Genomic DNA, 576716 nt, shown 5'->3' with positions numbered 1-576716 from the left:
TATAACAAGTACGTTTGCACAATGACGCTGCCGCCAGACACCGAATTTCATGACTTGACCATGACAGTAAGTTCTGATTCTGAAAGCTAGACACCTGGTCAGCCAATAAATCGTACAGCAATTAAATTCGAGTTGCAGAGAGAGTTCAATTGAACAGAGGTTTATTCAGGAGTTTTAATTAATTCACAGACACCTGTGTGAGATTGGCAGGGTACACAAGCCATAAAGGGTTATGTCAATCCTGCAGGTCAGTGAAAATGATACCTCCTTTTCTGACAGGTTGAATACCTTCTATGCATGATTTGTCAAGAAAGCCTCATCTCCCCCTAAAGAACAGCCACCCTGCACAGCAGTGGCTGAGGGGAGGAGGATCCTATCGAGGGTGAACCCATGCAAAGCTGCAGGACCAGGTAACATACCTGGTCGGGAGCTAAAGGACTGTGCAGACCAGCTGACAGAGGTCCTAATGAACATCTTCAACATCTCACTTATATACAGTACACTGTCCCTGCAGTATTCAAGGTAGCCAGCTTCATCTGAGAGTTACAGCAACTAGATTAAATGACTAGCACCACCTGGCTGACCAGTGGCACTGACCTCTACTATCATGAAGTGCTTTGAGCAACTGGTAATGGAATGCATCTAATCACATTTTCCAGCAATATTAGACCCGTTCCAGTTTGCCAACCATCCAAACTGGTCCATAAATAATTCAATAGCCTTGACCGTTCACTCTGCTGACCCACCTAGAGAATGATACCTTTTATACCAGGCTTTTGTTCATTGACTTCAGCTTGGTGTTCAACATGATTATACTTCATAAATTGCTTGATAATCTGTCCTTGCTGGGACTCAACACCCCTCTTTGCAACTAGGTTTCGCAGTCAGTAGTGTTACGAGCCCAAAGGACCCCAAAACCCAGCAGCAATAGACATTCACCAAGACAAGTAGTTACTTAAACGAAAGTTGTTTTTAATTATCTTTAAACATGAAAACAGAATCAAACTTTAACTTATCTCTATTAACTTAATTAAAACTTAATCCCCTTCTAATTCTCAGCACACATGTATGTAATGTGTGTATAAATTTAAGTTCTTAGGTTCACAGTTCAATCTCACTTCTAATTCTTCCAAGTTCTCTGGTTATAGGTAATTCTTATACTGTGCACAGAATTTAACATGTATGAAGTTCACCAGGCTTTGATGCTCAAAAGGTAAATGTTTATTGCTCAGGAAGGTTCTCGTAGGGTTTGCAGAGAGAGATTTGTTGTTCCAGGATTTCTACAACTGAGGTACCTCAGTGTCTTGCTGATGAAACTTTCTCCATCAGGTTTCTCCAGATGATAACCTCTTTCTTTCAGGCGACCAAGAGAAATATCAGACAGATAGCACTTCCAGCCATCCGCCACTCTGGAACTTCTGTTTCAGTTTCAAACCAGTTCCAGCAAGCCTTCAGTGTCACACACACTGGCTGAGAGAACTTGTTTCACCCTTCTCTCTCTCTCTCACTCTATCTCCAACTGCCAGAAAGCCCATGTGACTCTCTCACTTGTAAAACCCCTGACCTTCTCCACCAAACAATAGGAGTTAGTCTTCTTGGTCAAGCTGTTGTTTTTAGGTAAACAAACCCAGGGGTGACCTTTCTATGCACTCTGTCAAAATCCTTGCAATGAGCTTTCAACAGCCAGTCTCCTGCTTGTTGCTTTAATGACATCATTTCAATTAGCACCTACTTGTGAAATGTGCACAGCATTCTCCATAGTTTCTGTAAAGTTACTGAATATGAATTCTTCAGTATTTCAAATAAGATCTGTTTTAAAGTGTGTATGTGACCTACACTAATTTTACAAATTTATCTCTCAAATACATATACAAATATTCTATCACAGCAGCAAATTCTCAGGTTAAATCATTTAAACTAGATGTGTAGAGTACCAGAACAGTCAGAGGAGCAGAGGAGGGAAATGATGATGAGAAAATTATATACATCGTTAGAGGTCAATGAGTTGTATGTTGTGAAAATTTTCTAAAGTGCATCTATTTCAATGCAAGTATTGTAGGAAAGGCAGATGAGCTTAGAGCATGGATTGGCAGCTTATAAGAACATTCTTAAAAATGGATGGATCGAATTAAGTATTTGGGTATAATCATGGATGTCAATTATCAATTTTTATATAAATTAAATTATGTTCCATTAATTAAAAAAATTAAAATTGATTTGATTAAATGGAAAGATTTACCTATTAATTTATTGGGTAGGATAAATACAATTAAGATGACTATTTTTCCACGAAAACAATATTTATTTCAATCTATTCCATATTTACTTGATAATATTTTTTTTTGAGATTTGAATAAAATGTTAGGGAGTTATTATGGAGAGGTAAATTTTCAAGAGTAGCCTTGAATAAATTAACTTGGAAATATGATCTAGGGGGACTACGTTTACCACATTTTCGAAATTATTACGAAGCAGCCCAACTTAAATTTATTAGTTCATTGATGGATTTGGAACTGCCCCCTAGTTGGGCCAAAATTGAGATGGCAAATATTTCTGAATTTGAAATACATCAATTTTTGTTTAGATGGAATGTAAATTTGTTACAGCAACATAATGTGCCTATACTAAAACATTTAATGAAGTTATGGAGAAAGAAAAGAAAATGATAGGTTCTAGTGGTGAATTGTCGGCCTTGACTCCATTGTATAATAATCAACTTATTTCTTTCTCAATACATAATCAAAGTTTATTACATTGGAGATTTAAAGGTGTGGAAAATTTGGGAGATCATTTTAAAGAAGGTAAATTTTTATCTTTTGATCAGATGAAGGACAGTTATGGTATTGATAAGAATTCTTTGTTTCTTTATTATCAAATTTGATCTTTGGTAAAGCATGTGTTTGGTAGAGATATGATTTTACCTAAAATGACTAAATTTGAGACTTTTCTTATGAAGGTACCAGAGAAGGGTTATATTTCAGTTATGTATCAAATATTACAGGATGGTATGGATAAAAAGGGTTGGGATAAATCTAAAGGTAAATGGGAAGCGGAGATTGGTTTTATTTTTTCCGAAGATGATTGGTTAGATGTCTGTTGTGATAGTGTAACTAGATTGATAAATGCATGTTATGCAATGATTAATTATAATTTTTTTTACATCAATTATACTTAACACCTGAAAAGCTAAAAAAAATGGTTTTCATGAATCAGATTTGTGTTTTAGATGTGGTAATGCAGTTGGAAATTTTTTTCATGCGGTTTGGTCATGTATATATATATATCACCTACGGCTCCTAGAACGCTTCCACCAGCATTGTCTCCGCTCCATCCTCAACATTCATTGGAGTGACTTCATCCCTAACATCGAAGTACTCGAGATGGCAGAGTCCGACAGCATCGAATCCATGCTGCTGAAGATCCAACTGCGCTGGGCAGGTCACGTCTCCAGAATGGAGGTCCATCGCCTTCCCAAAATCGTGTTCTATGGCGAGCTCTCCACTGGCCACCGTGACAGAAGTGCACCAAAGAAGAGGTATAAGGACTGCCTAAAGAAATCTCTTGGTGCCTGCCATATTGACCACCGCCAGTGGGCTGATATCGCCTCAAACCGTGCATCTTGGCGCCTCACAGTTCGGCGGGCAGCAACCTCCTTTGAAGAATACCGCAGAGCCCACCTCACTGATAAAAGACAAAGGAGGAAAAACCCAACACCCAACCCCAACCAACCAATTTTCCCCTGCAACCGCAGCAACCGTGTCTGCCTGTCCCGCATCGGACTTGTCAGCCACAAACGAGTCTGCAGCTGACGTGAACATTACCCCTCCATAAATCTTCATCCGTGAAGCCAAGCCAAAGAAGAAGATATATACAATCTTTTTGGAAGAAAGTACAGTTGTTTCTGGACTACCTGTATAAGATTAAAATACCTTTAGATCTGACAGTATTTTTATTGGGTAGTTTGCAACCTCTGAAAGGTCTGGAATTAGATAAATTTCAACTTGCTTTTGTATATTTAGCATTATCTGTATCAAAAAAATGTATTGCTAGTATGTGGAAAGATACGAATATGATTGATATTAATAGATGGCATAATGAGATGAAATATTGTTTAATAATGGAAAAAATCATATGTTTCGCGTGATAACTATAGTTTTTTTTATTAATAAGTGGTTGTTATATTCAGAATATTTACATTTTGATTTATATTGATTAGATCTTAATATGTATGCTTAATTTTTTTTCTTTTCTCTTTATGGCTCTCCTTAGGAGAGTTGGCTGAAACGGGGGGTGGGTTTCCTTTTTTCTCTCTTTTTCTTTTTTTCTTTCTTTTTTCTTTTATATGTATAAAATATATCGTTCATGCTTAGTTTATTGTTATATATGTTATTTATTATCTGTATTTTGAATGAATAAATAAAGTTTTTAAAAAAAGAGCATGGATTGGCATGTGGAATTATGACATTGTGGCCATTAGTGAAACTTGGATGCAGGATTGGCAGCTCAATGTTGCTTTAGACTCAAAAGAATGGCATTGATCATCAGGGAAAATATCACAGCTATGCTCAGGCAGGAGAGACCAGAGGGCTTGTCTACTGAGGCTATATGGGTAGAGATGAGGAACAGGAAAGGTATATGAGGTTGTATTGTAAACCGCCCAATAGTCAATGAAAATTGGAGGAGCAAATCTGGAGAGAGATAGCAGACAGCTGCAGGAAACCAAGTTGTTACAGTAGGGGATTTTATTTTCCCACATATTGACTGGGACTCCTATACTGTAAAAAGGGCTGGATGGCTGGATGGCTTGGAGTTTGTCAAATTTGTTCAGGAAAGTTTTCCAAATCAATATATAGAGGTACCAACTAGAAAGAATGCAATACTGGATCTCCTGTTTGGGAACAAGACAGGACAGGTGACAGAATTATGTGAAGGGGAACATTTTGGGTCCAGATATCATAATGCCATTAGTTTCAATTTAATTATGGAGAAGCATAGGATGGGGCTTGGGTGGAGATTCTAAATTTGTGAGAGAGATTGTATTGTTTGTTTGGTTTTGTGAGTCTTTGAAAATCAAAAATAAAATATTCAAAAAAAAAGCTACTTTTGAGGAAATGAGAAAGGATCGAGAATGCATGGATTGGCATAAGTTTTCAGGCAAAGATGTGCAAGGTAAGTGGAGGAACTTCAAAGGTGAGATTTTGAGAGTACAGGGTTTGTATGTTCCTATCAGGATAAAAGGCAAGATTAGCAGGCAAAGGGAATCTTGGTTTTCGAGGAATGTTGGGGATCTGGTTTCAAACAGTAGAGAGGTTTATAACAGGTATAGGCAATGTGGAGCAAATTAAGTATTTGAGCAGTCTAAAAAAAAATGCTAGAGAAACCTCAAGAAATCAGGAAGGAAAAAAAAGCATGAGGTTGCTTTGGCAGACAATGTGAAGGAAAATCCTGAGGATTTCAACAGATATATTAAGAACAAATGGCATTGTAAGGGACAAAATTGGTCCCCTTGAAGATCAGAGTAGTTGGCTTTGTATGGAGCCAAAAGAGATTAGGGAGAAAAAAAAATTTAAGATCTCCCTAAGAAAAACAAGCATAGGTCATAGAACCTATACAGATTAAAGAGGAGGAAGTGCTATTTAAAGCAAATAAGGATGGATAAATCCCCAGGGCCTAACAAGATATTCCCTCGGACCTTGAGGGAGGCTAGTGTAGAAATTGCAGGGGCTCTGGCAGAAATATTTAAAATGTCCTTAGCCACGGATGTGATCCAGAGGATTGGAGGGTAGCTCATTCTGTTCCATTGTTTAAAAAAAGCTCCAAAAGTAACTGGAAACTATAGGCTGGTGAGCCTGATGCCAATTGTAGGTAAATTATTGGAAGGTGTTCTAAAAGATTGGATATACAATTATTTGGATAGCCAGAAACTGATTAGAGATAGTCCAACTTGGCTTTGTGCCTGGTGGGTCATGTTTAATCAATCTTAGAGTTTTTTGAGGTGGTTACAAGGAATGTTGATGAAGAAAATGCTGTGAATATTGTCTCCATGGTCTTTAGTAAGGCCTTTGACCAGGTCCCATATGGAAAGTTAGTCAAGAAGGTTCATGGTGAAGTAGTGAACAGGGTTCGTCAATGGCTGGATGGGAAAAGCCAGAGAGTAGTGGTGGATGTTTGTTTCTCAGACTGGAGGCCTGTGATTAGTGGTATGCCTCAGGGATTGGTGCTGGGACCATTGTTGTCTGTCATCTTTATCAATTTTCTGGATGATAATATGGTAAATTGAATCAGCAAGTTTGCAGATAACAGAAAAGGTTTTCTAAGCTTGCAGAGGGATCTGTACCAGATGGAAAAATGGCAAATTGAATTTATTGCAGACAAGTAGGAAGTGTTGCATTTTGGAAGGACAAACCAAGAAAGGACATACACGGTAAATGTTTGGGTACCGAGGAGTGGGGTAGAACAGTGGCACCTGGGAATACAGATACACAATTCCCTGAAAGTGGCATCAAAGGTGGATAGGGCGGTAAAGAAAGCTTTTGGCATATTGGCCCTCAGAACTCTAAGTATTGTGTATAGGAGCTGGAAACTTTATGATAAAGTTATGCAATACATTGGTGAGGCCAAATTCGGAGTACTGTGTGCAGTTTTGATCACCTAACTACAGGAAAGATATCAGTAAGATAGAAAGAGAGCAGAGATTTACTTGGATGTTGCTTGGACTTCAGGAACTGAGTTAGAGGGAAAGGTTAAACAGGTTAGGACTTTATTTCCTGGAGTGTAGAAGAATGAGGAGAATTTGATAGAGATATTTAAAATTGAGGGGATAGACAGAGTTAATGTAGATAGGCTTTTTCCACTGAGAGTAGGTAAGATACAAACCAGAGTACATGGGTTAAGAGTGAAAGGAGAAAAGTTTAGGGGGATTAGGAGGAGGAGCTTCTTCACACAGAGAATGGTGGGGGTGTGGAACGAGCTCCCAGCTAAGGTGGTGAATGTGGGCTCAATTTTAACATTTAAGAGGAATTTGGCCAGGTACATGGATGGGAGAAGTGTGGAAGGCCATGGATTGGGTGCAGGTCAGTGGGACTAGACAAAAAAAAGGTTTGGAACCGACTAGAAGGTCCAAAGGGTCTGTTTCTGTGCTGTAGGTTTCTATGGTATCATTTTTTTTCTAATTATTTGTTAGCCTCCTTTCAAAGTTCATCTTTTCCTTCCTAATTATCTTTTTAGTCATCTTTTGTATGCTTTTAGAAGCCTCCCAATCCTCGACCTTCCCACTAATTTTTGCTTCGTCTCCCCTTTCTTTCGCTTTTACATTGGCTTTGAATTCTGTCAGAGTGACAGATGTCGTTTTTCCATTCAAATACTTTTTTGTGATATACCTGTCTCACAGAAACTCCAGCCATTGCTGCACTGCTATCCTCCCTGTTCTGATCATCTTTTCTCAGTTTTTCTCTCCTACCTCTGCGGTCCTATTTATTCCACTGATATGCTGACACCTCCTAGTTTAGTTTCTTCCTCTCAAACTGCAGGGCAGATTCTATCATCCTGTGATCACTGTCTCCCAAGGGCTCCCTTACCTTCAACTCCCTTATGAACTCTGGTCCATTACACAATACCCAATGCAGAATTGCCATTTCCCTGGTTGGCTGCCACAACTGTTCTAAAAAGCCATCCTGAAGGCATTCCCTTCTCTTGGGATCCAGCCCCAACCTGGTTTACCCAATCAACCTGCATATTGAACTCCCAATGACTAACATTGCCTTTTTGCATGCCTTCGTTATCTCACTCTGTATTTTACACACCACATCCTTGCTACTATATACAACTCCCATCAGGATCTCTTTACCTTCCTGTTATGTCTACCAACAGGGATTTGATTATAAATGGCTCCTCTCTTCAAAGCCCCCAGCTTTTTCATCTCATCTTCTAACCATGTTTTCACACCCATCGGTACTCAATTATTCTCTTTCTGAAATTTTACTGCCATAGTATACATCTGGTCTCAGATCTTTTGGATAATCTTTAAATTTTAGACATAACAGGCCCTTCCGGCCCATGAGCCCGTACCACCCAAATACCCCGTGTAACCTACAACCTCTGCACATTTTGAAGGGTGGAAGGAAACTGGAGCACCTGGAGGAAACCCACACAAACATGGGGAGAACGAACCAACTCCTTGCAGACAGCGGTGGTTCTGAACCCGGGTCACTGGTGCTGTAACAACATTGCACTATCTGCTAAATTAACTGATGGTGACAGAGAACTATAATTGCGGGTTTAAAAACAAAGACACCATACAAAGTACTTTTTCAAGCATGTTGTTGGAAAATATGTACCTTTTCATTATAAAATTATTCCATTCCATAATTCTTCCTTAAGAAAAAGTATGGGTGTTTCAGTAAAAGGAAATGTACACCACTCAATAGATAGAACTAAGAATTACAGATATTGAGGCACACATAATTTTAGTTTGGGAAGCATTAAATCATCAGCCTGGGGCAACAAAATGGAACCCCTGTTATTCGCACAAATACCATGAGCAATTACACATGTAACAGGGGTATCAATTGAAAGCAAATTGTTTACAAAAGATGACGCATCTATTTTAATAGTATGCACAGAAAAGAACTGAAGGTCCTGTTTGAATTATCACCAAATAAATTGTTCCGTAACAAGAGATATCAACATGTGAAGAGGAAACTGATGAATAATCAAAACACTTGCAAAAGAAATAAACAACTATTGCGTTAAAGCAGCACAAGTATACAAAATCAGGGTAGGAATCCTGAACTATTATTTTCTTTTACTCAAGTGTGTAGAGCCTTAACAGCCACCATAAATCAGTATGTTATTATTCATTGTTTGTTTTGATAATCAGGAATGAAAGGAAATGTAATGCCTGGCATTCCATTGTATCCTTAAATGCACTAGAAAATTAATTCTGATGGAATAGTTAGGGATATCTGAACAATGCTTGCAAATTAGGGCATATTTTATCAGAGTTAAGCAAGGGGGTTTCAGCTTGAAGGTGAAAATAATAACAAATGAGCAGTTTTCTAGAACTTTTTAAAAAAAAATGGTGTCCCAAAAGCATTTTACAGCCACAATATTTTAGGCAAACAAAATAATTGGCACACAATGATCCCACAACCTGTTATGGACAAACTCACTGAGTGAAACACAAAAGTCCGCAGACGCTGGGACTATAGTGAGAACACAAAAACACTGGAAGAACTCAGTAGGTCTTGCAACATCCATAGGAGGTGAAGATATATTACTGACGTTTTGTGCCTGAGCCTTTCGTCAAGATATGAGCAAAAAGCTGGCAGGCCCTTTAATAAAAAAGGCTGGGGGAGAAGCACAGGCCAACAGGCAAAAGCCAATAATTGAACATGTATAGGAGGAAAGGTAAGTATTTATCAGAGGGGGGGGGGTTGGCTCTGTGAATGCAGTGCTGGAGGAGAGAAAGGAAATGAGACATAGGGAAAGAGCGAGACAGGGGAGTTGGGGTGAGGGGGGGGCAACAGAAACCAGTCTATGTAAATTCTATTTGGTCAGAGGGTGCCCAGACAGAATACAAGATGTTCTTCCAATTTGCGGGTGGCCTCAGTCTGGCAGTTCATGAGACCATGAACAGACATGCCAGCGTGGAAATGCGGCAGGGAATTGAAATGGATTGCCACTGTGATATCCCTGTTATTGCAACAGACAGAGCAAAGGTGATCAATGAAGCAATCTCCTAGTCTGCCTGATGTAGAGGAGACCACAATGGGAGCACTGGATGCAGTCGATGACCCCTTGCAGAATCACAAGTGAGGCGTTGCTTCAATACTGGCAACATCCACATTCTTTGAATAATGCCATGGAATGGGCCTTTCAGTTAGATAAAACAGTGAAAGCTTGTTTGACATTTCATTTGAAAGCATTTCCTCAGTAGAACACAAAGGTTGGCTTTGATTGTGTGACATCCCTGGAGTAGCGTTTGATCGATGATCATTGATGAAGAATAATCTAACAGAGATTAGACACAAAAGTTTGTTGCATTGTGCTGTTTTGTTGCGGCTGACAATCATCTTCTTCCTCTCTGTCCTCATTTACTGAACATGCTACATTCCCCCATCAAGGACAAAAAGCAGATAAATTGGTCATTATGGAATTGGGCTTTATGATGATCCAATTATATAATCAATGCACTTGAGAAGAAATCATTGGAAACTCAATCATGAGAAATTAATACATGTTTCACTTGTAGATGTTCCATTTGCCCAAGGACCAGGAAACTGGACAATAGAATGCAAGCCAGACAATTCAGTCCTGTGTTCAATGGACACTTCAACCGTGCTTTGCTATCAGGCCATGAAATGAAGTCACAAGAAATTGCAGATGCTGGAACTAAGCAAACTTTCCACCCAGACGTTTGAAGGTTCATTTCCCTCCAATGGATACTGCCTGACCTACTGAGTTCCTTCAGTCATTAGTGATCTGTTCCTCCCTTAACCCAACAGCAGTCATGGCAATTATTGCACTCTACATTCTGCCCAACTATTTCAGACTGAAATATCTACTGGAACCCTGTTGATCTGCATGGGTCAATGCCACATTTTTGTCCCTATTCTTCTCATTATGTTTGCTTCATAATTTTTTAAAAATAAAAAAAAGCTCTTCTCTGACTGGGGCTATTTTTGCAGGGCATCTTTTATCTACAGAAAAGACTAGGAAGCATCTTTTGCAAATCTAACGTTGTCGCAAACCAATTCACAACCATTGAAGTAATCTTGACAGTGTCACTGTTGGGATGGCATTAACATAAACTTCTCTGGTTTCCATTAGCTACCCACCCCTCATGACTCCTTTCCTCCCACTCTGCCTCTTTTTCCTTTACCCTTTGTCTCCTATTTCCCAGCTCTGCAGTCACAGAGCCCCTCCTGCCCCATTCAATTCTCACCTTTCCTCTCATCCATGGCCCAATTAATACCTTTGTCTATTGGTTTGTACTCTTTCCCCCACCCCCCTGCCCTTCCTTTCCTCCCCCCCCCCCCCAGCCTTTTAATTCAGACACCCACCTGCTTTTTACTCATTCTATGAAGAAGGGTTCAGGCCACAAACACCAGTCTTTACCTCCTTTGGATGCTGCCACAGACCTGCTGAGTTCCTCCAGATTTTCTGTATTTTACTGAAACACCAGGAAACATGGCTGACAAATTACATCTTCCCTCTCAGTTCCAACAGAGCAATAAGCAGTCCTCCCCAATGAGGCAGTTTCACATGCACCTCATTCAACCTACTCAACTGAATTAGGTGTGTGTAGTGGGGCAGTGAAACAAAATGCAGATAGGATGATGGCTTTGCCAAGCACCTACTCTGTCCATCGGGACCAGATAGAACTCCAAGTTGGGCACCATTAAATTACTTTAATGATTCCCTCACACATTTTCCATCAATTGCAAGCGCAAGTTGAAACGCAAATATGAGGAACAAAGCTTATTCCATTGGAGTAGCCGAATATTGAATACGGAATTTTCTAATTTCAGGTTACCCAGTAGTTCTCAACCTTTTTCTTTCCACTCACATATCACTTTAAGTATTCCCTATGCCATTGGTGCTCTGTGATTAGTCAGGGATTGCTTAAGGTGGGATGTGAGTGGGAAAAAGTTTGAAAACCACTGTTTTAATCGTATCTCGTTGACTTGTTATTTGCCCGGTTTCAGAGCTCCAAAGGAAATGGGCCAACGACAATTTTTCTCAAGCAAAATATTTCAGTAACAATTGGGTCTAGAGCAGTGACTCTCAACCTTCCCTTCCCACTCACATCCCACCTTAAGCAATCCCTTATTAATCACAGAGCTCCGATGGCATATGGATTACTTAAAAGTGGTGAGTAGAAAGAAAAAGGTCAAGAACCACTGGGTTCCCTTTTCTATCTGTTCTTTGTCACTCCTATACTCATTTTTCTATCAAATCCCCACACCCACCCGTGGTTCTCTTCCACATCAGTTGTCTGCCACTCTTCCACTTTCTTTTGTCCAGTATCCCTTCACCTTTTGACCTAACCCCAGTGCTTCTCCTACCCCTTTTTATGATTGCTATCTGCCCTTTCCATCCTAGTCTTGATAAAGGGTCCTGACCCTAAACGTTGACTATTTCTCTCCATGGCTGCTGGCTGATCTGCCGAATCCCTTCAGCTTCTCATTGTTCACTCACGATTCCAGCAGCTGTAGTTCTTGTGCTTTCAAAGTTACATCTAGCAGCTCCGCTAAACATCAAATAAACAGATAATAGGGTCAGCAACCAATGTTAAGAATCAGAAGAGCAAGAAAAAATTGATGTTTTTCTTTGAATAAAGTTGGAGAATAGCTCGCGCTCAATATTTTAGTCTAGTTTTTCCATGTCGGTGACAAAAAGGATATTAAGACATTAATGCATTCTGGAATCCAGATAGATGAAAGATGAGGACAGGGAATCAGATTCAGCATTAATTGCTCAAATCATTGGAAAGTGAGTGGGGTAGGGGAAATCTAGGGCGGCAGGGCAAAAAACCTGGCAATACAGGTCAACCTCACTCCCCCTGCAGTAACAGGTATTCATCACTTTGGATCACTCTACCACCACCTTCAAAGACAATTGCGGAGAGGTAATTCTAGACCTGCCTATATCCCAACAAATAAACATTTAAAAATGAAGCAGCTATCCAGCTACGAGAATTAAATCAGGAAGGAAAACCGCTTTGTGCATTATCAAATTAGAGCATTAGTGAAAGATAATTTTGGAAATGAAAATTCTTAAGTTAATGAAATTTGAGTTTATGATTTCTCATTCATTAAATCAGTGTTTTATTTCTGAGATGTATGCGTTGTTGCAAAACACTATGGATAAAATAAATTTAGATCTATCTAGGATTAAATGGGAAAACGATTTAATTTGTGATATTAATCAGGCCAATTGGGAGATTATGTGTTTTGATGGTGTGACCAAATTGCTTAAATGTAAGATATAGTATGGTTAATTATAATTTTTTGCACCAGTTGTATCTAACCCCTGAGAAATTGAAAAAATATGGATTTAGTAATTAAGAGTTGTGGATTATGTGTAGGAACATTTTTACATTCAGTTTGATTTTGTGATAAGGTTCAATCATTTTGGCATAAAATTAGGGAATTTCTTCAAAAATTCTTCAAGATCCAATTTTTGTTAGATCCAAAAATGTTTTTGTTAGGTTGGACTGCCCCATTTATTGATTTGGGGTTAGATAAGTTTCAGACAGCATTTCTTTGTTTAGCATTGGCTGTAGCATGTAAATGTGTTGCGATTTCATGGAAAGACGAGGTTGAGGTAAATGTAACTCGGCATAATGAGAGAAAGAGAGAAAATAACATATAACTTGCATGATAATTACGACTTTTTTGAATGTATGAGTTTAGTAATATCCTAAATTGTTATATGCATTTCTTTTATTTTCTTAATGCTTCCCTTGTGGAGTTTGCTGAGGGTGGGTGGAGGGGGGTGGATTAGTTGTAGCTTTCATTTTTATATACGGACTTTGTAAAAGTTTTCTTTTGAAAATATTAAATAATTTTTTTTTTTTTAAAAAGGAAAACAAGAGAAAATTACTGGATGTTGGAAACAAAGGCCTCAGCAAAGCAAGAGGATACTCAGCTCTATCACAACTGCTTAATCTCAGCATCTTGAAATGGATCTAAAGATACACAGGTCTCAAGAACTGGTGCATGTACCTTGCAAACAGGTCAGAGTAAAAGGCAGATGAAACTGTTGGCAGAATCACAAATAGCAATAAGGAAGCATATAGGAGGGAGATGGAGCAGCTCTTTGAGTGGTGTCACAACACCACCTTGTGCTCAGCCTTAGCAAAACCAAGATGATGATTGTGGACTTCAGGAGTCAGGGGACCATGACCCAGCCCTCATTCAGGGCTTAGTAGTGGAGAGGGTCAAGAATTTCAAATTCATGGATGTGAACATCTCCGAGGATCTGTCCTGGAGCCTCCAAGTTGATGCCGTCACAAAGGTGGTCCACCAGTGGCTGTACTTTGTGAGGTGCTTGAGCAGATTCAGTATGTCACCGAAGACTCTTGTGACAGATTATATTGTATACATCTATGTTTTAAAGGAGATAAATTGTGTGAGGTTTTTAGTTAGATCTCACAGATACAAACACTTCAAAACAGATCCCATTTAAAATGTTGGAGCTCTGCTCAAGCCAGACAGTCCAGGCTCTGAGTGCCTTTGCAAAAACATTGAAGAATGTCAATAGAGACTTCACAAGTAGGTGTTAACTGGATGTGTTGTAGAGTAATGGATTCTTCTTTGGCTTGGCTTCACGGACGAAGATTTATGGAGGGGGTAAAAAGTCCACGTCAGCTGCAGACTCGTTTGTGGCTGACAAGTCCGATGCGGGACAGGCAGACACGATTGCAGCGGTTGCAGGGGAAAATTGGTTGGTTGGGGATGGGTGTTGGGTTTTTCCTCCTTTGCCTTTTGTCAGTGAGGTAGGCTCTGCGGTCTTCTTCAAAGGAGGTTGCTGCCCGCCAAACTGTGAGGCGCCAAGATGCACGGTTTGAGGCGATATCAGCCCACTGGCGGTGGTCAATGTGGCAGGCACCAAGAGATTTCTTTAGGCAGTCCTTGTACCTTTTCTTTGGTGCACCTCTGTCACGGTGGCCAGTGGAGAGCTCGCCATATAACACGATCTTGGGAAGGCGATGGTCCTCCATTCTGGAGACGTGACCCATCCAGCGCAGCTGGATCTTCAGCAGCGTGGACTCGATGCTGTCGACCTCTGCCATCTCGAGTACTTCGACGTTAGGGATGTAAGCGCTCCAATGGATGTTGAGGATGGAGCGGAGACAACGCTGGTGGAAGCGTTCTAGGAGCCGTAGGTGGTGCCGGTAGAGGACCCATGATTCGGAGCCGAACAGGAGTGTGGGTATGACAACGGCTCTGTATACGCTTATCTTTGTGAGGTTTTTCAGTTGGTTGTTTTTCCAGACTCTTTTGTGTAGTCTTCCAAAGGCGCTATTTGCCTTGGCGAGTCTGTTGTCTATCTCATTGTCGATCCTTGCATCTGATGAAATGGTGCAGCCGAGATAGGTAACTGCCAAAATGTTTGGCCTGGAAGTCAGCCTGAAGAAAACTGAGGTCCTCCATCAGCCAGCTCCCCACCATGATTACCAGCCCCCCCACATCTCCATCGGGCACACACAAAAAGTAATGGATTACTGTTTTGGAAAACAACAGATGAACAAACTCAGAAGATTGGGTCCAGTGCCACAGTCTGAGTGCAGTTTGCTGTTCTAAGAGGGTCATGTGGTTTTCTCAGTGAGAGAATTCAGTTCTACAGTTCAGCAGCAGCAGCTGGGACTGGAACAGGACAAGCTGCCAAACTTGTTTAAAACCCCATTTTGAAGACAGGTTGTGAGTTCTTAGTTGAGCCTGGTCAAACCCCTTGTGGTCCATACAAAAGGGGATGGCTGGCTGTATAATGTTTCACTTGAAATAAGTGAAACAGAAAAGGAACTCTGTGGTGACCTGAAAGAAAGAGGTTATCATCTGGAAAACCCTGATGGGGCAAGTTTTACCTTTCAAGCTCCAAGCCTGGTGAAATTCATAAATGTTACATTCTGTGGACAGTATAAGAATTGCCAGCAACCAGTGAACTTGGAGGAGTGAGAAGCGAGATTGGACTGTGAATTAAAGAACTTTTTTGAACTTACACACACATTACATACACGTGCGCTTAGAATTAGAAGGGGGTTAGGTTTTAGGTAAAGTTAATAGTAATAAGTTTAAAGTTTAATCTTGTTTTTAATATTTAAAGAAAATTAAATAATTTTTGTTTAAGTAACCATTTCTCATTTCTATTGCTGCTGTGTTTTGGGGTCCTCCAGGCCCATAACATTCTCAAACTTCGACAGGTGTAGCGTGGAGAAAATTCTGTCTGGTATGGAGGCGCCAACTCCCAGAGGGTTGTTAACTCACCTACGACATCGCAGGCACCACATGTCCATCAAGGACATCCACGAGGCGGAGTCATGAAAAAAAAGCAACCTCTATCCTCAAAGACTTCCACCACCCAGGCCATTCCCTCTTCACTCTGTTACCATCAGGAAAAAAGATACAGGAGCCTAAAGACAAGCACTCAGCAGCACAAAGACAAGTTTCTTCCCCGCTGCCATCAGATTCCTGAATAATCAATGAACTAAAGAAACTCCCCTACTTTTAGTGCACTATTATTTTTATTTTTTATATTATTGTTGTAAGATGGTTATAATATGAACATTTCCACTCTGATGCTGCTGCAATCACCGAATTTCGAGACTTGTCCATGACAATAAATTCTGATCTCATTCCGATAAGAAATATATTGCCTGCATATATGCTTTTCAGCATTAATGCCCTTCTTCATGATCACAAAAAATACATATACTTCCACTAAACAAAAGACAAATAACATCTGATAAATTAGATTCAAAATCAGCTTAATCATATTTATCGCACACCCATTGCCAAATTCAATGCAACTGAGGACTTTTAAAATAATCTTTACTTAGACCCCTTTTCTAGTTTGGTATTGATCAGTGTGGTCACTTGAAAAGGTTGTATTGTTTGCTGAGCAGAACCAAGCACATTTTAGTTGTTTAACTTCTGGCAATGCTTACCAAACATTGCACATGGCCTTTTTCTGGTGCACAAGATATACTGAATGGTGGGCCAGAGGGATTGGTGCTGGAGCTCCAACTTTCAATGAAGGCTCCAAATATGTATTTGCTAAATTTGCTGATGTCACAAAGGTACATTGGAAACTAAGTTGTGAAGAGGACACAAGGAGGCTACAAAGAGAAAGAGACAAGTGGGAAAAAATCTGGCAAATAGAGTATAAAGTGGGAAAATGTGAAATTGTCCATTTTGGACAGAAAATGTGGAGAGAGAAAAAAAGCTTTTCAGAGAGAGTGCAGAGGTTCTGGACATCCTTGCGCATGATTCAACAAAGCTAGTGTGCACGTTAAGAAATTGGGAAAGCTAATAGATTATCATCTTTTATGACGAGTGTAACAAACGTGGGGAGGTTATACCGTGAGTGCCTATGTTGACAGTGCAAGTAATCCCTACGCCATTGTGATTAGTAATGGATTAAGGTGGGATGTGAGTGGGAAGGGAAGGCTGAGAACCACTGCTCTAGACCCAATTGTTACTGAAATATTTCGCTTTAGAAAAATTATCATTGGCCCATTTCCTTTGGAGTTATGAAACGGTGCACATAACGAGTCAATTAGGTACAATTAAAACAGTGTTTCTCAAACTTTTTCTTTCCACCCACATAGCACCTTAAGCAATCCCTTACCAATCACAGAGCTCCTATGGCATTGGGAATACTTAAAGTGGGATGTGAGTGGGAAGAAAAAGGTTGAGAACCACTGCATTAAAAGTTCAACCAGATTGATACTTGTGGAGTGAGCAGGTTATCTTTAAGAAAGATTGGACAGGCTAGTTTTACATTTGCTGGAGTTTAGATCTTGTTAAATTGGTTGCAAAGAGGAGATATTTTTCTCCTTTTGGGAGAACCTAGAACTAGAGTGTCAATGTTTAAAATAACACTCAAGGTGAATAACCCTCCTCCCACCCTCCTCTCCCACCAAGCGTCATGCTTCTTTACACCTCCCTGCCACAAAGGGTGGCAGAAGCATCAACGTTGAATTTACTTAAGAGATCGTTGTTAAACCTAGACTGCCAGTGGTTCGTGGGAATACAGAATTAAGGTGGCAACCAAATCAGCAGTAAAGCAGGGTCGAGCAGCTGAGGGGTTTGGTTCTCCTAATCCATCTGAATGTTCAATGGCATCTTATAAAAATAAAATTATATATAAAATACAATGAATAATACATGGCTAATAGCATCAATTCAAAGTGAGCAGCCTAGCTGTAGCTACCAAAAATAGAAGCATTACAGCCAGTGACTTAAAATTCAGGATAGATGCCACTTTGTTTTCAAAGACTGTATGAAGTACTGGTAGTTTGCCCTTTGGTAAAAAAAGCAAGCTACTTGGCTGCATAGTACCAGTTCTGTCCCAGTTAAAAACCATGTAATGAGATGGCAGCACAACTGCAGCCAGTTGTCACAGGCCACCATCTGCTGAGCGAGGCTGAACGTCATCTTTCCTTGCCCAGTTCTGGTCCATCTGCGTCATCACCTCACAGCGGACAAGCAGCACATTGTCCTTCACGTATGTGCGCTGATTGAGGGCCTTCAGGTGCAAGAAGGTGACATAACCAAAGCCTTTGGGATTGCGGTGCTGGGTAGGCCGCTGAAATGCCAGCAACTCGGGCTTGCTCTCCATGACTTCCTCGTGGTTCTGCTTGATGGCGCCCTCAGACTGGTCAAGGATGGAGAGCCGGATGGTGCCCTGGAAGGGCCAGGGCAGGTAGCTGTCAAACTTGCCCTGCATGGTGTGCACAAAGAGCGAGATGTAATTGGAGCAACGCTGGGCACTGGGTGTCTGTAGGTGCAGGCGGAGGCACAGCTTGTAGCCTGGCTTGCCAGTATAGAAGCCAGGGCTGTGAAGCACCACGGGTTGGTCCTCTGCCTGCGCCAGCATGTGGGCATCGAAATTCTCCACCCTCCAGAGAAAAATCCCATCGTATTGTTGGGCCTCCAACTCACCCAGGCGTTCCTCCACCATGCGGGCGCTGCGCTTCAATTCCCCTATCTGGTTGCTCTGTGTTTCCATCTTGGCAGCCAGCTCACGAATCTGATGGTCTTGCCGGACTAACCGCCCCTCCAGCTGCTGGACAGTCTCCTTCAGGTTCTGAACCAGGGGTAAGCAATCACAGGACACAGAGGGCAATGGAGGCGATGCCTGCATGTGGGAGTGAGAGGCCTGCAGCAGTCCTGGGAGCACTGCTGGCTGGAAGTCAACCTCTGGGTTCAGCATGTCGATACAAGACATCTGGGAATTTAGACCTGTGCTCACACTGCGCAGTGTCTGGGCCATCATTCGCATGTGGGCCTGTGTGTAATCCTGCAGATGCATTGCCAGATCATTCCTCTGCATCTGAACATAAGGAAGCAGTCACATTAACAAACATAATCAAAATTGAGTCAATTAAAGTTAGATACAATTTTATGGATAAAACCAACATTTATGCAGCAGCTTTAGTGATTAGATAGTTGAAGGTTTGATGATCAATGATAGGGTGAGTGTTTGGGGCTGTGGGATATGCAAGAGCCCAAATTCAGAGGAACTCTCAGATTTTTGAGGTTTTAAAAGCTGGAGATCTCGAGACAAGGTGAGGTCTGAGGCTATAACCATTGGTCAGAAGATCACAATGGAATCTAAGTGGTTAGATATAATCACAAGAACTTTTCTCCTGAGTTAAAGTAAATGCTGGTACTGCTCAGGTCAGTCTTGTCTGAGAAGAAAGAGCATGTTTTAGCTTTAAGTGTGCTTCTTTGAAATAAACAGATATTTCTCAGACTGGCAGCTTGTCACCATTGGAGTACACAATCTACATCAGAGATCTGGAAGTTTCACATTTCCAAGTTTTCGATAATACTGACCTGACTGTAATGGGAGTACGGAGGAGGATGCAAGGAAGACTCAAGGGAGACTGGACAAACTATGTGATTGTATGAGAACATGGCAGATGGAATGCAATATGAAAAATGCAAATACTTCTGATTTGGTGCACATAACAAAAGAAGCATTGAATAAATGATGAGAAATTGAGCAGTGTTGAGGTTCAGAGACTTAAGCATTATTGTACATGCACAGCTTAAGGACAACATGTAGGTATAGCAAGCGATTTGGAAATAAAATTATACATTCACCTTCATTAAAAGGGCTGCATCATGGTCTGGTACGGGGACACCATTAAAGTCCTCCAAAAGGTAGTGGACACAGTCCAGGATATCACAGGCAAAACCCTCCCCAATATCGAGTATATCTACATGGAACGCTGCTGTCAGAGAGCAGCAGCAATCATCAAGGATTCACACCACCCAGCACATGCTCTGTTCTCACTGCTGCCATCAGGAAAAGGTATAGGTTCCCCAAGACTCTCATCAGCAGGTTCAGGAACAGCTGGTACCCCTCCACCATCAGATTCCTCGACAACAAACTGTACTCATTCAAGGACTCTTACTTGTGCATTTTATTGATTTTCCTTTTTTCTCTCTGTATTGCACAGTTCATTTTCATTCTACAGTTCTTTGTTTGCTTACATGTTTACACTATGTACCAATTAGTGGTAATTCTGCCATGCCTGCAGGAAAAAGGAATCTCAGGGTTTTAGGTGATTCCATGTATGTACACTGACAATAAACATGAATCTAAATCTTAATCTGAAAGAGGGTTTGATTACAGGAGTAGGAAATTTTATGCATAGGGTTTTGATAATTAGCAATCAAATCAGAAATTTTAAGATTTCTAAGCATTACAGGAATCAAGGGGAAGGGTGCTAATGGTGGAAAATGGTACTAAGGTGGAAGATCAGCCATGATCCAGATGATGACACAACTGCTGGAAGGCAGACTTCTGCTACTATTTCTTATGTTCCCAAGTGCTCTTTTCAGCAACACCCAGGACTTGATCACTGGGGAAACAATGACAGAATCAAAAATAGGACTTTTGGCTCGACATTCCTGTTCTACCATTGAATTAGATGATGAACCATCCATCAAATCAGTCTGTCAGCCCCAACTTCTTGATCCTCTTATCTGACTGAAATCAATAATTTGGAAATTTTCAATCTGTCTTCTGTTTTGGAGACACAAGAACCAATTTCTGACATCAGCCCTGAACGTCCTTCTTCTAACTTTATACATTCCACCCACTCGGCATTCTAAAATATAAAGTTTCCTGATCAATCTCATTCCCCATCTTAGCTTTTATCCAATGTTGAGACTGTACAAACTTGGACCAAACAAAAACTTGATTATAATATACACAATAGGCAAAATGGAAATAGAATGTAACAGCACAGTAGAGGCCCTTTGGCCCACGATGTTCTGCTGCCCTATGTAAACCTACTCAACAATCTAAACCTTCCCTACCTCACATTCATAACCTTTTATTTTTCTTACATCCACGTCACTATCTAATGTCTCTCTTGTACCAACCTCAACCATCATCCCCAGCATTCCAGGCACCCACTACTCTCTGTGCAAAAAGAAAACTTACCCCTGATGTGACCTCTTCCCCTCAACTTGTACAGATGTCCTCTAATGTTTGCTAATATTGCTCTGGGAAAAAGGTGCTGGCTGACAACCCCAGCTATGCCTCTCATAATCTTGTAGTCCTCTAAGTTGCTTCACATTCTTCCTTGCTCTAAAGAGAAAAGCTGTAGCTCTGTTAACCATGCCTCATAAGAAATGTCCACCAATCCAGGCAACCTCCTTGTAAATCTCCTCTGCACCATAGCTTCCACATCCTTACTGTAATGGGAAAAGCAGAACTGAACACAATATTCCAAGTGTAGTCTAACCAGGGTTTACCTCATGACTCTTGAATGCAATCTCCAACTAATGAAGGCCAACATACCATGAGCCTTTTCAACTACCCTATCACACTGAGTGACAACCTTGAGAGATCTATGGATTTGGGCCCCAAAGGTCATTCTGTTATTCCACACAGTTAAGGATCCTGCCATTAACCATGTACTTCAAATATGACTTTTCAAAATGCATCACTTCTCATTTATCCAGTTTGAACTTCATCTGTATCCAGTCAATATCCTGTTGTAACCTACAACAACTTCCTTTCAGCTCTCCATTCAGTAATGATGTCAGAAACTGGTGCTTCTGTCCCCAAAACAGAAGACTAATTGAAAATTTCCAAATTGCAGTCAGATAAGAGGATCAAGAAGTTGAAGCTGAAAGACTGATGGATGGATGGGTCGACACTATCCACAACACCTCCAACCTTTGTGTCATCTGCAAACTGACTGATACATCCCTCTACTTCTTTATCCAGATCATTTATATATATTTAAAAAATTCACAAAGAGCAGGGGTCCCAGAACAAATGTCTGTGGAACTCCACTAGTCAATGACCTCTATGCAGAATACATTCTGTACACTATTACCCTTTGCTTTCTGCCAATTCTGAACCAAATGGCCAAGTTTCCATGGAACCAATGCCTCACGACTTTCTGGATGAGTCTACCATGGGGGACCTTGACAAATGCCTTACTAAAATCCATATGCACCACATTTACCATCTTATCTTCATAAACTTCTTATGTTACTTCCTCAAAAAACTCAATTAGGCTCATGGGGCACAAAGCCTGAAGTAAATCACCAGAATCTGTAGACCCCATGGTTGAAGTAAAAGCACAAAATGCTGAAGATACTTACCTGATAAAACAGTGTCCTTTATGTAGCAAAGGTAAAAATACATAACCGACATTTTGGGCTTGAGCCCTTCATTAAGGTACGAGAGAATGTTGGCAGGTGTCCCAACAAAAAGATGGGGGGGGGGGTAGGCAAAGGTAGGAGATGATAAGTGGAGAAGGGATGGAGGGAACAACAGTGATCAGGGGGAAGAGGGATGGCTAGGTTAGTGGAGGGAAAAATTGGAAAGGGGGAGGGGAAAGAAAAGGTAAGCAAGTTAGCAGAAAACAGAGTTGATGTTAATGCCATCTGGCTGGAGAGTGCCCAGACAGAAAATAAGGTGTTGTTCCTCCAATCTGCAGGTGGTCAGAGTAGGATAGTACACAAGGTCATAGACAGACATGTGAGTAGAGGAGTATGACTCAGAATCGAAATGGTTGACTACTGGAGGTCTCTGTTATTCAGAAATGAAATAGCACGTAACAGCATACTAGAGGTCCTACCACTCACTCACCTTTTCTGGGCAACCAAAAGTACTGAAAGTGCAGGGAACAGGGGCTTTCGGACAGTCCAAGTTATAATGGTTTGGCATCTGTAAAGAGAATCATTGATGTTAAAACCAAGAGGTAGAACAAAATAAAAATAGAGAACAAGAATGTATCTTTTTATTTTAAAAAAGTATGATTTCCTGTGCTTTTGGCTCAGGTCTGTTCCTTCTAATTGTTGGCCACTCCACATATACCCTTCCTACCCCTGCATAACGCCAGTCTTCCCTGGTGTTGAGAAAGAGTACACAGACAGATTCCATAACTACAGTGTCCTCCATAATGTTTGGGACAAAGACACCTTTTTCCTTTATTTGCCCTGTGGTCCACAGTTTTAAATTTGTAATCAAACAATTCACATGAAATTAAAGAGCAAATTCCACATTTCATTCAAGATTATTTGTATACATTTTGAATTTACCAAGTAGAAATTATAGCACTTTTTATACATGATCCTCATGTTGAAAAATGGCAACTACAGATTCAAAAAGTGATCAAAAGCTTAGAAACAAACCTAGCTCTCTTACACCTGGACCAATGAAGCAAGTAAACATTGCTGAGTACTTACAAACACTTGTGAAGCTAAATATCCCAGAGATTATGGTGCCCTGAAATGAGGAGACTATGTATAAAAAAATGCTGTAATTTCTATAACCAAAATGTATACAAAACCATATAACCATATAACAATTTACAGTATGGAAACAGGCCATAATTGGTCCTTCTAGTCCGCACCGATTTACGTGAAACTCCACTAGTTCCACCTACCCACTCCCTGCCCATAACCCTCCAATCCCCTCACATCCATGTACTCATTTAACCTCCTCTTAAATGACAGAATTAACCCTGCCACAACTACCTCTTCTGGAAGATCATTCCACTCAGCCACCACTCTGAGTGAAGAAGCATCCTCTTATATTACTCCTAAAGTTTTTCCCCCTAACCTTTAACTGATGACCAATCTCCCCAACCCTATTGTAGATCATAAAGAGTCTATTCACATCTACTCTATCTATTCCCTTCATAATTTTAAATACCTCTATCAAATCCCCTCTCAATCTTCTACACTCCAATGAATAAAGTCCCAGTCTACTCAATCTTTCTCCGTATTCAAGATACTGCAATCCAGGCAACATTTATATAAACCTTCTTTGCACACTCTCTACCTTATTTATATCCTTCCTATAATTTGGAGACCAGAACTGCACACAATACTCCAAACTTGGCCTCACCAGTACCTTAAATAGTCTCAACATCACCTCCTAGCTCCTATATTCTATGCTATGATTTATAAAGGCCAGCATACCAAAAGCCTTCTTCACCCCCCTATCCAAATTGGAATCCACCTTCAAGGAACACTGAACCATTGATTCCAAGATTCCTCTGTTCCTCTGCTTTCCTCAATGCCCTCCCCTTCACTGCATACGTCCTATTTTGGTCATTCTTCCCAAAATGAAGCACCTCACACTTATCTAAATTAAACTCCATCTGCCACCTTTCAGCCCACTTCTCCAAACAATCCAAATCCACCTGCAGTCCACAAAAACCCTCCTCACTATCCACAACTCCCCCTATTTTTGTATTGTCCGCCTATTTACTCACCCAATTTACCACCCCGACATCCAAATCATTAATATAAATGACGAATAACAAAGGACCAACACCAATCCCTGAGGCACACCCCTCGTCATCGGCCTGCATCCTGACAAACAGTTGTCCACCATGACTCTCTGGTGCCTATCTTCCAGCCACCGTGGAACCCACCTGACTATCTCCACTTTAATCCCTAGAGACTGAACCTTCCTCACTAACCTTTCATGCGGAACCTTATCGAAAGCCTTACTAAAATCCAAATAGACCACAATGCTTTTTTAAAAAAAAGATCTCTAACTATACGGTACATTAAATTCTTAGAACTAAACTATATTTTGCCCTCAGCAATGTGCAACATTGAAAAGATCCTCAAAACAAGACCAAAAGTTAAACTGTGTATTAGTGTGATACGTTTTAAATAGGCATGCACCAAAGTCAAAGGATTTCTTGCCCTCAATGGAAATCAAGTCCTGGGAACAGCCAAGTTGCTGCTGTTGCAATTTCATTGTTCAGTTCAACATTCAGATCAGTATTAAGGAAGATTAAATCATCTGAATAAGCCGAGGATGAGCTTCCAGGATTTTCTGTGGACAAGTAATAAATGTATACCATATATTTTGGTGTATAAGTAGAGTCACAAAATTCCCCCCCCCCCAAATTTTTATTTTTTTTTAAAGGGGGTTGACTTGTACGGTACTTCCACCCTCCCCCTATCCACATTTCGATTGAGACTGTGAGAGTTTAGTCATCAGTATTAGAACCACAGAACATTACATCGTTGAAAACAGGACCTTCGGCCCTACTAGTTTGTGCCTATTATTCTGCCCAGTCCCCATGACCTGCACCCAGTCCATATCCCTCCATACACCTCCCATCTTTGTAACTGCCAAAATTTTCCTTAAATGTTGAAACTAAGCCCACATTCACCTCTTCAGCTGGCACTTGCTTCTTCACTATTCTGCATGAAGAAATTCCCCTTATGTCCCCCCCGCCCCCAACTTCCCCCTTTCACTCGTAACCCATGTCCTCTCATTTGTATCTCATCTAACCTCAATGGAAACAGCCTACCTGAATTGACTCTATCTATACCCATCACAATTTTGTATACCTCAATCAAATCTCCCCACATTCGAATAAAGTTCTAACTTGTTTAATCTTTCCCTGTAACTCAGTTTCTCAAGACCTGGCAACATCCTGGTAAAAGTCTCCTCTGCCTTCTCAATTTTATTGATACTTTTTCTACAGTCTAGTGATTACAACTACATACAATTCTCCAAATGTGGCCTCACCAATGTCTTGTACAACTTCACCATAACATCCAAAGTCTGATATTCAATACTTTGATGTTCAGATCACTCTGCAAGCTTTGTGACATCTGCAGACTTGCTGATCCATTTTACCACATTATCATCCAGATCACTAATATTAGATAAACAACAATGGACCCAGCCCCTATCTTTGAGCACACCACTAATTACAGGCCTCCAAAGAGGAAATCATCCAGTACCACTTCCAGGAAATCTGTGTTTATTAACTGTTGTGTGTGAAGGAGGCTTGGCCACCCTGTCTATTGCTGATGGTCATATGGCCTCTCTGTCTGAATCTCATTGGAAGTCACATCACCTGTCAGTACATGGTGTATTTTTTTTGTTTCACTCAAAGTTATAAATAAAGTTACGGTTTGCAGGTGGAGTGTCAGTTAAGATTAGGCTCAGACCACTGGTCAGTGCACACCTTGCCACTGGCTGGTTCAAATCACCTAGCCTCCTTATTGCCTGGAGCCCTATATTTAGCACCAGCACTGAGGACTTTAGCACTCTCTGCCTTGTGGTGATAGTACCGGACACCCCTCCATGCCAGGTCGCTTGGGAGGGTCGTGGGTAAGGTGCACACTGTACTGAAGCTGAGCCGTGGTATTGCTATAACTCAATACCGGCAGTAGAGCCGCCGCTCTCAACTGATCAGGGGCCGAGGGCACGCATGTAACCTTACAGGTTCAATGGTACCAGGTCCATTTCTCAATTGATCATGGATCTGAGAATGTGCATATACCCGTGGGTACAGTGGTACCAGATCCACTTCCTCTTATTCAGGGGTCCGGGAGGGCATGTATAACCCCTGCTTATAGTGGGAGAATGTCTGCATCACCTGTGTGAATTAATAATTGTGTGCTGTTTAGCGCTCTTTCCTGTTTGTTTTCCCATTACGATCTCTTCCCACGTTCCCTTACAAATTGTCTCTTATTAATTGTTGTGTTAATAAAATTACATTTGATAGTAAACTCATGTCCAGACTCATCTCTCTTTGAACCCTGACACTTTCATAACAAAACACTTCTTCACCATGAATTGAACCTTCCAACTAACCTCCCACATGTGGCCTTGTCGAAGGCTTTACTAAAGTCCATGGAGGCAACATCCACAGCGTTTCCTCATCAACTTTTCATGTAACATTCTCAAAAAAATTTGAAACTCAACCTACCACACACAAAGCCATGTTTTTTTTTAAAATTTTTAAATTTTTCACACTATGAACCACACTGACATTTCCCTCTTGAATATACACAGTGTCATTTTCTCCCCTTTTCCCCCCCTCCCTTCCCTCCCTCCTTCACACACAAAGCCATGTTGACTATCCTAATCAGTCCCTGACTATTCAAATATTTGTATATCTGATCTCTGAGAACACCTTCAAATAACTTATCTATTGTTGATGCCAGACTCACAAGCCTATGATTTTCTGGATTAATTTTAGAACTTTTTTTTTAAAAAAAGGAACAATATGAGCTACGCTTCAATCCTCCAGCACCTCCCCTCTGGCTAAGGACATTTTAAATACATCTGCCAGGGCTCCTGCAATTTCTGCATTAGCTTCCCTCAAGATCCGAGGGAATACCTTGTCAGGCCCTGGGGATTTATTCACCTTAAGACAGCAAGTAGCTCCTTTTCTTTAACCTGTATAGGTACCATGAGCTCACTGTTTGTTTGCCTCACTTCCCTAGATTTTGTGCCAGTATCCTGAGTAAAAAATGAAGGTTCCTTATGCCTGTTAACTTTGTTTTTAATCTTTATAGGAACATTCAAACTCTGTTCTCTCAGAATTTCACCTTTGAAGGCCTTCCATGTACCAAGCACATCCTTGCCAGAAAACAATCTAGCCTAATCCATGCTTTCTAGATATTTGCTCATTTCCTCAAAATTGGCCTTGCTCCAATTTAGAATCTCAACCCAATCTTTATCCATAATATTCCTGAAATTTATTTTGCAAATTATTAAATGTAAATGGATCGGATAGATCCTGTATTTTGTAGCTAACACACAGGACTAACAGAATGCTTTTCAGAGCAAAAATGCCCCAAATACTTCACAGAAGCACATACAAACAAAAGCAAAACTGAGCCAAACAAGAGTCCTGGTCTGATGGCGAAAACAATACACACCTTGCAGCTTTTTAATTTCCAGATAAAAGCTAGTTTAATATTTGTAGTGAATAAACTTGGCTATAAAGGCATAACCAGTTCAGCTGCATATATGTTCAACATTGCATCAGGCTTTTTACACAATCTGGATTGCTTAGCTGAACACATCTATCCTATTCACATATATCGATGTATTCTTTCCATAGGGTACTATCATCTTATACAGCATCCATGACAAGAGTTGGATAATAAAAGCCTGCATTACCCAGAACCTCAGATTTTTTTTTATATAAATGTGGACAGTTGCACAGCAATTTTTATAATAGTCTAATACCCACTCACCTGTTCTCTTATAAGTTCCATGTTGCAGTATTGACAGGTGATGTTGGCCAATGGACAACTCTGATCGTGATCCTGATTAAAGAATGGAAATTAGATTTAGCAAAAAGAGCAACTTTACAAAATAAAAGCCTGAAAATCTGGAAGCCTGAAATCCAGACCACCCAACTACCCAGACTTCTTGAAAACTTTTGGCTTTTACATGCTGCATAAATGCCACAGATGCAGAGCGGTAGCAAGCAACCACGCCAAAGTTCAAAAATATAAGAAAAACTTTACTTTTTGGGGTTTTTTTTGTACTTTATATCAAAAAAATGATTTTTTAAGAAACTATCAAAATTTACCTGTTTGTTCTCCTTAAATTTGTATTTTAAAAGTACTGCCCGAAAATCCAGAAATCCAAACCAACCCAATCGCCAAGCAGTCCAGATTTTAGGACGTTTACTGTACATCAGAAGATGAAAAGTGATCCAATTGCCCAGGAAGACAATCCTGCCTCTACTAAGAAAAATCCAAAGTGATTGAATGGGAATGGTCTCATCCTTAGAAACTCTGTACAACAGAGATTCAGGAAGAAATGTTCAAACCAATGAAATCCTATGCACTCCTCTGCATTGTAACCCAATGATCGGATGGGGTGTATTTTCATGTTTTCCCATTTTAAAAACTGGATAAAATTAATCAACTTAAAGGAACTGAAATACTGGAATCTGAAACAAGAAGAAATTTTCTGTAACAACTAAAAAGCTTGACTTTCACTTCTGGTTCTGAACATAATTGGAGATCCCCAAGTGGGTGACAGTTGATGTGTCAGGTATATGGTCCTTTTGGGACAGAGCTTGCTCCTTCCACAATTTGCACACAACCCTTGCGTGTTTCCATCGCGAACTAAACAGGTCCTCGTTTTAAGAAAACAATCTAAGTTAGGATGTTGCATTTTTACATGGTGCCTTTGACAACTAACACAAATTCAGATTTATTTGAGAAATGCATTCAAAAAATGCTGAAATCTGTGGAAAGGTACAGTATTTTGTAAATAGAGAGAAACTTTTGAAAGAGATGGAGTGGAGAAAAGAGAAGTGGGTGAGAAAAGTCTGTTCTCTAATATTTCTCTTTTTCATATCTTGTGTTGGGGGGGGGGGGGGGGGGAGAGGCAGCAACCTGCACCCAGACTGAAAATGAGCACCCAAGCAAAAGGAACTTCTAATCTTCCACAAATCCAAATTAACCAGTATCTCCAAAATGGACAAGGTTGTTTCTATAATCATAGAAAATCCTTTCATCTCCCTTAACTTCACTAATAAAAAAAATCTCTGTTGCTCAAATGCACTCTTCCCTCTACCTGAAAAAAGATCCCGACTGCCAAATACTGTTCCTAGTCACTCAGTGGCAACAGTCTTATTTTCATCCAGCTCAGATTGCAGGCTAATTTCCCGATTTTACTGACATGGCTTCTGGTGCATGAGGGAGTGTCTCCAGAATATTTCAGACAATATGTATCCCTCAACCAACAGTACAAAAACAGAAAATCATTGTCATTTTGATATTTATGAGTTGTGCACGAATTTGGTTGGTAAATTTCAATAGTGACAAGTCTCAAGTTACACTTCATGGATGCACATCATCTCAGGATCTAGAGGATGAAAAGAAATCTTACATGTATGCAAAGTGGGTTCTATTTCTTAAGAACCAATGCTGCTAATAACGGAGAGCTGCAGATCAACTCTAACATCTCACTGTACAGCCAAGTATCATCTGTGGGTTCTACATGCTGAACTCTGCAGATCCAGCACTAAATGGATGGTGTGAGAGGGCAAGATGCTACTTCTATGCTCCTTTAAGAGCAGGAAACTGGCAGAGGACTGGAATAAACTCATTTAAGGCACTATATGAAAAATAATCACAACTCATACATTCAATGCGTCACAGTACAGTAGGCCAACTCATCCTGTACCAACTCAAGATCAAGCAATTCAGATACCCTCATATCAACCTGATAACTCGGATAATTACCTGGCTCCCCTTCAAGTACTGTACCACAATTGAATCTCCCTCCACTGCTCCTCCTGGCTTCAACCAATTGTTTTACATAAACAACTTTCCTCAAGCCACTTTTGAATCTTGGGCCAATCACCTTCATTGCCCATCTACCAATCCAAACAATTTATCTTCATCCACACTGTCCAAGACCTCCACATTTTTTATTAAATACTTCTAAGTTCCCCTGAGAATGGCATATATTCCAAGGAAAATGCAACTTTTCCAGTCTAATCAGACAAGTACCTCAGCCTGAGAGCCCAAGAATGATATACATAAATCCTGAAATTTCCAAGTTTTCTGAAGAATTCTGGTTTGCAAAAGATGTCTTCCACAGATCCCTTCAGCCAGGTGGCATATATTCCACAGCAATGATGAAAGAGGAAATAAAATAGACAAATTATTTTCAGAAAGGGAAGCAATACCATAATATTTTAAGGAATATATAGAACAAGAAGTTCACACGCTACATTAGCTTCAAGAAATGATGAGGGCTTTAGAAAGAGAAATCCTGCCTTTTTCTCCTCATAGGGCATCAACATGGAACAATTTTCACAAGCAACAGGCCTCTTGGGACAGTCCAAATCCATGTGTTCTGGCAGCTCCTTTCGCTGGAGCAGAGATTCACATTGTGGGCAGTTGACAAGGGCGTACTCACACAGCTCTTGGTGATCCTGCAATACACAGGGTGCAAAGTGTCAATGGCAAATCTTGCTGGCAAAAAAGCAGAATTAAATTAGTCACACTTTCCCAGGTTTTGTTCAACACCTCAAGAATCAGAATCTCAGGGATGAATGTGACACAATGCATGTTCTCTTACAATAAATCTGAACTCTTGACTTTGAACCTTCAAAATTAGCACACCTCAGTCATTCTCCTCAACCTCCACCATCCATCCTAGCTCTCTCTTTTTACTTTGGTTCACCATTGCACACATCCTCTCCAACCTGATCTCATCCAGTCCCAGGGTCTCGCTATGGAAGCAGTGAGGGAGATCTTGGGAGGAAATTAGTATTACCTTTAATACTGAGCATTTGTTTAGATGGAGCACATGGACAGTTAAGTGACCAAGTTTATGTGTCCCCACCATGCTTTGTGCTTCTGTTAACCAGCTCCAGATTTAACTGACAGGCTAAGATAGAGTGAATACAAAAGGACTATTTCCCTTTGTTATTCAGTGAGCAGTGGGGGTAAATTTAAAGAAATTGATAAAAGGTTGCTACAGTTTTCAAAAAAAAAAAATCACACTCTAGATTAAAATAAATTCCTCAACTGTTTTCTAATTCTTCTGCAAATAAATTAAAATTACTATCTTCTGGTTATCGATCTTTCAGATAATGGAAAAAACATACAGCTTGTATATCCTCTGAATCTTATCTACCTCAATTAAATTATCCTTTCAAGAGCCTGTGTTCCAAGTACCAAGCTTTCCTTGTGGCTAAATGTAGATAGTTCCAAAGTCTTTTTGGACCCTTCTCCAAGTTAGTCTTCATACAATTTAATGAGAACTAAATGCAATATTCTATTTGTGGACTATACCATGTTTTATCCAATTCTAGGATAACCTCCTTGCCTTTACATTCTGTGCTATTGTCAATAAAATTATAGACTACATTTTAAACTGTTCTAACTCCAACTTTACACCTGAACTACCTACCTATTGTGCTTACATCAGTCATCACAGAAATGGTATTCCTCCGTCTATTGGTCTATACTTCTCAATATTCTACTATGTATTGTGCATTTCCTGGTCTACTTGCACTAGTATACCCATCAGTCTAAACCAAGCCCCTGTCACAAAATAAGAGCAGGTCTTTTAATGTGCCATCCAACATATCCTCTAGCCTCTTGGATTTTTAATATATTAATACATTTTTTATAACTGACTATCTTAGTTAATAAGCATGTTGCTGAAATATGTAATTACAGCGGTCATATTGATTATGCATTTGTCAAAAATAATTTGTACATATTTTATCCTGTCTTTTTCTAATATTGCTGGGGTGAGGGTGCATAATAATGTGATGCCTTTTTGTTGATCTTTAATTCAATCTAAGTGCTTTCACTGAGGCTACTTACTTTAACCAACATTGGCATGCATTTCTTTATAGTCTTCACTGAAAATTCTGTTGTCAAGAACACTGAACTACCATTGCTTTTCTCCCATCAACTTTGTTTCAATAATAGCCAAATTATATGTCATCTGGAAAACCCTGATGGGGCAAGTTTCATCAGCGAGACCTTGCGGTGACTAATGGTGGTACCTCAGTTGTGGAAATCCTGGAACAACATCTCTCTGCAAACCCTACAAGAACCTTCCTGAATGGTAAACATTTACCTTTCGAGCACCAAAGCCTGGTAAACTTCATACATGTTAAATTCTGTACACAGTATAAGAGTTTCCTCCATCCAGAGAACTTGGAAGGAGAAGTGAGATTGAACTGTGAACCTAAGAACTTTTCTTAAATTTGCACACACACTACATACACATACGCTTAAAATTAGAAGGGGGTTAATTTGGGTTCGTTAAGTTAATAGAGATAAGTTAAAGTTTGATTCTGTTTTCATGTTTAAAGACAATTAAAAACAACTTTTGTTTTAAAAATTACTTGTCTTGGTGAATGTCTATTGCTGCTGGGTTTTGGGGTCCTTTGGGCTCATAACATTCAGTTCCCTAAAACCTGCTAAATCTCTTCCCTGAGTGAAACATGAAAATCTGCAGACTTTTCCTTGAAGGGCTCATGCCTAAAATGTATTACCTCATATAAATGTTGAAAAGTCTGGCTAAGTTCCTCCAGCATTTTGGTGTGTTTTTACTACAGATCTCTTCCCTCTATCCATCTCAATTCTGCTGATTCAGACCATGACCTTGGTCTGTTCACCACCCACCCATTTATTGCACTGCATGACTGCTCAGTTTCATCCTGACACTTGCATCAGGGAGGCAATGTTCTGTGGTAGAATTAGACCTCTATCTGCAACAAAAAAAAAATCACATTCATGCCTGCCCCTCCCAACAATTAATTTGCTGACCTCCCTCCCTCTTCTCATCCAGGTGCCCTGGATTTTAGTCTGCTGATAACCCCCCACCCCCGCCCCCAAATTGGAGCACCTAACCTCACCAGCTCTGAATATCAGTTAGAGGGGATGATCTAATTTGGAAACTCCTTTACTCTCTCCCTGTTCGTTTGTCTGCTATCATCTAGTGCCCAGTCTCCCAATCTTAAACTGAAGGGTGAACACCTCTTAAAATGTTATCCACATAGCTCTCAGGATTGCAGATGCACTATGGTTGTTGCAGTTTCAAAAATCGGATAGAATCAGAGTTCGAGATGGTCAACTTGATGGTGCTCTTTGCACACTCTTATCCAGGTCTTGCAAAATAACCTTGAGTTGAAAGTCCTCTGTCATTCCTTTATTTACAAGATCAGTCCATTATCAGTTGTTTGGAATAAATTATTAATGAAGAAATGGCAGCATATTTGGAAAATGAGTTTCGAATCAGAAATGCACAGAAATCAAATGCCCAAGATATGAACAAAAGTGAATCTTGAGAGCACCTTTCTTTCCAACATGGAGGTATTTACTCTTCCACCCAACACATTTTTTTTTAAAATAACAGCCAAACTTCCAATACATGGCATAAAATAAAGGGTCATACTACTCACAGTTCGCTCACTAAACCTCAGGACTACATCCCTTATTCTTGCCTTCCCATCCATTTTTAAAAAAATTAAATCAACTACGTTTTGATGACTGTACCTTTGTTTCCTTCCTCCCAAATCATTAGTTTTGTAAGCAGGTGCAAAACTGCTGTCTGTGACACCCCACTGCTATCCGTGGCATCCCTCCTGAAAATGAGCCTTTATGCCTACTCGCTACTTCCTACATGATACCAGACAGGTTCACCACAGGCTCTGACCTCCACCCATTGCAGACATCTAAGCGAGGCACTGCCTCAAGAAGGCAGTCAACACTGTGGTCACAGCCCCTTCTTACTGCTACGTTAAAAATCAGCTCCTTTTGTTGCAAGAACAATTTCCAATAGCTATCAGAATCTTAAACTTCCCCTTGGTACACTAATCATCGATTATCTGCACTTATTTTGCACTAGGGTTACTGAGAATGGTTATTTCACGTATCTATTGTTTCTTTTAATTTAATTCAGTTAGGTTGAATTATAGCTTTTCTTTACAATCATCTGACTGGCTTCAGCAAGCAAGAATTTCATGCACATGTAGCATGTGTATGACAGTAAACTCATTATTATCCATGCCAATATATTACCTGCAACATCACTGGCTCTTGACAACCCCTTGTGACTTCCTCAAATATCTCTAATAAATTTGTCTGACACGATTTCATCTTCATGAAGCCTGGGTCTGCTGTTATTTTTTTAATTTATAATTAATTCAAAACAACTGAGAATAAATGGACAAATGGTATCTAGTTTGCCTTCCTTTTTGAATATGTTGTTGCATTAGTAATCCTCTGGTATTTCTCCAAAACCTAATGTTTTTTAAAGGTTACAACTGCTATGTCACTAGCCTTGGTTTCAGAACCCGAAGATGCAAGCCATCTCAGCCAGAGGACCCATCATCCTTTAGACCCATTGATTTGCCCAATACTATTTTTCTGGCAGTGGAAATAATATTTCAATCCACTCCAATATTATTTAGTTTTAATGGCATTTTCATAGTAAAGACCAATTCAAAAAAACAGTAAAACCCCTGGTATCCAGCACATATGGGGATGAATTTTCCAGTTGCTTGAGATTGTGTGTTGTCTGGATTGGAGAATTAGAATTAACAAGTGAGGCGGGCAAATTTTAAACTTGTATTTTTTAACCTATTTATTCTCTAGTTGCTTGAGGGTGCCAGTTGTTTTAAATCTGGATAACATGGGTTTTATTGTATATTAACTCCATTGCTTTTTCCTAATTCTCAACAACTATTCCCAGCCTTATTCTCTTAAGAATCGATATTCACTTGAACCTCATTTTTCATATTTTGAAGGAAACGCTGTTTTTAACAATCCTCACCAGTTGCCTATTCTCTTTTCTGTCCCTTGCTAGATTCTGAATTTATCTCAGATTTGGTATCTATACCTAACTTTTACCTCCTTATGTGGTCCTTTTCTTTCAACTTAATACTCTCCTTAAGTTCCTTGGTTAACCATGATTCATCTCATTTACAGTCCTTTTTTTAAATACAGGAATCAACCTGTGAAACTTTAATTACCTCCATGAATGTCTGCCACTGTTTGCTTACCATCTTTCCTGATAGTTCATTAACTCTACCCTCTTGCTAAGTCCACCATCATTCTATAATTATTACAATTTTTTTTGACCCAAGGCCAATTAAACATGCTATCCTGCCATGATCACAACTTCCTGGGGATTATTCACTAATGTTACATTACCCACAACCAGTTATCTCCATAAAATATTTCTCTATGCAACTATCCCATAAGTGTTATGAACTTGTTCTCATGGCTATCATATCCAAGGCAATTAACTTTCATGAAGATTGGGTTACGGTTTCCATTTATGATTGTACTGTTTTTTTTTTTAAAATGCTCCCATTACATACTGATTTTTATTTTTATCTAATGTGGCTACTTGTTTGGGGTCCATGCACTATACAAACTTTCTCAACTGTTGTCAACCTAATGTGGCCCCCTTGGGACTCTGCTCAAAGGGTCCCCTTCCCTGTGAAGCAGTCTGGTTTAGTTGGTTTCTTCCATACTTCTGTTCTACCGACTACATGAAAAAAATATACTTTATGATTTCAGTCCATTGACCCCCATCCCTCCTTAAAGGTGTTGTGGCCCCAACTGAGAATGGTTCCACTATACTTCCAGTGTATTCTTTCCTTAGTTACATTTTTCCTCCACTCAAAAGGACCCTACTCTTCTGTCTCTCCAAAACTAAACTATGTCTAAATATTAAGTTAACACACTGAAATGCTGGAGGAGCTCAGCCAGTCTATTCAACATCTACAGGACAGACAAAGATATATTACCAATGTTTCAGGCCTGAACCCTTCTTCGGGGAGGTGGGGGGAGGGGGGGGGGGGGGAGGAAAGAGAGAGAGAAAAAAAAAATCAGAAAAGGGAGAAGCAGGATATATCAGAAAGTCAAAGAATCCAGACCAACAAAAGGTATTAATTGGATATGATAAGGGACGAGGTGAGAATTTATCATGTCCATGCAAAAGGAGTCAGGAAAAGGTGAGACAATGGGAGAAGGAGATGGGGTTTTAACAAAAACCAGAGGTCGATATTGATGCCATCCGGTTGGAAGGTGTTGTTCCTCAAATTTACGAAGCCTCACCTTCATCTCCCTTCACCCGAACCTTGACGAGTTCCGCGCATGTCATGACAATGAACGCTTTTTCTGCCAATGCTTACTTCCACAACCATGATTCTCCACCACCAACCCCCCCCAACAATTGATCCCTTCTCTCACTTTAAACCATCTTCCTCCTCTTGGTCACCTCATTCCTGTCTTCTATCTGCTCTGGACCTTTATATTTTCAACTGTATCAACTTCACTACTCCCGTCATTCATTCCAATCTCACCCCCTTGGAATGCATGGCCCCCCACACTCTCCGCACCAATCCAAACCTAACCATCAAACCTCCAGACAAGGATGGTGCTGCTGTGGTCTGGTGCACTGACCTCTATCTGGCTGAAGCCAGACAACTCCTCTTACCGCTCCCACAGGACCCCACCAAAACTCATCAAATCACTGTATCATGTACCATCTTTGAACTCCTCACTTCCGGTGACCTGTCTAGCATGGCCTCCAACCTTATTGCTTTTTAACCCTGTACTGCCCGTTTCTACCACCTACTCAAGATTCACAAACCCAACTGTCCTGATAGACCCATCATGCTCCCATCCCACCAAATTGGTCTCTTACCTTAACTCTGTTTTGTCCCCCCGGTCCAGTCCCTCCCCACCTACATCCACGACACTTCACATGCCCTCCATCACTTCAGCAACTTCCAGTTCCCTGAACTCAATTGCCTCATATTTACCATTGACATCCAGTCCATATACACCTCCACTCCCTATATTGAAGGCCTCAAACCCCTTCATTTCTTTCTGGATAATAGAACCAACTAGTTCCCATCCACCTCCACCCTCCTCCGGCAGAATTTGTTCTCACCCTCAATAATTTCTCCATTGACTCATTCCACTTTCTCCAGGTTAAAGGGGTAGCCATGGGTCCCAGCTATGCCTGTCTTTTTGTTGACTACATGGAAAAATCCATGCTACAATCCTACATAGGCAAGACCCTTCAACTCTTCCTCTGCTTCATTAATGACTACTTTTGCGCTGCCTTATGTACCCTTGATGAGCTCGTTGACTTTATCCACTTTGCTGCCATCTTCCACCTCAACCTCAAATTCACCTGGCCCATCTCTAGCAACACTCTCCCTTTCCTTGATCTCTGTCTCCATCTCAGGATAGACTCTCAACAGATAACTTCAATAAACCCACTAACTCCCACAGCTACCTTGACTATACCTCTTCCCACCTTGTTTCCTGCAAGAATTCCATTCCATTCTCTCAATTCCTCCATCTCATCTGCTCTCAGGATGAGGGCCTCCATGCCAGATCATCAGAGAAGTCCTCCTTCTTCAAATAACATGGCTTTCCCTCTACCACCATCAATTTGGCATTCACCCACATATCCTCCATTACCCACACATCTGCCCTGGCCCCCTCTGCCCCCACATGCAACAAGGACAAGATTTCTCTTGTTCTCACCTACCACCCCACTAGTCCTCACATCCTCCTCACCATTTCCGCCACCTTCTATGCGATCCCACCACTAGACACGTATTCCCCTCTCTGCCTTCCGCAAGGACTGTTCTCTCAGTGACTTCCTTGTCCATTTCTCCCTCCCCACCAATCATCCCCTTCTGACTGCAGGAGATGCTCCACTTGCACTCACACATCAGGGCCCCAGACAATTAATATCAACTTCTCTGGCTTTCTTCCCCCTGCCCCCACCCCTGTCATCTCTCCTTTCCCTGTCTCCTTTCACAGACATGATTAATCCTCACCTAGTCCCTTATCATATCTGTTATTGGTCTGAATTCCTCCCCCATTATTTAAGTTCTGAGACTTTTTGATATATCCTGCATCTGCCTATTTTGACTTTTCCTTCAAGGGCTCAGACCCAAAAAGTCGGCAATATATCTTTGTCTCCTATAGATGCTGAAAAGCCTGGCTGTGTTCTGCCAGTATTTTGATGTGTTTACTACAATCACAGTATATGTAGACTATCTTGTTTCACTAAATATTAAATTAACAGCTTTGATCCCCCTTGCAACCATGTCTCTATATTGGTGACCTGCTGACACCCATTTACACTTATTAGTATTGTCAATTCATCCACCTATTATGAATGCTTTGTACAAAATGATAGAAAGCCTTCAAGTTCACCTCTGCCTATTTGCATTACCTTATCTTATTTTTGTATACTGGTCCCATTTGTCTATCCCTAATTTCCCTGCCTTCTGCTTTTGCATTCTATTCTCTTTACTGTTCTTGTTCTTCACTCTCTAGTCATCCTGGAAACATAGACTCAGAAACAAGCCCTTCAGCCCATCTAGTCTGTGCCAAACTATTATCCTTCCTTATCCCAATGACCTGCATCCAGAACACAGCCCACCACACCCCTCCTATCCAAACATCTATCCAAATTTTTGTTATATGTCAAAATATAGCCCACATTTATTGCTTTAGCTGGTAGTATGTCCACACTCTTAGCATGAAGAAGTTCCCTATCAGGTTCCCTTTAAACATTTCATCTTTCCCTCTTAACTCTAGTTCTTTCTCACTTAACCTCAGTGGAAAAGGCCTGCTTACATTTACTCTATCTATACCCCTCATAATTTTGTATACCTCTATCAAATTAACCCTCATTCTTCTATGCTTCAGGGAATAAAGTCCTTAACCTTGCCCTGTATCTTTGATCCTCAAGTCCTGCTTAGATTCCTGTCCCCGTGCCATTTTCAACTAGCTAGTGAATACAAGTGCAATAGCACTGGTTCCAGACAAGTAAGGATGTAGCTGTCTTGCTTTGATGCCTTCCTCAGAACCAATTCCAATGTTTCATGAATTTAAATCTCTCCCTTTTGCAGTTAGATCTATTCTTCTCTTCCTCCACAATAGCATTGGGAATAACTTTGAGATTATTTCCTTTATAAGAGGAAGAAAGGTAGATGCTGTGATGGTAATTAGTGTATAGCCATACCTCGACTTATACCTGATCGAGTAATGTACCATCGCAGATACGTCTGACATCACCTTAATAAAAATTGTAAAATTTACGCCGGGATTGACGTTGACAGGTGTTAGCTTATGTTGTCACGCATCATACATTTGACACGTGGGCTCAAAAGCCAAAACAAAGCAATTGTGCTGCTAGTCATATAATAGTACACCATATCCACCTAAACTATAGTACAGTATATATGTGTAATATGTGTATGTTCAATATAGAGGCTTAGGTAAATATGCAAGTGTATCATGGAATCTTGTGTTGTAAAGTATATTCCACCTTATAATGATTGACTTACACCCAAATCAATTTGCTTCCCCACTTCGAGAATGTAACCTGGATGCAAGTCGATGCATGGCTGTGTTAATAATTTGAGGACTGGATACAGCTATTAGCAACAAAACTAGTCTAATATAATGGACATTTATTTTGCTCCTATAATGTGCTGCCCAATAAGACGAGTATATTTTGGAAAAAAAAGGATAAATTTATAAATGACAATTTTCACGTCCAATGAATAATAAAATGCTTTCTTGAAACCAACCTCCAAATGTCGCAGTTCCATTTTCTGGTAACAACCTTTGTTAGGGCATTTGACTGTCAGAGAAAGAATTTCCCGCTTTGCAAAATTATCTGGGAAAAGTTGGGCTTCCAATAACATCTCATTGTCCACTGGACACTTGTGCCCAGCATCCCTGTGGGAGGTTTCAAATAGAAAATGGTTAGAATCAACATTTCACCCCCATTCCCAATCACTTCCCACATCCCAACTGCTTCCTAGTTTCACTCATTACTTGTGAATTACAGCTGAATATGGATTACAAACCAAGGGGTTTGTGAGTCTCACTTCAGGTGGCTCTGGGATAGAACAACCTACTTGGACTTCATTTTTATAATACACAAACTGGGTCTTCCAAAATTCCTTTAGTGAAGATACAACTGCAATGTAGAAAATGGGCAGACTATCTATGCCACAGCAAGCTCTGACAAACAGACGAGAAAAATAAAAATATAACCTGTTTATGATGCAGTTGATTAAGGAAATGTGGTTTAGGTCAGCAGGGCCACACCTCCTTCAGCACTGCTGTGGGGGCTTTTACATTCACTTTAGGAGCCAGCTTGCACTCATTTTACTAAATAATAAAACCACCAGTAACAGCCTAAAACTCTGTCAGTAATCAGTAGTAAAATCAAAGGGATTAAATTATCTGTAATTATCTTAACCCTAATAAAAGGAAAGAATAAAACAGGAGAGGAGAAAAACTCAACCTCCTTACCTAACCACGTTGCCAGATGTTATCAGATTGGTATTAAAAGAAAAACAAAAGTTTGTAAAAATTAACATAAAGAACATGGAAGAGATACAAGTCAAACAATTTAATTACATTAGAGTAAAATTATAAAGTAAGATAATGAGTCATAAATGACCCCATAACTTCTGGAATCTTATTAATTGAATAACCAATCTTTTCCACATTTAAACAGGACATGATGTCATGTAACCACTGATCATGAGTAGGCGGGGCAGCATCCTTCCATTTAGGTAAGATTGCTCGCCTCGCCAAAAGTGAGGCAAAAAAGAAATCATGTGACTGAACCAGAGATAAAGAAGAATCATTCCCTCCTGTTGCACCAAAGAGTTCAGTATTAAATCTATATTGAAAATTTTTGATAAGAGTATCACAACATCTCTCCAAGCCTCTCTGTCCATGTCTAAATTTTGAAATTTTATTTTTAAGAAGACATGTAGGACTTCACAGCAACGTGGCGAGTGTAGTTCTCGACAACGAAATGTAGCAATTGTGTTAAAGCTTTTAATCATCTTTCAGCCCTGGAATACTTGATGGACATTGTAATATAATTGATGCTTAGTAGCTTCAACACAAAAATAAGAAGGAAAAATTATATCCTTCTTGGGTTAAATATTCATTGTTCAGTTTGACAGAAGCAATATTGCCATTAGTCAGACTATCTATCCAACAGCTCCCTCATGTGCCTTTTTTAAAACTGATAATTAAACCTAGTCATATCCTTTCCAGACATCAATCTCCAAATCAAGGCAGTGATAGGCAATCATCAAGCTAATCGGGCCAATGTGAAATTTATTGAGAGGATGTTGATGAATTATACCCAGACATAAATATGCCAGTTTCTAAATATGGGTGCATTCTTTTTTCAGGCCAAGGTGAAAATATGATCCATTACCAAACCAATGTTTCCCATGAATCAAAGCAAGTGGACTCAAAAAACAGGATACATGTTGAACAATTGGCCTTTTTACCAATGGAATATACACTGGAAATAACAGATTGCCAAGAATGAAATTGAAAAAATAAGCATTAGGAAGGTAATAACTTCAGTTCTTCCATTCATGTCCAGTTCATTGGGTTTCACATGATTCTTTGCAAGAATTTTGCCAGATCCTTTGTCTCGATCACATCTTGAATCCACCTGTATAAAACTACCAGCTTTAGCTCACCTACTGTTCAATCTTCCATAAATGATTTTACTATCTAATCATTGTATTCATAAACCACATACTATGCTGTACCTCTAGCTCTGTGTCTACAGATTTGGTTCCCATCAACATTAATATTTCCACTTAGGTGATTAAATCCTTACATAGACTTGTGTCCGCTTTGCCATCTCTTAAATACTCCAACTCTACACTTCTGATTTTAGTTTCTTGTAGTTCTCACATTCTCTCTGCTCTGCCATTGTAAACTATGCCCTACATTCTGAGGGTCTCTGATCATCATCTGTGCTATATAGCACCCATTTATCCAGATCCATAAACCATAATGCTTTGAGCAAGCTTTTAGTTACCTCATTTAATATTTCAAATTGTGGTCATGTTATACCTCAAGATGGAAACATGCAAAATGATTAACTTAAAATGTAACAAAAAATGTTGTATTTACAGAATTCAGCTGTAATTAAAACATAACATTCTCAAAGTGACTCCTATATCTTGAATTACACTAATAATGACAACAATTCAGGGCATGTTTAAAACATTCCACATCTTCATATTTAGTTTGTATTAATAAACCAAATTTAAATTTGTATACTCTATTATGGGATCTGTTATATGGGTATTATATGATCCATCCAGATTTTTGGACCAGCAACAATCATACAAAGAATTAAATTATCCCTAGATAAATGGGTATTTTGACAACAAATCTAATTAAAAACTGAGAATTTTAATTAAATGAGACCACATACAAGGAGCAACATCATCCTTTTCAGAGGCAGGTGACAATGGAAAGGTTAGAGATTAATATTCACCGGAGGCAAAAAGAACTCAACCTAAATCCTGCAGTCATTGAAAATATTGTTTCCATTGTTCTTTTAAATGTTAACTTCCTTTCACACGTGCATCCCTCTAAATTGGTTGTTCAGTGTCTTGGGATAGGATGTGGGGGGGGGGGTTTGGCTTTTCACACTTGACCACTCCTAACTGGGACAATGAACGCTTTCACACTTGCAAGGAGCCATCCCCAGGGTTCGGATTGTTCTATCTTCCACTGGTGATGTCATGAAGCATCAGGTGATGGTGGACCTGCCCTAAATCCTGATCATATATTTGAACAAAATTAATCATGCATAATTATTACATAATTAAGCTTTATGAGCCGTTCAGCCCCTGTCGTTGTTGTGCTGTCCTAGATCTACCTTTATAAGGGAACGTGGGAAAGTGCTAGCAATAAATAGCAATAGCAAACAATTTTTAAACAGTGGGAAACGCTATAGTGCACGATTTATATAGCGTGGTAGCACTATTGCATATAATTTGAACAATGTGGGAAAGTTGTTAGTTCTATTGTGTACAATTTAAACAGTGTGGGAAAGTTGGTAGCACTATCACATACAATTTATAAATATCACAGGGAAAAGCAATGGTGGACCTGCCCTCTCAGAATTCCATGCAGCAGAGAAAGGACTGTATGCATGGCTGCATGCACAGAGCACTCAGAGGGGTTTCTCTGCCGCACAGCATTCTGGGAAGTCAGGGCTACCCTCGCTTTTTCCCCATGGTCTTTATAAATTGTGCGCTACAGTACTACCAATTTTCCCACGACGTTTAAAAATTGTCTGCTATTGCTATTTATTACTATTTATTTCTTTTCTCCCTCTCTCCCACTGCAACTTTCCCAGGGCAAAGTTTATACCTTCATTTTAATCTTTTCTTCCTGCACTCACGCAAAAACTTGGGTCATTTCAATCCTATAATTCAATTAGCCCTTTCACACTTGCCTGATTGCAACACCGGGGTCTGCAGACGCTGGGGATTGTACTAGAAGTCGAGGCAGTCAATCCCCTGCGCGAGATGACATCATCTGGCATCGGCGTTGAGCTGATTTTGCTTTCACACTTGCAACTTTAAAGGCCGATTAGCGTTTGATTCCTGGGATCAATTGCAAGTGTGAAAGGACTTAAAAGTGCAAGCAAGAGAAGTCAGAACAGAAGAATATCAGGTTTGAGATACAATTTATGAGATTCAGGCTATTTGTCTTATGTAAGCATTGAAAGAGAAACTGAATAGATGGTTTGAAAATAGATCATAGTTGGATTAACCCAAGAACCTGGGGCTCACAGCTTTAATATGATTGGATTTAACATCTTAAAATGTTAACCTTTCAACTAGGTTCTTCTGTTCAGTGTAATTTTAAAAATTATTTAATCTCATCGTTAGTGCTGTGAATAGTACTGATAACATTTTTTTTAAATAAATAAATTTTAATATACCCCTTGCAATCACATCTATTTCCATTTCTTGTAGGCATTTGAAAACCACTCCAAATTCCTAATCTACAGTGGCCTAATACAGTGTCTGCTCCTTGCTAAAAATAATCTTTTCTCCCTCCGGTAAACTGATGTTTGCTATTTTTTCCATCATTCTTTAACCATGGTGGCTCACAATTTCTGGTGGATGAACAGTTGGGTGAGCATATATAAGTAAATCAATTAATGTTCATTGAAGGAAGCTTAAGTCAAAGAATCAGTGCACTAATCAAATGCTTGAAATACCATTCTCTACAACTGATCAGGACGATCTTTCCTCCAACACAATGGGAGGGAGCTCGATGCATCAGAGCCCGATGCATCAGAGCCCATAAAACTGAATTGAACAAGAAGTTTGGCTAATCATATTCATGTAAACAAGGACTTACTTCCGACAATAATTTATTTCGTATACTCAGAATAAAACTATTTCTAATTTTCAAAAATAGTTGGATGTTTATAGTTAGAGGCAACTAGCTGACTGTAATACATGATTAGAAAGAATCCCACTGAAGTCATTCAGCTGACTGGAGATAAAACTATTATTCAATCAATTTTTAAATAATTTAGTGGTAATTAATCCACCAGGTATGTCATAACAACAAGAGAAATATAAGTAAGGCACCAGTCATTCAGCTCTTCATGTTTGCTCCACCATTCAGTAAAAACTTATGAAGGAAAATGTTTTTTACTATCTATCCAATCTATGCACTTTTTGAATACCTCAACCAGTTCAGTCTCTAGTCCTCTGTTCCAAAACAAATCGAGCCAATCTACTCTTCTCACTGCTGAAATGTTCCATCCTGGTGAATCTCCTTTGCACCCTCTTCAGTACAATTACATCCTTTCTCTAGAGTGATGACAAGAGATACACACAATATTCCAAGTATCCGATGTTGTAAATAGCTGCACCACACAATTTCCATGCTTGTATATTCATCACCAAACCTAATGAAGGCAAGTATGTTGTATGGCTTTTGATCAACCTGTGTTACTGCTTCCCGGGGTCCTTGGACACAGACACTAAGGTTTCTCTGTAGCTCTTGTGAGGCTTCAACCTCTGATGTGTATAGCTCAGCCAATTTAGTCACCTCAAAATTTGTCTTGAAATATACTAAGCATCTGAACAACTTCAGCCATCTGGGTACTGATTCCCAAAGACTCTGTAGCCACTGAGTGAAGAAATTTCCTCTCATCTCTGCCTTGAAAACCCAATTCCTTATTTGACACTGGGATTCCTGGTTGTTAACGCCTCTGCCAGGAGAACATCATTCTTGCATTGCTCTTACCGAGCACAAAAGTATTTTGCAGGTTTCAATTAAATTGGTTTTCATTTGTCTGAACTCCAGATCACAGGTCCAGTGTTAATCTCTCCTCATGAGATGAACCTCAGTATCATTTCAGTAAATCATCAGTACACTCCATCTCGGACTTTAAAAGTACTCCCCCTTCCAATGAAAGAGAGCCCAGATCAGTACCCAATATTCTCAGCATGCTTCCACCAAGGCTCCATTCAATAGCAGTAACAATGGTAAAGGCTCAAATCATTTGCCTTCCTAAATGTCCGCAAGTGATTTGTGCATAAAATCAGGCACAACATTGGGAAAAAAAAACCCGCTTTTCTTTTTTTTCAACTATGGGTACATCAAGTTTGTTTATCATCATCTAATTGTACAAAACTGTGTCTCTCCAGTCCATATTGCATGCACAAAAAACACAATGCACAGTACATTATGATGACACAAATAATTGAACTAAATACAAATATTCGGGCTGAGTTACAGGATACAGTCTATCAGTCTCACAGCCTGTGGGAAGAAGATATCCAACCTGGCAGTCCTCCCTTGGTGGGAGTAGGTTCAAGATACTTATGTGCTGGATGAAAAGGGACTTCTGTAATTCCTTAAACCCTATTTGGGCAACTTTCCCAGTAAATGCTGTCAATAGAGGAAAGGGTGTCAGACCCCAGTGATCCCCTTGGCCATTTTATTTATCCACTGTGTCCACTTCCAGTCTGACGCTTTGCACCTACATTACACTGTATTCTAATAGAATAGCCAGGGAATGAAAGTTTTCTAAATGAAAAATCTTTCATAATGCGGCTGATGACAAGCCCAGTGTTTACTGTCCATCTCCAGTTGTTGGAATACCAGTTGCACGTAACTGATTAGACTTGGCAGGATCCTGCTCAGGACATTGTGGGTTTAATTACACGGTCAAAAAAGTAGAGTCACAAGAACCCCAATGTGGTGGTTTCCTTCTCTATGACATGTTACCATTGTTAAGAATCATCTGAAAAATTTCCCATTTACTGATGTGCAATTTATCCCCATTTACTGATGAACATTTTTTTTTCCCTTGGAAGCTACCAAAAAGCAATTTTGAATTGCCATGATAGGATTTTGACTCTGGGTTATTGACTCAGTAACATGAACAATTTGCAGCTAATAATGATTGTTTTCACAAGAGAATTTAACAAGTGAACTATTTATTGGGTTAGCAAAGAGGACCCCAAAGTGGTCGATATCGACCCCAGTTTGTGGGGGGGGGGGGGAGTCGATGGGATTATGCAAGGGGTCGATAAATGCCAGGGGGTCGAAAGGAAGTGGGGGGCAGGTCAACAAAATACCAGGCAGGGGTGGGGTCAATTGAACTTTTGCTGTGTGAACTTTTGCTGTGGAAAGCAGTGCATCAACAAAAAATAGCGCCTATGGCAACGGTGGCCAACCTCTCACAAGAGCGGGCCTTGGTGGCTGCTTTGTTGATATGTCTTCAGCCTTTGAATAAGTTGAGAGTGAACAAGAGCATGGACGGAGTGTAGAAGTGAGATGTGTGTGTTCTTTGTACCGTTGGTAGCTACCCTCACCCATCCAGTGCCACCACCCAACTCTCCCGCCCAGCCAAGTGGACATGAAGGATCAAGAAAATTCACGAAGGGGTTGATGGTCTAAGAAGTTTGGGGGCCTTGGGCTAGCAACTTGCATTACTTTCTTTTCGTATCGTGCAAGGCAACAAAAACACAACAGTATTGCATTGCTCTAAAGCCAATGAGTACCACTTTTTATAGGAATTATCAAAGCAATTGATCTCGAACATGGGATCACTGCACGCACAATAGATTAAAAAATTGAATTAAATCACTGACCGAATAGATTTCACAATGCAGACTCTGCAGAACCTGTGTCCACAGGGTGTTTGGACAGCCTCCCTTAATGCCATCAGACAGATCGGACACTCATATTTGTTTTCCAATGGTGGGTCAAACTCGACATCATAGCCTTGCACCTCCTCAAAGACAGTCTGGGAGTACTGCCCATGGTTGCTGCAATCATCTGTCATGCTATTGTTCATAGAGCAACACGAGCTCTGGAATGTGGAATCACGGTTACTATCACACTCCACCATTCTGGTCATGCTTCAGTGAACAAAGTGGTTCATCACCCTGGAATGGAAAACCAAGTTAAGCAAAATTTGATTCAAATTGATAGAAGGGTCACAGCAGCAGGTTATCAAAGGTTTTCCAGCATTAGACGCTTTCCACTTGTGTAAACATAAGTGATCTCAAATTGATTTTTGTTGCAACACAACAGCAACGGTATTGCAATGAATAGCAGCCAATTTGGACAGTTGCTAAACGAACTTGCTCATTTAATCAGACAGCAAAAACATTCCCGAGAGAAGAGGTAACAACTGTCAAGGCGCTGGTTCGAGCCTTCTTTGGGCTTGGAGATTTTTTTACCCCTAGCAGCAGATAATGCTGCCGGATGTTATGGTCCATATCAGTATCAATAATGCAGATCTTACATGAAGATTAGTCAGGGAGAAAGCCAGACATTTACCCTCGCAAACCCTTCCCCACCAGCACGTGCCCCTGTAAATCTTTTCTCAGCCCTAAAACACAAGCAGAAAGTATCCGCAACAAACCCAACCTATCACTTTCTGAACCCACCAATTCCTTCCACAATCGCACCAGATTCCTCAAGCACTGACCTTTCCCACCCACTTCCCTCTATATGCAAACCCATCCCTCCTCTTTCCCCTGAATCTTCCCCTTCCCCTTTCCATCTCTTCTCTCTCGCCCACTCTTCCTTCCTTTTCCACCTCCTCCTCTCTCCCCCTCCCACCCCATCACTCCCTCTTACCCTCTCTGAAAATCTATGCCAACCAACGAGCCAAAGTGTTCATGAACATTTTCAATCTCTCATTGTTGCAGTCGGAGGTTCCCACCTGCTTCAAAAGGGCATCAATCATCCCAGTGCCCATTAAGAGCAGGGTGAGCTACGATAACAGCAAAATTAACTCATACCCAAGTAAAGATCTGGACCCTCTGTAATTTGCCTACCACAGCAAATGCAATATCACTGGCTCTCAGCTCAACTCTGGATCAGCTAGACAATAGCAATGCATACATCAGACCACTCTTCACAGACTTCCAATACCATTATACCTCAGTGCTGGTCAACAACTTCCAAAACCTGGGCCTCTGCACCCACTCTGCAACTGCATCTTTGACTTCCTCATTGGAAGGCCACAGTCAGTATGAAATGGAAATAATGTCTCCTCATCACTGACAATCAACACAGGTGCCCTCAAGGATGCGTGCTTAGCCCACGGCTCTACCTGCTCTACACCCATGTCTACGTGGCTAGGTACAATTCAAATGCAATCTACAAATATGCTAGGCAAATGACAACAGTGTTATGGCAGAATCAGATGTGTCAATGAGGAAGCGTCTTGGAGAGAGACAGATCAGCTCGTTGAATGGTGTTACAACACCTTGCACTCAACATTAGCAAAACCAAGGAGGTGATTGTGGACTTCAGGAGGAAGACAGGAGAACACGAATAAGTCCTCATCGAGGGGTCAGCAGTGGAAAGGGTTAAGAACTTTAAATTCTTGGATATCAACATCTAACATGGGGCCTTCATGCCGACTCAATCATGAAGAAGGCTCTCCAGCTGCTATACTTCGTGAGGAGCTTGAGATTTGGCAAGTCACCAAAAACTCTTACAAATTTCTATATGTGTACCAATGAGAGCATTCTGACCATTTGCATCACAAGGTCCTTTCACACTGCCCTTGAAAGACTAATTTAATGGTCTTTTTACCATTTCACTTACCTGCGTGAACACAACCAGCATGGGATGGGGGGTCATTTTCATCCTGGTACTTTGCTGACCAAGATAGATAGTATCAGAGACGATGCATTTCACATCAGCTCCAGCGTAGAAGGCTTACCCACCTTTCTGCGACGCCAATGCTGTAATGTTGTAGGTCCTGACTCCTTTTGCACCGGGATACCGGGCTCCTATGTAAAAGGTTGTACTGAACTGGCTTTTCTTGGTTCAGTGTGTACACTCCGATCCTACCTTAAACACAGGTCGTTGAAAACGCCAATTTACTGAGATCTCAGTGTGAAAGCACCTAATCTGCTAAGGGGGGTGAAAATGCACAGGACAGGAAAAGAAGGCAGTGTTATGAACTCAATCAGCATTTATCATGGGCATCAGTCAGCACTCCATCAAGGACATCTACAAGAAGTGGTGACTTAAGACAGGAGCCTCACCACCCTGGCCATGCCCTCTTCACACAACTACCGGCAGGAAGGAGGCATAGGAGCCTAAAGACGAACATCAAGTGGCACAAAAAAAAGCTTCTATTCCCTCAGCCATCAGATTTCTAAATGGACAAGACACTACTCACTTTCTCTTTTTTTTTGCACCAAATTTATTTTTTTTAAATACAATTTAATAGCAATATTTGGACCTGTAATGCTGCTAGTAAACAACCAATCTCGTGACATTCATGACATTAAATTGATTCCTCCCTCTCACTCACCTCCCTCCCCCACTCTCTCTCCTCCCTTTCCTCCACCCCCTCCCTCAATCTCTACTCCTGCCCTATGAGCCTTTGCTTCACTCCGCCCACTCATCTCTGGTCCTTCCACGGCCCCCACTCCTCTCCCTTACTTTCCCCCTCCCTCTGCCCCACTTTCCCTACTCCCCCCTCCCAATTCCCCCTCCTCTTCTCCTCTCCCCACTTCTCACCTCTTCCCCCCCCACCCCTTTATCCCCACTTTCTCCTACTCCCCCACCCTTCTCCAATTCCTCCATTCTTCCCCTCCACTCTCCCTCACTTCTTCTCCCCCCCCCACCACTCTGTCCTCTTACCCCACCCTTCTCTATTTCTTATGGATCCTATAATATTGATAACAATATAATTAATACAAGCCTTCTTTATTCCTTATTGGAAAACAATTATGCTATAACCTTAAGATTAGATAGTATTAATTGAGCAATTGCACTTGCGCCACTGTTGTGCTGACCACCTGTAACTGGCTCAGATTTTCAGCAAAAAAATATGGCGGCATTACCAGAGCTGCTGTAATGGCAAGCTGCTGTAATGGCAGCACTGCCACTGGTGTGGACCCAGAGAAAGTGGGGAGCTGAGACATGTCACTTCCCTGCAGGGTCCTACCGCCCTGTCCTTTTGCTGACAGCTCCCTACAGGCTTTAAAAAACAGCCTGACAAAGGAGCCGACAGTGTTTTATTTAGAATCTTGCGACTGCTGGTCTCGCCCAAGATGGCAGCAGCCAAGAGGGGTTGCAGACTCCAGGGGAGCAGCGAACTGGCACAGGGCACCAGTAACAGGGAGAACATCCACCGGTAAAGGAGACAGCCTTAAGTTCGGTGACCACCATGGCAGACCAGCAAGGGGCTCTGCAGCTGAAGGGCACATACAGGCAGTGAGCTGTTGGCATCTTGTGAGCAACTTGAGGTTAAAGGACTCACACCAGGCTGCGGGCTGCTTGAGTAGATGCTTTAAAATTGCAGCACCCGGGTAGCCCTCCTGGGACCTGGGTGCGATTATTGGGTCATGGGTGCAGGCAGACCTACCCGTTATATCACCAACCCAGCGATTTAAGGGGCCCCCCTCCCCCTCCTCGGGGGCCCCCCTTCCCCTCCTCGGGGTCCCCCCCTTCCCCTCCTCGGGGTCCCCCCCTTCCCCTCCTCGGGGTCCCCCCTTCCCTCCTCGGGGTCCCCCCTTCCCCTCCTCGGGGTCCCCCCTTCCCCTCCTCGGGGTCCCCCCTCCTCCTCCTCCTCCTTGGGGTCCCCCCTCCTCCTCCTCCTCCTCCTTGGGGTCCCCCCTTCCCCTCCTCGGGGTCCCCCCTCCTCCTCCTCCTCGGGGTCCCCCCTCCTCCTCCTCCTCTGGGGTCCCCCCTCCTCCTCCTCCTCGGGGTCCCCCCTCCTCCTCCTCCTCGGGGTCCCCCCTCTCCTCCTCCTCCTCCTCGGGGTCCCCCCTCCTCCTCCTCCTCCTCCTCGGGTCCCCCCTCCTCCTCCTCCTCCTCGGGGTCCCCCCTCCTCCTCCTCCTCCTCGGGTCCCCCCTCCTCCTCCTCCTCCTCGGGGTCCCCCCTCCTCCTCCTCCTCCTTGGGGTCCCCCCTCCTCCTCCTCCTCCTTGGGGTCCCCCCTCCTCCTCCTCCTCCTTGGGGTCCCCCCTCCTCCTCCTCCTCCTTGGGTCCCCCCTCCTCCTCCTCCTCCTTGGGGTCCCCCCTCCTCCTCCTCCTCCTTGGGGTCCCCCCTCCTCCTCCTCCTCCTTGGGGTCCCCCCTCCTCCTCCTCCTCCTTGGGGTCCCCCCCTCCTCCTCCTTGGGGTCCCCCCTCCTCCTCCTTGGGGTCCCCCCTCCTCCTCCTTGGGGTCCCCCCTCCTCCTCCTTGGGGTCCCCCCTCCTCCTCCTTGGGGTCCCCCCTCCTCCTCCTTGGGGTCCCCCCTCCTCCTCCTTGGGTCCCCCCTCCTCCTCCTTGGGGTCCCCCCTCCTCCTCCTTGGGGTCCCCCCTCTCCTCCTTGGGGTCCCCCCTCCTCCTCCTTGGGGTCCCCCCTCCTCCTCCTCCTCCTTGGGGTCCCCCCTCCTCCTCCTCCTCCTTGGGTCCCCCCTCCTCCTCCTCCTCCTTGGGGTCCCCCCCCCTCCTCCTCCTCCTCCTTGGGGTCCCCCCTCCTCCTCCTCCTCCTTGGGGTCCCCCCTCCTCCTCCTCCTCCTTGGGGTCCCCCCTCCTCCTCCTCCTCCTTGGGGTCCCCCCTCCTCCTCCTCCTCCTTGGGGTCCCCCCTCCTCCTCCTCCTCCTTGGGGTCCCCCCTCCTCCTCCTCCTCCTTGGGGTCCCCCCTCCTCCTCCTCCTCCTTGGGGTCCCCCCTCCTCCTCCTCCTCCTTGGGGTCCCCCCTCCTCCTCCTCCTCCTTGGGGTCCCCCCTCCTCCTCCTCCTCCTTGGGGTCCCCCCTCCTCCTCCTCCTCCTTGGGGTCCCCCTCCTCCTCCTCCTCCTTGGGGTCCCCCCTCCTCCTCCTCCTCCTTGGGGTCCCCCTCCTCCTCCTCCTCCTTGGGGTCCCCCCTCCTCCTCCTCCTCCTTGGGGTCCCCCCTCCTCCTCCTCCTCCTTGGGGTCCCCCCTCCTCCTCCTCCTCCTTGGGGTCCCCCTCCTCCTCCTCCTCCTTGGGGTCCCCCCCTCCTCCTCCTCTCCTCCTCCTTGGGGTCCCCCCTCCTCCTCCTCCTCCTTGGGGTCCCCCCTCCTCCTCCTCCTCCTTGGGGTCCCCCCTCCTCCTCCTCCTCCTTGGTGTCCCCCCTCCTCCTCCTCCTCCTTGGGGTCCCCCCTCCTCCTCCTTGGGGTCCCCCTCCTCCTCCTCCTTGGGGTCCCCCCTCCTCCTCCTCCTTGGGGTCCCCCCTCCTCCTCCTCCTTGGGGTCCCCCCTCCTCCTCCTCCTTGGGGTCCCCCCTCCTCCTCCTCCTTGGGGTCCCCCCTCCTCCTCCTCCTTGGGGTCCCCCCTCCTCCTCCTCCTTGGGGTCCCCCCTCCTCCTCCTCCTTGGGGTCCCCCCTCCTCCTCCTCCTTGGGGTCCCCCTCCTCCTCCTCCTTGGGGTCCCCCCTCCTCCTCCTCCTTGGGGTCCCCCCTCCTCCTCCTCCTTGGGGTCCCCCCTCCTCCTCCTCCTTGGGGTCCCCCCTCCTCCTCCTCCTTGGGGTCCCCCCTCCTCCTCCTCCTTGGGGTCCCCCCTCCTCCTCCTCCTTGGGGTCCCCCCTCCTCCTCCTCCTTGGGGTCCCCCCTCCTCCTCCTCCTTGGGGTCCCCCCTCCTCCTCCTCCTTGGGGTCCCCCCTCTCCTCCTCCTCCTTGGGGTCCCCCCTCCTCCTCCTCCTTGGGGTCCCCCCTCCTCCTCCTCCTTGGGGTCCCCCCTCCTCCTCCTCCTTGGGGACCCCCTCCTCCTCCTCCTTGGGGTCCCCCCTCCTCCTCCTCCTTGGGGTCCCCCCTCCTCCTCCTCCTTGGGGTCCCCCCTCCTCCTCCTTGGGGTCCCCCCTCCTCCTCCTTGGGGTCCCCCCTCCTCCTCCTCCTTGGGGTCCCCCCTCCTCCTCCACCTTGGGGTCCCCCCTCCTCCTCCTCCTTGGGTCCCCCCTCCTCCTCCTCCTTGGGGTCCCCCCTCCTCCTCCTCCTTGGGGTCCCCCCTCCTCCTCCTCCTTGGGGTCCCCCTCCTCCTCCTCCTTGGGGTCCCCCCTCCTCCTCCTCCTTGGGGTCCCCCCTCCTCCTCCTCCTTGGGGTCCCCCTCCTCCTCCTCCTTGGGTCCCCCCTCCTCCTCCTCCTTGGGGTCCCCCCTCCTCCTCCTCCTTGGGGTCCCCCCTCCTCCTCCTCCTTGGGGTCCCCCCTCCTCCTCCTCCTTGGGGTCCCCCCTCCTCCTCCTCCTTGGGGTCCCCCCTCCTCCTCCTCCTTGGGGTCCCCCCTCCTCCTCCTCCTTGGGGTCCCCCCTCCTCCTCCTCCTTGGGGTCCCCCCTCCTCCTCCTCCTCCTCCTTGGGGTTCCCCCTCCTCCTCCTCCTCCTCGGGGTCCCCCCCTCCTCCTCCTCCTCCTTGGGGTCCCCCCTCCTCCTCCCCCTTGGGGTCCCCCCTCCTCCTCCTCCTTGGGGTCCCCCCTCCTCCTCCTCCTTGGGGTCCCCCCTCCTCCTCCTCCTTGGGGTCCCCCCTCCTCCTCCTCCTTGGGGTCCCCCCTCCTCCTCCTCCTCCTCCTCCTTGGGGTCCCCCCTCCTCCTCCTCCTTGGGGTCCCCCCCTTCTCCTCCTTGGGGTCCCCCCTTCTCCTCCTTGGGGTCCCCCCTTCTCCTCCTTGGGGTCCCCCCTTCTCCTCCTTGGGGTCCCCCCTTCTCCTCCTTGGGGTCCCCCATTCTCCTCCTTGAGGTTCCCCCTTCCCCTCCTTGGGGTCCCGCCTTCCCCCTCCTCCTCCTTGGGGTCCCGCCTTCCCCCTCCTTGGGGTCCCGCCTTCCCCCTCTTCCTCCTTGGGGTCCCCCCTTCCTCCTCTGCCCCATCCTCCTGCCTTCCCTGGCCCCTCTCCTTCCCCCGCACCATCCCCTACCCCCACCTCTCAGCTTCCCTCCACCTCCCTTCCCGCTCCCACCCCACGTTCGGTGCCGCCTTTCTCGCGAGCAGTCGGCCTCTCCGCTCGGAGCCACGCTTTCCACGTCCCGAGTTACAAACCTCAACCCAACGGCCTCAATTACCACTCCAGAGCCGTTACGTTTGGCCGCAGTTTAATTTTAATCCGAATTGATCTCTCGATGCAACGCTTCCGGAAAGACTCCCGTCACGAAATCCGGGTCGAGACGACGCACCCCAACCCTCCACTCGCGGCCCCTCCGCCTACTGGTGCACTGAGGTACTGCACCTGGCTGGCTGATGCGGCGCGGTGACGCACTGCGCTCAGCAGCGAGCGCCCCCTACTCGAGGAAGAACAGTCCTCGTGGAAACACCTGGCGGGCTTGTCAGTATCTGTGGGGAGTTGACGGGGTGGGGGAAGTATAAGGAATTGTTTCAAGTGGAATATCATCCTTGTCAACCTTTGCACATGCAGAATTCGGTGGCGAAGTGGCAGATGGAGTTCAATCCGGAGCTTTGGAAAGTCTAACTTGACAGGATCTTTCACAGTGTGGTTTCTCAGTGTGGAGGGATCAAGGTTGATGGGGTAGTTAAGAAGGCTTCATTAAATTTAAAATTTGACCTACAACACAAATAACAAGCCCTTTCGACCAACGATTGGCTGTCGACCGGCTGTTGGGCCTATAAGCTGGGTACGCTTTGAATGGTGTGAGGGAAATGGAGTACCCGGAGGAAACCCACGCCAACACAGGGAGAACAAACAAACTCCTTACAGACAGCGCGGGATTCGAACCCGATGTCCTGACTGCCGGTGTTGTAATTAGCGTTGCACTAGCCGCTAAAGCTAACCATGGAGGGATTGAGTTCAGGAGTCTTGAGGTAATGTGGCCGCTGTATAAAATTCCTGTAGGGCCACACTTGGAATATTGTGTTCTGCTGGATTCATTATTGGAAACTTTGGAGAGGGTGCCAAGGAGATTTACCATGATGTTGCCTGGATGGGATAACATGTCTTATGAGGCAATGTTACCAGAGCTAGGGCTTTTCTATTTGGAGTAAAGGAGAATGAAAGATTACTTAAAAGAGGTCTACAAGATTATGAGAAGCATAGATAGGATAGGCAGCCAACACATTTTTTGTGGACAACAGCAGCAAATAGTGGAGGACATCTGCACAAGATGAGGGGAAAAAAAGTTTAGGGGAGAAGCCAGGGTTGTTTTATTAATATATATAACCCTGGAATGCTTTGCTAAGGATGGTAGTGGGGGCTGGTACAATAAAAGACTGGAAGACAGGTACATGGATGCAAATAGAAAAACATAGGAAAGAAAAAGTTGAAAACCACTGTTTTAATCGTACCTAATTGACTCATTATGTACCTGGTTTCAGAACACCAAAGGAAATGGGCCAATGACAATTTTTCTCAAGTAAAATATTTCAGTAACACTTAAGTCTGGAGCAGTGGTTCTCAACCTTCCCTTCCCACTTACATACTGCCTTACCAATCACAGAGCAATTATGGCATAGGGATTCAATTCCTTTTCATCTCTCTTCCTCCTCGTTTCTCCTCTCCCATTCACACTCACCCCCTTCATCTTTTCCTCTTACCCTGTCTTACCACTCATTATTTCACTTCTCCAACTCCTCACCCCACTCTTTCTACTCTCCCAGGTTGCTCTCCTCCCTCCTCGCTCCCTGTCCTCCCTTCCCCTTTCCTTTCCTCCTGTCTATCCAACAAAGGCTTCCTTCTCCCCCTCTCTCTCTCCCATTCTTCACACCCCTAAATCCTCTATATTTTCTCTTTTCCCCACCTCTTATCCCCCCCACCTCTTATTCCCCCCCACCCACCTCTTATCCCCCACTATTCCTTTTGTCTTCTCTCCTTCTTTGAACCTCTTTGATTCTCTCTCCCTCTCCAAATGCTATACCTGGACCCTTCTCCTCCCCATCTCCTTCTATACTCCCCTTTTCTCTGCCTTTCATTTCCTGTTCTTATTCTCCCTTTTTTCCTGCTCATACTCCTTCCTATCCCCTCCATTCTCCATCCTCCCCTTCATTTCTCCCACATCTACTATCCTTCTTTTCACTTCATGCCTTCCTCATCTCATCCATTATCCACTTTTCCTCTGCTCCTATGCCCTTCCCATGTCTTTTTATCTTCTCTCCCTCCTCCCACTTTTTCCTTCAGGAATTGATACCTTGTTCTAACCTGAAACATTGGTTATGTATTTTTTTCTTTTGCTATAAAGGACATTGCTTGACCTGCTGAGTCTTTCCAGCATTGTGTGTTTATTTCCACCACGGTGTTTACAGATTTGTGTGTTTTACTTTTGATTCCTGAAATATGTCTGATTGAAGAATGTTTTTACAAGGGGATTATTTAATTACCATTTTTTTGTCTTTTTTTATGTGAGAGTTCATTCTTAATTCCTTAAACTAATCAACTGGGCAAAATTAATGATGAACAATAGATGCAGGCTTTGCCATTGGTGCTTAGATCCTGGAAGATATGTTATAAGTTTTAAATTTTAAAAAAGGTTTGTCCATCTGTTATCCATCCATAAATTCCAAGATCTTGAGAAGAGTTTAAAAAAAACAAAGTAATTTTTGGGTGAGCTGTCAACATAGGTCTAAAATCAGAAAGCTGGAAAGTTTAGAGCTCTTCCACAAAAACAGGTGGTTTGTCACAAGAATTAAGTTGACTAAGGAAGAATTGCATCGTACACCAAAGATTTTGCTTCCTGAGCACGTTTGGGTGTATTTTATGGATTTTGGGGTGCTGATCATGAAAATCACCTTAGATATTTCCTCTTGCATACTGTTTTTTAGCTATAATATATTTTATTGTAATTTCCTGACATATTTAATCCTGCTGGTATATTGACAAAAAGCAAGCTGTTTTAGTCAGTCCAAGCATGCCTGGTATTCACTCAGGGCAGATGCTATACAAATGTTGTCTTAGGCCTGAGCATGATTAGTTAGGATAGATGCAGACAGGATACAAAAGCAGCTCACTCTTGGCAACTACAGAGCACCAAGCTACATCCAGCTGTTTGGCAGCATGCTTCAAGCATATAATACCATGAAGCACAACATTTTCTTCATTTGCACTTGGGCTTCTTTCCTGCTGATCCTGCTGCAGTCAGTGTTGAAAATGGTGAAAGGTTTCACCAGGACATTGCAACCATGGGAAAGTGGTATCAGGGCAACTGGAATCCATCAATATTGGCCAACTATTGTTGGACACTGACATGAGAGGCATCAGATGCTGAGTGCAAACGAAAAACAGTGTGGCAAACATTTTTTAGGTCAGTTGAATAACCAGATATACATGTGTAATAGTCGATATCATGTAAAAGTCATCCTCTTCTATTTTTCGCCCCACCCTCCTGCCCATCTGAGCTCTCAATGGCCCAATCAATGATTTTCACCGAGGTCCCAGCTACCCACCCATCTGAGCTCCCCGACCACAGACTCTTGCTGAGGCCCCGGCTGCACACCCATCCAAGCTCCTGACACTGGGAACGCAGACTTACCACCTGGTCCCAGCCGCCCAACCTAGCTTCCGATATCCTAAACACGGTCTTACCACCCGGTCCCAGCCACCCACTTGCCGAACCAAGCAGCCGATGCCTCTACTGGTACGGGTATTTACCACTGTCAAAAGTAGTATGCATTTAATAGTTGACCCCCCCCTCAATTTTACAACAAAATTTGACTATTACTCACATATATATGGTAACACCATGTGTCAGCATCATTATGTGATTAAACATGCTAAATCTGATAAAAGTTCATGTTTCTCCAACTTCCGACTTGTACTGATAGAGTGCTAGTGATCCTCCTGACCACTTGAGGGAGTCGAAGACTAGTTTGTTGCAGTTTGGGTTGGATTCAAGATGGATCCCTTCACATGGTCTTGAGTCTACATCTAATATAGTATAGTTTTTTTATAAGAACCCAAGTTTCTTTATTACAATAAAAGAAACATCACATAGTATGAGGAATGTGCATGGAACCAGGAGAAACACCAGGAGTGTGCAGAGTGAGAATCAGTCAATAGCAGCAGAGAAATGGAAAGTGTGAAGAGTCCTGATGCTGTAAATTGGACTGAAAATATCGACCACGAATGGACATTGTTCAAACAAAAATTCATGCTGTACCTGCAAGCCATTAGACTTCATAGTAAAAACGATGCATTGGAGATTGCACTGTTACTTACATGGTGGGACCTCAAGCACGAAAGGTTTTCAATAGATTTGCTTTTGCAAAGGCAGAAGACCAGGGCAAGTTCGACAAGGTTATTGAGATTTTTGATGAACATTGTTCACCAAAGCAAAATGAAACATTGGAGAGGTACATGTTTTGCTCGCATGCACAGCTGCAGGGAGAGAGCTGTGATACTTTATAACTGACTTAAAACTAAATGCAAGAACATGCAATTTTGGATTGCGCAAAATTCAATGATCCATGTGATGTGCTATCAATAACAAAGACTAAATATTACCTGACTGATTGGCTTTTATTATCATAAACAGAAGGCACGTCTCATGTTGATGACCCAAGACTTAAGCTTGTTCCCCTTTTTTAGGGGAATCAAGGGGAGGAGCCACAGGTACAATCAGCAAGGGACAGCCCAGCCAAACAAATACAAACTGTATTAACAGAAGTTCCACCGCATTCACCCCTCTTTTAAAAGAGGTCCAGTGGGATGAAGTGGGTTCCATGTCCGTCACAAGATCAGTCTATCTGGTGGTCTTGTCTGCCATTGTGACTGTCATAGCGCCAGCTGTGGCTCAGCTGTTGACTCCTGGACAGTCTGGTCATTGATGGTGGGTGGGGTGTCTTGCAACTGAATTGAGACAGTTGGACTGGGGGCTGGAGTAGAGGGCATGGTATGTGGTGGATGATCAATATTTGGAGATTTGGTTTACCCTGTCGGCTATGTGGGGGAGGGGGGAACACATCCAGTTGCGTAAACCTGTTAATGGTCTGACTGTGGTCGATAACCATTTGGTGTTTATCCCCCCACTCTTAATCACCACTACCTGAGCTCTTCAGGGTTTGGTTCTGTGTTCGATGATCCCCTCAGTTTGAAAAGCACTGTTTTAATCATATCTAATTGACTCGATATGTGCACGGTTTCATAACTCCAAAGGAAATTTTTCTCAAGCAAAATATTTCAGTAGCAATTAGTGATTCGCAACCTTTCCTTCCCACTCACATACCAGTTTAAGCAATTCCTTACTATTCACAGAGCATTTATGGAATAGGGATGACTTAAAGTAGTATGTGAGTGGAAAGAAAAAGTTTGAGAACCATTAACACACTATAGAAGAAACTGCTCTTAGTGATACAATTTTCATTGGGATGGAAGTGCAGAAAGATTATAAACCAACAGACAACAGACATTTTTAAACTGGGGCTGCTCAGAACCAGTGTATTCTACTCCTGTAGCTGGCCCCTGCAGTCCCTTACACATTGGACTCTAAATTATAGTGATTGAGTAATTTAAGGGCGCTTCTGCCCCTTCAGTGATGTGATGAGTGACGTGTCCATGAAGCCCCTGTCCCCTGTGTTGGCCTCCAAAAGGTCAGTGGCTTGGGAGGGCGTGGAATTGGAGTGGAGGGAGGGACGCTCTTGAGGCCAGGGTGAGCATGGAGTCAGAACGCTGTCAAGGCTGGGGGAGGAACATGGAGTTGGGGCTGAGGAGAATGCTGTCGGTGTCAGGGGGGAAACGCTGCTAGGCCAATGGGCAAACGCTATCAGGCTGGCAGGTGAATGCTGTCAGGCCAGCGGAGAGCTAAGTAGTCTGTCAGGGGAGTGGAATGGACTGGCAGGGATTGGAGTTGGGGCAGGAGGAATGGCTGTCCTTATCCATAGTCCTTCATGCTGCTGGCACCGTTCTGGTGTTCCAGCAGCATGGGGGATTAAGAGTAAGGAAGACAGCCATTGCATGCAAGTGCTGACATCGATCATTTACAAATTGACCAACAGTAGCTACATGATGTGTGTATGTGGGTAGATAATCCACCTCTGAAGTGGTTTGCCTACCTGTGCAGTTTTTAAAACATTTCCACCCACTAATTAGCCTGTACATGGGTAGGTAACCTGCCAAATTGGTAGGTTAAACTCATGTTACCATTCAATTTGTAGACCACTACTGAACAGAGTAAAGTGTACTGTGTCAATACATACAAATGGAACAAATATTCTTTTCAAGCTGGACACAGGGGCAAAGGTCATTTTAGTCTGTAAGCACGACATCATGGCAATGAAGATAGAGCCATAAATCTATGTAAATCCATGTACAGCTCAAAGCCTACAATGGATAGAGCATCAATACGAAAGGTACATGTAAACTCTAGGTGAAAGTTAAAGATAAAGAGCACCACCTCAGATTCACAGTTGTCCCAGATGGACATGATTGACAAAGCATGTGAAAACTTAAGTCTAGTCAAGAAGGTGTACCACATTAGCAGCACCAATGCAAGGAACAATGTAGAGGAAATACTGGATCAATTTCCAGACATTTTCAAGGGGTTTGTAGTTCTATCATTCACCTATAAGATACAGTTAAAAGAGGACATACAATCAGTAATGCATGTCCTGAGTCAGGTTCCAGTGCCACTAAAAGAAAAGCTCAAGCAGGAACTCGACTGAATGGTGTCACTAGGGGACATAAAGAAAGTGGAGGAGCGCACAGAATGGGTGAATTCAATGGTCTGTGTCAAAAATAAGAATGGTGACCTGCACATGTGCATGGACCAAAAGACCTGTATGCCAATATAAAGAAAGAACATTATCAGATTCCAACCAGGGATGAAATTATAAGTTAGATGGCCGGTGTAATGTTTTTCACTAAATTGGATACATCCCAGGGCTTCTGGAAAGTAAAACTGCATAATGATAGCACAAAATACTGTATATTTAATACACTGTTTGGTCGATAATCCTGTCTGAGGATGCCTTTTGGAATTTCCTCAGTTCCGGAAGTGTTCCACAGGACAATAGAGCACATCATAGAAGGCAGAAATGGGGTACATGTGTACATGGATGATATGATCCTATGGGGATCCACACAAGAACAACAGAATGAGAGGCTTATCAATGCATCCAGAAGTATGGATAAAAGCTAAATAGAGCAAAATGTCAGTTTGGTGTGAAGGAAATCACCTTTCTGGGAGATAAACTGTCAGAGGCAGGTGTGGAGCCAGACAAGATCAAGGCGAAAGCAATTTTAGAGATGACAAAAAAAAGGCGATTGAGAGTGCTGGAAATGATCAATTTCATTGGTAAATTGATACTAAACTTGTCTTCCAAAGCAATGTACCTAAGCAATTTGTTACAGGACAAATGTGAAATCAAGTGGACAGCCAACTATGAGAAAGAATGGGGATGGCTAAAGACCATTCTAACTACAGAACCAGTGCTTTTGACATCCTTTGACACATCCAGAAGGATGAAAATATCCATGGATGCTTCAAAAGATGAAATAGAAACCATGCTACTTCAGGCTGAGGGAGAAGATTGGAGGCCAGTAGCATATGCATCAAGGACGATGACAACATCTGAATGTCGATATGCACAGATCAAGAAAGAGTGTCCAGGCTTAGTCTATGACATGAGAAAATTTCACAGTTATGTGTGTGGTCTTCCAACATTCATGGGAGAGACAAACCATAAGCCATAATAGTGATAATCAAGAAAAATCTCAATGAAATGTTGCCGAGAATCCAAAGACTGATGATGACTTTGAACTGGCGTACACACCAGGGAAATTTATTATGTTAGCTGATGCATTATCCAGGGCAACAACACAGAGTGAAGCACACAATGAGAGTTCCACAGAGACAGATGTGAATCTCTACATGAACCTGATCACTGAATCTCTTCCTGTATCTGACATGAAATCCAAACAGATCACAGCTGAAACAGAAGTGGACACAGTGCTACAGAGGTCATCAAGAATCTGAATAAAGGATGACATAAAGGTGAATGTCAGCCATACTGCAACATCAGAGCTGAGCTGAGTGTTGCCAATGGGCTTCAGAGCGGAATTTTCATTCCTCAATCTCTGCAACAAGAGATGCTGAAAAGGGTGCACAAGAGGCACCTTGGAATGGAAAAATGCAAGAGGAGGGTCAGAACTGCTGTTTATTGGGCAGGGATAAATGCTGACATTGAAACCACGCAAAGCAGGCAAAGGAACTCATGATCATAACTGACTTACCAGCAGAACCATGGCAGAAAGTTGGGACTGATCTGTTTCACATGGCTGGAAAAAATTACTTGCTGGTTATTGCGTATCTATCAAACTATCTGGCGATTGTGAAACCTTCCAACGTGTCTGCTGCTTGTGTAATTAAATATATGAAATCAATCTTTGCAAGAAATGGAATTCCTCAAATTGTCTACAGTGACAATGATCCATGCTACAGCTGTAGAGAATTCCAGAACTTTGCAGAAGAGTATGATTTTCAACTTGTGACTTCAAGTCCTCTGTATCCACATTCAAACAGTAAACAGTTGCTTGAGAGAGCACTAGACAGTGGCTCAGATCTGTATCTAGCTTTATTGAGTTTCAGAGCTTCACCACTTGAAGATGGCATGTCATCTTCTGAGCTTCTGATGGAACATCTACTATGCACCACACTACCCTACTTTGCAGACCCAAACAAGAACGGAGATGACGAAGATGTCGAATGGAAACAAATGTGTTTGCAAAGAAAATAAAAACAAACAATGACAAGTCAGCAAGAAGCTTAGGGCCACTGGCACAACATGACACAGTGTGACTCAGAGATTCAACAGTTGGGACGAAAAGGCCACTGTTCTGGAGGAAGTAAATCCAAGATCCTACCCGATCTGAACAGAGGATGGTCAAATACTGAGGAGGAATCGAAAGAGCCTGCTGAAAATCCAAGAGACACTGCAGGAACAGACAAATGCAGATGATCTAGCCTGCACAGCGACAGAGGAAACACCACCAGTGCTAGACAGTAGTTGACCAGCAGAGCCGACATAAGCACCTATATTAAGATCCACATGCATTATCAAAGCATCTGATAGACAGAATCTCTAAAAGAAAAGAGAACTTTCACACTTGAAAAGGTTGTGCTGCTGATGTTTGTGTTTACATTTGTGTTGAACTTTAAATTGAAATGAATACTGTATTAGTGTGTCATGTTGTTAAACATCTAAAGGAAAGGGGATGTAATGACAGATTGCTAATGATAATTCTGACCACTAGAGGGAGTCCTTGTTGCAGCTAGGAGTAGATTCATAATGGATGCCTCTATGAGGTCATGAGTTCTAAAGCTAATAAATTATAATTGTTATAAAAGAACCCAAGTTTCTTTATTACAATAAAAGAAACATCACACCCTATGCCTGTTAACTTTACCCTTTAATCTTGGCAGGAACATAAAAACTCTCTACTCTCAAAATTTCTTCTTTAAATGCTTTTCACTTACAGAACACATCCTTACCAGAAAGTAACTTCTCCCAATCCACGCTTTCTAGATCCTTTCTCATTTCCTCAAAATTGGCCTTTCTCTCTAGCTTAGAATCTCTGACCTATTCTTCTCCATAATTAACTTGAAAGTAATGGCATTATGATCACTGGACCCAAAATGGGTCCCTTCACATATTTATCTCATTCTCTAATAGAAGATCCAGTATAGCATTCTCTCTAGTTGGTACCTCCATATATTGATTTAGAAAACTTTCCTGAACACATTTGACAAACTCCAAGCCATCCAGCCCTTTTACAGTATGGAAGTCTCAGTCAACACTTGGAAAGTTAAAATTTACTATCACCAATTTATGATTTCTGTACTTGTCTGCTAACTCTCTACAGATTTAGTCCTCCAATTCCCACCCACTGTAAAGCTCACCAAGGCCTCATTTCTTCTGTTCCCCTGAATCTCACTGGAGCCCAAGTTCCTACATTTCCTTGATACTCACCAGGGCCCTAGTTTCTCCACTAACTTGAAATTCACTGGGGCCTGAGTTCCAACACTTCCTTGAAACTCACCGGAGTCCTAGTTCCCGCACTAACTTGAAGTTCACCAAGCCACCAGTTTGCACACTCCCCTGAAATGGTAAGTTCACTGGAAAATTTATTGTAGTACTGTACTGTGAAAGAAATAAGTAGGTGAATTTAATGTTTAATCCAGATAAATGGAGTTTTTATCCATATGTGCTAAAGTGGTTTTATACAAGAAGCACTGTCTATTTATATCAATGGCACAGACATCCAATTTTCCTCCCAGTTCAAGTAAGTGTTTGAAATATTGTTTTCCCAGGTTCTGTTTGATAAATAGCTGTTACTAAAGCAAAGCTTCACATCTTCAAAACACCTAAGCTAATGACATCGGGTTTCCAGTACTTAAAGGTCACCTGAATACCAGTACAGGTGGCTAGCAACATTGAGATGTTCCCACAGTGGGAGCAGTGTCTATTTCCAAAGAAGCGCAGGAGGATGCTGTCCAAAATCAGTGTGCTTCAGTGGAAACAGAGCTTGCTGCCATTGGAGCTCTGCTTGTTGCTGTCCAAGAGCCAATTGCTGCTATCTGTGATTTGTTATCATGTTCTCGAATTCGTCTGGATACAGTGACACTAGTATGTATGACACTAGTATGTATGCTCCCATTACTGGCATCTGGACATGTGCCCCTCAGCCAGCTAGTTCAGAGTGCTGAAATGCTTCCCAGCAGGAATCAAAACATTGGAGACACAGCCACTCATAGTCAGCATTCAGATTCAGTCATTGTTGAACGTACAAAATCAGAAAATTTTTCTCTCATCTAGTTACAACTGTGCACAGAGAGCAGTGTGTAATGGTAACATGCCCAATAAACTCAAATGGAGATCTCACTAAAGGGACAGGCAAAGGTAATTAGTTCCTATCATCATTATTCAACTTATCAATTTCTGTTGACTTAAATAGTCACATGCTAACTTCAATGAATCTTTTGTATAGAGAGGGGGTAGGTGCTTTAATGTGGGGGGGCTGGTAATCATGGTGGGGAGCTGGCTGATGGAGGACCTCAGTTTTCTTCAGGCTGACTTCCAGGCCAAACATTTTGGCAGTTTCCGCAAAGCAGGACGTCAAGCGCTGAAGAGCTGGCTCTGAATGGGCAACTAAAGCGGCATCGTCTGCAAAGAGTAGTTTACCTATCTCGGCTGCACCATTTCATCAGATGCAAGGATCGACAATGAGATAGACAACAGACTCGCCAAGGCAAATAGCGCCTTTGGAAGACTACACAAAAGAGTCTGGAAAAACAACCAACTGAAAAACCTCACAAAGATAAGCGTATACAGAGCCGTTGTCATACCCACACTCCTGTTCGGCTCCGAATCATGGGTCCTCTACCGGCACCACCTACGGCTCCTAGAACGCTTCCACCAGCGTTGTCTCCGCTCCATCCTCAACATCCATTGGAGCGCTTACATCCCTAACGTCGAAGTACTCGAGATGGCAGAGGTCGACAGCATCGAGTCCACGCTGCTGAAGATCCAGCTGCGCTGGATGGGTCACGTCTCCAGAATGGAGGACCATCGCCTTCCCAAGATCGTGTTATATGGCGAGCTCTCCACTGGCCACCGTGACAGAGGTGCACCAAAGAAAAGGTACAAGGACTGCCTAAAGAAATCTCTTGGTGCCTGCCACATTGACCACCGCCAGTGGGCTGATATCGCCTCAAACCGTGCATCTTGGCGCCTCACAGTTTGGCGGGCAGCAACCTCCTTTGAAGAAGACCGCAGAGCCTACCTCACTGACAAAAGGCAAAGGAGGAAAAACCCAACACCCATCCCCAACCAACCAATTTTCCCCTGCAACCGCTGCAATCGTGTCTGCCTGTCCCGCATCGGACTTGTCAGCCACAAACGAGTCTGCAGCTGACGTGGACTTTTTACCCCCTCCATAAATCTTCGTCCGCGAAGCCAAGCCAAAGAGGTGCTTTAGTATTTAACTGGAATGCAGCAAAGGTGATGAGAATGGTGTTGTTAAGATGAGCATTACATTATTGCATGAACAATCTTTATGCTTTATTCCATGTACTTTAATGACTGTGGATGAATTGTGGAGGTGAATTTATTTTTACTTTGTGTGAATTAGTATCAATATCGAGATCATTTCCATGCCTACATAATGTGAAGCACCATCAATTACACAAAGACAGAAAGTTGCCGAGACTGAAGGCTTTTATTTACAAGAGATGGACAGCATCCCTGTGTTGGTCGCTCACACTGACCTGGACTCAAACTTGCAGCATGACAGCCTTTATGGGGAAGGAAAGGGGAGGAGTCATGAGCCGGACAGTGAGAGCAGGGTCAACCAGGAAAGGTCATGATGTTTACATATGGCATGGAAATCTATACAATAGTGGTTTCACCACATTATGTTTGTGGAGAACACAAGCAACCAGAAGCAGAATTTTAGACAGGCATAGATGGCAGGTTTCATAGATGGCTTCCCCCTGCATATAGGAAATTCCTTATTACTAATGACTGGGTTACTGGGAATCAACCCTCTAGATTCTTATGCAGGAAAGTCACAGTTTATCTTCATACTTTAATTTGGCAGATCCTTCCGAGCACAAGAGGCAATCAGTGAAGCACTGAAAACAAATTTATGTTTTACATCAATCCCATTTAGCAATAAAGCTAAATCTAGGACAATATGGCAAGTGTAGCAGTTAGTGCAAACCTACTACAGCATCATTGACCTTGGTTCGAAGGTCTGTAAGGAGTTTGTACATTCTCCCTTTGACTGTATCGATTTCCTCTGGGTGCTCTCATTTCCTCCCCCTCTCCAAAAATGTGTACAAGCTTTGTAGGTTAATTGATTATTTGTGCAGCAATGGTTCGTAGGCCAGAAGGGCCGGTTACTATGCAGTATCTCTAAAGAAAACTAACGATAAAAATGTTTATTGTCATATACATTATACAATGTACATATGCAACAGAATTCTTAATTGCTACAGTGAGAGGTATTTTTAAAAACAACTATAATAGTAAACTTAATTGAATTAAAAAGACAATAAATGCAAAAGTAGATAATAAATACTCACAGTAAAATCATAGGACAACAAAAAGTGACATAATAGTGCAAATTATCCTTTTGTGCTATTGGCACAGAACATGATTAGTGTATGTTGGAATCTAGGGGTTAAAACATTATGAAAGAAATGATTAATTAATAAGTTTATATTGACTGCATGGTTCAGGGGAAAAGAGGAATGTAATTAAGTGGCAATCACAGCATGGAGCAAAGTTGGCTGAGCAAAATGGTCTGCTCCCAAATACAGGGAGAGGAAATGCAGAAAACGATTTAGGAGGAATGCTCAACTGAAGGAGGTGGTGAGTAGCACAGGAGACACAGGCCAGACCAGAACAAAGAATGGCCTGCAATAAACAAAGGGAATGGAAAACCAGTCTAGGAGGAAGATTAAGGCATGAGGAGGTGTTAAAGAGAACAGCAGAAATTGGCCAGACAGGGACAGAATGGTGATTAGAAATATCTGGGGATGAATTAATTTCTGATCCAATCAACAGGATAGTCTGGCTTGGAAGATTAAGATGGGAGTGCTACACCCCAGATAACTGCAAAACAGGAGATGACTTGTGATAACCCTAATGCAAAAAGATCTAGCAAAGGAAGCCAACTTTTGTTCTGTATGATAAGGTTGATCTATATAAACTGAGCCAACTGGCCAATAGGGGTCAGTCTTGGGGAATAGCTCACTGTGCAGGTGACCTATGAACTAACAACTGACCCAGAGCTCTGTTAAGTTTTATTCTTGTGCTGTGTAATAAATTGACTGTTGAACCGAATACCTTCTCCTATCACTTCGTTCAAAGAACACGCTGGACTCAGACCAGACATAGACTAAATTAAGAGTAAGGTAAAGCCAGAGTCCGACAATTTGGTGACCCCGACGTGATGAAGATGGAGAAGTGACGGAAGAAAAAGATACGAAACACCGGTCGATTGTGGTGATAACAACAAGTGACCATTCTACAAAGGGAGGTAAGCAGACGCCTGTTTAAACGAAGTTCTGCTATTGGCAACGATAAAATTGTGTGTTGTCACTACTCTGCAAAAGCCCTAGTTAAAGCCAAAGAATAAAACAAAAGGGGGTTGGAGTCCCCCTAGTAGAATGGGGTTGGAGTCCCCCTAGTAGAATGGGGTTGGAGTCCCCCTAGTAGAATGGGGTTGGAGTCCCCCTAGTAGAATGGGGTTGGAGTCCCCCTAGTAGAATGGGGTTGGAGTCCCCCTAGTAGAATGGGGTTGGAGTCCCCCTAGTAGAATGGGGTTGGAGTCCCCCTAGTAGAATGGGGTTGGAGTCCCCCTAGTAGAATGGGGTTGGAGTCCCCCTAGTAGAATGGGGTTGGAGTCCCCCTAGTAGAATGGGGTTGGAGTCCCCCTAGTAGAATGGGGTTGGAGTCCCCCTAGTAGAATGGGGTTGGAGTCCCCCTAGTAGAATGGGGTTGGAGTCCCCCTAGTAGAATGGGGTTGGAGTCCCCCTAGTAGAATGGGGTTGGAGTCCCCCTAGTAGAATGGGGTTGGAGTCCCCCTAGTAGAACGGGGTTGGAGTCCCCCTAGTAGAACGGGGTTGGAGTCCCCCTAGTAGAACGGGGTTGGAGTCCCCTGTAGAATAAAGGGGGTTGGAGTCCCCCTAGTAGAACGGGGTTAGAGTCCCCTGTAGTAAAAAGGGGGTTGGAGCCCCCTAGTAGAACGGGGTTGGAGTCCCCTGTAGTAAAAAGGGGGTTGGAGTCCCCCTAGTAGAACGGGGTTGGAGTCCCCTCGTAGCGATCTCGAGAGATAGGTTTAGACACTTGGCCAATTAGAATAAGGTGTATTGTGATAGTTATTTGGTTCTATAGTGTGTAATAAGTATTTGATTAAGGATCGTGTACCATAGTAGTGTATAATAAGTATCTGTATAAGGTGTATTGTGTTATAGTTATTTGTTTCTATAGTGTATAAGTATCTGTTTAAGAATCGTGTAGTGTATCATAATAGTTTATAATAAGTATTTGTTTAAGGATTGTGTACAGTGTGCCGCTGGTGTTTATAATAACGTGGGAAGGGTCGAAGTAGATTGCAGGGTGTCAAAATCCTACCAGGGGAGAGACCCAGTGAAGTACGGTCTAAAGGGTTAAAATTCGGAACAGAGATAGAAGGAGTAAATAGGGATGTAGGGCAAGAGCTCGGGGAAGACAGAGGAGTTCCCCCATCTGTAAACCGACTGGGGAAAAAACAAGGAATCAATTACTGGGAGGATTACCGAAGGGAGAGGAGGTACAGGCTATGGCACGGTACGAACAGATATGGAGAGAGTCAGGGGAAGGTACCACGAGGGTTTGAAAAAATCAGGCTGGTACTGTACTTAGGAGAAGCAGAGAGGGAAGCAGCCAAGGAGGTACAGGAACAGGAGGCAAAGGGACAAGGATCTATATGGAATAGAAGAAGGCTTAAACAACAGAAAGAAGTGAAGGAACAGAGAAGGGCAGATTTACACAATATTACATTGGCTTGCATGGCTGTGGAAGCGAACCTTCAACATGATATTAAAAAGGGATCCCATATCACTAAGGAGAATACGGGGGAGGTTAAGCCGTCAGCCCCGCTATATCCAAAGTTACCAGAGACATTGCCACCACCTTATCCTATTCCCCAGATGCCAGTGATGCAGATAAATGAGGGAATAGTGAATGTCACTGAATTAGCAGGTCACGAACTCCAGGAGGCAAAGGAGAGATTTAAGAGAGTTATGCAGGAAAGGGTGGAGGAAATGAAGGAGTTAACAAAGGAAATACAGAATGATGTATGTAAAGTGAGGGAAACTAGTATGCGACTGGAAACAAATGAGAGAGAGCAAGAACGGACACTTGAGAATGCCTTCTCGGTAGGAATGTCAGAGGATCACACCACCCCCACTCCTCACAATAGACAAAAGGAGTCAGAGGATGAGGAGATCTTGACCTTTTTGCGTCAGTGTAAGGAGAGTTGGACGGATAAAGCAGGAGTACACCCAGCCACAGATCCCTTGCAGACTACACTCTTTAGGGCTGCAGTAACGAGCGGACTGCCAGCTGTAGTTAGGGAGGCGTTAGAGAATATCCCTGATATTCCTGGCTGCTCAAATGAGCAATGGGAAAAACATTTGACCCATCACATGAAATGTTACAGGGCTAAGCAAAAGGAGGACAAACAAACTACGGAGTCGACACAAGTGCAACTCCTTAAGCTTCAATTGGAAGAGGCTAGGAAAAAGGCAAATGAGACAAAAAAGAATTCCTCAAAGGGTGCGAACCAGATGATTCAGCAGCCACCACAAGGGAATAATATGAGTTGGCACCCGGCCCCATATTGGGCACCGGGTCCCACCTATGTGGGCAGAACGGGAGGTCCAATGGGGGGATTCCGAGTAAGAGGGAGAGGTTGGGGTGCTCCACGAATGCAACCAGCCGTATGTTTTGTATGCGGTCAGCCAGGACACTGGAAGAGAGACTGCCCCCTAGCTTGGGATCCTCGGGACACTGGGGGAAGGGGATATGGACCACCACAAAATGAGCATTGGGTCCAGCCCCAGAGATCGTCAGTGCCACCCCCGGTACATCAGGCACCCTATGCGGCTCTAGCTCCCTAGAGACAATTACCTTTGCTGACAGAGGAGGAGCAATATTGCCCACAGTGACGGAGCCCGAGCACCCACGAGCAGGCTAGGTTGGCAGACCCTTTCCTGCAGATTAAAGTAATGGACATGGAAGTATCTTTTTTAGTGGATACGGGAGCCAGATTTTCAACACTCACTGGCGCTGAGTTTCAAGCTAAAACATCATCCTCTAGCGTCCAGCTGATAGGGTTCTCGGGTACACCAGAAAATCTGCCATTTTCTACACCACTAGTCAATTCTGTGGCGGGACAGACTTTTACATATCAATACATTTTGTCAGCCAGGTGCCCTACCAATCTTTTGGGCAGAGACCTGTTGGTCAGGTGCGGAGCATCGATCCTTTGTGGATCCAGCGGAATAGAGGTCACCTTTCCAAATGGATATTCTATGAACTGTTCAGTAACTACACTTCATTCCAGTTCTCAGATGTTGTTGGCGGCAGCTGGAGGATCCGCGTCTGAGGGACAATGGGCTGACATTTACTGGGGGCTGTTGGAACCAGAGGACCCACAGAAGGGAGGGCTGCTAAAGCTTTATAATCAATGGAAGCCGTGGATCCAGACGTTACACCCGTATACCCCTCCCTCGGACCCCCCCCATATGACCCTCTTTTACGATAGGGATGGGGATGAAATGTATCAGCATGCCTTTTATGAAGAGGTAGAGGGCATGCAATGGGAAATTAATTCGGACTACATAGTGGTAGGAAAGGAGGGTGTGGCCACTACGGTGGCACTGACATCTGAACAGCTGGAATGGTATGAGATGGCAGGTGAGGCCATTCCTCATATCACCCTTGCAATTGGCACTACTCACCAGGCAAAAGATTTGGGACCGATGTGTCGGAACTTGATGTCCCTAGGTGACTGGTCTGATACCCAAATACCGACAGTGCAGTTCTCCTCATCTGGTCAGGCATACAGAATTTTGTCCCCGACATATGATCGAGTCCTCCTTGAGCATAGACAGATTGAAAGCTTTCATGGTAGAGAGAAGATGGATCACCCCGACTCGGCCCCTATGCTAGATTCTCTCCCTGAGAACCTGTGGTCAGTGGGATCAGCAGATGTGGGTTTTTGTCAGCAGGTTGATCCCATAACCTTCGAACTGTCAGATTACACCCCTATTTGGCAGATGCAGTATCCCCACAAACCTGAAGCTGAGGAAGGTTTGGCAGATACCATTGATGACCTTATGCATTTAGGGGTGTTGGAACATTCGTGTTCTAGTTGGAATACACCCATCTTACCTGTTCCTAAACAAGACACGGGCAAATATCGGATGGCCCATGACTTAAGGCGCATCAATGGTATTGTGCGAACACCCACAGTTCCAGTACCAAACCCATATACTGGCATGACTGCTTTAACCCCTAACCACAAGTGGTTCTCTTGCATAGATTTAGCGAATGCTTTCTTTTGCTTGCCGCTGACAGAACCATTAAGAGATGTGTTTTCGTTCACGTATAAAGGTAGAAAGTTGCGGTATACTAGGCTTCCGCAGGGCTTTATCTTATCTCCAAGGATTTTCAATCAGGTGTTGAAAGAACAGCTGGGGGGGCTAGTACTGCCATGTGGGGTAGTTCTGATCCAGTACATAGATGATATCTTATTGGCAGCATCTGAGCCTGTCTCCTGTTTGGAGGCCACAAAACTCCTGCTAGTGCAGCTGTTCAAGGCAGGTTTTAAAGTCTCTCGCTCAAAGCTGCAATGCTGCAGACAGGTGGTCACCTTTTTAGGTAGAATGGTCTCAGCGAAAGGCACAGGGATTTCCCCTGCACATCGAACAGCGATACTACATTATCCAAAACCAAAGACAGTTAAGGAAATGCTTTCGTTTTTGGGTTTGTCAGGTTATAGTAGGCAGTTTATCCCATCATATGGTGAGTTGACACATCCACTGCGAACTTTGGTGTGTGAGTATCACACTAGACCCGACGGAAGACAGACACCCACCATGTACGAGACATGCAGCAGGAGTAGCAAAGATTTTACAAAAGGTGGCACACATAATGATGGGACATGGCCTGACGGTATTAGCAACACACAGTATTGTAGCATTTGTGAGCTCGACACCATTTACAATGACTTCGCTAAGGCAGTCGAGACTAGAAAAGATCCTGAACGCTCCAAATGTTACATTTACCCATGAAGGCATTAACATGGCAGACAATATGGGAGAGGGAGAACCACACTGTTGTGAGAAGAGGGTAGTAAAGGATATTAAAATAAGACCTGACTTACAGGCTACACCCTTAAGAGAACCAGATGAAACCTTGTTTACAGATGGGTGTTGTTACAGACACCCCACAGATGGATTGAAAGCTGCCTATGCGGTGGTACGAAAAACTACAGGAGGATTTGAAGAAATCATTACAGGGACAGTGAGAGGAAAGGAGTCAGCACAACTCGCAGAACTACAGGGAATGATAGCAGCATTAGAATGGGCAGAAGGGAAGGAGGTCAATATATATACAGACTCGGCATATGTGGTAGGGACAATACAGGTTGAACTTAGTCATGGATTAGAAGTGGGTTTTTAACAGCAGCAATGACCCCAATTAAATACGAGAAGGACGTTAGGAAACTGGCTGAGGCCCTCCTGAAACCAAGGGCATTAGCAGTTCTTAAATGTAAAGGACATGATAGAACAGATACGATGGTGGCTCGGGGAAATCAGGAAGCGGACATGGCCGCTAAAAGGGCAGCAGGATACGGCCCTCAGTTTATTATGATACAGGGAGACAGAACAGCACATGACTTATTACCACCGTGTAGGGTAGAAGTAATAATACAGGAACAAGCAAAGGCATCACCTCAGGAAAGGATGGTATGGGAGGAAAGGGGGGCAACCGAGGATCAAGGACTATGGAGATCGATAGATGGGAGGCCAGTTTTACCATCTGGACTCATGAAACCCCTCCTCGAGGAGGCGCATGGGCTAACACACTGTGGAAAGAAGCAGATGATAAGGTACTTGATACATTGGTGCACCCCTTCCTGCCGGCGATGGTGGAGAACCATATTAGAGAGTGTGAGGTATGTATAACTTTCAATGTCAAGGCGACTGTAAAGCCACATGAAAGACAATTCCCGTTACCTAAGTTACCAGGGCAGGAAATCGTACTTGATTATACGGACATGATTGAGAGGGTAAGTGGCTATCGATACCTCTTAGTAGCAGTAGATGTGTTCACAGGGTGGCCGGAGGCAATCCCTGCCAAAAGAGAAGATGCAAGGACGGTATGTAAATTCCTGATCAACCAGTATATTCCGAGACACGGATTTCCTAGAAAAATTAGGTCCGATAATGGAAGTCATTTTAAGAATAACGATCTACAGGAGATAGAAGCAATGTTGGGATTGAAACATGCCTTTGGAACGGTGTACCATCCACAATCCCAAGGGTAAGTGGAGAGGATGAACCAAACAATAAAAGGTAAGATCGGGAAAGTACAGGCACGGACCAAACTAAATTGGGTGGATGCGTTGCCCCTGGCATTAATGTCAATAAGGAGTTCAGTAAGTTCTGTGACAGGATTTACTCCATATGAACTACAAACGGGGCACCAGTTTCCGGGACCGGGAGCCGGAATTCAGACTACGAAGAATGAGGTAAGTTCAATGGGATGCAAGCTTTATTATGATAAACTAACGACTCTGGTGTCAGATTTTTCACAACAGGTCACAAGTCCCAACAGAAAAGGGGAAACACTGATACCTTCAGTCGCGGAGTGGGTTCTGCTAAAGGTCATCAAGAGAAAGTGGTCGGAGCCCAGGTGGACAGGACCCTACAGAGTGGTGGAGAGGACGTCCCACGCGGTTCGACTACAGGGAAAAGGCGAGACGTGGTATCATTGGAGTCAGTGAACAGCAACGGACCCACCAACACGGACATTGGAACAGATTCGAACGGAGATGACTGAGAACCTGTGAAGCAACTACGGACTAAGAACTTTTTTGAACGGGTCCCTTTAAAGAGACTATTGGATTACGGTGACTGTATTTCAGTATTTGAAGTGATATTTCTATATTGAAGTCAACAGAATTTAAGGGGCTGTGATGGACACTATGTGGGGACTATGGGTGATGTTGTTCCTAGCCCTTGAAGCATCTGGAGAAGGAAACAACTGTACAAAGTGTTTGTGGTCAGCCTGGGAGGCCCATAACGAACCGAAACAGTACGTTGTGGATTGGACTGACGTTCCTGAACACTGTGTTGGGGCCCCCACTGGACTGAAGTGTGTTCATAATGGCCAAGTTTGTGAGGTTAAGTTTAACAAGGGGTCGGAGATGCTGATCCTTGCAAAAACTCCTGAGGTCTTGGTCCCATAAGTTAACTGGTGGTTGGTCTCATTTTCATGAGACCAAAAGGTGGACTGTTGGAATCTAGGGGATAAAACATTATGAAAGAAATTATTAATTAATAAGTTTATATTTACTGCATGGTTCAGGGGAAAAGAGGAATGTGATTAAGTGGCAATCACAGCATGGAGCAAAGTTGGCTGAGCAAAATTGTCTGCTCCCAAATACAGGGAGAGGAAATGCATAAAACGATTTAGGAGGAATGCTCAAACTGAAGGAGGTGGTGAGTAGCACAGGAGACACAGGCCAGACCAGAACAAAGAATGGCCTGCAAGAAACAAAGTGAATGGAAAACCAGTCTAGGAGGAAGATTAAGGCATGAGGAGGTGTTAAAGAGAACAGCAGAAATTGGCCAGACAGGGACAGAATGGTGATTAGAAATATCTGGGGATGAATTAATTTCTGATCCAATCAACAGGATAGTCTGGCTTGAAGGATTAAGATGGGAGTGCTACACCCCAGATAACTGCAAACCAGGAGATGACTTGTGATAACCCTTATGAAAAAAGATCTAGCAAAGGAAGCCAACTTTTGTTCTGTATGATAAGGTTGATCTATATAAACTGAGCCAACTGGCCAATAGGGGTCAGTCTTGGGGAATAGCTCACTGTGCAGGTGACCTATGAACTAACGACTGACCCAGAGCTCTGTTAAGTTTTATTCTTGTGCTGTGTAATAAATTGACTGTTGAACCGAATACCTTCTCCTATCACTTCATTCAAAGAATGAAGACCACACATAGACTAAATTAAGAGTAAGGTAAAGCCAGAGTCCGACATGTAACAAGCTTCAATATTAAGTATGTGTTAGGACCTTGTTTGCAAGGATATGTGCTGTAATGGAAAAGCTGAACACAACACAATCACCTGGATCTACTCCAGCTCATCAATGGTTACCAGATTTCCTTTCTTTCAAATTCAAGTGAATGATATATAGTCAGTGCCATCAACAATCCATCAATGTTTTGCTAAGGTTAAACAATCCTGCAAGTCTAGATAGAATCCAAGCCACCATGGGGGTGGGTGGGGGGGGGGGGGGGGGGGTCAACTTTTCAAGTAAACAAACTGATTTATTGCTTGTGAAGTCTGACTAGTAATTGTGTGTGGTGATACAACCACCAACCTACTGCAGGGGGTGATCTCTGTAACTGCAGGAAGACCACCTAAGGGGCTTACTCCACCTGGCCGGCTGTCAATAGGCCGACCTGAATAGACCACCTAGGGGGCTAACTCTACCTGGCCAGCTGTCAATCAGCTGACCCAAATATAGACCTGAGCTGGCCCCTCCTGAGCCAGCCACCAAGGCATGAACTGGTGTTCAGACTTTTACTGGTATAAAGCCTGTTGTACAGTCTTTCAAGTTTTGTGTTTGTTTGCTGCTACCTCAGTGCACACAGTGTGTTACATTATCTTTTAGTGAGAGAGATCAGGAGAGGGGATAGGAGGGGAAGATGTGGGATACTGATGAGGGTAGCGGACATTGCGTAGAATAGTATGTTGGATGTGGAGGCTGGTGGAGTGGCAAGTAAGGATGATGGGAACCCTGTCTTTGTTACTTCTGAGGAGAGCAATGTGTGGGAAATAGAGAAGATGCAGGTGGGGATGTTAATGGCAGTCAAGAGAAAGTCCATTATTAAAGACTGAGGCAAAACAGCTCTGGCCAATACCCTCTGCTTTCTATGGATGATGCTGACCTGCTAAGTTTCTCTAGCACTTTTGTTACTGCAATTGCGTATTGTGAAGCATTTTTTTCTCTCTCTCAGAAAGTCCTGCATCTTTTGAACTATCTTTCACAGAGGAGTGGTTACAGTCTTTGAATAATTTTAAGACAGAAGTATATCGACACTTGAAAAGCAAAGGCAGATGACAGGTCTCCAAGGTTGGGAGAAATTTAGAGCTGAGGCTATAATCAGATCAGTCACGGTCTTTTTGGATGGCAACCACATTCAAGCATCTGAGGTGCCCACTTCTGCCCCAATTCTGAATTTTCTCTTAAGATATGCCCTTTGTTCCTGCTACGAACCATTCTAGTGTGCAAAATATCCCAACATTGATTATCATTGAACAGCGTGATGACCAATTTTTTTGAAATATAATTGTGTTTCACATTTCATAAAAGTTTATATTCTTAAAATATCAAACAGTAAATGCAAAAAAAAAAATGAGTGAGTCAGATCATGAACAGGAGCAATTGTACGGATATGCACAAATGCGTGCCCATGGAGAAGGTAACATATAATTTAAGTAATAAATATGATACCTTTGCCAAAATATTGGCAACCTTATCTAAAACACTTTGATGTGCAAGTATAGCAACAGCCTACAGTTCTAAAAAGCTAACAAAATACATAAAAGCAATGAAGCACCTCAAAGAGTGGAAGTAGATTAGAAAGACTGGTGGTACACTGAATTTTTCTTTTTCTTGTTACCAATTTTTGGCACTTTAATTGTTTTAGTTGTTTAATTTTCAAAGTTCTGGGGGAAGGGAAGGAAATTACAAGTAGGCTGATATAGTATTTATATCTAAGAAGTGAATTATACTAAAAGAAAGTATAAATACATTAAAAAGGATTGTTGTTTCAGATGTGTTTGTGGTGAAACCACTATTGTACATATTTGTCATATGTAAATAACAGGATCTTTCCTGGTTGACTCTGCTCTCACTGTGACTCCTCCCCTTTCTTCCTCATAAAGGTTATCATACCACAAGTCTGCCCTCAGTTAGAGGCCAGGTCAGTGTGAACAACCAACACAGGGATGCTGACCATCTCTTGCAAATAAAAGCCTGTGGTGGCACGCCACTGTGGTGATCAAACCGGTGCTCCAGGCAGTGAGCACAACTGAAGGCCAGTAGCTCACGCAGAGGCTCAGGCCCCAACATGCGAACCGACGGGTGGATGGCAAGGGCAGCTTAAAGGCCAGCAACCCCAAAATGGCGCTGGCCTTGCTACATTGCCACCAGACAGGGGCAGCGTGCGGGAAAGAAGGGAATTGTTATGCAGGTCATGACATGAGTAAACAGGGGAAATGGCAGGAACACGGCGAGTATAAAAGTCAGGTCTGGCCTCTAATATAATGCAGAGCTCAACCTGACTACACTACTTGTGTGTGTCTTCATTTCAGTAGCATGCAGCTACAATAGGTGACCCTGATGGTTTAGACGGCATCTAATCCGAACGATGAGTAAATCAGCAGTAGTCCACGCAGTCGCTCTCAAGCTGCCGACCTTCTGGACAAATCAACCACGCGAGTGATTTGAACAGGCTGAGGCACAGTTCCAGATCCGGCAGATCACAGCAGAATCCACCTGGTACTACCACGAGGTGAGCATCCTGGACCAGGATACGGCAAGCGGGTGGTCAACTTCATCCAGGAACTCCCATTGAAAACCTCATACACTACCTTGAAGGACTTGCTTATCGAGACTTTTGGGCTTTCATTGCGTGAGAGGGGCACATGTGCTCCACCTGGATGGGCTAGGGGACAGGCCCCCATCAACTCTCATGAACGTGATGCTGGCCCTCATGGGCAAACACGAGCCCTGCATCATGTTCGAGCAGGCATTCCTTGAACAACTGCCCGAGGACGTCCAACTGCTCCTGGCAGACCTGACTTCAGCTACCCCCGGAAAGTTGCAGAACAAGCGGACGTCCTGTGGAAACAGAAAAGAGAGTGCTCAGCGGCCATGGGGCTCGCCTCTAAACACTGCAGCCAGATCCGTGCAGATCCACCGAGAAAACAGCAGCCCCACATTGGAGGTGATCCCAATGACCAGTGGTGCTTCTACCACCAGTGATGGGGCCCCGGAGCCCGCCGATGCAGGCCATCATGCATGTTTCAGGGAAACACTAGGGCCAGCCGTCACTAATGACCATGACGGTTGGCCATCAAGACAGCCTCTTGTATGTTTGGGACCACCAGTCCAGATGACGTTTCCTCATAGACAGAGGAGCAAAGGTCAGTGTCCTCCCCCCATCGGGACAGGATACCAGGAACAGGCAGTCGAGGGCTGCCAACAACAGCACGATCTAGACCTATGGTACCTGCAATGTCCAACTGCAGTTTGGAGGCAGCCTTTTCTCGTGGATGTTCACACTTGCCGCAGTGGAACAGCCGCTCCTCGGGGCAGACTTCCTGTGCACCCATAGCCTGCTCGTGGACCATAAGGGTCAGAGATTGGTCCACGTCAAGACTTTCTAAACCTTCCCCCTCAAAGATGCCAAGCTCCCAGCACTCCATCTGGGCTCCATGCAGCGACTGATTGACAAATACGCCAAACTCCTGGCTGAGTTCCCTACAGTGCTCAACCTCCAATTCATCATGGTGATGCCCCGGAATGGAGTACAGCATCTGACTCAGGGCCCACCGCTCCACACAAGAACAAGAAGCCTTCCTCTGGAGAAGCTCCAGCTGGCAAAGGAAGAATTCAAGAAACTGGAGGAGCTCGGCATTGCACGGTGGTCAGAAAGCCCATGGGCTTCCCCCTGCATATGGTGCCCAAGGCAACTGGGGGGCTGGAGACTACGTGGCGACTATCACCAGCTCAACGAGGCCACAACAGCAGATCGATACCTCATGTTGCACATCCAGGACTTTGCAGCTAACCTGCATGGGGCAAAAATCTTTTCCAAAGTGGTCCTTGTGCAGGGTTATCATCACATCCCGATACACTGATGATATCCCCAAGACCACCATAATCACCCCATTCGGCCTGTTCGAATTCCTTTGAATGCCATTCAGGCTAAAAAACACTGCACAGACCTTCCAGTAACTAATGGACGCAGTGGGCCGAGACCTGGACGGCATCTTTATGTACCTTGACAGCATCCTCATGGTGAGCAGGAACCAACAAGAACACATGACGCACCTCCACAACCTCTACACCCGACTTAGCGAGTTCGGCTTGACGATCAACCCAGTTCAGGTTGGAGCCATCAACTTCTTGGGCCACAGGATAACCAGGGAAGGAGTCACACCGCTATCCAGAAAAGTGGAGGCCATCCAAAAATTTCCTAGGTCCAGCACAACCAAGAGACTACAGGAATTCGTGGGGACAATCAACTTCCACCACAGGTTCATCCTCTCAGTTGCCTGGATCATGCAGCCCTTGTTCACCTGGATGGCAAGCAAGGCAAAGGCCATCACATGGAATGAGGAATTAGTGGAGGCCTTTGTGAAGGCCAAGGAAGCCCTGGCTGGCGCCGCTCTTCTGGCACACCCCAGGGCAGACGCTCCAACGGCCCTGACAGTGGATGCCTCAGGAACGGGGATCGGCAGAGTTCTGGAGCAGCAGATCGAAGGAAGTTGGCGGCCGCTGGCTTTCTTCAGCAAATATCTGTGGCCTCCAGAACTGAAGTACAGCTCTTTTGACAGAGAGCTACTGGCGCTGTACTTAGCCATCCGCCACTTCAGGTCTTTCACGGCCTTCACAGATCACAAAGTCCCTGACTTTTGCCTTGGCTAAATTCTCGGACCCCTGGTCAGCCCACCAGCAACGTCATATGTCTTACATCTTGGAGTACACCACAGATGTAAGGCACGTCTCCAGCAAGGACAACATAGTGGTTGATGCACTGTCCAGACAAAGTATCCACGAGCTATCAAGGGGAGTGGACTTCGTGGCAGTGGCGGAGGTGCAGCAGAGCAACAAGGACATGCCCCAATACAGGACTGCCATATTGGGACTGCAGCTCCAGGTTATCCTTGGTTATCCCAGCACAAGTAACACAACTCTCCTATGCAACACCACTGGCCAGGTCAGACCTATTGGCTCGGCAGTTTGGAGATGGCAGGTTTTCAATTCAATCCACAGACTCACCCGTCCATTAGGACCATGGTCTGGTTGGTGGCCAGCAAATAATGTGACATGGATTGTGGAAACAGGCTAGTGGGTGAGCAAAGGCATGCACGCAGTGCAAAATAGCCAAGGTACAGCGACGTACCAAGACCCCCACCTCAGCACTTCGAGTCCGCGGAATGAAGGTTCGACCACATCCACATGGACATAGTAAGACCCTTACCAGAATCTTAGGGTTTCTGCTATCTGTTCACAATGGTTAACCACTTCACCAGATGGCCAGAGGCAGTCCTGCTGGCACAACCTTGTGCACTAGAACCTTTATCTCGTTCTGAGTGGCACAGTTCAGGTTACTGTTCCACATCATATCTGACAGAGGGGCCCAGTTCACCTCAACCTGTGGTCCGACCTCACCAGCCTGTGGGGTGCCCAGCTGCACCACACAACAGCCTACCACCCACAGTCAAATGGATTGGTGGAGTGCTTCCAAAGATACCTCAAGGCTTTGCTCATGACCGGACTCCAAAGACCTAACTGGATAGAAGAGCTACCATGGGCATTGTTGGGGATCTGCATGGCACCCAAGGAGGACCTCAACACCTCTTTTGCTGAACTCGTCTATGGAGCTCCCCGGTGATCCTGGGGGAATTCATACCATCACCAGGCGGACAGCAGGATGACTTGGCAGCTTTCCTCCGCACAGACACGAGGACCAACGTACCCCAAGATCTACAGGACTGTGAGTATGTTTTCATTCACAGGGGTCCACATCATCCACCGCTGCAGAGGCCATGCGAGGGTCCATTTTGGGTAATCCGTAACAACGGAGCCACGTTCAAGCTGGAGCTCAAAGGAAAGATGGAGGCCTTCACCACTGACAGGCTAAAGCCAGAACACCTAGATCTAGTGAGTCTGGTCGAGAAACTAGCACCACATCGGCGAGGCAGGCCACTGAAACCTGCAGAGACTCTGCCCCCGAACACCAAGGTTCTGGAGGGGTGGGGGTCATGTGGTAGCATGTTGCCGCGGCCATTAAGCTGGTGCTCTGGCGACAAGCGCAACTGAAGGCCAGCACCCCACGCAGCAGCACTAGCCCAAACAAGTGAACTGGTGGGCAGATGGCAAGGGCAGCTTAAAGGCCAGTGACCCCAAAATGGCTGCACATGGGGAAGGGATTGTTATGCAAGAATGTATCCGCGTGCAGGAAACCTTATTTTGTTATGCGGGGTCATGACGTGAGTAAAAGGGGGAAATGGCGGGAACACGCTGAGTATAAGTAAAGTAAAGTCAGGTCTGAACCCCCGATAAAACGTGTGTGTGTGCTTCCTTCGAGTAGTGCGCTGCTACAAGCCATCAGTTTTGGCGTCTTTGTGTAATTGATTGTGCATCAGTGATACTATGTTTAATTTGCAAAAAGTGAAAAATAAAATTTTAAAAATTCTCAATAGGCGTTTTCACATCACCGAAGCTGGGCAACCCTCCTACGACTCGGGTAAAGTTCCCAGTGTGAGAGATGGGAAACCTGATCTAAAATTATGAACATGAAGGAAACTAAAATTCATACATTAGTAAATTAATGTAACCAGCAAACAGGATGAGCTTGGGAATTAGGATGCAGGAAAGCAGAGTCAGCACATTTAAGATAAGAATCTTCTAGTCTTTGTGACAAGATCAATGAGCCCACCATATGAATAAGATAAGGAGCGGTAAGGAACAATAGGGTGTAGGAAGTTGAGGTAGTCTGGATGAGATAAGGGTCTCCTAGCCCTAGACAGAAGTACCAAGTTCTACATATCTAATTAGTTAACCTTACATAGATTTACAAAGTTATACATATTAAATTAGTTAACCCTAGACAGGATTAGCGAACTCTGCATATCAAGAGACTGTAGCTCTGAGAATCAGGAAGGTGTGAATAAGGACAATAACATGAAGGGACACCGACAGGATACCCCCTGGTCCACCAAGTGCACAGAAACAGCACGTAGGCAGGATTGCCTAATGCCAAACCTCTCCAGCAGGAGGCAGAAGAATGTAAGGGGGGGGTTATTCCTATACTGAGATAAACTGTATAAATGTTGGGTGAGCCTGTGTATGTGTGTATTCCCAGGGTAAGGGGAACCACCCAACTTTGCATTGTTGTTGTAATAAATGTTCTTTGTTCTCAATTTTTGTCTCGAGCAATTTCTTTAAAGGTAATTCTGTTTCTAACACCAGTGTGATGAAACCACTATTGTACATATTTGTCATATGTAAATAACATGACCTTTCCTGGTTGATCCTGCTCTCACTGGCCAGCTCCCCTTCCCCATAAAGGCTGTCATGCCATAAGCCAGCCCCCAGTTCGAGTTTGGGTCAGTGTGAGCGACGAACACAGGGATGCTGTCCATCTCTTGTAAATAAGCGTCTTCAGTGTCAGAAATAAAACTTCTCACACATGAGTCTCTTTAAAACTGATGACACGACAAGCTTTATTTACAAGTCTGCAGAGTTGGACTCACCAGTTAAGCCCCGATACATACAGTGCATTGATTTTTATACCTTTATTATTTGCCCTTCCCCTTCTTATTAATACTGTTTTAATTGGTTAGTATTACAAAAACATTCTAAGTATAACTGCATTATTAATTATCACGTTCGTTACGTACGCTGTGAACTCTACATTCACTGAATTCTGTTTCTCACACTTCTTATCAATCCTTTGTCTCCTGCATGTCTCTCACTATGACCATGAAAAGATAGGTTTAAAAAAACATATTCAGCAGCTCCTTCTGTCCTTGACTGCTAGTAAACTCTCTGTCCGTTCTGGCTTCCCTGTTTATGATTAATCATCACATTTTAACTTAAGTCTTTTTAACCTAAATTCTCTATATCACAATCCACCCCTTTCTCTCTTTAAAATGTGTTGAATATATGTATAGATATGAATGGGGATTCTAAGCTAGGGAAGAGAAATGTTTTATGATACATTAATCTCACGCTGAAATAAAAGTCTTACAGGGTCTCCCATCCCCCCTGGTTGCATAGCTTGTTCGACCATGGAAATCACCAGGCTGTGTAGACAGGGAATAATACAGGGCAAAATAAGTAGGAGGAATAAAATACCTCCGATGACCCACAAGAAGGTACGCCACCAGGTTCCTCCAAACCATTTGTCCATCCAATTAAATTGTGGGAAAGGATGCCAGGTTTGAACCGGTACATGGGACAATGTACGAATATTATCAGCGATTTTACGAATGGCTTTTCCATTATCATCAATCTGTAAGCAGCAGTTAGTCAAATTAAGTTTGCCACATACACCTCCTTCCGTGGCTAGGAGATAGTCTAGGGCTAGACGGTTCTGATATATAGCAGAGCGCATTTGACCTTGCTGGGATGCAAGTAATTGCAGGGCTATAGCTGTTTGATTTGTAACAATTTCAAGCACTGCTTGTAAGCGAATTATGCGATTTAACATATATATAGGAGTACGATAACCCCAAGATCCATCTTGAGCCCATGTAGCGGGACCATAATATTGAATTATGCGCTCTGGAGGCCAATCATCTCTCCATTCTCCCAAATGTACCGTGGTAGAGCGGGGTTCACGATGTAATGTATCAAAGACCTTCACGCCTAATTTATGACCGTGATCGTGGGGTAGAAGGAAAAATTCTGGGCGGATTATTCCTAGGAAACAAGTTCCACTCCACTGTGAGGGAAGACGAGTATAAGCTTTATTACCACATACCCAGAATAATCCATTTGGGGATACTCCATACCCCCTTTCCCAAACTCTTTTAAGAACAGGATTTGATTGGTATGGTCCTGTGATGGTGGAAGTGGTACAATTCCAAAACTGAATACTGCTATTAGACAGGGGTAGGCAATTAGTTTTAAAAACAGTGGATAAGAACCAAGTCTGAGGTTTAGGAAACCAAGTGAAAACACCAGGCGAAATGCGAATCCATACAGCCTTGCAGGGACTTTCTCCTACTGGGTATTTGCCGGCTCGTGAGAGACAATAAAAACCAGAGGGGACATTAGAGAGAGACCAGGTTTCTCTTGATCTCGTTCGGTTAGTTGTCCAAATGCGGGAAATCATGGTCAATGAATTGAGAGGTTCTCCCCACCAAGGCCATTGTTCTGACATCCGTGGACCCCCGCAGACCCAACAATTAGTTACATTAAAAGTTCCTGCAATTTTAGTTGCCAGATCTACAAAAAGGTTATCTCCCCCAATTACATTACCGAAACTTACATGGTTATTTGGATGGACTCGAACTAAGTCCGGCTGTCTTAAAGGGACAGGCAATTTCGAGTGTGGAGTGTAACTTCTCATTGGAACAGTACATTGGTGTATGCAAAACCAGAGTCCATCAGGGCATGGTGGCTTGAGTCACCTTTCCAACCGTTAAGAGGGAAAGGAGTGGTATTAGGAATCTGTATATAATGACCCATATTATTTCCTTCTTTTTCCACACAAGGGGTATATGGATGTTGGGTGGTATTTTCTGCCCAACATTTCTCAGGAACTGAGGTATGGGAAATGAAATTACCTTCCTTTCTTCCCCAAATGTGGTCCTGAAACAGGACCACTGTATCTCTGCATTTCTTACATTTCACACCTGATAAAGACATAGGCAAACTAAGAAAAATCAAAGAACATAACAATAACATTGTGAATTAAGTCTTTTTGCGAAATCGTAAGGTAAGAGGTTTTTCTCCAGGAATACAAGTCCAATCTGAGTTCGTATCAGGGTCCTGTGGCGCCTCTACAGGTCCCTTAAATCTGGATGCGTGTGTCCACCCCTTCTCTCTTGTTCGTGCTGCAGCTTCTGTAGTTAAGAGAACTTGGTATGGACCTTCCCACTGGGGCTGGAGTTTTTCAGTCTTCCAGGTCTTGATAAGAATCCAGTCTCCTGGTTCCACTTTGTGTAAAGAAAAGTCTAGAGGCGGTGTTTGTGCCAATAGTCCTCTCTTTCGTAAATCTGTAAGAGAGCGTGACAGTGCCTGTAAATAGTTCCTAACAAATATATCCCCTTCCCCCAAGGTGGGACACCCCTCAACTGTACTCCAGAAGGGAAGCCCAAACATCATTTCATAAGGGGACAGCCCTACATCTTTTCGTGGGGCAGTACGAATTCTCAATAAGGCTAGGGGCAGACACTTTATCCAAGGCATTTTAGTTTCCACCATTAACTTTGTCAATTGGATTTTTAGTGTTCCATTCATACGCTCGACCTTCCCTGAGCTTTGTGGATGCCAAGGGGTATGTAATTTCCAAGAGATCTGTAATGCATCACAAATCAATTGCTGGATTTTTGAAGAAAAATGTGGACCCCTGTCTGAGTCTATAGAATCCATTATACCATATCTGGGGATTATCTGCTCTAGGAGGAGGCGAGCTACTGTAGAGGCTGTAGTATTTATTGTTGGGAAGGCTTCTACCCATCGGGTAAAGTGATCTATTATCACCAACAGATATTTCCATCTTTGAACTTGAGGTAACTCTGTGAAGTCGATCTGGATACGTTGAAAAGGGCGTATGGCTAATGGTTGACCTCCCATGGTCCCTGTCCTCATTATCTTCTTATTAATTTTTGTGCATAGGTAACAATTTTGCACCTCTTGTTGGGCCAAGGTGTAGATTCCGTTACACACATATTCTCGAAGCACTGTGTCACATAAGGCTTGGGTGCCCCAGTGGCTCTGTTGATGCAGGTGTTTTAAAATATTGCGAGTTATTTCTTTATTTAGAACAATTCTTCCATCTGGTGTTTTCCATGTTCCATCAGGTAACTGGCTTGCGCCCAGCTGATCCATGTTTTTTTCTTCTTTAGCAGTGAAAATGGGAGCTGTCTTTATGCCTTGCCTTATTGGGATTAAAGTCAGCAAACGGACTTCTTGTTGCATGGCTGCTCTTTTGGCTTCTTCATCAGCCAGTCTGTTTCCAATTGCTGTCGGGTTATCTCCCCTTTGATGGCTTGGTATGTAGACCACTGCTATTTCTTGGGGTAATGTTAAGGCTTCTAGAGTCAGAGTAATCATCTGTTCGTGTGCCAATTCCTTTCCTCTTGAGGTAATTAGACCACGCTCCTTCCAGATCTTACCAAAGGTATGCACTACTCCGTATGCGTATTTGGAATCTGTGTAAATCGTTCCAATTTTCTTTGCCAGTATTTTGAGGGCTCTCTGCAAGGCATATAGTTCACAGGATTGTGCTGACCAGCTTCCGGGTAGTCTCGTGGATTCTACTACTTTCCAAGTATTTCCTTCTATTATAGCATACCCATTTCTTCTCATTCCGTCAACACATCTGGCGGAGCCATCAATGTAGAATTCATATCCTTCTCCCAGCGGAGTATCGCAAAGGTCTTCTCGGGTCTTGGTCTGAAGATCTGTCAACTCGACACAGTCATGCTCCACCTCTTTCTCTGTTTCACTGCCGTATAAAAATTGAGCTGGGTTGCAGCTATTAATTTTTGCAAACTGTAAATCTTCTCCAACCATTAAAATGGTTTCATACTTTAATATGCGAGAATCAGTCAGCCATCGATGGGCAGTTTGTGTTAATAAAACACTCACAGAATGGGAGGTGTACACAGTCATCTTTCCTCCAAAAGTAAGTTTACGTGCTTCCTCTACCAACAGAGCAGCAGCCGCTACTCCCTGGATACACGTCGGCCATCCGCGAGACACTGGGTCCATCATTTTGGAAAGGAAAGCTACTGGGTGTCGCTGACCGCATTTTTCTTGTGTTAAAACTCCCACAGCTGTTCCTTGGTTATGAGTGACAAATAGCTGGAAGGGCTGTTTTAAAGAGGGCAGAGTGAGCACTGGGGCTCGTGTTAGGCGATGTTTCAAGTCCTCGAACCATCCCTCCTCCTCCTGGGTCCATTTCAATGGATAGTCATTTTCATTTGTCAGTTTATCATACATAAACTTCACCAAAACTGAGTAGTCCTCTATCCATAACCTACAGTATCCTAAGAGTCCCAGGAATTGTCTTATTTCCTTCTTATTACAGGGTAAAGGCATTCTAGTGATTCCCGCAATTCGTTCAGGGGTAATCTGTTTCTGTCCTTTACTTATCTGGTGTCCCAGATATATCACAGTTTTCTCAACAAACTGTAACTTGTTTCTGGACACTCGTAGACCCTTTTTCCCCAGATAATTCAAGAGTCTAATGGTCTCTCTCCTCATTTCTTGTTCCTTGGGTCCTGATAATAGTAAATCATCCACATACTGCATTAGTTGGGAATCATCAGATTGTGGATAGTCCATCAGGATTTGTTCTAGCATTTGTCCAAACAGGTTTGGAGATTCAGTGAACCCTTGGGGCAATACAGTCCACCGAAACTGTCTCCGTCTACCTGTCCATGGATTTTCCCATTCAAACGCAAACATATCTCTACTTTCCTCTTCTAACGGACAAGTCCAGAAGGCATCCTTCAAGTCGATAACACTAAACCACTCATGGTCTGGGGGAATCCGACTCATAATAGTATAGGGATTAGGCATCACTGGGTGGCGGGTCTGAACAATAGCATTCAAACTTCTTAGATCCTGAACTAGGCGATAGGATCCATCTGACTTTTTTACTGGGAGTATAGGGGTGTTATAAGGTGACATGCATTCTTCTAATAGTCCGTCTCGTATTAAAGTCTCAATTACCGGCTGTAGCCCTTTTCTCCCTTCCAAAGAAATAGGATACTGACGTTTCCTTACCGGCTGATGACCTGGTATTAATGTGACATGTAAAGGTGGGATGTCCAGACCTCCTCGATTTCCCTCCTTATACCAGACTCTCTCGTCAATCTGCCGTTCATCCTCTTCCTTTAAAGCGCAGAGGTGGACTCGCACTTCTCCGTCCACAGGGAGAGCACCCAAACCTAGGAGAGCCTGTAAGTCCCTTCCTAGGAGGTTAAATCCAGCCGAAGGTAATAACAAGAGGTCTTGTACCCCTTCTCTTTCTTCCAGTTTCACTGTTACTTGGGGAATTATTGATACCATTCTGGGAGCTCCTTCTATCCCAGAAATTGTCAAATTACTTTTTATAGGCTCAGTTCCGATTGGCACAGTTATTACACTACTTCGTTCCGCTCCTGTGTCCACCATAAACACCACCTCTTCTCCCTTGGGACCAATTTTTAGTTTTACCGGGGGTTCCCTCTTATATTTGGTCCCTAACATTTGGAACCCCTGACACCCCTAATCTTCTTCCATAAGTTCGAGGGCACGCAATTCCCTCTTGTATCGGGGGCATTCCCTCTTAAAGTGTCCTTCCTCATTGCAGTAATAGCACTTAACGAATCTCCGGGGTCTTCCCTCTCTTGGATATTTTGGATTGTTTAGAGGAAGGTTTTGTTTTCTTTCCCCTCTGGATTCAGCATTCATCTGTCGGATAGTCTGTACCATAACCTTTGTCGCCTTCTTTTGATCTTCTTCTTCTCTCTGCACATATACTTTTTGTGCCTTTTTTAACAGTTCACTTAGGGGTTTTTCACTCCAGTCCTCCTCCTTTTCTAGTTTCTTTCTAATGTCTTGCCATGATTTGGAAACAAATTCAATTCGAATAAGCTGTTCACCCATTGGTGTACTAGGGTCCACACCAGCATACTGTTGGACATTCTTTCTCACCCTCTCCAAAAAATCAGTAGGGGACTCGTCTTTCCCCTGGTGGTTCCCAAATGCCTTGGTAAAATTGTGACCCTTTGGCACAGCCTCCCGTATCCCTTTAATTGTCCACTCTCTATATTGTCTCATACTTGCCAATCACTCGGGTGTTCGTTTGTCCCACCTGGGTTCATTTAGGGGATATTTTTGTTCATGGGGTCTAGGGTCCCCAGGTTGTTCATATTCCCACATGAGGAGGGCAGCCCGTCGAATCATCTGCCTCTCCTGGGGTGAAAATAATGTTCCCATTATTGCCTGCATCTCTTCCCACGTATATGTGTTTGGTCCCAAGAATTGGTCAAGCTGTTCAGCCAGTCCTATAGGATCTTCCAATAACTTTTTCATTTCTTTCTTAAATCCCCGCACCTCTGTACTAGTTAGGGGAACATTCACATATCCCGTTCCCCCTCCCGGTCCTCCCATAGGAACTTCTCTCAGGGGATTTAGGTTTATTGAAAACTTTGATGGTCCTGGACCAGTCTGGGATCTTGTCCAGGGTCGGTTTACCGGTGGAAGTTTAGGGTCCGACTCCCTTAATTCATCCTTTTTATCCCGGCCCCCTTCGGGGCAATCAGATTCATCACCTTTCCCCTCCGGTAATAAGCTTTCCTCGGGCGCAGTAGGCACCGGGGGAATATAAGGAGGGGGAAGGTTGTCCAGAGGTTCCCATTTCTTTTCTCCTGCCACTCTCAATTTAAAACATTCTGTTAAGGATCCTGGCCAGGGAACCCAACAAAATGCATATGCTGACTCTTCTTGATTCACCTTTGGTCTCGAATTTACATATATGTTTAATGCTTGTCTAACCCAATCCTCATCAGATCCAAATTTCGGCCACCAGACCGAGGAACCTTTAATAGGTTGTTTTGACCAAAGGAGACAATATTGGACCATCTTTTTCTTGTTTTTGTCCCGATATCTATTACTATCCCAATTTTCAAACATTCTCCCCAAAGGGCTGTCAAGGGGTACTCCCAGGAATTGTCCTGAATTTTCAGACGAGCCCTTAGATTTTGATCCTCCCATTTTCCCACCTAGATCTGTTTATCGTTGCTGAGGACCCTCTCGCTCTGGACCCTACTCCCTTCCTCTCAGACGCCTCGTCGGAGGTGCTGTCCCTCCTTCGGTTACCGCTGAGGTTTTCCTGGGGTTGATCCCTCTCTTCTCGGCACTTCGTCGGAGGTGCTGTCCCTCCTTCGGTTACCGCCGAGGTTTCCCTGGGGTCTATCCTAGAGTCCCGCGACAGGGTCCTCACACAACGACAAAAGATCTATACTTAATCTATTCCGTTAGGTTTTTATCCAAACAGGTGTATCCCGTTACACCTGTTACCCAATCCCCACACCACAATCGTAAGTCGTCACTTACCGGTGTCTTCCCGGGGATTGAACCGTCACCCTTCTCCTCTCCGTCTTGTCGTGTCACCCTGTCCGGATACCACTCGCTCAAGCCGCCCGAAGCGACGAGCAAGGGACTAGGAGCCGCTGAACTCAGCGGGGTGCACCGCCTCCGATGTCCCTCTTCTCGCCTCCCCTCACGGCCGGAGTGTAGATCCCGGACGAGCCCCCATTTGTCAGAAATAAAACTTCTCACACATGAGTCTCTTTAAAACTGATGACACGACAAGCTTTATTTACAAGTCTGCAGAGTTGGACTCAACTGGTTTCTCACCAGTTAAGCCCCGATACATACAGTGCATTGATTTTTATACCTTTATTATTTGCCCTTCCCCTTCTTATTAATACTGTTTTAATTGGTTAGTATTACAAAAACATTCTAAGTATAACTGCATTATTAATTATCACGTTCGTTACGTACGCTGTGAACTCTACATTCACTGAATTCTGTTTCTCACACTTCTTATCAATCCTTTGTCTCCTGCATGTCTCTCACTATGACCATGAAAAGATAGGTTTAAAAAAACATATTCAGCAGCTCCTTCTGTCCTTGACTGCTAGTAAACTCTCTGTCCGTTCTGGCTTCCCTGTTTATGATTAATCATCACATTTTAACTTAAGTCTTTTTAACCTAAATTCTCTATATCACATTCAGTTTCGGCAACTTCAGACTTTCTGTAATTGATCGTGGATCACCCGGGAAGGCTGTGCGCCAGGACCTTTCTCACCGCGGCCTTGCTTCCCTGCAAAATTGCCTATCAGCCATTTTAAGGGGGGGGGGGGAGAAGGGGTCATGAATGATGCTTATGTACTGACGGGAAGTCCCACAGGGAATTCCCTCACTACTCCAAGTCCGCAGTCCTGTCACCTTATGAGATCTGTTGTTCGGTTTCTTATTCTGAAGCAGAAATGTTAGGGCTGCGAGGGGCGGGTTTTCCCAATTGTACACTGCGGACTTCATATTGTTAACTGGGACATCTCGGCTGCACTTCTTTATACTTCCCCTGAGGGCGTAGACATACCTGCCCCTAGCCGTCCCCCCACCCAAATTCCTGACGCAGCAGCAAGGGTGCAGTGCTGCCGGAGTTCACCGGAGCGCCACCACGGCAGTTCGCGGCGACAGACGAGGGGAGGGTAACGGAAGGTCTGGAGAGAGGGGCAACAGACGGACGGCCAGGAAGAGGAAGGGGGTTGGAGGAGGTGGAAACGGACGGTCGGGGGCGGTCAAAATAATTGTTTCTCATTTTGGTGACGCACGCACACAAGCCATTTGTCTCTTCACACTGCCAGAAGGGGATTGACAGGTGAACTTGACCAGGCTCCGACACTACCAACAATCTAGATCTCGCAGTCCGGTCGATTTTGACCGGTCCTGCTCGTTCCGACCTATTCACAGTGCGGGATTCCCAGATAGGTAACGGATCAAATTGCCCGGTTTACCCACTTGTTCACCGTGGCGTGAAAAGGCCTAATTATTCGTACCCTGCATTTAGTGGAATCTGTTATAAACTGATGTAGGTGTAGACGGTGGGACTGGGGAAGGTGTTGAGGGTGGGACTGGGGAAGGTATAGACGGTGGGACGGGAAGGTGTTGACGGTGGGACTGGGGGCAGTTTTAGACGGTGGGACTGGGGAACTTTTAGATGGTGGGACTGGGGAAGTGTTGACGGTGGGACTGGGGGCAGTTTTAGACGGTGGGACTGGGGAAGGTATAGACGGTGGGACTGGGGAAGGTGTTGACGGTGGGACTAGGGAAAGTGTAGACGGTGGGACTGGGGAACTTTTAGATGGTGGGACTGGGGAACTTTTAGATGGTGGGACTGGGGAAGGTGTTGACGGTGGGACTGGGGAACTTTTAGATGGTGGGTCTGGGGAAAGTGTAGACGGTGGGACTGGGGAACTTTTAGATGGTGGGACTGGGGAAGATGTAGACGGTGGGATTGGGGAAGATGGCGACTATCTGTAGGACGATTAAGAGCGACGCACCGGGGTGGGATTGAGTTCCGGTTTAGGAGCTGTAGGTTGAGGATTCTGGTCTGTTGCAGTTGGCGGCGTAGTCTTCCGAGGATTGAGACCAGCTTCGGTGCGGTGAAGGTGAGGAAAGGAGGGAGGCTGTAGGAACGGGGGAAGGAAAGAGGGAGGGTGTAGGAGTGGGGAAGAGCAGGGTGACAACGTCAAGTGGGGCTCGATACCCGATACAGGGTGATATCCAGGATGCTATTCACTAAAGTGCTGGAGAAGTTCAGCATCTGTAGGAAGAAATGGGTAACTAATGTTTCGGGCCCAGTGGGTCACTAGGGTTGGTGTCACTACGAGCGGTAACTCATGGACCTCCTCCCGACCCAGACCATACAGAATCCTTTGCAAAGTTTTTTTGTACTGATGACACTCGTAAATTGTATTTCCAGTATATCACTGAATGTAACGGCAATAGTAGTGAGATAAACAACTAGAGGTAATTTTTGCCGATGTCAAACCTGTCTGTCTTACAGCAGACGAGTAGTTTCTTATAATATGGCACTTTTTTATTACAATGACAATAAATTGAACATTGAACTAGCTTTTAAATTACAATATACGCACAGCAGCAACGAAAACAACTTCGTGCTTGTAGTGCGTGCAGACAAAATCAAGTGATTTGAAGCATCGTTGTAATTGGATCATGACAGCTTTGATCAGAGTGCATTAGAAGGTTCAAAAAAGTAAATTAGCATAGACTTAGCATTGTTGGTATATTGATAGATATACATGCAATATAACTAACTACAGGGATCTTTTATTAAAAAAAAATTTCTGCTGAACGCACTACACAAAAATTGTATAGGCAGTCGTTTTGGTGTCACCCAGTGCGATCCGCAACTCCCTAGTGATGCCAGTGTTCGGGCCTAAGCTCTTCATAAATGTATAAGCAAGAAAACAGCGCCTGAATAAAAAGGTGGGTAGAGGTGGGGATGGAGCACAGGTCAACATGCAAGAGGTTATGGATGGGAGGGTGGAAGAGAAAAAAAGCTGGGAAGTGATGGGAAAGGGGGTAGCTGGAAGAAAGGAGACAGAGGAATAGGGAAAGGGGGAGCACCTCATGGGAGGGGTTTAATAGGAACTGGAGAGGTCACTGTTAATGCTATCTGGTTGGAGGGTGACTAGATGGAAATATTAGGTGCTGTTCCTCCAATTTGTGGGTGGCCTTGGTTTGGTGGTGCATGAAGTCATGGATAGACCTGTCAGTTTGGGAATGGTGTGTGGGATTAAAATGGTTGGCCACTGGGAGGACCCTGTTATTGAGTGGACAGATTGAAAGTGCTCTATGAAACAATCTCCAATCTGCATTCACTCTCTTGATGCAGAGAAGGCCACAACAGGAGCACTGGATGCTCTAAATGACCCCTGCAGATTCACAAGTGTTGCTTTACTTGGAAGGACTTTTTGAGGTCCTGAATTGTGTGAGGGTGTTCACAAATGTAGCATTTCTTGTGGTCACATGGTTACACACAGGAGAGACTAGGTGCACACTGGGAGATTGTTTTCTTGAGCACCTCTGTCTCCTGCAATAACAGAGATCTCTTGAGTGGCCAACCATTTTAATTCCACACGGACAGGTCTATCCATGGCTTCATGCAGCTAAACTGAGGCTACCCAGAAATTAGAGGTACAACACTTAATATTCCATCTACGTTCCAACCAGATGACATAAACATTGACTTCTTCATATTCCATTAAATCCTCCCGTGAGTCTCTCTCTTTCCCTGTCCCTATACTTCTTTTCCTTTAGCTTCCCACCACCGTCCCTCTTCTTTGCGGCACAGTTAGTGCAATGTTGTTACTGCGCCAGCAACCCAGGTTCGAATCTAGCGCTGCCTGTAAGGAGTTTGTATGATTCTCCCTGTGTCAGTGTGGGTTTCCTCTGGCTGCTCTGGTTTCCTTCCACCCTTCATAAAAAACCGTGCAGTGTAATTGGGAGGCATGGACTCGTGGCTGAAAGGGCCTATTACCATGGTGTATGTTTAAATTTAAAAATTCAGAGAGCTGCCCCCTCCCCCTGTCACTTCTCAGCTTCATTCTCTTTGGACATTAAATTTAGACATGCATACAACATGGTAACAAGACATTTTGACCCATAAGCCCCTGCCACCCATTTAACCTACACCCCGGTATGTTTTGAACAGTGGGAGAAAACTGGAGCCCCGGGGAAAAGCCCAAGCAGACGTGGGGAGAATGTACAACTCCTCACAGGAAGCGTGAGATTTGAACCCAAGTCCTGATTGCTGGCACTGTAATGGCATTGCGCTAACTGCTACATTAACCGTGCTGCCCTCCTATCTGTATCCACCTATTATCTTGCCTGTTAGCTTGTGCTCTTCCCCTTGCCCTCTCCTTTCCTCCCCTCCCCCACCTTTTTAACTTGGATGCCTGTCTACTTTTTGATGAAAGGCTCAGGCCTGAAACATACCTTTTCTTTCTATAGATGCCACATGACCTGCTGAGTTTCTCTAGCAGTTTTGTGTATTGCACTGCAACCCCAGTGTCTGCAGAATTTCCTGCTCAATTCCGGAGATTCGCACAAGGTTGTAACTCTCTTGTGGAAAGGCTTGCACCCGTATCCTCAACTATCTGGGCTCCACTTCCTACTCCCTGTCCACTTTCTACCTCCATCCTGTCCCCTCCATTGCCTCCTTCTGCCCCACACATGTGATCCTCCAAATTGTTCCAATGTACTGCAGCTCTTTCAGACCTTTGTCTAAGGAAAAAAATAAAAACACTCAGAAAACACTGCGTTTTACTATTGCTGATAACTTATTATGCCAATTGAATTCCTATGTATGGAAATGTAATTTATTTTGCAATCTGGTCAGTCTTGAGCTGGACAATTAATTCCTTTATTTATGTTTTGTATAATCTTGTTTAATGAAAGTTGGTTGGGTTCCTTGAACAGCTTCATTGACAACTCTCTAGTCATTGCTTCCATTCCATTCGTTTATGAAGGGATTAGGCCTGAACACTGGCGTCACTAGCGGGATGCGGACCACACTGGGTGACCCCAAAATGAGTGTCTATAAAATTTTTGTGTAGTGATATCTAAGAAATGAATATACACGAAAAACTACCAAAATTGTGACACTGACCCAGAAGCACATTGAGATGCTCAGGCTTGATCATTTATTTTGGTATCAGTATACTTTCCCGTGAAACTGAAGAGAAAGTAATTCAATCGTCTGGCTGATTAAAACTGAGAAACTTGAAGTACTTAGTGGGAAGGCAGCAATTGAGAGGGTGCTATATACAAATGTGCTGGTGAGACTTAGTAGGTCACACAGCATTCATAAAAAGTAATGGGGAACCAACATTTTTGGGCCTGGGCTCTTGTTAGGAATAAGAGAAAAAACAGGAGGCGTCTGAAACAAAAAGCTGGGAGGAAGGAGGAGGAGGAGCACAGGCTAAAATGGTAAGAGATCATTGGTGGTTACAGGTGGAAGACAAAAGCTGAGAAGAGAGGGGGAAGAGGACAAAGGGCTTTAAAGGGATACTTCATTGATAGGAGAAGCAAGTGAAGGAGGTGGAATGCAAAAAGGAGGGATAGGGAAAGAGAGACATGGAAGGGATTAAAGGAAGTTGGAGAAATCGATGTTAGTGCTTTCTGGTTGGTGACTCCAGAGATAGAATGTTAGGTGTACCTCCATTTTGCTGGTGGCCTCAGTTTGGCAGTACATGTGGCCATGCACAGACATGCTGGTGTGGGAAATTATTCCTTTCTCTCAATTTCATCTCTGCCGCATCTGCTCCTGGGATTCTTCCATTCCAGAACTTTTTTTTAAACTTTATTTATTATTCATTCCAGAACTTTTGATGTGTCCTCCTCCTTCAGACAACGTGGCTTCTCTCCACCTTCTACTGCTATTAACTCAGCCCTCACCTGCATTTCCTCTATTTTCCAAACATCTTCCACCCCTCCTCTCCTCACCAACCAATTGCCACCTATAGTGAGATTCCCTCCACCAGGCGCCCCTTCCACAGCCCCCAGGCCCTCTTCCCCTCCCCTTTCTGCATTCTGTAGGGATCACTCCCTCATCCCACCAATCATCCTTTTGGTACCAACCTCTGTGACTGCAAGAAATTCTACATTTGCACCTACACCTTCATCACTATTCAGTGCCCCAAACAGTCTTTTCAAATTAAGCTACACCACTTGTGAATCTGTTGGTGTCATTTACTGTATCTGATGCTCCCAGTGTGGTCTCCTCTACATTGGGGAGACTGGAAGCAGACTTGGAGTTCGTTTTGTTGAGCATCTTTGCTCTGTCCATTGCAGCGTCAAGGACCTTTCAGTCACTTATTTTAATTCTGTGCACTGTTCCCTCACCGACATGTCTGTTCTTGGCCTCGTACTGCCAGACTGAGACCACCCGCAAATTTGAAGAAGAACACCTTGCATTCCGCCTCGGCAATCTCAAGCCAGGTTTAATTCACGTTGACTTCTACAGTTTCCTTTAATCCCCTCCTCTGGTCTCTCTCTATTTTTTCTCCATCTTTCTGAATCCTTTCCTTCAGGTTCCCACCCCTTTCCCTTACTTGCATCATTAGACTAACCCCATTAAGAGTTCTTTGCCCTATCCCCCTATTGCTTTTCTCTCTTTTACCCTCCCATCTGTATTCACCTCTTGCTTGTTAGCCTGCACTCCTCTATCTTCCCCTTTCACCAGCCTCTCTTCCCCCTTATCCCCACCTTTTTATTCTGGCATCTGTCTGTTTTTTGGTCCTACCTTGATGAAGAGCTCATGCGTGAAGTATTGGTCATCCTTTACTTCCAATAGTTGCTGCGTGATCTACTGAGTTTCTCCATTCCATTACCCTAGCATCTACAGATTTTCATGTTTAACTCCAGCAGTTGAGAGAGTAATAGTTAATGTTTTGGGTTGATAGCCTATTATCAGAACTAGGGAAAGGAAGAAGTAAAGTTTTAAGATGCAAGGGCAGATGGGCTGGAGGGAATCTCCACGTTGACTCCTCCCATCAGGCAAAGTGACCTCCCCTCCATCCCATCCCAGCTTCCCACTGCTTCAGGAAAATCCCACCCTGGTCATCTCCCTCCTTGAGTTGGGCAGAAAAGTACAAGTTTTAAAATATGAACTATCAGATTCAAGGACAGTTTCTTTCCTGCTGTTATTAGACTCTTGAACAGACCTCTCATGAGTAAAAGTTTTTCTCTGAATCTCAAATCCTATATTATTGTGGCCCTTGCACTATTTTAACTGAACTTTGGTCAGTGACACTTAACTATGAATTTATTTCTGCGCTACCTGCTATACTTAAGTATTGGCTGATTCTTCTGATAGCAAAAACAAAGTTTTTCACTGCATCTTGATACATGTAAAATAAATATTTCAGAGAATGAAAAAACCAATGTTGGGAATGAAAGATGCAGACATTGCTGATTCTCTAAAATTACTGGTCATTGTATCCAGAAGGCTATATTTTGAGCTTCCAGTTGCCTGGCCCTTTAATATTCTAACTCCTTCTCACTTCTCTTTGCCTTCGGTAACCTAATAAAACCCAGCACTATATCAAAGAACAAAATCTACTAAGGGCAGCAAAGGAATATGAATCATGGATCTGGCAGTATTCAAAGCTGAACAGACTTCTAGTATACAGTGCCAACTTATCAATAATGATTCGAAGGCATATATTTTTCTGAAATTGGAAACTTGGAAATGTTGTTAATATATAGTGGTCCATGGAGAGATGCATGAGTCTTTGTATTTACAAATCCAGACCTCACCATCTAGCTATATCTCATACAGATGCATATGATTCTTTTATATTAATCTTGTGCAGAAATGATGGATATGCAAAATTTTAATTTAACAGCATATGGAACAGCATTTTACAAATATGTGTTGCTTTTGAAACTTTCTAAATGCTCTTATTTAAATAATTAAAAGATAGATTGGAAACCAGCTTTCCACACCACCCCCCCATGATGTTTTTAGTATTCATAGAATTCAACATGATGATATGCCTTCCCCAGGTCTGATTTAACCTCTGTGTGTATCCCCATAGTTGTAACTCCAACACAGAAATGGTCACTTGCTGGTATGAAGGAGTGACATTCAAACAAAGGATGGATTTCAATCTTAACTGCACTGGTACTTTGCTCAGTGCTTTGAGGTTCATTCCCAGGAAGGAGTGCCACTGATGGAATCAGTTCCTTTTCCTCCAGCTTCACAATGCCTTCACTATTCAGAGAGCTACACCCTCCCCTATCACTTCAGCTCTTTACTCTTCTGACTTCCCACCCTCACCCTTTTCACTCATTCCTATAGATGCTGCGTGACCTCCTCCAGCCCTTGTGTATATTGCACTACAGTTGGTGCATCTCCAGAATTTAATATTTAACTACATGAGACAACACGGTTAGTGTAGCGCTGTTACAGCACCAGCAATTGGGACCAGGGTTCAAATCCCAAACTGTAGGTATGCCCAAGATAGGGGTGCAGCAGCAGCCTTCAGCGGCCTCTCCAGACCTACATTAGGCGCCGTTCACAATCTTTGATTGGATGAAGATGCACATTTGAACACCTTGAGACGGGCGCTGCAATAAGGGAATCGCCAAGCAGGAGCAGACCTCCAGAAGAAGCTGGGAAGTGCTGAGAGAATGGAGATTCCATTCCAGCCTTGACGACTGAGGGGACGAGCCTCTGTGGTGGAGATGTGGCCTCAGGATGTCGGCATCACTTGTTGCTGTCTCAAGTGATGGAGTTGTGTGCCCATTTCAGGGGTCCTGGAGGATACGTCGTCCTGGATTGTGGGGCTTTGTGGCGGACCGTGCCAAGGGTTTCTGAACTGTGCGGGCGGTTTCCTCTCAAGCTGGTAGACTTTTAACATTTAGAGTCCAGTAGATTCCGGTAAGCCTAGCCTAAGATTGTGGTGTGGCAATAGCCCGCTGTGGCCTTTCTGGACCAGGTGATCAATTTCTTCACTCAAGCTAGTGGACATTTTAACATCCAGAGTCTAATGATAGTGCAACCTGTCTTTTCTGTGCCTATTGCCTAGATTTTGATAATTAATGTATTGTAGCACTGATTTTTTTTTAGATATTTTTAAGTCGTTTCATGTAAATTGTAGTTTTAGTGAGAGAAAGTTTATTTTGGTGATTTTTTAAAAAAAACTTTATTTATTCGTTCAAAATACAGATAGTAAATAACATATACAACAATAAACCAAAAACATGAACGTTATATTTTATAAAAAAAAAGAAAAAATGGAAAAAGAGAAACGCCCGCCCTCCACCTTCAGCCAGCTCTCCTAAGGAGAGTCATAAAGAAAGAATAAAAATATTAAGGAAAAATTAAACAGACATATTAAAATCTAATCAACATAAATCAAAATGTAAATATTCTGAATATAACTACCACTTACTAATAAAAAATCTATAGTTATCACACAAAACATATGTAATTTTTTCCATTATTAAACAGTATGTCATCTCATGCCATCTATTAATATCAATCATATTTGTATCTTTCCACATACTAACAATACATTTTTTCTCTACAAATAATACTAAATATACAAATTGAAATTTATCTAATCCCAAACCTTTCAGAGGTTGCAAACTGCCCAATAAAGATACTATCAGATCTAAAGGTATTTTAGTCTTATACAGATTTGGATTTATCCCAACCCTTTTTATCTATACCATCCTATAACATTTAATACATAAATGAAATATAACCCTTCTCTGGTACCTTCATAAGAAAAGTCTCAAATTTAATCATTTCAGATAAAATCAAATTGCTACCAAACACACATTTTACCAAAGATCAAATTTAAAAATAAAGAAACAAAAAATTCTTATCAATACCATAGCTGTCCCTCATCATTACGCTTAATCGAACTGTTTAAACCTCAAACATTAAAAGTAGCAAACCTCAACTTTAACATATCTACTAATATTACTAAAGACCAATAATATCTTTATATAAAAACTCAAATCATCATATATAGGCCCTCCAATAGGAGAAAAAAAAATCACAAAATAAAAGCTAGATAAAATGAAAGTTAAAAAAAAAATTAACAAACCCCCCCCCCTCAAAAAAAACTACCAAAAGGTAGTAATCCCTAAACAAAATTGGGTGTGGATCACCCACCAGTGGCTGATGACTAATAGAACCTAGAACAAATCTCTTCCTCCCCAGCCGAACAAAAAAAAATCTCAAAATATCATAATAACGTAAAAAGTAAAATATGAATAAGAAGATTCTGCTATTCATCCAAGAGGTTCCAAACTCGGAGATCCCATTTCAAAAGAAGTTGGACTCTTTCCATTCCCGTTTTTCCCATTTCTACCATTTCCAGAACAACCAGATTTTTCTTTACGAGACAATGGTGGACTACGTCTTTGTCCACTTATATCTGGCAATGAATCAGCAAAAATCATTGCTTCTTGATCATCCTCAAAAAACCAAGATCGATAGTCTCCATGAAACACCTTCAACACTGCCGGATAGCGAAAAGTAGACTTATAACCTATACGCCACAAAATTTCTTTAAATCGACATCGACGTTGAATAACCTCTTGACTCAAATCAGGATAGAAAAAAACTCTTCTATTCTGAATCAATAATGGAGTTTGTCGTTTTCTCGCATTTTGCACCGCCAGTCGAAGTATTACTTCTCTGTCCAAATAATTCAAACATCGAATTATTACAGGTCTCGGTGGCTGACCAGGTAAAGGTCATCTCCTTAAAGCTCTATGAACCCTTTCCAATACCAAGCCTTCAGAAAAAAAATTCTTGTCCTAGTACTTGTGGGATCCAATCTGTAAAAAAAAAAAACGAAGAGGATCTTGTCCTTCTATACCTTCTGGCAAACCAACAATTTTCACATTATTCTTTCTACTTTGATTCTCCAAGTAGTCTATTTTCCTCTCTAACTCCTTCTCATGTCCTCGCAATTCTATAACGGATTTTTCAACCTTCAACAGTTTTTCTGTATTAGAAGCCACTTGTGGTTGACATTCCAAAAAAGCAGACTGAAATTTTAAAAAATCTTCGCAAGATGTTTCTACACGTGTTTTAACTATATTCAATTCTGAACTTATCCTTTGAGCCAACTCATTCATTATAGGCTGAATGACAGCATTTAACTGCTTACATTGTAATTCAGAAAAGCTCAGCCCTGCTTTCTCTAACGTAGTGGCAGAACCAGTTATCTGCAGCTCCTGCTGCAACTCAACAACAGGCATTTTAACGGTCTTACTGCGGGTCTGGACTCCCAGCGATGGCACCCCGACTTCCTCAGGGGGTCGACGCTGGCCTCCCCCCGCAGCTCGCAGTTTTTTCAAAAAATCACGGGTGAATTCAAGATCTTCAGGTTGAAATGCTTCCTGAAGCGTTTCAGACAATGGAGTCGTCTTCCTGCGTGCTCCCTCCGTTAAAATCGGCAGGCTGCCAGAATTGAGATCCACTTCTTGGGAACACGCACCTTCCTCCAGAGAATGGGTAATTCCAGCGCTGTCCTTCACTTGGTGAGTAGTCGACATTTTTCTTTCAGCTCCCACAGGCAGTCTTTGTAGTTTAGGCACTGAAGAAATTAAACCTGAGGCTGTAGCAAGTTGTTTAGTCCCCAAATCTTCAGTACTTCAAAAATGTAACTTCTTCTGCACTTGAGGTTTAATCTTTTTACCATTAATGGCCATAATAGTTCCTTAATACTTTAAAATAAAATTTAAGAAGTTTAAACTTAAAAACAAAGGGTTAAAAAACGGGTACTTAAAAGTCCGGCCAGAGAGGTCGAAATTACATGTCTAGACTCTACGCCATCTTGCCATGCCCCATTTTGGTGATGTTTTAGTGTCCTGTGGGGAGATAGTGGCGACTAAGGTCCAAAATGGCGGCACGGTAGTCACTCGCAGTGGCCTCTTCGGACCTGGTGCTACTGTACTTCGTTGGTTTTGTAGTTTGTGCTATTTTTATGTAGCACCATGATCTTGGAGAATGTTGTCTTGATTTAAAAAAAAACTGTGGCACTGGTTTGCAGGATGGTTTTAAAGCTACAAATAAAGGTACTTGAACTTGAAACTACTTTGTACGTTCTCCCTGTGTCTACGTTGGTTTTCCCTGGGGGCTCTGATTTCATCCCGCCATGCAAAAGGTACTCGGGTTATAGGTCAATGGATGTAATTGGGCGGCGCGAGCTCGTGGGTCAAAAGGGCCTGTTCCTGTGTTGTATGTCTAAATTTAAAATTTAAATACATTTAAATTTAAAATTTAGATAAATTTAATCTTAAAGATTTAGATTAATTTAAATGTGAAAATTTAAATTTAAAATAAATAATCAGTTATCCTAGTGCAAAAAAAATGTGACTGGGCAATAGTCCCAGATAATCCTTCTGTGGTCCCTGATTTCCATAACAAAGTCAAGTTCAGGAGCCTGAAACCCTTTAGAAAGAGACTCTGCTGGCCTTCAGGTTTGGCTACCTGGTGTCTTGAGGCACTAATAATGGTTCCACGTTATATGAAACTGGATTACTGAAACTTGGAAACATGTCAGATTCATTTTAAACACTTGCTTTTGCCAAAATTAACAACTAAATGGGTATTTTTCTAAATCATTTTCGCAGTTTGGTGAAGGGAAGTTATCAGAAATGGCAACTGTTGATCTGTTGGTGGATTTACAAGATGATCTGGTGACTGATGATGCTCCCAAAACGCTTGGAAAACTCAAACTTTCTCCATTGGATGAGAAGCCCTGGCCATCTGAAAATAATGATGATGGTGAAGGTTTAAAGTCAGGTACGTTACGACTGTGGTGGATTCTCTTCTCAGCCCATGGTTCAGTGTAAGCATTTTCAGATCCATTCTAGTAGTTAGCAGAATTTTAGATATAAAGCCACAAAACACAGAAACGGGTCCCTTCATATGTTATATATTCTAAAGGGATTGAGAGTGTTTATATCATGGCAAATTAGAAATCTGCAGTCCATTGCACATTTTACTTAATTAACTTTTCCACTGAAGTTAAAGCTGGCCTGCTGATTCTTCATTTATGGCCCGATGGCTGTGGCCAAGTTCACTCGAGGGATTTTCAGTGATCACCAGCTAAACATGGATCAAATTCCCAAATTTCTCAGCAAAAACTATTGTTATATTGTTTGTTTACATTGATGACTTAGAACCAAATAGGCCCGTGTTACATCGCAGACCAGCAGTAATAGAAATTCACCAAGACGTGTTATTGTTTTTATTTTAAAACAATATGTTTATTAATAACTATATAACACACTAGTTAAATTAACACCAACTATGAGTGATTATACGTGTGTGTGTGTGTGTGTGTGTGTGTGTGTGTGTGTGAGAGAGAGTGAGTGAGAGATACTCAAACCATTACAGCTTGGGCACAATTCTAGGAAGTCATTCCAAAGTTCAGTCTTAAAAATTCTGTGTGGAAATGCAGACTTTTAAACTGATGTCCAGAAGTAATCATGAAGGAGGTGGAAGAGACTGAGTGACCTGACTGCCAAAAACTCACGAATCCTTGTTGAATTTATTGCTGAGAAATATCATTCCGGACAAACGGTTGTCACAACTGCCCTTTTCCTTGTGTAGGGGAAACGAAATGTGTGACTTCCATGATGCTTCCACAACCCAGGTCAGTCGAAATGACCATTACTTTGGATGCAATCTGATGCAGCAATTTTGCTTCTCCAACCCTAGTTCAGTTCAATCATAGTGGCCATGGTGTGGTTAATTCCTTTGACAGGGAGAATCAGCCGAACTGTCCATTTCATACAGAGTCACTCCACCTCAGTGTTTCCTGGAAAAGTGCGAGCTCCAGAACCCCTGTGTTGATGGTAAAAACATCAGGTGATTGTCATGGAGTCATGCTTGTCTGGAGGAATGTGCACCCTTGTTGCTGGGACTCGTGGAGCCTGGGGCTTTGGGTGTGATGCAGCACTAATTTATTTGGGACTTGCACCTTGCTGTTTCGTGTCCCATAGAATGTCTGCACAGGTGGCCACTGTTCAAGGGTTATCAAATACCTCATCAGCCAACATGAGGCAGATGTCTTCTGGCACGTGGTCTTAAAAGAACTGTTTGAAGACCAAACAAAGTTTATGGCTGTTTGTGCCAACATATCGTTCATTTACTCCGAAGGGGCGCAGTATGGAGGAGCCATGCAGCTCACTCGCGCCGTGAGAGATCGTAAATCTGGAGAAGGAGGGCTTTTAGGGCTTCATACTTGCTGAGAGCTGGTGGGTCCCAAAGGAAATACATTACTAGACCAGCTGTGTCCTGGTCGAGGGCACTTACCAATGATAGTACTTAGGGGCGTCCACTTTTATCTTGTGAATGTGGAACTGCACCTCAGCTTGCCCGAACCAAATTTTAGGTTGAGTGGTTTAAAAGGCAAGCAGTTTGAGTGAAACTGCTGCGTTGTCCATGTTGGGTTCAAAATCTGTTTGGGCCTGTCGGGGTCACCAATGTAGCAACTGTGTCGCAGTGTGAAATGAAGAACAAGAAAATGGTCAGATATAGTTGAGTCGAAGTTCAGTAAAAGTCATTTACTCAAACAGTCACCTGCAGCTTTTTGACATCACGATGTCATTTGGAACCTCCTAAGCCGGTTCGATTAAACCTCCGGTGAGCCGCTACGTAATCACGTTAAATTTACAATTGCAATCACCTACAAACAGACAACCCAGTGTCAACATTGGTTCAGTGGCCTATGCTTTCACCACCGTGGTCAGAAAATTGTGATATCAAATTCCACTTGAGATCATGAGTACAAAAAAAATCTTGAGTGATGTTCCAATGCCAATAAGGGAGTGCTATATTGTTGGAGATACCTTTTGAATGTTAAATCAAGGGCCTTTCTGATCTCTTTAAATGATCCCGTATGAAAAGGAGAGGCACTCTTGTGTATGTGCATCAGCATCGATAAAATAGATGATCTGGTCAGATTCATCATTGCCTTGATGGAAATCACAATTTAGATGCCCTGTTTCCTGCTTTATATCTCTGGTTTATAACCTGAATCTTTATCTACATTGATTTGTCTTAAGATCTGCAAGATTTACTGTGCATAAATTGAGTTTTGGATCTCCATTGATGTTTGTTGTTGATAATTTATTTAAATGATTTCTCTCTTCCTGTTTTTTAAAAAAATACATTTTAAGGCTGAATTTCAGAGGCTTATTTTTTGTCTTTTATGACATCATTGGCATGTATCTATCCCTGATTGGCTCTTTGGACTGTCAGTCAATCTTGGAGGCCAATCCTCTGTCACAAGACCATAAACTACCACCCATCAACTGAAGAATGCCATTTGACTGTATATTTTGCACCTGTTTATGCAAACATTTCTCACTGAAGAAAATAGGTAAGAAAAGCAATTTAAATTGATCTGAGTGTCTTGTTAAGGGATCAAAACAAAATTATGCTTGTAGATCATCTCAGTCAGTTTCTTGGTATTGAGAATGACTTGCTTCCTCCACCTTAAATCTAAGATGGCTGAAGGGGCCAATGTGGTATCTGCAGACTCTGATACAAGAAGTTCAGGAAGTGTTTCACAAACATGTGGGTAATTCAGGAGGTGATCCATTCTTCCACTGAATATGCTGGGCTTTGTTTGCTCCCAAGAATGAACTCTTGTTCTTAGTGCTGTGTTGAATGCTTCTCCGTTTTGATCAGTTTTGGGCCAAGGATTTTCATGAGCCAGTGGGTATATAACATTATTTTAAAGAGGCTTTGAGATCATTCCTCAAATCTTTTGCTCACTATACCTGGCTCATGTCAGAGCTCAGAACAGTTTATGTTTTTGGAGTCTGGCTTTGGCTTTGTGACCTGAGTAAGATGGCGAAAGGGAGGGGGTAGAAGAGGGCAGTGTGTACGCACTCTGGAAGAGAAACACCTTCATGCAGATGGTTTTGAAGATCAATCAGGAATGTTATGGCCTGGCATCTCTGTGATTTCTTGCTATAGGACAGGTGAATAAGGATCTAATAAGGAACCAACAGTCAGTGGTCATTATGTAAATGGACTAATCCTGGAAATGTCTATGGAAATTACATTGGCTAGCATCCCAGGAAGGAAAAAAAAACTATTTTCCTAGGTGCTTCGGTTCCAGAACAGGCAATTTCCTGGTAAGCTGCAATTGGTAGGGAGTAAGTAGAGAAAACTGACTCTAACGCAGTGGTTTTCAAACTGCCCCCTAAATTCACATTCCACCTTAAGCAATCCCTATGCCATAAGTGCTCTGTGATTGGTGAGGGATTGCTTAAGGAGATATGTGAGTGGGAAAGGAAGGTTGAGAACCACTGCTCGAGTCCCAATTGTTACTGAAATATTTTGCTTGAGAAAAATTGACATTGGCCCATTTCCTTTGGAGTTATGAAACCCTACACATAACTAGTCAATTAGGTACAATTAAAGCAGTGATTTTCAAACTTGTTCTTTCCACTCACCATAGAAAACGTCCTCACAAACTGCATCAAGGTGGTATGGGAGTTGCTCTGCCCAAGACACCAAGAAACTGCAAAGAGTTGTGAATGGACTCTGGCCATCAGGCATACCCCCTAATCAACTCCATCTACAACTCCCACTGCCATGAATAAAGCTCATCTGGTTCTGACTGCACTCTCTTCACACCCTCCCACACCTCATCAGGAAGATGATGCACAAGTGTGAGATCAAACACCACTAGGTTAAAGGGCAACTTCTTTCCAAGTCTTTTCAAACTCATGAGTGAAGCTCAAAACAGTAAAAATATGCTGCCTTTTCTCTGTACCAATGGGTCTCTTTCTGTAACTCTGCACTGTCTCTTAACTGTGTAATGTATGATGTTTGCTTCCAAAACAACCTCTACTAATACATCTTGATACATGTGACAAAAAAGTGGAACAACCCCCAAGAAATTTTTAAAATTTGGCAGAGAGTCCTGTCAGTCATATTCACAGTTTTAACTCCCACATCTGGGAAGATGTGAACATTCCAGGAGATTTCCAGAGATGTCTTATTTTTACTCCATTTTCAACAAAAAGTACAATCCAATTGCAGTCACTACAGAGTGATCTTGTGCTTGTAGTCATGATATCTTCACCATGCAACTACTTTAAGAGAAATACGGGAAGAAGTCTCAACAACTTTCCATGCCCTTTTTTTGACATTGCAAAGTCTTGAGTGTTAATTGAAGCAGCTCTGGAACATTCTTCTTGAATTTCTCACCCAGCTGAAATTAATTTCCAATTTGTGTGCTAGCAAACAATCTGTTTTGTTGACTATTGAGATTTGTTCTAAGAATGCTGGAGCAAGTAAAAGTATGTTCAGGGTTCTTGATTTGAAAGTCCTTTTGTGGTCCGATGTCCTGACACCTGTAGTGTCTTTTGCAGCATAGTATTGAGGAGCTTGTCAGCATGCAGAGATGATCAGATTCATTTGTGAACAAAACATGCTGATTTATTTAAAACTTTACCTTGATATCTGAAGGGACAAGAAAATCTTTTTCTTCGCCAGCCATTCTACTGACTCCATGCAGAACTGGATTTACCATTCTGAGGCATAAAGGGGGAAAACACATGGAAAATTCCCTTCTAATTGATTACCAATTAGCACAATGCCTTTATAGCACTGGCGATCAGAACCAGGGTTAGAATCCAGAGTTGTCTATAAGGAGTTTGTACATTCTCCCCATATCTGACTGGGTTATCCTGAGAGCTCCTGTTTCCTCCCACCATTTGAAACGTACCAAGGGTACTCGTGGGTTGAAATGGCCTGTTATTGTGCTCTCTGTCTAAATTTAAAATCTTTTCCTGAAAGGCAGACTTACAAGAAACTGCACTCAATTATATGACTTGCATTTCCTTAGTACGAGGGTATTTGGCCCATTACATTTATGCCATCTTTACTAACATTGCATCAGTTCCATTTCCCCCACTTGTTTCCCTGTAAAATAGTCTCCCTTTTGTGTCCATTAACTCTCTCTTGATTTCTATATATCTTGCACTAGGGATGTTATATTAGCATCCATTAACTTACCAGCACAAATCATGATATGTGAGCAGGCATATTCATTTACATAACACTCTTCACCCACAAAATTAATTTGTGCTTTATAATTTTTAAGTACAAATTATTTCATATAATGACTGCATATTTTAAAATGACTATAAAGCTCAACTTAAATCTGTTAACACTTGTGGACACAACGGTGAATCTTAAACACAACTTCAACTAGTAACATTAAACTACAGATACAAAGCAATCTAACTTGAAAATGCACTAAAATTGAAAAACACAGTCTTTGCGTCACTGCGCGTAGTCTTTGCGTCATTGCGCGTAGTCTTTGCGATACACTGGAGGGTTTTTCTCTTTTGAGTCTTTGTGAGAATGAAGAACACGCAACAGGAGCACAAACTTGTGACTTTCCTTGAGCAAATAACATCTTATTGTTGACTGACCCTGCTGGCTCTGTGCTCTCCCTTTTCTGTGATTTGTGATAATACCACATCTAAACCAACAGATTAAGCATCAACAGCAAGGGTCACTTCCTTGTCAGGGACATAATGAACAAGAACATTGTCCCTTGAGGTCAGCAGTTTCTTTAAGCTATTGGAAACGGTCTGTCTCAGCATTTCAACACCATTTCTGCCCTTGTTGAAGCAGTTTGTTGAGGGGGTTGCAGAGTTGACATGTTGGGGATGTGCTTGCCGTAACCAAACCTAAGAACGATTGAAATTCCGTTCAATTCAATGGGAAGGGTGCACTTCGAACAGCTTTGGTGCCACCTGCATCCATCCTGACGCCTTCAAGATCAATTGTAAATCCCAAATATGTCACAGAGGGCACCATAAGCACACACTTGTCTTGACACAGCCAAACTTTAGCTTGTTCTAACCTGGCTAGGACCTTTTCCAGGTTTGCTAGATCCTCTCTGTTGTCCTGACCCATAATGATGATGTCATCTAGGTAAAATCCAACATTCAGTCCATGCAATAATTTGACCATAACATCTTGAAACATCACTGGGGCTTATGATACTGTTACAGAGTTCTGTGTTGTGTATTGGCTATGTGTTGCGTGGTTTTATGTTAAAAAGTGACAGTTTGCCTTAGAGAGCCAAGGTGAAGGTGGACTGCTGAGAGAGTGGGAGACGGATGACTGAGCATGTGCAGAAAATGATCTAAAAATTTCTGGACTTGGATGATAAACCACCACTGGGGGTGCTGTGAAGTGAAAGAGTCATGGTCTTGAAGACAGTTTAGAATGTTGGGATTTCAAAAAGTGATGAACATTCCGAAGGCAGCCAGAAGGATCCGGACTAGTGGTTCTCTCTCTGCAAGCAATACAAGTCAACTTTGAATTTTCTGCTCTCTCTCTCTCTCTCTCTCTCTCTCTCTCTCTCTCAGGCTGGGGAATTTATTAGTTTTACACTACTATAGAGATTTGCATAGTAACCAGTGGGCATTGTTATAAAAGGGGGGAATTTTGAATTAAAGTTTGAAGGTCAATTTTTGTTAATAAAGAAATTGTTCATCTTTACCCCTGTGTGATATGCCTTCTTTGTGGTTGCTGGTTTGATCTTGTAACAATATTCCATATGGCATCCTGGTCTAGGTGAACAATCCCAGATGAGTTTTGATGGCAACATACTTTGATTCGGGATCCAATTCGATTTGTTGATAAGCTCAGTTTCGTGAACTTTTTAACCATCATTCAGAGCTTGAAATAATTCCTCCACTCTCGGAATTGGATGACTGGAGACTTGCAAGACTTGATTAATTGTCACCTTTATAGTCACCACAAATTTGAATGTCACCACTAGGTTTTTTGACTGGTACAATAGAAGCTTCCCAGTCACTGTACTGAAGTTTCTTGATTGTTCCTTCAGTTTCTAATCTGTTGATATCTGTCTCGATTCTTTTCTTGATAGCAAAGGGTACAGTCCTTGGCTTAAAAAACTTGGGTTCGCCATCTGGTTTCAACTGTAATTTGACCTGGGCTCCCTGAATTTTACCCAACTTCTTCCCAAATACTGTGTGATACTTCTGAATCACCTGTTTCAGCTTTGAATTTTTATGTCGGTACCTTCCTAACTGCACCAATTGCCTTCCAATCAAGTTGGATATACGACAACCAATTCCTTCCAAACAAGGCGGGTCCTTTTGTATCCACAATGTAGAGAGGTAATTCTTTTTTTGTCTGTCCATCATAATCGATGTCATCTTTACATTTTCCGAGCCCTGTGACAGTCTTTAACACTATGTCTGACTGTTCCATTTTGAGTTTGGCCTGCAACTTGAAGATTTTTCAGCATTAGTGTGACACAGTGGCCCCTATGTCAAGTTCAATCTGGACAGGGTCATTGTTAACTTTGATCCAAACAAGAATTTCTGACCTGTGATCCATAACACTATGCATTAATCCTTGGAGTCTCTTTTGTACTCTGACTCACTGCCAAAACTTTACTCATTTTCGATGATATTTTTAACTTGGGAAGATTATTTTTGATACTTGAATTTCTGATGTTTTTTCCTCCTGTGTCCCACTTTCTCTCTTTTTCTATCTTGTGTTCTGTCTTGGACACATTGTCACATGAATAACACTTAGTCTTCCTGTAATAACAGTCATCAGGGCTGTGGTTACTTCTCCCCCATTCTCATCGGTCTATTTTCTTCACTGTGTGATCCCCATGTATGACCTCGATGTGGCGATCGGCCATTTTGAAACTCAATGCTGACTCGTAGGCGGACTTAAATGTCCACATTTTCTGTGCTCTATAAGCATGGTTGGGCATGCCAGTCAGCCAAGCCAATTATCAACAAGTCTCTCAAAGCCTTGTCCAAAAACCTATCAAACGCACATTTCCGACAACTTGCGCAGTTTAGTTAAATATTGGCTCACAGTTCCGCCAGTCGTTTGCTTTCCATAGAGAAGTTGTATCTTTCTACCATTACTATGTTTGTCAACCTTTCAAAAGCATTCAACATTGCAAGCAGGAAAGGTTTTTGGCAAATCATGGAATGACTGGAATGCCCCCCCCTCCCCCCCCCATGAAGATCAGTGTGGCCATGTCACACAACAACGACCTCTCAGAGCTCTTCTCAATAGGCAACGGTGTAAAGCAAGGCTGAGTCCTTGCACAGACTCCTTTCACCATCTTCTTCATCTTCAGTATGATCCTTCAAGGGTCATAGAAGATCTTGATGACAGGGATGGTGTCTTCATCTGGTACTGCACAAGTGGCAGCGTGTTCAACCTGAGGCAACTACAGCCTCACACCAAGATATTGGAGTAACTAATTCAAGGGCTTCTCTTCACTGACGATGCTGCCTTTGTTGCCTATACAGAGATGGCCTGGAGGGTATAACGTCCTGCTTTGTGAAGGCTGCCAAGCTCTTTGGACTGGAAGTGAGCTTGAAGAAGACAGAAGTTGTCCATCAGCCTGCACCTCAGGAAGAGAACCACGTTCTCCACATTACTGTCGGCGAGCCTGAGCTGAAGACAATCCACCAGTTCATCTACCTGGGGTGCACCATCTCGTCAGATGCCAAGACCAATAAAGTGGTTGACAACAGACTGACAAAGGCAAACAGTGCATTTGGCAGACTGTACAAGAGTCTGGAACAACAAGCATCTGAGGAAAGGCACAAAGGTAAGTGTACACAGATCCGTTGTACTGACCACCCTCCTGTACAGATCTGAGTCATGACTCACCAACCGTCGCCACCTACAACTTCTTCCACCAGCACTGCCTCTGCACCATTATCATCATTTACTGAAGTGACTTCGTCACCAACATTGAAGTCCTCGAATAGGTGGAGATTATGAGCACCGAGACCATGCTGTTGAAGATGCAGCTACACTGGGCAGGGCACATCTCTAGGATGGAGGATCATAGCCTGCTGTATGGTGACTGATTTCCATGACAGAGGGCTCAGAAAAAGAGGTACAAGGAGTCTCTGAAGAAACCCCTTAATGCCTGACCCATTGATCATTGCCATTGATCTTCTCTCGCCTCTGATCATGTGGCCTGGTGACACATCATTAACCAATCTGTCTTCTCCTTGGAGAACGCACGCAGGGCTAACCTTGAGGACAAAAGGAGATGGAAGAAGACCCATGACAAAGCAGCACCAAACCCAGAACAGAATTTCCCTTGCTGCTGCTGCGCCGAGCATGTCTGTCCTGCATTGGTCTTGTCACCCACCAGCGAGCCTGCAGCAGACGTGGACAGCCCCCTTCCTAAATCTTCATCCGTGGTCAAGCCATTATGGGCTTTGGGGACAGATGATCTCTGACCAGGTCATATAACTCTTTACAAGTCTTAGTATATGGTTTTGCAGGTGCTAATAGAGTCTTGATAAGACCGCATGTTCTGCTCCGCTCCCCACCTCACTCAAAAATAGTGCAGTCAAATTCCCAAACCAGACTATGATACAACCTTTCAGTATACTTTCCGCTGTGTTTCTGTATAAGTTTGATAGACTATTTGACAACGTGCCAAAGCTCCTCAGACTACTTAGAAAATAGAGGCGTTTGTGTGCGTTCTTCATGGTTTTGATGGCCACCGTTTCGATACACCAGATCAATTTATAGCTGTGTCATTTAGCATTTATGCAGTTATAGAGTATGGAAACTGGCCCTTTAACTTAATTGACCCATTCTGGCAATCAAGTATCCCTCCTTATAACTCTTCTTGTTCTGTGTCGTCTGTACCCGGCTGATTCAAGTGCCTCCATTATTTTTAAAAATTAGATATTTAAATGATATGAAATAGCTCAAGGGTTTTAAAAATTATTTCATCTTCCCCATATTATTTTTATCTGTTTACTTCGCTGCCCACAGAGTGGATTTGCTGCTGTTCTGCAAACGAGAACTTTATATGTGTAACATAAGATTATGGCACAAGAAGGTAAGAAATGGGCATAGTTGCATCACTTTGATAGTACGTCCAACACACTTCCTCTGTCGAATTATAATTTGAAGAGACCAATAAGGGTAAAATGCAAACAACTTGCCAGGAACTTCCAATCCAGATGTCTAGAATCTTAACTGATAGCTGTAAGAATCCTACCTATATTTAATTATACAGGATAGTATATAATTTGGAGGCCTCAATACTTTGTTTGGTGTAGAGCACACCTTCTGCTATATTGTAAGAAAATACAGTGCAACTCCAATTATTCGAAATGGTCAGGACCTGGCCTATGTCGGATATGTTTTTTTTAATGGTTATTTTTTTTAAAAAGCAGCCCAGTAGCAACAGCAAATCACTTGTAACAGTGTTTAAACAACAACAAACAACAAAGGAAGGCTTTTTAAGCATTAAAATAATGTTTAACTCTCACCAAAAAAAACACTGGTTGCTGCCAGTCAGTGACACTTCCCCACTGAGGCCCCATTCCTGCCAGGAGCCCAAGGTTCCCGCTCCTACCCGGGTGCTCAAGGTCCCCGTTCTATTTGGCTCTGAAAAATTTCAGATAAATGAGAATTTATGATTTGTTTCTGATATCCTCAGTTATCCAAAATTTTTAAAAATTTTCAAATAAATGAGGATTTTGGAGAATTCGATTTCAGATAATCGGAGTTGTACAGTAGATGTAATAAAATTGACATTTGACGTGGCTGACTAGCATGCTTTAACATTAAGTATTCTCTTGATCTTAAATAGACAAAGAGTGCTCACCTGAGGTTGTTGATCCTCCCCCAAATCTGAAATGGGATGATCCATTCTATGACATTGCACGACGCCAAATTGTGGAGGTGGCAGGTAGGTGTTATGAAACAGTTCTGAACTGTAAAATGTCAGCCAGTTGATGCATGGGGTAGAACTGAACATCTATATCCTTATCCTCAGAGACCAAAGGAAGGATAAGGAATACTCAGCAGAATAATTTTTAAATTAACACTTTTTATAAAGTAAATGCTGTAGTATTATAAGGAAGAAATATTAGTGAGTGCCCTTTCAGTAGGTTCCATGACACATTGAAACTGAATTGTAAAAATACAATTATCCTTCTTTCCTCATTGTTAATTTCTAAGAGATCGTGCTCTTTATCTCTGTTTGAGTTCCAATCTAATTTTGCGTTCAATGCAGGATTGAGGATGTTGAAAACCAGATTCTTGCTGCAAGTCCAAGGAACCCAAATTTTCCTTTGGTTCATTAAGTGTCTGATATGTGTAGAAGTGTACCTCAAACTAGGAGTATTCAAAACAAGATTTACTGTCTGATTAGCTCTCTAAACAGATGTGATGGCAATGCTATGTCTACATCATAACCCACTGTGTTATTGGTTGACTGTTATGGGAGTTTTGTAGGTCCCTTACTCCTCCCATATTTTGAGTGTTTTTTTGGATATTTGGCCTTCTGATTGTAGGTGGGTAAGTTAAATTTGGCAAAATATATATCATGGAAACTAAAGGTCAGAAATGCTTCATTCATACACCTGTTCCATGGTGTTATTAATTGGAGTGACTTTATCACCAACATCGAAGTACTTGAGATGGCAGAGGCCAACAGCATCGAATCCACGCTGCTGAAGATCCAACTGTGCTGGGTAGGTCACGTCTCCAGAATGGAGGACAATCGCCTTCCCAAGATCATGTTATATGGCGAGCTCTCCACTGGCCACCAAGACAGAGGTGCACCAAAGAAGAGGTACAAGGACTGCCTAAAGAAATCTCTTGGTGCCTGCCACATTGACCACCGCCAGTGGGCTGATATCGCCTCAAACCGTGCATCTTGGCGCCTCACAGTTTGGCGGGCAGCAACCTCCTTTGAAGAAGACCGCAGAGCCCACCTCACTGACAAAAGGCAAAGGAGGAAAAACCCAACACCCAACCCCAACCAACCAATTTTCCCTTGCAACCGTGTCTGCCTGTCCCGCATCGGACTTTTCAGCCACAAACGAGCCTGCAGCTGACGTGGACATTACCCCTCCATAAATCTTTGTCCGCGAAGCCAAGCCAAAGAAAGAAGTCTCTTCCCAGCCTAATTCATCTATTCCTCTCATGTCATCCATCAGTTATAATTTCTTTCATTATTTGTGTAGTTTCTCCCCAAATTATTTTTGTTTGATGAAACTAAACAATTCCCCCACCCTCCCCAATAATCTTACATTGTTCCCAATGTTTCTGTTAAGCAAGCCAGAATTGCTCAGTGCAAAGGAGCTTTTGTTTTCATGCCCTTTAAGAAATGGAAGTTGGGAGAATTGTATCATATGTTAAAGATCAGGAAAATTTTTTTTGGATATCTGTGTGTAAGAGTAGCTGGATTATTTTGGTAGAGGATGGAAGTGAAGTTCTTGGTTTTTTGTGCCAAAAAAGTGCTTTTTGAGATTTCAGTACATTAACAAGGCAGTAAGAAAACATCAATGGCTTTACATGCTGTGAAGTGCTTTATAAACTGTTAACTGGGGAAAACATTTAATTTTTAAACTGAACTGAACTATGCTACTTTTCCTGTAGGAGATGATAACTATGGTAGGAAGGTGATTGTGTTCAGTGCTTGTCGGATGCCTCCCAGTCACCAGTTGGACCACACAAAACTGCTTCAGTGAGTTTGCCAAATGATTTCAAATGTTACATAGTTTAAAACTTATTGCCTGAAGATAAATGAAACTAACCTTTCACAAAGTAACTTGATTGGATTTCCAATGGCTTACATAATGCAGTTTGGCAGCCAAGCATTACAAATATGACCTGAAGAAGAGGTTACTTGTTACAGTACATCAGTATCAATATATTTCCCTGATCTCATTAAACATTAGAGTATGGAAACTTGGGGAATGAATAATTATTGAATCCATTGCCAGTATGGACACAGTCATTCCCTGAACTATCGGGTGACTCTTCCGCTAAACTGAGGTGAATGGAAGCAGATTTCACTATGTGGAACATGTTTTTTTTTTGGCTGATTAAGTTGAATTGATGTATTGGCTTCATCTAACTTATTGATTCCAAAGTAGGTGCTGCCACCCCACTGTGGACGGTGAGGAAAAAGGGGACATTCTAAACCTTGTCTTTTTATTATTTAGTCTGCTACCAAGTTTAATTAAGCCAGTGCAGAAATTTTCTGGCCAGACTCGGGATGGCAGTAGTGAGCAAAATAAATGGAAAGAAGGTATTCTTGTAAAAACTGGTCTCGGTGACCGGCAGGTTATACCAGCATCACACCCCCTCCCCCCGCTAACCACCCCCCACCACTCAGTGCCGCCGCTAACCCCCCACCACTCAGCGCCTCCACTACCCCCCTCTCAGCGCCAGCACTAAACCCCCCCGCTCAGTGCTGTCACTGACCCCGGCCCCACTCAGTGCTGTTGCTGACCCCGCCCCCGCTCAGTGCTGTCGCTAACACCCACCATTACCTTACTTTAATTACCATTACTCATCGGCGCCATTACCCCCGCCAACAGCACCGTTGAATTGGGGGAGGTGCTCAGGACATGGCCTGGAGTCCAAGGGGGCAGCAGCCTGAAAACCCACTGAGCTAGGTTATACCTTGAAATCATCGTCCCCACCTGTTGCCAATTTTGTGAGTGTATGCATTCAAAGGACACACCATTCAGCCTTGGTTTTGTGATGAATGGATTTTTGCCTGAAGGTGGTGAGTGTTTGTTGTAGCACCTCATTATCATGGGAGAACAGAGGACAACATCTATCTACAGGATAGTAGAATTAATTGTGTTAAACAATTACCCCATCATAAGTGGTGGATTTAATATGTTTGTCCCCACACCTCCTGAAAAGCAGTACATTGATTTTGAGAACTAATGGTGCTTTTTGAGATAGTGAGCTAACCTTAATGAAAAGTAGTCTTCTAATAGCAGGGACCCTAATTTCTTTCTGGTTGATTAATTATTTTGGGGTGAAAGTTGGAATTTCTTTGAGATCAGACCTACCTAAAATGGTAGAGGGGTCACCAGTCTCAGTCTTAAGGATGTATTCATAATGCTTCCTGTAGACACTTTTGACTTGCTGTTAGGGTTAATCCTAGAGTTTCATGATCTTTCTGATTCTGCACCACTTTATAGCCATCATGATTAACTTTAATCTCCGTTACCTGCTTTTTCATGTTCATCTTTGATATGACTTTAAATCTTTGCAGTCAACTTTGAATTTTATTTCCCCATTTTACCAAAGTTCTGTTAACGCCTGGAGAAAAAGTCACAATTTTGGATTTTTTTTTAAGATCAAGATTCAGTCCCAACCAGAGATGGCTGTTAAATGGTTTCTAAGAGGCATGGAAGTTTTGAAAAATCTCCCACAGGTGTTGGGGGGGTGTGGGGGGGTATCTACATCAACCATCTGGTAGCTCCTTTGAAGTTGCCACGGACAGATTTGGAGGTCTGAGCCACTCACTTTATTGTGACGATCCAGAATAATTTCTGAAGATATTTGTATGAAATTTCCTTAATTTGTTTTTAAGAAGCTGATGATGCAGTGCATTTTGTTTTGGTCCCAAACTTCAGTTGAATTGTGGAGTTTAGAGCGTGTTAATTAATGATCTGAGTTTGTTTCTCTTTCATTGCCACTAGATACCTGAAACATACATTGGATAAGTATGTTGAGAGTGACTATTCGGTTGTATACTTTCATTACGGACTCACCAGTCAGAATAAACCTTCCTTCACCTGGTTAATAGAAGCCTACAAGGAGTTTGACAGGAAGTAAGTGTGATTACAACCTTGTGTGGGCTTTTAACATTAAGCATAATTGTTCCATGTGACACAGGAATACAAATGTTGAGTATCTGGGAATATTGATGTACAGTAAAATCCCCGTTTTCTGGAATTCGAGCAACTGGCAAAAAAATAGTGGAAAATAAATAGATAAGAAACATGAATGTTTAAAATTGTTCTCCCCCAGCGGTTAGTTTGCCAATCTCATAACACACCTTCTTAAGCAACTAGAAAATTCACTTCTCCGACATCTACCAATTCCCATAGGTGCTGAATATCAGACCAGGGCTTATACTGTACCAAGTTTGACAAATTGATCCCTCCAGACGTCTTGTATTTAACTTGGTCACATAAAATTGTGCATATGGTAAAATAATTTTCACTATTCGTATTCCATTTCCAGACAACTAGATTAGTAAAAAGATTAGGCAGTAGATGTGAAATTTAATGGGGTTGGGAGGTGAAAAATGTTAGTTAGAAAAAATAATTTTCTTGTCAGCTGCTTTTTCTATAATGCTTTTGTTTAATGTTATTTAAGAAGAGGGGTTCAGCATAATTGTCTGCTTCATTTAAGATTTAAGGCTGCTCACTAACAGTGTGCGGAGAGAGTGAATCAGTTTTAATATCTTTCTTCTCAACATAGAACAGATCACAAAGCTTCTGAATTTAGCAGCCAATTGTGCTGAACGTTTTGAATTGCTGCGAAAATACAGAGTTGTGAAAGCAGCTCAGACCATTGTATGACCACTTCTCCATCGACTCGGTCTACACTTCTTGCTGCCTTGGTAAAGCGGCTAGAGTCTTTTCACCCTTACTCCATTCGGGCAAAGATTCAAAAGTGTGAGATTATCCACCACTGTATTCAAGGACAGTTTCTTCCCTTCTGTGATAAGATTAGATTCAACTTTGTTATTGAGCCAAGTAAAATACAAAGCCAATGAAACACAGTTACAAGCCCAGAGGACCCCAAAACCCAGAAGCAATAGATATTCACCAAGACAAATGGTTACTTAAACAAAAGTTGCTTTTAATCATCTTTAAACATGAAACAGAATCATACTTTAACTTATCACTATGGACTTAACTAACCCCCTTCTAATTCTAAGCACACATATATGAAATGTGTATGTAAGTTCAGAAAAGTTCTTTGATTCACAGTCCAATCTCACTTCTCATTCCTCCAAGATCACTGGTTGCAGGTAATTCTTAAACTGTGCACAGAATTTAACATTTTTAAAGTTCACCAGGCTTTGGTATTAGAAAGGTAAATGGTTACTGCTCAGGAAGGTTCTTGTTGGTTTTCAGAGAGAGATTTGTTGTACGCTGGACACCCAGCCACTTCAGTGTCTTGCCAAAGAAACTTGCCCCGTCAGGGTTCTCCAGTTGATAACCTCTTTCTTTCAGGTCACCACATAGTTCCTTTTTGTTTCTCTTATTTCAAGTGAAACATTAGACAGCCAGGCCTCTCCTCTCGCATGAACCACAAGGGCTTTGATCAGGCTGAACTAAGAACTCACAACCTGTTTTCCAAATGGGGTTTTACACAAGCTTGGCAGCTTGTCCTGTTCCAGTCCAAGCTGCTGTTGCTGACTGTATCACTGAAAAACTGATCCCTTTCTGTCTCTCTCTTTCTCTCAGAGAGAAAACCTGTTTGACTCTCTCTGTTTGCAAAACCACATGACCCTCCTAGAACAGCAAGTTCCCTTCCAGTCAATATGTAGCTCCGTCAAGCTCTTTCATTTGTTGCCTTTTTATAATCAACAATCCATTAGTGGAGATTCTTGGGCACTCTCCAAAGCTTTTGCAAAGACTGTTGGCCCCAACATGTCTAGCATGAGCAGAGCTCCAGTATTTTAAATAAAATCTGCTTTAAAGTGTTTGTATGTGACCTACACTAACAAACCTTTCCCAATTTGTCTCTCAAAAACATATCTATATACTCTGTCACAATATAAATTTGGCATCCAACCAGAAGGTTTAAAAAAATAGTGCTATATACAAATAACTGTGCAAATAAAATCAAACACATTCAGCAAGCAAACAATTATAAAAGTACTGACAGTACAATATGAGTGCAGTACCACTCAGTGCTGTGATTTAAGGTTCAGCAAGCTCAGCCTTGGGGTGGGGGTGGGGGGGGGGAAAGGATCTTCTTGAACCTACTGGTTTGAGATCAAAGGCTCCTGTAGTGCACACCAGATGGAAGAAGAGTTTTTTAAAAAGTCTATAGTCTTGGTGTGATGCATCTAATGCCATTCATATATTTGCCTCATTTTTGTGTATAGATATCCAGTTTATCAAACTGTAAGACATATGTTCAAACGCAGCCAGCTTGGCCATTTTGGAGGCCCACTTCTGAAATGATGGTTCTCCAAGTTCTTCCAGACTCAAGAATAATTTGTCTTCCTACCATCATAATTGTCTGAATCCAATTTTGAGAGTATTTATCCCCCAAATAACCCAAGCCAAAGAGTCTGGGGCAAAATGGAATTTGAAATCCTGAAACTTCACCAGTATTCTGGGACAAGAACAAAGCACATGTATTAAGTCCCCTTTATCTGCCTCACAATGCCAGCATTCAGGGGTATTTTTCAATCTTAATCTATATTTCCTTGCTGGGGTCCAATAAAAATGGTGCAGAATCTTCAACTGAATTATTCGCACTCATGTCTCTTGACATTATTTTGATATTTTGCCTCATTCCGTTAAACAGCAGAGTGACATTTGCAATGCTCCAGTCCACTGGAACCATGCCACAATTCATTGATTCCTGGAAGATCATTAACAATGCCTCCACAATCTATAGCTACCTCCTTCAGTACTATGAAATATAAAGTGTTCACAATCACTATTCTGGAGACAAAGTCTTGGAGAACAGGTTCAGCTTTATTTCGGGTCTGCAGAGCCGGGTGTCTCTTAGTCCCAAGACACACCAGAGGTCCAGAAACATCACTCTTTTGTACACTCCCGCCCTCAACATCACCACACCTTCATTTAGTCTCTTCCAATCGGAATTTCAATAGCTTACAACCTTCCCCTTTTCCCTTCCATCCCTGCAGATACCACATAGTCCCTCCCTCATCATACATCGCATGTTATGTTAATTAGACAGTCCCATCCTTAGAGGTGTCTAAGTTAATATTCATGTCTTTATTAAGCAAGTGCAATGGTGACTATGGGGTACCCTAGGTCACTGTGTCAGTCCAAACCAGATTCCTTCATTCTTGAGGTTTCTGATAAGAAAGGGGCCCACTAGTTAGTGCTGTCTATTTTCAAGCTCTAATCTACATATTTCGCATTCCATCACCCTTCGCAGAAGGGTTATTGAAAAACATCCCAAGGAACTCCTACTTACTTTGTTTAATCCCTATTACCTTCTCCTGTTCAAATGCCAAGGTGAGGGGTATGGCCATTTGAATGATTGCACAGGTGCTTTTCCAATTGGGAGGAAGAATTGGTCCAAGGATTTTGCCTCCGCAGAACCACCATAGATCCGCTTGAGGTACATTTAAGGCTGAGTGATTCCCTCCCCTCTTCTCTGTTATGTCTTGTACCTTTGTGCATAGTTGTAGCTTTCCTAGGTCCTTTGTGAACTGTCTTCCTTGTCTTGAAATGCAGGCTGTGCGATTCCTTGACACAGCCCAGAATGCCGGCAGAATCCGGACATCCTTCCTCTTCAGAGGAGGGAACACCAAGGACAGAGATTTATAGGACTGGTTACCCCAGGCCTCTCTATCCATCATGCACCTCATTTCTTGTCGGTCTTTACCCCACCCCAACGGGGGTGGAACCACCTGTGCTATTGGACGTCCAGAAGCGCATGCATAGCAATTGTTCTTGTTTAAACTGTTCATCGTATAGTTTACCCATTCTACCCAGGCATTTGCATCCCCATATCCTGTCTCGATCTCAATCATCTGTCTAAGGTCCTCTACCTCTACTATCTGTACTATTTTCGGATCATTGGGTGAAGTATAGGGTTTCACCTTGGGCATTATTGTGAAGGTACTATCAGTTGGATTAGTCTTTGATCCTTCTACGATTATTCTAAAACAACACTGATGTTTATCCCCATTCCAAATTTTTCCCATTTACCTCTTTTGAGTAGGTTTTTCTGGTAGTCCACCATACATCACTTCAATAGGGGCAGTATCTATTAAGACACATATATTTCTCCTGAACATCTCTGATTCTTGATCCTTCCACATTTTATTAAACTACAAGCATCGAACCGTATCACCTGCAGTATAGAACTGTCGGAAATGGGAATGGTGAACTTTACTGGCCCTGAGGGCTTGATGATGGATTCCAATCCTCTCCTTACTGGGGTATGAATCCCATCAGCCCAACCCTGGTTCCCACCTACTGACCCTATTCAGCATATCCACCACCATCTCATGTTTCTTTCTACCGAAGGAGGAGGGTTGTACATAAATATTTAACTTATGTTTCACAAACTATTCCAAGTCCTGTTCTAATGACCATCAATGTCTTTTCAACTGGATCTTGAGGGGTTTTTGGAGGGATGTATGTTTAAATTTGGCAGCTCAGCAGGGGTCCTCACTGGTCCTTTCACTCTGGTGTGATGTGTCCACCTTTTTCTGCGGTTTTTATCACTGTCTCATTGGTCAGGAGGGTTAGAAATGGTCCCTCCCAACTTGGATGAAGCTTGACGTCCTTCCACATCTTAGCCAGAACCCAATCACCTGGTTGTATTTTGTGGGCCAACAGACCCTTTTTCCTAAGAACAAATAAAGAAGAAGCAAGCACCAGTACATAGTTCCTTAGAAATATGTCAGTGACTTCTACAGTAGGCAATTCCCCTTCTCTTCCCAAAAATGGCAGTCTGAATAGCACCTCATAAGGGGACAATCCAACATTCCTTTGAGATGCTATTCGGATTTGCAGTAATTTAGGCAGCCATTTATTCCAGGGTAGCTTTGTTTCTAGCACCAATTTGGACAATGCCTAATTCATTCGTTCTACCCATCCTGAGGAAGGGAGGGGGATGCCATGGGGTATGAAAATCCCACGTTATTTCTAACTTATGCATTGTTTCTTTAAATATCCTAGAGGTGAAGTATAAGTTTCTAGTCTTTTGTGCGTATGAATCTGTCCACAGTCGACAATAACCCGTCAGTTCTCAGAACTTCCTTAGTTCCTTCTAATTGCCACATCACTTCCTCATGATCCGTTCTGATCATAATGGGCTCCCAAAATAGGTACCCCTGATACCTATAATTGTTGACTAGTGAATCTAACTTCCTCCGGTATAAAGTTTAATGATGATCTAGTGGCCTCTGTGTCCACCAGATAAACGGCATCCTCTTTGTTGGAAATTTATCAAAGGTTCCTAATGGGTCCCGGTAGGAAGAAACCCCTGATACCCTTAATCCTCCCCAAAAGTCATCAGAGGGATAACATCCCTTTCCCTCTTTAATTCGGGACATTCCTGTTTGAAATGTCCCACTTTCCCACAATAGTAACCCCCTGCCTGCTGGGGTTACCCAAAACTCAAATACATCAACATAATAACAACCGGAACATTTCCATCGCTCAATTTCTCTATCAGAGGTGTCCCTCTGGTGGAGTCTAATCTCCTGGATGGAAGGTATAAGGCTCGTTGAGGAGGACTCATGTTGAACTAAATCTTTGGGGTCCCAATCCTATAACCCTTTAGATACTTTAGCTACTTTATCTGCTGCCTCATTAAGTTAAGAAACCACTTCTTTATCATGGGTATGTGCTTAACTTGAAACTGTATCTTGCATGGTCCCTGTATTCCTGGCTGTTTTCGTTCTGTGCTGTGTAGTATTCTGCACAAATTGGGTGCGTTATCTCTTCTTCTGGGCTTCCTGCCAATTTGCATGGCTGGTAGAGCGGTATCTTATGTTTTTCTGCTGAGTTCTCTCTGTCCTTGCTAAAAACAGCTTAATTTTTAAACTGTGCAAATGCAGACAAATGTGTTTTAACAAAAGCTTCTAGAATTTTCCACAGACTTTCTTTAAATCTTAACTTCTTTGTTACAGTGGCCGGATGATTTATCATGGTTCTAGGTTTGAGCACTAACTGGATCCTAAAATACTTTGGGTACTTCTGGCCCAGAGGGGACAGCTGCTAGGGGTCTAGATACAGGCAGATGATATGCTAATGGTGGTCCTTAGGGGGTCCCCGAGGAGTACTCGGGGTCACTCGTCTCTCCTTCCTCCATCAGCCTTAGGATTTCCATATAACTACGCAGTCTTTGTTTTTCCTCCTGTGCAGGAGGCTTTTCCTGCCTACCCTTTGCTTTTTTCCTTTCCTGATTTTTCCTTTCTTTGTGCACATTCTTTCTGGAGGACATCCATAGGTTTACTGTCCCCCCCTTCTGCAAGTTTTACAGCGTTAGTTTGGCAACCTGCGAGCCTATCTCTTTTTCTCATGTTTCTCCTGCCTGTCCGAGCTCTTCTGTCCTACCTCCTTCAGCTCCGGGGCACAGGGCTCTACCCCTCCATCAGTCTCTCTCACCTGTTGGTGTTCCTCGGGAGGGATATCACCAGTATCTTGGTGATTCTCCCCTCTGACTGTCATACGGCAGGGGCAGGTAATTCAAAGGATCACGGGGTAGTACGTCTGCCTCCTCATTTTTCGTGGTGACCTCAAATAACTCGGTCACCTGGATCCAACACGCTGCATAATCTGATTCTTCCTGATCAAATGGGTTTCTTGTATTTAGAAACACATTTAATTTCTGACATAGCCAATCTTCATCTGACCCCAGTTTCCTGACATCTGCCCCAACGGACTATCTGGCGGAATGTCAGCCACTCCTGACAGACTATCCCGATCGCCCGAGTAATACTTAATAGTCAATTTTCTTACCCGGGTCTCGTGCACGAGAGTTCCCCGACTGAACCACTCCTTCTACCGGAGTTCCCCTGCGTTCTGTTCCACTCCTTCTACCGGAGTTCCCCTGCGTTCTGTTCCACTCCTTCTACCGGAGTTCCCCTTTGTCCTGTTCTCCAGAGTTTCCTGTCTGGATATCACTCACTCAAACCGCTGACGGCAAGCAAAGAAATCGGAGACCTCTGAAATCAGTGGGGTACACCTTCTCATTCTTCGATAGCCAGTCGCCAAGCAGTGGGAGTTGCGATCCTGGACGAGCCCCCAAGCTTGTGAAATATAAAGTGTTCACAATCTCTACTCTGGAGACAAAGTCTTGGAGAACAGGTTCAGCTTTATTTTGGGTCTGCAGAGCCGGGTGTCTCTTAGTCCCAAGGCACACCAGAGGTCCAGAGTCATCACTCTTTTGTACACACCTGCCCTCAACATCACCACACCTTCATTTAGTCTCTTCCAATCGGAATTTCAATAGCTTACAACCTTCCCCTTTTCCCTTCCATCCCTGCAGATACCACACAGTCCCTCCCTCATCATACATCGCATGTTATGTTAATTAGAGAGTCCCATCCTTAGGGGTGTCTAAGTTAATATTCATGTCTTTATTAAGCAAGTGCAATGGTGACTATGGGGTACCCTAGGTCACTGTGTCAGTCTGAACCAGATTCCTTCATCCTTGAGGTTTCTGATAAGAAAGGGGCCCACTAGTTAGTGCTGTCTACTTTCAAGCTCTAATCTACATATTTCGCATTCCTTCACCCTTCGCAGAGCGGTGCAAGTTTAATCATCTTCTGCCATTTTTCACAGTACCCAAGGGTACATTCTGTCACGTCCAGGAGACTTATTTATCCTTAGAACATTCAGCTTTCCAAGTACCTTCTTTCTATTGATCATGATTGGACTCACTTCCCTTCCCAGATAGCTATGATAGTCTGATTTGCTACTAAAGTGTTTCACCATGAAGACTGTTCCAAAATATTCATTCAGTTCCTCTGCCGTCTCCTTGTCTCCCATTCCATCTTTTTCTATCAAACCTATGTCTGCTTTTGTCACTCTTTTACTCTTTATATATTTAAAGCTTTTCAGTATTCTCTTTGATATTATTTGCTAATCTTTCATAATTCATCTTTTCTTTCCTTATCACCTTCTTAGTTGCCTTTTTAAAAGTTTCCCAGTTCTCTATTTTTCCCCACTAATTTTTGCTTCCTTCTATCCCCTCTCCTCTTCTTTTACTTTGGCTTTAACTTCCCTCGTCAGCCACAATTGTCTCAATTTTCCATTCATAATTTCCTTTTGGTCTGTACCTGTCCTGCACTTTCCTCATTTCTCGCAGAAACTCCAGCCATTGCCGATCTGTTGTCTTCTCCATTAGTGTGTTTTTCCAATTGACCTTTGGCCATGCAACTGTAATTTCATTTTCTCCACTGAAATAGCGACTTAACAAATTTCAAAATGAACCCAGTCGTTGCTTTGACCATCTGAATCTGCACCAACCACAAAATGGCAATGAATGTATCCTCTGCTAATCCCTCTGCATATTCCCATCAAATTTCTCTTCTCCCCCTCCCCCACCAAGATTCCCTCACTTGCCCTACACACCACTTGCAATGGTCAGTGATCTGCCATGTGCTTGGGATATGGGAAGAAACTGGGAGAGACTTGCAGTCATGGGAAGAATGTGCAAACACCACACAGATAGCACCAGAGGTCAGGATTGAACCTGAGTTGCTGGAGTTGTGAGGCAGCACCCTTTCTAGCAGTGCTACTGCCATGAGATGAAATGTCATTTGGGGTTGGAATGTAGTACAAGGAGAGTTAGAAGACAGCATTAAAACAGGAGCTGCAACATTACCAGAACAAGCTGGGGGTGGGGGTTACTGAGCAGCATTGTTCTTAAACAGGGTTGGTCTAGATTTCTGAATGGCTTCCTTCCATTCTGTATCCATTTCTGAGATTTGCATGGAGAACTGCACTTAGTCATAAAGTAACCCTTCACAAAATATGTGCTGCATTAACGTAGTTCAAATGTTCTGTGAGCCACGGAGCCTTTTGACAAGTTTTAAACGTGAATAACATTTTGTTCAGTATTTTAAAGTTTCTTGAAGGCCATTCAGAGAAGTATGTTTCATTTCTGTGTTTCACCTTGTGATCCAAGAACCCTGAAGCATCAAGAATTTGTATTAGGGCAAACAAGTCGACTGCTTGCCGATCTCTCTCTGGACTGAGGCAGCCTGCTCTCTTCAAGCCTCTAAATAATTGCTTTACTCTCTGTTGTATTCCCCATTTTCATTCTCAGTAGATTTCAGAGCTTGCAAAATTTAGCCCTGACTTCCCTGTCCTTTTGATTATGATTAGTGCAATGAAGACTACTTCCCTGTTGGTCCAAGCCAACCATTCAGTGGGTGCCTTTTTTTAATCTTGATCAACACATTCTAAAAAGTTAGATGATGAGATTAAGTTTCATTCAGCCTTGCACAAGATTAAATGCTGAACTGACAGGGACTTCAAAGGCTAATAAAAGAAACTGATGTTACTAGATGAAGCGCGTGGATCCAGAATTTGATGCACGTGGTAGACCTGAATGGATATGATGGATATTAAACAGAATTTTGTTGAGTTCATTAAATTCCAGAGTACCCAAGTATAAATTGAGGGAGACTGACATCTTGCATCAGTGCTTCACAATAATTAATTATTAATGCAGCTTCAGATAGAAGATGATGGACTCTTCCCACCACTAAGAGTGGGAAAAATTCTTGCCTCACTGTTGGATCTTGTGATTCAATCATCGCCTCCAATCTCCTGAAAGTAGAACCAGATACGTGATTTTTTTTTCTGCTAAGGGATAAACTGCAAAATTGATGAATGTCTGTAGAATCAGAACCATGAAAAGAATTATTACTGAATTAATTTTGGATAACTTCTTTTTGCACACAGGTACAAGAAGAACATAAAAGCTCTCTACATTGTCCACCCCACCAGGTTCATCAAGGCACTCCTCATTGTCTTCAAACCCATAATCAGGTCAGCCCATAACTGATGTTTTTTTTTTGTTATGGGGAAAATATGCAAAGTTACAAATTTTTTGCTTCTTGGCTCTGGTCTTTGTGGTCATGGCTGATCTTTCAATCCTTCTTTGGGACCTTCATGTTTCAAAAGGAGTAAACAGTTGTGTTCCCAGTGCAGGAAGGTAAATATCTGAATTGGACGATGCAAAAAAACTACCTTGTTCTGTTCATAGTAGCATAGCCTTCCATCAATCACATGCTTGCTCTAGCTCTCTTTTCTGGTTCTCTCTCTCCGACTATCTCCTTCAGGTTCATATTTTCCCTATCCATCCACAACTTTTGTGTTCGGACGCTTCCAGACATTTTTCCATACCTTGGTGAAGGACTCAAGCCTGAAATGTCGATTATATATTTTTATCTTTGCTTTATAAAAGACACTGCTTGACCTGATGAGTTTCTCCAGCATCGTGTTTTTACTTTTTTTTACACTATTTTCGTGTGGCAGGCATCTTGGCTCCCTCCTTTTGTGTCCATTCTCTCAGGTATGCACATATTCCCCCTCCACTCCATACATGAGTATTTGCATCCTTTATTTCATGCATTCGCTGTGTGAAGATGCATGCATGTACCCTTATAGTCAATGTCCAGACAAACATTCTGTCTTGTGTGGTTTTTCAATGGCACATCATCTATACAAGAAACTAGGAGCAGGAGTAGGGCATCTTGGTTCATCAAGTCTGCCCTGCCGTTCTATGTGATCATGGCTGATCTATGATGACGTCAGCCATTCACTTGTCTGTGCCAGTTCCCCATAACCTTCAATTCCTCAGACTCTTAAATATTTATGTATCTCTACTTTAAATATATCTATTGATCTGCCATCTACCACTATTAGGTGTTAGAGAATTCCAGAGATTCTCTGTTCTTTGTGAGAAGTTTCTGCATACTTCAGTTTTAAATGACTGGTTCTTTATTTTGCAGCTATGTGTCTTGTTTGTGACTCATCCACTAGTGGAACATTTCAGTATGTGCCCTGCCAAACCCCTTTAGGATCTTGTATGTTTGAATAAGACCCCCTCTCATTCCTTTAAACTCCAAGCAATGCTTCTGATTAGACTCCAATAAAGAACATGGTTACTAAGGTTATGATTCATTTTCTTAAGCAGCATCTTTGGGAGCCACTTTATTATGGGGTATTGATCACTTTAGCCATTTCTAATTCTGTTTTTAATTCGTCATCATTCTGCAAATCAGTACTTGGAGTGAAGTAATGAGCTTGAACAGAGAGGTTTGACAAACAACACAGGAATTTCACTTGTACATCTTCTGTTTTCATTTTATTTTATTTTCCACTTTATGTCCTGTTCCAGCATGAAGTTTGGCAGGAAAATCTTGTACATGAATCATTTGGGCGAACTCGAACAGTTCCTGAAATGTGAACGAATGGTGATCCCAGCGTGTGTGAAGAAGTAAGTCTATGCAAATCAGGCACTCGATGAGAATATTCTGTTACTATATCCATGTTGCTGAAGCTGATCCAGGGTTATTTTGTCAGGGATATACACTACACTTAAAATCACCAATGCCTGAAGAGGGCGCACAAAATTAGTGAACCGGTGCGGACTCGAAAGGCCAACATGGCCTGTTTCCGCTCCATAAATGGTTCTATGGATATTGGGAATCTATTGACTTTCAGGAGAGGGCCTAATTTTTTTCATTACTTTTGAGTATGAAACATTTCATTCTATGTGACAGAAAACTATCTGTCTTGTAAAAATAATGGCCCTAATTTTGCAGAGAATATATAATAGTTTCCCTTTAAACTACTGAACTTCTCTCAACATGGAACTTCTTCAGAAATATGGAGTCCCAAACTTGCTGGCATCTATTTACTTTTTATTTTCCTGATGTTGGGCTTCTTGTTTTGAGCATTAGTTACACAGCTAGATTCTGCACTAAATGTGCAGAACCTAGCTGTGTAACTCATGTTAAGTTAGACCTGAAGTGGGAGTCCATCTCATTCACTTCAAGAAAGAACGCCAAGGATCTGAGATTGAAGTAAGCCACAAAAGTGCAGACACCATGGTTGAAGTAAAAAAACACAATGCTGAAGAAACTCAGCAGGTCAAGAAGCGTCCTTTATATAACAAAGGTAAAAATACATCATCGACATTTTGGACTTGAGCCTTTTATCAAGGATGGTACCGTACCTTGATTAAAAAGTTCAAGCCCGAAATACCGGTTATGTATTTTTAACCTTTGCAATATAAAGGACGTGGTTTGACCTGCTGAGTTTCTCCAGCATTGATTTTACAAGGATATCTATTTTTAACCATTTTAAAACAGACAATTTTACAAAATATGCACAGGGTGTGCTATCCAAGTTTAGCTGAATATCCAATTTTTTTTAAGCAACGTTGTGGATGTGACTTGTTCTGACTCTACCCCAATACACAGTACCTGGTCACTGAGGACATGTTTGGCAAGTTTCCATCCAGTGAACCATTCAAGGCAAACTAGAAGCTTATTTGTAGGTCAGTTGTGACTGACTCCTAACCACAAATCCTGGATCTGTGTGTTAAAGGACAAGCAGATAACTGAGGGTGAGGGAAATATTTGTTAGTCTTTTGTCTTAATGACATTAAGAGCGTGCAATGAGATTTTCAATGTTTTTCTTGTATTCAGTCTCAGTGAGACATGGGATTCAGGCTGCAGATTATTTTGCAGAATAGAATGAGGGACAATCTAAAATTACCTCGTTATAAGGCTGCAAAGGTGGTTCAAAATGTCACTGGCATATGAGCTACTGTATTTGACGGCTGTACAAGACCCTCCCCTACTCATTTTCAGCAGGGAAATATTAAGAATTGTTTTTAGTGTGTTCACAGGTAAGTTGGCGAACGGGTTCCTTCTGTATTTCTTGTGCTGTTGGCGAAGGCTGCTGGGGTTGGCAGGAGAAGTGAGCAGTGACAGTGGCTCCGGAAAGCACGGTCTTGCGATGTTAGTGGGTGCCGCTGTGGTCAGCCTTCTCACTGAGATAAGGGAGTGGCAACTCCAGAAAGCACAGTCTTGTGCTGCTGGCGGGGGTTGACATGATTGGCCTTCTCACCGGGGGAGTTGAGTAGCGGCGGTGGCTCCAGAAAGACTCGAGGGAAGGTGGCCTGGACAGCTGCAGCACCTCCGCGGGCTTCTTGAAGGTGGGTGAGTAGCCGGCGACTTGCTCAATTTCATCTTTGCATATAAGACCTGGGTGGGTATTTTTGAATCATTTTTTGGGGGGTGGGGGGGGGGAAGGGTCTTATATGACGTAAAATATGGTAAGTGATACAGTGTTATAAATGGCGGCAGCCTGATTTTGTGGTTTGAAGCCCATCTTGGTGTCATTTGATGCAAAGATAGTCCAGTTCATTTGGTCTAGTTTAGCTTTAACCTGGGTCAAAAAAGGGCTAAGAATATAAAGGGAATAAAGTTGAGAGAATTTCTTCACAGCCAGTACTTAATTGCTGACAAATGGTGCAGCCATTTGGAGGTGGTAGTAACACGGAGTTGCATATTGACAACTGAACAGATTTTTGAGGGACGTTGCCTGGGGCACATGTGTAAATAAGAAATAGGACACCAAGAAGTAAAGGTAAGTGTGGGTGAAGAGAAGCCATTGTAGTTGTGATTGAAGTTAGATAAGGGTGCATCCAGGCCAGTGCAGTTTCAGCCACCTGGCCAACAGTAGAGAGGAGTTGGAGGTGATAGTTGGGTTAGTTGTGTCAAAGGCTACAGGAGCGGGCATCTTTGGTAGTGTGTGATTCATTGCTTCCCTTTCTGCATTGGGGAAAGTTGATTGGAGGGACTTAAACATAGATATTTGGGAAGGATAAGTATGGGTTTCAGGGACTGAACGTGTTCAAGAACTTAAGAGGTAAGAGCTGGTGATAAGATAGTAGTTGACAACGATAAGGGTCAAGGGTTTTAATAGGAGAGTCAAAGGATCAAGACCTATTAAACTTGGGACCAGAAGGAAAAAAATGGATGAGCAATTTTTGACATTGAGGCACACATCTCAAACTCAGGCCCGCGGGCCAAATTTGGCCCGTGATATAATTATATTTGGCCCGCAAGATCATATCAAATATGTATTAGAGCTGGCCCGCTGGCCGCCGCACCAGTATAGCGCATGCACAGCTAATTCTACAGATCCCAGAATGCTTTGCAAATGCGTTGGCGCCGGCCCCTTAGCCCGCTAATCGCCCCCACCTGCTCTCTTTACATTCATTAGCATCTGCGACCTGTCACCTAACTCGCGTGTAATAAACCCCTTACGAAAAATGGCCAAACGAAAGACAGAAAACAGGACCTTTCAACACAGGTGGGAGGGAGACTATATGTTCATCATTTTAAAAGGCAAACCTGTTTGTCATTGAAGCAAGTTGTTTTTTTTTGACTTGTTGGCTTGTGAAAAAAAAAAACATTTAAAAGGAGCTTAAATATTATTTAATGAATATTTTATTTCTCATTTGTTAATGCTGCTTCTGGAAAGAATTTAACCAAAACTATTATTAAACATTTATTTTAATAAGAAAAAGTTTAACATTACATATGTTGAAAGAAGAGAAAACATGCAGATGTTGTTGAAAATTTTCAATAAATATTTAGTTCGGCCCCCGACTTAGTCCAAGTTTTTAATTTTGGCCCTCCATGAATTTGAGTTTGACACCCCTGCATTAAGGGATGGCGAGAGTTGTGACTCATGGACAAGGTGAGCTTGGAGAATGCACAATTGAAGGTAACTATCTCCCATTTGAAATGCAGACCTCTTTCCTTGATCTCCTGTCCAGCATTTCCACACCATGCAGAGTTACAACACACAAGTACTTGTTGAAATTTGGCACTACCTGATGTTGTTTTCCTTTGCATTTGTCTCCCATGTTTCTGAGCTCCTTATGTAACCTGAACAGGTTGAATGCTGACCTCATTTGTTAGTTGGTGGTGTAGCTTATGTTTGCTGATTGGTTGAGTTTGCCATGTTTTTGGTCAGTGGGGCTTGTGTGCAACTCGTTTGCCTTGTTTAGCCACATGTTGAAAGGGATTCAAAGCCTTGAAGTGAGAGCACAAGTTAAAGTCTTGATTATTAGAATTAATTTCTCCATCTCTGGTATACTGAATCATTATTTTAGGTTTGATGATACTATCCGTGCAGCACAGAAACCTCTCCCACCAGTACAAACAAAGCAGCTGCCTCACCAACAGTTTGGAATCAACCTTTCAGTGTAAGTATCTTCATACATTTCTTTGTTTTTGTTATTGGTTGCTTGATAGTAAGTCGTCTTCATTTTTTCCAGTTGAATCTTCTCATGGCAATGATTAATTTGGGTTCCAGTTCCATGGGCAACAGCGTACCTTGCTTGGGCTTCTGTTTTTCATGGTTTAATTCAGTAGGTGTTGGCACTGCAGTTGCACAATGATGGCATTTTTTTGTTTGAACCTCCCAATTCATGCAGTGTTCCTACTGTCATTGGCTAAAGATTAGGATATTGATTCATTTTTCTTCTGGTGTATTTTGGTGCACATAGCTGATGGCAGCGTGAGTAAAATTGCTGCATTTGCGTTGCATGGATTTCCTGGTTAATGAGAACATAGAATATTATAACACAGTTCAGTTCACGTGTTGTGCCAACAAAAATAAGTCTACTCCACAGAATCTATTTTTTTTCCCCACCTTATGTCATAAGCCCATATTTTTCTTGCATCTATATGTCTACCTAAGAGATTTTTGAATGTCTCTATTGTACTAGCCTCCTCTACCACCCCTGGGAATGCATTCCAGGCACCCACCTCTTCCTGTGTGGGAGGATAAAAAACTGACATTTATCCTGAGCTTTCCTCCATTCACGTGAAACAGATATCCTCCGGTGTTTGCTATTGTTGCCCTGAGAAAAAGTGCTATTGTTGCCCTGAGAAAAAGATGCTAGCTGTCCACCCTGTCCAAGCCTGTCAATTTTATATACAGGCATACCCTGTATAACATGGCTTTGACAGCGTGGGTTTTGATATAACGTGGTCGGTCCATGCACTTTCATTCTATCTTTGATTTCTGCACTTCTTCACCAGGTTGAAGATACAATTAGTGAATAGCCTAGTTTTATTTCTCTTGGCATCTTGCAAAATTAATGACAAAATTGAGTGACCTTGTACCTATTTTGGTGTGATTTCAGGTTGGTTAGCCATTCTTTCAGCATGTAATTTACAGTCCATTCTAAATGGCAACATGGTCAATGATTTACTTATTTTCAAGGAAAATGTGTAAATCCACATCCCCAGCAGTCCCCACCCCGGACGGGCAGTGCCTGAGTTTGCCGGAGACAGGCAGGGGGAGTTGGAACTAAAGAAATGCAAAGTACATTAGACAAATGTTCACTTACTGACAATAAAGATCTTTGTCATTTTTCAATTTTGTATATCCCTTTTACTGACAAAAGACAAAGGAGGAAAAACCCAACACCCAACCCCAACCCACCAATTTTCCCCTGCAACCGCTGCAACCGTGTCTGCCTGTCCCGCATCGGACTTGTCAGCCACAAACGAGCCTGCAGCTGACGTGGACATTACCCCTCCATAAATCTTCGTCCGCGAAGCCAAGCCAAAGAAGATATCCCTTTTAAATATTTTATCAACATGTTTGCATAGAGTTCTAGGTAAAAAAAAAATAATCATAGGATTAGAACATATTACATAAAGATGAAAGTACATTGTAATTTTGCTTAGACATTGCGCTTTTACATAACACTGAACATGTTTGGAACGTATTATCTGTGTTATCAAGATATCCCTGTAACTATATTAAGTCACTTGTAAGTCTCCTCTGTACCCTCTAAAGCACTGACATCCTTCCTGTAATGAGGTGACCAGAACAGAATGCAAAAATTGTCTCAGCACAGTTTTATGGAGCTACGTTACCTCACATCTGTTGGACTCAATCTTCTGATGACTGAAACCCAATCCAATATATGCTTTCTTAATCACTCGATCAACTTGAGTGATAACCTTGAGGAATACCTGGACCTCAAGATCTATCTGTTTCTCTGCACTGTTAAGAATCCTGCCTCTTCCTTCAAGTTTGACCTTCCAAAGTGCATCATTTCACACTTGTCTGGATTGAGCTCCATCTGCCACTTCTCCACTCAATTCTGCATCCTGTCTTTATCCCGCTGTAACCTACAACATCCTTTGATACTATCCGCAGGACATCCAACCTTTGTATCACCTGCAAACTTACCCACTCTCCTCTGCTTCTTCATCCAAGTCATTTATAAAAATCACCTTTATAAAAATTTTTTATGGGCAACTTGATGGCCAGCTATTCAGCCCCTTTTTTTTGTAGGTATGTACATTTTCCCCTATTTAATAAACTTTTGTTGATTCAGGCTCCGATCTAAAGACCCAGAAAAGAGGACCATCCCACTAGTAATGGAGCAGACCATCGCTTACATCAAAATGCACGGTAAGAAAAAAATGTTCTGGAATCCACTGTGGACTCCACCCAAAAATCCTTTCTTCATTTCCATCCTATTTAAATGTATTGATTGCTCAATGGGATGCAGGTGTAGAGATGTTAGGCTACAAGAAGGCATACAAAGCTGACAGCTTTAACTTTCCTTCAACAGTTTCTCACTAACATAAATGGAATTCTGTACATTCGTATAAACTACTCACCATCACTTTATTATATAAATCAGCAAGTTACCTTTACCCTGGTATAATGTCTAATGGAAAGCCAGACCTGGAAGATATTAAATTATTGCATTGTTTCATGTAATGAAATATAATTTGCCCATCTTCAGGCCTAAACAAAGAAGGGATATTCCGCAGGTCAGCTAACGTGTGCTTGGTAAAAGAAGTGCTGGATAAATACAATAATGGTGAGTGAGTCACTTTGCGAATCACATTGGACTTTCTAATTACAAAGCGGAAATCTGCTTTCTATGTGTCTGTTCTCCCAATGACAGGTTGTCAAAATTTTTACCTCTACCCACCACTTTCTCATCTTTTCAGTTTTTTGAATGTGACCTGGATGACTCTGCCTTTTGTTTCCTGGAGATAGGTAGCTATGAAACAAACATCCACCCACAACCAAGTTGGTGCCTTTCATCCATGCTGTTTAGTGCACAGCATTTGATAGTCATAGCTTACCAACCGCAAAGCCTTGCATTTAATGTGACTGGATTGGAACCACAGCACCTTGACCTTATTTTTTTAACTCCAATTATGCAGGGGATAGCAGTCTTCAATAACTATTTTAAGTTGGCTTGAATGTTTTAAGTTTATTTGTTGCATTATATCTTGTACAGTGAGAGGGGTTCTTCCAGGAGCAAACCAACAGATTACTCGGACATTTGTACATTCGTATAAAGTAGAAGATCAAGAGCATGATTACAGAGTATTTATTGTGTTACAATAAAAAAAATCAAATAGTTTCAAAGCAAGGGCAGCATGAGAGCACTGTGGTGGGGCTCCATGAGGGATAAACTTTCTTTTAGCCTGTTGGTGTGTGATTTCACACAAGCCTTCTCCCTGACAGGAGAAGAGGATCTTTCAGTATGTTGATTGGCTTTTCTGGGCAGTGGAGGTGTAGGTGGAGCCCATGGAGGGGAGGGATGTTCTAAGTTGCATTTGCCCCCTTCTGCAGCTTCCTCCAATCTTGAGCAGAGCAGCTCCTGTACCACTCTGAGCAGACAGACAGTACCACCAGACAGAGCGGCTCCCATACCACTCTGAGCAGACAGACAGAGCAGCTCCTGTACCACTCTGAGCAGACAGACAGCAGCTCCTGTACCACTCTGAGCAGGCAGATAGTACCACCAGACAGTACCACTAGACAGAGCAGCTCCTGTACCACTCTGATGCATCCGGCAAGTCTGCTTTATCATTACATCTAGGTACATCTGACAATAAATCTGAATTTCAAGCAGGTTAAGAAGGCATGTGAAATACTTCACTGGCCAAGCCATAGAATGTAGAACTGGGTTGTGTTGGAATTACAAATGCAAGTTTGGTAACAGCTGGATTACTGTGGATCTGGCTATCACATTTCTGGTTGTAGCTAGATTCTTAGTGGGAGAAGACAAAAAAGTTGAAGTGAGTTTCCTATACAAATGATCAACTGATTAAACCATGTGAGTGATTTTTTTTTTAATGTCGATATCTGATCCTGGCCTTGACAAATTTGACAGGAAGAATTGAAAAAGGCAAAACTAGTGAGCTGAAATGGTGGGATGTGGAGTTAAAAGCAAAAATACCTTATTCAAAAGGATGGGGATTGCTCAATACCTACACTCTGACCTGGAACCTGATGGTTTAGCTTAGAAATAATTTCAATGTGAAGGTGGAGTGGGTTCCACCTTTAGAAACCTGTGAGTTGTTGGGAGTTTTATTTTCAAAAGTAGAAGAATATTTACAAATCATACTTTCATCTCTGTTTAACTGAGTTTGTAAACTGTGGGGATAGCTATTATTTTCATGGGGGAAGCTTGATGTTAGAATTGTAGGTGTGACTTCCCTTATTTTGTAGCATATTGGTCCAGGCGATAATAATTGCTGAGTAAAGTGTAACTGCGATTTAGTCTGGAGATGTTTTGAGATGAAGTTGGGTGAGATTTGTACTTCCTCATAACTGTAATTTGCTGATGTTCAAATTATCAGTTGTTGCAGCCTAGATTTTTCATTCCTTTTAAAAATGTAAACCCTGTAGTGAGCTCTGTCATAATAATCTGATCATTCAAATTGTCAAGGGAGTCTGGTAGGCATTCTACATCAAGTAGTGACTGTCAAACAGAAAAGGAATTTGAGTAAGAATTTCCTGCTAAAGTTTGTGTGTTAGGCAGCAGCAGAAAGTGGAACTGTATGTTTTGAAGAGGCAAAACATCCATGTCATCCCATTCAACAAATACAATCACTAATCAAAGCAGGCAGGTCACTCACTTCCAGCTAGGGTTTGAATAACTTATTCCATGATACTAAATTTGCCTCAAATTCCTGTGTGTCAGGAAGTAAAATTCTTAATGTGAGTTACATCACCACAGAATGGAGTGTGAATTTTAATATTGGGGCAAGCTTATTTGATGTGGAATGTCATGCTTTGCATAGGTGTGAGTTTTGTTTGATTATTTGCTGATTTGTTGCAGCCAGTTTAGTTAGAGATGTTTTTGAAAAATGCTTCTCTAAATTGTGACTGTCCTGCAGGTGTTCCTGTGGATTTTGCAGTCTACGATGACGTGCACTTGACAGCAGTTATGCTGAAGACCTTTCTTCGTGAATTACCTGAACCTCTGCTAACCTATGGCCTGTATGACCAAATTGTTTCATTTGGGAGTAAGTTGTACTCTTTACTCAGTGTTTGAGATTGGGACCTTTATTGCATCTCCTTACTCTTATTTGAATTAGAGTTTTCCATAATTTCCATTATGTTCTGGGATTGTAGGATCACCATTGCCAAACATTCCTGAATGTTGTGGGATTTTTCATACTGCCAGTAGGAACATAATAACAGAACTCAGTCTAGCAGATCTCATCTGCTTCTGTACACAGGAAGATGTTTTAACTATGCGTATGTTTTTGCACTACTGAACAGCATTTTTGGCTGGGTCCTGGTGAATTGCCATTGTCTTTGACAGCTAATTCAATTGTGATTGAGCAAGGTACTTGTCGCACACTGTCATCGGGTTGTGTTCATCTTTTGTGTAACCACTTTTCTCTGTCATTGATTGTCAGAAGTGCCAGTAACTAAACAAGCAGAAACTATGGCGAGGATGATTCAGACTCTGCCTGAGGATAACTATATTTTGCTGCAATATTTGCTGAGCTTCCTGCTATTGGTAAGTTTGTAACCTTATCATGTAAATGTACCAACTACTACAGAGTTGGGAGTGCTGACGTTCCTTGATATTGAGTGTGTTGCGAGTTTGGTTTTGAGATTTGTTTTGTGTAATGATCCAAAGCTTTCCTCCATAATTAATCTTCGGTGGTCCTGCAAAGACCAAGGAGTCTTGCTTTCACTCCAATCCTCTGAATTAATTATTTGAATATAAAATGACAAGTGCACACCATCTTCCACACATGGCAGAATGATGTCTTGGTCTGTTGGTCACATGGACCATGACTATTGGAGACTAGGCTCTGCTGCACAGACTTAGAACATGAGTGTGTTGAGAGGCACACCAGTGGAATCTGACGGCACACTTGTGAGCCCACTCTCAGACTATAGACAATGTTGCTGCTCTTTTCCTCAGCACCTCTTCTTGATCTTAGTGTTGCTACCTCTGACTCCCTCAAACTCCCTGACTCTCCTCTTCCTCCCTTTTAGTGTTTTTAGGTGTGAGGAATGTCGTTCTCCTCTCTCACTAATTGCTTATCCCTTTGTAGTTTCTTTTGTTCAATTGGGAAGCTAAGTGGTCATTGTTTAAAGTTTTTAAAAAAAATTGAACCTTAAAGTATTAAATATTGGAAGATAAAAGTAAATGTGCAAAGATTTACAAATTCATTACCTAGTTATATCAATATAAAACTAGGTATTATATTTTAGGTGCCGTTTTACAAAAGCTGTAAATTACATTCTGAGTACAGTAAGACCCCTGGTATCCAGAATTCAAGCAAATGGCAAAAAAAAGTAAAGGAAAATAAACCAAAAAAATTAAAATAAATAATAACAAAATAATAGGTAAAAAATATGCAAGTTTAAAAACTGGATCAGATCATTTTTTCTTCTCATTTTATCATTTTAGTGGGTGGAGGTCCGCAGTAAGTCCTCTCTGTTGTGTTCCATGTACGGTTCCTAAATTTGTTCAAATAATGTGACTTTATTTTTTAAATTATATGTTATTTTTTCCAATGGAATATATTTATTCATTTCCATATACCATTGCTGTACTCTCACGCTCTCCTCTGATTTCCAAGTTGACGTTATACATTTTTTGTTACATCTAAGGCTATCATAATAAATCTTTTTTGCGCTTCATCCAGTTTGAGGCCTAATTCTTTATTTCTTATATTACTTAGAAGAAAGATCTCTGGATTTTTTGGTATGTTGCTTTTTGTGATTTTATTTAATACCTGATTTAGATCTTTCCAAAACTTTTTCACTTTCTCACATGCCCAAATTGCATGTATTGTTGTTCCTATTTCCTTCTTACAGCAAAAACGTCTATCTGATAATGTTGGATCCCATTTATTTAACTTTTGGGGCGTGATGTATAACCTGTGTAACCAATTATACTGTATCATGCGTAACCTCATGTTTATTATATTCTTCATAGTTCCAGAGCATAACTTTTCCCATGTTTCATTTTTTATCTTTGTTTAAATCTTTTTCCCACTTTTGTTTGGGTTTATAGCTTATTTCATCATTTTCCTTCTTTTGCAGCTTGATGTACATGTTCGTTATAAATCTTTTTATTATCATTGTGTCTGTAATCACATATTCAAAGCTGCTTCCTTCTGGTAATCTCAGTCTGTTGCCCAATTTATCAAGTAGGCTTTCAGTTGATGGTATGCAAACATTGTACCATGAGTTATTCCGTATTTGTACTTCAATTGTTCAAATGTTAATAAATTATTTCCCAAAAAACAATTTTCTATTCTTTTAATTCCTTTTCTCTCCCTTTCTCTAAAGGAAAGGTTATCTATTGTAAAAGGGATTAGCTGATTTTGCGTCAATAATAATCTTGGTGTTTGGTAATTTGTTTTTTTTCCTTTCTAAGTGAATCTTCTTCCATATATTGAGTAAATGATGCAATACTGGTGAGCTTTTATATCGTACCAGCTTTTCATTCCACTTATAGAGTATATGTTCCGGTACCTTCTCCCCTATTTTATCTAGCTCTATCTTAGTCCAATCTGGTTTTTCCCCTGTCTGATAAAAATCTGATAAATACCTTAATTGTGCTGCTCTATAGAGAGAGGGGGGGGGGGGATATTTGGGGTTATGGGAATATTAGATGTGGGAGTTGCTGGAGTATTTTATGTTTTTAATGTGTTGTCATACATTGAGTTCAAAAAGGGAAAACTGAGAGATGAAAATGGGGAAAAGGGGGATGGTGGTGGTGAGGAAGCAGAAATGAGGTGTAAACAGGATATGAGATGGCCATGTTGAACTATATGACTATAAATATTAATGGAATACATAACCAAATTAAATTTCCTGAAAAAAAGAAAAAATAGACATAGCATTTGTGCAGGAAACGCATCTAACTGAAGTGGAACATAATAAATTAAAGAGAGACTGGGTAGGGCACGTAGCGGCAGCATCCTATAATTCAAAAGCTAGAGGTGTAGCTATATAAATTAATAAAAATGTACCAATCAAAATAGAGGAGAAAATAATAGATCCAGCAAGGAGGTATGTAATGATAAAGTGTCAGATATACTCAGAATTTTGGAATTTGCTCAATATATATGCACCTAATAAAGAGGATCAAAAATTTATGCAGGATATTTTTTTGAAGATTGTAGATACACAGGGGAATATATTGATAGGAGGGGATTTTAACCTTAATTTGGATCCAATGTTGGATAAAACTGGACAAAAGACTAGCAAAAAGAATAAAGTGGCCAAAGTTATGGTTAAATCAATGCGGGAAATGAAACTTATGGATATATGGAGAAGACAACACCCAAGAGAGAAGGAATTGTCATATTATTCAAGTAGGCACAAAACTTACTCAAGGATTGATATGTTTTTGTTGTCAGTCCATATTCAAGGGAGAGTTAGGAAAACTGAGTATAAAGCTAGACTACTATCAAATCATTCACCCCTATTATTAGCAATAGAACTGGAGGACATTCCACCAAGAACATATAGATGGAGGTTAAACTCCATGCTACTTAAAAGGCAGGAATTTAGAGAGTTTATTGAACGCCAAATTAAAATGTACTTTGAAATAAATACGGAATCAGTGAAAGAGAAATTTGTATTATGGGATGCAATGAAAGCCTTCATTAGAGGGCAGATAATAAGTTATGTAAATAAGACGAAAAAGGATTACAATCGGGAAATAAAACAGTTAGAAAGGGAGATAGTAAGTAGAGAAAAAGAACTAGCAACAAGGGACGATATAACAAAAAGAAGAGAATTGGCGGACAAAAAAAAATACGATACATTACAAATGTATAAGTTAGAGAAGAAAATAATGAAAATAAAGCAAAAGTATTATGAACACAAACCTTTGAAGATATGAGCAAACGTTCAGCCAGTGGAATGCCTTGGTCATGCTTTTTTTGTAGTGGCTGTTTGTATAAAGTTGTGTGAAACTGCAGTGGCGTCGCCAGGACGAAGAGCTGGTTAATGCAGCTCGTCATTGGGGTGACTCTTCTGGTGTCGCTAGGACGAAGAGCTGGTTGATGCAGCTCGTCATTGGGGTGACTTTTCTGGCGTCGCCAGGACGAAGAGCTGGTTGATGCAGCTTGTCATTGGGGTGACTCTTCTGATGTCTGCTTATCCCTGCTTAGTAAGAGTTGCCTCAATCAGAAGATTTATTTGTAAATGCACAGTGGAGGTGGAGGGTAATTATCTATAATTTAAAACATTTAAACTTTTTTTTAAATTTGGGCATACGTTACGGTAAAAGGCCCTTTTGGCCCACAAGCCCATGCCAGCTAATTACAGCTAATTGATCTACAAACCCAGTACATTTTTTTGAAGGGTGGGAAGAAACTGAAGGCCCCAAGAAAAACCCACACAGAGAAGGCGAGAACATTCAAACTCCTTACAGACAGCGTGGGATTCAAACCCCAGTCCCGATCACTGGCGCTGTAATAGCGTTATACTAACCACTATGCTAACCATTTTGCCTGGGCTCCTGTTATTGTTTATCTTTTGGGTGGAACAACTCCTTTTCCGTGGAGGGGGAGGAACCTGCAGATGCAGCGACAGTTAAATATTTTCAAAGAATGTGACTAAAAATAAACTACTTTAAGGTTTTTATATTCATGCAAGGAAAGTTTGTTCAGTGTGAGAACATTTAATATATTTTTGTCTTTGTTTATTAATGTAGGTGTATTAGTTAGGCTTTGTAAGAATATATCTCAAGTGAACAGAAAATACACATCCTGCATCTACCAATCCGCATAGGTGCAGGATACCACTGGTTTTACTTTTAATTGTTTTGCTGGATGTATTATTATTTACCTTGATTGGTATTGGTTTAAGATGTGCCTTGTAGATTTTGTTATTTACTGTACAAATATTCACAGTTGCACCAGAATTATTGCTTTTGACCTCCAATCTGGTATCCAAATGTAGCTTTCTTCAGTCATTTTCTAAGATTGCCTGATGCAGTGAAATACTGATTTAACACAGTTGGGAACAACTGTAGCATGAACATTTTACACTTTGTTTTTTATAAAATATGGCCATAGTTCCATTTTACAGCTTCTGGAAATTTAAAAAAAATGTTTACACCAAAATGAAAGATCACTGGAGAATTGCAGCGGACCATTAATCACAGCAGAGGATTTTGATAGAATTGTTGGGTATTGAGCTTTTAGAAGGGAAAAGTTATCAGAAGTGTACAGATAGGAGTTCAAAGAAGTGGAGAAACAGATGGTCCCAGGCGACCAGGTTAACAAAACTATTGAGGAAAGTAAATCAAACATCAGAGTTTACCTTTAAATGGGTAAAGTCAGTGGAAATGTATTTGCTGTTGCAGTGCAGGTGAAGGGGCAGCCAATTTATAAGTTGCTGTGGCATGTAGGGGTACAGACACACTGCTGGGAAGCTCTTTTTCGAGCAGTGTGGATGTGGGATTAAGGTAACTTTTCCCTGCAACCCAGTCTAACCCTGTACTCTATGGCAATGGAGATGGTGGAGGGATTTGAACTTGGGAATAAGAGCTGCAAATTGAAGTGCAAGTGGTGGTGGAAACCCAAGTTCAGGGAGTACTGAGTAACTGAGACATGGTGAGTTAGGATGCAGTTTTGGATGGTGTAAAATGAGAGGAGACAGTTGGAATAATCACGCCTGGAAGCGATGGGGTTTGGAACTGTGCAGTGTTGCATTTTAATTGTTTTGATGGTTATTGCCTCCTTTCTTTCATATAGTTGAACCAGTGGTTGAAAAATATTTTCTCCATTTCCTTCCACTACTAATTTCTTTGCTTTCAGGGAAGCAAACCCTTGCTGTTAAGTCCTTCCAAGTGGCCTTTGTTCCAAAGAACCCAACTCCAGCCTTTCCCAAGCTTTTTTTAGCCATTGTGCAAGAGTAAAGGTTATTTGTGGAAACTGTTAGCAACATTACTGGTGTGGTGAACAATGAAAAAGGTTGTGTAGAGCAACTGCAAGAGTGGGCAAGGGGATAGCAGATGGAATTTAACTTGGGCTAATGCAAGGTAATACATTTTCGGAAGTTAAACCAGAGGAGGACACAAAATGAATGATTAGACCCTGGAGTGTTGGGGAGCAGAGACCTCGGAGTACAAATATAGTGTAACACTGCGAAGCAAGGTTGTGAAGGATGTACGTCAAGCTTGCTGTCATTAGCTGGTGCATTGAGTACAAAAGTAGCAACTTGATGAAACTGCTTCTGGAATATTCCATGTACTTCTGGTCACCAGACTCTAGGGAAACATGTCATTAAGCAGAAAAAAATCACAAGGATGTTGCCAGCATTAGAAGGCTTTGTTATAAAAATAGACTGGATAGACCGGATCTGTTTTTTTCCTCAGAACGAATGAACTGACGAGTGAGCTTATAGGGTTGACCAGCATGAAAACAGGACCCTTGGCCAACTTGCCCAAACCAACCAAAATGTCCCACCTGCCGGTAGTGAAACAAAAGTTTGGAGACACTGTGATTGTAGTTGATACACAAAAAATGTTGGAGAAACTCAGCATATCCTGCAGAATCCATAAGAGGCAAATATATACAGTCCATGCTTTAGCCTTGAGTCCTTTGTCAAGATGTGAGCAAAAAGCAGGCAGGCACTTGGATAAAAAGGTGGGGGGAGGAGCACAGACCAATAGACTGGAGGCCAATGTGTGGACATGGATAGGAGGGGAGGAGAGAAACGCGAATTGTTGGGGGAGAGGGGGAATGAAGAGCAGGAGGAAACAGCCTCTCTCTCAATGTCACCAAAACCAAAGAGCTGATTGTAGACTTCAGGAAGGAAAACCTAGAGGTGCTCCCTTTGTATGATCCAGAGATCACTCGGGGATCAGAGGTGAAGAGGGTGAGCAAATTTAAACACCCTGGGAAACACTATATTGGAAGACCTTTCCTGGACCCAACACATGAGTGTCATTGTGGGGAAAGTAGGCTTTCTACCTACTTCCTCAGGAGTTTTCGGAGGTTTGGTTTGGTATGACATCAGAAACCCTGGCAAATTCTACAGATATGTGGTGGAAAGTGAGCTGACCACCTTCTTCACAGACTGTAGGGGGGCATCAGTATCTCAGTGGAAAGCCCTGCAAAAGGTAATGGATATACCCCAATATGACACAGACAAATATCTCCCCACCAATGAAAAATCTAACCGGAATGCTGTTGTTAGAGAACTGCAGCAATCATTGAGGTTCCACACCATCCAGGACATGCTCTATTCTCATTGCCATTAGGAAAGAGGTGTAGGTGCCACGAGACTCCTCGTACCACTAGCTTCAGGAACAGTTGTTACCCGTCCACCATCAGACTCCAACATAACAAACTCAATCAGAGACTTGTTTGAGGGCTCTTACTTTGCACATTATATTAAATATTTATTTTCTATGTTGCAATTTGTTTGCATAGGTTTAAGATGAGAGGAAAGACTTGAAGGGGACCTGAGCAGGGAAATTTTGCACTGAGGTTAGATCTATGGAACAAGTGCTAGAAGTGGTGTAATTGCAACATTTATAAGGTATTTGGACCAGTTTAGAGGAAAGGTTTTAGTGGGATACAGGCCAAAGGCAGGCGAATTATAGCAGCTCAGAAAGTACCTTGATTGGCATAGGTAAGTTGAGTTGAAGGGCCTGTTTCTGAGCTATTTTACTCTATGCAATCCTAGCACCATTGTCATAAGAACAGTCTGGTTCGATGCCTACCTAGTACTACGGTCACAGTGTGACCACAGTAAATAAAAGAGGAGTGTTGACAAATAAGATGGTTTGTTTGAGTGCACAGACACAACTTTTCAGAATCAGAATTTATTGTCATGAACAAGTCACAAAATTCTGTTATGTGGCAGCATCATAGAGCAAACATTCATACACCTTACAACAAAAAATAACAGTGCACGAAAAGTAAGGCAGTGTCTTTGGTTCATTGATTATTCAGGAATCTGATGGTAGCGGGGAAGAAGCTGTCCTTGTGCCATTGAGTGCTTGTCTTTAGGCTCCTGTACTTTTCCCCCCAATGATAGCAGAGTGAAGAGGGCATGGCCTGGTTGGTGGGGGTCTTTGAGAATTGTCTGCTTCTTTAAGACACCACCTCTTATAGATGTCGTCAATGGAGTGAAATCTGCTGCCTGTGATGTTGCAGACCAAGTTTACAACCCTCTGGAGCTTTTTCTTGTCCTGAGAGTTGGCACCTCCATACCAGACAGTAATGAAACCAACTAGAATGCTCTCCACGATCCACCTGTAGAAGTTTTCGAGACTTTGATGACGTACAGAACCTCCTCAAACACATCACAAAGTGTAGTTGCTAGTTCCTTTCAAGTCATTAAACTCCCATTGAAAACCATGAACCACCTTCCAGTTATTTCTGAATGACTCGTTAATACACTGGACAATGAAAATTTTGCTTTGTTATGGGCCCAGAGGACCACAAAATCCTGCAGCAACAGAAATTCACCAAGACAAATGGTTACTTAAACAAACGTTGCTTTTAATTATCTTTAAACATGAAAACAAGATCAAACTTTAACTTATTACTATTAACTTAACCTAACTTTAACCCTCTTATAATTCTACGTTTACATGTATGTAATGTATGTGTAAGTTCAGAAAGGTCCTTTAATTCACAGTCCAATCTCACTTCTCACTCCTCCAAGTTCACTGATATTTGGCAATTCTTGAACCGTGCACAGAATTTAACATTTATGAATTTCACCAGGCTTTGGTGCTTGAAAGGTAAATGGTTACAGCTCAGGAAGGTTCTTGTCGGTTTTCAGAGAGAGATTTGTTGCTCATTGGACACCCACAACTGATTCCTTTTGACCAGCCACTTCAGTGTCTTGCCGAAGAAACTTGCCCCATCAGGGTTTTCCCAGATGATAACCTTTCTTTCAGGTCACCACAGAGTTCTTTTTTGTTTCTCTTACTTCAAGTGAAACATTATGCAGCTCGTCCTCTCCTCTTGTATGGACCACAAGGGCTTTAACCAGGTTGAATTAAGAATTCACAACCCATCTTCAAGATGGGGTTTTAAACAAGCTTCCCAGCTTGTCCTTTTCCAGTCCCAGCAGCTGCTGCTAAACTGTAGAACTGAATTCTCTCTCTCTCAGAGAAAACCACATGACCCTCTTAGAACAGCCAACTGCAGACTGCAGCTTCGGTCCTAATCTTCTGAGTTCATTCATCTGTTGTTTTCCAAAGCAATAATCCACTACTCCACAGCATGTCCAATTAACTCCTACTTGTGAAGGCCTTATAGGCATTCTTCAAAGTTTTGCAAAGGCACTTGGTGCCCGGACTGTCTGGCTCGAGCAGAGCCCCAACATTTTAAATGAGATCTGTTGTGAAGTGTTTGTATGTGACCTACACTAAAAAAAAAACCTGCCACAATTGATCTTTAAAACATGTCTATATACAATATAAAATGTAACATAATCTGTCACAGCTTCCTAAACACTTTTGAGTATATTTTATGAATTTTGGGGGATGATGATCATGAAAATCACCTTAAAATCTTCCTATCACATACTATATTTTAGATATAACCTATTTTGTGATCTCCTGTAATATTTCAAGTACTAGTATATTGCCCACAAATCAAATTGTTTTGGTCAGTCCAAGAATGCCTGGGCATGCACTCAGTACAAGTGCTCTGCAAATGTTGTCTTGGGCCTGGGCATGCTTGGTCAGGATAGATTCAGACAGGCTGTAAAAGCAGCTCACATATACAGATGCTGTGCATTACATTATAGACTGAACACATGTTGATGCACCTACTCTTCAGGCAATACCATAGTGAGTGTACTTGACAATAGCATTTATTGTCTTCAGAAAGATTCAATACAGAAATGTCTCTTCAATCTCGGACAGCTACGATATATTATTACATTTATGGCGAGTATATGCTTAATTGTAATTTAAATAAAAGTTAATGTTTTTCGAACTGCCTACGTGATACAGGATAACTGAAATTATCTTTGTGTTCAACCTGAAGTTGTCTATATATCCCAATTTTTTTTGGAAGCAAACCTTTGGAAAAAAAAATTCTCGTGTAATCATTAGGTGTGACTTGTTTTGATTAATACCGACCGTTCAGTGCAGCCATTCTAGATTGACTAAAGCTATGAGTTTCACTTAATTCACTGCACTCCCAAATGATTCTTTTGAATGTTTTCATAAGAATGTTAAACTAAGAATTGTGCCTCAAAGTCTACAGTGTACACCTTTGATTGTCTGAGGTTGATTTCTGGGATGCCTTCTGCTTGTTGTGATGGCAGTTTTCTCAGCGTCATCCACGCAAGGAGATTTCACTGCTCAGAGTATCAACATCTTGATGGCTTCCTATACAACATAGCCAGTAAGCAATCTGTGGAGTCAGAAGCCCTTTACTCCCAAGATTAACTACTGATTTGGCACTTGGTTGAAAAATAAGGATATTCTTTGATAAAATGGCCAAACATCTTGCTTCTTTCCATGAGCAAAGACTGACGCTGGCTGCTTTTTTTTATAGCTAGCTGCTTGGGATCTAAGATGAATTTATGTATTCAGGGCTCATTAATGATCCCAATGTAGAATCTTCCACTGATGGACAGGTGGGTGAGATCATGGCGTTTCCTCTTGTGGCAGAGACAAAGAGAACTTGAGGCTTTTAATTCATTCCTATTTGGAGCAGACTTTCCTGAATGTTTGATTTATTAACATGACTGCATTGTCTTTCCTCTGTTTCCAGGTTGCTGACAACAGTGAACTGAATAAAATGACGCTATCCAACCTTGCTCTGGTGTTTGGGCCGACACTCATGTGGGCAGAGAACGCTGCAATTTCACTCAGTGCCATCAACCCTATTAATCACTTTGCTCAGTTACTCCTAGAAAAGTATAATGAGATATTTTCAGCCACTTGTGACAAAACTTTACTGCCTTAAAGTACTGGAGTCAAATCAAGTTTCTTTTTCTCAATGTTTATGGTAATGTATCTATGTGCAGCACCACACAGGAGAGAAATTTAAGGTGCACCTGTTCAGCCAGGAGTGGAGATTGCATGTCTTTACACTGCTTTGAGTGGAGTGAGTGTGCTGTGTAAGTCTACATAAACCCAGGGCTGGATTCCCTGGCTTTATTCATTTGATAATCAAGCCTCAATATGTTGGAAATGCAGTTGGAGTGCTATTTCTTTTCCATTGTACTAGTCCCCTGAGTACTCCTGTTTTAAATTTTGTACGTTTCTCTTTCCCGCCGACCTCAGTGCTTTGAGCTTTTTAACAAATGAAAAGAAAAAGTAAAGTTTGTAACTAATTTCTACTGTCCGGATATTTGTATGCTATTCGCTTGGTCTTCATTCTTCACCAACCCCTTGCTGCTTTTGTCTGTTGCGCCATGTTAATTTTTAAACATTCTTGATTCTCTTATGTGATGAAAGTCGAATTTTCTGCAGAAATATTTTTTGGCGGCGTGTACCATTTTTGCTAATTCTGCAGCATTGGGATTTGAACATCTTTTGCACTTTCTGCTGATTCATATTTGATTCAGAGAGAGGACAGTCTATTCCTGTTAAATTGAAGGTGCAATTTTATTCTAGGGTGTATGGAGACTTGTCTAGAAATTGGTCAAAAGAAAATGTCAATGTCATGAGTTTTCTCAAACAGCATTGAATGTTTTAACGCATTTGCTTTTTTAAAATAATTTTACCTTTGGTGCTTATTTCTGTATAAAGAGGGAACTTGTTGGACCAGAGCAGGTTAGATGAGCAAAAGGGAATTTGCATCATTGAAGTTTAGTCATTTGGATGTTCATAACTCTCAAGTATTTTTATCTGTGATGTTAAGTCTACTCCATCTGCTATGAGATCTGGGATTTTGTTTCTTAAAATAGCTTGAAATATTCCCAAATTGGGGCCCCCTTGTTTTCTTTTAATTAGCAAACTACAATAAACAGGAAATTTATATTTCCTCCTTACAGAAGGATCTATTCAAAAGGGCCTTGTGAGTTTACCTGTAGACTGGTTGGTAATGTGGAAAATGTGATTTGCAGGATGCAATACTGGTTGTACTGCCTCAATGGCATGGTACAATAGATATAAAATTATATTTAGCAAATCATAATTGTCCAATAGTTCTTTGATGGTGAATGTAATTTTCTCATTTATTGGTTTTCATTTCTGGTGCATTTAGTAAACCTGTACTTTGTTCAAATTTATTGAAAGTATGTTAACCCATCATTTATCCAGAAATTTTTTTCAAATATATCGTGAATTGACTGCTGTAAAAAAATTTATATTTATGGCATTAACTTAAATAATTAATTGGCCTCTATGCAATATAGCTTTTTAATAGAAAATTGGGGATCTTCCAGACAATGTATTTGTAAAATAATAAGGGGCGAGAGAGAAGTACTGTGTCATGGTTCACAACTCAATAGGGCAGGACCTGAGACACATTGTGCTGTTTTGAGTCGGTAAGTTTCAGGCTTTATTTTTGAAAGTAAATCTCAAGATCTAATTGTCTCTTTTTGTTGCCTTAATATACTCAATATTGTGTGACTATAATTTTAATTTTTTTCAGGGGACATGTGGGATAATATTTTTTGTGCATTTATAGTGAACGTTTAACTGTGGTATCTCTCTAGTTCTCCATGTCTTTTTCTGAGAAATTTGCTCTTGGGTCAATGCCTGCACATACCTGGTTCCAGTGGTCATTTTTTAGGTTTAGACCATGAATTGTAGCTGCCAATAATAAGCTCCATGTTCAAACATTGAAATTTTCTGCATTCTCTGTGATCTGTTAGTACTTGAGAACTGAAATAGAGTACTTATCGGCCACAGTGCATTAGCTGATAAATTGGTAATGGAATGTAAGGCTTGGAGCAAACAGTAAATGTACTTTGTTTTAGTTTCCTCTTCAGTTATGTAATGCCAAACTCATTTACATTCCTATAATCATGTAGCCATGAGTGACTGTTAAATTACAAAATGACCTCAACTCTCCCTATAACATTGTACTGAATGTAACAAGAAAATGATGTTAAACAAAGTCTGCAGATGCTGGGGTCAAGTGCAATGCATGGACTCAGCAGGTCACGCAGCATCTATAGAGGGGTGTTTTGGGACTGGCCCTTTGCCCAGAATGAGAAAATGTCCTTATTCCCAACCTTTCAGTGGAAGTTATTTTCTACTTGCCTTGTGTGATTAGTTTGTACTATATTCTGTGTTCAGTTTCCTCACATCAGTTCAATGCTCAACTTTTTACACTCTTTTTTGTTTTAATTACTTCCCAAAAACACTTTATCCCCCTTGACCAGACTCAGGGAAATCAATTGTTACCAAATGAAATGAAGGCTTCCTTTTTGAACATTTGCCATGGGCAAGACCATTTTTTTGAAATAAATTTCAACTAATCCTAATATCACTCAACATTCCCATAATGGAAAGGTACATGCAAGGAATCGCCTGACACATTTTAATGCCGTCATTCACTTTACATTGGTTTTCCAGTGTCAATCTTGATCTAACTGAGGCCTTTATAGTTCATTCTGATCTGGTGGATTTGGTATTTTGTTCTTGTTTTATCAAAATTGGAATTAGTTGTATCTGGTGAAAGTAGTAAAGTGAATGAAGTTTCACAATGTGAGGCTTCAGAAATTTGAATAGATGTGCAGTTAATGTTAGTTGTGACAAAGTGAGCTCCAAATAGGAGCAGAGAAGAGAAAGCATTGTTCTAACAGAATGGGTTCAGCATTGCATTAGGGATTTTGTGAAAAAGCTTCTTGCCTGGTGGTCTGTATTGATATGTCATCAATTACTAGGAAAATCCTAACCAATCTCCTAGAGAATTGAGCCACAGCCAGTTAGATTATTAGCAAAAATACAAAACTGAATTTTCAGGCTTGAGCCCTTCATCAAGGTATGGAAAAATGTTGGCAGGTGTCCGAACAAAAGGGAGTGGGGGGGCAGTTAAGACAGTGGTGTGATTGCGAAATCAGGAACGTGAGGTGAAATCTACTCTTTGGTAGGGAATTGGATGTTTATATAATCCAAGTGGTCATTCGTCACTCAAAGCACACTGTCAAAACAAAAACATTACAAAAATGTAATCAGAATCTGAAGGTTTAAGGCCACAAATATAGAGTGGTACACCTGTGACTTCTATATGAAACATTGTTCAAGACCTGTGATGCAAGGAAAATCTTTTTGTACCACACTGGAGGCAAATATGCATCATCTTCCATTTTATGCTTCTTTCAAACACCACTTTTCAACATATTAGTCAGTCATTTCTCCCTCCCATTCTTTTGGACCTCGTCACTTGAGTTTTTCTTTGAGGGAAGGTTTTGATGCCGAGTAGATTACATTTGGCAGTATTTTAATGATTAATCTTGCTTTGATACATTATATTGGCATATATAGTATTTGTACTATTTCCTGTGGACCACTTGTTATCCAGTCTCAGATCTAGGCATCACTTCATTTGTGGGCAGACAACCGATTCTCCATCTGTAAGCTCATTTATTTTTGAGGTTAAGGTTCCAACAATTTTTTTTTCCCAGGCAGGATCTGATCAAATCAAAATGCAAAAGATACAACGTCTCTTCAAGGCATGGTATGAAATCCTTATTATTCAGTCTCCTGAGGACTACACTGGAAATGTAATGCCTAGGAATAACTGTCACAATTATGCTAGATAAAGCATGTCCTTAAGGCAACAGCTTCAAACATTAACTCTGAAAAGGGACTTTGTTTTATGATTTTTTTTTCTATCAATCTTGCTGCAATATGGAAAGGGGATGCTCATCCAATATTAGACCTTGGGACTGTGAGGTTTCTCACTGCAGCCAGGGGACATTCAGGTCCACAGTACTAAGTGTTATGTAGAATTTTATTGCATACTGGGCCCACTTTTTAATTTCTTATTTCTAGTGTCTGCAGTTTTTTCCCCTCTGTTCAATTCTATAATTTCTTGGTCATACATTGATCATTGACACTGTGAAACTATGGACAATTCCTGCTTTGATTACCTTTGAAAGGGGCACTCTAGGAATACTTACCAAAATTGACCATTCTACACCACATTCTTGAGGTATTCATTTTCCACTTGGACAGTTTTAATCTGCTTTAAAAAAAATTATAATTTTCAGATAAGAAATTAAACTAAGGCCCTGAGTAAAAGATTTAAGAAAACAGCAGGAGTTGTCCGATTGTGACCTTGTCAATTGTGGGAGAGGTTTGTTCTGTGAAAATTAACTGCCTTATTTTCAGTAATGCCTGTGCTGTGGGAGGCCTGATTGCATGGAAAAGCACTTCGTAAATATAGTTTTTTTTAAAGGAACTTGAGTAGTGGCCTTATTCTTGGTATAACTGATGGTGATGGGAATGTTACGTGAGAATTTCACCTGAATATTTAAGGAGCTATATAAATGGAAGTGACTCTCTTAACCACTCCTCCACCCAGAAACCTATAGCCTACCCTTGAAGAATTTATCCCAAGAGTACCTTGCTGCTTTCTAGTACCACCTATAGAAATTTTCAATTTTATAATTTTTAAGTGACATATTTCTGGGTGTTTATATTTTGTGCTTCAACTTCTTAGTCATGTGGTCCACATTGCCTGAATCAATTGCCATTACTAGTGTTGTTTTTGCCTTAATGATAAAAGAAAACAGCTTGGTAGGAAAACACAATTTTCTAGATCAGGTTAAATTAGTACCTTCAACAAGACTCCTTCCTCTGACCAGGACCCTGCCAAATATTTCACTCGTGCTACACTATGCCATATGTGCTCTTAGAGAAAAAAATGCATTAATCCTCTCCCAACTATGTCGAAAAGCAAAAATCCATTTACCAGCATAATAGCAATTTTAAATAAGTGTTAGTGTTTCACAGTGATTTTTGACATTTGATGTTACTCACTGCTTTGTACTGCTGGCTTGTGGGAAAGGACACAAGATTGGGGACCTCAATCACATTATGTAATTGGTGTTTATAATGTAGTGATCAAACTGACAAATAAAAATATGAATTCTGTAAATAAACTTTTGAACATTTTTTTTCTCAAAATTAAATAACATTGTAAAAGAATTGAATTTATGGCAGTGTACAGATAAATTTATACTCGCACATCATAAGTATCCCCTCAGACAATAGGGCCGAAATTAGGAATGAAGGTCAATTGCAATAAACTGAATTGTGAGCTAAATTACAAATGACCCCTTGTCCCTCACTTCTGGTATTGGTAGCCTGGCCAACTTGTTTACCCAGAAGGGAAATGAATAGAAAATACAATGGATACAACTAACCCCAAAAGTTCTGTTCTTTAATGTCCATTTGTGTAAAAATGCCTGAAAGGAAAGTGGGTAGAGAATTTAGTTACATGTATAAATGAGGCAACCTCAAGGTAATAAAGCAACATTAACCCCAGGATCCACCATTTGGCTGAATTACCTTGGATTTTTCAATCTGAAATGTGCTATATGGTGCAATACACAACTTTCTGGTGGAACTCAGCTGGTCCAGCAGCATCCATGGAAGGGATGAGATGGTCAATGTTTCAGGCTGTAATCCTTCAAGAGGAACACATGCTTGGGGTTGTGATTGGCTGAGAGTGTAGCCACACCTACTGACTGGTCTTAAAGGATTGTTCCTAGCCAACCAGGTCATTCTGGACTGGTCGACCTACTTGTGATATGCTCCAGTCTTCTAGTTAATAAAAGCCTTGGTTTGGATCTACAGGGGTGAGGGAGAATACTGCATGGAATCCACTCAAATTGTTCTTGTATCACAATCATTTTAGATAGCTCGCCTGCTATGATAAATTAGAAATAATAAATCCAAAAGACCAGTCATTTTCTGAGGTCTCTGCTGTCTTATTCTTTAAAAGAATTATTCAGTTTCACATCCCTGCTGTTTCTCGAAACCCTTTCTTATTCCATTAGAAAAGAAGCAGCAGAAACAGATTTGATTGAAGCTTGGTCTAATTTGCACTTGAGCCACAAAAATCCAGGTATCAGTAATGAACTGATTGTGTTTTTTTGTGTAACATTCTCATTGTGCCCACATTAATGCAAGCAGGTATTCAAAAACAATTAAAATATTGTACAAAGCTATTGAAACTGAGCTGGATTGTAATTTCCAGTAAAATTTATTTTGGCCACCATTTCCTCAGGAAAAAAAACATGAAAAATGAAACAAACCAGAATTTGTCATCTTAAAAAATATTTCTGCTGGTTCAGACTTGCATTGTACAAAAAGACATGGTCAAAACAGTCCAAAAAGCACTGTGTACAATCTTTACTTAGCAAAGAATAAAATAAATACAAATTGATCCAAAAGGTTTCAGATGCATCTCACGGTTTTTGTCCTTTTAGTACAAGATTTTAGTACAGCTATTATCTGGATACATCACAAATTAAAAATCACAATGGCTTTGAAACAAAAGGGAAATGTGAGTAAATAATAGGCTTAAACTGCTAGAATGAAAAAAAATTAGCACAGGATCTTGGACAAAATATTAGAAAACAATTACAATAAAAAGGCCTGTTGAGTTTGCGTTATATCAAACCAGCCTGGGGGAGAAAATCTATACAATTTCAGAAAACTCAACACCACTATCTTACAATAAAATAAGCACTGATATTGAACCAGTGTAATGATACATTTTACACAAACTGCAGCACATTCAAACAGTTGTAGTGTTTGCTTGCCCTCCATGGATTATTATGTGGTGGCACCTCCTGCTTAATTATCTGCATTAGATGTGGAAGCATTTGGCAAATAATTTTTGCTTGTATTGTTTTCATGTTTCATTTTGTTTGCCTTTCCCCTCTATATAAACATAATAATGCAAGAGTAAAAGTACTGCATATATGAGGTAAGAGACTATTTAAATAAAAAGCAATGTAAACGGTTACTTGCCCTTTGTAGGGGACTGCTATCCATAAATCACTTCTCAATCTGCTGCTTGGAGGATAAGTAAGTCTTTAAAAATGCTGCCAGCAATTCCTACTGCCATTTGTAACCAACATAACTAAATATTAATTCAGTCATTTGATTTTTGCTGAAGAGCAGGTTTTACAGTCACTGGCAAAAAGGTCATCTTAAAGACTCAAATCAAAACCACACATTACAGTATTTTTTCATGTATCATTGCAACAAAGATAATTAGTTGGCTGTTTGGTTTTGAAAACGGTTGTGTTTAGTTAAGGTCACATGCAGTGAAATAGTTCCATCAGCATTTTTAGTTCTCCAAACAAAGCAGATTACTTGCCACTGCCACCACAGATCAGGTCAGAAATCAAATGCATGACTCAAAGCAACTTATCCAAAAACCAGAGGAGCTCTCATTAGGTTGAATGAGCTGATCCCAGGGCTTTAATCACTACACTATAATACACATTCAATGCATGAATGGCTTGATTCCAATAGCCTTATGTACATATTTTAGCAGGATTACAGCTCCAACAACCCAGGTTTGAATCCACTGCTGTCTCCAAGGAGTTTGTACATTCTCTCCATGTCTGCAAGGGTTTCCTCCCACCCTTCTTAAACATACTGGCATTGTAGGTTAATTGGTGTATTTGGGGGGCACAGGCTCATGGGCCGGATAAGCCAGTTACTGTGCTGTATATCAACATTGTTTTAAAAAATGGGTATGGGTGGGCTCTATCAAATGTGACTGCACATGAGTATGACAATGTGGACAATGCTCATCATCTCACAACCTGTGCAAAGAAACGACAGCTCTGGACATTATCCTTAACTGATTCAGTGACTGGGAGTAAAATTGTGAGGTCTTTTCTCCAAAAAAAAGGTTGCAGACTGCAGTGATTGGTTAACTATTTCAATGCATTATTTGCTTAATTGTTCTTAGAGGCTGGTAATCATTTCTCTGTGTTGACTGTATTCTAAATAAGTACTGTACAACAAATAAAACTGATGGTGAAAATCCAACTTCAAGTGACCCTAATAAAACATACTTATAAAAAAAGCTGTGTCTAATTTAATTCAGTAGTTTGGAAAACCATAGCATTTAATGTAGACATTTTAGGAAAAGTGCAAAGATGTTTTCAAAAGCATTTTTCTTTCAGACACTAAACTTTATAAATGATTTATTTCAGGCAGCAGGAAGCAACAGGTCAAAGCAAACAAAGTCAATTTAAATGCCTTCCATTAGACATAATTGTCAAAAGAGGGGAAAGTACCAGCAGTGACAAAATAATTTAAATTAGTAAAATGTGTGCAAAATCTTATAATGTACCATAGTATGCCTTTTGAGAAAGCTTCTCTCACTCTTTATAGTAAATAGAAATAATACTGATGCTGGTTTCATCTCAATTCCAGTTTATAGAACTTCACTGATTGCTGCCACATTCATGTTTTCTTATGCTTATGTTTGCGATCATCTGCAAATACAGAGAGCAGGTACTCTGTGACAAAAACAGACCAACATTTAACATATATATGCTGCCACATATAATTTGTTCAGTGCAGTACTGCTTCCTATCCTGCCAAGCTCATGGACACAAAATGTGGAAATATTTTTATTCATCTTCACTTTGGTAACTACACCATGAGCTTTTCCAAGCAATAGTCATTTGCTAAAACAAGGTTAGCTCTGTGTGTTTTTCAATCCTTTTCTGCAAATTTTTTAAAAAGTTACTTTGCAGCCTTTAAACATTTTGTATCTCCTTATTTTTAAACAAAGGAATATTAGACACAGTTAACACTGCTTAAATGGAACTTAAATCTGTATCAAGGGAGTTCAGCAAATAGACTGGATGTTGTCACTTCAGTTCTGGATGAGTGAACAATAAGATCAACTCTACACAGTAGATCCACCCCAACTAATCTTACTCTTCAACAGAAAAAAAAGGCAGACAGGAAGTCCTGTCTCCTGTCGACCAAGGCGCCATGCTCAGTGATAGTACAGGATCTGTGGCACATATGCTGACCAAGCAACTGCCAGAATTCTGCCAAGGGAAGGAATTATTAAAAATCAATGTGTTGAGACTTGGGGGGGGGGGGGGGGGGGGAGCTTTCACATAGCGCTTCTATTACTAGAATAATAATTCACTACTGCAGAACTATTCATTTCTACTTTCAGGTTGAGGATATCCCGAATACTTAAATAAATGTCAAACATAATGCCAATATTTGAAGCAATGTCGTAGAAGCACTAGCTAAAAGCAAAACAAGAACAAATTGACTGGATAAACAAAAAGTATTCAAGTTCATAAAATATTGCTATGAACAAATTATATAATTATACTTTTATAGTTATCAAAATATTGGGGATTCCCAAACCAGTGCAACTTTTAGTGACTTGCATGTTCTTTTTGTTTTATAAATGAGATAATTTACAACATGGAAACAAGCACAATAAAGGAGACAGAAATATCAATGTATGCCAGGAATTTCTCTAGTTTCTTTAAGGCTATACTTGCAGTCAATGGGGTGAAGAGCCACGGACAAGTGCAGATTGCTGATCTAAGCACTTGGTTAATACTGGATGAAATTGTCACAGAGTATTTTGGAACCAGCAAAAGGCAAAATTGGTTATTGGTGTTTATCATTTGCACAATTGGACAGAATCATTTTGAATAATTACTACACACTTCATATTTTGCTGTAAAATAATCTCCAACTTCCACTTCTGGTCCTTGATAATTATTAGAAACATGGAAAAGTTGCACTTACTTCCCTTTTCCTGCTCCACTATTAGTCTGCTTTACATCACAAGCTGTCAAATCTTTGGAAAACTGACTAAAACTCCCACCTGCATTCACAAACCATCTAGAGGGTTCCATGACTGTAAATTTATGCTTTGGAGTTGATTGGATCTGTGGTAAAACAAACATTGGAAACAGACCAGTAATGCTTTCTTCATACTACAATTCACAACAGCTTAAATAATTATAGGGGTGGAGCATGAAGAAGAGTATCTGAGGAGAAAGTGATTTACTCTGATCAAGTTGAAGAGAATGTGGGAGTGGTAGGAATATTAAGGCATCCTCCAGCCAGCCACAGTGAAAGGTTGTCTGGAAATAGGCCAGTTGCCTCTTGAGGCTGAGGAATTAGTGCAGAGAATTAGTAGGCCTCGGAAATGTTGGACATGTTGGTGTCAAAAGGCGTTCTGGACATAAAATATACAATGATATTGATCCTGAAAAAGGTATAAATAATTTTAAAATGTCAACGTATTAGTCAGAAATAATCTGTTATCATGTCACATCACTTCACATGCACACGTTGCATCCTCAGATGACCTTAGTTTTAACCACTTGGAGTTTTCCTGAATTCAGGACAAGAAAGTAAGGGTATTCTCCTTATCCTTAATGTTTAAGGAAGGGGGTAAGTGGGAGTGGAAGGTTTCTCTGAGTCTCAATCAGATATCCTTCATGAAGAAGTAATTTCCTTCAGAAAGCTGAGAATGTAATCTTATTAAAGACTTAAAAACACATGAGTGCTGGCTGGAACCCATTCCAAAAATGAAGACAACATTGCTCATTTATGTATTTTGAAATCAACCCCCTACAACTAAATCTCATTGAAAAATCCTGAACTGAAGCAGCAAAATTAATTCTCAAATAAATGAATGATAAATGTTTTCACAATTAAAAAATTATGAGTGCTACTTATTAATTAATTAAAAGATTAAAGTATCTGAACTTCTGTCAATGAATTCTCAAAGATCAAACTTAAAAAACAATTTCATAGCCTTTTAAAAGTGATAACATCAATTGTATATTGTTAATTTGCAACATTGAGCCAAGTCACTTTATTTTGCTCAAAGTACTGAAAAAAAATTAACAGTATGAATTTGTGTTTGTGGGATTTTTATTTTTAAAACTATTAGACTTGGAGTGTGATAGAACAGCACTCACCTTTCATTATTAATGAAGAGATTGATCTGCATATCCAGTTTGTTTCACTGTAGGGACACGATCACATTCTGTTTTGATAAAACCTGACCAGAGAGCATTGTTCGTTAAGCCAGTACGAGTTCTACATGGCACCAGCTTTGAGGATTCAAACGCTGTTGGAAATAGATCTGAGATACGAATAAATCTGATGCCGCCACAGCTTCATGATGTCGGCAGTGGTGAACATTTAGCTTGATAATTAAAGTCCACCTGAATGAAAGAAGCTAAGATAAATGAGAAGATTTGATACTTTCTAAAGATAACTAAGTTTTTTAGTCCCACTCATTATTGGTTGATAGGTAGTAAAAATTATTCACTACTTACATCAGTAGTATAGTTATGTTCTCATACATACATGTCAGTGGAACACATCTTTGAGCAAACTACACAATTTGCAAGCCCAACTCGATTTACAAGGAACATTTTGTTCTAATTCTGTCATGGGAGATGGGCATAGAAAAAGATTCTCAAAAACATGCTTAAAGCTTTTCATTGGTCCATGACTGTCCAAGATGAAAGAGCATTCCGAATAATATTCAAAACCAAGGCCTTGCATTAGGAGCATACAGACGCCCAGAATAAAAGTAAATGATTGGCACCATTTTATATACTACCCAAATGTCTCATCATTCATTGGCTGCCCTGACTGTGGAATATCATAAAACACCTCAGATCCAGAAAACTGGAATGCAAGCAAGCCATCATAAATTGCAAAGAAGTGTCCAAGTAGGCAGATCTTTTATAGTTCTGCAGATAACTAGAAGTTAATGATGAGATCTTCAAATGAGTGTCCATAAATATGTTTAAACTAAACCAACTCATTTGAAATGAGCTCAAGTACACTTTTCAAAGTCAGGTAATTTGAAAGGACTGAAACAGCTGAGCATTCTAAATCAATAATAATTATGCCAATTAAGAATTTTGTTGAAGGACATTTATAATAGTTATCAGAAATTTTGAAGTATTTATTTTGCAAATTGCAGCTTAAACTAAAATTTAGAATTTTGCTTTTTAATAAAACTGTTTCTTCTCATAGATGTTAGCTTCTTGCTGAGAATAACTTTGTCCACTGGAAACCCTAATAAGTAACCATTCTTCATTGTTAATCTTGACAATGAGTGTTAAACAATTGTAAAAAAGCAAATCTATTCTCAAACAACATGCATGCCTACTGGATAAAGATTAATTTCAGGATCCCAAACCAACTCAGAATTATTCAGAACGACTGCAATATTTCCTATTAGCCATCAACTGTTCAAACATTTGGGTTCAACTGCTTTGGGGGTTTTCCAATAAAGGCAAATTATCCAATCTCTAGATTACAGATGCAATTGGTGATTCAGTATTGCACAGATTTGCATTTTACCATCAGAATAATTACTTCCTGTTACCTGCTAAATTAGCAAAACCTATTCTGTCATTAAAAAAAACAAAAATCTAGAAATGTTGAGGTGCAGCTGACCTGCTCAGTGTTTTCAGCATTTGTTTTATTTCATATTTCAAGCATCTGCTGTTTTATGTTATTTTCATAAATTCACTTGTTATAAAATAACATTGATTAAAATAATATCCTGCATCGAACCAAACTGGACTCAAAATACCATGTGTCTGCCCTCTGCATCTAGATTGAGCCCCTTTCACAGTGATGATTAAATTAACTCAGGAATGGATCAATGTCAGGAAGGAATGAGACAACTCAGGAAGAGAGTACAGAGAATGGAGCAAAATCAACATGAAAGCATCTCAACTTTGTTCAGATATGCAATCCCATGGATTAATTGAAGTTAATAGGTTTACATAAACTGAGTTATACAAATTCTTTGAGTTTTTTTTATAATTCAGCAAACTGCACTGAAGTTAAAGTCCATACTTTGCTCAATGCTTAAAGTTTCACACACACAGGCAGAGGGTGGCTAACATCAGATTTGATCTTAAAACAAAGTAACTATCCCAAAAGAACAAATACACACATTTTTACAAAGCATTTTTTACGAACTTTGCTGAAGGTGTTCTGTGGCATTGTTGCAAAAATAATCATTCTGACCTCAACTCTCAGAATGTAGTTTTAAACTATGAACTTTTTACAAAAGTGTTCAACTTTAATGTACCAGCCCAACTTATTTGCTAGAAAACCCCTTTAAATTGTGTGCATGTACAGAAACAGGAAAGTTGTGAGGGAAATCTTGTTATCATTATAATCTTCTGTGTTCTCAATATAATGTTGCGTGCATTATTTAAAAAAATATATTGCACTTAATTCTGACTCGCTCACATACCTTATTTTCTTCCAGGCTTTAATAAAGCAATTAATTAACTCATTAGTTAGGATTTCCACTGCTTGTCTGTATTGGACTATTTACCCTCTCATAAATTTGGCCTGGGTCAATTCCATAGTCTAGTCCCTAGAGAACAATACCCATTTAGGTCTGATTAATGAGTTGATTTGGTGCTGGTGCACTCCAAGTGTGTTCTGGTCAGCCCTCGTTTCCCAAAATGCCTGTGAAAAGTCTTGGCTTTGGCTATGCAAGAGCTTTGAATTGGATTAGAGATTCCATCAATATTCACATAAAATTGATATAAATACATTTTAAATATAATGTTGCCTTTTATAAAGTGAAAATGAATTGGGCCAGGTGGGATGTAAAAAAAAAGTTATCTAACAGAACATTAACAGATTTTTTTGTTAGTTTACCAGGAATAACAATGGACAAGTTCTTTCCACAAAATACATTAATTCTAGCCATATAATTGCAGATATTTTTGTAAAATCAGAAATACTGGTCCACTAAATATCCATCCCTCCACATGGACAACATCCACTGTAACCCAATAAATACAAACTCAAGCATCCCCAACCACTAAGGTGCCATAATCGAGCAGCACCTACTGACAACCTGCAACTTTCCAAATAAAGTGCGAGTTTAGACTGTAATTGTCAGCACATAGACAGAAGGAAAAACTCTGGAATCAGTAACCCCAAGACCTATCCTGCACTCAAGAATGATTCAAAGGCCATCCCATCACCACTGTTCAGACAATTACATCTTACATGAGACCTCACAAAATTTACTCAAATACCCTGCAACTTTATTTCTCATGCAGCTTATCTCTGAATTCAAATTTATGTTAACTCGAATGCCACAGGGAAAATGTACAAGAACAAAATACATTTCAAATGAAAGGATTTACAGCAGAAATATTTATCTAACTCCATACAGCTCACTACTAATTTAACATAGACGTGGATCTCTTTTATATCATCTTCCCGATGAAGTTATCCATACCATGGTCATAAATTATGCTCCCAGGCAGTGAGGGCCAATGGCAGATGCATTGATTTTGGGAATGTCACAGGAAAAAAAACCAGAAATAAGATAACTTTTTTTTAATCGTGGATAAAAATTAATTGTGGTTCTCCTACCCCAAAACAAGCCAAACTGGATCAAATTCAGCAGATAAAACAATAATGTGCACAGCAATATATTACAACAATCTAACAATATGGCAGAGCATTCTTTTACAACATTCACATGAAGAGACTAACCTGCAGTGTGCAATGTACCAGGTCCTACGCTAGAAGAGAGAGACAACTGAGGCCATAACTATGCATCTCTGTTTTCAAAATGGAAACTAGTAAAATTACAGGAAAACATTCTACTTTGCCTAGATTAAAGATAACCAATGATATTCTATTCTAAGGGCACTAGAAATGTGTGAAATACAAAAACAAGCAGACATCTCTGGTATTTTTAAATGCCCAATCTCTCAAGATAATGATAAATGTGATTTTCGTTATGATTGAGTGGCAAGGAGGTCTCATGGCAAACTGCTCTACTTCAGTGTTGTCCAAGATGTTAGTGGTTAGGTAAGTGATCTTACCCTCGTTCGCTCTGTGTTTCCATTGTACTTAAAATATTTTTATTAAAAAGTGACGAAAGCAACATGTGAAAGTTTTCCTCTTAATGTTAGTTGATGTTACAATATTACTTACTCTTTTGGTAGATACTTCTTTAACAAATATAAATTTGTATGGTACACTTGCTTTCTTTGAGTCCTTTAAATCATTTCCTGAAATTAGTGGCAGAATCTTGTTGTGCTGCTGTATTTAAGTTAGTCAGTGAATTTTACTGGGAAACAGTATTCAATGTGTGGGTGACATGATGATAGAGCACAGAGTACTGCAACCTAACATCTCCAGAATACAGTTTGATTCTATATGGAATTTAACAAAATCATCATCATCGCAGGCATTTTTTCTCCTTCCTACCCTGGATGCTGTGGTTTCCTCCCATGATCTAAGGATGTGTTTGTTTTTCAGTAGGTTAATTGGCCACTGTAATTTACTCCTAGAGGGTGGTAAAAGAATCAGGTGTTAATGGGCATGGGAGAGAGAGTACAGTTATAGGAAAATGGGGTGGATTGGATGTTCCTTCTCTGTTGAAGAAAAAAATGAGAATATGAAAAGGAAGCCACAGACTGTAATTAAAATATTTACAGAATTAATAATAGTATTGTTATGAGAATAACAGAGCTTTTCAATATTTGAGTTGTTTTACAAATCGATAACGTTAAGATAATCAATGGAAAATGCCTTACAGTGAGGAAAATTGGTTATGCATTTCAGGAAAAATAATCTAAATTAGAATACAGTACATTGTGCTGCAAAACAAAGCGGGCCCTAAGTTTAAGTTCTTTTCTGACTGTGACTAATTAAATGTTGAGTGCTAGGTTGATGGTAAACAATAATTTAATCAAGTGAATAACTGAGATAGATCCATTGCATCAACTTGCTATAATTTTGTTCTGCCCATTTGAGATAGAATTGCATATTAATTTAAGGTCACTCTCATAAAACTTGGGCCCAAAATCTAAATTTACATTCAGTATCCAAATTTCATCCAATTAATTACAAATACTCACAAAGGCAAACTAGATATTGAACGTTTGTTTCTGGGTAGACTAGGCAAATAATAATGTGTCATAATTGGTTTTATTGCACTTGGAATATTGTATACATCCTAATTTCCATTCACAAACAAGTCAGAGATTCCAGCAAAAGCACAAAAGAAAATAAAAGATCTCTCAGAAACAAATGTTAAAAGCAACAAAAATGATTGTGCAGTTTCCTGGTTGGTCATTTCTCGAGGAAAAAGTCAAATGGCGACCTAACAATGGTCTTCAGAGTTGTGGAGTTTAACAGATGTGAAGAAAATGTTTCCACTTGTAAAGATATTCATAACTTAGGAGGATGAATAAAACTAAAATGGAGACAGACCAGGAGAGACCACAGATGTTGGAATCGGAAGCATTGAGCTCCTCCAGCAGAATGTTTTTCCTGAGTATTTTATTAACACAGTTGAATTAGAATGTGGAGTTTGTAATGAACTAATGCATTTAAGACAAACTAAAGAAAGTATTTTATGGGGAATGGATTAGTGGGAAATGCTGAAAGTGACGATATTAACTAAGAGAGCCCCAGCTTTAAGAATGAGCACCAAAACTAATCTCACTCCTATGTATTTGCCCAATGACACATAGGTCTAATGGGATTAGATTTGGTGGATTATTGTATGGTCAACAAATCCTGGAGATCCTGTATTGATCTCTAAATGGAGCACATGGCTCTGTATGATTGAGAAGTAAAAATCTTATAAGAAGCTGATATATAAAATGTGCCTGATTTAAAGGACATCCTGAAGTAAAGGTTATTAACCACCTGACAACTTTCAAATCTTCACAACTATTGACAGATATTGCCAAGAGCTGCAAGCCATTATACTTTGCAACAGAGTGAGAGATGTTACCTATCAATCAATTGAGATTGTTATCATCACACAGTAGACTTTGGGTCCATGAACAAATAGAAATACAGGCTAAAAGGCTGGATATATCACAGATAAGCTCCCTCAAGTGTAAAAACATGTTATGTTAGATTCTATGTAAGAAGCCAAGTCCAAGCTAGGTGGCACGATTTTTAACATAACCGTAAAAGAAAGCCACACATCATTCATGTACAGTCTGGATTACTGTCTACAACAGTGGTTTTCAAATTACCCCCTAAACTAAAATTCTAAACAATTTCTATGCCACGTGCTCTGTGATTAATAAGGGATTACTTAAAATGGTATGTGAGTGGAAAGAAAAAGGTTTGAAAACCACTGTTTTAATCATATCTAATCGACTTGCTCTGTACACTGTTTCATAACTCAAAGGAAATGGGGCAATGACAATTTTTCTCAAGCAAAATATTTCAGTAACAATTGGGTCTAGAGCAGTGGTTCCCACTCACATACCAACTTAAGCAATCCGTTACAAATCACACAGCAATTATGGCATAGGGGATTACTTAAAAGTGGAATGTGAGTTTAGGGGGGCAGTTTGAAAACCAGTGGTCGACAAGAAGCCTATGGGGGCAGAGCTGAGCTAGCCAAGACCACAAGTAAAACACTTGGTCATCTTGCATTCTCAAATACAGTGCACACTCCAATTTCAAAAGGATGCCAAAGCATTACTTAACAATAACCCATTATTTAGTAATAATTTAGTAGTAATATATTAAAAACATTGTATAATTTGATAACATTGTTAATTTGCTTAAGTTCAATAAGACTGCATGTTTGTTACAATGGACTGTTACACTGAGGGGTGCATCATAGTCGCCTGTTGGCAGAACAGGTGTACCAATAAAATCAAATAAGATTATGGAAAGAACAACCTCTATTTGCTATGTAACCATTTATGGTCTGGACCAAAGAACCACACTCAAAATAAATCTCTGCTAGAATGGGTTAATAGGATAAAACAGATTTTTGTTGATTTCCTAAACAGTTTTAAATAACACATTCAAATGAAGACAAAGATCTCCATTAAATGCCAGCATACTTACTTGAGGAATTTAGCATCGTTTCTGGTCACAAACCATGCAGAAATTAGAAAATTAATTTCAGCTGCAAATAATGATGACCTCATTCCCCATTCCATCGAAATACTCTGAATAGGTAAGGTTTTTAAATCAGAAACAATAGGAATGTGAATAAAGATTTGTCTTGAGCTATACACATGCAGATGATGTCGATTTGCAAATAGCAAAACATAAATGAGGAATTTGAAATAAAAATTCAATCCTTATAAATGTTATTCTCAATAATTTATATTGAGAATAATATTTATTGAGAATGGGTGAAAAATATTCCTGAAGTAAACATTTTTCTTAGGACTTCTTTTAATGCTGAATAACTTTGCTTTTAACCTAACTACATCCTCTAAATAAAATGTTGCTATGGGAACCTACATGGTCTTCTATGCTACATTTTGTTCTGTCTTTCGTGATTTTCATTACATTTGCTTTCCATTTCCAATCCCTACTTACCAAGTAGTCCTCTGACTTGCTTTATTTTGTTGGCTTCAGGTGATGGACTCCACTCACACCTATTATATAAGCCCACTGACATCCTCAATATTTATTTTTTCCATTTCACCTGCTGTAGAGGACCCTATTCATTTCTTGATTCTCATTCATTAATGCAAAATAAAAATCGGTCTGACAAAATGTTCCCAGACCCAAATGCAATATATTTATTAGATGTAAATGTGGAGTTTTCTACAATATGAGGACGGTCCTTGTGCTCATCTGTTGATCGCACATCTGACCAGCTGATCTGGTAAACTTAAATCTGACAAAAAAATTCAGACATCACTATCTAAGAATTGAAGTTTTCAGCATTATTTGGATGTTACTTCAAACATTTTTTTCATATCAGCACAAAGGACATGTTAAATTCTGCAAATTCAAAGTTACATAATTCATAAATGCCATACTTCTCTTAACTAGGGATTACTGATCAATATTAATAAATTACCTGAAAAATCTTTGATTTTGTGTAAGAATTTCTTGCTTAACTGCAAGAATTTCCCCCAGATATCTAGCACTGCACTGTTCAATATCCTTTTTAATCATGTTTTACTGTTTCAAGTCATTTAGCCGTTAGAAATATTTTGGCATGGCTAATACTATGTTTTCAGAGGTGGCCAGAGATGTATAAAGGGATTTGCATTGTTCAATAGCAATATAACAAGGGGATGGAATTTTGGGAAGGTGGGAGGAGGAGGATGAGGATATTTTTTCCCTATTAATTATCTTATATTAGATAAGTTGCAAGTTGACCTGATTACATCAACATTACATTTCATCTTACAAGTGCAGGTTCAGCAGAGGAAATTACAATTGTTGATGAGACAGAAAAATGTATCAGCAGTACCCAAAATTAATTATTGCCATGCTTACAAATTCAAAATCATTATTCTGAAGAATAAACAATGAAACAGATTTATGAAAAGCATGTGAATGCCAAGAAAGGTTCTTATTTTACTGCTAGTTTTACTTTTGATCTGAATATTAATAATTTCCTTTGCCAATTTTGTCTCTTGCATCTTGCTTTGCAGTCTCATTAAGGTCCAGTTATCCAATCTGGCAGATGACGAGTGTGGCATCTATATGAGACTATAGCCAGGAATAAGCTTGTCTGTTTCAATTATCCACAAGTTAATGCTTTCCAACTGAAGTCACTAAGACATTTGAAATATGTCTACTTTAGTAGTGCCAAATACTGCTTTTTGCCTATCTTTGCATTGGTTATCAAACTCTGCTTTCGATCTGATTTGTCAATATTGGTTTTAATAAACAAGTCATATGGCAAAATACCCTGACACTGAAGTTAATTTACTACAGCAATGAACAATGTGCCACAAATGTGACAATGATCTGCAAATGTCATGAACTTGAGTGGTTTCCAAGCACAATGTGAGCTGAAAAATGTTTTTTGAATGTTAGTATAGCTTTAAGTCACAGACAGCTGTTTATTGCTGCACGTGACAGACAAAAAGCTCCCTGGTAGAAAGTGGTAGCATATTGTACATTAAGTCCTAAATATGATTTGGAAGCAGGAAAGAAAAACAGATTGAATTTACTCTGATTTACTCATTTCCCAGCAAATAAAAATCGTGACAGACCCTTTGAAGCTGATTGCAGGTTAGATAGGAAATTTTATAAACATTGCTGCATTCATAATTGATTCACTGGAGTCATCAAATTACATGTGCACAGTTATTTTGAAACATTTGTCAACTTTTTTTGCAATTGAATATTTTGATCAGCAGAACAGAAAATGTCCTAATAAAGGCAAACGAGACATTTAGTGGCAGGTCTGTCCTGACTTAGAAGAAATCTGAAGATTGAGTACCAGTATGTATTTGCACGCAAGAGAGTTGAGGAAAGTACAGATGTCAAAGGAATGAGGAATAAAGAATAAAGATTTTTCAACCAGAAATGCTTCTGCAACCATTTCCTTTTATTTAATTTATTATTTCTTATTATTATCTGGTTGCAAATCAAGTCTGAAAAAAATCTTTTGGTTTTGAGATGGAGTTTTCTTGTTTATCTGATTTTTTTTTATAAATTCCAATGAGTATCATTTCAATGAAAAAAATATCTTTAATATGACTAATGTTCAGAATGGGTTTAAAAACGTTGTAAAAGACCAATACTAAGTAATGACAGAAAATCACTATCTTTAAACAAACTCCTCCCTCCCTTACTTCCAAAAAATGTTTTCTGTACATGCACCATTGTCAGGGTGGGCAGGCAGCAATCATGAAAACTCAATTCTTCACATGGCTGGTTAAGAAGAACCTCTTCAGTATGAGCCTCCTCCATCTGCCATGCTGTTTGGTTAGTAATTAGAAATAGAAGTATAAATGGCTGAATTTTTCATCTAGTGCCAAACGTAAAGGCAAGCACACCCTGATATGTTAAATTAAGTACAACCAACATTAAATATTAATGCAAATATAAATTTCCATTCTGGCTGTACTTGCACAACAGACTTTTTCCTTCTTTTTACAGAACTGAAAACCTACGACCATTTTACTTAAACTGATCTCATTACCTGTAACCTTCAATCCATTTTTCTTAAAGATGGAAATAGTAAGAACTGTAAAACTGTTCCAGTATATTCCCCAGTAAACTGAAGATCATTCCCTGCAGGTTCACTATAATCATTTGGCAGTTCAGACAATAACAGTTTTTTTTTCCTTTTTACACATACATAGTCAGTATGTGTGTGTGTGTGTGTGTGTGTGTGTGCGCGCGCGCATGTGTGTGTTTGGGATATGTGTATATTTGTATATATATATATAATATATTTGCATTTTTATATATATATACAGAATCTACTCAATTTCTAACACTTTGTTTTCTATAAATCACCTCGTTAGGAAACAAAAGCACTCAACAGTCTTCTTGATCTAATTTCTGCAACACTAGGAAGACCTGAAAATTTCCAAAGCTTCAACCCTCCCCTGCCATCTCCCCAAATCTCAGGACAAATTCAGTCTGCCCATCTTGTATCCTTCCAGTGTCCAAGACACCAGAACAACAACTTCTACAATGAACAACCACGCAACATTTAAAAACAATATTTAAAAGAATCACTCTTATCATAAGCCATGCATGGTTTTGGTGCCACCACCTACCCTCCCAATAATAAACCTCCATTTGTGGGTTTTGTATTTAAAACAATAAAGGAATATCATTGTACTCTGTGCTGTGCCGTGCCCATTATACAATGTACCTGTTTCTGTCTGTACTTCTGATTTAGCCTTTGCTACTTCAGTTACAGTCAATGATTCATGTTCTCATGACTTTCAACTTTCAATTTTGGCACATTTTTCCCCATCACGTTGCACTGCATTAAATATCTGCTATTTTGCTCAAGTGGTCCTGGACTTGAGCAATCATGAAAATGCATTCCATGACACTATGGCAGCTTATTAATTCATCACCATTGTTTTCTACCTATATCCCTGAAGAGTAGACAAACTAAAAACCAAACTGGTGGCAGCAGGCACACACTGGTATTTCACTTGGCTTGACGCTGGTCCTTACCAAGCTGGCACTCCCAATGTGGATTTATATGAACACAATCCAGCACAGAAACCTTTTCAACTGGCAAGTCAGGAACAACCTGTCACAATTTTGTTCCCAGAAAGGTTTGTGAGTTCTACAGTATCTAGCCGTTTCTTACAGCTACTTGGTCTCTAAATTACTGTCACAGTTCACTGGTGAAGGTTCAATGGTGGGAGAGTTCATATAGTCTGTGGGGTTGTTGACTGCCTCATCTGTTGGTGTGGCAGTTTTTGTGAGCTGAATACCCTGGATGAGGTGTATCAGGTGTTTCACTTTCTCCAACGAGGACTGCATATCCTTCTGCCGAGCGAGCAATGTGTTCTTGGTCTCCATACATTTCTAAAGGAAAAGAAAAATCTCTTATTGCAATCATATATGGATTTTACTTTAAGATGCATTTAATGCTGTTTTCATACCCTGTTTAACTTTTCATTTTTAATTCCCAGAATTGGGAAACTGCACATTTGTTCTTTTACTATTCTATACCAATAAACCCCAAGGTACAAATTGAAAATCATTAGTATGAATTTGGAATGTCCTATTTTAGTTAAAGCACAAGTAACAATGTTACATTAGTGCAGGAAGGTTTTGGTGTAGGAATTTAGGGACTCAAATTCACATGGCATGGTCAGTGCCCAGTGAAAAAGAAAAAAGAAAGCTTGTGGATGACTTGGTTAATCACCAGAGAGAAAGAAGAAAATTCAAAGTAAACATTTAGACTATTGTGTTTATCCTTGAGCTTCACGTTGTAGAAAGAACAAGGGTTGCTTCCTGTGCCACATATCAGTGAGGACAGAAATTGGAAGTTATGGCAGATGGCTGAAGAGTCAGTGCAGATGGCAGGGGTTCAAATTCGTGGATCATTGGGATCTTTGCTGGGGAAGGTACATCATGTACAAAAAGGATAGGTTGCACCTGAACGGGAGGGGTAGCAATATTTTGGCAGGCAGGTTTGCTTCATCTGTTGGCCGGGACAGGGGTTTGGTGGGGGGGGGGGGGGGGTGGTTTAAACTCGTTTGGCAGGGGGATGGGAATCATAATGAGAAGGCAGCAAATAGGGCAGAATATACATGAGTAGATGAACTATGTAGCAAGATTTGTGACAAAAGAGAGGTAGTCAATAGGGAAAAATTGCAAGCATAAGGATTTAACTTGCGGTACTTTGGAAACAAAATTGAAAACCAGCCTTGTTCTTCCAATCAAGCTGCTTATTGAAATCTCCCATGACTATAGAAGCATTTCCTTTTTTGCATTCCTTCTGTAGTTTGCAGATCTTGTATTTAAAAGTCCACAGTAGAAGAAATAAGGTTGATAACCTTGCAGCACAGCTGGAAGTTGATAGGTATGACATTACTGAGTTATGGCTGAAAGAAGATCTCACCTGGGAACTAAATATCCATGGATACATAGTGAATCAGAAGAACAGGAAGGTAGGCAGAAGAGGTGGGTCTACTGGTTAAAAATTGAATTAAATCTTTGGAGACATTGGATCAGAAGATATAGAATGCCTATGGATAGAATTAAGAAATTGATGGGAGTTGTATACAGGCCTCCAAACAGTGGAATGCAAACTTCAGAAGGCATGCAAAAAAATGTTTCTATAGTCATGGGAGATTTCAATATGCAGCTTGATTGGGAAACCAGGCCTGGTACTGGATCTAAAGAGAAAGAATTTATAGAATGCCCTCAGGATGGCTTCTTAAAGAACAATTTGTGGCTTAACTCACCAGGGAAATAGCAATACTGGATTGGGTATTGTGTAATGAACTAGAGTTGATAAAGGAGTTGAAGGTAATTAAATCCTTTGGAGGCAATAATCCTAAAATGATAGAATTTGCCCTGCAGTTTGAGAAGGAGAAACTAGAATCAGTATACTGAAGTAAAATTCGAAGGTACGAGAGAGGAAATGGCCAAAGTTGATCGGAAAAGCACACTAGCAGGGAAGACTGCAGAGCAGTTGGAACTTATATGTGAAATAAGGATGGTGCAGGACAGGTATTTTCCAAAATACAATAAATATTTCAATGGAAAAATGACAACTGTAGCTAACAAGAGAAGTCAAAACCAAAGTAGAAGCAATACAGAAGGCATTCAAGGAAGACAAAATTAGTGGGAAGGTAGAGGACTGGAAAGCTTTTAAAAGCTCACAGAAGGCAACTAAGAAGGTCATTAGGAATGAAAGGATGAACATTGGAGCTAGCAAATAATAACAGAAGGGATACTAAAAGCCTTTTTTAAATACTGTATATTTTGACATATAGGTCGAGTCGGGAAACCCCAAAAAAACTCAAAAAATGGGGGTTGACTTGTACGCCAGATATACTTTTGAGACCTTAAATTCAGCTCAAAATCTAATCCACACCGATCTGGCCTATAAGCCAACTCATGAAAAAAACAATTCAGCATATGTCAACCCACGAAAAGCAGATTCGGCGGACAAGTTGACCCTTGAAAAATAAAAAAAAAACCCAACTGCAACAGATTTTCATTGAGATTTTTTTATTGAAAACAAGAACACAATTAGCACCCTTCAAAATGTCTATCATCATCTGAAAGCAACCACACATTTAGAACCCTTCAAAATCATTCTCTTCATCATCGTCTGAAGCAGAGATGGCAGCAAGCACAACCATACTCTCATTATTTAAACAGTCATCATATGGGACCCAATCTCTATCTGATGGGTTCAGCTTTGTCATTAGTATCCCGTACCATCAACTGCACAAGAGATACCACACTTATTAAACAATTTTATCAGAGTCTCTACTTCAAGTTTGTTCCATGCCTAGAGCACAAAGTTACACAACACATCAAGCAATGCACTTGACGTTCATGTATTCCATTCAAACCACCCAGGATAGTAAGATTTATGTAGTGTTAATCTACTTTTAGTCTTCTCAGTTAAGTGGCTACGAAACATATCCCAGACCAGCAAACCCCGTTCTTTGCGTAAACCCCCTGGCCACATGTTCCACACATTGTCTATCCATAGTTTTACACCATTTTCATCCATTCATCCTTTTCCATGAAAACATACAAAAATACTTGTAGGGAATTTTAGGTTTAATTTTGCATTTGAAGATTACCATTGGTCTCAATTTTGTCCTATCGGTCATGCACAATAACACCATGATAAACCTGGTCCTTTCATGGCTTCTGGTTTGCACAGTTTTAACACCGTTCCATTCCACTGTTCTATTGCCTATCATGTCAAAATTCATTGGGGTTACATCCATATTTATGATTTTGCCAATGCAAACTTGTGTTTCTGCCAGTTGTGTATAATAAACTGGTGAAAACTTACCACTTTATGATCAGGATCTTTTGGTAGTTTCTGTGCAATTTTTGTGTTTTGTCGTAATACCACAATATTCCTGTTCCTGAAATAATTGCATCAGCCTACTATAGCCTCAAAATCTTTACTGAGGTCTGGGTGTGACTTTGCAAATGTTGGGCGACTATGTAGCAATCTTGCCTCTATTCACGTACCCATTCTGCAATGTGATTTTCCAACTCTGGACAATGAGTGATTCCTTTTCTCAATGAACATTGCCTTTTTGGTATTTTTTCTTAAAATCTCTTCCTCCTTCCTCCAATCTCTTACCTCTCACATACATCAAATTTTCTTCCAGCAGTTCAAATGTTGGTTTTTCTTGGCCATTTCTATCATTTTCAATTTAAAATTTGCTTCATACTTTTATCGCTAATTGAACTGTGTCGATGGACCCTCCAATGACAGCAAAGCACCTCTAGCCAATGCCCAGTAGATCAATCCACGTGATCTTTTGGAGTCAACATATATGCTGATCAATGGCCCATCTCAGGTGTCACGAGCTTTGGGGGTTAACATACGCCATTCAATGGGACAACTCGGGCATACTGAAAATTGGGGTCGACTTATATGCCGGATATACCGTAAAACCTTTAAAATGAGGCTGAGAAATGGAGATCAACTTATACGCCAAAAGATACAGTATATAAGAGTAAAACATATCCGAGAGCAGAAATAGGACCAATAGAAAATGATGCTGGAAAAATTGTAATGGCAGACAAGGCAATGGCAGAGGAACTGAATGAGTATTCTTCATCAGTTTTCACTGTGGAAGACATCAGCTTTAAAGGGTGATGACTTTTAAGGGTGTCAGGGAAGAGAGGCAAATGCAGTCATGATTACCAGAGAGATGGGCTTGGGAAGCTGAAAGGTCTAAGGATAGATAAGTTTCTTGGAGCAGATGAAATACACCTTCAGGTTCTGAAAGAAGTAGTTATAGAAAATGTACTGAAATTTGTAATGTTCTTCCAAGAATCAATAGATTATGGTTCCAGAGGACTGGAAAATTGCAACAGTCATTTGTCTATTTAAAAAGAGAGACAGCAAAAAGTAAATTACAGCCCTGTTAGCTGAGCATTGGTAGTTGAGAAGTTGGAATCGATTATCAAAGATGTGGTTACGGGGTACCAGAGGGTGCATGATGAGATGGGCCAAATTCAGCATGGTTTCCTTAAGGGAAAATCTTGCCTGACAAACCTACTGCAACTTTTTGAGGAAACCACAAGCAGATAAGACAAAGGATATGCCGTAGTTGTTCTACATTTGAATTTTCAAAAGGCCTTTGATAAGGTGCTGCCCATGAGGCTGTTGAACAAGATGCGAGCCCAGAAACTAGCATAGGTAAAACACTGGCTGGTCAGGCAGGAAATAGACAGTTGAAATAAAAGGATTCTATTCTAGTTGGACACTGGTTACCAGTGGTGTTCCGCAGGGGCTGGTGTTTGGGTCACTTCTTTTAACACTAAATATTAATGATTTGGATTGTGGAATAAATGTTTTTATGGCTAAGTTCGCAGATGACACAAAGATAGGTGAGGGGGAAAGTAGTGAGGAGGAAATGGAGAAGCTTCAGAGAGACTAGGACAGATTAGGAGAATGGGCAAAGAAGCAGTAAATGAAATACAATGTTGGAAAATGTACAGTCATCAACTTTGGCAGAAGGAATAAAAAGACAGACTATTACTTGGGGTGAAAATTCAAAATTTGGAGGTGCAAAGGGACTTGCGTGACAGATTATAGATATGTTTTTGGGAGATAAATTGGGGCAGATTTTTTAGTGTAGGTCACATACAAACACTTTAAAACAGATCTTATTTAAAATACTGGAGCTCTGCTCATGCTAGACAGTCCGGTGCCAAGAGCCTTTGCAAAAGCTTTGGAGAGTGCCCGAGATATGCCACTAATGGATTGTTGTTTACAAAAAGGGAACAGATGAAAGAACTCGTCAGAGCCACAGGCTGTCTGGAGTGGAACTTGCTATTCTAAGAGAGTCATGTGGTTTTGCAAGCAGAGAGAAAAACAAGCATTTTCTCTGAGAGAGAGAGATCAGGTCTGAAGTTCTACAGTTCAACAGCAGCATCTCAGACTGGAACAGGACAAGCTGGCAAGCTTGTGGAAAAACTCCATTTGGAAGATGGGTTGTGACTGCTAAGTTCAGCCTGGTCAAAGCCCTATGAGGTTCATGTAAGAAGAGAGGACTGGTTGCCTAATGTTTCAGTTGAAATAAAAGAAACAAAAAGGAACACTATGGTGACCTGAAAGAAAGAGGTTATCATCTGGAAAACCTTGATGGGGCAAGTTTATTCAGCAAGTCAATGAAGTGGCTGATTACAAGGAATCAGTCGTGGGTGTCCAGTGAATAACAAATCAATCTCTGAAAACCAACAAGAACCTGCCTGAGCGGTAACCATTTACCTTTCTAGCACCAAAGCCTGGTGAACTTCAGAAATGTTAAATTCTGTGCACAGTGTAAGAACAGCCTGTAACCAGTGAACTTGAAGGAATGAGAAGTGAGATTGGACTGTGAATCAAAGAACTTTTCTAAACTGATTCACATTACATACAAGTGTGCTTAGAATTAGAAGGGGGTTAAGTTAGGTTAGTTAGGTTAATAGTGATAAGATAAAATTTCATCTTGTTTACATGTTTAAATATAATTAAAAGCAACATTTGTTTAAGTAACCTTTTGTCTTGGTGAATATCTATTGCTGCTGGGTTTTGGGGTGTTCTGGGCTCGTAACAATTTTGGAGATGGAGGGAGGTAAGAGAATTGAGGATGTAACACCTGGGGAGAGGTTTTTGGCTAGTAGAGAGGTAAATCTTGTTCCTCCTTTTGATGAGGGAGATAATAGATAATAGTTTTTTGAAAAGGTCGCTGAGTGCTCAAAGTGGCCAGAAGAAAAATGGCCTCATGCTCCAATGTGTATTGAAGGGAAAAGCACAAACTGCATACTCTAGTTTGACTAAAGAGCAAGTGGCAAATTATGATACTGTTAAACAAGCAGTATTGAAAGCTTATGAGTTGGTTCCAGAAGCATATAGACAACAATTTAGGAGTTTGGTAAAAATATGGAATCAATCTTACATGGATTTTGCTCACCTCAAAAGGAATAAATAATAATTTTGACAGAGTGAGAGAATTGATTTTAATTGAAGAAATTAAAAGGTGTGTTCTAAATGAGATTAAATTATACCTGGATGAGAGAGACGTTGGCACATGGCGGCAAACAGCTGTAGTAGCAGATGAATTTGCCCTGATTCACAAAAATACATTTCAGAATAGTGAGCATTTTCAGAGAGTTAATGTGGAACAGGTTAGTAACCCTGTTCAGAGGGTTGATGTGGAACAGGTTAGTAACCCTGTTCAGAGGGTTGATGTGGAACAGGTTAGTAACCCTGTTCAGAGGGTTAATGTGGAACAGGTTAGTAACCCTGTTCAGAGGGTTGATGTGGAACAGATTAGTAACCCTGTTCAGAGGGTTAATGTGGAACAGACTAGTAAGCCTGAAATTAAATTTGATAAGAATGTTAAGAGAAAAGATGAAGGTACATGTCATTTTTGTAAGAAACCTGGTCATGTTATTTCAAATTGTCTAGTGTTGAAAAAGAGACGAGAAAAGGAGGTTTTACCAGAAGCATGTATTCAGACAGTTGAATTTTAGGAGAGCAGATGTTCCAAACCTGGTAAGGGTGTCATGGATGTTTTGTGTCAGAGGGCTTGGTTTCAGTAAAGGAGGGAGAATCACAGGTTCCAGTTAAAATTTTTAGAGATACTGGGGTGCTCAGCTACTGTTGTTGGAAAATGTTTTAACTTTTGATCAAAAGACTGACACAGGGGAGAAGACTTTGATTAAAGGTGTTGAAGGTGAGGTAGAGTCAATATCTCTTCACAACATAGTGCTGAATTCAGAATTAGTTAAAGGACCTGTTGTAATAGGAGTAATGTCAAAGTTACCCATGCAGGTACTCTCATTTTTATTAGGGAAGGATTTAGCAGAGGGTAAAGTTGGGTCAGTTTTGAGATTAAGAAATTGGCCTCGTAAGGATGATGTTCAGGAGGATTATGAGATATATCCTATATGTGCTGTAACAAGGTCTTTGTCTAAGAAAATAATGAGAGCTGAGGAAGATCCAGTTGATAGAGTCTTGCTCAGTGCTTCTGAAATGATCCAGAAGGAGCAGGTTAATTCTGAGAGTAAGGATTTCTCTTTGTCAAGGAAAAAGTCAATTCAGCAACAGAAAATAGATACAGATCTTAGTGACTTAAGGGAAAAAGCAGTAAGTGAACAGGAAATTAAAGAAATGGCTTGTGGATATTACTTGAAGGGTGAATTGTTAATGAAATTTTAAATCTAGCCCACAGTACACCTTTGGGTGGTCACCTTGGAATAAAGAAAACCATGAATAAGATTTTGAGACAATTTTTCTGGCATGGATTGAGGAAGGATGCTGTAAATTGGCGCTGGACACGTCACTTTTGTCAGGTTATGGGGAAACCTAACCAAGGTCCTCCAGTAGCTCCACTGCAAACTATTCCTGTTGTTGGGGAACCTTTCACGAGGGTTATTGTGGATTGTGTAGGTCCCCTGCCTAAAACTAAGTCTGGGAATCAGTACTTGTTAACAATTATGTATACAGTGTCGAGATTTCTAGAAGCTATACCATTAAGGAATATTAAAGCCAAAACGGTGGTGAAGGCTCTGGAAAGATTTTTCAGTTTTTGGATTACCTAATCCAGAGTAATCAAGGATCTAACTTTATGTCTGGGTTGTTTCAGCAGTTGATTTATGAGTTGGGAATAAAACAGATCACTTAATCTGTGTGAACTTTGGAAAGATTTCATTCCACTCTTAAAAATATGATAACGATTTATTGTCTGGAGAATGTAAAAGATTGGGATGAAGGTATTCATTTATTGTTATTTGCAGCAAGGGAAGCTGTGCAGGATTCATTAGGTTTCAGGCCTTTTGAAACCGTGCTTGGACATCAGGTTAGGGGACCTTTAATGTTGATAAAAGAACAGTGGGTTAATGAGGATGTTCAGTTGGACTTGCTGGATTATGTTTCTAAATTTAAAGATAGGTTTCAAAAAGGGTGGACTTTGGCTCAAGATAATTTAGAAATGGTTCAGGGTAAAATGAAGCATTTATTTGACAGGAAAGTTCAAGTGAGGAATTTTAAGATAGGAAGTAAAGTTTTAATTTTGTTTCCAACACATGACAATCCTTTGAGAGCTAGATTTTCTGGACTGTACATAGTTAAATCAAAACTGAATGATGTTAACTATGTTCTTAACACTCTAGATCGAAGGAATAAAACTCAGTTTTGTCATATAAATAACTTGAAACCTTATTATGAGGATAAGAGTAGTGGAGAACGATCTGTATCAGAGGTGTTTGTTGTTGACAGGGTTGTTGAGGAAGTTATGGATCATAAGATTATGGAAACAGAATCTTGTGAGGGTGACATGAAAGAAACCATGGTTCCTGTGCACCTGTCTAACTCAGCAATTTTGGAAAATTTGGAGGAAAAGTTAGGCCAACTGAAGTCACAAGAACAGATGCAGTTGAAAGAATTAATTTTGAAATATACAAACTTGATTTCTGATGTGCCAAAAAGGACATCAGTAATTTTCATGACATGGAGGTGGGAGAAGCAAGTCCCATAAAACAACACCCATAAAGAATAAACATTAAAAAGAGTAAAATCATGGATCAGGAGGTGGAATATATGTTGAGAAATGATATTATTAGACCTTCAAACTCAGATTGGAGTTCTCCTTGTATTCTGGTACCTAAACCAGATAGAACTGTTAGGTTCTGTACAGATTACAGGAAGGTTAATTCAGTAACTAAAACAGATTCTTATTCTATTCAGAGAATAGGTGTCTGTATTGATAAAATTGGGAAAGCTAAATTTCTTACTAAATTGGATTTGTTGAAGGGTTACTGGAGTGTGCCTCTGACTGAGAGAGGAAAGAATATTTCGGCTTTTGAAACTCCATCCGGTTTATAATGTGTTACCCTTTGGCATGAAAAATGCCCCTGTAACATTCCAAAGGATGATTAATTCATTAATCCAAGGATTGACACATACGGATGCTTATATTAATGACTTGGTCACAAAAAGTGACACATGGGAAGAATATCTAAGGGAAGTGGACAAATGGTTTGCAAAATTATCCAAAGCAAACTTAACTGCTAATTTAGCAAAAAGTCAATTTACAAATGCCACTGTTACATACTTAGGTCATGTAGTTGGTCATGGCAAAGTTGAACCTATTCAAGCTAAGGTGAATGCAATTTCTAAATTTCCTATTCCCAAAGGCGAGAAAGCAGTGAGAAGATTTTTAGGAATGGCAGGATATTATATGAAATTTTGCTGAGGTTGCTCTTCCTTTAACCAATCTTTTGAAGAAAGGGGAGAAATTTGTGTGGACTAAGGTCTGTCAGACAGTGTTAGAAAATTTAAAGGAGATGGAATGAAATTACCCTGTGTTAAAATCTCCTGATTTTGACAGACCACTTTCTTTAGCAGTGGATGCCAGTGAGGGAGCATCAGGTACAGTTTTATTACAAAAACATAATGAAATTGACCATCCAGTTGCCTACTTTTCAAAAAAATTCTATGTTCATCAAAGGAACTATTCCACTATTGAGAAGGAACTGCTGTCTATAATATTTGCTCTGCAGAATTTTGATGTATATCTCGGTACCTCTCATGAACCAATTGTGATATTTACAGACCACAATAAAGATGGGTTGTGACTGCTTAGTTCAGCCTGGTCAAAGCCCTATGTGGTTCATGCAAGAGGAGAGGACTGGCTGCCTAATGTTTCACTTGAAATAAGAGAAACAAAAAGGAACTCTGATGGGGCAAGTTTCTTTGGCAAGACACTGAAGTGGCTTGTTACAAGGAATCAGTTGTGAGTGTCCAGTGAACAACAAATCTCTCCTTGAAAACCGACAAGAACCTTCCTGAGCGGTAACCATTTACCTTTCAAGCACCAAAGCCTGGTGAACTTCAGAAATGTTAAATTCTGTGAACAATATAAGAATTGCCTACAACCAGTGAACTTGAGGTATGAGAAGTGAGATTGGACTGTGAATCAAAGAACTTTTCTAAACTTACACACACATTAAATACATGTCCTTAGAATTAGAAGGGGCTAAATTAGGTTAGTTAAGTTAACAGTGATAAGATAAAGTTTCATCTTGATTTCATGTTTAAAGATAATTAAAAGTAAAATTATTTTAAGTAACCTTTTGTCTTGGTGAATATCTATTGCTGCTGGGTTTTTGGGTTCTCTGGGCTCGTAACACTTGGGAGTCCTCCTGCTAGTATACCTAAAGGTTAATCTCCAGGTTGAGTCAGTAGTGAAGCATGCAAATGCAATATTGGCATTCATATCTAGAAGAATAACATACAAGAGCAGAGATTTGATGCTGAAATCTTTATAAAGCACTTGTGAGGCCTCGCTTGGAGTGCAGGGTTTTGGGCTCCTTATTTAGAAAAGTATGTGCTGGCATTGGAAAGAGTTCAGAGAAGTTCCACAAGAATGATGCTTGGAATTAAGGGAGAAGCATATGAAGATTTTTTGCTAGCTCTCAGACTGTATTCCTTGAAGTTCAGAAGAATGAGGGGAGACCTCATTGAAGCATTTAAAATTTTGAAAGGCCTGCACAGAGTGGATGTGGCAAAGTTGAGTCGAGGACAAGAGGGCACAACTTCAAGATTGAAGAGTCCCCATTTAAAACAGAGATGTGGGGGAATTTCTTTAGCCAAAAATTTGCTTCCTTGGGCAGTTGTGGAGGCAAAGTCGTTGGGCGCATTTTAGGCACAGTTGGTAATTATATAAATAGTCAGGGTATCAAAGGATATGGGGAGAAGGCAGGGGAATGGGACTGAATGGAAGAATGAATCAGCTCACGATGAAATGGCAGAGCAGATGCGATGAGCTCATTGGCCAATTTCTGCCTCTATATGTTATGGTCTAATATAGCACATCCAGTCCGATTCATGAGGATGCTGTCATCCAAGTAAATGCAAATACAAACATCTGAGATGCGACAGGGAAGTATTACTTTGAGGTGATTTATTACCTCAAATTTTCATGCCGTAATGGTTTAATGATAAGTTAGCTAGACATTTACATTGTTCATTTCTGAAAATCTAAACTGAAACAGAAGCCAGTATTTCATAATTAAGAATATTAAATCACTAAATATATCTAAATAATTTACTGTGATTGCAGATACAATATTTTTACATTCACAGTCTGGCACTTTAGAGGTACAAATGTAGTTTATAAGTTCTCAGCAAAGATGTTACCATACAAATCATTCTTGGTGAATGATTGACAATGGACTTTAGGTTAACTTTCTATGTGATCCTGAGAATTTAAAGACATGTCTAAAACACAGCACTACCAAGAAATGGAATTTATCAAGAAGCTACAAGTTGCTAAAAAAAATATTTTGATCGCTGTGGTTACAGTCAATGTTTTCGAATATAATCAAATCTTTCAGTTAAAAAGTCATAAGCTTAAGCTATAGAGACAGAAAATCCATATGAAAGAAGACCATTCAACTCAATAAGCCTGTGTCAGCTCTCTTGGTCACATTTCACAACTCTTCTCGATGGCTATGTAATTCTTTGCAATTCTATCTAATTGTCTTTTGAAATCTTTGATTTAATCTGATTTTATCATCTTTCTCGCCAGTGAATTCCAGATCATGATGACTAACTGCATGCATAAGTTTATCCTGTTGTTACTCCTGGTCCTTTGATCAATCATTCAGCACCGTTGATGATTCTGAAGACTTGAAGAGTGCCCATTTAAAACAGAGATGTGGAGGAATTTCTTTAGCCAGAAAGTGGTGAACCTTTGGAATTTGCTACCTTGGGCAGTTGTGGAGGCAAAGTCGTTGGGCGCATTTTAGGCACAGATTGGTAGGTATATAAATAGTTAGGGTATCAACGGATATGGGGAGAATGCAAGGGAATAGGACTGAGTGGAAAAATGAATCAGCTCATGATGAAATGGCAGAGCAGACTCGAGCTCAGTGGCCATCTTAGCTTTCTCTGTCCAAGCAGTACTATTCTTGCTTTTCTGATCTACCCATGCAACTGCATTCACTTAATCCTGGAAACATTCCACCAAATGTCACATTTGCTCCCAGATTAAGTCTTCCATTCCAGAAAATCCAAGATTTTCTCCTTTTTCATAAAATGTGACTTCCCCTTGACTTCCATCAATGGAGCCCTTACCTGCATCATCTCTATTTCCTGCACATATGCCCTGGCCCATAAGACACAATAAGGACAGGATTCCCCTTATCCTCACTTACCACCCCACTAGGTTCTACTCTGCAATTTTCACCACATACAACATGTCTGCACCACTAGACATCTTTCACTCTTCTCCCCTTTCCAATTTCCACAGGGACTGCTCACTCCTGGACTCCCTTGTCCACTCACCCTTTCCCTTAAATTACCTCCTTGGTACCTAACCCAATGACCAGAATAAATGCTACACTTGCACCCATACCTCCTCTCTCACCATCATTTGGGGCCTCAAACCATCCTTTCAAGTGAATCTGCAGGGATCATCGACTGCATCCAGTGCTTCTGTTATGGCCTCACTGCAATAACTGGGACCTTCAAGTCCCCAACAATTTTAATTCCACACACATCATTCTGCTTATTCTTTAAAGAAGGGCTCAAGCCCAAAACGTCGGCAATATATCCTTGTATCCTTTGGACATTGAAAGACTGGCTGAGTTCCTCCATCATTTCAGTGTGTTTTTACTACAATCACAACATCTGCAGACATTCGTGTTTCATTTCATTCCATACACCATTCCCTCACCAGCATGTCCTTGAGCATTGCCAAACCGAGGCTACCCACAAATTGGAGGAACAGCTCCTGGCATTCTCCATCAAGACTGCATTAACATAGAGCAAAGGATAACCGAGTCACATGATGCTGAGAAGTTGAAAGGATGTGCTAGAGAGCTTCCATATAAAAGCTAAAACAAGGAAAATAGTGTCTATAAACAGGTTAAACTTACCCACACTAAAGTAAGATGGGCAGGAAGTGCAAGAAGCAATCAAAGAGAAGATTGGGACCTGCTAGAAGCGGCAGAAACATTGAGTGAAAACTCACTTGTCATTAGCGACCCGCAGGCTCTCATGCTGCTAGCGGGGGGATAGTGGTGAATGTGTGAGGACGAAGCCTGCGACATCAGGCTCGCCTGTCCAAGATGTTCTGCCAGATTGGAGGTCTTGAGCAACGACTGGACACCAGGCTAAAAGAAGTTTCTGAGGGCATACTCAACCTGCAGGCTTCAACTGGGGCTCTGACAAATTGTGTCGGGGTCCTGGAAGGCAAGATAGACAACGAGCAAATGCAGCCGATGCGTGGGTTGTCGAGAAAAGCAGCTGATAGATGTTAAACTACAATCGGTGCAATAACATTAAACTAATGGGCCTGAAAAAGGGGGAGGAAGGGAAGGACACTGTGGAATTCTTTGAACACTGGATCCCTGAAGTGTTGGGAAGATATCAATTTAGAGCTCCCCTAACCATAGAAAGGGCCGCTGTCCCACACCAATCAACAACCTGTGATAGTGTATATAGATAGGTTTTTGGGAGATAAATTGGGAAAGATTTGTTAGAGTAGGTCATATACAAACACTTTAAAACGGATCTTATGTAAAATGCTGGAGCTCTGCCCTATACAAGACATATCGGCTCCACAGCCTTTGCAAGAGCTTTGAAGATTGCTCAAGAGAACTCACTAATGGATTGTTGTTTACACAAGGTAACAGATGAAAGTCTTGTTGGAGCCGCAAATTGTCTGGAAGAGAACTTGTTGTTCTAAGAGGTTCATGTGGTTTTGCAAGCAGAGAGAGTCAAACAGTCTTTCACTCTAAGAAAGAGAGAGAGATCGATCATTCTACAGTGTTACAGCCAGCAGAAGCAGGTGGGACTGGAACAGGACAAGCTGGCAAGCTTGTGGAAAGTCCCATTTTGGAAGATGGCCTTGGTCTGGCTGTCTAATTTGTCTCTTGGAAATAAGAGAAACAAAAATGAACTCAGTGGTGACCTGAAAGAAAGAGGTTATCATCTGGAGAAGCCTGAAGGGGCAAGTTTCATCAGCAGACACAGGATAACCGACAAGAACCTTCCTGAGCGGTAACCATTTACCTTTCAAGCACCAAAGCCTAGTGAACTTTATAAATGTTAAATTCTGTGCACAATGTAAGAATTGCCTGCAACCAGTGAATGAGAAGTGAGATTGGACTGTGAACCAAAGAACTTTTCTGCACTTACACACACGGGTTAAGTTAGGTTAGATTTTTTTTAAAAACTTTATTTATTCATTCAAAATACAGATAGTAAATAACATATACCACAATGAACCATAAACATGAACGTTATATTTTATAGAAAAAAAGAAAAGAACCCCCCCCCCTTCAGCCAGCTCTCCTAAGGAGAGCCATAAAGAAAGGAAAAAAAAATTAGGAAAAATTAAGCATACATATTAAGATCTAATCAACATAAATCAAAATGTAAATATTCTGAATATAACAACCACTTACGAATAAAAAAACTATAGTTATCACGTGAAACATATGTAATCTTTTCCATTATTAAACAATATTTAATCTCATTATGCCATCTATTAATATCAATCATATTTGTATCTTTCCATGTACTAGCAATACATTTTTTCTCTACAGATAATGCTAAATATACAAAAGCAAGTTGAAATTTATCTAATCCCAAACTTTTCAGAGGTTGCAAACTGCCCAATAAAAATACTGTCAGATGTAAAGGTATTTTAATCTTATACAGGTATTCTAAAAACAATTGAATTTTCTTCCACAAAGATTATATATATACATGACTAGACAGCATGAAAAAAAGTTCCAACAGAATTACCACATCTAAAACACAAATCTGATTCACGAAAACCATACTTTTTTTTAGTTTTTCAGGTGTTAAGTATAATTGATGTAAAAAATTATAATGAATCATTGCATTGCGTGCATTTATCAGTCTAGTTACGCTATCATAACAAATATCTAACCAATCATCCTCGGAAAAAATAAAACCAATATCCACTTCCCATTTACCTTTGGATTTATCCCAACCCTTTTTATCCATACCATCCTGTAATACTTAATACATAGATGAAATATAACCCTTCTCTGGTACCTTCATAAGAAAAGTCTCAAATTTAGTCATTTCAAGTAAAATCATATCTCTACCAAACACATGTTTTATCAAAGATCGAATTTGATAATAAAGAAACAAAGAATTCTTATCAATACCATAGGTGTCCCTCATCTTTACGCTTAATCGGACTGTTTAAACCTCGAATATTAAAAGTAGCAAACCTCAACTTTGACATATCTACTAATATTACTAAAGACCAATACTATCTTTCTATGAAAACTCAAATCAACGTATATAGGCCCTCCAATAGAAGAAAAAAAATCACAAATTAAAAGCTAGATAAAATGAAAATAAAAAAATAATGATAAACCCCCCCCCCCCCAAAAAAAACTACCAAAAGGTAGTAATCCATAAACAAAATTTGGGTGTGGATCACCCACCAGTGGCTGATGACTAATAGAACCTAGAACAAATCTCTCCCTCCCCCGCTGAACAAAAAATAATCTCAAAATATCATAACATAAACAGTAAAATAAGAATAAGAATTTTCTTCTATTCATCCAAGAAATTCCAAACTCGGAGATCCCATTTCAAAAGAAGTTGGACTCTTTCCATTCCCGTTTTTCCCATTTCTGCAATTTCTTTCGTTTCCAGAAAACCAGATTTTTCTTTAGAAGACAATGGGTGGACTGCGTCTTTGTCCTCTTATATCTGGCAATGAATCAGCAAAAATCATTGCTTCACGATCATTCTCAAAAAACCGAGATTGATAGTCTCCATGAAACATCTTCAGCACTGCCGGATAGTGAAAAGTAGACTTATAACCTTTACGCCACAAAACCTCTTTAACTGGATTAAATCGACGTCGACGTTGAATGACCTCTTGACTCAAATCAGGATTTTAAAAAATATCTGGTATTCTGAATCAATAACGGAGTTTGTCGTTTCTCGCATTTTGCACTGCTAATCGAAGTATTGCTTTTCTATCCAAATAATTCAAACATCGAATTATTACAGGTCTCAGTGGCTGACCAGGTAAAGGTTATCTTCTTAAAGCTCTATGAGCTCTTTCCAATACCAAGCCTCCAGAAAAAAATTCTTGTCCTAGTACTTGTGGGATCCAGTCTTTAAAAAAACGAAGAGGATCTTGTTCTTCCATACCTTCTGGCAAACCAACAATTTTCACATTATTCCTTCTGCTTTGATTCTCCAAGTAGTCTATTTTCCTCTCTAACTCCTTCTCACGTTCTCGCAATTCTATAACGGATTTTTCAACCTTCAACACTTTTTCTGTATTAGAAGCCACTTGCTGTTTACATTCCATAAAAGCAGATTGAAATTTTAAAAAATCTTCACAAGATGCTTCCACACGTGCTTTAACTGTATTCAATTCTGAACTTATACTAACATTCATTTGAGCCAGCTCATTCATTATAGGCTGGATGACAGCATTTAACTGCTTACATTGTAATTCAGAAAAGCTCAGCCCTGCTTTCTCTAACGTAGTGGCAGAACCAGGTAACTGCAGCTCCTGCTGCAACGCAACAAAAGGCATTTTAACGGTTTTACTGCGGGTCTGGACTCCCAGCGATGGCACCCCGACATCCTCAGGGGGTCAACGCTAGCCTCCCCCCGCAGCTTGGTGTTTTTCCACAAAATCACAGATGAGATCGCTATCTTCAGGTTGGAGTGTTGTCTGAAGCATTTCAGACAATGGAGTCGTCTTCCTGCGTACTCCCTCCGTTAAAATCGAAAGGCTTCCAGAATCGGGATCCACTTCTTGGGAACACGCACCTTCCTCCAGAGAACAGGTAATTCCAGCACTATCCTTCACTTGGTGAGTAGTAGACATTTTTTTTCAGCTCTCACAGGCAGTCTTTGTGGTTTAGGCAGTAAGGAAGTTAAACCTGAAGCTGTAGCAAGTTGTTTAGGCCCCAAATCGTCAACAATTCGAAAATGTAACTTCTGCACTCGAGGTTTAATCTTCTTACCATTAATGGCCATAACAGTTCCTTAATACTTTAAACTAAAATTTAAAAAGTTTAAACTTGAAAACAAAAGGTTAAAAACAGGTACTTAAAAGTCCGGCCAGAGAGGTCGAGATCTCACGTCTAGACTCTATGCCATCTTGCCACGCCCCCCAAGTTAGGTTAGTTAAGCTAGATTTTGTTTTCATGTTTAAAGATAATTAAAAGCAACTTTTGTTTAAGTAACCATTTATGAATATCTCTGGGCTTGTAACAGCCCAAGGCCAGTTCTGATCCATTTTATTAGTAGCTGGGACCATGAAATAGTGTTAAGGGCAGCGATGTCCCGATCAAGGGAGACACAGGGTCCAGGGAAAGACTGATGTTCTTACTTGAACTGAGACCTGCACTGCTAAAACAACGAAAATTTGACCAGGTCAAGAAAATGTTGAGAGATTGAAAAAAAGTAGAGTATGCAATGCTGTACCTGGTCACCATATAAATCATGCTTCCGGGAATTACTAGGAAATGTGTAAGCCTGCAAGAATACATGCTGAACTGAACCCCTGAAGGAACCATGGACAGAATGCCTGAAAAGCTATGGAACAAAGTGGGGTTATTACAGTCTTATAATTATTGATGCTCTCCCTGTGCCTGGACTGGGGCCGCCGCCTCCCACTCCCTGTCCGGACCGGGGCCTCCGCCTGCCTCACTCGACCGAGGCCGGGGCCGCCGTCTCCCCCTTGCTCCTGCCCGTATCGGGGCCGCCGCCGTCTACCCTTCGCCCGGACCGGGGCCGCTGCTGCTCTCCCTGTGCCCGGACTGGGGCCGCTGTCTCCCCCTTGCTCCTGCCCGGATCGGGGCCGCCGCCGTCTACCCTTCGCCCGGACCGGGGCCGGGGCCGCTGCTGCTCTCCCTGTGCCTGGACTGGGGCCGCCGCCTCCCACTCCCCGGTCCGGGCGAAGGGTAGACGGCGGCGGCCCCGATACGGGCAGGAGCAAGGGGGAGACGGCGGCCCCGGCCTCGGTCGAGTGAGGCAGACGGAGGCCCCGGTCCGGGCAGGGAGTGGGAGGCGGTGGCCCCAGTCCAGGCACAGGGTGAACTGCGGCGGCCTCGGCCCCGGTCCGGGCAGTATGGACCGACCTAGGAGGGGAGGCAGACCCCTCCAGCCCGGGTAAGAAACCTGCATAGGAGAAGGCCACTCCGATATAAAACCTACGACCCAAGGACCTCGCTGCCACGTCCCAGCTTGCTTGGCCACGGCACACGAACCATGGGTGTAAAGGGTGGGGCCAGTACTGCGCGCACTGCACTCCACCTAAAAGCTCCTTTGCGCAGGCCCGAGGACAGGTCCACGTCCTCCCCCTCCACGTCCTCCCCCTCCACGTCCTCCCCCTCCACGTCCTCCCCCTCCACGTCCTCCCCCTCCACGTCCTCCCCCTCCACGTCCTCCCCCTCCACGTCCTCCCCCTCCACGTCCTCCCCCTCCACGTCCTCCCCCTCCACGTCCTCCCCCTCCACGTCCTCCCCCTCCACGTCCTCCCCCTCCACGTCCTCCCCCTCCACGTCCTCCCCCTCCACGTCCTCCCCCTCAAAAGATGCTCACAAACTCAAGCTAGCATGCTGGAACATCAGAACCATGCTAGACAAGACTGACAGCCACCGACCTGAACGTCGGTCTGCCCTCATTGCACATGAACTCCTCAGACTTGACATCGACATAGCCGCTCTCAGTGAAGTCCGCCTGGCAGATGTAGGCAGCCTCCAAGAACGCGGCGCGGGCTACACACTCTACTGGTCTGGCAAGCCTTCGGATGAACGACGCCTATCTGGTGTAGGCTTCATGGTCAAGAGCTTCATTGCCTCCAAACTCGAAAACCTTCCGACAGGCCTCTCGGACCGAATCATGTCCATGCGACTCCCACTTCAAAACAAGCGTCACATCACCCTCATCAGTGTCTATGCTCCAACCCTCCAGGCGGAACCAGCAGAAAAGAACAAGTTCTACACCGACCTGCGCAACCTCATCCAACGTACCCCAACAGCCGACAAGGTTGTCATCCTGGGCGACTTCAACGCTCATGTCGGCAAAGACTCAGAAACCTGGCCAGGAATCCTGGGCAAGCATGGCGTCGGCAAGTGCAACGACAATGGGCGCCTCCTGTTGGAGCTCTGCGCAGAACAGCGGCTTGTCATTACAAACACCCTTTTTCAGCAGAGGGACAGCCTTAAGACCACCTGGATGCATCCCCGATCCAAACACTGGCACCTCCTGGACTACATCCTGGTGCGAGAAAGTGACAAACAAGATGTGCTCCACACCAGGGTCATGCCTAGCGCGGAATGCCACACTGACCACCGGCTGGTTCGCTGCAAGCTCAACCTTCACTTCAAGCCAAAGCCCAGGAACAATAAAGCCCCCAGAAAGAGGTTCAATGTTGGAAAACTGCAGTCAGACGAAGCGAGAGGAAACTTCCAGGCAAACCTCAAAGCAAAGCTCGACGTTGCAACCCGCCTCACGGACCCGTCCCCTGAAACCCTCTGGGATCAGTTGAAGACTACCATACTGCAATCCACTGAAGAGGTACTGGGCTTCTCCTCCAGGAAAAACAAGGACTGGTTTGACGAAAACAGCCAGGAAATCCAGGAGCTGCTGGCAAAGAAGCGAGCTGCCCACCAGGCTCACCTTACAAAGCCGTCCTGTCCAGAGAAGAAACAAGCCTTCCGTCGCGCATGCAGCCATCTTCAGCGCAAACTCCGGGAGATCCAAAATGAGTGGTGGACTAGCCTCGCCAAACGAACACAGCTCAGCGCGGACATTGGCGACTTCAGGGGTTTCTACGAGGCTCTAAAGGCTGTGTACGGCCCCTCACCCCAAGTCCAAAGCCCGCTGCGCAGCTCAGACGGCAAAGTCCTCCTCAGCGACAAGATCTCCATCCTCAACCGATAGTCAGAACACTTCCAATCTCTTTTCAGTACCAACCGCTCAGTCCAAGATTCCGCCCTGCTCCAGCTCCCTCAACAGCCCCTAAGGCTAGAACTGGATGAGGTTCCCACCCTGGATGAGACATATAAGGCAATCGAACAACTGAAAAGTGGCAAAGCAGCAGGTATGGATGGAATCCCCCCAGAAGTCTGGAAGGCTGGCGGCAAAACTCTGCATGCCAAACTGCATGAGTTTTTCAAGCTTTGTTGGGACCAAGGTAAACTGCCTCAGGATCTTCGTGATGCCACCATCATCACCCTGTACAAAAACAAAGGCGAGAAATCAGACTGCTCAAACTACAGGGGAATCACGTTGCTCTCCATTGCAGGCAAAATCTTCGCTAGGATTCTACTAAATAGAATAATACCTAGTGTCGCTGAGAATATTCTCCCAGAATCACAGTGCGGCTTTCGCGCAAACAGAGGAACCACTGACATGGTCTTTGCCCTCAGACAGCTCCAAGAAAAGTGCAGAGAACAAAACAAAGGACTCTACATCACCTTTGTTGACCTCACCAAAGCCTTCGACACCGTGAGCAGGAAAGGGCTTTGGCAAATACTAGAGCGCATCGGATGTCCCCCAAAGTTCCTCAACATGATTATCCAACTGCACGAAAACCAACAAGGTCGGGTCAGATACAGCAATGAGCTCTCTGAACCCTTCTCCATTAACAATGGCGTGAAGCAAGGCTGTGTTCTCGCACCAACCCTCTTTTCAATCTTCTTCAGCATGATGCTGAACCAAGCCATGAAAGATCCCAACAATGAAGACGCTGTTTACATCCGGTACCGCACGGATGGCAGTCTCTTCAATCTGAGGCGCCTGCAAGCTCACACCAAGACACAAGAGAAACTTGTCCGTGAACTACTCTTTGCAGATGATGCCGCTTTAGTTGCCCATTCAGAGCCAGCTCTTCAGCGCTTGACGTCCTGCTTTGCGGAAACTGCCAAAATGTCTGGCCTGGAAGTCAGCCTGAAGAAAACTGAGGTCCTCCATCAGCCAGCTCCCCACCATGACTACCAGCCCCCCCACATCTCCATCGGGCACACAAAACTCAAAACGGTCAACCAGTTTACCTATCTCGGCTGCACCATTTCATCAGATGCAAGGATCGACAATGAGATAGACAACAGACTCGCCAAGGCAAATAGCGCCTTTGGAAGACTACACAAAAGAGTCTGGAAAAACAACCAACTGAAAAACCTCACAAAGATAAGCGTATACAGAGCCGTTGTCATACCCACACTCCTGTTCGGCTCCGAATCATGGGTCCTCTACCGGCACCACCTACGGCTCCTAGAACGCTTCCACCAGCGTTGTCTCCGCTCCATCCTCAACATCCATTGGAGCGCTCACACCCCTAACGTCGAGGTACTCGAGATGGCAGAGGTCGACAGCATCGAGTCCACGCTGCTGAAGATCCAGCTGCGCTGGATGGGTCACGTCTCCAGAATGGAGGACCATCGCCTTCCCAAGATCGTATTATATGGCGAGCTCTCCACTGGCCACCGTGACAGAGGTGCACCAAAGAAAAGGTACAAGGACTGCCTAAAGAAATCTCTTAGTGCCTGCCACATTGACCACCGCCAGTGGGCTGATAACGCCTCAAACCGTGCATCTTGGCGCCTCACAGTTTGGCGGGCAGCAGCCTCCTTTGAAGAAGACCGCAGAGCCCACCTCACTGACAAAAGGCAAAGGAGGAAAAACCCAACATCCAACCCCAACCAACCAATTTTCCCTTGCAACCGCTGCAATCGTGTCTGCCTGTCCCGCATCGGACTGGTCAGCCACAAACGAGCCTGCAGCTGACGTGGACTTTTTACCCCCTCCATAAATCTTCATCCGCGAAGCCAAGCCAAAGAAGATAATTATTGATTCACGAAAACAATTAAGATGATTGAGGTTATTGCTGTCCATAGTAGCTGGGGTTTTGATAAATTTTTATAATGATTGGAGGGAATGGAGGGCTAGATACTTTTTTTTTTAAAATGTACAAACGGAACAAATAATGGGAGCTTGAGGCAGAAGAGGCTACAGTGCAGACCAGGTGAGAGAGAAAAGATGGCACACGAAGAGACTCGAAATAGGAGGGAAGATGGCGCAGGAGCAAAGAGGAGAGGCTCCAAAACAGAGAATGGGAATATTTTGAATGTTTCGCTTGTTAACTTTGCTATATTGGGTTTTTTTCCATTTTATTTTATCTAGGATTGTCTATGGGGAGAGAGGGGGAATTTCAGCTTTTTCATGTTTATTTTTATTCTCCTTTTTCCCTTTGTAGCTAATGTGGACATCAACATGGAGAGATAATGAATGACAGAAAGGTATGAGGAGGGTGCTATTCAAGACAAACAAATGGGGATGCTGTGAAGGTGAAAAGATAAGATATAGAAACACAAATGAATAAGGCTATCAAATTTATTAGTATCGATGTGAATGGTTTAAATATCCATAAAAGAAAGAGGATCCTGGCTCACCTTAAAAAATTGAGAGCAGATATATTCTTTCAGGAAATGCACATAACGAAAAGGGAAGATGATAAACTTAAAAGGGACTGGGTGGGGCAGGTATTCTCTTCCTTCTTCAGCTCTAAGTCTAGGAGGTAGCCATTTTAATACACAAAAGGGTTCCAGTGATATTGAGTGGTGGAGCTACAGACCCGACCGGGAGATTTCTAATGGTACACTGCCAGTAGTATTCGGAACCATGGATACTAAATCACTTGGATGACAAGCAGTTTATGCAAAATGTTGTTCTAAGGGTTGCAGCGGGTAAACAGAACATATTAATTGGAGATCTAAATTTTTGCCTGGACCCTATTCCAGATCAGACAACAAAGATATTGTCGAGATCCAAGGCGCCGAAAACAACTCTGGCATTTATGAAATAATTACATTTGATAGACATATGGAGGCAGAGGAACCCGTAGGCTAGAGACTACTCCTTTTACTCGAAGTCCCATGACTCTCATATCAGAATTAGTTATTTTCTTCCCAGTTGGAAGGCAGTGTGCTTCAATCGGAATATTTAGACCACTCACTGTTGACTTTGCAAATAACAATGCCTGAAAAACAGGAAAATGCTTATAGGTGGCTCCTTAGTGCTCCGTCCGCTATTGAAAAACCTAGACTTTTGTACTTTTATAAGGAGTCAAATTGCTGTTTTGTGAAACAAATTGGCCCTCAACTAATAATAATTTTAAAATCTGAAACATACTAAAGACCTATCTAAGGAGGCAAATAATTTTGTATACCAAAAGTATTAAAAAAAAAACACGACTGAGGTGGAGACATTGGAACAGGAGATCACAAAATTGGAAAAAGAATATCAAAACCTGAGATCGAATGTTAAAATATCAGGAATTGGAAAATAAGAAACATAAATACAAAACACAGCAAGCGTAAAGAGTGGAAAAAACGAAAAAGAAAAAGTGTATATCATGGTTATTGTGATTTATGGTGTGAAAAATAAAAAATTAAAAGAGTGGAAAAAACGTTCATGATCCAAGCAAAAATATTATGAACTAGGTTTTTCTGAAAAAAAAACATAAAATTTTGGCATGGCAAATGAGAAAGCGGAGGAAATTTCAAGGATGATTAATGCAGTTCAGCTGGGGTCAGGCTTGGTAACATACAATCCGAGAAATTAATGACACCTTCAAGTCATGAGAAATTGTATAAATCCAAGGCATCAAGAGACATAAATAAAATTGAGTTCTTGGCAGGGGTTGAGTTGTTGAGATTGGCCCAAGAGGACTGAACGGAATTAGATGCCCAATTTCCAGTGAGGAAATCAAATGGGCATAGGGAACTTTACAAACAAACAAGTTTGCTGGGAGAGGACAGACCCCCCCCACCCCCCCGAATTTTATAAGGAATTCAAAGACCTGTTAACATCATTGTTAATGGGTGTAATGAACAAGGTGACGTAGATGCAGACTCGCCGGAATCTTTTTTAACAGCTATCATTGTGGTGATTCCTAAAAAGAACAGGGACCCAAATGGAGCCATCCTTATACAGACCTATCTCACTAAAAAATTCAGATTACAAAATAATAGCCAAGGCATTGGCCAAGTTGATAGATCCGGATCAAGTGGGCTTCAAAAGGAAGAGACTCTGCTAACAACATTATACATTTGGATCAGGGAAATCATGATCCAAGTATAATAGTTTCACTAGATGCAGAAAAAGCCTTTGATGGGCTAGAATGGGCTTTTATGTTTAAAGTTTTGGAAAAATTTGGAATGTGGGACAAACGTTTGTTAATTGTATAAAAAAACACTGTATTACAAACCACGGGCAAAAGTCAATAAAAATGGACAAATATCACCAACATTCCCCTCAGTAGGTCCAGCAGGTAGGGCTGTCCCTCTGTCTCCAGAGCTGTTCGTCTTAGTAATTGAACCATTGGCAGAGGCCATCAGGAAAGATCTAATGATAAAGGGATTCAAAGAGGGTCACCGAAAGGATAAGATAAACCTAATGGCAGATGATGTGTTGTTCCTGTCGCACCCTGCCAGGTCTTTGCCAAAATTGCTTACCACACTGGAGGACTATGGTACGATATCAGGCTATAAAGCCAACACAGAAAAAAGCAATATCACGCCACTGAATAAATTTGATCACGAAGAATATCAAAGAAACAGCAATTTCAGTTGGCATGCAGGAATTGTAAAATACCTAGGAATCAAGATTGATAATAACTTGGAAAATGTATACTCAACTACCTTATTATGCTGGAGAAGATTGAAAGTGACTTAATGAGATAGAGGGATTTGCCTATCACCTTAACTGCATAAAGATGAAGGTGAACCCAGGACTCCAATACCTCTTCCAGTCTTTGCCAATTCCATTGCCAAAATCTTTTTTTTAAGGCGCTGAATGATAACATAAGGAAATTTATCTGGAATGGGAAAGTACCCAGAATAGCTTGAAAAAATTGACATGGGACTACAGCTTGGGGTGGGGGGTAGGCTAAGGTTGCATGATTTTAAGAAATATTATCTAGAAGCTCAGTTGAGGTTCCTTCCTTCCTTCTTTGAGGAGGGGGAACCACACACTTGGGCGCAAATGGGATTGCATGCAATGGGGGAGAGGACGGCGAAGGATTTCATATACAAAAGGGATGCCAAATTAATAGCAAAAACATGGATGACCCATCCTGAAACATCTGATTAAAATCTGGCATTAGATCAATGAATGTATTGGAGAGAAAGTGAAAATATCACCCAAGGAGCCAATGACTCAATGAATTGATGCCCATGAACATGGGCAATAAAATCCTGGAGATTTGGCATCGGCAACAGAACCAATATATTGAGGACGGCTATGAGGGGAGACAGCTTATGTCCTATGAATAGCTAAAGGATAAATACGATTTGTTTTATGGGACCTTTCAATGTTTCCTCCAATTAAGGTCATTTCTAAGGGATAGTACATTGACCCCGCCTACACCTAGTGAGGTTGAAGGGTTGCCTTGACTGGGAAACGCACTCAAATTTATATCAAGTATGTACTCTGTACTCCAAGGTGAAAGCCCCAAGCAGGGGCTACACAGATCAAGTGAAAGATGGGAGTCAGACCTGGGCATCACAATTGACGAGAGATGTTGGTCAGACTGGTTCAATACAACTTTCTGCACCAGTTCTACCTCACACCACAAAAAAGATTCACAAGGCAAAACCAGAGGTGCTGGAGACATACTTCAGGTGTGGACTGGAGCAGGGAACATTTGTTCATGCAACCTGGTCAAGCGCAAAGGTAGCCCCATTTTGGCAGGATTTGGCCAACATACTATCCAGAATAAGGAAGGTAACCTTTCCAGTGGATCCAATATTGTATCTGCTGGGGAACCTTATGGACATAAGCTACAAATTAACCAAATTCCAAATTCAATTCATATGTATTTCTTTGTCCATAGCAAAAAAAATGCATAGCAATGACCTGGAAGTCTGACTCCCCTCTTCTTATCAGTAAGTGGATTACCGAGATGCATAGCTGTACTCCCTTGGGAAAAAATTATGTATAATCTTTGACACAGACACAGCACCTTTGTTAAAATGTAGCAGCCATATCTGATGCACATGGGAGCACAGCTGCAGCCACATCCTGATAAAAAGACATACAGTGATCCACCGGTAGATGGATTAATAAAAGTAATTATATAAGGGGGTGGCTCCACAACCTCTATGGACTGGAAGCGCTGACACCACATCCAGCTTCTTTTTTTTTCTTTTTCTGGTTTTCTGTCTTTCCCTAGTGTTGTTTTTGGGAGGGTGGGAATGGGAGGGGGAGAAACACCACATGTATGCAGATTGCTGGGAGATACTGATATATTCTGTAACAGTCAATGATGTTATCTCCTTGTTTATTGATGGAAAATGAAAAATATTTAAAAAGTCTGCATTAACATCAACCCCCAGTTTCCATTAAACTTGTCCTTTGAGTTTCTCTTTCCCCATCCTTCTGTCACCTTCCTCCAATTCCCCAAGTTCTTCCCTTACCTCTCCATTCAGAGAGCTGCCCCTTTCACCATCACTTCTTTTTTGTATACTTTATTTATAATTTTTCAAGCTCACACAATCCATAATAAAAAACACTACATTCTCCACTTATATACAAGCTTCACCGTTCACCGTTGAGACCAATCACCCCCCCCATTCCACCTCCCTTTGTCCCAATTAATACATCCAAAGACAGAATTGAATAGACAGTCACCCTAAAAAAGAAAAAGGTGCAATAAATTAGCCCTCATGCCTTATTCCTGTATTTTCAGTATCTATTTACTTTCCTGACAAATTATGGACATAAGGACCAAAAAAAAAACAAAAGCTACACTTAGAAAATTCTTATAAAAAAGTAAAAGCAAACTCAAAACAAAAACTATAATCGTTGGATTTGTCGGCCTCTAGGTCTTTGAATTTTCATGACAACCTAATTAAGATGGAACCCCCCCCCACCCCCGCAAAAAAGAGGGCAGGCGGGAGTGGACAGAGTGACAAAGCACAGGGAATCGCACTATATCTTTGCACCTTTATAACGCAGGTATGGTTGCCAAATTTTATGGAAGGTGTCATATTTCCTCATTAAGTTATAGGTAATTTTCTCCATGGGAACTCTCCATTTTCCATTTTCTCAGCATTTCTACATTCCAACGCAAAATGCCTAGATGAGAGCCTGACTTCCAAGTAACCGCTAAGCACTTCCTGGCCACCGCCAAACCACTATCACTTCTCAACTTTTTACTCTTCTACCCTCCCAGTCATATCCACCTCTGACCTCTTACCTGCTGACCAATACTCTTCCCCCCCCCCCCCACCCCCCACCCCTTCTTCCCCTCCTTTTTATTCAGATGGCAGCCTGCTTTTTCACATTGACAAAGGGCTCAGGTCTAAAACATTGGTTACCCTTTACTTTGTATAGATGCTGCGTGACTTGCTGAGTTTCTCCAGCACTTTTGGATATTGCACTACAGTCACAGTGTCTGCAGATTTTCCAGTTTAAGTCTGTTGTTGCATTGGCTTTAAAATCATAACCTTAATGTATTGCTTCTCCTATTTATATCTCTTATCTATTTCTCAGTGTTAAATGTCACATGTCCCATTCTAGCAGTTTGTCGACATTAAGCCAGTCCAACAATATCCTGCTCACTCCTTTACCAATTTTTAAGTTGTGAATCATCAGCAAATTTAAAAATGGTTTTGGAAAGACATTAAAATACATAAAGAAAAATGGTAAAATCCTAAAACTAACCCATGGAAAACAACACAACTCCTCCCAGTTCAAGAATAATTCTAAACCATAATTCTTTTCTGATCACAAATCAAAATTATATCCATGCTGCCATCATGACTACCAGCCCCCCCCACATCTCCATCGGGCACACAAAACTCAAAACGGTCAACCAGTTCACCTATCTCGGCTGCACCATTTCATCAGATGCAAGGATCGACAATGAGATAGACAACAGACTCGCCAAGGCAAATAGTGCCTTTGGAAGACTACACAAAAGAGTCTGGAAAACCAACCAACTGAAAAACCTCACAAGGATAAGCGTATACCCAAACTCCTGCTCGGCTCCGAATCATGGGTCCTCTACCGGCATCACCTACGGCTCCTAGAACGCTTCCACCAGCGTTGTCTCCGCTCCATCCTCAACATTCATTGGAGCGACTTCACCTCCAACGTCGAAGTACTCGAGATGGCAGAGGCCGACAGCATCGAGTCCACACTGCTGAAGATCCAGCTGCGCTGGGTGGGTCACGTCTCCAGAATGGAGGACCATCGCCTTCCCAAGATCGTGCTATATGGCAAGCTCGCCACTGGCCACCGTGACAGAGGTGCACCAAAGAAAAGGTACAAGGACTGCCTAAAGAAATCTCTTGGTGCCTGCCACATTGACCACCGCCAGTGGGCTGATATCGCCTCAAACCTTGCATCTTGGCGCCTCACAGTTTGGCGGGCAGCAACCTCCTTTGAAGAAGACCTCAGAACCCACCTCACTGACAAAAGGCAAAGGAGGAAAAACCCAACACCCAACCCCAACCAACCAATTTTCCCCTGCAACCGCTGCAACCGTGTCTGCCTGTCCCGCATCGGACTTGTCAGCCACAAACGAGCCTGCAGCTGACGTGGACATTTACCCCCTCCATAAATCTTCGTCCGCGAAGCCAAGCTAAAGAAGAAAGAAGAATATGTATATACTTATGCTGCACTTTACTGAATTACTTCTGAAAATTGAGAACATCAACTCCTCCATGCAGACCACCAACACCGGGCCACTTCATAGCTGTGTGCTTTATCCCCATGGTCCAAGCAGATTCATTGATTAATGCTGTGGAAGTAGTAGTTAGGTATTTGTTAGTACATAAGTAGTATAAAGAGGACAGGGTAGAGAGGGTGAGGTGAGACACCACCCACCCCCCTCCCCACAAAATTGGCAAACCAACCAGAGGTGAAATATGGAGAACAGAGAGAGGACTGGCACGTACCAGACAAAGGGAGAAAGAGACAAGACAAACTAACAGGTGGGGTGGATGAAGATGAGTCACACAAGATGGAGTGGTGATTAGAAGACAAAGACTGCTAGAGCTGCAACCTGAGAAGTAGAGGTAAAAATAGGGGTGTAAGAGAGACCAGATGGAACCGAAGTTGGGTGGGGGGAGGGGTGGGGAGGATTGTGGGGGGGGGGGGGGGGGAGAGAAATGGGAGGAGAGAGTGGAAGAATCCAGTGGAGAGGAGCAGAGGGGTACAGAAGAAGAGAGAAGGGACTCATTGTCTGAAATAAGAAAATTCTGTGTTCACAGCATTGAGTGTAGTCTGCCCTAGCAGAATATGAGTGGTACAATTAGAATAGAGGTTTGCTCAATGTTATTACACTGCCAGCAACCTGGGTTAGAATCCGGTCTCATCTGTAAGGAGTTTGTATGTTCTCCCTATAGGTTTCCTCAGATACTCCAATTTCCTCCCGCCCTCCACAAATGTACAGGGGTTTGTAGTTTAATTGGTGTATTCAGGCACCACGAATCATAGGACAGATGGCCTGTTGCCATGCTGTATCTCTAAATTAAATGAGGTGTGGTTCCTCTAGCTCAGGAGTCTGCAACCTGCGGCTCTGGAGCCACATGCGACTTTCATCCCTCTGCCGTGACTTTCTGTGGCTTTAAAAAAAATAATGTGAATACAGTAGATGGCTATTTTATTTAAATAATTTTTTAATTTAGTTTTATCGATGTAATAATAATTATTTTGGAGATTAAGGTGATTTTGTAACATTAAAATAAAACGTGTTGTAATATTTTGTCGATCAAAATTTGCGTCACAGCACTGTAGTGGTTGATACTACTGTATGTGTCACCTATCGCACCCGGAAAGTGACTTGTTTTGAACTTTCGACCTCCAGTAAGCTAACCATGGATAAATCAAAGAAAAGTTTCTGATGAAAATAGAACATTTAATGCTTCATGGACAGATTCAGTTGCTTTCACTGCTAACAAAGCTGGTTTACCTGTATGCTTAATAAGTGGCGAGAAATTAGCAAACACCAAAAAAATCAAATGTTGAAAGACATTTCCAGAATAAACACATAGCTTTTACTGAAAAATACCCATCTGGAGATGAAAGAAAAAGAGCAGTTTCGGGACTGCTGCGGAAAGCTGATCAGAGTAAAAATGCTTTGAAGAAGTGGATGAAATCTATAAATTTAAGTACTTCTGTTAGTTTTGTGACAGCTCGGGAGGTAGCCAGGCACAGGAAGCCATTCACAGATGGGGAATATATAAAAGAATCGTTTATCAAGATATCAGAACATCTATTCTCGGACTTCAAAAACAAGAGTGAAATTGTTCAGAAAATCAGAGATATGCCACTCTCTGCAAAGACTGTCAAGGACAGGACCATAAAGATGGCAGCAAATATCACCAGGCAACTAATTAGGGACATTAATTCGGCTCCAGTGTACTCAATCGCCTGTGCTGAATCAAAAGATATGTGATATTCAGCAAATAGCACTATTATGCAGATATGTGAACTCTGCTGGGCCAAAGGAAGAAATTATTGAGTTGATACTACTTAAAGGCCAAACACAGGGGGAGGACATCTGTGAGTCTGTATTAAATTGTTTAAAGACCAAAGAAATAAACACCACCCACTTGGTGTCAGTGGCTACTGATGGAGCACCAAGTATGACAGGAACAAAGAAGAGGTTTGTAACTTTACTTCAGAAGTCGCTACATAGAAAACTGCTGATGTTTCACTGCATTCTGCATTAAGAGGCATTGCGCACTCAAACGTTTCCTCTGGAATGCACAGAAGTGATTAATCTTGTCATACAGACAGTGAACAAAATAATGGCAAAAGGATTAAACCATTGACAGTTCCGTTCATTATTGGAAAAAGTTGAAAGCACATACTCTGATCTCCTGCTGTCCAAAGGGGAGATGCTGAAGCAGTTTGCTGCGTGTCTGAAGCTTGTAAAAACTGTACTTCATGGTGGATATGACAGCGCACCTTAAGGTCCTCAGGGGAAAGGAGGCACAGCCCTGCAGATGCTGGAGGAGGTTTTGGCGTTTGAGCGCAAGATGACAGTGTTTGCTAGAGATGTACAGAGAGATACGCTGTCTCACTTCCACACTTTGAGAGGGTTCAAAGAAGCACACCATCAGATCAATTGCGAGCATTTACAGAGTGCAATCATTGCAATGCAAAGTGCGTTTGGGCGAAGATTCTGTGAGTTCAGAGGAAAATAAAACTTTGTCCTTCCCTGTCACTCCCCTAAACATTGATTTATCTCTGTTGAATATAACTGCATTTACAGATGTAAGTCAACCCAATCTTGAGATCGAACTGGCCGATATAGCTGACCAAGACTTATGGGTGTCTAAGTTCAGAAGCTTGACAGCGGATCTTCAAGATGTTGCTCATCAGAAGACCATTCTTGGCCAGAAGCACAAATGGAGTGAAATCAAAAACCTCCCCAAACCGGACAAACTTGTGTTCAAACCATGGAATTCAATTCTCGACACTTATATGAACATGAAAAAATATGCATTCAGAGTCCTGCCGATCTTTGGATCCACATACTTATGCAAGCAGGTTTTCTCGAGCATGAACTATATAAAAAGCAAACATTGCTTGCACCTCATGGATGACAGCATGCAATCCTGCGTGAAGATCAAAATGATGTCTTACAGCCTTGGTTCAGGAGCAGAAGCCACATTAAACAGGTGAAAGAAATCATTTAATGAGTTATTATTTTGCAAATATGTATTTTTATATTGGATCCTAAACTGAGATAGTTGTGTTTTATATTTAGGTTGGTGGTTGACTGCTATAGCTACTTGACTGAGGAAATCAACAGATGATGGCAACCTTCAGAATAAAATACAAACTGGCATTTTTTTGTTTGCTCTTTTTAATTAAAACGAATATTTCTTTTTTAAAAAATTCCACAAATAATAGATGGACTCAAACAGGCCCACAATGTGTATTTTATTTGAAACTATGCGTGCCAGTGTCTTTTTTTAAGAGTTCAAAACAGAAATAAAATGTCAGTCATTTTCTGTTTGTAGTTCCTTTATTTCATAAATGTAACAAATTATAATCCCTATATACATAGCATAAGTGTAATGAAACTATATATGTGGTGTTTACTTCATTTTAGGGATCAAACTGGTTTTGTGGCTCCAGATGGGTTTTATTTGGTGGGAAATAGGCCTAAATGGCTCTTTTATTGCTGAAGGTTGCCAACCCCTGCTCTAGTTTATGTTGGGGTTATTTCCTCCAATTGACCTGTTTGATTTTCTTACCACTCTCTCCCTTCGCCTGGCATCTGCCAAACTTTTAATACTCTCCGTCCTAATTCACCTCTGCTTGATTTGCCAATCCCTTGTGTGGCTCCTGACTTCTTTACAGTGCTTATGTACTAACTTTCCTCAGTTCTGAAGGGAGTGTTTCAGTGTGAAATCTCAGCCCTTTTACACCTGCTGATGCTGCTCTAACACAATCTTCATATTCACTGATGACGCCACCATTGTTGGCCAAATAAATGAAAATAATGAGTCAGAATAGAAAATGGAGATGGAATATCTGGTTGGATGGTGGCAAAACAACAACCTTGCTATCAATGTCACCAAGATCAAGGAGCTTATTGTTGATTTTAGGAAGGAGAGGCCGAGCAACCACATACCGTTCCATCCAATGCCCACACTGCAGCAGGTCATATCATCAGGTTATGCTGATTCAACCTGTGTATAAGAAGAAGCTGAGGAGGGAGGACTCAGTGGAGAAAGTCATTCAATGATGGTCTGAGTATACAGACAATTTCCTACATGACCCTGAGTTGGTAGACTGGTCTGTATTCAAGGATTCGACAAACAATCTTGATGAATACACAACGCCATTACCAACTTTCATCTGTAAGTGTGCATAAGACTACGTAACCAAGAAAACAATTAAGGCACTTCCCAAATGAAAATCATAAACGAACAGCAGTCAACCACAGCTGAAGACTTGGTTGGACACATTAATTACACTGTTGTTTATTTATTAGTTTTCTTATTATTGTACTACCCTGTTAAACGAGTTAGCTTAACTGGATAGCACACAAAGTGAAGCTTTTTATTGTATCTTGGTACACGGGACAATATATAATTTAATTAAATTATTCTCTATTTTGTTCCAGTGTGAGAAGAAACTTGAATTAAAGTTAATTAATGCATGCATGCTATTCTGCTTATCTCAATAATGAGGTAGGACATGACACAAAAAATCTGTTTTGTGTCATGTCAAACAAAGCCTTTAATTGTAACATGGCTTTATGTAAAATATTACTTGATAAAATTACACGTAGTGCCCCTAAAAATTTACCAATGTTATGTGTGCTAAGCATCTTAAAAAAAAGCTCACAGAATCGTATATAATTAACAACACGTCATTCAGCCATCTTGTCCATGACAATTGATAAAAAGCTATCCAAACCTCATCACATATCCAGCACTTGATATGTAAATACACAAGTCACATCAAAACTTTAACTTTTCAACTTATCTTAACTGTTTATTTTGTAAACAATGGGAGACTGTAAAATCTGAGCATCTCATTCTCTGGCTCTAGACTCTTCCTTCATTTTAAAGTTGGTTCCGAAGGCTTCCAGCTGTGCATACAACTCATCTCACAAATCACCATCTGTTTCATTGGGGGAATGGCAAGTGATGTGCAGTGGAATAGGGAGAAGGTGGTGGTTAACAGAAATTTCTTGTCATGCATTAAAATAATTCATGGATTGAAATGCTGCAGCTTAAAATGCTTCTGAATTACAGTTAAAGACATCTTCTGCTTTTTTCATTCAAAAACCTCCCTTAGATAAAAGCTCTCAACAGTTTTGTTTGAAACCTGGTTTCCAAGCATGAAGAACAAATTACACAGGCTTTGCTACATTCCAGAAAATTTAGGATAGTGGCTACAAGTTTATGCCAGGCTACCTGCTCTTATGTTTGTAGCTGTGTTACTCACTGTTATGGAATTGCTCAGCTGTTTAACTTTCTGTTCCAACTGTTCTCGTTCCTGCTTTAGTTCTGCACTCCACTTTAACAACTTTTGCTTTTCTTCTTCTTTTGCTGAGGAATGGAAAAAATAAATATCAGAAACTACAGTAAATATTCACAGGATTTGACAATACATGCCCAAGAGCACCTCACAGTTAAAGGACAGATGTGGAGGAATAGTAATTATTTGAATTGCCACAAAATCCTAAAATCTTAAACCTTAAGTACACGTAACAACCCATTGATTTTATCGTGAAAATGAAGGAAGTATAAGACCAACTTAAATTATCTGTTCTGTTATAAGTCCTGCTGAGATTTTACAAATACCTTAACTTTAAAAGGAATTAAGAAATGTCCTTGGCCTGTAGGATTAAACAGAAGCCTAAGGCATTTTACAGTTGCATTAAAAAAAGAGGATAACTTAAGAAAGGATATGTCTACTCAAGGACAAGCAAATTATAGTCTGAGGATGTGCTTGAGGTACTAAATTAGTACTTTAGATTGGTGTTCACCAAAGGGAAGAACATGGAAGATAGTGAGAGTAATGTGGAGTTTGGAGTTAAACAGGAAAGGCTGCAATTGCTTGTGCTGTCATGCTTTTTTGAGATCAAGAAAGGGGTGTTGTTGGGTCTTTTGAAGAGCATTAAGGTCTGAGAGAATTTGTATATTCTAGCTTATTGAAAGAGAGAGCAGAGAAGATTTCTGGTGCCTTGACGAATATATTTATGAAGTGAAATGGGAATGATACAGGATCTTGCAGACCAATAAGCCTCAAGTCAGTGGTGCTAGAAGCTACCAGACAGGATAGTTAATAGGGATAAGATATGTGCATATTTGGAAAGGCATGGTCGTCAGATTAGTGACAATCTGCATGACTTTGTGGAAGAAAAGTTATGATTTGGACATTTCATTGGTTTTTTTTGAGGAGGTGATGAGGATGATTGATGAGGTTTTGACAGAAAAAGTTATCTACATGGACTTTAGTCAGGTCCTTCCATAATAAACTGATCCAATGGTACAGATGCATGGGATCTACACTGAATTGATAGTATGGACTTGGAATTGTCTTGTTCATAGAAGACAGATTGTAGTAGTGAAAAGTTATTATTCTGGCTGAAGGTTCGTGACCAGCAGTCCATAGGGATCAGTGTTAGGACCCTTGATGTTTGTATAATATACAAATGATGGATAAAAAAATAGGTGAGGGGATTAGTAAGTTTGCAGATGAAATAAAGATTGCTGGAGTTGTGGACAGTGTAGAGGTCTCTCTAAGAATACAATAAGATATAGATCAATTACAGATAGGAGGAAAAAATGGCAGATGGAGCGTGAAATGTTGCACCTTGGGAGGTCAAATGTAAGGAGATAGCATTCAGTTAATGGTAGGGCTCTTCAAAGCACTAATGTGCCAAAGGAATCTGGGGTCCAGGTCTGGAGCTCCTTAAAAGTGGCCACACATAGATAAGGAGACAATAAGGCTTATGCATGCTTTCCTTCATTTGTTAGGGCATTGAGCATAAGAGTAATGAAGTCATGCTCATCTTTATATAACTTTGGGATAAGGCCACATGTGGAGTATTGTATGGATTGTTGATAGCCCCTTTACTGGAAGGATGTGGAAACTTTGAAAGGGTATAGATGAAATTTACCAGGATGCCACCTGGATTAGAGAGTATGAGCTTTGGGGAAAAGTTGGAGAAACACAGGTTGTTTTCTCGAGATCATTTGAAGCTGAGGTGTGACCTGATGAGGTTTATAATGAGAGGAATTGACAGAGTAAACAGTCAAAATCTTCCTATCAGAATAAAAACATCACATACTTGAGGACGTCTTTAAAGTGAATGTGGGAGTTCAAAGGAGATACGTAGGATACGTCTTTTTTCCACACAGGTAGTGGTAGGTGCCTGGAACAGGCTACTGGATATATTGGCAGAGGCAGATTTGACAGTCACATTTAAGTGACTTCTATGTAGACACATTGATATGCAAGGAAAAGAGCGATATGTATCACATGCAAGCAGCATAATTTAATTTGGGCAATGTTTAACACAGATGCAGTGGGTCCAGGGGCTTGTTCCTGTGCAATACTTTTCTATGTTCTATTTTCATAACATCCATGCTACTATAGGCACAAACGTGGAGGGAAATACGGGAAACATCCAATGCAGGAAACAAATATCTAATTGGATACACATGAGAGACTGCAAATGTTTGAATCTGAAGCCCAATGCATTCTGTGTTGAAGGAATTCAACAGATCAAGCAACATCAGCAGGTGTACAAGGGCTGAGGTTTCACACTGAAACTCTCCCTTCAGAACTGAGGAAAGTTAGTAGTGTAAAGAAGACAGGAGCCGCACAAGCACAAGGGATTGGCAAATCATGCAGAGGTGAAATAGGATGGAGAGTAGTAAGTTTGGCAGATACCAGGCAAAGGGAGAGAGTGGTAAGAAAATCAAACAGGTCAAATGGAGGAAATAACCCCAACATAAACTAGAGGAACCACACCTCATTTAATTTAGAGATACAGCATGGCAACAGGCCATTCATCCTATGATTCGTGGTGCCTGAATACACCAATTAACCTACAAACCCCTGTACATTTGTGGAGGGCGGGAAGGCAACTGGAGCATCTGAGGAAACCTATAGGGAGAACATACAAACTCCTTACAGATGAGACCGGATTCTAACCCAGGTTGCTGACAGTGTAATAACATTGAGCAAACCTCTATTCTAATTGTACCACTCATATTCTGCTAGGGCAGACTACACTCTGTGAACACAGAATTTTCTTAATTCAGACAATGAGTCCCTTCTCTCTTCTTCTGTACCCCTCTGCTCCTCTCCACTGGATTCTTCCACTCTCTCCTCCCATTTCCCCCCCCCCCCCCACAATCCTCCCCACCCCTCCCCCCAACCAACTTCGGTTCCATCTGGTCTCTCTTACACCCCTATTTTTATCTCTACTTCTCAGGTTGCAGCTCTAGCAGTCTCCTTGAACCTCATGGGCAATGGAGGTTCCTGTATGGTTTGAAGTATTCATAATATAATACAATGTGTTCCCTCTCTCTTCTTCTGTACCCCTTATGCTCCTCCCCTCTACAAACACTTTAATTTTGTTGTGGGCACCACAATTTTCCATGGAATTTCAGGAGGCCATTAATTACATTGGCATATTGAACATCCAAATACATGGGTTTTCATTTCATGTAAATGGAAAATGAAACAAAGAACCTGAGCTAAAACCATAGCATGGTTTCATAGTTTCCACTCATGTTCACTTATTTTTTTGCAAGATGAATTATTCTACATCTCTAAAAGCCAAAATAATTTCCAAACTGCATAATCAAGTGTTAGATATTTTACATCAAGAATCATGTAATTCATATCATGTTAGGATAATGAAGGATTCATTCAATTCTCAAGCCAAATCTTCAATCGAACCTATCTTCCATAATAAATATTTTGTCAATGTTTCAAAGAGAAGAGGGGATATTTGTAACATATTTGACACATTACAAAGAGATAACATGTTCTGTAAACAAACTCCGAATAAGATCTTACCAGCTTTGTAGGCAATATAAGAATGAACGATTGCTAGTGTCCCAGGCCACGGGATTGCTTCTTCCTTTTTAAGAATCTAAAAACAGAACATTTTCCACAGTGATGGATAGAAGATGTTACATGCCAAAAGGTGTAGATCACAGAGGTGTTAAGACTGTAGATAACTGCCGATTCCCATGATTGACAAGAAAGGTCTCGCTTTCAGGCAAAATCTGTTAAATCCGTAAAGTATTAAGATAGATTTATCCTATGTATTTTCTATCTCTTGATATTATGCTTAATGAGAATACAATTTGCATTTTAATGAAAGGGAATTAAATCCACAGCACTGTCCAAAATCATGTTTGGATATGAACATGACAAATGGATGACCAATGAAATGAATAAAAGTTCTTATTGTGGAGATATTCTCATCATGGTGCAGTTTCAGGTTACAAATAATGCTCCTTATCTTAATCAAACTACCTTCAATATGACACTAGTTTCTTCACTGCACATTACTTTTACATGGAATGCTCATCAGAAAGAATTGGTAATCAGATGACCAAATTCTAAATTACAGTCAGTTTTAGTTTATAGCATTACATCTCATGAATAATATATTGAGAAAGTTAAATTTAGTTTTGTTTCATAAAAACTGGGTGACCAAAAAGCAAACTTTCTGCTTTTTGTATTTAGGTTCACTATCATCAGAGAGAACAGCCCACACAATGCATGTGGTCTCCTACAGTTCACTACTGATAACTTTCAAATGCTACTTCTCCTAAATTATAAATCTATGTGTATACCCTGGAGTGATTGAGACATTGAGTAGCAAACAAAAGTTTAAAAAAGTAAATTCCACCAAAAAATTACAAAAACAACCCCCGTGACTACCAGAATTATATTAGACAAAATTAAGTCTAAGGCTTAAATCCAAGCCCACACCTGCTCCTGACATTTAGGACAAATCCACATTCCTTTGGGAATGGCTTTTAATGGCGGGTCCAGGCACTCCAGGTGATACACACGAGAACAAGTGTCACACATCAGCAGCTGTCCACTACGTCGACACACAGAGCAGAAATCCTCATGGATGTCACCCTATCAAAAAACAGAGTTACATAATCATTTACATGGTTTCAGATACAAGTTTGGATTTTAAATTTTAACTGTCGTTAGTTATTATTTAAGTGATTTCCAATGTGGGAGACACATAGCAAAGTAAGTAAAGATAGCCCAGCACTACAACATCCATCTCATTGGAGTCCTGCCCCTGCAAATCAAGTTTACATTTTCCACTGAAAATAAAATGGAAGGAAAAGTGAGCTTGAGTAGCAAAAATCCTAAAGTGCATGAATCAAGCCCAGCTTCTGGTGTATTAGCCAGATGGCTTTTCCTTACTTATTCCTTTTCCTTTTATTCATTTAGAGTTATTACATCTATAGTTGTAACTTTGTGTAAAGGAATAAAAGCATAGACTGAAATGATCTTTTAAGCTATTGTATCAATGGTTATTATACTGATATCTAACAGGTACATTGTACAGTGCATTTTATTTAAAATAAAAAGATGAATAACTAAACAATTAAATGGTTGAATGAAAAACAATTAAAATAAATGCAACTAAAGTAGTTGTGATTAGATTGCACTGTGGACAGGCAGTCAACACAAAATAAGTTTTCCCTCCAATAAGCCAATTGATTTTCCTTTTTCCAGTTCTTTTGCTTAATATGCCATTCTGAACAAATCTTTAGCACTCCACTGCAATCCTTTGTTAACTTTGTTAAACAGCACTTTCCAGTCCAAGATGCCTTTATTTTTGAATCCTAATTGCCTCTAAAATAAAATATCTTGAGCGTAATTGCTTAATGAGAATTTAACATACATATGAAACAAATAAAATACACTCACAGACAAGGTTGTGTTTTTTGTGATGTTTTCAACGTCGTTTGTTTCATCTTGCATCTTGCTGACAGGGCCCCTTTGTAAATTAGCCCTTGTAGCTAAATAGGGCAAACCCTAGTTAAAGATGTTTTAAAATAAAAATAAAATAAATTTGCAATTGTCATCAGATTTTTGGCCTTGCATGCTATTCCATCTAATTTCTTTTACATTCTCTGTATCATGTTCCTACAAATGCAGTGCTCATTTGTTCAATGTAAAACATACTGATTCCCATACACAGCTGATATGAATGTTCACACATATTTGTTTTACTGTAGGTAAAATTATTCAGTGCTTATTGAGCACAGATGAAATTCAGGATCAAATTAAGTACAGGAACTGAATTTTAATTTATTATTGAAACTGAAAGCTTGTTCTCCAAGATTATCCAGTTACCCCTTGAATTTGTATTATATTCCAATTAAGGCTACATTGTGAGAATGAAATTTAGTAATTAATTTTCAAGTTGGAACAGAGGCCTTCAAACGCAGTCGTTTATTCATACCCAGAAGCCGCCTACCTTCAGCATGATCAATTACTTTTGTTACATTCTGAATAAACTTTGCATTTGAATGCACCCTTTCCAAAGAAGTGAGACAAACTGAATAGGATTTATTAATCTTGCAAGGATATTATGAAATTTTTAACCATAAAAAAAATCTTATTTTGCTCTACAACTTTACAGAATTAGATGACACCAAAACTGGCAATATAGTGGAAAGTGAATGTTGTCTAACATTACAATAGGGTACAGATCAATTGGGAAAGTAGACAAGGAAACAACAGATGCAATTTAACTCAAGAATTCAAATCAGGGCTGGACAAAAACAGTGAGTGGCAGGGCCATGGGGTGTGTTGATGAACGGAGAACTTGGCATACAGAACAGCACAGTGGCAACACAGGTAGATTGGGTGATGGAAGAAAATGGATTTGCTGAGTATAGGAGTTGTGGTGTCATAGTTCAGATGCACAAAAATGTCAGTTAGATTGCACTTTGAGTATTTTGTGCAGTTCTGGTTGCCACATTACAGGAAAGATGTGAGTAAGCTCGAGAATATTGCCTGGACTAAAGAGGTTCAGTTATGAAGGGAGATTGCATAGGCTGGGTCTGAAATAAGGAAGGCTGAGAGGTGACATGATGGGTGAAATTAAATCTATGAGAGCCTTAAGGTATTGCCTCATGGTATGGGTGTCTAAAACTAGAAGACATAGGTTTAAGTTATGAGATGAGGATGCTTAAAAGGGAGCTGAGGGGCACATTTTTCACACAAAATAGTTGGTATCTGAAGTGAGCTGTCAGAAAAAGATGGTGGAGGCAGGGACAGTACAACACTGAAGAGACATCTGGACAGTTACTCGAATAAGCAAGGCATAGAACAACATGGAATTAATGCAGGCAAGTAGGATTAGTACAGATAGGCATGATGGTTGGCAATAGATGCAGTGAGCCAAAAGGCCTGCTTCTATACTGCACAACTCTATGATTCAAAGCCATTTCTCCTACTTCAGTCATTTCTCCCATTATAATTGGCTATATTTGTATCAATAGATTTCAAAGTGAACTTTTCATCAACTACATTTTAAGGGATTATGCAAATGTTGGAATAACATCAGCTCAATTCCATTCTCCACACTGCAATTCACATATAATGGCCAACTGATACATATAGATCTCACTACATTATAATAAAATAATAGTCTATTCTTTTAATATTCAGGCTTTTCCCAAAACACAGGAATGTGCTTTGCATGGTACATGATGATTCATTTTGCTGCATGGGGTTGGCTTTGTTTAGTAAGTGCATGCACAGAAGAGATATGGAAAGTAATACATGTGAAGGGAGAGAAGGAGGGGAAGCTTTAGTTCAAATTACTACTATTCCATTTTTAAATGGTGTCACTTGTTAAATAAACTGTCAAAATTGATTCTCTGCCTGAGTAACTGGGTGAAATTTGTAACTTACATCTACAGAGCTGGGACTGGATGCAGACGGTACTGGAGCAGCAAAACTGAGCAAATTCTCGTTTTTTTCAAAATCTGGGGAGGCAGGGTGACTCGGAGGGGACGAAGGTGCCATTGCCCCCAGACCCAATACGTTAGTGTATTTAGGAGGGCGACCTACACGCAAAAAAGAAAAAACAGAAACACAAAATATATACAAACACATACCTTCAACCACTGATCCTCATTGGCTGCCATTGAGGAAAGAGAAAGGAGGAGCACAGATAGTGTTAATAAAGAGTTAAAAAGATCAAACAAGGAACAAGCAGCATCACACAAATGCCATTTGATTAATAAATTGAATAAAATGAAGTTAACATATTTGTCAAAACAAATGTTAATTGATTTATTATGTACAGAAATATATCTGGCCTGAAAACATTAATGTTAACACAAGCTAAATTCAATCAATTATAAAAATGATTAATTTTACTGATCAGATCTTTAAAAACAGTACTTAAGATTTAAATAGTGCGCAAGCAATGAAAAAAATATTCCAGGTCAATGATCTGAATATCCTTAAAATCAATACCAGGGACTCTTTTAAAGGCAAGATCACCCCATCAGAAATTGGTAGGCCACTGTTTACCATTCCACATAGTTGACTCAAGCTCAATTGAAATGACATGACATTATATTCTACAAATTTAAAGCTCAGTTTCTAAAAAATAAAAAACCATCTCAAACAGCCATTACAAAATAAATTCTCCAAAAATTACACCAAGGAACATTTTTAAATAAAAAGACACACATTTGATACCACTCAACAATAGTGAACAGGAAAGAATCCATCACTGTTCATTATTTTCTAAACTAGTTTGACTTGCCTTTTCTCCAAATTACCATATTACTTCAAATATTTCTATTTTTATTAAAAGTTGATTGGCTGGTCACAAATAGTTGGGAAACCAGATGCTGAATGCAAGAGATTTTCATAAGACAATTTGATACATTTATTACTTTTTTTTAAAGGTCCTGTTCATCAGTGACAAACTTTGAAATGGGATAACTGCAGTGAATTTGTACTGTTATTTCAATAACATCCTTCATTTTTCAAATAATCAAAATAATAACTAGGCCAAAACTGAGAAATGTTTCAGCAGATATTCACAGTTGTACTTCTAAACCATCATTCTGCTCAAATTTCAGCAGTTCAAACTGTAGCAATAAATATGGTATAACTGAAAAATAGTGGTCCTTTGTTGCCCATTTCTACACAACCAATTACATTATTAAAAATAATAGAGCCACATGACAGATTCAGGGTTAACTGCTGAAGATAGATAGCTCTTCTGCTCATTATGGGTATTGCTGAGAAAAGATGTTCTAAAGCTGCTACTCCTTTCTTGTAGGGGAAAAAAGCACAGATTAATGACTTATCTCTGCATTAAATTGTTTCATATAATACCTTACAACTTGTTTGTTTAGTGGTAGAGAAAAAAAGAGAATGAAAATCTAAAAATGCAGATATTGCAAATCTGAAATAAACCAGAAAATGTTGGAAAGACCCAATAAGGTAGATACCGTCTGCAGAAAGGGGAACAGAGTTAATATGTCACGTTAAAAACCCTTTGATAGAACTTGGGAAGAGGGGGCGAGTGCACTGAACAAAGGAAATGTCTCTGAGAGACAGAATGAGGCCAGATTGTCATGGGGCAAGTTATGAATATTATCCAGTTAATGGAAGCAGTTAGTGAGAAAAAAATATATAAAAGCTATGAGATAAGGATTGTTCTAAGAGGGAGAATACAAACAAATTATTGTAAAAGTGAAAATGTAGGGCTGCAGGACGTGCCTGAGAGTTCGTGCTGTGCGAATAAAGAAGTAGTGAGCAAATAATCAGCTGTAGACATAGGCAAAATGGCTAACTATGATAGAGACAGAGAAGTTACCTTAAGTTATGGAATTCAGTTCCGAAGGCTACATTGTGCCAACGGAGGACGAGATTGTATTTCACATGCTTAAGTTGGGCCTCATTATAACAGTGCAGGTAGCTAAAGACAATAGATCTGAATGGAAGTCAAATGGAGTATTATATTTGCAGAAAATAGGCAGCTCTGAATCATCCCTGCATACTGAATAGAGGTACTCTGCAAAACAGTCACCAATCAATATTTGGTTTCTGTAATCTCAAACACCAAATTTGGAACATTAGTTTGGGAAGAGTGCAAATGAGCACTGCTACTCTTGGAAGGACTGTTAACCTGGATGATATGAAGGGAAGAGGTAAAATAATAATGCCAGTAGATACATGGAAAAGTGTAATAAGGGGAGTGTTTGGTGGGGAAAGAAAAGAATGGTCCTTTTAAATGCTGAAATGGAAGGTGAGGGAGAAGATATTGGTCAGTGAAATCCTCTGAAGCTGGGAGAAATTGCAAAGGATGATCTGTTGAAGAGGCTGGTGAGCTGAAAGGTTAGGGCCAAGGGAACTCTATCTTTGCTCTGTCAAAGAGAGGAAGTGATGAGAGCAAGAGGATAGAGAATAGATAGGATGTGGTAAAAGGATCTGTTAATTATAGTGGAAGGAAATCCACTGTACAGGAATGTAAGAAATAGGAGCGGGAGTAGGTCATTTGGCCCATCAGCCTCCTTCCCCCATTTAAAGAGATCAGGGCTTTTACCTACAACCCTTAATTCCTCTACTTTGCAAAAATGTATATATCTGCTGTTTAAATATATTCATTGAGGTAGCCTCCACTGTTTCCCTGAGCGGAGAATTTCACAGATTCTTGGAAAAGCAGTTTCCCCATCTCCATTCGAAACCTACACCTTCAAACCTTGAGGCTATTTCCCCTAGTTCTAGTCAGAAAGAATACACCTAAAAGGACATTTAGTCTTCTGCATGAGTGCAGGAGGCAGCACTAATTCAATCAGTGCCACAAATGAAAAAGTTAGATCGCTAGAGGACTGACAAAAAACCTGATCTTCAAAACCCCCACACAAAATATAATCATAGCTCGGGTTGTTGGATCAAGGAAGAACCAGAGCCTCAGACCATCCTAATGTGGGACAGAAATTCAGAGGGATTATATATCAGTGGTAGAGATTTTTAATTTTTTTCATTTTAATGATACAGCATGGTGGAGGGCCTTCTTCTCAATGAAACCCGTGCTGCCCAATTACACCCAATCAACTGACCAACCCTGTACATTTTGGACGGGATGAAACCAAAGCACTCAAAGAAAATCCACAAGGTCACAGGGCGAACCACAAAATTCCTTAGGAACCACGCACTGGGTTCAGGTTAACTTTGTACCATTGGGACAAGGAAAAGATGATAGGAAAAGAGAACAGTGGCTGATTAAACAAGTAAGGCAGGTGGTTAAGAGGAAAAAGGAAGCATACATTAGATTTAAGAAGCAGAAAACAGGAAGAGCTCATGAGAAGTATAAGGTAGCCAAAAATGAGTTTAAGAAAGGAATTAAGAGAGTTCAAAGGGGGCATGAGAAAGCCTTGACAAGTAGGATTAAGGAGAACCACAAGATGCTCTATGTGTACGTAAAGAACAGAAGGATAACGAGAATGAAGGGATAAAGGAGGCAACATGTGTGTGGAATCAGAGAAGGCTGGGGAGGTCCTAAACGAATATTTTGCTTCAGTATTCACAACAGAAAATAACCTTGGTCAAGTATAATACACTACAAACATATAAACAGAAAGGTTGATTTTAAGATCTAGACAGCAGCAGTATGAGCTGGGATGAGGGCCCATAAAATCTTGTCCTGGCAGGTGAGGGCAGAGGAGGCCTCAAGAACAATTAATGAAAACCAGCCCTCTCCAGAAAAAAAAGTCAAGAGAAGACAAAGTTCAACAAACATAAAATATAAGAAATAGAAGATAAAGTTGCAAAGAGAAAGAAGATGGCACCCAAGAAGGAAAAAGTAAAAACGATGGGAAAAAAGAGTCACCAGAAAAGAAAGAAGAAGGCCTTACCTGCACGAAGGAATGGAGCCGAGGTGGTGAAGAACGTCTGTTCTCCGAGGTTGGTGCCGGCCCTGCGGAGTCACGACCCCCCGAGCGGTGCACTGCAAAAATGGCTCTCTGAGCCAAATAAAAATGCGCAGTGCAAAATCAAAGGTAAAAGAAAACACTGATGGCAGGAAGGCTCAGCCGAGGAGCGGGCAACCACAGTGCGACCAGCTGAGGGACGCCCGACACCAGGGCTCTCAGCTGGAAGTTGAGGAAGGTGGCAGTGAGGTACCACGTGAGGAAGAAAGCCAACGGGGAGAACGGCAAGAGGAGCAGCAGCAGGCGGCCCGACAGATGAGCAGACCAGAAGGGGAGGACGAACAGCAAGTGGGCCAGCAAGAAGAGGCCTGACAAAGTGAGGCAAGCAACTCATCAGGAAAATCAGAAGAGATACAGATACAAAGAAGAGAAGAAGACACAAGCACAGATACAGATATAGAAGAGGAAGAAGACCAAGATCTTCACAGAGAAATAGAAGGTAAAACAGATGAACAGAATATAGATAAAGATTTTTATGAAGAACAAATGAGAGCATTAAAAGAATGGTTGTCTTTATAATTTAGTGCAATTAAAAGAAAAATGAAAAGAACAGAAGATAAAATGCAAAGATTAGAGCTAGTCATGATAGAAATAGGGAAAAGAGTAAAAAATATGGAAGAACGAGAAACAGCTGTAGAAATGGAAGTAAACGACTTAAGAGGAAAATGGAAGAAAGTGACAAAAAAATTAAATAGACACAAGAGTTGTTATCTCAGAAAATTGATATGTTGGAAAATTATAGTAGGTGAAACAACATAAAAATAGTGCACCTGAAGGAGGGTGAAGAAGGCACATACATAAAGGAATTTATAAAAGGATGGATCCCGAAGGTCCTGGGTACGACAGAAATGCAGGAAGAAATGGAAATAGAAAGGGCACACAGAGCACTAGCTCCAAAACGACAGGCACATCAAAAACTAGGATACATCTTAGTAAAATTTTTGAGATATACGACAAGAGAAAATATACTGGAGCGGGCAAGAAATAAAATTAGATAAGATAATAAACCATTGGAATACAAGGGTCAAAAATATTTTTTTTACCCAGACATAAGTTTTGAACTCTTAAAGAAGAGGAAGGAGTTTAAAACAGCAAAATCGATCCTATGGAAAAAAAGTTATAAATTCATGTTAAGACACCTAGCCGTGCTTAAAATATTTATACCCGGGGAGTAAAACAGATTGTTCTCGGATCTGGAGGAAGCACAAGAATTCGCAGAGCGTTTGCAGGACAGAAGGAGAGATGAAGAGATATAATAAGAATGAAGAACGACGATGAAGTATATATAAAGATGTAAAAACAATGTATATGTAAAGAACTAAAGAGGGAAAAGAGAAGGGAAGGAAGGAAGTAAAGAGAAAAAAGGGAGAGCTTTATTATATATGTAAAAAAAGTGTTTTATGGGGGGGGAGGGTTGGGGCAAAGGATAAGGGGCAACTCAGGGGGGGCATTTGGGGTTAAGGTAATATTGGGTGTGGGAATTTTTGGAGTATTTTATGTTTTAAATGTGTTGTCATACATTGAGTTTTAAAAAGGGAAAACTGAGAGATGAAAATGGGGAAAAGGGGGATGGAGGTGGTGAGGAAGTGGAAATGAGGTGTAAACAGGATATGAGATGGCCATGTTGAACTATATGACTATAAATATTAATGGAATACATAACCAAATTAAAAGAAAGAGGTTATTAAATTTACTGAAAAAAGAAAAAATAGACATAGCATTTGTGCAGAAAACGCATCTAACAGAAGTGGAACATAACAAATTAAAGAGAGACTGGGTAGGACACGTAGCAGCAGCATCATATAACTCAAAAGCTTGAGGTGTAGCTATATTAATCAATCAAATGTACCAATCAAAATAGAGGAGGAAATAATAGATCCAGCAGGGAGGTATGTAATGATAAAGTGTCAGATATACTCAGAATTTTGGAATTTGCTCAATATATATGCACCTAATGAGGAGGATCAAAAATTTATGCAGGATATTTTTTTGAAGATTGTAGATACACAAGGAAATATATTGATAGGAGGGGGATTTTAACCTTAAATTTGATGGACAAAAGACAAGCTATGAGAATGAAGTAGCCAAATATATGGTTAAATCAATGCAGGAAATGAAACTTATGGATATATGAAGGAGGCAACACCCACGAGAGAAGGAATATTCGTATTATTTGAGTAGGCATAAAACATACTCAAGGATTGATATGTTTTTGTTGTTGGCCTATATTCAAGGGAGAGTTAGGAAAACCGAATATAAAGCTAGATTACTATCTGATCATTCACCCTGCTATTAGCAATAGAACTGGAGGACATCCCACCAAGAACATATAGATGGAGGTTAAACTCCATGCTACTTAAAAGGCAGGAATTTAGAGAGTTTATTGAATGCCAAATTAAAACATATTTTGAAATAAACACGGAATCAGTGAAAGACAAATTTATATTATGGGATGCAAATGAAAGCCTTCAGTAGAGGACAGATAATAAGTTATGTGACTAAGATGAAAAAGGACTACAATCGGGAAATAGAGCAGTTGGAAAGGGAGACAGTAAGTACAGAAAAGGAACTAGTAAAAAGAGATGATATAATGAAAAAGAGAGAATTGGCGGACAAAAAAAATATGAAACATTACAAACGTACAAGGCGGAGAAGATCATTATGAAAATAAAGCAAAAGTATTACAAACTGGGAGAAAAAAAAACACATAAAATATTAGCCTGGCAACTTAAAACAGAACAAGCTAAAAGAACTATATTGTCATCAAGGAAAAAGGACAAACAAATTACATATAACCCAATAGAGATTAATGAGAACTTTAAGGAATTGTATGAACAATTATACCGAACTGAGAATGAGGGGAAAGATGATAAAGTAGAAGAGTTTTTAGCTAAAATTGAACTGCCGAAATTGCAAGAAGAGGAACTAAACAAGCTGATAAAACCATTTGAAATAGAGGATGTACAGGATAGAATAAAAAAGCTGCCGAACAATAAAACACCAGGAGGGGATGGATTCCTAATAGAATTCTATAAAACATTTAAAGAGTTATTAATTCCTCCTCTCCTGGAAGTAATGAACCAGATAGAAGAAACACAAAACTTGTCAGGTTCATGTAAGAAAGCAATAATTACAGTAATACCAAAGATGGGGAAGGATCCATTAACACCAGCATCATATAGACCAATATCTCTACTTAACTTAGATTATAAAATAATAGCAAAATTATTAGCAAACAGATTGGCCGATTGTGTACCAAAAATAGTAAAACAAGAACAAACTGGATTTATTAAGAAAAGATGAACAGCGGATAATGCCTATAAATTTATTAATCTAATTCATGCAGTTCAAGGAAATAAGAAACCAACAGTGGCTGTTGCTCAAGACGCAGAAAAAGCCTTTTAGAGAGTAGAGTGGAACTATTTATTTAAAGTATTACAGAGGTTCAATCTACAAGAAAAATATATAAATTGGATTAAAGCATTGTATAATGGACCGTTGGCGAAGGTAACAATAAATGGATATGTATCGAGCCAATTTAAATTCAGTAGGTCAACTACTCAACAAGAGTAGGGATATCCATAATTCCCCCTCATTGTTCGCCTTAGCAATAGAACCACTGGCAGAACTGATAAGAATAGAAAATAAAATAAAAGGGATAAAAATAAAGGAGTATAAAATCAGCTTATTTGCAGATGACATCATAGTATACTTAACAGAACCAGAAGTATCAGTAAAAGAATTACATCAGAAATTGAAGGAATATGGAGAAATATCAGGGTACAAGATCAATGCAAATAAAAGTGAAGTGGTGCCAATGAGTAACACGGTTTATACAGAATTTTAAAAAGAATCACCATTTAAATGGTAAGCACAAGCAATCTGATACCTAGGTATCAGGTTAGATAATAACTTAAGCCACTTGTACAAATTAAATTATATGCCACTAATAAAGAAATTGAAGGAAGACTTAGAACATTGGAAAGAATTACCGCTAACGTTGATAAGGAGGATAAACTGCATTAAAATGAATGTCTTCCCAAGGATACAATACTTATTTCAATCGTTACCAATTCCCTTAACAGAGAAATTATTTAATGAACTAAAGAGAATAATAAGGAAATTCTTGTGGAAAGGGGGGAATCCGAGGATAACGTTAGATAAATTAACAAAGAGGTACAACCAAGGTGGTTTCCAGTTACCAAAGTTTAAAAATTATTATAGAGCCATACAATTAAGGTATATATCAGATTTTTACCAGACAAGGAAAAACCAGACTGGACTAAGATAGAACTAGATAAAATAGGGGAAAACATATATTTTATATGTGGGGTGAAAAGCTGGTGCAATATAAAAGCTCACCAATATTGCATAATTTACTTAATATATGGAAGAAGATCCACTTAGAAAGGAAAAAAAACGAATTACCAAATACCAAAATTGTTACTGACACAAAACCCACTAATCCCTTTTATAATAGATAACCTTTCCTTTAGAGAATAGGAGAGAAAAGGAATCAAAAGAATAGAAAAATTTTTTTGGGAAATAATTTATTAACATTTGAACAGTTGAAGTATAAATATGGAATAACATGTAAAATGTTTGCATATCATCAACTGAAAGCTTATTTAAAGGATAAATTGGCAAACAGTTTGAGATTACCAGAAGGAAGCAGCTTTGAACATGTGATTACAGACACAATGATAATTAAAAGATTTATAACGAACATGTACATTAAGCTGCAAGATAAGGAAATTGATGAAATAAGCTAGAAACCTAAACAAAAGTGGGAAAAGGTTTTAAACATAAAGATAAAAAATGAAGCATGGGAAAAGTTATGTTCTGGAACTATGAAGAATACAATAAACACAAGGTTATGCATGATACAGTATAATTGGTTACACAAGCTAAATATCATGCCTCAAAAGTTAAATGAATAGGATTCAACATTATCAGAGAGATGTTTTCGCTGTGAAGATAATGGCAACAACAATATATGCAATTTGGGCATGTACGAAAGTGAATATGTTTTGGGAAGTTCTAAATCAGATATTAAATAAAATCACAAAAAATAACATACCAAAAAAATTCAGAGATCTTTCTTCTAAGTAACATAAGAAGTAAGGAATTAGGCCTCAAATTGGATAAAGCGCAAAAAAGATTTATTATGAGAACCTTAGCAGTAGCAAAAAAATGTATAATGTCAACTCGCAAAATGGAAGAGAGCCTGAGAATACAGCAATGGTACATGGACATGAATAAATGTATTCCATTGGAAAAAAAAATATAATTTAAAAAATAAAGTCACATTATTTGAACAAATTTGGGAACCATACATGGAACATAACAGAGAGGGCTTGCCTCGGACCTCCACCCCCTAAAATGATAAGAAGACAAAACAACTTGATTCAGTGTGTAAAAATAGATGATGCATTTTTCTTCTTTATTTTTCATTGTTTTATTGTATTGTATATGTTGAATATTTATTGGTTTTGGAGGGGGGTGGGAAGGGGGGAGGGGGGGAAGGGAGAAAATGCCACTGTTTATATTTAATGAGAAACATTTGTATATATTTTGGTTGATATGGTTCACAGTGTGAAAATTTTTAAAGAAAATTTAAAATATGAACAATCAATGCAATCCAAAAAAAGGGGGGGGGGGCTTCCATTGGAATTACCAAACTTGGGTCAAGTGGAACAAGAGGGGCTGAATGCCCCTTTCACTAAAGATGAGATAGCATGGATTTTGAGATCTTTGCAAGCTGGCAAGTCACTGGGGAAGTATGGTTTCCCTGTCGAATTTTTTAAAGAGTTCATAGATCTCTCAATGCCACTTCTTATGAAGATGGTGGATCAGGCGGCGGAGACACATACCCTCCCTTAGTCTTTTAAACAGAGATTATCATGGTGATTCCCAAAAAAGACAGGGGCCTATTGAAGCCCACCTCATATATGCCCATTTTGTTATTGAATACAGACTATAAAATTTTTGTTAAAGGTTGGCAGAATATTTGCTGAGATTAACGAACCCAAATCAAGTGGATTTTGTAGAAAAGAGGCAATCGGCAAACAACAGAGCTAGATTATTAAGTCTGGTACACCTGGCACAACTGGGGGATGGACCCAGGAGTAGCCATAGCTTTGGATGTGGAGAAGGCCTTTGACAGATTGAAGTGAGACTTTCTGCTCAAGATACTGGAGAAATTTGGAATGGGACAAACATTTATTAATTGGGTTATGGCACTTTACCACAAGCCCCAAGCAAAAATTATAACAAATGGGAAGATGTGTCCAGTATTTCCACTGAGCAGGTCAGGTAGGCAAGGTTGCCCATTGCCCCCAGTGCTGTTCACATTAGCCACTGAGACACTGGTGGAAGCCATTCAGCAGGATCCAGACACAAAGGAGTTTAAAGTGGACCAGATGGAACACAAAATCAACCTTTCTGCCAACAATGACTCAGTATATTTGAACTATATGACTATAAATATTAATGGAATACATAACCAAATTAAAAGGAAGAGGCTATTAAATTGACCCTGGTGGGGGGGTCGTTGGCCAGACTAAGGACCACACTGGAGGATTACGGAATGATTTTGTGGTACAAGTTACATTTGGATAAAAGTGAAATAATGCCTTTGATGAATGGGGATTATGGGCAGTATCAACAAGGAAGTCAATTCAAATGGCCGTAAGAAGGCATTAAATATCTGGGGATTAAAGTAAATAAGGATTTACATAATTTATACAAAAGGATTGATTATCTTCCTTTGCTCCAGAAGATTGAGGAGGACCTGGTTAGATGGAGGACTCTGCCCATAAATTGATGGGCAGAGTCAACTGTGTCAGAGTGAAGGTGATGCCAAGGCTCCAATATCTTTTCCAATCTTTACCCATTTCATTTCCTCAGGGTTTTTTTTTTAAGTGCTTAATGAGTGTGTCAAAAGGTTCCTTTGGAATGAAAAGTGGCTAGAATCTTCATGGAAAAGTTGATATGGGATTACAACTTGGGGGTTTTAAAATTACCCAATTTCAAAAAGTATTAATGGGCAACCCAGGCAAGGTTCATCGCCTCCCTCTTTGAGGGAGCCCCCCCCCCCCACCCCACCCAGGGCACAAATTGGACTACACTTGGTAGACGAAGAGATAACCAAAGAATTCATATACAAGTGGGACACCAAATTACTCTCAAAGAAAACGGATAGCCCCATCCTAAAACATGTACTCCAGACATGGAAAAGAGTAAAACAATATATTGGATGGAAGGTAGGGATATCCCACAAAACACCCTTGACCCAGAATAATTTAATACCCTTAACTCTGGGTAATAAAATCCTGGACACCAGGTGCCACAAAGGGATCAGGTGTACTGAGGATTGTTAAAAAAGGGGGCAGCTTATGTCATTTGAACAGTTGAAAAACAAATACAATTTGTCCAACATAACATTCTTCTGCTATCTACAAATAAGATCTTTCTTAAGGGAAAAATTGGGAACATCTATGATCCTACCTAAATGTAATGACATGGAGATTCTAATTCAAAAGTGGAATATGAGTACATTTATTTCTAAAATGTATTACATATTTCAAAGTGAGGGCCCAAAGCTGGGCTTACTCAGGTTGTAGAAGAGATGGGAGTTGGATTTAAACACAACAATCAATAAGAGTGGTGAAAGACCTGTGTCTGGACAAGGTGACAGGAGGCATCAATGCCAGATACAGGTCGGTGCAGTACAATTTCTTGCACCAGCTGTACCTCACACCACAAAAATTACACAAATTTCAGAAATGTACATTAGGTGTGGTGTGGAGGTTGGAATTTTTGTCCATTTCATCTGGCTATGTCCAAAGGTGAAACCCTTCTGGGAAGACCTGGGGAGATTCTGAAAAAAATGACAAAAGCAGATTTTCCATAGATCTGGAATGGAATCTTCTGGAAGATATTGGGGATATGAGTTTTAGATTGACCAAAGATCAAATTCCATTTGTGAAGGTTGCCTTGGTGGTAGCCACGAAGTGTATAGCGGTTTTGTGGAAGCCCAACTCCCGACTAAATATTACAGGATGGAATATGGAAATGCAGAGTTACAAATGGAGAAAATCACATACAATCTAAGGAAGAAACACTTCCTTGAAATATATTGACACACAGATTGATTAGTTCCTTCCCCTTCGAAATAGGGGTACAATAACAATCCGTCCTAGCAGGGAAACAAAAGTGACCTAGAGAGTGGGACATGATGCAGGTGACGAGTTTCTTTAGTTTAGTTTTGAATGTTTTCCTTTTAATATCTTTTAATTTAGCCTTTGTTATTTAGGCATCCTGGTTGTTTTTTTTCCCTAGGTGTTTTTCCCTAGGGTTCTATGACCCCACTGGAATTTGTATTTGTACAATTTAATTGACTGTTTTATCAGTAGGGTAAGGCTGGGGAGGTAAGAGGCGGGGGTGGTAAACACAAACTCTGTATTTTCTAAGAATGTTGAAAGATTATACTGTTTGTTTGAATTTTGCAAGCCTATGAAAATAAAAATATTTGGAAAAAAAATTGTAAATGTTCTCTGAAGCAACACACAACCCCTTGGGAGTAAACATTCACCCAGTGGAACACCCCGGTTATGACCTGCCCACAACAGCTGTTTGAATGAAGTTTCAATAAAACTAGTATTTGAATAAAATGGTGTCGCCTTGGATGAAGAGCAGGCCAGTGCCGCTCACTGCTGAGGTGACTCTCCTGAAGTGTCTCACTATCCCTGCCTGGTAAGGGTCTTTATCTTTATTTAGTATATTATTAAGGCTTTATCTGTAAACTTGGAGGAGGGAGGGGTTCATTATGGCAGCAGTATGGTAGCGACCAGGGTTCAAATTTAAAGTAAGGTGCGCCAAGGGCCTGACCGTGATGTTAGCAAGGAGGTGAGTTGGGTTGCACTGAGGGCCTGACTGGGACAATGGCATGGAGGTGAGTTGGGTTGTCAGCACGAGACGGGTGGGGGGAGGGGGGGGTTTAATTATGATGGCGGCATGGTTAGCGTAGCAGCTAACGTAACAATGTTACAGTGCCAGCGAACAGGGTTCGAATTTAAATTTTGTAAATTGCAGGAATTACTTCATTAAAGTGAACTTTACATAATTAAAGATTACAGTATTGATTTTTTTTCTTTCAAATTACTTTACATTTTGCACTGTCTGTCTTTTAAACAATGTATTCTTAATGCGTCTATTAGTTTGGCATTGTAAAAGTGAACCTCAGTCAACCGGAAAATTCGCAGTTACGGCATCCGCGATCCCCCTTGGTACCAGATAATGCAAATTTTACTGTATATGAATTTTAGTGAGGCATTTGATAAGGTTCCTCCATGAGAGACTCATTTAGAAAGTCATGAGGCATGGGTTCCCCAGAACATTGGCTTATATGCAGAAAGCAGAGAGTTGTAATGGATGGGAAGTATTCTGTCTGGAGGTCAGTGACTTGTGGAGTTCTGCAGGCATCTGTTCTGGGACCTCTGCTCTTTATGAGACCTCAATGAAGAAGTGGAAGGACGGGTCAGTAAGTTTGTTGATACGAAGGTTGGAGGAGTTGTGGAGGTTGTTGTAGGTTACAAAAGGATATAGACAGGACACACAGTTGAGCGGAAAAATGGCAGATCGAGTTCAATCTGGATAAGTGTGAGGTGATGCAGTTTGGAAGGTCCAACCAGAAGACTAAGTACAGGATTAATGGTCAGTTACTTAAGAATGTGGATGAAAAGAGCATCCAAATCCATAGATCTTACAATGTTGCCGCGCAGGTTGATAAGATAGCTATCCTATCAACCTGCATGGATTGAGTTCAAGAGTTGAAGGTCATGTTAAAACTCTACAAATCTCCTGTGAGACCACACTTGAAGTAGTGTGTTCAGTTCTGGTCACCTCGTTATAGGAAACATTTCCTTCAGTCAAACATAAAAACACCATTAATTTTGTTACATTAGAATTGTTCTCAAAACCAAGTCTACTTTCCAGGTCTAACTGTAGCATCTCTTTTATTATTTACATTAATAAAGCCAAATAACTGTAAATAAAAGGCAAAAGTGAATAATGGAACCTCCAAATATTCATTTGTTTATATAAGGTTACCTCTTCTCCGTGTCCCAGGCTGCACAGGGCTGTTCAAGTAAGTTACTGCAGATTTTTTGCGCTGTATTACAAAGTGAAAAAACAAGTAAATACATGCAGACAGTGTAAATCTCAGCAATCAGGTTAAAATAATTCATCTTATGGAATGCAGGTTCTTCTCTCTAACCCCAACTGTTCTTACTTCCATTAATCATCAAAAGCTCAAAAATAATTTAATTATTACTATTTTAAAAATCCAAACATCTGTAATAATATACTAATTTCCCGAAAGTAATACAAAAATAACACAAAACTATAATTTAGAAATGCTTGTTAAAAATATAATGTATAGCTTAGGAAAACACAATATTGCATTCTAAAACTTAACACATAGGATGTAATAACATCCATTGAAAGCATATTCAAAATATTAATTTTTAATTATTTACAAAAATTAAACTTTGAGAGTCAAATCTTAATCGATAGCAAAAAGTCTATGTCATTTCATCTAGAAATCATCCTTGATAGTTATTTCCATTTAATACTCAAAATAAGTTTTTCATTTTTATTATTCTCTGCCAGGAAAATCTCTTTCTTTAAAAAAATCTTTTCTTAATAATCAGGATTAATGACAATCTGAATGGAAGACAGTTTAAATTGCCTGCAAGATTAGATTGCAGAGCTGATCTATTCTTTGACTGTGGAAGTATTAGTTTAGAAAAATATTGGAGTAAAAGCTTTGAGATTAATGCAGACTGGGAAAAAAATGACTTCTTGCAGAATCTCTCCTAAATTTTAAGAATTATGGGCAGTTTAGTGTCCTAAATAATGTAGTGTGACGGAGTATTTGGGAGAAAAATTGGGAAAGGTTTGTTAGAGCAGGTCACACGCAAACACTTTAAAACACACAATCTTTGCAGGAGCTTTTTCAGGAGCTTTTGCACGAGAGCTCAGACTCATAATGGACGGTCATTTGAAAAAGGCAACAAATGTAACAACAGGCAGTGGCAGCTTTGTCTGGAAAAGAGCATTTACTGTCTGGAAGGTCATGTGATCATGCAGACAGAGAGCAGAAAAAAAGCAGGCTTTGCTCTCAGAGTTGGAGGGAGAGAGAGAGAGAGACATCGGTTCCAGAGGGACAAGCTGGCAAGCTTGGAGGATGGCCTGGTCAAAGGAGAGGACTGGCAGTCCGGTGTTTCCCTTAGAACAGGAGAAACAGAAATTCTTTTCTCTAGTGAAATTAAAGAAAGAGGTTATCATCTGGAGAACCCCGAAGGGGGCAAGAATCATCAGCAAGACACTGGAGTGGCTGATTAAAAAGGAATCAGTTGTGGATGTCCTGGAACAAGAAAAACTCTCTCTGAAAACCAACAAGAACCTTTCTGAATGGTAACCATTCATCCGTTAAGCACCAAAGCCTGGTGAACTTTATTAATGTTAACTGTACAAGAATTGCCTGCAACCAGTGAGACTGGACTGTAAACCAAAGAACTTTGCTGAACTTATACACACATTACACACATGTGCACTTAGAATTAGGGGGTTAAGTGAGTCAATAGATACAAGTTAAAGTTTGATTCTATTTTCATGGTCAAAGATAATTAAAAGCAACTTTTGTTTAAGTAACCCTTTGTTGTGGCACATATCTATTGCTGCTGGGTTTTGGGGTCCTCTGGACTTGTAACAGTAGTGTGTAACTTCAATCCACCAATCAAATACAGATTAAAACTAGTAAAAGGAATTTCCATGGTTGCCTAATTATTTTTCTCATCTGAATATGAAGCTAATGAGACTCATAATTTAAGTATTTCGCTATTTTAAGAAAAATCACTACATGAGAAAGCAACATTTCTTAAATGTTCAGATGAAGTACAAGATACTTTTTAGACTTGTACCTCTGGTTCAAAGATCGCCCCACTATATACTGGATTTGCAGTTGTTCGCCGTTTCCTTTCTTGCCTCTTGCTTTGGATTTCTGTGCAAAATCAGAAATTGTCGGTTAAAGGACAAAAAGGATAACTGAAAGATAGAGGCTGAAGTTAAAAATACAATTTTTTTGTCTGAACCCCTAGACTTCCTCAATTCATGCAAAATTTTGATTAAACTTTCTCTAAGCATCTATCTACTCTTGCTTTTATAATACAAGTTCAGTCATTATGACTGTGTGGTGAAGTAGACTTGAAAGCTCCTTTTTCTCTCCTCCTATGTCCAAATGAACTGAATGTTATCCACAAGGAATGTCATTCCATCTTGCTTTCAACAGGCTCAATGTGCTTTCTAATCTATATCACAAGTTATCAGACACTTAGATTGAGTAAACTAAATCCTTGCCCTTTAATTTTCATCAAATGTATAAAAAATAAACTGTCCTTAACATTCATTTTCAATTTGCTCTTTGCAATATGACGAATGGAGTCATTTTTTTCCCCTGCAGATGGTACCCCAGTGGATCTCTCTCTCTCCCTCCTTCCACACCCCAAATAAAACTTGAACACTGAAAAAAAAAATCAGGGTTTTTTTTAGAAAAAGAAAATCCAAAAGGACTAAAATTTGGTTAAAAATAGAGTATCAACACAAAAAAACCGCAACGTTTTACACGCATAGGTCACTCAGCACATCTTGTTTCTATATGATTTTTCTAGTTTTTAAAAAATCTCATACTGGGATACAGCCTTGACCATAAGGAATGAAACAGAGAGGCCTGCAGATGCTGCAACTGTAATAAAAACTCACAGTAAATGCTGGAGGAACTCAGAAGGTCTCTCAGTGTCCAAAGGAGGTAAAGATATATTAATGACACTTCAGGCCTGAGCCCCGGTAATATATCTTTACCTCCAATGGACACTATGAGACTGGCTGAGTTCCTCCAGCATTTACTGTGAGCTTTTAGCTTTGACCATAAAACTGGCTGTCTCAAGATTGAATTAATCATCACTGCAAGTTTCCAATAAACATGCATTTACCAGTGTTCAAGAGAGCTCTTAAAACTGTCATTTTAGATACAATAAAACTAATTTTACAAATGTTTAATATACAGTACAAAGAAAATGAAATGATGAATAAATATAAGTAATTTGGTATAATTGTTATAGATGTTTTCAATTATTTAATGTTACTCATGAATACTTTTGAACAAAGTATTTTAAATAAGGTGCTAACCATTTACGAACAACCATTTTAACTTGTAGGTGCCAAGTGGCACGTGACAAAAGTATATTTCTTAAAATTAATTCCACATCCTTATTCGAAAAGTCATATTTTAAAACAGTCATAATGTGCTGATTTTTCAGTAAACTATAGAGTGGAAATTTAAGAAAAAGATCATACTTCAATACAAATTTACTTTTTAATGCTGGCAACTTGCGTGCTACAGTGGTTTGTCCAATTTAACAGTTTTAACCAAAGGTCTTGTAAATCAATATGAGTGTGTTATTATTAAATATTGAACACTGTGCCTTTAAAAGCAATCAGTCTTTGTATTATAGAATTTGTCATCGCAATATGGAAATAGGATCTGAAGCCCAACTTGAGTCTGCGCTGACCACCAAGCATCCATCCACATTAATCCTAAAGTAATCCCATTTTATATTTCTCCTCATTCTCCACAAATAACCTCAGATTATTCTCTGGGGAATTTACTATTGCCAATAAACCAACCAACTTCAATGTTTTTGAAACGTGGCAGGAAATAGGAATTTGTGGAGGAAATCTAAGTGGTCATTGGAAGAACAGGCAAATTCCACACGGGACTTGAAAGTCAGGAATGAACCTGGAGTTGTGCGGAAGCAACATAAATAACAAAGATGCTAATTTATTTGTTTCAATAAAATACCATAATGGTCAAAAGCACTGTCAACTGATCTCTAGCTCATCACAGACTCACTTTAGACCAAGCAAACAAGTCTAAAACATTGTGTCCCAAATGGATTATTGCCAGTGGTACCTTGCTAAACCACTCAATTGGGTGGATGATTTCAGTTCCTTTGAAACTAAGTTCACTTTCTTCCCCATCTCCAAAGGTGATCACTCTATATGGCTCTGGATCCATTTTCATCAGATGCCTGCTAGGAACTTACCCAAGAGGCATATCAACTTGATTTTCAAACAATTTCATTGGTAATGTGCCTAATCCTTCCCTCAAAGATCTACTTGCAACCAAGATAAACTTTTAAGTGGCTTCTCTAACTTTTCCTCACATGCACTCTTGCCTCACCTAGATGTCCTGAATCTAACTACAGCATACTGCCTTGATTGGAAACATTGCTATCTCAACTCAGACCTGTTAGCCTCATACTAAGCCGACACCACATCTGGTCTTATTGATTCACGGTTTTAACTTGAAATGCATTAACCAATAAAGCTGCTTATTTATTTTAAATAAAGCTCATGCCTCTAAATATCTGCTTTTTTCTGTATTGGGATAATTGGGTCCCATAATTCAAGGAAATAGATATGATTCACTGTAACCTATCATCAGATAAAAGGACACAAGTATAACATATTTATTGCCATTACAAGAGGCTCTGGAAAATGGTGTGTACAAACACAACTGCAAAATATAAAGCAGAAATGCAGCAAAAAACATTCTCACCTTCAAGGTGATCATGGGTAACCAACCCCAGAGAAACCATGAAAGCAACTTTCTGTACAAAATGAAAAACATAAGCATTAAAGTATATAATTTCTGAATGATTATTATTCATTGTTTCCTAAAATCTAGGTTTTAACTATCTGTTGAAGGTTCTATAGTTGGAGATAGAGGAAGTAAACTTTAAATTATTTGGTGGAAGTCCAGTGAAAATGCTTTCTGTTTTGCATGTTGTCTCATTATAATAATGTACTTGAAATATTTTCCTCAATTTTAGCTCACAGTAAAGACCAACATTGAAGTTCATTTCCTTCCTCTACTTTTTCATTTATTATATACACTAACATAAGGTTAATGAGATATGCACTGCTTCAGTAATTAAATCATCATAGATTATAGCATCTCATCAGATCTCATACTAAAACTATTGTCAATTTCCAATTTACCTAAAGAAAACTATCCATTTCAAAAAATTAAACAGACCGAAGAGGATTTTAAGATGGATCACAATCAAAAACTTTACCTTGACAATGATCTTGGAAAATTAATCCAAATGAAATGCCTTAGGAAAATCATTGATTCCAGCTGTAGATTTCTTTTACAAGTTTAAACCACATTATTAGAATGCAATTAACAAAATTACACATAGTGTTATCATTGAACTTGTGGGAGCTTTCTGCTTCAAAGTTATTACTGTTAGAGAGTTCTGTGTTGTATAGTGGCCTATGTGTTGTGTGGTTTTATGTTAAAAAGTGACAGTTTGCCTTTAAGAGCCAAGGTGAAGGTGGACTGCTGAGAGAGTGGGAGACGGACTGGGCACATGCAGAAAATGGTGCTGTGGAGTGGAAGAAGGCCCAGAGCATGAATCATGGTCTGGAAGATAGTTTAGAATGTTGGGATTTCAAAAAGGGATGAACATTCTGAAGGCAGCCAGAAGGATCCGGACCAAGCCAGTGGTTCCTCTCTCTGCAAGCAACACAAGTCAACTTCGAATTTTGTGCTCTCTCTCTCTCTCAAAGATCTTTTGGTTTCAGTTTACCAAACAAACTGAATTTTGTTTATGATCTTTGCTTCGGTTTAGATCGAAGTTTTGTGAGTCTTGTGTGTTTTGCGTTTGTTTTGTGTCTAAGGTTTTCTGTGGGCTGGTTGGAAATATAACTTAGACTTTAATTACATATGTTATATTTAGCCTGGGGAATTTATTAGTTTTACACTGTTATAGAGATTTGCATAGTAACCAGTGGGCATCGTTATAAAAGGGGGGGATTTTGAATTAAAGTTTGAAGGTGAATTTTTGTTAATAAAGTAATTGTTCATCTTTACCCCTGTGTGATATGCCTTCTTTGTGGTTGCTGTTTTGATCTTGTAACATTACCCACATTTCATTTTGTTCCAAAATGTACATTTCAGTATACATTACTGATTCTAAAGCAAATGGCATGTCACATGGTTATGCCAGGTGCTACACAATGCATCATCTTTCTAATTAGTAAGAATGACCAAAGTTACTGGTCAAAAACGAAGGACCATCTGTCATTTTATATCAACTGTAATATTCAATTTTGCTTAAAGCATGCCAATAACATGCTCTGCAACACTAGACACAATGAGGATAGGAATCACCAAGGTTGCTTGCAATCTTACATTGGCACTGTAGTTAAAATTCAAGCTTCCCTAAATAAATTGACTGAGGTAATGATTTTAACAGGCAATCCCAAGAAGCTTGTATAAGAAAAATAATTTTGTTTCTCATTAGCTATTGCCTTTTTATTATAGCACAAACACTTTAGTCTCATGGAACTAATTCCTAATGGACACTAGTTCTATATTTTCAAGACATAGGTCATAGGCTATAGCTCATTCCACCTTTTATTTTCACTGTAATCTACTTTACCTATACAGTATTATCATCCACCTATACTATGGCCAATTTAATATGCCAAATTAATTTACAAACTTTCACGTCTCTAGGCTGGGAGAAAACTGCAGCTGCTGAAAAAAACCAATGCAGTCACAGTGAGTGTATTCAAGCTCCACATAGGTAGCATACCATAAATCAGGATTTAACCCAGGTGCTAGGGCTGCCACAGCTTCACAAGTGCTGCCATTATTTTCTTAAGAAGGATAGCATTTAATGAAAGGTGAAAAAGTGGCAGGCTATCAGCTCCCAACTTTCTAACTTTAATGCACTTGCAGCTCAAACAATGCTTAATATTAAGATCTTTACAGAAAACATTTATATGACTGGACCACAACTTTATTTGGTGCCTGAGATGTGCCAGTCACTGAATCGTACTGCACATGTGCTGGTTGCTGTTTGGAGGAACTATTTAAATAATTCTGCATCTTTTCCCATTTCTTGAAAGATTTACCTTTCAAAATGTATTTTCAATTTCCTTGTCAAATTTAATACTGAATCTGTTTCCACCATCCTTTTAAGCAACACAAACCAGCTTTAGAACTCCTACACTTGAAACTGTAAGTTCCACAGTAAATAATACAAAGCAACTTATCAACAATTTTAATTACACCAAAGGAATGAATTAAAAAACATATCATTTAATTATAAACCTCATCTAAATTTCAAGTCCAGTAACTGGCATTTGCTTCCAGCAAGCATAAAATTACAATACCTCTGGGTTCTCCTCTTTCTTGGGTTTAGGTGGACCTGGAGATGGAGGACTGGCGTCGTTCTGCTTTCCTTCAAATTCAACTTGAAGCTTAATGGTCTAATTATGACATTGAAAAATAAGAGTAACCAGCTGAATATTTCATAGATTCCAAAAGTATTGTTAAATATTAGCTCAAGTTAAATTACTATTAATTAAAATAAACAGACGTCGAGTTCGAAGAGTGATAGAACAAAGAGTATAAACACCCTCTGTGCGATGAGCCAACATTGTTCCTAAAACATTCAAGGACATAGTCATTCTGAATGATCATCTTGCTACTGGTAGGAAATCATTAGGCACTTATGAAACAATAAATCTCATACAGATTAAATGTTAATTCAGAGGATTCTAATAAATGGCAAAATCTAATTTCATTAGGTGACATAGTTACAGGGCTTATTTTTCTGAAAGTTCAAAAGAATAAAACAATAACAATTACAGGGGAGTCCTGATGTAGCACAATTATTTAAAAATCAAAGAAGGGTTCCAAAATTAGGTTATTAGTTTCACCTGTAATGCAGGCAGCCTGTAAAATGGGTGATCATGTTGTCCCCTGATGCCCATTAAATATCACATTTGTATTATACCCTAACTACTTTGAAAATTTAACAGTGACAAAGTCAAAAATTTTTTATAGGAGAACTTGGAGAAAGAAGGAGAGAGAGACACCAGGTCTTTATTGACTTTTCCTGATCTACCCAAGGTTCAAGTCTAGGGAGGATGGAGGCTAATAAATTACCATAATATAATTCGTACAATCACCAAAAGCTCAGAATAAAATGCAAATTTTCTGACAGTGCCTGACATTTTAAATTTTTTAAATTATCAATATTGCTGAAATCCACTCAATTAGCAGAACTCAAATCACATTCTCATGGCATCCTCATAATTTGTTAGTCATTGTTAGTTGTGGAAACTATGACAAAAAGGTGAATTATCCAGTATTGTTATGAATGACATTAAAGCACAGTATGGATTCTTCGACCCACAATGATGTGCCAACCTATGTAAAGGCTATACAGGCTCAATTTTAACATTTAAGAAAAATTTGGACAGATATGTGGATGGGAGAAGTTTGGAAGGCTATGGACTGGGTTCAGGTTAGTGGGACTAGGCAAAAAAAAATGGTTCAGGAGAGACTAGAAGGGTTTGAAGGGCCACAGGTGCCTGTTTCTGTGCTGTAGTGTTCAATGGTTCTATACTTACTCCACATAAATTTAATCCTTAGCAATCTCACAGCCCATAACCCTCTATTTTTCTCATATCCATGTACCTACCCAAGAATCTTTTAAATGTCCCTATTTAACCAACTCCATCACTATTCCAGGCATCCACCATTCTCTGCATAAAAAAAACTTGCGTCTGACATGTTCCCGAAACATTTTTCCCTTTACCTTACACAGATGTCCAGTGGTATTTGCTATTGTCACCCTGGGAAAAAGTTATTGGCTGTCCACCTTTTCTATGCCTCTCATAATCTTATATAGTTCTACTAAGTCACCTCTCACCCCGTTGCTCCAAAGAGAAAACTCTTCGCTTGGTCAAATCTTGGTTCATAAGACATGTTCTCCAATCCAAGCAACATCCTCTGCACCTTCTTTAAACCTTTCACATCCTTCTGACAATGAGGTGACCAAAACTGAACACAATACTTTAAATGAGGTCTAACCAGAGTTTTATAGAGCTGAAACATTACCGCATGGCTCTTGATGGCCAGCACACCATTTGTCTTCTTAACCACCCTATTAACTTGCACAGCAACTTTGAGGGATCTATGGATTTGGATGCAAGATCCCTCTATTCCTCCACATTGTGAAGTATCATGTCATTAATCACATACTCTGCCTTCAATTTCAACTGTTCAAAGTACATCACTTCATACTGATCAGGATTGTATTCTATTTGCATCTTCTCTATCAAATTCTACATCCTGTCTATATGCTATTGTAATTTAGGACAACCTTTTGCACTATGCACAACTCCAATCTTTGTGTTATCTGCAAGTTTACTGACCCACCCCTCCAATTCTTCATCCAAGTCATTTATAAAAATCACTAAGAATTGGGTTTCCAGAACAGATTCCTGTGGAACACCCACAAGACACCAACCTCCAGCCTAAATGTGTTCCATCTATTACCACCCACTGGCTACTGTTATCAAGCCAATTCCGAATTAATACAACCAAGTTTCATTGGATCCAATGCCTCATGACTTTTTGAATGAGCCTAAAATGGGAAACTTTATCAAATGTCTCACTAAAATCCAGATACACCATATCCACCATATTAACTTCAATTTCTTTTTGTCACCCCACCAGAAAATTTAATTATGCTCATGAGGCATCACCACGAGTAAAGCCATGCTGACCATTCCTGAGAAGATTATACTTTTCTAAATACCTGTAAATCCTGTCACTAAGAAACCTCTCCAATAGTTTTCCCACCACTGACATTGTTATCCAGTCTTAAACACAGAATCATTGATGTTTAATTCTGGGAGGAGCTGTTGTAGAAATGAAGATGGTGAGGATTAATCTATAAACATCGCATACTTGGAAAAATGACAAACATTCCCATGGAATTCTGATAGGGAATGGCAGAGCAAATATTATAGGACTATTCCCTCCCACCTAGAGATTGTTAGCACCATCTCAGAATATAGTGTCAGCTATTTAAGACTGAGGTATGAGTAAGATTCTATACACAAATGGCTTTCTAATCTTTGGAATTCTCTGCCTCAGAGGGTGCTCAGTATTAGATTTATTCAAAAGCGAATATATTCAGGCACCCAGGGAGGAAATGAAATTTTGTAGACACGAGGCATAGGATCAGCTTTGGTTTTATTTAATAGCGGATCAGACTCAAGGAACTGTTTCTTATAAAGTGGCTTTCTCTGATGTGAAGCCCTAATCTAACCTGACTAAACGTAACATTATTTTCATGCTGCAATTCTTTTCAACTATTTTTATTTTATGGTGCTTGGTTCAAGCTGTCAAATAGGTCAATGTGCTCAAGCCGTTTATCACTACACAATACATAGACTTACAATGTCACTATTCATTTATATTTTTATAAAGCAAAGACAATCCTTTTGAAAGAATCATTGAAACGTTCTCTTTAGCCTGCTGAATCCATGTCGACCATCAATCACCCATTTACACCAATCACATTTTATTCTCCCTACATTTTCATCAACTCCTGATTCCACCTCTCCACTGGGGACAATTTTACAGCAACCTACCAATTCAAATCCTTGGGATGCAAGAGGAAACCCATGTAGTCACAGGGAGACGAGCATGCACCACATAAAAGGCACTGGAAGTCAGGATTTAACCTGGGTCACTGGAGCTGAGAGGCAATGGCTCAACCAATTTTACCACTGTGTCACCCTTATAATATTATGAGGGAGATTAACAGGGTGGATGCTAAGAAGATATTTCCTCTTGTGGTGTTATCTAAAACTTGGGAATCACCCATTTAAGATGAAAATGAAAAGCTATTTATTTTCTTACCTGGTTGTGAATCTTTGAAGAGAGATGGACTTTCTGTGTGGGTGTGTGTGTGTGTGGGTGTGTGGGTGTGTGTGTGTGTGTGTGTGTGTGTGTGTGTGTGTGTGTGTGTGTGTGTGTGTGTGTGTGTGTGTGTGTGTGTGTGTGTGTGTGTGTGGGGGGGGTCAATCAATGAACATATTCAAGATGAAATTCATCAGCTACTTGACCAATTGGGGAGCCAAGGAACACCTTGTGAAAGAGTGTATAGGTCAAAATTGGAAAGGTCATGATCTTAATTAAGTTACAGGTTTGAGAAGCCATTTCATTTGTTCCAACTCATGCTTCTTATGTTATGTTAGATTTATTTGAAAAATGTAAATGATTTATGGCCAAAAAAACCTCAAAAGGTATACATGTCTAGTTTAGTTGCAAATTTTTTTAAATGCTGTCCCCCACTGTTCAGCAAGTACACAGTTTTATGCCCTTAATTCCCAAAGGATTAGTCACTGAGTACATAAACAAATGGTTCTTTATCCACAAGTTTGTAGAGAAATCCCATTTCAGGAAGAGAACCCATTTCTCTTTCTCATGCATGCAGGTTAACAAGCAGCAATTACAGAGATCTTGAAGATTATGGGTACCTGCTCTTTTCAGATGGGAGATATTTTGAAGGGGGAAGGAGCATATTAAATTATTTTAAAAGTACTGTAAATAATAGATATATAATGGAAACTCCAATTAAATTTAATAAACCTATTTGATTGTGATGAAAATCAGATCTCTATCATGGTCCCAAATGTTCAACAGCCAAGATTCATGAGATTACTTCCTGAAGACAACCTACATTTATTTAAAAACACATTCATTTTTACAGTCACTTTTTATGACTCCGACTGTGACAAGAGTATATAGATATGCTTTTGGGAGATAAATTAGGAAAGGTTTGTTAGAAAAGGTCACATAGAAACACTTTAAAACAGATCTTATTTGAAATACTGGAGTTCTGCTAATGCTAGACAGATCAGCCTCACAGCCTTTGCAAGAGCTTTGGAGAGTGCCCAAGAGACTTCATTAATGGATTGTTGTTTACAAAAAGGCAACAGATGAAAGATTTTGTCCGAGCCGCAGATTGTCTGGAGCTGTTCTAAGAGGGTCATGTGGTTTGGCAAGCAGAGAGAGTCAAACAGGCTTTTTCTCTCTGAGGGAGAGAGAGAGAGAGAGAGAGACAGACTGAGATCAGTTCAACAGTGTTACAGCAAGCAAAATCAGCTGGGTTTATGGGTCCTTTGGGCTCGTAAAATTTGATGGGGGCTTGACCTTTCGGATTGAAAATTTGAGTTTTTGTGATTTATTAGTTAATTGGGTTTTTTTCAAGCTAATTTAAAGCTTGTGTGTGGAAACAACAGCAGCAATGGATGTTGATACATTTTTGGCACAACCATCATCTCCAGAGCTTCAGGGCAAGAGAAAAGAGGAACTGATGGTTATTTCTAAGGCACTAAAGATGACTTAAGTCAAGCATTAGATGAGGAAAATACAAATACAGAGGATTATAGTGAAATAGATAGGTGAGGGAAAATTTGTTGAGAATGACAAAGAAAATTTTCCAGAGGATTTATCTGTTGAATTGCAATTGGAGTTGGAGAAACTGAGGGTGGAAGAGGAAAGAGAAAAACAGAGGATGTTGGAGGCTGAGAAACAGAGACAATAGGAGGCAGACCAAACTGAAAAGCAGAGGATATATGAGGCTGAGGAAGCTGAAAAATGGAGGGAGGTTAAAGAAAGACAAAGAAAATATGACTTGGAAAGATTGAAAGGGACAGGCAGTTTCAATTAGAGAAGATAAAAATTGAAATGGAAGGAAGTAAGAGAATTGAGGCTGTAACTCTTGGGAACAAGTTTTTGGCTAGTAGAGAAGTAAATCTAGTTCCTCCTTTTGATGAGGTAAATATAGATACATATTTTCATCTTTTTGAAAAGGTTGCTAAGAGCTCAAGATGGCCAAAAGAAAAATAGCCTCTTATGCTCCAAAATATATTGAAAAGAAAAGCACAAATTGACTACAGAGCAAGTGGCAAATTGTGATACTGTTAAACAAACAGTATTGAAAGCTTATGAATTGGTTCCAGAAGGATATAGACAAAAACATAGGAGTTTGGTGAAAACGTGGAATCAAATTTATATGGATTTTGCTCTGAGAAAATCTATACTTTGGCATAGATTCCTCAAAAGGAATAAATAATGATTTTGACAGATTGAGAAAATTAATATTAATTGAGGAAATTAAAAGGTGTGTTCCAAATGAGATTAAATTATACCTGGACAAGAGAGACGTGGGGACGTGGCAGCAAACGGTGAGATTAGCAGACGAATTTGCCCTAATTCGCAAAAATACATTTCAGAAGAGTAATTATTTTCAGGGAGTTAGTGTGGAACAGATTATTAAGCCTATTCAGAAGATTCATGTGGAGTCTGAAGTTAGGTCTGGGGAGACTGTTAAGAGAAAATATGGTAAGGTAAGTTGGGAAAGGACAGAACTTCTGGATTGCCCAGTGCTACTGAAATAGTTTTGAAAGAGCAGGTTAATTGTGGGAGGAAGGAATTCTCTTTGTCAAGGAAAGAGTTAATTCAGCAACAGAAAACAGATACAGATCTTAGTGATTTAAGGGATAAATCAGTAAGTGAACACGAGATTGAGAACAAGAAATGGCTGGTGGATATTACTTTAAGGATGAATTGTTGTTGAGAAAATGGAGAGCTCTTGATATTCCTGCTAATGAAGAGTGGGGGGTGATTCATCAGGGGATTGTTCCTAGAAATTACCAGAATGAAATTTTAAATCTAGCCCACAGCACACCTTTGGGTGGTCATCTTGGGGTGAAAAAAAACACGAATAAGATTTTGAGACAATTTTTCTGGCCTGGTTTGAGGAAGGATGTTGTAAATTGGTGCCGGACATGTCATTTTGGCAAGATGTGGGGAAACATAACCAGGGGCCTCACCTCCATTAAAACCTATTCTTGTTGTTGGGGAACTTTTCACGAGGGTTATTGTGGATTGTGTAGGTCTCCTGCCTAAAACTAAGTCTGCGAATCAGTACTTATTAACAATTATGTGTACAGTGTCGAGATTTCCAGAGGCTATACCATTAAGAAATATTAAAGTGAAAATGATGGTGAAGGCTCTGGAAAGATTTTTCACAGTTTTTGTATTACCTAAAGAGATCATTTATTGTTATTTGCATCAAGGGAAGCTGTGCAGGATTCATTAGGTTTCAGGCCTTTTGAAACCGTGCTTGGACATCAGGTTAGAGGACCTTTACTGTTGATAAAAGAACAGTGCGTTAATGAGGATGTGCAGTTGGACTTGTTGGATTATGTTTCTAAATTTAAAGATAGGTTTTAAAAAAAATGTGGATTTGGCTCAAGAGAATTTAGAAATGGCTCAGGGTAAAATGAAGCGTTTATTTGACAGGAAAGCTCAGGTGAAAATTTTAAGACAGGAAGTAAAGTTTTAATTTTGTTTCCAACACATGACAATCCTTTGAGAGCTAAATTTTCTGGACCATATGTAGATAAATCAAAACTGAAAGATGTTATCTATGTTCTTAATACTCCAGATTGAAGGAATAAAACTCAGTTTTGTCACCAAAATATATTGAGACCTTATTATGAGGATAAGGGTAGTGGAGAACGATCTGTATCAGAAGTGTTAGTTGTTGACAGGGTTGAGGAAGTTATGGATCATAAGATTATGGAAACAGAATCTTATGAGGGTAACCTTAAAGAAACCATGGTTCCTGTGTGCCTGTCTAACTCAGCAATTTTGGAAAATTTTGATGAAAAATTAGGCCATCTTACAACACAAGAACAGATATAGTTGAAAAAATTAATTTTGAAATATACAAATGTATTTCCTGATGTGCCAAAAAGGACATCAGTGATTTATCATGATATGGAGGTGGGAGAAGCAAGTCCCATAAAACACCCATATAGAATAAAAATTCAGAAGAGTAAAATCAGGAGGTGGAATATATGTTGAGAAATGATATTATTAGACCTTTGAACTCAGATTGGAATTCTCCTTGTATTCTGGTATCAAAACCAGATGGAACTGTTAGGTTCTGTACAGATTACAGGAAGGTTAATTCAGTAACTAAAAAAGATGCTTATCTTATTCTGAGAATAGATGTCTGTATTGATAAAATTGGCAAAGTAAAATTTCTTACTAAGTTGGATTTGTTGAAGGTTTACTGGTCGGGTCAGATACAGCAATGAGCTCTCTGAACCCTTCTCCATTAACAAAGGCGAGAAGCAAGGCTGCGTTCTCGCACCAATCCTCTTTTCAATCTTCTTCAGCATGATGCTGAACCAAGCCATGAAAGACCTCAACAATGAAGACGCTGTTTACATCCGGTACCGCACGGATGGCAGTCTCTTCAATCTGAGGCGCCTGCAAGCTCACACCAAGACACAAGAGCAACTTGTCCGTGAACTACTCTTTGCAGACGATGCCGCTTTAGTTGCCCATTCAGAGCCAGCTCTTCAGCGCTTGACGTCCTGTTTTGCGGAAACTGCCAAAATGTTTGGCCTGGAAGTCAGCCTGAAGAAAACTGAGGTCCTCCATCAGCCAGCTCCCCACCATGACTACCATCCCCCCCACATCTCCATCGGGCACACAAAACTCAAAACGGTCAACCAGTTTACCTACCTCGGCTGCACCATTTCATCTGATGCAAGGATCGACAAAGAGATAGACAACAGACTCGCCAAGGCAAATAGCGTCTTTAGAAGACTACACAAAAGAGTCTGGAAAAACAACCACCTGAAGAAACACACAAAGATCAGCGTATACAGAGCCGTTGTCATACCCTCACTCCTGTTCAGCTCCGAATCATGGGTCCTTTACCGGCAAGATGGCGTAGGGAACAGACGTGCCTTCCAGACCTCTCCTGACTCTGATTTATTGTTTTGTCTTTAAGTGCCTGTTAAAGTTCTTTTAAAAGTTCATAAATAATAAGAGGTGTTGGATTAGTGCCTAATGGTTTATATGCAAAAAAAAGGTAAAAGAAAACATCAACAGACTGTTAAAAAACTACATTTTCCAAAATTGTCTGAGCCTACTTGTTTACAAGAAGCCAGGACTCAGCGTAGAATCGATCCAGAGGAAGACATACAGAGTTCGGCATTGAAGCTCCGTTTTAAGCCGGTGAGGCTCTCTGAAGGTCGCACTCAACAGCTTTCAGAACAAAGGGCTGGACGGGTGATTTTGACAGATTGAATCAGCTGGGGTGCCACCAGCTGGAGAGTTAAAGAGCTGTCATTCGACTGCTACAGTGGTGGCACTGCAAAATGCATCTTCAATTACAACGGTTTTTCCAGACATCGATTCAGTGAAGATGATTAAAGAGATTTGGCTTCAAGATAACCCTGATCTTCAGTCTCCTGGCATTGCTGGGGGGACTTTGATAGGGATTTTTATACGAAGTCAAACTGCTAGAAAAGATACTAAATTAAGGGGACAGAAGATCCCGTGGTCTCTAAGGAACAGCAAGACCCCATTATGCCTGAATCTACTTCTGTTGAAATGTCTGTTAAGGATCTTGAAGATAAGATATATTCTGTATCGAGTCACTTAGCTAATTTTGTGAACCTGTTTATTTCCAAGATTAATGCGATGGCGGAAGTCATTAATGGAGCTTTTAAGCTTGAAACCATTGAAAGATTTGAAATGTGTGATCAAGGTTTAGTCGATGCACAGGATCAACTGCAAGATGAAAATAGAATAATTGAAACATTGCAGATCCAAAATAAAAATTTAGCAAAAAAGGTTGATTATTTGGAGAATCAATCTAGACGGAACAACGTGAAAATTGTTGGTTTGCCAGAAGGCATAGAAGGACCAGATCCAAGAAAAATTTTTACTGAATGGATTCCACGAGTGTTAGGACAGGATAAATTCCCTGAAGGTTTAATACTGGAACGTGCTTATAGAGTTTTAAGAAGAAAATCTTTTTCAGGACAGAATCCAAGATCTGTTTTGATCAGTTGTTTAAACTATTGTGACAAAGAGACAATTTTACGTACGGCTATTAGAAATGCCCAGCAAAATAGATCTCCTTTGATGGTTCAGAATAATCCTGTTTTCTTCTATCAAGATTTGAGTCAAGAAATTATGTTTCAACGACGCGAATTTAATTCTGTGAAAGAACGGTTGTGGAAAAAAAGACATAAGACAACATTCAGGAATTCTGCAGTACTGAAGATTTTTTAGGATGGAAATTAGCCAAAGTTCTTTGACAATCCTAAAGAGGTTATGGACTTTGCTCAGTCTCTACCAATCATGCAGTTTCAGGAACGATGTAGTCCTTCAAGGTCTCCAAAGAGAGTAGAGATGTAAGGTGGGATCCAGTTTTTTAAAAGAAATGAAAGCAATGGTGACCGAAGTGGTATCGTTGATTTAAAAAAATAAATCTTTTATCTTTTTTTTTTGAGAAGAGTTTAAATAGTTTAAATAATGATGATAGTTTAATGAAATGGGAGTTGGGAGAGGGAACTGGGTGGGCACTAGTTTCCAGAAGTCATCAGCTACCTGTGAGTTATCTCACACCCAATATTTTGGGGGAGTTACCGCTTTGGGCAGTTTAAACAGGAGGAGGTAGTTGTGACCTCCGACCTGTTTTTTTTTCTTTTTAATTTTTGGGTTAAGAAGTGAAGGTTTTTTTTATTATTTTTTTTTTAATAATTTTTTTTTAACTCTTTGTTTTCTGATTGTAATTGAGAGGGAATTAGGAGGGATTTTTTCTCTCCTTTTTTTCTCTTTTTTGGGTTTTTTTTTTCTCTTTTTTCTTTCTTTTTTAAGAGGATGATGTCACAGAAGATAATAAGTCAAAAATTGAGGATATTGAATTAGATGAAGAGGAAGATGAGGGGAAAAGTGATAAGAAGAAAAAGAAGAAAATTAAGTACAAATATATTGAGGGAGAAGAGTTTAATAAAATTAAGTTAATTTCGATATTATAAATGAAGAATATGGAGAATTTTATAAGAGTTTGAACTTTTTTCTTTTTTTTATATAAGGGGAGGGGAAGGAAATAAAAAGTTTATCTGATTGTTTTTCTAAGGGATGTTTTTGTTCTCTCGATGAATTATAAAGGAAACTTGGTATTAATGGAAATTCTGTATTTATGTATTATTAATTATGATTTTTTGTGTAACAGATATGTGGTTGATATATGATTTTAATATTTGAACTTAGTTTTAAAGTGGATTTCATTTGTTAAATACATGTATTTTGTTTGATTTAAATATATGTTTAAGGGTATTATTTTAGTATTGATATTTTTTTTGTTGTTAGTAATTTTTTTTGTTGTTAAGTTTTATCCTTTTTTTGTAAGTGGGGTTTATTCTATTTTATTTACAACATTGTTAATTAATTCTTCACTCTTTATTTTGGGGGGAAGGGTTGGACTAATTTTAAATTAGATGATTAATGTTGTGTTATAATTATTGGGGGGGTTAATTTGTGTAGTTTAATTATGTAGTATTCTAATTTTTATTATCTTATTTTTTATTATTTCTTTAAATGTAATTTTTATTTTATTCATGTCATAAAATTTTAAATAAAGTTTAAAAAAAAAGTCAACCAGTTTACCTATCTCGGCTGCACCATTTCATCGGATGCAAGGATCGACAACGAGATAGACAACAGACTCACCAAGGCAAATAGCGCCTTTGGAAGACTACACAAGAGTCTGGAAAAACAACCAACTGAAAAACCTCACAAAGATTAGCGTATACAGAGCCGCTGTCATACCCACACTCCTGCTCGGCTCCGAATCATGGGTCCTCTACCGGCATCACCTACGGCTCTTAGAAAGCTTCCGCCAGCGTTGTCTCCGCTCCATCTTCAACATTCATTGGAGCGACTTCATCTCTAACATCGAAGTACTCGAGATGGCAGAGGCCGACAGCATCGAATCCACGCTGCTGAAGATCCAACTGTGCTGGGTGGGCCACGTGTCCAGAATGGAGGACCATCGCCTTCCCAAGATCGTGCTATATGGCAAGCTCTCCACTGGCCACCGAGACAGAGGTGCAACAAAGAAGAGGTACAAGGACTGCCTAAAGAAAGCTCTTGGTGCCTGCCACATTGACCACCGCCAGTGGGCTGATATCGCCTCAAACCGTGCATCTTGGCGCCTCACAGTTCGGCGGGCAGCAACTTCCTTTGAAGAAGACCACAGAGCCCACCTCACTGACAAAAGACAAAGGAGGAAAAACCCAACACCCAACCCCAACCAACCAATTTTCCCCTGCAACCGTGTCTGCCTGTCCCACATCGGACTTGTCAGCCACAAACGAGCCTGCAGCTGACGTGGACATTTACCCCTCCATAAATATTCGTCCGCGAAGCCAAGCCAAAGAAAGACTGGTATGTGTCTTTAACTGGGAGAGTACTCATTTGGTTTATATGAGTATAATGTGTTACTTTTTGGCATGAAAAATGCCCCTGCAACATTCCAAAGGATGATTAATTCGTTAGTCCAAGGGTTAACACATACAGATGCTTATATTGATGACTTGGTCACAAAAAGTGACACAAGGGAAAAAACATCTAAGGGAATTGGATAAATTGTTTGCAAGATTATCCAAAGCAAACTTGACTGTTAGTTTAGCAAAAAGTCAATTTGTAAATGCCACTATAACATACTTAGGTCATGTAGTTGGCCATGGCAAAGTTGCACCTATTCAAGCTAAGGTGAATGCAATTTCTGAGTTTCCCATTTCCAATGGCAAGAAAGCACAGTGAGAAGATTTTTAAGAATGGCAGGATATTATAGGAAATTTTGCTGAGGTTGCTCTTCCTTTAACCAATATTTTGAAGGGGAGAAATTTGTGTGGACTAAAGTTTGTCAGACAGCATTAGAAATTTTAAAGGAGATGCCATGTCATTGCCCTGTGTTAAAATCTCCTGATTTTAACAAACCATTTTCTTTAGCAGTGGATGCCAGTGAGGGAGCATCAGGTGAAATTCTATTAGAAAAACATAATGAAATTGACCATCCAGTTGCCTACTTTTCAAAAAAATTTTGATGTTCATCAAAGGAACTATTCCACTATTGAGAAAAAACTGTTGTCTATAATATTTACTCTGCAGAATTTTGATGTACATCTTGGTACCTCTCATGAACCAATTGTGATATTTACTGACCACAATCCTCTGGTGTTATTGAATAACATCAAGAATAAAAACAGAAGATTGTTAAACTGGAGTTTAATATTTCAAGAATATAATCTGCAAATTAATTCTATCCGAGGTAGAAATAATGTGATAGCAGATTGTCAAGATGTTAAAATTGATCGTGTACAGAAAAATATACTCTCAACATTGGGTTACTTTATTATAACATGTTATATATTGTGTATTATTATCTCTTTAGTGATTTTAAAGACAGTTTAGTTATAACAGAATTTTAACTCAAGATTTAAAATTTCTTTAAACAGGGAAAGTGTGACAGAGTATATTGATATATTTTTGGGAGATAAATGGAAAGGTTTATTAGAGCAAGTCACATACAAACACTTTAAAACAGATTTTATTTAAAATACTGGAGCTCTGCTAATGCTAGACAGTCTGGTGCCGAGAGACTTTGCAAAAACTTTGGAGAGTGCTCAAAGACTTCACTAATGGATTGTTGTTTACAAAAAGGCAACAGATGAAAAATTTTCTCCGAGCCACAGATTGTCTGGAGCTGTTCTAAGAGGGTCATGTGGTTTGGCAAGCAGAGAGAGTCAAACAGGGTTTTTCTCTCACAGAAGGAGAGAGAAAGCGAGGGGGGGGGGAGAGAGAGAGAGAGAGAGAGAGAGAGAGAGAGAGAGAGAGAAAGAGAGAGAGAGAGAGAGACCAGCAACAACTTATGGGTCCTCTAGGCTCGTAACATAACAAACATCCCTTAGGACATAATGCAGAAAGAATCCTTCCAAACAAGTTTTTAAAAATTGCAAACCATCTATTGAATTTCCAAGGACTTAAACTTTGAACATTTTTGTTGTAAAGTTAGAGTCCACACACTTATCCATTAGAGTCCACACACTTATCCATTGATCTATCACACTAAAAATCAACACAACTCCATTACTCTGGGCAAAGTGCAGTTCGGAGCATAAATCTTCCCTGATGTCCACACACAGCATTCCTCTAGTATTAAGATGATCTGAACCAAAGATCTATTGAATTTATTTATATAATATTCAAAACATTCTAAATATGTGTACACCAGACAACATCTATCAGTCTGCCCATGCTTCAGCAAATCAAAAAAAAATTAATACCTTGTTGTCCAGATTTGTTTTACTGAGTTTCAGCTGTTGAGGACTGGTCACCTTGGGACCAGAGGTGGCTATGACAATGCCCGTTAACTGTGCAGTTGGTAGCGTCTTGGTGACGGCACCTGCTTGTCCATTCATAATTCTGGTCTGATGTATGGAATTTGCAGCTGATGGCTGAGCAGTTGGTGTGAATTTTGTCAGCATTACAGGTCGCTGGATAAGTTGTGATGTAGTAAACACAGGTGCAGGTGCAATTGGAATGCTATTTGGCATCACTGGCTTTGGACGAACCTGAGGAATCATCAATATATTTTAAATTATTTTAAATGTAAAAATTACATTTATAGGCCCAACCAACCCACTATTCAATTACACTCATATGACCAATTAATCTATTAGGCCATAAGTCTTTGTAAACTGGGAAGAAACTGGAGTACCTGGAGGAAACCCAGGAAATCATGGGAGAATGTACAAAATCTTAACATATTGCAGTATTAACAGGCTCCTAATGCAAAGGTTTTTTTTTGGAGCAAAACCTAATAAATCAATTACCTGCCTACAAAGTTAGATATTCTCCCATGCCTTGTTAAATGGCAACTCTTCAAGAATGATACAATTCAGAGCCTCAGCAGGCTATTCAAACCTTAGCTGTAGTAAGTAGTACATTATTTTCAAGATGCATTTCCTGGTCATCTCTTACAATCACAATTTTTACACCTTTCAAGGGACTATGACCACAGTAAATGGGAGACAATTTTTCCACCTTTTTGTTTGCTGACAAATTGGAGTGAATTGTAGCACTTTTACGTAATCACAGATAAATTCTGCTTGCTGAATTTGACTGCAGTTTGAATCAAAAGGATTTCAGTTTACAAAGCTCAGATTGGCCAAATGCAAAGGCATTTACTAACTGACCTTGTGAATCTAAATAGTTTTGCCTCAAAGAATTGCTGAAGTGTTCTGTTAAATTGATATTCAACTGGAAAATAAAAGCAGCACTAATCTGGGACTCCAAAGTATTGTAGAAAAATACTTTTTGTGTCTGAAATTTCCTATTAACTGTACACCAATCAAGTTTTAATAAATATGGTATTTATTATTTTTCTATTGTCTTCACATCCCTCTCGCGATGTGGCTAACATGCAAATTATGACTTCACACATACCAGAAGCTTCATGCATAGGTGCCTTAAGAGACACTGTATTCAAGATATTTGACCATCGCTCTTGAGTGCAACCATATCTTTGTCAGACATTCATATCATATGTATCATGCCATCAGGATCCAGTGAATTAGAATCAGGAATGAAAACACAATTGACTTCCCCTCTTTTTTCCTTTTATAAAACTATACGTCTTAAATACCAACTGTATTTTAAATCCTTAATAAATAGTTGATGGAATTAAAATGGCATATAGCATATGGGATAAAAATGGTATTGAATAAAACTTGCATGCAGTCTGTAGAAGGACTAAAATGGCTTCTTTCAGTATTTAATAGTTCTCAAAATAGTAGTTTCTTCAGTTATTCCTTTGCAATCTTTTCAGTTTTATATACTTGAGGATTGTCCAATACAAGAAGTTGGATTTGTGCTGACAATCACATCTAATTTTTATTCCACATTTCAAATTCTTTCAAGATGATTCATTACCTGAAATAAAGCTTTGACGAAAATAACACATCAGAGAACAGAGGCACGAAGCAGTATTATGTCTATGAAAGTTTGTGTCAGACCATTTTGCACTCGTGTCTAGATTACAATACAATGCTTAACATTTGTATTCACCTGTGGTAGGAGGGTTGGACGTTGTGTCAGCCTGGGTGGAGGAATGAACTGAGGGACCTTGATTGGTGGAGAATTTGTAGCCTGCACCTGCTGGTTTGGACAAAATTATTTCTTATTAAATTTGCATAAAATGCTTTCAGTAACAATTAAACACTGAATTAATTTTCAATGGCTATGCTTAATGCCTGTAACTTAGATTTGAGAAAATTAATATTATTTTCACTATTCTAATAGAAAGTTGGGAAACTTTACAATAAAAATGAGCTTCTAGAGAGATTAATGGCCAGCAAACTCCAACACAGGAATGAAGGCAGTTTCACACTTCAATAAATATAATCTAATCCTCAATTGGAGTCAAATCCTCTAATTAGATGCTGAAACTTAAAATTGAACTGGCATTTCAAAACAGGATTACCACTACAGTCAGACATGTTATTTTAACGAGATCTGAAATGAAGGAACCATCTGGCCTCTCAGATGTTTGTATAATACCATGGGATCTTTCAAAAAGTAACAACAGACTTTTTTCCTCTCTCCTGATCAACACTTATCCCTCAGCTTACACACTAACATTAGTAAATTACATGGGCATTATTGTTTGCAGAGAAGAAATTGGCTGCTGCATTTCATGCACAATAAACAAATATATTTTTGTCTTCACTACATTAATGGTTTAGTTATGAATTAAAGAATTTGCATTTACATAGCACCTCTGACAATCATGCACCTTAACAATGCTTTTGAACCATAAAGCAATATCAAGACACCAACTGGAATACTATGTTTTTTTTGCTGTAAAGCAGCCATTCTTAATCTTTTTATGGCCATTTCCCCCCCCCCCCCCCCCCGGAATTTGGACACTGCTCAAAGTTTATGGCCCTCCTTCCCTGTGAAGCAGTCAAGTTTTAATTTCTTCCCTACCTTTCTTCTACCCTCTATATAAAAAAACAAAGTAATATTTATGTTACATGAGGTGAAAAGAAAACAATGCTTTTTCTTAAATGTGTTTTGTCCCTTAGGGGAACCTTGGGGCCCCCGTTAAGAATGGGTGCTCTAAACACAAATACAGGGGCAAGGTTCAGTGAAGGTACAGAAGTGATTTAGTACATTTGATGCATGATGAAGGTTATCCTACTTGCAACTGAAAAGCCAAAAATAAATTTAATAGTTATGTATAATATCACAAAGAATTTGTTGCAGTTAATAAAATTTTCAGTCAAACACTGGATGCTACACATTTAAGATGGTTGACAAGAGTTAAAGGTGATGAGGAGAGCATTAGAACATTTATTTCTGATGAGGCAGTTGAAACAGAAGAGACAATCAAAAGTAAATTAGATAATTGAAGAAAACAGTTTGGGATTTGGGAAGAGCAGTAAAGTGGAACTAACTGGATGGGCCTTAAAAACAGCCATGCTGACTTGATGGGTCAAATTACCTACTCTGTGGTTTCTTAGGCTATAATATTGTAATAGTAAAATAAAGCGTCAATGTTCACCAAATGTTGAAATTATTATCACAAGGAAACTGATTTACAGCAACAGTTGAAATTCATTTTTGTCTTTTTAATATTTTCCCTCAGGAGTGAGTTTCTGATAGCCCTGATAGACTCATTTGATTTATTTGAACATCAAGACACCTCATTAAAATGTCTACATTTTTGTGTTCCTCAAGGTTCAACTTCAAAGTGAAATATTTTGTTTGACTCAAAATTTAGTGAAGGGAAAAACATTTACTCTGAGAATTCAGGCTTGGCCCGCAAAATTCATATCTGATGAATATTAAAAAAACTATTATTTTTATACATCATTATAAATGACCATGGAGGCAGAACTAAATATTTCAAATCAAAGCAAACAGCAAAAAGGTATCAAAGATTTTTTAAAAAGTGCTTGTAGCAATACAGCAATACTTAAAGCCGAAAACAAGTTGCAGTAGAAATCAGACAGATCCGTAGTAAGAATTAAATAAATAAGATCTACTCTAAAGTGCAATTAAAGGCTTTAGGAATTCAACAAAGCCTAAAAGATACTAATATCCCAATGCTCATTATGTATGTATACAATATTCATATAATTTCAGTTAAAACCATAATTCATTCTTTAAATATCTTTCTCTCATGTGGCAGATATCCCATTGCCTTAATTGATTTTTCACCCTGTTCTCTCAATGCAAAACACAGAACTTCAGTATTGGCTGTTGGTGATTAGTGAGTTTCTGTGTTGTAATGCATTAAGAATATGGATCAGAGGAAATAGATTAACATCTTTTTGTTTTTTTAAAATATTGGTTCAGATATTCAAATTCTGCTCGATATGACTAATATTTATAAGTTGAAATATTTACTATTCATTTGTTCTTCCCCAAAAGCAAAGGTTGAGACACACAAAGGGATAGAAGATAAATTGTTCAGCCACTTTTGGAGTACTAATTTTTTTCTCTATTATACCTGTACTTGAAAACACCTCCAACAGATTGATGTAAGAGATGTCAGATCACTGCCAGTTAAAACTAAGCACTGATTTAGAATGTCTTAGCAGTCACAATTCAGAGATTCGCAGAACAAAATCACTGATCAGGCAATAAGGATGAAGGACAATGAGAATGTAAACTGGGAAGGCTGAATTATCACCATTATTGGGATATGGAGTGAAGAGTAAAGATTTGGAATGGGTTTGAGATGGAACGATAGATCAATATTATCCATCTGACCCATACCATTGCCATTCAGTCCAAAATGCAGGGAAGACACGATTGTTGATAGATGGCCCCTCATTTTAATGAATAGATGAACGAACTCACCATACAATAAAAGATTTCTGGGATACAAACTGCAACAAAGACCTTTTTTAAGAAAAAAGAAAGTGCTCCCAAGTTTTTCTTACCAACTGTACAGTTGATTTTGGCATTATTCGCACAGCATCGGCCCCCAGAGTTGTCAGTTTGTTGGTAATCTGTAGGTTGATGGGTGCGTTTTGAGAGTCTGCATTAACCACTGATTTCTGAGGGTTGCTTAGAGCTGTTACCATGGCAATGGTGGGTCTTGGTGAAACGACCGAGGCAGGCATATTGTGTGTTGTTTTCAGTAGAGTAAATGGAATTTGCTTTGTGGTAACAACGGAAGCTTCACTTATTGTCTTCTGGGAATTATAAAAAAAAAGTATACAGAAGGTGAATAATGAAACAAATAACAGATAAGGATGCAAATATTTGCCCAAAAATATTCACAACTTGCAGTTCCTAAACATTATTTCTAATTTGAAAAAAAACACAAAGAATATGCAGTGTAAAAATAATGTGACAATACCACAAAAAGGAGGTCAAAGAGTAGAGGAAGCATTGAAGACTTCACTATGGATTTGCTTCAATATCTATTATCAAGTTAGATTCAATATCCCCAAAAAGCCACTTTAATGGAAGTGATCAGGAAGTCTGATAGCATCTGTGGGTAGAAAACTGACAGCATCTGTGGGTAGTTACAATTCAGATTAATGCAACTACAAGTAAAATCATCAACCTGAAACTTTCTATTTTTAAAAAAAAAGTTGCTTTGTGAATTGCTGTTTATTTTCACTGATTCTGATTTCATTTCATAGTATTTGAAACCATTTGCAGTATTTGAAATTTCAAACTCAAGTTGGCCCAGATTTTGCCAAACATGGCCCACTACCTGCATTCAAAATTCAGATACAAGTTTCTCCAACTTGTCCCACTCCTGTGCATCCCTGGAGTACTTGCTGGCTAAATGAGTCCTACTTCTAATTAACAAGGCTTTGAGTGGCATCATGGCTTCACAGAACGTAAATATCTCTTATTAGCAAGCCAAAATCAGCCCTATTTCACAAAATCACAGTTGGCGTAATGGGGCAGCACAGTCAGCATAGCAGTTACAATGCTGTTACAGCATGGGCAATGTGGATTTGAATCCGGTGCTGTCTATAGGGAATTTGTTTGTTCTCCCTGGTCTGTGTAGGCTTTTTCCAGGTGCTCCAGTTTTTCACCCATCCTTCAAAACCTATGGGGATTGTAGTTCAAATGGATGTAAATGGGCAGTACAGGCTCGTGGGCCAGGCCTGTTACCATACTGTACATCAAAATTTTTAAAAATTAAAATAACATTGAAGGAAAAATTACTCCCCTAGCTTTACTATCAGCAAAATACCAAATATATCTGACATTTCAAAGTATTAAAATCAATTCAAAAGTCAAGTGTTTATTATATAGTTAAAATCATGCAAAAACAAATCATACTTTGATCAATTAAATGCACTTGCTAAAATTAACTTTTAAAATTATTTGAATTTATTCTTACATTTCTTCCTATCCAATGAATCTTCAGGTTTATGGATCTGGTGCCATGTCTAATCTAGCACAGAATCCGAGAGCAGAATTCCTAAGGTAAAACACTAGGATCTTCGAGCAAGCCCTTGCACCAGCTCTGGGGCATTTGCATAAGGAGGTCAAAGAATATTGGAAGCATTTACAACAGTGGAGCTATGCAAGAGTTTCAAATGCTGCACTTACATTGGAAACTGCTGGCATTTTTCAGCATGTTTTGGCTATTCCCCAATTATTAAAATACACTAACAGTAAATTTTCCAATCTTTTGAACAGTTTTCTTCAGTGAACATTAAAGGTTTCTCCTTAGAGTCAGAACACATTTCCAGAATACAGTCAATTTCTTTGATGTCTAGTTACAGGAAAATAGAGAAGACAGAAGCATGGCTGTAGGGATTTAGTCAGTCAGAAGATCTGCAATTCAAGTTTGCCATTGAATCCGGAAAAGGAAAATGAATGCAGATACAATGTAACGTGCATGAGTCAATCACCCAAATACTAAAAATCATAATGACAAAGAAATTAAATACACAGCATGTACAGATTTGTCTTGAAAGAGCTTCATGCACACCAGAATGATTACACAAATGTGTTTCAAGTTGATCCTTGATTTTTTTCTGATCTTTACATTATTTAGCAACTGAAATAAACAAAATCAGGACTGTAACAGAATCTAGCTTATCAATTTATTTCAAAGCACGTCTTTTCCAGAGTTCGGCACACAAAATCAGTTATTTTCAGATAGAACAGAATGCTTGTGCAATAGGTTCTGAAATGTGCTTACCATTGGGCAATTTTAGGCCTATTTTAACAGTGCAGCTTCATGAAACAGATTCTTACCAGGACTGAGAACCTAACTCATTAGGGTTCCCTTACTTAAAGTTTTGTGAGAGGCAGCTTGGAAACAGGCTGCTTCAGAATCAGCATCAGGATTTATTGTCACAAAGTCACAAAATTCGGTGTTTCAGTTTGACCACCAAGTCGACACCAAAAATTTATATTAATCCCCTACCCTCAACTTCTGATGCTTCCCACGTTCTCATCAACTCCTCCCCGATTTTACCACTCATCTTGCAATCTACCAATCTGTACATTTTTATGATGTGGGATGAAAATCATGAGCTTAATAAGAACACAAGAAATAAGGGCAGGAGTAGGCCACTTGGCCAGTCGAGCCTCCTCTACCATTCAATAAGATAATTGGTGATCTTGCTGTGGACTCAACTCCACTTACTACCTATTCTCCATAGCCTTTAATTCTCCTACTGTGCCAAACCTATCTAACTGTTTTAAACACATGTAACGAGGCTACCCCTAGTACTTCATTGGATAGAAAATTCCACAGATTCTCAACTCTCAGGCAGAAGCAGTTCCCCCTTATCTGTCTTAAATCTACCCCCTTGATTCTTGAGACTATGTCCCCAAGTTCTAGTTTCACCTACCAATGGAAACATCCTCCATGCTTTCATCTTGTCCATTCTTTCCAATAATTGATAAGATTCCCATCATCCTTCTAAACACCATTAAAATCAGAATTTATTGTCATGAACAAGTCATTAAATTTGGTGTTTTGCAGTAGCATCATAGAGCAAACATTCATATTATAACCATCTTACAACATCACTATAAAAAAATTAAGGGAATATCTTTGGTTCATTGATTATTCAGGAATTTGATGGCATGGGGAAGAAACTGCCCTTGTGCTTTAAGCTCCTGTACCTTTTTCCTGGTGGTAGCAGAGTGAAGAGGGCATGGCCTGGGTGGTGTGGGGTCTTTGAGGATAGAGACTGCTTTTTAAAGACCTTATGTCCTCGATGGAGTGAAGTCTGGTGCCTGTGATAACACAGGCTGAGGAGGGATGACTGGGTGGGTAAGGGGGAAGGGAGGAGTCACCCATCCATTCCTCCTCCCCCTCATTGCTGCTGTCTCCTTCCTCCCTTCATCCACGTATCATCTCCTCCCTTTGCCAACCTCCACCCTCTCCCATTTTGTTCAGATGCCTGCAAGCATCTCTTGTACCTTGATGAAGGGCTCAGGTCCGAAATGTTGGTTCTGTATTTTTCCCTTTGCTACATAAAGGACACTCTTTGACCTGCTAAGCTTCTCCACCATTTTGTGTTTTTTGCTTCGACCACGGTGTTTATAGATTTTCGTGATTTACATTATGTAATGTGCGTCAAAAGAACCAAAGACTTGTTGATCCAAATCAAGGTTTTTATTAACTAAAAGACTGGAGCATATCACAAGTAGGTCAACCAGTCCAGAATGACCTGGTCTGGCTAGGAGCAATCCTTTAAGACCTGCCAGTAGGTGTGACTACACTCTCAGCTAATCACAGTCATCCTACACTACCATCTGTACATATTAGGGTGATAGAATCTGTTTTATCACACATTACTTACCAATAAGTATAGACCCAGGCTATTTAATCTCTCTCATACATTAATAACCTGGTGAACCTTCTCTGCTCTGTCTCCAAAGCAAGAACAGAATTGCACATCATACTCCAGGTGTGACCTCACCAATAACCTCGTACAGTTGCAGCAGAACTTCCCTAGTTTTAAATTCAATCCCTCTCTCTCACAATGAAAACCAATATCCTATTTGCCTTCTTGATTACTTGTTGCACCTGAAAACCAATCTTTTGCGATTTATGCACAAGTACTCCCAAGTCTCTTGGCACAACAGCATGCTGCAATCTTTCACTGTTCAAATAACAATCCAATTTACTATCATTTTTTTACTCCAAAGTGGATGATCCCACATTTACCGAAGCTGTAATCTGTTGGCCAAACCCTAGCTCACTTGTTAAACTATCAATGACTCCCTGTAGCCTTTACACATTTGGCTTTTCCAATCAGCTTAGTATTATAAGCAAATATAGGGATGCTATATTTGGTCCCGTCCTCCAAAACTTTTTATATATATATTATGATCAGCTATGGGTCCCACACCGAACCTTGTGACACTCTGCTCATCACATGATTGCTAAACCAGAGAAATCCAAATCTCAGCCTTCTGTTAGTTAACCAATCCCTATGCACGCTAATACTTTACCCCCAACTCTTTTTGGGGAATACAAATATACATCCATCTGTTCTTTCCATCTATTGTCATAACCTAAAAAATCTCTAGTGAATTTGTTATACATGACATGCCCTTCCTGAATCCATGCTGTGTTTACCTGCTCAAACAATTTCTAAACAGATGTCCCTTTTTTTTCCAAATGATAGCTTTAAACATTTTCCAACAGACATTAAGCTAACAGGCCTACAGTTACCTGCCTTTTCCTTACATCCTTTCTAAACAATGGTGAGACATATGCTGTCTTCCAATCTGCTGGGACATGCCCAGAATGCAGAGAATTCTAATAAATTATCACAAATGCATCTGCTATAACCCCTGTTATTTCTTTCATTACCCTGGGATGTATTCAGTCAGAACCAGAGGATTTAGCTATCCTTAGGCCCACTAGTTTATCCAGCACTCTTTAGTGATAGCAATTGTATTGGGATCCTCACCTCCCATCACATCTTTAACATCACTCTTTGTCATATTACTCCAGTCTTCCACTGTGAAAATTGATACAAAATACTTGTTCAAGGCTTAGCCATTTCTAATTCCTCCTCATTTTACAAATGTTTTATGTGGATTATGGAAGAACAAGTGGTCTCTATGTCTGGAACAGAGTGCATTGTGGAAGGCTGCGTGACCGCTTTGTCTGAAACTTATTCGGAAGTCACGTCACCAGCCAATCAAGGTTGGACTCTGACCACCCATTAGTGCACACCTTACTGATGGCTCTTTAAACTACTCAGTGTCATTATTGGTCAGACACCCAGCTCAGAACAGTATAAAAATGGATGCATGCTATATTTCTTTCTCTCTGCCTCTTGGTCCAAGCCCCAGAGGTCGCTATTATGAACTTCGCTGAGGAGTCGTGGGTAAGGTGTGCACAAGACTTAAGTTGAGCTGTAAAACTGCATAGAACAGTGCTTGCAGAGAGCCGCACCCCCACTGGTACAGGGGATCAGGAGTGTGTTTGAAAGTCCCTACCTGCGAAGAGTGTACACGTGTGGGAGCATGCAGAAGGTAAGCGGCCACTAGTATCAGAGTCCAACCGGGGTCCAATGTAGTTGTTTAGTAAGAGAGTAAATAAATATTATTTGTTGTCTTCCCCTATTTGTCTCCCATGTGTTCAATAAAGTTAGCTTTGATTGTAACACAGGTCCAGACTTGTCTCTCTGTGAATCCACCAAACCTGATATTTTCGAAACACAGTACCAAGGGACCTATGTTCACATCAGACATGGTTTTCCACTTTATATATTTATCATAACTTTTATAAATTCTACCAGTCTACTTTCAAAATTTATCTTTCCTTTCTTTATTGTTTGCTGAGTGGTTCTGTGTTGCTTTTAAAAGTTTTCCCAATATTCTAGTTTCTCACTACTCTTAGTGACTTTGTATGCTTAAACTTTTAATTTGAAGCTCTGCTTTATTTCCTTAGTTATCAAAGGCAGTCTCCCTTATCCTTGTTTTTAACTGGAATACACTTTTGTTGAACACTGCGCAAAAACTCTAAAAGGCTGTGCTAACTTGTGACACAGCTTTTAGTGAAGGAGTATTTGTACTTTTGCGACTCCACCCTAATTACACATGGATTTTCCAAACAATGTGTCATCTTTTCTCGCCATCCTGAATTTATTTAAATTTTTAGACCTAACAGTATGGTAACAGGCCCTTTTGGCAATTATTTGTCTAATTTGCAAGTATAGTATTGCTCAGAAATTTGTTCAGCTCTCCTGAGTACCTTAGTATCATACATAAATTTAGAAAGTATTATTTTTATTCCAACATCTAAACTATTGATGTAAATTTTACATCAAAGTCCCAACACTAATTCCAGTGAACTCCACCTCCCACCTTCCTCCACCATAGATACCTACACTTTCCACTATCCACAGATTTCCATGAAATGTCAAGCCCTCCAAAGCATTATCAAATATGCAAAACTGAGGCACTACGTGGAATTACTACAGTCAACATATTAAACATGCCAATCAGTTATAATTAATTACAATTCAACTGTGGACAATGTTGAGAGTTAACAAAGTATGTAACAGGATATAGAACAGTTACAAATATGGGCAGAGAACTAGCAGATGGAGTTTAATCCAGAAAAGTGTAAGGTGAGGCATTGAAGTCATATAGCACAATAACAAGCCCTTCCAGCCCATGAGCTTGTGCTGCCCCAATACACCAATTAACCTACAACGCCCTTGTTTTTGAAGGATAGAAGGAAACCAGAGCATTTGGATGCAACCCGCAGACGTGGGGAGAACATACAAACTCTTTAGACAGCGCCAGATTTGAACCCTGGGTCACTAGCTCTGTAATAAAGTTGTACTATCTGCCCAGAAAGTCAAGTATAAGGGAAAATGTATGTAGTAAATCATAGGGCTCTCAAAAAGTCATAGGGCTCTTTGAAAGCGGCCACACAAATTGATTGGATAGTAAAAAGCCAAATGCTATGCTTGGATTCATTGAGCAGGCATTCAATATAAAAGAAAAATCATGTTGCAGCTATACAAAACTGGTTAGGCTCCACATTACAAGAAGGATGTGGAGGTTTTGAAATGGGTACAGAAGAGGTTAACCAGGATGTTGCCTGGTTTAGAGGGTATGAGTTATGAGGAGAGTTTGGCAGTTATCATGTTACTAACAAAGTTCCTCAACATGGTTATCCAACTCCACGAAAACCAACAAGGTCGGGTCAGATACAGCAATGAGCTCTCTGAACCCTTCTCCATCAACAATGGTGTGAAGCAAGGCTGCGTTCTCGCAACAACCCACTTTTCAATCTTCTTCAGCATGATGCTGAAACAAGCCATGAAAGACCTCAACAATGAAGATGCTGTTTACATCCGGTACCGCACGGATGGCAGTCTCTTCAATCTGAGGCGCCTGCAAGCTCACATCAGGACGGTGAACTCCAGCCCTCTCCAGAAAAGTCGGGAAAAACAAAGGAAAACACAAAGGCACAGAAATAAAAGTTACAGAAAAGTGAGTATAAAGGTGGAAAGAAGATGGCGACAAAAAAAGAAAAATCGAAAGCAACGGTAAGAAGAGAGGAAGAGAAGACAAAGGAGGAAAAAGGTGAAGGCCTTACCTGTCCGAAGAGGCCCGCTGCGGAGAGAGAAACCCGCTCCCTCAGGTCGGTAAATAATGGACTACAAAAATGGCTCGCTGAGCCGAGTAAAAGTGCGCAACCGCGCATGAAAAAAAACACACCGACGGGAGGGGGGACCAGCTGGGGAGTCGATCTCCACAGCCGGCAACGACAGCTGCAGAACACCTGCAGCAAGAAGAGACTACAGAAGACAATAGAAACAAGAAAGAAGAGAAGGAAAGGGCACCAAAGAAACAACAGATGGCCAACCCAGAGGAAGAAGAAGAGGAAGAGGAAGAGTACAGTGAAATAGAAGAAGAAAAGAAAGGCAAGATAAAGGATATACTTTCTCTTATTAAAGGATACATGGAGTCATTTAAAGAATGGCAAACACAGGAATTTAAGGATTTAAGAAAAAGAATAAACAACACAGAAGAGAAAATGAATAAAATAGAGATGACCTTAACAGAAATGGGAAAGAAAATGGACAAGATGGAAGAGCAGGCAGTAGCAGCAGAAATGGAGGTAGAGGACTTAAAAAAGAAATTGGAGGAATCTAATAAAAAAACTAAAGAGACACAAGAACTACTAGCTCAAAAAATAGATACAATGGAAAATTATAACAGAAGAAATAACATAAAGATAGTGGGCCTTAAGGAAGATGAAGAAGGCAAGAATATGAGGGAGTTTATAAAAGAGTGGATCCCTAAGACCCTAGGATGTCCAGAACTACAGCAAGAAATGGAAATAGAAAGGGCACATAGAGTATTGGCCTCTAAACCACAACCACAACAAAAACCAAGATCTATTGTAGTAAAATTCCTAAAATATACTACAAGAGAAAAGGTACTGGAGAAGACAATGGAAAAAGTAAGAGAGGGCAACAAACCACTGGAGTAAAAAGGGCAAAAAATCTTCATTTATCCAGATATAAGTTTTGAACTCCTAAAGAAGAGAAAAGAGTTCAATACAGCAAAGGCGATTTTATGGAAGAAAGGGTATAAATTTATACTAAAGCATCCAGCAGTATTGAAAATATTTATTCCAGGACAACAAAACAGACTATTCTCGGATCCAGAAGAAGCACGAAAATTTGCAGAACAATTACAAAAATAGACTGAGGGAGGAAGACGGGTAATGAGAGTTAAAATGATCACGATTGATATGTATGTGGGTAAAGACAAAAATAGACTGAGGGATGAAGACGGGTAATGAGAGTAAAAATGATCACGATTGATATGTATGCGGGTAAAGAGGTATAAGAGTGAATAGAGACAATGTGCATACGTGAATGTATCTGTACTTAGAGGAAAATATAGATAGTATAGACAAGAATTAATAAGGGAAGGTAATGGAATAGAGAGAATAAGGAGGGAATTAAAAGAGTGACCTTTGTGACATATGAAAAGTGAAATCTTTTCTGGGAGGGCGGGGTGAGGGGAAATAGCGGTCACTGCAAAATCAGTTGACGCTTGCGAGTGGATTCGCAAATCCAAATGGAGAGGGGAGATGTGGTTGTCCGACAAGGGATAAAGGACAACTCAGGAGGGGAAGGGGAGATTGGGGATAAATAAGATAGAAATAGGAGAATAAGGAAAATGTTGGATGTTGTAGGAATGTTGTCTTATAAAGAGTTGAAAATAAGAAAACAGAAATGGAAAAGGAGGAAAGGTAATGATGGAAAAACGGAAAGAGAAGATAAACAAAATATAAAAGGGCTACGCTGAACTACATGACTTTAAATATTAATGGAATACATAACCAAATTAAAAGGAAGAAACTACTAAATTTAAATGAATAAATGTATTCCATTAGAAAAAATAACAAATAGGTTAAGAAATAATATTGAAATATTCGAACAAGTATAGGAGCCTTACATTAAATACAATAGCGAAAACCTACCGGGGACAAACATTACCTAAGTTGATGGAAGGAGAAGGAAAGAAAAGAATGGACTCAGTAGAATTTCTGGTGTATTTTTGTTGAATGACAACATTGTCTGACTGGCTTAATGCAACCTAGATTGTATACCTAAAATGGATGAGAGGGGGGGGTGGGGGGGTGGCTTGGGAGGAGGGGGGGGGGGGGGGGAGAAAAAGTCACTGTATATGTGTGAAAAAGAAATAGTGTATATCATGGCTAATGTGATTTATGGTGTGAAAAATAAAAAATTAAAAAAAAAACACAAGAGCAACTTGTCCGTGAACTACTCTTTGCAGACGATGCCGCTTTAGTTGCCCATTCAGAGCCAGCTCTTCAGCGCTTGACGTCCTGTTTAGCGGAAACTGCCAAAATGTTTGGCCTGGAAGTCAGCCTGAAGAAAACTGAGGTCCTCCATCAGCCAGCTCCCCACCATGACTACCAACCCCCCCACATCTCCATCGGGCACACAAAACTCAAAACGGTCAACCAGTTTACCTATCTCGGCTGCACCATTTCATCGAAAGCAAGGATTGACAACGAGATAGACAACAGACTCGCCAAGGCAAATAGTGCCTTTGGAAGACTACACAAAAGAGTCTGGAAAAACAACCAACTGAAAAACCTCACAAAGATTAGCGTATACAGAGCTGTTGTCATACCCACAACTCCTGTTCAGCTCCGAATCATGGGTCCTTTACCGGCATCACCTACGGCTCCTAGAACGCATCCACCAACGTTGTCTCCGCTCCATCCTCAACATTCATTGGAGCGACTTCATCTCCAACATCGAAGTACTCGAGATGGCAGAGGCCGACAGCATCGAATCCACGCTGCTGAAGATCCAACTGTGCTGGGTAGGGCACGTCTCCAGAATGGAAGACCATCGCCTTCCCAAGATCGTGTTATATGGCAAGCTCTCCACTGGCCACCGAGACAGAGGTGCACCAAAGAAGAGGTACAAGGACTGCCTAAATAAATCTCTTGGTGCCTGCCACATTGACCACCGCCAGTGGGCTGATATCGCCTCAAACTGTGCATTTTGGCGCCTCACAGTTCGGCGGGCAGCAACCTCCTTTGAAGAAGACCGCAGAGCCCACCTCACTGTCAAAAGACAAAGGAGGAAAAACCCAACACCCAACCCCAACCAACCAATTTTCCCTTGCAACCGCTGCAACCGTGTCTGCCTGTCCCACATCAGACTTGTCAGCCACAAACGAGCCTGCAGCTGACGTGGACTTTACCCCTCCATAAATCTTCGTCTGCTAAGCCAAGCCAAAGAAAAAGAATACTAGTAATTTAGAGAAAGGATATACTGTTCCCTGATTTATTAGACCAATCAACCCATATAAATTGTTCTGATTTTTTTAAAAACAATGTAGTCTATGACTTTTAATTTCCATGAATGGAAGGAATGGGCATAGAAGACATGAAGAATATTAAAATTTTAATACATTCTTAATAACATGAAGTTGCTACAGAAAAGGGTTGGCATAATGCAGACTGAATCTTTCCCAACTCTACAACATCTGCCAATACTTCTCTCTTGGAATATGTTTTGATACAGGACAATTCTAATTTGTAACAAATTGCAAGCTTTAAGGAATCAGCAAAATATCAGACGGGAATAATTTAGTTTTCAGTTTCAGACTAACTAGGTCACTGAATTAAGATAGATGTGAGAATGAAGTGACTCTGAGGGTCATAAATCTTATGAAGTCTCTGCCTCAGATCTGCGAAGGCTAACTCATTGTATATATTCAAGGTTGAGAAAAGCAGAAATGAACTGCAAGGAAATCAAAGCTTGAGAGTTTAATGGAGATGCAAAAAAGATCTATGACTGTATTAAATGGTGAACCAGACTTGAGAGACAGTATGGCCTCTGCCTGCTTCATTTCTCTTTGGCTGAAAGTGGAAAAATAAGCAACTTGCAGGGTTCATATTATTTCAGAAACAACAATGCAGTTTATCCATTTTATACATGGTGTATGCATTTATACACATGATCATGATTTTAAAAATTTGAATCATATGTTGGGGTGCATACCTTCAAACTACCCATTAATTATATGAAGCAGTTCTGATATACATTTACCTTAATCAAGACATGAAAAAGATTTTTACTCAAACTTTACAATGGTGTTGTGGATTTGTTTTCTGCTACAAAACATGGTATTGTGGTGCACTGCGCAGTTGAGGAAATCACAGCCACCACGTTGAGGGTCGTTAACGACTGTTTATTTGAATTTAGCGCACACCCTTTTAAGAGCAGTGCTGGCTTAGTCACCATATGTGTGGTTAAGTCATAATTGCTGCCCGAGGTTTGCGCTGAGAGGGAGGTTTGAGTCAGGAAGAACCCCTGACGGTGCCATCTTCCCATGGCTGCCCCGCCATGAGGCATTACACGTGGGGCCAGTCCGCCATGAGAGAGGGAACCGCCACACAACCCCCCACCCAGAACCAGCTACGCGTCCTGCCGCTTGGGCGAGTGGCCTCGGCACTTGGGCACGGCCGTCAGTACCGGCCGCGACAAGTCCAATTGGGCTGCCTTCAAGTGGTCCACTGTAAAAAGTTCCTCCTCGCCCCCCCCCCCCCCCACCCCCATCCCTACATCCAGAGTGAAAGTTCCGCCGGATCGCCTGAGGACTTTATACAGTCCTTCGTATGGGTGCTGTAACTCCGGACGAACACAAACTGTGCAGAGTCCAGTTCCTTGGGGCGGTGGGATGGCTGGGTGCTGTGGTGTGATGGGGGTGGAGGGGCCAGGGAGGCCAGTTTCCTGCAGAGATCTGCCAGCAGGTTCATGTCCCTGGGTGTTGTGTCGCCTTCTGAGCTGAAGAACTCGCCGGGCAGGGAGAGTGGCGCGCTGTATACCAGTTCCTCCGACGAGGCTTGCAGGTCCTCCTTGGGTGCCGTCCTGATCCCAAGGAGGACCCAAGGCAGTTCGTCTGCCCAGTTCGGGCTGGTGAGTCGGGCCATGAAGGCGGACTTTAGGTGCCGGTGAAACCTCGCCACCAAACCGTTGGACTGTGGGTGGTAGGCCATGGTGTGGTGGAGTTTAACCCCCCCCCCCCCCCAGAGCCTCGCCAGCTGGGCCCATAGCGTGGGTGTAAACTGGGCGTCCCTGTCGCTGGTGATTGTCCTGAGTAAACTTGTACCTCTCACTTTGTTCGTTTTAGATTGGTCACAGTGTTTGAGCTACCGAATGAAAATAGACACACACGCCGAGAGCACTTCAGTTTATACAAATCTTTATTACAAATTCTAAAGCTGATATCAACTACAATACGCTAGCCCTTCCCAATTATACTTATCAATTCCTGGACTGGTCCCAACTGCCAAAGTGAGGCAATGACCGCACACTTGTAGCAGCTTCTCCACCTCCCCCGACCGGGACGTTGGCTGGACTCTAGAAGTTCTTCTTCTTGCTGAGAGATGTTGCCACCTCTCGGAGAGTCTCCCACTTCAGCAGCAGGACCATGGCTTATATTACCCAAAAATTGCTTACTCATAGATTATCACTTTGAATAAATGGTTTATTTTGCCTCTGACAGTCTGTGACCAAAACAGGATAACTGTATCTCTGGGCCCCATGGTGGAATTTAGCTTATGTCTGCTGATTCTTAAATACAAGCAGGTTCTCAGCCTTGCAGAAGCAAAGGCTGCAAAAGTAAAAAACATGGTTCAAAGCTGAAGCAAAAAGCATGGTTTAAATCCTCCAATACAGTGATGTGCACCGGCATGCCAAAACGGGCGATCCACTGACTGTCCAGGATCCTAGCACACGGCTCTGCCACTACTGTAAAGAGGTAGCGCGCCTCCCTGGACACCTGCAAGGGGCCGACGACATAAACGTGGATGTGCTGGAACCTCCGCGCTAACGAGTCAAAGGGTTGGATTGGGGTCTGCTTGTGTCTGTGGATTTTGGAGGCTTGGCACCTGGTGCAGTTCCTAGCCAACTCCGACATCTCCTTCTTGAGCCCATGCCACATGAATCGCTCCATGACCATTCGCACGGTTGTCTTCACCGAAGGATGAGCAAGGTCTTGGATTAGGCTAAAGACTCTCGCCCTCTACTGCGGCGGTACTACCGGGTGCGGTGGGCTCGCGGAGACATTGCAGAGCAGCGTGTCCACGCTGTTGGGCAACTGGATGTCCTTGAGGTCAAGGCCCGAGATGGCAGTCCAGAGGGCTTGTGTCTCTGCGTCGTGCTGTTGGGCCTGGGCTAGCTGTGTATAGTCAAGGGCGGATGCTAGCGTGTTGATGGACGGGCACGAAAGTGTGTCCACTACCACATTGTCCTTACCTGCTCTGTGCTGGATGTCAGTAGTGAATTCCGATACATAAGAGAGGTGGCGCTGTTGTCTGGCTGACCACGGGTCCTTGGCCACGGCGAGTGCCTGGGTGAGGGGCTTGTGGTCTGTGAAGACCGTGAAGGATCTGCCCTCCAGGAAATAGCAGAAATGGTGGGCCAAGTACAGCGCCAGGAGCTCCCGATCGAATGCGCTGTACTTGAGCTCCAGCGGGCGCAGCTGTTTACTGAAAAAGGCCAGCGGACACCATTGTTCATCGAGCCATTGCCCCAGAACTCCCCCACCCGCCGTAGCTGAGGCGTCCACCGAGAGCGTCGTGTATGCCTCCAGCCATGGGTGCACCAGCAATGTTGCATTGGCAAGGGCTTCTTTAGTGCCGTAAAAGCCATGTCCGCCTCTTCCGACTAGGATAAGGTCTTTTCCTTCATAGCGATCAGTGGACGCATGGTATGGGCGGCACTGGGGATGAACTGATGGTAAAAGTTCATCATTCCCATGAACTCTTGCAGGTCTTTAAGGGTGGAAAGTTTGGGGAAATGTTGGACGGCTGCCACCTTCTCTGGTGCTGGAGCGGCCCCAGCCACCGAGATGGTGTGCCCCAGGAACTGCAGCGACTGCTTGCCAAACTGGCATTTGGCCACATTGATCGTGAAGCTGAACTCCACCAGCCGGGCTAACAGGGTGTGGAGGTGGACCTTGTGTTCTTCGCAGTTGCGACTGGCGGTAAGGATACCATCTAAGTAGATGAACACAAAGTTCAAGTACCTACCGACTGCGTCCATGAGGTGCTGGAACGTCTGGGCCGCATTCTTTAACCCGAAAGGCATCCAGAGAAACTCAAGAAGGCTGAACAGGGTGGTGATCGCAGTCTTTCCCACATTGTCAGGATGCACTGGGATCTGGTGATATCCCCGCACTAGGTCGACCTTGGAAAAGAGCTGCATGAAGTGGAGGTTGGCCGTGAAATCTTGTATGTAGGGGACTGAATACCTGTCGGGGATTGTGGCATCGTTCAGCCATTGGTAGTCTCCGCAGGGTCTCCAGCCCCCAGATGACTTGGGGACCATGTGGATCAGTGATGCTCAGGCACTGTCTGAACGCTGGACGATCACCAAATCTTGGAGCCTTGAAAACTTCTCCTTTGCCTGCTGTAGCTTTTCAGGTGGCAGCCATCTGGGCTTAGCGTGCAACGGGGGGCCTTGCATGGTAATGTGATGGAAAACTCCATGTCGGGGTAAAGCAGCATTGAAGTGTGGCTCCAAGATGGTGGGGAATTCGTGGAGTTCATCGGCATACTCATCCCTGGCGGCAGCCACGGCGGCGATCTTGGGTCTGACTGTGTTCGCGGTGTCCAAAAGCACGGAGTGGAAAGTGCGGGCTTAGACCAGCCTCTTACTCTTCATGTCGACCAGCAAGCCATGAGCTCTCAGGAAGTTGGCCCCCAACAGCGCAGAGCCCACCGAGGCCAACACGAACCTCCAGTGGAATTTTCTTTGCCAATCTGGATCTGCGCACTGCGAGTTCCATAGGTCTTGATGGTAGTAGAACCACAGGGTTGGACCAGGAGGTCAGGTACAAGTCTCCAGCGCTGTAGGGGGTAGGACGCTCAGCTCGGCCTCTGTATCTACCAGGAAACGCCGGCTGGTGGATTTATCAGTGAAATAAAGGAGGATGTTCACGTGGCCAATTGTCGCAGCCATCAACGGCTGCTGGCCTGGTCGTTTCCCTGGAAGCTGCAGGATTGGTGGCACTTACGGGCTTGCGCTCCCCAGTGCTAGTGATAAAAGCACCAGGTTGACTGGCTCTCTTCTGGCTCGAACTTGGTAGTGGCTTGTGGTCGACTGGTTCCTAGTCTTGAAACCTGGTTGAGGCCTGCCTCATGCTCCCTCTTCATGCGCCAGAGGATGTCCGCTCGGGCTGCGACTTTACATGGGTCCATGAAATTCTCGTCTGCTAGGAGCAGCTGGATATCCTCTGGCATTTGTTCAAGGAAAATCTGGTGGAAGAGGAAACAAGGCTTATGATCTTCTGCCGGGACCAGCATTTTGTCCATTAACGCTGACGGGCTGCAGTCCCCAAGCCTGTCCAGGTGCAAGTGCTGGGGGGGGGGGGGGGTGTGGGCGAGGCCAAAAGTCCCCAGGAGTAAGTTCTTAAGGGCGGTATATTTACCCTCAGCCGGAGAATGATGGATGAGGTTGTCCACTCTGGCTGCTGTGTCTTGATCCAGCATGCTCACGACGTGGCAAAACATCGTGGCGTCCGCTGAGATGTTTCTAAGGTGGAATTGCGCTTCTGCCTGCCCAAGTCACGTCCACAGGCGATGGGTCCAGAAGGGGAGAAGCTTGACTGCCACGGCGTTAACCTCAGCCGAATCTATGTCTTTGAGTCCAGAAAGGGGTCTGGGCTCATCGGGGTCACCACTGTGGCACACTGCGCAGTTGAAGAAGGCACAGTCACCACATTGAGGGTCGTTAATGACTGTTTCTTTGAAATTAGCTTGTGCCCCTTTAAGGGCAGCGCTGGCTCAGTCACCACTTGTGTCACCACTTGTGTGATGACGTCATAATCACTGCCCAAGGCATGCGCTGAGAGGGAGGTTTGAGTCAAGAAGAACCCCTGACGGCGTCATCTTCCCCGCCACGTGGCACTACACGTGGGGCCGGTTCGTCATGAGAGAGTGCACCGCCACTGTATTTTAATTTCCATTGATCTGTAATGGATGACCAATTCAAATTGCCAGTATTTTGCCCAAGTAAATGTTGAAAATCTGCCATTTATCTTTATCAGCAAGATTCCAACTTTGACCACTGTCAGCTTTGGGCAAATCCCTTGTAGGTGGCGCTACAGCAGAGAGTGGAAGGATGACACACACTCGATGCGGTTATATTGATTTATTGCTCTCTCTGCTCCTACTTATATAGACTCAGTTTCCCACTGCTGGGCCTGGTTTTCCCACCATTGCTGGCAGAAGTGACGTCAAAGGCATTCTGGCTATTTGACAGAATAGTATTCAGAAATTAATTAATGCTAGACTAGCGATGATTAATTATAATTTTATTCATCAGCTATATTTAACGCCGGAGAAATTTAAAAAATTTGGTCTTAGTAAGTTGGATTCTTATTTTCGATGTGATCAGACGGCCAATACTTTTTTGCATACTGTTTGGCTTTGTGATCGATTGCAACAGTTTTAGAAAGGTATTCAATCTATTTTTAACAGTTTATACAATATCCATCTTGTATTAGATCCCGATATATTTTTATTAGGGAACATGCAATCATTAATTGATTTAGGTTTAGAGAATTATCAGATTTCATTTACCTATTTAGCTTTAGTCGTGGCTAAGAAATGTATAGCACTTACTTGGAAAGATAGAAATATATTAACTTTAGATAAGTGGTATTTGGAAATAAAATTTTGTTCAACTATGGAAAGAATATCTTTTTCAATTCAGGATAAGATGTATTTTTATAAGTTAAAGTGGACTCCGTTTGCTAATTATATGCATTTAAGTTTGATTTAAATATATGTTTAAGCGTGATATTTTAGTATTGACAATTTTTTTTGTTTTATCTCTTTTTTTGTAAGTGGGTATTTTTTTCCATATATAATATTGTTAATTTTATTAACTCTTCACTCTTTATTTTGGGGAGGGAGGGTTGGACTAATTTTAAGTTAGACTATTAATATTGTGTTACAATTAACGGGGGGGGGGGGGTTATTTTGTGTAGTTTTCTGATGTAATATTGCAATCATACTATTTTAATTTTTTTTATTTTTCTTTAAATGTAATTCTCTATTGTATTCATGTAATAACATTTTAAATAAAGTCTTCAAAAAAAAAAGGCCTTCTGGCTGCTGATAGGTCAGCATTCTTGCCGCACGGGCAGTCGGCCAGGGAGAAAGGTCATTAGCATGAGTGGGCCTTGCGAGGTTGCTGTATTCGTTTGCCATTTGTGTATCAGGTCACCTCCTGGGTAGCAGGCCACTACATGACACCACCACCACCCCCCAACCAAGAACAGGAGATCCGTGTGTTGTCCTTTGATTTTGGTGGCAGCCTGCCCCTGCGTCACGGGGCTGCATAGTGACTGGCTGGCTATTGTCCATGTGTATTGATTTGAGTCGATCGATTGTGAAAGTCTCTTCCTTACCGCCGACATCCAGCACGCATGTGGAATCATTGTGCCTGGTCACTTGGTAAGGTCCCTCGTATGGACGCTGCAAAGGCGTGCGGTGTGCTCCCTGTCGCACAAAGATGTATTCTGCATGCCTTTAGATCCTTGGGGATAAATGTCTTGGGTTGCCTGCGTGGCAAAGACTGTGTTGAGAATAGGGTGCCTAGTTGCTCCCTTAGCTTTTTCAATGTTGCCACTGGTTGTTCTTCTGGGCCTTTGGCAGCAGCCAAGATCCCCCCTAGTATGACCAAGAGTGCAATGTATACCATTTCTGCTGCTGCATTATTGAAATCTTCCTTTGGTGCCATGCAGGTGCCCAGGTAGACCCATGGTAGTTCATCTGTCCAATGTGGTCTCTTGAGCCGAGTCATCAGGGTCCCTTTCAGGTGTCTGTGGCCTGGGAATGATATGCCATTGTGAGATGGAATTAGGTTCCCAGAAAGTTGGCCAGCGCTACCCAGAGCCCCGAGGTAAAATGTGCACCCATAAGCTCTGGGACTCCAAACCTTGTCACCCAGGTGTTGATCAAGGCTCTGGCGCAGGGCCACATAATTTTTTGGATTGTGGTTGGCTATCAGGATATCATCCAGGAAAATGAGTGCAAACCTAAGGTCTTGGCCTACTGCATCCATCCAGAGACTTTCTCTGGAAGGTCTAGGCTGCATTTTTGAGCACAAGGGCATTCTTAGGAACATAAACAGCCCAAAGAAGGTGATGATCATGGTTTTAGGGACGTCATCGGGGTGGATCTGGGTCTGTGATAGCCCCAGATGAGGTCGACCTTCAAAAATATCCGTGCCCCCTGTAGGTTCATGGCGAAATCCTGTTTATGTGGTACAGAATACTTGTCCGGTGTGGTGGTTTCATTGGGACAGCAGTAGTCTCCGCAAGGCCTCCACCCTCCCACTGCCTTTGGTACCACGTGCAGAGGGGAATCCCAGGGACTATCAGAACACTGCACTATCCCTAGCTCCTCCATCTTTTTAAACTCCTCTTTCACGAGGTTGGATTTCTCAGGGGAGAAGGTGGCATGCCCCTCTGTTGGGACGTGGTGCTGTACCCCGTGCTTAGACTCGGCTGAAGTAAATTGTGGTGTCATGATGGAAGAGAATTCCATCTGGATGCGCATGAATTCATTGTCAGACTCCGTGACAGAAATGAGGTGGGAGGGGGAGGGGGGGGGCAGTAACTTGGATTCACCCAGGGAGAAAGTCTGGAATGTCCTGACGGGCACCAAACACTTCCCTTTGAGGTCCACCAGCAGACAGTGAGCCCGGAGGAAGTCTGCCTCTAGTGGTTGTGCTACTGCCACCAGTGTAAATGTCCATGTGAAAGAACTGCTGCCAAAGCGGAGTGGGATGACACGGGTGCCATAGGTCATTATACTGCTACTGTTCGCTGCCCTCAGAACAGGGCCCAATTTCCCGTTCCAGGTGTTGTAGGCGGTGGGGGGATGCTGATCTTGGCACCCATGCTGAACAGGCCCGAGAGGGAGTCCCAGATGTGGAGGAGGCTGACTCACTGGCCAAATGCTATAGACACTAGCGACGAGTGGCCATGGCATCTCCCTGAAATGTGCAGGAGGCAATATTGGCGGGCCTCCATACCCCATCGCTGATGGTAGAAACGGTACTGGTCGGTGGGGGAATCCACTTGCCTTCTCATTGATTGTTATGGCCTTGGACTTCATTGCATGCATGGCCCGGAGACCTGTTTCCCCCATGGAGATGCTATCCCTTTTCGCTCTCCAAAGTACGTCCACCCAAGCGACAATTTTCCTGGGGTCACTGAAGTCTTCGTCAGTGAGCAGCAGTAGGATATCCTCAGGCAGTTGTTCCAGAAAACCCTGCTCGAAAAGCAGGCAAGGCCTGCCCTTCAGCCTAGGCCAGCATGTCACTCATGAGGACGGATGGGGCCCGCTCCCCCAGGCCATCCATGTGCAACAGTCAGGTGGCACGCTCGTGCCATGCGAGTCCGAAAATTCGGGTTAAAACCTCTGAGAGCATCGTATTTGCCTTTTTCTGGATGCTGCCGCAGAAAATCGACGACTCTTGCTGCTGTGTCCTGGTCAAGGAAGTTCACCACATAGTAGTGACGTCGGTGGAGATCTGTCAGAGTTGGAAGTGAGCTTCAGCTTGCTTGAAACACACCAATGGCTGTGCTGCCCAGAATGTTGGCAGCTTCAAGGAAACTGCTTGTAGGGTTGACTAGTCCGTCATCTTCGGGTCCAAATACCATTTGGACCGGCTGGGGTCACCAATGTAGGTGGCGCTACAGCAGAGAGTGGAAGGACGACACACACTCGATGCAGTTATAGACGAGACTGATTTATTGTTCTCTCTGCTCCTGATTACATAGGGAAACTCTGCTGGGCCCGGTTGTCCCGCTGTGCCGACGGAAGTGGTATCAATGACATTCTAGTGGGGAGAAAGGCCATTAGCCTGCACAGGCCTTGCAAGATTGCCGTGTTCATCCACCATTTTGTGTAACGGTTCACCTCCTGGGTAGCAGGCCGCTATACCCTCTCCTTCAACTACTTTCTTCAGTTTTTAATTTATATTGGCTGAAGTTGAAAATACCATTACAATGCTAAAATTGTTTAGAAAGCAAAACAAACAGTAAACTGAAAACATAAATGAAGTGCAAGATTTCAAACAATTTAAGAACATTAGTTACCTTATTTGCTGTCACTATGTTTTCCTATTCTGTGCCTAGCATTATTTTGCTATGCTATCCATATACTGAGAGCTGTTTTCCAGTAAATTTAAATAATTTTGGTTAGAATGGTGAGCTTGCTGCTCTCTGTATCTTCTTTACTAATGCTTTTGAGTTCGGGTTTGTACTTATCAATTCTTTCTCCAATTTGATCTTTAACAGAACATTTTCAATGCAGTGAAAAGGTACATGGTAAATCTATTGAAGCACCTCATTTCAAAAGATTTCAACTTACTTAATAAGTGCTTTAACGATGGCCTAAGTCTCATGGCCATGGAGGACCATTATTATCACAGAGAAGCTATTCCCCTGAAAACATCTTTGCAAAAACATGCACAAACATTCAACCAAACTTTTAAAAATTATTAAACAGTCCGGACCACATCTATCCACGGTCTTAACCAGAGTAAGTGTTATGCACACTATTCAAAAAGGTATGGGTAAAAGGCAAAGGGAAAACCAATCTTATACTTAGGATTTTTAGGCACATAAAGATCATTCATTTGCCATCGACTTCTAGGGTCAAGTTTTATTGATTTAATTAGAAATTATGGTGACATCAATTTTCTTATGAAAATTGTAATAAATAAAGGAATGAACATTTCTATACCAAATATTACATTGGCCCTAGGATCACAGGAAATACTTTGCTTGCATGATACAAACACACAATTGGAAGGCATCCAACTTAGCAGGCATCACAAAATGAAAAGAATACAAAGTTGAATCAACTTTCAAATGTGTACCTAATTGTTTTTTTTTAAATATTTTATTTAAAATTTTAAATCACATCAAATTACATGCGAATATTTTCAACCCTCCGTCCCAACTTTCCTCCCTAACCCTCCCTCTTTCCTAATTTAATAATTATAAAGATAAAGGATAGATAAAAAAGAATATATATGTAAATAATATAGGATGTCAATCTAAAAATCAAAATCTAAATATAAATTTATTTGAATTGGGGAGTACAAATTCACCACTCAGACCAGATGTTGAGAGATCTTTAAATTTTTAAACCAACACTTTTTGTATGCGAGCTCCATATTTTCAAAAAATGATACTTATTGCATAAATTATAAGTAATGTTTTCAAGTGGAATACATGAACGCAGTTCTGCATGCCATCTCCCTAATCCTAAATCTACATTAGATTTCCATGTAATAGCAATACATTTCTTTGGAACAGCTAAAACAATTAGGGAGAATCCCAATTTAATACAATTTTTTAAATATCTCCTAACAAAAAATATCATAGGATCCATTGGAAGTGTAACTGCTAATACTTTATTAAACCTTTTTTAATTTCAGACCAAAATGTATATACTTTTGGACAAAACCAAGTTGAATGAATAAAAGAACCTACTTCTTTGTTGCATCTAAAACATTAAAAAAATGTAATTTGACATTATCAGATTAATTTCTTAGGTGTTAAGTATAATTGATATAAAAAATTATATTGTACTAACCTATACCTAACATTAATAATTTTAGTCATACTTTGTTTATATATCTCTTTCCAATGATTTTCATCTATTTTAACATTCAAATCAGTTTCCCATTTTAATCTTGATTTATGAATTCCCAATTTCAGAGCATTTTTCTGAAGTAATCTGTACATTTCCAACCATTAATTATTAATACTTCCAGTTCATTCTGTCCACGTAAACTTAAATTATAACCTAATTTTTTAATTAAAAAAGCTCTTACTTGCTAATAAGCAAAAGGTGTATTATTTGGTATATTAAACTTCTCTTTTATTCTTTGAAAAGTAATAAATTTACTAACTTTAAAGCAATCATTTATTATTTTAATTCCTTTGTGAAACCAAATTTTTGAAGGTTGATTATTCATAGAAAATGGAATGTTTATTTTGATATAAAGGCATTTTACGAGAAATTAAACCTTTTCCTCCTATTTCATAATCAACTTTATTCCAAATTTCAAGCAGATGTTTTAAAATTAATGAACCTTTAGTTCCCATTAACAATTTATGATTCCATTTATAAATAACCTTCTCCTATATTATGTAATTCTACTCTAATCCAAGCTAAAGATTTTTCTGAATCAAACATTCCATTAATAAATTTCAATCGAGCTGCTACATAGTAATTTTGAAAATTAGGTAATTGTAAACTTCCTAATTCATATTTCCATGATAACTTTTCCATACCAACTCAAGCCAACTTCCCTTTCCATAAAAATTTCCTAACAATCAAATTTAAGTCTTTTAAAATGTTTTGAGGATCCCATATGGAATTGATTGAAAAAGATATTGAATTCTTGGAAAAAAGTCTTTTAATACAATTTACTCTCCCTATTAAAAAGGTAAATCTTTCCATCTTTCTAAATTATTTTTAATCTTACTAAATAAAGATAAATAAATTTATACAGATTATTTAGATTTGTATCCATCTTTATTCCTAAATATTTAATTACACCATCTGACCATTTAGTATATATAATCTTATAACCAGATATTTCACCATATTCTTTCAATCTTATTGATAAATGCCTTAAAGAATTTATTGGATCTGTCATATAAATTAGTACCTCATCTGAAAATAAATTAATTTTATGTTCTTCTTTTCTAACTTTAATACCTACAATATTAGTATCTTGTCTAATTAATTCTGCTAAAGGTTCAATTGCTAAAATAAACCACAAAGGAGATAGGGGCATCCTTGTCTCGTTGACCTAGTCAATGAAAATGTTGAAGAATTCTGTCCATTAGTTATTACCTTAGCAAAGGGCTTTTTATACAAAGTTTTAATCCAATCTAAAAATATAAATCCAAAACCAATTTTTTAAAAAACTTTAATAATTCCATTCTAATCTATCAAAAGCTTTTTCAGCATCAAAGGTTAATAATAATAATACCAATTCCTCTTTCTTTTGAGCAACATTTATTAAACTAATCAATCTAGCAATATTATCTGCTGAATGTTGCTTTTTAATAAAACCTAATTAATCTGGATTTATTAAATCCGTTAAGTATATTGCCATTCTGTTTGCTAAATTTTTTGCCATTATCTTATAGTTATCATTCAACAATGAAATTGGTCAACATGATTTTGTTTTCAATAAATCTCTATCTTTTTTAGATATTACAGTTATTATTACATTTGGAAAAGTTTTCGGTAAAGAATGGGATTCCATTATTTGTTTTAATACCTTCATTTAAGGAGTTATCAATAAATCTTTCATCATAAAATTATGGTGGAAAACCATCCTCCCCGATGATTTTCCATTTGTTAATGAATTGAGCATTAACAGTCCAATGTTAAGCAACACTGCCTGAGAGCTATTTTTTCATTTTAAATTCGAAACACTTAAAATTCATAATCACTTCTTCTGTTCTGCTGCTGAAATGACAATGGTAATCATTTATTTCCTTCTCTCAACTGTCTCTTATTACCCACTTACCCTGATAAAAGCAGTTTTTATGGGAAAAAACAATGTATACCACCCAAGACTACTTTTCTCACATCAACTTTAGACCAATATACTCTCTCTTCTATTAGCACACATCAATATCTATCAAACCTTTATCTAATGTTCCTTCAATCAACTCTATTCTCTCATCCACATCATTGTAACTTAATTACTTCCACTTGCAATAAACCTGATGCTGTAAATATGTTTTACTTACAGCCCACCTCCCAACAATTCCCAAACCTTCCACATCTCCACACCCTCAAGTCATTCATCCCAACCCCAAACTTAGTATTACTTCCTGGCTCCAACTCAAATCTGGGGCATTTACCTCAATGCTCCGGATTTCAAAAAGTTAAAATACGAACAATTCAAGTTATCTGTAAATGATTAAGCTATGAAGATTCAAACAATTACCTTACTGGAAGTTGAAAATAGTATTTACATGGCAACAGAAAAGGTTGCAGGTGTTGGAATCTGGAATTAAAAAAAGAACAAGTTTCTGGAGGAATTCAGGCCAGTGGAGGCAAATTGAGAGTTGATGACTCAGCTTGAGACGCTTCATCAAGATCGACCCAAACTGTCAATTCTCCAGATCCCTCCACAGATGACGCTTGACACACTGAGTTTCTCCAGCAACTTGCTTTCTTTGCTTTTAAGACCAGTGACATGGCTACTAGTTCCTTTCAATAAAGTTACAATTTAAATAATGAAATCAACTTAGGTCAGCGTCTCCAAATGATATTATTCATTTAATGGTATCAGACAGCACCCACTTCAATTCACTCTGAGCAACACACTGAGCTCTGTGTGCAACAATAATCAAGTTGAACTCTAATATGCGATTTCAGAGGTTTTCGATGTATCATAGTCAATATTAACTTCAAATTATTCATGAATTTGACATTAATGCAATTTTTCTTTAACTAATTGGTAGATGTATCAATCAACAGCACTGCTGCTTGCACTGACCTAGGAGAGCAGAGGGCAGAAACAGAGCACTGCTCCGATGGGCTCAACTGTCCAGTCCTAATGCCAGTAGCTTCATACAGGCTTTAAACGCCTGTGATTGCAAGTAAATTCCTGCAAGTCTGCAAGTCATGGAAGTCTGTGTCCAAGCTCGGCAGCAGCCACAAGGGATTGCAGACTCTAGTGAGCAGCAGACTGTCGCAGGGCACCAGAAATGGGAAAAACACTCCCTGTTGAGAAGGGGAGATGACTTTAAAATGAAGGTGATCACGACAGAGGATCAGCGAGGGGCTCAGCATTTTAAAGACCCTACGGGGCAGTGACCACAGCAGAGACTCAGCAGCTAAGAGATCCACATAGGCTGTAGCCGACAGTGTCGGGAGACCCACACGGACGGCGGGCTGCTGGAGACTGGCTCATGGGAATCAGGTATTGGAACCAAGATTCGAGAGGGTGCTGAGGGCAAGAAGGGCTTCGGGTGCTGAAGGCTTCCCGACCACGTCAGAGGTTTGGATCTGGAGCTCGGGTTGCCGATGAATCGAACAGGAGTCTGTGTAGCTGCAGAGGCTGTGGGAGCACTGGAGATGAATCCAAGGACACTCAGTAGCTCTGAAGGGATGCTCTTTTGCTTCTCTTTCTCTATATGGCAACACTTTCTCTGCCTCATGACAGGCAGAAGGCAATTTTGTGCAATATTACATGACAATAAATCTTGAATCTTAACATTATGGCATTGATAAAGTAATTTATTCATACAAAGGTAAAATTTAAAGAGGAAGCTAGCAATCTAAATTACTGAAGTATTTCTTGAAAAAAAATCACAATATTTCTTCTCTTGATGAATTGTTCATCTTTAATTGCCAGTATTTTTAAAGCCTCATCTGCTCAAAAGTAAGGCCTTTGCCAATACCTTGACTTAAACCTGCGAGTTGAAGAATTCTAGTCTGCATATATGCACATGAATAAATTGTTCATCTGATTATAAATGCATTTTTGAAAAAATTTCTATCCATATCTTTTGAAAAAGGCCAATGTCAACAGCTTTGTTTGTATGCTATTTATCTTTACTTTTAACTTTTTTTATCATTTTGTGTTATTTGATTACATCACAGAACTCTTCTGACTGGTATAATGCTAATTTTGTACCTGTTGAAAATGAAATTTCAAATTAATCTCTTTAAAATTTTGTTTGGATATTTCAATACAATAATTTTAAATGTTGAATTTTTGTAGATTTGAAACGAGAATTTACAGGTTAATATACAATCATGTTGATAGCATTTACCACAGGTCTTGAACGATTCTACCCAATTTTCTTTCCTACTGATTTCAAAGTGAAAAGAAAATTAGAGTCTAAAACAAGCTGTCATTGTGCTATCAACTATACAACTGCGGGTAACATATTTTGTTACTAATATGCTCTTCATTATCTTGAGGTTTGCTTATATTTCTAGATTATGAATGTCATGAGGGATTTATCCAAAGAAGTACTTGAAGGCTCTCACTTTAAACAAATATTTTTTTCAGGTAAATTCTGCCACAATCTCTGATTAAATGTAGATATTTTGAACCCAGTTTTTCCCAAACTGGATTGAATAAATGCAGCAATTTCTCTACACAGTATTTTTATTGCAAGTTAAATAATTACAGCAATTCTGTGTTGAATTGCTGTTCCACAGAGTGCAAACATTGTGAGAAAAAAGTATATTTATTTCTGATTTAATTATTTGTCGAAAAAAACACCATGTACTTTTCTTCAACAAGCTAAAGAACTCTTTTCTTCTCCACTGAAACCAGATACTCCCAGATGTGGGTGTATCAATGCACAATCTTTTGGTATACAGAATGAATAAGAGAATGGCACAGAGCAAGACAAAAAGGGTAAGAGGAAGGTGAGTAGGACTTTTTAGAAGTGATATCAATCCAGTTATTTCTGAGAATGAAAATATGTTTGAATGAAAGAGAGAAACTATATGCGAGATATCTGGATGTCCTTATGTAATTTGTCACTTGCCACACCCAGAAGAGCCATATTTGAGAACATGGTTATCACCATGTTATTGCGATGGCCAAGATAGTGCACAAGTGCTTCTGTTTTCTGATAAATCAAAATAAATTTTGGCATGTCATCAATGCTTCTTACCAATTTTTAAAGATGCATCATTGAAAGTATCGTGTCTGGGTACATCTCTGCTTGGTAGGGTCACTGCTTGCCCAAAACCACAAGAAATTGCAAGAGTTGTGAATGCAGCTCAGCTATCAGGCATCCCTACCTTCCCTCCATTTACTCAGCCTACACTACCCACTTCTTAGAGAAAGCAGCTAACATCTTGAAATACTCATCTCACCCAGGTCATACTCTCTTCTCCACCCTCCTATTGGGTAGAAGCTATGTGAGGTTGAAAACATACACCACCAGATTCAAGGATGGTTTCTTTCTGACTGCTATCAGACTATTGAATGGACCTTCGTCAGTAAAAAGGTGCCCTTTCACAGTTTTAACTGAAGTATTTCTCTGTTACACTATACTCCACATGTTTCTTTTATTTTGCATTATTTGCTGTACAGGATAGGGTGTCTTGCCCAGATAGCACACAAAACAAAACAGTTTTTCCACAGTATCTTGGTATACATGACTATTATCAAGTTTATTTCGATCAACTTTTATGCATCAATGCCCAGAATGTGTCAGAAAAACTACATGGTCAGTCTGCAGTGGCCAATGAACTGTTAGTTTGTGGGCCGACTGCTGGGAAATTTGATTGCCCAAAGCCCAACACTTGATACAAATCTGTGGCCACATCTTGGGGAGATGTGTAGGAAGGGAGGGCTATAGTGAAAGAGTTTGGAATCAAAGTCGGTGAAGGTAATGGTAATACATGCATACTTAAAAACAAAATGCAAAAACAAGATAAAGAAGCAAGAGTGAGTCATTTGGTCTTTCATGTCTCCCCCGACATTCCATATATTACGAGCTCCTGTTTCATTTAATGAAACTTTGGAGAGACTGTACCCAAATTTGTTACATTGGACAGAATGAAGAACATTTGTTGCTTTTTACAGGGACACAGCTGGTGAGAGAGTCATATATGTGGAACACTGAAGGAACAGCACATTGATGACCACCGGCATCTCATCGAACATGGAGCAGGATGACTCTGTGAGATAATGGACAATTCAGCTGATTCTCCCTGTCAGTAAAATGAAAATTGCTGCATCAGACTGTGAACAAATTAATGGCTATTTCGATTGACCCATTCCTGGGTTTTGGAAGCATCGTGGAAGTCACACATTTAATTTCCCCTAAGCAAGGAAAAGGGGAGTTGTGACAACTGTTCGTATGAAAGGATATTTCACTGGAGGAAACTTGACAAGGATTCATGAGTTTTCAGCAGTCTGGTGACTCAGTCTCTCCCATCTCCTTTGTGATTACCTCAGTGCATCAGTTTAAAAGTCTGAGTTTCAACAATGGATTTCTGAGACTGAATATTGTAATGAATTTTGTTACAGAGTTCTGTGTTGTGCATTGACCTACGTGTTGTGTGGTTTTATGTTAAAAAGTGACAGTTTGCCTTTAAGAGCCAAGGTGAAGATGGACTGCTGAGAGAGTGGGGGACAGACTGGGCATGTGCAGAAAATGATCTAAAATTTTCTGGATTTGGACGATAAACCACCACTGGGGGTGCTGTGGAGTGGAATAAGGCCCAATGCATGAGTCATGGTCTGGAGGACAGTTTAGAATGTTGGGATTTCAAAAAGGGATGAACATTCCGAAGGCAGCCAGAAGGATCCGGACCAGGCCCGTTGTTCCTCTCTCTGCAAGCAACACAAGACAAATTTGAATTTTGTGCTCTCTCTCTCTCAAAGATCTTTTGGCTTCAGTTTACCAAACAAACTGAATTTTGTTTATGATCTTTGCTTCGGTTTAAGATCGAAGTTTTGTGAGTTTTGTGTCTAAGTTTTTCTGTGGGCTGGTTGGAAATATAACTTAAACTTTAATTACATATGTTATATTTAGGCTGGGGAATTTATTAGTTCTACACTGTTATAAAGATTTGCATAGTAACCAGTGGGCATTGTTATAAAAGGGGGGTTTTGAATTAAAGTTTGAAGGTGAATTTTTGTTAATAAAGTCATTGTGATATGCCTTCTTTGTGGTTGCTGGTTTGATCTTCTAACACTTTCCAGAATTGTGCCTAAGCTATAATGATTTGGGTATAACACACACACGCGCGTACATTTGCACACAGTCGGTTTGGATTTGACTAATGTGTTATATGTTTGTAGTTATTAATAAATACAGTGTTTTAAAAACTATAACACTGCCTTGGTGAATTTCCATTGGTACAGGTCTGTGACATAACACATAAGATCATGGAATATTTTTTATCCAAATGTCAATATTGTGTCAGTGACTCCTAGCTCCAGGCAGCTCAACTAGGGGAGAAATAACTCAGCATCGATCACACACTTAAGAATTCTGTATGCTCTATGAGATCATCTGTCATTCCTCCGAACAATGCATTATGTCGACCCAGCCTACTTAATCTGTCCTCATAAAACATGTTTTTCCATGAATTAATCTAGTATACATTCATTGCTTTTCATTCACCTTGACTAGATCAGTTCTTAAATAAATAAAAGGTAACCCAAATCTCTTATAATTTTGAACCTCCTGTCAAAGTCTGCACCACTCAAAAGCAACTTGCTGCAACTTAAACCCACATGTATCAAAGTATAGCACATTGCAGTTGTACAAATATCTGGGCACAAATTAGAAACCATATTTCACCTTGGTTTCAACATAGATTTAATTATGTTAACTGAACTTGAAGCTTTAAATTACAAGGAGAGATTATGCCAATTTGTGCTGCATTGAATCGAGTCTGCAATGTTAAGGAGAAGTTTGGTTCAACTTTTACAAGGAAATGATAGGAGACAGAGAGAAAACAATTAAAGCATTATGAATGTCCTGGTTTAAGAATCCAGGTCGAAGGTGATGAGTCTAAAATTCAGTCAGATTTTTAGGAGAGCATAGTTAAACAGTACCTCAGAGTGAGAATTACAGAAATGTTGAACTTTCTTCACAAGTGACATTTAATAACAGTTAACACAACTGATGAATTTCAGCTTTGAAGCTAACACAGGATATTGATGATTTTTCAAAAAAAAATTAAAATTCCTGTTATTCAGAATTTAAGCAACCGGCAAAAAACAAATCAAGGAAATAAATACATTTTAAAAATTAAAATAAATAAGAATAAATAAAAATTAAAAGCTTAAAATTGTAAAAGTAAATGTTCTCTGAAGCAATGCACAAACCCTGGGTGAAGATGGGAGCGAACATTCAGACAGCGGAGCACACCGATCTAGCTGCCACCAGCAGCTGTTTGATAAAGTTCTTCTTGAATAAAATGGCCGCGCCCAGGATGAAGGACCTGGCCAATGTCAGTCACTACTGGTGAAACTATCCCAAAGTATCTCTCCATCTCTGCCTTGTAAGAGTTTTTATTAGTATATTATGTTAGTAAGGCTTTATTAGTAAACTTAAGCAAGTGGGGGGTGGCATTAATTATGATGGCACCATGGTTAGCGTAGCACTTAGTGCAATGTTGTTACAGCGCCAGGGTTCAAATTTATTTTTAAATTTTGTATGTTACAGGAATTATCTGACTAAAGTGAACTTCACATAATTAAGAACCACAAAACCGATTTTTTTTTTCAAATTACTTTACATTTTACATGGTCTTTTGTCTTTTAAGCTGTTTATTCTTAACGCGAGTGTATTAGTTAGGCATTGTAAGAGTGAGTTGCAGACAACCGGAAAATTGGTATATCTGGCATCCGCAATCCCCATAGGTGCCGGATACTGGGGGGTTTTACTGTCCATACAATTACATAACAAGTCATTCATGATACTCTTGCATTGAAATAGCTCATAGAGCATCTACATCTTGGTGGACAGGTTTGCTAAAGCTGTTGGGGAAGTTTAAACTAGTTTGGCAGGGGGATAGGAACCAGAATACGAGGGCAGAAAATAGAGCAGAAAGTAGAATGCGTTGTGGGTTTGTGAGGAAAGACAGGCAGGGGAGGAAGCATAAATGGAGGGTTTGAAATGTAAAAACACACCAAAATTCTGGAGGAACACAGCTAGTCTTTTTAGCATCTACAGGAGACAAAGAAATATTACTGAAGTTTTGAACCTGAGCCCTTCTTCAAGTAATATGCTGGAAGCAGGAAATCTCAAAAGGTCTCAGAATTCAGACAATGCTGGCTGGGGGAAGAATCCAGACCAACAAAAGGTGTTAATTGGATATGATAAGAGACAAGGTAAGAATTTATCATGAGACAGATTAGGGAGACAGAGTTAGGGGAAGGCAATGGGGAAGAAGGAGATTTAACAAAAGCCAGAGGTCAATATTAATGTCATCTAGCTGGAGGGTGCCCAGTTAGAAGATGAGGTGTTGTTCCTCCAATTAGTGGGTGGACTCAGTCTGGCAGTGCATGAAATCATGGACAGACATGTCAGCAAGGGAATGGGATGGAGAATTGAAATGGGTGGCCATTAGGAGATCCACACTATTGCGGCAGACAGAACCAAGATGCTCAACAGAGCAATCTCCCAGTCTGCATTCAGGCTCTCCGATGTAGAGGAGCCCTCAACGGAAGCACCGGATGCAGTAGATGACCCCTGTAGATTCGCAATTGAAATGCTGCTGCACTCGGAAGGACTATTTGGGGCCCCAAATGGGAGTGAGGGAGTAGGTGTGGGTGCAAGTGGAGCATCTCCCGTGGTCACTGGCATAGGTCCTAAGGGGACAATTGGTGGAGAGGGAGCAGTAGGCAAGTGATCACAGAGGGAGTGGTCCCTGCGGAAGGCGGAGGGGGAGGAGAGAGGAATATGCATCTATTGGTGGGATCAAGTAATACGTGGAGGATATGGTGAAGGAGACTGTGTTGGATGTGGAGGCTGGTGGGGTGGTGCGTGAAGACAAGAGGAATCTTGTTCTTGTTGCGCATGGGGGTGGAGGGGCCAAGTTGATGGTGGTAAAAGGAAAGCCTCGCTGTTTGAAGAAGGGCAACACCTCTGATAACCTGGAAGTCCTCATCCTGGGTGCAGATGCAACTGAGACAGAGGATTTGAGAGAATAGAATCCTTATAGTGAGAAGGGTGGGAAGAGGTGTAGTTGAGGTAGCTATGGGAGTTAGTGGATTCATAGAAGACATCTGTTGAGAGTTTGTCTCCTGAGATGGAGATAGAGAGATCGAGGAAGGGGAGATTGTTGCTCTAGAGATGGATGAAGTGTATTTTAGATCGGGATGGAAGTTGGCAGAAAAGTGGATGAAGTCAACGAGCTCATCATGGGTACATGAGGCAGCACCAAAGTAGTACTTGATGTAGGAGAGGAAGAGCTGAGGGGCTTTGCCTGTGTAGGCTTGTAGCATGGATTGCTCAATGTAGCCAACAAAAAGGCAGGCATAGCTGGAGCTCATGCAGGTACCCCTGGCTTTTCTTTAACCTGGAGAAAGAGGGATGAGACAAAGGAGAAATTATTCAGGGTGAGGACAAGTTCTGACATCCAGAAGAAGGTGGTGGTGGAGGGGGAGTGGTTAGTTCTATTGTTCAGAACGAAATGAAGAGCTTTGAGGCCTTCAGCATGGGGAATGGAGGTGTATAGATATCCATGGTAAACATGAGGCGACCAAGTCCAGGGAATTGGAAGTTGTTGAAGTGATGGAGGGTGTGTGTGGATTGCCCCGGATATAGATGGGGAAGGACTGGGCCAAGAAGGACAAAACCGAGTCAAGGTAAGCGGAGACCAATTCAGTGGGACAGGAGCATGTGGACATGATGGGCCTAACAGGATAATTGGATTTGTGGATCTTGGGTAGGAGGTAGAAATGAGCATTATGGGGCTGGGAAACATTATGAATTGAACAACAATTGAAATGTGTCTATTTCAATGCAAGGTGTATTAGGAATAAGGAAAGTGAAATTAGGGCATGGGTCAGTACGTGGAAGTATGATGTTTTGGCCATTACAGAGACGTGACTGATGCAAGGACAGGATTGGCTGATGTAGATACTGGGGTTTAGATGTTTCAAAGGGATAGGATGGGAGGTAAAAGATGGGGTGGAGAAGTTGGAGAGGCATTAGGGAATAGTGTTACAGCAGCAAAAAGGGAGGACGCTGTGGAGGAAGTGCTCATCCTTTAGTTATACTCCTTAATCACCATTGCCATGGATTTTCAGTTTCTCTTTCAGTCATGCTTTGATTTGTTCAGTGAAATAGCAGCAAAGCAGGACTTGAGTGAGAACAGGTGAATCTAAAGGGAAGTGAGCTGCTTCGAAATTGACAATTCTGTTTTACCAGTCAGATATAAAGCAGCAAATAAAGTGAACTTGCTGAATCACTTCAAATATTTTATAAATACTACTGTCAACATTTTTTGCAGTACCTCAAATTTCAGGGTGATACTCTTTACAAATCCATTAATTTAAACTACTGCATTTTTATTCATGATTTTTAAAGCTTTGAAGATCTGTCATGTTTCAGCCTGCATCAACTTAAGATTTCCTTCGCAAATTTTAAGTTAATAACTATGTCTCTGCATTTGGGATAAGTAAAGATGTTTCACTCATCTCGCACAACTAATGTTGAAGTACCGACCTTTCTACCTCCCAAGAGAATTCATCTCAACATCTGTCCCACATCCTTCCACAGCCAGACACAGGTGGATCTATATACCAAAATCAACAATCATTTGGGAAGAAAATCTTAAGTTGATGCAGGCTGAAACATGACTCAAATGACTGGTAAAATAGAACTGTCAATTTTGTAGCAACTCACTTCTCTTTAGATTCACCCGTTCTCACCCATGTCATGCTTTGCTGCTATTTCACTGAAAAGTTAAAATGAAAATCTATGACAATGGTGATTAAGGATGGACACTTCCTCAGCTGTAATACTATTCCCTGACCAGTAATCCTACTCCCACTCCTCCACCCCATCTTCTACCTCCCAACCTATCCCTTTTAAAACATCTAAACCCCAGTACCTGCATCAGCCAATCCTGATGTCTTCTCAAACATGATACAGGACTTCAACCAGGCTATCTTAAAGATGGTACCCCCAAGCTAATACAGTATTAGTACATCTCCTGCAACACCAGAGAATCAAACACTCTTGACTAATGCTATGCTACAATCAAGGATGCCTACCACTCCTTTTGGCACCTGCACTTAGGAAAGTCAGATCACCTAGCATAGAGGCAGGAAGTGAAGAGCACTGCTCCGGTAGAGAAGACTTCCCAAAGATGGTCTGTGAAGAAGAAGAGAAGCTTCGTGACTGTCTGGAGTCAGTAGACTTGGCCGTGTACAAGGACTCAGCAGTAGATCTGAATTCATATGCACAGATGTTACTGACTTTATCAGGAAATACATGGAAGACTATGTTTGCACAAAGATCGAGGTGTATCTTATCAGAACCCATGGATGAACCAAGAGATATGCAACCTGTTGAAGTCCACATTTGTAGTGGGAATACGGTGACTCAAAAACATACAGGAGGACCAGGTACAACCTCTAGAAGGTCATTACCAATGCAAAGACAATTGTGAACCAAGCTGGCACCTCAGATGGACATTCAGGAGCTGTGGCAAGTGTTGCATCCTATCATATCTGATAAGATGAAACAAGGTAGTATCATTAACTAAAAAACAACTCTCCGGGATGAGCACAATGTCTTCCATGCTCCTTTTGAATAGATTAAACAATGCAAAGGGCTACAGAAAGTAACAAACATAGTCAGATCCATCGCAGGCTCTGACCTCCCAACCATTGAAGAAATCTCAATGAGATGTTGCCTCAAGAAAAGAGCAAATGTTATTAAAATCTCTTCTCACTGCTACCTTTGGGTAGAAGGTACAGAAGCATGAAGTCCAGCAGCTCTTGGTTCAAGAGTAGGCCATCAGGCTCTTGAATCTCCCCTTACTACTTGACACGTAAACTACTCTGTGACCACCAAAAGACCTGTCTGCACTAATGAAATGCTAACTTGTTTTTCTTGGACTAACTGTAACTGTTCTTTTATATTATCTCTTCCTGTGCAAGGGTAATTTAATGTACACTATTGGAACTGGTTTTTTTTTCAACAAAAAGTACCTGTTTGGCTGCAGCAAGCAAGAATTTTGGTACATATGTACATTGAGCTCATTATCATTAACATAAATAATTAGCATGCATCACTTAAGTTGAACCATTGGAAAAGTTAGAAGAATGACTGATTTCATGAATTGACTGAAACCAATCTGGAATATAAACTTGAATTATAAAATCTTACATGCGTGTTATCAATTTCTATCACAACAAACCCTTTCATTTTCAGTACACAAAAGTGCTGGCAAAATTCAGCATGTCAGTCAGCATTCATGGTACAGAACTGAAGGACTACCTTCAATTACCTTTTACTTTATATGGATGCTGCATGGCCTGCTGAGTACCTCTAGTGCTTTTGTGTATTGCATTAGACATCTGGAGATTTTCTTGTTTACCCCCTTTCCTTTGCATTTTCGTTGAATTTTAATTTATAGCAGTTTTCTATTCAAAACAAAATCATGATAGTTTGAGCATTTTATGGAAATCTAATTTTATTAAAGATTTTACAGTTAGCAAACACACAAGTGCAGCATCAGATTTTCTTCAATGATAGTGGAATGACCAAAGTCAGAAAATCACTAGTTCTTGTCTTCAAAGACTTGTACACACACGGTTAACCATGATACAGCAGGAAGGAACTATGAACTGTTGGCAGTCTTTCAAATGAGAGCTTAAACCAAGGTCATGCTAAATGGATATAAAAGATTTCAATGAAAACACTAAGGATCAACTTCTGGAAAAGTTGCCAACAATTACCTTTCACCAATTCTCACAGAATATTAATTACCCTGTTCATAAAAACCAAACTTTTGACAAATAGTAAGTAGAGGAATAAAAGTTAACAAACCAGAAATATATAATGCAGATTACTTTCCCTTGCCTCACAAAAATCACTTGATCAATAGTTCTGGTTCTGGTGAAGTAATCACTGATATTGCTAAAGCAGAGAACCCACCCACTAAAATATGTTAAGAGGTTCCAGCAGAGGGAGTTCCAATATAACAATTCACAGTACAGCAGTTTCTCCAACCTACAAAAGGCCTCCACCATAACAATGCTGATTTATTTCAAACAGGAAATTCAAAGTGCAAAAAGTGACCAAATAGCCAACAACAAGACCAAAGTCTTCATAAATGAAATGCTCAATTAATTTGATTCTGAAATAATTAAATTATATTCAAAACATAAATCTAAATATTAAACAGCCACAAACGCAAGAACAATGAACATGGTGTATTTCTCTAACCGACCTATGAGATATTTCTCAGCTTCTTTTTGTGAAACGAAAATTATCTAAAATTAAAAACAGCTTGAGCTGAAATTACTTGGGTATGGTAGATGAAGGATTATCAGTGGAAACCCAGTACCATTGTTCTCTAATTTTTTTCATGACACAAAATACCTCATTAAAATATCCAGTTATTCAAGCACTCGGTGGCCAACTAGCTGTCAAGTAGAGAATGAGGCATCTCCTACAACAGATCTTCAAGTGGGCAGTTAATATTGATGCATTCCATTGTTTGGAACATTCAGCTCTTTGGGTTATCCATCTTCCAAATGAGGAGCTGATGGCCATGTATGCAAGACTTGGATAGATTCTATTGAGCACTAACCATAATCTTCAGGGGTGCAAGATCAAAGCCAGGGAACTCTGTTATCACCTCAATGATGATCTATTAGCTCCCTGTACTCTATGAATTTTGAAATCTCTTCCATCCAGGTTGTGGATTTGTGGTTACTGCATGAATGTTGCCTCTCATTTCCCGAGATGGGCAGGTAATTTTAAACAATTTTCCAATGGTTTGTCAAGGCTTTCTTCTGAGTGGGTTGGTTGGTATTGTCCTCCAATTTGTGGAAGATGTTAGAATGGCAAACAGGAAAACTTGATTAAGCATCAACAGCCACTCAGTTGGAATAAGACTCTGGGTTATGGTGACATTTAGCTATTTATCTATGATCCTTATGTGGTGACTAAAGAACCATGAGGTAGGGGATTTCCTCTGAGGCAATCCTTATGATGACTTACTTCCATTCCACTTTTGTGGCTAATGAGGGAACCACAGACTCTTCTGCAGATGTGGCAGCTGGCAGGTTAGGCAAGATGGCAGTTTGTGAAATAGTACACCACTTATGCAGGGCCTCCACATGCTCCTGATGCAGGTTTTTGAGCTTCTCTCTCAATTTAAATACATCTTTTGCACTTTGAGTGGTCAGGATTTAGTGGAATGGTGCACTTCAAGGAGCACATTCATGAATATTTTCCCCCTGTCCTCCTGATAATCTCCTTCTATGACATTGTCAGGTGTGTTTGCTTTGGTAGTCTTTAATGACATATGGATGACATAGTCTGCCCTAAATAGCCAACTGCATGTGGCAAGGATTGGGATATTGGCCTGGGAGAGAACACATTGGCTTACTCTTCCAATGATACTGGATAATTTTTTTGAGAGATGGCATTTTTCCAGTGTCTGAAGAAGATTGCTGTAAGTACTCCAAGACTCAGATATAGAAAGGAGGCCATGGATCATGACTGGCTGATAAACATTTTTCACTTGCTTTTGATCTTCACATACCATTTATCTCAATTGCACAATGGCGGTTCATTGAAGGTAACGTTAAATGTCATGACACATTGTCAAATCATGGGAAATGAACCACATTTGGATGCATCTCACTTTGAATCTTCATTGTTGGAGGACTTCTTGGTTCAGCAGGAATAGTTAGTAGAGAAACTTGGTCTTGAGGATGTCAAGGGTCAAGGTCATCCTATCAAATGAATCAATGAATATGGAGCCAGTACTACGTATGCAGACACAACCATCATCTGCACAATGCAGTTCAACTACAGAGGCTCCAGTGAAGGTGACCAACAATAGTAGTTCATGCTGCTCTCTGGACTTTATTTGAAGTTATGATATGGTGAACAGCATGTCCTTTTGCCACCATGTGAATAGAAAATTATACAAAGGTGTGAAGTGTTTGGAGTGCTCATCCATGATACATATGTATTCTCTATTTTTTTTAAAATTGATTTTACATTCATAAAGTGTCCACCTGAAAGTTTCATCTCCTATAATAGCCAAATTTTTCAGTGAGGCTGATAGAAAAGATTCCTTTCACATTTTTTGGGTAACTGAAATTCAAAGAGACATTGAGATTGAAAGAACTCAGAGTATTACGACCAAAGTCATAACCAGATCAAAGTCCACATCTAATATTGGCCAAATTGCTCGCTATGAAGTGAGAGAAAACATCTTGGAAATGGCAGTGAAACAAGCAAAGAAAAGACAATCACCATTAATTTATAATGGAAATAAGATGTTCTTTTACCCTGATTTAAGTTTTGATTTGTTGAAAAAAAAAATTCAATGCTGTTAAAAATGTGTTATGGAAGGTTACGCTTTTGTCCTAAGGTATCCAGCAGTATTGAAAATCTTTGGCCCAGAAGGAAAAATAGATTTTTTTTACGTAACCTAATGAGACAAAGGTGTTTGCAGATTCATTGTCTGATAAAGAGGTAAGAAGTGAGCGATGTCTGAAATCAGAGATAATACAGAATGATTATAGCTGATAACATTGAGAGGGAATGAGTAAATAATTTTAAAAATATATTTTTTGAGAAAGAATATTAGGGAGAAAAGTTTTTAACCTGAAGGATCTATAAATAAGTAAAAATTTGTAATTAGCAAAGACTGCATGTTCTAATACAACAAGAGACAATGCAGTTATTCGAGAGAGTTAGTTGGGAGTGAAGGACTAACTTCTAGTCATGAGTGCTGGTGTAGTTTTGACTGCAACTTGTATAGATCAGAGTTTTAAGGACATTTCATTAATAATGTACACTTTTGGTGGAGGGGGAGTTCTATCTTTTTCTGGGTTTATTTCTTTTCCTTTTCTCAATACACCTAAATATAGCAAAAGTACTACGAAATATAATATTAATGTTTTCTTGAGAGAGAGATGAGAGTGGAAAGATGGATGGTTAGTAGATTTAGTAAAATGATCCGACGACTGGAAAATTGTATTATTAGTATTAATATTAATGGGATGCAGAATCAAATAAAGCAGATTATTAGTATATATGAAAAGGGAAAAAGTAGATATTGCCTTTTTAGAAGAAACACATTTGACAGAAAAAGAAAATGGAAAATTAAAAAGAGATTGGGTAGGAACTGTAATAGAATCTTCATTCAAAAGCTGGAGGTACAGCAATATTGATAAATCAAAAAATTACCAGTGAAAATATTAGACATAATTGTAGATGTAGCAGGAAGATATGTTATGGTAAATTGTCAGATTTATTCGAAACAACGGGTATTAATGAATCTATATGCACCTAATTTAGATGATGGTATATTTGCCAAGGCAAATAGTGCCTTTGGAAGACTACACAAAAGAGTCTGGAAAAACAACCAACTGAAAAACCTCACAAAGATAAGCGTATACAGAGCCGTTGTCATACCCACACTCCTGTTCGGCTCCGAATCATGCGTCCTCTACCGGCATCACCTACGGCTCCTAGAACGCTTCCACCAGCGTTGTCTCCGCTCCATCCTCAACATCCATTGGAGCGCTTTCATCCCTAACGTCGAAGTACTCGAGATGGCAGAGGTCAACAGCATCGAGTCCACGCTGTTGAAGATCCAGCTGCGCTGGGTGGGTCACGTCTCCAGAATGAAGGACCATCACCTTCCCAAGATCGTGTTATATGGCGAGCTCTCCACTGGCCACCGTGACAGAGGTGCACCAAAGAAAAGGTACAAGGACTGCCTAAAGAAATCTCTTGGTGCCTGCCACATTGACCACCGCCAGTGGGCTGATATCGCCTCAAACCGTGCATCTTGGCGCCTCACAGTTTGGCGGGCAGCAACCTCCTTTGAAGAAGACCGCAGAGCCCACCTCACTGACAAAAGGCAAAGGAGGAAAAACCCAACACCCAACCCCAACCAACCAATTTTCCCCTGCAGCCGCTGCAACCGTGTCTGCCTGTCCCGCATCGGAATTGTCAGCCACAAACGAGCCTGCAGCTGACGTGGACTTTTTACCCCCTCCATAAATCTTCGTCCGCGAAGCCAAGCCAAAGAAAGAAGATATTTGTTCAAGACATTTTATGCAATTATCAAATGCTAAGGGAAAAATTATATTGGGGAGATTTTAATTTTACTTTTACTTTAGACCCTAAATTAGATATATCAGGAAATAAAATGATGAAAAATTAAGTAGCTAAAATAGCAATAGATTCAATAAAAGACATGGGGTTTGTGGATATATGGAGAAAAATTCATCCAAGTGAAAGAATCTATTCTCTTTACTCTTTTCAACATAAAACATATTCATGAATAGATGTTTTTTAATTTCTGCACAATTTCAATATAGAGTGAAAGAAGTTGAGTTTCAAGCGTGAGTTCTATCAGACCATTCATCTATAATTTTGTTGTAAGAACAAAAGATAGGTTAGAGGTGGAGGCTAAATACAACCTTACTGAAGAAAAAAAGAATTTTGTGACTTTATGACAAAAGATAATTTTTTTTCTTGAAACTAATAATGATTCAGTAATGAGTAAGTTTACAATTTGGGATTCTATGAAGGCATATTTAAGAGGTAAAAAAATAAGTTATACTTGTAAAGTAAAGAAGGAATATATGAAAGAGGTGGATCAGTTGAAAAAAGTAATTAAATTAGAGAAGGAAATACAAGTCCAAAAAAAGAAGAGTAAAGAATATTGTTAGAATTTTTAAAAATTAAGATTTAATACAATACAAACTTGCAGAATGAAGAGAGATATAATGAGATCATGACAAAAATATTACGAATTAGGTGAAAGGGCTCAAAGTGTTAGCATGGCAATTAAAGGCAGAGCAAGTTTCTGGAACAATAATTGCCACTAAGAAAAGTACTGGTCAAGTTACCTATAAAATGCAGGAAATAAATGATCATTTTAAGGAATTCTATGCCGAACTTTATCAATCAGAATTTTTGAAAGATAAAAATAAAATAGAAGAGTATCTGCAACAAGTTAAATTACCTGTGTTAGATGAAGATGAAAAATTAGAATTATCTAATACTTTTTCTGAAATAGAAATCTATGAGACCTTGATGTCATTACAGAATAATATAACACCAGGTGAAGATTGTTTCCCACCAGAATTTTATAAAGAATTTAAGGAATTATTAGTACCTGTATTAATGGGGATATTATACCAAATGAAAGAGATACACAACATCAAAATCTTTTAAAACCGTGTTAATAACTGTAATTCCAAAGAAATGGAAGGATTATTTACAACCTTCTTCAAACAGACCTATATCATTATTGAATACAGATTATAAAATTGTATCAAAATTATTAGCTATTTGGTTAGTTAAATTTTATCAAAATTAATAAATATGGATCAAACTGGTTTTATTAAAAATAGAAGAGCGGCAGATGTTATAGTTAAATTTTCAAGTTTGATAAATATAGTACAAAATAGAAAGATACCACGGGTAGCGGTTGCATTACATATAGAGAAAGCATTTGATAGATTGGAATGGGATTTCTTTTTAATTTAAAACACAATGCCTTTTGGATTCCAAATACTTTTGTAAATTGGATAAAAGCATTGTATGATCAGCCAAAAGCAAAAGTGGTTACGAATAGACAAATATCAAAACCTTTTTTGTTAGAAAGGTCCTCTAGACAAGGTTGCATTAGCAATAGAGCCATTAGCAGAAATAATTGGAATTGATAAAGAAATTAAGGGATTTGAGATAGGTAATAAAGAGCATAAAATTAGTTAGTTTGCGGATGATGTTATAGTATATTTAACAAAACCAGAAATATCATTGAATAAGTTAAGTATGAGATTAATAGAATATGGATTAGTGTCGAGTTATAAAGTTAATGTTGATAAAAGTGAAGTGATGCCTATGGTGGATATGGATTATTCACAATATAAAAGACTGACAAAATGTAAGTGGCAAAGTGAAGCAATTAAATATCTATTAATAAAAATGGATAGAAATATAAATACTTTATTTAAGTGAAATTATTCACCACTATTAAAAAAGTTAGAAGATTTGAGAAGATGGAAAGATTTACGAATAACATTAATAGGACAGGTGAATTGTATGAAGATGAATATTTTTCCAAGAATGCAATATTTATTTCAATCATTACCCATTTGTGTTCTAGAAATATTTTTTTGGGATTTGAACCAAACTATACAAGAATTTATTTGGAAAAATAAAATGCCAAGAATTGGTCTTGAAATATTAACATGGAAACTTGATCAGGGAGGAGTAAGATTACCGAATTTTACAAATTATTATAAAACAGCTCAATTAAGATTTTTGTTCTCCTGTTATCAGCTTGGCTTCAGATTGAAATGAATAGAATTGGAGAAACTATCCCAGAACAAATTTTGTATAAATGGAATAGTGAATTGTTTAAAGGAAAAATGGAAGTACCAATTTTAAAACATATATTGAAAGTATGGAATGGGATTCATATGGAGAGAGGGATTAAAAATGATGAATTACCTAAAATATTGTTAAAACAAAATCAACTTATTCCTTTCACTTTGAATAATTCTTTATTTGATCATTGGAATACTAAAGGTATACAGAAGATAAAAGATTGTTCTTTTGGGAATTTTAAAAACCTTTGAGCAATTAAAAGATAAATATAATATACAAAATAATATAATTTTAGCATATTACCAATTAAAATCTTATTTAAAAATAGGAACAGATCTGAGACTCCCAGAACAAATACATTTATTATTAAGAAATTTATTACAAATATGTATATAAAATTACAAGAAACTAAGAAGAAAAAATATTTATATAAATAAAAATTACGATGGGAGAAATTCAGGAAGAAATATGGTCAAAATCGTGTAAAGAGAGTGTTAGTTACAAATACAGTTAATGCTAAATATCAAATGGTTCAATATAATTTTCTTCTTCAATCATATTATACTCCACATAAATTGAATGGACCTAATTCTAATTATCCGGATAAGTGCTTTCGATGTACCAAGGAAATAGGGACTTTAAAATATTCGGTATGGTTCTGTGAGAAAGTGGATCAGTTTTGGAACAATTTGAGTGTATTGTTAGAACAACCTATGAAGATAAAGATACAAAACGATCCAAGAATATACTTGAGAATGTATAAGAAAAAGTTATAAAATTGATGTTGGATAAATATTATGAAACATTTTTAAATATAGCAGTAGTGACTGCAAAGAAATGTATAGCAGTAATGTAGAAAACTGAAGAGTGTGGACAATTAGATTGATGGCATATTGAAATGAAAAACTGTACATCTTTAGAAAAAAAAATTACAAAGTTTAAGGAATCAAATTGAAAACTTCTATAAAATTTTGGAACCATATATGGATTTTATGTACAAAATTCCATCCACATCTTCTACCTTACCCACCCTTCTCAATAAGAAATTATAAAAAAGTCAATTAATATTATATATGTAGAAGTAGGTCTTTTTTTCTTTGTTTTGAGAGAGAGGGTGGGGGAGACAAAAAAATTGCATCATTTTGTATGATTTATTATAATTATTGCATTATTGAACTTGTATTTTGTATTAATGCAAATGATAAATAAAATTTTTAAAAAAGGATCAGCAATGGTACATCTTCTCTAAGCGGTTCATCCCCGGGGCGATTTTGCCCTCCCCCACCAGTTTGGGAGTGTTCACACTGGCAGGTGAACCAATAGATAGCAGATAGAGTTTAATGTAGATAAGTGTGAAGTGCTTCATTTTGGGGAAAAAAATCAAAACAGGACACACGCAGTAAACGGGAGGGCATTGAGGAATGCAGAAGAACAGAAAGATTTAGGAATAACAGTTCATCGTTCTTTGAAGGTAGAATCTCATGTGGATAGAGTGGTGAAGAAACCTTTTGGCTTGCTGGCCTTTATAAAGCATAGAATATAGGAGTTGGGAACTGATGTTGAGACTATTCAAGGCAATGGTGAGGCCAAATTTAGAATACTGTGTACAGTTCTGGTCATTAAATTTTTGGAAGGATATCAATAAGGTTGAGAGGGTGCAGAGATTTACTAAAATGTTGCCTGAATTTCAGAATCTAGATTACAAAGAAAGATTGAGGCGATTAGGTATTTATTCATTGGAGCATAGAAGGTTGAGAGGGGATTTCACAAGAGGTATTTAAAATTAGAGTAGATGTGAATAGGCTCTTCCCCTTGAGGGTAGGCGAGATTCAAACAAGAGGTCACGAGTTGAGAGTTAGGGGGCAAAAGTTTTTCATTCAGAGAGTGGTGGCTGAGTGGAATGACCTTCCGGAAGAGGTGGTCGCAGCTAAGTCAATTTTTTCATTTAAGGAAAAGTTCTATAGGTATATGGATGGGAGGTGATTGGAGGGTTATGGGCAAAGTGCAGGTAGGTGGGATCGGTACGGACTAGCGGGCTCGAGATGGCCTGTTTCCATACTGCAATTGTTAATTGGTTATAGATTGGTGGTTAATTATTGAGTTCAAGTGCCAGCGTGAAAAGTGCTATTATCGCCAAATGACGCAAGAACCAGCTGCTTCGATGGAGCACGGTCTAGCTGTATTCTTTCTCCGAATGCCAATCTACTTACCAGTTTTTGTCCTGAATACTACCTTGCAGAAAGTTAAGGAATATAAATTACATAACTAAATTATAATTGCAGTACAGAACGAAATTGAAATGCAGTTTGATGATGCATAGAAAGACTTTGGAGAACGTACTCAAAGTACTATTAAAAACTAATTCTGTATCATATTTTAGAACAGCATGTACTAAACATTTGGAACAGATGGCCAGTTCACATCACTGCCATCTCTAATAGTGTTCCTTGGAAAAAAAAGGATGTTCAGACAATAGGATCTTCAATTGATCTCAATTATTTGCATAACAATGCATTACTTATATCAATGTTTGTTAAAAAAAATGCACCTCTGAAAAAATTACTTGAATGGAAAATTGAACAGGATTTATGTTGCATAATACCACATGTTGCTCAATATGTTGCTCAATACCACAATATATCCCCCCTCACAAGCAATAGTTACTAATGTCTCTTATCAAGCCTAACAAATGAGAAAATATTAACAGCCTCATTTACTTATTTACACATAAATTGAGTAATACTGTATTTTTTTAACTTTTTATGACAAAGTTTTACTAAATTTGAGTGATTATAGGTCATCCTCGACTTCCAACTTATGCGAGTTACGTCCACCTGCAGATACAAGTGAAATTATAAAAAACTACATCTGCACATGCACAACATAGGGCCACATGTACAGTCACCATTCTCTAGGCATGCTAGAAACATGACAAGCAGGAGGAAAAATGTATAACTTGCTGATAGATCTGCTAAGAGACCAATGAAAAAAAGAAACATGCTGCAAACGAATTTAGGTACATTCTTCAAATGTCCTTTATCAATCTCCTGCCCATGAAGAAGACTATGAGGAGCCACAGCCAAGTACCAGTACAAATGCAGTGATGGGATCAAGTTCAGATGAAGAGACTTCCAATTAAAGATCAAATGTTGACAATCGTTATTAAAACTACTGTACTGGTACGTTTTGTATCAAATGTACTGTATATATGTTAAAGATTATTTATTTACTAGAAGTTCATCTGTTAAGTATCTTTATTAAAGGTAACAAATATATAAATATATGTTGAGATTCTTCATTAAAGGTTCATTTGCTAAAAATCTTTTTCAAAAATTGCTTTGAGACCTCATTAAGCCACGCGCAGTGGGGTGAATCCAACTTGTGTCCAATCCAAGTTACGACCAATCCTTCGATCCCAATTACGGTCGTAAGTCGGGGACTCCCTGCACATCATCGAGACACTCAAGATATTTAGATGCCTCGTATGTGCCCATTATCAGAGAGGGATATGGTTTTACACAAAAAAATACTCTAGTCCAGTGGTTCTCAACGTTTTTCTTTCCACTTACGTATCACTAAGTATTCCCTATGCCATAGGTGCACTGTGATTAGTAAGGGATTGCTGAAGATGATATGTGGGTGGAACAAAATCACTGTTTCATTCGTATCCAATTGACTCATTATATGCAGTTTCATATCTCCAAAGGAAATGGGCCAATGACAATGTTTCTCAAGCAAAGTTTTTCAGTATCAATTGGGTCTAGAGCAGTAATTCTCAACCTTCCCTTCCCACTCACATACCACCTTAAGTAATCCTGTACTAATCACAGAGCACCGATGGCATCGGGATTACTTAAAGTGGTTTGTGAGTGGAACGAAAAAGGTTGAGAATCACTGCTCTACTTAGTACTAATTTACATTCCAATCATTTTATTAGATAGTGACTTGATTTAGCATCTTTGCAAAGTAGGTTGCTCATTTGCTAAATAAAACTACTGAAAATCAAACAGGTTCTTTTTATTTATTTGAGTCATAAAATGTTGTCCTTGCGCCAAATTTAATCATATTGCCTAGAGGTAGAAAGGAATACAGACACTTTTGAATTGAAAAGGAAAGAGATGAATTAATATGTGGATATATTTCAAGTCATTCAAAATGGAACTAGGAGTGAATTAAAAAAACCATAACCTTCTACACAGAACTAAAAAAATCTAATGATTCTCCTGCTTGTTACAATATTTCATGTTTTTCTATTAAAATTCTTACTATCACATTTCATGCTTTCCCTTATATACCTTCTGAATTTTCACAGTACTACATAATTATTCAGTTCTTTGAAAAATTGGACATAATAAATCCATGCTTGCCAAACACCTGTTATTGCAAATTCTTGAACTGAGCATTGAACCAGAACATAAATTCTGGTTTATTCCATTTCCAATCAGAAGAATCAGAATTTATTGTCATGAACGAGTCACAAAGTTCGGTGTTTTGCGGCAGCGTCACAGTGCCTTGTTACAGAGTTTTGTGTTGTGTATTGGCCTATGTGTTGTGTGGTTTTGTGCTGGAAAGTGACAGTTTGCCTTAGAGAGTCAAGGTGAAGGTGTACTGCTGAGAGAGTGGGAGACGGACTGGGCATGTGCAGAAGATAATCTAGAAAATTATGGACTTGGAAGACAAACCACCACTGGGTGTGGCTGTGTGGCAGAGTGAAAAGGGCAATGGCCTGGAAGGTGGGCTTTTTGATGATAGAAGATGCTTCTTTAAGACACCGCCTCATGTGTACATCCTCGATGGAGTGGAGTCTAGTGCCCCCGATGTCAGTGATGCAGCCAGCTAGTATGCTCTCAACGACACACTTGTAGAAGTTTTCAAGTCATTGGTTACATACTGAATCTCCTCAAGCACCTCACAAAGCATAGCTGTAAGTGGGCCTTCTTCGTGATTGCTTAAACATGGTGTCTCCAGGACAGATCCTCGGAGATGTTGACATCCAGGAATTTGAAGTTCTTGATCCTCTCCACTATTGAGCCCTTGATGAAGACTAGATCATGTTCCTCTTACTCCCTTCTGAAGTCCACAATCATTTCTTTGGTTTTGCTGCATTTAGTGCAAGGTTGTTGTTGTGAAACCACTCAGAACCACTCTATCTCCCTCCTGTATGCTTTCTCGTTGCCATTTGTGATTCTGCCGACAACCGCAGTGTCATCAGCAAACTTGTAGAAAGCGTTGGAGTTGTGCCTGGCCACACAGTCAAGGGTGTATAATGAGTAGAGCAGTGGGGTAAGCAGACATCCTTTGGGTGCACCCACTATAGATAAAAAAGGGCAGTGCTGCTGCTGGTGTGGATGTGGGTGAGCAGAGTGGAGACACAACTCTTCTGTGAAGGGTTGAACTGCCCTTCAGTTGTAACGTCAGTGGCTCTGCACGAGCATTAAAGGGTCTGCTAGTGGAGCTGATGGTTCAAGATTCAATTGTTATTGTAGAATAGAGATAGAGCCATATTACACGAAATTTGTTTTTGTCTGCCATAAAGCACAGATTTGCCATCAGCAGAAATTGCCTGACGTGCCTCTTGCAGTCAGAGAAAGAGAAGTCAGAGACCCCTCAGAGTCACCGAGTGTCCATGAATTCATTTCCAGCGCTTTTGTAGCCCCTGCAGTCACACTGAGTCCAGTCCAAACCACCTGCAGTCCAAGCTCCAGATCCGAACCTCCAACACAATCCTTCAGCGGCCTTGGCACCCTCTCGCATCCCAGTTCCAATACTTAGTACCCCCTCACCCAATCTTGAACCAGTCTCCAGCCCATTGCAGGGGTGCTTATAAACTAAAATCCTGCCACCATAGGTCTGTGCCCAAGATGACGACATCTGTAGTCAGCAGTGACCAGGGGTTGCAGACTCTGGAAAGCAGTGGACTTGTGCAGCGCACTAGAAAAGGTGAGAACACCCCTTGTTGAGAAGGAGATGCAGATGAGGCAACCCTAATGCTGGTGTAGACCACAGCGGCAGAGGGACCGATACAGACTACAGGTGGCTTGCAATTGCTGGAGACTGGCTTATAGGAACCAAATACCAAAATGGGATTCAAAAGAGTGCTAAGGGCAAGATGATCCCCTGAAGGCTTGCTCATCGTGTCAGAGGTTTGGATCCAGAGCTTGGGTTGCCGATAGATCAGAGTCTGCATGGCTGCAGGAGCGCTGGAGGCAAATCCATGGACAGCAACACTGAAGGGACTCTCTTTTGCTTTTTTTCTCTCATATTGCAAGGGCGCCAAGTGACTAATGGTGACTCTTTGCCTTATGGCAGGCAGAAAGCAATTTTATGTAATATTACATCTTCTGCGTTATTACATAACAATAAAGAAATCTTGAATCTTAATTCTGCAAAACATCTCTGGATCAAATGTGAAAATGGCATTAAAAACGACCAAGCTGAAATTTGTTTTTTTATTAGAAAATGTCAAATCCTGCATACTACATAATATGAAGAGGATCAAAGATTAAACATTTTCCTTCCACATGGTGACCAGCGATGTAGCAAAAATTTCTGCAAACACAAATCTTTCATAGGTTGTCTGTTCTTAATATGATTTGGAATTTAGCTATATTGGTGGAATCAGTCCTTAATTTTTCCAAAGATCACATTTTGTAACATGACAAAAAAGGAAGAGCTTCCAAGGATACAAACAAGGTTACTCATAAGCCAAATTCAATCAAATCATGAATGAAACCATGCAACATTGAAACCAAAATATTGTAATCAAAATGTGCATTTTTTTTTACATCATAACTGAGAATCTTAATTTTCAGCACTAATTTCTCCCTCATTATTCCAATATTTGCAGTTGTGATGACCAAGTGCAGAATTTCTTCCATTTCAGAAGAAAATTGAATGATAAATGAATATGGACTTCTGATTTTAGGAACACTGGCTGCTTAACTTTACAGTATGATGTAGAACATCTCAGCACCTAACATGGCATGAATGTAATTTTGACACATTTTAACAAGAAATCTTTGGAAAATAAACAACTTCAAAAATGAAGTGCAGATTATAAAATAAAACTGAGAAAGAACCAAGTTGTTCAAAATTTTGGTGTGAAATTGTGGAATTAGCGAGGATTTTTTAACAAAAGTGTTGTGTGAATTAAGAATAGAATTTCATCACACAGATATAAAACACCTTTTTTTTTAAATGGTTTTCATTTTAACAATGGCACACTTATTGGAAGGTGAATAACTGTCATTTCCCTGTGATTCTACTTTCCACATGTTAGCCACACCATAAATTGGATAATGTTATCAACATTTTAGGTAAGAATCAACACTATCATTCACGAAAGGAATGTCCTGGATATTTTGTTTAATTTTAGCCCCAGTCATTTAAAAAAAATTAAGACCAGCAACAGACAGATCAACTGTGCAGAAACTACATATCAATATTAATAGCTTCATACAATTAATGTAAACCTTTTTCACACATAGACTACCTCAAGTATTCAATGACCTGCCCAGACCACCTGTGGTCTGTAATCACAGAATGAGAAATATAATTAATACATCTGTGATAGATAAATATGCACTCCCACCAATCATTTTAAATTATTAGTTCATTCAGAATGTAGTGAATTACCAGAGTGGAATTTTGCAAATCATATGCAAGTCTTGGAAATTACAATTATATTGTCACTCTTGGAAACACAACTTAATTTATTTTCTTCTTTTCTCTTAACCACAAATTAGAATCAGAATCAGTTGTCATGAAAAAGTCACAAAATTTGTTGTTTTGTGGTAGTACCACAGCGGAAACATTCATATAAATCACCTTACAAAAAATAAATAAAAATAGTGCACGAAAAGTCAAAGTAAGGCAATGTCTTTGGTTAGCCGACATTTTGGGCTTGAGCCCTTCCTCAGGGTATGGATTTTTATCTTTGCTCTATCAAGGACACTGTTTGAGAAGATGAATTTCTCCAGCATTGTGTTTATACTTCAATCACAGTGTCAGCAGACTTTAGAATTTTACCACTTTGGTTCATTGATCAATCAGGAAACTGCTTTCTGTGTGAGTGAACCTGTGGAGGGTCCATCTGCTGATGTTGGTCTCCCGCAGCGAAAGATAGCATCAGGGAAGAACCCAGAAGTGAACCATACATGTGCTAAAAGCCAGGGCAACAATGTCAGAAGAGGTGTTTGGCTCGCAAGGGACTAGCAGTGAAGAGGAAGACCAGCAACAAGAGGCAGTATTAAAAGAAGCTAAAACTTTTAAAAGTAAAAGTAAACATAAAGCAGAAGATATAACCAATAATGAATTATTATTAACAGAATTTCATGGAATGAGAAGGGAAGTGAAAGGAAAAATAAATAAAGTTTTGGATACAGTCAATAAAATGAAGAGAAAATTAGATAAGAAAATGCATGAAGAAATGCATCATGCTGATGACAGAGTGACAAGAGTGGAAGACAGCACTACAGTTTTAACTGTAGAAAAATCGAAAGTGCCAGCAGAAAGTAGATTTATTGGAACAATTCAGTAGAAGAAATAATATTAAAATAGTGGGTCGTAAAGAAGGAGTGGAGGAGAAAGATCCAATTGGCTTTATGAAGTGGATTCCTGAATTGTTGGGAAGTGAGATTGAAAGAGCACAGAGAGCCCTTAGAGGAAAATCACTTCCAAATCAGAAGCCACACTCTGTGATCACTGTTTCTTCGACATCAAGAAAGAGAGACGATCTTGATCTTGGTGACAGGAGGGGCAAGAGCAAGGAAAGCCCCACTTGAGTAGGAAGGGGGTAAAGTTTTATTTTACCTTAATATAAGTGCAGATTTATTAAAAAGAGAATTTAACTCAGTTATATATTTTTTCCACAAGCTTGCCAGCTTGTCCTGTTCCAGTCCCAGCTGCTGGTGCTGAACCCTAGCACTGCAGAACTATCTCTCTCTCTCACACACAATCACAGAGAAAAAGCACGTTTGACTCTCACTGCTTGCAAAACCATATGACCTCCCTTAGAACAGAAAACTACACTCAGGCAGCCTGCGGCTCCAACAAGTTCTTTCATCTGTTGCTTTTCAAAACAACAATCCATTAGTGAAGTCCCTTGGGCACTCTCCAAAGCTTTTGCAAAGATATTCGGAGCTGGCCTGTCTAGCTTTTGCAGAGCTCCAGTATTTTAAATGAGATCTGTTTTGAAGTGTTTGTATGTGACCTACACAAAAAACCTTCCCCAATTTATCGCTCAAAATCACATCTATATACAATATAAAGCACAACATGTACTGTCATATAAAAATAACTGTAATAATTGCCTGACAGAAAGAATCCAGAAAAGAATGAACCTCCATCGCCTGTTTCAATACTTCCATCAATAATGGAAAATAAATCTTGAAATTTTTCTATAAAACTCAAAAGTAAAACCATCTTCGCCTGGGGATTTCCCATTAGGGATAGATCAAAGTGTTTTTATAATCTCTCTAGATGTAAAGGGAGCATTCAATTCTTCGATATCCATCCAAAGGTAAATGAAGGCCAGATTTAAAAAAATGTTTTTTTTAAATAATAAAAGATTAAAAATTTTCAATTTTAACTTCATCTTTAACAGATTCACATGAGTATAATTTTGCATAGAATTCCCTAAACACATCATTAATCTCCTGAGATTTATATGTAATCATTAAATCCTTTTATTGTTGTTGAAACTTATTCTGTCTTTAATTGCCAAGCTAAAACTTTATGAAATTTTCACTAATTTATAGTATCTTTGTTTAGTTCTCTGTAATGACTTCTCAAATTTATGTTTGTAACAAATTATATCGTAATTTCATATTAATCAAATGTACTTTTTTAATCTCGGTTGAATTCTGTCATAAGTCTTTTTTCTAAAATTTCTATTGCTTTCTCCAATGAATATTGTTTCTTAATTTTAGATGTAAAACTAATTAATTTTTCTTCTCAAATATGCCTTCAAAGCATCCGATAAAACAAATATACTATTAACTGAATCTGTATTTTCAAAAATTGCTATATTTGATCCCTTATAAAGATACAAAATTCTACATTTTTTTAACCAGAGTTGAATCTGCATCAATGTGTAGTATCAATCTTTTCTAAACCAGTACATTATTAAGAGAATGATCTGACAATGTTCTACTCTTATACTCAGCTGATAAAACACGACCTTGTAACTGTGTCGATATCAAAAATAAATCTATTCTAGAATAAGTCATGTCAAAATGAATAAAACAAAAAGTATTTCTCTTTAGGATTAAATCTCCTCCATATATCGACTAAATTCATATCTTTCATTAACATTATAAACTGTTTTGCCACTTTATTCATAATTACTGTTTTTGGAGATTTCTCCAATAGTTGGTCTAAAAAACAATTAAAATCACCACCAATCATAACTTTTCCATATGCCTTGTTCAAATTAAGAAAGGAATCTAACATAAATTTCTCATCTTCTACATTAGGACCATAAATATTCATCAAACTCCATGATTTGGAATAAATTTTACAATTAACAACCAGAAGCCGACTAACTGATTCAATTACTGATTCCAACTTAAATTATAATTTCTTATTAATCAAAATAGCTACATCTCTTGCTTTAGAATTAAATGAAGAAGCTATAAACTGAACAACCCAATCGCTTTTTAATTTCTGATGATCCTTCTCAGTTAAATGTGTTTCTTGCAAAAAAAAAACTAATATCAATTTTCAACTTTTTAATGCAAGTCGAAACCTTTTTTCTCTTAATTGGTTTATGGAGCCCATTAACATTAAAAGTAGCAAAATTTTAATGAGTCATCATCTTAATTTACCTCAAAAACCTCCATGCCACTCTAATCCATGGTCAATGTACAAAAAAAATAATACATTTTCTCACAAGGAAGAATAGAAGAAAAAGAAAAACCCCATAAAAAAAACCCAACAACAAAAGTACTTCACCACAGTACTACCTCCTTCAATTATACAAGAAGGGGCTAATACCACAAAGTGGCCAAAGACTTCAGAAGGAGAACCAAACAAAACCACCTCCCCCAAACAGATCAATATAAAAGTAAATAAATCATATAACGTATGATAAGCTTCTTCCTCTGTTAACTTGATCATCATCAATGTCTATTTCAACCAACTGTTGACATTCCCTCTCTTGCATGCAATTCTTCTCCTCCTGAGCTGGTTTGAATTGTTGAGAAAAACTTTCTCAACTTTTCTTCTATTTATTATCAGGTAAAGAATTAACAAACACAAGAACTTCAGTATCTTAACTAAAAAACTGGGAATGAAAATCTCCATAAAAATCTTTAAGAATAGCAGGATATCGAAAAGAAAATTTATATCCTTTCTTCCACAAAACAGTTTTGGCAGAATTAAATTTTTGCAACGTTTAATAACAGCTTGACTCAAATCTGGATAGAAAAAAATCTATTATTCTTGACCACCAAAGGACCTTCATTTTTTTTCTTGCATTCTGAACTGCAACCCGCAAAATCAGTTCTCTATCTTGATAACGCAGATACCTGATTAATACCTGAGGAAAAGGGTTCTATCTAATTGCTCCATGAGTGCTATCCAGATCTAAGCCATTTGGAAAATATTCCTTTTCAAAAACATCAGGTATCCATTTCTGAAAAAAACTGTACTGGGTCATCCCCTTCAAAATCTTCAGGTAGCCCAACAATTGTAACATTATTCCTTCGACTCTGATCCTCCAAAGCACCAATCGTCTTTAATAAATCATTATGTTGCATTTCCCAACCAGTAAAAGAATCCTCCATCTGTCCCATCCTTTCTTTACTTTGCTCAACCTCACCATGACAATCATGAAAGTCTTCTTCAATCTTAACTTCATCCTGTACTTTATCCACCAGCTTTACATACACTTAATGTTGAGGATTTCTTCCTTCATACCAGTAAATTGATTATTCAAAGATGAAAAACCTTGATTCATTTGCTTTGACATAATTTCAATTTGTTTAGACAAAGTATCTAATTGAGCTGCAGGATCTGGATAATGAGAAGTTTCAGACTTCTCCTGAACATATTTAGATAAGGGTCTACCCTAAGAATGTACCTTGAAGACCAAGTTAATAACGATGCCGAAATAAAGAAAATTTACATTTCAGCAAAGAAGCAAGGTGAAAAAATTCAAACATCTCTAGAAAACTACAGCAGGTCTGAAATGCAAATGGATCAAATAAACTCAAGTTACTAACTTCTCTGAAGATAAAGGGAAAATTACTTTCCTATTGAAAGAATTAAATGCAGAAAGAAAATCTAATAAAAGTCCAAGATAAATTGTCAGAAAATGAGACTGAATTAGAAGCTACAAAATTGGGTCCGGAATTACAGGATAAGATAATAGAAGCCAGAGTGGCTGTTGACGAGTTTGACGAACCAATGTCGTTTGAGTCCTACCTTTTCTATAACCAACTGCAGAAGAGAAAGAAAAGGATGAACAAACCTGTTGTTGTGAAGGTTAAAGAGACTTGTCCATTAGAATCAAGAGTATCAGATGTCACACTTAACTAACCATGAAGAAGCTGTGCAAGAGGTCATGAATCATAGCCAAAGCTTCAGAAAAAGAAAAAAAAAGAAAAAGGGCCATCTTGTGCCCTCAACAATTGTGTTCAAACACTGGATAGGACTGGGGCAAACTTGCAAGTGGATTAAGACTAAAAGTGGCTTTATGAACAGACTAATTACCTAAATCTGTCTTTCACAAGCAGCTAAAAGTTTTGATAATTGACTTTTACTTTCTTTTGAATACTTAACCATTATTATGTTTGAAATTTTTTCTTTGTAATGGTAATTACTTTTTTTAACAGCCAGCTTCAAAGTTGTAGCTAGCTCTCTCTGCTCTTTTGTGATGAGACTGTCAGTTTTGAATTTTCTTTGTTCTGCAAAGATGGAGAGTCTTGGGATAAACCAAAAACTTTTATTGTCAATTTTAAGTATCTTTTAAGCATCATTTAATCATAGAAGAAAGTAGTAGTAATGAACTCAATAAACTCAACTGCAACTTTAGTATGGACATTCCAGTCTCTCCAAGTGACTATAAAGAAGGTTGCAATGGGGACCTTTTAAATCTTTCCCCTCTCACCTTGAACTTGTCTTCTAAAATGAGCACTGGCAATTACAAATTCATACATTTCAAACTTAAAACTAAAATTCTCTAAACCAAGTTTATAAAAGTGAAGCATTTTGTTTTATAAGAGGTATTTGATGATGTTGTGCAACTCAGGCTTTAAGCCATTTAAAAAGCTAATCTTCCAGCATTCACAATATCCAAAACTAAATAAATTGCCACATTATCAAAGCTGTCCTCGCAGTTAAATATGTTTCATCAACTGACATTAGATTCTTCCTTTCCATTATAACACTTTTACAATAACCCAACTAAAATGGGCATCACCACACCAAGGGAAAAATACAATGTAAAACAATCAAATGATCCATAGGCATTTTATCTACATTATTCCCGGGTGGACCAATGACTGTCAGTGATTCAGCTAATTGTTGGCATGACTGGCAAGCTACACCAGCCCAGTCAATTGGAATGACAGGTTGGACCCCCATAGGCAAGAGCATGTGGTCTCCCACCTGGAGTTACTGGGGTTTCCTGAGGCCGAGGTTTGTCATGGGGTAGCCCTAAGGTTACTGATATCTCTACTCAAGTGCCAGTGGGATATCACATCCAAGCTAAGTCGCCAGAAAGAAAGGGAGATAGAATCCCTGCAGATGAGTGTTGTGAACTGCAAGAGGCAGTGTAGACTGCCCACGGGCAAGTGACCTGGATAGATAGGAAGATAGGATCCCTGCAACATGAATGTTGGGAACTGCAAGAGGTACTACAGGTTGCCCACAGGCAAGCGACCAATTTAGACATTAAATCAGGGAGGCAGATTCAACCCTGATCGAAAGACAGCAGTTCCAAGCTTTCTGGTCTGGCTTGCAGCATGACTCAGAAAATCTCTCTGAGTCATTGTCCAGCAGGGGAAGGGGATCAACATGCAGTGGAGGCTTGTGCCCGAGTATTTACCAGCCAAATCAGTGACCATGAGGACATCCTGCCAACCCTCCAAAATAGAGAGGTAAATGAAAACCAGAGGAGGGGGTGTGGAGAATGGAGCACCGGGACTACCCTGGTAAGGAACTAACTGGGCAAGGGGACCGATACCATGAGAAGCCAAGTGAACAGTCAGCCATGTTGCTGCTTCAGTTGAGAGACGAGGAGGCTCCCAATTCCCCTCGCTCATTGGGATGTGAGCCCCCGGACTGTCTGCCTGACCACCAGACAATTGCCAACACCTTGCTGGCAACACCAGAAGGGTTCAATGATGGCACCACCCTCCAAGAATGGAACCGTTCGCCAGCCGCAGTGGCACACCACTGGTGTTGGGTCACGGATTAAGGAGAGGGCACTGATCATGGGTATCTCACGAGCAGCACCTCACAGGGAGCACAAAGGTGACTGGTGCCTCAGTGGGCTATTTAGTCACCGCCGCATGTCCCGACCTTAGAGGGGTGGTCTTGCCTGTCATGGGACTAGCAACTGGGAAGAGGGACCGGGAAGCCATTACCCCTTCTGGAGGGATCTGAGCACACAGAGCAGAGTTTCTGTTCAAGGTATCAGGACTGAGGGGAATTTTGATGATGTCACCCTGCTAGAAACTTGCAGACTCTCTGGAGAGAGCATTGCTGGGGTGGGGGGGGGGGGGGGAAAGACCCATGAGGGTGGGGGGGGGGGGGGGGGGGGGAGGAAGACCTGTGGGGTTGGAGCTTCTCATGCTCTGCCCATTCCAACCTGCACCAGTCTCCCTTCTGGTCTTCCCCCACCTGAGATGGCCCCTGACTAATCTATCTTTTGAGTATACCAAACATTCCTCCCCCCCACCCCATCCCACCCAGATAAGCCTACCCTGCTGCAAGTGAATCACTGATTTCAGCCACCACACTACTGAAAGCTGTGGCCACTACACCAGCTTGTTTAAGCATCAGCATTAGACATTCAATTGCACCTATTGTGATTCACATCGCGAATTTATTGGACTTTTTTTTGTCTTCAGTCACCCTAAACTTTAGTAATGACGTCTTACAAGTTGTGTCATTTAATGGACATTGCGTGCTTTTCGTTTCACTTCACAGTGCATTGAAAGGGCATTGTTTCATTTGACAGTCACAGCTTCGATTCAGCCCATTAATAGAAACAAAACACCTCATGAGGTGGGAGCTTCAGGATTTTTTATTTTCTCATCAATTCACGAAAAATAAGATTTCTTCAGATTGCAATGCTACCTGATGCATTTCTTTTTCAGCCTCCACAGGCAATCTTTGGGATTTAGGCATTGAAGAAATTGAGCCTGGGACTGTTTCAAGTCGTCTAGGCCCCAGATCTTCAACACTTCGAAAATGCATCTTCTTTTGGACTTGAGATTTAGTCTTTTTATCATTAGTGGCCATAGTAATTCCTTAATACTTTAAACTAAAATTTAAAAAGTTTAAACTTGGAAACAAAGGGTTAAAAAACAGGTATTTAAAAGTCTGGCCAGAGAAGTCGAGATTGCACGTCTAGACTCTACACCATCTCTCCCGCCCCCCCACCCCCCGTTTTTATTTTAAAACACGAAATTAGCTAACTTTCAGTCCCAACTCCTCCTGGTTATCGTTGCAGGGGTCCAACGCAGGCAGTTGTGGCACACGTTTAACGTGAATGTGAGCAGGGCGACGGCCTTGGGAAACAGAGTGCCCCAGGTACACCCTAGATACATGTTTGCCAGCTGCCTCATGAAGAGATAGTATAGTGGTGGCCATCTGGGAGCTCTCTGCTTCAGGAGCTCCCAAATGTGGGGTTGAGGCACAGGATGCGCAAAGCCAAGTGAGGGATCTGGCACATCATGAATGGGGGGGGATTAAACACATTTGCCGGCCAAGCCAGAGAAGCCAGGCATACGACAGATAAGTTCCTTTTTTCACCCCTCTTCTCTGACTCTGGGAAGCAGCTCCCACAGCATCCTGATCCATCAGTTACACAGTGATTATGTTTGGTCGTTGGGTTGGGGGTGGGGTGGGAATAGAGAGGTGCTGGTGAGATGCTGCCATTGGATTTGATTATGTGTGCCTTGTCCAGCACACAGAAGACTTATATACATATTTTTCCCCACGCATGTGGATTTTAATCCCACTATGATTTTCCTACGCTCTTCTATTAATTGTTGTCTGTTAAATAAGTTACAATACAAACACTTGTGTCCAGACTCATCTCTCTCTGAACCCATTGAACTTGACACTCTTCTCAACACAACAATGTTAGATTCATTAGTTCCATGAGGACGGGTGAATAAAAGAGAACCAGTAGATTCAGTGTATAGAGATTTACAAAAAGTATTTGACAAGGGGGTCACACAAAAGATTATGGTGCAATGTATGAGTTCATGGCCTTGGGTATATTAGTTACAGAATCGGTTAACGGCTTAAAATCAGGTTTTTAAAAATAACACAAGCAGGCAATGTAGTTAACCACATTCAGAAGAAATACAGAATGTTTACACTGAGAAAGACCATTGAATGCAGTTATTGCAGAGGGATATGATATCTTGTACCCGAGACAAAATTAGCAAGCAGTTAGAAAGGCATTTGGAAAGTTGGCCTTTGTTCCAAACACAATGGAGCATAAAAGTAGGGAAGTCATAGTGCAATTCACAGGAAGGTTGGAGGTGCTATGAATATTGTAGCAGATATCCAAAAGTGATAGTTGCGGCAGGGTCCCTTCTGTCATTTAAGAGAAGGTTGGTTGCCTTCGACACCGTGAGCAGGAAAGGGCTTTGACAAATACTAGAGCGCATCGGATGCCCCCCAAAGTTCCTCAACATGGTTATCCAACTGCACGAAAACCAACAAGGTCGGGTCAGATACAGCAATGAGCTCTCTGAATCCTTCTCCATTAACAATGGCGTGAAGCAAGGCTGTGTTCTCGCACCAACCCTCTTTTCAATCTTCTTCAGCATGATGCTGAACCAAGCCATGAAAGACCTCAACAATGAAGACGCTGTTTACATCCGGTACCGCACAGATGGCAGTCTCTTCAATCTGAGGCGCCTGCAAGATCACACCAAGACACAAGAGAAACTTGTCCATGAACTACTCTTTGCAGACGATGCCGCTTTAGTTGCCCATTCAGAGCCAGCTCTTCAGCGCTTGTCGTCCTGTTTTGCGGAAACTGCCAAAATGTTTGGCCTGGAAGTCAGCCTGAAGAAGACTGAGGTCCTCCATCAGCCAGCTCCCCACCATGACTACCAGCCCCCCCCACATCTCCATCGGGCACACAAAACTCAAAACGGTCAACCAGTTTACCTATCTCGGCTGCACCATTTCATCAGATGCAAGGATCGACAATGAGATAGACAACAGACTCGCCAAGGCAAATAGCGCCTTTGGAAGACTACACAAAAGAGTCTGGAAAAACAACCAACTGAAAAACCTCACAAAGATAAGCGTATACAGAGCCGTTGTCATACCCACACTCCTGTTCGGCTCCGAATCATGGGTCCTCTACCGGCATCACCTACGGCTCCTAGAACGCTTCCACCAGCGGTGTCTCCGCTCCATCCTCAACATTCATTGGAGCACTTCCATCCCTAACGTCGAAGTACTCGAGATGGCAGAGGCCGACAGCATCGAGTCCACGCTGCTGAAGATCCAGCTGAGCTGGGTGGGACACGTCTCCAGAATGGAGGACCATCGCCTTCCCAAGATCGTGTTATATGGCGAGCTCTCCACTGGCCACCGTGACAGAGGTGCACCAAAGAAAAGGTACAAGGACTGCCTAAAGAAATCTCTTGGTGCCTGCCACAATGACCACCGCCAGTGGGTTGATATCGCCTCAAACCGTGCATCTTGGCGCCGCACAGTTCGGCGGGCAGCAACCTCCTTTGAAGAAGACCGCAGAGCCCACCTCACTGACAAAAGGCAAAGGAGGAAAAACCCAACACCCAACCCCAACCAACCAATTTTCCCCTGCAACCATGTCTGCCTGTCCCGCATCGGTCTTGTCAGCCACAAACAAGCCTGCAGCTGACGTGGACATTTACCCCCTCCATAAATCTTCGTCCGCGAAGCCAAGCCAAAAAGAGAGGTTGTGTACATGGATGTGAGGGGTTGGAGGGTTATGGGCGGAGAGTAGGAGGGGGAAGCTAGTAGAGTTGTTCAAGTGAACCGGCGTGGACTTGAAGGGCCGACATGGCCTGTTTCCACACCGTAAACGGTTATATGGTTATATTCGCAACCTTTTTTTTGGCTATAGCCCCAGAGAACTCTGCTCAAAATTTATGGGCTCCCTTTCCTATTAAGCAGACAATGTGAGTTTGTTTCTTCTGAACCTGCCTCCAGCCAATTATATAAAAAAATATGATTTCAGACTGTGGCCCTCTTAAATATGCTGTGGATGGTTGGTGGGTGGGGGGGGGGGGGGGGTTGTGTATCCTTATGGCTCCTATTGAGAATGGCTGGTGTGGAAAGTGACAGTAGGCTACAGTAGGGCATAGAACCAATCGGGCTACTATAGTAAAGATGTGAAAGCTTCAGAAATGTTGCAGAGGAAATTTACCAGGATGTTGCCTGGATTAGAGAACCATGGATGCAAGATAAATAAGTAATTATGGACAGTGAGGGAGGGAAGGGATTGATCATAGAGTAGGTTCATGTAGGTTGGCACAAAATTGAACTGAACAGCTGGGATTGTACTGTACTATGTCCTATAACATAGCGTATTAATAAAGCCGTTCAATGAGATTTTGGAAGCATTTCAGAGAAGACTCACTAGACTAGATTGCCTTGTACAATGAAGGGGTTAACATGAGAAATTAATAAGTAGAGGTAAACTAAAGTTTTGAGCAACTAACTCATCTAGATTATGCAATATGAGAATCAAAATTTATTGTCATGAACGTCATGAAATTCAGTGATTTGTGGCAGCATCATAGAGCAAGCATTCATATTATAACCATCTTAAAACGTTACTTAAAAAGAAATTAAAATTATCCCCTAAAAGTAAGGCAGTGCTTTAGTTCATTGATTATTCAGGAATCTGATGGCAGCGGGAAAGAAGCTGTCCTTGTGCCACTGAGTGCTCGTCTTTAGGCTCCTGTACACTTTTCCCAGATGGTAGCAAAGTAAAGAGGGCACCTCATGTAGATGTCCTCATGTAGATGTCCTCAATGGCGCGAAGTCTGGTGCCTGTAATGTTGCAGGCTGAGTTAACAACCCTCTGGAGTTTATTCTTGACCTCCATACCAGACATGAAGCAACCAACCAGAATGCTCTCAATGGTACATCTGTAGAAGTTTGAGAGTCTTCAGTGACATACCGAATCTCCTCAGACACCTCACAAAGTATAGCCACTGGTAGGCCTTCTTTGAGATTGCATCAACTTTGAGGCTCCAGGACAGATCCTTGGAGATGTTGACATCCAGGAATTTGTAGTTCTTGACCCTCTCCATTACTGAGCCTTTGATGAGGACTGGGTCATGTTCCTCTGCCTTCCTCCTGAAGTCTGCAATCATCTCCTTGGTTTTGCTAATGTTGAGCGCAAGGTTGATGTTGTTATATCATTCAATGAGCTGATCTATATTTAGAGGGGGCTTGACAATGAAGATGCTGTAAGAAGAATCTAAAACAGGGAAGCCAAAAGGGCAGAAAAAAGGTTTATCCATTTAAAATAGAAGTTTATCCATTTAAAATAGAACTGAGGAGTAAATTTTACTCCAAAAATGATGCAAGTAGAATCATTGAATTTATTCAAGGCAGCAGCGCACTGAGTTAGAAGCGAAGGTATTGCTTCTCAGGTTGACATTGAACTTAATTGGAACAAAGTAGGAGATCAAGCTCAGAGACAAGACTCCAAGTGGAATTAAAGTGACTAATGACAAGAAGCTCATGGTCACACTATTGTGCAGGCACTGGAGGTAAAAGTGTGTCCTGAAGGAGATTATTACTTTATACTACCAAAATGCAAGTGGTAAGGCCACTGCATTAAACTGGAAGCATCAGGAAGTAAGTCTATTGCAGCGAGTGATACAGACAAAAGAAATCCAATCCAGGTTCTGATAGTGAAGGAAAAAAAACAGAACATGGAAATTTGAACTGATATAATTGAGTGCTCTATCAATTGTGGCACCAGGGAACTTTAAGTTGAAATAAAAGAGGCAGCACTCTAACCCACTGTTATCAAATGGGGCATTATCAGAACAGATTATGACAGTGTAAGAAACTGGCACAAGAAAGGGTGGGATGATGGCACAATGCTGTTACAGCTCCAGCTATCAGATCCAGGGTTTGAATCCCACACTATCTTTAAGGAGTAAGTACGTTCTCATCGTGTCTGCTTGGGCTTTCCCTGGGGGCTCTGGTTGTAGGTTAATTGGACAGCACAGGCTTGTGGGCCTAAATGGCCTGTTGACATGCTGTACGAATAAAAAATGTTTTAAAATGAAGTTTTTACAGGAGGAGGTTTTGCATAAATGTTGTTAAGATGACTACTTGCTCTCCTATTCCTTGAATTGGAGATGAAGGAAAGCAATGGAATTATTACAAAAAGATGGACTTTTGAAAGCAAGAGAAAGTGGATATTGAGAGCAAATTTGATTAAATGTCTGGGTTTAGGTGAAACTAGGAAATGGTATCCATACAGGATGTGAGGGAAGTGTACACAGGCTATTCAATGCATGCATCTAAACTCTGGTTACCAAATTTCAGAAGCACCAATGTACACACAGTATATACTGCTTTGTCCCAATGAACCACTTGCATAGCTACCATCTTCTGCTTAAATTTTTGCTGATTTAGAATTATTTTCCACTCAAATCATGAAAGTATTGAACAAATTGCATCTTTGCTTTGCACCTTCTGCTTTACTTTCTTTCCTCGTGTCATTTCTACTAAAGCACAGCATGTTCTGCAATCATCAGCACTTCACTATATCACATCTTTAGAAACTTCCTTTTTCTCCTTTGTTCAGAATTTTCCTGCTGATTGAAGTTGCAGAATTTTTATTTACTAGATTCCTTTTGCCTCAAGTTTTTGAAGTTTTTTTTAATATTCACATTCACAACTGAATAGAAGTGTTTATCCTTTCTCAAAACTAAATATCTGAATAAACAAATTTTAATTTTAGTACGTATATTGCCAATTATAATATAGACAATTCATTTCTTCTCAAGACATGTAACAAGTCACATGATGTGATCCATGCTGTTGCAAAATAATGCAAAATCCACACAAAATCTTTTCTACCACTTAAGCAATGCAAATCCAATATTCAATAAGTAGTTATCATGGATATAAAAAATGTGTGCAGACTTAAAGAGCTGAATGGCTCTTTTGTGTGTTACAAAATGAAACTAAAACCAATTTTTTTTTCCTTTCAACTTATTTTGCAATTTGGCAAGTCAGATCACCTGGTTATGCTCCTTCTGCCTTCATGCAGACGGAGCCTAAAAGGAGAGGCTCAAGAGATTAAGACGTACAGAAAGTGGCCACGGCAGGCTGAAGAACCCTTGAGTCAGTGGATTAAGCAGTGCTGAAGAACTCAGTTAAGGATATGAATAGTGACACTAAGGCTGTGGATAATTGTTCAGGGTTTTCCCCTACCACAGCCCTGGATGAACAATGAAATCCAGAACTCGTTGAGAGCCAGATCACAGGAATTTAAATCCAGAGATCCAGAACTTTACAAAAGGAGCAGGTATAACCTTTGAAATGGAAACAGAGGATACCTGACAGCTGTGGCAGGGCCTAAATGACATAACTTGCTACTAAACCAAATATGGTGCAGTAGGAGACAGCAAAGCTTCACTCCCAGATGAATTCATGCCTTCCACTCCCACCAGAACAGTTATCTGAAGGTGATGTGTGGGCTACCTTCAGGAGAGAGAATCCAGTTCGGGCAGAGTACTAGGACGAACGTTGAAAACCTGTGCTGACCAACTTGTCAATGTATTCAGGGATATCTTCAACATCTCACACATGCAGGGCATGGTACCCAACAGTTTCAAACATCCCTCAGTCCTACAGGTAGCCAAGAATGTGGTAAACTGCCTAAATAACTACTGACCAGTGGCACTCACATCCACAGTGATGAAGTGTTTTGAGAGGCTGGTGTTGAAACATATCAGTTCCTTTCTGAGTGGCGACATGGATCTGTTCCAATTTGCCTTCCGCAGCAACAGGTCGATAGCAGATGCTATCTCACTGGCTTTGCACAAAGCCCTGGAATACATGGACTATAATGATGCATACATACATCAACTGTAAGGGGAGGGGGTGGTGGTGCTGGTATGATGGTAGCCTTCTTGAAGCAATTGGGGACATGCTGACTATTCCTAATCAGATTAAGCCTCTCTAAATGCTTCGAAGCCCTGTCTATCAGGATCTTCCCCAACAGCTTGTCCACCACTGAACTAAGGTTCACTGATCTATAATTTCCTGTATTATCTCTACACCCTTTCTCAAACAAGGAAACATTTGCAACCTTCTGGTATTCCTCTTGCCCCAAGTGATAATGCAATCTCCTCCCTCATGTCCCATACTAGCCTTAGATAAATCTCAACTGGTCTAGGTGAATTATCTAACCATATTTTCCGAAAGCTCCAACCCATCCTCTTCCTTAATTTCAACATGCTCAAGCATTTCAGTCCACTTTAAGTCATCTTTACAATTGCAAAGATCTTTTCCTCTAGTGAATAGCGAAGAAGAGTGCTCAGTCAGGACCTCCGCTTCCTTGACTATCACTTCTGATGGGTTCTATCTCTCACAAATTGTCCTATCGCTATCATTTCTCTTCTACTCTCCCACCTATTATCCACCTGTAACCTTTTACCCACTGACCTGTACTCCTCCCCCTGGTCCCTCCTCTTCAGTACCCACCTTTATGATCAGGCACCTACCTAACAAAGGACTAAGGCCTGAAACAGTGGTTACTCTTTACTTCCTATAGATGCTGTGTTATCTACTAAGATTCAGCAGTTTTGTGTATTGTATTGCATTACAATCAGTGTCTGTAAACTTTCTTGTTTAATCCCATTTCTTGTTCTTCAAAATTTGCAGAATATCTTTGGGGTTTTCCTTAACCTAACTTGCCAAGACTTTCATGGCCCCTTCTAGCTCTTAAAATCTTTCCTGATAATCCTACAGTTCTCTAGAGCAGTGGTATTCAAACTTTTTCTTTCCACTCACATACCACCTTAAGTAATCCCTAACTAATCACAGAGCACCTATTAGCATATGGATTACGCAAGGTGGTACGTCGAGTGGAAAGTAAGTTTGAAAACCACCACTCTAGAGCTTTTCCCTATCCGTTCCCATCTTTTCATAAGCTATTCTTTTCTTCTTAACTAGATTTTGTACATCCCTTGCACACCATGGTTTTTTTCATCTTCCCTGTCTCAATGGAATATACTTGTGCCATGCAAATGTTCCCTGAACATCTGGGGTAATGTGATCTCTGGTAGGACAGGAGACAAACTAATGGTGTTTAATTTAGGTAGGATGTTTTTGAGGGTAGCTTGGTTGAAGACCGCAGCAGCGATGAATGTGGCCTTGGAATATTTAGTTTTGAGCCTGTTGCTGGAGGTGAATAGTTCATGTAGCATTCATTTCATGTTTGCCTAGGATGGCACGTAGATTGCAGTCAATATAAATGATTTAATTCATATACAGAGTGGCACTTCATTGAAGCTCGCAAGGATCGGGATATGCCCAAGCACCACATGCTGTGAATGGGAAAGCAAACAGTTCCACTTCTTGCTTTTCTTGAGGATGCTGTACAGTTTTGAGTCAAAATCTGATAAATGCTTGTACCCATGTTTGTGATTTAATTAACAGAAATATATCAATACCAACCGAGTGTTTTCTTTCAGCTAGTATAAAAGTTCCCCATGCCTACCTAACTTTTTTTAAAGAGATACAAGGTTACATCCTCTTCCAGCCCACGAGCCATACACCCAAGTACCCCATGTGACCTATTAACCTAACAACCCTGTACATCTTTGAAATCTGGTAGGAAACTGGAGCACTCAGAGGAAACCCACGCAGACACTGGGAGAACATAAAAACTCCTTACTCTGCACAAATTAAATTTAAATAAAGAAATCCTTTGAAGAGCTGACATAAAGCAGTCAAAGAAATGATAGTCACTGTTAACCATAAAGAAATAATTGTTTAAATTATAAAACTATTTAATATATAATGGAAAACTATAATATTTGCAGGAATTCAACTGTGACTGAAAAGTCCAGTAGAGAGTATGGTAAAAGGAGACCAAAACCTAAGAGAATATATTTCCAAATAGGAAAAACTACACCAGAGATCTATGGTTCTTCTACTGCATGTTAATAATAAACCCAAAAATGGAAAAAAAAAGAAAAAAATATGCACTATTTACTTCATTCATCAACCTCATAACCATATAACAATTACAGCACAGAAAAAGGCCATCTCGGCCTTTCTAGTCCACACTGAACCAAGTCCTCTCCGCTAGCCCCACCTACTTGCACCTTGCCCATAACCCTCCATTCACCTCCCATCCATATACCTATCCAATTTTGCCTTTAAATGACAAAATGGACCCAGCCATCACTACTTTTCCCGGAAGCTCATTCCATACAGCCACCACTCTGAGTGAAGGAAGTTCCCCCTGATGTTACTTCTAAACTTTTTCCACTTAACTCTCAACTCATGACCTCTTGTTTCAATCTCTCCTACTCTCAAGGGGAAAAGCCTATCCACATCAACTCTATCTATCCCCCTTATAATCTTAAGTACTTCTATCAAATCCCCCTTCAAGCTTCTACGTTCCAAGGAATAAAGACCTAATCTGCTCAATCTTTCTTTGTAATCTAGATTCTGAAACCCAGGTAACATTTTCCTACATCTTCTCTGCACTCTAACTTGTTGATATCCTTCCTATAATTCGGTGTGACCAGAACTGCACACAGTATTCCAAATTTGGCCTCACCAATGCCATGAACAGTCTCAAATTACTTCCCAACTCCTGTATTCTATGCTTTGATTTATAAAGGCCAGCAAGCCAAAAGGTTTCTTCACCACTCTATCAACGAGATTCCACCTTCAAAGAACGATGAACTGTTATTCCTAGATCTTTCTGTTCTTCTGCATTCCTCAATGCCCTCCCATTTACTATACGTCCTGTTTGGATTATTCTTTCCAAAATGAAGCACTTCACACTTATCCGTATTAAAGATGGGCTGCCATCTTTCAGCCCACTCTCCTAAGCAGGCCAAATCCTCTTGCAATCTTTGAAAACCTTCTTCAATACCCACAATTCCACCTATTTTAGTATCATCCACATATTTGCTAATCCAATTTGCCACCCCATCATCCAGATATTAATGTAAATGGCAAACAGCAAGGGATCCAATACAGATCCCTGAGGCACACCACTTGTTACCGGCCTCCAGCCTGACAAACAGTTATCCATTATGACTCTCTAGCATCTCCCTTCTAGCCACTGTTGAATCCATTTGACTCTCTCAAATTCCTAGCGCCTGAACCATCTTAGCTAACTTTCCATGCGGAACCTTATTGAAGGTCTTACTGAAGTCCATATAGACAACATCCACTACTTACCCCTCATCAACACTCAAAGTCACCTCTTCAAAATAATTCAACAAGATTGGTCAAGCATGACTTCCCACACACAAACCCATGTTGAGTGTTCCTGATCAGACCCTATCTCTCCAGATACTTATTATCTCTAAGAACGCTTTGCATTAACTTACCTATCACAGACATTAAACTTAAAGGCCTATAATTGCTAGGCTTATTCCTCGAACCCTTTTTAAACAAAGGAACTGCATTAGCAATATGTGAATCCTCCGGCACTATACCCATCTCTAATGATATTTGAAAAATCACTGTCAGAGCCACTATTTCCTCACTAACCTCTCAAGGAGGTTAGTGACCCGGAAACTTATCCACCTTTCTAGATGCTTCAACAGCTCCAGTACTTCCTCTTTCTTAATCACTACAGTTTTCATAATTACCCTCTTTGCTTCCTTTACCCTGCACATTTCAATGTCCTTCTCCTTGGTGAATACCAAAGAAAAGAACTTGTTCAAAATCTCTCCCATCTCATTTGGCTCCACACACAGTTGTCTGCTCTGATTCTCTAAGGAACCATTTTTATCCTTCACTCTCCTTTTGCTATTAACATATTTATAGAAACCTTTTGGATTTATTTTCACCTTGTTTGCTTATAGCCACCTCATACCTTCTTTAGCTTTTCTAATTTCTTTCTTAAGATTCTTTTTATATTCAATGTATTCTCCACGCATCTCCTTTATTTCTTGTTTCTTATATTTATTGTAGGTCTCCCTCGTTTTTCAAACCAAATTTCCAATATCCCTTGAAAACTGTGGCTCTCTCAAACTTTTGACTCTGCCTTTAATCCTGACAGGAACAAAGATTTTGGACCCTCAAAATCTCACCTTTAAAAGACCTCCATGTATCCCTCCCATAAAACAAATCATCCCAATCCACTCTTCATAAATCCTTTCTCATCTCCTTAAATATAGCTTTTCTACACTTGAAAACCTCAATCTTAGGACCTGAATTATCCCTTTCCATAATTACATTGAAGATAATGGTACTATGATCACTGGACCCAAAGTGCTCCCCAAGTCCCCTTGTCAGTACCTCTACGCATTGCTGTATAAAACTATTCTGCACACATTTTACAAATTTCAATCCATCCAGCCCTTTCACAGAATGGGTTTCCCAATGTATATTTGGAAAATTAAAATCCCCCACTATCACGACCCTGTGCTTATTAAAAATATTTGCTATCTCACTACAAATTTGTTCCTTTAGTTCTCACTCCCTATTAGGTGGTCTATAATGCAATACCTTTAAGTGTGACTACCCCTCTCCCATTCTTCAATTCCACCCATACAGCCTGCCTGGACAAGCCCTTTAATCTATCCTGCCTTAGCACCGCTGTAATATTTTCCCTGACAAGCAATACACCACCCTCTCTTGCCCCTCCAATTCTTTCACACCTAAAGCAAATCCAGGAATATTTAGCTGCCAATCACATCCCTCCTGCAACCAAAAAAAATACTCAAAGGGCATCAATCATCCAAAAAGTACTCAAAGAGGAGTACCTATTTCCCTCAGCTCATCCACCTTGCTTACAATGCACCTAACATTAAAGTATATGCATTTCAGAGATTTCCCACTACTTATACTCTGTTTGCCCCTATCTTTACAAACAACTCTATTATGTTATTTTTCTATCATCTCCCCTCGATCTTCATACAGAGCATTTTCCTTCTCTATCACCTGCCTACCCACCCCTAAACTTTGTCTACAAGCTTTCCCTCTTTGCAATCTAACCTTCTCCTTGCTGTTCTCCTTCGTTTGGCTCCCTTCCCCCAACCATTCTAGCTTAAAGTCTCCTGAGTAGCTTTAGTAAATGTCCCTGCCAGGATCCTGGTCCCCCGCAATTCAAGTGCAACCTATCTGTTCTGTATAGGTCCCATCTCCCCCAAAAAAGGTCCCTGTGATCCAGAAACTTGAATCCCTGCCCCTTGCTCCATCCCTTCAGCCACGCATTCATCCTCCACCTCATTCTATTTCTGCCCTCACTGTTGCATGGCAGAGGAAGTAATCACAAGATTACTCCCTTTATGGTCCTTCTTTTCAGCTCTCTAACTCTCTGTACTCACTTTTCAGGATCTCTTCACTCTTCCTCCCTACATCGTTGGCACCTACATGTACCATGACCTTTGGCTCATCTCCCTCCCACTTTAGGATATCTTGGACATGGGCAGCAACATGTCAAACCTTACGGTGTCCACAGAATCCCCTATCTGTCCTAACTATTGAGTCCCCTATGACTATTGCTCTCCTCTTCCTTTCCCTATCCTTCTGAGCTACAGGAGCCGACCCTATGCCAGAAGTACAGCCACTGTTGCTTTCCCCAGCTAGGCTGCCCCCTCCCCCCCAAAAAATACTCAAAGGGCATCATCATCCAAAAAGTACTCAAAGAGGAGTACCTATTTTCCAAGATGATATATTTGTTTACTCAATAAGATGGCAATGCAAGGCTACAATTGGTCTCTGAACACCAGCGAGAGGGCAGGTTATCATATTTGATAAATTCAGCGGTGGGATAGGTGAAGGTAGGATTGCTAGGAAACAGCATTTTTTTTAAAAAAACAGATGTAAAATAATGTCTTTGCAATTCTCTACTGAGACACAGGCTGTGACAAGAGAAAGGGAACAAAGCATGGGCAGATTTGAGACCATTAGCAAGCAAACACTGGATAAAAGCAACTGCATAAATAATTTTAAAGTTACTTCGTAACCTAGTTGTAAACTTAAATTATTGGACAATCAAAGCTTACTCCAATTTTCTATTACATTCACTGGAATGTATTTTTTTAATCATCAAATATGATGATTTTTCAGCTTTCTTATTTCTTGATGCCTTGTGTACATTTGACAGATTATGTTTGCACAACTTCCTTAAATGGCCATTCTTCATGTGGAATTGATCATAGGTTTTGGCAGATCATTTGACTTAGGATATGAATTAAGAACTATAGGAGGCCCTTCAGATGTTCAGCCTACACCATCATTTAACAAGATCACAATAGGTCCAATGTCAAACTCAACTCTGCCTTGTCCAACTCCGGTATTTTTCACTATCCAACTTATCAAGTCTATGCCTTAAAAATGTTTATAGGCACTACATAGTTTTACACCCTCATGGCCCTCAAAAATGAACTAATTTTCCCCTTAAATGGTTGATTCTTTATTTTTAAATACTAACCTCAAGTTCTAGGTTCTCACACAAAAGAAAGCATCCACTTCCTATTCACCTTGTCAAGATCTGTCAAAATCTTAAAACTTTTCAATCATCCAATCTCATTTCTCTACTCTGGCAGACTAAGCCAACAACTTTTCCTCACAGGACATCAATACTTAATATAATCTACTACAGTAAAGATTGCCTGATGCAAATTTTTAATAAAAACACTACCCTTCACTGAGACTAAAAGAACATCTTTTTTCCAATGGTTGGATGGGAATCGCATTAAATTGGAGCAGAAACACTCAATAAGCTACCTGTAATTCAAAAAAGATGCAAATTAAAGACTATTGGTCCGAAACAGCAAATGTGCAGGGTTTATAGGTTAATTGGTGTATTTGGCCAGGGTGGGGGGGGGGGGGGGGGGGGTGGGGAGAGGGGGCTTATGGGCCATAAGGGCCTATTACCATGCTGTATGTCAAAAGAAAATTGAGTCATCCCCATTTTCAACTATTGCCACCCCAAAAGTGAGAAGATTCTTACTATTATGCTAAGGGAAAGAGACACAAAAGTTTGCAAGGGAGTCAAGTTTCCATGATTCCAAGCAAAAAGTAATTTGCAAATGTTTATCTTCAAATAAAATCAGATTTGCCTTCTGACAGATGTATTCAGGATGAGGAATCGAAGTAACCTGATAGAAACACAAATGAGGATACCCTCTTATGAACTATTTTCAGTACTTCTATGCCACCTTTGAGAAGAGCCACTAAACTGCCTGATAGGGTTGAGGACTCTGTGATATCTGACTCTGAGAGCAACATCAGAACATCACTCAAGAGGGTGAACCTTCGCTAGGCATCAGGCCCAGACAGCATACCTGGCAGGGTACTGAAAATCTGTGCCAACCAAGTAGCTGGAGTATTCATGGACATTTTCAATCTCTCATTGTTGAAGTCAGAGGTTCCCACCCGCTTCAAAAGGGCATCAATCATCCTGGTACCCAAGAAGAGTAGTGTGAGCTGCCTCAATGACTACCATCCAGTAGCACTAACTTCGACTGTGAAGAAATGTTTTGAGAGGATGGTCATGGCCAGAATTAACATGTACCTAATGAAAGATCTGGACCCACTGGAATTCACCTGTTACCACAATCACTCCACACTAGATACAACATCGCTCCTTCTCCACTCAGCTCTGGACCACCTCGAAAACAGCAATTCATACACACAGCTGCTCTTCATCGACTACTGCTTGTCCTTCAATACCATTATTCCCTCAGTGCTGGTCAAGAAGCTACAAACTTTAGGCCTCTGTACCCACCTCAGCAACTTGAATCTTGACTTTCTTATTAGAAGACCACAGCCAGTATGAATTGTAAACTCACTGATCATCTCCTCCCCACTAATTATCAGCACAGGTGCACCCAAGAATACGTGCTTAGCCCACTGTTCTACTCATTATATACCCATGATATCATGGCCAGGCACAATTCCAATGCTACCTACAAGGCTGATGAAGACACCACAGTTGTTGGCAGAATCACAAACGGCAATGAGGAAGCATACAGAAGGGAGATAGATCAGCTTGTTAAATGGTGTAATGACAACAACCTTGAACTCAACGACAACAAAACCAAGGAGATGATTGTGGATTTCAGGAGGAAGTCAGGGGGACACGACCCAGTCCTCATCAAGAGCTTAGTTGTGGAGAAGGTTAAGAACTTCAAATTCCTGGGTGTCAACATCTCCAAGGATCTGTCCTAGAACCTCCATGTGGATGAAATCTCAAAGAAGGACTACCAGCAGCTATAGTTAGTGAGGTGTCTGAGGAGATTCAGTAGACTGTTGAGAGCATTCTGGCTGGTTGCATCACTGCCTGGTATGGAAGCACCAATGCTCAGGACAAGAATAAACTCCAGAGGGTTGTTAACTTGGCCTGCAACATCACAGGCATCAGAGTTTACTCCATTGAGGACATCTACATGAGGCAGTGTCTGAAAAACAGCAGCCTCTATCCTCAAGACCCCCACCACCCAAGCCATGCCCTCTTCACTCTGCTACCGTCAGGGAAAAGGTACAGGAGCCTAAAGATGAACACTCAATTGCACAAGGACAGCTTTTTCCCTGCTGCCATCCAATTCCTGAATAATTAATGAACCAAAGACTCTGCCTTGCTGTTCATGCACAATTATTTTAATTTTTTTATATAATTTTATAGATGGTTATAATATGAATGTTTGCACTATGATATTGCCACAAAACACCATATTTCATGACTGGTTTACGACAATAAATTCTGATTTTCATTTTATGTTGGTTTAATATCCAAAAAGATCTGGATAAATATTATTAAGAGTGATGATGAAAGTTAACATTGAAAAATATCAAGTCCCTGTTTTCTATACTTACTGGTTCTCACGAATCAACAGAAAAATTAGGTTCCCTGACCATTCAATTCAGGGAAAGGTGACAATATCAAGGAATTTTAACTGTTTCGGCTTTGTGACATCATAATTCAATGCTGCAGAATGACACAGGGTCACAAACAAACTAAATACTTTTTTCCATATATTGACAATTTTTCCATGTGAAGATACAAATGTCAATGACTTAATTTTGTTCAGATTATTAATAAGTAATCTTACAATAGCTATTGTAAAAAATGTAAGGGATTATGACTGGTCTTTTTAGAATCATCAGTCAGACCTGGCAACTCCAAACAGAAATCCCAATTTGAAAATATTTATTGCTCTCTAATGATTAAAGTGATGATAAAGCTCACACCTGCATCTCCTCTGTTTCTCATAAAACCTGTCTCTTGTAAGGACACCACCCCTTTCTTACAATTCCTCCACCTTCACCACATTTGTTACCAGAACCAGGCCTTCCAAATGAGGACATCTAAAATGCCATTTTCTTTAATATATGTGGATTCTCTCTTTCAATCACTGATAAAACCCGTACCTACTCTTTTTCCTCACATCTTTACCCTTATTCCATCTGCACAAGACAGAATTCCTCTGGTCCTCACTTTCCACCCTGCCAGCCACATTCCAACACATTATCCTCTGACACTTCCACGAACTCTCAAACCCTCGACCAGCCACATCTCCCTCTCTCCATTCAAATCGCTTTTAGTAGGGATAAGTCTCTCCGAGACCCGCTAATCATCTGTTACCTCCATACCCCACCCTTCTACTCCTTTAGGCACCGGCCCCTGTAATCGCAGGAAGTGAAAACATTTCCCATATCTCTCCCCTCACCTCCATCCAGGGCCACAAATAGATCTTCCAGGTGAGGCAGAGCTTCACATGAACATCGTTCAACCTAATCTACTGCATTTGGTGTACCCAGTGAGGCTTCCTTTACATAGGTGAGACCAAACACTGATTGGATGACCACTTCATCAAACACCTATGCTTTTTTTTGTAGGTTTAAATTTTACCTTCTTTTACCTAACCATTTCCTGCAAAAAAACGTATGTAATATTGCTCCAGTACAGCTTTAAACCTGGCAGCATGAACATTGAGCTTTTTTTTCTCATTTTAGGTAACTCCACCCTCACCTGCTTCCACTGTTTCAATCCCTTCCTTACCTATTCCTCTACTCTTTTTTCTCTCTCAAACTTCCCCCCATCTCCCCACCCAGGAATGGTTTCTCCCTCTGTCTCTCTCCACCTCTGGATCTCTTCTCCAGCTTCTTTCCCCCTTTATATTTGCAATTTTACCTTTTCATCTTAGTCTTGATAAAGGGTTTTGACACAAATCATTTGCTACATTTCTACCTATGGGTGCTGCCTGACTTGCTCAATTCCTCCAGAAATTCTTTGCTCAAGATTTTCCAAAGAATTTGTTCTCAGGATTATTGAAAGGTGGTGTGATACACCCAGGAGACCACATTGGGTGTCACGTTTTTATTATTAACATTCTCAGATGCATATCTATTTGAAGGTCATCAGAACAAATTAAGATAGGACATGCACAGAGATAGGTTGTAAAGAGAGCTTTTTGGCACATTGGCCTTCATAAATCAAAGTATTGAATATAGGAGTTAGGATATTATAGCAAAGCTGTACAACACTTTGGTGAGGCCAGATTTGGAGTATTGTGTGCAGGTTTGGTCACCTAACTACAGCAAAGATAATATAATTGAAAGAAGGGCATGGCAAGATGGCGTAGAGTCTAGACGTAATCTCGACCTCTCTGGCCAGACTTTTAAGTTTTTTAACCCTTTGTTTTCAAGGTTAAACTTTTTAAATTTTAGTTTAAAGTATTGAGGAACTTTTTCTTCTTTGGCTTGGCTTCGCGGACGAAGATTTATGGAGGGGGTAAAAAGTCCACGTCAGCTGCAGGCTCGTTTGTGGCTGACCAGTCCGATGCGGGACAGGCAGACACGATTGCAGCGGTTGCAAGGGAAAATTGGTTGGTTGGGGTTGGGTGTTGGGTTTTTCCTCCTTTGCCTTTTGTCAGTGAGGTGGGCTCTGCGGTCTTCTTCAAAGGAGGCTGCTGCCCGCCAAACTGTGAGGCGCCAAGATGCACGGTTTGAGGCGTTATCAGCCCACTGGCGGTGGTCAATGTGGCAGGCACCAAGAGATTTCTTTAGGCAGTCCTTGTACCTTTTCTTTGGTGCACCTCTGTCACGGTGGCCAGTGGAGAGCTCGCCATATAATACGATCTTGGGAAGGCGATGGTCCTCCATTCTGGAGACGTGACCCATCCAGCGCAGCTGGATCTTCAGCAGCGTGGACTCGATGCTGTCGACCTCTGCCATCTCGAGTACCTCGACGTTAGGGGTGTGAGCGCTCCAATGGATGTTGAGGATGGAGCGGAGACAACGCTGGTGGAAGCGTTCCAGGAGCCGTAGGTGGTGCCGGTAGAGGACCCATGATTCGGAGCCGAACAGGAGTGTGGGTATGACAACGGCTCTGTATACGCTTATCTTTGTGAGGTTTTTCAGGTGGTTGTTTTTCCAGACTCTTTTGTGTAGTCTTCCAAAGGCGCTATTTGCCTTGGCGAGTCTGTTGTCTATCTCATTGTCGATCCTTGCATCTGATGAAATGGTGCAGCCGAGATAGGTAAACTGGTTGACCGTTTTGAGTTTTGTGTGCCCGATGGAGATGTGGGGGGGCTGGTAGTCATGGTGGGGAGCTGGCTGATGGAGGACCTCAGTTTTCTTCAGGCTGACTTCCAGGCCAAACATTTTGGCAGTTTCCGCAAAGCAGGACGTCAAGCGCTGAAGAGCTGGCTCTGAATGGGCAACTAAAGCGGCATCATCTGCAAAGAGTAGTTCACGGACAAGTTTCTCTTGTGTCTTGGTGTGAGCTTGCAGGCGCCTCAGATTGAAGAGACTGCCATCCGTGCGGTACCGGATGTAAACAGCGTCTTCATTGTTGGGGTCTTTCATGGCTTGGTTCAGCATCATGCTGAAGAAGATTGAAAAGAGGGTTGGTGCGAGAACACAGCCTTGCTTCACGCCATTGTTAATGGAGAAGGGTTCAGAGAGCTCATTGCTGTATCTGACCCGACCTTGTTGGTTTTCGTGCAGTTGGATAATCATGTTGAGGAACTTTGGGGGACATCCGATGCGCTCTAGTATTTGCCAAAGCCCTTTCCTGCTCACGGTGTCGAAGGCTTTGGTGAGGTCAACAAAGGTGATGTAGAGTCCTTTGTTTTGTTCTCTGCACTTTTCTTGGAGCTGTCTGAGGGCAAAGACCATGTCAGTGGTTCCTCTGTTTGCGCGAAAGCCGCACTGTGATTCTGGGAGAATATTCTCAGCGACACTAGGTATTATTCTATTTAGTAGAATCCTAGCGAAGATTTTGCCTGCAATGGAGAGCAACGTGATTCCCCTGTAGTTTGAGCAGTCTGATTTCTCGCCTTTGTTTTTGTACAGGGTGATGATGGTGGCATCACGAAGATCCTGAGGCAGTTTACCTTGGTCCCAACAAAGCTTGAAAAACTCATGCAGTTTGGTATTGAGGAACTACTATGGCCATTAATGGTAAAAAGATTAAACCTCAAGTGCAGAAGAAGTTACATTTTCGAAGTGCTGAAGATTTGGGGCCTAAATGACTTGATACACCCTCAGGCTTAATCTCTTCAGTGTCTAAATCTCAAAGACTGCCCGTGGGAGCTGAAAAAAAAATGTCTACTACTCACCAAGTGAAGGATAGCGCTGGAATTACCCGTTCTCTGGAGGAAGGTGCATGTTCCCAAGAAGTGGATCCCGATTCTGGAAGCCTTTTGATTTTAACGGAGGGAGCACGCAGGAAGACGACTTCATTGTTTGAAATGCATCAGGAAGCATTTCAACCTGAAGATATCGATTTCCTCCGTGATTTTGCACAAAAACAATGAGCTGCGGGGTAAGACCAGCGGCGACCCCTGAGGAAGTCGGGGTGCCGTCGCTGGGAGTCCAGACCCGCAGTAAAACCTCTAAAATGCCTTTCGTTGAGTTGCAGCAGGAGCTAAAGTTACCTGGTTCTGCCACTATGTTAGAGAAAGCAGGGCTGAGCTTTTCTGAGTTACAATGTATGCAGTTAAATGCTGTCATTCAACCTTTAATGAATAAGATGGTTCAAATGAATGCTAGTATAAGTTCAGAATTGAATACAGTTAAAGCACGTGTGGAAGCATCTTGTGAAGATTTAAAAAAATTTCAGTCTGCTTTTTTGGAATGTAAACAGCAAGTGGTTTCTAACACAGAAAAAGTGTTGAAGGTTGAAAAATCAGTTATAGAATTGGGAGAATGTGAGAAGGAGTTAGAGAGGAAAATAGACTACTTGGAGAATCAAAGTAGAAGGAATAATGTGAAAATCGTTGGTTTGCCAGAAGGTATAGAAGGACAAGATCCTCTTCGTTTTTTTTAAAGACTGGATCCCACAAGTATTAGGGCAAGATTTTTTTTCTGAAGGCTTGGTACTGGAAAGAGCTCATAGAGCTTTAAGAAGAACACCTTTACCTGGTCAACCACCGAGATGTTTAATAATTCGATGTTTGAATTATTTGCATAGAGAAGCAATACTTCGACTAGCAGTGCAAAATGCGAGACAACGACAAACTCCGTTATTGATTCAGAATAGTAGAGTTTTTTTTTATCCCGACTTGAGTCAAGAGGTCATTCAACGCCGACGTCGATTTAACACAGTTAAAGAAGCTTTGTGGCATAAAGGTTATAAGTCTACTTTTTGCTACCCGGCAGTGTTGAAGGTGTTTTACGGAGATCATCAATTTCGTTTTTTGAGAATGATCGCGAAGCAATGATTTTTGCTGATTCATTGCCAGACATAAGAGGACAAAGACATAGTCCACCATTATCTCCTAAAGAAAAATCTGCTTGTTTTGGAAACGGAAGAAATGGCAGAAATGGGAAAAACGGGAATGGAAAGAGTCCAACTTTTTCTGAAATGGGTTCTCCAAGAATGGAATCTCCTGGATGAATAGAAGAATTTTCTTATTCTTATTCTACTTTTTTTTTGTTATTATGATATTTTGATGTTATTCATTGTTTGGCTGGGGAGGGAGAGATTTGCTTAAGTTCTTTACTAGTCATCAGCCACTGGTGGGTGACCCACACCCAATTTTTGTTTAGGGATTACTACCTTTTGGTAGTTTTTTTTTTGGGGGGGGGGAGTTTTTTTCCATCTTAGTTAGCTTTTAATTTTTGTTTTTTTTTCTCCTACTGGAGGGACTAAATATGTTGATTTGAGTTTTCATATAAAGATATTATTGGTATTTAGTAACAATAGTAGATATGTCAAAGTTGAGGTTTGCTACCTTTAATGTTCGGGGTTTAAACAGTCCAATCAAGCGTAAGCGAATCTTGGCGTATATTAAGAAAATGAAAATTGATGTTGCTTTTTTACAAGAAACACATTTGAATCTGAAGGAAAGTATGAAATTAAAGAGGGACTGGGTTGGGCATCTATATTCTTCTTCATTTAATTCTAGGGCTAAAGGCGTAGCAATTTTGATACATAAAAATTTATCTTTTGAATTGCAATCAATGGAGGAAAAGGCAGGATGTATTCTTAAATTGAATTGTAAGATTTTTAGTGAATTTTGGACTTTACTTAATATTTATGCCCCAAATGTAGATGATGAAATATTTATTTCAGATGCATTTTTATATTTGGGTCAGGCTAATGATAATATTTTAGTTGGTGGTGATTTTAATTGTGTTTTGGAACCTTTATTGGATAAATCTCCGAAGAAAGTTAAGATATCTAAGATGGCAGTTCAGGTTCAAGTGTTGATGAAAGATCTTAATTTAGTAGATATTTGGAGACATCTTAATTCGACAGAGAAAGATTTCTCCTTTTATTCATTTAGACAAGAATCGTTTTCAAGGATTGACTTTTTTTTAGTATCGGCATATTTAAAAGGGAAGATACAAGCGGAATATAAAAGTAGGGTGATTTCAGATTATTCTTTGTTACATTTTACATATGCAACTTCTGAGAAAATTTAAGTGGCCTATCGTTGGAGGTTTAATACTATGTTGTTAAAAAATACGGAATTTATTGATTTTTTGAAAAAACAAATTAATTTTTTTTAAAGAAAATTCTAATTCTGTTCAAAGTAAGTTATTTGAGAGGACAAATAATTAGTTATACTTCTAAAATGAAAAAAGAATCGATTAAATCAGAGTCTTGACTTAGAGAAACAGATTGCTGAGTTAGAAAAGGAATTTCAAAAAGATGCTACTGAAGATCAGAAAATAGAATTATCTAGGTTGAAATTGGAATATAATAATTTGCAATCTTATCAATTTGAATGTGTGATTAATAGGACTAAGCAACGGTTTTATGAATGGGGACAGAAAGCACATAAGGTATTGGCATGGCAATTAAAGAAAGACAGGTTTCGAGGAATATTAATTCTGTTAGACGGAATTCTCTTATTACTTATAAGCCTCGTGAGATTCATGATGAATTTTGTTCATTTTATAAAAAGTTATATACATCTGAAGAAAAACAAGAAATTGGATTAATTGATCTTTTTCTATCACAGTTGAATTTATCGATATTAGAGGATGCAGATATACAGGAGTTAGAGGAACCATTTACTGATTTGGAAATAAAAATGGCTATGATGGAAATGCCGAACGGTAAATCGCCTGGTGATGATGGATTTTCAGTTGAATTTTATAAAATTTTTTATGATTATTTATCTACAGTGTTTGGGGATGTATTACGTCAAGTTGGAGAACATTATGAATTACTTAAGTCTTGTTCTAGTGCTTTAATTACAGTAATTCCAAAGAAAGATAGAGATCCTTGAAAGTATCTGCATATAGACCAATTTCGTTGTTAAATGTAGATTATAAAATAATAGCTAAAATATTAGCGAATAGATTGGGTAAATTTTTACCAAAGTTGATTCATATGGATCAAACAGGTTTTATAAAGAATAGATATTTTTCAGATAATATTTTGTGCGTGATTAGCTTGATTAATAGATTTCAACAATCTTCAGACCACCCGATGGTGATATCTTTAGATGCAGAAAAAGCATTTGATAAGAGTTGAGTGAAACTTTTTGTTTAAAGTTCTGGAGAAATTTAAGTTTGGTCCTTTTTTTATTGGTTGGATTAAGGCTTTATATAGTAGCTAGAGTATTTTGGTAGAGATATGATTTTACCTGAAATAACTAAATTTGAGATTTTTCTTATGAAGGTACCAGAGAAGGGTTATATTTCATCTATGTATCAAATATTACAGGATGGTATGGATAAAAAGGGTTGGGATAGGTCTAAACATAAATGGGAAGCGGACATTGGTTTTATTTTTTCCGAGGATGATTGGTTAGATATTTGTTATGATAGTGTAACTAGACTGATAAATGCACATTATGCAATAATTAACTATATTTTTTTACATCAATTATACTTAACACCTGAAAAATTTTAAAAAATATCATTTTCTTGAATCAAATTTGTGTTTTAGATGTGGTAACTTTGTTGGAACTCTTTTTCATGCTGTTTGGCCATGTAGACATATACAATCTTTTTGGAAGAAAATTCAATTGTTTTTAGAATACCTGTATAAGATTAAAATACTTTTAGATCCGACAGCGTTTTTATTGGGTAGTTTGCAACCTTTGAAAAGTTTGGGATTAGATAAGTTTCAACTTGCTTTTGTATATTTAGCTTTATCTGAAGTGAAAAAATGTATTGCTAGTACGTGGAAAGATACAAATATGATTAATATTAATAGATGGCATAATGAGATGAAATATTGTTTAATAATGTGGGAAAATTACATATGTTTTGCATGATAATTATAGGTTTTTTATTAATAAGTGGTTGTTATATTCAGAATATTTACATTTCAATTTAAATTGATTAGATCTTAATATGCATGCTTAATTTTTTTTTAATATTTTTTCTTTTTTTTTTCTTTCTTTATGGCTCTCCTTAGGAGAGTTGGCTGGGGGGGTTCCTTTTTTTTCCTCTATATATAAAAAATAATGTTCATGTTTAGGGTTAATTGTATATGTTATGTACTAATTGTTTTTTGAACGACATAAATAAAGTTTAAAAAAAAACAATACATTGAAAGACTGCAGAGAAGACGTTGCTGGGGTTTGAGGAAATGAGTTACAGGAAAAGAATAGCTTAGGACTTTATTTCCTTTAACGTAGAAGAATAAGGAGAGAATTGATAGAGGTATACAAAGTTATAATGGGTATAGATAGAGTAAATGCAAGTAGGCTTTTTCCACTGAGGTTAAGTGAGATACAAACTAGAGGACATGGGTTATGGTTGGAAGGGGAAAGATTTGGGGAGAACTTCACACAGACTATGGTGGGAATATGAAACAAGCTTCCAGCTGAAGTGGTGAATGTGGGCTTAATTTTAACATTTAAGCAAAATTTAGACAGATATGTGGATGGGAGAGGTATGGAGAGAAATGGACGGTGCAGATTAGTGGGATACGGCAGAATAATGTTCTGAAGGGCCTGTTTTCTGTGCTGTAACATTCTATTCAATGAGTACCCTGACTTCACTGGTTCTTTTGTTGAGTACAGTATTGCAAATTGGTTAATTCCCATTAAAATCTTGCATTTATCTGTGCACACAAATAAACTTTTTCTGTATTTCCGTGGAAGCCTAAGAATACCTGCTTAAGTAATACTGAAGCTACCCATAGCATAATAAGAGTTCAGAAAACACTGTGACAGAGTATTTAGTGGGGGTTTGGGATGATTGTCAGAGCAGATTGCACACAAACATTTTAAAACAGAATTTTTGCAGGACTTTTGCACAGTGCTATTTTGCAAAAGGCAACAAAGTAGCAAAATACAGCAGCAGCTGGTCTGGAAGAGCATGTGGTTTTCACAGACAGGAGTAGAACAGCTTTGCTCTCAGAGAGAGAGGGAGTGAGAGAGAGGAGAGAAAGAAACTTCAGTTCCAGAGGGACAAGCTGGCAAACTTTGGAAGACTGTCAGGTAAAAGGAGAAGACTTGCTGTCTGAATGGAACTCTGTGGCGACTTGAAAGAAAGAGGATCATTTGGAGAACCCTGAAGGGGGCAGGTTTCGTCAGCAAGACTGATTAAAAAGGAATCAGATGCAGATGTCCTGGAGCAAAAGGAATCTCTCTCTGAAAACCAATAAGAACCCTCCTGAGTGATAACCATTTGCCTGTTAAGCACCAAAGCCTGGTGAACTTTATTAATGCTAACTTCTGTGCAAAGTACAAAATTTGCCTGCAACCAGCGACATTGGACTGTGAACGAAATAACTTTTCTACACATATACGCATTACACACACGTGTGCTTAGAATTAGAGGGGGTTTAAGTAGGTTAAGTTGATAGTGATAAGTTAAAGTTTGATTCTGTTTTCATGTGCAAAGATAATTAAAAGCAACTTTTGTTTAAGTAACCCTTTGTCGTGGTGCATATCTATTGCTACTGGGTTTTGGGGCCAGTCGGGACTCTGTAACAACGCCAACTGGCAGGAAGGTAAATGGATATTTTGCTGCATGATAGTCAAAAAACTGCTAAAATCAGAAACCTGAATTAATAAAGAAACTGCTGGAAGCACTCAGCAGATTTTGGCACCACACGTGCAGGAAATCCATCCTCCGATCCAATGGTAGATTACGGGCACAAAAATAATGAATCTATTCATTTGAATGGCAATTGAACATTTGCAAGGAAGCAAGAAAATGTTTATTTTTTTTTATTATTATAAAAACAGGGCATCCTGGAAATATTCAGTAGATCAAGCAGCATCTATGAAGAGAGACCAAGTTGACAATTCAGGGAAAGCCCTTTTGTTGGAACTATGATCTCCATTTCTCTATCTTTAGATGCTGCCTTAGCTATTAAGCGTTGCTAGCATTTTCTGTGATTTTTTTTAAATTTAACTTGCAGAATTTGTGTAGCACAATTTAGCCTGAAAAGATGCAGTTTTGTTGTAAATATCAAGCACAGGTTTTTTTCTTCCATTCAGCTGCATATTTATATTCTTACGGTAGAAACAAACAAAAAGAAAGCAACTTAGGAAACTCCAGTAAAATCACACACCATCTTTTGGCAAAAAAAAACTGCACCCTCTGGCAGAAGAAAGTAAAACCGTTCCAAGCCTTTTTAGTTTTTGGTGAGCAACCTCACGTCAGTGTGATCACTGCACTCAGCATTCATTTCATATAAATACATTTTAAATTGATGGCGGTTAAGTCTAATTTTCTGGTTAATTAGATACAGTTATTCCAAATCAAGTTCTTTGTGTCAGTGATACAAAATTCTCCATTCCTCTTGATTACTTGGGTACTACTTGTTAATTTATTTGCACACCTCATCACTGATATTGTGCTATCTTTTGACAGACCAACTCGGTCTTCCTTTTCCAAAACCAAAGGCTCAGGTTTATGTCAAACATGTCCATGTTAGATATCCATCTGTGATGTGATGCCAGTGCTTCAAACCTCAAACTCATTTCTCAAAAACTACTCTTCTCTGAACTGATGTCTGCATGCAGGGTGCACCTGCTCTCAGGGAAAAATACAAATATTTTTTGTCACTTTTTTATTTAAAATATAATTTCCTTCTTCTGAATTGACACTAAACACTAAAAATTATACAATTTATCCCATGCAATTAACAAGGAATCTTCAATTAAAGACACAGATGTCCTGGCTTACAATCCAAATGTTTTCTAATTCCTTAACAGATTATGAATTACATTTTGGAAGGTAGATGACCATGATCTAGAATCTGTAATTTTCTTTTGTTAACACAGTCAAACTCTAAACTCATAATCTGTAATATTCAGGGTTGTAATGTACTTTCCAGTTGAATCCTTTTGGTACTTTAATCATCTCTATGCCTTCAGGGCATATGTCATAATGTTAGTTGAAACATTTAAATCCACAGACAAATCCACTATAGCTAATTCACTGCAATAGGTTTATTCAAGTTGGAAAACCAAAGGATTCTAACTTGTCAGGCAGTTACCTTATCAAAAATAGTTTTAAAAAGGTCATTTGTCCATGTCATGTTTTGTTTCCTCAGACTATTGGGTTGGAAGATGTTTAGAAGAGTTATACTTGTACAAGCTTCAATCCTCTAAAGAATAGAAAATACCACGGCATTTCAGTTTGTATGCAGGACATTATCCAAAATGTCTGCATAATTTTCAACATTTAAATTCATATTTAACTATACAAAGATATACTCTGCTCACTGTAATCACACACAGTTGTTGAAGGCAAATTCAATACATACCAGTAATAATTTTGAAGATGAACCTAAGAAGTTTGTATATTTCAAATTTCCATCACTTAAAAAAGATTTTGCAAGATCTATTGATAGGCAAGAAAATTTCATTTTGCTTTCATTACAAGGTCATTAGGTAACTCCATGAACAAATTAAAGTTGTGGAATAAAATCACTGGTGCAGACTTTTTTTCTGCATTGTAATTTGCTACAATTTTATTACCTGTGGACTGCTCAGCTGTGATACAGTCTGTTGTTGCTGCTGTGGTGGTACTTGTGGCAGTTTGCCTTCATGGTGTTCCTGTTTCACCATCAAATCTTTCCTCAACTGCTCAACCACCTTTTTCTGAAAAAGATAAAATATGCATTAGATTTACACTGCAATTCAGAAATGTACTACACATTATTTACACCTATTTTGCATGTTGATATTAGGGTTCTCAGTGAAAACTCTCCAAGTTTTTCTTTCCTTCTGTATAAGAAACACAGAATGAAAAAATTGTCAATACTTTTCTCAATAGCCAATTTTCATTCCATTGGCTCTGTTTCCTACAAAGAATAACAGGAAATACTTTAAAAAAAATTAATGATGAAGGGGGTAAGCCTTGGAATGTGGAAGGTCTAACAAATGTTTCTCATGAGTTTCTAGCTAACGCATTAGTAATCAAATCAGCTTCTTTCCTATTCATTTCTCAATGAATAGACTGAAAACATAAGTAAAAGTTTTTCCAAAGGATCTGATTTTTTTTTAAATATTGATGCAAAACAGCAGAAGTTACCCTATTTTACCTACTTGTTTTACAAGCCAAATGTCTACCCAGGCATGTAGGACATACTTTGGCTTTAATTAACTATTCTTTCTTTTTCAATTGATTTCAACATGCTATAAAACAAGTTACTTTGGTATAATTTAAGTAATAAGAGGAAATTAGTTGGCTAGAAATCCTATTTTGATGCAATGCAGCATTCCTTGATACATTCATATTGGTTGACGATAAAGCAGCAACTTGTATTCAATTATTTTAGCATGGAAATTGTTCCAAAGGACATTAAAAAGACATCTTCCTCATGGCCAAACAAAAAGGAGAAGGAATTAATTGATACGACTTCAGAGATGAAGTTCAATAATGATCTTAAAGAAAGATAGGTCTAAAGCAGTGGGGCAGGTCAAAAGTAGGGCATTCCACAACAGGGAGGTAGGTGGCCGAAGGCATGGTTGTCAATGGAGGAAGAGAAAAAGGGAAAGTAAAGACTGCTTAAGGAGCGAAGGTTGGAGGTGAATAGATTGGAAGAAAACACGAAAGATTGAAATACAAGAATGAGAATCTGAGGAGTTGGGGACCTGCAGCCAATGTAGGTTAATTGAACAGGTTAATATATGAATTAATTGAGCTCTTTATGAGGAGACATTAAGAGAGTAACCTCAACGGTGAGCAGCATTAACCAGCTATTCATCCTAGGTGATGCCATTTTATTCAAACACAAATTTATTCAAACAGCAATGTCTTACCAAGGCACTCAGCTGGCTGAATATTTTCTGCCACCTTCAGCAAAATTTTGTGTTACTTCAGAGAACATTCATTTTTACAATTTTAAACTTACATATTTTAACTTATTATTTTATTCTTATTTAATTTCATTTTTTATATTTATTTTCCTCGATTTTTTGGTCAGTTGTTTGAGGATGCCAGTTGCTTGAATTCCAGATACCAGGGGCTTTACTGTAATATTATTTTCTTTGTCATGTTTATCGAGTTTATTTTAAATAAATTTCAAATATTTGCCTTGCTTGCAAGTTGCACATTTTTAGAAAAGCATCTTTTCAATTCAAATTGGATTTATTAAGTACAACTTGTACCTCTCTTATTTGGCGTTCTGTGGTCCAGCACGTTTGAATCTGCTGCCATTCATACAAATTCCTTACAGACAGCACAGGACTCAAACCCTGGTCCCGATAGCTGGTGCTGTAAAGGTGTTGTGCTAAATGCTACACTAACTGTGCGGCCCCACAGTATTATTTAAGCTTTGTTCTACCTTTGATAGGTTTACATAAGGGGTTCCCTTAAGGGTCAATTTCTGTTTTCCGGCATTTATGTGGTCCAGCAATGGTCAAGTCCCTCCGTCACCGGATTAAGGAGGTACAACCTGTATTTTGAACTAATAGTTTTGGTAATCCCAGATATGAGAACACTTTAATATCCAGCCCATCTGTGCACAATAATCAAATAGATACTGTCTTAAGAGGCTAATTTTCATATTTCTATTTTTATGCATCTCCCTTCATCCATCCACTTCATTTATGCACTAGTCCAGAACTTACTATCTTAAATTATCCCCCATTTAGCAAGTATTTTTTGCCAGTTTAAAAAGCTACCTGCCATTCCATTAACTGTTTTGCAGTTAGGTTGATTATGAACTTTTCCTAATTCATCTACTATGATCTTAATTTTAATGTAATTATGCACCAGTAAAATCTATTATTGAGAAACAGTGCCGTGGCCTCATAACATGCACAGTGGGGTTGGCAAACACCAAATGCATTGGGTGGCTTTGTAAAATACGCAGTTTTGTCTCTGATACACTCTTCAATTATCAGGACAAAGGCGGCCAATTCTTCAAAATAATGTTCAATAAAACCTTTTGCACTTTATATAAGCACATCATAAGTGGACCCAGCAGAATCCTGAACTCATATGCAACCTAGAACTCGCAATGAGAGGAAACAAAAACTAATAACGTGGAAAGAAATGCATGGAAAAGTTACATTTGGAAAGTAAATCTGTCTAGTTTGTTACTTTTCTTACTTATAGTACGAAAGTCACTGGCAAGACCAATGTTTATTTCGAGTCAAGTTTATTGTCATCTGCTTGTGCAAATACAACCCGATGAAACATGGTTACAGCATCACCTGCATTTTGCTTTCAATATTTTGATTTGGAAAAATATTGATGTCTTCTGTGTTAGGACTAAATTTCAGATATTTCCATACAATTTCAAGCATACATCCTGCTGTATCTTCTCAAGGACAGTTAAGGATGAACTTTAATTGGAATTCATGGCCGGAGAATGCAGCAGGATGTATTCTTGAATGATGGTCCTCCCTCAGTGCAATTAGGTGGAAATATCTAAAATTTAGTCCTACCAATTGATTTTGATTTTCCAAATCAAAATATTGAGAGCAAAATGCTGCAACCATGTTACCATGAACTTTTTGATAGTAGAGATTGTAGACTTTCATAATAGCCCATTAGTAATCAGTACATTTTATGCACAGGACAGACATGGTGTACCAGTGGTGGAGGAAGTGAATATTTAAGGCAAATAGCGCCTTTGGAAGACTACACAAGAGTCTGGAAAAACAACCAACTGAAAAACCTCACAAAGATTAGCGTATACAGAGCCATTGTCAAACCCACACTCCTGTTCGGCTCCGAATCATGGGTCCTCTACCGGCATCACCTACGGCTCCTAGAAAGCTTCCACCAGCGTGGTCTCTGATCCATCCTCAACATTCATTGGAGCGACTTCATCTCCAACATCGAAGTACTCGAGATGGCAGAGGCCGACCGCATCGAATCCACGCTGCTGAAGATCAAACTGCGCTGGGTAGGTCATGTCTCCAGAATGGAGGACCATCGCCTTCCCAAGATCGTGTTATATGGCGAGCTCTCCACTGGCCACCGAGACAGAAGTGCACCAAAGAAGAGGTATAAGGACAGCCTAAAGAAATCTCTTGGTGCCTACCACACTGACCACCGCCAGTGGGCTGATATCGCCTCAAACCGTGCATCTTGGCACCTCACAGTTCGGGCGGGCAGCAACCTCCTTTGAAGAAGACCGCAGAGCCCACCTCACTGACAAAAGACAAAGGAGAAAAAACCCAACACCCAACCCTAACCAACCAATTTTCCCTTGCAACCGCTGCAACCGTGTCTGCCTGTCCCGCATCGGACTTGTCAGCCACAAACGAACCTGCAGCTGACGTGGACATTACCCCTCCATAAATCTTCATCTGTGAAGCCAAGCCAAAGAAAAAAGACAAGGGGTGCTGTTCGAGTGGGTTAGTTTAATTCTGAATTACACTTTGCATTTTGAGTGTAATTGGCTCAATGTGCAACCAGGCAAGTGGAATGTACTCCATCACACTTCTGAATTGTGCCTTATAAACAGGACTCTATAAAGAGTGGAGATAAGTCACCAAAATTCTGAAGCAAACCTGAATAAATTCAAAGGAGAACTTCCACTGCATATCAGTGCAAAGGAGGTTCACCATGTTGAGTCCAGAGATGAGCCTATGAGGAGAGATCGAGTCACCTGTAATGATACTCACTGGAATTCAGAAGAATGAGGGGGAATCTTAGAAAATTATAAATTATGAAAGGCATAGATAAGATAGGGCAGAAAAGTTTCCATAAGGGACTATAGCCCCAAAATTCAGGGGACTAGATAAGGATAAAGTTGAGGAAAAACTGCTTTTCCCAGAGTAGTGCATCTGTACAAATCTCTGCCAATAAAGCAGAAGATGCTACCTCGTTAAATATATTTAAGTCACAATAAGATAGATTTTGCATAGTATGGGAATTAAGGGTTATGAGGAAAGACCAAGTAGGTGATGCTAAGTCCATGGCCAAATCAGTCATGAGCAGACTCGAAGAGTCAAATGGCCTACTTCTGCTCCTATTTATATTAATTTGTTGCTATATGTCCAGCCTGTGACCTGTTCAGTAGGCCTAACTCAACAATGACTCCTAATTACAATTTTAGGGGTTTTGTGATAGTAACACTAACTGAAAGTAGTAACTCTTCTCTCTAAAAAGAAAAATATGGCAGTGCCGCTGGACTGCTGTAATGTCAGCATTGCCTTTGGTGCAGAGAGCAGAGATACAGGTCCAGCTGCTGTCTGCTCTGTACAGGCTTTAAGCATCCTGTTAAAGGAGTCGATGGTAGTTTATTTTAAAATCCGGCGACTGTGGGGTCTGGGCCCAAGAAAGGAGTGCCTAAGGGGTTGCAGACTCTGGGGAAGCAGAGGACTGGTGCAAGGCCCCCACACCCACACACCCCCCTCCCCCCCCCCTTGAGGAGGAGGAGCAGAAGAAACGATCTAGCAGCAGACCAGCGACGGGCTCTGAGGATGAAGAACATACAGGCAGCAGGCTGTTGGTGACACAAAGCAAGGAACCCACGCAGGCTGTGGACTGCTAGCAACTTGCACTCAAAGGACTCACAGCAGACTGGCTAGAGATTGGCTGAAGGGGTGCCGGGTTTCGGAGGCAAGAGGGTGCCAAGGACACTGAAGGCTTTGCGTCAGAGGTTTGCATATGGACCTCAGGTTGCTGATGGTTTGGACTGAAGGCTGCGAAGGCTGAGGGAGCACTGGAGGTGAACCTATGGATGCTCAGTGACTCTGGGGGTAGGGGTGGGGGCTTTCTTTTACTTCTCTTTTTCTGACTGTAAGGGGCGCTAGACAAATTCTGCTGATAGCAGATCTTTGTCTGTCTTATGGTAACTAAAGGAAATTTTGTGTAATATCCTATTTTCTGTTTTATTATATGACAAAATACTCATGATCTTTACATCATCCTACTTGCAACTTCTCAGGCCTGAATTCTGTCTTAATTTTACAGCACAGACTGCTTAATTTTCTAAGAAATGCATATGCAATGTAACATTGTATAATTATCAATAAACATTTTCACATGCAATTTTATAATAAAAAACATATTTGGCAAAAAAAAAGATGGTTGGACCTACAGCTTGCAGCATTGCCCCAGGGCTGTGATGATGCTTTCCAGTTCAGCTGCAGAAACCATAAAGATTCCAGGTTCAGTAAATGACCTTAGATGAGTTAGCTCATCTCAGACAGAGAAATTGGGCCATGTTGCCCAGGTTATAGAGTGGAGTGCAGTTGAATCAAATTAATAACACTGAATATTTTGGGATGTATGACAGGATTTGACTCAAGCAATTACAGCATAATTTGTCAATACACAAGCTAGGTTCATAATAATTTGGAGAAGATAAGTTAGTGGATAGGCCCTCTTTAGCCAAAATAGGTGAATAAAAAAGTGTTTTTGAATTATAAAACCATGGTAAATTTTGCAACACGACACCCAGCATAAAAACTGACAAAAAGAAATGCAATTTCAGAATTTACAGATTTTTTTTCAAAATTATGAACTTTAAGACTGAGTACTCTTTCCAGTTCACTTCCATAATGCACACTCAGCAACAGAGAACCTATTTAAACCCATTATACCATGATGCTTTGCAGATATTTTCTTTATCTTCTGTGATAGCTGTAAAACCATTCTATTAATATACTTCTAATCAAGATGAACAAAACATCACTCATGAAGGACAAAAATTTTTAAAAATGATTCAGTAATTAAATACACATTGCAAAAATAAAATAATTGAAAGCATTTGCAGTTTAATTGACAATTTACAAAAAAAAATACACATTATATAAAACAGCATATACACACACATGAATTTACTGTAAAGCAGTAATCTATTTTAAAAAGTTGGCAAGAAGAGTATCTGAATGAACGAATTACAAGGTTCAATTGAAGATTACAGGAATTACAATGGGGAAGGAAACATACACACTCGCTCACAAAAGATATCCACCAGCTGAAGGATTTATCCTGAAAAGTAGATGAACATATCAATTACCTAACTCAAATGAAGGTACTTTTTCAGAATTCTTGAAGATTACTGTGCAATACATTTTAAATCTTCCATCCATTTCATAATGAACTCCGATCATTGCTACAAAAATCTCCCTATCAAACTACAAGAAACAGAATAGTAGGACCAAGAGGGAACACTGAGCTCCTGCCATATGGAACAAAAAAAATCAGCCAATCAGAACCACACTGCTGAAATGGAAATATAATTACAAAGTACACATCACACCCCGTGGGAACAATACTGGAGGCCCAGCAAATGTGCCTTTTCAAGTTCATGTGGAAGAAAGCCTTCCCATTCTAATATTAATAAATATATATATTAAAAGCTAATAAAGACCAAGAAACCTGCTCTCTTGCTCCAATCAAATGTTACATAAGAAAAGCCAATCAGACCTCAGCTGAGACCTTTGTATAACAGCTCAGATATTATTTGCAGTCCATACATAATCTACATTAGCTGTCTCTTCTTTCTCATCATGCCACAAGGAGCAGCTGGCACAATTTGCTGCCTTTTGTCTCAAAAGAGTCATAGTTCAAAAATCCTGAATGAGCTTTCACAAAAAAGATTATTTATAGCACAAAAGTTAATAGAATACAGGTGTTGAGACCGGTCATTTCATCTATTTTTTAAAAATTAAATAATGGTTTTATTTGGTACAACACATACAATAAGGTTTGTGAATCTCTTTTTAAGATATGAATAGAAAATAACCTGAATATAACTTGATTACAAATATTAAATAACATTTATGTTTCAACACAATTTTGAAAATAAATAATTACAAATTTACAGGCAAATTTACACAACAGTATACTTTATTTCTCAGTGTCATTTGCTTTATATCCTATGATTTTTTTTCCAAAACATTTCCAAATGTTGGTCCAAGTTGGTGTTTCTGTGCCTAATTTATAAAGAGAACAAGGGTTGATAGTTTTTGGCTTTCCAAATGTTAATTATATTTAAAGTTATGAATTCAGTCAGACATGACCAAACAGTACCTTAAGCTAATGTTGAAATCATGAATATTAATAAAATCAAAAATTAAGTGAATAGTTATAAATTTGAGCATAATTGGAAAAGCATGAACATAGCTTAAAATCTGAATGATCAATTAAGTCTTTAAACATCAGCAAAGGTCATGTGGGAAAATTATTACAAAATGGTTGATTTCTGAATGAAGAAAAATTGGAACAGAAAATGCTCAAACGAATTAAATTGTCAGGCTGCATCTTGAGAGAGGAAACGATCTGTTGTGATAAACTCTTATTAAGTTAAGTGGTCTGAAATTAATTTTTTCACTATTTCAGCAGAATACTAGCTATGAGAGTGCTGTTAAAATAACAGAAAATGTTCAAATGCATTGCTTTTTCTTTGGAATAACCAATATAAAAGCAGAAAATGGTGGAAACAACAAGCAGTTTAAGCGGCATTAATGAAAACAGAAGCAGTTAATGCTTCAGGTCCAAGAACTTGGAACTGAGAAAAATAGAAAACAAAATTGGTTTCAGTCGTAGGGAAGAAAGGGAAGGGATTAGTAGAAGTTGCAAATAACTGATAAGAGTGAGGTCAAATGGCTTAAAGTAGCAGTCACATCAGTTCCTTGATGTGTTATGGGTTGTCAATAGCATGATGGGGAGCATGCTCAGCAGGCTATACCAAACCAAGGAAAAGGAAAAAAAAATTATGTCACCGGCCAGTTATAGGATTTGGTACAGAATGTGGAGGTTACAACACACCCAGACTGGTAGTGTTGTTTAAGCTTTCGTTGGGTATCACTGTAAGAGTATACAAGAGCACAGGCAGGTCAGAGTAGGAGGAAGAATTAGAGAGGAAGGAAATGAAAAGTTCAGAGTCACTCCAATCGACTAAACACAGGTGGGTTGCCAAGCAATCGCTTAATTTGCAGAGTTCCTCCAATGTAGAGGAGACAGGCTTGTGAATGCCAAATGCAGTAATAAGATTGGAATGCAAGCAAATTGTTGCTTCACTGAGAAAAACTCTTTAGATCCCTGAATGGTGAAAAGGAAAGAGGTAAAAGAGCGGGCATTGCATGGTGCACTGTAAAAGATTGGAGAAGGGGAATGCATAATGAGGATGGAAGAGCAAATGGAGTTGATCCCTTTGCAATGTTGAAAGGAAAGAGAAGGGACACACGTCTGGTGGTATTATCTTGCTGGAGCTGGCATGAAGATTTACCTTCAAATAATCCATCTCTGATTCTTCCTTTTTCTTATTTGAATTCCTCAGATTCCATCTCAAGAAATGAAGACCTACACAACTATTATAAGCTCAAAAACTCCCACAACTATATTAATTCTGTTTCTTCTCACCCTACTTATGGCAAGGATTTTATTTCACTTTTCCAATTGCTCCATTCCTGTAACATCATGTCTTTGAAAGGTCTTCCTACTTCTAGAATGGTGGTTTCCCTTCCATCATGTACAGAACCCTAAATGCATCTCATCTGTTTCCTACCGTCTCTTCTGAAAGGAATTCAAAAATATTCAATTTATTGTCACGTAATAAAGACAGTCCAATAGTACAGGAATTGGTTTCCATCTGCTGTAAGGCAGATTCGCCATCAGCAGAAATTGCCTGAAGTGCCTTTTACAGTCAGAGAAAGAGAAGCAAAAGAGTCCTCTCAGAGTCACCTAAAGTCTGTGAATTTGCCTCCCGTGCTTCCACAGCACCTGCAACCACGCAGAGCACAGTCCAAACCATCAGCAGCCAGAGCTCCACATCCAAATCTCCAACTTGATCAGAAACCCTTCAGTACCCTCAGCATTCTCTCACATCCCAGTTTTGATACCTGGTACGCCTTCAACCAGCCTCATGCAAGTCTCCAGCAGTCCGCAGCCCAGTGTGAATCCCTTGAGCGGAGTCACCTGCAGCCTTCTTCGGGTCCTCACCTTTTACCATATCTTCCTTTGCAATTTCCACCATTCCAATAATATCCCACCATTTTAATTCCAAAACTAACTCTGGCCTATCTGTAACCATCTGCACAGTTTGAGGAACAACATCTCATCTTCCATCTAGGCATGTTCTAGTCTTCTAGATTTAATTATCCAATTCTCCAACTTGGGTAATTTGTTCTTTTTTTCGATCAGTTTCAGAGTGGATGTTTATGCCTGACATTCGATTTTCTATTAGTATGTTCTTGACTACAGGACATGTCTCACAATCTTGCTATTAGCAACACAGACAGAAAATAATGACTTTCCATGTTGGATTCATCATTTTAAAGATATTCTGTTACGGAGTCCAGGGGACCCCCAAAACCAGCAGCAATAGATATGCACCACAACACAGGGTTACTCAAACAAAGGTAGTTTTTAATTATATTTGAACAAGAAAACAGAATTAAACTTTAACTTATTACTATCAACTTACTTAACCTACCTAACCTACTTAATCCCCCTCTAATACTAAGCACAGGTGTGTGTAATGTATATTTAAGATTAGAAAAGTTCTTTGGATCACAGTCCAATCTCACTGGTTGCAGGTATTCTTGTTCTGTACACAGAAGTTAGCATTAACAAAGTTCACCAGTCTTTGGTGCTTAACAGGCAAATGGGTACCACTCAGGAGGGTTCTTGCTGATTTTCAGAGAGAGATTCCTTTTCCAGGACATCTACAAATGATTCCTTCTCAATCAGTCTTGCTGACGAAACTTGACCCCTTCTGGGTTCTCCAGATGATCCTCTTTCTTTCAGGTCACCTTTCACACCGCCAGACTTCTCCTTTGACCAGGCAGCCTTCCAAAGTTTGCCAGTCCCTTTGGAACTGATTTCTGTCTCTCTCCTCTCTGTTTCACACCCTCCGTCTCGGAGAGCAAAACTCTTCTCCACTGCCTGCAAAGATCACATGTTCCCAGGCAAGCTGCTGTTGATACTTTGTTGCCCCTTACAAAAAGCACTCTGTAAAAGTCCTGTAAATATTCTGTGTTTTAAAATGTGTGTGTGCAACCTGCTCTACCAATTCCTCCCAAACCACCTCTAAATACTCGGTCACAATTCCCTTTCCGGCCCTCACTTTCTCTGCTGCTGAAAATTAACTTGATTTTTCTCTTTACTAGTTTCAATGAAGTCCAGGACCTGAAAAAAATCAAGTGTTTCTCTTTCGGCAGCATCTTCCAGACCTGCTGGTTACAACATTTTTAGATCTAATTAAGAAATGTAAATACTTTGGAGCAATGTTAAAATATCAGAATATCCTAATTTTGAATGTGAGAAGTTGGAGGAAAATGCAAGTCAACAGGAATAGAGGGTCTTTGGAAAGCGACACTGGATAACAGCGGTTGTTCAATAGATCAAGACAACATTAACGACAGAAGGCAACCAAATGGGCATTTTTACAGATCTTGAATGGGCTTGTGATGGAGATAATGGCAAATTATGCTATGGAGTTGAAAGACAAGAAGCCGAACTTTGATGAGAAAAAGCAATAAAAGAACATTTCGAATCAATCGAGATAATGAATTTGATGTCAACTTGATGGGGTGGCCAGGAACAAGGTTAAAGTTAACTTTGCTCCAGAGAACAAAGACAAAAATATAGCTTTCAAAATATTTAGCTGAAAATCTGTTTTCTGTCAAAATAATGCCCAACAGAAAAGAAGCAGCATTATTACTCTTTGGTCATGGATTGACGTGACTAGTAGGAAATTCTAAAATTGTCAGATAACATCAATTTTGTCTGTGGTTGCAACTGACATGAAATAACATCTAAATGAGGAACTGGAGGAACTAGGAATGACAGTAGGGTGTAAAAGATGGCTAACAATAAGCAATTTAGATCCCACTATGCCTGAGGCTGGTAAGGAGCTCTGCATATGTATCACATAAAGCAATGCTCCATAAGTATATATCTCTTTCAATGTTAAAGTACAGATATCAATTATCACCTCAATACAAGGGCACCATGCTTAAAAAAGTGTACAGGAGATATAATTAATTGTTGGTGTTTTTTTTCCCCAACATCTCAACAATAGCTGCAAGTTAGACAGTGTCAAACATGAAATACAAGCATTTTAAAACCAGGTCATAGCCTTAACGTGCTCAAGAATCAGATGAGTATTTAAAAGAAAAAGCATTACTCCAGGAGTGTTAAATATGGAAAAGAGAAAAAGAATCACAAAGGTGGGTAAGATTGGGTAAATCATGTTGCATTTATTAGGGATAGGATATATATAGTGGTCTAAATTTGCACACTGAAAACCTACCAAAAAAAACATGATAATGACCAATGTTTTGTTTTAGGGATATTAGCAGAGGATACATATTTTGATAATATTACCCATTCAAGATTCCTTTATTGTCATGTAATTGTACAGAATATGTAATATTACACAAAATTCCCTTCAACCTGCCTTGAGGCAAACAAAGAGTTGCTATTGGTGTCGCCTGGTGCCCTTTACAGTAACAAAGAAAGAGAAGCAAAAGAGTCCATTCAGAGTTATTGAGTGTTCATGGATTCTCCCCCCACCCATCCTGCCTCACAGTCGTACAGACTCCTGTTAGCACACCAAGCTCCAGATCAAACCTCCCAAGGCCCTTCTTGCTCCCAGCACCCTCTCAAATCCTGATTCTGATAACTGGTTCCCCTGAGCCAGTTTTCAGCAGTCACCCACAGCCTGTATGGGTCCCTCAGCTGCTACCGTGTCACAGTTCTGTAGGGTCCTTCATCCACTGAGCCCATCGCTGGTCGGCCACCGCATGGTCATCTCCTATGCTTCTGCTTCTCAGCAGAAAATGTTAAATTTAAATTTAGACATACACCATGGTAACAGGTCATCTCAACCCATGAGTCTGTGCTGCCGAATTACACCCAATTAACCAGCACGTTTTAAATGGTGGAAGGAAACTGGAGCCCCCGGTGAAACCCACGGAAACACGAGGAGAACATAAACTCCTTAGACACTGTGGAATTCAAATCCCAGTGCTGATCACCGGCACTGTAAGGCACTGCAATAACTGCTACACCAACCATGTTCTACCCATTTCTGTTGAATTGTGTTCTTTTGTATCTGCAACCCCTCATGAAAACTGCTGAGCACAGACCTCACAATTGCACAGATCATCTTGGGCACAGACCTCACGGCTGCAGGATTTTACTTACAAACACCATCAGGTCCTTTAACAGGTGGTTGAACCCTTCAGAGCAATACTGTGTCTCCGCTTTTCCAGGTCCACACTAGTGGATCGCTGCCATTACAGCAGCTTCAGCGGAGCTGCAATACTTTTAACATCAAATGAGAAAGGAGAGAGGATCCCACTTACAATCTGATTCAAAAATAGTCTTTCTTTTTTCTTTTCTTTGGCTTGGGTTCGCGGACAAAGATTTATGGAGGGGCAATGTCCACGTCAGCTACAGGCTCGTTGGTGACTGACAAGTCCGATGCGGGACAGGCAGGCACGGTTGCAGCGGTTGCAAGGGTTGGGTGTTGGGTTTTTCCTCCTTTGTCTTTTGTCAGAGTGGTGGGCTCTGCGGTCTTCTTCAAAGGAGGTTGCTGCCCGCCGAACTGTGAGTCGCCAAGATGCACGGTTTGAGGCGATATCAGCCCACTGGCGGTGGTCAATGTGGCAGGCACCAAGAGATTTCTTTAAGCAGTCCTTGTACCTCTTCTTTGGTGCACCTCTGTCTCAGTGGCCAGTGGAGAGGTCGCCATAGAACACGATCTTGGGAAGGCGATGGTCCTCCAATCTGGACACATGACCCACCCAGCGCAGTGGGTCTTCAGCAGCATGGATTCGATGCTTGCAGACTCTGCCAGCTCAAGTACTTTGATGTTGGTGATGAAGTCATTCCAATGAATTTTGAGGATAGAGCGGAGACAGCGTTGATGGAAGCGTTCTAGGAGCCGTAGGTGATGCCGGTAGAGGACCCATGATTCAGAGCCGAACAGGAGCGTGGGTTTGACAACGTCTCTGTACACGCTGATCTTTGTGTGTTTCTTCAGGTGGTTGTTTTTCCAGACTCTTTTGTGCAGTCTTCCAAAGGCGCTATTTGCCTTGGCAAGTCTGTTGTCTCTTTGTCGATCCTTGCATCAGATAAAATGGTGCAGCCGAGGTAGGTAAACTGGTTGACCGTTTTGAGTTCAGTGTGCCCGATGGAGATGTGGGGGGGCTGGTGGTCATGGTGGGGAGCTGGCTGATGGAGGACCTCAGTTTTCTTCAGGCTGACTTCCAGGCAAGCTCACACCAAGACACAAGAGCAACTTGTCCGTGAACTACTCTTTGCAGAAAATGCCACTTTAGTTGCCCATTCAGAGCCAGCTCTCCAGCGCATGACGTCCTGTTTTGCGGAAACTGCCAAAATGTTTGGCCTGGAAGTCAGCCTGAAGAAAATTGAGGTCCTCCATCAGCCAGCTCCCCACCATCAAAAATAGTACCACTTACTCGAAAGGGCAGTACCCTTTATCCTGCACGAGGTTGTCAGCCTACATTTTGAGCTCATGTCTCTGGAATACAATATTCTGAATTGGAGACCATACAAGACACAGCGAATATTCCAATATTGTAATGTCACAATCTTTGGTGCTTTTCCTTCCATTTTTTTAATACTTATAGTGACATAAAATATACAATAAAACTCCTGTTAGTTTTACCATTGCGCATTGATATTTCCCATTAACCGGCAGTTGGACCTGAAGATGGTGGATCAAGCAGAGGCAGTGACCATCCACTCAGTCTCTCTCAGGCTTCTGATGTTCTGGGTGTGGCGGGTGCACATGTGGTACAAGAGCCCTTGCCACATCACCACCACCGACAACCACTACTTTTACATCTTGAGTGCCCTTGGTCAGGACACATTTGCAAGGGTCATAGATTTCCTACAGTAGCCTCCCAGAATAAGGCAAATATGCAGCCCTCAAAAAGCTACTAACCCGCACTTTCAAGCACGCCACCTGATTACTGCATATGGATGAACTGGGGGACAAGATCCTGTCTGCCCTAATGAGCGAAATGCTCACATTAACAGAGGACCACAAGCCTTGTCTGCTCTTCGGGCAGATCTTCCTGGAGCAGCTGCCTGAGGATATACAGCTCTTGCTCACAGACGAGGACTTCAGTGACCCACGGAGAGTTGCCACCCAGGTTGAAATGCTCTGGAGAGCAAATAAGGATAGCGCTGTCATAGACCACATCAGCAAGCCCCACAAACAGCCCCTGGTGTGATGAAGGCCAGTGGAGAGGCAAGTGATCACTCCAGGAAAGCTATGATACTACCACCATCGATGGCGCCCACCCTGCAGGTTTTTGGGAAACGCCCTGGCCAACAGGATTGCAGCGGTTGGCCCACATGATAGCCTATTCCATGCCTGGAACTCACTGTCAGACAGGCATTTCCTGGTCGACACGGGCGCTGAGATAAGTCGTACATGGACCCCTCGCAGGCCTCGACACCCGCAGCAGAAACAGGGCCCAACGCTGAGGGGTCCTGCATTCAAACTTTCGGGAGCCGCTCCATCCCCCTTTGTTTTGACAACAGCTGCTTTATATTGACCTTTGCCCTCACAGCATCAGCACAACCACTCCTGGAGGCCAACTTCCTTCTGGCCCACTACTAGATGGTCAGCCTCAAGGGAAAGGTGATTGGTGCACATCAGAACCTTTCAGATTCTGCCTCTGGGGGAAGCCAAGCTACCCACCTCCCACCTGGACTCTATAACACTCTCAGACAATTAATTTGTCCGCATCTTGGTGGAGTTCCCCTAAATAATGACACCATAGTTCTCCACAGCCAACCCAAAGCATAGGATAAGACACCACATACTGACTGAGAGCCCCCCCCCCCACCGCCCCCCCCCCCCATTGCATGCAGGGAGCACCAACTCACTTCTGAAAAGCTCAGCCTGGTGAAGGAGGAGTTTAAGAAAATGAAGGAGCTGGGGATTATGCAGCACTCTGAGACCCTGGGCCTCTCCCTTCCACATGGTGCCCAAATCAGCAAGGGGGTTGGAGACCATGCGGTGACTACTGTCACCTCAAAGAGGCTATCAGGCCCAACAGATATCCCGTGCCTCACATCCAAGACTTTGCCACCAATCTGCATGAGGCACAAGTGTTCTCCAAGGTGGACCTCATCCGGGCTACCACCAAATCCCAGTTCACTCCCAGGACATCCCCAAGACTGCAATCATAACCCCCTTTGGTTTGTTTGAATTTCTCCACATCCACTTCGGTCTAAAGGATGTGGCACAAACTTTCCAGCAGCTGATGGATGCAGTGAGCCAGGACATCCAATTTGCATTCATCTATTTGGACAATATCCTCATCGCTAGCCACAAAGACCATGCAACCCACCTGGAACATCTGTGCACCCAGTTGAGGGAGTTTGAGCTGATCATCAACCCCATTAAGTGCCAGTTCTGTATGAACATCATCTACTTCTTGGGGCACAGATTAACAGTCACGAGGCCACACCTCTCCCCGAGAAGGTTGAGGCGGACCAGTACTTTGCTAAGCTACGCACAGTGAAAGGGCTGCAGGAATTCATCTATATGATAAACTTTTACCACAGGTTCATACCGGTAATAGTACGCTGATGACCAACAAGGCAAAAGACATTGCTTGGGACAAGGAATCCTCCAGGGCATTCCAGAGTGCCAAAGGCGTGCTGGCCAATGCCACCCATGTCCAGAGGCACCTACCACTCTAACTGTTAATGCCTCCAGCACAGCAGTAGAGGGCGTGCTAGAACAACTCATCGAGGGCCAGTGACAACCCCTGGCCTTTTTCAGCAGGCACCTCCACCCCCCCAGAGCTCAAATACAGCAGTTTCGGCCAGGAGCTATTAGCTCTGAATCTGGCGGTTAGACATTTCCATTATTTTTTTGGAAGGCCAGCAATTCAGGCTGTTCACTGACCACAAGTCACTGACTTTTGCCTTCCATAAGGTGTCAGACTCATGGTTGGCCCGACAGCAGAGACACGTCCTACGTGACCAAATTTACCACAGACATTCAACATATCACGGGGAAAACAAAGTGGTAGCCGACACTCTGCCATGCCCCACGATCGAGTCAATACACGCCCTGTCCAAAGGGGTCGATTACGTGGCCCTCGCCAAAGCTGAGCAACAAGACCATGAGATCCTCCACTTACAGGCCATCCATTTCCGGGTGGAGGACATCCCAGTCGGCCCAGGTAACCTAACACTGCTGTATGACATTTCTACCAGCAACCCCCACCCCATCGTCCTGGATGCATGGAGACACCAGGTTTTCAAGTCTATCCTCAACCTGGCGCATCCTGCCATCCATACCTCAGTCAAAATGATGGCCAACAAGTTTGTCCAGCATGACGTCCATAAACAAATCAGCCAATGGGTTGAGACCTACATGAACTGTCAGTACTTCAAAGTGCAGGTTCACACCAGAGCATCCACACAGACGTTTGAGCCGGCGCGACGCAGGTTGGCTTAGTGGGGCCACCACCTGTTTTCTGTGGGGTGAAATACCTCAACCGCTCCACAAGGTGGCCAAAGGCAGTCCACTGGCTGATACCACCACAGAAAACTGTTCCAGAGCAATTATTGACACTTGGATGTCCAATTCAAAGTCCCAGAGCACCTTACCTCGGACCGGGGGGGGGTTTGGCACAATTCATCTCCAGGCTCTGGGCGGCACTGGCTAACTTTCTGGAGACACAGCTCCACCATAACACAGCACATCATCTGCAGGCCAACGAGTTGGTGGAGCGTTTCCACAGGCACCTCAAGGCAGTCTTGATGGCCTGCCTCAAGGGTCCCAACTTTCTTAGGTTGTTTTTAACTAGGAGACATTATGTCAACAACATTAAGATTGAAACTGAATATGTATCAAATTGAATTTTTGTGTTTGTCGTTGGCAGTTTCTAAAAAGTGTTCAGCTATTACATGGAAATCAGACACTGTTTTAGGGATGAAAAGATGGCACAACAAAATGAAAGACTGTATTCCTTTAGAAAAGATTACATATAATTTGAGAGATAAATATTTTTTCTTTGCTAAAGTTTGGAACCCATATTTGAAAACTACTGATGTTAGAATTTGAACTCTCGGTCCACTTCGATGGATGCCGCTGTTCCTGCAGCCAAGAAGCTTTAAAGTTCTAAAAGTGATTGTACTAGATAATGATCTCCTTTTTCTTGGGAGGGTATTAGTGGGGAGGTTGTTTTTTTTCTTATATAAAAATGACTAATCACATTATGTATATATCAAAAAATAGTAATTAATGCTATGTTTTGTGATTTTAAACTTTAAATAAAATATTTTTAAAAAGGGGTCCCAACTGGTGGACAAACTGCCTTGGGTCCTGTTGAGAATTCATACCACGCTGAAGGAGGACTTCAATGCCTCGGCGGCAGAGATGGTCTACCGCGGACCTTTAATCATCCCAGGGGAGTTCCTGGCTCCCAATAAACACCTGGAAGACCCAGCGGTGAACCTCGACAGCCTGCGGTGGAAACTGGTGACCTTGGACCCACGGCAACCCCCACCACATGACCAGCCCAGGCAAAGCATCCCAAATGACCCAAGGACTTGCCGGTTTGTGAGGAGGGGCGCACACAGACCACTATTACAACGACCCAAATTGGCCCGCAAAATGGCCAACAACATGATGCCCATGCGGACCTGGGGGTGACACCAGCCATCAACCCAGGTGACCTCCACACGGCAGGAAGATGGGGAACTCTAGCGGGAACACCAGCCAACCTAAGGTCGGCGCTCCGATGACATGGGGCCCTGACATCAGCGCCAGGGGTCTATAATAAGCAGAGCTGCCATTGCAATAAATCAGTCTTCGATTTTGACTCCTCATATGTGTCTTCCTCCACGCTCGTTGTAGCGCATACATAATGGAAAATTGTCCCAATTGCTATTTTACTTTTAATAAATCCATACTTGTAACATGTTGAAAATAAACCAAAATATTATTCAAACATAGATGATTCTGTTAACATACAGTTGATTTATTAAATTAATCCTTTCTAACCCAAACTATTACAAAGATTTTGCCAAATGAAAAATTCAATCAGATCTTTCAAAGCCACATGACAAGCATGCAATTCACCTTTCTGAAAATACCTGCCAGAATATATTCAAGTAGATACATTGAAATCAGTCATTCCCATGACTATACACATGCATTAAAGATATTTCAATACTAATTGCATCCACATACATATAACATCTGCTCAATCACATCTGTATAGAATTTTACTACAGAAATGCAATGCTAGAATCATCCACTCATGCAACTATAAATTATGTAAACATTTTCTGAAAACATTTAATCTAAAACTTTAAGATGCCAAGAATTTAAACTGAGAGAAAAAAGTATAATATTATATTACAATATTGCTATTTAAATGTTTTAATACTGCTCTCAAATCTGGTACACTTTTCCCAGATCTGAATCAGTTTGGGCTAAATTTTCAGTTTGAGTACATGAATATTACTAATTTCACAGGCTACATCACTATTGTTCAATCAGAAAATCTGGGGGGGGGGGGGGGGAAATGAAGCAGCAACAGAGACTGGTATTAGAAATATAAACATTTGCATTGTTCTCTGACTTGCTAATAACCTCAACTCCTTCTTGGTCAAATTTTGAAAAGAAATTCAAAAGAAAAATAAGTACAAGAAGGCACGGAAGCTAAATTCAAGAACAATTTTCTTCCCAATGGCTGTCAAGCTCTTAAATCTACCTTTACAACCCTAACCATAAACTTCTCTGGGACCCAAATGCCATTTTTTTAAATTCCCTTCTACTGGAAACAGTTCTCTTTTATATTCATTATTTATTTCTGTATTGAAGTAATTTAATGTATACTATTGGCTTTCTTTTAAAAAAAATACCTGTTTGCTACAGGAAGAATTTTGGTAAATATGTACATTATGCTTATGTGTATGACAAGAAATTCATTATCATTTATTAGCTGAGAGAGTAGGAGTGGAGAACTATACAGGAGTTTAAAAAGGCAACAACAGGAAAAGGGAACAAATGAGTAATTCAAAGTAGAAGAATCAATAATTAAACTGGAGAATGAGGGGAAACTAAAGGTAGTCGGGAAATCATAATTCCACTGCATCCCATTTCCCCAAACACAATTGGCCATTGTTGCTGGTTCTTTTCACCCTCAACACTTTCTATGTGAAAAACCAAGAGAGAAAGAACTACATTAAGGAGAGAAAACTAACAGAGAGCAAGAGAAAGCAACACAAGCACAGAGAAGCAGATGAAAAAAGATACAATAAACAGAACCAACTGAAAGGAGTTTGCACTCTCTAATTATTAATAATGAGTTTGTTATATACATTGTACATATACCTGAAATTCTTACTTTCTGCAATCGAACATGTACTTATGAAAAGTAACTATAATAGTAAACATTTAACTGAATTAAGCATGACAATAAATGCACAAGATTGATAACATTTGCAATAATCCTAGTGCAAAAGGGTGACTTGCAATAGAGCAGTCATTTTGCAAGGTAACTCTATGGAAGAAGATAAATAAATTGTCTGTGCAGAATGCTAAGTTGGTAAGTTTTAAGCCCCTTTCCCACTTGCAAGTGGTCCCAGAAATTATCAGCTCATCAGCGTAGAAAAAGGTCTGGTATCAAATGAAAATCTTCTCAACGTCAGCATGAGATTACATTATCTCACGTCGGGGACAGACTTCCTCGACCCCAAGTGCAATACCCAGTGTCTGCGACGTCAGCATTGCAATCAGGCAAGTATAGAATGGGCAATTACTCTCTGAGATAGAAATGACCCATTTTTGCATAAGTGCAGTAACGTGAAGGAAAAAAAATTCAAATGAAGGTATAAGCGTTACCATGGGAAAATCACAGAGGGAGAGAGAGGAAATAGATAGCAATAGCGGACAATTTTTAAACAGTCTGGGAATCGCTATAGCATACAATTTACAAAGACCATGGGAAAAAGCGATGGAGGACCTGACTTCCCAGAATACTGTGCAGCAGAGAAACCCCTCCATGAGTGCTCCATGCATGCAGCCATGCATACAGCCCTTTCTCTGCTGCACGGCATTCTGGGAAGGCAGGTCTGCCATCACTCTTTCCCCACAGTAGTTATAAATTGTGCGCCACAGTGCTACCAACTTTCCCACACTGTATAAATTGTAAACAATAGTGCTAACGACTTTCCCGCGCTGTATAAATTGTGCACAATAGCACTACCAACTTTCCCATGCTGTTTAAAAATTGTCTGCTATTGCTATCACTTTCCCACAGTCCCTTATAAAGGTTTATATAGGGCAGCACAACAACAACAGGGGCTGAAGGGCTCATACTGTTCTGTATATAATTCTTAATTTGCTATAATTAGGCACGATTAATTTTGTTCAAATATAGATCATAATACATTGATCAGGATTTAGGGTAGGTCTGCCATCGCTCAATGCATCATGGTGTCACCGGTAGAAGGTAGAACAGTTCTAACCCTGGGGATAACTCCTTGCAAGTGTGAAGGTGTGCAGGGTCCCAGTTAAGGGTGGTCAAGTGTGAACAGCAAAAATGTCATTCCTATCCCAGGACACTGAACAGTCGATTTAGTGAGACACAAGTGTAAAGGGGGCTTTAGACATCAACAGTACTGTGCTACGAATTGGAGGATAACAAGGTAACATAAAAAAAATAAATTTTAAGAAAACAGGAATACAAAAGAGTAACAAATTATGCAATTGCAATGCTGAAGTCACAAGTGAACAGAATATAACTACCGACTTGAAGGATTTTAATTTATTTCATATTTACAATAACTGAAGTGCCAGAGGAGGGGTGGAAGGGGGTGATTGAAGATAAATATAGTATTTCCAGCTATAGTCCTTCTTGTATCATATCTTTCTTCTTTGGCTTGGCTTCGCGGACGAAGATTTATGGATCACACTGTCATACTGATTAAAGTAATTCCTCAAAAAAATTAGTAAATTTAGTGGCTAAGTGGAGAATTAAACAAACCTACACTTTCAAAGAATTCCCCAAATGTTCTATTTATTGTTGATTTTCTCTGAATTATTTGTTTCATATACATATGATGACTGCTTTCACGTTCATGTCTTGCTTTCAATGACAGGATATAATTAAAGTGTCTTAATGAGTTTCCATCCTTCTAAATAACTGCATTTCAAATAATATTTTAAATTAAGAATATAATTTAATCATCAAGAATTATTAATTGTAAGCTAAGTGAAATGAATAATAAAAAATACGCATATTAACTAAATAAAATTTACCACACTTAAATGATATGAGAGACATGAATCAAGGCAAAAATATAATGCTGCAATACACAAAAGTGTCAGAGAAGTGTCTCCCTCATAAACTCATCCCTTCCCTTCCCACCAATTCCCTCCTTGGCCCCCATCCTGTGACTGCAAGATATGCTATACTTGCAACTACACCTCCTCCAAACAGTCCTTTCAAGTGAAGCAACATTTCATTTGTGAATCTGCAGGGGACATTTATCATATCCAGTGTTCCAATGCATCCTCCTCTACACTGTGGAGATTGGACACAGACATTTTTCATTGAGCACCTTCACTCTGTCTGCTGCAAAAGTAAAGATCTCCCAGTGGCCAACCGTTTTAATTCTGCACACCATTACCACAGTGGCATATCTGTCCATGGCTTCACTCAATGCCAAAATGATGCCATCCACAAATTGAAAAAATAACTTGTATTCCATCTCAGCAGTCTCCAACAAAATGGCATTATTATCGACCTCCAATTTCCATCAACTCCCTCCCCATTCTCTTTCCCGAGCTACCCATCGCTCAGCCCTCTCCGTCACCTCAGCTTCTTTCTCCGTTACCCTCCCACCTGTATCCACATCAACTCTTATTTGTTAACCTGTGCTCAGCCCCCTTCCTCCCTACCCCCTCCTCAACTTTTTATTCAGGCATCTAACTGTTATCTAGATTTCCAATGAAGGGCTCAATTGGGAAGTCTTGATTGCCTTTTAATTACTATGGATATTGCATGACCTGCTGAATTTCTCCATCACTTCCATGTGTTGCACTTTTTTAAAACCTCAAAAATAAAATGCTTTTACTTATTTAAATGGAAAATTACCAGATCTGGGTTTTTTTTGCAAAATTACAATATTTTTTGCAATAGTATTCAAGGATATAATGACTCACAAGTGTTGAGATTATCAGTTAACAATATTACTTCAGCCAATGACCCACAGTGCCTCATCACCTATTTGGACTCTATCCTCGTTATGACAAGATCATGCAATGGAGCACCACAATGTGTGAAAGCATTACGTCTCTCCAAAATAACTGTGGCTGTCACTCCTCTAACAATGCTGTAATGAATAGATGTATCAGGAAAAGCAACACAGTGAGGGTAAAGTTGCATAGGTTTATTTCTCATGTCAGTTCACTGATAGCTAAATGTTAATCTAGTGAGGCAATTAACTTCCTGAAAACTTAGCATTCTCCTTCTTAAATGAAGGGCAAGCTGGCAGGAACAGCATATCCTAATTGAGGAGGATTATTAAACTCTGGGTGGTGGGTTAAAACAAGTCCCTCAAGAAGTACAAGATGTAGTTCACTGAAGAGAGAAATTAGAAAGGCAAAAAAAGAATTTGTGGCTTTGGCAGATAAGGTGAAAGATAATCCCAAGTCATTCTGCAAGTCTTCTTTGGCTTGGCTTCGCGGACGAAGATTTATGTAGGGGTAACGTCCACGTAAGCTGCAGGTTCGTTTGTGGCTGACAAGTCCGATGCGGGACAGGCAGACAAGGTTGCAGCGGTTGCAAGGGAAAATTTGTTGGTTGGGGTTGGGTGTTGCGATTTTCCTCCTTTGTCTTTTGTCAGTGAGGTGGGCTCTGCGGTCTTCTTCAAAGAAGGTTGCTGCTCGCCCGAACTGTGAGGTGCCAAGATGCACGGTTTGAGGCGATATCAGCCCACTGGCGGTGGTCAATGTGGCAGGCACCAAGAGATTTCTTTAGGCAGTCCTTGTACCTCTTCTTTGGTGCACCTCTGTCACGGTGGCCAGTGGAGAGCTCGCCATATAACACGATCTTGGGAAGGCGGTGGTCCTCCATTCTGGAGACATGACCTACCAGGCACAGTTGGATCTTCAGCAGCGTGGATTCGATGCTGTCGGCCTCTGCCATCTCGAGTACTTCGATGTTGGAGATGAAGTCGCTCCAATGAATGTTGAGGATGGAGCGGAGACAATGCTGGTGGAAGCGTTCTAGGAGCCGTAGGTGATGCCGGTAGAGGACTGTAATGGAAAATTCTAACCTGTTTTTTTAATTTGCTGCTCTTGGTTTTGCAAGGCTGAGAACCTGCTTGTGTTTTAGAATCAGCAGACACAAGCTAAATTCCACCGAGGGGCCAGAGATGCTGTTATCTGAAGAAAGGACATTTAATCTTCCTGCTTCTTTTGATCACAGACTGTCAGAGGCCTAGCCTTGATGCATAATAAACCATTGTATTCAAAGTGATAAGCTGAAAATTATGTTACTAGTTAGAAACCTAATATGCTAGCTTGCTTGCTTATCTTTCTTGCTGTGCTGGGAATAGGTGCTTGGGTAAGCAGTTTTTGGGTAATATAAGCCATGGTCCCACTGCTGAAGAGAGAGACTCTCCGAGAAGTGGAAACATCTCTCTGCAAAAAGAAGAACTTCTAGGGTCCAGCCAATGTCCCGGTCAGGGGAGGTGGAGAAACTGCTACCGGCGCCCTGACAACCTACTACAAGTGTGCAGTCGTTGCCTCGCTTCGGCAGTTGGGACCAGTCCAAGCGTTGATAAGTATAGTTGGGAAGGGCTTGCATATTGTAGTGTGATTCAGAGCTGAACAGGAGTGTGGGTATGACAACGGCTCTGTATACGCTAATCTTTGTGAGGTTTTTCAGTCGGTTGTTTTTCCAGACTCTTTTGTGTAGTCTTCCAAAGGCGCTATTTGTCTATCTCGTTGTCGATCCTTGCATCCAATGAAATGGTGCAGCCGAGATAGGTAAACTGGTTGACCGTTTTGAGATTTGTGTGCCCGATGGAGATGTGGGGGGCTGGTAGTCATGGTGGGGAGCTGGCTGATGGAGGACCTCAGTTTTCTTCAGGCTGACTTCCAGGCCAAACATTTTGGCAGTTTCCACAAAACAGGACGTCAAGTGCTGAAGAGCTGGCTCTGAATGGGCAACTAAAGCGGCATCATCTGCAAAGAGTAGTTCACGGACAAGTTGCTCTTGTGTCTTGGTGTGAGCTTGCAGGCGCCTCAGATTGAAGAGACTGCCATCCGTGCGGTACCGGATGTAAACACCGTCTTCATTGTTGAGGTCTTTCGTGGCTTGTTTCAGCATCATGCTGAAGAAGATTGAAAAGAGGGTTGGTGCGAGAACACAGCCTTGCTTCACGCCATTGTTAATGGAGAAGGGTTCAGAGAGCTCATTGCTGTATCTGACCCCACCTTGTTGGTTTTCGTGGAGTTGGATAACCATGTTGAGGAACTTTGGAGGGCATCCGAGGCGCTCTAGTATTTGCCAAAGCCCTTTCCTGCTCATGGTGTCGAAGGCTTTGGTGAGGTCAACAAAGGTGATGTAGAGTCCTTTGCAAAAGGTAACATGGATAAAACAAGACCCTTAAGGAATCAATGTCATCTATGTGTGGAGCCACATGAGGAGGAGAAGGTGTAGACAATAGATGCTGGAGTAGGCCTTCGAGCCAGCACTGCCATTTATCAGATCATGGCTGTTCTTTCCCTTTCAATAACCAATCCCAGCCTTATCCCCATAACCCTCAACTCCCCTGCCCACGAGCCTTATCCAACTCTCTCGTAAATCTATCCAACGAATCCACCCCCACTACTCTTTGTGGCAATGTATACACAGATCCACAACTCTCTGGGTCATTTCTGTGTTAAATGGCCTTCCCTGTATTCTTAAACTATGCCCTCTGGTCCTAGTCCCATCCATCATTGGGAACATGTGCTCTGATTTCACCCTGTCAAGCCCTTTGATAATCCTAAATACCTCAATCATGTCTCCCCTCATCCTTCTAAACTCTATCGCATATAATCTAAGTCTTTCTAACCTATCTGCATATGACAATCCTGCCATCCTGGGAACTAACCTTGTAAACCTGTGCTGCACTCCTTCTATAGCAAGTATGTCCTTGCTTAAAATGGGGACCAGAACTGGACACAATACTCCAGGTGATGTCTCACCAGGGCCCTGTACATCTGCAGACGGGCTTCTCTATTCATATATTCCAAACCACTCTTTATGAAAGTCAACATTCTGTTCACCTTCTTCATCGCTTGCTCAATCGCTTGCTAGTTTTCAATGACTGGTGAACAAGTACGCCTGTCCCCTTCTCCAAGTCATCAATGTAAATGATGAACAGTTGTGGGCCTAACACTGACCCTTGCGGCACCCCACTTACCACTCTCTGCCAACCTGAAAAACTCCCACTTATCCCAACTCTGCCTCCTGTCAGACAACCAATTTTCAATCCAGGCCAATATACTTCCCTGGACTCCACTTTCCTGTAACTTACTGATAAGTCTCTTGTGAGGCACCTTATCAAACGCTTTCTGGAAATCCAAATATACATCAACCTGTTCCCCTCTATGCATCGCACCCATTATATCCTCAAAGAATCCTAACAAGTTTGTCAAACAAGATCTTCCCTTTCTAAAACCATGCTGCGTCTGCCTGATTGAACCCTTACGTTCCAAAAGTTTCACTATTTCATCTTTAATGATGGCTTCAAGCATTTTTCCAACTACAGATGTCAAGCCAATTGGCCGATAATTTCCAGTCTTCTGCCTACATCCCTTCTTAAAAAGTGGCGTGACATTTGCTGTCTTCCAGTTCCTTCAGAACCCTTGGATGCATATCATCAGGACCAGGTGATTTGTCTGGCTTTAGTCCCATTAGTTTCTCCATCACTACTTCCTTTGTAACAACTATTTTATCAAGGCCCTCCCCAACATTCACATCATTAACTCCGCACTTGGCCATGCTGGACGTGTCTTCCACCGTGAAGACTGACACAAAATATTTGTTCAATGCCTCGGCCATTTCCTCATTTTTTGCTACCAGTTTTCCTTTCTCATCCTCTAAGGATCCTATGTTAACTCTGGCCAACTTCTTCCATTTTATATATTTATAAAATTTTTTGCTTTCTGTTTTTATATTTTGTGCCAATTTACTTTCATAATCCTTTTTCCCATTTCTTATTATCCACTTTGTAACCCCTCGTCTCTTAAAGTTATCCTAATCTTCCAGTTTCCCACTGTACTTTGCAGCTTCGTACACCTGCGCCTTCAATTTTATACTCTCCTTTATTTCCTTTGTTAACCACGGTTGATTTTTCCCTCTCTTGCTGCCCTTTTTCCTGACCGGAATATATTTTTGTTGAGCATTACAAAATATTTCTTTGAAAATCTTCCACTGTTCCTCAACTGTTTCTCAAATGTGGTGTAGCCAAGTTTGCGGATGACACCAAATTGAGTGGAAGAGCAAATTGTAATGAGGATGTGGAGAGTCTGCAGAGGGATATAGTTAAGCTGGATGAGTGGGCAAAGGTCTGGCAGATGGAGTACAATGTTAGTAAGTGTGAGGTTATCAACTTTGGCAAGAAAAATAAAAGAGCTGAATATTATTTAAAGGGTGAAAAACTACAGCATGCTGTTGTGCAGAGGGACTTGGGAGTGCTTGTGCATGAATCGCAAAAAGTTAGGTTGCAGGTGCAGCAGGTTATTAAGAAGGCAAATGGAATGTTGGCCTTCATTGCTAGAAGAACTGAATTCAGGAGTAGGGAGGTAATGTTGCAACTGTATAAGGTACTGGTGAGACCGCACCTGGAGTACTGTGTCCAGTTCTGGTCTCCATATTTGAAGAAGGACGGTCCAGAGGAGGTTTACTAGGTTGATCCCTGGGATGAAGGGGTTGACTTATGATGAAAGATTAAATCGTTTAGGATTGTATTTGCTCGAGTTCAGAAGAATGAGAGGAGATCTTATAGAAACATATAGAATTATGAAGGGTATGGATAGGATAGATGTAGGAAGGTTTTTTGAGCTGGCCGGGGAAACTAAAATGAGAGGACACAGTCTCAAGATTCAGGGGAGTAGATTTAGGAGAGATAAGGAAAAATAGTTTTTCCCAGAGTAGTGAATGTTTGGAATTCTCTAACCAGGGAAGTGGTTGAGGCTGCTTCATTAAACATATTTAAAATTCGGTTAGATAAATTTTTACATGATAGAGGAATTAGGGGATATGGGGAGAAGGCAGGTAGGTGGAGTTAGGTCATAAATTAGATCAGCCATGATCTTATTTAATGGCGGAGCAGGCTCGATGGGCCATTTTTGGCCTACTCCTGTTCCTACTTCCTATGTTCCTATGTTCCTGATCCCTTTGCGTTACCCCACTCCCTACTTTAACACCATTTAAATAATATTCTGCTCTCTTGTTTCTGCCTCCAAATGGACAACATCGCATTTACTCACATTAAACTTCATCTGCCATCTTTCCGCCCACTTCCCCAAACTATCCAAGTCCCCTTGCAATTTCCTGACATCCTCCTCGCTCTTTACACTACCACCCAGTTTACTGTCATCTGCGAATTTGCTTATATAGTTATTTATCCCTCATCCAAATCATTTACATAAATGATAAACAACTGAGGGCCCAACACTGACCCCTGCAGGACCCCAGTTGTCACATCCTGCCATACAGAAAATGACCTGTTTATCCCAACCCTTTTCCTATTTCTCAACCAATTATCCATCCATGACAGCACCCTAACCCTGATACCATGCTCCTTGATTTTGCAAACTTGCCTCCTGTGTTGGACTTTATCGAAGGCTTTCTGAAAGTCCAAGTACACCACATCCACTGGCTCTCCTGAGTCCACCCTCCTTGTTATGTCCTCAAAAAATTCCTGATTAGTCGAGCAAGATTTTCCTTTAATGAACCCATGCTGACTAGCACTGATACTATTATTCCTTCCTAAGTTCTGCTATTTCTCCTTTAATGACAGATTCCAATATCTTCCCCACTACCGACATCAGGCTGACCCGCCTATAATTTCCCATATTTTCCCTTCTTAAAAAGTGGTACAACATCAGCCACTCTCTAGTCTGCAGGCACTTCCCCGAAATCTAAAGAACTTTGGAAAATGTCAACCAGTGCTTCCACAATTTCCAGAGCAACCTTTCTAAGCACCCTGGGATGCAGCCCATCAGGCCCAGGGGACTTAGCAGGCCTCAGTTCTAACAATTTGCTCACAACCACCTACTTCTGGATCTGAATATCCATCAAATTCTTGGTTTCCTTCGATACTGGTTTCTTAGGTTGTTTTTAACTAGGAGACATTAAGTCGACAGCTTTAAGACTGAAATTGAATATGTATCAAATTGAATTTTTGCGTTTGTCATTAGCGGTTTCTTAAAAAAATACCCAAGAGTAATAGAGAAATATCACAAACCTTCTTTATATTTATGTATCCCCAGCACCTATTTTAAAGAATGTCTACTAAATAATAGTAAAAAGTTGTGACACATTTTGTTAAATTCATCAATGATATTCATAATCGAACACTACAACACCATACAATGACAGGGTTGCCACTGAAGGTACACAATGATGCTCACCGTGGTGCTGTTGACAAAAATATGCCATGGAAGAGGCATGGACCAATCTGTGCACCACAATCTGAATGCAATGTACTAGGCTGTAATTTTATACTCTCATATTCTGCCTTTATTATATCTTTATATTCCTTAATTGCTCACCTGCAGTAAAACAATGAATAAAACATATTTATTTCATTAGGTTATTGGATGTCATACTTCTCCATCAACTGAAGTTTGGAAACTGAGAAATCAGAGACTCAAGAACCCAAAAAAAATTCACCATGACTAAACCTGTTGATTCTTATTAAAGTTAATGATTTTCCTTTAATATGGTTTCTTTACATAAAGGTCTAATATTTCAATTGAAATTGAATGTGGGGGAAAAAAGCTGCATTCTCCGCATAACCTCAGCATTTGATTCAGAATCAATTCTCTGAGGAGATCTATGAAGGATTCCAGCATCAGTAGATTATGCAATATTAATCTTTAAAGAATACATGAGCATTTATTTAATGCACTGTTGATTTAAGATCAATAATAATCAAAATAATAATGAAAAGTTAGTATTTAATTTTTTCCTGAGTCAAGTAATGATTGGGTTAAATAAAATATGTAGGACAATTTGCGATTTAACTATATAACCACATAACTACTTATAGCACAGAACAGGCCAGTTCGGCCCTACTAGTCCATGCCATAACAAATCCCCACCCTCCTAGTCCCACTGACCAGAACCCAGTCCATACCCCTCCAGTCCTCTCCTCTCCATGTAACTATCCAGTCTTTCCTTAAATGTAACCAATGATCCTGCCTCAACCACGTCTGCCGGAAGCTCATTCCACATCCCTACCACCCTTTGCGTAAAGAAATTTCCCCTCATGTTCCCCTTATAATTTTCCCCCTTCAATCTTAAACCATGCCCTATAGTTTGAATCTCCTCCACTCTTAATTGAAAAAGGCTATCCACATTTACTCTGTCTGTCCCTTTTAAAATCTTAAACACCTCTATCAAGTCCCCCCTCAATTTTCTACGGTCCAGAGAAAAAAGCCCCAGTCTGCACAACCTTTCCCTGTAACTCAAACCTTGAAATCCTGTCAACATTCTCGTGAACCTTCTCTGCACTCTCTCTATTTTGTTTATATCTTTCCTATAATTTGGTGACCAAAACTGTAAACAGTACTCCAAATTTGGCCTCACCAATGCCTTGTACAATTTCATCATAACCTCCCTACTCTTGAATTCAATACTCCGATTTATGAAGGCCAACATTCCAAATGCCTTCTTCACCACACCATCTACCTGAGTATCAGACTTGAGGGTACTATTTACCATCACTCCTAAATCCCTTTGTTGCTTTGCACATCTCAATAGCCTACCATTTAATGAACATGACCTATTTAGATTTGCCTTTCCAAAATGTAACACCTCACACTTATCTGTATTAAATTCCATCAGCCATTTCTCAGCCCACACCTCCAGCCTTCCTAAATCATCTTTTAATCTACAGTAATCTTCCTCACTGTCCACCACACACCAATCTTTGTATCATCCGCAAACTTGCTTATCCAATTCTCCACCCCTACTTCCAGATCGTTAATATATATAACAAACGATAGTGGACCCAGGACCGATCCCTAAGGAACTCCACTAGTCACCGGCTAGTGTATAGATTTAAACAATCTATACAAATATTTCTATCCGTTCACGTTGGCAATCATAGCTGCTAGATGGAAGAATGAATAGTTATCAAAGGTTAGGCAATGAATAAAATGAGGTGACAATCAGGTGACATACAAGAGGGCAAGAATTATTTGTTTCTCATGAATAGCTGGACAAACTTCATGTAAACACATTGTATTCTATAAGTATAAACTACAAATAGTTCTGATGGGATGCATTTTGCAATTAGCCATCTATAATTGTATCCACGCAGACAACCAACAGTTCGATTAAAAACACTGCAGCACTGGTATAAATAATGTGGCATGTTATGAATTGATGACTCATCAATAATTGACCTCTAAATTTTACTGTACTGTTCACTTTGAGGAATAGAAAAATGCTCAATGATTAAAACAGTGGTTATAAATATGATTAGCACTAGCTATCTGCCTCTCTATTACAATCTGGAAGATGTAATTTCTCCAAAAAAGGATGTACATAACATTCTATCTCACAAAATGTCCTCTTTTTACAGAAAAAAAACTTAAAAAGATCAAGTGATTTTAGAGTTGTGAAGTACATCACCTGGAATGTCAGAACAACAAGCTTTGATTAAAGGTAAATTACAACTTTTCTAAATAATTTGCTTATAGTGGCATGTGAAAGGAAAATATTTGACCAGGTTTGTGAAATTAGGCTTTTTTTGAAATTGGAAGTGTCATTTTGAATAAGATGGCAATTCAGCAATTACTGTTCAGTTTACACATGGATTAAAACAGACAGATGCCGGCCCATTGACCATCCTTTAGTATAAGCTTCAAAAGTTCCAGTGACACATTATATTTAAACTTACAATGACTGCACTAAAGCACATTTTTATACTTTATACAGTATATAGGATCCCAAATTACAAAATACCCAATATGGAATTCCAACTGTACACAAATTTTTCCACACATTTTAAGCATTTTTCAAGACGGCTATATCTTTATAATATTCATTGATGAAAACAATATAGTTCCATTAAATTAATTATGGATAGCATTGTGGCTATTATTGAATGTAATGAAAGAATTAAAGCGCATGTATGGTAGAACAATAATGGGAAACATCTAAACGTAAACCAATTCATCTGGAAGTTAGAAACAGACAGTTCTCAGGAGCAGAAACCTAATAGCCTCATTACGCCTCAGATTGTCTGATCTCAGAAGCTAAGCAGACTCAGGTCTGGTCAGTACCTGGCAGGGAGAATGCTTAGGAACACCAGGTGCTGTAGGTTTCTGTGAGGGGCGCTGGACAAAGTGGTGACTCTCTAAAGAATTTCATGTATGTTACATCCAAATGTATCATAACATGACAATAATTAAACCTTTATCTTTACCTTACATTAACTGGATCATGGGATCTGTGTGCAGTGCAGATGAAAGTTGGAAATGCAAACAGCTTTTACTTGCATTTTAGATTCTAGTCTCAAACCCATGATGTCAGGTAAGAGCCATACATGATAAACTTCAGATCACTGAGAGCCACAAGACATGAAAAAAATTACATATATGTTTTTACTCTTACATGCATATTTTGATTTTTTTAAATTACATAAACTAAGAAATACATGTATGTAATAATATTTATACAGTTATGTCATTTTTAAACTGCTCATTTGTGTTCGTTATGATAATCAAAATATACACATATACTCATGTAATAGTCGGATTTTGTGGACCAATTTTTGGGGTAAAATTTAGAGGTTTATTACATGCACAACTTTTGACCATGCAGTAAGTATTTGCGTCGCTTGAGGCATCTGGAACTTAGATGGGCAACCAATAGGGACCAGGTGGTAAATAAATCCAAGTTCAAGATGTGAACAACTCCGATGGGTGGGTAGGCAGACTGAACCACGGCAAGTGTGTGCGATCATGATGTCGGGAGCTTCAGGGGGCAGGCAGCTGGCACGAGAGTCCATGATTGGGGCATTGGGAGCTCGGGCAGGCGAGTGGTCGGGGTGTTGGGAGTCCCAAGCAGGTGGACAGCCAGGCACCCTGGAGGGTGGGTGGATAGGAGGCCAGGAAGTCTGGAAACCCCAGAGAGCAAGCGGCCGGGGAGTCTGAAAGCCCTGGAGAGCAAGTGGCCAGAGCGCCAGGAGCCCTGATGAGAAGTCAGCCTGTATTACCCTTAAACGCCTCTAATTCCACTGTTCACAACACAGCCACACATGCCACAATCATGCAATCGCAAGCCACACCCACTAAAAGTACTCAGCCAAAATACCTCCATGAGCCGCACATTCATATTGAAAACCTGCATGTTGCTCGCGAGCCGCAGTTTGGCCACCCTGCACTACATCATTAAATCATGTTCACCCAGACATGCTACAGGGCAAAAGGCTCAAAACAATCATTTGTTGTTCTGTATGCAAAAATAAAATGTTATTCTAGGAACCCAATTGATGTAAAAGCATTTGAAATTATGCAAATTTAATATACATTTATTGATAGAACATTATTGACATTTATAATTGATCTAAACAGAAAGCAGTGTTGAGATGAGACATTCCAAACTTTCAGTCAAAATTACTATTCAGTATAAACTGAGAAACAATAATTAGAAATGCATTTTATAACTTACATCAAGATTCAAGCGAAGTATTCAATATTCTAATTATATACAAATGATAAAATCCCTAATGGATTAGAATATATTTTTGTAGTTTGAAGGAATCTATGGAAAACTAAACAAAGGCACTACCTGTACTGAATTTTTTTTGTCCTAATTCATTAGAAAATGGTGCAATACAGTAATAGACAACTAACATTACACTTATTTTCAGACAGAAAACAGAACACAACCAGAGGACTATTGATCAGTCAAGTTGTCAATAGCAGCATGAAAAAGAAATTTTTGAAAAAAGATATTTGGAAGCTAAATGTACAAGAAAAAATGAGCAGGGAATTGAAGAGTTTTGAAGAGTAGAAAAAGATAATATGTATGTATATTCTCAGGACCGTCAAGAGAGCACAACACCGCTACTTTCTAAGCAGAGGGAGGACATTTGTATGCCCCCCCTTCTTTTAACTGCAACAAGTGCAGTATACTTGCTGGGTGCATCACAGCATGGTGAGCCGCTCAGAAGCTCCAAAAGACAGTCAATGTATCTCTAATAATGAAAATACCTCTCCCCTCCATGAATTCCATCTACATCTCCCACTGTCTAGGAAAGGCAGCCAACATACTGAGGACCTATCACAGCCTGAACACTCACTCTTCTCCCATGGAAGAGAAGGCTTAAGAAAATGTGAAAGCATGCATGAGCAGGGTTTGTTTTTTTTCTCTGCAGCCATGTGGTTCCTAAATGAACACCACAACAGTGCCACCATGCTACCCATTCATGATGCCAATTATCTTTTTATTGTAATCCTATACACTGTAATTTGTGCTCTCTGCACGGATACATATTAGAGATAGCCTGCTCGTTGGTTCACATAGGTGTACTCGGCATCTTGTGACAAATAAACTTACTTGTGCTTGGCCCAGGTCATGTTGACTATTGGAGATGTTTATTCCTAAGAACTTGACTTTATCTGCTTGTTCCACCTCAGCACCCTTGATGTGTACAAGTATGGTCTCTGCCCAATCTCACGAGGTCAATTATCATCGCCTTCATCTAATGACGGGTGGGGAGGGGGGGAGAAGAGAGAGAGAGCACGAACCATGCCACTACACTTACAATCTCTTTGCATACTGCAGTCAATTCTAAGATGGAGTTAAAATAATATTTGACTGTACAGTGTTGAGGGAGTATCATCAGGAACTGAGTATTCATCCTTGAAGAGCACCGGTGTAGCATATGATCATGAAGCTGCTGTTACCCATCTTCAACTACATTCTGCTGCTCAAAAAGTAAAAAATCCAATTGCAGAAGTGGGAACTGAGGCCTAGATTCTGAAATTTGGAAATGTTTTGCTTGGGTCTATGGAAAAGACATATCTGAAATCTGTGAGCAGTAGTCTTGCATGGGCATTCTTAGAATCCCGAAGTTTCAGGGTTGAGTGTACAGACAGGAGGATTTGCCATGGATCAGTTTGGATTGTTGTCACATTGAAGTATGTCAAGGCTGACTGGTAAGCTTAAGACAATGTGAGCCATAACCAACCTCTCAAATCACTTTACAATCGTGATTGTCAGAGCCACCAGTCAATCATTTAGGACTGTGACGGCACTTTTCTTCAGTATTGGTATGGTGGTAGCCATTTTTTTTTAAATATTTTAGTTACAAATTGTAAACCACAACAGTAAATACATTTCACTCAATAAAGAATTTCAAAAATATTACGTGGTATACAAAAGACACCCCCCCTTCCCCAAACTCCCAAAAAAAAGGAAAAGAAAGTAGAAATATATATATATATATATATATATATATATATATATCTCATACAATTTCAATACTGGAGGTTACCAAGAAATGAGGTCTTCAGAGAGTCTATTAAACTTTCATACCCACATTTTGCAAATATGGCCACCATATTTTCCATAATACGATATTTATTTTGTAAACTATAAGTAATCTTCTCAAGTCGCATGCAGCTACGAAGTTCCACATGCCATCTTCCATCCATAAGCCTATGTCCGATTTTCCAAGTTATTGCTATACACTTCCTAGAAACTGCTAAAGCAATTTGTAAAAATTCAATTTGGAATATAGTTAGTTTCAATTTGGGTCTTATAGCCCTAATATTACCCAACAAAAATAGCATCAGATCTTGTGGGAATTTAACCCCTATTAGTCGTTCCAAAAAATTTCCAACTTCCAACCAGAAATGTTCAACTTTAGGACATTTCTAAGTAGAATGCAAAAATCCAATTTCTTATCCACACCTAAAATAAAAATCTGATAATGTAGGGTTCAATCTTTTTTTAATTTTTGATGAGTCAAATATAACTGAAGCAATAAAATCATATTGAACAAACCTATATCTAACGTTAATAATTTTTATCATATTATCTCTACATATTCCATCCAGTCTTTCTCATCTATTTGTCTATTTAAATCCACTTCCCATCTTAAGCTTTCTTTTAAAGTAAATTATATATTACAGAGATGAATTTACTTACATTAATATTACAAATCAGTAATTCAATTCAGCAATTCTGGCTGGATAATGTCAAACTCTGACCTCTTTTATCAGTCAAAATAGACTTAATAATAGCAAAATAAAGTATGATTAGGCACATTAAATTGATTATTTATTCATTCAAATGTTAAAAATTTTCCAGTTTTAAAACAATATTCTATCCTCTCAATATCCATCCACATCCAAGTCCTTAACGAAATTGATTATCCATAGAAAATGTTTTGACATAAAGGCATTTTTCCTGAAACTAAATCTCTCACTCCTATTTCATAATCAATTTTATTCTATAATTCAATCAGTTTCAAAACAGGTGCATCTCTACTTAGCACCAAGAATTTTGAATTCAACATCAATAAAATCCTCTATATTTATTTCTCCTATTTTACTAAGTTCTATATTAACCCAAGCAGGAATTTTATCTACATCAAACAGTACATTAATAAATCTCAATTGGGCAGCCTTAAAATAATTCTTAAAGTGGGGATGTTGTAAACCCCTAATTAATACTTCCAATTTTTCCAAAGAAACTCTCACCATTTATCATTTCCATAAAAAACTTTCTAACACTTGTATTCAAATCATTTTTAAAAATTGAGGAATTGAGTTGGTGATCAACTGAACTCAAGGGAAAATATTCATCCTAAAACAATTTACTCTACCTACTAAACTTATTCAAATCCTCAATAATTTTATTAAATTTAATGGTAAGTAATTTGATTTATATAAATTATTCAAATTGTTATTGACCCAAATACCTAAATATTTAATCATAGCATCTGGCCACCTAAATTGAGTGGCCTTTCTATACTGAGAATAGTCACCCTTGACTAAAGGCAAAATTTCACTTTCATCACAATTAATCTTATACCCAGATATATCACCATATTTTTCCAGTCTTTAATCTCTTGGTGCCTGCCACATTGACCACCGCCAGTGGGCTGATATCGCCTCAAACCGTGCATCTTGGTGCCTCACAGTTCGGCGGGCAGCAACCTCCTTTGAAGAAGACCGCAGAGCCCACCTCACTGACAAAAGACAAAGGAGGAAAAACCCAACACCCAACCCCAACCAACCAATTTTCCCTTGCAACCGCTGCAACCGTGTCTGCCTGTCCCGCATCGGACTTGTCAGCCACAAACGAGCCTGCAGCTGACGTGGACATTACCCCTCCATAAATCTTCGTCCGCGAAGCCAAGCCAAAGAAGAAGAATGTATTGACACAAAGAATTCATAGGGTCTGTCAAGTAAACCAAAATGTCATCAGCAAACTAATTTATTTTACAATCTTCTTGATTGACCTTATACCCTTAATTTTAAAGTCTTGTCTTATTAACTCCACTAAAGGATCTATTGACAAAATAAACAGAGCTGATGATAAAGGACAACCCTGTCTACTTGAACTAGTTAACTGAAAAGAAGTAGAAATGTGTCCATTAGTCACCACTTTTGCACACGGACTTCTATAAGGTTTTAACCCACTTTATAAATGTCAGTCCAAAACCCAACTTTTCTAATACATTAAACAAAAAAAATTCCATTCTAGTCGATCAAAGGTTTCTCTGCATCTAAAGTTACTGCCATACTTAAGTCACCTCTTTTTTTGGGCTAAATACATTAAGCTAATTAATCTAACAACATTATCTGCAGATTGTCACTTTTTAACAACCCCTGTTTGATTCATATGAATTAAATTAGGTAAATATTGAGCTAATCTATTCGCTAAAATTTTAGCAATAATTTTATAGTCTACATTCAATAATGATAGCGGTCTATAAGATGCTGGCTTTAATGGATCCCTCTCTTAGTTTGGTAAAATCGTAATATTTCATTTGAAAAAAGATTCCGTCACTTGTTTTAACACACCCATAAAAGGGAGTATTAAAAGGTCCTTAAATTTCTTTAAAAATCCTCAGGCAGAAAACCATCTTCTCCCAGTGTCTTACCATTTTGCAATAAACTTAATACCTCACTAACTTCTCTTGCCATAGAGGGAGCATCTAAATCTCTTTGATCCCGATAATTCAAAATAGGTAATCTTATTTAAGATTTTTTTTAATTTATCAATTTTAGTCTCATCACAACTAGATTAAAAAATCTTTAAATAAATCATTAATTTCTTGAGGCTTATAAGTAATCATCTTGGAATTGTTTTTAATAGCATTAATTGCTCAAGAAGTTTGTTCTGTTTTCAATTGCTAAGCAAGAAGTTTATGAGCCTTTTCCCATAATTCATAATATCTTTGCTTGGTTCTCTCAATTAATTTTTCTGTTCTATAAATCTGAATCATGCTGTGATTGTTTTTTTGTTAACTTCTTCCTTTTCTTTGTAAATCTTTGTCCAAACCATCTATTTCTTTTTCCAGTAATCTTTCTTAACTTTTGCTGTATAACTCTTTTTAAACTTTAATATTTTCCAAACAAAATTTTTTACAAAATCCATAATATAAAAATTAGAACTACAACTATCCCACCCCCTCCCCCACTCAACAAACCCCATAAAGGAGGCATTAAAGAAAATAGTTACTGCAGTTTAAAATATTTCTAAATTCATATATTTCAAATAAGGCGACCACATCTTAACAAAAAACTCATAATTATCATGCAGATTATATGTTATTTTTTCCATATAAATACAGGACCTCAACTCATTGTGCCAACGATTTACATTTATCTCAACTTCGTCTTTCCAAGAAGTCACAACACATAGAGGGAGTTGCTACCGCTGATGCTAAATGCAAAAATGTGGTCTGAAACTTATCTAACCCCAAGTCCATAAATGGAACACAATAACCCTACAAAAAAATTTTGGGATCTAATAAAAATTGAATTTTAAACAAATTTTGAAGAAAATCCCTGATTTTTACCAAAATAATTGAACTTTATGACAAAGCCAAACAGAGTACAAAAAAGTTCCACACATGATCCACATCTAAAACACAACTCTAAATTACTAAATCCATATTTTCTCAATTTCCCAGGGGTTAAATATAACTGATGCAAAAAATTATAATTGATCATACTATATCTTACATTAAGCAATTTATTCACACCCTCAAAACACAATCTCCCAGTCGGCCTGATCGATATCACAAGTTAAATCATTTTCCCATTTAATCCTGGATTTATCTAAATTTATTTTATCCATAGTATTTTGTAACCATGCATACATCTCTGAAATAAAACCCTTATCCGAAAAATGAGAAATCATAATCTCAAATTTCGTTAACTTGGGAATTTTCATTTCTCTTCCAAAATTTTCTTTCACTGACGCTCTAATTTGATAATAAACAAAGAATTTCCTGAAATCCTAAATTTCTCTCTAAGTTGATTAAATTATAAAAGTTTACCCTCTCCAAAACAATCCTGCAATAACTTTATTCCTTTGATCTGCCATTTTCCTAAAAATCTATTATTCCATGTAAAAGAAATTAATTTATTTTGATATCTTGGGGCCTGAACCTATATTTTACCTTTTGAGCCTATTAATAAATTCCTTTTAGTCCAAATCCCTATAAGTGTTTCAAAACCAGTACATTTTTGTATCTTTGTAATAAAACAGAATTCCATTTAAATACAAATTGATGTGGACAAGGTTCCAGTATACCAGCATATCTACCCCAGCCCAACTAGGGGGACACGAAACATCTAACATACGATTAATAAGTCTTAATTGAGCTGCCTCATAATAATTTTGAAAATGGGTAATTGCAAACCTCCCAAAGCATAGTTCCAAGTCAATTTATGCATCGCTACTCTTGCTAGTTTTCCCTTCCATAGAAATTCTCGGACTACTTTATTTAAGTCTTGAAAAAAAGATTCTGAAAGAAAACAAGGAATCGATTGAAAAAGATACTGAATTCGTGGAAAGATATTCATCTTAATAGAGTTTACTCGACCTATTAATGACAAAGGTAAATCCTTCCATTTAATCAAATCAGCTTTGATCTTTCTCATTAGCAGTACGTAATTTAAATTATACAATGATTGAATATTTACATCAATCATTATCCTTAAATACTTAATTTTATCAGTCCAATGAAGTTTAGTAATTTATCTACACTGGTCATAATTTCCTTCAGAAATTGATAATATTTCACTTTTAACCCAATTCACTTTGTATCCTGATAATTTACCATATTGTTCTAAACATTCTTGCAAGTAAATTAAAGATCATTCCGGATTAGTTAAATATATCAAAACATCATCCACAAATAGATTAGTCTTATATTCATCATCTACTATCTTTATACCACTAATATTCTCATTCTGTCTAATAGCCTGAGCTAACATTTCAATGGCCAACACGAATAGAGCTGGTGACAGAGGACAACCTTGACGAGTTGAGTGCGCTCATTTAAAGAAGAGGTTTGACCATTTGTCATCACCCTAGCTACAGGATTATTGTATAATGCCTTCACCCAACCAATAAAAAAGGGTCCAAACTTATATTTATCCAACTCTTTAAATTTAAAAAAATCCATTCGACCCTAGCAAAAGCTTTTTCAGCATCTAATGCAACTACCATTGGTAGGTCAGGTTGCTGTTGTAAAGTGTTGATCAATGAAATCACTCTAAGAATATTATCAGAAGCATACCTATTTTTAATAAAACCAGCCTGATCAGCATGTACCAATTGTGGTAAATACTTAGCAAGTCTATTGGCCAGTAATTTTGCTATTATTTTATAATCCACATTCAATAAAGAAATTGGCTGATATGAAGCTACTTTCAAATGGACTCTATCTTTTTTTCGTATAACTTATTATTGCACTTAAACACAAATCTGGAAAGGCTTGTTTTTGAGTTACCTGATAAAGAACGTCCATAAATAATGAGGACAGGTCATAATAAAAAACTTTATAAAATTCAACAGTGAACCCATAATCTCCTGGAAATTTCCCATTAGGCATTTGTTGAATAACATCTTCTATTTCTAAATCTGTAAAAGGAGAATCTAGTTTCCTCACATCACCTTCCCCTAATATTGGCAAATTTAATTCCGACAAATAAAGATTCAATAGAACCATCTTCTCAAACTCCCTCAGAAGCAAATAATTTCTGATAAAATGATAAAAATTGGTCATTCATTTCTTGAGGTTTAAAAGCAACTGAATCATCTTTCCTCACATCATTAATAGTTCTTGATGCTAATTCTGTTTTCAATTGCCAGGCTAAAACTTTTATGGGCTCTGTCCCCTAACTCATAATAACGTTGTTTAGATCTTTGAATCAAATGTTCAAATTGTTGTTTGTAATGTATTATATCGTAACATCAATTTTGTCAAAACTGCCTTATTATTATCCTCCATACAATTCCTCTGAAATTCTTTTTCCAAATCAGCTATCTGTTTTTCCAATGACCGAGTCTCTGCCAAAAATTTCTTCTTTTCTTTTGATCCATAGCTAATAAGTTGACCACGCAAAAACGCCTTCAAAGCATCCGATACAGTAAAATTACTCTGAACTGTTTTCCTATTCAAATCTAAGAAAGAAACAATTTGATCCTTAATAAATTTTACAAATTCTGTTTTTTTTCAATAACATTACATTAAACCTCCACCGAAAGGTTGATTGAATAACTTCTGGTCCAACACAAGAAATGAATAACAATGAATGATCAGAAATTATTCTATTCTTATATTCAGCTTGAATAAAACGTGACTGCAAATGTGCTGATACCAAAAAAAATCAATCCTTGAAAATTAGTCATAGTGCGAGGAATAAAATGAAAAATCTTTCTCAATGGGGTTTAACCTTCTCCAAACCGCTATCAAATTTAAGTCTTTCATCAAAGAAACCAATTCGACCATTGCTTTTGAGTTTTTCACGATTTTCGGAGATTTATCTAATAATGGGTCTAATACACAATTAAAATCTCCCCCAATCAAAATATTTTCTTTAGCTTGGCTTAAAGTTAAAGAAAATTTCAGACATAAATTGTTCATCATCGACGTTAGGTGAGTACACATTCAACAAAGACCATGACTCAACAAAGAGTTTACAATCAATCATTAAAATTCAGCCAGCTGATTCCACCAAAGATTCAAGTTCAAATGGTATTTTCCTATGAATCAAAATCGCCATTCCTATCACTTTCGAATTAAAGGAAGATGAAAATACATAACCGACCCAATCCCTCTTCAATTTCAAATGTTCTCTTTCAGTTAAATGAGTTTCCTGCCAAAAAGCAATATCAACTTTCATCTTTTTTATATAGGCTAAAACACGTTTTCGTTTAATCGGGTTATTTAAACCCTGCACATTAAATGTTGCAAAGTTCAAATTAGACACTTATCAAAGTAAAATAAAAATCCCTCTTTCTATTCCTTCTATTCACAAAAAAACCCTTCTCCAATAACAAAATTTGAAGCTCCCCTTGCTAAGTAATCTAAATTAAACAATCACTAAACCCCTCTCTAAACAAAGTAAAACTTACACTAATTAAAAGATATATTTTTTATAAAAGGAAACTACAAAGGTAGTAACTCCCCACTTTACTAGGTGTGGAAAGAAATAAAAGCCCTCCCACTGGTGGCAGACGACTTCCGAAAGCTTCAGAGACCTCCATCCCCCCAACCGGACATAAAATTTTAAGTCTAAATCAGCTCACAACCCCAGTGAATTCAATCCCAAAACTTGTTCCGGATAATCAATATCAATCAAGCTCTTTGACATATGTCTTCCCGTTCCCATTTCCATCCTTCCTCTTAGGTGAAGAATGTCTTTCAGTAGCCCTGTCTGGCAAAGAATTGACAAAAATTAAAGCATCGTGATCACTCTCAAAAAACTGTGATTGAAAATTCCCATAAAAGATCTTCAAAACTGCAGGGTATCTAAAAGAAAATTTATAACCCTTTCTCCAAAGCACTTCTTTAGCAGAATTAAATTCTTTACGCCTTTTAATAATTTCTTGACTTAAATCTGGATAGATGGGGATTGATATCTGCGTGCATTTTGGACTGCTACTCTCAAAACAGTTTCCCTATCTTGGTACCGTAAACAACAAATCAAAACAGCTCATGGAGGTTGACCCGGATATGGATTACTTCTTAAGGCCCTATGTGCTCTATCTAATTCCAAACATTCTGGAAAAAATTCCAATCTCAGTGCTTCAGGAATCCACTTTTTAAAAAATTTAATTAGATCCAAACCCTCAATTCCTTCAGGAATTCCCACTATTATAACATTATTCCGATGGTTTTGATTCTCCAAAGAATTTATTTTCTTCAATAAGTCCTTCTTCTGAATTTCCCATCCAACAAAAAAATCTTCCACTTCTATTTTTTCTTTATTACGATCCACTTGTTCTTTACAAACTTGAAAGGGGGCGTGGCCAGATGGCGAAGGAAGAAGAAGTGTAATTCCGTCTTCCCCCAGTTGGACTAATAAATACCCGAATTAAAACACACTTTAAAAAGTCTGGAAAGTTTGCTCTGTTATCTGAATGTTAAAAGGCTATAATGGCTGCTAATACAAAGAAGTCGAAAGCACAGATTCAGAAGAAACTTCCTTTTAAAAGTAAAGAAGAAATAAGGCCTACTTACCAAGTGGAATCCACGGAATCGATTGGTCAGCCACCTAAGCACCAATGTACTCCAGCACACTTAAGTATTACCTTGGCACCCTCGCAAGATGGCGCCAGCTTCCTTTTTTTCTTGTCTTGATCAGCGCGCCCGCAATGTCGGGTGCACTGTAGAAGCGTCGGAGTTAATAGAGTCGGGCCCAACATGCAATACCGCTGCGGGTCCCGACGGCGCAGAGGCCCGAGGCAGCTCATCGGAAGACGTGCATGCGCAGGCTCCAGCACTGCTGGGCATGCGCGTTGCACTACGAGTATGCGATCTTTTGGACAGGGTCTGGGCTGTCAGCGAAGTTGGCCAGTAGTGATCTGAACATGTCGGGTCTGGGTCCGAAGGTGTGCAGACCAGAAGCAAAGTGATGAAAATGGCAGAATCAAAGAAACAACAAGGAAAAATTTTGTGCCAAACTGAAGAAATAGAAGAGTCATTGATTGCTACTGAAGGGAAAGAGACTAGTGATACTACTTTTGATGCTGTTTCCACAATTTTGGAATCTATAGCTCATCAAAAGGGTTATATGTCAACACAAATATCTACTCAGATTGACCATGGATTTATGAATATGACTGAAAAAATGAATAATATTTTTGAAGAAGTTTCTTCAGTTAAGAACGATATTTCTGTCATTACAGCTGATGTTAATAGGTGCTTGAATATGGTGGATACAGTTAAAGACAATTTTAAGAAGATGGAAAGTGACTTTTGCTGTACAACTTATTACTGACCTCGCAAATAAACATTATCCACTGATTTGGAATTTATTTCTAAAAATCTTCAATTTGTTTTCTTATAAAGTTACAGAAATCCATCCTCTTCAACAATGTAGAGATATATCTCCACCTATGAACCGATTCTTCTTTCTTAGGAACCAAGCATATCATCAGAAGTGGTGAATGATCAGATAAAATTCTAGCCTTATACTCTACATGCATAATTCTTCCTTGCAATTGCACTGATATTAAAAATAAATCTGTTGTTGAATAAATCATGCCTATATGAATAAAAATAATCTCTTTCTTTTGGATTTAATCTTAGCCAAATATCTATCAAATTCAACTCTTTCATCAAACTCAAACTCTTCTTTACCATTTTTACTCATGTAACTGATATTGCTAACTTATCCAACACCAGATCAAAGACAGCAGTTAAAATCTCCTCCAATCAAAACTTTCTCAGGCACTTCAACTAAAAACATAAAAGTATCCCGAATAAATCCTTCATCTACACTCATAAGTGTCAATATTTCAGAATAAAGTTGCCTGGGTTTAAGCATCTGGAGTACGGGGAGAGATTGGACAGATTGGGTCTTTATTCTTTGGAGCGTAGAAGGTTGAGAGGGGATTTGATAGAAGTATTTAAGATTATGAAAGGGATAGACAGAATGGATGTGGATAGACTATTTCCGTTAAGAGGAGGAAAGTTTAAAACAAGAGGACATGAGTTAAGAATTAAGGGGCAGAGGTTTAGAGGTAACATGAGGGGGAACTTCTTTACTCAGAGAGTGGTAGCTGTGTGGAATGATCTTCCGGGAGAAATAGTGGCGGCGGAGTCAATTGTATTATTTAAGAAAAGGTTGGACAGGTATATGGATGAGAGGAAGATGGAGGGTTATGGGCATTGTGCAGGGAGGTGGGATTAGAAAGGGGTGTTTGGTTCGGTGCGGACTAGAAGGGCCTAATGGCCTGTTTCCGTGCTGTAATTGTTATGTTATGTTATGAATTAAAACAAATCTCTCACAGGATCCATAACCACGCTTTGATTTTAACAAGTAAAATCTTCTTAATCAATATTGCAACTCTTGTTTTAGAGTTAAACACTTGAACTAACCAATTTCTTTTTAGTTTCTGATGTCTCTTCTCTGTCAAATGAGTCTCTTACAAAAAAAGCAATATCAACTTTCATTTTATTCATATAAGCCAAAACCATTTTTCTCTTAATCAGATTATTAAGCCCATTTATATTAAAACTTACAAAATTTAAAACCCTACTGACAGCCTTTCTCTACTTCCAAAAAATTCAGAACTTTCTTTGCCTCTCCACTTGGATCTCCAGCATCTCAAGACTATCAGTCACACTTGGCATCTCTGTCCAAAAGAAGAAAATAAGGAAAAAGAAAAAACTAAAAAAGCCCCCAAAAGTTACTGCCAAAAAAAAAAGGTCAGTTACCTCCCCCCACCGCCCCACTATTGTGCAGGAAGTTGCATTCACCACAAGGTGGCACAAAATGGTTACAGAAGGAGAAGGAAAACCACCACAATCCTTGCCCAATGAGAACAATCATGATATAAATGTTTATACAAAGTTAATTTGTAAGTGTGGGTAGCTGCTTCAAGATCCCTATTCACTTGTTCATTTTTGTTGCATCAATACTTTTTCTGCCATTTGTATCACCTTGTATTCGTCTGATAAAACTTGTTGGATGCTAAAGCTTTGTACATCTATTTGTTGATCCAGTTTAATCCTTAGAAGAGAATTTGAAAACTCCAAGGCTTCCATCTCATTTACAAAGAATTGTGCTCGATTCCCCCATCCCAAAAAAAGCACCTTAAGTATAGCTTGATGACGAAAAGTTATAACCTTTTCACCAAAAAACTGACTTAACGGGGTTAAACTTTTTTTTTTCCTCCCCCCACAATTGCCATACTTAAATCCGCATAGAAAAATACTTTCTTCTGAGCCACCATTAATGGGCCCTGATGTTTTCGGGCATTCTGGACAGCCACTTTCAATATTGTCTCTTTATCCTGATAATGCAGGCATCTAGTCAAAACAGAACATGGAGCCTGTCCCAGCAACGGTCTCTTTCTATTAACCCTATGTGCTCTATCCAATTCAATTTGAAAAATTATCAGAACCCAAACTTCTCGGATCAAATTTTGAAAAAAGTTGTACAGGATAAGAGCTTTCAAAATCTTCAATGAACCCAACAATCTTCATATTATTTCTCTGGCTATGATTTTCCAATATATAAATTTTTTGCAAAGGTTGCTGACTCTTCTATTGTTGTGTTCTTGTGTTGTTGTGTTCTTGTGTTGTTCCACCTCACAGTTCTCTTGCACCTTATCTTCAATTCTCCAAATTTGACCTTTAACTTTATCAACCACTTTGGCATATCTTTTCATTTCCTCCTTAATATTTTCATCAGTCCTTTAACATATTCAAATTGTATATTAACATCATGTCTTACAGATAGAAATTTCATATCAATCTTCTCACTCATTATCTGCAATTGATTCACTAAAATAGAAGCTTGTTCTTGTCTGCCCATACCTTGGCTTCTAGCCTTAGGAATCTTTACCTGTATTGCTTCTAATCTTTGTACTAGTTGGACTTCTTCACCTCCATCTACTTCTTCCTCCTCTCTGTCTTGGTCTTCCTCTTGTCCTTCCAAATTGCTGAAAACAGGAATTTCAGAGTCTACCTCCAACTTCACTTGTTCCTGAAGCAGTTGTAGTTCAATAGTTCTCTGCTGGACTACAGCAACATCTTCTCCAGATCTCCAGAGGGATGGCGCTGGCGTCAACTACTCACAGACTGCTGCAGCTTTGGTCAATCTGAGGCTCCACCGTCAGGGTAGGTCCAACTTTCTCCAATTTTTTGTCTTCTTTTCCATCTTTTTTCTTGCTTGTCTGTGTCTTCCCCTCCCTTGAAGCCAACAATAAAAACTTTGCAGGCAAGTTCCTAAAGCTTTGTTAATCCTTCAAAAATTTAAGCTTTTAAAAGTCCATTATTAATTAGTTCTCCCAGAAGAGATGCATCTTTACATCTCCCACTCACGTCATGCCCCCTTATGTTGTAGCCTTCTTGAAATAAGTGGGAACTGTGGCTGTTTCAGGGAGAGATTGAAGATAACAGTGAATAGGTCTGCCAGCTGATCTGTGCAGCCTCTCAGTGCACATCCCAGGGCTTCATCTTATCCAAGGGCTCACCCAATGGAATGCTTGCCTGACTTCAGCAGCAGTGACCATGGGTGCAGCAGTGCTTGTAGTAGATATTGATGTCACTTTCCCACTGACTCCCTATGTGAATTGAGCATGGAATATTTAGTTCATTTTTGCTATGCTGCTCGATTTAACTTCGTACTCCATTTCAGCAGAAATGCCTTCCCATTGTCATCATGCGGAAGATGTTTCCTTGTGACTCGAGCATGGTTCAGTACTTTTTCTTGGCTTCGTGGAGATCGCACTTGATTTTGTTTTTGCAGAATGCCTCTAACCTAGCCTTTAGTGGCAAAGTTCACTTCCCAGTTCATAGTTTCTGATGGGGAAATACCTTTAATTCTTCTACAGACTTAATGATGAATTTGGTGACAGCAGTGGTGCATTCAGAGGTTGCTTGCCAAAACCTTGAATATGGATCAATCTATTGACACAAAGCAGTCATGTTGGATGTTGTCTATATCAATGATGGTCTGAGGAATGACTTTCACCCTGAGACCTTCCTCTTCAGGTATTGGTTATGTGCAGGTTGCGTCAGCACAGTCACATTATTTGACTTAGCAATGTGGGCGTGGGATAGAACTATAGGCATTCTTTATCACGTGTAGAAATAGTCCAGTGTGTTTGGGTCTCCAGTAGGCTAGGAGACATGCCAGTTGAGTTTGGGTAGGATACTCAAGATTGTCAGGGACTTCAATCAAGTCCATTAAGAATGTGCTCTTGAGATACTTCATTGTGAGATTCCTGCTAAAATAAATTATTAATCTTTCACTAGCTTCACATTCACCTGGGATAGTATGTAGATTGCAATCAGTGCAACAGCATGATGTGGATACGTGTGGCATGTAGTAAAGGAGGGATTCCTGACCTTTCAAAATTTATCTAATTTCCTCTTTTAATGCCCTAATGGTCTAGCCTCCATTGTTCATGGTAGTGAATTCCAGAGATTCACTATCCTCTATACAAAGTTCAGATCCAGCTTAGTTACAAGATGAGCGCAGCCATTTAAAACTATGTTGTGTTGCTTGGAGGGAGTGGGCAGAACCAGCGTTAACAGCTCCCATCTTGTGACAGCAAGATACAACAGCCTCCTATCTACTGGTAACTGGTCACTAGCCACTACAGTCATGAGGCATAGTGACTCAGCAGCACCCGTAGGTCTACTGAGAAGCCCTGGCCTACTCAATATAGCAATGTCATGAGGTCGTTAGCACTTCAGATTTCATGACGCCAGGTCACATGCTTCGTGTCTATATCAAGTCTGATAACACTGTAATGAATGCTTTTCTCTTCGCCAACTGACATTTTCAGTTGTGGTCTCGTTATTTCAACATGATGGCATTTGAGCACAAACATTCAAATGCCACAGTTCCCTCATTTTCTCCAACTTGCAGAATTGAGCATGTCTATTTTGTGACAGTCCACTTAATTATGATCCGAAACCAATTCTATCACGGCAAAAACACATTTATCAATAAAACTATTTTTGTGGACAAATTACACACAAAAGTACCTGGCTAGACCACATTCCCAAAGTGACATGTCATGCTTCAAGATCTTGAAAAGATCACTGTCCTCTAGGCATTCTGGTGTGGTGATCAAGGATACAATTTTAAATTTAAACTTAGAAATGCAGTTCAGTAACAGGCCTTTTTGGCCCACAAGCCTGTGACGCCCAATTACCCCCAAATGGGAGGGTAATTGGGAAGAAATGGGACCACCTAGAGGAAATACAGGCAGACACAGTGAGAATGTACAAACTCCTTATAGGCAGTGCAGGATTTGAACCCCCGTCCCAATTGCTGGTGCTATAACAGCGGTGCTAACCGTGCAAAAAAACAGGCAAAATGGGGATGACGAGAAAAGAATTTAAAAGAAAAAGATGAGATCACACAAGACAAAGGAACAGAAGCAGGCCACTTGGCCCATCGAGTCTATTCCATAAAACTACACTAAGCTACTCTACACTAGTTCCAATTTCCGGCCTTTTCCCCATAGCCATTGATGCCCTCACTAATGAGATACTTGTCTATTTCTTGCTTAAAGCTTAACTACTCCCAGTAATCTGGCTTCCACTGCTGTATGTGGCAGTGAGTTCCACAGATCCACAGCCCTCTGGCTAAAGAAGTTCTTCCTAATCTCTGTTTTATATGGATAGCCTCTAATGAGAGTGAAATAGAAGGGAATAAAGGATTGCATGCATGCAAGGAAACAAAGTTAAGATGACATACAAGAGGAAAGAGTGAAGATAAAGGTCAGAAATAAGCTGTGAAAGAGAAGATGCAAGAGAACAAAATTGATAAAAAGATTGCATTCAGGAGCCTATGGCAATTCTCAGTAATGAATACATGAAAAATCAGGGACAAACTGGATAGATGCCCCAACTTCTCATGGTCAAGTCTCCCTAACACAGAGGCATTACAAGAAGGGCTCTTAAGAACCACATGGTGTTTACTAATACTTCCTAACCTTACAAGTGCTCAGATTGAGTGCAATCCAAAACTAGTCACATCTTTAACCAAGCTCCTTCAGCTAAAGATACGACATAGCAGCTACCTGTGATTGTGACACATTACCCAGATATGGCCAGTTTCTTTTTTAATAAGCAAATTACTCCTCAACAGGCAACAAAGTAACGGAAGATGTTCTTGATAGTGTTACCAAGTTCAACTTCAAATCAGAATCAGAGTAATCTCGAACATATCACAAAATGTGTAGTTTTGCAGTAACATTACAGGCAAAATTATTCCTAGACATTTTAAAAAAGAAAATAAATTAGTCCAAAAAGATGGTAAAGTGAGTGTCTGCGGTTTATTGTCCATTCAAAAATCTGATGGATGAGCAGAAGAAGCTATTTTTGTGCCCGCTGGGTGTTCATCTTCATGCACCTGTATCTCCTTCCTGATGGTAGAAGTGTGATTAGGGCATAACCTGGGTGGTGAGGGTCCTTGAGGACAGAGGCTGCTTTCTTAAGACATCCCTCCTTGTAAATGTCATCAATGAATCCCAAATCAGCTGCATTAGGATCTAGTATGGGGACACCATACCAAGTATAAAGCTCTGCAACCCAGGATATCTCAGGAAAAACCATCCCCACCATCAAGAACATATACAGAGAACACTTCTGTCAGAGAACAGCAGTAACCATCAAGGATCCACACCACCTAGCAGACACTCTGTTCTCGTAGCTGCCATCAGGAAAGAGGTATAGGTGCCACAAAACTCATACTATCGGCTTCAGGAACAGCTGATACCCATCCAGCATCAGACTTCAACAATAAATTCAATCAAGGGCTCATTTACTGAATCTTACTTTTGCATTTTTTTTCTTCTCTGTATTGCACAGTTGTTTAAATTTCTTTATTTGTTTACATTTCTGCAGCTTTTTTTGCACTACCAATAAGTGGTAATTCTGTTCACCTGCAGGAAAAAATCTCAGGGTCGTATGTGACGGCATGTATGCACTCTGACAATCAATCTGAAATCTGAATGAAGACTGATGCCCATGATGGTCCTGGCTGAGTTCACAACTCTCCAAAAAATTTTCTGTCCTGTGCATTGGTACCTCCATATAAGAGTGATACAACCAGTCAGAATACTTGCCACAATATACGTGTAGAAATTTGCAAGAGTCTGTGTTGACATGCCGTATTTCCTCAAACTCCTCACGAAGTATACCTGATGGCAAGCCTTCTTCGTGATTGCATAGACATGGAGGCCTCAGGACCGATCTTCAGAGACAATGACACCCAGGAATTTGAAGTTCTTAACCTTTTCCATTGCTGACCCCTCAAGAAGTACTGGCACACGTTCTCCTAATTTTACCCTCTAAAGGGTGGCAGTTAGCATAACCCTGTTATAGCACCAGGAACCTGAATTTGAGTCTGGCACCATCTGTAAGGAGTTTATGTTCTCCCCATGTCTGCGTAGGTTTCTTCTGGGCAATTTCTTTCCACTATTCAAAAAAGGGCCTATTACTGCTATGCATATCTAATAAATAAAGTCCCCAATCAGCTTAATTTTGCTAGCATTGACTACAAGGTTGTTGTGACACCACTCAACTAGCTGATCTGTCTCCCTCAAGTCTGCTCCATCGCTGGCAAACATGTAGAAGGTATTTGAATTATACCTAGCCAGAGTCATAGGTGTAGAGTGAGTAGAGCGGTAGACTAAGCACACATCCTTGAGGTGCACAAGTGTTGATTATCAGTGATGATGAAACATTACGCATCCGCCTGACTATGGTCCTCGATGAGGAAGTTAAGAATCCAGTTTTGGGGGGTGGGGGGGGAGGTTCAGGGACCTAAGTTTTGAAGCTTGCTGACCAGTACTGAGGGGATAATGGTGTTGAAAGCTGAGCTGTAATCAATGAAAAGGAGCTTGATGTACGTATTGCTGTTGTCCAGGTGATCCAGGACTGAGTGGAGAGCCAGTGAGGTTGTGTCTGCTATGGAATAATTGGTAGGTAAATTGCAGTGGGTCCATGGTTTTTACTTGGGTATGAATTAAATCTGGCCATGAACAACCACTCATTGCAGTAGATGTGAGAGCTACTGGGCGATAGTCATTGAAGCAGTTCATTCTGCTCTTCTTGAGCAGTGGGATGATTGATGCCCCTTTGAAGCAGGTGGGAACCTCTGACTGCAACAATGAGATTTAAAATGACCATGAACACTCACAGCTAGTTGGCTGGCACAGATTAATATGAATGCTATGGAGTGTTTTTTTTTAAAATCAGGAAGTGAATGTATGTTGTTTCAACTTTTTGATACCTACAAAAGAGACAAGCCGAATTAGCTCCAGCAAATGGATTTATGCTCCTTGGCCACATTAAGTTTATGAATAGAAAACTCAGAGATTTTTCCTTATATAATATTTTTCTTTTAATGAAATCAGAAGGAACTGGACAAAAGCAATACAAACTCCTAGAATCCAGAATTCAAGCAACCAGCAGCCTCAAGAAACCAGCAAAAAATAACCAAGGAAAATAATGTTACAAATTAAATAAAAATAAATAGGTAAAAATATTTGCAAGTTTAAAATTGTTAAAGTATATGTTCTCTGAAGTAACACATAAACCTTTGGTGAAGAAGGGAGCAAATATTCAGCCAGCGGAGTGGCTTGGTTGTACTATGCTCATAGCAGTTATTTGAATAAAGTTGCATGAAACAGCCCTGGTGTTGCCCAGGATGAAGAGCTGGTTGTTACTACTTGCCTTTGGGATGACTCTTAAAATGTCTCCCTATATCTGCTTAGTTAGAGTTGCCCGTCAGAGGCTTTATCTGTAAACTTTGGGGGTGGGGGGGGGGGGGGGGGGGGAGGAACTCGCAAATGTAGCAACAGTTGAATGTTTTCATAGAATGTGATTGCAAATATAGTAAAATACTTTAAGGTATATATTTTCATTAAAGTGAAGTTTGTTCAGTGCAAGTACAGCATAGTATTTTTGTCTTTTTAAAATTTATTTATTCTTAATGCAGTGTATTAGTTAAGCATTTTAACAGTAAATCTAAAGCAGCTGGAAAATACACTTATATGACATCTATCAATCCCCATGTTCAGCATACCAGGCATTTTACTGTAATTAATTAGTTACTGATACTTTAATATTGGAAGTATATTCCACATTTCAAACATGTGGGCACCTTTTTGATGTAATGTAATAAAATGGAAAGTGCAAATTATTGGGAACAAATTAAAGATAAAATTAAATATTCAATAAAATTTAATTACTCTAAGATTAAAGCTACTTATCATTTTTTCAGATCCGAAATATGCATCGCCTGTTTTTTTTTATTCTTCTTTGAAAAACTGACATCACTGGGTGACATCACTGAGGAATTTGAATATCCTGGCATGATTTCCCAGACTTTTTAATGAGACAAACCAGGTAAACTGATGATAAAGGATTCAAGCCTGAAACATTGGTTATGTACTGTATCTTTATCTTTGCTATACTGTTTGACCTGCTGAGTGTCTCCAGCTTTGTGCTTTTATCTAAACTGATAGATTGATGTTATACAATTGGCAAAAAAAATTGTCTATAACTGAAATGCCTGCAGCAATGACATTAACAATTCATTAATTTTTAATGAAGGCAATATTTCTCACTTCACTTAATATTCACCAAGCAACAAGTCACACCCTCAAAAATATATCCTCATTATAACTTTTAGATTTGGTTCAAATTGAAAAATGCTGATCCTGATTAGCAACTGCTTCCAATAAACAAGAGAGAATAATTATACTAGAATTACTGTTCACCAACATGGAGAAAAACAGACTTCAGTAGGCATTATTTTTTGAGTTATTAAGGAATGGGAAATACAAGAATATTTACTGTTACAAATACCACATCAGTTCTCTGAAGATGTAACAAGAGCTGTGGATAAAGGGGAACAGGTAGATGTGGTGCATTTAGATTTCATGAAAGCTTTTGACAAGGTTCCACATGAAAGACTTATCCACAAGATAAGGATGTGTGGAGATGGGCTAACATGTTAGCATGGAGAAAGGATTGGTTAACCAACAAAAGGAAGAGAGTTGGGATGAATGGGTGTTTTTCTGGTTGGCAGGAGTGAGTGGAGTGAAAACACAGAAGTCTGCAGATATTGCGATTATAGTAAAAACACACCAAAATGCTAGAGGAACTCAGCTGGTCTTTTCAGCATCCATATAAGCAAATATATATTGCCGACGTTTCAAGCCTGAGCCCTTCTCAAGGAATAAGGAGAATGAGCCAGTAACAGGAAATATCAGAAAGTCTCAGAATTCAGACAATGGTGACTAGGGGAGGAATTTAGATCAACAAAAGGTGTTAATTGGATATGACAAGGGAGGAGGTAAGAATTTATCATGTTTGAATGAAAAGAAACAGGAAAGGAGAGACAGAGCAGGGGGAAGGTGATGGGGAAGAAACTGCGGAAGGGGTGTGGCTTAATGAAAGCCAGTAAAGTCAATATTAATGCGATCCAGTTGGAGGGTGCCCAGTTGGAAGATGAGGTGTTGTTCCTCCAATTTGCAGGTGGTCTTAGTCTGGCAGTGCATGAGACCATGGACAAACATCGCAGCAAGGGAATGGGATGGGGAATTGAAGTGGGTGGCCACTGGGAGATCTACGCTGTTGTAGCGGACAGTGGTGAGCTGAGTTCCATGCAGGTGGGTGCTCGGCCTTCAACTATTCACTATATGCACTAATGATTTGGAAGTTAGGACCAAATGTAGCATACCTAAGTTTTCTGCTGAAACTAAATTAAATGGAAAAACAAATTTTGCAGAAGATGCAGAGGTGTGTGGACAAGGGACTGATAGATGAAGTACAGATGAACTTGCCTAGAAACCCAATTTTTTTTTTTTTTTTTTTTTTTTTTTTTTTTTTTTTTTTTTTAAACACATTTACTTTGGATCGGTAGGTAAACGTGCTATTTGTGTATTTGTGTGTAGGGTGTACTGTATGTGTGAACTATAGTCCAGAGATGCACTGTTTTGTTGGGTTGACAATAAACTTGAACTACAATGTTGGTAATTGTGAGATCATTTGCTTTGGGAGAGAAAATAGATCAGATTATTATTTAAATGCTGAAATATTCCAGATATTTTTGGAGATATTTATTAATTATGAATTAAAAAGCACTGGCTTATATGTGCGACATCCAATCAAGAAGGCAAATTGAATGTTGGTCTTCATTGCAAGAAGAGTCCAATTAAAGATTAGGGAGTTTCTGCTGCAAATGCATATCTTCCCAAGGTACTGCATGCAGTTTTGGTCTCCTTTCTAGAGAAGAAACAGACTGGTTTTGGAGCTGCTCGATTCCAGGGCTTAGCCTATGTGAAGAGATTGAGTCGTCTGGGACGATACTCACGCGAATTCAGAAGAATGAGTGGGGATTTTAGTAAAATATACAAAATTATGAAAGGGATAGACAAAATAGATGTAATAAAGTTGGTTCTACTGGGAGATGAGACTAGAACGAGAAGATAGTCTCAAGAGTTGGAGAGTAAGGATGGTGATGAAAGGATCTGCTTTTTCCAGAGTAGCAAATCTGTGGAATTTTCTGCCCAAGGAAACATTAGAGGCAGCCTCATGAAATATACTTGAGACACAGCGAGACAGATTTTTGTATTGCAGAACAATTAAGGATTATGAGAAAAGGCAGTTAAATTTAGCTTTGTCCACACCAGATCAAATGTGATCTTATTAAATAGCAGAGCAGCTTGATGGGCCAAATGGCCTTGTCCTGCTTCAATTTCTAATGTTCCTAAAATTGCATTAATTTTGAAGACAACAATAATTAGTACAAATATTTAGTGAAAGGACAGCAAATTTTAAAACAGATTCATGACACATTTAGAAATTTGAGACAGAAGTCAGAAGTTTTCTCTTGGATTGGACTTTTGGATGCCTCATTGTAGAGAAAGCTCTGTTTTCCCCACGAGGTGAGGAGAACTCAAACATGGCAGCAGGACCAGACAAGATACCTGGTCAGTACTGGAGGATTGCGCAAAACAATTAATAAAGGTCTTTACTGATATCAACATCCCACTGCAATAGTCCATCATCCCCACGAGTTTCAAATCAGCCACCATCATCCCAGTACCAAAGAAGGTGACAGTAACAGGCCTTAATGACTATTCCGCCCAATGGCACTGACCTCCACCATTTTGAAATGCTTCAGCATCTGGTGATGGAACACATCAAAGAACACCTCCCAGAGGCACTGTACCCTTCACCTATAAAAGGAACTGTTTCACTGATTATATCATAACCTGATCCCTCCACTCAAACCTGACCCACCTGGAGAACAATGCCTCATCGGTCAGGCAGCTGTTCATCGACTTCAGCTCTGTGTTTAATATGATCATGCTGTTGGGGAAGCTGTCCTTGCTGGGACCCAACACCCCTCTCTATAACTGGATTTTTGACTACCTAACTGAAAGACCACCATCTGTCCAGGTCTGTAGCAGTACATCAAGCACTCTCACACTGAGTATCACAGAGCTGTGTACTCATCCCACTTCTGTTCACATGACTGACCCACAACTGCATTAGCAGATCCAGTTCGAACAGTCATCGAGTTTGCAAGATGACATAACAGTAGTTGGCCTTATCAGCAACAATGATGATTGCATTGCAAAGAGATGGAAATTCTCATGATATAGTGTGAAGGGCTCAAGCCTGAAATGTTGGTTATTTATCTTTATCTTTGCTATATGAAGTTTGGCCTGCTGAGTTTCTCCAGCATTGTGTTTTTACTTCAATCACTGTGTCTGCAGACTTTCGTTTTACTTCACGATTAGCAAACATACCAAACCTTTGGAATATCCTCTCTAAACTGCTTTGTTCCTCTCTCACTCTTTTATGATACTTGTGTCAAATTTTTGTTCAACAGCAAAATAACGTGTTTTGTCATAAAAAAAATTTAAATATTCATAGCTCACAGATCAACAGATGGATCGTATTCATAAGATCACAAACAGATCATATGATTGATTAATGGGAACATTAAATCAAGTACACAGAATATTCAAAACAGATTTTTTTTGGAGGTAGACCAAAAAAATTCCAACATTTAGAAAAAGACACTTTCTAGTAATGCTCTGAAAACACAGCTGACCAGCAAAAAGCTGGAATCAACAATACAGAGAGATGGCTAAACCTCTTCAAAAGAAGATTGTTTCTTTCCAAATTGCATGTTTCTGAACAAAATTGGACCTTGGTCCTTTCCCATCATTGCAAGTAAATCTTTCAGATTTCTCCACTATTTGTATGGAGAAGTTAGTTGAAATATTGGCCTGTGAAAAAATGTTGTTCATAATACAGGTACAGTACCTCGTATCCGAAATGCTTGGGGCCAGACGTTGTTCAGTTTTTGGGGGTTGTTTCAGTTTTTGGAACAAAACCGAAAAAGCCCAAAAATAGCACAGTAGCATTAGCAGAATAATTGCATCAGCAGTTAAACAACAAGAACAAACGACATGAAAATTCACAAAATAATGTTTAATACATCCTAAAAAAAATTCATTTCTACCACTTCCCAACTGCCGCCGCCAGTCTTTGACTTTTTGGTGCAGACAGCACCACATCCAATGCTGAGAATGGGGTCACCGTTGCCAACTCCAGCCGATGCTGAAGGTTTGGACCCAGCTCCATTTGGCATCTTTCCAGTCAAAGATTTTTTTTTCCTGTTTTTGTAATCAAACAAGCGACGGCTCCAACAGAACGTCAGAGCCCCAATGGGCAAGTCAGGTGTTCAATTATTTTTCCAATTGTGACAAAAAAGATGTTTTTAGATCTTTTCTGTTTTCATAACTTTGGATACAGGGTTCTCAACCTGTATATCTAAGCCCAATAAGGAGTTGTGTCCATTCTCTCTCCAAATTTAAGAAGTTAATGCTGGTTAAATATTAATCCATGTTGAAATAGATATCTATCACACAAAGGTTGATATTCAGTGGCCCAATATTCTATTCTAGGATATTTTTTCTTTCCCTGTTTTAATGTATGGAGATACAAATCCAATTCTGAAACTTGCTTATTATTTCAAACAAAAGTAATGATTACAATTTTAATGACAACTGGTAGAATAGGTGTAACCATGACACATAAAATTCAGAAAAATGCAAGTAGATTAATAAGTGATAGAATGGCACAAGAACATAAAATGGGATGCTTCAGCACAATTCTTTAAAAAGCATTAGGGCAGGTTAATAAAAAAAACAATAAACATGCAAGGTGAATGCAATATAAAGTCTTAGTTATATAGTTGTATCACTAAACAATGTAACCAGTTTGCAATATCTAAAGTGACAAACTATCTCAGAACACCATGCCAGCTTGTTTTCCCAAGTACATGCAATTCCTTACTTTAACAGGGTATACAGCCATATAACCGTTTACAGCACGGAAACAGGCCATGTCGGCCCTTCAAGTCCGTACCGGTTCACTTGAACAACTCCGCTAGCTCCTCCGCAAACTCCTGAGGAAGTAGAGGCTTTCTTCATGATGCCATTGGTGTGTTGGTTCCAGGAAAGATCTTCCGAGATGGTGACTCCCAAGAACCTACATTTGCTCATCCTCTATTGATTACAATAAAACAATCAAGTCATTAAGGACCTACATTTGCTCATCCTCTATTGATGACAATAAAACAATCAAGTCATTAAGGAAAAGTTCTGATAAGACAGAAAATTATCTTATACTCAAATACAGCCCTCATCATATACTGATCTGCTTAGCATGGCGCTGCGTATTCACAAGCTAGGCCCCAAGCCACATCTAGAATCATTAATTATCTATAAATATGATGATCAGCCGCCAGACCATTTGTGTTTGGTGTTTCCTTTCTGTTCATTGTTTGAATAAAATGGTCTTTGTTGGTAATAATGCACATTACATTAATAAACCATCACTTGTACAAATCAAATACATGCAATGAAATTATGTTGATTACTTAAATACCTAAAGGAAATTGTATTAATAAACTCTAAAATGTAATGCTTTTAGAAGATTATAAGGCAGTGGTTTTCAACCTTTTTCTTTCCACTCACATACAACTTTAAGTAATCCCTATGCCATAGGTGCTCTGTGATTAGTAAGGGATTATGTAAGGTGGTTTGTGAGTGGAAATAAAAAGTTTGAAAACAACTGTTTTAATCATAACTAATTGACTTGTTCTGTGCACGGTTTCCCAGCTCCAAAGGAAATGGGCCAATGACAATTTTTCTCAAGCAAAATATTTCAGTAACAATTGGGTCTTGAGCAATGGTTCTCAAACCTTTTCTACCCCGACTCACATACCACTTTAAGTAATCCCTTACTAGTCATACAGCACCAATGGCATAGGAATTACTTAAAGTGGTATGTGAGTGCAAAGAAAAAGTTTTGAAACCACTGGTCTAAATTTTATGCAAGCTTGCACATTTAAAAAGTGTTTTATCACAAGGATGAACTGGCAATTATGAAAGAAATAATAAGATTAATTCACCGAGGTAGAATTAAAATTATTAGATTTATCGGTATTTCCCTCCAGGTTAAGAGAAAATTCCCTAAAATGAGAGAAGCCAATAATGCAGGAAGAAAATTCAAAATAGATATACAAATTATTTAGACTACCATGTCAAATTATGGCAACAAGGTGGACAGATCCACCTCAATCAGTGAGTAGCTTGTTGAAATATTTCCCTTACACTTGATCCTTGTATGATTAAAGGACTGATTCACAAGAGTAGACAGTAGGTCCATAACATTAGGTAACCCACAATTTAAGTAAATTGCACAGTTCTCATCACCTCACGAAAGATAAGACACCACTGGAGAGAGTATAGGGGAGATTTACAATATGTTGCCACATTAGAAAAAAACTGTAGCTACAAGACCAAATAAAGTTCTATGGAGATACTTAAATAAGATGTATAAAATTATGATGGAATGCACAAAAGTGCTGGAGAAACTCAAGCACGCAGCATCTATAGTTCGAGCCTGAGACCTTTGAGCAGCATCACTAAAATAAATAAGAAGAAAATATTTGAGGGGACATCACGTGATGAGGTAGGAATCCGGCTCTCCCAAGAAAAAGTTCGAAAAAAGTGAAGAGATGAAATTAAACTTTGGGAAACTGTTCTTGAATAGAGTATTTTACAAATGTCACCTAAAAACGGTAAAACCATTGCTGGTTCGTCGGGAGTGCAACAAAGAAAACAGCAAGGACAAGAAGAAAGGCGCATCTTGCAGATAGATCCAGGTACTGTGGTGAAGCCTCCTTCCCAAGTGGCAAGAGCTCCCAAGGCAGTAACTCAACAAACTGCAGCACTATCGCAGCTGCAGCAATGAAGGGACGATGAGGAGAGAGAAGACATATCACTGTGCATGTGCAAGAATACGAAGAGATCGTTATGGAAGGCAGTGTGGGAATATGCCTCCCATGGGAGAATTCATTAATAACTGACTTCAAAAAAGTTTTATTTTTAATTATAGATAAAAATAGCATTCGGAACCTGCCTATATAGTTTTAAGTATGACTGCAAGGAAAGGGAAGCCTCAGACAACTAGAAGAAGTGATGAAAATTTAAAAACTTGAAAAAGTTGGGCCTATTTTGATGTCGGAACCTCAGGCTGAAATTCCTCTTCCTCCACAAACGACAAGAGCGACATGGGCACAAGTCTAAATGACACCCATGCCACTTCTCCTGGGGTGCTGAAGATGGTGTTGGGAGTCCAGAAGGAGATTATCAAATTACAGAGGCTACAAGAACAAGTGTGCATGTGTGAAAGTTCACACATGTGCAGAAAGGAGCAAATGGTAATGTAATGGGAGACTGATAAAACAGCTGCCAGTAGTGTAAATGTACAAGATCTGCCTCCCTTGGAATTGGAGGCAGAATCAGAAAGTTAAGTGACATAGATAAAGAACAAGAAGAAGATCAAAAGAAGTAGAGGGTGAAGATGAATATCAACAAGCCCAATTATTACAAGAAATGAAAACTATGCAGGTAAAGGCACCTGAAGCTAGGGGGTCAGGGCATGGACAGCCAACTGATGAATCATTTACAAGCTACGAGTGAGAAGATGGATTTGCAGTATGTGTCTATAAGGCAATGTCAATACCTAATTTAAATATGTTAAAGGAGAGATGAACATTCTCAAGAAAAGATATGTTAAAGTAATTGATAAAATAAAACGCGAGTTCAGAAAGTTGAAGAAAATTTGCAGGTATATCATGAAGTGGACCAGTGTAAAGATATGGTTAATAAGTTGGAAGATTCAGTTACAGCATGGAATGTTGAGAAGAAAGAGCTTTTTACAAAAAATTAACTTATTAGAAAATCATAGTCAAAGAAATAATGTGAAAATTATTGGGTTGATAAAAGATTTAAGGTCACAATACTGTACAATTGTTTCAAAAATGGATTCCAGAGGTTTTAGGACCTGAAAATTTTCCGAACGGAATTGAACTGGACAGAGTACATAGGGGTAACAGAAAGAAGCCATTAACTGACAGGCACCACACTCTGTTTTGATCAGATATCTGCATTATCAAGATAGAGACAATTTTAAGAGCGGCTGTTCAGACAGCTCGTCAATTCCAAAGTCCATTGGTAGTGGCTGATAAAGTGCTTTTTTTAAAAAAAGGTTTGAGTGTGACTTTTGTGAAAAGACTGGAATTTAACCCAGCTAAATCAATATTGTGAAAGAAAGGATACCAGTTTTCTTTTCGTCACCCTTTTACACTTAGTGTTTTTGGAAAATAACAAGGCGAGATTTTCTGAATGATATGAAAGCTTTGAAATTTGCTAATTCTCTTCCAAGTAATAAAAGGGCTCAACAAGTCAATATGCAAACTGCAGCTATTCAACAAACTGAGAAGATACAAGCTGGAGAGAAAGAGTTGACAAAACATGAAATGGATGACCTTGATGAAGAACAAATCAATAGAGATCTTAAAGCGGCTGCCTATACCTAAACATGAACTGTTTATTTATGTAATGACTATTCTCTCTTTGGGGGGGATTGGACTTTTTTTTCCTTCTCCTTCCCTAGCTATTATATGACACCTAGTGACAAAAGCCACTTCCCACATGATAGAGGGAGGAGACACTTGTCTTTTTTTTTAAATATTGTACATTTTAGGGTGCTTTTCTTTTCTTTTTCCTTTCTTTACTTTCTTTGGATGGAGATGTCAAGTGTGGTTAACAGTTTTAGGATGTAGGAGGTCCAAGAGGAGATCTAAAGGGGAGTTTTGAAATTTTGGCAAGGAGGTTAATGGCTAATAATAAGGTATAAAAATTTTTAAGTTTTACTATAAATTGGCTTAATAATCTGATTAAAAGAGAGAGAGCTTATTTAGAAAAAAAATTAAAGTTGATATTGCTTTTCCACAGAAAACATATTTAACAGAGAAGGAACTTCAGAAATTGAAGAGAAATTAGGTAGGACAAGTGGTAGCCTCAACATTTAATTCTAAACCAAGAGAAGTGGCGATTTTGTTTAAGAAAATGTTACCCATGAAAATCCAGCGGTTATTGATCCTGTGGGAAGATTGGATGGTTCGCTGTCAAATTTATTCTGAAATGAAGGCAGATGAGTATTTATACAGCAAATATAGATGAAGGATTTATTAAGATACTTTTCTGTTTTTTGCTGAAGGGCATGGAAAATATTAATAGGAAGGGATTTTAATTGTTGTCTTGACCTGGTTTTGAACAAATTGACAAGATCAGTTATTTGAGCTAAAACAGCAAAGGTAACCTTGACTGTAATGAAAGAGTTGAACTTGATAGATATTTGACAGTTTAAATCCTAAAGAAAGGGACTATTCTTTTTATTTACAGAGACATGATTCTTATTCTAGGATAGACTTGTTTTTGATATTTGGCACAATTGTAAGGAAGAGTATGAAAGCGGATTATAAGGCTAGAATTTTATCTGATCATTCACCATTTTTAATTACATGTTTGCTTCAGGAAAAGTAGCAATCAGTTTATAGGTGTAGACTGAATTCTACATTATTAAAGAGGGTGGATTTTTGTGATTTTATAAGAAAGCAAATTTAGGAATTTTACAAATAAATTCTAATTCAGTTGTTAATAAATATATTGTTTGGAATGCATTAAAGGCATATTTGAGAGGACGGATAATAAGTTGTACAGAGACAATTTTTAAAAATTATATGCAAAATGTTGATGATTAGAAACTAAAATAGACGATTTGGAGAAGATATTACAAAGAAAGATTTCAGATGAAAAAGGAACTTACTATAATATGATTCAGACATAGAAGAGAAAAATTAATTGAAAGAACTAAACAATTATTAATTAGGTGAGAGGGCCCATAAGGTATAGCTTGAAACATGAAGATCAAAGAGACTGAGATGATCTTTTTACAGCAAAAGAAGTTAGTGAAGCACTTAGTTCATTGAAAAATGTAAGTCTCCAAGAGAGGATGGTTTTCCACCTGAGCTTTATACTTCCTTTTACGGATATACTAAAGCAAGCGGAAACTTTTTCAACTGCATTACACTTATACTAAAGAAGGATAAGGAACTGTTAAATCCAACATCTTATAGTCTGATATCATTACTAAATGTGGATTATAAAATTGTTCCAAAATTTTAGCAAATAGACTAACTAAATATTTACATAATTTAATTCATATGGACAACAGGATTTATCAAAAAGCGACAATCTGCTGATAATGTTGCAAGTTAATTAACTTAATTCATTCAATTCAAAAAAAGAGGTGATTTAAGTGTGGCAGTAACTTTGGATACAGAAAAGGCTTTTGGTAGATTAGAATGGGATTTTTTGTTTAAAGTGTTGGAGAATTTTGGCTTTGGGTCATTAATTTATAAATTGAGTTAAACTCCTTTATAAAAATCCTTGTGCAAAGGTGGTTACTAATGGACAAATATCTACTATTTTTCCATTAACTCTCACCAGCTTTGTTTATTTAAGCAATAGAACCCTTAGTGGATTTTATTAGACAAGATCCTAAGATTAAAGGTATAATCAGGAGGAATATAAAATTAATTTATTTGCTAATGATGCTTTGGTTTATTTGACTGATCCTATAAATTCTGTCCCAATTACATGCAAAGTTGGAAGAATATAGGGAAATTTCTAGATATAAAATTAATTGGGAGAAAAATGAACTTATGCCTTTAGTTAGGGGTGATTATACTAATTGTAAAATAGTTATTAAATATTTAGGTATTCGAGTTGATAATGATTTAAGACATTTATATAATTGTTAAAGATTTGAAAAGGTGGAGTACCCTACCTATTACTTTAGTAAGTAGGATAAATTGTGTTAAAATGAATACATTTCCGAGAATTCAATATCTTTATCAGTCGATCCCTAGCTCAATTCCTCAAAAAAAAAGGATTTAAATATGATTGTTAGGAAGTTTTTATGAAAAGGAAAATTGGCAGGGATTTCTTTAAAAAAACTCACTTGGAAGTTTGAATTGAGGGGCTTACAACTTCCCCATTTTATAAAGCTGCTCAATTGAGATTTATTAATGCACTTTAATTTAGATAGAATTCCTGCTTGGGTTAATATAGAATTTAAATTTAGTAAGTTAGGACAAATAAATTTACACGATTTTATCTATAAATGGAATTCTAAATTGTTAGTAGGAAATGGGGAAACACCTATTTTGAAACATCTAATTGAATTGTGGAATACTATTGACAATGATATAGGTATGAAAGGTTTAATATCTCAAAAAATGCTCATCTGTCAAAATAGATATTCCATTTTCAATAGATAATCAATTTTTGAAGACTTGGCTGCAGATGGGTATGAAGAAGATTAAGGATTGTTTTGAGAATGGTAAAATTATAATGTTTGAATGAATGAAGAATAAATTTCATGTACCCAACAATACTTAACTTTGTTGTTATCAAGTTAAAGATTTTTGTCTCGTAAAATAGTTTCGAGTTTGACATTACCTAGTCAAAGTGAATTCGAATCACTGATTTGTTATAATGTAAATAAATTTATTTCCATAATATATAGTTTATTTCAAAGGAAAGCTTCCAAAATAGAGGTGCATAAATTGAGATTAAGATGGGAAGTAGATTTAAATACACAAATAAACGAGAAAGATGGATGGAATTGTGAGAATAATGTCAAAAATTATAAATAGTTCAATATAATTTTTTACATCAATTATATTGGACCACAAAAATTAAATAGCTTATATCCTGCTACATCAGATTTATGTTTTAGGTGTACATGTTAAGAATTGAACTTTTTTGCATTATACTTGGCAATGGCCTAAAGTCAGACATTTTTGGTTGGAAGTAGGTAATTTATTGGAACAGATTACGGGGATCAAGTTCCCACAGGATCCAATATTATTTTTTATTGAGCAATATTAAAGTTATAAGACCTAAATTAAAATTAATTATGCATCAAATTGAATTTATGCAAATGACTTTAGGAGTTTCTAGGAAATGCATCGCAATATTGTGAGTCAGATTTCGATTTAGGTATGGAAAGATGGCACGCAGTCTTCGTAGTTTTATACCATTAGTGATTACATATAGTTTACAAAATAAATATCATTTGTTTTGGAAAATATGGCACCCATATTTACAAAACGTGGGTGTGTTTATTTGATAAACTCTCTGAAAACATCACTTCTTGGTAACCTTCAATTTTAGAATTTATGTTCTAAATGCTTTATTCCCTTGGCATTCTCTGGTCCTCCTTTCTTACATCTCTTTTTTCTTTTTTTTTGTGTTTTGAGAGAAGGGAGGTGGGAAGAGTTCTTTTACATATAATTTTTTGAATAACTTTTGAATTTAATGTAATGAAATTGATATTGTGGTTTAAAATTTATAAATAAAATATTCAAAAAAAAACAAAGGCAGCTTGTTTGAATCACTGCCTGTAGAAGCAGAATATTTGACAGAACACCAGGCCAGCGATGGAGAGGAAGCAGCAGCAGCAGCTGGAGAGGGGAAGTCTCCTGTTAAAGGAGGTACGAGAGTTACAATGTCAACAAATATTCAGAAGTTAAGCACAGAAACTACAATTATAATGAAAGAGTTGGAACATGAAAATGGACATCAAAAAAATCAGATGACAAAAAAACTAAAACTTATGATATAGTGAATAAATTGCCAAAAAGAGTTGACGGTGTGGAAGAGAGGGTTAAGAATGTGGAATGTGAAGTGAAGATGGATCAAGAGAGAATGGACAAAATAGAAAATTTAGCTGATCCACTTGCTGTTGTTAATAAGCAATTGTGTGAAAAAGTAGATTCACTAGGGAACTTTAGTAGAAGAATATTAAAATTGTTGGTCTTAAAGAAGGGAATAATATATTAACTGTTTTTCAATGTTGGATTCCAGGAGTCTTTGGACAGGATGTGTTTCAAAGAGATATTGAAATGGAGATGGCTCATAGGCTTTAAGACCATTCGCCAGGATCTATACATCAAGGGTTTTAGAGTAGGCCAAGAACACAAAATCATTTTATTTGCCAATAACATCCTGATAGATCTGACAGATGCAAAAAACTCATTGTCCAAGCTGTACTCTACTCTGGAGGACTATGGAGAGATCTCTGGCTATAAGATCAATTGGCACAAGAGCAAAATTATGCCACTTACTCAGGGAGATTACAGTCAATACCAAGAAAACAGTTATTTAAAGTGGCCACAAAACAAGATTAAATATCTAGGAGTCAGAATAGACAATGACAAATAATTTATTTAAACTAAATTATACCCCCTTGCTTGGGAGAATTGAGGAGGGCTTAAATAGATGGATGTCCTTGCCCATAACCTGAATGGGTAGTGTCAACTATGTTAAAATGAATGTTTTGCCAAGACTTCAGTACCTTTTACAGACACGGCCTTTGGCATTGCCCTGGGGATTTTTCCAAAATTTACTCTCTTAAATAAGAACATTCTTATAGAATGGAAAGGTAGCCAGGGTCTTTATGGAAAAAATTGACCTGGGATTACAGTCTGGGCAGATTACGAATGCCAGGCTTGAAGAAATACTGTTGACCAGCCCAGTCAAGATACATCACCTCACTCTTTGAAGGGGGAGTTGTACCATCCTGGGCACAACTTGACCTGCATGGGGTAGGTGAGAAGGTAGCAGAGGACTTCATTTATAAATGGAATGCTAAATTGTTATCTGGGAAAACCGGCCCTATTCTAAAACAAATCATCTTCATTTGGAATAAAGTTAAACAATATCTAGGAACCAAAGGGGGCTGTCCCCAAAAACACCCCAACTCCAAATAGATTAATACCATTGATAGTAGGTAGCAAGATCCAAGACACCTGGTATTGTAATGGCATAAGGTGGATAGAGGACTGTTAAGAGCGGAGGCAACTAATATGGTTTGAACAACTCAGGCATGACTATGATTTATCAAATCAGGCTACCTTCAGATTAGATCTTTCTTGCAGGACAAATTAGGTCCAACTATGGGCCTACCAGCATGCAGTGACATTGAGACCCTGATTCGAAGGGGAAACACATCTTGTCAATGTTTTCTTGCTCCTAGTTGGAGGACCAAAACCAAGCCTTCGTAAATCAAGGCAGAGGTGGGAGTCAGACCTAGGAATATCGATTGATGAGCACTGCTGGTCCAACTTGTGTCGGGCCAGTATGATTGCAATCATTAATGCGCGGTACAGACTAGTGCAATACAACTTTCTGCACAAGCTGTACCAGAAGCCGCAAAAAAAAAAGAAAAACGGATCTAAACCAGAATTGTCAGACCAGTGCTTTAGATGTGGCACTGAGACAGGAACCTTTGTGCATGCAACCTGGAGAGACTCTTGCCAAGTCCTAGAAATAAAATCATAGGTAAAGAATTCCTACAGGACCCAGAACTGTTTCTGTTGGGAAGCATAATGGACGAGCTGAAGCTGTGAAAATTTCAAATACTATCAGATTTCTTACTGGCAGTGGCCAGTAAGTGCATAGCAGTTACCTGGAAATCCTACTCCAGCCTGAGCATTACTCGCTAGGACACAGAATGCAAAGCTGTGTTCCCCTGGAGAAAATTACTTGTAACTTAAGAAAAAAGTACAACACTTTTTTGAAAATTTAGCAACCATACTTAAATTCCATAGGACCATGATTATAATGTGGACCATTGCGCCTCACCACCCTACCTCCTCAATTCCCATCCCAACCAGGAAAGGTCAAGAAGAAACCCGCCTGATCACTGGCCGCTGTGTTGTCACAAACCCATAAAACCCTGATACATGTCTTCTATCTGTGTTGTGAGTGTCTTGAATGTGTGTGTAACTGTGGTTAGTTAGCATTAAATGTGGGGGTTAAGGAGGGAGAGTGATGAAAAGAGCTCGACTCTGCAGAAAACCTTAAAATTGATCATTGTAAATTTTAATCAATGGTTAACATTAACACTGATAATGCTGATAACTGTTTAAGTTTGGAAAATCATAAATAAAATATTCAAAAACAAATCTTGAGAAAAGGATTGTGGAAATCAGAGATTTAGAAATAATCAAACATATATTCCATCATTTTATTCTGCAAATTTTACTGAAAAGATAGAGTTATGGCAGATCCAATAGCCAGTATCTTTACTCCAATGGTTTTGTTCCAATCTTTTTACTTATTAAAAATCCCCAATGTCCACACATGCAAGACCGTTTATCTACTTCATCTACCAATTAAATGGTAAATGACAGACAACCTGAAAAAGAAACTTCACTAAGAATGTTCTTTCATTTATTTGAGAACTTGAGAAATAAATATGGTCTAACTCAACATTCTTTTTGTTATTTTCAACTAAGAGCACACTAGGACCAACTATGTTGTTGCCTAGTTATACTGAAGTGGAACTCCTATTAGAAGGGGAATTGTTGAAAAGTTTACTCCTATGATGTACTCTTTATTACAAGTAGGAATGTGGCAGAGTATTTTGAGGTGGCTTGGGAGGAATTGCTAGAGTAGCTTGCACACACAAACATTTTAAAACAAAATATTTGCAGGACTTTCGCAGAGTGCTTTTTGCAAAAAAAGCAACAAAATTGCAGAATACAGCAGGCAGACAGAACAGCTTTGCTCTCAGAGAGGGAGGGAGTGAGAGAGAGAGAGAAAGTCACAGAAATCAGTTCCAGAGGGACAAGCTGGCAAACTTTGGAAGGCTACCTGGTCAAAGGAGAAGACTGTGTGAAAGGTGACCTGAAAGAAAGAAAGTCATCTGGAGAACCCTGAAGGGGGCAAGTTTTGTCAGCGAGATTGATTGAGAAGGAATCAGTTGTGGATGTCCTGGAAAAGAATCTCTCTGAAAACTAGCAAGAACCCTCCTGAGTGGTAACCATTTGCCTGTTAAGGACCAAAGACTGATGAACTTTGTAAATGCTAACTTCTGTGCACAGTACAAGAATGGCCTGCAACCAGTGAGATTGGACTGTGATCCAAAGAATATTTCTAATCTTAAATATACATTACACACACCTGTGCTTATTATTAGAGGGGTGATTACGTGGGTTAGGTAGGTTAAGTAAGAAATTAAAGTTTAATTATATTTGAACAAGAAAACAGAATTAAAAACTACTTTTGCTTTAATAACCCTGTGTTGTGGTGCATATCTATTATTGCTGGTTTTTGGGGTCCTCTGGACTCCATAACAGGAACTTTTAAATGAGGAGTTCATAAATCTAGACAGGTGGGAAATAGATCTGAATATTGCAATTGATGAGAAAATTATGGGCAAATTTATATAGGGATTGTATGACTAATACTATTTATGCAAGATGTAGATTAGTTCAGTATATTTTTTTTTACATCAGCTTCATCTAACACCACAGAAGTTAAATGGAATAAAATCAGATTTATTGGACCAATGCTTTAGGTGTTGTGAAGATACAAGAATTTTCTGCATTCATCTTGGTCTTGTCCTAATGTAAGAACTTTCTGGATAGATTTACAGAATATTTTTGGAACGAGTTACAGGAGTTTCTTTTCCACAAAATCCAGATTTATTTTTATTAGGAAATATTGAAGGAACAAGGTCTAAATTAAAACTATCAATATATCAATTGGAATTTGTTAAAGGAGAGTAAGCAGTGGCAAGAAAATCTAAAGGTACACAGTCCTTTATCCAGAACCCTTGGGGGACAGTGTGTTCTGAATTTCAGATATTGGAAAGCCAGATTTAAGCCTAATTGTGTTGCTATATCCACCCGCACCCCCACCCCTTCCAATTGTGCTGCCATTCCCCACCCCCACTACCAATCTCTCCCCCTCGCCTGCCCGATTCATGCTGCCATTTCTCTCCCCACTTGCTGGTTTTTGGAGCTTTCTGGATTTTAGATGTCCGGATAAAGGATTGTGTACCTGTACTGCAGTTACTTGGAAATCCAATATATTTTTAGGTATGCCAAGCTGGCATGCAGAAATTCAAAGTTGTATTCCTTTGGAAAAAAATTTACATATAGCTTGACAAATAAATATGCTGTTTTTTTGCAAACTTCGCATCCATACACTCAAATATTAGGCTAAAATTTGTAATAATGCCCTTTCAATGCCTCTAGACCTGCAAGATTCTCCTCTGAATTGTACTGAAGAACCTTTACATACGTGTCAGATGACATCTGTGTAATCCTGAAAATTATCTTTCTTCTTTCTTTTTACACTTATATAGCTATATTAAATATCTTTTATATTAACTTTTTTGAGAGCGGTAGGTTTGAGAGGGGGGGTTTTGGGGTGGCAGTATGTAACTTTTGATGTGTTTCTTAAGGAACCTGTATTACTATACTAATTGTGATTGCTGCAAGTATGGAGAAAATTTTAAATAAAATTTTTAAATAAAAGAATGTTCTTTCACGGATACAAGACATGGTGTCACTTTTATTTGATATATTCCATACATAAGTACTCAGGAACACATCTTGATGGAAATATCAAAGCTATCCCCTTGAGGAAGGAAAATGAATCAAAATCTATTTATCAACATTTATCCTGATCAAAGGAGCTGCAGCCTTAAAATAAGACAAAACTAAAAAATAACATTTCACTCTAAAAGCTTTAACAACGAAATTTCCTTTGCAACCTTTCAGTGCTTCTAAGTTTCATTGAAGCAACGTCTAAAAGCCTGTTTAGAATATCCCAGCATATGGGATGATGGTTAAAATGAAGAAATGAGGCAGGAGGCTATGCTGGACCATAAATATAAGCCTGAGGACAAGTTTTCTTCCCACAAATATTATTGTCATATGCATCAAAAGTGGTGAGAGATGTGGTTTTGCAAACATACGTCTCATATTTTATACAATACGAAAGTAGAGAATTACAGAGTGATCAGTTGGTACAAGTGAAGGCAACATAATTTTACTCTTTGGGAGTTCATTCAGGAGTTTGACAATGATGGGAAAGGAATTGTTTGAATTTGGTGGTGTTATCTCATACTTCTTTCTGACAGAAGGATATACAGAGATAATGTTTCTATACATTCCTGCACTTTCTGCAATGACAATCATCTTGAAAAGTATGCCCTTTTTCAAAAGTTTTTAAAACCTACCACTTGTTTGATAAAGAAAAAAACTAAACATGCTCCCTGCCAAAATGGAAAAAAAATACACCCATTATACCTGTTTAAGGGTGTTTAAAGAGTGGCCCAATGAACTTAGAGAATAAAAAAATGTTTTAAACAACTTTGATTGTCCATCAAATGATGGCCTTTTTTCTTACTAATATAGTCAACAATGCCTGAGCCTGTTACCAAGACTGTTATCCATACTGTCAGATTCTATATTTTAACCCTCTTTTTCTTTCAACTACCTCAACCAATACTTTCAAATGACTGCACTGGAGATTTTGGATAAATACAAGGCAGCATTGTATTTAAGTTCCTGTAATGGAGTCCAGAGGACCCCAAAAACCAAAAGTGACAGATAATGAAAATAAATGTTTTTCTTGTACTCTATTCTGTTGTTTGCACTGCTCCTCATATAAATGATTCATTCTGACTATGGGTAACTGGTAAGGTATAATCGTTTCATAAACTAATGTAGTACACTCTAGTTAGCCATAATGACAAAAGTGGGTGAGCTTTTCTTGGTCAAAGAAAGATAACATTCAAATAAGATACAAAAATGCATCTTGAGCTATAATATGAGGGATCATGCTTTTGTTAATCTCATGAATGTTAAAATATAAAGTATTATAGTTAAGGTACAAGGACTGCCTAAAGAAATCTCTTGGTGCCTGCCACATTGACCACCGCCAGTGGGCTGATAACGCCTCAAACCGTGCATCTTGGCGCCTCACAGTTTGGCGGGCAGCAGCCTCCTTTGAAGAAGACCGCAGAGCCCACCTCACTGACAAAAGGCAAAGGAGGAAAAACCCAACACCCAACCCCAACCAACCAATTTTCCCTTGCAACCGCTGCAATCGTGTCTGCCTGTCCCGCATCGGACTGGTCAGCCACAAACGAGCCTGCAGCTGACGTGGACTTTTTACCCCCTCCATAAATCTTCGTCCGCGAAGCCAAGCCAAAGAAAAAAAGAAAGAAAAAAGAAAAATAGTTAAAATATGCTATAGCATAGATTCTCAAGGTAGGGGGTAGGAATATATTGGGAAATAATTTAAAAATTGATTTGAAAAAATAAACTCATGTTGATGTGAAAGATGTGATTTGGCAACACTGTCAACACTAGAGTTAGTACAACACTAATTGTAGTAACTTACAAGTTAAAAAAAATCATCTTTCTTTTTATTTTCATAAAATGTGTTTTTGCTCTTCCAATGTTTTTCTGTTTATCTTATTTCAATTGTTGGTTAACATTATAATATTTTTTTCTGACCAGTCTTATTACCATCCATTCCAAATTATCTAATTGGCGATGAGAATTCCACATTATCTCAACAATCAGGTCTCCATCCATACCCCTTTACTTTTTCAGTTCAGTAGTGAGTGAGACCTGTATCTGTATGCATCTTTGTGTACTAGTGTATTGATTGGGGGGGGGGGGGGGGACGCTGGAGGAGGGGTCTGCCCCAGGCACCAGCCTGAGGGGGATGCCAAAATCGTAAAAATATAGGGACCCAGAAGGTAAAGCGTGAGGCTAGCACAGTTTTGGTGAACTCTGCAAGAAAAAAATGACACTAGTGTTTTTTTAAGAGTCAGTTTTCTTCCTTTGATTTGATCATTACTTATATTACATTTTTCAATTCAAAGACCAAATAAAATATTGATTAATCTATTTTAGGGAACTTGTGCTGTTGTATATTCAAAATGAGCAGACCAAGCAAGCAAAAGGTTCATCAATAGTGAGTGGAGTTCTTGAAGTTTGGGTTTATTCCTGCTATACATGATGAACATGCACCTTTTTGCCTATTATGCCAACAGACTTTGACAAATGAAACAATGAAAGCAAGTCGTCTTGAAGCTCATTTGAGGGTAAAACATCCTAACCATGTCAATTCTAAATTGGAATATTTTAAAATCACTGAAAGAGAAGTTTGAAAATACATCAAAAATCACTTCATCATCTGCTGCGCAAACGACAGCCCTGAATCGTACCCTTGAAGCTATGAAATTTCTCTGATTTCAAAACATGGGAAGAATCATACGACTGTGGAGGAACTGATTAAATCCGCTGCTACAGAGTCTAGAGGACCCCAAAAACCAGCAGCAATAGATATACAACACAAAGGGGTATTTAAACAAAAGTAGTTTTTAATTATAATTAAAAATAACAGAATTAGACTAACTTATTACTATCAACTTACTTAACCTAATACTAAGCGCAGGTGTGAATAATGTGTATATAAGCTTAGAACAGTTCTTTGGATCATAGTCCAATCTCACTGGTTGCAGGCAATTCTTGTACTGTGCACAAAAGTTAGCATTAACAAAGTTCACCAATCTTTGGTGCTTAACAGGCAAATGGTTACCACTCAGGAGGGTTCTTGTTGGTCTTAAGAGAGATTCCTTTTTAATCAGTCTTGCTGATGAAACTTGCCCCCTTCAGGGTTCTCCAGATGATCCTCCTTTTAGGTCACCTTTCAGGCAGCCAGCCTTCTCCTTTGACCAGACAGTCTTCCAAAAGTTTGCCAGCTTTGTCCTTCTGGAACTGATTTCTGTCTCCTATCTCTCTGTTTCACACCCTCCCTCTCTTTGAGCCAAAACTGTTCTCTCCCTGCAAAAATCACATGCTCTCCCAGGCAAGCTGTATGTTGATACTTTGTTGCTCTTTTACATAAAGCACTCTGTAAAAGTCATGCAGATTTTCTGTTTTAAAATGTTTGTGTGCAACCTGCTCTAATAATCCTTCCCAAAACACCTCTAAATACTGTCACATCACAATATTATTGTTTCTCAAAACAGTTGTGCAAAAAGATGACAAACCGATCAATGCCGTTGAGTAACAGAATAGATGACATGTGTCAAGATGTTGAAAAACAGCTTATTGAAAAGTTGAAATCACAAAATTCTCAATACAATTGGATGAATCTACCGTCTTCAACAGTGAGGCTCTGTTATTGGCATACTTGAGATATATTGATTAGGAAGGGTTTCAAGAAGAGATGTTGTTTTGTGAATCATTAGAAACAACCATTACTGCACGATATCTACAGCAAGCTCAAAAATTATTTGGATGAAAATGAAATACCAAAAGAAAGCATTGCATCTTGCACTGCAGATGGTTAAAAAAAAAAACAGGATGTTTAAAATTAATGAAGGATGAAAATCCAAACATGTTGGTTGTGCATTGTGTTATCCACCAAGAAATTTTCCCCTGTTCTACACGAGATACTGCATTCTGTGATCAAGTTTATCAATGCCATCAAAGCTAATGTCAAATATGAATGTTTCAGCAGTTTAGTGTCGATAAAAATGCAGAACATATGAGATTATTGCTTCACACTGAAGTAAGGTGGCTGTCAAGGGAAACTACTTCAAAAGGTTTATGGAACCTTGATCTCCTGAGTTTTTTTTGTTGAAAATTTTATTTATTAGTATCTCAGACATTTCAAATCAACTTGCAATATCATTACACATTAGACACTAAATAATTTTCATTTTCCCCCCCACTTCCCCTAATCCCTGCAGATAGAAAAAGATAGAAGAGCACATTCATAACACATAATTTCATTTATAATACCATAATATATTTCTTCATGTAAATACCATATTTTTCGAGGGGGAATTGTAACAGAAGGTCTGGATTAATCTATATCCATAAATCTCACATATGGCTCCCACATTTGACAAAATTTGTCATATTCATCTCTCATATTATAAGTAATTTTTTTCTAATGGAAAAAATGTTTTATTTAATTAAACTATTCTTCTGTCTTTACATTACTATCCAATTTCCACATTTTACCTACACACTTTCTCTCTACTGCTGTTGCTAAACTCAAAAAACTCTTTTTATATTTGTCTAGCCCCAACTTAATATCTTTATCATATACATTACCCAAAAAGGATTCTTGGATCTAATTTAACCTTTACTTTTAATATTTTCTCTAGCACAACACATAATTCTTTCCAAAAAGCATTTACATTTTCACACAACCACACTGAATGCAAAAAAATTACTAACCACTTTTTTACATCTAAAACATTGAAAAAGTAAAATTTGGGTTAAATTTATTCAACTTATATGGTGTATAATACATTTGATGTTAAAAAAATTATATTGAACCATTTGATATCTAACATTAATTGTATTAGTTACACTGTCTACATAATTTCCTGCTCCTATTTCAATTTAGTTTTATACAGATCTTTTTTTCTTCTTTGTTTCTTGTAATTTATTATACATAGTGGTTATAAACCTTCAAATAATAACATATTCAAATTGACTATGCTCCAGCTGTCTGAATTCTGTTCCTATTTTCTTCTTCAAATATAATTGATAATATAAATATTGTATTTTGCAATATCCCATATTTCTCCTTTAATTGATCAAATGTCATGAAAATTGAACCTCTAAAACATAGAAACATAGGAGCAGGAGTGGGTCATTCGACCCTTTGAGCCTGCTCCGCCATTCAATGAGATCATGGCTGATCTTAAAGTTCAGTACCCCGTCCCCGCCTTCTCTCCGTAACCTTTAATACCCTTAATACCCTCGAATTCTCTGTATACTTTTCATACCAAATATTAAATAAAGTATTATTCATTGTAAATGGAAGAAGCTGATTTTGTCTTAGAATCAAATGAGCCAACTGAATTTCTTGTACCTCTTTCTCCTCTATCCCATTCCATATTCAAAACAAATGTTTTGAAATTGGTTTTTCTTTTCTACCTTTAAAATTCAACTCAATAAATACCCATAGTACTTTTCCCCCTCTTTGATACCAAGACGAAATTTGGTAATCTCAAACCTCCTGATCTTTTTTTCAAGTTAACTTTTCTATACTTATCCTTGCTGATTTTCCTCTCCATAAAAACTAATACTTTTACTTAATACTCTAAAAAATATTTCAGGCACCTGAATTAGTAATGTTTGAAATAAGTATTGAATTATAGGAAAAATATTCATTTTAATACAATTCACACATCCTATTAACATTATTGGTAATTCCCTCCATCTTTTTAAATCTTCCTCTTTAAAAGTGGTAAATAATTCAATTTACACAAATTATTCAATTGTTTACTTTCTATTATCCCCAAATATTTAACCACATCATTTTGCCATTTAAATTTTGCTAAATTTTTACATTGTGTATAGTTAGCATTAACCATCAGCATCATTTCATTTTTATCCATATTAACCTTATATCCTGATACTAATCCATATTTATTAATCTTTCATTTAATCTACTCAATGAGATTTCTGGTTTAGTCAAATCATCTGCAAAAAGACTAATTTTATGAACTTTATCTCCTATCTCAAAATCAGTAATTTCCTCATCTCTTCAAATCATTTCAGCTAACAGTTCTACTGCCAATGCAAATAAAAATGGTGAAAGTGGGCACCCTGCCTAGAAGTCCTTTCTAATCTAATCAAGCTCAACATTTGACCATTTACTACTTTTGCCTTTGGTTCATTATACAATTCTTTTATTCCTTTTATAAATATCTCAAGAGACCCTTTACAAGCAGCTTCATATAGACTAATATCTTTGCTAAATGTAGATTATAAAGTTGTATCCATATTGTGGGCCAATCATCTGGTTAAGATGCTTCCAAAATTAATCAATATGGACCAGAGGGGTTTATTACAAAAAGAAAGGTGACTAATAATATAGTGACATTTTTAAGTTTGATAATGTAGTTCAAAAATGGGAAGTTGTAGTGGTTACTTTAGATGCAGAAAAGTAGTTTGATAGATTAGAATGGAAATTTTTATTTCAGGTCCTCAGTGAGTTTTTGAAGGACAAACCTGAAATGAAGCTCTTGCTAACAACAGATGACAAAGTTTATGTGAATTATTTGACGGAAATTTTTGAGAAACTAAGTACATTGAACAAGCAATTCCAAGTAGCAAATATGACGCTTGCTGATGGATTCATGACACTTCTAGAATTATGCCAAAGGAATATTTCCACAAGAAGTTCAGTCAATTCTATTGGTTGATTAAGTGTGAAGTAACAAATGCTGCTACAAACATCATTGTTAACCATCTCAAAATGTTGGTTACTAACTTCAATTATAGATTTTGTGATTTAAAGGCAATGGATTTTCCATCTTGGTTAATTTAGCCATTGCTGGTGGACTTATCCGAAGTTCCAATGCAATACCAAGAGGAGTTATCAGAGTTGCAACATGATGAAAACTCTGTTTCAAAGTGAAAGGAACCATTATGTAGCTATCTAATGAGATTGAAAAATATACCTTTACTCGACTACATTAGCAAGGGAACTACTGATACATTTTCCATGGTCTTATTTATTAAAATGTGGCTTCAGCGCTATTAGTGATTTGCTACAAGGCAAGAGAAACCGACTGGAATTTTTTTTAAGGATGAAACTAACAAAATTTGTCCCTCAAATCAAAAAATCTGCAGTCAACATCAGGGGAAAGGTTCCCACTGAAGTGACAACAATTGTTGAATGTGTGTTTCAGATGGTTAACATATTTAAGTAGTAGATGAATATGAAATATGTGTTCCAGTGTATTCCTAACTTTAATTGTATTGAAAGGGGGACCTAGGGCAAAAAAATTGAGAACCACTGTGCTACAGCAAGCTATGTCATCAATTGATAATATATACTTTGTCATTTCTTTAATTAAAAAGCAGTATCATTAATTTTATTAGCATCGGGGGAGATTATATTATGAAGAACAGGTTTCCTTAACTTTTGACTGTAGAATACCAAATTATCTGATTTCTTGATTTGGGCAACTCTATCATAACTCTATCTATTTCAAGGAGTTTCTCCAGACACCCTAATAAAATCATAGTCTCAGTAAAATTTAATTATCCAATATAAATTTTAATTATCTACTATAAATGTTATAAATAATTTTTCTGAATTATTCACTTTTTTTAAATGTTCTTCCTCTATACTCCAACCCCTCTCAATTATGCTATTGACTCACGATAAGCTATCAAAATAAATCAAGTTTATTGTCATCTGTACAAGTACAACCCAACAAAACAGCATCCTCTCAAGACATGAGGACACAAGCAAACATACAAACAATACATATGCAGGACAAGTGAGATTGGATTGTGATCCAAAAGCTTTTTCTAATCTCAGAGGCCTTTTCCTGGACCAATTATAGCAATGCCATTGTGAAGAAAGTACGTCAGAAACCTTGACAACTTCTACAGATATGTAGTGGAAAGCTGCATCACGGCCTAGTATGGGACATTAAAACCTCGAATTAGAAACCCCTGCGAATGGTCTTGAACACAGCCAAGTACATCACAGAAAAAACTCAGCATCGAAAACATCTACATGGGATGCTGCCGTCAGAGAGTAGCAGCAGCAATAAAGGGAAAACACCACCCAGGACATGCAGTTCTAGCTACTACCACCAGGAGAGGTATAGGTGCCACAGGACTTGCACCACCAAGCTGAGGGACGGTTACTATCTCTCAGATTCCTAAACAACTCATTTAAGGATTCTTGGGTCCCACATTATTTATTACTAAATATTTATTTTTCTGTATTTGTAATGTTTGTTTACATTTCTCTCTTTAGTGTTTATATTTTTTTTTGAGTAGAGTTTACAATTACCAATAAGTAGAAATTCTGCCAATCCACAGAAGAATCTCAGAGTTGTGTTGTCCCTGCTGCATGGAGATGTTGCATTTTCAATACCATTCACGGACTGATGGTCCACCTAATAGCCGATAAGTTTGTATGGCATGGACTCAAAAAGCAGATCACATACTGGGCAGACATGCACGGAATGCCAATCTGCAAAAATGCAAAGGCACATGAAGGAAACACTTCAACCTTTCCAGCCACCGCAGCGCAGATTCAAGCACGTGTTACGGAGTCCAGAGGACCCCAAAAACCAGCAGCAATAGATATGCACCACAACACAGGGTCACTTAAACAAAAGTAGTTTTTCATTATATTTGAACAAGAAAACAGAATAAAACTTTAACTTATTACTTAACCTACCTAACTACTTAATTCCCCCCTCTAATACTAAGCGCAGGTGTGTGTAATGTATATTTAAGATTAGAAAAGCTCTTTGGATCACAATCCAATCTCACTGGTTACAGGTAATTCTTGTTCTGTGCACAGAAGTTAGCATTAACAAAGTTCACCAGTCTTTGGTGCTTAACAGGCAAATGGTTACCACTCAGGAGGGTTCTTGCTGGTTTTCAGAAAGAGATTCCTTTTCCAGGACATCCGCAACTAATTCCTTTTCAATCAGTCTTGCTGACAAAACTTGCCTCCTTCAGGGTTCTCCAGGTGACTCTCTTTTTTTCAGGTCACCTTTCACACCGCCAGTCTTCTCCTGTGACCAGGCAGCCTTCCAAAGTTTGTCAGCTTGTCCCTCTGGAACAGATTTCTGTCTCTCTCCTCTCTATTTCACACCCTCCCTCTCTGAGAGCAAAACTCTTCTCTGCTGCCTGCAAAGATCACAAGTTCCCAGGCAAGCTGCTGTCAATACTTTGTTGCTTCCTGCAAAAAGCATTCTGCAAAAGTCTTGCAAATATTCTGTGTTTTAAAATGTGTGTGAGCAAGCTACTCTAACAATTCCTCCCAAACTACCTCTAAATACTCTGTCACACATGCATGTTGACATTGTCAGCCCACTTCTGGTGTCACGAGGGTCTAGGTACTTGTTAACAGTCATCGACAGATTCACTAGGTGGCCAGAGGCTGTCCCTATGACGGATCCATCAAATGATTCATGCGCCAGAACTTTTATTTCTGCTTGGGTATCTCAGTTCGGCATACCCACACATCAACTCCGACAGAGATCCACAGTTTACCTCCACACCCTGGGACATTTTGTCATTACTGCTCCACCATATGACAGCCTACCACCTGTAGTCAAATGGCCTGGTTGAGCAGTTCCATAGGCACATGAAGGCTGCACTGGTGGCCCACACCTCCAGGAACCTAATTGGGCAGACAAGCTACCATGGATCCTCCTGGGATTAAGAACAGCGACTGAGTTGATTTATGGTCTCGTGCTCTTTGTACCTGGAGAGTTCATGCCTGTAGCATGTGGTCAGGAGGTGCCACCAAGTGAAGTTTCAGACAGACTGCGGGAGTGACTTGGAAAATTGGCCCCAGTTCCCAGCTTGAAACAATAACAACCTTCATCCAAAAGGAACTCCGGGACTGTGTGTTTGTGTGTGGAGGTGCACACAGGCCACCCTAACAAAGGTCATATGAGGGCCCCTTCAGTGTGCTACAAAGCAATCGTAAAATTTGTGTATTGGACATTGGGAGGCATCCAGAGATATTTGCGATTTCCGACTAAAGCCCTTTCATTTCAACCTTGATCACCCCTTGCCACGACCCCTGATGTGAACGAGCCAAGAAGCGGCTCACCGGAGGCTTACTCAAACTGGCTCAGGAGGTTCTGAGTGATGTCATGACATCACAATGCGATGACATCATCTGGAACATGCGGGATTTTAAAAAGCTGCGTGTGACTGTTCAACTTTTGCTGAACTTCGACTTGACTACTTCTGATCATTTTCTCGTTCTTCATTTTGCACTGCAACACAGTTGCTACAATATAAAGAATTTAATATGTAACATTGGGCAACAATTTTTTTTGGAGAGGTTTGCTTCCTGAAAATAAATTTGAGATTCAAGATGAACACAAAGTTCAGATTTGCTGCATCACATAGGAAGTTAGAGAAACATTAAATTAACTTTTATTGAATTTAGCATTTTTTAATTGTACAATGCATTTCTGAGCCAAACTCTCAGGTTGACTGCACATGTTGCACAGCAAATGTGAGGCGCCCATGGTTTATCTTGGTCACCAATTTTACAACTGAAGTAGAGCTCATAGACTCATAATTGCAGTCATGCTGTATTTTTTAGCTAAATGTATACTCGCCACATATATAATAGAATGTATCGCAGATGTTGCTACATTGATGAGACATTTCAGCTGCACTGAAACTTCCTGAAAACTATTGTTAAATATTGCCTGAAAAACATGTGCATCAACGTCCATTCAATCTATAATCAATGTAATGCACAGCATCTGTAAATGTGAGCTTCTTTTAGAGCCTGTCTGCATCCATCCTGACGAAGCATGCCAGGCACAAGGAAACATTTACACAGCATCTGCATTGTGCATGCCCAGGCATGTTTGGACTGACCAAAATAGTTTGCTTTGTGGACAATATACTAGTAGACTTAAAATACAATAGGAAATCACAAAAATAGGTTATAGCTTAAAAAAAGCACATGACGAAAAGTTTTAAGGAGATTTTTGTGGATCAGCAGTACAAAATCCATAAGATACATGCAGAAGTGTTCAGGAAGAAAAATCTTTGTTGTCCAGTGTAATTACTGAAGACAAGGATAGAAAAGGGAATTATAAATTGCAACATGAAAATGTGAAAACAGCATCAACATTAGCTCAGAATCCGAATGAATCGTCATTAACATGACGCAAAATTCAATGTTCTGCAGCAACAAGGCAAACGTTTTTATAAACCACCTTACAAAATAAATAAAAATATTGCAAGTCAAAGTAAACAGTTGAGATTTTATTTTTAAAAGGCGGAGCAACAAAGTAGAGGATCACATTGATGACTCATTATGGGCCAAAGAGAAATTAAAAAGTACACTCATCGAACACAAGGTGAACTACTGGAAAAATTCAGCAGGTAAGGCAACATTTGGGGGGCCAAAAGGATGGTCAACATAATGGATCAAAATCTTACTTCAGGACTCTGATGTAGAGTCCCGACCTGAAATGTTGACCATTCATGTGTTTCCATAGTTGCTGCTTTACCTACCAAGTTCATCCCAGCATCTACAGTCCCTTCCGTTTCTCTTCCATTAACAATGCAATTATCAGAGAACTGGTGGAGCCAACTTGTGACTAAATTTGGGATCTATTAGTGGAGCCAGAAAGGATGGCTGTATAGGTACTCCCCAACTTGCGACCTATTCAACTTAAGTCCATACGCACCTTTGACTGAATTTTTTTAAAAATATGACTTTGTATTTGACAAACTATAACAGGGATACAGGGCATAAAAGAGCCCAAATGTGTGTACTTAACTTGTTGGTTGACGGTCAAGGGTCCACAGACTGGGCACAGCCATCTTGATTCCTGTGTGCTTGTGAGACTCTTTGGATGGTGCGTACACGAGCCTTTGGTTGGCGAGTGCATGGTAGGTTTGCATATTGGAGTTCAGTTGGTACATGCACGAGTTAAGGCATAAATTCAATATCGTTAGGGTGCTTAACTATCATGCATGCACCAGCCAAATTCCAACACGTGAACCCACCGTGCATGCCCCAACCAAAGACTCACGCATCTGCCAAAGACTCGCACACAAATCAAGATGGTTGCGCCTAGCCTACGGACCCTTGGATGCCAACTAACAAAGTAAGCATGGACCAGAATGTGGAAAGATTTGCCAAGGTTGATCAATAAATTCAGGAAACTTTAAATTGTTATAGTCAAATCTATGATGAAAAAGATTTGATTAAAAAGATTTTTAAAACTTCGACTCCACACACGCAAAATTCTGACTTGCATTCATTTCGAGATACGACTGATCTTTCTGATGCAATTACCAATTACGGTCGTAAATCAGGGAGTACCTGTATTAACAAAAGTCTTCAATTGATATTTATTGATGATTATAGAACACAAGATTGCCAGGATGCAGGACGAACATAGTAGACGAAGCAGGCAAGTCACTAGAAAAACCCATCTTCACACATTTAGTTTTAAAATAAATGCTAATGGCATTCATGAAGCACTCACCTGCAATTGTGCTCAACTACAAACACAATTCTGAAGATTGTAAAAAAAAATAACTTCTGCTGGACTGAAAAGCTGAATTAATTGGGTATTAAGTAAATAAAATCTATATATGTGTTGCTAGCGACTTATGAAGGCTTATTTTGGTAGACTTCAATAAAAGTGCACATGTGCCAAGCAGAGAGCAAAATTATATATAGCAGGGAATCAATAACAAGAGAGTGATGCAAATTAGTTGAAAAAAATTCAAAACCTGGCCTCTGCAACTAGATCCTTAACTTCCTCATTGGAAGACCACAGCCTGTCTGTACCATTTGGAAACGACATCTCCTCACTCACAATCAACACAGGCGCACCTCAAGGATGTGTGTTTAGCCCACTGCTCAATTTGCAATACACTCACGACTGTGTGGCTGAACTCAATTCAAATGCCATCTACAATTTTGCCCATGAAATCATGGTCATGGAAAGAATCACAGATGGCAATGAAGAAGTGTACAGGAGTGAGATAGATTCGTTGTCATAGCAAAAGCCTTACACTCAACGTTAGAAAAACTAGGAAACAGATTGTGGATTTCAGGTAGAGGAAATCAGAACAGAAACTAGTCCTTATCAAGGGGTCAGGAGGGTAAGGGTTAACAACTTCAAATTCCTGGTGTCAACATCTCTGAAAATTTATCCCGGCGCCTCCATGTCGATGCAATCATGAAGAGGGCTCGCCAGCAGCTATACCTTATGAGTTTGAAGAGATATGATGCGTCACCAAAGACTCTTCCAAATTTCTACAGGTGTAGAATAATGCAGCATTCTGACTGGCTGCATTATATCATAAATGTATCATAAATTTCTAAATCCCAGAATATGCATTAACAAAAAGAAATCAGTACCTGATGATTGGAAAATATTAGTATCTTCAAACAACTCTAAATTTTGCATTTAAAACTTCAAACACATTTAAATCTAAGAGAAGCTTCATTGTTTTACAAGATTACCATCTATGAAAATAATTTGAAGGTAGTGTGTCTAAATGTTTATTGGCTCAGTCCATGTTAAAATAAAATTGGTGAAGTACATCTGCTCTCAACTCCACCTTTTACTTTCAACATCCTCTAGTACATGTCATTTTTATCTTAGGAAAAAGATACTGACCATCTACCCCATGTGCCTCATACTATATAAACACATCAGGTCACCTCTCAGCCTCAGACTCCAGAGAAAAGAACACCAGCTTGTCCAACCTCTCCCCTTAACTAGTACACACTAATCCAGACAGCATCTTAACAAATTTGTACTCTTTCTGAAGCTTTCATACCTTTCCTGTGACCCATTTGTTTTTTAATTTGTTGTAATACGATTTCTTTACCTTTATACTCAATGGCTCACAAGCAAGCCACATCCTTCTCCACCCCATCTACTCGTATGGCCATTTTCAAGAAGCTATGAACTTGAATTTTCAGATATCTCTGGACCACAATGCTTTTTAAGAGTCCTTTCATTAACTATAAATTTTCCCCTTAAATTTTAACTCTTACTTATCCAGATCAAACTCCATGTGCCATTTCTCTGACCCATCTGCAACTGATATCCCCTTGATTTGATAGTTCTCTACACTGTCCACAATTTCAACTTTTGCGTCATTGGAAAACCTTAACCCATCCACCTAATTTTTCATCCAAATCATTGAGACATAATCACTAACAACGTGGATCAACACACTGCTGAATACCACAGGTCATGAACTCCAGCCAGAATATTACCTTTTCCATCACTAACCTCAGTCTTCTATGGGCTATTACATACCTGACAGCAGCGATAAAAGTTAGCCCAGATGGTGTTATATTGAAAATAATATTTTTAATTATTAATCAACAATAATAATCTAATTTAACTAACTTATCTAAACTTAACTAAATTTATATACAATTATCTAACTTAGACTAACTATACATGAATATATTGGTATATGTTAAGCACCCCAAGCCACTACAGCTCAAGGCTCAATTTTCAAAAGGCAGTTCCAAGTCCAGTTTCAAAAATTCAGAGAGGACATGTGAAATTAAATTTGATGCGACATGCAGGCTTTAAAACGGTTGAGACACATAGACCTTAGAATGGTGAGATGCGCAGGCCTTAAGTGAATGCGACGCACAGACTGGGTCAGACACGCAGGCTTTAAGATGAAGTTAGCAGTTCCTGAAGTGGGTAAAAGAAACAGGGGGTCTGGGGGAGGGGGGGTGACAAAATGGCGATTATTCACGATACCCTGGTTGAGGTGCTTCAGAGAAAAGTGAACCACAAAATTCTGTAGAACTCTGTGGTTGAAGTAAAAACACAAAATGCTGAAGAAGCTCTCAAACAATGTCCTTTATGTAGCAAAGGAAAAGATACATAACTGACATTTCGGGCTTGAGCCCTTCATCAAAGTATGAGAAAATGCCAGCAAGTGTCTGAAGAGTAGAAGGGAAGGGGGAGCTGGCAAGCAGGAGATGATAGGTGGAGAAAGGAGGGAGGAGACAGCAGCAATGAGGGGGGTGGGGGGGAAGAGGAAGAGCTATGTGGTGAAAGATCTGGAACGGGAAAAGAAAAGGAAAGCAGGTTTAATGGAAAGCAGTGAAGTAAATGCTCATGCCAGATTGCTGGAGGGTGCCCAGACAGAAAATAAGGTGCTATTCCTCCAATTTGCAGGTGCTCAGGGTGGGACAGTAAACAAGGCCATGAGTGTGGGAGTGTGACTCAGAATTGAAGTGGTTGGCCACTGTCAGGTCAATGTAGTTGGGAACGGAGTGGAGATGCTAAGCGAAACAATCTTCAAGTTTACAACCAGTCTCTCTGATGTTGAGAATGCCACAAAGGCTGCTCCAGATCCAGTAAATAAATCCTGTGGATACACAAGTGAAGTGTGCTTCATGCCTATTTGGAGCCCCAATCCGTGGTGAGGGAGGAGGTGTGGACACAAGTGTTGCCCCTCCTGCGGTACAGGGGAAGGTGCTGGCGGTGTGATAGGTGGGGAGGGATGAGTGTATGAGGGAATCGCAGAGGAAGTAGTCCCTGTGTAAACCCAAGAGGGAAAAATGTGTTTGGTGGTGAGATCCTGTAGTAAGTGTCAGAAATTCCAGCAGATGATGTGTTGGATGTGGAGGCTGGTGGGGTGGTAGGTGAGGATGAGGGGATTCTATGTTTGTTGCGTCTGGGTATGGAGGGAGGACCAGGGCAGATGAACGAGAAATGGATGAGATATGCGTGAGGGCTGAGTTGATAGAGGTAGAGGGGAAGCCACGTTTGTGGAAGAAGGCAGGCATTTTGAAGATCTGGACTGGAAGACCTCATCTTGGGAACAGATGCAGCAGAGATGGAGAAATTGAGAGAAGGGGGATGGAATCCTTGCAGGGGGCAGGGAGTGAGGAAGTGTAGTCCAGGTAGCTGTGGGACTTGGAGGGTTTGTAGTGTATCTCAGTGGAAAGCGCTTCCTGAGATGCAGACAGAGATCCACGAAGGGGAGAGCGTTATCAGACATGGGCCAGGTGAGTTTGAGATCAGGTTGGAAGTTGGCCACAAAGTAGATGAAGCAGACAAGCTCATCCATCCCAGGAGCATGAGGCAGCCCCAATATAGTAGCCTATATACCAGAGGAAGAGTTGGGGGGGGGGGGGGGGTTCTTGCCTGTGTAGGCTTGCAGCATGGATTGCTCCACAAAGCCTATAAACAGGCAGATGTAACTGCGACCCAAGCAGATACCCATGGCTACTGCTTTGATTTGGAGGAAGTGGGATGAGTTGAAGAAGTTATTTAAAGTGAGGACAAGTTCTGCCAAGCGAAGGAGGGTGGTGGTAGAGGGTGACTGTTTGGTCCAGGAAGAAGCAAAGTGCTTTCAAACCTTTTGTGTGGAGGATAGAGGTATAAAAAGTTATTGGATATCCATCATGAAGATGAGGTCGTCCATTTTGGGGAATCTGAATTCAATGAGGAGATGGAAGACATCTAAGGTGTTGCAGATGTAGGTGGTGTGGGATTGAAACAGAGGAGAAAGGATAGAGTCATGGTAAGATGAAACTAGTTCGGTGGAGCAGGGAGAACCAATGGGTCTACTGAGAGAAATGTCCTTTTTAGACGAGTATCTACTTCTACAATTAAAACCCTTCTCGTGGGTCAGCTGAGTGGTGTGCAATATTTCTTCTGCAACTTTAAGACCCTTTACGTGGTTCAGTTGCAGAGGTTTACTCATTCCTCTATAAGCAAAAGGAGGAAAGCTGACATTCTGTCTATAAGCACACAATGAGGCAAAATGGGTTTTTCATTCCCAGAAAGGAGGTTGAAGAGCTGTTTACTCTTGTGTGGCCTTCTTAAAATGGCCTCTTGAGCAAATGATACACTGTCTTTTTAAGAAGCTGGTCGTATGATCTTTGCACCTGGTTTCTCCAGGGCTTGAGTTGATTCTATTCGGCAAACGTATTGATTAAAAGTAACATGCTGTTCAAAGCTTACTGTTAGTTTCACGGTCACTTCGAATACTGCAGGCAGTTTATTAACTGTTTTCATAAGGGGGTAGTCCCAGTCAAATAAAATGAACTGAAAAATGGGAGAAAGTCACAAGGCAAACCAACTTTGAATCCAAGCTGTCAATTCACCACTGAACTCATGCATCTTGAGCTTCTGGATCACAAGAAATAGGAGCAGAAGAACGTCATAGAGCCCATCAAACCAGCTTCAATAAGGTCATGCCTGATCTAGCCATGCACCACCAACCTGCTTTTTCACCATAACCCTCAATTCCACAGCTATGCAAATATCTAATTTTGTTTTAAATACATTTAAAGTGGAAGCACGAGACTATTTCTTCCTTTTTTTTGTGATAAACACCCCCCCACCCCCCCCCCCTCAATTGCACAACCAATATCTATGCCCCAGAATCTTAAAACTATGTCCCCTAGCTCTGTTCTCACATACTAATGGAAACAACTTTCCTGCCTTTATTTCATCCATCACTTTCATTATTATTTGCTTCCATAAGATCCCCTCGACTTCTTCTGAATTCCAGCAAATATAGACACAAGCAACTTATCTCTCCTCAAAGGCTAACCCCCTCATCTCTGGAATCAACATGAACTTCCTGATTCAACCCCAATTCCAGTTTATCTCATCTCAAGTAAGGAGACTTGAAATTCAGAATTAGAATTTACTGTCATGATCATGTCACGAACTGTGTTTTGTGGCTCCATCAGAGTGCAAACATTTAAAAAGCCACCTTACATGATAAACAGAAAAGTGCAAGTAAAAGTCAAAGGAAGGCAGCATCTGTGGTTTATTGTTTATTCAGGAATCTAATGGCAGAGGCCAAGAAGCTGTTTTTATGCCACTGAGTGCATATCATCAGGCTCCTATACTTTCCCCCAATGGTAGCAGAGTGAAGAGAGCATGGTCTGCCTGGGTGGTGGGGAATCCTTGAGGATCGAGGCTGCTTTCTCAAGACACTGCCTCTGTTAGATGTCCTCGATGGAGTGAAGACTGGTGCCTGCGATATCACAGGCCAAGTCAACAACCTTCTGGAGTTTTTTTTCCTGTACTGAGCATTGACACCTCAATACCAAATAATGATGCAACTGGCCAGAATGCCAGAATAAAGAAGTTTGAAAGTCTTTGGTGACATAATAAATTTCCTCAAAATCCTCACAAAGTAGAACCACTAGCGAGCCTTCTTCATGATTGCATGAACATGGAGGCCCCAGGATATCCTTGGCGATGCTGACATCCAGGAATTTGAAGTTCTTGACCCTCTCCATTGCTGACCTCTTGATGAAGACTGGTTTGTGCTCTCCTGACTTATTCCTGAAATCCACAATCATCTTCTTGGTTTTGCTAACTCTGAGTACACAGTTGTTTGTGTGACATTACTCAACTAGCTGATCTATCTCCCTCCTCCATGCTTCCTCATTGCCGTTTGTGATTCTGCCACTGATCAGCAAATTTCTAGATATCATTGGAATGGTGCCTGTGTTGATTGTCAGTGAGAAGGAGACACTGTTTCCAGTTCATATTGACTATAGTCTTATGATGAGCAAGTCAAGGATCCAGTTGCAGAGGCCCGGAGTTTAGAGCTTGTTGATCAGCACTGAGGAAATAATGGTGTTAAAGGCTGTGCTGTAGTCTAAAAGAGTAGTCGTATGTATGAGTCGCTGTTTTCTATGTGATCCAGAGTTGAGTGGAGATCCAGTGATGTTGTGTCTACTGTGGAATGTTTGTGGCGATTGGCGAACTCCAGTGAGTCCAGCCCAATGCATACAAAAGTCCAGGTGCTGCCTCACCAGTATATTGCAGTTTCAGAAAAACCTCGCTGGTCTTCAGTTCGATCCCTCTTGCAATGAAGGCCAACATTCCATTTGTCTTCTTGGTTACCTGTTGCTCTTACAAAATGATCTGTTGTGATCAGCACTCCTAAGTCTCTCTAACATAACAGCATACTATAATTTTTCACTATTTAAATAATAATCCAAGCTATTTTTTCCTTCCAAAGTGGATATCCTCACATTTATAACATTGTACTCCGTTTGCCAGACTTTTGCCATGAGGGACATTGCCAAATTTCTTAAAGTCCGTAGAGACAACACCCACCACCCTGATCTCATAAGCCATCTTTGTCACCTCCTCAAAAACGAACAAGGCTTTTTATGATATAACAGGTTGAATAAAATAGGAAGACCCAACATTCATACCATTTAGCTATACGTTACTAGAGTGGAATAAAAAGGCATATTCTAATCGTTTGCATTGGTCTCACCAAGATGGAGGACAGACAGGCTGGTGTAATTGGTGCCACCTATCACTATTCAGTCTCTATCTCACTCCTCCCTCTCAACTTTTATACGTTATCTTTGCTTTACACTGTGTTTCAACCCAAAACATGTTGCATCTGCTTCCACAAATACTGCTCAACCCACCGAGTTCTTTATGCATTTGCTACATAAAGGACACAGTTTGACCTGCTGAGCTTCTCCAGCATTTTGTGTTTTTACTTCAACCAGTGTCTACAGATTTTTGTGATTTACTTCTGAGTTCTTGCTTCAGTTTTTTTTTGTTCCACATTCCAGCATCTGCAATCACTGCCGTCTCCTACATAATTTTTCAAGTCATTTGTGATTCTAAAAAAAAGTAGCTGCCAAATTCCACACCACAATATTACCAGGAAATGTCTTAGGAAGTGACTATCATCAAAAATATTGAAAGGGATATTAGCCCCCTCCCCTGTCTTTCACTCTCTTTCCCTATCCCTGTCTTCTTTCTTCTTGCTCCCACTCACTTCCCTCTCCATTCAGAGAACTATCCCCTCCCCTATCACCTCTTCTGCCCACCCATCCATATCTACCTATGCCTTTTGCTTGTTGGCCTGTGCTCATCCCCTGCCCCCTTCTTCCATCCTTCTCCCACCTTTTAATTCAGGCATCTGGCTGGTTTTTTTCCTCATACCTTGACAAAGGGCTTAGGCCCAAATGTTGGTTATCTATCTTTTGCTTCTGATGGATGCTGGATGACCTGCTGATGTTCTCCAGCAAATTTGTGTATTCCTTTTAACCAAGTGATTAAATTACAGTATATAATTTATTTTAGTTGAAGTGGCAGATTTGGGGGTTCAGAATGAAAGGGAATAAAAGAATGAGTGTTTCAGGGAGGGAATATCAGTAGATTCAAAAGATTCAATGTAAAATTAAGAATAGAGGAGAGGGTGCACACGTAAAATAGAAAATATCAGACAAGCGATTAGGCAAAATGCATACAAAGCCTAATTTCAGATCATAGACCAGCATCTGCAGCTTTATGATTTTTAATTACAAGCCATGAATAGCGGGAAAGTCTGAAAGGAACTTCAATTTCAAAATGAAAATTTGACACCAAAGCTCTCAGTCTAGAATTTAAACCGTTTTAGCAGCAATAAGCAAGAACTGGTTAAGGATGGAGAGAGGCAGCTAAATTCTGTACAAACTAGTTTCCTGGGGTGAAAGATACATGGCTTGCTAAAAGAATATCGGAGTGAGACTTAAGGGATGTCTAAATATAAAAAATAGGATTGGGTCATCTAGCCTCCAAGCCGGCTCAGTACATCAATGATTATGGCTCAGTATTTTTTTCCCAATACCACATTCCCATTCTATTTCCACTCCTTTGATGCATTTTGAATCCAGAAACCCAACTGCTTCCTTCTGAACCTATACAGTAGCTTGTTGTGCGAAGTGCTCTTTAGTAGCAAATTTGTCAATGGTCTACCTTTTCACTCCTAAATCTCCTTCCTATAAACAAGAGGGTTTGAGTATAGGAACAAGGATACCTTATTGCAGCTGTACAGGGCCTTGGTGAGACCCCACCTGGAGTATTGTATGCAGTTTTGGTCACCTTATCTAAGGAAGGATGTTCTTGCAATGGAGGGAGTGCAGAGGCGATTCACCAGGCTGATACCTAGAATGGCAGGAATGACTTATGAGGAAAGATTGCGCAAATTGGGATTGTACTCGCTGGAGTTTAGAAGATTGAGAGGGAATCTCATAGAGAAATATAAAATTCTGGCAGGACCGGACAGAATGGATGCAGATGGGATGTTTCCAATGATGGGAAAATCCAGAACCCGGGGCCATGGTTTGAGGATAATAGGCAAACCATTTAGGACTGAGATGAGGAATTTCTTTACCCAGAGGGTGGTGAATCTGTGGAATTCATTGCCACAGAGGGCAGTAGAGGCAGGTTCATTAAATATATTTAAGAGGGAATTAGATCTATTTCTTCAGTATAAGGGTATTAAAGGTTACGGAGAGAAGGCGGGGATGGGGTACTGAACTTTAAGATTAGCCATGATCTCGTTGAATGGCGGAGCAGGCTCGAAGGGTCGAATGACCTACTCTTGCTCCTATCTTCTATGTTTCTATGTTTCTATGAGACTGATTCTTCATACCAAGCACTAGCCCAATACCCCACAACACGCCCAAAAAAAAGCCTCTCCACATCCAGTCTATCAGCTATCTTACCCTGTCTGAAATGTTTTATTTCAATTCAATCGGCATGCATTGTAACCTCTAGTTATACAAACCTAGTTGACATTAGCAACATTAACATGGCAGTCTTGCCCTGCTCTGAATAAATCTGGTCAACTTTTGTGGCATTGTTTGTACACCAAATACATTATTTTTTACACAAGGCCAAAACTGCCGACAATATTCAAGTATGATCTCACCAAGGCTCTCTACAATTGTTGAGATTTTTGTTTCTACCCTCAAATTCTTGCACCATGATCATTTCACATTGCCTGCATAACATTGCACTATTTGTGCTCACTCTTAATAGCCTCTGCACTGTCTTTAATTCATAATTCCAACCAGTTTAATATCACTGCCAAATTTCAAAATATTGCATTTGGTATTCTCATCTAAATCCTTCACACTGACTACTTAACCATATAATACCATATAACAATTACAGCACGGAAACAGACCAATTTGGCCCTTCTAGTCCGCACTGATCCAAGTGCCCTCCTCTAATCCCACTTACCAGCACTCTGCCCATACCCCTCCATCCCCCTCCCATCCATATATTTATCCTACTCTTCCTTAAATGACAAAATTGACCCTGCCTCCACCGCCTTTCCCGGAAGCCCATTCCACACAGTTCCCCCTCATGTTACTCCTAAACCTTTGCCCATCAACTCTCAACCCATGACCTCTTGAATCCCCCTCTCCTACTCTCAATGGGAAAAGCTTTTCCACATCAATTCTACCTATCCCTCTCATTATCTTAAAGACTTCTATCAAATCCCCATTCAGCCTTCTACGTTCCAAGGAATAAAGACCTAATTTGCTCAATCTTTTCTTGTATTCCAGATGCTGAAACTCAGGCAACATTTTTGTAAATCTTCTCTGCACTCTCTCTATCTTGTTAGTATTACTTGGAACCAGAAAACTGATCACAGATTTGTCCAACTCTGCTTACTTTCAGAAATATATGCCAACGAATACTAGTGATATTTTCTTTGAGTGTTTCATTATCATTTATGAAAGCCTTGAGAATTTCCCCTCCTACTAGTGAGGTGAACCAATCAGTCGTTAATTTTTTTTTTCTCATTTTTTTCCTTTTACCCTCCTTGTTAAAAGATGAGGGTGAATGAGAGGTGATTAACGTTATGGAAAGTAAGGTATCTGTGCTGGAGAGTTGTGGATGTTCAGAACAAAAAAGCAAATTCAGTAGTTTAAAACAGCAAGGGAGAAGTGTTATTGAAGAGAGGATGAACTTTACAGTGATGGTCATTGTTTAACACTGATAGCATCTTGATTGGGGTGAAAGAGGATGGTCATCACAGAGCAGAAAAAAAAACACAACCACTTCACTTCTCCACCTCCTGCAAGGCTTGTTAGATGCATGATGTAAAAAGCAGTCAGTCAATGGGTGCAACTACAAGAATACACAAGAAATTAGACACCAAGCACCCAAATCGTTAGAATCAGTAAATCCTTTCTGCAGTCTGCATTACCTTTGGAACACTGAACATGGTAACTAATAATTTTGTCAGCTGAATTTCTACCACAAGGAAAGATGAGGAAAAAAAACAGCATCACTTTGATCATTGCTTGCAAAGTTTTACACAATATGGACATATAATCACTTCACCCACAGTTCAGTGGTTCAAACATCAACAAAAAAACACCTGCTGGTATATAAACTGAAATAGTTCCAAGGGAAAACCTACAGCATTTGTCAAGGTAACTTTTTTTTTAAAAAAGCAAATGATTATAGCTTGTCATTTTTAAAACTAAAAATTTGAAGTTTTTATTTGTCCTTTGACAACACCAATATGGCTTAACATTTTTTTTTTAAACTCTTATATTTACCTTTTCCTTTCCCAAAGCAAAAATAATTTTTCACACCATTGATCATTCTTTGCAATGTAGACCTGAAGGTCTGAAATAATCCCTGTCTCTATGCACTAAATTGGAACATTAAGGATTCTGGTCCAACTTGATATTGGGGCGCTCACCCAGGCTGACTTCAGGCTGACTGGTGCTGCGGAGTTGAAGGAACAAATCTTTTAAAGTCTTGTTACAAGCTCAGAGGACTCCAAAGCCCAGCAGCAATAGGAATTTACCAAGCCAACTGTTACTTAAACAAAAGTTGCTTTTAATTTTCCTTCAACATAATAACAGAATCAATTTTAAACTTATTACTATTAACTTAACCCCTTTTCTAATTCTAAGGGTACATATATGTAATATGTATGTGTTCAGTAAAGTTCTCTGTTTCACTGTTCAATTCTTCACTTTTCACTTCTCCAAGTTCACCAGATCAGGCAGTTCTTGTACTGTGCACAGAATTTAACATTTATGAATCTTCACCAGGCTCTGGTGCTTAAAAGGTTCTTGTTGGTTTCCAAGAGAAACTTGTTGCTCGTTGGACACACACAAACTGATTTCCTCCAATCAGTCACTTCAGTGTCTTGCCGAAGAAACTTGCCCCATCATGGGTTTTTCCAAATGATAACCTCTTTCAGGTCACCACAGAGTTCCTTGTTTCCCTTATTTCAGGAGAAACAATCTAGCCAGCCATTTCCTCATGTAAGGACAACAAAGGTTTTGAACAGGCTGAATTCAAAACTCACAACCTGTCTTCAAAATGGAGTTTTTCAACAAGCTCTCAACTGTTACAGTAGGACTGACTTCTCTCTCTCTCTCTCTCTCCAAAAGAGAAATCACCTGTCTGTTTTTTCCTCTCTGCTTGTAAAAATCATACAACTTCATAAAGGGTTCCAAACCCAATCTCTGAAAGATCTTATCAGTATCTGAGTCTGGACTCATTCCATTTGTACCTCCTTGTGATGTTCTTCCAAAGTAGTTCCATCATCTCTGCAAAGATAGTGGTGACACAATGTCTCACTTTGGCAAAGCTCTTGCATTTTAAATGAGATGTCTTTTGTGGTGTTACTCTGTTAAGTATAACCTACACTAAACCCCCCACAATCTCTCTCTTTTAAAGACATTTTACCCATAGCTATTCTAACATGTCCCATTACGTATCTACCCAGACTAAAAATAAATCACATTGTACTGTTCAAAGCAAGAACTTCATCTGATGCCCTCAGAAACCATAATCTATACTAATGGATTATAGATTTATTATACACTGTATTCTCCAATCTCTCATTTACCTGCACCTGCTTCTTGCAAACTATTGGATTAATATGTAAAAATGTTTACCCATCAGAAGTGATCCTTTGATAGTAAAGCAACTGGAATATTCTGAAAATTAAAATCTTTCTTTTTAAACACCTCTTTTCCATACCCTGACTACACACTTCCAAAGCATATCTCGTTCATGGTCATCTAACTATAGGCCATTTCAAGTGAACCCTCCGCCTTGAGGCCGACAACAGGAGCGGATTGAAAACTAAGAACTCATCTTTCAGGCAGAAGCCCAAAAAGGCTGCTCCAGCATCCCATTCATATCCAGAGGCACTTCGTAGTACCCTCCTGATCCGACAGCGGCAGGGAAACTGGTGTCATCCAACCACCCATCATAAATATGCGGCATAGCAATGGCCATCTTCCCTACCCATAATCCCCCATGCAGGTGGAACTGCTGTGTTTCCCAGAACAGTTCCAGCTGCATGGGGGATTATGAGTAGGGAAGACCGCCATTGCTATGCTGCATTTTGAGCCGTAAAGAGTGGCCCCGAAGACCAAAACACTCAGTGAAATGCCAAAATGTCCAGCAGGGATGTCACAGTCCCCACTGACATCCCCTGCCCCCATGGCCCCTCCCCAGTGGGCCAGGGGACTGTCAGGTACCAGGGAGTTGGGTCACAGGCTGATGGAGTCATCAGCCTACCTCTAAGCAGCTGCATATTCAGGTACGTCAGCAGAGCCCAGCACTCTGCTGATTATCACTCACCGAGGAGGGTTGGCAACGGCACCTCTGAAACTCTCTGGCGCATTCAGGTAAGTAGGTATTTAGCCGCAAGGGGGATAATCTGCGGTTTTACATGGGGGGGGGGGGTTGGGCCACCTGAAAGAGCCCAATATATACAACCAGACGAAAGAGTATTTCTCCAGATCATGGTGCTCAATAATCACATACATTAAAAGAATACAAAATGAATATGTACAAATATTCTAGAATAATTTACTCATTCTACGAATTTAATTAATTTGAAAGGCTCAATATTCAACCAGGCATACAAATAGTGTGTAGGAAACTATATTCTGCAAAAAAATCAATGGAATAATCAAATTTATGAAGCAGTATCTGATTTTGAGGACTTGAGTGTTTCAATTAATTAGGATTACTTTTGTGTATTTATTTTTACAATCAATACCAAAGCAGAATCTGTTATTCTTCTGTTAAGTTTGAATAATTATCATTGCAGTAGCACCTAGCATCAGAACCAATTTATACATTATTTCTTGTACTTAGATAGTGGACTTTTTAAAGACTACATAATAAAATTATGGAAATACAGGGATCTCAAAAGGCTTATGAAAAGCTAATGTTTTTTTTAAAATCCAAATGCTCATGGAGAAACCATGAAAAACAACATATACCCGTCCAGCCTTTGATTTTTTGGTATACATTACTCAAACTCCACCCCAACTTATTTCTCCATTCTCGTTTCCTGAGCTTAGTAGAATCACTTAAAATCATCCTAAATTGGCCAGAACCATTCCTTCTCTTTTCTCCACCTTGCTGTCTCAAAATATGGTTTATATCATTAACCCAGTTACTTTGTACAGGATTAAACCAAGAGAAATCCCAAGCATACGACAAGGAAACAATGTTTCAGATTGCAGAAGACTGAAGAATGCTTACAATGGGACTAAGTAAAAGTTGTATGTTTTAACCAGTCTCGTATTATTGTTGAAAAATAAATTTTATTAAAATGTTCACGGAGAGCTCAGAAAGGTGTGAAAACCTTGGAAAAGTAGCAGCAGGGTGGAGACTCCGGTCTAAGGGAAAGAATGGCGTCCAGAGGAGTATCTATAAAAGATGGTGTGAAAGGGATGGGTTGTTCTTCCTTGAAGGATTCCGTGGGCTTTTCTTGTGGCCTTTTGGGGTTTCCTGTTTAAGACATCACCAGGACAAGGACATTGTATTTGTTTTATTTTTTTAAAAAAGGGAAAGATTATTATTTTAATAATCAAAAAGGTTTTACTGTTAAACTATTTCTTTTAAAAAATTAATTTGGACATGTCGTTAAAATTTATTAGTCTTCATGGGATAAACGAAGGTGGTATTGGCACACTTAAAAAAATTAAAGTAAGATATAATCTTTCTTTCTACAAGAAACACATCTTACCAAAATCAAAACATGCTAAATTAAAAAAGGTGGGACAAGTAATATTGTCTTCATTTGGCTCAAAAGCAGGAGGAGTAACAAATCTAACTAACAAAAATAAACCAATAACAACAACAGAAGAGACAGACCAAGCTGGAAGATATGTAATGGCCCATTGTAAAATTCATTCAGAATCATGGATGTTTATAAACATCTATGCACCAAATAATGAAGCCTTTATTAAAGATATCTTTTTAAAAACAGCAGAGGGTAGACAAAATATACTGGTCAGAGATTTCCATTTCTGTCTAGATCCAATAGTAGATAAATCAGCTAGAACAGTAACAAGGGCAAAAGCGACATTATCATTTATGAAGGATTTAAATTTGATTGATATATGGAAGCAGCTTAACCCCGTAGAAAGAGATTATTTGTACTACTCAAGGGTACATGATTTACATACAAGGAATCGCTTGTTTTTAATGTCTGCTCAGTTAAAAAGTGGTAAAAACAGAATATTTGGCAAGATTTTTATCAGATCATTTGCCATTAATTTAACAATCATGCCAATGGAAAAACAAGAAAGTGTGTACAGATGGTATCTCAATGCCACGCTATTGAAAATGAAAGATTTTGTGAGTTGTAAAGAGATAGAAATATTTTGAGAAACTCATCTTCCTTCTACTAATAAAAGCTTTTTAATATGGGTTACGCTAAGAGTACAAAAAATCTTGAGAGAATATGCTAGAGCTGGATAATTTAGAGAAAGAATAAAATTGGAAAAAATATCAGAGAACAGGGTCACAAGAAAAATATACATTATTAGAAAATAAAAAATTGAAATATAACACATTACAAATGTAAAGAAAAAACTATATTAAAACCAAACAAAAATATTATGAATTAGGAGAATAGGCACAAAGTTTTATCTTGGGAGGTAAAGGCAGAGGAGTAACCTAGAATGATAAATGCAATAAAAACAGAGGCCAATATTACAACATATAATCAAAAAGAAAGAAATAATATTTTGGACAATGTTATATCAAACTATACAAATCAGAATTATTAAATGAAAATGAGATGGACAAATTTTTAACAAATGTTGGACTTCCAAAATTAGAAGAATGAGTTGGTTTAGATGTCCCTTTTACAAGAGAAGAAATTGAGAAAGCTTTGGGTACTTTACAAGCTAACAAGTCTCCGGGGAGGATGGGTTTTCTCCAGAGTTCTACAGACAATTTAAAGATTTATTGATGCCTCTTATGATGTATGTATTGGACAAGGTGGTAGAGACCTAGACCCTCCTGGAATCTTTCTCAATTGATATAATTATAGAGCTACCAAAGAAAAATAGAAACTCATTAAAAACTTTATATAGACCTATATTTTCTTGAAAATACTAGCAAAGGCACTAGCTAATAGATTAGGACACTATCTACAAAAATTAATACATAAAGACCAGGCGGGATTTGTCAAAGGAAGACATTATTCAAATAGTCTAAGTAGACTATTTAATATAATACATATGGCAAAATCAAAGTTGAATCCATATATAATTATCTCCCAAGATGAAGAAAAAGCATTTGATGGATTAGAATGGTCTTTATTATTTAAAACATTGTAAAAAAAATTGGTATAGACAAAAAGTTTACAAATTGGATAAAAACTCTTCGTAAACGACAAACCAAAAATTATAACTAATAATCAGATATCAATGGTTTTTCCCTCGGGTAGGTCGTGTAAAAAGGGGTGTCCTCTGTCCCTAGCACTTCTTAATCCAACCTATTAAGCCACTAGTGGTAATTATAAGGAAAGATCTGGATATTAAGGGCTTCAAAGTTGGACAGGAAGAACATAAAATTAGCTTATTTGCCAATGATGTACTATTATACATGACTGGTCCGGCTGAATACTTGTTAAAACCATAAACAATATTAGAAAAATATGGAAGAGTATCAGGTTATAAAATAAATATGGACAAGAGTGAGATAATGCCATTAACCAATTTTGATTATGAAAGATATTAAAAGGTACTAGATTTAAATGGAAGATAGATAGAATCATATTTAGGAATAATGACAAATAATTTACATAACTTATATAAATTTAATTACATTCCTTTTAGAAAATCTAGAGAAAAATTTACAGAAATGGAAAGACTTGCCGATTACTCTAGTGGGAAGAGTAAATGATATTAAAATGAATGTGATGCGAAGATTACAGCATCCTTTTAAATCATTTCCTATTGCACTATCTAAAAATTTATTTAAATTATTGTATAATTACATAAGACAATTCCTATGGAATAGCAAAGTGCTGAGAATTTCATTAGAAAAGCTAATATGGGACGATAAACTAGGAGGATGTAAACATCCAGATTTTAAGAAATACTATTTATCAGCACAAGCAAGATTAAGGAAAAGATGGGGGCCAAGTTTGGCCCCACTTGAAATTAGTGAAATGGAACAAATGATTTGGTTGGGGAATACACCGAAACTTGTATCTAAGATGTACTATGCTCTCCAGAATCCAAGTGTAAAACCAGGTTTACAGAGATAGGAGTCCGATCCAGGTGTTGCAATGGAAAGATGTTAGTCTGATGTTTGATGTCTGATGTTTGGATAGCATGACATCAATTATAAATGCAAGATAGATTAGTGCAATATAATTTTCTACATCAATTGTATCTCACACCACAAAAGTTGCACAAATCAAAATCTGAAATATCAGATGTGTTTTAGGTATGGGACAGAAATAGGAACATTTTTACATGCTATGTAAAGGCAAGATATTTCTGGCAGGATATTACTGAAATATTAACAAGAATAACAACCAATCCAGAGTTTTATCTTTTGGGCAACTTCATTGAAATAAGTAATAAACTAACTAAATTCCAAAGTTCATGTGTTAAAATAGCCTTAGCAGTGGCTAAGAAATGTACTCCAATTACTTGGAAATCCGACTCCCCTGTACATATAGCAGAATGGACTGCAAAGATAAATAGTTGTATACCTAAGGGAGAAAAGTTACATAATTTAAAGAATAAATACAACATATTTATCAAGATAAGGCAGCCATATTTGGATCATATTGGGGCACAATTATAAATATGAGCCCAGACAATGTGCTTTTTGTTTGTTTTTTTTTGAAAGAAAAATTTTATATATCTATCTTTTTATTATAGTAGTTATAATCATAATTGGGTCTCTATATGATCCAAATATAGATGCCATATCTTGATAAATGTCATATACACTGACATTGGAGAGTTTTCTATGTATATTTATGGAACAAAAAAACAAAAGCAAAATTTTTTTTAATGTTTCAAATTATATCCCACAAGGCAAAGCTGGGGAAGGGGTGGGGAAAGAAAGGAGCATGTCTTGGAAATTCTAAACTGTATAAAAACTATTACAAGTGACGGAAATAATTTAAATTTACAAATAAATTAAAAATGAAAACTTATATTCACATTACAAACTCTTATTCCAATGATTCAAATTCATGCAATAACAAATATATTGGACTCGCTGAAGAAAAGGCCAAATTTTAATGTGAGTAAATACACAAAGAACTACAAAGAACAAATATTTGATTTTCAGTGCACAAGAATGTTTAATAAACCAAAAACTAATTTCTCTCATCCCTTAAAGTGAGGTTAATCAGCCTTCGTTTCTTTATAGTGAATAACCTCGTAACTTCACAGGAGAAAAAAAAACCTGAAACACTATGAACATTATTTTAAATGGCATGTTGCTTCAAACCTTTCAAAGGAGAACATTCTACCTTGATACAGGAAATCCCAGCAACATTCATTTTACATTTTCTAGAATTTAGATATTACAAATTATGCATTGTGTTTTCAAAATAAACATTATTAAAACACAGGCAACTTCAACATGTCAAAGGACAAACTGACACTCAGTTCATGTGGGGTCTTTCCAATCATAAATAATGAAATTTCATATAAATATAATTATCTTGTAAACTAGGACATTCACACTTCGAAATATTTTCATCATCTTTCCAGGGATGATCTTAAATTAGAAATTTATCTTAAATTTTCACGTTTTGAGTATTAAAATGATCATCCTCAGCCTTTAAGATAGCATTCTCATTAACTTCAAAAAATAATGTACAAATTAAAATTAGCAATACCTTGAATGCTGTCAATTGCAACAAATGTCCCTAATCACCATTGTTTTAAACAAAATGATTGTTTTGATGTTTCATCAAATCATTTTTTAAAAATCTGTAATTAAAAACACTAAAATATGGCAGCATTACGAATAATAAAACAAACAAGTGCCATTTTCCACAGCAAAATGGATTTGGGCCAGTTCACAAGCAGTTTCCAAACATTACGCACCAGAATCAGTGTGCATTTATTTCCATCTCAAGTTGCTTCTTTTCACAAAAAAATTACACAATCAGAGCAAATACTATACAAGCTTGAATTCCTTGCAGTATTAGAATACAGAGCATTAAAAAAAAGTACATTTGAAAAATTGATACATTCATTAATAAGTCAAATCATCCACAAGAAATACAAGTTAAATACTAATTAAAAACACAATATTGTCCAGGTATTTCTACACATTTTGAAATAGCATGGCATTTACGAAATTGCAAAACACCGGAATCTCAGTTAAAACTGCCAAACAGCCTTTTCCTGTACTGTTGGTTAATATAAAAATTTAAAAAGAAATTGAAAAGACAAAAGAAACCCATCATATTTTATGAAGCATAGTAATTAAAATATGAGGTTTTCCACAAAATTATCATCTGCTGTCAAAAAGAAAGTTACATATGGGGTTGATTACATTTCAAAAACTTATGTACTAAATACTTCCAAATGCTTCAGCTTCGAAATTTGGACACTGATCTTTGAAGCTTTGTTCTACTAACAGATTTTCATCATTGTTTTTTCGAGGCCTTTTCATCCAGAGTAGAAATTTACTATATTCATGTATTAGTATCCATATCTGATATAAAAATAGATAGTGATGCTGCAATTCTCCTCGTCTTGGTAAATCATCAACTTTATAATGAATAGATAAAATATTGTTTACTCAAGTAGTGCTGAATATCTTTATGGTAGTGAAGTTTCTTCAAGCAAAGGATGCTAATGAATAACATTCCAAGTTTCCTATTTTGATGCTCAACAAAAGCAGAAAGAAATGCCAGATTCTGCAGCACCCCCCCAACTAATTATTTTAATCAACTGAGAAAATTGTTGGTATTCTTAGCAAACATCTCCCTCCCACATTTCTTGAAAGAAATTTGATGATAAGGTTTTGTCAAGATACAATATAATGCTTCAATTTTTATATTCTATGCCAAAAGATATGAAGGAAAGTATGGGATGCTACTTTCAAGGAACTATTGATTTAAACCCCAAGGTTCCTCTGTTGATCAACATTCCTTGGCGCCCTGTTATTTATTTTACGTGTCCGACCCCAATTTGACTTTGCAAAATGCAACAACTTGCACTGATTACGATTAAATTCTGTCTGCCAATGTCCCACCCAAACTTTCATCTGATCAACATCTTACAAAAGCACTCAAGTCTTAAACGACCTTCCTCACTTACCACACCACCACTTTTGTGCCATCTGCAAACTTTGCAGTTTCCTATAGTCACATGATAAACAAAATCCTTACAGTACAACAATATTTACAGACTTCCAATCAGAAAAGCATCCTTCCTCCATAATCCTCAGCCTTTGAATCCAAGAAGGCAGCTTGAATTCTGGGTACCTTAATCTGCAGGGCCAGGCAAACATGCAAGAACAGGTCAAATGCCTTAAAGTCCAAATAGACAGCATCTAATACCCCGCCTACATCAATCTCTTTGGTTACCTCTAAGAGCCGTTCTTACAGCAAAGAGGACCGTGAGTTTATTAAGGCTGAGACTCGGAGACTACTTAAAGAGGGGGTGATTGAACCCAGCAGGAGACCATGGCGAGCCCAGGTGGTAGTGGTGGAAAAAAAATCACACAAAGAAACGACTGGCTATTGACTACAGACAATTAACTGTTTATACTAACTTGGATGCCTACCCTCTGCCACGCATTAACAAAATGGTTAATCAGATAGCTCAATACAAAGTGTACTCGACTATCGACCTTAAGGCAGCTTACCACCAAATTCCCATTTAAAAAAGCGAACGACCCTATACGGCGTTCAAGGCTGATGGGGGACTATACCAGTTTAAGAAGGTACCTTTGGGAGTCACTAACGATGTGTCAGTGTTTCAGAGGGAGATGGATAAAATCGTTAGAACGTATGAGTTACAGTGTACATTCCCCTATCTGGATAATGTCACTATCTGTGGTAAGATCCAGACTTACATAACAACCTAAACTTGATAACAAACTAAAACAAAAATTCTAGCAACAGCTAAAGAACTCAACCTTACATTTAATGAGGGTAAATGTGTTTTCAATGCAATAGAACTACCCATTCTGGGCTACATTGTTCACGAAGACAAAATCCACCCCAATCCTGAAAGAGTGACGCTATGAAGGCACGCCCTGTTTGATAAAATCTTTCCCTCTCTCTCCAGCAGCTCTGAAATCTTTTTGAGAGAATTAAAACTGACATTGCCAAAGCTGTACTCTTGTCCATTGACGAGGATATTCCATTCCAAGTGGAAACCGATGCCTCAGGTTGTGCTTCAGCAGGAACCCTTAATTAAACGGGCAGACCAGTGGCATTTTTTTCCCCGCACGCTACGCGGACCTGAACTTAAACATCCAGCCATTGAAAAAGAAGCCGAGGCTATCATTGAAGCTGTTCGCTACTGGAGACACTTTCTAACTGGCAGAAAATTCACCTTGATCACTGATCAGAAATCTGTAACCTACATGTTTAGTGCTAAACACAAAAGTAAAATTAAAAAGGATAAGCTGGCACGCTGGAGAATCGAACTCTCAACTTACAATTATGAGACCCTGTACAGACCTGGCAAGTTAAATGATCCCTCCAACACATGTCACAAGCTGCTGCCGGTCGATGCTCAGCTTGAAGCACTAAAGGAGATCCATAGCAGACTGTGCCACTCAGGGATCACTATATAAGGGCCAATAACCTTCCTTACTCCCTCAAAGAAGTCAAGAAAACTGACTAATAGTCTGGGGTCCACTCTCATCAAAGCGACCCAACATTTTGAGAGGATCAGTTTAGATTTTAAAGGGCTGTTACCTTCTAACAACAAAAATGTATTTTTCTTTACTGTAATCAATGAATACTCAAAGTTTCCCTTCGCGATAACCTGCCCTGATGTCTCAACAACATCTGTCACTAAGGCACTTGACAGAATCTTCAGTATTTTTGGTTTTCTCAGTTACATTCATACATACAGAGGCTCAGCATTCATGAGCGCAGAGCTGTGCCAAGCACTGTTACGCAAAGGGACCGTCACCAGCCACACCACGAGCTACAACCCCCAGGGCAATGGGCAGGTCGAAAGGGCTGGAAGACTGTTAACCTCGTGTTAAAGACACATGGTTACCTTGTTACTCAGTGGCAGGAGGTACTGCCTGAAGTGCCTCATTCTAATCAGTCCCTATTATGTACAGCAACAAATCAAACACCTCATGAACGTATGTTTACTATCTGAGCCTGGAACTGTACTGCTGAAGAGACAAGCTCGGTCGCGTAAAACGGACCCTCTAGTCTGGCCAGTTCAACTACTGCATGCTAATTCCAATTATGCCCATGTTAAATTTCCAGAGGGGAGCATGGACACTGTATCCCTAAGAGATCTGGTCCCACCTGGTTCACCCCTTCTGCACTCCCCTACTCAGTGATCCTGAGAGATTGGATGCATCACCCCAGCCTGTGACCCCCTAGTAAGCATTCGGATGCCCATGCTGAGGCCCCACTGCCTCACGCTGGTGATTCTGGAGCAGGTCCAGAAATCCTGCCATCTCACACTACAGACCAGGAAACTGTATCAACTCCGCCAGTTCCCAAGGTTGTCACTCCTACAAAACCACCACCTGCACTAATAAGGTCTTCTCGCATTAGCAAACCCGAGAGGCTCCATTATTCATAAACATCTCATTATATTCTGATTGCTCTGATAGTTACTAGCCTTGTTTTGACTGTCAGTAGAGTTTCAATGCCATTTATTTTACTGTTGTATTATGCTTACAGTAGATGTGCTTGCCTGCTTGAATATTACTCTAGAAGCTGTTCTTTTAATTTTAACCCGACTTCTGCCGGGGAGGGGGGGTGGGGGGGGGGGGAACTGTGGTGAATCTGCGCTGTCAGTCTCTCGCTGTACTTAGTCTGCTTTACTGACATTGGATGTGTATTATCTCTAACACTAAAGACACTTCCCTTAGGTATAACTGTGTATGCACCCATTATCATTCATTATTGTACCACTAGTTTCTGCTAATAAAAGCCATGATTCCTGGTTAACTACACAGCCTTCGTCTTCTTCATTAACTGGCACTTCAATTACATACTCAAGAAAAACTAGTGAGACTGATTTTCCTTGTACAAAGCCACACTGACCATCCTTGATCAGCATCTGCCTTTATGACTGTATACTGTGACAGAGTATATAGAGGTGTTTGGGAAATAAATTGGGAAAGATTTGTTAGAGCAAGTCACACGCAAACACTTTAAAACAGTATTTTTGCAGGAGCTTTTGCAAGAGTACTCAGACTCATGATGGACTGTCATTTGCAAAAAGGGCAACAAATGTAGCAACATACAGCAGCAACTTTGTCTGAAAAAGTTTTCTGTCTGGAAGAGCATGTGATCTTTGCAAGCAGAGGGATACAGCTTTGCTCTCAGAGTGGTGACCTGAAAGATAGAGGTTATCATCTGGAGAACCCTGAAAGGGGGCAAGTTTTATCAGCAAGACACTGGAGTGTCTGTCCTGGAATGAGAAAACTCTCTCTGAAAACCAACAAGAACCCTCCTGAGTGGTAACCATTTACCTGTTAAGCACCAAAGCCTGGTGAACTTTATTAATGATAACTTCTGTGCACAGTACAAGAATTGCCTGCAACCAGTGAGATTGGACTGTGAACCCAAGAAATTTGCTGAAACTTACATACACATTACACACACCTGCACTTAAAATTAGAGGGGATTAAGTAGGTTAAGTAAGTCAATAGAGATAAATTAAAGTTTGAATCTGTTTACATGTTCAAAGTTAATAAAAAGCAACTTCTGTTAAGTAACCCTTTGTCATAGTGCATATCTATTGCTGCTGGGTTTTGGGGTCCTCTGGACTCGTAACAATACAAATACTATTCTTTGGGATTTTCTCCAATTATTTCTCAATTACTGATGCAAGACTCACCAGTCTGTCATTGCCCAGCTTATCCCGGTTGACTTCCTTAAAAATTGTTTCTTTTATGTGACTATAAATTTGATATCTTCTGCAAAAAAACGTTAGCCTGCTGAAAATATCTTCAACAAATATCAAAAGTTTGTAAATAACTTGGTGCTGAATCCAAACAGATTCCTGCAAGGAAAATGCATGTAGATCATTGGAGAACATGATTGGTTTGTAAATCAATTAAAAGCATAATTTATGAGATACATTTTAATATTTTGCATTTGTTTGATCATGGTTATAATCCCTTTTGTGGCAAAATAATTTAAAATTTACACTTCCTGAAAAATATTTTGAATGGAACAAATTACAAGGATATATTGTTATAATGTGCACTGATTAACTAAAAATTAAAACCTGCCAAAATTTGTCACAATGTTTATGCATTAAGCAAGAATTTTTTTTTTTTTAATCTGTCTTCCCCTTCCCTCCTTTTTCATATTTTTGGCAGTTTTCCCCTCCAAATACCAAAATATAAACTAGTTTAACAATTGTTGATCTGATGAAGTTTGCTTATGGCTTTCTCATGTTATCAACTTTAAACAAGCAGGAGATTTACTTCTACCTAATCCTTTAATTGCTTTTTTTGGATCAACTAAGGTAATTGGTTTGAATGTAACTGTTTCTCAATCTCATGGAGTCTCTTTCACTTCCCTTATTGTTAGGTGATCAATATTGATAAGATGGAAAGATGCTGTCACTTCTACTCAAACTCAATAGTTTTATGATTTTTTTGAAACAAAAATCTGATGTTCTTCCTATGTAATGGTATTAAACTTAAATTTATAGGGTCTTTTTAATTTTAGTAATAATCTACAGGATCATTTAGACCTTGACTTTTTTTAAATATGTTACGACTTCAACCAGCAGCAATACAAATTCACTAAGACAATTTGTATTTTCAAAACAATATTTTTTATTAATAACCATTAATATAAAATCTTACTTAATTTTAGTGTTCTGACATCACTCAACCTGATTCTCAATCTTGCTCTCAACACCTACAAGGAGTTGATTGTGGATTTTAGGAAGGGATGCCAAGGGACGTACACCTGCCTGCATTGAAGGCAGTGGTAAAGGTTAGTACCTTCAGGTTTCTGAGATTCAAACTTGCGAGGATCTCTCCTGGAGCGAGGAAAGAAAAACCAGAGGTGTAAGATCCAATGATCATTGAGGGATCAGTTGGAAAGGGTGAGCAAATTTACGTTCTTGGGAGTCACCATCTTGGAGAACTTTTCATGGACCCAACACGCTAATGGCAAGTCAGCATTGTTACGAGCCCTAGCACCAATAGATATTCACCAAGACAAGTGGTTACTTAAACAAAAGTTGCTTTTAATTATCTTTATACATGAAAAAAAGATGAAACTATCTTATCACTATCAACTTAAATAACCTAACTTAACCCCCTTCTAATTCTAAACACATGTGTATATAATGTGTGCAAGTTTAGCAAAATTCTTTGATTCCCAGTCCAATCTCACTTCTCACTCCTCCAAGTTCACTGGTTGCAGGCAATTCTTAGGTTGTGCACAAAATTTAACATTTATGAATTTCACCAGGCTTTGGTGCTTGAAAGGTAAATGATTACCGCTCAGGAAGGTTCTTGTCGGTTTTCAGGGAGACATTTATTGTTCGCTGGACATAATCTGATTTTTTCTAATCAGTCATGTCAGTGTCTTGCCAAAGAAACTTGCCCCATCAGTGTTTTCCAGATGATATCCTCTTTATTCCAGGTCACCACAGAGTTCATTTTTATTTCTCTTATTTAAAGTCCTCTCCTCTGGTATTGACCACAAGGACTTTGACCCTAAGAGCTCACAACCCATCTTCAAAATGGGGTTTTTCCACAAGCTTACCAACTTGTCATGCTCTAGTCCCAGGTGCTACTCAACTGTGGAACTGCAGAACTGAATCTTCTCAGTCTCTGTCTGAGAAAAGCCTGTTTGACTCCCTCTGCTTACAAAACCACATGACCCTCTTAGAAAAGAAACCTGCACTCAGACAGCCTGCGGCTCCGAACCTAATCCTCCGAGTTCTTTCATGTGTTGCTTTTCAAAGCAACAATCCATGAGTAAAGTCTCTGTAGGCACTCCCCAAACCTTTTGCAAAGGCCCTCGGCGACTGCCTGTCTAGCTTGATCAGAGCTCCAGAATTTTAAATGAGATCTGTTTTGAAATGTTTGTATGTGACCTACACTAAAAAAAATGCCACAATTTATCTCCCAAGAACATATCTATATACACAACATAATCTGTCACATAGTTTCTACTTCCTCAGGAATTTATGGAGGTTTGGTATGACATTGAAAACCTTGGCAAATTTTGCGGTGGAAAGTATGCTGAATGCCTGCATCACTGTCTGGTATGGGAACAACAATATCCCTAAGCGTAAAGCCCTGCAAAAAGCAGTGGGCACAGCCAGGACATCAAAGGTAAAACAATCCCCTCTATTGAGTACATTTACAGGGAACACTGCTGTCAGAGGGCAGTAGCAATCACCAAAAACCCATACCACCCAGCACACACTCTGTTTTCAGTGCTGCCATCAGGAAAGAGGTACAGGTGCCACAATACTCGCACCACCAGGTTCACAAACAGCTGCTACCACTCCACCAGACTCAACAAACTCAATCAGGGACTCATTTCAGGACTCTTACTTTTGCACTTTATTAATTTTTATTTCTTGGTATTGCAGTTTGTTTACATTTCTTTATTTGATTACATGTGTACATCGAGCAGTTGTTTTGCATTACCAATAATTGGTAACTCTGCCTCACCTGCAGGGAAAACAATCTCAGGGTTGTGCTCTGACAATAAATCTGAATCTGAAGGCAACAGTGAAGAAGGCACACCAAAAAAATTATTTAAAATTTAAAATTGAAGAAAATCAATGGATGGACAAGGTATTGTAAAATATTAGACACCAAAATACAGGAAATTTTAAACAATTTCAAAATTGGAAAATTAAAATATAACAATATCATGGCAAAGTTGTGAATCTGTCTCAGGATTTCATTTCCCAATATGATCCTACAAGTTGGAATATCAGGTTTCCTTGATGCTACTATTACTTCAGTTTGCATTTTGTTTAAAGTTAAGCCAGGACTTTTGTTCTCTGTGTTGCTGGTAAATACTAATTTCTGTAAATTTACTTCACTGTTTGCTATCAGCACTGTATCATCTGCATAGCATAGGTTGTTGATATTGTATCCTTCTATACTTACTCCAGGTTATCTTGTATGGTTCCCATAATGTTTTCACTATACAGGGAGAACAGGTCTGGTGATAGAACACAATCCTGTCTGACTCCTTGCTTTATTGGCTGATATTGTCTATCTGTATGGCTTTGTTACTAGTGGAGATTCTTGATTATTCTTGGATTTTTCGGTCAATATTAATATCTTTAAGTTCCTTAGATCATGGATAACATAGCAAATGCGAAATAAACATAAAAGAACAGCATTTATAGAAATGAGAAACATCCTAACAACATCTGCCTTAGAGCTGCTACATTCTTCCTACATTGGTGTATGGCTGCGAGCAAGTCATGGATCATCACCAATGCCATGGAAAAAAGAATCAATGGAGCAGAGATGTGGTTTTTCAGAAGAATGCATTACTGATCATATACAGACAGGATAACAAACTAAGAAGCTCCAAAAGAACAAAAACAAAACAGACATTACTTAAAAGAATCAGAAAACAGCAATCAAAATTCTTTGGACACATCATGCAAAGAGATACATTAGAGCATTTAGTTACAACTGAGAAGCTGGATGGAAAAACAAGCAGAGGCAGACAGGAAATGAAAATGATAGATGGATTAACATCATGATTAGAAACAGGGGAGACAACTACAATTCAGAGGGTCAGAGACCATGATGGATGGAAAGACATGATAGCCAACACCTGATGATGATGATCACTGCAAAAAAAAACCAAAAATAGCAACAAGGCTAAAAGACAAATTATATAAATAAACAAGTTTTAAAATGCCAATTTTTATGCAATTCACCACTAGACCAAATTCATTTTGACAAAAACCTAAAGTAAAATTATTACAGTCACACAATTATATAATTCTGATTTTGCTTTTCAAAAGGAACTCTATTATTCAATATATTTAAGGGATTGCAACAAAAATAGCCTGAGAATTCAAATGTCTTGAACCTATTCCTAACTTGACTAAAACAAGACAGCTAGAAAATCAGGGCAAAAGGGGGGGGAAAAAAAGCAGTATTTTACAAATTGAATTAGGTGTCAAAAAGCAATTATGGACAAATGAATGGCTCATGATTCTGTAAATAACTTCAAACACAGATTTCGACCCAGCTTTCCAACTCTACATTAAGGCCAAAGTGGAATTCAATTTTTGTCTTAAACATCCCCTGACCTAAATTCCGATGAAACAAACTGATTTTCTTCAAAACTAATACAGGAATTTTTAAAAAGAGACGTCAAAAACACCATCTCTCGAAGACATGCATTGAGAACAGCTATCGATTGCTGTTTGATTCCAGTCTCCAGAAGTTTGGCTCTAAACAGATAACAATAAACATTGTAACAGATTCCCAAACAACCAACAGTAAATTGTAGAATGTGCCCAGTTTCCCCTAATTATGAACTATTGATTTGTTTGCCAGAAGACAAAAGGACAAGGAGATGCAGGCATTTTCTTGAAACACTACATCAATTTAAAAATTAAATGTATTGACATCCAAAGTTTGGTCCAACTCAAAATATTATGAGTAGAAATACAGGAGATCCAACAACAACCATGTATCCTTCCCTGTTACAAAAACCACGTGTGGCCCAAATAACTAAGAACTAATCCCACTTTGAAGGAGTCAACCAATCAACTTTAACCAAGACAGTATAACAGTAAAACCCTTGGTATCTGGAATTCAAGCAACCAGCGGTCTCATCTTTATCTCATTCTTTCCTATTGCCTGGAACCCCAGATACAACCCTTAAATTAATTAATTATGCTTTTTTCGGCCTTTTCAACTGTATTCACTGCTCACACTGGGAAGCTTGAATGCATATTGATGGCTACTCTGGATATGCCCATTCAGTTTACATGCTTGATACTGTGCTTCTACCAGCTCTCTTGCTGGCCACTTCTCATGTGCTCTGCCTCATTCATTGATTCAATAAAATTTTGTAAGATGAAGAGCAGCATCTATTACACTGATCAGGCACTTCATGAATTAGGGTTGAATTTTAACAGTTTCAGAAAATCAGTTTTTCCCACTTATTTCAGATTGCTGACATTCACATTACCGTCAGCACAACCCCACCATCAGCCACATTTTCTCCTTCCCAACCTTTCTGCTTTTCCAGTGAGGGGCTCAACAGTTAAGAACCCTCCAGGACAGTGACCATGACAAACTAGTGAGGGGTTCAGTTGCTGAGGGACCCACACAAACCACGAGTAACTTGTTGTTTGGGGACCTACGTGGGCTCCTGGAGATTGGGTCAGTGGAAACGGGTATCCCAGCCAGGATTCTGAGGGCCTCGGGTGATAAAGGTTTCCTGGTAGTGTCAGAAATTTTGATCTGGAACTCTGATTGCTGATGGATCGAACAGGAGTCTGTGCGGCTGCAGAGATGCAGGAGCACTGGAGGTGAATCCACGGACATTCAGTGACTCTGTAGGGATTTCCTTTTGCTTCTTTTTCTCTTCTACTGTAAAAGCTATCAGGTGACACTAACAGTGCCTTTTGATTACATTAGAAATTATCATGGGCCTCGGCACGGAGGTTTGTGCTGCTGCACGACAGCTCTGAAATTGTCTAACCCCTACCTTGTGCTATGTAGCGTTTACACATTTTTATCCACAAGTGCACGAGATTCTACCAATTTCTCCAGTTTCCACATACTTACTGAAGACATGTCGATAAGCTAAATGGGCTACTATAAATTATTCTCAGGTAAAAAAAATTGCCAAAAAGTTAAAATGTACCAAAATGAGCATTTGAATTGCCAAAGCATAGAATGCCATAAGTCATGCTGAACAATAGCCCTTGGAATGCTGAAATAGAAGGGAAAGGGAAGATTTGCCTCCTAGTAGCAAAGCATTCAATATATTGTAGATAAAATTTAATAATATGCAGCAGATAATTTGTTAAGAAGGTGAGAACAAAAGAAACATTTTCCTGGCTTTTGGAGTATGGGAGAAATAGCAAGTGCAGAAAAGAGCACTGACAGTGTCCTGTGAACTGCACTGAATATCAAAATACAAGATAATATGTTTTAATGTATTTCTTTAAAATTCAGACTTAAGACATTAAACTCAGCACCTTTTAATCAAATGTAATAAGACCTGAAAGACTGTCTGGAGAAAGAATATATTTCTCATATTTCATCAAAAGCAAAGTAGCACTTCAGATAAAATTTGTAAAACTACAGGTCAGATTTTCAGCTATTATTACCACAATGCCAATTTAAAAGGCAGGATTCTTCAGATTCTAATACCTTTTCAAAGTAAATGAATTACATTGAACATTCAATAATTACATGTTAAAATATTTCTGACTCCATATTGTTTTTACTGGAACCTTAAATTTGTATTCTACTTCCATTCAGCACAGATTATTTTGATCTTCAACTTGATCCATGACTTTCTTCTAAATCATTATCAAAATAGCCAAAAAACCAATGAACTAACAAAACCTTTGCATCCAGTGAAAGCATTTCATCAATATAGTAGCTAAATGTACGTCAAATTAACTTCATTTTTCCCTCAACTATTTAGTAGATTTTTTTTTTTTAAAACAGTTATAATCCTGGATCCACTAAATTTTGCACTATCCACTTGTGTTCAAATGTTAAGAAAAATTTATCTCAGATTGACAATATTTTGTTCCTCCCTTCCAAAATAACCTCGGAGTGCATAGTTTAAGTTTATACATCTTCCCTCATAGCTCTTTCCCTCTAATCTAGCTACCCTTTTCTGTACTTATACTAAAGGTTTTGTGAAAATAATGGGCATTTCTAGTTATATTGAAATCGACTGGAAATTCTTAACCTTGAGATAATGGTATCCAAATTTAAAATAAGTTTTTAAGATCAATTTTCAGCTTTTATTACTGCAAATAATAGGAAGGAAAATATATTGGCTTTGTCCATCATGTTCTATTCCTCTTTGGAGATGGGGTAGTTTAATAGGATTCAAGGACCAAAAAATGTTTATTCCCAGTTTTTTTTTAAAAAGCAAAATGGGTGAAATGTTACAAGTGCTGGTCAATCTGTCCAACAATTGTAAGAAATCTGGGCCAAAATGTGTGGGCACTTGGTAAAGTATGGGCTCAACATTGAAATTGGAACAGATTTATTATAAGAAAATCACTGTTAATTAACAAGAGCAAATTATTGAAGCCATAGAAGTTTGTGACTGTGGCATGTTTGACATATACGTGGAATTTCAAAAAACATTTGGCAAAGGACCAAATAAAAATCATTCACAAAATAAAAGCCATGGATTAAAGGAAATTAGTCAAAAAGTTAAGTTTTTTTTAAAAAAGGAACTGCAGAAGGACTGGATTACCAGATATACACAAAATCCCAGTTGATTCATTAATGTCCTCCAGAAAACGAAATCTGCCTCCCTCATCCAGTCTGATCAAAATGCAATTCTAAATCCCAATAAATGTAATCGACTTCAGTTCCTCCTCAGTTCAGAGGGAATTGGAGGTGGAAAATAAATGCCTGTAGCGAGTGAGCTAACTGAGCAAATGAACAAGACCAGCAGTCAGTGGGGTCGTCAGAACTCATGAACTTTATTTTGGCTAGCGCGCTGCCATTTTAAGGCATTCAAAGCCCCTGTGCGCTGGAAACCATGACATCATGACACAAGCATGCTACCCATGCGCACGTGGGCCCCTAGCTTCTGCTGGAAAAGGCCACGCAGCTCCATCTTTGATCCGGCTGCTCCACTAACGTGCGTGTTACACACAGATCTAGTTCACCTAGCCATCAATTATATGCGTTGTCACACAAACCCACTTCCTCGTCCCCACCCCTCCCCCACCCCAAGAACCGGCACTAGTGTCTGCATTGTGCAAACCTTGCATAATCTTCATTTCAGGGGGTCTACCCTTACACTTGGCTGGCTTAAGTCCAGGTATGCTGGTTTCAAACAGTCAATAGTGAAAAATTCCTCCTTTCCCTCAAATTTTCAGATTGAAAGTAGAACTGTTGTTCCATATTACTTTGTAGGGGCCCCAGTACAGTAATTGGAGGGGCAATCAAGGCATGCCTCTACGGACGGACACAAACTTGGGAGTTTGTTTTTGTCTGGATGGAGGAGGTGGATTGTCCACGATGGATCAGTGGTTTGGATGCTTTCGGGCTCCTGGTCGCATGTGACCAGCAGGAACTCGCCAGAGACCATCTGGGGTGCGCCATACACCATCTTAGTTAATGACCTCTGTAAGTCTTCCTTTGGGGCCATGTGGATCTCAAGAAGGACCCAGGGGAGTTCATCTACCCAGTTGGGGCTAGTCAACCTGGCCATAAAGGCCGATTTTTTTGCTCACGATAAGGATGTCTTCCAGATAGATATCCCTACAGGAAATCCAAATCCTTACCGACCGCATCCATAAGATTCTGGAATGTTTGTGCCGCGTTCTTGAGGGTGAATGGCACCTGCAGGAACGAAGAGACCAAAAGGGATAATTATGGCTGTCTTTTTGATGTCCAGCCAATGGAGGCCTTTGGGACCATGTGTAATGGTGAGGCCCATGGGCTCTTCCATGGGCTTCAACTCTTTCTTCGCCAGGTGCAGTTTATCTGGTGGCAGCTGTTGGGCATGTGCATGGAAGGCTTGCCCGAGTGATTATATAGTGTTGATCCCAGTGCTTCAGCATAGCAGAGGTGAATTGTACCCGAGGATGGACGGGAACTCGGCCAAGATGCAGCTGTATTCATCAGTGGAAGACAACCGAAGCAGGTTGGGGGTTGGCATTACGGCCTCTTCGAGAGGGAAGGTTGTGTAGACAAAACTTTTGGTTTTTAGGTCGACCAAGAGACTGTGTACTCTCAAGAAATCTGCCCCTAGGAGTGGCTTTTTCACTGGTGCATGTGTGAAAACTCAGTTGAAGGTGTCACTTCCTAACCGCAGTGCCATCCATCATTTTCTGAAAGTCTTTATCGAGCTGTTGTTGGTAGCCTACAGGGTGGGGCCACGGAATCTTGTGCGGGTTTTGAGCGCCATTGGCGGGATGATGCTGATTTCTGCGCTTGTGTCAACTAGAAACTACAGCCCGAGATCTTATTACAAACATGGAGGAGGCTGTCTGGGTGGCCATCAGCCAAAGCCATCATCAGTGGCTGGCCATGGTGTTTCCCGGAAACATGCATGGCTGTTTGCATTTACGGGCATCTGCCCCCCCAACCTTGGTGGTAGAAACACCATTTGCAGTCTGCTCCCTCAGTCAGTTTGCGGGGGTGCTGTTGGTCGAGGGAAGGGAGGGCTATGATCTATGGCTCTGCCTGAGATCTGGTTGGCTGACTGAGATTCATTTTCTCGCTTGGTCCGCCAGAGAATGTCTACTTTGGCAACTTTGGCAACAACCTTTCTGGGGTTGATGAAATCGGCATCTGCCAGCAGCAGCTGAATGTCATTAGGCAGCTGCTCTGGAAAAACCGGTTTGAACATGAGGCAGAGTTTGTGACCCTCTGCCAGCGTGAACATCTCGTCCATGAGGGTGGATGGTGTTCTGTCCCCCAGGCCTTCCAGGTGCATGAGCCTGCCTGCCCTCTCATGTCTGGAGAGGCCATACGTGCTGATGAGTAATGCTTTCAGCGCATTATATTTACCATCCTCCCGTGGGACCTGGATGAGGTAGTCTACTCTGGCTGCAGTATCCTGGATCAAGGAGCTGACTATGTGGTAATATTTCATAGAGTCAGAAGAGATTTGTTTAATTTGGAACTGTGCTTCTACTTGTCCAAACCATATGCGGGGTCGTAGTGTCCAGAAGGTGGGCAAGTTTAGCACAACGGTGCTTACTGCTGTGATGTCTGTGTTGGGCAGTCCAAAAAAAAGTTTGGACTCATCAGGGTCACCAATGTAGCGAGTGAGCTAACTGAGGGGATGAACAAGACAAGCAGTCGGTGGGCACATCAGAACTCTAACTTCATTTTGGCTAGAGCGCTGCCATTTTAAGACATTCAAAGCTCCCGCCCCTGTGCGCCGGAAACCACCATCATGACGCAAGCGCGCTACATGCGCGCACACAGGCTCTAAGCTTCTGCTGGAAAATAAAGGCCTTGTAGCACCATCTTTGATGTGGCTGCTCTGCTGACACACATGCAACACATGCTGTCAGTTCACCTGGCCATCAATTATGTGTGTCACCACATGCCCATATTTGCCAAGAATATCCACACTTTTAAATTAAAGCTTGATATTCCCTCAGAGATTCCCTCGGGAAGAAGATCTTAACCTCAAGACGCTGTAAAATTATTCCAGGCAGATCACTTGTTCCAGGAGAAAATGGAAAGTGGACAAAAACAAATAATTTTAATTGCTTAAAATAAGTCACTCAGTTTTGAGAGTCCACCTGGAAGGAGCAAGATCCTGCTGTTTAAGCAGTTTGAAAAAATATCAATATGCATTCTCACACTCAACCAAAATTGTAAAATTTTTGGAATTAGGAACACACCTATAAATTAATTTAAAACAAGGGGAATTTTTCAGGAATAATAAGTGTTAGAATAAGTCAGTGAGAATACAGCATGTGGAATTCTAAAGCTGGAATGAACACAATGCACACATTGCAACTTCTGTAAAGATTGAGAGATGAGCATTTTTTTTTAAAAATGGAGTTATCAAGCAAGAATATTTAGAGATTATAGGAGTCTGCTGGCAATCACATACAAAGCAGATGTGTCATTGTTCTTTCTGCCAGTAAAATCAAGAGGAAATGACACAACTCATTTGCTCACATGATTTACAGAAACAGTGAACTTCCACAGGAACAGCAGTCCAAGGATCACCATGCATATGCAGAACCTAGATTTGCTCAGCTAATTTAAATGTCAAGGATACCGTTAATCTGATTGCATCAAAATACAGCTCCTTACTGAAATAACTAACAAAATACAAACTTGAGAATCTTTCCAATCAGCAATTTTTTTTGAAGATCACAAAAGTTTACATTCTCCACTAACCAAACCACTCCCCCAATACAGCAGAATGAATTCTTAGAATCTAGAACTGACTGCTTTGCATGTGTGTACATGTCTCAATTTTATAATCCTTAATTGTGATACATGTAGTAAATTAACACAGGATGTGTACTATACTCTTTTTTTCACAAAGCTCTATGCCATGTCATCACACCAAGGCTAACAGGCCAAGACTATTAGCCAGATTTGTTTATAGGTGAATTAATATTCACAAAAGATGCAGTGCAATACTAAATTAAACAAAGGCATACAAATACATGACGTCATCTATAACTCTATTTGAAACAATGCTTGTACAAATGGTCACATTAAAGCTTTTACTTTGTATGGGGACAAGTGAATCTCAGTTTCAGAAGTAGTACCGCAGTAGAATTATGGGTCTAATAACAGAGGCCTGAAATAATAATCCAGAGTTACAGGTTCAGACCTCGACAGTTGTGAAATTTAAATTCAGTTAGCAATCTGGAATTTAAAATGATGCCCAAAATCTATGAAATTGTTATGAAACACTTGCCAAGTTTACTGAAATTCTTCAAGGAGGAAATACTTCATCCTTGCCTTGTCTGGCATTTCTGGAACTTCCGTCAGCAGCAATATGGTTGACTCTTCCCTCTGAAACAGTCTATCATATCATGCAATTCTAGCACAACTATTAAGATTTGAGAGAAAAGGGAAAAAAAAGGAACAACTAACTGGACCAATCTGGTATCAACACTGCCACCAAATCATTCCCAGCCCAGCCAACTAGGCAGAATCACAAATATCTGGGAACTGGTATCCAATATGACTATATTGGTATCCAATATGACAAACTGCATAATCATATTGACAGCAAACATACCAGATATTTCTAGTACAATCCCTAAGAATCCCATTAGCAGAATAGGCCCAGAGGTAGCAGTAGAGTGGCATAAGGGTGAAAGAGCAGAGCCACAAGACAACTCAAGTCTACTTTGTCATTAAACAAGGTCATGGCTTGTCAAATGTTGGCCTTAAAACCATTCCCTGCTCTCTCCCCATATTCCCTTGTTTCCCAGTGGTTTAGATAATGACTGTCTTACAGTTCTTCAGGATAGAATTCCAAAAAAAATTCAAAGTAGAAATTTCACTCCATCTCCACGCTGTCAATCCTCGTTGAAATCTTTAATGTTCCAATAAAATCACTTGTTCTTCTGTACACAGATCAGCATGGGCTCAAATTACTTGGCATTTCATCATACATCAACCCAGTCTTCCCATGAATCAACCAAGTGAGCTTTCCCTGCATTGGTAGATTGTGGGAAGAACTGTTTCAATTCTGTTTAACAAGTGCAAAGAGGCATGCTGCAAACAGCATTCTTAAAATGAAGTGGTGGTTAGTGTGGTACAACATTCATTTGACAGAGCTAAGAAATCTCAACCATATTAAAGTTTCAAGTCCTGCACTATCGAATTGAACAGCTAACATGCAGCAGATCCCCAAACATCTCCCTCCTGAACAATGACGGCCCACCGTATGTGTGCTGCAGACAAGGCTGATGATTCACAATTGTGTTCAGCCAAAAGTATTGTGTAATGATCAACTTCACCTCCCAAAATCCACAGCATTAAACAAGCCAGTCAATTTGATTCTATGTAATATTAAGAACACTGGATGCATAAAAGGGCTATGGCACAAGAAACACCCCGCCTGTTGTTCTTAAAATTTGCAAATTAGCTGTGGTGGTGGGTGCATAAAAAGGGGAGATGAGTCAGCATATACAGGAGGGAGAATGAAAACTTGGATGAATGATGAACAACCTCGTTCTCGATGTCACCAAAACCCAGGAACTGATTGTGGATTTCAGAAAGGTAGGATCAAGTGATCATTGGAGGACCAGAGGGAGGGTAAGCAGATTTAAATTCCTGGGGGTGGTGTGGAGTCACATCTTAGAGGACCTCTCCTGGACCCAACACAATTATCTACACCTCTACTCCCTCATTAATCTCACATCGAAAACTGACAGACTTCTACAGATGTACAGTGGAAAGAATGCTGATCGGCTGCAGCGCAGCCTGATATGGGGACGCCAATACCTCTGAGTGGAAACCCCCAAAAAAGGTAGTGGACTCAGCACAGTATGTTATAGTCAAAACTCTGCCCACCATCGGGAAAATCCACGTGGAATGCTGTTGTCAGAGAGCAGCTGCAATCATCAAAGATCCACACCATCCACAATATGCTCCATTCTTAATGCTGCCATCAGTAAAGAGGTCTTGTCTCATATGAGGGACGTAGCAAAACTTCAGGGGAATGCCCCTGGTCATTCGATTAAGCTCTGAAAACAACGGGGGTGCACCAGAGATCCATGAATTCAATTATGGACCACCCCTGCTAGACAAATTTATGTACCTGATGCATTTTACTTGTACTGTCTAATTATATACATGCAAGGACACATTTGGGTAAGGAAGGAATGGTAGGAGTGGGACTACAAAAGAAGTGGTGGCACCCTAATTTGAGAAAAGAGGCACAAAGAAAGGCACAGGAAGGTAATGCGTCAGAAAAATAATCTCTGGTAAAGCAATTAAGTGCCCTCCAGGTAGGACACGAATGCCTACGGGACCATTTGTGTACACAGATTGATTTTATAGAATTGCCCAGAGTACAAACACAGCTATAAGTACTGCCTTGTTATTATTGATCTACCTCAAATAACTGGGAATGAGGAGAATGGTTCTGGAATCGGGAGCAGGAGTTTTATGTGGAAATGATTGATAAAATGTAAAATTATTCTTTATTGTGGTACTTAATTTTAGAACTCACTATTAGCACAAAGGGATTTCCTTCACTCAGAGCAAAGCAGCAATTCAAGAAGGCAGATTATCCACCTCATTCTCAAGTACACTTAGAAAAGGGCTATAAATGCTGTTCTTTTCAGTGGTGCCAAGATCCCCAAAAAAATTTTTTTAAATGATCAATGGTATTTTTCAATGTAGTACTAACTTGTAATCATCAAATCTTTTCAGTACGTTACCTACAACCAACATAGACACAAAGCAAATAATAAAAGTTCATCTTGAATAACAGTTGAAAATAAAGTGTACAATATTTTCTTCAATCCCATCAGAAACCAATCGTTCTCCCAGTGACCTTGTTAGTTTTGTTGAATTTGAGGCAGCTTTCTGCCGTTTATGATTTACGTTTAGATTGCTCCAACTGTTTCTTGCATAATTTCAGAACAAAAGAAAAATCTGACAATGTTAGCCTGAGCTGGAGTTGAATATAGTTCTAGACATACACCCTGGACAGCAGATTAAAAACGTAGAAGCGTGTCCTGACCTACATGCCTTTAGTGAAAGGTTGTGCAAGAAATAACTGAAATTCTTGAAATCTTACATTTTCAGACACGTAACACTCAGAAAAACAAGGAGGACAGCATAGAGGGATCAAAAATCCAGACCGGTGATTATGTTCTGTATTGGGAGCAGAAAAAGTTGGCACCAAGGTGAAAGGACCTGGCTCCCGAGTTGCAAAAATGGATTTTAATTATTGTACTTAAGGGTGTTTTGAGTTTTGCTTAAATGATTTGATTTGCAAAGAATGATTTAATAAAAGAGAAGGAGAATCTAAACCAGATGTTTAAGTGGGAATGATAAATTAGCATAGCTTGAATAGTTTTACTGTATTTCCTTCTTTCCTTTCCATCAACTTCAGCAGCAATAGAAGGTTTAAAATTTTTTTTAATGGGACAATTCGAGAGTTTGTTAGAGGGATTGTTTTATTTCCTCAACATAGCTGTAAGACATGAATAACCAAGCTCAAAACGTAAGCTAAATGTTTTGCTGGGGTCTGCCAATTATCGGTTATATAATTAGTTACAAAAAGGGAGTGGGCTGGAAAATGAACCATATTCTAACAACCAAACAAGTTATCATGGAATGATTTAGAGGGAATGTGAAAGAAGAAGTTCGACAAATATGCTTAACAAAGGGTTAGAATTGGGTGAGAATACAAGGTGGGAATGTAACTGCCTTCTAATATGACTTTCCCTGTGCTATAATGAGATAGTAACTTAACACCACAAAGAATGTAGTAAGACCAAATCAATAAAGTAGCATGGTCATCCTGTTTTTGCCAGCTTGTCTGCAGGATAACATGTGTTGCAAACTTGAGAAACTTGTAGGGTCTCACACAGACCCCAGCCCAAAAGGTGTTCAAAAAATGAGATTGTTACTTTGTATGCTTTGAGTGGGGCTCAGTGTAGACAATGAGTTACTGAATTCTTTCTTTGTATACCTCACGCCCGCTAGCATCATCAAGGCTGAATAAAGAAACTGTTGTACACTTAATTGGTTCTGCTGTTTGCTTTATTACAGTGTGGGCTGACTTTCACAACTCCACCTCAGAAAAAATTTTAAAACAAGCACACAATCACTCATCCTTGGCTTTCAATGGTATTATTATCACCAAGTCCTGCACCATCAACAGTATTATGGGGTGGTTATTGAATTACAAGAAACTCAAATGAACCAGCCACAAAAATAAAACAAATACAAGATCATGGGAGACTCTAGGTACCCTATTCTGATGTGTATAGTCTTCCCCACCATGTACTAGACACAAGTTAGGAGAAATATGGAATAACATCCTCTTGCTTGGGACAATGCTCAAATCTCTCAATTCACTATACATTAGAAGGCATCTTACTAGATTTACACTGTGGCTGCAATTTGTCATGTCCAAACCATACTGCTATTTTCCACAGTACTCTAATATACATTCTCAAGCATACAGTGTACCTGTAGATGAGAACATGTGCATATGAAAAGTTTTTCTTAAAAGACACAGCATAGTAACAACCCATTTTGGCCCACAAATACATGCCACCCAACTTGCACCCAATTAAACTACACCCCCAATAAGTTTTGAACAGTGGGAGGAAACCAAAGCCCCCAGGGAAAAACCACGCAGACACAGGGAGAAGATGCAAACTCCTAACTGACAGTGCAGGATTCAAACCCCAGTCCTGACTGCTGGGCTGTGAAGGCTTTGCGCTAACTGCTACGCCAACCGTGTCACCCCACATGTTGCAATCTCTACATAGTCCAACCAAAATGTATACAATTAATCTTGAATAAAATCTGGAATGCACACTTTAATCACATGTGAACTGTTTGATTACAAATTTAAAAACTGTGGAGCACAGGGGCAAATAAAGGAAAATATATATTATCTGTCCCAAATATCACGGCAAGCACTGCTGAAAGGCAAAGAACCAATTTGAAATAGGATGAAAATAGGTGCCACTCCTTTTTGTCCCTCTTTTCCCCATCCTGTCTCCTTTCCTCCAGCCCGCCACCCTTTCCTCTCCATTCAGAGTTATACTCTTCAACATCACCTCAGCTTTTTTTTTCTTGTGTGTTCCCATCAAATCCATCCATGGCCCATTTCCTGTGACCCTGTTCTCCTCCCCCCACCATTTTATTCAGGGACCAGCCTGCTTTTTGCTCACACCTTGATGAAAGGCACAAGCTTGAAATATTGTTTATTTATCTTTGCTACATAAAGAACGCTGTGTGACTTGCTGAGTTTCTCTAGCATTTTTATGTAAATTACCTTTAACTGAACTCCAAATTACTAATGAAAAGTGCTCAAAAAAAATACAAAAAGTTCATTAAAAATAGGCTTGCTCGCACACATAGGATGTTGGGCTGTTTTCAAAGCAGTCTCATTTTATTGTGCAAATTTAGTGACCAACTTAAATACAATAATAAATCACACTGAATCAGAGCAACGACATGAATGAAAGCAACATGATTATTCTCATACAATATCCTGAGATTAATGAATGGGAAGGAACAAATAATTTCAGCTTTATTTCATGAAGCATAATTCAGATCTTCCCCAAAAACACTGATATGAAAATAGTGTTAAAAAATGAATTGTAAATTTGAAGCATTTTCCAATTCAAATACTTACAAATAAATGAGAATGCACAACTGTGTAATCAATTATGTGATTTTATACAAGAATAAAAGAGTGGAATAAGACCATCTGAACCGCCAAACTTGTTCCACCATTCAATAAGATTGAGGGTGATCTTGTCATTGATTCTGCTCTGTCACCCTGCCTTCTTCTCACAACTCAGACAGCTATGCGTCGCAAGGCGCAAGAGATCAAGGCCTCAACGGACCACAAGAAAACTGCGCCTCCTTTCCAGACAGACTGAACATGCTCTATATGTGGTTCAACAAGAACAGGCTGAAGACAAAGAAAGCTCTGTATCCAGCTGACGAACAGGTCCCCTACATAGCTATGGATGAAGTGAAGAGAATCCTAATCAAGGGGAACGTGCACAAGGCAGCGGGACCAGACAACAAACCAGGTCAGTTTATGAAGGACTGCACAGAGATGTCCTTAGAGACAACTTCAACAAGTCATTGCAGCAGTCCATCATCCCTGCTGGTTTCAAATCAGCTACCATCAGTCCAGTACCAAAGAGGGTGACTGTAACAGGCCTCAATTACTACTGCCCAGTAGCACTAACCTCCACCATTATAAAATTCTAGCGTCTGGTGATGGTGGAACGCATCAAAGCACATTTCCCAGACACTGGACCCATTTCAATTCGCCTACAGACAAAACCATTCCACCAATGATGCTACGGCCTTGTCCCTCCACTCCATCCAGACTCACCTGCAGAACGACACTTCATACACCAGGTTGCTGTTCATTGGCTTCAGCTCGAAATTTAATACAATCATTCCCCAGAGGCTGGTGAAGAAGCTGTCCTCGCTGGAACTCAACATCCCTCTCTGTAACTGAATTCTGGACTTCCTAATGGAAAGATCAGTCTGTCTGGATCAGTAGCAGAACACTGAGCACTGACAGACCTCAGGGCTGTGTGCTTAGCCTGCTCCTGTTCACACCTACTGACCCACAACTGCAATGCCAGATCCAGCTACAACAGAGGGATCAAATTTGCAGATGAGTCAACCAGTCATCGGCCTCATCAGCAACAACGAGTTGCACTACAGAGAAGAGGTAGAAAATCTCTTGATAGGAATAATAACAATCCAAGTCTCAATGTGGACATGATGAAGGAGATGAATGTGGAGTTCAGGAGGACCAGGGCTGACCACCCTCCACTACACATTAACAGCTCAATAGTGGAGAGACAAAGTACCACATTCCAGAAAGTTCACTTAAAAAGTGACCTACCCTAGACATACATTTCCTTACTTGTCAGGAATGTGCAACAGCAACTGCACTTGTCAACTTTCAACAGTACCATGGCCGGCTGCATCACAGTATGGGGTACAGTTGCCGCAGAGCAATGGTTTTCAATATACTCACGTAAAACCTTAATCGCTGTGCCAGAGACGCTCTGTGATTAGTAAAAAATTACTTAAGGTCGTAAGTGAGTGGGGGAAAAAGGTTGAGAACCATTGCTCTAAACCCAATTGTTATTGAATTCTTGCTTGAGAAAAATTGTTATTGGCCCATTTCCTTTGGAGTTATGAAACAGAGTACATAACGAGTCAATTAGGAACAATTAAAACAGTGGTTTTTCAAACATTTTCTTTCCACTCATGTTACGGAGTCCAGAGGACCCCCAAAACCCAGCAGCAATAGATATGCACTATGACAAAGGGTTACTTAACAGAAGTTGCTTTTTATTCACTTTGAACATGTAAACAGATTCAAACTTTAATTTATCTCTATTGACTTACTTAACCTACTTAATCCCCTCTAATTTTAAGTGCAGGTGTGTGTAATGTGTATGTAAGTTTCAGCAAATTTCTTGGGTTCACAGTCCAATCTCACTGGTTGCAGGCAATTCTTGTTCTGTGCACAGAAGTTAGCATTAACAATGTTCACCAGTCTTTGGTGCTTAACAGGCAAATGGTTACCACTCAGAAGTTTCTTGCTGGTTCTCAGAGAGAGATTCCTTTTTCAGGACATCGCAACAGATTCCTTCTTAGTCTTGCTGACGAAACTTGCCCCCTTCAGGGTTCTCCAGATGATCCTCTTTCTTTCAGGTCACCTATCACACCGCCAGTCTTCTCCTTTGACCAGGCAGCCTTCCAAAGTTTGCCAGCTTGTCCCTCTGGAATGGATTTCTGTCTCTCTCCTCTCTGTTTCACACCCTCCTTCACTGAGAGCAAAACTGTTCTGTTCTGGCCTGCCTGCAAATATCACATGCTCTCCCAGCCAAGCTGCTGAATGCTGCTACTTTGTTGCTCCTCTGCAAAAAGCATTCTGCAAAAGTCCTGAAAATATTCTGTTTTAAAATGTTAGTGTGCAACCTGCTCTAGCAATTCCTCCCAAGCCACGTCTAAATACTCTGTCACACTCACATACACCTTAAGCAATCCCTTACTAATCACAGAGCACCAATGGGATAGGGATTATTTAAGGTGGTATGTGAGTAGGAAGAAGAAAGTGTGAAAACCATTGCTGTGGAGCATTAGATCATAGGAAAATCCACAGGATCATGGGTCTCCCATTTCCCCCCCCCCCCCAATGATATGATCTACTGGGTTCATTGATAAGAGGCTGAGGGCTGAGGAAGATGCACTGACAGGAGAAAGACAGAAGGGGTGGATTATCTGTGGTCGAGAGGATACAGGAAAGAGAAGGAAGAGGAATGGAGCCAGAGATATACAAGATAGCAAGGAAAGATGGGGGGGGGGGGAAAGAGTTGAAAATAAACAAAGTGGGGGGGGGTATCAGATATTTGACAGGTTGGTTGTTGCCATCTGGCAATGTAATTCTTGAATATTAGGATGCACAACTCTCCTTAATTCTTAATAAATTTAAACAAAACCACACTGCATGCATCTAATGTAATGGGCAAATTACTAAGTCAAATTAAATACTACTGAAAAGGAAATGTTAAGCAGGCAAGAGGAAGTAAATGACACTAGTTGAGAAACAGATGTTTTAAAAACTAGACACTGAATGTTAGCCAATCCATAATGTTAACTTGCACGACGACAATTTACCTAATGACACTGTAGTTGGCCTCATCAACAACGAGTCACACCACAGAAAGAGGTGGAAAATCTCTTGAAATGGTGCAAAAGCAACAACCAGAGTCTCAACGTGGACGTTGAAGATGATCGTGGACTTCTGAAGGATCAGAAATGACCATCCTCCACTGCACATCAACAACACTGTAGCATAGAGTGGAGAGCACCAAGTCCCTATTGTGGACACTCAACAACATCTCATTTGTCAGGAAGGTGCAACAGAATGTCTTTCCCCATATTCAATAATTTTTCAGTCTACTTCAAATATTTGAATGCTTTGGGGAGAATTTTTTTTTTTTAAACGTAAAGATAAAATGACAAGGGTGTCGTTACAGCAATTGACTTGGAAATATGCTTCAGGAGGACTGCAACTTCCTCATTTTCAGAATTACTGTGAATCGGCACAGTTGAAATTTATTAATAGGATGCTTGAAGAGGATAAACCTTTGGTTTGGGCCAAGATTGAATTATCTCAAATTGATGAGAAGAGGATGGATCATTTTATTTATAAATGGAATTCTCAGCTTTTACAGAGTTATGATTTACCGGTGTTGAAACATTTAATGGAGTTATGGACTAAGAAGAATGGAATTATTGGTACGGAAAGCAAAATCTCGGCTAAAACTCCTTTATTTCAAAATAAGCTTTTTACTTTTACATTAAATAATCAACTTTTGAAAGTGTGGGAACAGAAAGGAATTAAATTGGTAGAGTATTTTTATGAGGCTGGGTATTTTATTTTGTTTTAAAGAATAAAAGAAATAGGAAATTTCTTCAAATACTTTGTTTACTCATTATCAAGTTAGAGCCTTATTGTTGGATAATTTTGGGCATACGTTACGGTTGCCTAGGCAATTTGAAAGTTTACTTACTAAAGTGGGTAAGAGAGGTCTGCTTTATTACAAAATGAAATGTCTAAGCCAGAAATTCATAAATCTAAATTAAAATGGGAAAAAGATTTATCCATATCTATTTCTCAAGATGATTGGATTGCTATATGAGGATAGTATGACTAAAATTATAAATGCAAGGTAAAGATTGGACATTATAACTTTATTTACCAGTTATATTTAACTCCTGAGAAGTTAAAGAAAAAAAAGTTTATTTCTTCTGATTTATGTTTCAGGTGCCATATACAAGTTGGCTCTTTCTTGCACTCCACTTGGTTATGTGAAACAGTGAAACCTTTTTGGAATAGAGTTAAGGAACTTTTAGAAGTTTTATTTAAAATTTCACTTGATCCTATGGTATTTTTATTGGGTTATATTAAGAAATTGAGTTTAGAATTAAAATTAGATAAGTCTCAAATTGCCTTTTTGAGACTGGTATTAGCTGTGACTAAAAAATGTTTGGCAATTTCTTGGAAAAATGAAACTGATTTGAGTATTCAACAATGGCATTCGGAAATGAGTTATTGTATTCCATTGGAAAAATAAACAAAATTTACATAATAATTATCCCTTCTTTGTTAAAAGTTTGGAGCCCGTATATGAAATATATGGGTTTGAATTTGTAATAGTTTTTCCCCCCCACAATTGCTGGGGTTGGACTAAACCATGGTAATAATTGAAGGTGGTTACGTAAATTGATCTCCTCTTTTATTCTATCTTTTCCTTGGAGTAGTCTAGAGGGGGGTTAGGAGGGGTGGGTGGGGGATTATATGGGATAAAATATTATGTACGTACTTGTATTCTTATTTATTAATCAAAATAAGTCATACAATAAAATTTGCAAAAAAGGAAAGTACAACAGCAACTGCACTTCCTGAGAAGAATGAATCAGGCTAAGCTACCAGCCACCATTGTAAACCTCCTATAGAAGCTCCATCATGAGAATCCTGGCCAGCTGTATCACAGTGTTGTACGGTTGCTGTGGAGAAATGGATCAAAGGTCAATCAACAAGACCAGAAGAGTAGCAGAGAGGATCACAGGAGTCACCCTCTCCCCATTGATGTAATCTACCAGGATCGTTGTCTGAAAATGCTCAAAATCATTTGAGGACCCCTTCCACCCTGAACACAGCATCTTTCAACTGCTCAATAAGGGAAGAGATGCAGCACCACCAGGCTGAGGAACAGCTTCTTCCCATAGGCAGTGAGAAGGCTGGACCAACCAAAGGAACAACTCACACTCAAGACTCTAATTTTTACAGCAATATTTAACTATATAGATTTAATACTTGACCTGCACATATATTATTTGTCTGTATGTGTGTTAGGTCTGGTTGTGTGCCTGCATGTTTTTGCACCAAGGACCAGAGAACACTGTTTTGTCAGGTTGTACTTGTACAATCAGATGACAAACTTGACAACACATCAGTACAATTCCACGAATTCCCATCTGCAAACATTTTAAACTGATCCAGGTAGCTTTATCTGCCAATCCTCCAAATTTGTATTTTAACGTGTTCAGTTTCAACTATTGTATCCCATGTACTTTTTAAAAGGTTCCCAACTAAAACTTCACCTCTTCTGTGCAGTCCAAAAATATTCATACCTGTTTTCCCAACCTATTTTTTTTCAAGTGCATGCAAAGAAGTAAACAAACCTTAATTGTTTTACAACCTTAAAATGACAAATTATGAAGGAAAGAACCAAAAAGTTGTCAGCTCAAAGGGTTTGAATGACTCTACTTCAGATTAGGATTAATGAAAACTCTATTTCAATTAACCTATTAGTATCCATTGGCAATTTATTGCTTCCCTCTACACTCTTGAAATGCCACTTGTCACTGTATCATCAATTAACCAGAATGAGGCTTTCCAAATAGAGTGATTGAACAGTGCATCTGGTACACAACACAGCAGGACACGGATTCAAAAAAAGGGATCTGTTCATTGTTTCACTTTCCAACTAGTCCTACCTCAGCCAAATTCCCAAAAAAAAATCAATTTTTCTTCAGTTCTATATTTGAATGTACACTACCTCATGAGGGATTTTGTCAAATGCCTTTCAAAGCCCAAAAACATCCTTGGATATTTGCTTATGCACAGAACGCTTCCACCAGCGTTGTCTCCGCTCCATCCTCAACATCCATTGGACCGCTTTCATCCCTAACGTCGAAGTACTCGAGATGGCAGAGGTCGACAGCATCGAGTCCACGCTGCTGAAGATCCAGCTGCGCTGGATGGGTCACGTCTCCAGAATGGAGGACCATCGCCTTCCCAAGATCGTGTTATATGGCAAGCTCTCCACTGGCCACCGTGACAGAGGTGCACCAAAGAAAAGATACAAGGACTGCCTAAAGAAATCTCTTGGTGCCTGCCACAATGACCACCGCCAGTGGGCTGATAACGCCTCAAACCGTGCATCTTGGCGCCTCACAGTTTGGCGGGCAGCAACCTCCTTTGAAGAAGACCGCAGAGCCCACCTCACTGACAAAAGGCAAAGGAGGAAAAACCCAACACCCAACCCAACCAACCAATTTTCCCCTGCAACCGCTGCAACCGTGTCTGCCTGTCCCGCATCGGACTTGTCAGCCACAAACGAGCCTGCAGCTGACGTGGACTTTTTACCCCCTCCATAAATCTTCGTCCGCGAAGCCAAGCCAAAGAAAAAGAAAGAAGAAAAGTCAACACTTCTGCAAAAAAAGGTCACCAGTCATTATATCATTTACAAATCCATAATGATTTTGTGATCAACTAAATAATTGTTACTCCAGTCTTAACTTTAGTTTGCTTCAACAGAAATGTTAAATAATTGCTCCATACTTTCCTGGTGTTCATCTCATATTATTTTAATGCAGTTTTTTTTAACTGAAGAAAACAAGGTGGTTTTGAATATTATAGTCATGGCATCAGAAAAGTTACCAATTGTTTTTAAAATTATGAAATGGATACCAACTTGGCATAGTTTTTCTCTCATCCCTTTGTTTTCATTTGTAATGTATAATTTTAGTGTGATCATATCTTTATAATAGTAATTTAGTTTTCCCTCTGTTCAGGATGTTCTCTTCATCCACTGTAAACAATGAGACAAGTATCAAAAACACCAATGGTCAATTACGAAGAACTGCAGTTATAAGGTCACATTTATTTTTCATTGATGGAATCCCTCACTTCTGCATTTATATACATAAGTCTCTTTAAGAATGATGAGGACATAGTTATGAGGAACATAGATATAGCAGAATTGTGAAATAGATATTTTAAATCAATTTTTAAGAGATATTACATAGAACAATACAGCACAGAACAAACCCTTCAGGCCTCTATGTTGTGCCTACCCATATGTTCCTTCCTAAAAAAAGTACTAAAGCCTTCCTACCCCATAACCCTCCATTTTTTCTTCCATTCATGTGTCTAAGGTTCTTAAATGTCCCCAATGTTTCAGCCTCCACCACTATCCCCGGCAAGGCATTCTAGGCATCCACAACTCTATAAAAATAAAACACCCCTTTGTGCATTTGTCCTCTGGTGTTTGCTGATCCTGCCCTGGGAAACAGATGCTGGCTATCCACCCGATCTATGCCTCTCAATCTTATAGACCTCTATCAATTCTACTGTCATCCTTCCACACTCCAAAGAGAAAAGTTTCAGCTCTGCTAACTTTGCCTCATAAGACATGTTTCCCAATCCAGACAACATCTTGGTAAATCTCCATTGCACCCTCTCCATAGGTTCCATATCCTTCCTATAATGAGATGACTAGAACTGAACACAATACACTAAGTGTGGTCTTACCAGAGATTTGCAATATGACCTATCTACTCCTAAACTCAATCTCCCATCAATGAATCCCAGCATCCCAAAGGTCTTCTTAACTATCAACCTGTGCACCGACTTTGAGGGATGTATGGATTTGAACCCCAAGGTCCCTCTATTCATCCACACTTTTAAGTAATCGACCATTAACCCTGTACTCAGCCTTCTGGTTTGTCTTTCCAAAATGCACACTTCATGTTTAACCAGATTGAAATCCATCTGCCACTTTTTTGCCCAACTCTGCATCCTCTCTATATCCTCTTGTGACCTTCAACAACCTTCAGCTCCATCCACAACTCCTCCAACCTTCATGTCATCCGCAAACTTATTGATTCATCCTTCCGTCTCTTCATCCAGGTCTTTTATAAAAATCACAAAGAGCAGGGGTCCCAAGACAGATCCTTGCAGCACTCCACTAGTCACCAGCCTCCAGGCAGAATACTTTCCTTCCACTACTGCTCTTCCTACAAGCCAATTTTTCATCCACACTGACAAGATTCCACTAATCCCATGACTCATGACTTTCTGGATGAGTCTCTTGCAGACCTTGTCAAATGCCTTGCTAAAATCCACATAGACCACATGTACCACCTGACCCTCATCAATTTCTTTTGTTGCCTCCTCAAAAAACTCAATTAGACTCGTGAAGCACAACCTTCCCTTCACAAAGCCAGGCTGACTATCCTCAAGTAGAATGGATGTCTCCAAATGCTTACAGATCCCATCCTTAAGAATCCTCTCCATTAGTTTGCACACCACTGACACAAGACTCACCAGTCTATAATTCCCAGGATTTTCCCCTCGTCCTTCAGCACCTCACTTGCAACCAAAGAGGATTCATAGCTACTGCCCCAGCTATCTCTTCTCTCATTTCCCACAGTAGTGTAAGGTATATCGCATCCGGCCCCAGGTACTTATCAATCTTGATGTTTTTAAGATCCAATACTTCCACTTCTTTAATTTCCACATTGTCCAGCACACAGACCAGTTTTATTTCAACCTCTCCATGATCAAGGTCCTTTTCCCTTGTGAATATTAACATATTCATTTAAGACAAACCCAACCTCCTTTGCCTCCAGGCACATGTTGTCTCCTTTATCTTTTAGTGCCCCCATCTTCATTCTCGACATCCTTCTTCACATACAAATAGAATGCATTGGGGGTTCTCCTTAATCCTACATACCAGGGTCTTCTCATGCTCCTTTTGAGCACCCTCCCAAAAAAAATTAAATACCACTGTGAAATAATTAATATTACTCAAACTAATGTAGCTCAAGACTTGAGACCTTTGGACCTGATCATTTATATTCTTAGACCCTAGAAATAACAGATGCATTGATTGTAATCTTTCAAAAATCCTTCAATTCTGACGGGGGTGCCAGCATACTGGAAAATTGCCAACATGATTCCTTATTTAAAAACAGATAATTATAGGTTTAATTGATAAATATCATTTATTGAAATATACTACAATCAATTATAAAGGCAGCAGAATATTTGGAGAATCAACCTGATTGAGTAGAGTCAGGATTGCTTCAGGAAGCAGAAACAATGTCTGGAACATTTCCTGGTGTCCCTGGCAGAAAAGATGTTTTTTAAACAAGATCAGAGTTCATAGCTTTGGAGATCATACTGTATATTAACTTTGATAGAGATGGTAGCCAGCAGGAATCTGCAAATAGCAATATGGAGCTATTTACAGGTTGGCAACCTATAATCATTGGGATGTTGCAGGGATCAATGCTGGGACCACAGCTGTTTACAATATATATTAATGATTTAGTGGTTCTCAACTTTTTTTTTACCCAAGACTATCTTCAATTTTTCAATTATCACAGAAAGCATATTATAAATCCACCAGTGGGCAGAGGAGGGCTTGCGAGCTCAATTCCCTTACCAGATCAATGGGATTCTTTAATTTTACTGGGAAAATGATTTGAGAATATATTTATTTTTACATCAAATATACAATTTTGTTTTGCATATTATTTGTTTATTACATCAGTAATGTTTATATTGATTGCAGAAGACCTATAACAAATTCACTGACCACATTTTGAGGAAATTTAGAGAAAGGAAATGTACCAAGTGGAACTGTACCAAAATTTGCAGATGATACAAAAGTGGCAGGAAAGGACGTGGGGCTGGTAAGCAATGAAAATAATGTAGTGAGATGTCAATAGGTTAAGTGGGCAAGAGGCTGGCAAACATCAAAAGGTAGGAACCTAGAATTGTTTATTTTCAGGAATAAAAGAATGGCAAACTAATTATTCAATTGGGAAGACTCCAAAAAGACTACAGGACAGTACTAATTAGGAATCCCTACAAACAAAACAGAAAAACATACGAGTAGCTGGTTCTTGTGAAAGCTAATGGAAGGCTGACTACCTTCAAGAGAACTAAGGTACAAAAGTAGGCAAGTTTTACTAAAACTGCACAAGGCACAAGCAAAACTACTTGTGAGTACTTTCATTTTTTTTTATTTTATTTAAATATTTTCCATACATGTATGGACATGTATGCCAGATGCAAAATACAGTAATCAAATATTAGTATCAAATCCATTGTGTACAACCCCAACCACCTCCCTCCCAAACAAAACCTCAAGAAATGAAAATAAGAAAAAGCATAAAAACAGAAAGATAAAGAAAACAAGAATAACATTGTTCTAATCATTTATATCTTTTGATACTTCCAAGGAGATTAACAAAGTTCGAAGCTTAGGGAAAACGTCTACAAATTCCCGCAATTTATAAATATGGGCGCCAAATTTTCAAAAATACATCATATTTATTTCTCAGATTATAAGTGATCTTCCCAAGAGGAAGATAGCTATGCATTTCTGCATCCCATCGCACCATATCTAGGTGGGAACAGGAAAAAGAATCTCAGGGTTTTATGTGATGGCATGAATGTACTTTGCCAATAAATCTGAAGTGTCTACAGCCAGTGGGCTTGGTCTCAGAATAAGAGAGTGGGTTCAAGTTTATTATCACGTCCCAAGATGCCGTTAAAGAGGTGTTTTGCGAGCAGACCAGGAGACATCTCAGAGTACAACAAGCAAGACACAGAACAAGAGGGCAGAATTACACAGAAAAATGTGTACAGAGTAAAAGCAACATAATTATTTTGGGGCTTATTCAGGAATAGCAGGAAAAAAACAGTCCTTGAATCTGATGATTCGTGATCTTACACTTGTGAATCTCCTTCCTGAAGTTAGGGTGGGGATGAGTCTTAACACTTCATATGCTTTTCCAAGTTACCAGAACCAGAAGTTATAGATGGAGTTGATGGTCAGGAGGGGGATAATGTGTGATGGCCTAAGCTACATTCAAGAACTGCGGTTTCTTGCAGTCTTGGGCAGAGTAGTGTTCTACCGTGCAACAATGATCCTTGATTGGTTTCCAATGGTGCACCAGTAGAAATTGAGGGATGCAGGTGGCATGCCAAATTTCCAAAGGGTTTCTGAGGAAGTTAAAGTACAGATATGCTTTCTCAACCATTGTATCCTGAGGATGGGCCAGGTAAAGTCACTGGACACATTCCAGGACATCACAGGTGATGTATTTATCACTAGGAACTTGATGTTGTCCATGATCTCCTCTTCAATATCATTTATGTGGACCAGGGAGTGAACTCTGCTCTTCTTCTGGAAGTCTGTAAACAGCTCCTTGGTCTTAATGGGATTGAGGGAGAAGTTTCATTTTTTGAAAACTTTATTTATAATCCAATAATAAATGATGCATACAAAATATAATGCAATACATATTTTAATTACATAAACCCCCCCACCCCATCCCTATCCTTCCCACCCCACCCACTACTAACCTACCACAAAAAAAGAAAAAAAAAAGGAGAGCAATTAAAGCAATACATTCAGATATGTGTTGCGGTTTGGGACCACACCACCCATGTATGGTAAAATATTTTAACAATTAGAATGCATCCAATCCACGTACAGGCTCCAAACTTTAACAAAAAAGATATTTATTTTGTAAATTATATGTCATCTTCTCTAACAGAATACATGACCTCATCAACATATGCCATTGAGGGAGATGTTGTCCTGGTATTAAGTGACTATTATCTCTCGCATCTGTACTTCACCTTGTTATTAGACATTCTTCTACAATGGTGGTGTCTTCTGTGAACACATAGATAAAATTTATGCTGTGTTTGGTCACGTAGTCATGGGCGTACAAAAAATGAAGTAAGGGACAGAGTGCACGGCCCTGTGGTGCCCTGGTATTGGGGATGATAGTGGAGGTGGACAGAGGAAAAGGAATTTTTTTTCCCAGTGATTGAGTCTTTGGTGTTCCTTGCTCCAGAAAGTTGCTGAGGTTGAAGATATTCAAAATTGAGATTTTTTTTTAAATCAATGAGAATCAAGGAATTTGAGAATTTAAGAATAGGGTGAGAACATGGAATTAATAAAAATTGGAAAAGCTATGATCTTATAAAATAGAAGAGCAAACAATGGGCCAAATACTCTACTTCTGATCAAATTTCTTAGGTCAACTTTTTTTTGGTCAATCATCCTATGATTATGAAGCAATTCAGATAATTGACTGTACTATCATAAACTTCCACATTTAGTACTGGTTAATTAAATATTTGGAGCTTAATTACATGCTTAAAATCAAAAGTTCACGGAAACTGGTGAAATTGACGTATCCAATTTATAAATGCCAGCAGAATTAAATTAAAACAATAAATCCCTTCACCGTCACAAATTTATAAACTAAGGTTTGAGCAAACTTCAAAACATGAACCTACATTTTACAACACAAGTCTGGGTTTACAGGTAAGCTCTGCATTGTGGCCATTCAAGTAACAGAAATACATCATCACTCAATTCACAAATCACTTCATATTTGAGATTGGAAACAAAATTTGTTCTCATGGAATCTTTGGGAAAAAAGTAAATAATTCAGCATAATTTTTTTCCACTCCTCTAAATACATGCATTGATTAATTCACATAACAGAGAGGGGGGGGGGGGGAGGGAAAAGAGCGAAAAAAAAAATCACAATACAGACCAATATCAAGGAACATAATCCTATCACAACCTCTGCCCCCACCTTAACTCTGGGGCTACCTGTAGTAGAAAATATGGAGGGACACAAAAGGGAGACAAAAAATATCCACAGAGCTATGCTTGCAAGTGTTGCTTTTGAATTATGTAGTTTGACTGATTGCATGAGCTAGAGTACATTCTTAAGGTATCCATAAGTAAATCTAACTGCCTTGCCTTTTAGTAAAATATAAAAGGATGAGCTTTATCTTCCATTATGCAAGATATTCTTAAAATATACAGTCAATCAAGTTACTGCCATCTGAAAAGGCACTTCTTTCTTCCTCCGACAAGCTGTTATGGCTGTTAGAGTTACAAAGAGAAAAAAAATCACCCTCAAAGAAATAACAAATTACTACCAAAATTTTTGGATCAGAAATAAAATTCAGACACAGAATTAACATGGATAAAAAGGTAAATAATAACTAAATTTATTTTTTTCCAGCTTGCATTTCTCAAGGCATGCACAAATTACACAAAATTGTGATATGGACCTTTCTCAAGGAATAAAACATCCTGTAACACAAGGGTGTTAATACAATGCCACATACTCCCAACTAATCCACTATTAATGGCAAACTTATAATTACATATTTAAATCAAACATCAACAAGAAAAATATTCACCCCCATCTCAGGGGGTGAAAATTTTAGGTTTACAAATTGTTTCATCACCATGAATTTTTTTTAATTTCTGTTAACAAACCAATTTAAAAATTTGTCAATTAGAAAGTTTATTTATAAAGAAAAATGCTGTAATTCTCAGCACTACAATGTAATCTGAAAATCCTTCATTATTTAAACAAATCATTTTCAGCCTTATCAACTAACATTTAATGCTAAAACACATTTAAAACATGTATAAAAACATAGCAATACAGATAAAATTAGTCATTTTAATACCATAGCTTGTTGAGAAATAATTATGATTCAATATGATTCAACATGATTCATTTTAAAAACACTCAGGTCTGGTTTCATAGATAGGAGCCAGAAATAGGCCTTAATGTGTACTAGTTAAACTAGCACATTTAAGCTTTCAGGAATGTACCTTAAATTTAGCTTAGTTAGCCAGAGACTATGGAGTCCTGGAGTAAGGTATGTTAAGCCGAATTGAGAACACCCAGGTTAAGCACGATTAGGTTAAGTATGAGCACATGCCATTGATCTAATGGTGCTCATAAAAACCTGGAATGGAATAGAAAACACAATTACGTGCAAATCTTGAAACAAAAGTAAAAACCGTACTACTGTTACTGAGAAAGAGTGGTTGGGCCACAATTTACAGTGAATTCATGCAAATGAAAATATAACCACAAGAACAGTACAGCAACTTCAGGTGAGATATCTTCATTATTATCAGTATTTCACATTTCTCATTCATATTTTTGTGACATCATTTACTTTGAAAGATATCTGCCTTTATGACTCTGTGGAAGAACCTTAAACTGGCTTTAAAAAGAGAATGCAGAGAACAGAAGAGAGTGATTTAATACTGGTGGTGGACTTGCTGTCTGGAATAATAGAGCACCAGCAACCTTTGGATGGAATAGCAGATGAGGACCATTTGGACAGTTCAGATGAAGAATGGAACACAAATGGTAAATATACCAAATAAAGTAAATTAGTTACTTCCTTTGGTAAATATAATTCCACTGTGTATCAATTTTATTCTACTTTCATTCTAAGTACCATGTGTGTGTATTTCTGCTTTTAATGGTGTTATTTTTCTAGAGGAAAGTGTGTGTATTCTCTATATCTGCTAGAGCACACATGTCAAACTCTGGCCCGCGGGCCAAATTTGGCCCGCGATATAATTATATTTGGCCCGCAAGATCATTTCAAAAATGTATTAGAGGTGGCCCGCCCTGCAGCAAGAGCCGATGCTGTTTTTTGGTAATGTCACCCCCACCATCCTTCCCCATTGTAACACGAGAAATTGTAACACGAGAAGTCTGTCGATGTCATCAGCCGGCAAGCCAGTTGGAAGGCTCCCCGCACAACCAGTCACTTCTCCCACCTGTCGAGCGGTGTGGCGGATGGGCTAGCGCCTGTGATTTCCTGTCGGCGCGACGGGCATGGCAGGCTGCGCACGGCCCCCGGGCAGCGCGAGCCCCGTGCGACTGACACCGGATGGCCCTTCCACAGCGCGAGCGCACTTCTCCCGGTCGCCAAGGCCTTCAGCGCTTGCACCCGCGCGGACCCCAGGGACGGCTGGTTCGGCCCTGCACGTGAAGAGAGAGATGGTGGCTGTCCGCAAAGGCTGATCAGCAGCGCGCTGGGCCTGAGTGGGTGGGTAAGCAGGGGTGGGCAGAGAGTGTAGGTGAGGAGTAATGGGCAGGGGAAGTTATGGTGGTGCGAGGGGCAGTTAGAGGGAGGGATGAGTAGAAGGAGGGGTGGATAGGGAAGAGGTAAAAGGGGAGGGGAAAGGCGAGTAGGGGAGGGGTGATTAAAGGGAGGAACAGGTTGAGGGGAGAGGCAGTAGAGGGGCGTGTATAGGATGGGGTGGGTAGAGGCAGAGCGAGTGGAGTGAGGGGTGAGTAGAGGTTGGGTAAAGGACTGGTCAGGTAGAGGGATGGTGGGTCGAGGGTGAATAGAGGCCTAGAGCCTGAGGAGAGAGCAGGAAATGCTGAGTCCTGATGCAGGCCAAAATGGACACAGCCTGTGAATGCTGACTACATCTCCACAGGGACCAAATATGTTTCCCTCAGGTCAAGCAAAGGGTGAACTTGAGCTACCTACTCCTGACTTGTAACATTATCCTCCTAAAGTTATATCCTAAAGTTTAACATTACATATGTTGAAAGAAGAGAAAACATGCAGATGTTGTTGAAAATTTTCAATAAATATTTAGTTCGGCCCTCGTCTTAGTCCAAGTTTTTAATTTTGGCCCTCCGTGAATTTGAGTTTGACACCCCTGTGCTAGAGTATCCCTGAGAGAAGATGCTGCACCAGTAGAGAAAAAGATGACCATGCATGAAAAGTTACCCAGAGAATTTATTGAGTATGAAATGAAATATCTGAAGAAAGAACAAAATGTAAATGAGAATTCTACAGGTTGAATTGGATATAAAGTTGGAAGAAAGAGCTATGATCCAAAAAATACAGTAATGAGACAATTGTGATTACCAGCCATGGTGAATAATGATAGGTAAAAAAGTGTTTTGTCATTTGGATATTCATGAGTGTGAGTATTTTAATCACCATAACTGCATTTTAAACCAGCCTTGATTTAGTCACTCATTTAATTTTACTGCACACTATTTTAATTTTGTACAGAACAAATATTATCAAATCAAAAACAAGTTATAATGAATACATGCCATATTTAAATGCATCTCATTTGAAGTCCTGCAATATGAAAGCAACTCTGTGCACAAGTCCCCATTGGTCATTGCCTGCCACAGCCATAGATAGGCACATCTGCTCAATCCTGATCTTTCAATGGAGGATCAGAAGAACAATGCTGCATCAGATACTTGTGCAGTACAGCTGTAGCAATGATCACCTTGCAGCACCTTATTGGCTTAAAATAAAGTGCATTGCGTAAACACTGGAATCTATTTTTCCATACTCCAAACAGATGCTCAATCAGCCCTCTAGTGCGGATATGGTGTTGTATCTTTGCCACTCAGCTGTTGTGGGATTTGTGTATGGAATGAATAAAACTGACTATATCCATTATCGCCAAGTAGTCGTCCAGTATGTTGTCGTCTCTGCAACTGAGCACTCAAGAGTTGAAAAAAATCCTTGAATAGAGAGTTGCAACTTTCCAAAAGCCAATATTTGAAAACTCTAAATTAGGAATGCACACACCCTGAACATTGGAAAACCAGTTCTTATGGTTCCTGTACTCCTCAGCATCAGGAGTTGATAGACACTTGATGGGAACATGACATCTAACTATTCAGCCAATCACTCCTGGGAAGTACCCACATTCATAGAATTGGACTTCATAGTTGATTTGGCAAGCAACATCAGGAAACTTGATGTAAACCAGTGGTTCTCAACCTTTTGCACATACCACTAAAAATTCCCTATGCCATAGGTGCTCTGTGATTAGTAAGGGATTGCTTAAGGATTTTTAAAAAATTGTTTATTTAATATTTCACTGTGAACTATTACAACAATATATGCATTCATCATTAAAATATACACAGTAACATTTTCCCCCACCCCTATAACAAAGCAAAAGGAAAAGAAAAATAAGAAAAATAAATAAACAATAAAAGAGTACAAAAGAAAAAGTTGTCATCATAAATTCCATATTTAAATATTTTCATATTTGTCATTTATAATTTTAAGAGGTGGAGGTTTGAAATCGGTGGTTTCTAGTATACTCAATGTATGGTTTCCAAATTTGTTCAAGTATATTTGTCTTTTAGATTGTAGGTAATTTTTTCTAATGGAATACACTTGTTCATTTCTCTGTACCGCTGTTGCATTTTTAAGGTTGCTTCCATTTTCTAAGTTGTCATGTGGGTGGAAAGAAAAAGTTTGAAAACCACTGTTTTAATTGTACCTAAATGTCTCGTGCACAGTTTCCTAAGTCCAAAGGAAATGGGCCAATAACAATTTTTCTCAAGCAAAATATTTCAGAAACAATTGCATCTACAGCAGTGATTCTCAACCTTCCCTTCCCAGTCACATACCACCTTAAGCAATCCCTTACTGATCACAGAGCACAGATGACATAGGGATTACTTAAACTGATATGTGAGTGAAAAGAAAGAGGTTAAGAACCAATGATATAGACTTCTCAGTTCGCAAATGGCCCTGCAGACTTTATGATCTATTCTACACACAAGGGGTTTACAAGTTGGATTATAATACGAGTTTAACCTGCCAATTTGGCAGGATATCAACCTGTGTACAGGTCAATTGGTAAGTAGAATATTTTTAAAATTGCACAAGTTGGCAAACCACCCAAGGTGGATTGTCTACCTATGTACACACACCATGTATCCACTGCTGGTTAATTTTTAAGTGATCGATGGCTGCTCAGGTAGAAAATTATGTTAACGCTTGCGTGCAATGGCCATCTTCCTTACCCGTAATCCCCCATGCTGCAGGAACACCAGAGTGGTTCCAGCAGCACAAGGGATTATGGGCAAGAAGGACAGCCATTGCTTCAGCCCCAACCAACTCCGCCCTGCCAATCTGACAGTGTTCCACCCAACCCTGGCAGCAACCCGCCCACCCCAGCCACTTACCTTTTGGAGGCCAACACAGGGAACAGAAGATTCCCTACAGGGCCTCCAGCAATGCAATGAATATGTGACACACCGCTCACTGCGTCACTGCCCTGAAATCAACCAGGCAATTTAGGGTCCAGTGTGTAAGGGGTAGCAGGGGCCCACTACAATAGGTAGGATACACGGATACTGAGCAGCCCCATTTTGTAAATGCCTACAGTTACTTCACTGGCACTACACAATCAAAAGTTTCACAATGAAAGATTTCAGATGCCAAAAACCTCTAAGTAATCAGAACTTGGAGAGAATTGGGTAAAGGCCTTCCTCTTTTAAGACAGAGAGGAAAGTCTAGATATTATTTCCAATGCATTTTCTTTGTACATATGAAATCAGTCTCAAAAAGTTATTTCATCAAAGTAATTTAATGGATTACTCCTATCCACAAGTAATCGTCTGACTGGGCTCTGTGGTGTATGTTGGTCTTCATTTAGATATTCCAACTACTCCATCCTCCCTTACAAACAGTACTAAACAGAAGTTAAACCTGCTTCTTCAAAGGATTAATTTAAGCTTCAATTGAGTCCTAGAGTAGCTCTAGGTCTCCCTCTTGCAATCGGCTTAGTTTAATCCAGAACAGGCCAAATCTACAACTATTTTAAGTCGCTTTAAGTTAAGACAGCTCAAACAAACATTTTAGTCTGGGACTAGGTTTAAATCCTGTCAGTGAAACCAGCCCTCAGACCTCAGGAAATAAAGCATGAGAATTGAGGAACATTTTGTAGTAGGACTGCTTTTTTTTTTAAACAGCTCAAATTCATGTTCATCCAAAAATGTTGCCTTGATTACAGAAAGAGCTGAATTTCTAACAGCAGCCTTTGAATTTCTGCATCAAATTAAGTGCATTCTCACATCCCAGACTGGCAAAGATTTTAAATCACCATTCTCCTATCAAAATCTGGGCCAGTATTATTACTTTTTAAATCTTGGGATTAGCACAGAATAATAAATATGAGATTTACTAAAAGGGTATGAAAGACAACAGCCAGTATAAATGAGAAATTAAAGTTGATATTTATTGCTATTTTGAGATCAATAATTCAAAAGGTGACCAAGTGGCACCTCAACCATACTCCTTTCCACTGTACATCATCTGATCTTCAAACTCTCAGGCCCAATCACCACAACCAATAATCACAAAAGGTGCAAAAATCCATTCAAATGAGCATCAACATCTTTTTGGAGTAGAATTCCAAACAGAAGATCAGAAAATAGAATTATTGAGGCTGAAATTGAAATAATATCTTGCAATCATCAATTTCAATGTGTGATTAATAGGACTAAACAATAGTATTACAAATTGGGAGAGAAAGCACACAAGGTATTGGCGTAGCAATTAAAGAAAGAACAGGTTTCGAGGACTATTAATTCTGTTAGACGGAATCCTCTTATTACTTATAAACTGTGAGATTAATGATGAATTTCATAAAAAGTTATATACATCTGAAGGAAAACAGGAAACTGAATCGATTGATTTTTTTTAAATCACAGTTGAATTTACCAATATTAGAGGATGGAGATATACAGGAGTTAGAAGAACCATTTACTGATTCGGAAATTAAAATGGCTACGTTGGAAATGCCAAATGGTAAATCACCTGGTGATGATGGATTTTTGGTTGAATTTTACAAAAGTTTTTATGATGATTTATCTACAGTGTTTGGGGATGTATTACATCAAGTTGGAGAACATTATGAATTACCTGAGTCTTGTTCTAGTGCTTTAATTACAGTAATTCCTAAAAAAGATAGAGATCCTTTGAAAGTATCTTCATATAGACCAATTTCATTGTTAAATGTAGATTATAAAATAATAGCTAAAGTATTAGCAAATAGATTGGCTAAATTTTTACCAAAGTTGATTCATATTGATCAAACAGGTTTTATAAAGAATAGATATGCTTCAGATAATATTTTGCGAGTGATTAGTTTGATTAATAGATTTCGATAATCTTTAAATCATCCGATGGTGATATCCTTGGATGCAGAAAAAGCATTTGATAGAGTTGAATGGAATTTTTTGTTTAAAGTTTTGGAGAAATTTAAGTTTGGTCCTTCTTTTATTGGTTGGATTAGGGCTCTATATAGTAAACCAGTAGCTAGAGTATTGACAAATGGTTTGATTTCGGAATCTTTTAAGTTAACTCGATCAACTCATCAAGGTTGTCCTTTATCACCAGCTTTGTTTGCGTTAGTGATTGAACCTTTAGCACAGTTGATAAGACAAAATACACAGATACAAGGTATGAAAGTTTTAGATGAGGAGTATAAAATTAATTTATTTGCTGATGACGTATTGGTATATTTAACAAATCTAGCTCAGTCATTTTGCATTTGAAGGAATGTTTAATACAATATGGATGTCTTTCTGGATATAAAGTTAATTGGGAAAAAAGTGAAATATTACCGGTAAGTGAAGGAGATTATTCAGTTTATGAGAATATTATTAATTTGAAGTGGACTATTCGAATTAAATATTTGGGTATAATTTTGAATGTTAATTATCAATCTTTATATAAATTAAATTATGCTCCGTTAATGAAAAAAATTAAAACTATTTGATTAAATGGAAAGATTTACCTATTAATTTAATGGGAAGGATAAATACAATTAAGATGAATATCTTTCTGCATATACAATATTTGTTTTAATCTATTCCATATATACTTGATAAAAATTTTATTCGAGATTTAAATAAAAAAGTTAGGGAGTTTTTATGGAGGGGTAAATTTTTGAGAGTAGCTTTGAATAAATTAACTTGGAAATATGAGTTAGGGGGATTACGTTTACCACATTTTCAAAATTATTATGAGGCAGCCCAACTTAAATTTATTAGTTCATTGATGGATTTGGTACGGCGTCCTAGTTGGGCTAAAATTGAGATGGCAAGTATTTCTGAATTTGAAATACATCAATTTTTGTTTAGGTGGAATATGAATTTGTTACAACAATATAATGTGCCTATACTAAAACATTTAATGAAGTTATGGATAAAGAAAAATAAAATGATAGGTTCTCGGGGTAAATTATTGGCTTCAACTCCGTTGTATAATAATCAACTTATTTATTTTTCAATACATAATCAAAGTTTATTGCATTGGAGATTTAAAGGTGTGAAAAATTTGGGAGATTGTTTTAAAGAGGGTAAGTTTTTATCTTTTAATCAGATGAGGGAAAATTTTGGTATTGATAAGAATTCTTCATTTCTTTATTATTAAATTCAATCTTTGGTAAAATGTACATTTGGTAGAGATATGATTTTACCTAAAATGACTAAATTTGAGAGTTTTCTTATGAAGGTACCAGAGAAGGGTTATATTTCATTTATGTATCAAATATTACAGGAAGGTATGGATAAAAAGGGTTGGGATAGATCCAAAATTAAATGGGAAGCGGATATTGGTTTTATTTTTTCTGAACAGGATTAGTTAGATATCTGTTATGATAGTGTAACTAGATTGATAAATGCACGATATGCAATGATTAATTAAAATTTTTTTACATCAATTATATTTGACACCTGAAAATTTTTAAAAAATGGTTTTAATGAATCAGATTTGTGTTTTAGATGTGGTGATACGGTTGGAACTTTTTTTCATGCTGTTTGGTCATGTATACATGTAGAATCTTTTTGGAAGAAAATTCAATCGTTTTTAGAATATCTTTATAAGATTAAAATAGTTTTAGATCCAACAGTATTTTTATTGGGTAGTTTGCAACCTCTGAAAGGCTTGGGATTAGATAAGTTTCAGCTTGCTTTTGTATATTTAGCTTTATCCGTAGCGAAAAAATGTATTGCTAGTATGTGGAAAGATACAAATATGATTGATATTAATAGATGGCATTATGAGATGAAACATTGTTTAAAAATCGAAAAAATTACGTATGTTTCACATGATAATTATAATTTTTTTATTAATAAGTGGCTGTTATACTCAGAATATTTACATTTCAATTTATATTGATTAGATTTTAACATATATATTTAACTTTTTTAATATTCTTTCCTTTTTTTAATGGCTCTCCTTAGGAGAGTTGGCTGAAGGGGGGGAAGATCTTTTTTTCCTCTTTTTTTATATATATACATTAAAAAATTGCCTTGGCGAGTCTGTTGTCCATCTCATTGTCGATCCTTGCATCTGATGAAATGGTGCAGCCGAGATAGGTAAACTGGTTGACCGTTTTGAGTTTTGTGTGCCCAATGGAGATGTGGGGGGGCTGGTAATCATGGTGGGGAGCTGGCTGATGGAGGACCTCAGTTTTCTTCAGGCTGACTTCCAGGCCAAACATTTTGGCAGTTTCCGCAAAGCAGGACGTCAAGCGCTGAAGAGCTAGCTCTGAATGGGCAACTAAAGCGGCATCGTCTGCAAAGAGTAGTTCACGGACAAGTTTCTCTTGTGTCTTGGTGTGAGCTTGCAGGCGCCTCAGATTGAAGAGACTGCCATCCGTGCGGTACCGGATGTAAACAGCGTCTTCATTGTTAGCGCCTTTGGAAGACTACACAAAAGAGTCTGGAAAAACAACCAACTGAAAAACCTCACAAAGATAAGCGTATACAGAGCCGTTGTCATACCCACACTCCTGTTCCGCTCCGAATCATGGGTCCTCTACCGGCACCACCTACGGCTCCTAGAACGCTTCCACCAGCGTTGTCTCCGCTCCATCCTCAACATCCATTGGAGCGCTTACATCCCTAACGTCGAAGTACTCGAGATGGCAGAGGTCGACAGCATCGAGTCCACGCTGCTGAAGATCCAGCTGCGCTGGATGGGTCACGTCTCCAGAATGGAGGACCATCGCCTTCCCAAGATCGTGTTAAATGGCGAGCTCTCCACTGGCCACCGTGACAGAGGTGCACCAAAGACAAGGTACAAGGACTGCCTAAAGAAATCTCTTGGTACCTGCCACATTGACCACTGCCAGTGGGCTGATAACGCCTCAAACCGTGCATCTTGGCGCCTCACAGTTTGGTGGGCAGCAACCTCCTTTGAAGAAGACCGCAGAGCCTACCTCACTGACAAAAGGCAAAGGAGGAAAAACCCAACACCCAACCCCAACCAACCAATTTTCCCCTGCAACCGCTGCAATCGTGTCTGCCTGTCCCGCATCGGACTTGTCAGCCACAAACGAGCCTGCAGCTGACGTGGACTTTTTACCCCCTCCATAAATCTTCGTCCGCGAAGCCAAGCCAAAGAAAAGAAAGACATTAAAAAATGTTCATGTTTAATTGCTTGTAATGGAAGATTCTAACCTGTTTTTTTTAAACTTGCAGCTCTGGGTTCTGCAAGGCTGAGAACTGCTTGTGTTTTAGAATCAGCAGACATAAGCTAAATTCCACCAAGGGGCCAGAGATGCGGTTATCTGACGAAAGGACATCTGTGTACCAAGAACATTTAATCTTCCTGCTTGTTTTGGTCACAGACTGTCAGGGGCCTAGCCTTGATGCAAAATAAACCACTGTATTCAAAGTGATAAGCTGAAAATTATGTTATTCGTTAGAAGTCTAGTATGCTAGCTTGCTTGCTTATCTTTCTTGCTGCACTGGGAATAGGTGCTTGGGTAAGCGTTTTTTGGGTAATATAAGCCATGGCCCCGCTGCTGAAGTTTGAGACTCTCCGAGAGGTGGCAACATCTCTCAGCAAGAAGAAGAACTTCTGGAGTCCAGCCAACGTCCCGGTCAGGGGAGGTGGAGAAGCTGCTACTGGCACCCTGACAACCTACTACAAGTGTGCGGTCGTTGCCTCGCTTCGGCAGTTGGGACCAGTCCAAGCGTTGATAAGTATAGTTGGGAAGGGCTTGCATATTGTAGTGTGAAATCAGCTTTTGAATTTGTAATAAACATTTGTATAAACTGAACTGCTCTCGGTGTGGGTGTCTATTTTCTTTCAGTAGCTCAAACACTGTGACCAATCTAAAACGAACAAAATGAGAGATATAAGTTTACCCAAGACATTGCTGTATAGGTCATATTATTTGTTTTTTGAACGAATAAATAAAGTTTAAAAACTAAGAGTACTTTTTAATGGAAGGCGTTGTGGACATTGGTAGGTGGAGCACCAAGTAAAAGTTGGAGATTTAAGATAATTGGGAAAGGATAATGACTTTGCAGATGTCACCATCATCTGCAACACATTGGCTAAAAATCTAGTGAAAAGTTTCAAGAGCAATATTCAAAATTCAATGTGATATGTACTTGGAATGGTCAAAAATGCAGGGCAATAAGCACAAGGGAGTGAGACCAATTTCACATTATCAGAGAATTTCGACCTCATTCATTTAACATTCAGTGATTTTACCCCCCCCCCCCCATGTCTTAAATAAACTATTTTATGATACAAACATACTACCAGATTGGATCTTGAGATTAATTTATTAAACACAGAAACATTATATTAAGTGGTGATAAATTTTCCCCTACTCACTAAGTGTCTGAGTTGATTAGATAATTAAATGGGAGGAATATTTTAATACAACTCATTATTAGTTTATTTTACAATATTGGAGACAAATTGTGCTAAGTTATATTTCTACAATACATTCATACACCATTCTTTTAAAAAGATAAACAGTACTGGCAAGAAAGAGAAAAATATAAAGGTCACATTATAAAGTTTATGAACGCTGGAAGAATTAGAGGGTGAAGCCATTGGAGTAGTACCAATTCTGAAGGTTAAATAGGCTAATCAGCAAAGAAACACAAAGAAAGTCTGCTGGGTTGGAATTGGATCATGAATTTAGAAAAAAATTGCAAGACAAATAATCAATAGATCCTAAAACAAGGATGAGAGATGATTTAAGCAACAAAATATAAATGATTAAACATTTGTGAATGGTGTTTAAGTGCCAAGCAGGGCAAGATTAAGTAACGACTTAGAAGTTATGATTTACTGCTTCAATGATTTACTTTAAGAATTTCACAACAATTCCCATGATTAAATTACACGCGTTTACTGTTTCATTGCAATGGGTGAAATAACTAAAAACAAGGTTTAGTAAACTACAACTATTTGAAAAAAGGAATATTTTGCTGAGTGAAACAAAAGTCTGTAGATACTGTGATTGTAGTTAAAAGAAAGATACCGCAATGCGAGATTAACTTAGTCGGTCTTTCAGCGTCCATAAAAGCAGATATGTGAGTGAGGTTAAAAGGAAAGAGCCAAGCCCTTGCGCAAGGTGTACAGTGGGGGGGAGGGGGGGGTCAAGGGGGAGGAAGCTCCCCCCATTTGTAAAATTACCAGTTTTGAGCCATTAAAAATAACACTATTTTAAACAAAATCTTTTTTTTAATATAGCACAGTACATCCATCAGACACTACCATCTGTATCCAGACAGTCCCTTCCAGATCACCAGGCTCAAAACAGTGTCTGGTTCTCCTGACCCCAAGCAGTACTTGTCCATAACTAGCAACCAGCATGCCAAGCAATGCCCTTGCCCAACGTGCATGCAATCCCCAGTAGTAACTACTACCCTACACCCAATTCCCCAGGCAGCACCCCTATCCAATCTGCACCCAATCCCCAGGCAACGCCCCTGCCCAATCTGTCCTCAATCACCAGCCTGAGCCTTGCCCAATCTGTAACCATTTCTTTGCACTGATGTTCATTTATTCTTTGCGGATTTTTCTTCAGCTAACCTTAAAAGCAATTAGTCTTTCCCATTCGTTTCTTCACACTTGGTTTTCAAGATTATGGATAAAAACACAAGGGAGCACCCCTGGCATAAATGGCACCGCTTTGCAACACATTGGAAACTATTTGCAACTAAGGGGGAGTGCATGGGAATGTGCCATTGCTGCTATACTGCATGCAGGAAACATGGCAGCCAAAGTCGGCAAAGCAACATCCTAGCACTGCACAGAACAAGCAGAAGGAGTCAGAGAGGGCCAGGAGGTGGATTTTAAAAGCGTGGAAAATTCACATGCTGTATAAGTCAAAGATATATTGCTGACATTTTGGGCCTGAGCCCTTCTTCAAGGAATAATATATAGCTGAACATCATAGAATGTCACCAGTCAATGAAATCTGTGCTATTCAAAGATTATTCTCATTACTGTTGCTCCTTGGTCTTTCTCATTTCATTGAAAAATTTTTAATCCACAATTTTTCATTCTAGATTCTTGTATGTATGATTTATTTTCACAAAAGGTAAAAGGTTATTGCACCCATCTATTCTGAATCTTAAAGCAATTTCCAATCACCTTAAAATTGTTACATACAAAGTGCAATTATATTTGCATTCATTACCATTTTATGACCAGCAGAGCAAATGCTAACTCTTCAATACACAATAAAGTCTCTCACTGTCTCCTCTTTGACTCACCTGTCAATTACCTTAAACATGCAACTGTTGTTGATTGACTATTTATTCTTCATCCTTCACAAGTTTAAATGTACAGCTCCTCTTAGCTTTCTCTGAATAAAGTCCATTTCTGTACTTTATCTACTTAACTGTAAACCACATCTCCAGAATGATTTTTACCTGATGTGTCGTAACAACTTGTTGATTTACTTCTACTGATAATTATCTGACCATAGCTTTTAACTTCCAAAGTCAACTCTATAAAATTACTGGAAATAATCTGCGCCAAAATTATAAATAACTTGGCCATTAGTGAGCGAATGACTGTTAAGACATAAAAGAGAATATCCAAGATCTATAGAATGTCAATGATGGAATGTGATGACAATTAGTCATCATGACATTTCCAATAATTCTGACCCACTGAGTCCAAACCAGCTGTGTTCCTATCAGACCCATCCCCTTTTACCCCACATACCACCGATTCTCACTATCCATGTAACGAGGAACAATTTATACAGGACACAGCACCGCAGCCCAGAAGCTTCACCCTCCACTGCATGGACAGGTCAATGGTGTTAGATGAAGCAAGAGGTGGCATCAATTCATCCTGATGCACAATTACGATGGTTATGTCCAAGTCTTGTTGCCCTGACATAGAACATCTGCCAATCAAGTGTAGTCCATTCTATCTGCCAAGGGAGTTCTTTGCTATCATCCTGGTCACTATGCCCATTCCAAACCGGGCTACCATAAGGCTGGCACTGAAGGGGTTGGGGCTGATCACTGTAAATCAGCATCAGAATTTATTGTCATGAGCAAGTCATGAAATTCAGTGTTTTGCGGCAGCGTCATAGAGCAAACAATCATATAACTATCTTACAACATTACTATAAAAATAATAGTCCACGAAAAGCAAGGTAGTGCCTTTGGTTAATTGATTTTTCAGGAATATGATGGCAACGGGAAAGAAGCAGTCCTTGTGCCCTTGAGTACTCGTCTTTCGGCTCCTGCACCTCCCCGCACCCCCCCCCCACCCTCTGATGGTAGCAGAAGGAAGAAGGCAAGGTCTGGGTGGTGGGAATCTTTGAGGATAGAGGCTGCGTTTAAGACATCACCTCATGTAGATGACCTCGATGAAATTAAGCCTGGTGCCTGTGATGTTGCAGGCCGAGTTAACAACCCTCTGGAGTTTTTTTTCTTGTCCTGAGAGTTGGCGCCTCCATACCAGGCAGTGATGCCACCAGCCTGAATGCTCTCCATGGTAAACCTGTAGAAGTTTACAAGAATCTTTTGATATACCAAATCTCCTCAGACACCTCAGAGTATAGCTGCTGGCGAGCCGCCTTTGTGATTGCATCTATAAGGAGGCTCCAGGACAGATCCTCAGATATTATGACACCCAGAAATTTGAAGTTTTTGACCCTCTCCATTACTGACCCCTCAATGAGGACTGGGTCATGTTCCCCTCATTTCCTCCTGAAGTCCACAATCATCTCCTTGATTTTGCAGACTTTGAGCGCAAGTTTGTGGTGACACCATTCAACGAGCTGATCCATCTCCCTCCTGGACGCTTCCTCATTTCTGTTTGTGATTCTACTGACAACTGTGATGTCATCGGCAAACTTGTAGATAGCATTGAAATTGTGCCTGGCCCCACAGTCACGGGTGTATAATGAGTAGAGCAGTGGGGTAAGCATGCATCCTTGGGGTATGCCTATATTGATAATCAGTGAGGAGGAAACATTTCCATTTCGTACTGACTATGGTCTTCCAATGAGAAAGTCAAGGATACAGTTGCAGAGGTGCGTTCAGAGCCCTAGAGTTTGTAGCTTTATAACCAGCACTAAGGGAATAACGGTATTGAAGGCCGAGATGAAGTCAACGAACAGCTGCCATATGCATGAATTGCTGTTTTTGAGGTGATACAGAGCTGAGTGGAGAGCCAGCGACATTGCATCTGCTGTGGAACAATTATGACGATAGGCAAATTGCAGCGGGTCCAGATCTTTGCTTAGGTATGTGTGCTTCTGGCCATGACCAGCTTCTCAAAACATTTCATCACAGTAGAAGTTAGTGCTACTGGGCAGTAGTTATTGAGGCAGCTCACACTACTCTTCTTGGGTACCAGGATGATTTATGCCCTTTTGAAGCAGGTGGAAATCTCTGACTGCAGCAATGAAAAGTTGAAAATGTCCACGAACACTCTGGCTAGTTGGTTGTCGCTGATTTTCAGTACATGAGATAGTACACCTGATACCACTGCAGGGGACTTCAGCCAGACCAACCTGAAAAATGTATCCTACAAACTATCACTTGTGCAGCCAGGGTAGCCATCACACAAGACACTGCTATACCACCATGATGCCTACCGAGCCACCAGTGCCCACACTTCAGGAAGTCTGGCCACCTGGCTGTTCTTCAACTCCCAGCATACAAGCAGAAACCGAGGACTCCAGCACCAGTGAAGACAGTGAAGGTATAGACTTGGGAAATGGATGAGTGCCTGCAGGACTGCTTTGAATCAGTGGACTGGACCATGTTCAAGGATTCATCTTCAAACTTGAATGTCACACTGTCACAGACTTCATCAAGACTTGCGTGGTTGATTGCGTACTTACACACACGGGTACTCCAACCAAAAGCTTGGAATGATCAAAAAAATTACAACCTGCTGAGGGAGACATCGATGGTGTTTAAGACTGGTGATCCACATTTCTACAGAAAGTTCCGGTAGGACCTACAGAAGGCTATCTCAGCAGCAAAGAAGCAATTCCATGGAAAGCTAGAAACAGAGTCAGATACTCCCTAGCTTTGGCAAAGCTTGCATAAATGGCTGTGATGCTTCACTACCTGATGAGCTGAACACCTTTTGTGCTCGCTTGGAAAAGAATTCAATGATACCAATGAAAATCCCTGCAGAAATTAGTGCCTCTGTGTTATACGTCTAAGGCTAGCATCAGAACATCTTTCAAGAGGGTGAACCTTCGCAAGGTGTCATGCTCCAGTGTACCTGGCAGAGTACTGAAAATCTATGCCAACCAACGAGTTGGAGTGTTCACATTTTCAATCTTCCATTGTCACAGTCAGTGGTTCCCACCTGCTTCAAAGGCCATCATACCAGTGTTCAAGTAGCGCAAAGTGAGCTGCCTCAATGACTATCCCCCAGTCACACTCACATCTACTAGTAACGAAATGCTTTGAGAGGTTGGTCATGACCAGCATCAACTCATACCCAAGTAAAGATCTGGACCCACCGCAATTTACCTACCACCACAATTGCTCCACAGCACATGAAATCTCACTGGGTCTCCAGTCAGCCCTGGATCATCTAGACAACACACATATCAGGCTGCTTTTTATTAACTGCAGCTCAGCTTTCAACACTATCATACCCTCTTCAAAACCTGGGCCTCTGCACTTCCCTCTGCAACTGGATCCTTGACTCCCTCATCAGAAGACCACAGCGCGGATGGGTTATAATGCCTCTTCCTCACTGACAATCAACACAAGTGCACCTCAAGGATGTATGCTTAGCCTACAGCTCTACTCGCTCAATCCCATGACTGTGTGACTGCACAATTTAAATGTCATCTATAAATTTGCTGATGACACCATGGTCTTCAGCAGAATCACAGACGGCTATAAGGAAATGTACAGGAGTGAGATTGATCAACTGGTTAAGTGGCGTCACAACAACAACAACCTTACATTCAACTTTATCAAAATTAAAGAACTGATTGTAGACTTCAGAAGGGGGAAATCTGAAGATCACAAACCAGTCTTCATTGAATGGTCAGCGGTGGAAAAGGTTCCGAACTTCAAATTTCTAGGTGTCAACATCTCTGAATTCCTATCCTGGGGCTTCCATATTGATGCAATCATGAAGGCTTGCCAGCAGCTATACTCATTGAAGAGTTTGAGGAAATTTGGTACATCACCAAAGACTCTTGCAAATTTCTACATGTGCACCTTGGAGAACATTCTTACTGGTTGCCACACTGACTGGTATGGAGGTGCCAAAGAACAGAACAGGAAAAGACTAGAGAGTTGTGAATGCAGCCAGCGACATCATGGGCATTAGTCTTCACTCCATTAAAGACATCTACAAGAGGTGGTGTCTCAAGAACCCTCACCACCCAAGCCATACCCTCTTCTCACTGCCACCATTTGGAAGGAGGTACAGGAACCTGAAGACAAACAATATAAAAGCATCTTCCCCTCTGCCATTAGATTTCTGAATGGACAATGAACCACAGACACTGTCCATCTTTTCCCTTCTTTTGCACTAATATTTTTCATGTAATTTATAACAATTTTGGAACAGTCATGCTGCTGCAAAACAAAAAATTTTGTGACATGTTCATGACAATAAATTTGGATGCTAATTAACCCACCAGTACATTTTTATTGAGCTAATTAAACTGTAGCACGCACAAAAAAATAGGTGCAATCGCTGGAAGAATGTGTAAACATGACATCATCAACAACCTAGGTCATGTTCAAACCCAGGTTGATGGTGCTGCATCAACTCCTTCATCCCCTCAGCCTCCCACACCAGGGATATACCCAGTACATTACAAACAACATTCCATGTCAATAATAGTTAAAACTTAAAATGAAACCATCAGATGTCAAAGAAAATTGCACAACTCAGAATCAGAATTTATCGTCATGAAATTTGATGCAAACATTCATATTATCACCAGCTTTCATTAATAGTGCACAAAAAGTAAGGCAATCTCTATGGTTCCTTGATTATTTAAGAATCTGATGGCAGTGGGGAAGAAGCTGTCCTTGTGCTGTCGAGTACTCGTCTTTAGGCTCCTGTACCTTTTTGCTCTGATGGTGGTAAAGAGGGCATTGTCTGGGTGGCAGGGATCTTTGAGGATAGAGGCTGCTCAACTGTGTATTCCAAATATTAAATAGATTAAAAACAGTCAACCTTAAAAAGTAATTGTATTTTACTAAAAAAGTTAAGACTTTTTAAAGTATGTGAAATCATGTCGAAAAAGCTCAACTTGCGTTTCTAACTGACACCCATTCATTTCAATTTAAACGACTGGTGCTATTATTACTTTAAATGGTCAAATCTAGTCCAATTTTTCAGACTGAATCCTTGAGATTATGTCCTACAATTTTGCACTTGGAGTTTCACATTTGCAAAATAAATCTCAACTTGCCGTCAGTTTCACTATGGAATATGTTCTCTAATTAACTACTGGTATTTTCCACAATCTACAGTCCATTTTAAATCAAGATCTAGTGCTGCTCGTAGAAGCTCCAAGGTAAAATACAGCATCAATGAAGGTACAGTGATATGCTCCCAAGCATGCCATTTAGAGAACTCTCATTGGTGGTGCATATTTGTGGCTTGATGTCCTTCCAGATAGTTGAGATCACAAATTCAAGAGCATGGTTTTAGAATCTTTGGTGAGTTGATCCAGTGAATTTTGTTGATGTTAGCTCATTGCCATTGCTGGTGATAGAGAAAGTAAATGATTTTTGGAGCCAACCCAGTCGGCTGCTTTGTAGTAATTGATAATGAAATTCTAAAACTTTATTGAAGAGTAATCCATCACAATCCTGACACATGCTTTATAAATTATGGAAAGGCTATGAAGAAATTAGGAGTAAAGTTACTCAATGAGAGATGGTCAGATGCTGACCACCTCGTGACACCTCAATGTGCATGTAGTCAAGTTAAATTTCTGATTAACAATGACCACATCATCACTAACTTCACCAAAATGTGACCAGGATATTTGGCAGTGTTCCAGTTATGCCTTATTGCATTCAAGCACTGACTATTTCATTACCTGAGAATATAAAAGTGGAAATGAACATTTGCAATTATCACTGTTAGGAAGGGCAGATCATGTTTAACTAATTTGTTGGAATTCTTTGAAGATACAACAAGCACAAATGATAGAGGGGAATAGGTGGATGTTATATACTGTATTTGGATTTACAGACTTTTGTGTCAGGCTGCATGGAATTGGGGGATGAGGCATTATCATGGATAGAGGATTTGTTAACCAAAAGGCAGAGTTGGAATAATTACCATTTCTCTTGTTGGCAACCAGCAAACAGTGGTGAACCACAGGGATCAGTTTGGGGTCCCCAATTGTTCAGAATATACACAATTTGAAGAAGGAGGGGATTGAGTGCATCTAAATTTGCTGATGACCCAAAATTGAGTGGGAAATAAAATGGTGTTGAGGACAGAGTCTGCAGGCAAATATACATAAACACACAGTAAAACATCTGGTATCCGGCATCTATGGGGATTCATAGATGACGGATAAGCGTATTTTCCGGTTGCTTGCGATTGCTTGATTGGCAAACAGTGAAGTTCGCCAATTTTAAACTTGCATATTTTTTACCTTTTTATTTTGATTTTTTTTGCCAGTTGCTTGAATTCCAGATAACAGGGGTTTTACTGTGTAAATACTTCAGCGCTTGACGTCCTGTTTTGCGGAAACTGCCAAAATGTTTGGCCTGGAAGTCAGCCTGAAGAAAACTGAGGTCCTCCATCAGCCAGCTCCCCACCATGACTACCAGCCCCCCCCCACATCTCCATCGGGCACACAAAACTCAAAACGGTCAACCAGTTTACCCATCTCGGCTGCACCATTTCATCAGATGCAAGGATCGACAACGAGATAGACAACAGACTTGCCAAGGCAAATAGTGTCTTTGGAAGACTACACAAAAGAGTCTGGAAAAACAACCAACTGAAAAACCTCACAAAGATAAGCATATACAGAGCCGTTGTCATACCCACACTCCTGTTCGGCTCTGAATCATGGGTCCTCTACCGGCATCACCTACGGCTCCTAGAACGCTTCCACCAGCGTTGTCTCCGCTCCATCCTCAACATTCATTGGAGCGACTTCATCCCTAACATCGAAGTACTCGAGATGGCAGAGGCCGACAGCATCGAATCCACGCTGCTGAAGATCCAACTGCTCTGGGTAGGTCACGTCTCCAGAATGGAGGACCATCGCCTTCCCAAGATCGTGTTATATGGCGAGCTCTCCACTGGCCACCGTGACAGAGGTACACCAAAGAAGAGGTACAAGGACTGCCTAAAGAAATCTCTTGGTGCCTGCCACATTGACCACCGCCAGTGGGCTGATATCACCTCAAACCGCGCAGTTCGGCAGGCAGCAACCTCCTTTGAAGAAGACCGCAGAGCCCACCTCACTGACAAAAGACAAAGGAGGAAAAACCCAACACCCAACCCCAACCAACCAATTTTCCCCTGCAACCGCTGCAACCGTGTCTGCCTGTCCCGCATCAGACTTGTCAGCCACAAACGAGCCTGCAGCTGACGTGGACATTTTACCACCTCCATAAATCTTCGTCCGCGAAGCCAAGCCAAAGACTTCATCTGGTAGACACACACAAACAAACCTAGGAGTGCATGTGCATGAATTACAAAAGTAAGCTTTCAAGTGTAACAGGTAAGTAATAAAGGCAGCAAATTGGATGTTGTCCTTCACTCCTAAAGGGATTGAATTGAAGAGCAGAAAGGTTCTGCTGCAAATGTACATGTTACTGATTAGGCCAAATCTGGAGTACGATGTGCAATTCTAATCAACTTATTTGAGAAAGGATAAACTGGTTTTGGAAGCCGTGCAGAGGGGGTTCACTAGTTTGATTCCAGAAATGAGGTTAGCCTCAGCAGAGATATTGAGTAGCCTGGGAACTATATTAATCGGCGTTTAGAAGGATGAGGGAGGGATCTTTATAGAAACATAAAATCATGAAAGGAATAGATAAGATAGAAGCAGGGAGGTTGCTTCCACTAGTAGTACTAGAACTTGGGGACATTACCTCAAGATTCAAGGAAGTAGATTTAAGACAGGCTTGGAGTTGCTTCTCCCAGAATAGTCGACCCAATGAGGCAGAACAGGCTGTATCATTCAATGTATTTAAGACAGATTTTTGAATAAGAGTTATAGGGAACATGTGGGTAAATGGAGTCAAGTCCATGGCCAGATCAGCCATGATCGGTGAAGCAGATTTGACTGGCCAATGGACTACTTCTGCTGCCATTTAGGTTATCAAGCAGCTGCTACATAATCAAAAGAAAAAAGCAAATTTGAAATGTATATTTCAGTTAGCATTTTAAAAAATCATTACTCAGCATGCCAGGCAGCATCTCTAGAAATAAAAAGACAGTCAAGGTTTCGGGTTGACCCAAAACTGACTATTTCTATTCCTGGATGCTGTCTCACCTGCTGAGTTCTTCCAGCTTCTCAATGTTTGCTTAAGATTCTAACATCTGCAGCTCTTGTCTTTCTTTACAAAATTCAATGTTATTACAGAGAGAAACATTGGGGACAAAAATTGTTATGGATGTTCTGCAGAAAGCAAACTACAACCTTTCTTTCCAAAGAAAGTTTTGAACATCATTTATGGAATTCACCACATGGTGTTTCATCAGTGGACAACTAATTGCTCAAATATGATGATTGGATATAGTGTACGTAAATACATTGGTGGCTTTCAAAAGGTATCATCTACCTTTTCACAGAAGCACCATTCTGAACATTCAGGCAGCGGAATAGACTGTGCTCATTAGTCTGAGGATGTATTTTAAAGCTAATTTCAACCTTTAGCACGTGCTAATACACTAACCATTCTCCATCATGACAATATCATACCAAATAAATTTATTTTTAATTAACTAAACATTAAAGGGAGGAGAAATATTTGGATGAAGAAAGCATTACAGGTCTTGTAGCTTACAATATTAGGCCTTTTCAGATAGGGTAAAAGTCCAAATGTAAAGGCGGAGAACCTCCACCAAAACACATAACCACGTTCCTCTCCAAATGCCAGATAATCCAACCCCTCTCAGAGAGGGATAATCGGTGGAGTCGGAGAGGGATAATTGGTGGAGTGCAGCGCTCCGCCAATTGATCTGAACATACAGCCGCACTAGGGGTGGGCTGATAATGTCGTCAGCCCGCGACCCATCTCCCAACTAACTCATTCTTCTCCAAGTCAGGGCGGGCCAGAGCGGGCTGGAACAGCCACACAGGGCCACTTTAACCTTCAGGGCCACTCTCTGCGGCTCAAAACATGGCAGAGCAATGGCGTCTTCCCTACCCTACCCATAATCCCCCACACAGCTGGAACTGTTCTTGGAACCACAGAGCGGTTCCAGCTACCTGGGTAGGGAAGACAACCATTGCTCTGCCACGTTTTTATGATGGGTGACACTAAGGCACCAGTCGCTCTGCCTCTGTCGGATCTAGAAGGCATTACGAAGTGTCTCTAGATATGAATGGGATGCTGGAGCAGCCTTTTAGGGCTGCTGTATGAAAGGCAAGTTCTTAGTTTTCCATCTGCCCCTGTAGCCAGCCTCAAGGCAGAGGCCTGACGTGAAATGGCCTATTGCAACTGGAATGTATTCAACTACATAGTGCATTCAAAACAATTCATTGGGTATAAAAGGGTGTGGAGCATTGCAGAAACAGGTGACAGATTAAACAAGTACCATCCTAAAATTAAATCTGGATTTTTTTTTTCCCACAGACTTCTACTACATAATGTACCAGTAGCGCAAGAGCCTGTTAAATGACAAAGTTAACATGTATCTACATATTGCATATCTGTGAGGGATAAATGAAAAATCATTTATTTCTGAGTTTCTGATTTAAATATGTCCCAAACTACCTTAAAGCCAGTTAGAGACTTTTACAAATCCCTGATGCAACATTGGAAGACATGGCAGTCCATTATCAAGCAGCTGGATCCCATAAATAATGAGCAAAATATAATTTATTTTATTGATGGTGCAAGGTTGGTCAGGTTACCTGGGAATTTCCCATAATCTTCAACCAGTGCCAGGAGACAAGTTTTGGAGGTTCAATTTGAAAACTCTCCCAAAAGGTGGCATCTCCAACAAAGCAATACTCAGTCCTACCACACTGAAATAATGGTCAATACGGGAAAAGAAAATCTACAGTGGAACTCAAACTACCACCTTCTGACTTGGACAATTGCCTGGAAAGTCAATTGTCTAATACTTTTCTGTATTTTTCATTAAATATAACCTTCTCCACCAACTTCTCATTCACTACCCCACACCAAAATCTCCACCCTTGAAATATGATAACATCAATTTTAGTTTGTTTCATTGTACTTGGACAATTCAACTTCGCACTTTTTGGTAGTCAACTTTGAAAACAAATTATTGGCCTTGCCATTTCAAATGTTACATTCCTCCCCAGCTTTCCTTTCACTCACCTGCAATTACTACTTCCCATCCCCACATCATGTCCCCCTACCCACAGCACATTCAATTTTAGTGGTAATCTTAAGTATCATGAGTGGGTCTAGCTCAGGTAACAGGTATTTTAGAAATGATCAAGCTCACTTCAAATTTCTGTGTTATCTCACATCTTTCATTAAAGTGCCAGGACAATAAAAGCCACTATTGGTTTCTTAGTGCTTTAACTACAATATGGGTAAAAATATTCTATTGTTATATAAAGCTGGCTTTCAGATTATTAACATCTCAGCACACTGGGCTATTTTATACATACATACAGACAAATATAGGGACTGAATCCATAATCTTAGAGATATTAAGAACTCAATCTGAAATCCTTTGAGAAAAGGAATTCTACATTTATTCCCTTCAATGTGACACCAGACCCCAACAGTGCAGCAGTCTAATTGCTCACAGAAATAGGATGGAATGCCACATCGCTGTACCACAAGGAAACATCAAATAATAAATTAAATCAACCATTTGATATTAATCTAGAATTGATTTCATACATAGTCTAACCTACTCCAAAAAGACCTTTTCCCAAAGAAATAGAACATGTCTCATTTTGAAACATTGTTCAACTGACTACTCCCACAAGTAACTGCACTCAAAGAATCATAATTTTCATCTAAGGTAATAGAATCCTTCAAGGTTCTGGGTATACAACATCTAGCAACCTATTTTGGAAGAAAAAATATATACTTAAACTCTTATCAGAATGTCACCGAAGATAAACATGTTGCAATGACCACTGGGGACCAATGACCTGGAGATGGCAGTCTAGAACAGAGGCCTGCTCAGAGGAAGAAGCCTAGGGCTGAGGCTTGGCCCGCCCCCCTCACCCATTGGGGCAACTGGTGGAGTGTCTCCATCACTGGGACAAGGAGACGCTACCGAAGAGAAGCTCGAGCACATGCGCACAGGCAATGCATGGACAATTCAGCTGAAGGTGCCGACGTTGCCAGACCTCTCCACTGGATGCTTACTTACTGTCTATCTAACCACAGTTGGTAAAAGTGGGCAGCAACATTGCCTCCATGATCACCCTTGTCACCAGCAATCTGCAAGAATGTGTACTTAGCCCTTTACTATATTCCTTCTATTTGCATAACTATACAACCAAATGGTCCAACCCCATTGCTGACATGAATAAAACAAAAGTCTGCCATGTAATTGAAGTAAATGCACAATACTGGAGAAACTTAGCAGGTCCAACAGTGCCTTGATATAGCACAGATAAAGATACAAAACCAATGTTTTGGGCTTGAGCCCTTCATCAAGGTATGATACTACAACCTTACAGCCAAATATTAAATAATTATGAGAAAATATAGGAAAGTCAAGCGGAATTTCACCAAAAATAACAACCTCCTTTTTCAATGTCAAAATGGGAAGAACCCATGCCCCTGTTCACATAAATGGTGAGTACAAACAGTAGATAGCTTCAAGATTCTGAAAGTAAACATTTCCAATAACCGGACTTGAATGCAAAAAAAGTACTCCGAAACCTCTACTTTCTTGGACTAACGAGGCCTGGTTATTCATTTATTTGCTTGTTTATTCATTTATTAACAGCATGATAGAAGCCAATTCTGGCCATTTAAACTCTTGCCACACAATTACACCCAAATTAATCTACAAGCCCACATGTTTTGGAAGGTGGGAGGAAACCAGAGCACCTGGTAAAAATCCATGCAGATACAGGGAGAGCATAAAAACTCCTTACAAACAGTGCCGGATTCAAACCCATTGCTGGTGCTGTAATAGTGTTGCACCCATTCCCTGGTGGCTACCATGCCACTCAACTTCTACAGATGCACCATTGAAAGTCTTCTAGTTGGATGCATCACAAGGAGCTACAAATGGTGATGAATGAGCTCAGAAACTCATACAAATCTCCCTCCCTTCAAGAACACCTCACACTGCCCAAGTGAGGAAGGCCCTGGACCATCCTTTTGGGGAAAATGCTCAAGAGTGAGAAATCACACACCAACAGGCTAAGAGCTCACCAAACTCTGTCAGAGGAGCTCAGCTGGTCAAGGTACATCAACAGGAGAAAAAGAATAGTCAATATTCCAAGCCAAAATTATTTATCAAGACTAATAAAGATTAAATCTATCTTCACCATGGATGTCCCATCTCTGTTCACCTCCATCCCCCGTCAAAGAGGTCTCAAAGCCCTTTGTGTCTACCCAGAAAAAATTCTGACCAGCTTCACTCCACTAACACTTGCATCCTGCTGTAAGAACTTGGTTTCACCTTTAAAAACTCACCTTTTTGACACTCCCATTTTCTTCAAATCAAATGTGCAGCCATGGCTTTTTGCTGGCTATGTGGAAGTCTTTGTTCTGTTCACCTACCCCAGCAGCACCCCTCAACTATTCCTCTGTGACACTGATGCGTGCACTCAGGCTGCTTCCTGCACACGTGCAGAACTTGTCTTTTTTTTAAAAAAAGCTTTGCTTCTAACCTCCATCCCAATCTGAAATTCACTTGGACTATTTCTGACAGCTTTCCTTTTTCTACACCCTTCTCTCCATCTCAAAAGACAAGCCAAATACTGACATTTACTACAAACCTAACAACTCCCCAGCAATCTAGTCAGACTTGGGTGTGGTGATTTCAAAAAGAAACTGGTCAGATTGGTGTAGGGACAACCCATGACATCAATTATAAATGCAAGATATAGACTGATTCAGTATATATATATATATATATTTTTTTTTTTTTTTTTTTTTTTTTTTTTACACCAATTACATCTTACCCCACAAAAGTTAAACAGATCAAAAGCCAAAATTTCAGAAATGTGTTTCAGATGTGGGACTGAGACAGGAATTTTTCTACAAGCCACATGCTCATGCGTGAAAGTGAGGCCATTTTTGCAATAAATCACAGAAAAATTAACCAGGATAACAAGAGCTGTATCTATGAGGTGATTTCATGGAAATAAGTGATCAATTGACCAAATATCAAATCTCATTTCTAAAAATAGCACTGGCGGTAGTGAAAAAAAGTATTGCAATCACTTGGAAGTCCAACTCCCCACGACTCATAGCATGATGAACTGTGGAAATGAGCAGCTGTACATCTATGGGGGGAAAAAAAAAATCACAACTTAAAGAACAAATATGACACTTTTGTAAAGATCTGGCAGCCATACCTGGACCACATAGGGGCCCAGGTACAGTAATAAAAAGGAAAAAAGGTATAAAAGTAACTTTTTAAATATTAATGTGTGTATGTATACATATATATATATTTTTTCTTCTTTGGCTTGGCTTCGCGGACGAAGATTTATGGAGGGATAATGTCCACGTCAGCTGCAGGCTCGTTTGTGGCTGACAAGTCCGATGCGGGACAGGCAGACACGGTTGCAAGGGAAAATTGGTTGGTTGGGGTTGGGTGTTGAGTTTTTCCTCCTTTTCTTTTGTCAGTGAGGTGGGCTCTGCGGTCATAAGTTCTGATGGTGAACAGATCTGTATGTATGTATGGAAGGGGAGAGGAAAGAAGAGGGAGGGACTGTTTTGTTTGTGAGAAAAAGTTTAATATATTGAACATTTTAAATGTTACCATGTATAATTGCAAAAAAACTCCTCAGCAATCTTTACTACACCTCCTTCTTACCCAGTCTCCTGCAAGGATGCATCCCTTTCTTCCAGATTCTCTGCCTTCATCACATCTGCTCTCAAGACAAGGCCTTCCATTCCAGGACATGGGAAATAGTCTCTTTTTTTTTAAGCAACATGGTTTCCCTTCTACTGTTATCAATAATTTAGGCTTGATAAAAAAAATTTGGCTGAAAATGTCAACCATTATTTTTTCACTCACTAATGGATGCTGATTTACCGGCCGAGTTCCTCCAGCAGTCTGCTTAGTTTCTGAAAACAGCATCTGCAGTCTCCTGTGTGTCTTCAGGCTTAGAGTTTCATTCTTACAGTCATCAGGCTAATGAATGAATCTCTGAACAATGCTCTCATTCTGCCCTTGTTGTGCACCAAATGATCTTTGTCATTGCAACCTAATGCTTGTAACTGTGTTCTTGTCATTACTTTATATGGCTGTATGAACATCAGAGTTGACTTGCTAGATCATTCATGGAAGAACCCTTCTCACTGTACCAGGTATAAAGTGACAATAAACCTGAAATTCAATGATTGAGGCAAATCAATTTTCCCCCTCCCAGCAGTCCTCTGCTTGGAACATTGTTCCCAGCCCTTTGCCATACTTCAGCACAGATGCACATATCTGGCTTGGCTGAAGAAACAGCTTCGACTGATGATGAGACCCCCATTTCCGCTCGCACCTCCCCGGACAATTCGGAAAATGCGACCACAAGCATGCCATTTGGCCCATCAAGTCTGCTCTCCCTTTCCAACATGAGCTGATCCATTCTCCCACTTAGCCCCTATCCCCTTTGATACAATGACTCTTCAGATACCTAGCAATCTCTGCCTCAAATATAGCCACCAACCTGGTCTCTACAGCTGCCCATGGCAACAAATTCCAGAGGTTCACCACTCTCTAGCTAAAGAAATTTCTCTGCATCTGTTTCAAATAGAGCATTTCAATCCTGAAGTTGTGCCCTCTTTTCCTTGACTCCTTTACCACGGAAATCAACTTTGCCACATCTATTGTGGCTAGGGCTTTCAACATTTGAAATGCTTCTCAGAGATTTCACCCCACCCCCATTCTTCTGAAATCCAAGGAGTACAGTCCAAGAGCCATCAAATGTTCCTCATGTGCTTATCCCTTCACTCCAGGAAACATTCTTGCAACTCTTTTCTGAACCCTCTCCAATGCCAGTTCATTCTTCTTTAAACAAGGAGCCAAAATTTGTAACCTGCACTCCAAGTGAGGCCTCATCAGTATCTTACAAAGGTTCAACACCACATCCCTGCTCTTGTATCCTGTTCCTCAGCTATGAATGCCAACATTCATATACCTTCTTCACCACCAACTCAACCTGGGTACACTGCAGGAGGACTCCCATATCCTTTTGCACCTCCCAATTTTGTATTATGTCCCCATCCAAATAGATCTTCTACCAAAGTGCATGACCATACACTTTCCAATATTGTATTTCATTTGCCACTTTTTTTTCCCCCATTCTCCTGATCCACATCCCTCTGTAGCCTTTCTATTTTCTCATCACTACCTACCCCTTCACCCATCTTTGTATTATCTGCAAACTTAGCCACAAAGCCATGTACTCCACAATCCAAATCATTAACATACAATGCAAAAAGCATCCCCAACATTGACCACTGCGGTACAATATTGGTAACTAGTAGCCAACCAGAATAGGATCCCTTTATTCCCATTGTTTTCTGCAATTTGCCAATGCTCTAACCATGCAAGTGTCTTTCCATAGGCTTTCATAGTGAGCAGCCTCATGTTAGGCACATAGTAATAACTGGAACACAAAAATAGTTTTGAGTTTAAAATTCTTCACACTGAAAAAGCTAATGAAATCATTAAAACATGTCCAACTCTCCCAGAAGTTGATATGGCCCATTCATTTTAATGGAGACAGCCAATCTTCAACAGTTTCAACATAGTGCAAACTTTGGCTCTTTTCCTGGCCTAGGAGCTGGAAAATTGTGCTACTCCTTTGGGACTCCATGACAAGTTCACCAGAGCCACACATGGGCAGCTGGAAACATGGGTAACATGAAAAATAATCCATAGCTGATTTAAAGCAAAGTCACTGTTGCAATCTGGGGCACCTATGGGAATACACAAATCCCAAAAATAAAGACTGAAGCGGGGAGGGGAGGTGGGGGTGAAGGATCTGTACAATACACAAATCCCAAAAATAAAGACTGAAGCGGGGAGGGGAGGGGGGGTGGGGGTGAAGGATCTGTACACTCTTACGTCTGAAGATGCACTCAACAACCCTTCCCTTCCACTAATAAAGCAAGCAATTATCAATTCACTAGCAGCAACCCTAATTTCACAAAGTAGTACATGGATCAGTTTACAATTTCAACAAAGAAATAGCACAACTCACCATCCAGATTGGCATGAAAGTAGCCACTTGGTAACAGAAGCTACCTGGTACACTTTCCATACAACTGTTTGAATGTTAAAAAATCTCCAGTTCCATGTATTTCATATTCAAATCCACACTATGCAAAATTTACAGAATATTCACTTCTCTTCAAACATCAAAAATTAAAATCCAGAATTACTATAGTCCTTTTGCACAAATTATTTCTTACATTCAAAATCAATAGCAGGCCAAAATATTGAAGTAGCATCAAAAGCTGGGGCATCCCAGCATGAGACAGTTTTTGCACGTTTACCTTTCTTCCAACATATTCAACAAGGACATTACATGATATTTGGGCTTGGCCTGGTTAACAGCTCCTAATGTTTTTTTTTTCTATTTATAATGTGGGGATTCAGTAAATCCTTCATTATATTTATTGACCCATGATTTATATGTACTAATTGTGAACATTTTCAACTTGTAAAATATTATTCCAATCACAAATCTGCAAATGGTTTGGGTCAGTTAAGTAGTGAGGAGAATATAGTGACTGGGCAGAAATAAGGATTTGAGCTACAGGATGAACTACGATTTTCTTGAATGGTGCAGCACATTTGAGGGGCCGAATTGGATACTCCTGTTTCCATTTCTGACAGAAGTGTTAAAAGTCATCTTGTACAAAAATAGGTAAACTTCTTCCCATTACATAAACAAAGTCCCATGACAAAAAAAGGAGTAAATACAATGCTAATTCTGAAATAATTTTAAAAATACACAAAGTTTGCCAATAGTAATTTTGCCTTTTGTTGTAATACCCAATAATTGAAATTAAGCAATTTAAATTATACAGAAGATTCAGAGCGACTCCTCTCCCCCAATCAATACTCAGCTTTTCTCTCCTACCCTCCTGTGCATGTCTACCCATGGTCTCTTGTCTGTTGGCCTCTGTTCCTCCTCGGCCCCTTCTTCCCACTTCCCCCACTTTTTTTTTTAAATATAGATATTTGCCTGCTTTTTGCTTGTGATGAAGGACTCAAGCCCAAAATATTGATTGTACATCTTTGTCTAGTTGAGATGCTGCAGGAACTGCTGAGTTTCTCCAGCACTTGTGTATTACCAACAATCACAGCATTTGCAGACTCTTATTTCACTTATTTCCATCAATGACGAGATAAATTTTCCTTTAATATAAAGATTTGATGCAACCTCAGAAGTACATGGGGAGCAAGCACATAAAAATACTAACAACTCCAAGCCAGATTGTATCCAGAGTTAGATATACATGATCATTCCTCATCAACATTGAGACAAAGATTTAAACTCCCTATGCTAATAGTACCAAGGAAACATCCTTTGCCACAGTGACTCTAGAGGTCTCTTGCCTTAATATTACGTTGTGTGAGTAAAGCATGACAAATGCTGTCCTTACTAGCAACATCTCTGAAGGAATAAAAGCATAAGCAAGTTTCTCACAAGCAAGTGGCTTTCAACAATGACTCATGCAGAGGAGTCACGTGATGGAGTAGTGGCCGGTCGGGAAAATCAGCCCTCTCAGAAAAATAGGAAAAAAGTTAGGAAAAAGCAAAGCATAACAAAAATAATATAAGAAATAGAAGATAAAGATACAGAGAAGAGAAAGAAGATGGCTTCCAAGGAGAAAGTAAAAACAACTGGAAAAAAAGTAGAAAAGTCACCGGAGAAAGAAGAAGGCCTTACCTACACGAAGGAACAGGACGCTGTGGTGGCGAGGAGCGCCCAACCCTCGAGGTCAGTGCCTGCCCTGCAGAGTCAAGACCCACCAGCCGGTGGACTACAAAAATGGCTCTCGGAACCAGAAAAAAGTGCACAACTGCGCATGCGCAGTGCGCAATCAAAGGAGAAAGAGGACACCGGCGGGAGGGGGGGCTCAGCAGAGGAGCAGGCTGTCACAGAGCGAACAGCTGAGGGACACCCAACACCAGGGCGCTCAGCTGGAGAACAAGGAAGGCAGCAGAAGAGGGAGCGATGAAACAGACGAGGGAAATAGACAGAGGTTTGACCGACAAGAAGATCAACATCAGGAAGCACAACAGACGAGCAGCCCAGGATGGGAGGACCAGCAACAAGAGGCCCAGCAACAAGAAGCCCGACAAAGAGATTCAAGCAGCTCATCGGGAAAAACAGAAGAGACACAAAGAAGAGAAGACACAAACATAGAAGAAGAGGAAGAAGACCAAGAGCTTCACAGAGAAATAGAAGGTAAAACTGTTGGACAAAGAGAAATAAAAGGTAAAACTGATGAACAGAATATAAAGTCTTCTTTGAAGAACAAATGAGATCACTAAAAGAATGATTATTAGAGATTAATGCAATTAAAAGGAAAATGAAAAGAACAGAAGATAAAATGCAAAGGTTAGAACTGGTAATGACAGAAATAGGGAAAAGAGTAGAGAATGTGGAAGAGCGGGAAACGGCTGTAGAAATGCAAGTAAATGACTTGAGAAAAATTGGAAGAAAGTGACAATTAAAGAGACACAAGAGTTGTTATCTCAGAAAATTGATATGTTGGAAAATTATAGTGGGCGAAACAACATAAAGATAGTGGGCCTGAAGGAGGGTGAAGAAGGCACAGAGATGAAGGAATTTATAAAAGGATGGATCCCGAAGGTCCTGGGAATGACAGAAATGCAGGAAGAAATAGAAATAAGGGGAACACAGAGCATTCGTTCTGAAACCACAGGCACATCAAAAACCAAGATCCATCTTAGTAAAATTTTTGAGATACACAACAAAATATACTGGAATGGGCAAGGAATAAAGTTAGAGAAGATAATAAACCATTGGAATACAAGGGTCCATATAACCATATACAGCAGAGGAAGGGGTTTAATACCGCAAAATCGATTTTATGGAAAAAAGGTTACAAATTCATGTTAAGACATCCAGCCGTGCTTAAAATATTTAAACCCGGGGAGCAAAACAGACTGTCCTCGGATCCAGAGAAAGTGCAAGAATTCACAGAACGTTTGCAGGACAAAAGAGATGTAACAAGAATGAAGAATGGCGATACAGTATATATAAAGATGTAAAAACAATGTATATGTAAAGAACTAAAGAGAGAAAAGTGAAGGGAAGGAAGGGAGTAAGGGGGGAAAAAAAGAGAGAGCTTTGTTATACATGTTAAAAAAAAGTGTTTTCTGGAGAGGGGGCATAACTGTCACTGCAAAAACAGTTGATGCTGCAAGCATGATTGCAATCCAAATGGAAAGGGGAGCGGTGGTTGCCCGGCAAGGGATATGAGGCAACTCAGGCAGGGGGAGAACTTTTGGGGTTAAGGTATTAGTGAATGTGGGTACTGTGGGGTTACTTTATGTCTTAAATGTGTTGTCATACATTAAGTGTAATAAGAGAAAACTAAGAGATGAAAATGGGGAAAAGGGGGATGGAGGTGGCAAAGAGGTGGAAAAGAGGTGCATGCAAGATACAAGATGACCATGTTGAACTAAAGGACTATAAACATTAATGGAATACATAACCAAATTAAAAGGAAGAAGCTACTAAATTTATTGGAGGAGAAAAAATAGATATAGCATTTGTGCAGGAAACACATTTAACTGAAGCAGAACATAAACTAAAGAGAGACTGGGTAGGACACGTAATGGCAGCATCCGATAATTCAAAAACCAGAGGTGTAGCCATACTAGTTAATAAAAATGTACCATTCAAAATAGAGGAAATAATAGATCCGGCAGGGAGGTATGCAATGATAAAGTGTCAGATATACTCAGAATTTTGGAATTTGTTCAATATATATGCACCTAACGAGGAGGATCAAAAGTTTATGCAGGATATTTTTTTTGAATATTGCAGACACACAAGGAAATATATTGATAGGAGGGAATTTAATTTGGACCCAATGTGGGATAAAACTGGACAAAAGACAAGCAAAAAGAATAAAGTAGCCAAATTTATGGTTAAATCAATGCAGGAAATGAAACTTATGGATATATGGAGGAGGCAACACCCAAGAGAGAAGGAATTTTCATATTATTCAAGTAGGCACAAAACTTACTCAAGGATTGATATGTTTTTGTTGTCAGTCCATATTCAAGGGAGAGTTAGGAAAACTGAGTATAAAGCTAGACTATGATCAGATCATTCACACCTATTATTAGCAATAGAACTGGAGGACATCCCACCAAGAACATATAGATGGAGGTTGAACTCCATGCTACTTAAAAGACAGGAATTTAGGGAGTTTATTGAATGCCAAATTAAAACATATTTTGAAATAAACACAGGATTAGTGAAAGACAAATTTATATTATGGGACACAATGAAAGCCTTCATTAGAGGGCAGATAATAAGTTATGTGACTAAGATGAAAAAGAATTACAATCGGAAAATAGAGCAGTTGGAAAGGGAGATGGTAAGTACAGAAAAGGAATTAGTAAAAAGGATGATTATAACGAAAAGGAGAGAATTGGTGGACAAAAAAAAATTAAATAGGAAACATTACAAACCTACAAGGTGGAGAAGAACATAATGAAAACAAAGCAAAAATATTATGAACTGGAAGAAAAAACACAAAATATTAGCCTGGCAACTTAAAACAGAACAAGCTAAAAGAACGATACTGGCATCAAGGAAAATGGACAAACAAATTAGATATAACCCAACAGAGATTAATGAAAATTTTAAGGAATTTTATAAACAATTGTTTCAAACTGAGAACGAGGGGAAAGACGATAAAATAGAGGATGTTTTAGCTAAAACTGAATTGCTGAAATTGCAAGGAGAGGAACAAAACAAACTAATAAAACCATTTGAAATAGAGGAAGTACAAGATATATTAAAAAAGCTACTGAACAATAAAACACCATAAAACATTTAAAGAGTTATTAATTCCTCCTCCCCTGGAAGTAATGAACCAGATAGAAGAAACACAAAACTTGCCAAATTCATGCAAGACAGCAATAATTACAGTAATACCAAAGATGGGGAAGGACCCATTAACACCAGCATCATATAGACTAATATCTCTACTTAACTCAGACTATAAAATAATAGCAAAATTATTAGCAAACAGATTGGCCGATTGTGTACCTAAAATAGTAAAACAAGATCAAACTGGATTTATTAAGAAAAAACGAACAGCAGACAATGTCTGTAAACTTATTAATCTAATCCACGCAGTTCAAGGAAATAAGAAACCAACAGTGGCTGTTGCTCTAGACGCAGAAAAAGCCTTTGACAGAGAAGAGTGGAATTACTTATTTAAAGTATGACAGAAGTTCAATCTACCAGAAAAATATATAAATTGGATTAAAGCATTGTATAATGGATCGTTGGCGAAGGCAGCAGTAAATGGATATGTATCGAGTCACTTTAAATTAAGTAGGTCAACTAGACAGGAATGTCCACTATCTCCCTCATTGTTCACCCTTGCAATAGAACCATTGGCAGAACTGATAAGAATAGAAAATAAAAGGGATAAAAGTATAAAATCAGCTTATTTGGAGATGACATCATAGTATACATAACAGAACCAGAAGTATCAGAAAAAGAATTACATAAGAAATTGAAGGAAAATGGAGAAATAGCGGGGTACAAGATCAACACAAATAAAAGTGAAGTGATGCCAATGAGTAACGCAGACTATACAGAATTTAAAAAAGAATCACCATTTAAATGGCAAGCACAAGCAATCCGATACCTAGGGATCAGGTTAGATAATAACTTAAGCCACTTGTACAAACTAAATTATCAGCCACTAATAAAGAAATTGCAGGAAGACTTAGAACATTGGAAATTACCGCTAACAATGATAAGGAGGGTAAACTGCATTAAAATGAACGCGTTCCCAAGGATACAATACTTAATTTCAAACGTTACCAATTCCTTTAACAGAAAAATTCTTTAATGAACTAAAGAGAATAATAAGGAAATTCTTGTGGAAAGGGAGGAATCCAAGGGTAGCGTTAGATAAATTAGCAGAGAGGTATAAATCAAGGTGGTTTGCAGTTACCAAACTTTAAAAATGATTATAGAGCCACACAATTAAAGTATCTATCAGATTTTTATCAGACAAGGGAAAAACCAGACTGGACTAAGATAGAGCTAGATAAAATAGGAGGGAAGGTACCGGAACATATACTTTTAAGTGGGATGAAAACCTGGTGCAATATAAAAGCTCACCAGTACTGCATCATTTACTGAATACATGGAAGAAGATCCACTTAGAAAGGAAAAAAACGAATTGCCAAATACCAAAATTACTATTGACGCAAAATCCGCTAATCCCTTTTACAATAGATAACCTTTCCTTTAGAGAATGGGAGAGAAAAGGAATTAAAAGAATAGAAAATTGTTTTTTGGGAAATAATTTATTAACATTTGAACAGTTGAAGTACAAATATGGAATAACTCATGGTACAATGTTTGCATATCACCAATTGAAAGCTTATTTAAAGGATAAATTGGGAAACAGCTTGAGATTACCTGAAGGAAGCAGCTTTGAATTTGTGATTATAGACACAATGATAATTAAAAGATTTATAACCAACGTGTACATTAAGATGCAAGGTAAAGAAAATGAAATAAACTATAAACCCAAGCAGAAGTGGGAAAAGGATCTAAACATAAAGATAAAAAATGAAGTTTGGGATAAGTTATGTTCTGGAACTATGAACTATGAAGAATACAATAAACACAAGGTTATGCATGATACACAGGGTATATATTACTCCTCAAAAATTAAAAATGGAATTCAACATTATCGGATAGATGTTTTCTCGATAAGGAGGAAATGGGAACAACATTACATGCAACTTGGACATGTATGAAAGTGAATACGTTTTGGGAAGAATTAAATGAGATACTAAATAAAATTACAAAAAATACATACCAAAAAAACCAGAGCTATTTCTTTTAAGTAGTAGAGAATTAGCCCTCAAATTGGATAAACTGCAAAAAAAAAAATCATTATGATAGCCTTAGCGATAGAAAAAAAATGTATAATGTCAACTTGGAAAATCGAAGAGAGCATGAGTATACAGCAATGGTACATGGAAATGAATAAATGTATTCCATTGGAAAAAATGACATAATTTAAAAAATAAAGTCACAATGTTTGAACAAATTTGGGAACCATACATGGAACATATCAGAGAGAACTTGCCTATGACCTCCATCCCCTAAAATGAGAATGAAAATGATAAGACAAAATGCTTAGATTCAGTGTGTAATAAATAGATGATGCATTTTTCTTGTTTATTTTCCTTTGTGTGAAGATACTGTTTTATGGTTTTATTGTATTGTACATGTTGAATATTTATGGGTTTTGGAGGGGGGTGGGTAGAAGGGAGGGAGGGAAGGGAAAAAAAAGGGAGAAAAGACCACTGTGTAAATTTAATGAGAAATGTTTGTACAGATTTTGGTTGATATGGTTCATGGTGTGAAAAATAAAAAAAAATATTAAAAAAAAACAATGACTCATGCACAAACATCCCAAGCTGCAAAAGAAATTTGATGCACACCTACAAGTTTATCAGATCAGGTGACCAAAAGGTGGTGGTCAGAAACATCCCGAAAGCCTAAAGGACAGAATCAGACTCAGATTTTAGGATGGAATTTCAGGCCTTGGATTCAGATCTTACAGGTGAAGGCATGGGTGCCAAAGAGTGATACAAGTAAGGGACACACAAGGACAATATGGGATGCAAACAGTGGTGAATTTACATCTCATATTCACATTTAGCAAAAATCCAATTATTTTGAGACTTGATTAAGTTTATATTTAATTTTGATCATGTTTTAATAGATATTTTTACAGTAGGTTTCTTGCAAACAGTTGTACGCCACCCAATTTTTGTTTCTAAACGATTGTGTAAGAAAAATATTTTGGCACGGTACAATTTAATGTTAACTTGGAAGCTATCTTTTTTGGATCTTTAAAGGGGCAGAGTCCCCATTTCAGGCATTGTCAGCACATAAAAGTGCTACAAAAGAATTTTTAGACAACATTCCAAAATCAAAAGAAACAAGAGTACAACTTGAAAGTCTACTGCAAATGGCTTTGAGCCTATGTGGTTTAAAGGATTGGTTAAAAGCATTTCTTGTACATCACATAACCAAGTGTTAAAATTTGTACAATAGATTCCAGTAACATTGACTGGAAACGATTTTCAAAAAATATGCAAAGCTATCATAGTCATCATGGACATTATGTGTCACATAGTATATTCATGATCAGAAATTTTTTGCAACAAAAAAAAAAAGACAATTTGGACAGATCATATTCTTTATAAGAGTTGAAACTTACAAAACTACAAACTAATCCCATTGTGCAAAGATTAATAACTGCTTCAATGACTTTACACAAATCTTGTCCATCAGATTATCTTGCAATAATATGCTGTGCAGAGGTAGACATTTAAATCAATGTAGTTGATACTGGAATTCATAAAATATTTCAGCAAGAATATATTCCTAAATATCCACATGAAGAGCTCTGATTAATCTCTTGTCTTTATAGCTGCCACAAAGTACCTTAAAGAATGTGGAATGGTACAAGCAGAAGAGACAATAAATCATTATTAGAATTTGTAAGTGAAATTTATAGTGCAAAAAAAAACTATATTCATGTAAATTTTTTTGTCCCCTTTGTACTATTAGCCAAGGTGCTAAAAGTGTAATGAAGCAACTTAAGAGTGGAGCAGCCTATGCACAGAGATGAAGACGGGCCCACAAAATGGCTGACAACACAGCGACCACACAGACCTGGGGGCGACTCTAGCCATCGTCCCAGGTGATCTCCCCCCACAGTGGGGAACTGCGGTGGGAACGCTGGCTAATCCTAGGCCAGTGCTCCAATGATGCAGGGCCCTGACGTCAGCACCTAGTGCCCATATAAACTTGAAGGTTAATGCAATAAACCAGTCTAACTTCAAGGCTTTGGTGTGCATGTTGTTGTTCTCCTCGCCCACCTAGCATGTACACTATAAGAGTTTAATTTCTGTTGATAAAAGTAATTTTTACAGCTTGACCAAGTAACATACCAAATCAACCCATCATTGACTTAGGCCCTGTTTTTGACTATTGCCACAGATGGAATACCTACTTGCAATCCTAAATAATGGAAAAAGAGGTTTCAAATGTCTTCCAAAACTACAAACTCTATCACTGGCAATCAGCCAACAACATGATCATTTAATTTGCAGGAACAGAGCCACAGACGCTTTGGATTCTGATTTGTGTATCCCCTAACGTATGGTTCCATTTGCACAAAGTTCTTTCATTGGTTTTTCCAGTTTAGTTCGGCAGTTTACAATTGTTTATTTTCAAAAAAAAAAAAGCGCCGTCGCCCTCTTTATGGATGATATCAGGGTCCAGTCAACATCAGCAACTTTATATACTGTACATGTATAGAGGAATCATTTTTTTTAAATTTTGTATCTGGTCTGGGAGTCACTGGCACATACCCAAGTAACTACAAAAGCAAACTCGGCCCAATCATGCCATCATTGATAAGCATCTGATCCATGCCTCAAATTCCAGAGTTGCCAAAGTCGACTTGCTGCAAAAGGCATCCTGCATGAAAATTACAAAGCCCTATGCAACAGTGCAGCTTTGCAAATTTTATGGGCAGAATTAGTTTGGCCTGCCCACACAACTGCTGAAAATATCCTTGAAACCATGAAAAGCTACACTCTGACATTTAACCAACTGTCAAAACTTGGAATGAGCCTGACATGAAAAACATTTAAGCACAATTAATTGGTTAAAAAATATTATTACCTTTTACTTACTTCAATATTTTGAATACCCAGAGGAATGGATAAACTGTTCCTACATCAGGTTCAAGTGGTCGATTCACCAGCATAACTACAAGAGAATTGCAGTAAACTCACCCTCCTCTGCTGGCCTCCAAAAATTCAATGCCATAAAAATAACCAGCAAAAGATGGCAAGAAAGTCAAGAGCATCTGCTTTCACATAATTCTAAACTCAGTTGCCTTTATGTTGGCAACCACCATTGTGAAATCCCCTGCATTTTGTGGCAAGTATCAATTTTCAACACCAAGATGCAAGTGAACTATAGTGAAATACAAAATTCTCAATTTGGAATTCCCAGTTATTCATGCAATTTAGAACACCCAAAATGGCCTTTTTAAAAACTTTCCCACACCTTATTCTTGAAGCCACTAACTCGTGTGTTATATTAATTTTGATTATTAGTTATTCCAATGCAAACATCCACTCAAATAAGACAAAATTGGCTAGTAAAACAGCAAATTTAAGACTCGTGCACAAATCTTTGTTCAGATTTTGATGTAGATTTCCATATCATACCCCACCTCAGAACTTCAGTGGAGATGAATAGTGCAGAAGCAGTTTGTGGGAAATCCTCAACATATACAATGGGAGGACAAAGGATCTCTTATGTCCCATGCTGAATTACAAACACAATGCTTGGAGATTATAAGGGTTCAAAGAAGAAAGCTTTTTTTTAAAAAAAACTACCACCTCCTGGAAGTGCTTGACAAAATGAAAAATGAAACAGAGTTAATGTTTTAGGTTTTGCTGATCCTTTAGCATCAGTGAAGCTGCAACCTGATATATTATCCATTTCAATTTCCACAGCTGCAGCCTGACCTGTTGAGTGTTTCTAACATTTTCGGTTTTATTTCAGATTTGCACCATCTGGAGTTTCTTGATTTTCACATTTATAACACTTTGCTTTAGTTAATTAATTTAAACATTTTGGATTATTTTATTTAAAAAGGATGATTTTTTTTTAAGTTTAACTATTTTAATAGTGTTAAAACATTCTGAATGTTGTGTCTTCCAATATGTTGAAAAGATTGAGCCCAAAAATGCCAAAGCTACAACATTGGTTTGCCACCTCAAAATTTCTAGCAAGGTTCCTTGTTGTGTGTCACACATATCAATTGATTATGATCTTGATCAAGTAATTTTAGGGGCATGGACAATTTTGGTGTACCATTAAAATCTAAATCATTATTTTATCAAATGGGAAATTGAAAGTAAATAAAATAAGTGAATTAGAATCTTAAAGAGATTGCTTATCTATGCATTCCACCAATCCCATTTCAAATATTTTTGTATATATTCAATTTAATCAAAATTGTTCAAGATACTACCCATTTAACTTCTCAGTTGAAACAATGCTTTCACCCTCAACTGTGCAAGCTTTGTTTTACAAATCTATTTTTAACAATGCTACTGATGTAATTAAAGGAAGACAGATTAAAGAATGAAGTACACATAATTGAGCAATCTGAAAAACATCTTGTACAATAAAGTTTAGCACTGAATACAACATTTCTAATATACCATCTTTGGTATTTACAGAGAAATTCCAGTACACATTTAATGAAAATGTACAGTACGTTTCCCCTTATCCAAAGTTCCATTAACCGAAATGATCCATTGACAGAACTTTTTTGTGGCGCTGACATGACGTCTCAAGTTGAAAAAAATTTATCACCCAACTTGCCCTTGCGGGGCTCTGACGCCACTGGCACCATTTTGATAAAAAAGGAGCTTTCGTGTACAGTACAGAGATATAGTTAAAAATTGAGAATTTCGAGTGTTTGGTGCTGCATTGATCTTATTTTGTAAGCAGAGATCAAGTTGTTTTTTTGGTACTTCATTATTTAAACATTTCATCCTCGAAAAGTCTGCCGTTGTTTTTTGTTGTTGTTTAACTGCTGTTTCAGGTCATGCTCATGCTACTGAGCTGCTTAAAGCCATTGTTCCGTTAATCAAAAAAACTAAATAACCAAAAACCCAAGCTTTTTGAATATGGAGAAAACAATGCATTTCTCATTTTCTTCTCAAACCACATGCCCTCTAACAGCAATCTACCAAGACTACTCTCTTTCATTATTGAATTGGCTGAGGACATAAAAGTTTCTCCAAATTTGCCTTCACTTCTGAATAACTACATCACCACCATACCTCACTCCAAAGTCCTCCTGCTGCATTCAGAATCTTAATATAGTTAAAACATTTCCTCATCGTACAACAAAAAACTCCTGCACCACTATGCTAGAGACTTTACAATAGGAGTTATTGTAATCTCCACATTATTAATACCTTGCTAACAACCTACTGCTACTATTCACCAATTCAACAGAATTGAGAACCAATCAAAGGTGGAAATTGCAAATATTGGTTTCCATTTATTGGTTATCAATCTTGCTAAGTTCAGCTAAAATTTTGTAAGTCACATTCAGAAACAAAGCTTAGTATCTATACAGAAATTGCAGCATTGAATCAAAAAGCCCAATCTGAGACAGCCCCATACACCACAACTGGCCAGCAGGTGGTAGATTTGCAGAACACAAGCTACACATTTCAGCAGCCAAAGTATATCCACCAAATTGTCCAGATACATTCATGTAACAGAGGTAACTCAAGCACAGCATCCTCAAAGGATGAAAATGTTGTTGTTTGGAGTTTCCATTTTTCCCATCAACACATCCTTCATTCAGTAGAGAGGAAAATATAAAATAAACCTAACTGAACAGAACTCAAGAAATGGTTCTAAAAAAGGGAGGCTGCAGTTAAAACAAACACTAGATGGTTGCAACAATTTTTAGCATCAACTCAAGAGCAAGAGATTTAAAAGACAAAACTTTTACAAAAATCTGCAAGCAAATTCATCTGGATCCTTGTTATGCTGTGAAATATCTCAAGTCCCATACAGAAAAATCAGCACGATTTAACATTTAGCTTCATAAAGAGGAATTAAGGCAGATGTCCAAATATTTGGTCTGCGTTGGGAGTTAAAGACCTTGACGGTATTATAGTCATATACGGCAGAGTTATACATTTCACATGGACTTAATTTATAAAAGGGAGAGAAAAATACATGAATAGTGAATTAAAACCATGCCTACAGCAAATTCACAAAACACTATTTCAATGAATAGCTCTTAAGAACTATTAATTCAACTTACCAAATATTTCAGCTTTTAAAAACAAAATCTATAAAAATAGCAAGCCAAACCCAGTCATTTTCTTGTATTTATGCATACATGGTTACAAAGACAGCATCGTTTGATCGTGGTTGAAGGCCAACTTTAGAAATAAAAATCAGATAAAGGCTTTATAAATACGAGAATTAAAAAGTAGTTAAGAATGCTACATTAGAAGTACAGAACATCAATAGTCCTGAGAATGGAGCCTCAATGTCTTTTTGTACATCTTTTTTGTACCACCTTAAAAAGTGAAAAGCAGAACAAGACAATTACCCAGAAGTGAAGCAAAATAATGTTATAAAACTAGATGTAGAAGTATCTATGCAAAATATTACTTGCTTCTTTCGCACAGGGCAAGGGGTGCCACAAATTAAATACTGGTGTAAGGGTATACAAAACTGAATGCACAAAGAACCTTAAATCAGAAGCAAAGAAATTGGACAAGGAATAAAAGCAAAATGGCCAAATCTGAGTTAAAAAAATTAAGCTAGATTACACAAGAATGGTGGAAGTACATGATGCCAACTTTACTTTTGCAGTGTTTGCTAAAGCAATTAAAAAAGCATAAACTACTGCACAGCACAATACAAAAGCTAAAGATAAATAACAAAACAGTTATTTATCACAAGAAAAAAATGTAAAAATCCTGACCAAAACTGTTAATTCCATCACTTAGGGAAAAAAATAACAACAGGTGCAATTCAAGTTCTCTCAACCTCAGTTACTTCCTCTTATTTCCCAATCAACACTACACAACTCCAATGTATTCAGAAAACTCCATCTTCCAGAAGAGATCATCTCTGGAGCAAACAATCATTTGAAAACAGAACAGAAGCAAATCGATTATTCATTCCTCTTACTTGTTTCTCACTGAGTGTGGTTATCTTGGCTTGTAATTCATGAAGTTGCTTCTTCAAATCAGCATTCTGTGAAACAGAATTTTACAATGTAATATCACATGTCCATACTAGAACTCGTCTTGTTATCATGATAGGAAAATGAGTCATTCAACATTTTCATCTGAATACTTGAGAGGAACTTGAACAGCTATTTATTTCCAAATAAATGACTAAAACAACCTCGTTTCCTCCTCCCACCCCCCCCCCCCCCCCACACACACACTGAATTAAAAACGTCTTATATTTTGCGATCGGCTCACAGAAAAAATCCAACTAAAACTTAAGAAAAATCAAGGCACACAATGTGAAAGCATCCCAAATTGTTTTGAGATCCATATTTTAGAATCTGCCCACATTTAAGTCTATAAACAGAACCCCAAAAAAAAACTATACCTGTGGATCCTGCTTCATCTGGGCCACAAGTTTCTGTTTGGATAAAACAAACGTTAATGTTTTTGAGAAAGGAGATTGGTTTGGTAAATCCATAACTTCAGAACATGACATAGGTGCATCTACTTTCCCCGCCCCCCCCCCCTCAATCAATATGCATCTGGGAGGTCTGGACTGCTGACCATCTGGAGATCTTTCCATAAAGTTCCTCATTTAAAAATGAACTTTCGGAACATACTTTTATTAAGCACTATTGGATGTGACGTGGCTCATCATGTTTTAGATCCAAACTTATCCATAGTTAGTTCACAACTTGTGGACTATTAACTGAGTTCTCACATTCAGCTGGGAAGAAACGTTGTTTTCAATTCAATCGAGGGCAAGTTTCTCAATTACTACTTTGAAGTAAAACATTGAATTAAAGATTTGACTCCCAGTTTTGTTTCTCCTTTTGCCACTTAGGCGAGGCGCATCCTTTGCGAGGCCGTGGCTGAAATTAAAAGGCACACCAATAATCACACATGAAGACAAGAGACGAGATTACCTGATGGAACTGGATCTCCACTTTCAGAGCCTCCTGCAGAGTTTGCAACTCCATCTCCTCTAACTTCCCGCCTCACTTTCCTTCACTTTTTTCCCCCTCCTTTCCACCCCTCTAAATAAAAGGCATATAAAAAAAAAGAGCACGAAGCCCCGGCTCCCCTTTCTGCTTTAAATCCCCTGATTTCCCCCCGCACGGAAGCCACACAAAAAAAAATTTGGAGAGAGAGAGAGAAAAAAAAACAGGGCCCGAAATAATTTCAAGAGGGGGAAAGTAGATTAAAACATCGCGGTCGGCCGCATGTGTATAAATATCAACTTTATTTCCTATTGGTAAAATGTTTTCGAGCTAGGACGGAGGGAAGGGGAGGGGGAGGGGAGGGGAGGGGGGGAGAGGGAGATGAGAAAGCCCCTCCGGAGTGAAGGGAAAACAAGTTGACCCATGCGCCGGACCCGTCAGAGTGCGCCGCCGCCGAGGAGGAGCCGGAGGGGGGCGGGGAGCTGCCCGAGTCCGACCGACAGCAACTTCAAAAACATTTACCCCGCTCCTTCAATCATCGCCTCGCACTTCCAACCCCACCGAGATTCGCCCGACTCAGGACGGGGGGGGGGAGAGAGAAGGGGGGGCGGAATCCTTCGCCTTTCCAAATCCTGAGGAAAAGCAAAAATCACCTCGGTGCGAAACGGCCGGCCCGTCATTAGATTTTACATCTTCGGGGTTGCTTTAAAGACCATGCTGCTTTCCGCGGCTCTCTAGCAAAAAAAAGGGGGGCTCCAATTTCCGATTTCTTTGGGCTCCCCCCCCTCCCGCTCCAAAAAAAAGTGTGAGTGTGTGTGTGCGTGCGTGCGCGCGCGCGCTCCTCACTCACTGACTTCCTCGCCTCACGCTGAATCCCTCCCTCCACTCGTGCCCGCGCCTCGCCCGTCCCCCTGCCGGCGACCACGGGGAGGAGGCGCGAGCTGCTGCTGCTTCCTCCGCTCTCGCCTCATGCTCGCCGGCTCTCGCGCGCGCGCGCGAGGACGGGTGGCGCGAGGCGAGAGAGGGGTGCGCAGTGAACGCGAGAAGTTGGAGAGAGAGAGAGAGAACTATTTGACGGCGTGAGCGGTGGCGAATTTATTTCACTTTGCCTAAGGAACAGCGGTGCTGCGGCTCTCATTGCCTAGGGAAAGTACCCGGATGGTGCGACTCCTCACTTTCCTCCAAACTCAAATGGGATTATTTATTTAACTTTCTTTTTTTTGTGTATCACTAACTTACTTTAGCACACTCACTCAAATTTAAAACACAAGGCAATTAAACCCGGTAATAAAATCAAACAATTCATTCAACATTGTAAAATTTTCAACGTCCCTGTTCATTAAGTGTATTTTGCAAGGAAGGATTTTGGGTTGATAAACCTGTTGTTAAGTCAATCAAATGTCCAAGTTAATTTCACGAATCTTTTACATGAATGGAATCATTTTAACCTATTTGGGGGCTTTGGTCAAATGTGTTTCTTTTTTTTCAACCATTTAAACTTTATTGATCTATTCTTTGCCAAAACATTCTATTCTTCAGGGTGCAATTCAATTATTCTAATGGATAGAGTGACGATAAATAATTATTTCCAGAAGGGCAGAAGAAAATCGAACTTTGAAAGGGATGATAAATTTGGACTTGAACTTGTTTTTCTTTTCTGTAGTTTGGTACAAAATGGCGGAAGAGTACTTGAAAGTTTCAGTGGCCGGCGCTCAGATTTCACCCACATTCCAATCCCTGGATTACAGATGCATGAATCCAAGAAGAAAGACTATTGCCACCTCCTCCTCCTCCTCCTCTCACACGCACACAAAGCTGCAAGAAGGGTACCACAAGTCGAATGTAAAACCAGTACTGATTTTTATTTCGAATAACAAGTTATTTATTTCCTCCCAAGATATTCCTCCCCGTTGACGTGTAGCAATGTTCAGAGGGGTTTTTTTGTTGATGTTGCAGCTCCTGCGAGACAGAATCCGGTTTTAATTAGTCCTCCGACTCTTATTATTACAGTCGAAGTGTTGCTCCAGCAAACACAGTATGTTTGATGATCGAGATAATAATGAAATTCTGGGTATCAAGTTTGTCAGGCGGGGAAAAAAAAATCTGCAGGCACGAGCGAAGTCGACTAAAGTCCCAACATAGTATTTCTCTTTAACTCTTCCTCGCCCAGTTCCATGGAAACCTGCTCGCGCGCTGACTCTCAGGGCAGAGCCCCACTTGCAAGTCACCTCTTCATTTTGATCCATTCGTGGCAAATACTCCGCACACGGTCCCTGGCCACATTCCCAAGCAAGATTTGAATTTGTCTGTTGCAGTAACTAAATAATTGATGGAAAATAAAATGAAGGAATGCCACATTTTTTTTCAAATTCTGTCATTATAGCCAATGAAATCATTAAAAAGTAACAGTCCAGTAATTGCTTAAATTGGCCCGGATCCCGCTTACACCATTTCATTGGCCGGTGTCAATCACAAGGCTTCGAAATTGTGGCATTTTGTATGACTTTCATTGGGCAAGATCAATCACGTGGCTCTGTGTCATTTTTTTCTTCTTCTTCTTGTGAGTTTATTATTCCAATGTGTGTTGATTTGATTAACACGAACAAATGAGTTGAGGTGGGATGAAATCTGGGTGGATCAACATTAAGGTTGATAGCTTTACGGTCATTAAACAATCATTGCTCAGTCAGTTCACATTGAAAATAGTCAATAAGTACATCGAAAGCAGAATGAATCCAGAACTAAGGATGCCCTATTGTGGTTCAGTTTGTAACCATAGCCATGGGAATGCCAAATTCAATCCAAATCCAGCAGAATTTGGAGAGATCCCAACTAGGCCAAACTCAATTAACACACAATTTATCAAAAAAGCCTGAAACATGTCTCTGCACTTCACAGCTTGAGATATCTCTTATAAGATTTATTTCAACTGTACAAGTTTGCTTTGTTACATACACGACAGCAACTGTAAAGATTAGCCCAGACAGTTATATTTAAAATAATATTTTTAATTATTAATCTACACTTATATAACACCTCATCTAATTTAACTAACTTATCTAAATTTATATACAATTATCTAACAAACTTTAATTATGCGTGAATATATTGGTGTGTGTGGAATTGAGCCACTACAGCTCAATTCTTGAAAGGCAGTTTAATGTTCAGAAATTCAGTGATGACACGAGGGCTTGAAATTGAGGCGACATAAAGGCTTTAGATGGTTGAGGCACAAAGGATTAAATGGTTGGGCCATTCAGGCCTAAGTTGAATGATGAGACACGCAGGCCTTAAGGTGAAGTTAGCTGTTCCTGAAGCGGATGAAAGAGACTGGGGTGACAGAATGCTGATTACTCACGACACCCTGGTTGAGATGCTTCAGAGAAATTTCCTTTTTAGATGAGTGTCTTCTTCAGCAATTAGAATCATTTTCGGGGATCAGTAGAGTGCAAATTTTCTTCTGCAACTTTAAATCCCCATTCATGGGTCAGTAGAATTGGTCTCTCATTCCTCTGTAGGCAAAAGGAGGAAATTTGACAATTCTGTCAATAACCACACACTGAGGCCAAGAGCTGTTGATTCTTGTGATCCTTCCTTAAAATGGCCCCCCTGAGAAAAACTGTGTATTAAGTCTTAATCTGTTGGTCACATAGTCTCTGTTATAGATAGAGAATTTAGGTTAAAAAGGGCTTAAGTTAAAATGTGATGATTAATCATAAAAGGGGAAGCCAGAATAGACAGGGAGCTTACCATAAAAGTTCAGCTGGACAATGTTATAACAAACAGAGATCTTTCATGGTCACAAAGAGACATGTAGGAGCCAAAGATTGATAAAAGAGTGAAAAGCAGAATTTAATGTGTGCAGAGTTCGTAGTGTACTTGACTAACATGATAATTACAAATGCAAGTGTACTTAGAATGATTTTGCAAAAACTAACCAATTAAAACAGTGTTAAAGAGGAGGGGAAGGACAAGCAAAAAAGGTATAAAAATCAATGCACTGTATGTATCGGGGCTTGACTTGGCGAGAAGCCAGTTGAGTCCAACTCTGCAGACTTGTAAATAAAGCTTGTCGTGTCACCAACTTTAAAGAGACTCATGTGTGAGAATTTGTATTTCTGACAGTCTCTGTACCTGTGTTTTAGACACTGCCTTGCTTCTCTTCAAATGTATCCATTTAGGAAAACGATGTCTTCAAAGTTTGCTGCAAGTTTCACAGTCACTTCAAATCCTGCAGGCAGATTGTTAAATCTGTTCTCTTAAAGGGACACAGGGCTATAATATGTAAAATGATATTTATAAGTGGTATATTATTTATAAAAAAGTTTCTGATATAATTCAGCCACGTAAATCACCAGCTCCACGGTCTGCAGAAACACTACCTCGTTTTCGCTGTACACTACAATGGTTATGGTATGAACAACAAATAAACATGTCTTGACAATCCCACACAATGAAATGAACTAAAAAATGGGAGAATGTCATGGCATGAGGAAGTTTTTTGAAAAATCTATCCCTTCACAAACTCTGCTTGATTGCTTTCATTTCTGCTGATATTCCAATTAACATCCAGTTCTCCATAATAGAAGGAAATCTTATCTGGAAATCTTTCCATTTTTCTTTAGAGATTTGCCATGGATAATGTTCTATGCTGTGGTCCCATCCCACACATTAATGAAATTCACAGAATTCCGAGACATCTGCAGTTTCTGTAACCGAGAAGAGCGAATGTTTTATGGACATCAGGTACATTGTGTTGCAATTTCCAATATCTGAAGCAGCTGCACCTCAATTTCTAATACACTTAAAACCCACATCTCTGATCTTTGGTAAGGAGGGAGAAAAGGATCTTTTCATGGGGTTGTTCCATGCTTGGTCAAGCTAGTGATTAATCTTTCCAGTTCAAGAACAACAAGGATTTAATTTAACCTGAATCTCTGCCTCTCTTCCAGGGCTATTTCACACCATGGCATCCCTAATGAATTGCATTACTAAACCATAGAACATTACAGCACAGAAACAGGCCCTTCTAGTCTGTGCTGAACTAATATTCTGCCTCGTCCCACTGACCTGCACCCAGTTCGTAGCCCTCCATATCCCTCCCATCCACGTACCTGTCCAAATTCTTTTAAATGTTAAATTGAGCCCACATTCACCACACCAGCTGACCGCTCATTCTACACTCCCAACACTTTCTGTGTGAAGAAGTTCTCACTAAACTTTTCTCCTTTCACCCTTAACCTACGTCCTCACTTTTGTATCTCACCTTCCCTCAGTGGAAAAAACCTACTTGTATTTATTCTATCTATACCCATTATAATTTTAAATACCTCCATTGAATTTCCCCTCATTCTTCTATGCTTCAGGGAACAAAGTCCTAACCTGTTTAACCCTCCCTTGTAACTCAGTTCCTGAAGTCTGGGTAACATCCTAATAAATCTTCTTTGCACTCTTTCAAGCGTATTGATAACTTTCCTGTAGTTAGGTAACCAAAACTGCACACAATACTTCAAATTTGGCCTCACAAATGTGTTATATAACTTTACCATAACATCCCAACTCCAGTACTCAATGTGAAAGCAAATATGTCAAAAGCTCTCTTTACAACTGTATCTACCTGTGACACCACTTTCAGGGAATTATGTATCTGTATTCCCAGATCCCTCTGTTCAGACTGGAAAGAATAGAGTCATATAACATAAAAACAGACTCTTTATCACACTGAATCTGCACCAAAAATCATACATCCATTTACATTAATTCTACACTAATGCCATTTTTTATCCACATGCTCCCATTGTCTGCCCCTGGATTCCTCAAAGAACAATTGACAGCAGCCAAAGGGTGGAGCAATTTGCATGTCTTTGAGATATTGGAGGAAGCTGAAGCATGTGGTTGAAACCCATGCAATCATTTGGAGGATTAGAGATGAGCTTCAGACTTGGTTCACAGGAATTGTCTACTTCTTGCATCAATCTGCATTCTTCCTATATAAACAAAGAGTTAATTAATTAGTTTAATTCATTTGATTTTTAATTTTTAAAAACTATCTGTGGCTGAAAGAAATTCATATCTGAAATAGCATGTGGTAGTCCATAAATTGGAAGAAAGGAGATGGCCACAACAGCATTGCAAATTATGCCTATTAGTTATCTATTATGATATTAAAATATCAGCAAATACCTGCTAAAATTTTTACTGCCTCCAACAGATTGTGCTAGAATGGCACAGATGTAGAGAACCAACCACCAAAGTCCTTGGCTGCAACCGAGAAGATGTACTTTTTCATGCACTTCTATGCATCCCTGGTCCTCCACTCCCAGGATGGTTGGGTCTGTGACTTAACCATGGCAAAGGGAAAGGGGACCATTATGGAAGACCTAAATTTTGTGATGGGGAGAGGCATGAATGGGAGGGCACAGCAATCGGAATTGAGGGAGTAGTATATGAATAGATCATCCAAGGCATGGACACTGTGAAGGATGGGTTGATTAGAGACATATAGTCAGTGCAGGTGCACTGTCAGGGAGGGGAAGCAGGAAGTAGGAGAAGGAATGAGGGATCAGAGGTTAAGAATAGGTGGTGGAGTGAGAGATCAGAGACTGGAAGTAGATGGGGGATCAGAGGCTGGAAGAAGGAGGCAGAATGTGGAATCAGAGGCTGGGAGTCAGGTGTAATCATAATCAGATGTTTCAGATGTTTGGAGGGAGCTATTGACCAGAATGTGGATTTGAGCAGGTGATGTGATAAAGTATGAGGAAAGGAGCAGAGTTCCAATCCATGGAGACCGTGAAGGAGCAGAGGATCACAGATTGATGACCTGGAATCAAAGGATTGCCTGGGAATCATGGAGTAGGGTCAAAGGAGCTGATTAGATATCCAAGGGTGAGGAGGAGAATGTTTAAGAAAATAAGCAGTTTGTCTACCTTGCGGTTTTTCAGAAGAGAAAGATTCTCTTGTCCCAGATGGACATTGTAGGACAATTTAGTCCATCACTCTAAGAGAAGCATTGCAAGCTACACACATTCATTGTCTGGGTAGCATCTAGCGAAGGTTTTGAGGTCATGAAAGATGCTTTTACATAATGACCGTACAATACCACAGCTCCATTGATCTGTCTTTTCTTCATTTCTTTGCTAATAAACTTCTGAGAGCTAATTATTTTGCAATTATTTAAGTCTCGCAATTTTTTTATTTTCAGGTATATTAGTACTTCTGGTTCTTTCGATTCCAAGAATAGGTACATCATGTGTCTACTAGAGCTGTGGCATTAATTTATGAATTAAAGTTTGTTTAATTATACTATAACTTTATGCATTTCCTTTTGAAATTCAGATTACTGAGGGAATTGATGACAAAGAGGGTGCAAAGATTAATGGTTGGACAGTGTGCAGGCATAATAGGGAACTGGAAGGCTATGCAAATTGATATTGATGGGTGTTCCTGAAACTTCAGTTGTGGAGTTTGTAAGGTGTTTGTTAGGGAGTAAAGCATCAATACTCAAGTATAATGGAAAGGGGAAAATTACATTGATAAACTGGTGTAGGCACCAAAAGCTGAGCATAATGTTTGATGTGTTTTTGGAGAGCAATGAGGGAGGGAGGGAAAGTCAGAGTGTTAGAGAGGAGACCATTTTTGAAATGAATTGCTATGACCTTGATTTTTAAAATACTGAAGAACTGCTAGTATTTTTTTTTTAATTTTAGACTTGTGGATCAGAGGTAGCACTATGTTGCATTTTTCTCTTTAGACAGTCTTACCATGAAGGATGATGTGCTCCCATTACAGTTCTCTGAAGGGTGAAAGCCCATTGGGAAATCCACAGTCTTCCACAAGTTAGGAGATGCATGATGGGATGAGTCAGTAGGTTGTTTGAAATTTTGGGCAATTCTTCCATTGTCTGAACTTGGTTTTTCCTTCTCCTGTCAGAGAGTCTTCGTGTGCACAGTGTCTTCTCAGGTGCTTCTTCTTGATTCAGGACAGGTTAGAGGATTCCCACAAGTTGACGAAGATGTTACATGTGTTCACGTCTCAAACTCATCTCCGACTGTGCTGATAATGAGTTTATTGTCATATCAGTGTACAAAGTACAGTGCACCAGAATTCATACCTGCTACATCTGAATGGAATTTGGTAAAAAAGAACATCAACTACAATGTACTTCATTGAATTAAAAAAAACACAATAAATATAAAAAAATGAGAGATCATAAATATTTAGTTATCCTGATGCAAAAAGAAGTGAGAGGAATAGGACAGACAGTCCATTTGTGGTTTCAGAGCTTACAAGGGAAGTTCAAGAGTCTGTTGGAAAGAAACTGTTCTTGAACCTAAAGGTGCTGGTCTTCCAGTCTCTGTACTGGAGAGCTAGATTGTTCTTCCAGCACCACCCGACCAGATTCTTGATCTCTATTCTGTATTCTGATTCATCATTTCCAGTTATTCAGCCAATAACAGTGGAGTCATCAGCAAATTTGTAGATCACGTTAGAGCCTACCTTGGCTATGCAGTCATGAGTGTACAAGGAGTAGATTAGAGATGAAGTAAACAGCCTTGGGGTGTCCCTATGTTGATGGTCAATGTGGAGATGATGTTGCTGACTTGCAGTGATTGGAGACTGCTGTGGAGGAAGTCAAAGATCCAGTTACAGAGGGTCAAACTGAGTCCAAGATCCTTTAGCTTGGTCAAATGTTTTGCTGGTATGATCGTGTTGATACTGAGCTGTGGACAGTGAACAACAACTTGTCAACCCTGTACAACCATTTTGTCATCATAAGCAGAATCTTTAATGATGATGAGGGGGAGTACAGAATAGAGATAGATGGACCTGAGACTTGCTGACATGACAACTATCACACCCTCAATGTGAGCAAATCCAAAGGGCTGGATATATACTTCCAGAAGAGGGGTGGAGATCATTCCTTATCCACATCAACAGTGCTGAAGTGGAGCTATAAGTTCCTAATGGTACACATCTCCAATGATGTGTCCTTGTCCATCCACATCGATGCAATGGCCAAAACAGCACACTAGATGTACTGTTAAAAACACACTGCATGGCATGTGAACTACTCTACCTAAGAATTAAAGGAACTACAGAGGGTTCTGAACATGGCTCAGGCCATCACATCCTCTCGCCTCAATCAATTCCATCTTTAATTCCTGCTGCTTTGGAAAAGTAGCCAACATATTAAAAAATTCATCCAACCCTGGCCACACTCTCTTCACCTCCCTCCCAACCTGAAGAAGATTCGCAAGTGTGAGATCATGCACCAACAGATTCAAGAACAGATTTTCCAAGAACCAATTTTCCAAGAACCACACAGAAGTTCAGGAGAATGTCTGCATCAAGGGTATGGAAATCTGGTCAAAAGTGGGATTTGTCAGCAGGCACAAGCTGATAATCACAGACTGTAGTTTACACTTTAAATTGAACACAATATTCCACTGTATGTTTCATTCCTCACTCATTTTTTAACAAAATAAAATCCTAATTCTAACCCAGAACAGAAAGTGATATTTGCATTATATTTAAAACAAATTTATTGTTGTTGTAGTGTACACGCTACAACGAGTGTGGAAGGAAGACACACACAAGCAGTCAAAATTGAAGACTGATTTATTGCACTGGCAGCCCCTGGTGCTAATGTCAGGGCCCCACATCATCGGAGTTCCGACCTCAAGTTGTCTGGTGTTCCCACCAGAGTACCCTATCTTCCCACCGTGTGGAAGTCACCTGGGATGACAGCCGGTGTCAGCCCCTGGTCTGCATGGTCACTGTGTTCTTTGGCCATTTTGGGGGCCGGTTCGCTTCTCATGGGTAGGCCGCTACATGAACCCTCCCCAGAACTGGTGACCGGGCCATTGGCTGTAGCCTCTGGTGACCTGCCCCTTCATCGCAGGGTTGGGGTGGAGACTGGCTTGTTATAGTCCAGATAAACCAGTTTCAGGCACTTGACAGTAAAGGTTTCCTCCTTACAGCCAATGTCAAGGACAGTGGTTCCCAACCTTTTTCTTCCAACTCACATACCACTTTAAGTATTCTCTATATCATTGGTGCTCTGTGATTAGTAAGGGATTGCTTAAGGTGGTATGTGGGTGGGAAGGGAAGGTTGAGAACCACTGCTCTAGGCCCAATTGTTACTGAAATATTTTGCTTGAGAAAAATTGTCATTGGCCCATTTCCTTTGGAGTTATGAAACCGTGCACATAACGAGTCAATTAGGCATGATTAAAACAGTAGTTTTCAAATTTATCTCTTTCCACCCACCTACCACCTTAAGCAATCCTTTACTAATCACAAAGCACAGGGCATAGGGAATACTTAAAGTGGTATGTGAGTTGGAAGAAAAAGGTTGGGAACCACTGGTCAAGGACAAAGTTGGAACTAATGCCTCTAATGACCTTGTAGGGCCCCTCGTAGGGTCATTGTAATGGTGGCCTGTGTGTGCACCTCCTCACAAACACATACCAGTGAGTCCTTAAGTTATTCGGACATGATGCTTGAGCTGGCCATGCAGTGGGGGTTGCTGCAGGACAAACCTGTTAGACACCATTTTGACCATCGCACAGATGGCAGGGTGTGCCAGGTTATTGATAGCATCAACAACCTGGCATCTCCATGCAGCTGAGATGATTGGGCGTGGCTGCCAGTAGAAACGTCACATAGCAGTGTCAGATTACCTCGGCCGACTGGGACATCCTCCACCCTGAGACTGGAGATGACTGTCCTGTCAGCGGGGATCTCAGGGTCTTGCTGCTGAGCTTTAGTGAGGGCCATGTAATCGACCCCTTGGAACAGGGCGTGTATCGACTCAATCGTGGGGCGAGACAGAGCATCGGTGACCACGTTGTTTTTCCCTGTGATATGTTGAATCTCCATGGTAAATTCGGACACGTAGGACATGTCTCTGCTGCCCGGCCAATCACAGGTCTGATACCTTATGGAAGGCAAAAGTCAGTGGCTTGTGATAAGTGAACACCCTGAATTGTCGGCCTTCCAAAAAAGTAACAGAAATGTCTTACCGCCAGGTTCAGCGCTAATAGCTCCCAGTCAAAGTGCTGTATTTGAGTTCTGGGGGGGTGGAGGTGCCTGCTGAAAAAGGCCAAGGGTTGTCACTGGCCCTTGATGAGTTGTTCTGGTACGCCCCCTCCCATTGTGCTGGAGGAGTCAACAGTTAGAGCAGTAGGTCCCTCTGGACTGGGGTGAACCAGGAGGGTGGCATTGGCCAGTGAGTCTTTGGCACTCTGGAACATCCTGGAGGATTCCTCATCAGCGCTGCTGCTGCTGTTATGAGCCTGTGGTAAAAGTTTATCATACAGGCAAATTCCTACAGTCCTTTTACCACGCGTGGTTTAGTGAAGTGCCGGACCGCCTCAACCTTCTTGGGGTGCAGTGTGATTCCATGATTGTGTAATGGGCCCAGAGGACCCCAAAACCCAGCAGCAATAGAAATTCACCAGGATAAATGGTTACTTAAACAAAAGTCATTTTAAATTTTCTTTAAACATAAAAAAGGATCAAACTTTAACTTATTACTATTAATTTAATCCCCTTCTAATACTAAGTGCACTTCTAGGTAATGTGTATAAGTTCAGAAAAGTTCTTTGATTCAGAGTCCAATTTCACCTCTCACTTGTCGAAGTTCACTGGTATCCGGCAATTCTTATACTGTGCACAGAATTTAACATTTATGAATTTTCACCAAGCTCTGGTACTTAAATGGTTACCACTCAGGAAGGTTCTTGTGGGTTTCAGAGTGAGATTCGTTGCTCATTGGATACACACAAACTGATTCCTTCTGATCAGTAACTTCAGTGTCTTGCTAAAGAAAGTTCCCCCATCAGGGTTTTCCAAATGATAACCTCTTTTGCAGGTCACCACAGAGTTCCTTTATATTTCCCTCGTTTCAGGTGAAACACTCTAGCCAGCCATTTACTCTTGTATGGATCACAAGGGTTTTGAACAGGCTGAACTCAGAACTCACAACCCTTCTTCAAAATGTGGTTTTTAAACAAGCTGCCAGCTTGCCATGCTGCAGAAACCAGTTCTCTCTCTCTCTCTCTCTCTCTTAGAGGAAGCCTTTTTGGTCTCCTCTCTTTTCTTGCAAAACCACATGGCCTTCCGAGAACACCAAACTGCATTCAGACAGATTGCGGCACCGAACCCAATTTTCAAAGTCCGTTCATTTGTTGCTTTCAAAACAATAATCCATGACTCCGCAGCATGTCCAATAAACACCTATTTGTGGAGTCTCTATAGGCATTCTTCAGAGTTTTTGCAAAGGTACTTGGAGCCTGGACTGTCTGGCTTGAGCAGAGCTCTGGCTTTTTAAATGAGATTTTATTTAGTGAAGTGTTTGTGACCTACACTACCCTCACAATCTACCTCTTTCAAAATAATATCTATATACAATATAAAATATATAATCCATCACACTTGTTAACCCTGTACCCCAGGAAGTCAATGGAATCCAGACCAAACTGACACTTAGCAGGGTTGATGGGTACACAGTTGTCTCAGGGGGGACATGTGGTCTTTGCAGCTGCAGCTGGTGATGAGACTATCATCCAAGTAGATGAACGCAAATGGGAGGTCCTGGCCCACTGTGTCCATCAGCCGCTGGAAAGTTTGTGCTGCATTCTTTAGTCTGAAGGACATGCGGAGAAATTCAAACAAAAGGGATTATAATTGCACTCTTGGGGATGTCCTGTGGGTGAACTTGGACTTGGTGGTATCCCCGGATGAGGTCATGGGATATCTCTCGGAGGGGAGAGGCCCAGGGACTGTTGGAGTGCCACGCAATCCTGAGCTCCTCCATCTTTTTGAACTCCTCCTTAGCCAGGCTGAGCTTTTTGGGAGAGAGTCAATGTGCCCTTGTGTGGAGCAGGGGGTCCTCGGACAGTATGTGGTGCCTTACCCCATGTCTTTGCTTGACTGTGGAGAACTGTGTTGCCATTATCAAGTGGAACTCCACCAGGATGCAGGCGAATTCATTGTCCAAGAGTGTTATAGAGTCCCAGTGGGAGAGAAGGGGTGGATAGCTTGGCTTCCCCCAGGGGCAGAGTCTGAAAGGTTCTGCTGTGCACCAAGCACCATCCCTTGAGGTCAACCAGCAAGCAGTGGGTCTGAGGAAAGTCGGCCCCAGGAGTGCGAGGGTAAAGGTCCATGTAAAGCGACTGTTGCCAAAATGAAGGTGGATAGTGCTGGTCCTGAATCTTCAAATGCAGGATCTGTTGGCTGCCTTCATCGTTGGGCCCTGCTTGCTGCTGCAGATGTTGAGGCCTGTGAGAGGGATAGGATGCTTATCTTGGCACTGGTGTCGACCAGGAAATGCCTGCCCGACAGTGAGTCCCAGACATGGAGGAAGCTATCATGTGGGCCAACTGCCACAGCCATCAATAACGGTTGGCCAGGGCATTTCCTGAAATCCTGCAGGGTGGGCGGCATCAATGGGCCTCTGCACCCCATCGCTGATGGTAGTAACATAGCTGTCCCAGAGTGTTCATTTGCCTCTCTGCTGACCTTGAACTTGCTGGGGGCTGTTTTATGAGGCTTGCTGATGTGGTCTACGATGGCCCTGGTGTCCTTATACACTCTCCAGAGCATGTTCACCATGGCTGCAACCCTTTGAGGGTCACTGAAGTCCTCATCTGTGAGCAAGATGTGTATGTCCTCGGGCAGCTGCTCCAGGAAGATCTTCTCCAAGAGCAGGCAAGGCTTTGTGGCCCTCGGTTAATGCGAGCATCTCACTCATTAGGGCGGATGGGACCCTGTCCTGCAATCTGTCCATATGCAGCAATTGGGCAGCGTGCTCACGCCAGGAAAGCCAAAAGTGCGGGGTAATAGTTCTTTGAGGGCCACGTATTTGCCTTGCTCTCAGGCTCCCATAGGAAATCTACAACCCTTGCCACTGTGTCCTGATCAAGGGCGCTCACAACATAGAAGTAGCGGGTGTTGTTGGCGGTGATGCAGCGAATCTGGAACTGAGCCTTGGCCTGCTCGAACTATACATGTGGCTGCGGCACCCAGAACATTGGCAGCCTGAGAGAGATCATGTGGATGGTCTCTGGCTCCACATGATTTGACTTCTTCGGGTCCAACTGGCAGTTGGACCCGTCGGGGTCACTAATGTAGTGTATGTGCTACAACAAGTGTGGAAGGAAGACACACACACGAAGAGACAAAGTCGAAAACTGATTTATTGCACTGGCAGCTCTGCTTATATGGGCCACTGGTGCTGATGTCAGGGCCCCGTGTCATTGGAGCGCCGACCTCAGGTTGGCCGGCGTTTCTGCCAGAGTTCCCCAATTTCCCATGGTGCAGAGGTCACCTGGGACGACAGCTGGTGTCACCCCCAGGTCCGCGCGGTCGCCACATTCATCGGCCATTTTGCGGGCCGGTTTGTGTCTCTGTGCGTGAGACGCTATATTATGAACTTTATTTCAGATTTATTTTACACAGTTTTGATTACATAATCTGTTACATAAACACATTTTAACAATTATATTTCATATTCATGCCTTTTTTCATGAACATTTTAATTATAAAATACATTTCAATAAATGATTTAATTAAATTTATAATTAAAAGTTTTTAATGGAGAAAGTAGAAATGTAAACTGCCAAGCAAAAAATGAGTAGTTAACAGATGCTACTAATAAAAGTAGGGGAAGAGCAATCCCCTACTTTAGCTAGAAGCAATATTCTTAATTCCATCAATAAGGTTTGTGATATATCAGTGTATCACCTCCAAAAGTGTGCTGGGAGAATAAAAAGTTAATGGAATTTTTTTGACAGCAAATGTTCACTAGACATTAATATATGTGGAGTGTAATTATCAAATTGCAAAAAAAGTTACTTGATCCCAAAAATTTACAGTATAGAAGGGGTGCATTAGGTCCATCTAGAGCATGCCAATTGTAAAAGAGATACCTCGAAAAATCAAACATTTGATTCATTACCTTGAAGACTGTGGCATTTAAAACACTCATCAAGAGTGTCTTAAATGTCATCAAGATTTCTGCCTGCACCACCCTTTGGACAGGGACATTCAGACCTACTTCACCCTCTGGGTGAAACAATTTCTCCTTCTCTAATCATTCTGCCAATTATTTTAAAACAATGCCCTTCAATATTGAGCTCTTTGCTAAGAAACAAAAGATTTTCCTGTATACTGCATTTCAGCACTTCATTAATTTAACCTCAATTAAATCTTTCTTCAATAACTTATGACCATGGAAAATAATGACAGCTAAGCTAATCTTTCCACATAGCCAAAATTCTCTTGTGTATCAGTATCTTTGTAATTATCCCTGTAACCTCTTTAATGGTGTAATGTTCTGCCTATAAAATGATCAGAATTGCAGGCATTACACTGGCTGTGGCAACTTTATTGCTTTAAGCCATTCTCATATAGCTTTCCCTGCTTAGTTAGCCAAAGTTTTGACTAATAATAATAATTAGATATTCTGTATCCCTTGACCAACTTCTTGTCTTGCTGACTTTAGGGATCAGTGGATATGCTCTTCAAAGTCCCTCTGTTCCTATATATTTCTTGGTGTCCTGATATCAATAAGAGAGTGAAGCAATTTGGTAGGACCTGCTCTATCTGTTTGATTTATCTGTTGGTTGTTCAATCCCTCTCCATGCATTCTCATAAGCTGTAGGGTGACCACCTCTTGAAACATGCTTTAGGCTTTGATACAGAGGTACCAACTGTAGCTCAAACAGTTCCAGTTGGTGACTTTTTCTGCACATATGTTTGACCAGGACATGAACTGGACATGGCTTTGATGGAATTGAGAGTCCCTACCCTGGCTCTTCCATGCTAGAGATTAAACCTTGTTTAAGTAATTTATTAATTAGCTTACATTGAATCAATTATTTTAAAATTTCTTTCATGGTATTCAAGTTTAGCCTAATAATTCAATAAGGTGCCACATTCTACCACATTCAATAAAATTCATCTTTTTTAATTAGCTCTTAGTTTTCTTTCTTTAAATTTTTATTTCAAAATATATTGCATCCCTAACCAGCAATTAATTATTATGGAATATACTAGAAATTAAACGACAAAATAAAAGGCACAATGTAAGAACAAATGATACTGGAATAAGAAAAGCAAAAGATTGTGATGTATATAGGAATAGCAGAATCATTATTTGAAATTGTTATATATAATTAGAAATGGAAGTACTTCTATTCAAGCTTACTTTTGACTTCTTTGGAAGGGTGCAGAAAACCAAGAACAGAAAGGGCACTTTTAAATATTAACTATAATCACAGCGTCAGCAGACTTCATTTCACTCAGGTCAGAAAGATCACACTGGAAATGGAATGGAACATTTAATGCATGTTCTGCACCTGTACAAGTGTGGTAAAAAAAGGGAAGAGTATTGGGAATGATATTGGAGTGATCACAGAAGTTGTGGAGAGAACACACTCATAATGCTGACTCTCCAAGGCAAATAGCGCCTTTGGAAGACTACACAAAAGAGTCTGGAAAAACAACCAACTGAAAAACCTCACAAAGATTAGCGTATACAGAGCCGTTGTCATACCCACACTCCTGTTCGGCTCCGAATCATGGGTCCTCTACCGGCATCACCTATGGCTCCTAGAATGCTTCCACCAGCGTTGTCTCCGCTCCATCCTCAAAATTCATTGGAGCGACTTCATCCCTAACATCGAAGTACTCGAGATGGCAGAGGCCGACAGCATCGAGTCCACGCTGCTGAAGATCCAGCTGCACTGGGTGGGTCACATCTCCAGAATGGAGGACCATCGCCTTCCCAAGATCGTGTTATATGGCGAGCTCTCCACTGGCCACCGTGACAGAGGTGCACCAAAGAAGAGGTACAAGGACTGCCTAAAGAAATCTCTTGGTGCCTGCCACATTGACCACCGCCAGTGGGCTGATATCGCCTCAAACCGTGCATCTTGGCGCCTCACAGTTCAGTGGGCAGCAACCTCCTTTGAAGAAGACCGCAGAGCCCACCTCACTGACAAAAGACAAAGGAGGAAAAACCCAACACCCAACCCCAACCAACCAATTTTCCCCTGCAACCGCTGCAACCATGTCTGCCTGTCCCGCATCGGACTTGTCAGCCACAATCAAGCCTGCAGCTGACGTGGACTTTTACCCCCTCCATAAATCTTCGTCCGTGAAGCCAAGCCAAAGAATGCTGAAAGGTAGAGTTGATCGTGGCATTGTGCTTGAGATTCTAGAAGTGATGAAGGATGATTCACTGAATGTGAAGGATAATGCTACAGAAGGTGAAGATAAGGGAAATCCTTATGATAGTTCCAAGGGGGAATAATAGTGGTGGAAATGTAACTGCTGGATTTGAAACGGAAGGCTCAAGTTATTTATTGCTGCATATTTATGCATCTGCATTTGTACAATTTATTTACAGTTCCTGATGAGGACAGGTCAGAGTTACTGGTATAGAACTTAGTAAATTTGGCCCAAAGGTTGTACGTGATGTTGTGAATGTACTCTTAACAATAAATTTGAAATTTGAATTTTGAAGAGCCCTGTAAACAAAATTGATGCATAATGATAAAATGGGCAATCAACGTTGACTGCTAAGGTACATATGCACATGACCTGCTCACTTTACGTTATGGTGTCCTGATCCCTATGCCCACTTCATCTTCACTTTATTTGGCACTTTCACAAAAGTTTTTTCATAATTTTTGGTATTAATGCTGGCATATTTCAGAAGTTCTTAAATGTTCTTGCATCTTCCCACTCCCTGCATTAGATTCCTCAAACTTCATCTCTCCTTCCAATTTTCTGACGATTTCCTCTGTCATCCCAGATGATCAAATCTTAGGAAAGGTCATTCGTTTCAACCCTTACACCCACAACTCAATGGATAACTTCCAGCACCTCCATTTCCATGCCCACGCCTTAAGTCATCCTGCACAGTGAAACTGTTTCCACATTTTCAGAATTTCTGAGTCACCTCCCTCTGACCTCTGACCCTCCACAAATACTTTTAATTTCAAACTGCCAATGTGTCAGTAAGATTCCAATGTTATCTACTCCATTTGGTCACTTAAATCTAGTCCCCCTGAACGTCGCACTGAATTTACAATATTTAAATTTGTAATCAAATCTACCAATAAAGGCAGTGCCGCGCCTGTTTAATGAGTTAACCTCTACCTTGCAGGGGCTGAATGCCAATTTTCTGACATCATCTTGTGTCTCCCAATAGACCATGACCTCACCACTGAACATCAGGTCGTCATTTCCAAGACACACATTGATCTCATCTCCCTTGTGATCTTACTCCACAGCATCCTACCTCTTAATCCCCCAATTATGCACATCCTACTCTGATTTGTCCTCATGGTCCATTAGCAGGTTTGTCAATCTATTGTTTCACCTGACATGTACTAGGAAAATGATTTGGTTATATTTTGTTTCTTTCTTGTCCAGTCTCTTCCTAGCTATACTTGCAACAATCTTAAGTTCCATTAACAGTCTCATTTTCACCATGGATGTCCAGTCTTTCTTCTCCATCCTTAACCAAGATATCCTGAGGACACTGCATTTCTTTCTGGAATGGAGGCCTTGCCATCTCCCTTCACTACTACCTTTTCCATCAGTCTGAATTTGTCCTCCCATTCACTATCAACTCTTTTGGTTTCACTCACTTTTGCCAAATAAAAGGCATTATTTGAAAGCTTGAATGGGACTGAATTTTGCCAGTCAGTTTATGGGGCACATGAAACCTTGGTTTCAGTCCTGCTTATGACCATTATGCCTCCCTCCACCCTCTGAAACATTGACAATTGTATTCCTGCTCTGGGTTTGAAATGTAATTCATGGTGGAGGGAATTGTTAATATAAAGGAAGGAAGATTTTGGAAGCACTCATATGGAACATGGCAGCATCAAATATGATGGAATTGGAGAATCTGAGAAAGTGGAATGGAATCCTTACTGGCATAGGATGCTGGGGCTAAGGTAACTGCAGAAATCAATGAATGTAGTAAATGTAAATGGCTTATCGATAAGATTGGGGCTCTGTGGGTGAGGGACAAGTGCATGCAGTGGGCTGCTGGCGACTCGGGGCGAGGAACCGCGGAAGCTGTGGGCTGCTGGAGACTGCTATCAGAAGACTCATGATCAGGGTGAGGACTGATGGGGACTGGCTCGAACTGGCTGGAGGGGTACCAGGTATCAGAACCAGGATGTGAGTGGGTGCCGAGGGCACTGAAGGATTACTGCCCGTATTGGAGGTTCGGATATAGAGCTCGGGTCACTAATGGTTTGGACTGGACTCTGTGCAGCTGGAAAGGCTGTGGAAGCACTGGAGGTGAATCCATGGACACTCAGTGTCTCTGGGGGGGACTCTCTTTTGCTTCTCTTTCTCTGAATGTAAGTCTGACTGTAAGACCGTAAGAGATGCCTAGGCAATTTCTGCTGATGGCGAATCTACCTGCTGCAAAGAAATTTCACGTAATATGACAATGTTTTATTACTATGATAATAAATTGAATCTTGAAATAGAGATGGATAAGTTAAGAAATGACCATTCAAAGTTAGAGATGAAACAGGTTCTTGTGCAGATGCATCAATGGAACTCAACAGAGCAGTGATCACAGACTTCATAGAAAATTTATCTCATTTATTGGATGTGAGTGCACTGATGAGACTAGTATCCTTTCCTAAAAGCCTTTGAACTGAGTAGCTTACTTGCAAAAAAATCCGCCATGCTTTGCTGGCCAGGGGCTATAGGTCAACTTAAGATACACAGCAATGTAGTTGATAGTTGTAACATCTGAAGAGGGTTTAGCTAATCACCTTATTCAAGGGTGATTTAGGAACAAACTTGCATTTCAGAAATAAGCTGAACAGAGGGGAATCGCCACCTGGCAGTTCTCTTCAGCACCACCAATCACAGGAGAACAGATCTGCTCAAAATGTTACTGGACAAGCAATTCAGAGGTTAGAGACCCAGAAATCTGAGTTCAGGTCCCAACATGATAACTGCGGAACTTAATTAACAAAATCTCATTTGTGGAGTGAGTGTATGCCCAGCATTTAATGCTCGTTGCCAACTGCCCTTGAGAAGGTGGTGGTGAGTCACTTTCTCAAACTATTGTAGCCTGTACAAAATAGCTGGCTCATTGACATATCTAGTAGAGCTGCTGCCTCACAGCTCCACTGTTCTGGGTCTAATCCTGACATTAGCTACTCTATGGAATGTGCACTTGCTGCTGAGAACACTTAGGCTTCCCCTGGGTGCTCCTGTTTCTTCCCATATCCAAGATATGTGGGTTGATAAGTCAATTGACTATTGTAAATTGCCCCTAGTGCAATGATGAGTAATAAAATCTGGGGTGAGTCAACAGGTTTGTGGGAGAATAAAAGAGGTAGGGTGGTTTTAGTGTAAAATAGATGCTGGATGGCCAGTATGGACTCAGTGGGCCAAGGAGCTTATTTCCATGTAATATCTGTCATGACTCTATGGTCATGAGAAAACAACAAACAACATGGCATGCCATACAATCTCTTGACTCTGCTCTACTGGTCTATAAGATTATGGCTGATTTGTTTTGGACCTCAAAATCAATGCCTTGCCTTTTTCCCATAATTCTTGCTCATCTTGCTCAGAGAACAAAAATCTTGTCTTTAATATATTTAGTGATTCAACCAGCTCAGGTCTCCCAGTTTGAAGATTTTCAGAGAAGAAATTTCTTCTCATCCCCATGTTTAATGGGTGACTTCTTGTTCTACCAGTGATGCCCACACTTTGAGTCAGAATAAGAAAAAAAAGAATTAGTAATACTTTTGGCTATGAGGCACGCAGGAGAGAGAAAGAGAAAAGTAGGGGATGGAGGTGGTATTTTTCAATGATCTAGTTGATGAATCAATGGCAGTTTCTCTTTATTTAGAATTAAGATACAATAGAAAAAATGATTACACCATTGTATGTATGACATTAGCCAAGAAACCATGGGAAAGATAGAGGTGTAAATTATATGCAGGCTGTGATAGTAAGTGTAAAAAGACAAAGAGATGGAGGAAATCCACCATTGTCTATAAAAAAAACCTGTGCGATCAGTGCATTTTCAACATAATAATTTTGGGTAAGTATAACAAGTTTCGCTGGGAGAGGACCAAAACGATTGTAAAATTGATAGAAGTTCTGGAGAAACTCAGCAGGTCATGCAACATCCGTACAAAGCTAAAAGCAGTTGATTTTTGATGAGAATGGCTCAGGCCCAAGACATCAACTGCCTTTTGCTTTTAATAGATGCTGCGTGATATGCTGAGCTCCTCCATCATTTTGTATACTGCACTAAACCCCAGCATCTGCAGATTTTGTGTTGACCATAATATTGATAGGTTTTCAAAGGTATGGAAAAAGAACAAGGGTCATTATTTAACTTGACAATCATTAACAGTAGTGTATTGAAAAATGATCTTGCCAGGTGGATGCACATCAGCAAAGCATTGACAGGCAGAATTATAAATTAACAAATGCCTTTAAAAAAATGGTTAAGTATAAAATGGGCAGATTCCTAAAATGGGGAAAAGTCGACTGTATTATTTACTGCAATAGATGTGATTGAAATAGAGAAATCACATTTATGACAAATGTAAGATTCATAAAACAGTAGGAAACTAAGATGGAAATAAAAAGTACAAACATGATGTTAAAAAAGGAAATGTGTAACAAACATAATACAAAAGAATGGATTTCCAGCTAGCTGAGGGGCAACAGGCAGGCAGTGGATCGTCGAGGAAGGATAAACTATCTTCCCTGCAAAAGAGGATGATGTAAGTATAGAAATAAAAGGATAAGGTACTGAGTAGGTGAAAATAAATAAAATGTAATAATGAATAAAAATGTCTATTTAAAATGGGTGTACCTCATTTTGGCAAAAGAAGAAAAGCTGAAAATATTTAGAGTTTTGGTCACAGGCTTTCAATCCCTCCTCGGAAAATGAGGAAGTAATAAATGATCAGAGGGCTGCAAAAGTTACAATTCTGTATAAGGAAGGACAGCTAAACCCAAAAACCCTAGGCCATGATCATTTAGAGATAATGTAGAAATTGTGGGCTAGTAAATGATAAAAGATGATTATGTTTGATCAACAATCAAGTTTCTTGTTTAAGTAGCAGCAGGTTGATCAGGTAATGAGGTTGATATTTAAACAGATTTTCAAAAGATGCATTGCCTATGAAAATATTACCAAAATTAAAGCACATCAGGATAAGAGAAAGTTGTAGCACAAGATACAGTGATAAATATTGTTTGATAAGGAAGGTTTGCAGTGTTGTTCACCAAGAATAATCTTCAGAATAATCTTTACTTTGAACACATGACAGAATCAAAGGCTTTAGCCAAAGGGGAGGTGATTTAGTCATCGTTAAGCTAATCGCTTAAAGAGTCATTTTATGTACAGTGGCCTTCATTATGTGGGACATACATTTACTTTTCCTTTATTTGCCCCTGTGCTCCACAGTTTTAAATTTGTAATAAAAAAATTCACATGTAATTCAAGTGCATATTCCAGATTTTATTCAAGGTTATTTGTATATATTTTGGTTTAACCATGTAGAAATTACAGCACTTTTTAAGCAAAACACAAAAGTTTGCAGAAACCGGGGTTGAAGTAGAAACACAATGCTGGAGAAACTCAATAGGTCAAACAGTGAACATCATATAGCAAAGATAAAGATATATAACCCAATGTTAAGTATCTTGATTGTTGCCATATAAAATACACCATTTGACCTGCTGAGTTTCTGCAGCATTTATACATAGTCTAAATTCACTTTTTATACATAGTCTTTTTATACATTCATTTTTTATACATAGTCCCTTCATTTCAGGGCACCATAATGTTTGGGATATTTGGCTTCACAAGTTTTTGAGTACTCAAGTATATTTAAGTGCAGGTATAACAGAGCTAGGCTTGCTTCTCAGCTTTTGATCACCTTTGGAGTCTCTAGTTGCCATTTTTCAACATGAGGACCAGGGTTGTGCCAATTGAAGTTTAAGAAGCCATTATGAGGCTGAGAAACAAGAACAAAACAGTAAGAGACGTTGCCCAAACATTAGGATTAGCAGAAATAATCGTTTGAAAAATCATTAAGAAGAAAGAGTGTATTGGTGAGCTTAGTAATCACAAAGAGATTGATATTCCAAAGTAGACCTCCACTGATGATGTCCACTCTTCAGGTGGTAAGTGACTGCAGAAAACTTGATAAAAGAAAGTTAAGTTTTGGCTGACAATGTGTTGGCAAGTACTCTTTAATTTCAATGTTTGCAAATGACATGAAATGGAAATGTACACATACATGAATGTATGAACTAGGAGCAGGAGTGGCCATTTGCCTCTAAGTTTGTGAGCTTTCTTTCCCATTCATTTATGATTGTGGTTGATCTGGTTGTCACCTCAACACTGCTTTCCCACCTATCCCTGGTGTCTTTCACCTCTTGCTAATCAAGGATCTATCAACTCTGCCTTTAAAAGATTGAAAATCTCTACTTTTGAGGATGGAAGTTAAAAAGACACTGAGAAAAGTTTGCCTTATGCCTGTCTAAAATAGATGACCCCCTATTTCTAAAAAGTGACCATTAGTTCTAGATTCTCCCACAGAGGAAAGATGCTGAAATATTCACATCCACCCTGGCAAGACACCCTGGAAACTTATGTATTTAATATTTGCCTCTGATTTTTCTGAACTCCCATGGATGCAAGCATTATGTGTCCAGTCTTTCCTCATAATGCATTTTAATCTAGTAAACCTTCTTCAATTGATTCCCACAAATTGACATCCTTCCTTGAATGAGGAGACCAATATTGTACACAAGTTCCAGGTGGCCTTCAGCAATGCCTGTTTCCATTGTGGACCCTTGAGATCAAGGTCAAATCCCAAACTTTGACTTTGAATTTGCCAAGATGAATTGTCTGGACAGTGGTTTACAGGGTGAATAAATCACATATTCAGCATTAATACTTCAACACCCTGTAGCATAACCTCCTTAGTTTTGCATTCAGTTTCCCAAGCAATAAATAATATCATTCTATCCACTTTCATAATTACTTACTGTTCTTTTATGATTTATGGACAAGGACATCCACAAATCCTTGCACATCTCAGAGCTCTGAAATCTTTCATCGGTTAGATAATGTGTCCTGCACCTAATGTATCTATGCATTCTAATGTTCTCTTCACAGTTTACTTTCTTATCTATCCCAGTGTCTACAGCAAATTTAGTAATTATATATTGGGAGCTTTACCAAAGTAATTTATATAAATTGTTTAAAAAAATTGAGGCCCAGGACCGATCACTGTGGCACACCACTCATTTTGTCGTGGAGACAGATGACATCATAATGCAACTGCTATGAGTCGTTCAAGGATTCAGTGAACAACTTCCATGAATACACCACCACTGTACTAGTAATTGTGCAGAAGATTGTGTGACTAAGAAGACAATAAAGGTATTCCCCAGTCAGTAACCATGGATGAACTGCAAAGTCAACTCACTGCTGAAGGCCAGGTTTGGGCATTCAAGTCAGCAAATCCAGCACTCCAGGAGAAATCCATGTACAATCTTCACAAGGACATCATGGGAGTCAAGAAGAAATACTTCACTAGGCTTGAGTCTCATGAACACAACAGGAACACACAGTGACTAGGGCAGGAATACATGCTATCAAGAATGTAAAGCAAGGCCGAGCAGCATAGCATGCAGTAGTGCAGCAGTCCTCGATGAACTATATGTGTTCTACTTCAAACAGGGAGCCAAGGGGCAGTAACATCCACACCAACTACTGCTAACATTGCTGCATTCATGATCACTGCTGCTGAAGTCAGATTGGCCTGGTGGTGGGTGAGCTCACGGAAAGCCCAGATAAAGTCCTGGGAGGTCTCCTGAGACCCTGCATGGATCAACTAGCAGACAAATTCACAAATATCTTCAGTCTCCCTACAATAGGCCAAAGTCCAACTTGCTTTAAGAGAGGTCACCATCATACCAGTGCTGAAGGAAAGCACAATAGCAGGCCTTAATGATTCATTACCAGTGGCTCTGACATCCACCATCATTTTGAGAAGCTAGTCATGGCTTACATCAACTCCAGCCTACTAGGTAGCTTTTACCTATTTCAATTTCACTATCAACCAAATAGATCCACTGCAGATACCATTTATCACAGGGTTGCATACCTATGACTTCGGTATGACAACAAATCCATTTACAAATTTGTTGAAAATAGCATAGTAGTAGGTTATATAAAAAGGAGTGATGAGTCAGCATACAGGAGAGAGATTTAAAACTTGCACTCAATATCATCAAAATCAAGGAGCTGGAGGGAAAGTTAGAAATGTACAATCCAGTGATCACTGGGGATCAGAGGTGTGCAAACTAATAGAGAGGATTCTTAAGGATAGGATCTGTAAACATTTGGAGAAGTACAAACTACTCAAGGATAGTTAGCATGGCTTTGTGAAGGGAAGGTTGTGCCTGACGAGCCTAATTGAGTTTTTTGAGGAGGTAACAAAAGAAATTGATGAGGGTAGGGCAGTAGATGTGGTCTACATGGATTTTAGCAAGGCATTTGACAAGGTCCCACCCAAGAGACTCATCCAGAAAGGCACGGGATCAGTGGAACCTTGGCTGTGTGGATAAAAAATTGGCTTGTAGGAAGAATGAAGAGAGTAGTAGTGGAAGGAAAGTATTTTGCCTGGATTTTAGTGACTAGTGGAGTACCACAAGGATCTGTTCTGGGACCCCTGCTCTTTATGATTTTTATAAATGACTTGAATGAAGAAGCAGAAGAATGGGTCAGTACGTTTGTGGATGGCACAAAGGTTGGAGGAGTTGTGGATGGGATTGAAGGTTGTTGAAGTTCAAAAGATATAGACAGGATGCAGAGTTGGGCAGGAAAGTGGCAGATGGAGTTCAATCTGGATAAATGTGAGGTGATGCATTTTGGAAAGACAAACCAGAATTCAGGATTAATGGTTGGTTACTTAAGAGAGTGGATGAACAGAGGGACCTTTGGGTTGCCACACAGGTTGATAGGATAGTTAAAGAAGGCCTGTAGGATGCTGGGCTTCATTAATAAAGGGATTGAGTTCAGGAGTAGAGAGGTCATGTTGCAACTCTACAAATCTCTGGTAAGGCCACACTTAGAGTATTGTGTTCAGTTCTGGACATCTCATTATAGAAAGGATGTGAAAGCTATGGAGAGAGTGCAAAGGAGATTTACCAGGATGTTGCCTGGATTGGGAAACAAGTCTTAAGAGCTGGGACTTTTCTCTTTGGAGTGTAGAAGGGTGAGAGAAGACTTGATAGAGGTCTACAAGATTATGAGAGGCAATAGATAGAGTAGACAGCCAACACTTGTTTCCCAGGGCAAGAACAGCAAACATCAGAGGTCATATGTACAAAGTTAAGGAAGGGAAGTTTAGGGGAGACATCAGGGCTAATTCTTTTTACACAGAAAGTTGTGGGTGCCTGGAATACCTTGCCAGGGATGGTGGTGGAGGCTGAAACATTGGGGGCATTTAAGAGACTCTTAGACAGGCATATGGATGGAAGAAAAATAGAGGATTACAGGGTAGGGAAGGTTTAGTACTTTTTTTTCTTAGGATGGAATATATGGATCAGCACAGCACCTATGGCCAAATGGCCTGTACTGTGTTGTAGTGTTATATGTTTATCTCAGAGGGCCTTTCCTGGACCCAACAAACTAATGACATTGTGAAGAAAGTACATCAGCTCTATTTCCAGAGGTTTGGTATGACATTGGAAACCTTGGCAAACGTCTACAGAAGGGTAGTGGAAAATGTGCTGACCTGCTGCACCATGGCCTAATATCGAGGCACCAATACCTCTGAGCAGAAATCCCTGCAAAAGGTAGTGGGCACAGCTCAGTATATCACAGGCAAAACTCTCTCCACCATTGAGAAAATCTATATGGAATGCTGCTATCGAAGTGCAGCAGCAATCATCAAGGATCATTGTTTTCATTGCTGCCATCATCAGGAAGGAGGTATAAGTGTCACAAGACTCAAGACACAATAACTAGGCTCAGGAATAGCTGCTACCCCTCCACCATCAGACTCTTCAATTACAGACTCAGTCAGAGACTCATTTAAAGACACTTACTTTGCACATTATTTATGACTGAATATATTTTTTCTCTGTATTGCACAGTCTATTTATTTATATTACTTTCTTTATTAAATTTCTCTCTTATGTATTTGTATCTTTTTTGTTGAGTACAGTTTACAGTTATTGATAAGTAGAAATTCTGTCTGGCCCACTGGAAAAAGAATCAGGGTTGTATGTGATGTCATATATGTACTCTGACAATAAATTTGAACTTTGAACTAGCCATTTTATCATCTCTGGACATCTGGACACCAAAACACCTACGTCAGACAACTTTTCATTGATCACAACTCTGCCTTCATACCATAGGCCCCAGCACGCTTATTCCCAAGTTTAGGATTCAGTCCTCAGTTCCCCCCACCCCCACCTCTGCAACTTTCTGGCCAACAGATTGTAATCTGTGGAGATAGGTAACAACATCTTCATGAACACACTCAATACTGGAACTCCAAAAGTATACATGTGCTGTCCCTTACTATACAGCCTCTGCACCCATGATTACATAGTCAAACAAAGTTCCAACATCATCTTCAATTTTGCCATGACAACACAGCTGAATGCCAAATATCAAATAATGATGAGGCGGCGTACAGGAAGGAAAATGAAAGACTTGTGGTGTGGTGCCAAGATAACAACTTCTTGTTCAAAGGAGATGATCATTAACTTCAGGAGAGGGGGCAGTGGTCATTCCCCTGGCCACATAAATGGTGCTGAAGTGGAAAGAATAGATACATTCAAGTTTTTAGGAATAAATATCACCAATGATCTGATCTGGACTGAGCGTGTTGACACATTGAAAAAGAAAGCACACCCGTGAAGGCTAGAAAAGTTTGGCATGACCCCTTGTCATTCACTTCTACAGATGCACCATTGAAAATGTACTTACTGGATGCATCACAGTGTAGTAGGGAGGAAAACAGTAGTGCAGACACTGTGATTGAAGTAAAAAATACAAAGCTGGGGAAACTCAGCAGATCAAACAGTACGTTATACAGCAAAGGTACATAACCAACATTTTTGGCTTTAGCAATTTTAGACCCAATAATATTCATCAGAATGCAAAGATTTGCTCGCCAACAGTTCCATCAACTTATTCAGTATAACTTCCCTGGTGATTGTTTTTTTCTTGAGTTCCTCACTCCCTCCCTGCCAATTCCTGAAGCATTAAATGTATCTTTTGTCTGAAGGTTGATGGAAAATACTGTTAATTTCATCTACCATTCTTAATTTTCCAGATTCACATTCTATAGGAATCAACTCCATTTTAATATTTCCAACCAGTTTTATCTTGTCCTCAGGATTTGGTGGTAAGTTAGAAGAACAGTAATAGACATTAAATTAAAGGATGGATTGGAAAATCATTTAATGCAAGTTAAATGTAGTTCAAAACATGGCAAAATATTACTTTTTGGAAGGAGGAATGAGGTATGGCTATGTAGGTGAAATGATGCAGCAAAGAGAGGTATAAGAACACAAATGATAGGGTTCACGTTGACAAACAAAGATGGCAGGCTCAGTTATGAAAGCAAGCAAAAGGTCACGTTGAATTCAAAGCTTTATTAACAGGAGAAGAAGTCTTAAAGCAAGGACACTGCACTGTATAAAACATTGATAGAACTTTCAGTTGGAGTGTTGTGTTCAATTTTGTAGAATACACTTAATGCAGGATGTCAAGGTCTTGGGGAGGGTGAAGACTTGAATGGTACCAGAGACGAGACATTCCAGTTCCACAGATGAGAGAAGCATATGTTGTTTCGTTGTGTACAAAGGTTTGAAGAGTGTTTGATTGTTTTCAAAATGATTTTAAAAATGTAAATTTTGATAACTGAGACCAATAACCAGAAAAAGCAGATTTAAGGAGAATCCTTAAGAAGGCAAGAAGAAGCATTTTATTATACTACGTGTTGTTGTGAGCTTCAATGAAAGGATAACAAAAGCTAATTTTATTCTAAGATTCAAAATGGAATTGGATAAATACTTGAACAAAAAAAAAATGGAAATCAAGTGAAATGGAGCTAATTCTACAGCTCTATCAAAGAGCTGGCAGAAACATGTGGGACTGGATTACAGTTTATTAACTTTTGTGTGTTGTGGCAAAATGATGATTAAAAGTTTTCTGCAGTGTCCTCTTGAACATTCTGTGAAAACCAGGAAGTTACAGTTATTGCCTTATAAAAAATGGAATTTTGGGTGTAATTCTTATGGCTTTTTTATAACTAGATAAGCCAGGGTGTTGAGATAGTAAATCGTTACATTACACTATTGCAAAACGCACTGGAATGATATGCGCATAGTGAAAGGATTTGTAAGAGGTCACATCAGAGGCACTTTTTGACTGCTTCTAGGAAAGTAAATCAATATGTACAGCCATGGAAATTCTCTGACTTCAACTGCAGACTGGCAGAAGCCTGCTGTAACAGCCTAAATTGTTACTTTCTGTTTCTAGGATTTTCAGCTCACTTCCTGCTATAACTTCAGTAGGAAATTGGAAAATCCCATGTATTATTTGAATTCTTAACCCTTGCACCTGTTAATGTTAAAAGGTTAATTTTAAATGAACTGTGTTACATTTTCTATTATTTATCTTTTGTGTAAACATAAAAAGAAGTGAAAACCTAAAAAATATCTTCCATCCTCACTTCAGCACCACATATATTTGTTGCAGTGCCCAGTGTTATCAAAAGTTTCTGCCTTATTCAGGGGTTCCTTCTAAATTTGAGAAATCACTGCTGTTTGCCTAAGTACAGATGTAGCTAAAAGTAAATTGCAGTTGGTGTGGGTGGGTGCCTATCATTACAAAGTACAAAAGCTCACACAATTATTAATAACCAAGACCAGATTATTTGTTGGAGTCAAAGAGTCACAGAGCATGGATAAAGGCCCTTTGGCCCAAAATGCCCCACCATACTTGTCCCACCTGCCTACATTTGGCCCATATCCCTCTCAACTGATCCCATCCATGTATCTGTCCAATTGTTTCTTAAACATTCCAATAGTATGTGCCTAAACCATCTCCTTCAGCAGCCCATTCAACATGCTCATCATCCTCTGTGTAAAAAAGGTACCCTTCAGGTCTTGTTAAATCTATTCCCCCCGCCCGCCCCCCCCACCTAAAACCTATGTCCTCAAGTTACTGATTTCTTTACTCTGGGCAATAAACTCTCTGCGTTATTAGCTGTGATCTTGTTTCTTAGAACACTCGGCATCAATGCACATGAAGCATCAATTAATGATTGGTTGTCTGACCTTCAGTTCCCCAACCAGAAGATCTTCCAGTTTCAAATGATGTAAGAACAGAAAGATGACTTCTGTAATGAAACATTAAGTCTGCAGACATTGTGATTGTAGTAAAAATACACACCTTGGTGATAGCCAGGAAGTGTATAGCGGTTTCATGGAAGTCCGACTCCCAACTAAATGCCACACGATGGAATGTAGAAATGCAGAGTTACATTCCCCTGGAAGAAATATGACACATTCGCTGGAGTATGGCAACCTTACCTGAGATATATCAGCACTCAGATGGATTAGTCCCCCCTCTCTAGAAATAGAGATACTGTAATAATCAGTTCCCAGTAGGAAAAGAAGTGTAACTAATGAAACACAATATGGTGTAGATGGCGTGATATTTTTTTCTTTTCAGTTCTTTTCTTTCTTTTTCTCTGTTTAGGTTTGTGTAGGGGACGATGGCCCCATTGATGTCTGTTTTTAACATAAATTACTTGATGGTGTGGCTGTGTGAGCAGTTAAAGAAACACAGCCACCACGTTGAGGGTCATTAATGACTGTTTTTAATTCAAATTCAGCACACCCCTTTAAGGGTAGCATGAGCTCAGTCACCTGGTGCATTGTGACATCATAATCGCTGACCAGGGTGTGCGCTGGAAGGGATGCTGGAGTCAGAGAGAAACCTCTGACAACACCATTTACCCATGGCTGCCCTACCACATGGCAATTCAAGCGGGGCCAGTCACCATGAGGATGTGTGCCGCCACACAACCCCCCAGAACCGACTATGCATCCTGTCGCTTTGGCGGCCGGCCCCGGTGCTTGGGCGCAGCCATCTGCACCGGCTGTGATAAGTCCAGATGGGGCGCCTTCAGGCAGTCCACCGTAAAAAGTTCCTATCACCCCCCCCCCCCCCCCCAACATCCAGGGTGAAGGTTCTGTCTTGGGTAAACTTATACCTCTCATTTTGTTCATTTTAGATTGGTCACAGTGTTTGAGCTACCGAAAGAAAATAGACACTCACACCGAGAGCAGTTCAGTTTATACAAATGTTCATTACTAATTCAAAAGCTGATTTCACACTACAATATGCAAGCCCTTCCCAACTGGTGCCACCCATACCTTTTGTCCAACATTCTCTAGTTCGGGGATGGGGGGCAATGACTGTTATTCCTCTGGAATAGGCTGTAATTCAGGAGCGTGAAGAAGTCGGTGGAAAGGTGTACCTCCTTTTAAAGGGCGATGATTCAAATTGTCGACTGCCTGCTGCAGCACATGGCACCATCCCTTCTGGGTCCCCAGTGATGTTTCCAAACGAATTTGTTCCTTCAGTAAGCCGTTCATTTGTTCAACTAACCCGGCAGCCTGCGGGTAATAAGGAATATGGTGGACCCATAAAATACCGTTGTCATTTGCCCAATCACAGATTGCTTTCCCGGACAAGTGCGAGCCATTATCAGAGTGAATCTCCTCTGGAACATCATAACGATAAATCAAATGGTTTAGTCCTTGGATAGTGCTAGCTTGGTCAGCCGTCTTGGTGGGAAAAGTAAAAACCAGGCCCGAAAAGGTGTCAACCATTACTAGGATGTAATATTTACCCATACAGTCTAGCATGGGGCCTATGTAATCAATTTGCCAGACCGCAGCTGAGTGAGCACCTCATTTTATTCGGCCATGCGGACCAGCTGGAACGGTATGGAACTTCACAAGCTGACATTCTGGGCATGTACGTACGACCATGCGGACATCATCCTGATGGACGGATAAAGCATGTGTATGGGACCACATAGCTGATCCCTTCTCCCCCAAATGACCACTCTGTTCATGTGCCCATCGAGCCAGGGGAACGGTATCAGCACAGCTGATAGTGGCAAGCTGATCTGCTACTGCATTACGTTGAGCCATGTTAGTCGCCATATTGGTATGGGCATCAACGTGATAAACGGTTATCTCACGATGGTGGGAAGCATCCCACAACAGCTGCCACAACTCTTTGCCCCATACTGGGCGGTCATGTATCATCCAGTTGTTCTTTTGCAAATCAGGCATCCATACCACAAGTCCAGTAGCCAAAGCCCAGGAATCAGTAAACAGGCGAAGAGGGTGATCATGGGGATCTAGTGGTAAAGTGACTGCCTTCAACTCAGCATACTGACTGGAGCCACCATCCCCCTCCTCCGATAAGTGAGTTCCTGACCTGGGATGGTAAGCCACCTGTTCGTGTACGCGGCCCACCCCTTCAGGCCCTCTGGTCGCACGACTCTGAATATACCACTTCCATTTAACAATAGAAGACTGCTGAGCCCGCCCGATCTTTAGATTAGCATTATTAGCCAGGACCCAATTCATTATAGGAAGTGCAGGTCGCAATTGAACATCTGCATCACCTGTCATTCTTTCAGTCTCTAGCAGGGCCCAGTAACAGACTAGTAACTGTTGTTCAAAAACAGAATAACGAGTGGCAGCCTCAGGCATGGTACGTGACCAGAATCCCAGTGGGACTCGGCGACCCTCTTGTTTCTGCCAGAGGCTCCAGGAGGCCACATCATCAATATAATGGTGAATTGAGAGGGAAGGCGATACTGGAAGGTGGGTGAAGGTATACTGGCGCCCCTTCCAGGTAAAGGCGAACTGATCCTGTGAGTCCTCAGCTATAAGAATACTGAAGAAGGCGTTAGCGAGATCAATGACAGCATACCATGTTCCTGAGTTCCCAGTAGCAATGTTTTCAATAAGGGTAACTATGTTCGGAACTGCTGAAGCAAGTGGTGGGGCATGTTTGTTCAAAAAACGATAATCAACTGTCATTCTCCAGGAGCCATCCGGCTTCTGGACCGGCCAAACAGGGCTATTAAAGGGCGACGTTGCGGGCCTCACTACCCCTTCTTCTTGCAGAGCATCGGTGGTGGCAGTAATCTCTTCCTGCCCCCCAGGGAGACGATGTTGTGTAATGCACACTGGTTTCATGGGGGCTGGCACCATCACAGGATCCCACTTAGCCTGACCCACTACTAGTTTTTTTGTAATAGTTCGAATTCCAAATTCAAATCCCCCTTGGCTAGTATTAAGGGCCATACCGGCCAACATATTAATACCCAGGATACACTCGTCAGTAGCAGCCACCAGGGCATGTAACCAGACAGGGGAAGGGCTATCACCCACCATGGCACAGACTTTTATTTCCTTTGCCAGGGTGACCGCTCCTCCCAACCCCTCTATTCGAAAGGCCGGTCCAGTCCAGAGGTCGGGATTACCAGGAATCACCGAGTGCTCTGCACCGGTGTCGACCAAAGCCAAGTATTGGCAATCATTACCCCCACCCCAGTGGATTGTTAACGGTATGTAGGGCCGCGGATCCCCGTGTGCGCGCCGTGTCTCGATGGAGTAGACACGGGAATCCTGCCCACACCTTCAGGCTTCAGAAGGGTTCGGGGGCTTCCAGGACCACATGCTATTGTTATCTTTAAGAGCCTGTTTAACCCATTGTTTTACCTCATCATGAGTAACTGGAGCAGGAGAAGCCAGCTCGATAGAAGCAGCAGTGGGAGCAGAAAGCACAGCTGGGCCAGGAGGACTCAGCAGCTGGGGATGATGTTCCCCTGCTTTTTGCCTAAATCGATCTCCAATGGCAGCCAGCTCTTTTACAGAGAAATCACGGATCATTGACTCCTTCCGACCCCTGTTCCCACTTTGGCTCACAGGGTCCTCCACCCAGTCTAGGGGAGGAGGTGGAGGCCATCCAACAGAGGGAGTAGGCCATAGAGCATAAGCAGGGGTTTGGGTATTTTCCCCTGGGTCCACATGGGAAATCGGGGTATCTATCCCTTCCATCTCTACCCTTACATCATCCCCCCTTCTGTCTGTTTGGGAAATCTGCTGCCTTATAGGGCGGGCGTGAACAGCAGATGGAGAGGGTAGTATGTTAGACACATGCTGAGGAGTATCTGCATTATTACCATTGTCATTCCAGATATTCCCATCCCAATCCTCAATTACATCAGGATGGTCACCATTCCTTATCATGGCATGAATACGATATGGATCGGGTTCTACTCCATGCCTTTCCTTATCTGCACAGAGCTGCTGCCGGAGTTTAATATTACGGCAAATCATTTGGACATGCTTATCTTCCCATTCTTTGGCTCTGTCCTGACTGGTGCGAACAATCTCGCTCATCATAGAACAGCATTGTCGCAGGACTTCTAACTCCTCCTCTAATTGCTTTCTTTTGCACTGAGATTCTACTTCTCTTTGAATTAATTCTGCTTCACGCTGAACGGAGTGGCGTAATGCTGTGGCCAGCAACCAAAAACCATTCGTCAGTGTTCCCTTTTTATCAGGAAATTTACTTTCTCGAAGGAGAGTGGCAACCCGCTCTCCCAGAGGTGCACTTGATGAGTCTAACTTCTCATCCCAACTAATGGGTGGTCCCAACAAAGACAGGGTATTGGCCAACATGCCAAACCCATCATCTTTGGAAGTCCATCCAGGAATCAAGAACTGCTCAGGGCTCACCTCTTTCTTTCGGCGAAACATCTTGAGACCAACCCTACTCGCAGCGCCAATTGTCTTGGGTAAACTTATACCTCTCATTTTGTTCATTTTAGATTGGTCACAGTGTTTGAGCTACCGAAAGAAAATAGACACTCACACCGAGAGCAGTTCAGTTTATACAAATGTTCATTACTAATTCAAAAGCTGATTTCACACTACAATATGCAAGCCCTTCCCAACTATACTTATCAACGCTTGGACTGGTCCCAACTGCCGAAGCGAGGCAACGACTGCACACTTGTAGTAGGTTGTCAGGGCGCTGGTAGCAGCTTCTCCACCTCCCCCGACCGGGACGTTGCTCAGACTCTGGCTGTTCTTCCTTCTTGACAAGGGGTGTTCCCACCCCTCGGAGAATCTAAACTTCAGCAGCAGGACCACAGGCTTATATACCCCAAAAACAATTAATCATGCACCTACTCCTTCTAATATTTGTCAGTCAAAATCAAAACTGAACATTACATTCTACAATTTAGAAGATTAATTATTATGGAACCAGGATGTTATAATTTCCTGGTTTATCTCGTAGATACAAAGACTTATTAAAACTTCTCGAGCAAGACAGGTTGTGACCAATTCGTCAATTTCAGAGTGTTGCATTTGACAACTGCTTTCCCTGGGCCTCACAGTGGAATTCCATTTCAAAGTGTATCTTCAGATAAGTCCCCATGGCTGAGTTTAATTACATCTGCTAGTTCTGAAAGTAAGGTGACCTGTGTGTGGACCCAGTGTCGTCAGTTCCACATAAGCAAAAAGCATCTGGGTACATGGTTTTAATCCTCCATTACAGGTTCCAGCGGACCAGTGCAAGACTTTGTTGGCCCCTTGTACGGTCGCTGTAGTGGTGCACCTTGAGGTCCTCTCCGCACGAAAATGAATTAGGCCAAGCTGAGCTCTTTGGGGAGATGAAATGGCCGGGTGCTGTGGCGTGCCGGGGGTGGGGAAGCTAGGGAGGCCAGTCACCTTCGTAGGTCCGCCAGCAGGTTTTTGTCGGTGGCCGTGGTGTTAGGGTCTGGGTCGAAAAACTCACCGGCAGGGAAAGCGGTGCGCCATAGACCATCTCTGTTGCTGAAGCCTGCAGGTCCTCCTTGGGTGCTGTCCTAATCCCAAGGAGGATCCAGGGTAGTTCGTCCACCCAGTCTGGTCCGGAGAGACTGGCCATAAGCGATGCCTTCAGGTGCCTGTGGAACCTCTCCACCAACCCGTTGGACTGCAGGTGGTATGCTGTGGTGTGGTGGAGTTTGACCCCCCTAAGGAACTTTGCCATCTGAGTCTACAGGGCAGACATGAACTGCACCCCTCTGTCGCTAGTGATGTGCGTCAGAACTCCAAAACGGGCGATCAATTGGCTGACCAGAGTCCTGGTGCACATCTCTTTGGAGGCCTCCTTAATCAGGACGGCCTCCGGCCACCTTGTGGCCCGATCCACCACCGTGAGGAGGTACCGAGCCTCCTTGGACACCAGCAGGGGCCCGACGACATCAATGTGAATGTGTCGGAATCTGCGAACTGTCGGGTCGATGTTCTGGATGGGGGCTTGCGTGTGTTGCTGTATCTTGGAGGTCTGGCACCTGGTACAGTTCCTGGCCAGTTTTGCCACCTGCTTCTTCAGCCCGTGCCACACAAACCGCTCCACAACCATCCACATGGTAGTCTTTACCGCTGGATGAGTGAGGTCGAGGATCAGACTGAAGATCTTCGCCCTCCAGTGCGGCGGGACCACAGGGCGCAGCGTGCCTGTTGAGACGTCACAGAGCAATGTGTCCGGGCTACTTTGCACCCAGATATCCTTGAGTTTGAGGCCCGAGATGGCAGTATGCAAGGCCTGCGTCTCCGCATTGTTCCTCTGTGCCTGAGCCAGTTGCTCATAATCCAGTCTGGGTGTGAGAGTGTTGATGGCTGGATGGGAGAGCACATCTGCCACTACATTGTCCTTGCCGGCCGTGTCGGATGTCGGTCGTGAAGTCAGACATACGAGAGGTGACACTGGTGTCTGGCGGACCATGTATCCTTGGCCATCACCAGTGCTTGAGTGAGGGGATTGTGATACGTGAAGGCTGTGAATGGCCTGCCCTTAAGGACGTAGAGGAAATGGCGGATGGCCAAATAATGCTCCCGGTTAAAGGCGCTGTATTTGAGCTCCGGTGGGTGCAGCTGCTTGCTGAAAAAGGCCAGCGGGCACAATTGTCCATCGAACCACTGTTCCAGAACACCCTCCCCCCTACCACTGCCGTAGCTGAGGCATCCACGGAGAGCGCCGGGTGAGCCTCCGGCCGCGAGTGCACTAGCAGCATTGCACTGGCCTGAGCCTCCTTTGTCACGATGAAAGCCCTATCCACCTCCTCTGACCACGATAAAGTCTTTACTTTGGTGGCCATGAGCGCGAACAATGGGCACATGGTGCGCGTGACTCCGGGGATGAAATGATGGCAAAAGTTCACCATCCCTGAAAACTCTTGGAGGCCTTTCAGGGTGGAGGGTTTGGGGAATCGTTGAACAGCCACTACCTTCTCTGGCACCAGCGCGGCCCCAGCCGCCAATATGGTGTGCCCAGTAACTGGAGGGACTCCTTGCCGAACTGGCATTTGGCCACGCTGACTGTGAGGACGTTAGTGGGGGTGGTATATAGGCCTCCAAATAGTAATGTAGAGGTGAGGGAAGGCATAAAAAGAGAAATTAGAGAAGCATGCAATAAGGGAACAGCTGTCATCATGGGAGACTTTAATTTACATATAGATTGAACTAGCCAAATTAGTAAAAATACTGAGGAGGAGGAATTCCTTGAATGTTTACGGGACGGTCATCTAGACCAATATGTCGAGGAACCAACTCGGGAGCAGGTCATTTTAGACTAGGTATTATGCAATGAAAAGGGGCTAATTAGCAATCTTGTTGTACGAGGCCCTTTGGGTAGGAGCGATCACAATATGATTGAATTCTCACTCATCATGGAGAGTGAAGAAATTAAAACCGAGACTAAGGTCCTGAATTTAAATAAAGGGAATTATGATGGTATGAGACGGGAGTTGAGTAAGATTGATTGGGTGGTGGTTATGGGGGGGTTGACGGTGGATAGACAATGGAAAGGATTCACAGATCTAATAGAAGAATTGCAGAAATCGTTTGGCATAAAAATAAACCAAAAAAGGTGACTTAACCATGGATAACAATGGAAATTAGAGACAGCATTAAGTCCAAAGAGAGAGCATATCAATTGGCCAAAAAAAGTACCAAATCCGAAGACTGGGAACAGTTCAAGATGCAGCAAAGGAGGACAAAGGGATTAATCAAGAGGGCAAAAATAAATTATGAAAGTAAACTTGTGGCAAACATAAAATCCAACTGCAAAAGCTTTTATAGACATGTCAAGAGGAAAAGATTGGTGAAATCCAGAGTAGGTCCCTTGCAGTCAGAATCAGGGGAATATATAATGGGGAATAAGGAAATAGCAGACCAATTAAATTCTTATTTTAGTTCTGTTTTCACAAGAGAGGATACAAATAACCTCTCAAGGATGTTGGGAAACATAGAGACTAATGCAAGGGAGGAGCTGAAAGAAATCAGTATCTCTAAGGACATGGTCTTGGAGAAATTGAAGGGATTGAAGGCCGATAAATCCCAAGGGCCTGATAATCTACATTCTTGGGTACTTAAGGAAGTGGACATTCAGATAGCAGATGCTTTAAGAATTATTTTCCAGAACTCGATATTTAAAAAGGGGGGTAGAGTAAAAGTGGGGAATTATAAGCCGATGAGCCTTACATCAGTAGTGGGCAAAATTATGGAATTCCATTATTAAGGATGTAATAGCGGAGCATATGACTAGCAGAGAAGGGATCGGACAGAGTCAACATGGATTTACAAAAGGTAAATTGTGCTTGACAAATCTATTGGAATTCTTTGAGATGGTGACAGGTAAAATAGATGGGGGAGAGCCAGTGGATGTGGTGTACCTGGACTTCCAAAAGGCCTTCGATAAGGTCCCACATAAACGACTGGCATGCAAAATCAAGGCTCATGGGATTGGAGACAAGGTGTTGATGTGGATTGAGAACTGGCTGGCTGGTAGAAGACAGAGAGTTGGGATAAATGGCTCATATTCTGAGTGGCAGGCGGTGACTAGGGGGGTGCCACAGGGATCTGTACTGGGACCCCAGCTGTTCACAATTTACATTAATGATCTAGATGAGGAGATTGGATGTAATATCTCCAAATTTGCAGACGACACTAAGCTAGGAGTGGTTGTGTGCACTGAAGAGGGGGTCAGGACGCTCCAGTGTGATTTGGATAAATTGGGGGACTGGGCAGATACATGGTAAATGTACTACAATGTGGATAAATGTGAGGTTATCCACTTTGGTAATACAAGGGCAGATTACTATTTGAATGGCAATAGATTGGGAGATGGGGAAGTGCAGAGAGATCTAGGGGTTCTTGTGCACCAGTCACTGAAGACGAGCATGCAGGTACAGCAGGCGGTTAAAAAGGCAAATGGTATGTTGGCCTTCATATCAAGAGGGTTTGAGTATAGGAATAAGGATACCTTCCTGCAGCTGTAGAGCCTTGGTGAGACCCCACCTGGAGTATTGTGTGCAGTTTTGGTCACCTTATCTAAGGAAGGATGTTCTTGCAATGGAGGGAGTGCAGAGGCAATTCACCAGGCTGATACCTGGAATGGCAGAAATAACTTATGAGGAAAGATTGCGCAATTTGGGCTCGCTAGAGTTCAGAAGATTGAGAGGGGATCTCATAGAGAAATATAAAATTCTGGCAGGACTGGACAGAATGGATGCGGAAGGGATGTTTCCAATGGTGGGGGAATCCAGAACCCGGGGCCATGGTTCGAGGATAATAGGCAAACCATTTAGGACCGAGATGAGGAGGAATTTCTTTACCCAGAGGGTGGTGAATCTGTGGAATTCATTGCCACAGAGAGCAGTAGAGGCAGGTTCATTGAATATATTTAAGAGGGAATTAGATCTATTTCTTCAGTATAAGGGTTTGGTGCACCTCTGTCACGGTGGCCAGTGGAGAGCTCGCCATATAACACGATCTTGGGAAGGCGATGGTCCTCCATTCTGGAGACGTGACCCATCCAGCTCAGCTGGATCTTCAGCAGCGTGGACTCGATGCTGTCGACCTCTGCCATCTCGAGTACTTCGACGTTAGGGATGAAAGCGCTCCAATGGATGTTGAGGATGGAGCGGAGACAACGCTGGTGGAAGCGTTCTAGGAGCCGTAGGTGGTGCCGGTAGAGGACCCATGATTCGGAGCCGAACAGGAGTGTGGGTATGACAACAGCTCTGTATACGCTTATCTTTGTGAGGATTTTCAGTTGGTTGTTTTTCCAGACTCTTTTGTGTAGTCTTCCAAAGGCGATATTTGCCTTGGCGAGTCTGTTGTCTATCTCATTGTCGATCCTTGCATCTGATGAAATGGCGGCGGCCCCGGTCCGGGCACAGGGAGAGCAGCAGCGGCCCCGGCCCTGGTCCGGGTGAAGGGTAGGCGGCGGCGGCCCCGATCCGGGCAGGAGCAAGGGGGAGACGGCGGCCCCGGCCTCGGTCGAGTGAGGCAGGCGGAGGCCCCGATCCGGGCAGAGAGTTGGAGGTGGCGGCCCCAGTCCGGGCACAGGGAGAGCAGCAGCGGCCCCGGCCCCGGTCCGGGTGAAGGGTAGGCGGCGGCGGCCCCGATCCAGGCAGGAGCAAGGGGGAGACGGCGGCCCCGGCCTCGGTCGAGTGAGGCAGGCGGAGGCCCCGGTCCGGGCAGAGAGTTGGAGGCGGCGGCCCCAGTCCGGGCACAGGGAGAGCAGCAGCGGCCCCGGCCCCGGTCCGGGCGAAGGGTAGGCGGCGGCGGCGGCCCCGATCCGGGCAGGAGCAAGGGGGAGACGGCGGCCCCGGCCTCGGTCGAGTGAGGCAGGCGGAGGCCCCGGTCCGGGCAGGGAGTGGGAGGCAGCGGCCCCAGTCCAGGCACAGGGAGAGCAGCAGCGGCCCCGGCCCCGGTCCGGGCGAAGGGTCGGCGGCGGCGGCCCCGATCCGGGCAGGAGCAAGGGGGAGACGGCGGCCCCGGCCTCGGTCGAGTGAGGCAGGCGGAGGCCCCGGTCCGGGCAGGGAGTGGGAGGCGGCAGCCCCAGTCCAGGCACAGGGTGAGCTGCGGCGGCCTCGGCCCCGGTTCGGGCAGTATGGACCAACTTAGGAGGGGAGGCAGGCCCCTCCAGCCCGGGTAAGAAACCTGCATAGGAGAAGGCCACTCCGATATAAAACCTACGACCCAAGGACCTTGCTGCCACGTCCCAGCTTGCTTGGCCACGGCACACGAACCATGGGTGTAAAGGGTGGGGCCAGTACTGCGCGCACTGCACTCCACCTAAAAGCTCCTTTGTGCAGGCCCGAGGACAGGTCCACGTCCTCCCCCTCCACGTCCTCCCCCTCAAAAGATGCTCACAAACTTAAGCTAGCATGCTGGAACATCAGAACCATGCTAGACAAGGCTGACAGCCACCGACCTGAACGTCGGTCTGCCCTCATTGCACATGAACTCCTCAGACTTGACATCGACACCTGTCCTGCATCGGACTTTTCAGCCACAAACGAGCCTGCAGCTGACGTGGACTTTTTACCCCCTCCATAAATCTTCGTCCGCGAAGCCAAGCCAAAGAAGAAGAAGGGTATTAAAGGTTACGGAGAGAAGGCGGGGACGGGGTACTGAACTTTAAGATCAGCCATGATCTCGTTGAATGGAGGAGCAGGCTTGAAGGGTCGAATGACCTACTCCTGCTCCTATCTTCTGTGTTTCTATGTTTCAAATTGTGCTTCCGCCTGCCCGAACCACGTTCTCGGTCGGTGGGTCCAAAAGGGGGGAAGCTTGATGGAGACAGGATTAACCTCTGCTGAATCCATGGTGTTTTGAGTCCAGAAAAACATCTGGGCTCGTCGGGGTCACCACTGTGGCCATGTGAGCAGTGGAAGAAACACAGCCACCACATTGAGGGTAGTTAATGACAGTTTTTATTCAAATTCAGCACGCCCCTATAAGAGCAGCACGAGCTCAGTCACCTGGTCCATTGTGACATCATAATCACCTCCCTGGGTGGGCGCTGGAAGGGATGCTGGAGTCAGAGAGAAACCTCTGACAACACCATTTACCCATGGCTGCCCTACCACGTGGCAATTCAAGTGAGGCCAGTTCGCCATGAGGATGTGCGCCGCCACAATGGTATATTAAATTGTATGTGGGGGTGGTGGGAAGGGGGGAGGGGATAAATACAGACTCTGTATATATACAGGAATGTTGGAAAGATTGAATAGTTTATTAAGGTTTGTGAGTCTATGAAAATCATAATTAAAATATAAAGCACAGAAATGCTTGAGGAACTCAGCAGCTTTCTCAGCATCCATAGGAGGTAAAGATATATAACCAACATTTCAGGCCTTGCTCCTTCTTCAAGGCATGACTTAATTTAACTGTTGTATAGTTGGTGGGCACCACTTTTCTTCTAAAAGGAAGAGTGCTGAACGCCATATTTGTAAAGGGGGTTGCTACATCCAAAGACCTCTCAAAATATGACAGGCAGTAATGATGTCTGCTGGCATATGAAACTGATTTCATGCTTCCCTTTTTGAGTCCCAGACAATGCCCTTTTGTTCTTCTCAAACTGTTGATGAAGAGCCTACCACAGCATTCCCATTCAGCAGCCCAAAATAAATGTATGTTCCTAGTCTATTTCTTTTTACAGCTCTTGCTCTGATTCTACCCACTTTTGTACTTTTCATTTTCTGTAAGTTTCAACAGTCACACAGGAGTTTGTGGTTTGGGATTTTTCTGGTGATATTAAGGGAGTGGAGAATGGAACTTTTTCTAGTCATGGGGCTTGACTGAGAGACTGCCAGAGCCCTTGAAGGGGAGGACTAGCTGCATTTCTGCATGCCCTCTGCCAATTTTATGTCTTACATATTCAGTTCACTTGTGTCCATGGACACTGTGTCAACTGAGTTGGTGTTACTGCTGTGAAATAGTGACAATATCCTCTGGACCTTCACTCTCATTTCAGGTTTCATTACACTGCCCACATTGGTTGTGGTTCTTGAATGTAAAGAGTAAAAGGATAAGTTGAACTATGTTGAGAAATCTGGAGAAAGTGAAAACTGTATTTTCAGATCCATTCAGCACTTGGATCTATGCACTGGAAAGTGACCTTTAAGTTAGCTGATAGTCATTGGACCCTATCCAGCATTCCACTGTTGGTCATTGTTGAATGGTCCATCACCTGATACTGATCTGATAATGCTCAGTCCCACCTGTAGTCATTGTTTGTGACCCCCCTCCTGATATCTCAAATCAACTCTCAAATTTCTGATACCCAGCTACCACACTGAAACACTGCCTCAGCCTCCAACCCAAAACCACTGCTCTGCAGCTTCACACATGAGGTCCACTGACACTGACCTGAATTACTCTGCCATCTAGTGGATGAAAAGCCTTTGTGTGCATTCAGTCTGCAAGGTCTATTCTAAAGTCCAGAATGCCTTGAGCTTTAAGCAGTTTTTGTACAAAAAAGATGCTCCCTCCCTATCATCAGTTTTATGTATTTCATGGCATGAAACAATCCTTCATCCTTTGACAAGACACATTGCAGTATTTCATACACAACACTTGAGTTCAACAATTATGGATAATGATTCTGTTTTTCAAATATGCATCGCTTCCAGACCCACCCTTTGTCTAACCCACCCAACTTTTATTTTATATTTTCTTCACTATTGAACATAAGAAAGTCAGGAATAGGAGCAGGACTAGGCCGTCTGGCCTGTCGGGCATGGCCAGCCATTCAATAATATCATGGCTGATCTGCCTGTGGACTCAGTTCCAATTTCCCACCTATTCCCCATTACCCTTTAATTCTCTTCATTGAACCGTTTTACAGTTTTCCCACATTTGAGACATTGAGTCTGTTTCTTTTCACACCTGTTAACCTAACCCTCTGAGTATTTCATGCTTTTTTCTGCTTTTATTTCTGATCTACCAATTCCAAATCCCTTTGTCAGAAAATACGCCACAGGAGTAATAATCCAGGGGCCTTCGCTAACAATCCTTCCAGCCAGTTATGAGCTTTAGTTCCTATTCCTTGATCCCCAAGAGAAACTCTGGTTGGCCCTCATGCCCAAGGCCTGCACTTAATCTCTATCACCCAGACTCCACCACTGATCTACATTCTGTGATCTGACAACTAACTAGTGCTACCTAACAGTGAAAATGGAAATAGAGTAGCATGGCACAATAATTCTAACAGCTCACATCTGTTCAGATGCTCAGGAATGCAGTTCTACTCAGCATTGTCTTTGCACTCCGTGATCTACATCCACTTCTGATCCAGCAACACTTCAAATTTAAAATACGTCCTCGGGTTAATGACCCGCTATAGCTTTCTAATTTCATCCCACTCTACAATCTGTGTTCCTCTATTTCTGACCTTCCAAACTCCACTTACCCTTCCATTAGGTCTTTCTTCTGCCAGGATTCACCTTCTCTAAATCTCTCTACCTCCCAACTGCTTTCCTCCTTCAAAACCATACATCTTATTCATCTGAACTTATGACAGAAAATGAATGGTGTGACTACCTGGAAGGTTAGGCAACATCTGTGGAAAGATTAATAGCTTTTGTTTCAGGTCCTGGACTCCTTGCTCCCATTCTGATGAGAAGTGTCAGACCTGAAGCTTTTATTATTTCTCCTTTCACAGCTACTGCCTGACCAGCAGAGTGTTTCCAGCATTTTCTCTTTTTACTTCTGATTTCGAATATCTGCAGTTTTATTTGATTCCAATGATTGGCCTACATATTCTTAGGGAGTTTGCTCTCCTATTTTAGCTGAAAATACCACAAAGTTCCTTGGGATGTTTTACTGGGTGAAATATAGCAATAAATCTAAGGTTTTACTGAGACTTATGTCATGGGCAGAAATCACAGATGAAAGTTATTTGATTTGATTGAATTCCTTTTTTCTTTTATTATTAGACTTTTCCAAGTTTGAATTATTTTGTCAATCCAGAGTAGAAAGTTTGGTTATCTGGCTATGTTATGCTTGCAAGTCATCCCATTTACTGATAATTACAATAGACAACAAATTTTTTCAACTTCAAGGTAAACACAAAGATAATTTCAAATTTGTTGTGTCACATAGAAAGTTGGAGAAACATTAAATTAACTTTTATTGAATTTAGTATGTTTAATCGCATAATGATGCTGATGTAGCACTGTTAAAGGCAGAGCTGCTGAATTAAATGGTGTCCACACCAAGCAAGTAAACGAGTAACTGCCGTTTATTCAAACCATGCGTGTTCCTTTTTAGGGGAGGTGTCAGGGTCACAGGGGGGACGTCATAATGCTTTTGTAAGGCTTGGTCATTCCCCTGACAACATGCTCCTGCAGCCTGGAACTTCTGCGTGGTGGGGGTAAACCCATGTGCCCTGTGGCCGTACTGGCTGTTCACTTTGGCGATTCGTTCCATTGTGTGCGGGGTTGACCCGGCCTGCTACACCAACCCACCCACCCCCCCACCCCCCCCCCACCAGAATTGCAGTCTCTTAGTGTTAGGTTTGGGAGATTGTCTTTGGGCAGGCATTCCTGGCCCTATCATACAAAGAGAAAGTCCACAGCTTTGAGTTCTTGTGGAATGTAGCTGGTTGGCATCCTGTGGGTGGTGGTATGATGTGGATGAGGGTAGGCAGTGTGGTTCCTCAGCCGCTGTAGGACATCCAGGGCATTCGGTGGTGATTCCCTGAGCCAAAATGGACATTGCCTGGGATGAGAGTAGTGCGTCACAGACCATTTCCACTGATGAGGTGGGGAGGCCCTCTTTAGGTGTTGTGCAGATGCCCAGCAGGACCTATGGGAGTTCATCCATCCAATTGGGCCCAAGTAGCCGTGATTTGAGGGCTGCCTTTAAATGGCAGTGAAAGTGCTCTACCAGCCCATTGGATTGGGGGTGGTAGGCGATTATGTGGTGTAGCTGGCTGCCGCAGAATTTGGCCATGGTCGTCCAGAAGGAAGAGGTAAACTGGGCTCTCCAGTCCAAAGTTATGTGGGAAGGGACACCAAAATGGGTGATGCACTGTAAGGTAAAGGCCCTCTCACAAGTCTGAGTAAGCCGTGAACAATAGACCTTTGAGGGTGTACTAGAAATGGTGTATGGCCAGGTACATTGCCAGCAGTTCACGATCAAAAGCACTGTACTTCAGCTCGGGTGGCCGGAGGAGTTTGCTGAAGAAAGCGAGTGGCCACCACTGGTGATCCACCCACTGTTGCAGCATTGTACCCAGTGCCTGGTCTGAGGAGTATTCGTTAACAACAGGGGTAAGTCCGGATCTGGATGTCCCAGGAACGTGGCTTTGGAAAATGCTGTTTTGGTCTCCTCGAATGCCTGGAGAGCCTCTGCAGCCCAGCTGGGCTCTTTGTTATCTGCCTTAATGAGGAAGAAGAAAGGCCGCATGGTGGCTGCTGCTCCTGGGAGGAAGTGATGATAGAAATTCACCATCCCAAGGAATTCCTGCAGGCTTTTGAGGGTTTAGGACCTGGGAAAGTTCCAAATGGCCTTGACTTTGTCAGGCAAAGGTGTTGCTCCTTTGATGGAGATGCAGTGCCCAAGGAAGTCGATGATGGACAAACCAAACTGGCATTTGAGTTGATGGTTAGCCCAAAAGTCTGCAGCTGGGAAAACAGGCGTTTTAAATGTTCTTTGTGGGTCCTGGGGTTTGCGCTAGCAATAAGGATGTCATCCAGGTACAGAAAAATCCCCTCCAGGTCTCTTTCTCAGGAACTCGAAGAGGTTAAATGGGGTGATTATGGCCATCTTCTGGACATTGCCCTGGTGCACTAGGATCTGGTGGTAGCCCTTCACCTGATCGACTTTGGAAAAATCTGGACATCTTGGAGTCATGCAGCAAAGTCCTGTATGTGTGGGATGGGGTATCTGTCCAGTACTGTTGCATCATTGAGCCTGCAGTAGTCTCCACAGGGGTGCCAGCCGACAGAGTTCTTTGGAACCTTGTGTAGTGGCAAAGCCCTCGGGCTGTTGGAACGGCAGACGATCCCCAATTCCTATCGTGGCAAACTTGGCCTTGGCTTGGAGGAGTTTATCTTGGGGAAGTTGCCACGCTCGTGCCTCCATGGATGGTCTGGTGGTCTCCATGTGCTGCTTCTGGTTGGGGACCAGTAGAGCGGGGAAGTTGGTGAGCAGTGCAGTGTTTTCACTTTGTTTGAGAGCATGGACTCCCAAAGGCTGGAAAGTGTGCTGGCACAGTGTGAGGGAGGAAAACGTGGAAGGTGGTGGCATTAACCAGCTGGCATCAGTTGAGGTCGACCAGGAGTTTGTTCATCTGGAGAAAATCCGCTCTTAGGAGAGCCTGGCCTACTGAGGTGATGGTATAGTCCTATCTGAAAACGGCATTCCCAATGTGAATGGTCATGCAACGTGTCCCATAGGTGGGGATGGTTGAACCATTGGCCACCTGTTGAGGTAGGCCTCTGGCATTGTTCTTCTGCTCAAAGAACCTGGGCGGAACTAGGCTGATTTCTATGCCGGTGTCTATCAGGAATTCCCACTGGGTAATGCAGGCCTTTTCTGGTGCCAACCACTGAGGCCACTAACAGCAGCTGACTTGCTTGTTTCCCTGCATCAGACTGGGTTTGCTGCCTGAAAAGATGCAGGGCTGTACACGCCGCCAGGCATTGCAGCCCCATCAATGGTGGTAGTAGCAGTACCCTGCTGTTTTGTCGCTGCAGTCACTATGTTGCGGCTGGACCACTGCGATGGCCGCCATGGGGGAGCACGAGGTGGGTGAGGTTTGAGCTGTTGCTCCCAATGTGCAAATGGAGTCGGGTTGCAGAGTGCGGAAGAGCTGGTCTGCTTCTCTTGCCACAAAGTGTGGTTCAGCAAAGTCCATGTTGGAGATGGCGGTGACAACACGGATCGACAACTTGGAAAGGAATAGGGCCTCAAACAGGAAGCACTTTGTGTGTCCATCTGCAAGGGCCACTAGCTCCTGCATCAGCTCTGAGGGGTTGCAATCACCTAAGCCCTGCATATTTATGCTGGCTAAGTTCAATTGACTCAAGCAAAAACCATTTAAATATTGTGGTCTTGCTGTCCACAGTTGGGTTGTTGACAAATGGGGGCGACTTTCACAGCTGTGGCGCAGTCCATGGCGCTGACCACGTGCCAGAACTTTGTGTCCTCAGTTGTTATTCTTCTCAGGGCAAACTGTGATTCTGCAAGTTGCAGCCAGCTGGTTTGCCCAGTATAGCGGCAAGTGGACGTTTATGGCGTAAACTGCTGCGAGAGATCCATTGGTGACAGCCACTTGGGCTGTGGATGAGTTGGCAGGATTCATCTTGCTGTGTGTTGTGGGTTCTAAAAACATTAGAACCTGTTTGGGGTCACCATTGCAGCACTGCTAAAGGCAGAGCTGCTGAAATAAATGCTGTCCGCACCAAGCAAGTAAACCAGTAACTGCTGTTTATTCAAACCACGCATGTTCCTTTTTAGGGGAGGTGTCAGGCTCACAGGAGTGATGTCATAATGCTGCTGTGAGGCCTGGCCGTTCCCCTGGCAACACGCTCCTGCAGCCTGGAACTTCTGCACAGTGGGGGGAGAACCCGTGCCCTGCTGAACTGGCTGTTCACTACGGCAATTCAGCCCATTGTGTGTGAGGTTGACCTGGGCCGCTACACCGACACATTGTATTAGTTCAACTGATCTAAAAATGTTTTGCTGATGATTTTTGTTTGTACTCAGCATCTGATGCCTCATGTCAGCGTCCAACAATATGTGGCCAGCATTGATGGATTCCAGTTGCCCTGATACTGCTTTTCCATGGTTGCAATGTCCTGGTGAAACTTTTCATCATGTTTACCACTGACTGCATCAAGATCAGCAGGCAAGAAGTCCAAGTGCAAATGCAGAAAATGAATTTTCAATGACATGTTACACTTCATGGTTTTGAATACTTGAAGCATGTTTTTTTATTTAAAAAATTTAATTTAATTTTAATGTAGACATACAGCATGGTTACAGGCCATTTTGGCCTACAAGCCTGTGTCACCCAGTTACACCCAATTGACCTACAATCCCCAGTACCTTTCGAACAGAGGGGGAAACCGGAGCCCCTGGAGAAAACCTATGCAGACACAGAGAGAACATACAAACTCTTTACAGACAACGTGGGATTCAAACCCCAGTCCCAATCACTGGCTCTGTAACAGCACAGCTGATATGCTAACCGTGCTGTCCTAAGAATCTAATCCTTTCCTCCCTCACACCTATAACCTTCTATTTTTCTTACATCTATGTGCATATCTCAGTGTCTTTTGGATGTTCTTTTTGTACCAGCCTCCACCACCTCCCGGGCAATGCATTCCAGGCACTCACTATTCTCATATTTTATTTTTTTATCCGCCAATTCTCTTCTTTTAGTTGTATCTTCCTTCATTGTTAATTTTTTTTCTATGTTTACTATTTCCCTTTCCAACTGCTCTGTTTCCTGATTATAGTCCTTCTTCATCTTGGTTACATAACTTATTATTTGCCCTCTAATGAATGCTTTCATTGCGTCCCATAGTATAAACTTATCTTCCACTGATTCCGTATTTACTTCAAAATACATTTTTAATTGTTTTTCAATAAATTCTCTAAAATCCTGTCTTTTAAGTAGCATGGGGTTTAATCTCCATCTATACATTCTTGGAGGGATGTCCTCTAGCTTTACTGTCAATATTAAGGGTGAATGGTCTGATAGCATTCTCGCTTTATATTCTGTTTTTCTTACTCTATCCTGCATACTAGCTGATAACAAAAATAGGTCTATTCTTGAGTATGTTTTATGTCTAGCCGAGTAGTATGAGTATTCCTTTTCTTTTGGGTTTTGTTTCCTCCATATATCCAAAAGTTTCATTTCTTGCATTGATTTAATTATAAATTTGGTTACTTTGTTCTTCCTGTTAATTATTTTCCCTGTTTTATCCATATTTGGATCCAAATTCAGGTTGAAATCCCCTCCTATTAGTATGTTCCCTTGCGTATTAGCTACCTTCAAAAAGATATCTTGCATAAACTTTTGATCTTCTTCGTTAGGTGAATATACATTAAGTAGATTCCAAAACTCCGAATATATCTGACATTTTATCATTACATATCTCCCTGCTGGATCTATTATTTCCTCTTCTATTTTAAATGGCACATTTTTACTAATTAATATAGCCACTCCTCTTGCTTTTGAATTATACGATGCTGCTGTTACATGTCCTACCCAATCTCTCTTTAATTTCTTGTGCTCCAATTCAGTTAAGTGTGTTTCTTGGACAAATGCTATATCAATTTTTTCCTTTTTCAGTAAATTTAGTAGTTTCTTCCTTTTAATTTGGTTATGTATTCCATTAATATTTAAAGTCATATAGTTCAGCGTAGCCATTTTATATTTTGTTTATCTTCTCTTTCCGTTTTTCCATCATTACCTTTCCTCCTTTTCCATTTCTGTTTTCTTATTTTCAACTCTTTATAAGACAACATTCCTACAACATCCCACATTTTCCTTATTCTCCTATTTATATCTTCTTTATCCCCAATCTCCCCTTCCCCTCCTGAGTTGTCCTTTATCCCTTGTCGGACAACCACATCTCCCCTCTCCATTTGGGTTTGTGAATCCACTCGCAAGCGTCAACTGATTTTGCAGTGACCGCTATTTCCCCCCACCCAGCCCCCCCCAGAAAAGATTTCACTTTTCATATGTCACAAAGGTCACTCTTTTAATTCCCTCCTTATTCTCTCTATTCCATTACCTTCCCTTATTAATTCTTGTCTATACTATCTATATTTTCCTCTAAGTACAGATACATTCACGTATGCACATTGTCTCTATTCACTCTTATACCTCTTTACCCGCATACATATCAATCGTGATCATTTTTACTCTCATTACCCGTCTTCATCCCTCAGTCTATTTTTTGTCTTTACCCACATACAAATCAATCGTGATCATTTTTACTCTCATTACCCGTCTTCATCCCTCAGTCTATTTTTGTAATTGTTCTGCAAATTTTCGTGCTTCTTCTGGATCCGAGAATAGTCTGTTTTGTTGTCCTGGAATAAATATTTTCAATACCGCTGGATGCTTAAGTATAAATTTATACCCTTTCTTCCATAAAATCGCCTTTGCTGTATTGAACTCTTTTCTCTTCTTTAGGAGTTCAAAACTTATATCTGGATAAATGAAGATTTTTTGCCCTTTATACTCCAGTGGTTTATTGCCCTCTCTTAATTTTTCCATTGTCTTCTCCAGTACCTTTTCTCTTGTAGTATATCTTAGGAATTTTACTAAAATAGATCTTGGTTTTTGTTGTGGTTGTGGTTTAGAGGCCAATGCTCTATATGTCCTTTCTATTTCCATTTCTTGCTGTAGTTCTGGACATCCTAGGGTCTTAGGGATCCAATCTTTTATAAACTCCCTCATATTCTTGCCTTCTTCATCTTCCTTAAGGCCCACTATCTTTATGTTATTTCTTCTGTTATAATTTTCCATTATATCTATTTTTTGAGCTAGTAGTTCTTGTGTCTCTTTAGTTTTTTTATTAGATTCCTCCAATTTCTTTTTTAAGTCTTCTACCTCCATTTCTGCTGCTACTGCCCGCTCTTCCATCTTGTCCATTTTCTTTCCCATTTCTGTTAAGGTCATATCTATTTTATTCATTTTCTCTTCTGTGTTGTTTATTCTTCTTCTTAAATCATTAAATTCCTGTGTTTGCCATTCTTTAAATGACTCCATGTATCCTCTAACAAGAGAAAGTATATCCTTTACCTTGCCTTTCCCTTCTTCTATTTCACTGTACTCTTCCTCTTCTTCTTCCTCTGGGTTGGCCATCTGTTGTTTCTTTGTTGCCCTTTTCTTCTCTTCTTTCTTGTTTCCATTGTCTTCTGTGGTCTCTTCTTGCTGCAGGTGTTCTGCAGCTGTCGTTGCCGGCTGTGGAGATCGACTCCCCAGCTGGTCCCCCCTTCCGTCGGTGTGTTTTTTTTCATGCGCATCGCGCATGCGCGACTCCTCGCGCATGCGCGGTTGCGCACTTTTACTCGGCTCAGCGAGCCATTTTTGTAGTCCTATTTCTACCGACCTGAGGAAGCGGGCTTCTCTCTCCACAGCGGGCCTCTTCGGACAGGTAAGGCCTTCTCCTTCTTCCTCCGTTGTCTTCTCTTCCTCTCTTCTTACTGTTGATTTTGATTTTTCTTTTTTTGTCGCCATCTTCTTTCCACCTTTATACTCACTTTTCTTTAACTTTTATTTCTGTGCCTTTGTATTTTCTCTTGTTTTTCCCGACTTTTCTGGAGAGGGCTGGAGTTCACCGTCCGGCCACTACTCCATCACGTGACTCCTCTCGCACTCACTATTCTCTCAGTAAAAATCTTATCTTATTCTCCCCACATTTCCATCAACTCCTCTGGATGCTACACCTTACCCTCACACCAGGAACAACTTACAATGTTCACCCAGTGACACACATGTCTCTGGGTTGTGGGAATAAACCGGAGCCCCCAGGGGAAACCCAGGTTTCATGGGGAGAACGTGCAAACTCTACACTGACAGGGTCGGGATCAAATTCGAGGCTCTACTGACTGTGCCACTGTGCTGCCACAGTCCTAATGACTGTCCAGTGACATGAGCGTGGCTAGCTTGGCCAGGCACCCCATCTCTGGTCTCTCAGTGCTGGCATCATGTGGGAGTTCTGACAGCAATGCTCATGCTGTCAATCAGCTAGTTTGATGCTCTATAATTGCCAAGAAAATTCTCAACAGCCTGTCTGCATCTAGGATAAGACCACATTTGCATAGCACCTGCTCTGAGTGCATGCCAGGCAATGCTTGGACTGACCAAAACAGCTTGCTTTGTGGGCAATATACCAGTAGACTTAAAATATGTCAGGAAAGCACAAAAATAGCTTACATCAAGTGATAGGAAAATTTTATGGTAATTTTCATGATCAGCCAAAATCCATAAATTTCACACAAAAGTGTTCAGGAAGCAAAATCTTCATTGTCTAGTGTGATTTGCAATTGCCATAACTGTGGTATTTTAGCCATCAAGGTGCTTGTGCTTCACGTGAGATGATGCATGTTAGACAGTACAACAGTGAAATGCAAAATCAGAAGATGAAAGCTAGAAAGTATCAGATGAGGCAGTACACACATGCACACATACATGCACATATGCAAATATGCACAGCTGCACATATACAAATACATACACATACATAGGTCCACACACTTATATATGCACAAACATGACATAAATACACACCACACATATGTGCGCAGATTTACTGTTGTATTAAATGCAGTGAATCTAAGAAAATGGTTTCATGTAGTACAAGTATGACTGTGCCATGTAACATATTGAGTCAGAGTTTTACAACATCATATTAAGTCCTTTGGCCCAAGTAAGAATTTGTCATTTTCCTGAAAAGAGTTTATAGAGAGGCAGAACAGAAATCTTGATCTTACTGAAATGAGAGATAAGGGTCTCTCTGATGATGAAATTAAGAAAGTGCCAGTTGAATATTATTGTTGATGAGTAAGTGAAGACCACCTGATATTCCAGGCAGTGAAGAATGAGCAGTTGTTCACCAGGTTGTGATATGATAAAAAGCCTAGGGTGAGAACTTTTAAACTGGGAGGGATAAAGTGTTAATCCTGTTCCTAACAAATTTAAATTCCCTTAAGGCAAAACGTTCAGGCCCATTTGAGATAGAGTCAAAAGTGAATGAAGTCAACCACATATTTAAAACAACTGATCGGAGATGTAAAGCACAGAGTTGACAGGCCAACCTGTTAAAATCTTATTTTGTGAACTTGGCTTTTAGCAAGGAACAGCCTTCACCAGCGGTATTGATTGCTGATGGAACTAAGGAGACTAAGTTCATAAGACAATATAAGCTGACCCTTGTGAGGGTCACTTCAAACAAAATATTCTCCCAGTTTGTCTGTCTAATTCGAGTGTTTTGCAGAATCTGGATGCTTATATTGAATGACACCTGGAAAGCACATATTTCTGACTTAGAGAAATCGTTTGATAGACTTTCAAAAGCCAATCTTACTGTTGATTTAGCTAAAAGTGAATTTGGCCATGCTATTGTGACTTATCTTGGATATGTTGTTGGTCAAGGAAATTTGGCGGCTGTCCAAGCAAAAGTTCAAATGATTTCTGAGTTTCCTGTCCCCATGGGTAAGAAAGCTATGAGAATGTTTTTGGAAATGGTAGGGTTTTACAAAAAGTCCTGTAAGAATTATGCTGATATGACTCTTCCTTTGACTAACCTTCTGAACAAGGGTGAAATGTTTGTTTGGACAGAACTTTGTCAGGAAGCATTTGTTAAATTGAAAGCCATTTTATGTCACCAGCCTGTGCTTAGGTTGTCTGACTTTAAGAAGCTATTTTCTTTACCAGTAGATGCTAGTGATGAAGCTGTGGGAGCAGTGCTATTACAGAAGAAGTGTTGTGATGATGTTGACCATCCAATGCCTTACTCATCCAAGAAATACAATCAACATCAAAAGAATTATTTTGCTATCAAGAAAGAAAGTGCCATTAATAAACTAATAAATTTAAATTAAGCTGCCTCATAATAATTTTGAAAATGTGGTAAACGTAGTCCCCCTAATGCATATTTCCAGGTTAACTTATTCAAAGCTACTCTCGGAAATGTACCCTTCCATAAAAATACCCTAACCATTTTATTTAAATCTCAAAAAAAATTCTTATTAAGTAAACACGGAATTGACTGAAACAAATATTGTATACGTGGAAAGGTATTTATTCTTCCAATTAAATTTATAGGAAGATCCTTCCACTTAATCAAATCAGCTTTAATCTTTTTCATTAATGGTACATAATTTAATTGATATAAAGATTGATAATCAACATCCACATTTATACCCAAATATTTAATTCGATCAGTCCACTTCAAATTAATAATATTCTGATAAACTGAATAATCTCCTTCACCTATCGGTAAAATTTCACTTTTTTCCCATTTAACTTTATATCCAGACAAAGATCCATATTGTGTTAAACATTCCTTCAAGTGTAAAAGTGACTGAACTGGGTTTGTTAAATACACCAATACATCATCAGCAAATAAATTAATTTTATACTCCTCATCTAAAACTCTCATACCTTGTATCTGTGTATTTTGTCGTATCAACTGTGCTAAAGGTTCAATTACTAATGCAAACAAAGCTGGAGACAAAGGACAACCTTGTCAAGTTGAATGAGTTAATTTAAAAGGTTTCAAGATCTGACCATTTGTCAATACCCTGGCTGTTGGTTTATTATATAAAGCTTTAATCCAACCAATTAAAAAAGGACCAAACTTAAATTTCTCTAAGACTATAAATAAAAAGTTCC

At 40.1% G+C, this 576716-nt stretch overlaps 4 protein-coding genes and 4 long non-coding RNA genes across 30 annotated transcripts; 5 read left to right on the top strand and 3 right to left on the bottom strand.

Moving 5' to 3' along the window:
* Positions 1-16230: 16230 nt before the first annotated feature.
* Positions 16231-55012, bottom strand: traf6 (TNF receptor-associated factor 6). 4 transcript variants are annotated; one of them, XM_069896035.1, is made up of 7 exons: positions 54857-55012; positions 47507-47803; positions 40118-40268; positions 30788-30946; positions 28239-28310; positions 22855-22932; positions 16231-19062 (listed from the first exon to the last, which is right to left on the bottom strand). In XM_069896035.1, exons 2-7 carry the CDS (start codon positions 47773-47775, stop codon positions 18127-18129), a joined length of 1665 nt encoding a protein of 554 aa, XP_069752136.1. In that variant the 5' UTR covers positions 47776-47803; positions 54857-55012; the 3' UTR covers positions 16231-18126. The 4 variants fall into 4 exon arrangements, with proteins under 4 accessions (XP_069752136.1, XP_069752142.1, XP_069752145.1 ...); XM_069896041.1 differs by lacking the exons at positions 47507-47803; positions 54857-55012 and adding exons at positions 40851-43984; positions 45085-45203; XM_069896044.1 differs by lacking the exons at positions 47507-47803; positions 54857-55012 and adding an exon at positions 45085-45203.
* A 53-nt stretch (positions 55013-55065) lies between these two features.
* LOC138751296 (uncharacterized) lies at positions 55066-76495 on the top strand. 2 transcript variants are annotated; one of them, XR_011349805.1, is made up of 3 exons: positions 55066-55139; positions 68630-68798; positions 75121-76495. It is a non-coding gene; the product is annotated as an uncharacterized lncRNA (long non-coding RNA). The 2 variants fall into 2 exon arrangements; XR_011349804.1 differs by having other exon boundaries at positions 55072-55633.
* Positions 76496-93065: 16570 nt separating this feature from the next.
* On the top strand, positions 93066-150521 carry arhgap1 (Rho GTPase activating protein 1). 6 transcript variants are annotated; one of them, XM_069896029.1, is made up of 13 exons: positions 93066-93083; positions 104286-104457; positions 115334-115432; positions 117130-117217; positions 119199-119330; positions 129159-129245; positions 130600-130698; positions 134398-134490; positions 136645-136721; positions 137062-137139; positions 139460-139588; positions 139988-140091; positions 150308-150521. In XM_069896029.1, the coding sequence occupies exons 2-13, from the start codon at positions 104310-104312 to the stop codon at positions 150500-150502; spliced, it is 1329 nt and encodes a 442-aa protein (XP_069752130.1). In that variant the 5' UTR covers positions 93066-93083; positions 104286-104309; the 3' UTR covers positions 150503-150521. The 6 variants fall into 6 exon arrangements, with proteins under 6 accessions (XP_069752130.1, XP_069752129.1, XP_069752131.1 ...); XM_069896028.1 differs by lacking the exon at positions 93066-93083 and adding an exon at positions 93610-93763; XM_069896025.1 differs by lacking the exons at positions 93066-93083; positions 104286-104457 and adding exons at positions 106946-107044; positions 113010-113314.
* A 14030-nt stretch (positions 150522-164551) lies between these two features.
* LOC138741621 (PHD finger protein 21A-like) lies at positions 164552-522306 on the bottom strand. Of its 11 annotated transcripts, none has more exons than XM_069895986.1 (17): positions 521321-522301; positions 520780-520812; positions 520348-520413; positions 339796-339918; positions 254302-254556; positions 251417-251506; positions 249634-249921; positions 235771-235866; positions 233141-233192; positions 230445-230524; positions 228571-228631; positions 214618-214640; positions 212414-212521; positions 211448-211603; positions 210521-210596; positions 206927-207030; positions 164552-172788 (listed from the first exon to the last, which is right to left on the bottom strand). In XM_069895986.1, exons 1-17 carry the CDS (start codon positions 521372-521374, stop codon positions 172570-172572), a joined length of 1884 nt encoding a protein of 627 aa, XP_069752087.1. In that variant the 5' UTR covers positions 521375-522301; the 3' UTR covers positions 164552-172569. The 11 variants fall into 11 exon arrangements, with proteins under 11 accessions (XP_069752087.1, XP_069752080.1, XP_069752077.1 ...); XM_069895979.1 differs by lacking the exon at positions 214618-214640 and adding an exon at positions 214412-214566 and having other exon boundaries at positions 521989-522301; XM_069895976.1 differs by lacking the exon at positions 214618-214640 and adding an exon at positions 214412-214566 and having other exon boundaries at positions 521321-522300.
* On the top strand, positions 363886-374193 carry LOC138741733 (uncharacterized). Its single transcript, XR_011343720.1, has 3 exons — positions 363886-364042; positions 371069-371151; positions 373364-374193. It is a non-coding gene; the product is annotated as an uncharacterized lncRNA (long non-coding RNA).
* On the top strand, positions 473558-483659 carry LOC138741736 (uncharacterized). The gene is made up of 3 exons (XR_011343725.1): positions 473558-473737; positions 478076-478264; positions 483407-483659. It is a non-coding gene; the product is annotated as an uncharacterized lncRNA (long non-coding RNA).
* A 4723-nt stretch (positions 522307-527029) lies between the features above and the next one.
* On the bottom strand, positions 527030-552246 carry LOC138741616 (uncharacterized). 4 transcript variants are annotated; one of them, XR_011343614.1, is made up of 4 exons: positions 551996-552246; positions 529832-529954; positions 529096-529454; positions 527030-527322 (listed from the first exon to the last, which is right to left on the bottom strand). It is a non-coding gene; the product is annotated as an uncharacterized lncRNA (long non-coding RNA). The 4 variants fall into 4 exon arrangements; XR_011343617.1 differs by having other exon boundaries at positions 529832-529951; XR_011343618.1 differs by lacking the exon at positions 551996-552246 and adding an exon at positions 545417-546313.
* Positions 552247-559535: 7289 nt separating this feature from the next.
* LOC138755500 (uncharacterized) lies at positions 559536-575938 on the top strand. Its single transcript, XM_069921619.1, has 4 exons — positions 559536-559670; positions 563314-563488; positions 566287-566412; positions 575757-575938. Exons 1-4 carry the CDS (start codon positions 559536-559538, stop codon positions 575921-575923), a joined length of 603 nt encoding a protein of 200 aa, XP_069777720.1. The 3' UTR covers positions 575924-575938.
* Positions 575939-576716: the final 778 nt, after the last annotated feature.

This window comes from Narcine bancroftii, chromosome 1 (genome assembly GCF_036971445.1).
Source record: "Narcine bancroftii isolate sNarBan1 chromosome 1, sNarBan1.hap1, whole genome shotgun sequence".
Lineage (NCBI taxonomy): Eukaryota > Metazoa > Chordata > Chondrichthyes > Torpediniformes > Narcinidae > Narcine > Narcine bancroftii.
Note: the sequence above shows the minus strand (reverse complement) of the source record. Positions and strands in the feature narration are given on the sequence as shown.

Excerpts from the sequence above, each read along its gene's own strand:
- traf6 (XM_069896035.1), bottom strand. The coding sequence starts at position 47,775 with ATGACCAGAATGGTGGAGTGTGATAGTAACCGTGATTCCACATTCCAG. Across the intron at positions 30,947-40,117 it reads TGGAACTGCGACATTTGGAG|GATCACCAAGAGCTGTGTGA; the intron begins GTTGGTTTCAAG and ends TGTGTATTGCAG. Across the intron at positions 28,311-30,787 it reads TGCCCTATGAGGAGAAAAAG|GATCACGATCAGAGTTGTCC; the intron begins GCAGGATTTCTC and ends TTCTTTAATCAG.
- arhgap1 (XM_069896025.1), top strand. The coding sequence starts at position 107,016 with ATGCAAACATTTCTCACTGAAGAAAATAG. Across the intron at positions 113,315-115,333 it reads ATCTGAGGAAAGGCACAAAG|ACAAAGAGTGCTCACCTGAG; the intron begins GTAAGTGTACAC and ends GATCTTAAATAG. Across the intron at positions 129,246-130,599 it reads GTCTTCAAACCCATAATCAG|CATGAAGTTTGGCAGGAAAA; the intron begins GTCAGCCCATAA and ends GTCCTGTTCCAG.
- LOC138741621 (XM_069895976.1), bottom strand. The coding sequence starts at position 521,374 with ATGGAGTTGCAAACTCTGCAGGAGGCTCTGAAAGTGGAGATCCAGTTC. Across the intron at positions 249,922-251,416 it reads GTCCAACCCTCCTACCACAG|GTTCGTCCAAAGCCAGTGAT; the intron begins GTGAATACAAAT and ends ATGATTCCTCAG. Across the intron at positions 214,567-228,570 it reads GCCTGGGACACGGAGAAGAG|GTCGCCCTCCTAAATACACT; the intron begins GTAACCTTATAT and ends TTTTGCGTGTAG.
- LOC138755500 (XM_069921619.1), top strand. The coding sequence starts at position 559,536 with ATGCAGCAAAGGAGGACAAAGGGATTAATCAAGAGGGCAAAAATAAAT. Across the intron at positions 563,489-566,286 it reads GGATGTGCGCCGCCACAATG|ACTTTTCCAAGTTTGAATTA; the intron begins GTATATTAAATT and ends TTTTATTATTAG. Across the intron at positions 566,413-575,756 it reads CAAATTTTTTCAACTTCAAG|TAGATGCTAGTGATGAAGCT; the intron begins GTAAACACAAAG and ends TTTCTTTACCAG.